The 576,716-nt window shown below is 39.8% G+C and overlaps 3 protein-coding genes, 1 long non-coding RNA gene and 1 pseudogene across 6 annotated transcripts; 2 read left to right on the top strand and 3 right to left on the bottom strand.

Moving 5' to 3' along the window:
* Nucleotides 1-10,405: 10,405 nt before the first annotated feature.
* Nucleotides 10,406-16,125, top strand: IL17F (interleukin 17F). The gene is made up of 3 exons (XM_081140658.1): nt 10,406-10,478; nt 14,131-14,336; nt 15,475-16,125. Exons 1-3 carry the CDS (start codon nt 10,452-10,454, stop codon nt 15,737-15,739), a joined length of 498 nt encoding a protein of 165 aa, XP_080996784.1. The 5' UTR covers nt 10,406-10,451; the 3' UTR covers nt 15,740-16,125.
* A 40,278-nt stretch (nt 16,126-56,403) lies between these two features.
* On the bottom strand, nt 56,404-59,202 carry IL17A (interleukin 17A; the record flags this gene model as incomplete). 2 transcript variants are annotated; one of them, XM_081140822.1, is made up of 3 exons in its annotated part: nt 56,404-56,641; nt 57,888-58,090; nt 59,176-59,202. In XM_081140822.1, the coding sequence occupies 3 exons, from the start codon at nt 59,200-59,202 to the stop codon at nt 56,404-56,406; spliced, it is 468 nt and encodes a 155-aa protein (XP_080996948.1). The 2 variants fall into 2 exon arrangements, with proteins under 2 accessions (XP_080996948.1, XP_080996949.1); XM_081140823.1 differs by having other exon boundaries at nt 57,888-58,084.
* Nucleotides 59,203-99,064: 39,862 nt separating this feature from the next.
* On the bottom strand, nt 99,065-112,707 carry LOC308558752. The gene is made up of 3 exons (XR_013999044.1): nt 112,465-112,707; nt 111,956-112,180; nt 99,065-100,873 (listed from the first exon to the last, which is right to left on the bottom strand). It is a non-coding gene; the product is annotated as an uncharacterized lncRNA (long non-coding RNA).
* A 17,752-nt stretch (nt 112,708-130,459) lies between these two features.
* On the bottom strand, nt 130,460-130,891 carry LOC308558506 (type III endosome membrane protein TEMP pseudogene; annotated as a pseudogene). The gene has a single exon. The product of its transcript is annotated as a type III endosome membrane protein TEMP pseudogene (transcript).
* A 5,025-nt stretch (nt 130,892-135,916) lies between these two features.
* Nucleotides 135,917-522,291, top strand: PKHD1 (PKHD1 ciliary IPT domain containing fibrocystin/polyductin). The gene is made up of 67 exons (XM_081141333.1): nt 135,917-135,991; nt 139,739-139,875; nt 141,429-141,506; nt 142,070-142,214; nt 144,641-144,749; nt 148,427-148,484; nt 151,758-151,836; nt 152,973-153,047; nt 154,041-154,105; nt 154,612-154,651; nt 155,507-155,577; nt 157,614-157,715; nt 158,553-158,648; nt 160,936-161,077; nt 164,069-164,183; nt 165,163-165,441; nt 166,460-166,549; nt 166,643-166,733; nt 168,155-168,297; nt 169,804-169,934; nt 170,684-170,859; nt 173,549-173,687; nt 175,637-175,764; nt 178,067-178,251; nt 179,157-179,279; nt 180,828-180,933; nt 181,432-181,707; nt 187,912-188,042; nt 189,983-190,118; nt 194,125-194,320; nt 195,018-195,085; nt 196,485-198,092; nt 199,849-199,992; nt 205,115-205,334; nt 210,700-210,850; nt 251,992-252,148; nt 269,915-270,127; nt 290,052-290,262; nt 290,670-290,827; nt 293,080-293,271; nt 295,311-295,436; nt 297,613-297,669; nt 297,935-298,065; nt 304,708-304,820; nt 306,109-306,214; nt 311,293-311,427; nt 317,050-317,185; nt 319,514-319,760; nt 330,710-330,887; nt 332,219-332,414; nt 343,881-343,946; nt 350,858-350,986; nt 376,391-376,528; nt 390,107-390,220; nt 392,927-393,014; nt 406,018-406,172; nt 407,555-407,707; nt 411,539-412,417; nt 413,120-413,288; nt 414,841-414,998; nt 479,865-480,879; nt 491,339-491,474; nt 492,711-492,798; nt 497,374-497,481; nt 504,700-504,858; nt 506,913-507,035; nt 518,378-522,291. The coding sequence occupies exons 2-67, from the start codon at nt 139,815-139,817 to the stop codon at nt 518,830-518,832; spliced, it is 12,246 nt and encodes a 4,081-aa protein (XP_080997459.1). The 5' UTR covers nt 135,917-135,991; nt 139,739-139,814; the 3' UTR covers nt 518,833-522,291.
* The last annotated feature ends 54,425 nt before the right edge of the window (nt 522,292-576,716 follow it).

The raw sequence follows: 576,716 nt of genomic DNA, 5'->3' as shown, positions 1-576,716 counted from the left end.
ACACAGATAAATGCGTACAAGATCATGTGAAAAGGCTAAAAAGGGTCCAAAATAATAGGACTGGTTTCATTTCTCACAACCTTCAGAGAACAGGCAGAGCAACTCAGGTATCCTGACTCCAGTCCAGACACCACTGAGAACATGCAGCTCACTCTGCAAGTCTGATCTCTGACAGCCCCGCACCTTTCCATCAGGCCCTGGGCGCCTCCGTTTCAAGTGTTGTCCAGCCTGCATCTGGGGAAAGTTGGTTTTCCTTCTCTGGGCTTGGAGTCAGAAGCCCTGGGTTGGAATGTCAGCTATGCTCTTTAATAGCTGTGTGGCTTTGGTCAGTTTCCATACACTCTTTAAATCTCAGTTTCCTCGTCTGTGAAATGGAGAGATTTATCACCTTTTTCTCATGGGATTGTTGTGAGAATCAAATACAATAATGTCTATGAAAATGCTTTGCAAACTGTGTGGCTTTATAGTGTAAGGCTATTAATATTATATCGTATTCCTCTCTTGGCAGCACTTTGTTAAAGAGAAATATGGCCCTGGAAGACTTGGGGAGAGGGACTCCCTTATCTGCAGATGGAGACTGGAGGGAGTCAAAGGTCTGGGTCCAGGCTGGGCTCCTCCCCTGGGGGGTACCTGTAGGAAAGTCATCCAATGTCCAACATCAGCCCAGGGTGCTGGACCAGATTATCTCTAAAGACCCTTGCAGCTCCTGAAATCTATGAGGGAGCAAAGGTGAGGAGAAGCCTACTCTGCCTTAATGGCTAACTTGGGGGCCAGGTGATGGGGTGCTCTGGAGTCGTAGGATGTGAGGTGTCCCCAGATAAAAAAGCAGTGGCATTCTCCTCTGGGCAATTTGCTCAGCACAAAGCCTGCCTAATGGACTTAAACGTGTGCAATCTACCCAAAGCTTTCTCTCCCACGTAAATAAGCCCTGGGGTCCATGGCCAAGAACCCTCTCACAGTCTTTATTTTTTCCTTGAAGTCCTTTCCCAGCCACCTTCACGTGATCTCCCCCTGGGTCAGATGCAGCAGAGAGAGCAGCGGGATGAACCCTGATAAATCGGCCACACCTCCCTCTGCTCCCCCAGGTTCCACTTTTCCTTCCCACATCCCTTTCCCTCTCCTTTCTCTTCATTTCCTTCTCCACCCTTCTCCATACGTCTTCCAGTTCCTCACCTCTGCAAAGAACTGTCCCTCGCAGGACCCCCATGCCATCCTGCTATTCTACAGTGTTTGTACGAAAATCAAGGGAAGCCGAGATTTAGCATTCTGAGTCAGCGCCCTGCAGGAGTGAAAGTGGCGCTTCTCAGAAGTGTGGTGTCTCCGTGCTCTCTCGCGGGTCCTCCCCCACCCCCACAAAGGCACCCACAGACACTCAGAAGTAACCAGACAAAAGGAAGGAGAAGGGTTTGAATTTCTAGTAGAAATATAGTGTAGGAAGGGAAATCTATGGGGGAAACTAATAGAAGCTAAGGGTTATTTAGTAGGGCTTGTTATGCAAACTCAAGTTGGTGCCCACTCAATTGATAGGAATCTCCCTCTCCTGTGATTAAGAGTCAGCATATTCTTTCTAATGTCACAGAGGGAGACACCTTTACAAATGGAAATTTATGTTAACTTTACAAACAGAGATGTTTGTAAATGTTTGTAAATGTTTCTGCTTCTAGACAGAAACGGGGAAGGCACCCTTTCTCAAATCTGCTGTTTCTCATTGCCTTCAGCTTAAAATTGTCCTTATTCCCAGGAGGCATATTTTCTGGTGGCATACTCTGATCCCCTTATTAGCAAGAAACCAGGGGGAAGAAGAAATTAACTGGTATCAATATCAAATTAAGTCAGATTAAATGAATAAATATTCCCTGAGCACCAGCTGTGGGTAGGATAATTTGCTGGGGGTGTAGGAGTGGTGAGAACATAAAAAGCCCAAAGTTATGGTTGTCTAAGAGTTTGAGGTCCAGCGAGCAGATTAGGAATAAACACTTGAACACCTAACAAGAAAGAGGACACTCAAATAGTCATTCAGGTGGACAGCAGAAAAGTAGTTGCTGAGTGAAATGCCGTGAGAGTCAGCACAGAGTTAAGAGGGAAAAGCACAAGTGTGTTGCAGGTCGGAGGAGACAGGTTTTCAGGAAGAGACCAGGCATTTGGGTAGAACCTAAATGAGTAGAGAACTGAGATGTCATCCCATGAAGAAGGAACTGGCTTGGAGAGGGCGAGGGCTCAGAAATACAAAACATTTTGTGGAGCAGAAGCTGAACGATGAGTTTATGCGAAGGGTTTGGGATGGTGACTTTCTTTAATGAACTAGGCTGGGGCCATGCATTAGATTTGGGCCAATGTCCAGGGAACTGGTCATTGGATCTAGAGGTAAGGATGGAGTGAGAGGTCATCTTTCTGGGGCTAGACTGGCCACCCCAGCTCACCACCCTAGAACTTTGCGGGTTGTCAGTGTGAAGACAGGCCAGGAGCAAATGTTGCTGATCACTAGTTTCTGTGTGACCCAGTAGAAACAAGCTCAAGAGAGATTTTGGTGGAAGGAAGCTAGGAAAATTCGACAGTATTTGACAGACACTCACACGGGCTTTCCCCAGGCATCAGCTCTTGGTAATAAGTTGACTAATTCCATCCACCTTGATGCAGGAAATCAGTGTGGCTGCTGAGTAAGGGAAGGTCTGCACGAAACCTTGGGTTGCCTGTCACCAGCCTGTGGGTAGCTCAGGCCAACCCAGAGTGGCTGCTGCTGAGTTTTGACAGGGAAACAACTCACTTTTCTGTATTTCTCTTCATCCCTGCCCTTGCCAGGGGGCCCTCCAGAGTAGAACAGGTATGGTTCTCATCTCTGAGGGAGTGCAGCTGTGAGGTTTCCAGCTCCTGTTTGCTTAGCCCAATCACTTTTAAGGATACCTGACCCTCAAGTCCTCAGCTTCATAAAATGTCATGCATCTAGGGAGCCCCACTGTAATTTTATGGGCAGTCTCGCCCTTTCTTTCACGTTGCCTACAGCAGTGCATCCCAGGCTGTCATGTGATACGAATCACTTGGGGGTCCTGTGAAAATGCAGTTCGATGCAATAGGTTTAGGGTGGGGGCCTGAGATTACATTTTTAACAAGCTCCCCGCTGCTGGCAAGCTAGATGCTGCTGGTCCCAGAATCCGCTGAGCACAAGGAACCCCTAGATGGCCAGGATGGGACAGTGCTCGCCTTCTCATTTCAAATTCTTGCTTGACCCATTCTTGCTGCCTGCCCTCCGGAGGCTGCTGCTCTCTCTCTCCATCACCTGGCTGCTGTGTAGACATCATAAGACTGTTCTGTGTAAAGAACGATCCCTTACACGTGGAAATCCTGGAAGATAATTAAAGCACAAGGTAGACACGGGAACAATTTGAACGCCAAGCTTGTGACTCTTAAAAGTTCCCTTGCCACCACAGCTACCTGCCGTCTCATATTGGCTTCGCTCTGCACTTGTTCTCTCCGGGCGTAACTCGAATGCCTATTATTTGCATGTGTAGCGATTCCCCCCCTGTTTCTACACTGGAATAGGCTCTATGCGCTTCCAAAACGAACCAAGATAGGTTCTCTCCGACTCAGAAGTGCCATTTGGTCTGACATCAAATTCACAGTGCTCCTGGATAGAGGACACTGTCGTGGTCATTTCCCTCCTCTTTTTTAGATAGTACTTTTATTTTTCTTCCTCTCATCCACATTAAGTACCCAGCACAGCGAGGGAGTCTGATAAATGGTGTCGTGTTTAACAAGGAGATAATCTGGTGCAAAACCCTCCACGGGGCCATAGAATAAATTTAGAATTTAGATGTTTCCCTATTTGATCTGAAGCTTTCTCCAGCGACCTCAACCGTCTCCCACCCGGGATTCTGACGCAGCACTCTGGGGAAATTCCTTTCTTACTGCCACCCACCCTTACTTTTGTTCCTTTTCGGCATTTGCTCCAGTCCCCTTCCTTCATCTTTCTCCCCTGTGACTCTTTTTGTAGGTTATTAATTTTTTCATCAGGAATTATACTCTTTGAGACAAACACATATGCACGTGCGCACGTTCACGCACACACACAGGCGCACACACATGTACACACACTGAGAATGAATGGGAGAGAGTTTCAGACGGAGAAAGGAAAGGACCGCTGTGTCTTTTACCCCTTGTTGACCTAAACTCCAAGCAATTCCTAATCCGTCAAACATCAGCATAGGGAGACTGGGATACAGTATTTTCATCTGACCAATAATCATTATAATAATCTCTCTCTAATTTTCAAATCAAAGTGAAGTTGTCTTGTTCTTGAAAATCTTTTCATCGCGAAAATATGCCGACCTTTAAAAAAGGGGTTAATTGCTATGAAGTGTGATTTTTATGGAGATTCCAGCAAGTACAAAACGGGTTTGAATACTTGATTTAAATAGGTAAAACTAAATGAACAGGTACAAAGGACCCTGAACCTGGAAATAATCTTTTGCATTAAAAGGGGGAAAGGATGGTGAGGAATCTGTGGGGTCTGTAGTTTTACAGTAACAGCTGCTGTCCTGTTACCACATTTTTTCTTCAACAGGGGACAGAGAGGTAGGGTTTTGAAAAGGAATGGGACACGGACTTCCTAAATGATCTAGGCACTACAAAGGCAGATAAATTATATATTTAATAGTTTGAATAGCCTAAGCAGAAGAAGAATATTTGTGCTTGAGGGAAAAAGAGCTGCAAGGGCTGAAGGCTGGGAATAAAAGGCTTTGAGGCCATTCTGACTTAATGTTCTCAACCCTGATTTGGACGGGTCCGACCTTAACATAAACAAGTGTTCAGGGAAACTAGAAATGTTTTCATATTGTTTGGATATAACACTGAGGTTAAAATAAATTATATACAAATAGCTTTTGTTTAGTGAATACGATAGTGAATGATAGTCTTCGTTTATTTTTTGCTTTTAATCCTTTATAAGTATCCTTCAAACCAAATACAGGATAACATTGTTTGACTGGCTATTGTAATGAGGAGCCAGAGCTCTGATTAAAAGTAAAAATAAAAAGAAAAGCCAGTAAAATAATTTAATGTCTCTAACACTGACTGTTGTAGACTAGGATATGCCACAGCAACAATCTCCAAATTGCAGGGGCCTCCAAGGACAAGGGCTTATTTCTTGACCGTGTTGCATGTCCAATTTTGGTCAGTAGGGAGGCTCAGCTCGCTGTACTCAGAGATCCAGATTCTCTACTACGCTATCATTTCCCCACATAGTATAATTCCCGAGGCAGGGAAGGAGAGGTCATGGAGAATGACAAATTAGATTTTGCTGCCCAGAAGTGAAACACTTCACTTCCACTCACATTTCTTTGGCCAAAGCAAGTCGCATAGCAAGTGTCCTCCTCCAGGTTCCTGGAATTAGAGAAGAGCACCATTTCTGTGATCACTGTTTCTACCATAGTCCACCCTTCTGTTCACCAAATACTTGCCTACATAATATCTTCATCATCTCCCTAAGGGAGAGCACCCAAAAGTCCCATCTTATCAGAGGTGTGGCTCAAAGTCTAGAATTTCTAAATGGTACATTATAGTTCATTACATAAGGTCTGAATGGGTAGAACAGAGCAAGAAAACAGAATAAATACTTCCATTTGGGAAAAAAAAGAATGGGAGCCTGGCTAGGCATGGCTCAGAGGTTGAGCGTCGGCCTAGGATCCAGGAGATCACTGTTCGATTCCCGGTCAGGGCACATGCCCGGGTTCCGGGCTCGATCCCCAGTCGGGGGCGTGCAGGAGGCAGCCAATCAATGACTCTCTCATCACTGATGTTTTTATCTCTCTCTCTCCCTTTTCCTTCCTCTCTCTGAAATCAATAAAGAGATATTAAAGAAAAAAAAGAAAAGAATGGGAGATGCTCAGTAGCTTTGGTCTGTGGTAACCTTGAAATCCTGCTTGGCTGACATTTTGGGATCCCATAGCCAGGGCATGTGGAATGTTCTCTGATCAGACCTGGATTCTGCTTTCCAAGGCAGGTCTAACTCCCAGGGACTTTTTGTGGTCCCTGAACCGAACCCCTGGCAGGTAATTTTCCCCCAACAATCTTTTTGTCACTTCTGAAATAATGTCAGCGAACAGACCTTCCTTGGTGCCTTACTTAGTTCCTGCTCCTAGATGGTTAGGGGACTGAGGGTTGGTTCGTGATTAATTTCAAGAGCTTGCTCAAAAAACTTAGTCAGCGTCTTATCTAAATTGGTTCTTCTTGTGACATAATTACCAGAATATCTCTAGTTTTTTCCTTTTCATTCCCATAACTCTTTCTCTCTCTTGACTTAATGTTCGTTTACTGGAACTACCCTTACACTCTGTTCTGACTCCTTTTATTCAATTGAAAGGATGTACCAGCTGCTTCATTGTGATTCTTGCCCATAGGAAATTTATTTGGTTGAGAGGTTTTACTGGGCATTTCTCCCTCAAGCTTATGTTTTGCTTTTGGGGGATAGAAATTGTTGTTGTTGTTTTAATCTTGAGAGGCTCTGAATTTCTGGACTCCCTTCATTCTCTTTTTTGTTTGTTTGCAAACCTGCCAACTCTTTCCTGAGCTCATCTCTTTCTTGCATTATTACCTTGCCAAATGCGGACAACAGCACCCAACACACACAGCTAACATTCTGTTTTCTAGTCGCTTCCTCTAGAGCTTTTGTACTTCTAGGTGTAATTATCTGCCTCTTAAGGTATAGTAGGCAATAGTTTTATCAAATGTTTTGCCATTGCATAGTGTGGGTCATCACTTATCTAGCCTATAATTTCATTGTCATCACAGCCTGTCACCTGACCTCTGCTGACAATGCCACTATTTTAGCCCTTTGCAATGGTAACACCTCAGTTCTAGGCATCAATTTCTTTTTCTTTTCTTTTTTAAAATATGTCTTCATTGATTTCAGAGAGAGGAAGGGAGAGGGAGAGAGAGAGAGATAGAAACATCAGTGATGAGAGTCACTGATCGGCTGCCTCCTGCACGCCCCCGACGGGATTGAGCCCGCAACCCGGGCCTGTGCCCTGACCGGGAATTGAACCGAGATCTCCTGGATCCTAGGTTGATGCTCGACTGCTGAGCCACGCTGGCCAGGCTAGGCATCGATTTCTGTATCTACATACATACTACTAGGTTACGGCAGCATATCTTGATTAGATTCACCTTTTTTTTTTTGAGTGAACAAAAATTCTTTAAAAAATTATTTTTCAATTAAAATTTACATTTATTATTATTTTGTATTAGCTTCAGGTGTACAGCATAGTGGTAGACAATCATATACTTTACAATGTGATCCCTCCCGATATTTTCAGTACCCACATGGCACCATCCATAGTTATTGCAATATTAACTATATTCCCTATGCTGAACTTTACAGCCTTTTAACTATTTTGTAACAGCCAATTAGTACTTATTAATGCCTTCACCTTTTTCACCCAGCCCCACCTCCCCCATAAAAACTTTTGAGGGTTGGATATTTAAAATGAAGTGTGTTTTACCACTAGGTTTTCTTTCTGCTATGTTGCTAGCATTCAGCCTATTGGGAACATTTTATTAACCTTTACTTATTTTCATTGCCTGGATCAGCACTGTCCAATATAAATATAAATATATAAATATAAATACACAAACTATACGTGATTTTGTAATAGCCATTGGTGATCGGTGAGATTTTACAATGGCTGTCTTAGATCTCCGGAGTCTTGCAGATTGTCTTTTGTCCAGTGAATCCTTCTTGGTTGCTAGTGACCAGATAGTTTGTGATCGTGTGATCATCTCTATTCCTGTTATATAGGACTGACTGACATGACAACTGGATTGAGCAAAAATTGCTTTTAAAAGGTATGTACACATTAGAAAAATATAATGATTTATAGATCATTTCAAAGAGAGCTTATGGGACCAAAACCAGGACCTCTTAATGCTGTAATCTAAGATTGAAGTTCTCCATAGGATGTAATAGACGCTCAATAGTTCTATGTTTCCTGAGGAGATCAAAGGTAAAATAAATAAATATATAAAACTAAATGTGTACATTTAACTATAAATATCTCCAACAATCTCATGTCATTATGTTCTTGGCTAATATATGTGTGTTTGCTTCCTTTTCATAATAGGAGTTTAAACTAATTAAGGTGGAGACTAGTCTATTACTTATAATAGCCCCAACAAACATGTAGTCGGGCGTAAAAACATCTTGCTAACTTCGATGTTTGATCAGCTATACTATCTCAGTTCATGGGTGGCTGTGCATAGCTCATTCTTGGAACTACAGAGTCTCAGCTGTCTCTTTCTATGGGCTCTTGAATTGTGTGTGGAGTGTCCTAGCTGTCATTGTGTTGCATGGTGGCTCCACCTGCTTTATGGAAACGCTTAGAGCTGGTAACAGCTTGGGTCAGGGGTGGCACGGGGCCAGTTAGTGAAGGGCTTTCCCCGTAGTCAGCTCTGTGTTCCTCATATATTCATTATTGTGTCCTCAGTATTAGCACATGAATTACGCTGTAAAGGAGCTCAATAAATGTTAGATGAAATAATGATCTGGATCTGTTGATTCAGTTCAAACTTGGTGAAAGTGGGTTACTAGTTTGGATCCTGATAAATTAGTTATTTTTACCTTGATGGTAAAAATGCTGTGACTGCTGGATGTAAAATGTCACTGTTGCTTCTTTCTTACATGGAAGGCCGTTTAATTCTCCCCAGCAATCCAGAAAATCCTCTTGTATGAACTCAGGCACTTTTAATTCAAGATGATTTCCCTGTTCCTTCTTTCAAGAGAGCTGGTGTGGTCTTCTGCGTGTTGAGGTCTGGCTCTGGGTGGATGAGAGCCCACTGAAGAAGGCCAGTGGCTCAACCACGTGATTTAATATGCTCTTGCAGGCCTATCGCATACATTGCTTTGGTGGCATGAGTGATACATGAAAGCATGGCTCTTGATTTTATGTTGTTAGCTTCACTGAATATCTGATAAAGTCTTGAAAATTATGATAGGCTTAAGGGTTTCAGTCTAGCTAGAGGTGGTTGGCATCTGTGTACGCATTAAAAATACGCTTTTTAAAATTGAGATTGTATATTTGGGGATGCATGTTTAGAAGAGACTGGTAGAGATTATTGGGGAAACTAAGTTACCCCAAGTCCATGAAGACCCCAAAGACTCATCCTAAAACATAGAAGCAAGTGCAAAATAAACTAATTTTGAACAGAGAGGTAACAAGGAAGGTATGATGCCTGAGAGAGAGATTCAAGGAAGCCTTCTTATAGGAGTTCAACGTTTGTTCCAGAGGAGAGAGGCCGAGAAGAATTCATGGGCCTGGGGAGTAGAAATGTGGGTGAAAGACCCATGATCACAGAAGAATTTAGATCAAATTTGGAGGCTCTTCCAATGAACCCAAGAGCAGCTTCTTCATTTCCTTCAGTTAAAGAAAATGGAGGAAAGTTTTTCAAAAATGTGATAGATGAAAATAACTTTGTCCTGCTAGAATGTGCCCTGCATTTTTAAAAAAAGCACATGTAATTATACCTAATTTTAAGGGGGATTAAAAAAAAAGGTAAGTTACTGTTATTTTAAAAATGTCTGTATTTCTAAGGTACAATGCCTGACACATAGCGTGTGCTTAATAAATGTTTGTTGAACTGAACTTAACTGAGACAAATTAACCTTCCATAGGTTATTTAAAATTACACATCAGAGCACTTAAAGGTTCTACTTGCTAATCCATTTTGGTTAAAAAAAACAAAACCATCCTCAATCAGAGATAGCCAAGACAGTGGTCATCTATATGTTGTAGGAATAATGATTATTTATTAAGCATCAGTAAGAATCTGACCATGGGGTTGAAATAGAATTAGTTCAGGTTACCATGAAGCTACCTGGGGATGTAATTTTGAAATCTCTCACTGACGTCACTCACTTCTTTGGTTTTATTTTCCCATTCACAAAATAGAGCTAGAGAGAGGCCTGCCATTTAATACCAAGGCTCCTCCGAGGCCGACTTATCTCCCGCTTAAATCACGGGTCATATTGCATGACTGGAAAGTAGAACATACAGTGCGTGTTAAGAGTCCTTAGCCTTCTGGGGAAGATTATAAAAAGATCATGACAGCACTTTATAACTTGGTTAGTCTCTGTAGCAAGTTAGTTAAGAATTTTGCTGTAATTTGAGGTAAAGGGGGGTGGAAGTGGGGTAGAAGAAGAGGAAGGTTTGGCCCTTTTTCCATTCCCCTTTTTGAGAGTCACCCTTTGATCCCCCTCAGGAAGTGGAATAGAAAAATCAAAACAAAAACTACATTCGTCAGTCACTCTGGGGCAACCACATTTGTAGACCGTAAGCAGGTCAATCGAAACAAGGACAGTGATTGCTATAAAATCGACAGGTACTCTCATTGACACAACACAGGCATACCCAGGGCGTGCCCAGAAAGAGCTACTGCACAAAGCAGGCATCCAGAGCGCGACGGCAATGACCACCCTGCAGCCCGCAGCCATGGTGAGTACAATAACTCCTGTTTGGCGATAGGCATTCCCTAGGATTTCAGAAAAGCAGGTTTCTCAGGAATTAGGCTCAATTGGGGTTATTTCTTTTAAAAACAGAGCTGACTTTAATTTTGACCCCTGTCTGGTGGAGAAAAAGGAAAAGTAACCAGAAGTTATAATGGGGTGTAAGATAGCTCTTTACCTGATGGCTATTGTATAGTTGGCATGAGCTTGTGCAGCTGTTGGTGCCACGCACGACATTCTCTCTCCTGTGGCCACCATTGTAGAGTTAGACTGGCTCAAAACTCTAACCTCATGGCAGAGTGTAGCCAGCCTTTCAGGATGCATATATATATCAAGAAAGTTGGGGTCCCAAACGGGTTTAATAACCTCCCCAAGACTACAGGTAGAGGAGTGCCCTGGATGGAGGGAGCGAAACCTCCCAGGGATGAGCCTGGACAGCTCCTAGAGGAGGGAAATTTGCCATGTCTTGATGGCCGATTATTTTTGCATCGTCTCATTCCTCCTCGAGGAGAGAGAGATGTTAGTGTGATGGAAATCTTCATCCCCTGGGTCGAGACTCTTGCCTGGCAGTAGTCAGGTAGGGCCCATGAAGAATTTTGATGTGGAGAAGCATGAAAACAGGGCTTGGGAAATCACTCACCATGCTACTGGCTTAAACCATCCCTCTTTTTTTCCTTGCTTATAAGTCATGCAAATTAAAAGAGCTTGGATTTCATCGAAACATCATGGCATATGGTGATGATAATACCGTATTATGTTTATATATTGGTTTAGAGATGACAAGAAATGCAGTGAAGTGCAGCATTTAGGGGCATAGGCTTTGGAGCCAGACCTGGCTCCACCACTTACTCAATGTGGGATTTGGGGTGAATTTTTATTTTTATTATTATTTTTTTAAAATATATCTTTATTGATTTCAGAGAGAGGAAAGGAGAGGGAGAGAGAGAGCTAGAAACATCAATGATGAGAGAGTCATTGATCGGCTGCAGCCCGTAACCCGGGCAGGTGCCCTGACCGGGAATCGAACCCCGATCGCCTGGATCCTAGGTTGACGCTCAACCGCTGAGCCACACCCGGCTGGGCTGGGGTGAATTTTTAACCACTCTGAGCATTATTATTCCCCTTATCAGTACAGGGCAATAATAATGGCATCTCCCTCATGGGATTTTTGGGGGGATTAATTGATATCATTGCAATTGACTAAATCTATATTCTGAAACTGCGTGTCTATGCATGCATAGTTTTTAGTTAACCTGGACATTTTAATTTAACAATCAATAAAGATAGAGAAAACATTCAATAGGTGTTAATATTAATAATATTGTTTTTACCTCTGAGACGCTCATCAACCCAGTGAAGTAGGTTGGGAACTAGTTTCCCTACTATACACATGAACAGCCTCTCTAGTTAAGTGATTTAACATCACTGGGTACTGTACACAAAGAACTGGGACACAAATCTAGGTTCAGTGGCTCCAAGCACAGTGTTCTCCTCGAAGGGCTCAAAGGCAAGATTTCTGAACCTCTCAGAGAAGAAGTGTTGTATAAATCCTTCTTAAGAACCAGCAAGAGCCTTAGTGAAGCCTCTCTTAATTGCATAACCACTAAGATCTAGTTTCAGAACCACAGCTCTGTGGAGCAAAGCAGAGGGATCTGCAGACAGCATCTGATTTCCTGATAAAGGGCCACGTGCATGACCTACAACACTCGCACATTCCTGACACAGCTGTCACAGCGCTTAGAATGCTTGGCTCCTCTAGTGTGACAAAGCTAAGATTAAACGCTGTGAGTAGCTATATGTTGGTGACAATAATAAGGATCTTCAATTGCACGGGGCTGGCCACTGACAGCTAGGTTTGAGTCCCCAGACTGGCATTGACAGGCTGGCGAACCCAACCAAGTTATTTGTTGCCTCTCAGACACAATTCCTTCACCTGTCTAATCGGGATAATTAATATTAGTTCCAACTACCCCACAAGAAAGTTGTGAGGATCCAATGTTTAAAGAGATGGGAGAGTGTTTTCTAAAATACTCAAAGGATATAAGAAAGTATAATAATGACATGTTAGGAGCATGGAAATTTTTGCTAAATCGTATAACCTCAAGGTACAGTTATTTTTAAGCTTTGATAATTAAATATAAAAATGATTTAGTGAATATAACATGGAAGAGAAAAGAGAAAACACAAAGGAGGAATTTACGTAAGAAATCTAAGGAAGTTATTGACAGGCTCGAGAAGCTATCTAAGCAGGCACCCATTTACTTTTTAAAATGTTACAGTGCTATATCTAGATAGAAGGTGCCTGAGGGCAAATTTCACATCTTTCCTGTCCACTGTGTTCATCAGCACATTGCCGACTTAACAACAGTCACTTGTACTGAATATTTACCCTGTGCTGGCCTTATACGGACCCTATCATTGAATCTTCACATTTTCTGGTGGAGAAAACTGAGTCACAGCTAGTAAGAGTCCTGGAACCGAGTTATGAACCCAGGACATCTGACTCCAGAGCCCATGTCCACCACACTATAGAGACAAGGGAGTTGCTGAATGAATGAATGGTTGTGGGAGATAATGAAAGTAGATGACTGCTGGTTATCTGAAGGGGAAGCAGACTCATTGGGGCTTATCTGCATCAATCTTGCTTTCACCTTCTTTTTAGTATCGGCTACCTTGGTACAGCACGCTGACACCATAACCTCTTTGTTTCTTTCCATAGTCTCTGTTGTTGGGCACCTTAGTGCCGGTGCTTCTCTCAATTAGCATGGATAACTGAAACTTTGATATAAGGTTTTTCTTAATTCGTTGATTGTGGGAGATCAATTGTATTGTTAATTTAACTGTATTGCTTTGTTTACCCATTCACTCACCCACTTTTTCATTTATCCGGAAAGTATTTATGGAACACCGTTTCTAGGAACTTACAATCTAACAGGTGTAGATCTGACACGAACACAAATAGTACATTTCCAGACAGTAAAGAATTGCTGCTTGAGTGGTAGATGGTAAAAGCTTCATGATTTAAGGATAATTAACACCCTTCTAACTGAACTACTTTAGGGACAGTTTCTGGAGTTGACCATGTCCAAGTGGGGCCTTGATGGAAGGGTAGGATTTGGAGAGATAGAGGTGGGCAGTGTCTTCTAGGTGAAGTAATAACTGGGAGGAAGGATGCTGTGGAGGATTCGTGGCATATGAGGTTGGAAATAAACACAAGAGCTATCGTTTAGTAAGCCTCTATTTTTGTTAGATTTACAGGTGCTTTACATAGAACATTTCTTTTGTTTTTGTGACTATTATCATAAAGCAGGTATTATAGCCCAGTTTGGAAAGAAGAGAAACCAGAGGCTCAGGAGGAGGCTGGGTCAAGATTTAAACCCAGCCCCAGATCCTGTTGTCTCTCTGTCTCACACTGCGGAGGCTCAGTCACCAGGCTGAATAATGGGTTTAGTTCTCAACTTGGTAGCCTGACATCTTCATGCATGAACCGTTCCCATTTCTAGGTGAGGATCTGAGGTTCAGAGAGAAGCTCTAATCTCATAAAAGACCAGGATTGCTGAATTCAGATAAAGCATAGGATGTCTCTTGCCAGCAAGGGACACCACAGTCCCTAACCAACTGCAACCTCCTGTATTTTCCAGGTCAAGTGTCTGCTGCTGTTCATGTTGGGGCTCACTCTCCTGAGGGAGGGGGCAGCTCAGAAAAACCCCAAAGCAGGGGATACCGCCCTTTGTCCAACTCTGGAGGACAACAGCGTGAGGGTTGACATTCGCATCCTGAGTCAAAGCCGGGCTGTTGCCATCGCACACGACTTCCAGAACCGCTCCAGCTCTCCCTGGGATTACAAGTAAGCGCAAAGGAGACTGGTCTTCACATTCTTTTAAAAATATGCTAATTTATTCTAATCAGAAAGTAGAAAATTTAGAAAAAATAGAAAGACTAAAAGCCCTCACATTTACTCTTAAAAACAGAAATCCCACTTTACCTGGGAGCTCGCATTTTTCTTGCTGTTTTGGGCTAGGTGGTCGAAAGTCTTACTATTTTGCTTTCAACTTCTCATTGATTCTGCCCTTTTCTGCTCCACCCTAGATTGGACTTTACAAACTTTCTGTGTTGGAAGAGAGGTTTCTTTAAAGCAGCCCACACAATTATCTCTGCATGGGAATAAGTGGGAGCCAGAAAAGTCAAGTGTGGAACGATCCATTGAGATTAGACATCGGGCTTCAAGGGGTGGGGAAGAGAGCCGAGGGGTGAAGGAAGGCCTGTTTGGGAAGCGGGATGCTAGGCGGGAATGTTCGGGGGACTTTGTCCATGTGTAGGCTCCTGAACTATCAGGCCCTCATCTATACCGTCCCAATATAAGCATGAGAACAGATTCCAGGCACAGGAAGTGCTCCTGGTTGCCTGCACTGCTTCCCCCATGAGGGGGTGTGTATGCTGACAAGCTCGCTGCACTGGCTTCGCTGCCTTAACTTCCTGGCGGAGGGGGCTGGTGAGGGAGAAACTGAGAGAAGGCCCTGGATTTATAAACCTCTGGGGCTTGGGTTTGTTTTTCCAAGCAGCAGGCTTTGTAGACTTTATATTGAGAGACCTACTGGTGATTTTAGTCTCTAAGCAAAGGATGAATAATAATTATAATAATAACATTGTAAAGAAAAATAAATGAAAGATCTAACATGTATCGGATGCCCACATTTTACAGTGTGGCCTTTCCTATGCGTTTGTATCACTGAGTGTCCTCAACAATTCCATGAGAGAGATACATGAGAATGAGAATCCCCATTTCATAGTTGAGGAAACTGAGGCTCAGGGAGCTGAGCACCTGCCAGAGGGCTGTATGAATCCAGGTCTGTCCCGGAGCCTGTGCTATAGACCAGAGGCGCTCAGAACCACCCCCTGCAGGCGAGGGCCCGCCGCAGGGCTCTCATCCCTTGTCCATCTTTCCCTCCCGTCTCACCACCTGCTTCTGCCTGCTCCCCCTGCAGCATCACCAGGGACCCCCACCGGTTCCCCTCCGAGATTGCGGAGGCCCAGTGCCGGCACTCGGGCTGCATCAATGCCGAGGGGAAAGAGGACAGCTCCATGAACTCCGTCCCCATCCAGCAAGAGTTCCTGGTCCTCCGGAGGGAGCCCCAGGGCTGCTCCCGCTCCTTCCGGCTGGAGAAGGTGAGGGTGACTGTTGGCTGCACCTGTGTCACCCCCATTGTCCGCCATGTGCGGGACCTGAGAGCTGCACCTCAACTTGGCTGAAGAAGCATAGAAGTGCCACCCCTCATCCAGCGCCCTGCAGCTAGTCCTGTGTGGTCCCCGTTTCTCTCCACTTCACAGGACTCTTGCTGAGGTCTGCATGGGATTCTCAAAGCTTTATATTAGACATAGTGTTACCTTTCTGGAGCCCTCCCAAATCCTGACATAATCCTGAGATGTTTCAATGTCCAACCCCCCCCCCCCCGAAAATGAATGGAGGGGAATGAAGGAGCCCTTGGTTCACCCTGTTCATGTGCTGTGATGACCACCGCAGTCACGTGTGGTGACCAGCCGTGCAGGCACTGTGATGCGGGGACATTCCCTGGGAGCTTTGTTGGTAAAATCGACCTCTGTTCCATGTGAATGAAAACATAGAAAATATACCCAAAATGTAGGAGTGTGGGAGCTGCTGTGCAGGCTGGGGTGGGTGGGAAGGAGGGGGGTAAGAATCTAATACTTATGTTTATAAAGCATTTGTTAAATATGAATGAGGTTGGCATGATATTTATACTTGCAAGGAAATTGTCACTGTATTTATGATGTACTGATTATATAAAATTTTAGGAGAAAAATTAATATATCAAGTACTAATATAATAAACTATTAATGATTAAAAATACTTTTGGTGTTCATCTCGAATTGTGCTCACAGACCTTGTAGTCCTAAAAAATTTGAAACTCGATATACCCGTCATTTGTTTTTCATATTTTCTCATCAGAGCACTAGTGTTAGAATTATTTTATTATTATTATTATTTTGTGTGTGAGCTTGGTGATATTAGTTTTTTCCAGCTTTATGGAGATATAATTGATAAATAACGTGATATAAGTTTGAGGTGTATAATATGATGATTTGATACATGAATATATTGCGAAATGATTACCACAATAATGTTGTTAACACCGCCATCCCCTCACATAGTTAACATTTAAATGAACTCTTAGCAAATTTCAAATATGCAATACAGCACTATGCTGTATCTTACATCCCTAGAATTCATTTTATAACTGATAGTTTGTACCCTTTGTCCAACATCTCCCCATTTCCTCCCTCCCCCGTCCATGGCAACCACAAATCTCCTCTCTTTTTCTATGAGTTGGAGAGTTATGTTATTATTAATGGTTCTTGGGGTTTACATGGAGCGTTAAGGAAAATGGTATAGTTACCATGTTCCCTGGTAACTCTTTACTGATGCATCTTCCTAGCTACATTATTTTACAAAGGGAACATTTATTGGCCACTGCACTAGCCACCAGAGATACAAAGAAAAGTAAGAAATGCCTATGAAATGCCGCAGTATTGGCAACGACCATCCACAGGGCCCCTGGTCAGTAGGGCCATGCTGGTCGCTTAGCATTTTCCTTGTTCGGGCTTCTTCTGGGTCACCGGTTGTCTTTCACGCATCTCTAACGCTTCTTGGGGACACAGGAGCTTCCATATCCTGGTCTGCATGGCCTTCAGAGGTGCTCCTACCCTGCTCTTGCCCAGATACGGTTCATCACACTTTCTCCTTTCCTGCTACAGCCCCGCGGGGTGAGGGGACCTCTGCGTTGCTGCTGCCTTCCAGGCCCCAGAGAGGCAGCGGGACATACGGTCTCACCTCCACCCGCAACTTGACTTGAGGATGGGCAGGTGGCAGGAGACTGGCACCCATTTTTAACTCTTTAGTGTGGGGAACTTTTATCTAGTCTATTGGTGAGCATGGGGATGGAATAATTGGCTGGGCTGGCTCTCCATCTCTTTGCTTCAGAATCTTTTGCTTATGGTATAAACATCGATGTGTGTACTTAAAATGTTCAGGCTCTTGAAATCTACAAAACGTTTTCTGTCATAGCTGTCACCTTCACGTTTGCTAAGAGTCTCCCAAGTCCATTTACGTGCTCAAGGTTGTGTAACGGGTCCTCCTTTCTCCGTTCATTTTGGCAATATAGCCCTACCCCGAGGGTAATACATATAAAAAGCCCCTGTCTGAGTGGTGGGAGAAGTATAGAGGTGAAGGTAATGTCAGAGGGAAAAAAATACACCTCTGAGTGTATCAGGTATTATCTTGTTACACATGTACATATGTAATTTCAAAACAATGTGCTAAGTACTGTAGTCAAGGTATGAAACGTTGAGATGATACAGAGGTTGGTAGCTCACCAGGAGACTTTAGAAAGCAGGTGACTTTTGCCCTGAGATGAGTATGAGTTTGCTCTAGAGGGAAATGGGGAAGAACATTTCTAGCAAAGGGAACAGTATAAGCAAAAGCAACAAAGGCACAAAAAAGCTTGGTGTGTTAGGGGAACAGCAAGGAGTTCACGTGCCTGGGATAGAGTGGGCATGGGGACACAGTGGGGGACACAGGAAAGGTATTTCTTGAAAGAATGATTGAATTAACACGGCAGGCGGCGAACGGCCCACTTGTAGATAGTATTATACACTCTACTGCAGGTGTGATAAGAGCGCAGCTGTATTTCAGAAGATAATTTTGGTGGTAGTGTGTGTGTGTGTGTGTCGGGGGGGGGGGGGGCTGGGAACCTGAAGGCCAGTTGGAAGGTCAGAGAGAAGGCAATTTCTCTCCTGTGGCAGCACATCATTAGAGCAGAATAGGCCCCTATAGGTCACCTGGTCACCTTTGTCATTTTCAGATGAGGCCCAGAGGAATTAGGTGACTTGCTCAAGGTCACTTGAGTAGTTAGTGGCAGAAACGTTGGCCTTGTTTCCAAATACATTGTACGTGGCTCCCCCTGGAGTCTGGGGCCCTGAGTTACAGCTTCCTTTCAGGTCTTGAGCTGAGGGCGGGCTGTCATTCAGAAAGTCACACGTCCTCTTGCCCTCACAAGGTGGCACACTGTGCCCGCTTGTTCCCATAACAAAGCAAATAGTTACCTTGTGGGGAATCGACCTTCTTCAGGGGCCACTTAGGACACGGCTGAGCTGAAGGAGCCGGCTGTCTCTCAGATGAGTTTTCTGGGACTCAGCAGTTCCTTGTTTTGTGTGTAGGGGAAATGGTCTCAGTTGAACAGTTCACATGTTCAAATACGGCACCACCATCATAACGTGTGAACGGAGGAACTATTCTTTCCACAAGGAAGCTCGAAAGCACATAGCCTTCTCTTTTGATATCCAGTTCTTATTTATGAAGGCTTGGCTGTGGGGAAAACAGGTTCTTACTCTCCTTCTCTCTCCCTCTCTTCCAAATCTGGATAAAAGTCACCTATATTTTTAATGTTTCATGGGAGAAATTTTACTTGTAATTTACAATGAGAAAAATGGGTATTAAATAAATTTGTCTCTTTTGTTTCTAATAGGAGAGGTAGAAAAATGCATTTCATATTTAGACGGCTCTTGGCTTTGAATTCTGGTTCTACCATTTTCTGGTTATATGAATTTAGGCAATTTAGTTCTTCTGAGTGAGACTCAGCTTCCTCACAGATTAAATGGAAGATGATATCTATTTAAAAGAGTAGTGTGTAATGTAATTGAAATAAAAATGTGAAAGACTTAATTTGGTACCCGGGAGATGGCAGGCACTTCATCCCAAGGGGCATAGAACTGAAGTTTCTGATTTTGCTTGATCCCAGGAAACGCACGACCAACTTTTGTGCTTAAATGCCGCCAGCTAGAGTTCTCATGGTTACGAAAGTTACACTCTCCATGTACTTTCTACACACAAAAGTATATACAGCAGCCCCCTCGCCCCCTTATATGTGGGTCCACTTTCCATGTTTTCAGTTACCTGGAGTCAAGTGCAGTCCAAAAATATTAAAGGGAAAATTCCATGAATAAACAACTCATAAGTTTTAAATCGCGTGCCGTTCTCAGGAGCGTGATGAAACCTGGTGCAGTCCCTCGCGAGGCCCCTCGTGAGGTGGGTCATCCCTGGGCGCCGTCTCCACCCTGTAGCCGCCCTGCACCCGGAGTCCCTTGGTAACCGCTGGCTCTCAGGTCAACGTCAAGGCACTGAAGTGCTTGTGCTCAAGTGGCTCTTCATCATGGCCCCAGAGGGCGAGAGGAGTGAGGCTGACGATTCGGGTAGGCCCAGGAGAAGCCAAAAAGTGCTTCTTTTAAGTGAAAAGGTGAATATAGCACAATAAGACATTTTGAGAGAGGAGAGATTGCAGTCATATAACTTTTATTACAGCATATTGTTATAATTATTCTATTTTTAAATTAGTTTGTTGTTAATCTTTTACTCTGCCTAATTTACATATTAAACTTTATCATAGGTTTGTACGTATAGGAAAAAAACATAGTATACCTAGGGTTTGGTACTATCCACAGTTTCAGGCATCCACTGGGGGTCTTGGACCATATCCCCCATGGATAAGGTGTGTGTGTGGGGGTACTGTAATTTAAGATAGTTTAAATAAAATATCTATATATTGACAATATGTTATTATTACATAGACATTTTGTTTAAATCGCCTTCAATTAACTTGAAAAGAGAAAAGCTTTAATACATTAAAAAAAATCCCTCTGGGGCCAAAAACATTGTAGCCTATTCCACTGCTATAAACTGGAAGAAAATAATTTTTGATTCAATAAATCACAGAGGGAGTACATGTTCAGTTGGATTCCCCTCAGGGCAAAAAGAAACACCCACATTTTCTCAAACACAGAGATATTTTTTGGGAACCTTGTTTGGTGCCAAGGAGAGAATCACTGAATAAAAGATAGCTGCTGAAACCAATGAGCTCTAAACCTTGCGTGTGCATTTTCAAGTGTCAAAAAGACTATAAAAAAATCATTCTTTCTTTTTTGAAGAGTACCCAGGAAAATAGCGAGTGAGTGAGGGAGATCAAGTGTGGGTTAGTGGGGAGAGAGTTTATGTCTGGAAGATTTTCCTTCATGTGTTTCTTATATTTGTGAATCTGACAATCAGGGAGGTTGTGACTTACCAAGTAAGTCATAATTCTGCATCTTCTTATATTTTCAATAGAATTAAATTGCATTTGTAAGAGAACCATGGAGTATTAATGTGACCCAGGGAGCTAAACTCAATAACGATTCCATTGAGGGTTGTTAAAAATAATAAAAATTATAATAATAGCAGCTCGTATATACCGAGTGTTGGCTATGTGTGTGAGGCGCTGCGCTATTTTATGTGCATCTTAGTTCTCACAACAGTGCCATGAGTTTGGAAAGATTATTATCCCCCTATCACAGATGAGGGAAATGAAGATTTATCACTTGCCCCAGGTCACAAGAGCTAGCAAATATTAGCCTCAAGGTTCAAATTCCCGTCTCTTGGACTGCAGACCCCCTGCTGCCTGATCATCTAATCAGTACATTTACATAGAGTTGGAGAAGGCACCTAATATTTCTTCTCCACACCATTTTCTTATCTAAAAATGAAGAATGATTAAAACGCTTCTTACCTAAGTCACTGGAGGTTCTCGGGATCAACTCTTGGTCTACGGAGAGCACTGGAAACCCACTACTCGCTGCCCTTCGGGAAACACACCTCTCTTTGCTAGTGCCAGCTGCCTGAACTTGGTCTTGTAATTTTACAATAGGGGCTACGCCAAGTGTGTGCTTTAAAAGCTGTGACCTACTGCTGGCTCACTATGTAGTGGACATGATTTTGAGAATGTTGCTCAGTAATGAAGAGAAAATATTTTGAAACCAAGATAAAATAGAATGACTTTGATTTGAGCACGAAGATGTTCTTGCCTGCAAAATGGTTATCTCTTCTTTTAAACTGTACACACATCATAGCAGCACCAGGGATCACAGCGTAATGACTAACCACGTAGATGACGGAGCCAGACGCCAGGTTAAAATGCCAGCTCTGGCACTTACTAACTGATCAGTTACTAATGGCCTTGAGCAAGTCACCTAACCTCCCTTTTCCTTATTGTTAAATGGGGAGGAAGATAATAGTTCCTACTTCCCAGAGTTTTTTTTCTCATTTTAAAAAAATTTACCTTTCTTGTTGGAAGTATTACAGATGCCCCCCTTTTCCCCCATTGACTCCTTCTGCCCTGCATCCATCCCCCTGACCCAGGCCTTCACAGAATCTTCAAGAGGCCAGAATAAGATAATATATCCAAGGTGCTGAGAATAGCACCTGACAAGGTACGTGTATTGTCCGGTGTATTAAAAAAGAGAAAAGTCATCCACTATCCCACCACACTAACATGTAACTTTAAATATTTTTCTTTCTCTTTCTTTGCTCATCTGTCTCATAGACACATGTTTTTTTAAGGCTGCAATCATAGCCTACATGCAATCTGTATTTGGTAATACTTTTACTTAATATTATATTTAATACATATTCTGTTTCCATATACTGCTCACAATGATTTTTAGTGCTTACATACTATTCTTTCAAATTGGTGAACCAGAATTTATTTAGCTATTCCTTTATTTTTGGACCTTTAATTATTCCTACTTATAAAAAGGTAGATAATGCTTATAGCTGTTTTCATTAATTTTTTATTGTGAACTACGTAATATAGTCAGAAGAGTGTGTGTCTTTTCATATATACAGTTGCCTTCCATATTAAACTTCTGTGTGTGTATGTATTTTCAGATCTATGGCCTACCTTGGAGAAGGTACTTAGTATCTCTGACCCTCATTTTCCTCAACTACCCTCATAGGGCTGTGATGTGGATTAAAATAGGTAATAAATGCCAAGTATTAGAGCAGTTCCAAATTCCAACCAGTTGTTACTGGTCTTACTCACTAGTTTCATTTGCCACCTCAAGCAGGGCCTATATAAATGCTCCCACCTTTTACTTCTTGTTTTCAAAGTCACATAAATCAATGCATTAGACAAAGTTGGATTAATGAGCTGTTCTGGGGTTGTGGCTGTTACAAAACTCGGAGACTTCCTACTCCCTTGGCTTACCTCTGTGGTTTCCCTACATGCTCTGTAGTGAGACATCGCAGCTTTCCCATGGCCTACAGGCAAGGGCCAGACCTTGTTTATAGTGGTAACAGCAGCAGAAGCCATGTAACCATTTCCCACAACCACAGTCTCATGACTGACAGCAAGCAGATCTGGGAGGCCCAGCTCTGGGTGGGCTGTGTGGGCTGAATGCTGGAGTGGGATCTGAGTGTGATTGGCCACTCCAGATGGGCCTCCATGCTCACGGAAAACTCTTAAAATACTGGTCCATCGGGCAAGAGTTTCCTGGGGTCCTAGGCATGTGCTGATTCCATACTCCTTGGGTTTTCAACAACATCTCAGAGAAAACCCCCCAGCTTTCCCACAGACCACTTGTCAAATGCCTGATTGCCTTCTGCGGTCACCTCAAACCCCAAATGAGATCCATTAAGAAAGCAAAGTTTGCTATTGACTGTGTCTGCATATGGGATGCCAGACTTCTGGTTAGTATATTTGAAAACACATCGAAAATAGAATGAAGTGTAATAGAAAACAAATCTTTAGGATTTAAGTTGCTTGGCTTTTGAAATCTGCAAAGTACTGTGATCTGGGTTTAAGAGTTTAGATGAATTGAAGTTCTTGCCTTATGAGAGTGTTTTTATGTGCTGAAGAAATGATTTAATTACTCCTATTGTACAGAAGGTGAATACCAGGGACTCCCCAATATTCTCATTAGTACTGGAGCCCTTGGAAATGAAAGCTAACACTTGTTTAATGGTTACAAAAGAACAGACAATCTTCCAACTTATACACATTCAATCATTCAATTGTCATATATCTCTTTGACTTAGGATGTATAAATATCATTGTACAGATGAGAACATTGAGGAATTGAGTATGAATTGAGTTTGTACTTTTCTTGAGGTTACAGTAATCATCTTCTGGTAGATGCTTGCATTTTGTCACTAAGTTACATTGTCTCTCTGTAGGAGATCCATCAGGAATCACTTGCTTGGACTGGAATTTCTGAACCATGGACTCTTCTCTGAAGATTAGTCTCTCTGTGAGTAGTCAGTGAGAGTACATTAATTTCTATATTTGCTTAGCCCTACAATTATAATTTTACTTTTAATGGAAAGCTCATTGGAAGTGTAACCAATAGGTTCTTGACTTTGCCAGCTTCCACAAAGACCTCAGATTGTAATAGCCTTCACCTTGCTTGTGTGTAGAAGTCCAATCCTTTATCAGGCTCTGTTCCCCACAGGTTTCCAGAAATCTCTCAGCAACATCTTCATTTTTCTCCAATTTTTCCTAAGGTTGTTCACTACCTTGGTCAATGGTCTGGTTTTGGACAACCAATCCCTGTCCCATTCCGCTAACTGAAGGTGGAGGCCTGTTAACTTCTGTCAGGCTCTATGATTTTCAAGGCTAGGTCACAAAAGGTAATGTAGCTTCCACCTGGTCCACTTAGGATGCTCTTAGGGGAAGCCAACTGCCATGCTGGGAAGGCCATGCGTAGATGCTGTGGTTGGAAGTTCTCAGAGAGTTCTCATTTGACAGCCAAGAGAGGGAGACATTCTGAACAGCCTAGTTGGGACTTCAGTTGAATGTAGCCTCAACCAATACTTGAATTGCAACCTCAAAAGCAAGACTGGCTACATAATTTGTAAGGCCTTGTGAGAAATTAAAGTGTGTAATTCCTTGCTAAAAAATTATTAAGAATGTCAAGCTGAGCATTAAACCAAGCATGGGACCCGTTTAAGCACAGGGCCCTATATGACTGCATAGATCGTGCACCCATGAAGCCAGACTTCTCAAGAGAGCCCACGAGAGAACTGCCCCGCTGAGCCCTTCCCCAATTTCCGTGATCAATATAAAATAGCTGCTTTATTTTTTCAGGTTCTATTGAGATAGAATTAACATATAAAATTGTATAGGTTTAAGGTATACAACATAATGATTTGATATATGTATATATTGCAAAGTGATTACCACAATGAATTTAGTTAACACCCATCACCTCACAGTTACAATTTTTTTTCTTGTGATAAGAACTTTGAAGATTTACCGCCTTAGCAACTTTCAAATATATAATACAGTGTTGTTAACTATCGTCACCATGCTGTACATTAGATCCCCAGAACTTATTTCTCTATATAGCCGGAAGTTGGTACCTTTTTAAAAAATTGAGGAATAATTGACATATGACACTAGGTTAGTTTCAGGTATACAACGTAATGATTTGGTTCTTACATGTGTTGCAAAGTGATCACCACGATGTTTTGTTATCATGTGTCACCTTGCATAGTTACAAAAAACTTTTTCTTATGATGAGGACTTTTAAGATTTCATCTCTTAGCAACTTTCAAATATGCAACAACAGAGTATTATAACAATAGTCACCACGATTTACATTACATCTTCATAATTTATTTATTTTGTAACTGGAAGTTTGTACTTTGTGACCCCTTTCACCCATTTTGCCCCACGCCCCACCCCCAATACCTCACTTCTGGCAATCCCACCAATCTGTCTGTCCTGTTTCTATGAGTTTGAGTTTTTTATTTAAAAAAAAAAAAAATCTTTTTAGACTCCACATGTGAGATCAGATGGTATTTTGTCTTTCCCTGACTTAGTTCATTTAGCATAATGTTCTCAAGGTTTATTCATGTTGTCACCAATGGCAGGATTTCCTTCATTTCTTATGGAATATTTCTTAATATTCCATTGTATGTTACTGTATTTTCTGCATCTGTTCATCTGCCAATGAATAATTAGATTGTTTCCATGTCTTGGTGACTATAAATAACGTGCAACAAACACAGAGGCACAGATATCTCGTCTAGATAGTAATTTCATTTCCTTCACATACACCCAGAAGTGGAATTTCTGGATCATATGATAGTTCCATGTTTAATTTTTTGAGAAGCCTCCATATCACTGATAGTTAGAAATGCATTTTTCTATAAAGACATAGTTTGCAGAGATGCAACTCTACTTACACTGTAAATGAACTTTAAAATCACTGTTTGCAAAGCAATTTAATCCCCAGGAACTGCAGCTTCCCAAGTTGCTCCACTTTATACAGGTGTGGGCAAAAGTAGATTGATAATAATAATAATAAATAATACAACAATTAGTAAATAATATAAGAATAAACTGTATCCGGTACTCACAACTGTAAACCTACTTTTGCCCACTCTTGTATTTATGTAATTAAAGGGCCAACTATGTGCATTTTCAGAAAAAAACTAGAGGGTTTCAAGAAGCATCTAGTGTAAGGCAAAAAAAAAAAAAAAAAAAAAAAAAAAGCTTGTTTCTTGGAAATGTACATTTTAGAATTCTACTATTTGCACTAAAATTTCAAAGATTACTGGGCACTCTTACTGTGTGAACATGATCTCATGCCTTGTAATTTATTCTGAAGTTGAATAGAGCTGAGTCTCTGGTTTCATTTATTTGCCAGAGCTCTGCATTAACAAGCACTTCAGTGCCACTAGAATATGGCAATGAACTGGTGTTCATAATGAGAACGAGCTCAGAAATTGTTTCCTCAATAATTGAGAGGCTACTCTGTTCTGTTGTGTTAGAGTGCTGTAGAGTGCGTCTGATTGTTTTCTTCTTTGAAAGCCTTTCTTGGGTGGGGTAGTAGGCTGATGTCTGTGTCCTAATTCCTGGAACCTGTGAGTGTTACCTTAAATAGTAAAGAGATGTACATATGACTAAATGAAGGATGTTGAGATGGGGAGATGATCCTGGACTGTTATGGTAGACCCCAAGTGTAGTCACACCTGACTTTCTGAGAGGGAGGCAGAGGGAGCTTTGACGACAGAAGGGGAATAATGTGAGGTGAGGACTGGAAGCGGAGGTTGCAGGGATCTGCTCAGAAGGGGCCGCTCGCCAAGGAACAGGGGGCTGGAAGCGCAGAGGGCAAAGGGCCCTCCTCCCTGCGAGCCCCTGGAGGGAGCGTGGCTCTGCCGGCACCTTGATCTTGGCCCAGTGAACTTGTAAGAGGACACGTGTGCTGTTTAAAGTCACTGATTTGTGGTAATTTATTACAGCAGTGATAGGAAACAAATAAAATGCTTGGTGTATCTGATCGTTTGCTTTGAAAATCTTTCTGGCATGTGTAACCCCTCACCAGCCTGGATACTTGATTAGCCTGAGCACGGTACTCCCAGGCTGGGCCAGAGTCTTCCCTGGGCATTATTAGGCATGATCTACTCATTTCTGACCTCTGGGCCATGGTCCCTTCTGCAGAACAGCAACTGTGGTTTATAGTTTTCAGGTCCCCTTTTGTCCTTCTGGACAATTTGCTTTGTTTAGTGACCAGCCCAGTTGAACAACATCTTGGGTGACAGCAGGAGGTGCAGGCTGGGACATGCTCTGACTCACCCCTGTGGTGGGTCCAAAAGAAGGCAGAAGGACGCTGTTTCAGTTTGACTGCAGCTGCCCTGTGTGGGAGACATATGAAGAGCATTGTGGGACCCAAAGCTGGCTTCTCACCAAAACAGGCAGCTTCTTACAGTAACCTCAGGGGAAGGAAGTCAGTGTTGGTGGAGTGCTCCTTCCACAAACTTAAACCCAGATGTCTGACCTACATTTTCGGCCTCCAAAATGACCTCTATTTACTCCTAGCGGTTCAAGGTTAAATGCACAAAAGTAAACACTGGATGACAGTGATATTTGATATAAACATTATTTGAAATCCGTTGGCTTCATCAAACTCTCTGAATTTGATCTATTAAAGGACAGTAGAACAAAAAGTTGAGCAGGTATTTGTTTCTTTGTGGGCGAGCTGTTTTTTAGGAAAGCTGCCTCCTTCACTTCTGGAGCCTCTCGCTCTTTGTTCCCACCCTCACTTGGGATTCTTCCAGGGAAGTCAGCTATGGCTGGGTCTCAAGCTTAGCCAACAGACCATTTGCTATGTAATAGGACTTGTAGGGCACGGGAAGGAACTCTGTCTCTAAGATATATCTTTGTCCTCTGCTGAAATCTATCTTTGAAACGTCACTTTTGAGAGCTTTTGGGAAAAATGCATCTCTCTAGGAGGATGACACATAGAGCTGGTGAGGGAGATTCAATTTTCCAGAGATTCTTGGAAAATACTCTTTTTAAGGATCCAGCACTGTGTCAGCCTGGGAATCAAAGGTCAGTAAGGGGTAGTTCTCTCTGCTGCGGTGCTCATGAACTAGAAGATGAGACAGAAAAAGTCAACAAATGTAGCCCTGGTCAGCTGGGGTCTTTTTCTACTGAAATTTAGTAGACGAAGCACCCTACAAATCCTATTGTACTGAAAATGATCTGCTTTGCTAAGCTTGGGACCCAGCCATAGCTGACTTCCCTGGAAGAATCCCAAGTGAGGGTGGGAACAAAAAGTGAGAGGCTTGGGGAGTGAAGGAGGCAGTTCCTAAAAAACAGCACGCCCAAGAAGATAAACGACTGGATCACACAGGGAGAGGGCCCTCCCTTCATCTCTGTGGGGATTCCTGGAGGCTATCTTAGGTTTATTCTGTTTTCCTGGTGCTGCTCTCCTTGAGGTGGCTCTGCTCTGAGCTGGGTTTTACTTTGGAACAAAGGGCGAGAGGCTCCAGAAATGAAGGAGGCAGCTTTCCTAAAAAACAGCTCGCCCACAAAGAAACAAATACCTGCTCAACTTTTTGTTCTACTGTCCTTTAATAGATCAGATTCAGAGAGTTTGATGAAGCCAACGGATTTCAAATAATCTTTATATCAAATATCACTGTCATGCAGTGTTTACTTTTGTGCATTTAATCTTGGAAGTTTTACTTTGTGGGAAAAGCCCACTGGGCATTCGTATGTGTGGCAGATGTCTCTGAAGATGAGGTACCCAGCAACACCGTGATGCAATAAACTCAACACCCAATAGCAGATATGCTTGTTCTTAAACATTCTTCAGCCATCACTGGCATTGAGGACTTCTCAGGGGCAAACACTTCTCCATGGGCTCCTTGTCTGCCTCCTAGTAGTTCTGCCCTGAGTCCACCTTTCCTCCCTCCCCAACTCTCCCCCTCCCCCATTGCGCTTTACCTCCTAGCATCTTCCTTTTGCAGTACAGCTCCTTCCTTCCTTCCTTCCTTCCTTCCTTCCTTCCTTCCTTCCTTCCTTCCTTCCTTCCTTCCTTCCCTCCCTCCCTCCCTCCCTCCCTCCCTCCCTCCCTCCCTCCTTCCTTCCTTCCTTCCTTCCTTCCTTCCTTCCTTCCTTCCTTCCTTCCTTCCACATCCTATTTGGATTTGATGATCTGTCAGGGTTTGAAAAAATTTAGAAAAATTACAGCCACAGTAACAACTCAGGAGCATTTCAGGTTGAGCCATGAATGACTGGAATATTTTACTTTTTCTAGAAGTGCAGAAAAGTTTCTTGTACTTAATTTTTCTTTAGTCTTGTTCTTGAAGCTGATGCTGAGGGCCCCAAAGGGCCTTAAAAGGAAGGGGAAGAATTTCCAAAGAAAATGGCTTTGGAGTAGCTCTCTTTCTACCTGTGCTAAATTCACTCATATTATTATTCAAGATGAGAGTTTCTCCTTCATTGCAATGAAAAGCTCATGAATTCTTTTCTTCCTTTTTTTCTCTCTGGACCTGAGAGACAAGGTTATTACATTTTTGTTGTAAGCATAACCATGGTGAGCCAACTAGTTGAGAGGCTGCAGACAGCCTGGTTAACCACATGGCTTGCTTAGAGTCTAGAGAGGTGGGGACTTGTAGCAGCTGAGTTGGATGTGACACAGAGATAACAGCTAGGCTATCTGGGACAGAGATGAGCTTCGTGAATACTTTACTCAACAACAACATCTATTCAAAGGCAAAAGTTAAAACTGGCTACGTATTATGTGCTCTTCTTTCATTTCAAAAACTTTGGCAAATAATCTGAAATCTTTCATTAAAGAGATATTAAACAAATACTTATGCCTAGTTGCAGATACTCTACCTCCTGGTAGAAATATATAAGTATAATTAAGTAAATTGTAGCCTGCAAATTCTTTTGTTCTTCTTTTCTGGAACTTGCCCTTGGGCAAAATTGTTTGCCCATAACATTGATATAGTGAAATGGTAAAATGAATGTATTGCTTTCAAATGTAACTATAATTTCTTAGAACAGAACTTTTGCTAACTTTGAGCAATAGGAATTCCACTTCTGGGTATTTATCCGAAGAAACCCAAAACATCAAATGAAAACGATATATACATCCATATGTTTATTGCAACACTACTTACAAGAGCCAAGATGTGAAAGCAACCTAAGTGTCCATCAGTAGATGAATGGATGAAGAAGAAGTGGTGCATACATACAATGGAATATGACTCCCCATAAAAAAGAATGAAATCTTATCATCGGCAACAACATGGATGAATCTAGAGGGCGTTGTGCTGAGTGACAGAGAAAGTCAGACAGAGAAAGACAAATGCCAGGTGCTTCATATGTGGAATCTTAAAACAAACGAACAAGCAGAACAGAAAGAGACTCATAGATACAGAGACCACTTTGACGGTTGCCAGATGGGAGGGTGGTTGTGGGGAAATGAGTGAAAGGTGAAGAGATTAAGAACTACAAATTGGTAGTTATCTAATAGTCATGGGGTTGTAAAACAAAGCATAGGGAATAGAGTAATTACTACAGATGGTAGCAGATGGGTACTAGATTTATCAGGGTAATCACTTCGTAAGTTATATAGATGTCTAGTCACTGGGTTGTACAACTGAAACTAATATAATATTGTAGGTAAACTGTAATTGAAAATGAAATTTTTTTTTTTTTTAAAAAAGGGGTAGATATTGACTGAAAAGCGGCATGAGGAAGGAGGAAATGTTGGAAATATTCTATAGCTTGATTTGTGTGTTAGTTAAGTAAAAATTGTTCAGTCTCTAAAAAACTTTTTTGAGCAGCAGGTAGTTTGAGGTTACAGTCTCTAGCAATTGGCTCCTTTCACATTAGCATAGTGCTTCTAAGATTCAGTCAGGCTGTTGGGTGTCAGTGGTTTGTTCCTTTTTATTGTTGAATAGTTGCACAGATGTGCTAACATTTATTTATTTCTACACCAGTTGGTGGGCATTTGAGTTGTTTGCAGTTTGGGGCTATTGTGACTAAAAATTTTCATATAGGTTGTGTGGACATATGGTTTTGTTTCTCTTGGGTAAACACCTAAGTGTAGGATGGCTGGGGCTTATGATAAGCGTACATTTAACTGACAAACTATTTTCCAAAGTGACCATGTCGTTTTGCATTCCCATCAGAAACTTGTGAGAATTCCAGTTGCTCTCACATCTTTACCAGCTCTCAGTATTGACTGCTTTTTAAATATTAGTCAGTATAGTGGGTAAGGAAAAGAATCTCAGTGTGCTTTTAATTTTTATGTCACACTACATTGATCTAAACATTTATGAACCCCCAAATCTCTGTCCCTTTGCTTAGGTGTTAGTATTTGAAGCCTGTATGCTCAGGTGGCCAGTCCCATGTGTCAGCAGTGCATTACCGAAAAGTTGATTTCTCACCTGTCTTTTTATGTCAGCTTATTCTGATCTTGTGGGGTTCCTTTGAGCCTCTCTTTACAGAATATATGGCATCTTGTTGTGTGTCCTTTAATGAGTAATCTGGTTCCAGTTATTGTTCATCAGTATGAGTTCACATCTTGCCTTTCTCTCATCTTCTGGTAGGCCGGCATTCACCTTTATTCTGAACCCATGTCTGGTGATACTGGGCTTTTCTGGCTTTCATGTTCGTGCCACAGTCACTGCACTATAGTCATATATTGAAAACTTTGGTCAGTTATCACTGATTCTCCTTACGTATTTGGTGCTATGCACAATGCCCAGTGATTCTGATTGACCTGTTCCATTTTAAATAACTATCTCGGGATAGAGACCTGAACAACAGAGTCCTGGACAATTGAAGTCTTATCATAGGGATTGAAAATATAACATTCAATGTCATCTTTATAAAGATGAGCGCTAAAGCCACAGATCTTGGGAGCATGTCCACATTAAGGGCAGAAGACAAAGAGGTGAAACCAATGTGGAGGGAGAAGAAATTAATAGGGAGATAAGGTAGAATGTCACAGTGTCATGGAAACCAAGGCAAGAGAGATTATTTCAGGAAGGGGAGGGTGTTCCATAGGGTTATTGCTGCACAGTGGCTTAGAAGAGAGAACTGAGAAGATGCCACTGAATTTGAAATTGGGAGGGTATTTGAAACTTTGGAAAGCACAGTTTCCGCAAACCAGTAGAGTCAGAACCAGAATGCATAGAATTAGGTAATGAGAAGGGGGAGGAAGCAAGAACAGATATATCTTTCCATAAGCACGGCAGACATAAATATAACTGCATTTGAGCTACCCATTGCTCCTTTCAATAGCAGGAGAGGAGAGTTTACCTGCCTTTGCCTGAAGAACATTATTCTCATGAACTCTCGCCTCTGGCCATTTTTTCCCCCTCTCAGTTTATTTAACATGCTCAAAAGTTTCCAGTCTTCAAAAAACAGAACCAAGTAAACCTACAAGTAAGTCACAGGCTCCCATGACAATTACTCTGTCACCTTCCTTTTCAGTGAAGCTACTTTGAAAAGAGGCTTTTCTTCTGTCTTCCACTTCCCTGCTTCCCTTTGCTCCTCAGTCTATTCTAATCTGATTTTGGCTCCCAGCACCCCAAAGAAGCATGTCCCTCTAGAGCTCAATGGCCTCATTTTCATACCTTACATACTTTTCAGGTCACACTTTGATATTATTTTGGCATTTGATTCTGTGGACCACTTCCTCAACTTTCAGTTCTCTATTCTGTTGGCTTTCCTTTCTGATTTTAATTTGTTTATCTAGGGTTGTTCTTTCTTAGTCTCCTTCATGGACTCTTCTTGCTCCTTAGACATCAGTGAGTGTTTCACAAGGTTCAACCTTCAGCTGCCAAATCCTTTCACTCTGCAACATCTCTTTAGGAGACACCAGTGAGCACGCGGCTTCTGTTAATCACACACGTGCCCATGCTGTGTTTTGGATCCCACCTGCTTTTGTTTGAAGGGCCTTACTCTCCAAGTTCCTCAAGCTCCTGTCTTTGCTGAGCTCACTTCTCCATTTTTCCCACCGAACATCTCCATGTGGATGTCCCACAGATACTCAAATGCAATATGCTCAAAGTTAATTCACCGCTCCCATTGGCCACTAACCTAATATTTTTCTTTCTACCATTTCTTATCACAATGAAGGACGTTGTCATCTACCCCATTAACCAAGTCAGAAATCTGGAAGCCATCCTTGCCTTTGTCTACTTCTGCTTACTCCCCCCCGCCAGCTTCCCCATCAAGTACTATTGATTTTATCCTTAATACTTCTCAAATTTACCCCCCTTTCACCTTGTCTGCTGCCATTACTTATCCTCTCCCTCAGGAAAATTATATCTTCCTTCGTGCTGAGAATGCCATTCATTTATCCACTCAACTTCATTCTTCAAACACTGAGTAACTATTTGTTATATGCAAAGTACTGTTAAAGGGGGTAGTATCAGATTCTAGTGTTTTATTTCATGTTGGGCAGCTCCTCTTGACTGCTTCCTCACTAAAGCACACATTAGGAGTCTAAATCTTAACTGATCTTTCCTCTACTCCCACCTCACCCCACTCCCCAAACTGTCTACTTTGAACATTATGAAATCCACTGCTCTCCAGGATGCACTGGGGTCAGATACACCAATTAGAAGGAGATTAAATTGCACCTCAGTGAAGTGCAAGTGGAATGGAAAGATTCATAGTCATTGGTGACTAGATGTGAGGGTTGAGTACCTCAACTCCAACAGTCTTTGACACCTGCTGCCTCATGCCTGCTAAACCCTAAAATCAATTTACTATTTTTTGCTCTTATGTCCTATTTCCCTTCTTACCCAGATTAAATCCCATGGTCAATTATTTCAATCACTCCTTTGGACATAACCTCAGTCCCTTACCTCTATTACTTGGTCATTTTCAACTGGTAAGACCTAAACCTCAGTTAAATTAAAGTCTTCATTTATTCTGTGCTTGAACCTGCACTGCTAAATGTGGGTGGAGAAAAATCTACAACCTTGCTGACTAGTCTCACTTTAAATGTATGACCACTATCCTCAACAGGGCCTGTAATGCTGCACAAACACCGATTTTCTCCCCAAGTTTCCTACATGACTATACCATGTTTTTGTGTTTTTTTTTTTTTTTAAATATCTTTATTGATTTCAGAGAGAGGAAAGGAGAGGAAGAGAGAGAGATAGAAACATCAATGAGGAGAGAGTCATTGATCAAGCCTGCAACCGGGGCATGTGCCCTGACCGGGAATCGAACCCCGATCGCCTGGATCCTAGGTTGATGCTTAACTGCTGAGCCATGCCCGGTCGGGCACCATGTTTTTCATATGTGCTGGTCCAGCTACTAATTTTATGCCTCTCATAGCCCAATCTACCTTGATTGATATATTTCTTAAATCTCCAACACCTCTTCTACCATCTTCACTCTTGGTAGATGACCTTGTGTCTTATTTTATTCAGAAACTAAAAGCAATGAGAAGAGAGATTCTATAAGTCTCATGCATATACTTGCCTACCAGGATCTGCCTAGTTTCCCACTTCTCTGGATAACCTTACTTTGAGGTAAAGATGAGTCCTCCATTTAGTCCCTGGCTTCCATCCCTTCATCCCTACTCAAGCTTTAGCTTCAGAATTCTTTCCTGCAAAGGGGTTTTTGTAGTTCTTGCTTCATTCTAATGACCATAGATCTTCCCAAAAGGGCAATGCCACATTGCAATATGCAATTTATTGAATACAATGTAACACAGAAAGGACATATCAGCATATGATGTCATTGTGACCAATGCTGCTTTATTCTTGAATCAATTTTTTTAAAATTAAAAAGTAAGGTTATTGTGGTTTCTTTGATACCCCACAGCATCTCCCCCATCAACATGGTAATAGCTGTAGTAAATTTTTGTACAATAGCACATGATCCAAATTCAAAACAGAAAGATTTCATTTGGATATAAGAAGGACTTCTTGCTGTTTTTGGATAATGAGTCACTGGACAGTGATATTTCTGTATTTAAAGTTCTGTAAAACTAGCCTTGATAATGTTTTTGCTCATGTATAATTTTACTTTGTATTATCTTTTGAAAGAGAAATGGACTGTAAGACTATTCAAACTTTCTTCTAGCATAAACTTTCATAATTATCCTTATAATCATCCAGTAAAACTCAGCTAAGACCCCATTTCTCCAAGAAGGCCTCAGATAGATAAAGGTGGATGAGATAGCCTTTGTACCTTTGCCTACCAATAATTACCATAGGATCAATGACACAGGGGACCTAAATCAATGTTCATTTAGGACCAAATCTTGCCATCATTGTCACCATCATCCACATTTGACACACATCTGGGTATGTGCAAACCACTGTTTATTGTTACTCTTTCCAGGAACTCATGAGAGTAACCTACCATAACTTAATTCCTGCATGAGCCATGTGAGATACAGGTCACCTTTGTTATAGGCCTTTTAAGGCTGCTTGCTTTTAACCACAGACATACATGGACTTCCCCTACATTACCATCAATGAGCTACATGCACTGAGGATCAGCCTTGTGAGCTCTGCCCTAAATTGTACACATGGTGAGAGCTGGTCCCTGAGGATGTGAGGAAGAGCAAGAACAAAGAACCGCGTTTGAAGCCTCCAGGTCTCTGTTAGTGTAGGCATCATCCTTCTTAACTGCTCTTTTTGGGACAGACTCTGAGCTTCTGAACCTGGATTCTAAACATACCTTTGTAGCCAAAGAAACAGGAAGAACCCATGCAATGTTCCTGCTCTCTCTCTCTCTTGGTTTCCTAAGACTTCACTTACTCTAACACTTCTCTCTAGCTACTGTGAAACTTTTCCCAGGCACAGCTCAAATTCCTTGGGTGGAGCTCTTCCCGATCACCCCATCCAAAAGTGAAGTGCCTTTCTTTTGAAGGCCTTTGGCACTTATAATCTGTCCCACTAAATTACCCTATATCCTGCCACTAGACCTCAATTCACTCTTCCTTCTTATCATTTATCTTCACTCTCCCTGACCCAGTAGACCGTAGGTTCCTTGAGGATAGGCACTTCTTTATTCATCCTCGAATATCCGCATAGCTCCTGCCATGATGTTTTGCCCCAAATAAGTGCTCATTATAATGAAAATGTTTGATTCATGTTGTGTTTGATCCATGCCTCTGTGGATCTGAGAAAAATCGTTACATCTAAGAAAAAAAGTCCACTGTATTTGGTTGGTTGGGTTTGCCTTCATGGAAAACAGCAAGAAAAGCTCTTCAACTGATGATGCCAACTGCTCTCTGCCTCTTTGCAAGCTCCCCTCCACCACCGATGTCTCAGAGGCCTGGCCCCCTATGTGCTTCTGTTATCCACCTGTCTCCTCACAGCACCTCCTACCAACACACGAGAGCATAAGAGGTCTGAGGTTTGGACTCTAAGGATAGGTGCTTCCCATGAACGTGAAGGAAGGGTTGTTGTCACAGAACGCAGAGCATGAAGCTTGAAGTGTGAGAGTAGGAATGAACCAAAACCAACACAAGACCGTTTCTCAGAGAATCCTGTGAACTTTTCCTTCAGCCTAGTCCACTTGAGGTCCTTAGTGACTAAACATTGAAACTTGAAGGAAGGGGATGCTATATTTATGTAGGACCTTTTCAATCTCAATCTATAGCACACTTTCAGTTTAGCTCAGAGTAACTTGGCAGGGGACTCTATGCACTGTTGGACTCTGAGTGAGAAAATGTGGAAAAGCAATTAGTTATCGAGCTGCTTCTTAATGATAGTATTGGCCGTGGAGCTTGCTAAGTATGTCTAATGGGTTCATTTGACTGATAGAGTGATTGAGGCTCAGAGAGCTTAAGTGATTTGCCCAGACTCACATAGCTAAATAACAAATGGAGCTGGGATTTAAACCTAATCCAGCCAGGGCCATTTGTCCTTTAATCCCAAGTGCACGGGCTTATACATTTTTCTAGAGCCTAAAAAATGTTTGAGAAGTAAAAAGGGAATTAATAGGGTCCAAAATGCCACAAAAAACTGACAAAAACAGAACCAAAGTAAATGTTGTGCTTTCATGGGGTCAAATATCATGTCAGTTTGTCAAATGCAATTTTTTTTTTTTAACTCAAATGATTATATATATAAATCATGCTTATTTGGCAATAGATACATTTTTATGGTTGGGCCTTATGTGGGGTGGGACATTAAAAGGAAGATTGCCTAAAGCTTAGGAAAGTTATAGAATGGGTGAATCTGTGCACTCTAATCTTTAGGGAAGCTGTACCTTTTGCCCTTCTTGGAGAACTTTTATTTCAGACAAACAAACAGATAAATCAGAAAGAGGAGGGGGAAGAGGAGAGGGGAGCAGCGTGAGCCGGAGATGATAATGATGGGGGGGAAGGAGTAAGAAGAGAAAGAAGAGGAAATGGTGGCCCCATCTTCTTTCAGGGGATGGCCTTATGTTTCCTTCTTACTGTTTTAAGGGCCTAGTTCAAAAACATGCATAGATTAAGCCTCCAATGAATATTCAATAGAATGAGACAACTCATCAAATGGATAAAGAACATTATATTGAATCTCCCAGTTCCTCCCACTGTAGCTTGATTAGGGCTGCCTAGAGGGCAGCAACCAGGGTGCATACTGTCCTCTGAAGGGGACCCAAATCCATGCAGAAGGGGTTGGGGAAAGGTGTTTGCAGCAGAAGGGGAAATCCACCCCAGCAACAAGACCAAACATAAGGTGGCCCATGATGACTCAGGTCTCTCTTAATTTGCTCATCCCCCTGCTATACTCCACCAAGATGGTAGTGGCAACTTAGCGGTGACTCAAGATTTCCTCTTGGCCGTGTTTATATGGAGTATAGCCAGTTGCTTAGCAGATAAACCAAACCAAAACAAAACACAATAACAAAAACAAGTTTATTGAACCTTTTCTACACCCAGGAACCATCACCATGCTGATGGCGTAATGAGAATTATCTCATGTAACACTCAAAACCAGCCTGCATGTTGTTTCTATCATTACCCTCATTTTCCAGATGTAAAATCAAGGTTTGGGGACATCCAAAAAATTGTCTAAAGTCACAGAATTACCAAAACTGATGCCAGGTACCAAGCAGAGCTGTCAAAAGCAAGTTGATGCTTATAATTGTATGCTCTGCTGCCTCTGTTTTTTAGTGCGTGAGAAAGGCTTCTTTGCTGCACTTGCTGGTGCCTGAGTCCCACCATTTGAGTAACCCTTTCGAGTTAATAGAGAAATGAAATAAAATGTGCATGGAGTGTTGACACATTATTGTGTGTCAATCGTATCTCAATAGGGATTAGAAACCCCTCTTAGAAGGCAGCTGAGAAAATGATAGAAAATAGATTTGTTGAAGAGAGGGAAACACAGGGATGATTTTGAACATAGAAAGGTCCTCCACTGGTCTTGCAATTTGAATTTTAAATATTCTTCCCATTGCTCACTAAATCATTAAGTCTATCCAGAAAATGTCAACACTTTGAAGTTTACACTTCTTCCCAAGTTCTTCCGCACAGAAGTTGCACACAGGCCCATTTTGAGACCTCATGTCTTGATGTATTTCCCCTTTGAAATACTGTCACAGTCGGCATGGGGAACTGAAGTTGGAGCCAATTGATAAAGCAGCTGGGGAAATGGATCATAAAACCGACCAAGAGGGAAGCCAGATTTCATCTCATTCACAGTTTTGTCCAGGGCAAGCCAGCTGTGGGTGTACAAATGGGGCATCTTGGTGGACACTTTGAGCACCTTTCAGAGCCCAAGATATTTGACAACAGATACTCCAGGAATGGAGGCGTTCCTTCCAAGAGGAAGCCCAGCCCAGGGCACTGGGTTAACGGGTGAGAATATGAGCCACATTCAAAGGTAAGGTGGACTGCAGGAAAGCTTCTAAGACCTAAGAATGTGGGAAACATGAATTTTCCTAGATTTCTGGGACTAGGTTCTCGCTTTCCTTCCAAAGGAGCCCAACAGTGCAGCCTAAAGTGGAAGTGTGGGTAGCCCCAAAATTCAAGCATCCATGGCAAAGATGAATTTCTTGACATTGAAGATGGAGAAGAGCAGTTGTGAAAATGAAATGTGACGACCGAAGGAGCACGCTTGGCACCTGCCTGGCATATAGAAGGGGCCTATGTATGTGGGACTATGTTACTCATCTTTCCACTTGTCCTTCATGTTGTAGTCATAGTGCTTTTTAAAATTTTTATAATTTATCTTTATTGTTGAAAGTATTACAGGTATCCCATTTTTTCTCACAATTGACCCCCACCACCTCGCTCCCACCCCCTCCCCAGGCCTTCACCCCATTATTGTCTGTGTCCATGGGTTATGCTATATTCATATAACTTCTTTGGTAATCTCTTCCCCCCAACCCCCCTCCCCTCTTCCCTCTGAAATATGACCATCTGTGGCATGCTTCAATGTCTCTGGATCTATTTAGTTTGTCAGATTCTTTTGTTCATTACTGTCTTCTTAAATAAGACCCTTCAACATTTCATATAGTACTGGTCTGGTGGTCATGAACTCCTTTAGCTTTTCCTTGTCTGAGAAGCTCTTTATCTGACCTTCAATTCTAAATGATAGCTTTGCTGGGTAGAGCAATCTTGGTTGTAGGTCCTTGCTTTTCATCACTTTGAATATTTCATGCCAATCCCTTCTGGCCTGCAAGGTTTCCGTTGAGAAATCAGCTGACAGTTGTATGAGGGCTCCCTTGTAGGTAACTAATTGCTTTTCTATTGTTGCTTTTAAGATTCTCTCTTTGTCTTTAACCTTTGGCATTTTAATTATGATGTGTCTTGCTGTGGACCTCTTTGGGTTCCTCTTGTTTGGGACTCTCTGTGCTTCCTAGACTTGTAAGTCTATTTCTTTCCCTAAATAGGGGAAGTTTTCTTTCTTTTTTTTTTTAAATTTTTTTAAATCTTTTTTTTTTAAAATTGATTTCAGAGAAAGGAAAGGAGAGGGAGAGAGAGAGATAGAAGCATCAATGATGAGAGAGTCATTGATAGAGCCCGCAACCCGGGCATGTGCCCTGACCAGGAATCGAATCCCGATCGCCTGGATCCCAGGTCGATGCTCAACTGCTGAGCCACGCCTGGCTGGACTGCAGGGGAAGTTTTCTGTCATTATTTTTCAAGTAGGTTTTCAGTTTCTTGCTCTCTTTCTTCTATTTCTGGCATCCCCATAATACGAATGTTGGGCTGTGTGAAGTTGTCCCAGAGACTGCTTACTATATCTTCATATTTCTGGATTCTTTTTTCTTTTTGCTCTTCTGGTTGGGTGTTTTCTGTTTCCTCATGTTCCAAATTGCTGATTTTATTCTCAGCGTCCTCTACTCTACTGTTGATTCCCTGTAAATTATTCTTCATTTCAGTCCGTGTAGCCTTCATTTCTGATTGGTACTTTATTATGTCATCGGTGGTCTCACTTGTTTTTGTAATAGTCTTGCTAATATCCTTGAGCATCCTTATAACCATAATTCTGAACTCTGTATCTGTTAGCTTGCTTGGTTTTATTTCATTTAGTTTCTTTTCTGGAGATTTCTTCTGTTCTTTTCTTTGTGACATGTTTCTTTGCCTCCACATTTTGGATGCTTCCAGGTGTTTGCTTCTATGCATTAGGTAGAGCTGCTATGTCTCCTGGAATTTGTAGAGTGGCTTTGTGTAGTAGGTCTCCTGTAGGGTCTAGTGGCTCAGCCTCCCCCGTCACCTGAACTGGGCCTTCTAGGTGCTCCCCTGTGTGGGCTGGGTGCACTGTCCTGCTGTAGTTGAGCCTTGGTTGCTGTTGGGGTCACTGGGAGGAATTGACTCCCAGGCGAATCAGTTATGAGGACCAGCTGTAACTACAGCCAAAGAGCTGCTATGCTGGAGACACCCCTATGGAGCAGGATTTACTTCAGTGGAGCTTTGGTGTTCACCAAGTGCACCCCTTGAGTGTGTCACTCATGGATGTGGTAGGATTATAATCCAGTGTGGTTGAGTCTGACCACCAGGTGCACTGTCTCTGGGGCCTCCCAGGAGGTGCAAAGTCAGCCTATGCCAGTGCCTTGCCCAGGGCCACCCAGCCTGAGCTACACAGCAAACCGTAGTTGGCTGCTCCTTGTGCTGGGCTTGAAGGTGTCCAGGAGAGGCCAAGCTATGAGCCAATGCAGGCTGCCGCTAGTGCCAGGCCTGGGGCCGCTTATCAAGCCGTATGGGGCCCGCTGCTGCTTGTTTGAGAGATTTTAGGAAAGTCCTGCGTATGAGGCTCCAGAGGCCACCTGCACAGAAAAGCCCCTGGAAATGGCCTGGATGAGCTGCAGGTGGGGAGGGGCGGGGCCTCCGGGAATCACAGGGTGGGGCCAAACGTGAGTCAGGTGCTGGCGATTCAAACATGGCGCCTGCCTGCCGGCTGTGTTCGGGGAGGACTCGCCAAAGGAGCAATGGCCTCTGCCAGCCCTTCTGCCTGGGAGGAAGCCGCCCCTCCACCTCTTGCCCAGATTTCAGCCAGGTTAGTTCCTCCCCAAGTGTCCCAGGTCCTTTCAGGCTGCTGCCTGGCGCTGGGCTCAGAGGGAGCGCGTCCGAGTGAGTCCATGCGCAGCCGTTTAAAAGGAAAGCCTGGGCCTCCCGCAGCCTCCCTGACCCTCAGCGACAGTCCCCGCTGGTTTCACAGTCTGAAGTTTTGGGGACGTCTCTTCCTGGCCCTGGAGCCCTGCGCTGGGGGCCTGCTGTGGGGCTGGGACTCCTCCCTCCTCCGGGAAACCTCCACCCCAAGATTCCCTCCCGGGTTTAAACTGCGTCACCCAGTGCAGGTCCCCGGCCGTGTCTCCGCAATTCAGCCCCGATCCGCCCGCGTCTCCGCCCCTCCTACCAGTCTCGGTGCTTCTTCAGCTCCCTGGTTGTGGGGCTTCTGTGCAGCCAGATCTCAGGAGGCTCTGAGTGACGGTGGTTCTGTATTTTAGTTGCCATTCTGATGTGGTTGCGGGAGGCGGCGGGTACCGCCGTTACCTACGCCGCCATCTTGTTCACGAATGCCATGTGCTTCTTTTGTCCCCGGAGAAAACTCACTTGCAGAAACTTCAGCTTGGAATGGAAGCTGGGGAAAAAAAGAGAGTAGGAGAAAATGTTCGTATGTGTCAAATATTGCTGCGAGGTGGACTAAGTTGAGGACTGGGAAATGCCCTTGGAATTTAGCACCAGTATTGGTGACAGGAACCATTCTGGGTTGGGGTGGTGGTGGTGGAGCTTGATTAGAGTGGGTTTTTTAATATTTTAAAATATTTCCCAATGTGAGAAGTGGAAAACTATTTACTGTCTTAGCATTTCAATTTGTGACATTTTGATATTTAAAACTTTCTGAAACCAGTTTCCTTCTGTTTCCCTACCTCTGCATAAACTGCCACCATCAGTTGATTTTAATCTGCTGAATTTATTTTTCATTGGAGATACCACAAGGCTGGGCAATTGATGGAGATGGGGCAGTGATGACTTAATTTGATGAAGATCAATAGTCCATTTGGGTAATTAATGCCTCAAAGTAGGCTTATTGAGCCCTTCATCACAAATGGCTCCTTCAGACTGGTATAGAACACAATCCATGGCTGCAGGTCTTAATCCCGGGGAACTGATACAGCATAAAATGATGAAAGCATGTTTATTTCAGTGTTTCTTTTGGTGGGTGTTATATTTCTTCTGATGTTTTGAATATGAAGCTTTGTTTTTAGAGTGAATTATTTGTTAGATTTTTTAATTTTTTTCCAGCGTGAGTGGATTTTTACCTGTTTCTCCGCTTGGGTATGCTGCCACAAGGGGGTGCAATAAGCCATAACCATGATGACCTGGATTTTCCTTTTGATCTGAGTTTCCGGGTTTCAGATACTGACTCTTAGAGCCATTTTCATTTAATCTCACATTATCCATTCATTATAGTATTTCATTAAAAATATAAATGACTTTTTCAAATTAGCAAACAACTGGCTTTTGTGTTTGCTTGTTCTTTAAAAAATAATTTTTTATTTAAAAATTACAGTTAACATACAATATTATATTAGTTTCAGGTGTGCAACCCAGTGATTAGACAAATATTTATATAACTTACAAAGTGATTACCCCGATAAATCTAGAAGCCACCTGACACCATATGTAGTTATTACAATATGATTGACTATATTCCCTATGCTGTACTTTATGTCCCCATGACTATTCTGTAACTACCAATTTGTAATTTTTAATCCATTCACATTTTCAAACAGCTCCCCAACGCCCCTCCCATCTGGCAGCTGCAAACAACCATTATTTTTAAAACTGCCAATTTTTCAAGTCATAAAGGCATTTGAAAAGAAATAGATATTCATTTAAAATCAGAAATTATAAAGAAACTATTAAAATTATCCACTTCCCTGACCCGGAATAATTCATGTTAGTATTTCTATGTATTTTCTTTCTATTTGTAAATGCCTCATTTCAAATAGTTAAACTATTTTCTCTTTCTCATCTGATTTTTACTCAAGTATTTCTACTACATTTTAAACATTTAAAAAGGTTTCATTATATTTTATGATAAGCTATAATAGGTTTGTACACAGATTTTGTTTATATATTTTTACATCAGTTGGCTCTGATAACTTTCTGGAAGTGTAGTTACTAGTCTAAAGAGCATGAATGTTTTTAAGGTTCTTGAATTAAATTATAAAGTTGCTTTTCAGAATTTTGTAGACATTTACACTTATTAACAGTGAATTATTGCTCAATTTATCACATTCTTGCCAACACTGTCTATTATAGTTAAAAAAACAAACTGCTAATTTGATAGGCAAAATGTAGGTGCCAGACATTTGTTCTAGGCACTGGGGATACAGCAGTGAACAAAACAGACTAAATTCCTGCCCACAGAGAGTTTTTATTCTAGTGAGGAGATATAGACAAAAGCAGAATAAATAAATGAAGTAGTATATGAGATGGAGGTGAATGCCATGGAGAAAAATAAATCAAGGAAGTCGAAGAGGAATCACCAGGGTGGTCAGAGAAGCCTTCACTGAGAAGGTGACATTTGCCCAAAGACTCAAATAAAGGAGCAAAGTTCCTGAGGCTGTGAAAGGGTGTGCTAGGTGGCAGGAACAACAAGGGCAAAGGCCTGGAGGTGGGAGGTGTCTAGTATTCAGGTTAATAGTCCAGGTATTAGCCTCTTACAGTATTTGTGACAAATACTTTCTCATCTGGTTGCTTGCCTTTCAGTTTAATGTTTTAACACATAAATAACTTAGAGTTTTGTGTAGGTGAATTTATCACTTTATTCCTTTGGTTTTTTTCCATATCTTTTTAAAACTTTTAATTGTGAAATGCATCATATATGCAAAAGAATGAATAAAATGTATGCATTCAATTTAGAGAATTAAATAAAAACAAACAAAGTCCGACACCCCTACTGGGCTACCAACGTTAAGAAGTGAAACACTGGCAGGACTTGAAGCCCTGGTGCTGCTCCCTCCCCTCTAGAAGGAACCACTATCCTGACTTTTGTGTTCACCATTTTCTTGCTTTTCTCCATAGTTGTATCAAACTTACATTTGCATTCTTAAATGGTATATTACTTAGTTTTGAAAAACCAAGTGGTAAACACAGACCTAGATGATGAGGAGAGGCAAACACTCCCATTGTCGGAGGCTCCCAGGAGCTCAGTTGAATCCTTTATCTCTGTTGTAGTCTGGCTTCAGCTTCCCTGAGAGTTTGCAAGCATACCCAGGGAGGGCAGGAGTGAGATTTGGGAAACACTGAGAAGTGTGGGGTAGGGCCAGTGCAGCAGAGCTGGCCAGCTGGCCCTAGAATCTGGTGCAGAGCTGCATTTGCAATGCATCTGCTCACCCAGAGATCTCATTTGCCAGCACTCCTTACATTTATGAATTGAAAAAAGAGACTGGGTTCCTGAATCTCCACATGGAAGAGACATGCCCAATTACTAAGAGAACACCTCACTTGAACTATTTTATGATGTTTTAGTATGTTTGAGCTGCTAGAATAGAATACCAGAGACTTGATGGCTTATAAAAAACAGAAGTTTATTTCTCACAGCTCTGGAGCCTAAGAAGACCAAGATCAAGGTCTGGCAGAGACAGTTAACTTCTTGTGTCCTCACATGGTACAAGGGCCAGTGAGCTCTCTGGGACCTCTTTTACAAGGGCATTAATCACACTCATGGGAGTTCCCCTTGTGACCTTAACACCTCCCAAAGGTCCCACCTCCAAATATCATCACACTGGGAATTAGATGTTTATTTTTTTCCTTTTCTTTATTTAATTTTTTTTCATTCAGTCTATAGCATGTGAGTGAAAATAAAGTTCTGTTCAGCCATTATGCATTTTGGATCTGTTCTTCAGCTATTTAGCCCACCTTAACTGATACTGCAGGTTCTTGATGTCCAGCAGAAATATAGTCAAGGTGAGCAAGCTGCTCCATATTTTTTGTTTCTAAGTTTGGTATGTGCAATTTCCAGTTTTCAAAGGTAGGTCAAAACAGACACTCTGGTGGCAGGGAAATGGGTTTCTTAAACTAATTTAGGAAGCAGGGCAAGGAGGAGACGAGAAAATTCATTAGCTCATGGCCAAGAGAGGCCAAGTACAAATAAGAATCTGGGAGAGGCTTAGCTGGCCATTCTGCCCTCAGTATCAAAAGAGAGCTCAATGGTAGTGGAGATGTTTCTGACAACCATCTTCAATATGTCTGTCTCTTGAGTCGTATGGTTTTAATCTAGATTGGGTACCCTCCACCCTCCAAGTGCACAGCCATCATCCTGGGATCTCCTTTGACATCCTGCCAGGTATGTGTCTTTCCTTTGCTGATTCCTTCTTTCCTGTATTCCATATGCTCCTATGTCTTGGTTAACTCTCCTGTTTTGATGGAGCACATCTTTAAATAGTTTCTTGAGAAAGGTTGCAGGGAGGCATATTATTTGAGGTCTTGCATATCTGACAATGTCTTTTTTTTCCTTCTTCATAACACATCTTCACTGTGAAGTTTTGTGTCAGAAATTATTTTCCTTCAAAATTTTCCATTATAATTTTAGACTCATGATGACCAATAAATTGGAAATCTGTTTTTAGAATATTTGTTTTGTAGCTAATTTCTGAGCATTCTTATTACACTTAATGGGTTTCCTACTGATTTGCTTCTTTTTTTCTAGGTGTGTAATTATGCCCTCTACAAATAAGGATGATTTTGTGTTTTCCTCTCCAACATTTGTTTCTTTGCTGGACAGAACCTCCAGACAATGTTAAATAACAATAATGTCTCTGCATTTTAAAAATTGTTTTGACTTATACATTTGGATGTTACCCTATGCATAAATTTTAGTAATTAATTTTTTTCATTATTAATCTAAATTCCATCCAAATGAAGTGACTTTTAAAAAAATATTTTTATCAATTTCATAGAGAGGAAGGAAGAGGAAAAGAGAGAGATAGAAACATTAATGATGAGAATCATTGATCAGCTGCCTCTTGCACGCCCCCCTTGCTGGGGATCGAGCTCACAGCCTGGGCATGTGTCCTGACAGGGAATCGAACCTCGATCTCCTGGGTCATAGATTGATGCTCAACCGCTGAGCCATGCCGGCTGGGCTGATGTGACTTTTTTTGCATTTAATGCTTCTGAATTATACTTTTTCTGATGTTGATATTATCCATTTCTTCTAGTATGCATTTGCCTGGTATATTTCTTGTCTATCCTTTTATTTTTAAACTTTCTATGTCATTTGGTTTTAGGGATATGCCTTATTTTTAGAGTGTTTAGATTTTTAAAAACCAAATTTGAGACTGTTCTTTAAAAGGTGAATTAAAAACATTTATTCATAATCTCTTTATTCTTTCTATGTGTTTTTTTTTTTCCTGATAAATTCCTATTTCTTTTGCTTTTAGTGTTTGCTTTTTGATCAGTATTTGGTTTGTCTTTTTATTTTAATTTTATTTTTTAATTACAATTGACAGTTAATATTATTTGATATTAGTTTCAGGTATATAGCATAGTGGTAGACATTTATATACTTTATGAAGTGGTCCCCTAGATATAATTTTAGTACCCACCTGGCAAGATACATAGTTATTATAGTATTATTGACTATTTCTCCTTGCTTTACTTTACATCACCGTGACTATTTTTTAGCTACCAATTTTCACTTCTTAATCCCTTCACCTTTTTCACCCAACACCCCGCTACCCCCTCCCATCTGGCAATCAGTCTGTTCTGGGTATCTATGAGTCTGTTTCTGTTTTGTTTGTTTACTTTGTTCTTTAGATTCCACATATAAGTGAAATCATATGCTACCTACCTTTCTCTGATTTATTTCACTGAGCATAACACCCTCTATGTCCATTCATGTTGTTGCAAATGGTAAGATTTCATTCTTTTTTATGGCCAAGTAACATTCCATTGTATATAGTTACCACATCTTTATCCAATAGTTCATTGATGGGCACATAGTTTGTTTCATATCTTGGCTATTATAAATAATGCTGGTTCCATGCATACTTGAAAAGAATGTATATCTTGCTGCTTTAGAGTGAAATGCTCCAAAAATATGAATTAAATTGATCTGGTCTAATGTATCACGTAAGGCTGCTGCTTCCTTGTTGACTTTCTGTCTGAAAGGTCTATCCATTGATGTCAATGGAGTGTTTAAGTCTCCTATTATGACTGTATTACTGTCAATATCTTCCTTTAGGTCCATCGGTATTTGCTTTACATATTTAGGTTTCCCTGTCAGGTCCATAAATGTTTACAAGGGTTATATCATTTTGTTGGATTGATCCCTTTATCATTATGAAATATCTCTTGTTTCTTATTATAGCCTTTGTTTTAAAGTGGTTTTTTTTTGGTCTGAGATAAGTAATGCTACCCTGCCATTTTTTTTCCATTTGCATAAAATATCATTTTCCACCTCTTTACTTTCAGCCTGCGTGTGTCTTTTTATCTGAAGTGGGTCTCCTGTGCACAGCATATGTGTGGCTCTTATTTTCTTATCCATTCAGCTAACCTGTCTTTGCTTGGAGCATTGAATCAACTTACATTTAAGGTGATTATTGATAGGTATGTAGTTATTGCCATTTTATTACTCATATTTAAGTTATTTTTCCCCCTTATTCTTCTTAAAGAAGTCCCTGTAAAATTTCTTGTGATACTAATTTGCTGGTGATGAACTCTTTTAGCATTTTCTTGTTTGGGGAGCTCTTCAGCTCTCTGTCAATCTTAAATGATAGCCTTGCTGGGTCGAGTAGTGTTGGCTGTAGGTCCTTACTTTTCATCACTGAATATTTTGTACCAACGCCTCCTGGCCTGCAAAGTTTCTGTTGAGAAATCAGCTGACAGTTTTATGGGAACTCCCTTGTAGGTAACTAATTGCCTTTTTCTTGCTGCTTTTAGGATTCTCTGTCTTTTTTTACTACCTTTATTGATTTTATTATTAATTTCATTTACATACACACGTATACATACACATAAGCACACACATATTACGGTCTGTCTCAGGTTACTCTGTTGGGTTTCATTTATTTTTCATTCTTGTGGAAGTGTCACACTGCTGAATTATGGCCATTTGTAAATAAATTTTAATATCAACTAAAGCAACTTCCCCTCAACTGCCTTCAAAATTACTTTACTCCTTCCTACACATTTGTTCTAGTTAAATTTTAAATTAACCTTGCCAGGTTTAAAAGAAAAAAAGCCTCTTGCTGAAATTATTACTGTAATTACACCAGTGCTATGAACTCCTTAGGAATATTTGATATTTTTATAATATTTTCACTTTTCCTTTTTATTGAATATTTTGTCATTTTCATATAGATTTTTACACGTTAATTTTGGAATTATTTAGTGGCTTATATTATTTTAAATTAATAGTTTGAATGTGGCCTTTTCATTAGATTTTTCAAGCTTGCTATTGCTGGATGTTCAGGAAAATTAAACTATTATCTTTTTTTTTTTTTTAAAACACGTATCTTTATTGATTTCAGAGAGAGGAAAGGAGGGGAGGGAGAGAGATAGAAACATCAATGATGAGAGAGTCATTATTGGCTGCCTAGTCCGCAACCCGGGCCTGTGCCCTGACCAGGAATCGAACCCCTATCTCCTGGATCCTTGGTTGATGCTCAACCGCTGAGCCACGCCCGACCAGGCTAAACTATTATCTTGAATTCAGCTACTCTCCTGTGCTCTTTATAGAAATTCTAATATTTTAGTTGATTCTCTTGGGTTTTCTAGTCATATGATGCTCATGTGTGAAAAATAAGGATAATATTGTCACCTCTGTTTAAATCATTACTTTTATTTTCATGAATCATGTATTTTTGCCTTGGCGTTTACTTTAAAGTTTCATTTTTTGAATAGCCTGATCTCTCCTTTGCCACTCTCTTTTTTATCGTTAACCTTTGCCATTTTAGTTGTGATGTGTCTTGGTGTGAGCCTCTTTGGGTCCATCTCATTTAGGACTCTCTGTGCTTCCCATGACCACCCTGCACTACCTGGTAAGAGCAACAAAATGATTGGCAATTGGTAGCTGCTGTGCTGGTTCTAGAAGAGTGTGGGGGGAGCCATGCTACAAACCGGAGGCCAGCTGCCACCAGTATCGGGGCAGGGACTATTCAGCAAGAGGGCACCCTGAGGCCTGCCACTGCCTTGGGCAGTATGCGAGCTGGGTTGGGGGAGGTCTCAGGGATTTGTCAGGGTGGAGCTACTGGTGTAGTGGTGGTCGCCAGGCTAATACTGATTCCGATTTGGCTGTGTGTAGGAAGGCCTCAACCCAGCAAAGATAGTGCCTGTCTGCCTGCTTTGCTGGAGCAGGGCTCAACACAGGGACAATGGCAGCTGTTTCTCTGGCCCTTGCCCTAAGCCACACAACTCAGTTTCTCCCAGTATGTCTCTGGTGCCCTTTGCTGGAGCCCAGGGTGAATGCCTGTGAGCTAGTGAATCTGTGTGTGGGCCCTGTAAGAGGATGCCTGGGTTTCCTGAAGCCTTTCATTTGACCCAGATACACTGAATCCCTGCTGGTTTTCCCAGCCACATGTTGTGGCGGCTCCTCTTCTTGGCCCAGGTGCTCTGTGGTGTATGGGATCATATCTTACTTTTAAAAGTAATTCACTCTCCACCCTTTCTACCAGTCTTGTGGTGATTTCTTCTTTATACCCTTATTTATAGGACTTCTGCTCACGTAATCTTCATATGGTTCTCCAGGTTGACTGTTTTTTAATTTAGTTGTAATTTTGAGGTGGTCATGGGAGGAGGGCAGCACTGTGTACCTACTCCTTTTATCTCAACCTGAACTGGTCTGTTTTTTATCCCTTGCAGAATCTTAAAAAGCTTACATTTTGTTTTACATCTATTGATATTTACCTTTAAATTTTAGCCTATATACCAAATTAGGTAACCTTTAAATTATCTACTTATCAAAACCAAGAATGGAGTGACAACTTTTTACTTCATTTTAATAAAGCTGAGTAATTTTGTGCCTTTTTACCTGGCTTATTGAACCTTGGATTGCATGTCTGCATAATGATGACGATCTAGATCATCTAGTTGTTGATGTTCAATCGTCTTAATGCTGACGATTATTGTATTATTAGCTTATTTTTTTGATATCTCACATTTAAAAATAATTTCTTTTGGCTCTTGCATATACTTACAAGGCATTTATAACCATTATTTAAACATAGTTCCATGTGCACCCAGTTTCAGTGCTCACAGAGGTGCCAGGTAATAAGGTATATAAGGAATATGGTGCCCGGTATTGAACTGTCAGCTTTGATTCATGTCTCAGTCAGCTAAAGTATACCTCTGAATATTGTTTTTACAAAGAAGGGTGCCCACGTAGCATTTTCCTCCTCTCTCACACGCTTGAGAAAGTCTTCCTGTTGACTTCACAGAATGTTGTAGGACAGGGAATTTTTGGTGAATCATTTATTGTTTTATTCAACAAATATTGAGAAGCTACATGTCTTAAACATTGTTCTTCTCTCTTAAGAAAAATTTGTATTGAGCCATTACATACGTACAGAGAAATGTGCAACCCCTAAGTGCACAACTCAATAAAATTTCACAAATGTATCATTTGGTGGTCAAAGAAGACTTGCCTGAGCAGGTGCTGTCCGATCTGGACTTTCTCTATTTGAGTGCTTTTTTTTTTTTAACTTTCTGGTGGAAAAGTCTTATATCAATATAATTTTGGCTCCTGATTTGATGTTCTATACTTTCTTCCTGGGGAGCCTTATGTCTTCTTTACTGTAAAAAAATGTTCAATATATTTATATTATGGTCTCTTTTAATTAGTTTGGTCTAAATTTAGTTTTTACATTCACTTAAAAAAATAATTTCTCCAAATAAGAAATCTTTTCTCCTATTACAACTTTCTTTATTATATCTATTTAACGTATTCAGGTTTCTTATTCGAATTTTCTGTTTTCCACATATTTTCTCTCTGTTCTCTATCTTTTATATCTATTATCAATTTTTACTCACCATCCACTTATTTCTTTGCCATTCTTCATCTTCATCCAAGAGAGCGTTTCAAGTTAGTCCTCTCCAACAGGTCTGTTGGTGGTTGCCAGACAGAATGCACCAAAGTCACCCAGTGAGCGCACTCCAAGGGTATTTACACTCATTTAATGGTGATGAGAAATGGGGAGACCGAGAGGAAATTCCAGGTAAACAAGAAGCATAGGCCAAATCCCTAATGTGGTTTGGAACTTTGTGAGCGGTGGGCTGGGCCTGATCATGGAGTAGTTTTATGTCATGCAAGAGAGTCTGCACTTTATAGAAGGCATCAAGGAGTTACTGAGAAGTGATTCAGGGGAGTTATGTGATCAAGTTTGCATTTTAGAGAGAATACCCTTGAAACATGGAGAGAGGTGGAACAGGGCAGCCATTATTGCATGATCACAAAACATAAGTATGCTTTTGATTGTAAAGTAAGTCACAAGTACATTGTTTTATGGTGTGTTAAAATTCCAAAAGTTTTAAAAAATATTTAAAAAATTAGAGTAGACTCTAGGCTATAATATTACTCTTAAGTACAACCTAGGCTTTTCCTTACACTAGAAAGTGACCATGTAACAGCTCAACCATTTGGAATTGTGTAACTGTGGGATTATGTATGCAAGAGTCTTCATTCATATGTCTTGTAGCAGAGGTAATGTTATATGCTCACCAAATCTCATTTTCTTTTCCTTTTTTTGGATGTACAGAAAGACTACATTTCCCTATCTTCACTGGCATAAATTTGGGCCTGTATGACTGTTTTGGCCAATGAGATTGGCCCTTAAAAGTGGCACATAGTTTTCAGTCTCTTCTTTTCTTTCATTGGCTGCATGTCCAACAGAAATGTAAGACTGGCCACATTTTAATTTGAAATGTCTAGTAGCCATATTAAAAAAGTAAAAAGAATCACTTGAATTTCTAATAATTTAAATTTTGGTAATATATTTAACTCAATACGTTAAACCTTGGTTCTCGAACATCTCTCATCTCTAAAAATTCAGTTCTTGACCAAGTTGTTCACAGGAAAAAATGTCTCCATTTTCGGAAAAAACAGTTTTTGACCTGACAACCCTTTCATGCTGACGCATCAACATGAAAAAAGCATCTCTCCGGCAACAGGCAAAGGAGAGAATGCGAGTCAGTTTACTGCTAAACACCTCAGGAAATTGTGCTGTGAATATTTTTCATAGTTTTTTTTTGTTTTGCTTTTGTTGCTGGTGAAATGGATGGTTAGTACAATTTTAAAACATAAAGAGGCCATCAAGAGTGCTGATGTTGCTAAGGCTGTGAAAATGAGGGGGCGTGCAGAAGGTAGCCATCCATGTTTCTGTCTCTCATCAATGTTTCTATCTCTCTATTCCTCTCCCTTCCTCTCTCTCTAAAAATCAATAAAAACATATTTTTAAAAAAAGTGCTCACAAAACAAAGATCACAGGCAACTGAAGAGGTGGAAAAACTGTTGTTGATTTGGATAAACAAAAAAGAGTTAATCGGTGACAGCATTTTACAGGAAATGATATGTGAAAAAGCTGAGATGCTATACCCCTGGAATGAGTGCTAAAAGTGATTCTTTTGAGGCTAGTAGGGGGTAATTTGATAAATATAAGAAAATAAGTGTTTGTTTATAGATTAAACAGTACCTTAGACATGTACTCTATATAAAAAAGGTTAGAACAAGGAATCATTTAGGGGTCTTTAACAGATTAATTCAACTTACATTATTTCTAATGGGAAAAAATGATTCAGTTTTTGAACAAATTGCTTCCTGAACAGCCATCCGGAATGAATGAAGTTTGAGAGCTGAGGTTCCACTGTACGTCCAAAATATTATAATTTCAACATTTATCAATATAAAAATTAGCAAGGTATTTTACATTTAAAAATTATTGATGTGGGTGAAGGTGTTCAGAAGGTACAGATTTTGCCCTATCCAGATTTGCTCAGTGGTTAGAGCGTCAGTCCACTGACTGAATGGTCCCTGGTTCAATTCCAGCCAAGAGCATGTACCTGGGTTGCAGGCTCGATCCCCGGCCCCGGTTGGGGCGCGTGCGGGAAGCAACCAATCGATGTGTCTCTCTCACATCGATGTTTCTCTCTCCTTCTCCCTCTCCCTCTCCCTCCCTCTCTTTCTCTCTCTCTCTTTCTCCCTTCCACTCTTTCTGAAAAGCAATGGAAAAAATATCCTCAGGTGAGGATTACAAAAACTCAACAACAACAAAAGGTACAGATTTCCAGTTATAAAGTAAATAAGTCCCCGGGATGTAATGTATAGCATAGCAACTATAATTAACAATACTGTATTGAATATTTGAAAGTTGCTAAGAGAAATCTTAAAAGTTCTCATCATAAGAAAAGAAAGTTATAACTATGTGTGATAATGGATATTAACTAAATTTATTGTGGTAATCATTTTACAATATGTACATATATGAAATCCTTAGGTTACACACCTAAAACTAATACAATGTTATATGTCAATTTTCTCTTTTTTTTTTAAAGGGGAAAATATCTGAATTCCCAGAACTAAGGAGCCAGGCAGAATGGGGTAGGGGGCTCTCTGGGTCTCTGTTATAAGGGCACTAATCCCATTCATGCCCTCATGACCTAATCACCCCAATGGGCCCCCACCTCCTAATCTCATAGCTTTGGAGGTTAGGTTTCAACATATGATTGTTGGGGGGGACAGACATATTCAGCCCATAACAACAGGGTAGGAATAGGGAAACAGGAGGGGAGAAGGTGGTAAAGGCATTCAAGGTATAGGGGTCCACAGGACACAGGCATTGAGGGCAAGAGCAGTATGGTGGCCACAACAAGGACTTCACTATGACTGTAGGGTAAACGTCAAAGAGGAAGTGGCGTGCGAGAGAGCTGGAGCAGGAGCAGGGCCAGGTTACAGAGGGCGCGTTTTGTCAGGTCTCATTTTGTGCCATAGATGCTGGAGTATGGACTGACGAGGACAGGAGCAACAGCAGCAAGGATAGGCAGGAAGCCGTCACAATAACTGAGGAAAGAAACGAGAAAAGATGAAGTCCTGAACCTGGGCAGGGAGGGGGTCAATTTGAGAACTTTCAGGAAGTGAAATCTAATGAGCTTGGTGATGTGTGGGTGTTAGGAGTGAGGAAGAGAAAGAGGGAAGAGCTCAGGGCTGCCTCAGAGATTTCTAGCATAGGTGACTGGGTGGACAGTGGTGCTGGCTGGGACAATGAACATAACGAAGATAAAGATAAATGACAACGTGAGCAATGCTTATCAGGGGAGGGGAGACATGGAAGCAACTGCCTCTTCCCACCACAAAATTCCCAGAAATACTATTTAGTGGGAAGTAATGGTTCAGAACTATGGATTATATGTGTCCATGTCTTGCCCTCCATCCCAAAACAAAACTCAATTTTTATTTTTACCACCACCACTCAGGGAAAATTGGGAATTGAGCAACAGGGTTTTAGGGAGGGGTTTTGAAACCTGGAGGCTGTGCGAAGCTGCCTGTGGAACTCTTATAGAAAGACCGTGACAGGAGATGGCCAGGAGAATCAAGATGTAAGTGGTGAAGGCCTGGTTGGGGCGTGGCGTGGAGTAGAAGGGGTCAATGAGGAAAAAAAGGCGACATCTGTAATACTTCCAACAATAAAGATATGTTTAAAAAAAAGATGTAAGCAGACAAATGACAATGAAAGCAGAGGGGCTGGGGAAGTCAACCCCAGGGTTTGGGATTGGAGAAACAGCAGAGAAAAGCCATGGGCCTCTGAGTGGGGTGGAGCACACAGGCAGGAGAAGGAAGTACGAAGATGGTCTTTCAAGAATCAGGGAGCCGGTGGGACCAGCCTGAGGACTCCAGGGGCCTCAGAAGTAGGGTAAGACAGCATGCTGGACCATAGCGTGGAAAAATGGTTGACTCGAAACTTGAAACTACTCTGGAATTGAATGTGATTCAGTTTTTGTTTTACTTGGGCTGAACTTTTCTCATACTTCAAGTTTGCTTTGCCTCAGTGGCTCTTTTCTGTGTCGTGGGATGCATTGGATCAGAGGCCCAGGGAAGGAGGGGTCATCCTAGGGATGTGGGCAGAGGAAGGGAAAAATGTTTCTTTCTAGATCTCGGGTGACATTAATCTTCAAAGGAAGCCTGAGTTTGAGGAGAGACTGAGTATTCTAGTCTGAAAACTCTGTCTTCTCCCAGAACTCCTCCCTTCGTGTCAAACCTCAGGTCACATTTTTGGGAGGACCTTTTCTGTTTCCTATATGATCTTTAATGAAAACATACCATTTTCCCAGGGCCATCATTTTATTTGCTTAATTCATTTTAGAATGCTGGTGTCCACACCATCGGTTAATCGTATGAGAGCCTTGGTTCTTTATTGTCTGGAAGGCACATGACATTGAGCACTTGGATTTGGGTGGGTCCAGGGTGTTGTTACTCAAAAGTATGCTTTGTTTTGCTCTATTGAAGAATTTGCATTCTTTTCCAAATAGAAAAGAGCTGAGCTGGCCAAAGTACTTTTTTTTTTTTCTTCCCCGAGAGGTAAACGAAAGCAAAAGTTTATTGAAGGAGAGACAAAGGGTCCCGCCACCTCAGCGAGAGGGTCCCAAACAGGTAGCCCTGGCTGGAGTACTTTTAATGAGGAGTATGAAAACAAATTTTCTTCCCAAATGTTTTTATTACAGATTGCTTTTATTATAAGGGTTTAACAGAGCAGAGAAATAGACTTGCTATCTCTTGTGAAACCTCAACAATTAAAAAAAATAAGTTAATAAATATGAAATTAGGTATAAGTCTTCCCCACCCCCAGCCATGTTATACACTCCTAAGAGACAGAGAAAATCTTGTATCCATATGTAGTACAAACTCAGAAATTTTCACCTGCCGTTTATTTCTATCTAGAATTTTCCTAGGCAGAACAATCACACCATTTCATCTTTCTCTGAAGACTTAAAAAACATAAATAGATCCATAAATAGCTCATATAAATATATTTACCTTTTAAATAATAAAATTCCTAAGTCTGGAATACCGTGTTCTTGAAAAATACAAAATAAGGCATGTAACTCATTAAAGTGGAATCTTATACCCCAGAGTTATCTCAGGGCCTGTTAAATACATAAATAACTTAAAGCCCTAGAAAAACAAGTCAGAAACAAACTGGCACTCAGTCTAAACCTTCTTCCTGGCAGAGAGGGAAAGATGATTCAGGTTCAATCTCTGAAACAAAGTGTTACTTCTGAAACTTCAGTTGAAAGTTTAAGAAATGGGGCTGGGTCTACTCTCCAGAAAGCCTAACTGATTCTGGGAGCTGGGATCAGACCCGAAACTCTTAAGCCACGTGGCGGACAATGGGGGTGACACAGGTGCAGCCCACATTCACCAGCATCTTCTCCAGCCGGAAGGATGGGGGGCAGTGCTGGGGCTCCCTGCGCAGGACCAGGATCTCCTGCTGGATGGGGACTGAGTTCAGGTGGTGGTCAATCTTCCCGTCAGGACCGACGCAGAACAAATGGCGGCACTTTGCCTCCCAGATCACATCGGGGTATCTCTCAGGGTCCTTATTGCAGCTACAGGGGGAGACAGAAGCCAGGAAGAAAGTGAATTCCTGGTAAAGCAGGAAGGAAGTCAAACAGGAATAACTGAAGGGAGACAAATTCAGAGGGCGACGAGGGATAGGCATGCAAGTTCTCTGAGACTGTTAGTCTGAAAGAGAGGGAGTTTCAGGAAAACTTGGATTTTTAAGCATGTGAAATGTTATAGAAAAGAGACAATGACCAGTTTTCCCAGTTTCTTTGAAGCATGAACAAGACAAGATAGGCAGAGGCTACATAAGGGATTTCAGTTTGACATACAGGGTACTTTTATTAGGCTGCATTTGATATATGGATAAAGGCCAAGAGAATCTGACTTAGTTGTTAATCTGACTTAATGAAGTTTGTCTTTGAAACGTGGAATGCTTCAAAATTGTATCTGACAGCACGCTTCTGGAACAGAGCCCGGAGCTGATTAGAAGGGCTGGAAACAAAAGCTTAGGCCCCCGATAACCCTTTCTCCCTTCTCTCCTGCAGCCGAGTGAATGATTCGCTTTGAGTTTTAATCTATGTACTTGAACTATTCTTAGTAATGGGGAGAATGGAAGAAACCTTACAGTTAGGTGCATCTGTAGGTACCACATAATTAAGGCTTGTTTGCATAAAGTCAAATGATCAGAATACATTTTTTTTCCCCCAATTCTTCCTGGGGGTCTAAATACTAGATGTACTAAGGATGCAGCAAATATAGATCTGTTGGGATGTAGACCAAGACTATCTAACCCAAATAGGGGTGGAAATACCCAATATGATATTTCTTCCTCCACTGAGATTCAAGCTATATTTTACCAGTGCTAATAAGATGAAAATGTGCATAAAAATCCCAGTCAATTACTAGTAATTTATAAGAAATCTCCATGGTAGCTCTTGTACAGAAAGGGAATTCAAGCATTAATCCCTATGATTAAATGTCTATTTTTAAAATAAAAAATAGACTTGGGGTATCATAAAGATTACAATGATGACCACCATTAATTTGGGTGGGTTTTTGGTATCATTGACAATGAGATCTAATAGGATAGGTATTGGGGGTGGGGATGTCCTGTGCTCTAGCAAATAAGTCAGTATTATGAAAATTTGAGAATCATCGTTTTGCACAATGGCCCTTCTAGGTTTGACTGTTGATTCTGAGTGAATAAAAGTTTCCCTCAAGGTGATTTAACTGGCAGTCTGATGCATGAAACATAGAAGTAAACAGATTTTATATGGGGCTCTTACGTACTGGAGAGTCCAAGGTGAGGTAGATCGTTTGTAGTAATCTAAGGGCCTTCTAGAAGTCACATTCCGGTTAAGGATGTTTAGGTTGATTCTCACGCTCTGAGGGGAGTTCTTGTCCTCAGTATTTGGGCATTCTGGATTTTGTGGGGTTATTGTTCCTGCCTTTACTATGGCCAACAGACTCAGCAGCAGCAACAGTGACTGGAACTGAATGGGAAAGGAGAGAGAGGTGGGAGACTGGATTAGTATGTGGTTTTCATTAACAAATTGTGATAACAATTGTATTGCTAATCACAGGGAACATACTATGTTCCAGGCCAATCTATTCTGAATTTTCATGTCGGTTAAATAAAAAAATGGGATAGGTGACTAAAATAATGTTAAGACCACAGAGTTTTTACCAGTACAAACATTCATCTTTTGATTTAAGACACATTATTCATTGGCTAGCAGTAATTTTAGTAAAAATGACAAGTCATCATCCTGTCAGTACATGCATCGCTGTCAGGTCACTGGCATAATATTGACCTTGATTTTCTAGGAGGAAATGTCTTCCTGCATCATTGTGCTCTGTCTCAGAATTCTGTGAAACCCTCTGTGAAGGCAAATGTGCCCTTAAGAAAGGGCCATAGAAAATCCGGGTGTATCAGTATTTGTGTTAGAAATGGTGTTGGTACCACTGGCAAACATCTAACCAAAAACTGGATCCCCCTTATGTTTTTTTAGGTATATTTTGCAGTTTTCTAAATTTACATATATTGATTGTGTAATCAAATTACATTTGAAAAGAGTTATTTTAAAAATATAAAAACAGTTTCCTTTAAACCACAGTTATACTCTACCTGATGAAAATAAATGGGTTTGACGTACCAAGACTATGGTATAATAATTGAATAATGGAAAGAAAATTCATTGCCACAACTTATTAAATCCTCAAGGATAGTAACCATTTTATTTTGGATTAAAAATAATGCTGCAGGAGAATTATATTAAATCACTTGTACTCAGAAAAGCAGATTTGCAATAAACATTCTTTCTTACTGCACGGCATTATGTGACACTTCTTTGTGTGGTTTAGCCCCAATATAGCTATCTTTCAGTTTTAATCTCATCTTTCAAACGGATGTGTATCAGTTCTTGAAAAATGCTATACAATGACAAGTATCTACCAAAAGTTTCATTTCCTATTCTACATGGTCTCCATAGTCAGAATCCAGAATTTCATGCCCACAGTCGAGAAATAGTATCTGGTCCAAATCAATAAAAGCATTGCACGTTAGTGCAGGACTCACCACAGGGGAAGTTCTCACAGGAGCCATTGTAGTTTCTCTCGATTCGCTGGAGACAGATGAGCTTGTGCCTGCTGTGCGACGGATAAAGTGCTATGCTATCTTCTCTCTTTTTATAGGACTTTGATCCTTCTGTGGTCACTTACGTTGGTGTGTCGGAGTGGGTTCAGGGGTGACACCGTTTTGGTTAAACGTTCCATCCCCAAATGAGGTCAGAAAAGAACCTCCCCCTCACAACGAGTAAAATACGCTTGATACCATGAAGGAAACTGGGAAGGACAGAAATTGATGTTTCTAAAAACTATCTCCTCTCTTCATTCTTCAAGGAACTATTACTTGGCGGAAGCTGAGCAAAGATGGTCCACTTATGAGCTGATGTCATTTTGTTTATGGGCATATATGAAGCTGCCATGAGAGCTATGCTTTATTTTAATGGCTCATGGGAAAATAAAATTTGTTTGACATAACATTCAAGTTTTCTGGTGCCATGCACCTTGATTTCCCATTTGATAATTCCTTTCCTCATCATTTTCCCTAACCTGATGTTACAAAGGCCATTTCAGAAACTACTCAAAATCTCACCATATAAACAAACAAAAAAGGAATAAATAATTTGATGATAGGATATATATATATTTTTTGACTTCACACCTGCTTTGTCGAATGCTTGTTCTGCTAAGGAACTAATAACTAGGTTCAAGAGACATGAGGATTACTATTAAATATATGTCTAACCAAGCAACTTGTTAGCTCATGCAATGCTCCAGGAGGAATGAGATGGAGGTGGAGGGAGGAGGTGTACACAGATGAAGGAAGGAAATGGAAATGTAGACAGAGACTGGAGAAGGGTGATAGGGGGAGAGAAACAGGGCAACGGAGAGTAGAGAATGAGAGGGTAAGAGAGAAGGATACGGTTTTCTCCTTCCTGTTCTGTACACTGGCTAATTGAGATAAACTTTGATTTCAGGTCCTTGGGAATAGTGTCTTCTTAGGAACTCTGAGGGCCAGCTTAAGGATGATAAAGAGGAGGGGTGAGTGGTTGGCTACTTATTACCCTCCCTTTGCCCCTTCTCTCCAGTGAGGTGAACACGGCTCCCAAGTTCTCTCCGCTGGTATCATACAATTCAGGGAGGCTGAACTGTGCTTTTTCTTGCCCCATTAGTTTGTGTACAGAACAAAAGGCAAACCCCTTAGCATATGAATTGATATTTGAGTTACTGTTTGAGATCTGCAACCTTTCTAGCTTCCCAGGACCTGGGATCATGGGTCCTGATTGTCCTCCTTCTAATAACCATATAATTTTGCTAAGGTACTATCTCTGAAATGCCCTTCTTCATCCTCAGCTTATCAAAACGCTACTTGTCCTTCCAGATCCTGATCAAGTGTGTCTTATATATCTGGAAGTCTCTCCTGAATATTTTAGTTGGAATGAGCAGCTCCCATAACGTGTAGCTTATACCTACCTCTCTAGTAACTTTTGCTTCATTTTGTATTGTGTTTTATTTGGCTGGAAAAAGTATGTTTAAGATATGTGTGTGTGTGTGTGTGTGTATATATATATATTTAAATATATCTTTATTGATTTCAGAGAGAGGAAAGGAGAGGGAGAGAGAGAGATAGAAACATCAATGATGAGAGAGTCATTGATCAAGCCCACAACCCGGGCATGTGCCCTGACTGGGAATCGAACACCCGATTGCCTGGATCCTAGGTCGACACTCAACCACTGAGCCATGCCCGGCCGGGCAAGATATGTATATATTTTGATTTTTAGATTTTACTGTAATCCTTCAAAGCCAGTGTATTGTTCATCTTTGTGACTCCCGTGGTGCTTAATGTCAAGCTTTATACAACAAAGGTCTTCACAGATTGCTTTCTTGTTGCTGATTTCTCTCTGATATATAGCTGTTTGTGCATATTTCTAGTGTATTACATGACATTTGTTTACATATCTGTATTTTTTTTCTAGACTCTGAGCTGCCTAGAGAGAGGTAGCCACCTTATTAGTTTTTGTATAACCTAACATAGTGTCTAGAAAATAGTAACCCCTCAATGTTTTTACTGATTGACAATATGAATAATGTTATTTGAGTAGTTCAGAATCTTGAGTGTTCTTTTAGGGACCCAGTTGCATTCCAGTGACTATATTGAGCTTTGTAATGTCCTTACTCTCCACCCTGACCCTTTTGGAAGCTGTGTGACAAGGTCGTAGTCTATTTTGGACCACCTGCAGTGGAGAAAGGGGTTCCTCACTTGCTGCTTTCTGATAAGGGTGAGGTGGAAGAGAATGTGTTTGCTACCAGTTCCGGTGGTTGATGGCTAAGGAGGAAAAGCTGACTAGCTGATCTGCCTATGCTTGCCTCCGGTGCCAATTAAATCCAGCCTGTGTGCCATTCTCTGAAATATCAACCTTTGCTTTAAAATAAGAATGAGGAAACAAGGCAGGTTTTCCACAAAAGTGTGTAAAAAGGATAATATTGAAGTGGTGGTCAAAGCTGGCTGTCCTCACCCTTGAGTAGGACCAATTTTCCAGTTGGACATTTGAGCTGGAAACCTGTGACTCTTGGACGAACAATCAGAAGCACAGAGAGTGTGGGAAGTGGGATGGGGCTGTTCCTCTGAATCTGTCTACAGAGATCAGCTGGCTCAGGTTTGGATCCCAGTCTGTTGAGAGAGGAGTAATGCTGGATTAAGAATTAAGGTGTCTCGAGCACTGGATGAGAGGACACTTTATTTTCACTGTAGATTTGTCATTAACTACCCATGATCTTGAGTACTTCGTGACCTTGAGGCTCAATTTCCCTCTTCATAAAATGAGTTTTTGAATTTTGAGACTTCCAGTCAAGATGGCAATGTTGGTGGCAGCTACATTTACCTTCTCCCATGACATCAAAATTACAACTAAATTATAGAACAACCAACCTGAAGAACTAGCTCAAAGGCATTAACCTTGGGCTCCATTGAAGGCACAGCAGCTGGGGTGGTGGTGGTGCCAGAGACATATAGGGAGAAATTGAGCTGTATAGCTTCAGGGCAAGGGCAGGAGAGACAGTCGCCATTGTCTCTATGTTGAGCCCTCCTCCAACAGAGTAGGCAGGAGGGCGCCATCCGTCCTGTGTTGAGCCCTCCCCACACACAGCGAAATCTGAATCTGCATTAGCCTGGTGAACACCACTTGCCCCACCCTAATGCCCCCCTGAGACCTAGTCCCACCTAATTCGTGTACTGCCCAAGGCTTTTTCAGAGGCTGAGCCTTGTGGGAAGCCAGCAGGTGGTGGCAGGCCTTAGTGATCCCTTTTGCTGAGCAGTCCCAGGACTGATACTGGTGGCAGCTGGCATTGGTTCACAGTGTTACCTTGCCCATTGCAGATCACTTTGTAGCTCCTACCAGATAGTGCCAGGCCAGTCACAGGCAGCAACTGACCTTGGCCTACACTGAAACCTCTCCCAAGAGGCCCCAGAACCAACAAACCCAGTGATCAGCTTCAGCCCACAACAGAGCACCAACTAATTAGCTCCATGAGTAGCCCACTCAAAGGGAGGTTTCAGTAGGCACCAGAACCTGCTTGGTAAATTTCATTCAGTGGGGTTAGCCCCTACTCAGCAGCTCATACGCTGTGGTCATAGAAAATTCTCACAGCTAGCCAGCCTGAGGGACAATCCCACCCACTGCTGATATGCCAACAGCAATCAAGGGTCAGCTACAACAGGAGGTCACACACAACCCACACAAAAGACATTGCTGGAGCACTTAAGTCAGGTAAACAGGGAGACTAAACCAGAAGGCCCCCTGGACACATACTACATAAGGTCACCCTGCTAAGACTATGAGACTTAGCAAATCTACCCAATGCATAGACACAAACACAGAGAAGCAGCCAAAATGGGGAGACAAAGAAACAATACCAAATGAAAGAACAGGACAAAAGTTCAGAAAAATAACTAAATGGAAGCTAGCAATCTATCAAATACAGTTTAAAATACTGGTTATGAGGATGTTCAAGGGACTTAGGAAAAGAATAGATGCACTCAGTGAGAACTTCAACGAGATAATAAGCATAAAAACAGGACATAGAAGCCATAAAAAACAACCGGTCAGATATGAAGAACACAATAACTGAAATGAGGATTGAAACAGCAATTTGGAAGACAAGGTAACAGAAAACATTCAATCAGAACAGCAAAAAAAAAAAAAAAAAAAAAAAAATTTAAAAAATGAGAATAGTTGGAGGGACTTCTGGGACTTTATCAAGTGTGACAACATTTGCATCACAGAGGTACCAGAAGGAGAAGAGGGAGCAAGGTATTGAGAACCTATTTGCAGAAATAATGACTGAAAACTTCTCTAACCTGGAGAAAGAAAAGGACATATAAGTCCAGGAAGCACAGAGAATACCAAACAAGATCAACTCAAAGAGGCCCACACCAGGGCACATCATAATTAAAGTGGCAAAGGTTAAAGACAAAGGAAGAATATAAAAGCAGCAAGAGAAAGACAGTTACCTATAAGAGGGCTCCCATAAGACTGTCAGCTGATTTCTCAACAGAAACTTTTCAGGCTAGAAGTGACTGGCACAAAATATTCAAAGTGATGCAAAGCATCGGCATACAACCAAGACTACTCTATCTAGCAAAGCTATCATGTAAAATTGAAGAGCTTCCCAGAGAAGAAAACACTAAAGGCATTTATCAGCACTAAACCAATATTACAAGAAATGTTAGCGGACTTCTTTAAAAAGGACAAAAGAAGAGAACATAAATATATGTAATAACATGGCGATAACTATGTACCTATAACTAATAACTTTATCTATAAATGGATTAAATGCTCCAATTAAAAGGCATAGGGTAGCTAAATTGATACTAAAACCCATATGTATGCTGTCTATAAGAGACCCACTTCAGAACAAAAGACACACAGAAAATGAAAGTAAAGGGCTGAAAAAAGATATTTCATGCAAATGGTAATGGGAAAAAAAACTGGGGTAGCAATACTTATATCAGACAAAATAGACTTTAAATCAAAGAAGGACATTACATTATAATAAAGGAGTCAATCCAGCAAGAGGATATAATTTTTGTAAGCATGTATGGACTCAACATAGGAGTCCATAATATATAAAGCAAATATTGATGGACAAAAAAGGAGAAATCAACAGAAGACAGTCACAATAGGGGATTTTAGCACACACACACCATTGCCGTCAATGAATAAATCTTCCAGACAGAAAATCAACAGAGAAACAGCAATGTTAAATGACATATCAGACCAGATAGATTTAATTGATATTTTTAGGGCATTCATCTCAAACTAACAGAATATACAGTCTTCTCCAGTGCACATGGAACATTTTCCAGGACTGACCACATGTTAGGCTCATCAAGAAAAAAGAGAGAGGGCCCAAATAAAACCAGAAATGAAAGAGAAGTGACACCTGACACCACAGAAATACAAAGGATTATAAGAAAATATTATGAACAATTATATGCCAACAAGTTGGAAAATCTGGAAGAAATGAATAAATTTCTAGAAATATACAGTCTTGTAAGACTGAATCAAGGAAAAACAAAATCTGAACAGACTGATTACTACCAATGAAATCAAATCAGTAAATCACAATCTCCCAACAAACTAGAGTCCTGGACCCAATGAATTCACAGGTGAATTTAACTAAACATTTAAAGAATAATTAACACCTATTCTTCTCAAACTATTCAAAAAAATACAAGAGGAGGGAAGTCTCTCAAGCTCATTTTACAGAGCCACTAGCATCCTGATTCGAAAACCAGACAAAGACATTAAAAAAAAAGAAAATATGTCTGATGAACATAGATACAAAGTTTCTCAACAAAATATAAGCAAACCAGATTCATCAATACATTTAAAAGATCATACACCATGATCAAGTGGGGTTTGTTCCTGGGATGCAAGTTTGGTTCAATATCTGCAAATTGATTAATGTGATACACTACATGAACAAAATGAAGAATAAAAATAATATGATCATTTTAATAGTGCAGGAAAAGAATTTAACAAAATCTAGCATTTATGTATGATAAAAAACTCTCAGCAAATTGGGAATAGAGGGAACATATCTCAACATAATAAAGGCCATACATGACAAACTCACAGGTAACATCACACTCAACAGGGAAAAGTAATCTAAAAACATTTTCCTTAAGATCATGAACAAGACATGGTTACCCACTTTCACTACTTTTATTCAACATAGTATTGGAGTTTCTAGTCACAGCAATCAGACATAAATAAATAAATAAAAGGCATCCATATTGGAAAGGAAGAAATAAAACTGTCATTATTTACAGAACCCTAGAGAGTCCACCAAAAAAACGAAATAACAAAGAGCTACTAGAACTGATATGTCAATTTAGTAAAGTAGCAGGATATAAAATTAATATTCAGAAATTGGTTACATTTTTATATACCAATAATGAACTACCAGAAAGTGAAGCTGAGAAAACAACCCCATTTAAAATTGCAAAACAAATAAAATACCCAGGAATAAATCTAACCAATGAGATAAAAGACCTGTACTAGAAAAATTATAAGATATTGAAGAAAGAAATGAAAGAACATAGAAACAAATAGATGTAAATACCAAAATTCATGAATAGGAATAATTACATCATTAAAATATGCATAGTACTCAAAGCCATCTATAGATTCAATCCAATCCCTATCAAAATACTAATGGCATTTTCCACAGAACGTGAATAAATAATCCTAAAACTTATATGGAACCACAAAAACCCCAAATAGCTGAAATAATGTTGAGAAAGAAGAACAAAGTTGGAGGTATCATGCTACTTAACACCAAACTATACTATAAGGCTATAGTAATAAAAAAAGCTTGGCACTGACATAAAAACAGACACACAGATCAGTGGAACAGAATAGAGAGCCCAGAAATAAATCCATGTGGTTAATTAATATACAACAAACGAGGTTAGAATATACAATGGGTTAAAGATTGTCTCTTCAATAAATAGTGTTGGGAAAATTGGAGAGATACATGCAATAAAATGAAACTAGACCACCTTCTTATACCACATATAAGAATAAACTCAAAATGGATTAAAGACTTAAATGTAAGGCTCGCAACCATAAAACTCCTATAAGAAAACATAGACAGTAAACTCTCTGACATTACTCCTGGTAATATTTTTTCTGATATATCTCCTTGAGCATGGGAAACAAAAGAAAATAAACAATGAGGCTACATCAGACAAAAAAGTTTTTGCACAGAAAAGAATCCATCAATAGAACAAAAAGACAACTTACTGAATGGGAGAAAATATTCACCAGTGAACCAAAGATACATCTGACAAGGTGCTAATACCCAAAATTTATAAAGAACTCATACAACTCAACACACAAAAAACCCCAACAATTAAAAAATGGGCAGAAGACTTATTTAGACATTTCTCCGAAGAAGATATACAGACTGCTAATAGACATATGAAAAGAAGACCAACATCACTAATCGTTAGAGAAATGTAAATTAAAAACCACAATGAGACATCACCTCACACATGTCAGAATGGCTATCATCAATAAATCAACAAAGAACAAGTGTTGTTGAGGATGTGGAGAAAAGGGAACCTTTGTGCCCTGTTGGTGGGATTGCAAATTGTTGCAACCACTGTACAAAACAGTATGGATGTTTCTCAAAAAATTAAAAATAGAATTACTTTATGACCCAGCAATGCCACTTCTGGGTACATATCCAAAGAAATACAAAACACTAATTTGAAAAGATTTATGCACCTCTATGTTTGCTGCAACATTATTTACAGTAGCTAAGATATGGAAGCAACCCAAGTGCCCATCAATATATAGTGGATAAAGATGTGGTACCTATGTACAGTACAATATTACTCAGCTATAGAAAAAGGAAATCTTACCATCTGTGACAGCATGGATGAACCTAGAGGATATTATGCGAAGTGAAATAAGTCAGACGGAGAAAGACAAATACAATATGATTTAAGTTTTATGTGGAATCTAAAGAACAGAACAAACACACACACAAAACAAACAGATTCATAGATACAGAGAACAAACTGAGGGTTGCCAGACAGAAGAGGGGTTGGGGAGCTGGGTGAAAAAGGTGAAGGGACTGAGAAATACAAATTGGCGGTTACAAAATAGTCACAGGGATGTAAAATACAGCATAGGGAATATAATCAGTAATATTGTAATAACTGTATTTTTCCAGGTGGGTACTAGACTTATTAGGGGGATCACTTTGTAAATTATATAAATTGCCCAACCACTATGGTCTACACCTGAAACTAATATAAAAAATATTAAATATAAACTAATTAAAAAAAATACAAAATTTTTAAAATGAGTTTTGACACCAGGTAATCTTTGCTATTTATGATTTTTTTTTAAAGGAAGAACATATAAGAACAGTAAATTAGGGTGATTATTTTGCTTAGTGATTTTCCTCAGGTTTATCAATTTGACATTATTAGTTCACCAACCAGTATTCCTTCCTATTTACAGTAGAGAATAATATGAGAGATAGAAGAAAATTTTCTTCATTTTGTATCTGAGAGAGAATATTGTGGTTTTTTTGTTTTGATGTGGTGGAAAGTTAAGATTGCTGTTAAAAAGTAAAATAAATAATCTAATTAAAAATTTTCTTGCTTGGGTGGTGGTGTTATGTTTGAGATACTATTGTATTTTTATTTCTATTCTACAGACTTTTTAAAAAATAAAAAATAATGCCAGCCTCAGTATAGGAGGAGGCACTGTGCCATCATCAGTGATTAATTTAAAGCCAATGGCTAATTCAAAGAAGTGGGTGCCATTTTATTTAATGCTGTGCACATCACCAGTAAGACTCCTTTACTCTTGATTTTGATCTATGATAGGGAGAGTTAAGAGTATTAGAGAATTCTCTTGGGGCTGAAATTTTGAAAAAAATAGGCTGGCATACAAGAAGCCATGTCAGACACTTAAAAGGAAGACATGATATTTATCGGGGAGAATGTTTGCAATAGAGAGTCAAATAGAGGGCCTTGGGGAACTGATAAGTCAGGATTTCACTGAGATCCAGATTTAGATCCAATTAATCAAGATCTAGAGCACCCACATCCAACTTCAAAGTATTAATGGTGTTATGTATCAGAGGCTCAGCTCTCAGGTTCAAGCTGTTGTCTTGCAAGAATGAGGGTTGGTAAAGATCCTCTATTAACAGGTTGTTTGAATAATGGATTTTCTTTCTTGTACTATAGGTTTTTATGTTGCCATGACCTAATCCAGACTAAATTATTTTTACCTGTTAGGATCAGCACACAAAACTGTTTGGACTTCTTTAAAAAACGTACCTAACCTATATGTTCAAAAGAACATTGAACAGCTGTTAGATTATGTGACTTATTGGATTGAAAGGCATTCTGTTCCTGGTGGCTTCCACATAGTACATAATGCCTTCATCATTTGGGTAAATGAGGCTTGCTCTTACACATCTTTCCCAGACCCAAAGCACTGAGATAATGTCTGGAAGCTGTGTAAGAGAGCAAACCATGCAAAAGGGAAAACACATCACGTTGAAACCACACAATGAATGGGTCCGGGCTGCCTGTCACTAGTTGAGCCAATTAAGCAGAGACAGTGTTGAATCATATATGAGCATTCATTCCAATAATGCTGGCAGTATGTGAGAGCAGCAGGCCATTCACAAAAATTTGCTTGACTCCTCCCCACCCTCCCATAAGCCAACTGCTTATATTGGGTAGAAGGACAAAGATTACATGGGAAAGTAGGGATTATAGGTGTGGGGAAGTAGACAAGGTTACAGGTTGTGGGCAATGTGGTCTGGGGGTCACAAAGGGTGGGCGCCTCCAGGATCAGATTTTTTTGGTAACAAGGTTGTTAATCTTTCCATGATGATAGGCAGTTCTCAGAAAAGGAGAATGGACTGCATTCCGAGTTTAACTCCCATGCTCCAGGATGTACAACTCTCGGACAGGTCAGAATGTGCTTTCTGACCTGTTAACAGTCATGGTTAACAGAGCACGGTTAATATTTCTTATAAATATAGCAAGTCCTCACTATTCTATTTCTGGCCTAACAACATAATGTCATCTTTCTTAAAAAAACCACAATCCATCAATGTTTCCCCAATCCCTGCATTAAAATCCATCACCGAACACATATGAGCATGTCAATTTCTCCTTTGAGTAATAACTACTAACCTCATGGAAACCAAGCCTTTTCCTTAGTTGCATTTCTCACTAGCTTTTTACTGAAACACTGATTTAAAGTGGGTCAAAAAACTTTCCATTTTTTTTTCTCTCAAACAAATGAGTTTAGAATTTTATACCTATACGTTAGCAGGCACATGCAAATTTGCTTTACTGGTGGCCTTCTCTTTGGTAATGCTGACTTCATCTGATACCCTGAGAATTAAGGTCAACAAATGACTGAAGTTTCAAGTCTAAACGGATGTCTCTGAAAAGTAAGGTCTAAAATTAAACAAGCAAACCAAACCACACACTAAGTTTGGGCTATCAAGATACCATCTTTACCTTCTTTTCAGCAATTTTGAAGTTAATATAATCTAGAGACAACCACAGAAAGTAATTAAAAGGAGCGATGATAGCATATGAACCTGGAACAAATTGCTAATTGGTTTCTCTTCTCTAGACAATATAGAGAATGCTGTGGTCAAGTGGCTCTTCTGTGAATTGGAAAAATAGTAAAATTAATACATAATTGTGCTATATTCCTTTATTTCAGAATAAAGATTTTATTCTAAAATTTGAGGTGATTTATAACAAAAAGTAGATGTGAAAATATGAATCAGGCCTACGGAACATAGAGGCAAAAGTTAAGACCAATATAATTGCTCTAGTTGAGGCCTACATTTGTCTCTGAACTTTCTGATAGCCAAAGGAAACAGGATAGATATGCTCAGTTACACAGTTCTCGTTATCAGAAAGGAAGAAACTAGCTAATTCCTTAGAAGAGATGGAGGTTTTCTTATCACTACAGTTTAAAGTAAGGGCTTATAAAGGGCTCCTGTTTAGTATATTGATTAAGGCCAAATTTTTTGGCATCAGACATTCCCATGATCAGATCTGAGCTCCACTTTAGCTGCTGTGTGCCCTTGGGTAAATTATATCACCGAGATGTCTCAGTTTCCATATCTACAAAATGGAGAGTAGAGAACATGATTCATTGATAATTGTGAGGAGTAAATTAAGTAATACACGTGGCTTGGCATGTATTGGATGCTTAATGAATGTTGATAAAGTATTAACTTTTATGAGAATGCCAGGGCATGAGAATCTGTCAGAATTTGTCCAACTTTTTTTGAGAAGAGACCTAGGATCTGAGGGATACTCGTTATTTGTTCATTTTGTTCCTACTCTGTGAAGAGGTGAGGAGATTACCTCACGCTTCCACGTGACCTGAATGAAATAGCCATTCATTCAACAAAAGTTTCTTAAGCACCTGTTATATGCCAAGCACTGTGCTAAGCTCTGGGGATGCGGCAGGGTACAAGCAGACAAGGCCCTACCTTCAAGGAGCTGACATTCAGTGTAATCCAGGCTCTTCATTCCTATTCTGTGTTTACCAAACTGCTGATAACAAACTAGGCTTCTTAGGTACTTAGATAACCTATAAACCAGTGACCTGGACAGTAGACAGACATTATGATTAGTGGAAAAGATAGCCCCAAATTATTGATTATTAAAAGGATAGCTAAAAATTATTAATTTGTCCTTCTGGTTTATATATTATTGCACTGACAATAAAGAGTTTCAAGGTTTACCATATAGTGTATTGAACTTAACTGAGAACTGCCACTCCATATGTGTATTATGCATTTCATATATCTTTTTCTATCTCTATCTACACACACGTACTGTGCATGCACATGCACACAAACACAGTTTTTCTTCTTACCATGAAAGTGATATATGCTGCTCATTTGTTACACAAAATAATGGGGTATGGGGTGGATGAGAAAAGCAAAAGAGCAAAATTAATCCATAATACTGGTTCTTAGAAGTAAGCTTTTGGATTATGCTGGTTTATTTTACAGAAATGAGATCATTTTAAGTATTATTCTAGGCCTTAAAAATACATTTAAAAAACTGTATCTTATTTTATAAAATTGGGCCATATTATAAAACTGTTTTGTAACCTGTTTTTTATTACCTTCCAATATATTCTAAACATTTTGTCCTTTCAAAGCTTTGTGTGTGTGTGTGTGTGTGTGTGTGCGCGCAGGGTGGGGCAAAAGTAGGTTTACAGTTGTGAGTATGCAAAACACAGATTTTTAAAAATTATTATTATTTATTAATTATTATATTATTTTCCATAGGAACAACTGTAAACTTACTTTTGCCCCACCCTGTATGTTTGAAACAGTTTGGCTACCTAACATCTTAAGAACTAGATGAACAGCAGACCATTTAACCAATTGCCTATTGTTAAATATTTTGATTGCTTCCAAGTTTTCAATATCTCTTTGACTTCTCTATGTCATGTCCCCATAGCAGCAACGATTCTAATACCTGGGTACTCAGTAGAATTATTGAAGAGTTCTACATTTGCAAAGTGACTGAATTTGGTTGAAGAGCAGTGATGTCAAGATATAAAAGCAAAGAAAGAGAAAGACTAGCAGTTATACGTGCTGGGTTGTATAAGTTCATAACGCTGGAAGTTATAACTGTTTTTAATGATGGTTTAACTCAGAAGGAAGCAGCTCCAACTCAAAAGTTAAAAAGAAAAAAGAAAAAAAAAGAAACAGAATAACTTAGTAACAAGGCCCAACAGAGTGGGTTAGGAGAAAAAAGCTTGTGCGTGGTTATAGTACTATGAAAAGTTTAATTGTAATGGGGCATATTCAATATTTTAATTTTAAAGGAGATAAATTATTAAACAAAACTACTTATTTGTTTGTTCAGGCATCTCTAAGTTGCAATTTTCTGGTTTTTACTTTCCCATGGTATGTAGGAGTAAATATTTTGGTTCAAAATACATCCCTACCAATTTTTGCTTGGTAAGAATAAATAGAAATTATGATGATGTCAACAGCTTTATTAAGAAAAATATGCTATCTCATTCACAAGATCATAAATATAATGTATTATAATCTATTCACAGATGCATGACAATCAAATATAATAATAAAAATAATGCTTAAGATAAATTGACAGAGATCAACGAAGCTTTCTAATAATTCTAGATAATACTATTAAAAGGGTAATAGACATTAAAGACATCAACAAAAATATTTATAACAGAAAGGTCTATGAAGGTATGAAAAACAGTGTTCTGCCATATGGTAGGTGTCAAATAAATGTGAATGATATAAATTTTGTAATGTCACAGAGCCAGACTTGTTTTGAATTTATCCATTCATTTATTTCATCTGAATCCTATAATAATCCTATTGGATACTCATCCAGATTTACAGAAAAGGAAACTAAGTTTTGGCAGGTTTCAGTAACTTGGTCCAAGGTCATCTGGTTGACTGGTGGTAGCCCTGCGATAGATTGCAGATATATCTGATTCTCAAGTCTATGGTCTTTTTATTGTGACAAACTGAAAACACTGATATTGAAAATGTTTTAAAAACTTATTTTGCAACCGACTTTCCAACTTTCTGAAGTTGACTCTGATATTTTTAAAGTTTCAAAAATTTGAAGTCTTAAAAATTATCAAATTATCTTTTATTCATCCATTTGAAGGTATTACCTCTTTCATTTACTCTGTTTTATTGTCCATTATCTCTGTTTTATTGACAATCCCTCTTTGTCTAGTGCTATGGCTGGGTGTAGACTAAGACATGCCCACTATATAGTTATTTTGTGATCCTCTTACAAGGAAGGGCAGAGAGAAGTGTCTATATATCTGTCTCACTGAGCATTGGGTTAAAGGATTAGTGCTCAGTTTCCTGACTAGATTAGAAGATCAGTAACCTTTTCTTTTTCTTTCTTTCTTTCTTTTTTCTAAAAGAAAGTGGGGGGAGGTTGAAAGAAGTAGACTTTAAGCATGAGAATCACGTAGGGGAATATTGTATGATGGCTGTGAATCAGACTGGTTTTCTGTTTGATCTGAAGAAGTAGGACATCACAGTCATAATGCATTTTAGTTATGGAGAAAAACTGCATAACTCAGGGTTTTAAACATTAGACCAGGATTGAGTTACACCTCATAAACCTAATGCTAAGTGTGAGATGATAGTGGTTGAAAAGCAATTAACTTTGAAAACTCTCTGATGTACATATTATTTTTAAATATTTGGTAAGAATTTAATTGTATGTAAAGACCATCATTTATTTATTTAGTCTCCTATTAATGCATTTAAATTTTTTTTCAAATTATTCCCAATTAATCAATAGAGTGATAAATATCTTATTAATTAGATATTTGGCCAAATGCATATTATTATGATAGGATATATAAGGGGTTTTGTATTATTGTCTCTGTTTTACTAAGAAATTTTGAAGATTATATAATTTCTTTGTAATAGAAACTCAGTTGAGCTAGCTTAAGCAAAAATGTGGAATTAATGATAAGGATATAAAGATGGTCCAAGGAAACCAAGGTAGAAATGATAGCAGGAGTTCAGGAACACAGGAGCAAGAGCTGAGCGACAAACAGGACTCGAGCGGTTGCTCCCTCAGTCTCTCCAACTCCCTCTTCCCTGAGCTGCGCCATTGCTCTCTCTGCGGATTCTTTTGCCCCGTGCTCCTGGCTCTCTCCTGCCCACATGGTCTCGTGTCCACTGATGGGCATTTCTTAGTTCCAAGCCATGGATTCAGGAGACCTGATTGACTTACCTTGAGTCACATGACTAATCATCTTTGGTTAAGGGGGATCGTGTGGTACAAACAGGACCGCAGGAGATCCAGCCTTGTGGTTAATTTAGCCCCATTCTCGAAGAGCAGGAATGTGGGTTGGGAAGACATTCTAAGTGGTGTGTGTACTCTAAGCAAATTTCCTGCTGCTACAGAGAAAAACACATATGTAGGTGGCAAAGTAATTTCTTCCCTCCATCCTGCCAAACCTTGACAGGGATGCCTCTAGCTCTTTTAGATTTATTATTCTTCCTCAGCCTGGGTGATATAATTGTTTATAATTTGTTGATGACATTATATTTTAAATATGTATATAATTTATATATGTATGTTGTATTTATTATATAATTTATATGTGTAATGTGGGTATATGTATCTATGTTTACATACAGATTTTTTTGTCTAACTTGACTAGAGTTAAATGTATTAAGTGGCAGTTGTGAGCATTGTACAAAGCATATATGACAGATGTTTAATATATGCCTGTGTATTATCTTTTCAAGATGGTTTTCCTGTCTAAAAAGGCTAAATGTGAACCCATTATCTGCCACTTTTAAAAATAGTTATATGTTTTATGTAAGTTTATATGGATCCTACTGGACCTATGTAGTTTTTAAGCTTTTCTTTGATAACATCTGCTGCATAAAGCATGAAAACAAAATGTGGTGAGCTTAACACCTGAAAGTGAGAGACAGGGAGCCAGCGTCCCATGTGGGCTAAACACAGTATCTGCTAGACATGATGAGTAAACAGCTATCACGGAAGTGGTTGACAGACCATTTGACCGAGGTGAGAAACTCATCTGTCTGCCTTTATGCTTGTTGCCAGAAGAGATAATTCAACAGGGTGTATGGTGTGTACAAAGGAAGGCTGTAAAAATGCTTTTATTTGGGGTGGGGAGCACCTGGATCTCCACAGAAATATATTGCCTACTGGTTGTCCTAATTCATCAGACTTTTCCATCCATCCATCCATCCATCCATCCATCCATCCATCCATCCATCCATCCATCCAGTAAACATTTATTGCACAATTACTATATAAAAAGCAGCAAGAATTACAGTTTTAGGAAGCTGAGGCACTGGTTATGACAAACTCAAAGAGTTCCCAAATTAATAAGAAAGCTTTGAGTTAGACATATCTGGATGCACTCTGTTGCCTCCTAGCTAGGTGACTCTAGTCAAGTTACTTAATGTTCTCTAAGACTCAAGTTCCTTATCTTTCAAATGGCAATCATAATAATAGTACCTACCTCATAAAGTTATTGTAAGGATGGGAATGTTTTTTTGCACAGACATAAATATTATGTATTATTATTTTTAATCAAAAACACTCATATCCATCATGAACCACAATGAGATCTTGTAGGAGCTCAAAATTTTATGTAGTCTGTAATATGTAGAAAGAGGAGATACAAAAAGAAGATATCAGTCTAAGGAGATTGCTTCGTGTGAGGTGTAACATAGCAAGAAATCTGAAGAAAAACAAACCCAGGGTGTTAGTGTTTTGTCTACTTATTGCCAAATATAACCGATTTCTTATTTATTTACTATTATATCCACATGGGCTAATTTTTTCACTTTTTATTTGTAGGTTTGGACAACATGTAGACATGGCTTTAGACTGATAGACCTACAGAATAAAAAAATGGAAATAATACAGAGAGCATATCCAATGAACAGGTGTTCTTAAAAACTTGGCTAAATGTCTATGCTTTAACCATATTCAGAGAAAGAGATGTTATACCTGTCTTGGCAATTTATACTTGTTTCTAATCAAACTTTCTCTATTTGTAAATTTAATTAACTTGTTTGTTTTATCTTCCAAATTAATGAGCTCCAAAACCTTTTCATTGTTTTCGACCTTTCATTGCCTTTTTCTCATCCTTGGCCACCTCCCTTCTGAATTCTGGCACCAATTGCAACTTGTTACCAAGTGAGTCCTATTGATTCTCTGGTGCTCTTCTGCTGTGGAGGGGGTTCTTTTCACTCTTGTTCAGGACCCCATTCCCTCAAGTTTTTCCAATAGTCATCATCTCCTACTGTGGCCTTCCCTATTTCTAGACGCTCCTCCTTGAAGCCCATCTTGTTCACTCAAACCATGTCTATCTCCATTAGCCATTGCTGTCCTCAAAGGTTTTCCTGTGTGAAATATTACATGATAGATCAAGTTTAAGCCTCTTCGTTGTATACAAGGTCCTCCGTATGCAGTACTGCCCTTCTTGTCCAGTCCTATCCTTCAGAGTTTCCAGCTCTGCTTCTGCCCAGCTAGCGTTTTGACTTGCAAGCATAATGCTCCCATTTCAGCAGGTCTTTGCTGTGTAAATGATTTCTGCAGAAACTAGGCAACCCCTCACATTTTGACTGTTGTATGGCTGAATGGTTTGAAACTGTACAATTATAAAGGTTTTGCTAGCAATTCATTGCAGGAGGGAAGAGGTGAGGGGGTAAATGTATGATGTAGGATTTCTGGGTGTTAGTCAGCTCTGTTTGTGCATGAGCTGGGGACTGTGTTTGCTCAGACCAGAACCTGGGAGGTTCTGAGACAAGGATTCTTAATTTATGGTCCATGGAATTTTAGAAAGTCTATGGATGGGATTCAAAGGACCTGTGAATTTATTAAAATTATGAGTAAAATTCATGTGTATGTGCATTTGTTTTCATGGGGGAGGATCCATTGATTTCATTAAGAGAAACAGGACATTTAACAAGAAGAAGCCTTAGTTGGGGGTCTGACTGGCCAAAAGAAGGCAGGATGAAGTTGGGACTGAGCCAGGCCAAGATGACACTTGTCACACTGTTATGATAAAGTTTTTGCTTAGATACTATGGGGAAATTCAAGGGGAAGAAACCAAGTGTCACTAAGGTCTGAGCCAAGCTCTGACACAGGCAAGGAGAAATATATGCAATCTCCACAGTGTTAGAGGGCTTAATTCTTAGGCCCAGATGGGAAAAGGGCTCTTCTCACAGAACGAAATCAGAGATCAGGCAACCATGGTTAGGATGATTCAGAGCATTGGTTTTGGGGCAGGACAGATATGTTTAGTTGGAAGAGGCAGGGGCCGTCTTGAAAGATTAAGAACTAGATTTTGAAAAGATTGAGGTACTTTTTAACAGGGCTATCCTAAATGGTTTCCTTGTAGATGAAAAGAAGAATAGGGACCTGTATGTATTTAGAACATTTTGTTGATAAGAAATTTATGACTAAAGTTTACCTAAGTTTCTTAACTGTTTTCTTGTATGTTCAACTTTTTTTTTCTTTCATATTTTATTAATTGTAATTTTTCCTTTCAGTTTTGGTAAAGATGTCTTGAGGATGTAAGTCTGTTTTGAGGGAACAAAAACAAAAAACAAAGTGATAGAGTTTAGTGGGGAGGGTGAGAGGTACTGTCTTAGCTAGACCATGGAAACATGATTGTGTGGCCGTTAGTGAGGAGAACCCCCTTTCTGCAGCTGTGGTTGATGTAGGCCATGGGAGTCCTTCGCTTACATCACTCCCACTCCCAAATATCCATAATCTCACTGTCCTTTGATCATATTCAAATATATGAGGCTATAACTCCTTACTGAACCTTTGACAAATCTCTCACTCTTTATCTTCCTAGAGCCATGGGGATTTTTGTTGTTGTTTTTAATCCTTACTGGAGGATATTTTTTCCATTGATGTTTAGAGATCTCGGAAGGGAGGGAGAGGGAGAGAGAAAGAGAGAGAAACATCAATGTGAGAGAGACACACTGATTGGTTGTCTCCTGAACGCCCTGACTGGGGATTGAACCTGCAACCCAGGTATTTGCCCTTGACCAGGAATCTAACCAGGACCCTTCAGTGAGCAGGCTGACGTTCTAACTACTGAACTACACCAGCCAGGGAGGAGACTAGGAACTTTAATAAAATAAACCCCCACCAGACAGTCCAATTGAGGACACTATTGTGTGCACCAGTTGTTAAAAAATGATTTGGCATTTATTTGTGTGTGGTTTACCTTCCCCAGGAACACAGTTCTTTTAGCATTGTCAGAGTCAGAACCACAGGTTCAAGCCCTGGCTCTTCTAAAATCTCTGCTCTTCAATGTGAAGCACACAACCTTGTGAAACTAGGGTTCTTCATCTTTAATTGATTAATTGCTAATAGATGGTAATGTGACAAACTCACCACAGGCATTTAAAAATAATACTGGCCAGGCAAGGCATGGCTCAGCGGTTGAGCGTCGATCTGGGATCCAGGACATCAGGGTTCGATTCCCGGTCAGGGCACATGCCTGGGTTGCGGGCTTGATCAATGACTCTCTCATCATTGATGTTTCTCTCTCTCTCTCCCTCTCCTTTCCTCTCTCTGAAATCAATAAAGATATATTTTAAAAATAAATAAAAATAAATAAAAATAATACTGAATACTAAGCAAAGTTGAGATTGATAATATTTAAGGGTAGAAAGAACATACTTAAGGCTGAAGTACCTGAAGCAATGTATCCTGAATTTCCTATCTACTAAATATTATTAAAAAGTGAGGATTTCTTAAAAAAGAGAAACCAGAAATAAATGAATCAAAATTTAAGTAGAATTCTTTGGTAAATTAGATCTGGTACTAGAACTATATGGCATAAGAGGGAGGAGCATGTATAATAGATTTCAGGCCATAAGTCTAAGCAAAAGAAGGACAAGAAAGTATATATAGTTTCTTTATTGAGCGGTATTATTAAAATTATTATAGGAAGAAGAATCCATAGTTTGTATATCCTTGCAAGAGGACCAACTGTTGCTGAGTTAACTAAATAAATTAATACTATAATTTAAATTGTTGGATTATAATATGTTAATCTTTGAATGTTGTAAAATATATGAATTCAGTTAAGATTATTTTATGACCTATTTTCTAATGAAATAAAGTTTCAAGTTTACTTAAAGAAACTACGTAAATGAAAGCTTGTAACTCAATGACAAACTCACAGAATGAGAGTAGTAAAAGAGTTGTAATTTCCCTACAAAAAAATTTTCTGACTGAAGTTAAACATCTAACCATTCAATCCCCACAAGAATAAAAAGATTTATGTTGATGAAAGTTGGCAGGTGGTTTAGAAGCTTTCAAGACTTGTGAATATAAGAAAAACAGCATGCACTGGGAAAGATATTGAATAATAAGAATTTGTCTCCAACAAAATAGCAATTAAATGGCAGCCTAGAAACACATCAAAGATAAATGTTGGAAATATAAAAACGAATGGATTCGTAACTGGAATTAAAACTTCACTGTTAGAATAATAAAGATATTATTATTTATTTTTGATAAAAATGAAAATATTTAATGTTAATACAAATGGAAAGAAAAAATGGTCAGAAAATACCATTTCAAAAAAATTTTAAGGACCGTTCATGAAAATAGATGTAATTGTGAGCTTTGTTCTTCAGATGCCTTTTATGTTGTAGGATTTTGTAGAGTAGCAGCATCTGAGCACAACCCACACCCTGGGATGCTCTTCAGGCATCTGAGCAAAGGACCACCAGGTCCCAGAGGCCATGGTTTGCCTGTGGCACTCAGAAGACATGCCTCCATAATTTAAAAAAAAAACCTTCTGAGATTATAGGAACCCTTTTGAAAAGCCACACTTCTCTTTGTTACTCTTAGGTAGCCGCAGATGAGTGACACAAGTGACACTTTGTTGTGGACATGCTTGATGTTAGGTCTGATGCCGTGAGAGGGAACCTGAAGTAGGTGGGCAGTGAGGAAAACCAATACAGCTAGTTTTTAATGAGATTCACGTCACATTTGGGTGAGTCTCAAAGATCAAGGTCAAGACTGACAGACCTTGAGGGGCAGTGAAACCTTGCTGCCCATAGGGAGAGGAGAGAATATTTGAAGGTCCAGATGGCTGAATGTCCGACCATCCTCAAAACAGGGTCTTGGCCACATTTCTCTGACCAGGCTGTCACTGTAGTGCTTGAGATGCCATTGTCAGAGGTAAACTTCTCTGCCTACAGACAAGCTTTGCCATTCCCCAGAATGCTTTATTAAAATAAGTGATGTTAGATTAAGTACATGGTGATACGGGTTATTTGCTAAGTCTTTCCTCATACTCCAAGGGCACCTAGGAAGCAGGAGAGGAAGCCTGGGGGTGAAGGTGGGATGAGGAAAGGGTGCATAGAGGAGTGTTGGAAGAGCAAACGAGACCAATTTTTCTATGTCCTCATGTGCTCAGAGACCTGTCTTTTGTATTCCTAAACCCTGGGATTGCAGGCTGGTTTGGGACTAGCGACCTGCAGCCGTTCTTTCAAATTCAGCTCCAAATGAGATTCTCGAGTCACATGCCCATAGTTATTGGCTTAGAGGAACATTAAAGCAAATAACATTTCTCTGCACATTTTGAAAAACTGGAACCTGTAGAAAAGTATTCATAGGATAAAAAATTCACCTATCACCCCATCACCCCATAAAAACATCACAATAAATACTTTTAGTATTCTGGTGTATTTCCCTCGTCTATTGTCGTATGTGGCTGAAATTAGCCTGGATATACATTTTTATATCTGATATTTAAAAAATTTAAAATTGCATGATACATATTTCCCCCATGATTAAAAGTCTTTAAATATTTTTAATGGATACCTAAAATTTCTTTGTGTGGCTATACCAGAATTTGGTTAACATTTCCATATTATTGAGTAATTAGGCTCTTTCTAGTATTTGGCTAGGTAATGCTGTGATGACCATCTGTACACATAAATCTTTTTGTCTACTTTGTATTATTAGGACCCTAAAATTTATAGGGTATGGACATATTTGGGAGTCTTGTTACATATTGTCAAGTTACTGTCTGAAAACCTGGGTTCCAACTTACACTCCTACTAGCAGAGAAGGAGCTTACAGTTTCTAGTATACACTTTATTTAGTTTATTGAATGAAATGAATGGTAACTATCTGTTTATTGAATCCTTACTGGCACTGTTACCAGTAAACAATTCAAACTAAGAAAACAACAATGGCATCAGTAACAACACATAACTTGCTAATCGATACCCAAAGCATTGCATTTAGTTGTTATAATTTGCATTTCCTTGAAGACTGGTATGTGTGGAAAATGTTTCTCACGTTTATTAACCCTTGGTTTTTCCTCTTCAGTGAATTACCAGCTACTTTTCTGGGTCTGGAAATCTATGAAAGGAATTGTTTCTTTGCTGATACCTGGGGCTGTGCAGGGGAAGACTAACATTTGTAACGTGTACTGGCTCAGGCCCTAAACCGAATCTTCCCTTATTAGCTGTGAATGAAAAAAACCTCTAAAATCCATTGGAATCTCCAATGATGATGGCAAACCCTCGGAAAAGAGTGTTTAGATTTCCCGGGTGTTCTGATTCACTCACTGGTGTTCTATATTGACCTACTAACCCCTGCCAACCACTCTCTGAGGCGCATACTATTATCGTCATCCCTGTTTTTCAGGTGAGAAAAATCAAGAATAGAGTGGCTGAACAACACGCTCAGCATCACACCGCTAGCAGGCTTCACAATTGCGCATTGAAACCAACAGTCTGCACACAGTCTGATTTCTTCACCGCTAAGCTTACCACGCATGTCAGAAATAACACCTACACAAGGTAGGTGGTCCTAGTCTAAGCCGTGTCCATATCCAGTGTTCCTTTTTCATACTTTGTACTAAATTAAGTAATTATCTGTGCAGTACTTTCTTAATTGCCTTTTCATCTAGAACTTAAGCTCCCCGAGGGAAGGCATTTTTTTAGTCTTACTAGCATCTTATCCCCAGTATCTAACATGCACCTGTGGACAGTATACACGCATTAAATACATTAGGATCATCTTTTTAGTGGGGGTTTGACTGGGGACCAGGTAGATATCTGTGCATGGTCATATAACTAGAAGCGAGGGAGGAGAGGGTATGTGAGCAACCAAGTGGTTGGGTTGCAGGCCTTGTCCTTCCTGTAGGTGAAGGTGCTGTGCTGGTCCTCCTATACTCCGTCTGCACTCTCCTCTTCTATCCCTGAGGGCTTATTCTTGATGTTACTTTGCTGAACCTGTGAGCATGGACTGTTTTTTCTCTGCCAGAGAGCAGAATGGATCCTGATAGCCTGATTTAATCATGACACTACCGTGTCAACTGATCTTTGGAGGCATCTAGCCCACCCAGAGTGAGGAAGCAGGTGTGAGGAGATTAAAGAAGTTGGTTAAGGCAAAGGCTAATTTATGAGCTTCCTGCTGTCTGAGTCCCCAATCAGCACTTTTGTCATTGCAACACAAGGGTTTAATCAGTGGTGTTAAGAAATTTTAGCCAATTTTGTGTCTTGTTCTAGTTCAAGCTCAAGGAACTCACACATTCAGAGCATAAGCGCATAGCATTAAGAAGTGTAAATGAGGGACCAAATCCTCTGTCTCAGACTCTTCCCTGATAACATGATGACTCTCTGAATGTAACCTCTAGGGTTCTTTTAGATCAGCACTGTGAAATAGAGAAATCATGTGAACCACACATGTAATTTTAAGTTGTTTTTAAAAAGAAAAACAGATGAAATGAATTTTAATAATATACTTCTTTAACCCAATATGTCTAAAACGTTATCATTTTAACATGCAACAATATAAACAACCATTGATAAGATATTAGAAAAGACAACACATGCCAGCATGTACACTACAGTACAATGTCATATGTGATGCAGTGGTCACAAGGAAATGTAGCTCTGCAATACAATTAATTTGTTAATAAGAGAAAAATATTTTATACTGTTTCAATTTTTAAATTTAAATCTTAATTAATGAAAATGAAATAAAATTTAAGATTCGTACCTCAGTCCCATTGGCCACATTTCAGTGCTCACATAGCTAGTGGCTACGATATTGGACAGCATATCTCCTGAGAGCTCCTGCGAGAGGCCTTTGTGATGCTGGATGGCTCTTGTCATTTCCCTTGGAGCTACTCTAATGTGGAGACATCCAGGGGTTCTGGGAAATCCCTGGTTCATTCTCAGACCTGAGGAATCCAGGGAGGTAACATTAATTCTTAAGTGGTGTCTGATGGAATTGGAGATTTGTTGTTTAGTTTGTGTGAGTCTTTTTGAGGTCTCTCCAAATTTACGTTAGAGAAAACTCCATTGTAGTTTGTTTTTTCCAGAAAATAGAGCTGAGTAATTCCTGGAAAGTGAAGTTTCAGGATCCAAGTCCTGGCTATGTCACTTACTGGATATATGACCTAATTCGGTCATATGAACATGTGACCTAATCTCTTTGTGCCTCAGTCTCCTCATCTGTAAAATGGGGATTGCAATAGTACTTTATATGGGTTATTATGAAGAGTAAATGCATTTATACATGTAACATAAATGTGCTTGGCACATATTAAGCTCTCAGAAAGTGTAAGCTATTATTATTAATCACAAGTAAATGCAATCTCTGAAATCCAGGGCTTAGTTGGTGCTGTTCCCTCTGCTGCAGACACTCCACCTGGATAAGGCTAGCGTCCTTTAGTTTCCAGTGTAGATTTCACTTCTCCAAGGGAAGCCTTCCCTTACTTCGCAGACTCAGACTCGGTTAGGTGCTGTAGGAACCCCTTCCATAACCCTGCTTACTCAATATGTATTTATTTGCTTGTTTCTATCTGACTTGTGAAGGTTTGTTCTCCATTGTATCCTCAGAGCCTGGAATATAATATTTGTGAAATGATAAAAATAATACCGGTAATAGCTAACATTTACCGAGCACTCACTAATTAAAGTTCACATAATCCTCAATTATAATTTTTTAAAAATCCTTACCCAACGATATGTTTTAATGGATTTGAGAGAGAGGGAAAGAGAGAGAGAAAAACATTGATCAGTTGCTTCCTATACGTGCCATGACTGGGGATGGAATCCACAACCTAGGTATGTGCCCTAACTGGAAATCAAACCTGCAAACTTTTGCTGCATGGGATGACACTCCAACCAACTGAGCCACCTGGCCAGGGCACTCAGCTGTAAGTTTTTGAGGAAGCTTCTATTATTTCCATTCCATAAATTGGGAGATTTAGGCTTAGGGAGGTGAAAAAGTTCTAAAAAGATGACTGGAGAGCAAATGGCGGAGCCAGAATTCGAGCTCAACTTGTCTGACTCTGAGCTCACACTCTTAGTGGATCACCTGGAGTGATTCCCCCATGAATGGTCCCTCCAGTAGAATCTTGAACCTGTTACAGTAGAATTCCTCATTTCTGGTCCAAGGACTCAGGAGGCTAATTTTTAGTTCTTTAGACTAATCCTTCTGACTCCTTCTGTCCCCTCTCCACTATAATTTGGGCTGGAAACACTAGGCAAGATTAGTTCTTCAGGTTTAATCAGACTCATACAACCGTCTGTTCTACATAGACTCTGTCACTGACTCTTCAATGCTTCAATCAAAAGTGAGATGGGTGCTGGCTGGTGCGGCTCAGTTGGTTGAGCATTGTTCCATGTGCCGCATGGTTGCCAGTTTGATTCCCCGTCAGGGTGCATGCCCAGGTTACTGGCTTGATCCCTACTAGGGGGCATGCAGAAGGCAGCAGATTGATGTGTCTCTCTCCCTCTCCTTTCCTTTTTCTCTAAAATCAATAAGAACTTTTTTTTTTTTAAAGTGAAACTGGAATCTGCACTTCCTTTTAGATGCTTGGGATCTTATTTTGTGAATAGCTGCTTCTGTTGGCTTGGATATAACTTATTGACTATGAAAGTCTGGTTTAATTTACATCCTATAATTTCTAAATATGTATTAGTATTATTCCTTGGAAATGCTTAGTAATTACACATATATTACTAGTGTTCTATGTCTGAAACTTTCTTGTCGGCATATATTTTAGAAGTTCTGGAGAGGAAGGGAAATTGCTCTACTCCTTAACAGAACTTTACAAAGGTATGTGATTAATGAAGGCTGTTAAAGAATGTTCTTACTGACCTTTCAAGAGGAGAAGCATTAATCAATTCGTTGTCTATTATCAATGTTTCCTATTATCAGCTGCTGCTACCTGGTGGCAGATTGGAGGAACAGCAGAAACCTTCGTTATATGCACAGTAATGACCTCTTTTGTTCAGCAAAGTGGATCAAATATTTTCACTGTTGTTTGCCTCTAGCATATGATCAAATTAAGTAATTCTTTACAAAGCTAGCATAGATTATAAACCAACACCTTAGGATATCTTTCTTCAGGTTGTAATAATAATACCCAATATTTATTGAAAATGCATTAAAAACCAGGACCTATTTTAAGTGCTTTTATAATGGAACAGTTTATTTAATATTTATGAGGGTTCTATGAGGTGGATATCATTATTATCTTCATTTTATCCCATTGAGGCCCCTATAGGTGCAATATTTCACCCAAACCACACTGTTGATAAGTGGTAGAGCCAGAATTGTAACCCAAGAGATGGAATTCCTGTGCCCACGCTCTTAACCACTGCTTTATGATGGACACTTAAGCTGAGATGCCCAGCGAGGAGAACACACTGGACGTGGGGGTTTTGGGTGTGAATTTTAGTTCTTCTGTGTCCTATTTAATAATAACTTCTCATTCCAAAAAGAATTCCATCAGCATGTGTAGGACTTTGGTCACATTCCCCTTCTCTGGGTTCTCCCTTTCTCTCCTATAAAATCATGAGCTTGAACAGGATCACTGGTTTTCAAGCTGGGATTTGTGATGTGCTAGTGGTCTCACACACCTGGGGCTGGTGGGAGAGGGGTGCTTGGCTGGCGGGGTTGGGGACCCTTCTTCTACATGGTAGTCTTCTCATTAAAGTTTTGGTTCTATGAATGATGTCATAGCTAAAAGAAAATTTAGAAACCACAGGGCCAGACTCTTCTGGGGAGTCCCAGGAATACCGGGTGGAGAGAACAGGCCTAGACAGTTGTAGGAGGGAGAGTCACTGGGAGAGTCCCACTGATCTTCCAAAGAAAAGCGATAGAAGCTCCATTCCTCTGTGAGTGCTTCTAGCCTAGCACTCTGAAATACAGGATGTCCCTGAAAATGTATACACATACTTTGAATAATTATAAAGACAGTGCTTATTAAAATACATTTTATTTTCTAAATTGAGCTATCAGCTGTTAAAGTGTGTATACATTTTTTGGGACACCCAGTATGCATAGCCACACTCACACCTTTCTAAGCCCTCATCTACCCCACATCTCAGCCCACCCCCTAACTTCCTCCAGTTCCAGACTTCTGACCCCCTGCGGAAAAGGGATGCAGTGAAGGTGGTGGGGAAGGTTACCTGGTAACTTGTTTCTATATATATATATAAAAAAGAGCCAAAAGTTCATGGCTCCTTTTTCACTTCTCATTGAAATATACCAGTAGCCACATCACAGTGGCTTTTTAAAATATTCCTTTAGTCACCATACCTGAAAACTTGGGTTGAGGCCTAGAGCACCCCCTGAAAAGGTTCCTGAACATGGAGGTCTCAATGAGCTTAATAGCCCCTAGAGAGCAAGTGAAATAAATAATGGGACCCTCTAGGGGAATTTGCAGTTTTCCTTTTTTAAGGCTTTACAGAGAAGAACTACTGGCCAGAGAAATTCTACCCAGTGGCCTAAGCTCATAGCAATGTCCTTGTTACTGCCGGACTCACCTGTTCAGCATATGTGACAATCCTTACAGCCTTCGTCTCCCCTCCCATCCCTCTGCCTTTCGTATCTTTTTTTTTAATTTTTAATTTTTTAAAATTTTATTTTTGTTTAAAATATTACAGATGTCCCTTTTTCTCCCCTATGACCCATTCCACCCTGTCCCATCCCCCTCCTCAATCCCTCTCCCCACCATTGTCCGTGTCCTTGGGTTGTGCATATATGCGTATAAATTCTTTGGTTACTCTCTCCCCCTCCACCCACCCGCCCTCCTCCATCCCTCTGACATTCGTCAGTCTCATCTATGCTTCCATGTCATTGAATCTATTCTGTTCATCAGTTTATTAAATTCTTTAGATTCCATGTATAAGCAAGATCATGCGATGTTTGTCTTTCGCTGCCTGGCTTATTTCACTTAGCATAATATTCGTATCTTCTTCCCCAGGCAACAACTGTGAGCACCTTAGGGAAGCGAAAAAATACCATCCCAGAAAAACAGCCACCCACCAACTGTTTTTCCCTTGGCTTCAGCCCCTCCCCCACCCAGGCACTCAGTAAAGGGCACTCAGTAAAGCTTGCTAGCCAGAGTGACCCACTGCTCTGCCTGACTTGTCCAAGCTGCATGTTCCACAGTGGCAAGGAGCCCATGCCAACGTAAAACACTTGCACTCTACAACAAAGGAAACCTCTCTCCCACCCGTGGCAGTGGGTACCACACGCTCCCTCGAGCGCGCACACACACACACACACACACACACTTGTAGGGAAATAGAGTCTCAGAAGGGAAGAGAAAGCAAATCCTTAGAAACATAAGCTCCTTGCATTACAGAACATTCCTTTGGCTCCCAGACTTTCCAACTGGCAAATGGCACCTTCAGTCCCTCTGTACTGAAGCACATCAATGTGCCTTGTTGTCACCACCCACAGGTGCGTGAGCAATGGGGTGCACCGAACATGAGGGTGTGAAAGGAGGTGCCAAAGAGTAAAGAAAAAAAGATGGAGAGAGTGTGGAGGGAAAACGAAGGACATTTTATTTTAAATACTGAGAGCAAATGCTGTGTTCCTGAATTGTGCAACTTCCAAATAAGTCGCGTCATGTTGGGTAGTCTCTAAATAGGAGACTCCTCAAACTCCAATTCTCAAACTCCACCAATGTGGTGACATTGTTATTTAATCCACAGAGGTGCCAATGAGGAAGAAGTCTTTCAAAAAGATCTCTTGGGGAATTGATTTGGAGAGTCATGAAGAGGCAGACATTTAGAAAAGAAAAATCCAAGGAAAAGAGTCAACACTAAAAAATTCATATATTTCTCTCCTTTATTTCCTTTTCTTGGTCCCTCCCTGCTTCCTGCCCATTGTGCTCTCTGGCTCCCTGGGAAACCCCTGCCTTAATTCTGCACATCCTAACAGGGTACAGTCTCATCTGGTGGGACTGAGTCTATGCCTGTCCCCAGAGGTGCCACTGAGCCTTCCCCTTCAATGATTTGCAGGAATGTCACGGAGTCCCCAAAGCCAGAGCTGCCAAGCTTCCAAGTGACTGCAGTGGTGGAATTAAGCCAGCAAGTCTCCCATCTAATTGGCTTGAAGGGGAAGGAGGACAAGTAAAGCTAAATCAGGAAAAGCCCAGAATGTCCTGGGGGCCAGAGCTGAGAGGAGCATTAGCTGGGTGTTTAGCAGAGGACTCACAGCTCTCAGTAGGGACATGTGTCTACTCATCATTTAGGCCCCTCCTGCTTCCCCCACAAGCACATACAGTAGACCCTTAGTATTTGCATTTTTGGCTCTTCATAAGTGACTCCAAAAGCCCATGACGAGGTAATTCGTAATTCTGCTGAGACAGGAATTTGTGCTCCAGTGGAGGCTGGTGTGAGGAAGTGAGTCACATAGCAAGTGAGCGAGCCCCAGTGGCCTGCCCTGCATCCACCCCTCAGCTTTGGAGGTTCTTGTTTCATCCCAAGTCTCATGTAATCCTCATAACAACATAGTGACATGGATGTCTTTATCTTCACTTTATGAGATAAAACTGCAAAATCAAATACTATAATCAGGCACTTGAGATCTAGGTAAACTTGAAGATTCTAGAGCACTTAAAGACAGTCAGAGAGTGTGATCTGAAATAGGTACATGGGAGAGGTAACCAGAAGTTGGGGAATGATGGTCACTGCTGCCAGGAGTTAAACTTTGCCAGGAGCATCCTGGTAGCCAAGACAAGGGAAGAATACAACCAAGTTCAACAAACTAAATAGCTGAACTTTTTAATCTTTATGCGTTGCTTTAGGTATTGTCTGTATTTGGTTGTTAGGTCGCGGTATGTATGATAAAAGAAATTTCTTCAGCCGAGCCAATATGGCTCAGTGGTTGAACATCAACCTATGATCCAGGAGATCGAGGTTTGATTCCATGTCAGGGCACATGCCTGGGTTGCGGGCTCGATTCCCATCAGGGAGGGTGCAGGAGGCAGCCCATCAATGACTCATCATTGATGTTTCTCTCTCTCCCGTTCCCTTCCTCTCTCTGAAATCAATAAAAATATATTAAAAAAAAAGAAAAGAAAAGAAATTTCTTCAGTGTCTGGACACCATAAGAGTTAAAGCTTCCCCAACTTTCCAAAATCCAGCAGGCAAGCCTCGCCTTTGCCTTATACTAATACATCAATACTACCAGAACCTATGTTCTCAATGGTACAATTATTTATTTCGAAGACATATTCAAAAGGACTACTTTTTAAGTATTGTTTTTATTAAAAATAGTAACAGAATAGTGTTAAATGTACAGAAAGAAGATATACCTCAACAGAAGGCCAAGAAAGGAAACAGGCTAACTCACCAATATTCAACATGTCAAATGATCACAAAAATCTCCAAGGAATATATTCTTCTTATGAATACATTTCTATTATAAACATATTTGTGGTAAATATAATCATGAAACAATAGAGTATTAAATAAATGGGGATGGTAGTCTAAGACCACAAAAACCCTAAAGCCTATACAGATGAACACTACCAAAACAAAGTCAATTCTTACTGTAAAGATGGCCAGAAAACAGAAAAAGAGCAAGTGTTGCTCAGTTCATTTTATGAGACTAGTGTAATCTTGATTCTAAAACCATATATGAACAATACAAATAGAATTCTACTATCATTTTCATTTATGAATATGGATATTACATCCTGGGTAAAACATTAGCTAAGCAAATCCAAAGAGCAATAAAACTATAATAACATATCATGATCAGGTAGACTGTTCCTCCAAAGGAGTATAGCTCAACATTTAAAAAACTTATCAACATAATTTACCATGTTAAGAGAACAAAAGAGAAAAATCATTTGATTATTTTAATAGGTACTAAAAAGGCATCTGGTAGATCTTACCAATTATTTATAACTTTAAAAACAACTCTTAATAAACTAAGTTATGTTTCAATTTGGTAAAAGTTATATACCAAAAAACAGCAGGAAACAGTACCTCATGGAGAAACTTTGGTGCATTTCTTTTAAGATCAGGAATGAGGTAAAGCAACCCCCATACCAATATCAGACATGACTTTAGAGGTCCCAGACAGCAGAGAGAGGTGAAGGAGAGGTTTAAGGATTGGGAGGGAAGAGATAAAGCTGTAATTATTTGTAGATAACATGATTAGTCCCCTCATAAATACCGACACAATCAGACCAACTATTAGCAAAGGAAAAAGGTGTTCAGCAGGGTGGCAGGATGTAAGATAAAGATTAAAAAGAAGAAAAGAAAAACAACATTTCTCAACATCAGCAATAACCAACTGCAAAACATGTCTTAAAATGAGATACCACTTGGAATTGTAGTAAAACTACCCACGGTCTTAACTGAGCAGTTCTCTTTGAAGAGAGCTTTTAAGCTCAATAAAGGACATAAAGAATGATTTCAGTGACTAGAGGTGCATCTTTGCTCTTGGACTAGATGGCTGTTACCATATAGAGGGCATTTCTCCCCATTAACGTGTACATTTAATGCAATTCCAAGTGAAATTGCACTTGAATTACTTTTTTTAGGAACCAATTGCATTTAGTAAAAAATTAATGAGAGAATAATTGTTAACAACTGGTTAAGTCAACCAAAAAATCAAGATAGGTGTCTTGCTCTACTAGATATTAGGACCTATCAGGCTGAACTCATAGAAACTGAGAGTAGACTGTGGTTGCTGGGGGTGTGGGTGTGGGGATGGGGTGATGTTGGTTAAATGGTACAATTTTTTGGTTATAAGATGAATAAGTTCTGAGGATCTAATGTACAGCATGATGACTATGGTTAACAATACTGTATCATATACTTGAAAGTTGCTAATAGAGTAGATCTTAAATGTTCTCACCACACACACATGTTAACTGTGTTAGGTGATGGATGTGATAACTAACCTTATTGTGATGATAATTTCACAGTGTATACATATCAAATCATCATGTTGTACCCCTTAAACTTACACAATGTTATATGTCAATTATATCAATAAAGCTGAAGGGTGAAAAAATGATCTATCAGAATGCTACAAACATAAATTAGTTTAATGTAGTATTGATGCAAAACAGAAAAATGAACTGGTGAAACAGAGTAGAGACAGACCCAACTACATAGGAAAAAAATAGTTTCATAGATCAAACAAAGATGATGGAGTATTTAGAAGGTGGTTAGAGACTTGCTCATTTTATAGAAAGAAATAAAATTGGATTCCTACCTGGAGGTAGACTTCCTATAGATTTAAGAGTTAAATGCTAAAAGGAAAGCTCTGAAGTAGGATAGGGAAGTACTTCCTTCTTTTTTTTTTTTTAATCTTCACCCGAGGATATTTTTTTCATTGCTTTTCAGAGAGAGTGAAAGGGGGGGGGAGAGAGAGAAAGAGAGAGAGACATCCATGTGAGAGAGACACATCGATTGGTTGCCTCCTGATATGTGCCTTTGGCCAGAATCGAACCCGAGACCCTTCAGTCCGAGGACCAATGCTCTAACCGCTGAGCCAAACCAGCTAGTACAGGAAGTACTTCTTAAACAAAATCTCAAAGCATAAAGCAAAAAGAGGTGGGTGGTGGTGCGTGAATTAGATTACATCAAAATTATGGAATTTCTGTTCAGTAAGGGAAACCATGGAAGCCTTAACAAATAAATAATAGATTCAGCGAAGTGCTTCACAAAGTATAAACAGGTATTTCAAGTCTAAATAACTAATATTTATAATATACAAGTATGTTTTAATATACATTCAGCAAGAAAATGAAGAAACTGAAGTCAGCAAGCCTAAAAAAGAGATGTTCAAAGTTAGTAGTAATCAGAGATGTGCTAATGAAAACAACAGTGAGGTATGACTCGACACATGTTAGATTTGCAAAACACTTGGAGTGGGATATAGGAACTCTCGTGTTCTTCTGGAAGAAGTGAAGGCTCAAGTGGGTTCTGGAGAGTCTCAGTAAAGCAGATATGACCTGGTGACTCACTATTTCCACTCCTGGGCATAGAGCCCCCCAAAATTCCCAGTAGGTCTGTAAAAGAGCTCATGCAGGGATATTTATTGATGCAGAGCGAAGGTGGCTGCAACCTGGCGTCCATCACTGGGAGGGGCTGAAATGTGGAGCGCGTCCACCTCGGGTTGGAAGCAATGGTTAAGGTGTGCTCGTAACAACTTGGATGGCCCTTATAACAGCGTTCTGAGAGAACTGAGGACGAAAGGGATTGAGGTCCGTAACCCAGTACATTAGGTTAAATTGAAAATACAAGTACACAAATATTGTCCATGCTGCAAGAATATATACAAGCAAAAAGATAGATATTAAGCTCATTTTAATGCTTGCCTGGATGGGGTGGGAGAAGATGAGAAGAGGAAGTGGGAATAAAATGAAAGAAGGAGAGGGAGAAAGGCTTTGGGTTAATCAATAATAAAATTTAAGAAATTGAGAGCCCTATGACCCAAAAAAGGAAAAAAAGCAGCAGGAGCTGGGGCAAGAGCAAATATTTAACATTCCTTAAAGCGCAGTTATGAAAGTAGGTCACACAAAACTGTAAGTGCAGTGCCTTGATCAATTAATAAATTCGTTTTCAGGAAATTGATTTTTGGAGAGCTGACAGAGCCACCAGGAAAATGTAAGGTCTAATTCTCTTTGACTGACTTACCATAACACATTGGAACAATGCCATTTTCCTGGCCTCAGTTTCTATATCTATCAAATGCGGGAAACCAGTAAATGAAAAATTTTTTATAAGCCAATGAATATTCAGAAGCCCAAAAGCCAAAGAATTAAACTGGGTAATTTCCAACATAGCTCATTCCTTCATGCAAGGACAGTATATCCCTTCAACCGTTAACTGGACACCTACCATGCACTAGGCTCTCTTGCAGGAATGGGAACAGATTTCAACATTTGAGATAAAATCTACTACCCAGGACAAAAACTTCCAAGGAATGTACATCCTGTAAGCAACCACAGTGTAGCGTAATTGAGGTAATGCAACATAAAATAAAATGAGATATAAATATGCCTATAATTATTAATGCATTTTTGGTAGGCAAAAAATGGCTGGGAACATTAAGACTAATAGTCATGGTTCGCTTTGTTTCTTTTCCACTTCTATTGAATTAAACCCAGGCCCCCTCCAAAGAAGAAGCTTTAAAAGGCCTTAGAGGAAAAGTTTTGCCTGTAAATCTTTATCTTATTCCAAATACAAAACAGCCTTCCCCTTAGATTCTCTCCATGGACAAAGATCTCTGTAATATTTTAAGCATATTATAAATATATATCCTAAATATTCCATAGAAGCAGCTGTGGAACATGTAACTTGGTTATAAGAAAAGGTTGAACATTTAATGGTTCGTTTTTAAAGAGTCACGAAATGGATGCAAATGTCCTAACATCACTGAGGTCAAAAGAGCTTTGCTGAAATGGCAACAAAAAATGTTAGGTGCTCAGGCAAAGGTGGGAGAAAGGGAGAGGGAAGGGCATTTTAAACAGTGTCATTCAAGATACAGAAAGTTACTTCTCTCACATTGCTCTTCTGCCCCTAGAATTATGAGAAAATAAATTACTTTGTGTATTTGCTAAGGGAAAGAAAAGTCCATGAAAGATTTAAATTTGGGGAGAAGAAACTACTTGAACGTGTGTTCCCCTGAGTCAAGCTGTGGCATATCAGGGAGTTTAGGGTGCACACACGTGCTTCTGTGTTTTGTAAATGTGATTCCATAAGTGCACTTTTTATTTATAACAATAACTTTTTAAAATCCTCACCTGAGGATATTTTTTTCCATTGCTTTGCAGAGAGAGTAGAAGGGAGGGAGGGAGGGAGAGAGGGAAAGGAAAAGAGAGAGCGAGAGAGCGAGCGAGAGGGAAACATTGATATATGGATGTGAGAGACACGGGGATAGGTTGCCTCCGCACTTTTCCTGACCAGGGCCGGGGATCAAGCCTGCAACTGAGGTACATGCTCTTGGCTAGAAGTGAACACTGGACCCTTCAGTCCAAGGGCCAACGCTCTAACCACGAGCCAAATTGGCTAGGGCCATTTTCCTTTTTTTAACTTTGACAATATTATTTTACAACGTTTTCCTTTTAAAAGAACAAGAATTCCTGATATTGAAGTTGAAAATTCCGTAAATATATAAGATCCACTTATTGGCCTCCTATGAAAATAAAACAGAAAAATGGGGTGGTGGTGGAGGAAAATGCAGCTATTATTGGTTTCTCCAGAGAAAATCTCAGGAGGAAATGTTTAGATAACAGTAGGGGGGATTTATGTGGGGCATACAGGAAGGCTCTGTCCAGGCTATATGAAGCTTCTCTCCTTGGGACACAGATGGCTAGAGCAGGGTCCACACTGAGCAATGAACAGAGTAGTCTCTGCAGTGACCCCACCCACCCTCTGCCTGTGGAGATTCAGGGGGCCCTCCATGGGGGTGGAGTCAGTATCAGAACAGCCCAGCCCTGCATTTCAGAGAGCCTGAATCAGGGTTTTACCCCAAGTAATGGCCATGTTTAGAGCAAGATGGCATGTCCTGACTCACAGTAGGTCCTCAAATTGCATTTCCTATTAAGGCCTATGTTCTCTCTTTAATATTTTAACTGTTTTAAATGTAGATACCACTGGGGAGTGGAAGTGGGGGTGGGGCAGAGGACTATTATTTTTCATTAAAAATTTAAGCTTTGTACATGTGCAGCTTTGAGAAAAATATTTTTAAAATCTCTGCTGCTGCCCAGCCGGGCGTGGCTCAGCGGTTGAGCATCGACCTAGGATCCAGGTGATCAGGGTTTGATTCCCGATCAGGGCACATGCCCGGGTTGTGGGCTTGATCCCCAGTCGGGGGCGTGCAGGAGGCAGCCGATCAATGACTCTCTCATCATTGATGTTTCTAGCTCTCTCTCTCCCTCTCCTTTCCTCTCTCTGAAATCAATAAAGATACACTTAAAAATAAATAAATAAAAATTTTATTTAATAATAAATAAAAGTACTGCTTACTTCTTGTTATACAAGTATAATGGTAGTCTCCTCTTATCCTAAGGGGATGCATTCTAAGACCCCCAGTGGGTGCCTGAAGCCCTGAATGGTACCAAACTCTATATATACTATGTTGTTGTTTTCCCCCCTAAACATATATACTTTTTCACTTAAAGGAATCATTTTATGACTTCTTTTTGGTATATCTGAATGACTAGCATCATTACTCTTGCACTTTGGGGCCATTGTTAAGTAAAATAAGGGTTACTTAAACACAATCACTGCAATACCAAGATCTGATAACTGAAACTAATGGGCAGGTAGCATCTGCAGCATGGATATGCTGGACAAAGGGATGATTCACGTTCTGGATGGGATGGACTGGGATGGTGAGAGATTTCATCATGTTACTCAGCACAATTTAAAACTTATGAATTGTGGGGTAGAAGGGGTCAATGGGGAGAAAAGGGGACATCTGTAATATTTTGAACAATAAAAAAAATAAAATTAAAAAGATAAAAATAAAAAAAACCCTTACAAATTGTTTATTTCTAGAATTTTCTATTTAATATTTTTGGGCCATGGTTGACTGCAGGTAACTGAAACTGTGGATAAAAAATCATAGATAAGTGGGACTGCTGTAATACATACTCATTAGGCAAAATCTAGAAAATTCAGAGAACTTTTCTCAAGATGCACCGTCCAGAAATATTTACTATTGACCTTTGTTCTAGATGCGTCCATATTTTTCTCATCATATACAGAGATATATTTTTTGAACAAAAATGGATCATGTAATAACATTTTGTTTTTGCCACTTAATATACGTTTAGGACAAACTCCTAAGTCAAAGGGTATGCATTTGGTACTATATGGCTTAGGACCCTTTGTTTCCAAGTGACAGAGTTTCAGTGTTAAGCACCTTTAGGTAAAAAGGGAAACAGGATGTAGAAACTGGGCCTTGGGAATAAATGGATTTCAGTACTTAATGCCTCTAGGACTTTGTACCTCTTCCCTCTTTGGTTTATTTTTATGTAGTTGGTTCATTCTTCTCTCGTGAACACTGGTGGGAAACTCTAGGGCTAGCTGTGGTGCTTCACAATGTTCCGTTTTGGCTCTCCAAGGAAATAAATCCCTGATTCCTAGAGACTACAGGTCCCAAGTTCCACCAAAGGTTCACTAGGGTTGCTTAGATCCTCTAGCGGTGTGTGGTCATGGAAGGTTATTCTAAAAACCTGGTGAATGGAGTAGAGGAAAAATTTTAATTGGAGAAAGGGTTTTAAAAAGAAAATTTGGCCAAGGAAGAGGGAGCTGTTAACAGAGGAAGGGAAGATTTGGGGTAGAGAAAATAAGAGTATCCTCAATGATATATGTTGATAAATTATACTCTAGAGGGTATAGAACAATATTCACTCCCTGAGAAGTGCATAAGTTGACTGTTTTCCAAGTCTTGCTAGCACTGGAATTATAATCAAAAATAAAATCTTTGGTTAAATTGTCTAATGGGATTTCCTTGTTTTTTCTGAATTCCTGCAAGATAGCCCAGCACTTAATTTTCCATTAACTCCTTCCGGGAAAACCCCTTCAACACTTTCGTGTTATCATTTTCTCCCTCTTAGAGATAATGTTCCCTGATGTGGGGGTGGGATCTATTTAGAAGGTGACCCACAGTTGTCGATTTTGACCGCTGTGACATCATGTGCTGCCTCTTCCTGGCACAGGAATGATGATGATACAGGAACACACACGAGGGGACACAGCAGCAATAGCAAAACCACGTGCTCCGCTGGGTGGCCTAACCTAGATTTCTGCCCCGAAAAGGGACTGTGGCAGGATGAGCAAGAGCAGTCTTTGATTGAACTTGACTCCTTACTAAAATGCAGACTTTAGTCTTGCGGGACTTTTGGATGAAGATATCATGACCACTCAGACTTACCAGAAAACATACGTTTTCGTAAGGGTTCTGCCTTTCTTTTTAGTGGCTGGTGGGAGCAGGGGTACATCTACTTCTCTTCTGGTTGTGGACAAAAAAGGGGCCACATACTGACCTGACAAGCTCTGGGGAGACCTGTATGATGGCATTACAAACTCAGCCACCACAAGTAACCACACAGGATGGTCTGAACTTAAAACTTCCTAGGTAAAAGCGAGTCATAGCGGGTAGTCATGCCCTAGTTTCTTGACCAAGGTTAATCTTTACCTTAACTGAGCCTGTCTATTGCCTTTTTGCATTTAGGATAACATACTTTTGGAATGTCAGGGTAATTTCCTTTTTTCCCCCCCTGGACCTCTTAATCAGAGCACAACCACCACACCAGAGCGGAGATCACAAATCCCCTCATTGTTATTGTTATCATGTTAATTGTTGACTGTTAACTATCCTATGTCCACCTATGTAAAAGAAGTATGTGTCCACTTGTTTTACTTTTTTTCCAATCCCAGGTATTTCCCTGCTTTGCTTTTTCCCTCCTCCCTCATTTATCACCAGTGGATTTCGAGTAACCCTCTTACACCTCCTGCTTTGATTGTAATGTATAAAATAAGGTGTGAAACTGCCATTCTTTGGAGCATTTTCTCAATCTGTTGAGATTTTGCTTCCCGACAATGGTCTTCGATTTGGCTCAAATCAACTCATAAAAATTTTCTACAGGTTTGGACATTTCTTACAATCACATGAGTTTATGAAAATCAGACAGAAACCTGAATGTGAGGGACCAGTACGGTATGTCAAACTTGAATGTAGGCTGTGGCTAGAACTGCTTCCATCCTGTGGTCCTCAAAGATCACTTATTAAATAAGGTCAAAGGCAAGAGTGTGGGGATTTGGAAGGTAATGTTTACTCAAGTCCTAGGATCTGCCGCAGATATGGAGTTGCTTCCAAAATCACTCAGGTAGGTGGGAGTGGCTGGTGTATTTTAAGTCGAGCTGTGTGTGGGCTGCCTTTTTTCTAACAGAGAGGAAGACACTATTTAATCTTAGACTTCCATGGCCTGACCTGTTTCATTGGGTACTTTAGCCATAAAATCCCAAATGTGAAAGTGACCTTTGCTCTTGTCTCCTACTGTGTGCACCTGCCACTGTTCATCTCATCTTTACCTGCATGACGTCTGCTCTCCTGGATGGAAAATGTCCCTCCTTGTAAAGTACGTCTTGTCTTTGACCACTGTCGATGTAAGAAATGTCCAAACCTGTAAGGATTTTTATGAGTTTATTTGAGCCAACCTGACGACAATTGCCAAAAAGCAAAACCTAAACAGACTGAGAAAATGCTCCGGAAAATGGCAGTTGTACCACTTATTTTATACATCAGAATCAAAGGGGAAGATGTAAGGGGGTTACATTGGTGGGTACAGGATAGTCACCAATTAACGTTTACAGCACCTAGAGATGGTATGGGGGAAACAAGGTAACAATGAGGGGTTCTGTGGACTCCTGCTCTGGTGTGGAGGTTGTGCCCTGAGGGGTCTGGAGAAGGAGATTGACATTCCAAAGGTGTGTTATCAAGTATGCTACCTTAGATGCAAAAAGACAACAGACAGGCTCAGTAAAGGTAAAGATTGACCTTTGCTAGGGAAAAATACTGGCCTAGGACAAGACTACCCATCATAAGCTGCTTTTAGTTAGAAAGCTTCAATTTCAGACCATCCTGTGTAGTTACTTTAGGTCTCTGAGTTGTAAGGTCACCATGTAGTCCTCCCTTGAGCTTGTCAGGTTTAGTATGTGGCCCCTTTTTTTGTCCACACCATCATAATTGCTTTCATGTCGCTTAACCTTCTGTTCTCCCAGGTGTCTGCCTGTGAGCTCTGTTCCTGTGCTTCAGGACCCCCTGCCTCTACCCCCAGAGGTGAATGCCTAGCTCTCAGGGAAGCTTCCTCACACTGTGGAGCTGGGGAGGCAGAGAGAAGCTGGCAGCACCCTGCCCCTGACCGCTGGTTTACACAGTGTGTTGCATTTAAAGAAATAAACCAAAGTACTCGATCCCATAGTTTGTGTTTAGAATAACAATATAGAGAAGGTGATCATTTATTAAATAAGGTTTTATCGAACACCAATTTAGTTTTTAAAACATCTCAGGTACATTTTCAAAGATAAAAAGTCTCACAAATGTATTATGCACCCAGCCCTCATTTTAGACCTTTATATATATTTTCATTTCATTCTCATGAAAATCCTATGAGGTAGATACTATTATTAACATCTTCATTCTACATATGAGGAAACTCAGACCCAAAGAGGTCAAGCAACTTGCCCAAATGGCACAGCTGGTGGGGACCTGCGGGGCTGGGATTTGATCCCAGGCAGTCCGGCTCCAGGGCCCATGTCTTAACTCCACACCTTTGGGTTACACTCTGTGGCCTTCACATACTCAGGAGGACACATGCTTACAGACTAGCATTTCAGCAGTGCTCACAAATGAAAGCTTTCTTGGCAGGATATTCCTTTAAGATAATACTAGCAGTCTCATGTATGAAGCATATTTTTAGTAAAACTTATTACATACCAGTAACACATACAAGGATGAATGCATGATGCATTATAGTAGGATTAATAGTTAGAGTATAAAAATACCCTGTAATGAGGTTTTGGGTACACAACCGTGTCATTGAGCTATTGGCATGTACAAAAGCAAAACAGCAACAGCTATCATTTCTTGAGGGCTTATATTTAGCTACTTATAAGCATTATCTTTTTATGTTCTTAAAACAATTTTAAGTATCATTGTTCTCATTTTACCGATGAGGAAACTGAAGTTTATACAATGTAAACTGAGTCTTGGAGCTAATAAATGAGAAGGGCATGCCAGGTCTCCCTGACTTGAAGGCATGTGCTAATGAGCACCACACCCTCTGTGTGGAGACTTGGTGGGCTCTAGGTATCATGAGAACACATTTATGTGAGATTCCAGCATGTAACACATTTGCCTCTGGAATTAAACAAGTGTTACTGAGCACTAGCTAAGTTTGGGGCATACTCCTAGATCCACTGTCAAAGATGCAAATTTTGAAAGAGAAATTGGAAGGCCAGGTCAGGATTCCCCCTTCATAGTAGGTAGCAATTAGTGAGAGCTTTTTAACTCCTTTACATGTATTCTCTTTTCATTCCACACAAAATCCTATGTGGTAGGTGCTATGATTATTATCACCATTGTATAGGTCAGGAAACTGAACCATGTATATTGCTTAGTGAATAGGTGTCTTGGGCTGAAAGGATCAATAAAGCTTGATGGTACACCATGTGCCAGGCATATTTGGTGTGCCGTGTAAGAAGTAGCTATGCTCTGACTTGCAGTTCCATTGAATTATGCGTTATTCAGACATCCAATTTCTTTACTTGGACTGTTAGCCCCTTGTGGGCAGAAGTCCTGTCTTTGAGGTCTCATGCTCTTACCCTGGCTGGCACAGAGCTGGCAGAAATTCCATCCTCAAAATCTTTACTGCCTGTGTGTGTCAGGAGCATGTGAGTGGGTCTAGTTGTGGGTATAAAGCCACGGAGCTCTGTGTGTTGAATGTGATACTCTTGCTCACTATTGAACCCAGGGCTCTTCTTTTCTCCCTTCCTGGGAGCATAAGAGTATACGATTATATCAGTCATTTTCTTAAGGGAAGTGTTAGTGTGTCATTTCAGCCACAGGCGGATCTCTTCTGTTTCTCCAAGGGTTGGGCATGGCCAGCCCTGCTGTAGCTGGTTGAAGGGGACCAAACCTCTCAGGAAGACGGACTTGGTTCCGTTTGACCAGCCAGAGCAGGAGGCAGCTCCACTGGGAGTGACTGCAGGCAGCCTCTGGTGTGAGAATCCCTTGGTATATCCCAAGCATTCCCGGTCCAAGCCTGCAACAGAGAGAACCAGCATTAACATGAATCAGATCCCAGTAGCTTGCCTTGCCCAGAGCATCCTCGCACAGGATTTGTGGAAACCATACATAATTTTTATTTTGAATTGCACGACTTTGCTTGATTTTCTTTCTTTTATTCTTACTCTTTTTTTTCTTTTTTTAAAATATAAACACTGTGAAGAACTAAAAAGATATAGAAAATTGTAGAATGTGGAAAATGAAAGTCTCTCATAATTCTCCTTCCAAAATAAATTTAACATTTTGGTTTATATTTGAATATCTTACATTCTAATTTTAAAAATAAATTAAAAATTATAATTTTTATTCAAATAAATGCATATATAGAAAAATATATGTAATACATATGTAAGTTGTGGCAATAATGCTAAAACCAACACCCACAAACAACCATCTACTTAGAGAGAGAACTTGACCAATACCAGGGGGCTTCCTGAATGCTTTTCCCAATTCAGTCCTTTACTTTTCCTCAGAGGTAACTATTATTCTGAGTTTCTTTTTAAAATATAATTTAAATCGTCTTTTTAGGTCGTTTTTACCATTTATGCATATACCCCTAAATGACATCTTGCTCATTAATATAATGGTATCACACCATAGGCAGTCTTCTGTGACTTTGTTTTTTCACTTTAAATGAAATTTGTAAGCTTCACCCACAATGATTGGCAGCTGTAGTTTATTAATTTTTATTGTTTTATAGTTTTCTTTGATGTGAATGAATTACAATTTATTTAGTCATTTCTTGGCGATAGATGTTGAGGTTGTTTGGTTTGACGAATGGGTGACGTGGGAAACTTTTTGATTCTTGTCGCTTTTAAAGGAGAAATCTGGATTCCAGTATGCAAGAACTTATAGAGTGACCTTGCAAAGGAAAAGCAATATTTACCTGTCCACAACATCTGGGGGTGGAGCCAGACATTTATGTTGTAACCTGGTCTTCAAGTGATTCTGCTGTAATTAAAGTTTGAGAACCACTGAACTAGAGAGCTACACACTGGTTTCTTCTTATTTCTAAGTGTGATCAAGGGGAGAGGGAGCTGATTAAGCAGCAGACTCTGTCTGCAAAGGCAGCTTGGCTATCTTCATGATGCATTTGAACAGGTGGGGAAAGGGGAAAGAGGTAGGAAGAAAGGATAGTTTGAATGATGCCAGAAAACTGCCCTCACGGGTAGATGTTGCCTGCCCTTTTATTTCTTCTCCCCGATAAAGAGAAGTGTAATAGAGTAGAAAGCATGTGGTCCTGGTGTCACATTTACCCGGGTTCAAATCCCACTGATGCTTCCTGGCTCTTTTGCTCTTAGGAAGTTATACAACATCTTTAAACCTCTTTAACATACCCAACGTGTACAGTGGGGAAGGGTAGCTAGCTTGCTTACCTGTTGCAAGGCTCAGAAAAAACAAAGGAAAGGCGGCCAACACTAAGTCCCTGGTGGGCATGGTGGACTTTCAAGGGTCGGGAAGCCCTAAAGACAATTCTGACTGCTTTTGAGGCCAAGAGTTTTACTCTCAATGCCAGCCTGTCCTTCACACATTTCCCTGCCATCAGCGGCAAGAATTTTCATTTTGTCTCTGAAATGTTGAAACCACTGAGCAGACAAAGCAGAACTGGTTTACCCAGCCAGGTGGGCTTCTGCCAGAGGGACCCCAACTTGGGAGCTCTGTCTGGAATAAACAAGCTATACCAGAAATCAAAGAACCCAACAAGGCACCATGAAAATGACAACTAGGTGGAAGCACACTGTGGTGGCGATGCTGAAAAAGCATGGGCCCCACCCACTGTGGCTTGGTTCTAGGATACCTGTGCAGGGTGAGGTGGAGGCTTCTTCCTTGTACAGAGTCCCCTCTTTCTGCCTGCTCAGCACCAGGCATCTTACCATCGCCGCCCTCCTCCCAATGACAGGGGTGCCTTAGGACTGCTGCAGTCCAGCTCTTCCTCTGGCTAACCTGGCCCTAGCCCAGCTTCCTTCTCCAGCTCCCCCTGGGGAGCAAGGGGGTAGGCAGCTGGGGGTGCAGGTCAGCCTCACAGCCTGAAATCAGGACGGAAAAAGCGTGTGGGTCCAGCTCATCAGTCAGCAGGTCAGGCCTCTCGCAGTGTAATTTCTTTAACTCAGGACATTCCCCTTCATCATCTCTCTCTTCTTTACTCACATCCTGCCCCACTCACGCCATACCCCATGCCCTGATTTCTGAGCTTACGACATGCAATCAGCCTCCAGGGTGAAAAAGGGAAAACTGTCCTTAGAGCAGGTATGATTTAGAAAAGGGGAGGGTTGTCATCGGAAAGAAGCGCGATCTTGAGGCAGCTGCCTAGTTTACAGGCGTCACTGTTCATAAAATAGGGACAAAGATTTTCTTTGGGAGGTAATGTGCCATAATTTTCCAGTGTCGGAAACCTTATTCATTCAAAGCATGACGCTTTGCAGGGTTTCTCAACCTTGGCGTATGGACATTTGGGTCAAGTGAGTCTTGGCTGTGGAGAGCTGTCCTGTGCATTGTAGGGCGTGTAAAAGCATCTCTGGTCTCTACCCATTAGATGCCAGTAGAACCTCCTAGTTGTGACAACTAGGAATGTCCCCAGACTTAGCCAAATGTGCCCTGGGGGCAAAATCACCTCCAATTAAGAACCAGTGATTGAAAGCTATGTGTTCAGTCTTACAGCTGCTCAGTGTCTAGTAATCCTCCCACATTCTTTCAAATTCTGCTCATTCCACGAGGAGCACAAGTTGCGTGTCCTCGAAGGCCACGAGGCAGCTGCTGGTATCTGGATGAAGCAGGTGGGTCTGCCACCTGGGAAGGAGTTTGCCCACTGTGCTCTGGGTGCTTTCACCCCTGAGAGGAAGGCACCCTTTGTCTCCAGCCACTGTGCACTTACCCACCATCTGTCATATACAGCAGTGCATCGTCCCTTTGTCTTTCCCTTCCTCCTCATTCTGCGTTCTCACTTTGCTGTTTCTTAGCCCTACTTTACAGCCGCCTCCCGTGCACCTTGGATCACACCCGTCCAACCCTGTGGTGTCCCCTTCCGTGGTTCCGCTTAAGAACCGCACGTGTACATTTGCTGTGGGCCCGACCCTCGTCTCTCGCACACTCACGCCGACAGCAGGGAAGCCGCGCTGTGGACTGCATGCGGCCAGCCTGGAGCTGGGGTTTAGGAGGCAAGGAGACCCCTTCAGACTCCTCCCTCCTTCCGAAATGCTGGGGAAGGGGGTGGCCTGAGCCCTGGGTGACTGCAGTTTCTCCTCCTGCTCAGGGCTTCTCTCCCTAAGTCCACCGACTTCCTTGGTGTGGATTCAGCCCTTTAAGGTCAGGGCTGGGAACACAGGGGATCCGGGAGGAGGGGAGAGGGACTTAGCCAATTAGGTGAGTGAATCACTATTTTAGCACCTCAACCTTTTCCCCTGACAGCTTCACTCCAAAGTGCTGCTTGGCCACAGGGCTGTGATGTGCAGTGAAGACAGCAAAGCAGGGTCAGGGGCCTGACTACGTAGCTGGAGGCTGAGGCCTCCTGGGCTCAGAGCATCTGCCTTTCTAACTGCAGTGAAAGCCCTGTGAAATGTCCAAACGGAAAGAGATGATTATAAAGGAAAGGGGTGGATCAAAAAGACTTACAATTTAGTTTGCTTATTATTAGAAACATCTCATTTCAGGAGCCAAATGACTGGAGGAAGGGGCTCAGAGGGCCAGGGCTGATTCTGTGCACAACCTTTAGGTGCTGTGGCCTCTCCGTGCCTAGCAAGCATGAGGTCTGGGAGGCTGGGACGACCGTCAGTGTGCCTGAACTCTTGGGCTGAGGGATGGAACCTCTAGAGAAAGAGAAGGGCCCTGGGGACAGCAGCCCAGACGGGACTCGGAGGCTCTCTCTTCCTTGGTGAGGAGACACCTGCTGGCACAAAGCCCTGACGCGGCCGAGGGTCAGGCCAGTTCCCTGGGTGGGACCATGGGACCAGTGAAGAGGCACTTGCCGAAACCACACACTTCCTTACATTCCATAGCAAAGTAATCGTATGGGGATATAAAGAAGCATGTGGCCTTGGGAAGCAGTTTTGGCCCCGGCTTCTTCCACCACCCAGATGCAGCCTGGCATCTCAGCTATGGGCCACTCTCACCGTCTCCTCCTCTAGGTGGGAAACCCGTAGACGGAAGGACCCAAGGACTTTACCTCGTCTATCCTGTCATGCCCCCAGACCACCCGGCAACACACCCGTTGTGAGGAGTGGCAGTGCTTTTGGGGACCCTATCTCTCCCCTGTTGTTTATCCAGAAATAAACAGCACCCAAGTCTCACTGGCTCATTTTGGTGCAGTTATAATCTTTGTTATTCATCAATTTAATAACCGCTGCTTTGTACATTTCAGTAGGATTCTTTTTTAATGTTTGAATTACCATGGACGGAAAATTTTTTAAAAAAAGAAATTCAACAGAGGAATATTCTGCACATGCCTGGAGAACAGACCCCGCTTAGAAACACAGCCAAACCCTCCTGGGTTTCCTACTGCATGTCTGCCGCGCGCGGTGAGCCCTGCAGCTGCCGGGGCAGCATTCCAAGCACGATTGTTCATTGTGGAAAGGATTTTGTTGTTCGGTTCCTCTCCCCCTAGCCCATCACCTGCCCCACAAGCTGTGAGGCCGGAGCCACGGAAGAGTGAGGGACGCTGGCAGCTGTCAGGCCACTCAGGGTCTGGACAGGCCACCCCGGCTAAAGGGCAGTGGGGTTTTCAGCTTCATGGCATCTGATTTGCTACCAGGAAACAGGGAGTATGACAATAGAACTGCACCCCAAAGAAGGTTTGAGGCTCACAGTACTGACAAGGGCTTAATGAAATCTAATGATAAAAGTAATAATAAGAAGAGTGATTTTTTTTCAAACTTACTCTCTATGACGGATCATTCTTGGTGCTTTGCATATATACAAGCTCCTTAAATCCACTCCTCTAGGAAGCGGCTATTATTTTATCTGGATTTACAGATGAGCGTCATGGAAATGAATAGATTTACATATATGTAGATAGTAGTCTTTTAAAAAATCTAATCAGGTTGGAGGGACAGTCTTGGGTCATGGCGACAGGCATAGAACATAAGCATTGAGAAGGCAGGAAAGGAAGGAAACACGGTAGGATCTATACTGACGTTTGTTCCTCTGCAGCTGTGCCTTAGGGTGCTGCTGGTGGTGATGGCTTAGAAACCATACTTTTTCTCGGAAAATGGGGAAATGTCCTCGGTATTCTGATTTTGGGAATCATCCAATAGCTCATTTAATCCAATGCAATTGCTATATAAGCTTCTGTGAAAACACAGTCCTCCCGATTGTCAAGAGGAAGCTTTGGGTCAGTGAGAATGTGGGGCTGCTTCTCCTCTACTACACCTGGGGGCTGTGGTCAGTCAAAGGCAGAGGCTGATGGGGCGGAGAGGCAGGGGGCCAAGGAGAAGTTGTGGCTGAGCCGCTGAGAGGTGAGAATGCCTTATCTCTCCCAGTGAACCAGGGAACTTAAGAGCTGAGGAAAGGTTCATTGTAACTGGTTAAATTGGTCAGATCAAGATCTCCAAAGTGTTTGGCATGTGAGTTGCAGAAGTGAGAGTTTGCATAGACGAGAGAGTCCACCAAGTTTGTGACCCAGAGAACTAGAAGGAGCCAGTTTTAAGACACTTGCCATTTATGAGCCAGCTGAGGTCCCAAAGGTGACCAATTCATGTAAGAATACAAATGAAATGGAAAAAATAGTGCTGTGAGATAACCAAGACGGTGCTAACCATCCCGGGAGACTGTCCGCAACATTTGGGTGTGAATGTTTTTGTCTACTTGTCAAGCCCAACCTCCTGTGGTCAAAAGGTTACTTAAAAGTTTGCTTCAAAATCTGCAGGGACAACAGAGCAAAACAAACAAAAAACTTTTAATAATCAATTACTTGATTGCTTTTGAGTCTTCTCTACTTTTTCTGGTCATCTAACTTAAGATGCAAAGAAGGAAATTCATGAAACAGATTAGAAAATGGAGTGAGAGGTAGGCTGACGAAACAATACAAAAGGAACTACTACAGCATCAAACATTTCAGACCAGGCGTAAATGAAGGGAAAACTCTAGGATGGGGACTATAGAGGCACGTTCCTCTGAGCTTTGCACAGAGCAAAGGGTATTCGTACAGCCATTGGATGTTGGCTTTTTCCAGATTATTTATTTAGTCTCTTACCTGCCCAAACCTTCTGAATTTGGCAGACAGTGGTAATAGGAAGAATGGAGAGGTATAATGTGTCCCCTGGCCACTTGTGTGCTGTGTGGTATTGGCAAGATCAGCACCTTTCTATCCCTCATTCCTGTAGTGGTTGTATAACTGCTCTGCCCACCACAGGGTGGATTGAAGATTAATGAGGTAACACCTGCGAGCGTCATGAGTTTCTTAGCAGAACAGGCCAATGGCAATACAAAATGTCACTCAACACGTTATTGAAAACAAGATTTATTTTTCCCTCTCTCTGCCCTGTAGTCAGACAATTTTTCAAAAGTCTTAATTAATAAACTGTCCTTTCCCTTATTCCTGAGAAGCAAGTAGCATTTTAAAGCATTCAGAAGTAAGGAACAGTAAAGGTACCATCACACCCATAAACAGTCAGCACTATTCTTTTCTTATTTCTTTCACTGGGTGGGGCAGGATTTGAACATAAATGACACAGACACAACATTACAGAGAAGTGAGGATGATGATTTCCCATTAATGGTCTTCAGAGAGACTCACCAATGAGGGAGAAATCAAGGATGGATTAAGACAGGGATGAGTCTGAATTATAGGCTAACGCAATATCATCTTCAAGGATATTGGCAGCAGAGGGGTGTAGGGAGGAAGAGCACAGCTTGGGCATCTGTGAATTCTGGCTCTGTTACTTTGATCTGGCTGCTTAACCTCTCTGAGCCTCAGTTTCCCCATCTATAAAGTGAGAATAATAATGCTTACTCAACAGGAGATTTCTATGAGATGGATTTATGTAAGGTGCTGTGAACACAGTATTAGAAGTCTAATAAATGATAGTCTCTGTTACTACTATAACTATTATTTAATGTATATTTAATACTAATTAACATGAACATAGCAACTGAAACTACTCACTGCATGGAAGTCTTTGTATTTGATCTACAGTTTCATTCACATTACAACAGTTATACAAGGGACGATTCTAAGATACATGGAAAGGCTTAGAGTGTACAAAAAATACTTTTCACCTTTTTAAAAAATAATGTTTACTATTTGAATATGCTCTAAAGGGATTTGTTCAGGAAAGGGATTTGTCAGTATCCTTTCTGACAAGAATTGTTAAAGGCTCTGAATATTGAGGGCTCAGTCTCACTTTCAGGGCCTTTATGAAAAGACATATATGGTGAGATACTCAGACTGTCTCTTTATCGGCCACTAGGCTTTGCTTCTCAAGACAGATCTGACCTTAGTCAGCCAGCCCTTTGCAGGATGAGGAGAGGAAACCAGGGATTTCTGCAGGAAAATCACCTGTACCTTGCTCTCTAAATTTCTTTCATAGGCACTGTAGGTCTCCCAGTCCCTTTCCTGCCCCACACTGTAGTGGGGAGTTTAAAACAATCGATAATAGTTTCTTTAAATGTAATCAGAATTGCATACTTTTATGGGAATTAGGGTCCTGCTAATGTCTGCAGGGGGAGTGGTCTGCATAGAGGTATCCACCCCAAATCTGAGTGCTGTGACCTTATGCACTGTTATATCTGCTGGTGTTCTTGGTGGTTGTCCATGAAACAGGCTATTCTGGGGTTCACCAGATACAAGCCAGATTATTTGGGGCTTCCCATCATCTGGCTGAGGAGGTAGGAAAGAAAGCAGAGGCCCCTCCTTTTAAGGCAAGCTTGGGGTAGTATGTCGGGATAGGACCTCATTTTTCCTAAGGCTCAGCCAGAACATTTCGCTATTTTTAGAGGACTGGCCAGTTCTGAATGTTGATTCATAGGCATGAGTCCCACTTTAACTTCCCTGGGGCAGCCAAGAGCAAGGCCAGCTCCAAGAGCCCATCTTCTCCTGCAGGGTCCTGCCGCCTTACTCAGATGAGGGGAGTATCGGTGTCATTTACCATCACTGGTGTCCCTGCCCTGCCACTCATTGGAGCTGGAGAGCAGGAGAGCTGGAGAGCTGGGGTTGGGACTTCAGGTGAGGAGAGGGCAGGGAGATGGAGCCAGCACTGTACTAAATGGTTTACTTATTTACACTTCCAACAATTCTGTGAAGTGCATTTTATTACACAGGATGAAACTGTCTCCAGCAGGTTAAGTAATTTGGAGACATAGAGTGGTTAAGAAATTCACCCAAAGCACACAGCTAGGATCTGGCTGACCTATGACATGAAGCATCTTTCTAACCCAATTCACTCTAATACACTCTATTTCCCAAACTTGCCTAATCCCTAGTGCCACAGAGGCACTTATTAAAACTTCCCTTCTCTACATCCCACTCCAGAGCCGTGGAATTGAAATCTCCATGGGATTGGCCGGGCATCCATATTTTTAACAAGTACTCCCAGGTGATTTCTATGCTCAGCAAATTTGGAGGGGTGGTAGAAACCAAGCTCCAGGAGAGTTGCTCTCAAATTTGAGTCAACATCAGAATCAGAAGGGAGCTTATTAAAATGCAGATTCTTCCGACTTGCTCTCAAAGATGCTAAAATAAGCCACCTGGGCCAAGGACCGGGAATCTGCATTTTTGCAGCCATTCCCAATGTATTCTGTTGCCAGTGAGCAGAGGACTTTGAAAAACATTGATCTAATAATAAATAAGAGAGATAAGGGTAATGAATACTGGAAAAAACTAATTTTACAACAGTCTAAGGGAAATAAATGATTTAGTTTGGATCCAAGGAAGAATTTCAGTGAACACAGTCACAAATGGTTAGGAAGAGAGTGATCCCTCTCCACACATGAACAGTCTACATATTAGTAACAGAAAGGGGAGTGGGCTCTCGTCTACACCTGCCCACTAATGTCTCATCTTTGCAAAGCTGCCTGTGCTCAGCTTCTGTCTGGAAGGCTTTTCCCTTTGTCCATCTTCACTAGTTAAAATCACTTTCTTTAAGGCTCAGTTCCAAAGACACTTTCTCCACAAAGTTTTCTCCCAGTTGCAGCCCTTCCTCATCTTAGTTCCTATTGTTTGTTCCTGTACGTGGGCACATCCACATCTTACCTGGCTGTTTGATCTCCTGTGTGCCTGTAATGCATGCATCTCCTCTCACGAGGGCTGGGATCCTGACAGCTTCATTTTGGACTTCCCACACCACCTATTGCTTTAGTGAAGACCTTTCGCATAGTAAGGGTGCAGCAGATTAAGCTGCCCCCCCATCACACTTACAGCACCTACTGTGTGCAAGCACTATTCTCAGTGTTGTAACAAGTAACTTATATTAGAAATATTCTTCATATGCGAGGAAGGACACAAGGCACTGAGAGGTTGTTGTTTGGGGAAGGGTCTCCTTTAGAAGCTATAGCCTTGTGGATGACCAGAGTCACACCTGTAAGGAGATCTCAGCTCTGTGGGTTCAGGAAAGAGCACTTTAAAAATATTAACTTTCTAATTCAGTGTATCAGAGTCACCCGGGAGACTTGCTAAAACACAGATTGCCAGGCCCCGCCCCCAGAGTTTCTGATTCAGTCTGTCTGGAGTGGGACCTGAGGATGTGCATTTCTAACAAGTTCCCAGGTGGTTCTCATGATGCTTATCTGGGGGACTACACTTCAAGAACCACTGCCCTAGTTCAATGTTACTGCCACTTAACAGTTCAAGGGCAAGGAACTGGCCTTCACACTCTGAGCTTCCTAATAATGGAGGTGTGAGGAATTGGAGTAAAGCCATACAGAAGCCAGGAAGCTGGCTCTTTGAGGATGTGGCCCTAGGAGCTTTCACCAAGGAGGGTGCAGACAGATGGTCTATACGCCAAAGGGAACGTTGTGTGTGAAGCATCTAAGAGTTTTCAGCTTGAGGGGTTGTATACTATTGGGAATCATCCCTTTGGCTTCCAATTACCAATAAATCTTTAGCGGGGTTTGGTGAAAAGTGGATATAAATTGAGGTGAATGTTTTTCTTGAGGAGGTAGCCTCACAAAGGGTCCACTGACTCACACAACCTCATGTTATATTGGCAGAGGGACCATACTGATAACAATGTAAGATAACATAACACAGAATAATGATAAAGCTCTTTAGCTCCAACATCTCTCTCTCTTTTTAAGTGAACCTATTAAATTGAGTGAGAATTAAGAACTACTTAAGGTCCAGAGAACAGGTCAGACAATCTGGTTCTTGTCTTACTTTTCCAAAGAAATACATTGCCAGGGAACATAGTTTCTTTTTAAAAAAGATGTAACACTTTGCCTTGTCTTAGTGGGGACCTCTGTGGGGTTACCTGAAGAAACCACTACCATTCAACGACTGCATATTTGAGATAAATTACATATTAGAAATAAATTCCTTTGAGTTGCTTTGAAGAACATTTCAACATGCATTCAAAATATTTTACCAAGGCACTGGGAGGGTAAATCCCAAGTTCAAGGTCATATGCTGTGAAATTCTCATCCATCACTCCTCAAACCCTAGCTCTTCTTCAAGTAACGAACTAGCTCCTACCTAGGTGACTCTGCAAGATTTCTGTCCTGGAGCTGCCTTTTACTGTCCCTCTGTCTTCCACACCCACCCTTCCCCTCCGCCTCTGCTTCAAGCCCCAGCACGCAGTAACAAGTGCATTTTGTCGGTACTAGCCCACAAGTCACCCCCACACACTGGTAAAGTGGGCAGGGGTGATTTCGCCCATTCATTCCCCCTCACCTAGCTCTGCCTGGTGGCTCTGGAGTCTAGCGGTCCCCCCCACCTGTGTGAGACGCAGACCCAGGACGGGGCTCTTCATCTGCTCCTACAGACACCACAGTGCTGGCTTCAGATGACAGAAGCAGATTACTTGCAGGGCTTCCCAAAAAATGCACAAAGAAAGGAAGACAGATGGGCCAGGCAGGAAACGGCCAGAGGACAGTTAGAGGAGAAAGCAGCAGGGGAGAGCAGCTCAGTACTTACCTGGGGGAAAGTCGCTGGCAGGTCCCTCCTCCTCCGTGTGCCTTCTTCCGTGGGAGGCGTCAGTCCCACTGAGGTGTTTAGAGCATGGGGTGTTAGTATTATTATTTTTTCCCAGAGCTGGCAGTGTTGGCTTGCGTTTCTATGCCTTCCTGTCAGAATTCTCTCAAGGAAACAGCAGCTGGTGAGCTCAGAAATGTCAGTCAGAATCTTGGCCTAGTTTGGGGCCTTGAAGATTTTTACAGAAAGTTAAAAAGGTTTCTGGGCCAGTGTCTCCTTAGGGTTTTCCCTCTCCTGCTTCTCACCCTTTCCATCTTCTTCTCTTCTCTCTCTCTCTCTCTCTCTCTCTCTCTCTCTCTCTCTCTCTCTTCTTTTCATTTTTACCTCAGTAGCTAGTTACTTAAATTGCCTGCCTCGTCTTTCTGACGATTCTCTAAGCATTTAACTAGTCCTCTGTACTCATTGCTTATTTTGTCTCTTTGCTTATTTCCTCCCTTTCCTGTCATTCTTACCTTTCTAATCGCTGTCCTTCTGGTCACACGGAGAAGTCACCTGTCTTTCCTTTACATGCACCCCCTGTCCCGATAGTCCATCACTTCTCCGTCTGTGCCCCATCCACTTATTTGTTTCTTATGCTTTTCCTTCTGGCATCTGCTCTCGCTTTACCGCTCACCGTGCCCCGTCTAGATGTGACCTAGCTTCAGATCTGCTCTCCTCCCCTCTTCCCTCCTCCATTCCCCGGGCAGTCGCTGCTCTCCGAAGGCGAGCCCCCTCCTTTTTGTACTCTGCAGCCCTGTGCCCACCCCCAGCACACTGTCCCACCTGTTTGTGTCTTTTAAGGGCCTTGGTCATGTCCATGCCTTCTGTCCACCTCAATCACCACAGTGACGGGCCTCTGCAAGCTGTTAAATTACACCTCTTCAGCTGTCTCGTTGCAAGGAGAAATGTCCTTTGCTAAATCCTTTCTCAGATAGGCAAATCTGCATTAATGCTTCTGTTTATGGAATATACTGAAATAATTCATGCATTATTTTAAAGAGTAAAAACATTAATTTTTTCAAGGACACTGGGTTTCTTTTAGGTTATGTCAATATATGTCACCTAAGATACAACCCTTTTAGCTCATCTCTAACATATTTTGGTCATTTTTCAAATAGGAGGGTGGTTGTGGTAGAGTTACGGAAAACATGGCTTGTTGGCTAGATAGATGCTCAATAATATATATTAAGTGAGAGCCTGCCAAATCGTCGGTGTACCATATCAAGCACTGGAAACACAAAGAAATGACTATGTTCCCTGCCTGGGAGACTTAAACAGGTTCTTTTGGGAACAGGACCTGTATCTGGAAAAAATATACAAATAAATTGCAAATTGATAGTTCAGAAATTAAGCATGTCTGGTATTCAGAGGCAGATTGATAAGTGGTGGACCAGGTAGCAAAAGCTTCATGGAGGACGTTGGGTTTCAGCTGGGTCCCAAAGATAGGGAGGGCTCGCCTACCTGCAGAGGTGAGGGAAGGGGCTCTCCCAGATGGCAGAATGGCTTGAGCAAAGGCACAGAAGCAGGAATGTGCAGAGTGTGTTCAGGAAGCACTAATTAACCTGTGGCTGGACTCAATGCTTTGTGAAGGGGTCACCTGGGGAAGGCTTTGGATACAAAGCAACCATTTCAAGAAAATATACTCATAGCAGGAGATCTCAGTTTTTGAAAAGAGTTCCTTTAGACTACACATTTACAAGTAAAAATGTAGTGTTACAACTTCTAAATCTCAAATAAATATGAATTTGGATTCTTTCATAATTATCACTGAAAAATCATGGTCTGAAATCTGTTTCTTTTGAGTATAGAGAAATCCCTCTCCAATCATCAATATTATAATTGTTTTTCTTATTTAACTGTGGCATTCGTTATTGATGGTCTGCTATTATAAAGGTAGAAACCTGCTAGTTGCAGTCATTCAGTCTGTCTTCAGTTCTGGCTCCTTCATACAGCCTGCCCCAAATTCAGGTCAGCACCAGACTACCCCTCTACTGAAGGCTCAGATCCCAACTTGTGTGGGTTAAGCATTCGTTATAGGTCTATATACACTTTAACATGACATTATACTGTTTTAAAATTTATTTTACAATTTCTTTGAATTCACAAGACTGTAAATTCCTGGAGGCCAAGTTTATCCAGAACAATATAAGTTACACTGTGGGCTCCTAATAAATGTTTGTTAAATCAAACCGGAAGGAAATTTGCTAAAACTGGACAACAAAATTTAAACCTACCAGCTATCCTACCGTTAGGAAGATAAGCATCTTTATAATGTTGTATCAATCTTACAGTTCTTCAGAGATTTATCTAGAGTCAAAAGAAGGAGGTGACCTTAATTTAAGGACTTATCTAGGGTTATACTTGGCATCTTCAAACCACATATTCTTGTGAGCCTCAAAGACTATTTAGGGTCCACAAGCCAAAGAGGTATTGATGTTCGAACTTGGAAGATGAGCCATCAGAGGTATAGAGGGAACTTGCTGAGGGCTACATGGCTAGTTATCAAAGAAGCTGGGATGAAATCCAAATCCCCTAATCAATTCCGCTTTTTTTTTTTTTTTTTAACCTTGACACACTATAGGTGAGGAATTCTGATTTCCCTGATAAAGAGCCCCCCCCCCGCCCCCGAGTCTTGTGTAAACCAGGTTAGTTTTGAGGGAAGAAACGTGGAAGAGAGAAGTAGGAGGACCTTTTCCTGAGATTTTTACAAGGTGCTCTCCCTGTGGATATCTCCAGAAGCCAGGGAAAGGGTAAAATCAGAGCTGGTCTAAGCAAGATTATCTCAAGATTAATCTTCAAAATAATCTCACTTGGTTACCTCATTTGCTATATGAGGAAACCAAGGTCCAGGTCGGCAAAGAGACTTGCCCTTGGTCAGAGACCATTCATCTCTTGCCCCCTGGCTCAGTGCTCTTTGTATCACATGCTAATTACCTTCTGTTTGGTAAAGAGCCCCTTGAGAGCCTACTGCCCCTCAAAGCGACACTGGGACAGGACAGTGGTGGTGGTGGGAACACTCAGGCTGACTTACCATGGCTGCAGGCCACCTCTTAGAGCCCTCCATCAGTGAGCAGAAACTGGGGGGTTGGGGGAATCCCTCAACTATGAAGGGGGTGTAGAAAAAGGACTGTTTCATGTCAAACTAAGGCTTAATGCTTTGTAGTGGGCTCAGCTACCACATTTCATAAGGATGATAATAGTAATAATGAAATCATGGGATGATAATAATAAATCCTTTGAGATGCTGCCAGAGCTACATATTGCAGGCTTTAGACGCCAATGGGCAGCTGCTTGGCTAAATGTGGCCCCCAGTTGTCAAGGAGAGACCCACCCAATACAGGAAAAACAAATCAACAAGGAAGTGCAGGGCACACACAGGGCACACACAGGGCAGAGCGACTTGGAGGCGAAGGTTTTTAATTTAGACACCATCTTCATCCACCCTTAAGGAATTAACAATTTGAAAATGTGCTCAAAACATCAAGTTTGATATAGAGGCACTTGTGGCCCCATGAGCTGGCTTGCATGGATCAGAAATCAGATGAGTGTCCTGTGTCCCAGTTGATTATACTCTTTTCAACCCAATGGTTGACAGTTGTCAGCATTGTGAAGCTGGATGCTCATGAATAGTGTTAACTTTTTCATTCCCAAGATGGTTTGGTTTCCTCAGAACTAGAAGGTAGAACTTTGCTACCTACTGTGTGGTTGCCAGAAATCACTGATTCTCACCTCAATTTTCTTCATCTAAAAACTAGAGGTACCAATACCTGAGCTTCCTCCTTTATTAGAGTTTGTTGGGGGGATTAAATGAAGCAGCTTATTTGCGATGACACATCCCAAGGTGGTTTGGGTTTGTTTTAGTGGTGTCTGAGTGGGTAAGCAGTAAGTCGTGTGATAAAGGTGACGGACAGGTCTGAATTTCATTCAGCAGTGGGTGGAATTGGCTGGGGGAAAGGTTGCCTGAGGCCTTTGTCCGTAAATGTTCACTTTAAGGGGAGATCATCTAGTCTAGTCTTCTCATTTCATAGTGAGGAAATGGAGTCCTGAGAGTTAAGGTGGTTTTGCCCAGCACCATCGTTCATGGAATTAAGCATCAGAGCATGGATCAAACCTAGGCCAGAGCTTTGGCTCTCGATTCAAAACGATAACAGAGTCGGCCAGGTTCATTCTGAAGACCAAGTGGGACCAAATGAGATAATGACTGGGAGAGTTATCAGTCAATGGAAAAATACCACGTAAATGTAAAGTGTTATTTCAGTGAAATGTGTCCCCAAAATACCATTATTGCAGAAAACTACTCTTGACCCTCAGCAATGGCAGAAATGTGGGGCCTTGGACACCAGCTGTTCCCCAGGAGGTTTTCCCAGCTGCTGCTAAGGCCAGCCCTGTGGTGGAGGAGCCCAGGACCGGGGTATTCCAAGAGCGCAGATTCCATGTAGGGCTGAGCCAAAGCAGGTCAAAGGCACAACAGTTGAGGCTATTTGTGAACAGGTGGGAACAATGGAAAATTCACTTGATTGTGTGCTTAAACCAACACAAACGTTATCCCAGTTGCTTGGTTTGTGAATACAGTGATGTAGTGTTTAAAAGCTTCCTTCCTTCTCTCCTTCCTTCCTTCCTTCCTTCCTTCCTTCCTTCCTTCCTTCCTTCCTTCCTTCCTTCCTTCCCTCCTTCCTTCCTTTACAATTTTTTCCATGAGTTCATAGATCCATGGATGGATATTACTAATTGTAAGGGGGGAGGTTTGGCATTGACTCTTCTTTTTTCCATTTATAGATATGACCACTGAGAGCACTTGTTCACATAAACAAGAATATGGGAATGGAAGGAATTTTATGGTGGCAATTTCTCAAAATTCTTTGGTCCACATCTGAATTTTATGCCAGAAATTATATAGTATTCTGTTATCAAAATTATTAGTAATGATGTATGACAACCAAATTTCATGGCCTCAGTGAAGAAAGTATTTATCATCCTCAATTAAACAACTTGATGAGGTTCTTCTTCAATTTTATTGAAGGCTAAGAAATGAGGACTACATGACTTGCAGAAGAACTTGTTACCCAGTTATGAGAGTATTTTGTTGGGAGAGGCAACCCACCCTCCTGGACCCTGAATGTCTGCACATTCTTGCTGAGCATTCCAATAATGCAAAGCTCTTACTGCTTTTTATCTGGGCCATTTCTCAAAGCAGTAAGCATTCTTGAGATGAGGTAAGCTCTCTCCGCAGACAAAGACTAGGCTTGCTTCTGCTTGCGATAAGAGTGTTGAATCGCCCAAGCTCAGTGTGATATAAACCCACAATGTACATGGTATCTGTATGTCCATGTATCTATTTGCATTGCCCCCATGGGACTTGGAGGACATAGGAAACCAATGCAAACCAGCTTCATGCTCGTGCTTCTTGCGGTATAAGAATAATAAAGGTCATAATCTCTGGCCCATGAATTTCATGTCTTTGGTCTGCATCCATTAAAAAGACTAGTTTATTAAATTTTAAGTAGGGTAAAATCCCAGATCCTTCACAGAACCTGACATATTTATATTTCTAATTTCTGGGAAGAATACCAAGAAGGCATTACCATGGCCCACTGGATGACTATTAATTGTAGCAGTTGGCCTGCAACCTGGGGCCACCCTGTTCACTATAATGCAATCAAAGTGTTGGGAAAATCTAAATATTGTCTCTCTCAAGACATCCACTCTTGTCAATGTGATATTTTTCAAATACACTTTGTAAATCTTACCGTGTACTTTAAATACATGTTCATCAAATATTTGGAGCTGTAGATTAAATTCATTCAAGTTTGGGGAGTATCTCCCATTATAACCTGATTGGCAAAGCCAGTCTTTATAGTCAAACCAATCAGCCAAAATAAACATATTCGATGCCACATATCTGTCTTTATTTTCTTCAGTCCAAACAAACATGTCACTATGCCTTTCTTAGACATCCCATTTTATTTCTGAATGCAGCAATAAATGGGTATTACCCCAAACATCTCAAAACAATGGAATTCAGTGCCCCCTAACTTCATAATATTTGCCATCTTAAAGGCAACATCCAATGTTCTGTGCCAATTCAGATTCAATCTTTTGGAAACTCAAGCTTGTTCTTGAATAAAACAGGATTTTTTTTAAGGCTAAAATCATAAATCTGAGCAAAGAAGCCCTTCCCATGCCCAGGCATTGCAGCCGCTCCATAGATAGACATCCTTCTTCACTTGCCCCAAACAAAGCCCACTCAACACACACATAGGAACATTTGAAAGTCACTTTCCCAGTTATAAAACTAGGAAAGTCTTTGCATGCTATAATTTTTTTTTTTTAACAGCAATAGTATTTCCAGTGCAGCAATGGTGGATATAAATTATTGATTGGGAATGGTTGGAAATACCCCTTCATTCATCAATCAGTAAGGCAAATATTTTGTCTACTAACCACAATCTGCTGAATGGGTTTTAGGGAAGTACCAGGATGTCTGAAAAGAGAATCAGTTTAATTGCAGGAATGCTGTTTCCTAAATTCCTGTACCACATGTTCACCTGCCTGCTGAATATCTGCACATTTCCAGCAGATGTCTCAAATCAACTGAGGAGTGCTTGCTTCTGGTTGGAGTGGGGCAGAGAAGGGGTTAGGAACCAAGGGCTCCTTTCATAGTATTCTGGGCTGACTTCTTTCATGTTAAAGACTCATACTACTATCTCATGTGGCTAAATGAAAAAAGTATTGATCTCAGAACCCATGAAGTTCAAGAGTCACAGATTCTATACCATTCCATGTAGTTGCATGGAAAATGGTGAAATAAGTGCACTCCAGTAGAAAACGTCTAAGGGTACACAAGCACATAGAGAACTCAACTGGAGACAGAGTCCAGGTGACTGCCTTTTACATTTTTCATTCACAACAAAAAAATTACTTTATTCAAACAGCAGGTTGGATTCCATTGTTTCAAATTATACTTTCTTTTAGTAATGGCCTGATAGTTTCACATATCACTAATTCCAACTGGGAGACTTATCACGCAAGGATAAACAATCCACATTTCTATGTATGTGTTAAAATATTTTATTAATATTTAATGTGTGTAAGAGATAAAAATTGAGTTTGGAGAATGGTTTAGTCAGAGGGTGTGTATAATTATGTGACATTGGAAGTAGTATGACATCAATCATGTGATCTGCAGCAACCAATTAAGTGTCAGTCATACCTACCAGAGGTCTTTGGTAGCTGGGGTACTTATTTGTGAGTAAATAAAAACCTCCCTAAAGAGTCTCAGAAATTCTGACATATGTGGAGGAGAATTGTAGGAAGCTAAACTCCTGCTGAGCACTTAGGTAAGGGCAAGTGCCATGACATTTGGGTTAATGACACCCCATTTGTCACCACATTCCAATGTCTGAGAGGGTCCAGTGGAAACTCAGGTTACATATAAAAACCTTGGTGCTTTTTGAGTAGTGACCAGTGATACTCTTCCTTGCCAGCTGCCTCTGAATTACAACCCCCTGCACCCCTCCCCCTTTTCACAAAAGGCTAGGCTATTTTTGCACGATTCTGGTTGAAGTAAGTCTTTCTTTTTTCCAAAGCAAAACCTGGAATCTCCTGTCCGAGCCCTCCGATGTACTAGCCGAGACAGATTCCCAGGCATCCGGGAACCATCTGAAGGGGAAATGAGAGGGTGGTCCTCACAGTGGTGACAAGGTAATGATAAGTACAAACTGTCAGGCTTCTCTCCACCCCCGAAACCCGCTCTCCCACCTGTTCCCTGGCTTAGCCCTGCCCTCCAAGCCCGAGGCTGGCAAGTTGCCTAGTTAATGTTTAAAACAAAAACCTGATGAACAGAAAGAAATCCCCACAGCACAAAAAACCTTCATGCCAAAACCCCCTCGGAAATCTCTCCTGGGCAGGGAATGCTAGATGTATGATCTCAAATGATATTTGGTGAGACAGCATTTCAGCTCCTCAGGGAAGAATATTATTAGAATTTAGGATGGGGGCCCAGCCAGGCATGGCTCAGCGGTTGAGAGTCGACCTGGGATCCAGGCGATCAGGGTTCGATTCCTGGTCAGGGCACATGCCCAGGTTGCGGGCTTGATCAATGGCTGTCTCATCATTGGCATTTCTCTCTCTCTCTCCCTCTCCTTTCGTCTCTCTGAGATCAATAAAAATATATTTAAAATAAATAAATAAAATAAATAAATAAATAAATGTTTTTTTTAAAAAAATTTAGGATGGGGGACAAAGGTGTTGATGAAGAGCCTTAAATTTTAGGGCAAGATGAGGGGACACTAAGATTAGTGAACTTTGAACACCAATGTGCTCAGAAGAGGGCCTTGAGTCCTTTGAACCAAACCCGCCACAGGTTGGCAGTGAGGTGGGTCTACAGGACAGCTGGGTGTTCAGTGGAGGAGTCATTCCGAGTGGTTTCTGAGAAGGACCATCCATCCTCTCAGCTTTTTTGTGATAAGGCAATCATTAACCAGCCCTAACTACACTGGAAGAATGTTTTGGAATTTCGGTTAATGTGGGCAACAAAGAAGAGAACCAAGTAAATGTTTGACATTCAGCCTGTGATCTGGAGGAGAGGAGGCGATGGAGGACTCTACTGAAGCAAACAGTACTGTATTTTGAATTGATAGAATAGTCTTTATGAGGAGGTGGGAGCCTGTGGGATTAAGAGCACAGGTAGAAGATAGCATGTCACTTTGGGGCTTTATGAAGGTGTTTTCAGGTCCCTGATATTCCTATATTTCTGTATTCTTGTGTGTTCTTGCCAAGTTTTGATCAGAAAGGTGGTGGACAGAATAGATGAGCATGTTTTGCTGGCTCTCTGGTTTTGGAGAATAGGTATACTAGTTCATTCATTCATTCATTTGAGAAATATGTGTCCATTTTGCTCTGTGCTGGTTGCTGAGTCTATAGACAGGTAAATGAGAGATTGTAATAGTCTGGAAAGGGCAGAGACAGTAGGAGTGGAGAACACTAAGGGTGAATGAAGAAGGGCTGTTAGGCCTCAGAAGGACAGAGAAGTGATAGCTAAGCAGAGAACTAAAAGATAAGTAGAAATTAGCCAGTGACAGAAAAGAGAATGGGAAGATAAGAGTTCCAGACAGAAAGTGCAGGGAAAGCCCAATGGGGAATGCAAACGTGCCATTTTGGAAAGAACTAGACTTCTGCCTGAGGGCTCTGGGGAGCTGTTGAAGGGTTGGAGCTGTGGGAGCCAAGATCTTATCTGTGTTTTAAAAAGACCCTGCTACCTGCAGGGTGAGAAGTATTGAAAGGAGACAAGGCTTGAGGAAGTGAGACCAGTTAGGAGACAGAGAAGGTAATTCAGGCAAAAGGTGATGGTGCCTGAGAAGGTAGGTGGATTTGAGAGACAATGAAGAGGACTTCACAGACTTGGGTACTATGGGGACATTGGGGGAGGGGATGGGTTTAGGAAGGTGTCCATTTGGTGAGGGGTGGGGGTTGTGATGATAGATTATAGGTTCAGTTTTAGCATGTTGTGATGATATCCAGTAGGGTACTTGATAAATGACCTGAATTATGACACACACACACAGGGAGTTTGATTGAAGATAAATATTTAGAAATCAGCAACATCTTTGCTTTCAAACAAGACAGAGAAGTTGGCTGGTCCTCTCCTTTTCCCATATATCTGTGTTACAGAATAAGCAAAAGTGTGAGGAGCACTATATATGCTGCTGAGTGTTGTAAGTCCGTTTCCTAGCTTATTTCTGACCATCCCTGCAGAAAGTTAGATTCTCCATGCTAGTTGGATGGCAAGGGGAGAGAGGGGGAGACTCATTAGTTTCAGCCCTCCTACAGGCAGAACATCTGTTGCCCTATGATGAAGGTGGCTGGTAGCACACCTCCTAAGCCCCCACAGATATAGGAGGGCAGCACCGGGCTGAGCTGTTGGCTGAAACCAAAGAAGCCCCAAACCAGTTGTCAAAGCAGCTGCGTGAGCCATAAATTGCTCAATGAAACAGACCCAGTGGCTTTCTAAAGGGAGGGGGTGAAACAGGAGCAGCTAAGTCGAGATAGATTCCCTTCAGCTTGTTCATTCAGCTCTGAGCTGCAGGATTCCAGGTTCTTTTTTGCAGACAAAAATCCATGGGCTGTATTTTCCTTTAGATTCCCTTAGTTAGGGAGGGGCAGGCAAGCTCCAGCACTAGGATGGGTGGCTCTATCACTGGGCAAACTCCCATCTCAAGTGATCCTTGAAGAATCTCCCCCTTGTGAGGTCAATAACCAAGCATCCTTCCCTAGGCTTCCCATCATGCTGGTCTTTATGGCATCGTACGTGTGTTTTTACACACGAGGGAAAGCGGTCCTGTGAGTTTGTCTCTACCTCCTTTTTTCCCCTTGGGGAATGCAAATATAAACCTTGACCAATCAAGTGGGAGTCCCCTGCCTGTCTACAGGAGAGGGCCATACACCATACATAAATCATGTGTTTTGTGTTAGTAGTGTGTGTGAGTGAGAAGTGATGGGTTATTAATAAATTTGAATTTTAACAGTGCTTTAACTTACTTCCTGCTACTGAAGAGTTTTAAAGAAAGAAGACATGCAGAAACTCACACTGGTCATTAGAACTATGATAAAGGCAGCAACCTTACATCTTACATAACACCTTATATAACTCCTTGTGTCTCCCCTTCCCTCCTTCCTTCCTTCCTCCCTCCCTCTCCTCCTTCCTTCCTTCCTTCCTTCCTTCCTTCCTTCCTTCCTTCCTTCCTTCCTTCCTTCCTTCCTCCCTCCCTCCCTCCCTCCTCCCTCCCTCCCCCCTCCCTCCCCCCTCCCTCCCCCTCCCTCCCCCCTCCCTCCCTCCCTCCCTCCCCTCCCTCCCTCCCTCCCCTCCCTCCCTCCCTCCCTCCCTCCTTCCCTCCTTCCTTCCTTCCTTCCTTCCTTCCTTCCTTCCTTCCTTCCTTCCTTCCTTCCTTCCTTCCTTCCCTCCTCCCTCCCTCCCTCCCTCCCTCCCCCCTCCCTCCCCCTCCCTCCCTCCCCCCTCCCTCCCTCCCTCCCTCCCTCCCTCCCTCCCTCCCCCCTCCCTCCCCCCGCTCCCTCCCTCCCTCCCTCCCTCCCTCCCTCCCTCCCTCCCTCCCTCCCTCCCTCCCTCCTTCCTTCCTTCCTTCCTTCCTTCCTTCCTTCCTTCCTTCCTTTCTTCCTTCCTGGTATATGTCATCTTTGATTGCTCGTTTACTTCACTCTGCACATTCGATCTTTCAGCAAATCCTCCCAAATATATTTTGTATTTGTCTCCTCCAGCCCATCACCACTTTATTCTAAGCCACCAATATTTCTTATCTGGGCCATGACCACTCTTGCTTCTGATCAATTTGTACCTAATTAGCCATAAGAGTTTCAAAAACAAAAATCATTTTATTTTATAGATATCCATTTTATTTAAAATAAAACCTAAAAGCCTTACCACGACCTCGTCCATAAGCTATGTGAACCCTGTCAGCTGCTTTCATGTCAACCCCTGTCACTTCCATGAATGCACTATTCTCCAGCCACAGTGACCTCCCTCCTGTTCATTACACACTCCTGTCCATGCCCACTTTAGGCTGTCTGCGCTTGCTGTTCCCTTGTGTGGAATCCTCTGCCCCCAGACATTCACACGGCTATCTCCTTCTAAACATTTGGTCTCAGCTGACACATCATTGCCTCAGAATGGCTTTCCTTGAACATCTAGAAATGCGAGGCAACCTTGTCACCCCATTACATCATCTTCTTTATATTTTATTGGTGTTTCTCACTATCTGAAATAATTTTTTCCATTTATTGTTTACTTGTACGTTGCTTGTCTTTCTCTACTAGAATATAAGATTCATGGGAACACAGGTTTTAACTGCCTATTTAATGCTTAATTCCCAGTGCTCATAGGAGGTCCTCACAAGTCACTCCTCCGCTAATGACACTTAACCTCTTCCCATTTTAGTCAAGGTCTTGTAATTTTGATGACCTACAAGATCCTGTCCAATCTGCTACAACTCCCTGGGCCAGACCACCCCCTCTCTGAGCTCACCCTCCTTCTACTCCACTCTGGTTACACTGGCCTGCTCAGTAAATGTTGACCATGCCAAGCAGATGCCCCACTCAGGGCTTCGCACTTTCTGTCCCTCTGCCTGGAACTCTCTCACCTGATCTGTCTGTGGGCTTGTACTTCATTCTTTCATGTTTTCATCTGAGGACCTTCCTCACTTCCTTATCACAAATTTTAGTTCCCACCCTGACATTTCCTTCCTTCCTTCATTTTTCCTTGGCACTTAGTGCAACCTAACTTGTTATATGTTTTACTTAATTTTCTTGTTTAATTTCCCTCTCTCTCACTAGACTATGAGGGTTCTATGAGGGTGGGTTTTAAAAAAAATCTGTTTTATTCACTAATATATTTCAGTGCTTGAATAATGCCTGGCACACAGTGGTTTTCAGTAAACATTTATTGAATAAATGAAAATTTGAGAGCCTGGTAGATCCCATTACATGTTCTGAACTTTATTAGGAAGCCATTGAATGAATTCAAGGAGAAAAGTGTCAGTCGGTTTTCCACTGAAAAAAAGATAGCTTTGGAGACTTGGGACAAATAGATTGGGAGAGTAAGTGTGGATATTGAGTAGCAATAGCCACAGGGGGATCTTCTGATAGTTTGGGAGAGAGAGTGGTATCCTTGATTAGGGATGTGGCAGTGGGGGTGGATTTGAGACAGTTAAGAGGCTGAATGTGTAAGATTTGTGATTGATTGGAAATGGGAAGCTAAGCTATGTGAGGAATGAATCTGGGGTTTCTAGTGTGCATACCTCTATTATGTTCTATTATGTTCTATTCCTGGGGATAGAAAACACTGGATGAAGAAGAGATCTCAGGCAGAAGATCAAGGGCTCCAAGTCTTTGAACTTGCTGAGTTTAGAGTGTCTGAGAGATAGCTGAGTGGAAACACTGTGTTGGCAGTTGGATATTCAGGTCAGGAGCTCAGAAGATTAGAATCATAGGCACATAGAGAGTGCATGAGGCCAAGGAAGTAGATGGTTAAAAAAAAAAAAAAAGGTATCAGGTTGCACCTGTGAGAGCAAAACCATCATTTTAATGGTTTCTAACATGGTTGTTTCTCTCTGGGAAGACTCATTTGCTAAATAACTCCTATGTTGGGTGTGAGAGTACTCACAGTCTCCAAGTGGAACCTTCAACGTTCTGTTGAGTCCAACATGCAACCCTCCCATCGAGGTTATTCTGGACATTATTGCAATTCTGTCTTTTGACTCTGTTCTGTTTTTGGGTTTCCTTTCTGCACCTCACCCCTGAGTCTTCCCCAGCTGACCTGGCTGTGAAGGAGGTGTGAGGGGATGGTGACAATCATTTAAGCCAGCTTCAAAGGAGAGCAATTTTTTCCTGAAGCTTTTGGACTTGTGCTCAGACCATGCTCATTCAGTGTAACATGGGATCAGGCGGAAAGGTAGCCCAAGAAATGAAGAGACCCTGGCCGGGTAGACGTCATCCCAATATGCCAAGGTTCCGGGTTTGATCTCCCCTGGTCAGGCCACATACAAAAATCAACAGTGAGTCCATGAATGAATGGAACAACAAATCTCTCTCTTTCTCTCTTAAATCAATAAATAAAAATTTTAGAAAAAGAAATTAAAAGTGTAGGACTAGAAGTGCCTTAAATCGAACAAAGACCTTGGCATAGTTCCATGAATATTTTGAATAACTTTGTATCTTCCTTTTATTTTGAATTAATAGTTGTAGGAAATCCTGCATTTATTTTTGGCTTGTTTGTTCCTCTTTATTTAATATCTATTTTAAAAAATTATATATTCATTGTACAGTTGAGTGTAGAGGGGTGTAAGTGAAAAACACAGGTTCTTTTCCTTCTCTCCATTTTTTCTTTTCTTTTTTTAAACTGGTTTAATTGACTATCCTGTTCAATTTTGTTTTACATTCAAATTTGGTTGGGTTCAGCCACTTAGCATGATTCATTCTTGTTCCGTCCACTCAGGTTTCCTCGTAGCAGCTGTTTGTCATGAATGAATATCTGGCTTGTGCTGGGGTCTTCTATTTGGTTTGTCCAGGCAGCTTTTGACTGCAAAGCACCTGGGAGTAGAGTCAGATCTTTTAACCCTTGGGCAGGAGATGTCGTGCTCTGAGGACACGCAGCTGCCTCCCTTTGGGAGAAGAGGGAGCAGGTGGGGCAAGAGGCCACATGCCACTAAATCCCTTGCAGATTTCCCCTTCCTCAGCAGAGGCTGCCAATCAGGCTGGATACCACCGGAGGATTTTTCCACTGTGAACAACTGTCCTCAGGACAGCCAGCCGGGATCGTGTTTCAGGAATCTCCTGTTGCCCTTGAGAATCCGTGTGGATGGCTGTCAAGTGTGCTGTAGGGGGTAGGAAGGCTCCATAGAGAGGCGATGAGTCATGAGGCAATGGAGCAAGAGCAACAAGGTGAAAAGGGGAGGGGTGGGGAGTGGGAGGTGGAGGGCAGTCATCTTTCACTTCATCTTTTCATAGAACTGAATTATCAAAATCAAAGTAACTCCCACTGTAACTCCCATTGTAACTTTTTCATTTCATTACAATTTAGTTTCCAATCCAATTAAACATATATGGGATCTATTTAAATTATAAAGTATAACATAAATAATACTTCCTAAGTTTAAAAATAAAATAATTGTGGAATTATTTCATAATTTCAGTTATAAAATCTATTTAAATTTAACAGTTTATTGAAATTTATCGAACACACAATAATATTACTGTAGCCTCATCTTCTCTTATTGCCATTTGACTTTGAAACATATCATTAATACCTCATTCCTAGCACCATCCACCTCTATTTTTTAAGTCACACATGTTATGCATGAATACATCTTAGTAAAATATTCAAATAACACCACTGTTTTGCATTTGAGGGTACTTTACAGTTTACAAGGCGTAGTCACAATTATTCTCTCATCTAATTTTCAAAAGAAACAGAAAAATTACCTCTTCACCTGGCAGAGGAGGAATCTGAGAGACAGAGATTGATGGACTTGCCTATGTTCATGCTGAAGCAGGAGTCAAAGGAGGGTCTTCTGTGATCTCTAATTAGCTTCCCCACTTCCATGTGTGGCGTGTACAGAGCAGAGGACCAGACCCCCGAGGGGGTCACAGAGACAGTGGGAGAGAGCAAAAGGAGGTCTTTTACTAGAAGGGTTTCAGCTAACGGCGCATACCTGCCTGTCTTTTGAAAGGCCCCGGGGAGAATAGCCTCTGCTAGTAGATTTTTCTAGAGCAAGTGTGGGCCAAGAGAGATGGAGGAAGAGAGAGGTGGGCTGCCTGCAGGTGGGAGGTCAGAAAGCAAATCTAGTCTAGCTCCCAGTTTAGTTCAGTGATCTTCAATCACTGCCCAGAAGGCTCTGTGGACTCCTCACTCTGTGACAGTCACTCCCCTCCAATGACTTTCTTAGATCCCTTAGCTGTGGGGGAGGGGAGGGTGCTTTGATTCGGTGACTAAGGGGATGTCCAGGGATTCATGGAGGCAGCGGGCTAGAGCTTAACAACAGAACACACCAGCAACAAACCCTGGGGAATGATATAAATATTCCACACCTACAACTCCTCTTCCCTTCCTCACTCTGTGAAGCCGTTGTCATCAGGGTAAAACACCAGGTGAGAGGGCTGCTTTCCGTTTCCACCCCTTCCCCCTGAGGGCTATTGTGTGCTTTGAGGTATTTAAGTTAGTGATTGGAACTCATCTTATTCATATTTCACCTGCATGAACAAGTTGTTAGTGAGACTTTGGGGGTAACGAGGGCAAAACTAAGAGACTGACTTGTCCTGGGCCTTGCCCTCTATTCAAGGCGGCCAGCCTCAGCTGGACTCCATCCCTCGGGGTATAGCTGGGTATGAGGTGAGGGGCTTTGGTTTCATCACACTCTGCTCTCTGTCCTGATATATGAACTACTAGAATTAACTCTCATTGTCCCTAGGGAAAGGGCTTATGCTTAAAACATGGGATAAACAGAGACTTAGGTTTGTACAAAGAGGAAAGGAAACTCACATATATTGTGCCTCAGAGTTTTCCATTGTCAAGTGCCTTGATAGGAAAGGAGGCCCATTGAAGGTAAAGTCAATGTGCAATGGGAAAGCCTTGGGGCTGGGGGCTGGGGGCTGGGGGCTGGGGGCTGGGGGCTGGGGGCTGGGGGCTGGGCCCCACTCTGCCCCAGTCAGCTCTGTGATCTGGTGCAAGTCCTTTTCTAACTCTAGGCCTAGTTTCCTCATTGTTAAAACGAGGGGATTGGACTAGGTGATTGATATTGATAATATTGGTATTGGTTATTGATAGGTGGATAATTCTAACCTCTGATGCACAATGTAAGGCCTCCCAACCCAGGAGATCAGCAAGGACATGGAGCAATCAGAGGTCACCTCTCTGCTTTTAAAGACTCTTGATTCCATTTTGCTTTGCAAACCCCGTTCCCCCTTCCCAGGCTTCCTTTCCCTCCTACCCCCCACCAGTGTAGATCTACCCAGCTACACACTGGTCCTCTTCCAGACCTAACTCCCTTCATTCTGATGCCCCATATCCTCAGGAAATGGATCCTGCTAATGGGCTCGCTGGTGGTCATGACTTTGCTAAGATGCCTCAGTTTCCCCCTTGTGACTGGGAAAGACCATCTGAAAACACCAGTTGGAGTGGACACACACACACCTTTATCTGATCTCCTCTTTGTACAGCCTGTTAAAACATGTGGGGTGCCCCTAGTTCAGAGTTCCCTGAGAAGAGACCTATTTGTAGGAAGCAACAGTGGCCTTGCTTACTTCTCAGAGTGTCTCTAAGCTCTTTCATTGGTCCTACATGCCTGAACTTTTAAAATCAAATCTCTCTGCTCCTAAGAACCCATCTCACAAATTCTTTGGTAAATAAAGGATAACATCAGCAGCCAAAAGGGTAAACTTTATGGCCCAGGTAGCTAGTTCCTCTGAAAATGATGGAAGTTGACCAAACTATTTCAAAAATCAATTTCTGAAATGCCAACTGGTTTTTATGGAATATGTTGCTCCTCAGGGCTTCCTTCCTTCCTTCCTTCCTTCCTTCCTTCCTTCCTTCCTTCCTTCCTTCCTTCCTTCCTTCCTTCCTCCCTCCCTCCCTCCCTCCCTCCCTCTCTCTCTCTCTCTCTCTCTCTCTCTCTCTCTCTCTCTCTCTCTCTCTCTTCTTTCTTTCTTTCTTTCTTTCTTTCTTTCTTTCTTTCTTTCTTTCTTTTTCTTTCTTTCTCTTTAAAGAATTTTAGGTGAGCATTAAGTGTTTATTTTCTGGAAGTCACGGTAATTAAAGGCCATGGATTAATCTGGTAAAAGTTAGAGTTTGTCAGATAGTGGCAGAAAGTCAAATAAAGCCCACTTGGATCATCTGTCTTGGCTGAAAGCTGCAAAGCTGCACTTCTGGGATTGACGTAGAGGGCTTTGACCACCTACTGCACTGGGGACAATTGGGCATTCTTGGCATGGTTCAGAGCTAGATCCTAGAAGAAGCTGTCATGTGCCCTTCCTTTCCATTCTGCATTTGAGAACATAGCCCTTCAAAGTGTTCCCTCCATGTCTCTGGCTTGGCTATGTGCCCTTTTGAAGTCCTGTAGCAGTTGTTGTCTATAAATAAAGCATGCCCAGTGCCATCGAAGTTCTCAGATGAAGGGCACTTACAAGAACACAGAAAGTTCAGGACAATGTTAGGGACACATCCTGGTTTCATTCTTTTTCCTCAGCTCTCCTCTATCCCCCCACCTCCAACTTCATGTGAAAAATACCTGAAGGCCCCAGAGAAAATAATTAAAGCTGTGTCACACTAAACAAACTCTTTCTTGCTTCCCTTTAACAAGAAGGAAGAAGAGAGAAATGAGCATTTGGATAAGAGCCCAGGAGCCCACATTATTTCAGACTTTCCCTGAGCAGCAGTATCTCCTGGACATCCCCCGGGTGGTAACACTAATGATAACTACATTTATTGGGATTTATTCTTTTTTTAAAAATTTGAAATAAAAATAGATTTATTAATACCTGTGAAAAATGGAATATATTATAACTATTTAGATGACTATTGATAGAAAAAATTTCAATTAGAAACTTGGCACATTGATTTTTATCTGCTAAAATGTTGTCATCTGGTATACAATAACAACTAATTAAGTAGGGAGAATAGTAGGGAAAGGCAAGAAAAGAAGCCAAGAGGCTGACAGAGGCCTTATTTCCATAGTTAGGTCCTTGGTAGGCTTTATCCTGAGACTAGCAGGGAGCCACTGAGAGTTATTGAGCAAGAGAGGGTCATTGTCACTTTGGTGGCCAGTGTCAGGAAAGCAAAAATTGCTCAACCCTTGGTCAGCCCTTAAACCCTAGCCACCTCCTTTCCTGAGGTTTATGGCTCCCATGTAGTAGTCAAGATCCTTAGATGTCAGGCATGAGGGGCAGGGGGTATCCAAAGATCGGGGCTCAGAGGGAGAAGTGCCTGCCACCTTCTGTCCCCAGCCTGCTAGCCCCAGGTTGAATGTAATTGTCCTCAATGAAGCCATCATCATTCTTATCTTCACCTACCTCAGGACAGATCTCCTTCCTTGTCCTGGGCAGCTGGCGGTGCTGGTAGCTGATGAGGGATTTGAGGCCGAGGTGGCATCTGGCAGCAAGTGCAATGAGGAGACAAAGGACCATAGCTCCCAGCACAACACTCACCAGTACAGGCCATGTCTAGGCCCCAGTGCCTGGCCCAGGGGACATGGCTGATGCCATGGGGAACTCCGAGTACCCCACAATGGTTTGGTTTGTGTCACCCATGGAGTGGCTGGAAGACACCCATGAGCCTCGGCCTTGGCCAAAAGAGCCCTGGCTCCAAGAAGCTCGCCAGGTGCCAGGGAGTCCTGGGGCACAGGTCCTTTACCCTTAGCCCTTCAGGCACATCTCTGTCTATTCACCTGTGCCCTCAGAGGGAGCCATTGGGGCTTATTCTTAACTCTACTGCATTAGGTCATCTCATCTCATCCTCATGACTGCTCCCTGGGGATGGAGCATAAGAATTCCCATTTCACAGAGGGGTAACAAGGGCAGTAGAGAAATTAAGCAGTACTTTCCCTAAATTTTCTCTTCTAGGCATACATAGAAAATAATATTTGAGCCCGGCCGGGCGTGGCTCAGCGGTTGAGCATCGACCTGGGATCCAGGCAATTGGGGATCGATTCCCGGTCAGGGCACATGCCCGGGTTGCGGGCTCAATCAATGACTCTCTCATCATTGATGTTTCTATCTCTCTCTCTCTCCCTCTCCTTCCCTTTCTCTGAAATCAATAAAGATATATTAAAAAAAAAGAAAAAAAAAAAGAAAATAATATTTGAACTTTATCCCGAAATAAACTGGTAGAGCTGCTCGAGGTAGAGGTGATGGGCTTTGGTCTCCTGTTTCCCCAGGTACCACTTACCTGTCTGCTGAAGAGGGTGAGACCTCAGCATACCCAAACTTGTCCAAGACTATAAGACTAGCAAGTTATAGATCTGAGTCCATGTCTCTCTGATTCTTGATCCCAGGTTCCTTTTTTTATTTTTATTTTTTTTAATACTAGCTTCTGAGGAACTGTCTGAACCCAAGATACTGAGGCTGAGAGCTCTGCTTTCAATTCTGGGTTTGAAACATGTTATCATAGATGGACTCTACTTTCTCTTAAGTCCCACTTGTTTTAACTTAAAATTAACCTAGTGAATATCTTACCTGGTTAAAGTTTATTTGCTTTTTAAGTATTAGAAGTTTGGAAGTTTGGAGGTTTTTCTATAGTGATCAGAATCTTGCCTATTTTGAATCTACTCAGGCTCTGTTTCCACCCCACAATGAACTCATTTTGTTCAAATTATTTGGGGGATCCAAATGGGTGTATCAATATCTAAACTGGAAAGATATGGAGAAATCCCTATTGGTAGTCAGGCAATAACAAAATACGGAACCAAGTAGAACTATTTCCCTGGTGCTTTGGTCAGGAGTGGGTGAGCCTGGCTGAGGGACACAGGGTGTGACTCTAAGAAGCAAGTGGGAAGATGCTGCCCAAAGTGTGGATCCAGCGAGCCATCCAAATGCAGGGTTACCCTGGAGTGGCCAGGGAGTAGAAACCAGGTCTGAGTTAAGTCTGCAACCAGAGGCAGCGGGACAAAGAGAATTAAGAAGACTAAGGAGGCAGAATCTGGAAAGCTTTAACTGAGGGGACCTGTAGCCTTTGCCTCAGGTTGAGGACTGAACTGGGTTAAATTGAACCTATTTTTAAAAATGATCTTTCTTCGTATATATCAACCTACTATTTAGAAATGTAGTATGTTAATTTTTCACATAAACAAATATGTTTTTTTGTCTTTTGGCTGCACATACAGCTGTGATGTTCATGGCAGTTTAGTTATTGGATTTGACCATAGGAATCTCTGGTGAAGCACAGGGCTCTGGTGTGGACCTCAGGACCACTTCAACAAGCTTCAACTTCCACACCCTTAAACCTCACATTATGGCCTTGGGTTTGTGATCCAGGGATTTGGTTTCTAGTCCTGACTCCACATTAATTAGCTGTCACTTTAGAAGAGTTGATTGATATTTATGGGTGTCACAATAAATGGGTACAATAACCCAGAAGACTGTAATAAAGATTACATGAGCTAATGTGTACAAAAAGAGAAAATCTTGAAAATTAAAAGTCAAATATCAGGTATTAATTTAAGATGTAAATATTTCCAGCATGTTGTCTCAGTGTCTCAAACATAGTCAACATATCAAATGGGTTGCTATAATTTTTTTCATGGTTTAGAATGTTATTAATTTATCCATCCATCCATCCATCCATCCATCCATCCATCCATCCATCCATCCATCCATCCATTCATTATTTCTTTTGTTGAATATCTATAATGTACCAGATATGTTGTACCAAAAGAAAACAGTTCACTTAGCATATGGTGACACTGGATGTCCTTTCCACCTAGGGAAGACTGGCTGGCATTCAGACAAATCCTCATGAGTGGCAGCACTCTCCCAGGCAAATTACCCAACTCCAGGTTCAAGTATGGCTCAGAAACCTGATTGGCCAGCATACCCATGGAGTTCTGGCTCTCTGGTGAGTTCTCCTTCACCAAATCCTAAGGGACTGCTATGTTGCCCTCCAATACTCATTGATTTGTCTGTGATCTGGGGAATCCTGGCTGGAGTAGCTCTCTCTACATCTGTACTAAAAGCCACACTGTAATAAGATGCTGGCTTTGTGGCATGGAATCACAACAGGGTGTTGGTTATAGGATTCAAATGTTTAAGGACACCCAGCTTACATGCCTGATGCAAACTTCTCCATAAAAAGGTGTCTTAGGGGAATGGAATCAGAGAGATCTTGTTTCTAAGCCCAGCTCAACTCCTCACTTGCTGGGTGACCTTGGACACCTTTCATAACTTCTCTGTGCTCCGTTTTCCCCATGTGGAGAATGGGGATCATGGTAAAGCCCATCTGGTAGAGTGGTTGTGAGGACCAAATGAAGTAGTCCAGAAAAAAGTTAAGAGAGCTCAGTAGAGGCCAGTTATTTTTAATCATTAGTGTTAAATATTGAACACAAGTGCACACTGGTTTATTCATTAACTAAATCATTCCACAGACATTTACGAAGTACCTACTATGTGCTAGTCCCTGTGAATAAGATGGGCACTGTCCCTGTTCTGATGGAGTCTGCAGTACAATGGGGGAGGCAGATTCTAAATAAATAAGGTGATATATAACAGGACAGCGAATGAAGTTCTTATTGCCCAGTGTTTGGCTACTGTGACTGAGAACTAAGGACAAAAAGAAGGGAAACAGTTAACATTTCCAAGGGACCCCTTCCCCAAGTGGGGTCTTGCAGCTCCTCAGGCTTAATTAAGGATGGCTGAATAGGCCTTGATAGCCCAACTCCTTGGCAGCCTCTATATGGGCAAATGACAAAAGGGGAGGAAGATTCTTTGAATTGGTGGCCTGAGCTGTCACTGGGCATTTTTCTCTTTTCTGTGTGGGGCAGGGGGAGCCCAGTAGGAAGAGCCGTGGAAGGAAGTGCCAGGAACAAAGGACTGGGATGAGCTAGAACAGCAGGTTGGGGGACAGATGCCCAGGCTGGGGGACTGCAGTGGGAGATCCCATCCAAGACTCTGGAAGAACTCATATCTTCCTTGTTCAAGTCTTTCAAAGGATAGCAAAGGCCACTCAGTGACAGTCCAAGAAGTAGCCAGAGCCAGTGAGGATTCTAAGAGGAAGTCCAGCCAAGTGAAAAAGACATATGTGAGCCCTTGTCCTCAACCTCCTCCTCACCCTGACACTGCAGAGGTCCCAGAAAGGGTCTCAGAGAAGGGCGAGAGGAGTAAAAGCAAAGACCACATCTCCTCTCTGTGAGGCCCCTGGGGCCCTGAGGCCCCTGTGCAGGCAGGGGCAGGTGGGAGCTGGAAATATTAAGCTGGAACACATTAAGATAAACTATATATTTTAAAAATGTGCGTTTATTTTAAAATGGTTTAAAATGTAAGAAATTACAAAAACCAGTGTTCCTGTGCACGCTTCATCCAGCTTCCCCTAAGGCCACAGCTTACACAGCCACAGTGACTTATAAAACCAGGAAATTGACAATGATGTAATGCTACTAACTCAACTGCATACGTTACTCACATTTCATTGGGACTGAATTTGTTTTAGCAAATAGAAGTAAGCTGCAAGTTATGAGATTTGCCTGAGGTATTATTTAAAAAAAGGAGAGAGGTTAAGCTACCAAAAATAATTATAAATATCCACTATTGGCTACTTACCCAAAGATAGATGAGGTTAATTTTTGGAAACTTTTCCCTCCAGTAGCAGGAAATAAAACACGAGTTAAGTCTTTATCAGGAGATTCAACTACAATATAGGTAACTAATCTGATCATGAGTCTGTCTCTTGCCAGACAGCAAGCACTTTGAAGGCAGAAACTGTGTTATATTCCTTAAATATATATTCAAAAAATAATTTTGAATCATTTAAGTAACTCATGAATATGATTTCCTTTACAAAAAAAAATTGCCAATAATTCTGAAATCTCAAACCTAGTCTGTCCCTCTTTTCCATTACTTGTGTGCTAGGCACACAAATGTGGCTCAACTGATGTTTGTTGACCTGCATTGGAGGCATCTAGAGTGAAGTTTGTTTCAGTAGGTAGGCAGTGTGGCAGGGTGATTGGCATCCTACCTGCCCAAGTTGGCCAGGCACCCTTTCTCTACACTACTGGCTACAGCTAGGAAAATCATTCTGCCTGTCACTGGTTGCCACACTGTGATATACAGCAGATTCTGTGTAAATTCCCATACTTTCTACAAGATAGTTCCACTACTCTCATTAGAGTTGTGCTGTATTTCCATAGATTAAATCTGGCTTGCTGGGGATGCTTTCCAGGTCTACTGATGGTCCTTTGAGGTGGAAACTCAGGGCAATCAAATTCGACTGGAAAGGCTCCTCTGTCAAAGGAAAGGAGATGAGAATTTCTTCTAGTTAGGACCCACTGGGCATGGACTGATATGATCAGGAAGCTGGTCCTTTTTCCTGGGTCCTGTGTTTGGTCACTGATTTACTGGCAAATTCTTTCAATCATTGAATACCTGTTTGCCTTACTGGCTGAACTTTTACTTAAAACTCTTGTCTGGGGCACATGCGGTAAGTGAAGAAAAATGTAAGACACTCTTTCTTGGGTCATTTGTAAAAGACCCTGAAGAAAAATCCTACATAGCTTGTGTTAATCATTAAACTTGCCCTAGGGTCAGCTCTGAACTTCTACTTTAGCACACACTTGACCAGGACAAACAAGTTAGGTGAGTTACCGTCCAGCATGAGTGAGTTACTTGCGCAGTAGCTGTGGGCTGGGCTCTAACCAAATAACACGGCCACTTTTGCTTGGCGGAGAGGAGCAAGATCATTTGGAAAGGAAAGATAATTTCGCCCTTGAGTCACAGCGAGAAAGAAACAGAAAAAAGGTACTGTTTGATCAAAAAGGTCTCTGCTCTCTGTTTTCTAGGTATTGCATCTCTTGCCAGTGTCGTGGCGAACAAAAGGAAATGGGCATCTCTAGTAGCAACCTTGCAGCTCTGTTTCCCAAAGTCCCAAAAGAGAGAGTAAAAGGGGAGGGAGGGAAAGAAGAGCAGGAGAAGAAGAGCGAAGAAGAGCAGAGAGAGAAGAGACGAGAGAGAGAGAGAGAGAGAGAGAGAGAGAGAGAGAGAGAGAGAGAGGAGAGATTGAGAATGCTAGGCCAAATGCTCTCAGCTCTCCTCTGATAGAAAGTGTTCTGGTTAAAAGAATTAAATGGAGGCTGAGTTTATCCTTCAGAAGAATTTGTGGATTAACCATATTAAGAAAAATGACATTCCCTATTGATTTGATTGCTCTATTCTGGAGGAAAAGATGCAAGTCTGAACATAAGGCTTTAAGAAAACCAGTGTGTGGATATCTACTTCCATTGTTCTAAGCTTGGGAGAAATTGCTCAAATGAAATGTTAAAATCATACAGCCAGATTGAAAATAGACTCTCCCATGCTGGGGATATTCCATTGGGTGTAACAAGCAAGTTAGATCCGGTGCTTTTGGACTAAGTAGCAAATACTCCTGGGCACCTTTCTCTATGCAATAGGTGTATTTCTGAAAATTCAATGTTTTAAAAATGAATTATATTCCAAATAGATGTAAAAATTTAAGGAATATTGCAACGTAAAGGAACAGCTCCTGAATCTCTTTGGAAGTTTTAGAACTCATTTCATAAATGCAGGTAGCCTCCATTCCTACCCCATAAGCTAGGGGACTGAGGGCAGGTACCCAGATTATTTGTCTCAGTTTTCCTAGCTCCTAGCACAGTGCCTAGCATATATTTGGCATATAATAAATGTTTGTGGATTTTAATTAAATGTAGATGACTTTATATAGTATTGGGCTATCTTAATCAGGACATTTTTATAAGATAAGTTAATTCTAAGGTGTGTTTTTTCCTCAAACATTTTTTCTGGGCATTTATTATGGCTTTTATATTTTCTGAATTGGAATAACTATTTTTGCTAGTCTCAGTGTTTCCTTAAAAATTAAAGTTGGGCTTTAGTGATATGTGTATGTATTTAATTCTGTAATTTTTTTAACTTTCAGAAAGTTTTAGAGCCATTATTTTTCATAGTATTATATTGGTGCCCTCTGGCTTGGGGTGCCAGGTAGTAGTTCAGTAGCCCTTCCAGAGCTGGCATCAGGGTGTTATCTAAGGTACACAGCTTTTCAGCCAGGCTTCCATGAATTCTTCCCATTCCACATGTGTGTAAATTATTTCTTCCAGATTAGGTGAACCCAGGCTTGGATTATTTAGATATGTATTCACCATGCCCTGGTTTTGGACTCGATCCCCGGCTGGAGGCAGCGGATCAATGACTGTCATCATTGTTATTTCTGTCTCTCTCCCTCCCTCTCCCTTCCTCTGTTTGAAACCAATAAGAACATATTTAAAAAAAACCACGAATTCACCAATCAGAATTTACCGAGTGCTATGTGGCACCTGTGCAGTAAGGGTTGTGGAATAGAAGTCCTGTCTGAGGAGTGGACAGGCTAGAAGAATAGGCATATATGTGTGGCACTGCACCATCTGGTGCAGGCTGCGTGGGACACAAGCTAGACGTCAGGGAGGAAAGGGCGATGAGAGCTGGGATGGCTGGGTGTTGCGGAAGGATGTGGCTGCTTATTGACCACAGAGCTGGGCCTGGCAATCTGAGGCTTTTCACCTCTCCCCTGTCCTTGGAATGTACTGTGGGGCAGTTCAGCAGGCCACCGATGCCCAACTAGAGGCTGAAACTGAAGTCAGAAAGGTGGAAGAAAAGCTGAGGTTAGAGAAGGACCTGTGGCTGTCCACCTTGGGGCTAGCAGACAAGGTGTGCGAGCAGGATAAGTTGGAGAGCTTAGCATGCCATTTTGCAAAGCTAGGAGGACGCATGCTGCCTTGAATTAGGATCTGAGCTCTGACAAAGCCTGATTGGGATGCTAAGATGCAGAATCCCTGAGAAACTGAGGAGAATGAGGGGAGGATGTTGTGGTGACTGCCAGTAAAACGGGAGAAATGGCCCATGCTGTCCGACCTCCAGTGCAAGGGAAAGCAAAGCACAGCAGCAACAACCCCAGTCATGTGGGCAGCCTCCAGTTCAGGAAACGTGCGTAATGAGAGAATATGTGCCTGCGGAGCTTATTGATATAGCTACCAAGTTCCAGCAAGAGCCCAAGGAAAGCATCCACATTTGGTTAGTGCAGGCCCTTCCCCTGTCGTTGAAATGTGCGTTCTGCCCCCTGTTCCCACAGTGGGGACCGTTTTCAAGGACAGCCTTCAGAGAGTAAGATGTTGTTGAAACCATCTTGACAGTCTATGTGAGTGAACCCAGTTAAAGTCTCTGTATTATATAAACTTTTAAGATTCTGGTGGGTGGGTGTGGAGATCTACTCTTGTTGCTGCCACAAAGACAAGCCTCGGATGTAAGCTCCCTTGCTTATTAAACCGGCCACCTACCAATCTGGAGTGGCCTGTCTGTTTCTTCCATCTCTCCTTGCCCTCTGTGTTTGGGGGCCACTTTCTGAACCAATACTGGGCATGGATTCCATGGACAAAGCGGCTCCTGAACTGGGCCATGAAGGAGCGCCGGGATGTCATGAGGCCACAAGAGAGTTTGGGGAATCTAGGAAGCAACTAGCAGCAGCCAAGGCAGAGGCTCGCATGTGGAAGGCTTGTCTGAGAGATGGTGGGGACAACATCCTGGCTGCAGTGCTCGGTTCACACTGGGGAGCAATATGAGGGAAAGTTGGAAAGGTAGTGGGGCCGGGGGTGGCAAGGCTGGAAAGGCCGAGAGAGGGTTTCCAGTGGAAATACGAGACCCGTGGAAGAAAAGCTAACTTGTTGGGCGGCTCGTTTGTGCCAGGCTCTGTGTCAGTTCCTTTATCTAGATCACTTCAGTTAATCTTGAAACAAATCCTAAGAAGCATTCTTCCAATCATTTTACAAATGATGGAGGCTTTGCGTTGAACTAAAAGCTTTATGCAGAACAGAGCGATGAAGGCAGTGCTTAAGGAAGGGAGGCCTGGCATACCGGGCACTGCGGAATGAAAACAGACGCTGGGCCATGAGGTCTGGTTCCGAAGGTCTGGCTTTTCCTCCCTCTGTTTCTTTTCTCCCTTATTTCTCTACTGTGAGGATCACACAATTTCCCCCCAATTCCCATTAATACCATTTTTTTCAGCCCATTATTTCACATTTACTTTGTTAATCTCTTCACTTTTTTGTGTTGATTGTTTCCCGAAGGACTGAGACTCCTCCAAAAAACAAAAGCAAAACAAACAAAAAATGCTTTCCCTCCAAGACATCATTAATTAGAATTTATTTATTTTATATCTAGATGTAATAGATATCTAGAATTAATTTATTTTAAAATTAAGCTTTTGTCCAATAATGAATTAAAAAGAGAGGTTGTTATTTACCCAAATTAAACATGCATAAAATAAGTTGGTGGGACAAGGGGATGGGGTGAAATAGCGATGATTTTATATAAAATTCATAGATTGTCTTTTTCACTAGAGCTTTGGAATATGGTGAGTCCCTTTGAATACTCTAGGGTCATTTTGGTATCACTTTCTTAATTTCCCAAGTTTTAACATAGCACAGTAATAGTATTTAAGCTGAAAAAAATTATAGTGATTTTTAATTTTATTTTTATAAGGCTCAAAAGCTATGCTGCTCCAATCAAAATTGAAAATGCTTTTCATGTCTGAGCAATTTTGAGAGGATTGACTCAAATGGATGAGATGATTGCTTGTCTGATCTCCCTGAGAAGTATTGAAATGCTACTTTTGGCAGGTAAGTAGGATAGGTTTTGAAGGAATTATAGATAGAACATGACAGGTTCCCTTCAGAACTAGTTATGGATACTTAAAATGTTATTGTGGGGGGAAGTATTGAAGTATTTGCCTTGGGTTTAAATTTTCTCTGCTTAATAATTATTTTTTTCTGCTTAGTAGTTGAGTTTATATATTAAATAGTTGTAAATATATACTTCAATTTTTAATGACCAGTGGAGGTTACTTTTATAGTCTAGAGCTTTTAATAATAACTTATAACTTTCTTTTTCTAATTCCTTTTTGGGCCATATGATGTAATTCTTTTAGGTTTTATTGTTTAATATTCCCAAAGGGAGAAACTTATCTTGTCTTAGTGATTAATGACTATTTGTATTAAAATTTCCTTTTTTCAAATTATGTTTCTGATTTTCTCTGTGAATCTGGTAATCTTCTATATCATTTTGTGGCATTTGTTTTTGGTTTTCTTTAGGTAGAACTATCTAATGCACCTTTGAGGTATAAGCATGGACTGGTCTTGCCAGGGTTGCCATGAATGATTGTTTTGATGTGAAAGGTTCCATCACCTTTGGTTGTGCAGTGTACCACCTGTATAGCTAGCTGTACATGGGAGCCCTAGGCTAGCCAGAGTTAGGGCGGCCTGGGATATCATTTAACATTTTTGACATAGAAACTGAAAAGTGTTCTGCAGATAACACTTTTCCTATCTATGATCTCATGGAGTAGCTGACTGATTTTTATTGGCTTTCTTGAATTGGCTTCATGTTGGCCAAAATATTTTCAGGAGCATCTTCAAAGATGAGAAATTAATAAGGTCATGATCAGCCAAAGGTCTCTATGGGAAAACTCACACTATCCCAGCATGTGAAGTCTACAGTGCTTTTTAAAAATTTAAAAATTTTTATTTTAAGGAAATTCCAGCACGGATCCATGCCCCTCTCTGTACAGGCAAAGCAAAAATCTACAGAATTTTGTGTCTATTTGGAGAATCATTCTGATCATGTATCCAAAACTAGGGGTAAAGCAAAGGATGGCATACTGAGCAGGAGGATTGAAATAAGGACAGCTTCTAGAAGCTTCTCCTCTTTTCTGGGAAGTGAAAACACGAGGAATAAGTGGTGACTTTGCAATTAAATATGACTACCTTATTAAAGAGTGAGAAAGAGAGAGAAGAGGTGTTATGGGTTGAATTAGGTACTAAAGGTGTCCTTGAGGCTCTTTTCAGAGTAAGTACAAATTCAGGATTGTTCTGGTGAACACTGGGTTTTTGGATGTCTAAGATGAGAGAATCAGTCAGAACTTTCCTTCAAGTAGGAGTTTCAAAGGTGTGGTCCATGTGGTCCCTAAACCAACAGCACTTGGTCAGAAATGTAAATCTTGGGCCCTATCTCAGACATACAGAATCAGAAACTCTGGTGGTGGGGCCTCGCTATCTGTGCTCTGTCAAGCCCTTCTGGAGATTCTGATGAATGCTAAATTTTGTTTCATAACACTCAGGAAGCTGGTGGATAGAGTCTGACCTTCAAAAGCAGTGTTTTTCTCACTTTTTTACAGTGCCTTGCCTGAGTTTCCACATTGAACCTGAAGAAGGTAGTCTTGCAGGAGGAACATGGATTACAGTTATTTTTGATGGTAGGTTTGTGTCATTAATCTAAAGACTCCTAAGAAATATGAATCTGTGTTTTTCTTCCTTGTCTAAGGACAGGTGTAAAGGAGGGCCTGAAGGGAAATGGGTCAACTGACCTACTTCTGTGTTTCCAGGTGCTCACTTGCTAATGTCACAGAAGCAGAGCACATTATAGTCCCACATTCTTAGCTGTGGGATGGGACTCTAGGAACCCTAAGTGAGCTATGGATGTGCTATGCATAGTACTTGGCAATGTGTTCCCCCAGAATCTTAGTTTTCTCCCTTTTGGATAATTCAATACATGGGAGCTTCTAAACCATGGCTCAGGGCACCCATCTCTACCACAGTAGAGAGTAATTTTGAGGGTTGAAATATTTTTTCCTGGATTTAAGTGGATGGACTTGAAGAGATAAAACTTTGTACATAAATGCCTTTGGAAATGAGAAATTAATTTAATCCTTAGGCAAACTCAATGTCTCACATTGCCCCCTGGTGGCCATGTTTTTATATTCTCTTGTTTGGGTTACAGCTCTGCTCAGTCTGAGATTCCCCTTTTTCTTTTGTTCAGATTTGGAGTCCAGCCTCCTATATCCTGCCAATGGCTCTCAGCTGGAAATACACCTGGTGAACGTGGCTGAGCCTTCACTGCCGAGCATCCCCTGTGACATCTCCCCTGTCTTCTCGGATTTGCCGGTGGTGGTGTGCAGGACCAGGTATACCTGTCCCAAAATGAGAAGATCAGACAGGACAAGTGCTTTGCTTGTCTCAGGAGTGTTTTGGTGGCAAATTAAGCCACTCCTGCTGTGGCTGCAATTATTCGCTATAGTCTTTTAAAATGTTCCATGTGAATGTGCTTCTTAAAGGGTTCCTACCAGGGCCCTAGAGCTCAAAGGAGGAAGAAGAAGTTTGAGGATTTTGATATATTTATAAAGAGGGGCTAGACTGGGTTTCCATTTTTTTGCAAGGAGCTCTATAGCTATTATGATTTCAATATATGGTGTCATTTTGCCATCTAAAGAACTCATCTTTTGAAGTAGGCATAATTGTAATGATTGTGCACAAACCCAAAACCAGCTAGAAAAACAATTTGCTTGAGTCCTCAGTGTGTTTGCTGAGTTTGATATGATTGATTAGCGTTCCAGGTAATCTATTGTTCTACTCAGGCTTGTGTTGATCTATGAAGTTTACACTAGTTCATTCTTTCAATACTCCTATCTTAGAGATGCTGCATGAAAGTGAGTCACTGGTTGAGAGAAAAAAACATTGTCATTTCCTTTCACCTTCTATTTGTTCCCCTTCTTCCATCTCTCCCTATTGAAATCTTAGTCAACCATACTCCAAATGGCACCTCTCCCCTGAAAATCCAATTGACTGTAATTTTTCCTTTCTTTGAAAGAGGGACAAGTACAGGCTGAAATCCAGGCTATGGTTGCAACAGCTTTGAGGAAGGAGCATCTTTTAGTAATTCATCCACAAGGGGTCGTGAGTGTGTGTGTGTGTGTGTGTGTGTGTGTGTGTGTGTGCGTGCAGTTCATTATGTGAAGGGAGATCTTTTTATAATTTACACAAAAGCATAGCATGTGTACCCTAGTGACCCTGTTTCCTCAGCCCTATGTTTCTCATTATATTTATGTCAGTCGCCCACTTGTCAGATTCATTCTTATAGAATCAAGTGCTTTGAGGACAGGGGATGTGCTCAACCCCACCCTTGGAGCCCTTCTGGTGCTTAGCACAATACCTTGCAAGTTGAAGATGCTCAATAGATGTTTATTGAACTGAACGTCCATATAACACTACTATTGGTTTTAACACTGGGCTTTACATTTTCCCTAGGTTTTATGCTATATTTGGGCACGTGTATCCTTGCAAGAGCTTGCTGTGAAATAAATCAAAGCTCTAAAGAGTCACTTGTTTTATCTTGGGGTCCCAACATACAAATAATTTTAGGATGCACCATTGATTTTCATTTTATATCATCTTTTTAGAGAAAAAGAAATACTAGTTTTTTCAATGTACTCATTCATTGGAAGATGGCTATGGAGTTCAATTAACATTCAAGTGTAAAAAATGTATAATGTATCATCAATGAAATACTGTAATATCTGCTTTTACAAAAACAGGCACTGCAGCATCTAAATCAGCACTGCCCAATCAATATGTAACATGAGACACAAATGTAATGTAAAACTTTCTGGTAGCCACATAAAAAAGTCAAAAGAAACAAGTGAAACTAATTTTAGTAACTCAACATATCCAAAATGTTATCATTTCATATGTAGTCAATATAAAAATTATTAATAAGATACTGTATAGCCTTTTTTCATTTTGCATATGAAATCTTTAAAATCCAGTGTGTAATTTATATGTAGAGCACATCTTAGTTGGGACTAGCCACAATTTAAGTGCTCAATAAACCCCTATGGCTAGTGGCCAACACATTGGACAGCGCAGATTTAAAGGTTTAAGGTTATACTAAAGACTTTGGTGAGAAGATTTTGAAGGGAGACACTTCTCAAATCTAGTCTCTTATTCATCATATTTCCCCTTATAAAAATCAACATAAATGGCAGTGTCAAAGAGGCAAAGAAATGCTGTGCTGTTCATGGAAAGAAGAGAGAAGGTCTGGGATTCTCTCAATGGATATGTGAAGTGTTTATGGACTGCTTAGATGATTAAGACATTTAGAGCTCTTTTGGCAACAAGTAAAATCAATGCCTTTTATCAGAAAGAGACTAGGACTCAAGCCCTACTTTGTCCTTAACTTGCCGTGTTCACACACATAAATCTGTTTATCTCATTGGAACTGTCATTTTTTTAAATAGAAACTAGGATTAGATTATCTATCAATGTCCCTTCCAACTTTTAAAGTCCTATGAACCTACGATTCCAAGAAACAGGACATTTAAAATTTTATTTTAGAGACTTTTAATTAAAAAAAAAAATTATAACTTCTTTTGCTAAAGGATCCAACCTTTAAAGTCTACTGGATGAGTGAATCTAAGAGGTAAAAAATGAAATATAGGGATCCTTGGTTAGTTCTGCTGCACAGGTGCAGGGAGGAAATTTGAAGGTCAGGTGGGGCTGCTAGCTTTGGCAATTCAGTTTTTGATTCTTAAGGATTTCCACTTTCTGCCTTCAGGCCTCTGCTGTCGGAAGCACATGAGGGAATGTACCACCTGGAAGTGCACTCTGGGGGAAAAACGGTAGGCAGCCCATCTCCAGGACTACCTGACAGCTGTACTTTCAAGGTGGGTTCTAAGGATGGAAGAACGTGTTTGCCTGGTCTGAGCATGTGCTTGTGCTAGCGACAAGCAAGTTATAAAGAAGGCAGGGGGTCTGCTTTGCCAGGGTAAGAGGGAAGGTGGATGACAGTTACGAGGTTTCTGAGACTGAGTTAATGGAAGGTAGGTATTGAGTGCTTGTGTTTTATGCATGTTAATTTAATAATCACAAATTTATAGGGTAGCTATTTATTATCCTGCTTTTATACATGAGTAATCTGAGATTCAGGGAGATTAAATAACTTGCCCACATCATAAAAAACTTGCCCAGGTATTAAGTGGCAGAACTAGGATTTGAACCTGCATCTAACTCTGATCCTAATCTGAAGCCCAGAGGAGCCACAAAAATCACCAGTGTGCACATGTATTTTGTTTTACAGCTGCCATCATACTGAGTCTCAGCCTGGTGAAGGGACTCAGGGATCCAACTTCCACCTTCCTCTCTACTTGATGGTTGATTTCTACACTCTTTCTAACCCTAGAGTGAAAGGGCACTTGCTGGTGGAATTCCCCTTCAAGGAGAGAGAGGGAGGGAGGGAGGGAGAGAGAGAGAGAAAGAGAGAGAGAGTTATGAGCTAATACCTGACTTATTTTAGGGACTCAATATGCATACTGAGGCTCCATGTTCTGTTTGGCTCAGTGTACTGTCTGTTTCAGATTAATTTTATTCCAAAATAATCTCTGAGAGTGTGGGTACCAGACTTCTCATACAAGGCAGAGGTTTGACAGTGTTCCTTTGACATGTGATACTTCTCATAGGATGCCCCTGTTTATGAAAGTACAATTCAGTCATTAATTAGTGTTTCTTTACAACAAGACCTCATCTTCTAAATTCATCTCTAATCTGATCCACATTTTATATAGGCAATTCATTTCTCAATTTTGGAATGTGCTGTCAATTCACATTTTCCAACTTGTTTCTCACTCCAAGATAATTTTCTTTTCTGGAATTTTTGCACATAGACTGTCTCAGTGAATGTAACAGAAGAGAGATGGCCTAGCATGCCCCTCAATCACCAGGCTGCTTTGGGTTTTGATGCCCTTCCACCCCAGATTGTAGTTTTCTTCCTTATTAAAGCTTGGAAAGGAGAGAGAGGGGAAAGAAGAGAAACAGTTCCTAAAATTGCACATTAAAGAAAACAAGTCTTTCAGTGGTTCAACCAGCTTGGATGCTGATGAAAAATCACCAGGGGATGCAGTTAATGAGAGGCATTCCAAGCTAAATAAAACACTGGTTGTCTCTTTGTTTTGGGACTGGGACTGGGGGAACCAATGAGTATTAAAAATTAATTCTGCCCAGCCCTGCGTGGCTCAGCAGTTGAGCATCAACCTATGGTCTAGGAGGTCGCGGTTCGATTCCCAGCCAGGGCACATGCCTGGATTGCAGGCTCGATCCCCAGTAGGGGGCCTGCAGGAGGCAGCCTATCAATGACTCTCTCATCATTGATGTTTCTATCTCTCTCTCCCTCTTCTTTCCTCTCTCTGAAATCAATAAAGATGTATTTTTAAAAAAATTTAATTCCATCTCGCAGATCCACTCCAAAGAGTCTGCTGCAGGCACTGACAAGTTCAACAACTCACAGAAGGTTTATCAAGCAGTTCATTCTAACCCCCTGCTTCCCCCTACCCCACCCCTGCATCTTACTGCTGCTGCTCCAACTTCGACTTAGTCTCAAGGATCAGCGGGCGGGAAGCTTGATTTGGAAGCTCATTAATTTTTCACTTTGTCATGTCTCTAGCTTGATGGGTGACCAGGGGCTTGTTTCTCTTAGAAATGTAACATTTTATGTTGTGTCAGCTCAGAGAGAATCACAAGTGAAGCCTTTTTTGAGGCTGAACTTGGAGCCTGCCCCACCAGGCTCTGAGAAATTGGGAGTGATAAAGGAATCGCTATATGCTGTCCCCCTTTTCTGGTGGAAGGCTTATAGACTGAGTGGTAGATTTTATATCTCCAGTTGGAAATCAAGAGGTATGTTTCCTTAGCTGATTTGGACTCAGTTGTTCCATCTGCCTCAGTTTCTAACATCCGTGAGAAGGAGCAATAACCATCAGTCTATTTCATGAGGCCCCTATGATATAATTCCAATGGGAGTGATCATGGTATGAAGGGAAAACCAGCGGGAGATGAAGGCCTGGGTGCAGGAAGAGCCTGGGAGGCCGCAGTGGGGATTGTGTGCTTGGCATGTGTGGAATTGCATGAATATTTATCTTTTGGTGAGATGGAGCCAGCTCCCAACCAGTGAGGTCCCAGCATTCTTATTTTGACCCCTGACTCTACATATTTTCTGTGAACTATGTTCTAACCCTTTCCTTTAGAAAGGGAGGAAATTTAGTCTTGGTGGCAGATGGCACAGCTATGTGGATCAATACTGGAAAACTGCTCTTGCCAAGCCCTCATCAGCTTTGTGGAAATGTCTGCTGGTTCTTGATGTTTGATTAGGGCTGTTGATTAACAGGGAGTTATTCTTTGGTAATATTTTCCCTGGGAAGATGGACTCCTGGGGTGCTGGCAGCACACCAGCCAAAACAATTCGCTGTCTTCATTTTGCAAATGGGAAGCACTGCAGGTTGTGGGGAATGGCGGTGGTGGTTTAGGCAGCTAGAGGAGTTTGGGAGAACTGTTCTCTTCCTGGGAGAGTCATTAGCTCATGGGCCATTCTTTGGCCTGGTCAGCCCATTTTTATGCTTTGTTTCCTCACACTGGCCCTGACTGTGAACTGCCCTGACCTGGGACTAACCCAGATGCCTATAGGCAGGATAGAATTCCTGGAATTTTCTCTTTCTCTCTGTTGAGACAGTACACCCATCATCTCAGGAGGGGCTGCTCCATTCACTCACAAAAATTGGAATGTCTTCTACCTACGAGGCTGTGCACAGGGATGCAACAATGACTGAGGCAGGCGTTGAACCTGGCTTCGAAGTTTATGGTGGGCAGATGAAGCTTTTTGGAGCGAGGGGCGCTGCTAGCTGACTTGGAGCGCCATGACCCGGCTTTATCAGGCTCCCGCCTCTCCATCACTGCTTTCCCCCTCCTTCTGGAAGAGTAATGCTGCTTCCCCGTCCTTGAATCATGTGAATTCTTTTCCTCCCCACAAGCACCTCCCATTATCCCCATAGCCACCTCACTCGTGTGCCTCTCCCACTTTCAGTTGCTCATAGTTTGCTAATCCCTACCATCACGCTGGCTGCTAATAGTTTAAGTTGCAATCCTTTCAATTTAAATAAACAAGTTATTGTGTCGAAAAACAAATTTCAAGACCCTAAGATACCAAGTTACAATAATGGAATTAAAAAGTTGGTATTTTAAAGCGTGGGCTGCCCAGCTTTCCTTCTGGTAAAACGTGTCCCTGAGTCTGACCGCTAGAAACAGGCTTGCCAAGGTTTGGGCCACGTGGTACAAAAGGGAGCTTTATATGACCTTTATCTAATTCCTTTACCTCAACTATGGAAGAGCTGTAATAATATCTGCCGTCTCTACTTCACAGAAATATTATGAAGTTAAACAGACATAGATTTAAGGTGGTTTGAGGAAACATATCATTTACTACCTTAGCTGAATGCTCTGTGAGGAATGACTTGTCCTTCCTGTGTTTGTGGTTGAGAGTCTAATGAAACGCTCACATGTGATTATATTTTCTAAACAGTTTTCCAGGTCACAGACACCCATTATTTACCAAGTGAATCCACCAAGTGGAGTTCCAGGTAAGAAATCTCCTATTAAAATAGGAATAGTTGTGAATCCCTTTGCAAAAGCCTGTTGCAAACTCTCCTACCCAGGTGAGTCATCTCCATAAGTGGGAAATTTCAGCTTCTTCTCTGATGCTGTTTTGAAAATAAGTGTCAGTCTCTGGTTTATTTTTAACCCGGTTTGGTTTCACCTCTGGGCGTTTTTGCTCCATTGGTTCACTGATAACAAAAGGAATCCAAACATGAAAAGAGCGGCAAAGTCAAACCAGGTGCTGCCGGAGAAGAGAGGCAATAGAAGCCATCATTGCTCGTGACTTTACAATCATTCACATAACAGCAAAGCTTTATGGAAACTTACTGTGAGCCAGGTTCTGTTCAAGCTTTTGGCATATGTTATATTCTCATATCCTCACAGAGCCTGATGATAGAGGAACTGTTATTATTCCCATTTTGCAAATGAGAAAATGAGATACCAAGAGGTTAAATAACTTGCCTAAAGTCATACCGCTAATAAATGTACAGCTGAGATTTGGACCTAGATAGAAACCAGGGCGGGCCCATATGCCCAGCATTTTGCCTGTGTTGAGCGGTGGTGGATGCCACATGAAGACCATTAACCCTGACCCTTATCCTGGGGGTTTGTTCATTACTTAGCTCACAGATATGCAAAGGCCAGGGGAACAGAAGAGGAGAGGAAAAAGCTGGGGGATTTACTTAAAGAAGGGATTGCAACTAAGGGATTCGGGAACCGCTAAACCAGCTTTAAAACAAAGTTGTAAACACAGCTAGGATTATATATAATTTACTGTCTGGTTCTTGGCAAATTCTTACATCTATTTTAGGTTTTTCATTTGTTCTGGGTTTCCAGATGGTACAAATATGGGACTACAAATTGCCAAATTTTTATATGTGGTCTTGTCTAAATGCATAAACTGACTAGTTGTTTTGAATGGCTTGACTCCTCGAAAATGTCAAAATGAGTATATGAGTTACTAAAAAGTGTTTGTACATTTGTGTGTGTGTGTTTATAGACACAGAGTATGTATGTGTGTATTTAAGTTATATCCTAAGGAATATAAATTGAGCTTTATCTTATTAATGTGGGTTATTCACAGATCTGCTTCTTTCCATTTGTCTAAATAATCAAGACACGACAATGTTTTATTAAAAAGAGATTTTCTATGAAAATCACATGCAGACATTTGGATCCCTGCTGCTCTGGTGTTAGAAAGCTCCTGCTTAGATGGCAGACGTCTTGTTAGGGTGAGGGATGAGGGAGGAGCCAGCCCTTAGAAGTGTGAAATGGTATGTCAGCTGGTACCCAGATCTGTCAAGCCCATTTCTCCTACTGAGTTTGACTTCCACACACTGTTTCTTCCACCTTCTGGGGGAACAATTGGTGCCTGGCCTGCTCGGAGTGGCCCCTCTAGGCAGGATCCACCCGGCTGCATCTTTGTAATCACTTTCCAGACGATTACTCTCATTTCATTTGGGAAGCCTGCCCAGAGTGGCAGCCAGGGAGATGGGGGAGGTGGTGGGGACAGGAGAGATGGAGTTTTATGAGCAGTTGAATTTCTATATGTGGTTAACAGTTGTCCACTGTGACGCAGAATCCTCCAGTCTCAAGGTCTGGCTTAGCCATTTGTCGGATTCTGTTGGTCTCTCTCTCTTTCTCTTTTTTTTTTTTTTTAAAGCAAAACAGAAACTCACAAGAATTCTTAATTTCTATAACCTGTTAATAGTTTCCAAAATTATGCTAGTCAAAGCTAGAAATCATGTCCACCAAAGTCAGGAAATCAATAATTTAGCCCTACTCAAATGAAGGAGAATTATTTTGTTAATTGTTGACAGTAGCAGAGACTTTCAAACAATAGGCTTTTGCCAATTCTATGACCTTTGTCTAAGTTATCAGGTTCCCTCTTTTTCTACTCATTCACCTGTGAAGTGGCAGTAATACTTCTGGAAGGTTCCCATTGTTTCAGTGCCAGTCATCTACTGTGAATTTCCTGGTAATGTTCTTTCATGGCCTTGCCTGTGGCCATGAAGAGACTCAAAGTCCTCTGAATTCAGTGACCTCATGAATCCCACAGGTGCCCTTTTCTTTTCTATTTTTGAAGTTTTACCTCTTAAACCAACATGCCTCTCATCTCTAAACATTGTACATGATGCTGAAAGGTTACAGTGTAGATGGTAAAATTCTGTAATTCTTTGGAAGGCACATCCTTCCAGGTTGGGGGGTTGTGTAGTGACCTTGAACCACATCACCTCGCTGTGATTTGCTTACAAACTAGCCTCATGCAGTTCCATAGAACTGAGTTTAGGTGTTTTTCAACTATGGAAGTGATCAGCTCTTGGAGGGCCCCCAAACTCTTTCTGAGAAGGGGCTACTTTAGGTTTCTTCCCCAACTCCTATAAACAGAGAGGCTAGGGTAGCATTGAGGTGCACCCTGCTCAAAGAGATCATTGATGCCTGTAACTCCTTTCATCTTATGAACTCAGCAGAGGGGAGCAATAAGGAAAAACTTAATACCCAGTGGAAAGCACTGCAAGTCACACAGAGGAAACCCAGCAGAAGTCATCCATGTTTCAGCCGGCAAGGCACACACAAGCTGTTTGTGGCTCTCCAAATGGCCCTGCCTTTGAACATGAGCACATTCATGAAATGAACAGGACATGCAATTGCCCACAATTCTGCGGCTATCTCATGCTCTCTCTCTCTTCGTTCCTGTCCATTTGGGTCAAACATGATATTTATCTTTTGTACTGTGAGATATGGAAAAAAAGTTTAGCATCCCTGAATACCCATGCAGATCATGGGATATGAGCCGCCTCATATCACAGGTGTTCATATTAGCAAGTGTCCAGAGGAGTCTCATGAAGCATGAGGCACCTCAAGGCATAATGTGCTTCAATCCCACACTGGGCGGATGGTCTACACAGGCAGGCGAATGGAAAGGGGCAATGCACAGAAACTGGCCTCTTCCTCCTGAAAGCCCCATTGCTTCATGGGCCTGTGAGGAAGACCCATTATTCCTTCTATGCCCCATACATAGACCATTAAGTCTATAGTTGCAATAACTGGCTATTTTAGCCTTTCTAATCTGTGATGTCAATCACTGGATCATATTTTGTGATCTTTCCTGCTGTATAGTTTATTAAAAAGTAAGTGTTCTGAGTCATGACCTACGTGGCCATATTAAATAGATGTACAAAAAGAAATACAGTTTATGTTATACATTTAGAGTTGGAGCTAAGTGTATTAAATTTTTAAAAATCTTCTCAAAATAGGACAACTAATACGTGTGTATGGCTGGATTATCACCAGAAGATTGGAAACCTTTGATTTTGGTGCCGAGTACATTGATAGGTAAGCGTATGTTTGTTTTGATGTAGGACTAGTTACAAATATGCTGTATTGCTTCCTGGGGCCAGCTTCCGCGATAGCAATAAATTGTAAGCAGTTGGCACAGAATTGCTGTTTTCCTCTTTGCAGTTTATGGTCCCTGGTGAGCTGGGCTTCAGCAAACTTTGTTAATGTAATTGCTACTGGTCGATTAAGTTTGTCCATTTATTTACTGACAACTAGTTACTGTGGGCTCAGTGTGAACTGTACTGTAATTGCATTTGTGGATTTCCCTTTTTGACTCTTCCCCTTCCCCTTTCTGTTTCTCAGGATGAAATAAATTCTTTATAAAATGATGTGTGAACCCCAAAAACCATTAACTTTCTTGGTTGGTTGTCACCCATTTGTGCATTTAGAAATTCTATTAGTGTGATCAGAGGAAACATGGAAGGAGGCCCTGAAAGCCATTGAGTCTTTAATGTTTTCTGGGAGTGATTAGAGTGTCACCATGACTTTTTTCTTTGGAGGTTTTAAAAAATGGAGTGTGATGCTCCTACATCATCCGTGCCAGGAAGAGAGGAGAACGAGGGGGGGTGGTGTTGAAGTTGGGATGTTTGTGGGAAGCTCTAAGCAACCGTGGTTATTTAACCTATGAAGCAATTACAGTGAGAACTTATAAAGTAGGAGAAACATAATCTTATTATATGCTTGGCTGGGTAAACTCTGTATACTATGTCTAATTTTCCCTTCACCCCTGGACAGGCTGGGGCATCTTCCTCTCTGCTGCTTCCTCTCTGATTCTTCCCTAGGTGAAGAGAACAGAATTTGACTGCTCTCAAGATCAGGCATAAAGTCTGTTATAGCTTTGTGTAGACCCACTATAGTCAATGTGCAGGCGATGAAGGTTTTTCGGGAGAGAGGAGACGCTCCCTCTGCAGTATGAAAGGATGAGCCATGGAATAGTGTTGTGCACCCCTACCCTCAGGCTGAGAATTTGATTCAACACCTCCTCAGGGCACAGACTTCACCCACCTGCAGTAATGCCCCATAAATCCAGAGGGGAGTGTTCATCACGTTTCCTCTGAGTTTTGCCCGGAATGTTTGCTGGAAGCATTGCATTATTATTGTCTCTTGTCTCCCCCCCCCATTTTTTATTCCAGCCCACTGATCTTGGAAGCTCAAGGAGACAAATGGGTCACCCCTTGCTCTCTTGTAAACAGGCAGACAGGAAGCAGGTGAGTGTTTTTCTTGCCAACATATATGCTTCTAGGTTCTAATGCCTGGGTAGAACACACACACAGACATTTTTAAAATATAAATTATCCATATTTTAATTGAATGTTGAATACTTTATCTTTAAACTTACTGGGAAAGACATAATAATGGATTCAAAATGCAAACTGAAGTGGATTCTGAAATGTTTCTTTAAAACAATAGCTACTGCTTAAGTGCTTACAGTAAGCCAAGCCCTGCTCAGTAACCTCATGAGTACATTTAGTTATTAGTCTCACTTTGCAGGTAAGGAAACTGAGGCATAATGTCTCACAAAGAGAAAGTGGCAGAGATAGGATTTGAACTCTAGCTGACTAACCAGTCTCCATAGTTCATGCTCTTAACTGCTATACTATAAAGACTAGCTAAAGAAAAAAAGCAACTAAATATTTATTTACTTATTTCAATGACAGTTTTTGAAATATGTGTCTATATGCTTACAGTTCAGATAAACAACATTTTTCCTGGATTTTCATTTTACTCTGGATGAAGTGGATTGACCTACCTTTGAGGTTATCACAAGAATTATACTCTATGGCTTAGCTTTTTATGACTAGCATTTAATAGAGTCAAATTCTATGATGTGGTTTCTTCCTGGTGTCTTAAGCTTGCTTAACCAGGATTGCCCTTTTTTTGGGTTCACACTTGCTAACAGATATTTTTTTTATAATGATTTTGCTATCCTTGTCATATCCTTTTTGGAAAGACAGAGCTGACTGGAGGCTAGAAGGAAATAAAATGCTGTCTCTCACACTGTGTTTTTGACTGGTGGCAACCTTAGTTCTGCCCTAGGCACCTGCCCCAGTAACCTCATTATACTTTCGGTATCTACCAATTTTCCCTGGCTAATTTGCATTTTATTATTGTTCTTATTATTATAATACTTCTTGGCTAAAGAGTTAGAACTTCTGTGTTGTTTGGTGATTGTCACCTCGGGCTTTTGCTTCTTTCTGTAGCTATCCCATTCATGAGGACCATGGTCTTGGCACTCTGCAGTGCCGTGTAGAAGGCAACTATATCGGTATGTTTGAGAGGTATCAATTTTAAAGTCTTATCCATTTCTTTCTTGTGTCTGGAAAAAAAAAACTATATCGAGAATTAATTCTCATGAGGATGATAATAGTAACTACCATTTGTTGAGATCTCCTTGAAAAACTCTATATAAAGCAGGTTCAATATAAACTAATGTAATCCTCACAATAAACCTGTGAGGTTGGTGGAGTTATCTTCACTTTACAGGTGATGAAACTGAAGCGAGTAACCAGGGGCACAGGATTCCTCAATTGGTCTAACTCTAAGCCTGAGCTGTTACCTACCATCCATTCCTACATTTCTTCTTTTATTGTTGGATGTCGACATTGCCATGGTGCAGGTCTAGGAGGTGTTTATTTTGGGCACCATTGAGGAACTTACAGGTTTGGGTCATAGCTTGATGATATCTGGAGTCCTTGGGTTAATGGTAACAATGGCCTGGCCCATGTGATTCACGCAGATTCCTGTATTAATGTCTGTTTCTTTTTGTTACAGGTTCCCAGAATATTAGTTTCTCAGTATTTAACAAAGGAAAGTAAGTAACTGGAAGTAGCCAAATTTATCTTCATCTTGTATTATCTCTCTCTTGCCTTACTTACTTTCTTTGACCCTGTATAATAAGAAATTTCAAACATTCACGAACAGAGTAGAATAATAAAACCCTGTGTACCCACTTGATCTTTTTTATTTGGGTGAATGTAATTGATTCCTATGCACTCATCTTGAGGCAATGTAACTATTTTAATGTGGTGATGGTACAGAATTATGGGAATTATCTCATGCTTAATCTCCTAACACAGCATACTTAAAACAGCCTACAGTTTCATGAAATACATTGTACCATTCCAGGACTTTCATCATGGAAAGGTGCAAATTTCATAGAGCTATGGAGAGATAAATAAGAATTTTAAATTTCTTTCTGTATGACTTACCTCATGCTCTGTCATTATATGTCAGGTATTCTCCTTGAAAGTGCATTGTCTAGGTAATATTGATTTCATTGTGTTGATGGTGACATGTTACTCACAGCTACACCATCCAAGTATGGGTAGTCTCTCTCTATCTGTCTCTCCCTCTCGCTAAGTTAGGAAGGAATAAAACTAATATCTATTGAGTATCTACTATAGGTCAGCTCCATATCAGGCCCTTTTAATTCATTATTCCATTTCATGCTTTTGATACTCTGTGAAATAGGTATTAGTATTCTCATACACTCATTTTCTAGATCAAAATACACTTTGGTCCATTGGTATCATTCTCTAGTCATCAAAAAGACTTGATATTTAAACTGTTCTAAAGATTATTGGAGGTTAGTTTAGGCAACCAATTTTTAAAAAATGCCATTTCAGATGCTGTGTTCATCCAAAACATAATTTTGTCTTTTTTGAAGGTCAGTGGTACACAAGAATGCATGGCTGATCAGTGCCAAACAGGATCTTTTCTTGTACCAGACATACTCAGGTACTGGTCCCTTCTCTCACACCTCACTGAAGGTGGACCCTTTTTCCAAAGTTCATAGTGCTAGAAAGTGCATATCTAATCCTAAATCTTATGCACATAATCAATATACTATGGGAAGTATACTCTCCTTGCCATCCACCCCAAGATTTTTTGTGAATCTGCCTTTCAATATTGAACCCCAGATCTCAGAAAGGCTGGCAAACATCTCTGATCACACAGCTATTTCATATTTCCAGCACCCATGTCTTCTTGGAATGTGGACTCTCAGGCCAGAACTTCTCCAGAGCAGAGGAGGCTGTGGGGAGAGGGGCGTGGACAGTGGCACAGAGCCCAACGCTGAGCTCCTCAGGCACTGGCATTTAATTACTAGTTGAGTTTGGTTAAGCCATTTAGCCTTTCTGAACCCCAGACAAACATCTATAAAGTGGACAAAATGGGGTTTGTACTTCTAACTCCAAGTACTTCTGTTGAAAGAAGCAGATGAGCAAGAATCTTGGAATTCTCTTCCCTCATCTCCATATCAATTCAATCACCAATTTCCACCAATTTTATTTTCCATACATTTCTCTACAACCATTGCCTTAATTCAGAACACCACCATTTCTTGCCTGACATGCTGCAATAGTTCCTAAGGGGCCCCGACCTGCCATTTGTCCCTGCTGATCCATGTTCTACGTAGCCACCACGATTCACACATCTGATACCTCTCCCCTGTTTATCATCCCCTCCCCGCCCCAGGCAGGGAATGGTTCAAGTTCTGATCTTCTCCTGTCTGCTTCTCCAGCTCCATCTCTCTCTTTTGTATTCCAGCAACTTTCCCATGCACTGTGCAATTCCTTCTCTCCGCACTCGGGCTATCACTCCCTATAAATGTCCTCTCCCTTCTTCCTCCCTTTCACTTAGCTAGTTCTAATTCATTCTTTAACATTCAGCTCAGATGTCGTTTTTAGAAATTTCTTTCTATTGCACCATACTCCCCCCAACCCCCCCCCCCACTTAAACCTCTCCTCAGCACTTTGGCATTCTCTCTCTAATTTCACTAGCCCAATATATGATAATTATACTTTCCTGTACCTGCCCTTTCTTAACGTTCTGATCTCCTTGAGGATGGGAACTATTTTGTATTCATCTTTATATCCCTTGTGCCACATAATAGGTGCTCTGTGAATGTTGGAAAGAATTATAAAATAGTAGATGAAAAGAAGGGGATTATTATTATTAGTGTTGAATTTTGATATTTGAGAGTGGGAATCCATCTTTGTTCCCATATATCTCCTTGGCTTTGTCTCATGGACAAAAGTGTTATCTAACAAAGGCCCTGAAAAAAATTCATATTTGGAAGTGGTACCTTCAATTTATGATTCCTTTATCCCCTTGAGGGAATAAAATTTAGAACTGTCCAAGTTTGACCATAGAAAAGGAAAGGATCAGAAAAAGTTAAACTCCTAGGGATATGTGACATATTCCTGTAGGGTTCTGAAGCAATTAAGAGGCAACATGAAAGAACTGGGTGTGAGGTGGTGAGTGTAGGGGTGGGGGTGGGGAGCATGCAGGGTGGGGAGGACTGCAAGGATACTGAACGAAGACAGTGTGATCCATTCTTCTGCTGAGAGCAAATTGCAGACCTATGTGGATAAACTGAGGCCTTGCCTGGTGCATCCAAAGGTGATTCCTCCATAAAATATAACCTCCTGTTCTGTGACTTGTAAACAGAGTCCTTGAGGTCAGGAGGCAGATTTCCTAAGAAAGCGTCATGGTATGTAGGTGTTTTTGCTGACATCCCTAGTGACTGCATTTCCTTTTTCTTTTAAATAAGGATCCTGTATAATATATGTTACTATACATATTGTTATATGTGAGTCCTTTTTTATTATATGCATTTTTAAATGACTATTATTAGAAGAAGTTTCAACTGTCGCTTAGTCTTAGAAAGTTAAGGCAAGAAATAAATTATTGATAGTTTCTATTATTATATTATTATCTGGGTCACATTCTGGTTTATATTCGGAAGCTTGTCTTTTTTTCTTCTCTTGCAGAAATACTGTCTGTGTTTCCAGAAACTGGGAGCCTTGGGGGAAGAACAGACATCACAATTACCGGAGACTTCTTCGACATCCCTGCCCAGGTTACCGTAGCAGGTAACTAAGTTGAAATGCCTGAAAATAGTTCACAGTTTTGAAAGTGGTAGGAGATAAGGTATCTCTTAGGGCGTGGAGGAGATTGGGGGAAGCAATCTTTGTCTCTTCTGACTCATCTTGCCACCCTGCTCTCAGGTATTTTTCCCTGTGTTTGGTTGAGACCAGGTGGAAGTGTCCTCCTCCAGCTCTGAGGACATGTAACAGGAATAGGATGTCCTTCAGACACACTCACAGTTCATGGGCAGTTTCCTCAGCTGTCCCCATCTTGGGAGTGAAGAGAAGGGAAAAGTACAGCCTCTTTACAAAAGTCTGCTCCTACTAACAGGCAGCCCCTCTTCCTTCTCTCCCCTTAGCCCTCGCTGTATGGACAGGCTGCCGTGGGCGGGCAATTGCTCTGCAGATTCTTCTGGGATGCCCCCATGGCAAACCCTTTCGTGGAACCTCTCTAGAACCTTCGGTTCTGTCAGCTGGATGCTCCTCTGATTGGTGACACCAGGAATGCAGGAAAATGTCCTCGCACTCTCACATCACACATACCCTCCCAAGCTCAGCTGAGGGGCTCAGTACACCCTCAGTGGATGGCATTGCATTGCTTTCAGATTTTATAAGCTGCCCTAAGCTCTTCTGCTCTGTCCCCTCCTTTTCCTGGTCTCCTTTAGTTGGGTGACAACTTTAACTATACTATTCACATTCAGCCCTTTGCCTTAGAATAGGAGCCTGTCTACTTCAGTGTGGTCCTGTTGTCTTGCCATCACATCTATAAACCTATATCTATACCTATATCTATATTGTCTATATCTATCTCTATACCTATCTAATTTTAAATATTCTCCCCAGGCATTCCATGCGACGTTACACACGTGTCTCCCAGGAAGATTGTGTGCACCACTAGGGCTCTGGGAGAAGGTGCCAGGCTCACTGCTCCTCAGGCAGGTAAGGAAGCCACGAGGCTGTTCAGTGACCTCCGGTTACATTTTAACCAAGACAGGCTTGGAAGTAGAAATGAAAGTATTTGCATTCTGTCCCAGCTTTTGACTGGTTAACTCATTGAGCTCTGGGTCCTTGCTACCACTGTCAGGGCTCTCTTTTCAGAGTGGCTCTTAGCTTTATTCAGATGCTTATCGACACTGCAGTTCTAGCCCCAGCCAGATGAATGGCCAATGGGTTTCAGTAGAGACCGTGATCCAGGAAGCATAACTGCAGTCAAGACGTTGCCATAGGGGAACATTAGAGAGTGCTCATGATGACAGCATCAGACAAGGCCAGAGAGGGGGAGCACAGTGGGATGCACTTAAACATTGCTACTTTTCTCTGCGGCACCTGCCTGCTACTTTGAAAAGTAGGGCTGTATTGTGCTGTTGCCAGCAGTTTATGGCTGAAGTGGGCAGAAATGGAGAAGGAAAGTTTCCACCTGTGCTTCTCTGTTTTAAAGCTTCCATCTCATGGCTGCACATGGAAAGTGCACCACTGGAGTGCTTTTCTTTTGAGCATGAGAACTGGAGGCTCAAGTGTAGTTAGGAATGAGGGCAGGTGGTGTGTTACGTAGCCTGGAACCACAGCTGCATGTCTATATTTCTCACCTGCCACACAAGGGCTGATTTCATGGTTAAACTACAGGGAGTAACTCAACTCTAGGAACTCAGCACTTAGAAGGACAGTAACCGAGAGGGTGGAGAAACCTGTCTAAATAAAGGCCACTTGGGTGTGAAAATGCAGGCAAAGCTTTGGCTTGGGCCTTCTCCAGGCTCCAGGTCTGCAGTTTTTACTCAGGGAAAGCTCCCATCCAAGGAAACTACCAAAGCAGGTGTTGGAGAGAATGTGTGTTTCCTGTGTCAGGAAATGGAGAATTGTTCCCTCTTTGGGGAGTTCCTGCATTAGCTACTTAGGTAGTGCTAGAATAACTTCCTGAATGCAGCTGTTCTTGAGGGTTAACAATGCCCTTTATGAAGATGCTTGGAAATTTCTTCTACAGAGGTAGAGCAGGCTATTATGTAGAGCAGCGGTTCTCAGTGGTCCCCAGGGGACATTCAGCAACCTTGGTGGTGCTATTGACCTCTAGTGGCTGGAGTCCAGAGGTGCCACTAAACATCCTTCAATGTACAGGACAGCCTTCACCACAGTTATTTAGCCCCAAATGTCAATAGTGCTGAGGTTGAGAAACCTCTAGTAATGTATTAAAATATGCTCTTATTTTTCTGCTTATTTTTATCTATTTCCCCTTTTAAGGATTAATGAGTAGTAATAGTAATAGTTTAAAATAATAATAATTACCCTCATTGTCCTTTATTGAATATTTAGTATATTTTAGGCTCTTTGTGTATATTGTTCAAGCTTCTTTAGTCTTTTGCCAGAATTGTCAAATTGACCCAATTTTCTCCCAGCTTTGTTGAGATATAATTGACATATAACTCAAGCTCCTTTGCTCTTTTCTGAATTATCTCTCTTTATTATTGGTCTCACACACGAGAAAATGAAGGCTTTAAGCAGTTCCCTCAAAGCTACACATTTAGTAAGTGGCAGAGCTGGAATCTGAACCCACAAATGTATGATTCCAGAGCTTTTACCCTCAATCCAAGTTTGTATCCAATACTGATTGCATATGTGCCTTTGGTCTCAGGGTTTGCTTAATAGAAAACACAGATTAATAGGTACAACATCATTGAAAATGCTATGTAATAGCTGCATGTCACAATTTATTCTATGTGCAGATCCACAAACTGAGGCCATGACATCGTAAAAAATGTAAGGATTCCCAATTTTCTGGGGAATGAAAGGGTCTTGGAAACAGAACTTCCTGGGTGAACTGGACCTTAAAAGATACTGAAATTCACTCCTCAACAATCAAGTCCTAAGCACATGATCACATCATTTCCTTTACTCAACCACAGCATTTGTTTGATCACTCGCATTTTCACCAGGCTTGGTTTTCTTCTCCAGACACTCACTACTCTTCTCTGGTCCTCGGAAAATATTTCCCCTTATCATTCCTCATCCAGCCTCTTTTTCCAAGAGGCAAATCCCACACCAAGCAGTATTTTCTGTTTGCAGAACATTTGTGTTACCTATAGAACTGCTTACATGACTTTTCCATCTGGGTCTCAGTTGACTTACCTTTCAAGCTAGTACCTGGATCATCTTTACTCTGTTATCTGAAGTAAAGTGGTTCCTCAGTTTGGAGAAGAATGTTCTCTGGTGTTTATGAAGGATGCATGTCTTATAGGCAACCGGGGGCTTCTTTTTGAAGTTGGAGATGCTGCTGAGGGCTTGGACCTGACTGAGGCCACCCCTGGGTACAGATGGCAGATTGTCCCCAATGCCAGTTCTCCATTTGGATTTTGGTCAAAGGAAGGAACACCTTTCAGGTATGTTGTTGGAAAAGTGAGAGTCCATATCAAAAGCATCTTTTGTGGCCTAGGTGAGGCTAGGAGACAGATAAGGAAGCAGTGAGATTTCCAGGATAAAATCTATAATGTCCACCAATTTCACAACAACAGAGTTTGATCACTGATCTCCACTGGTGTTGGTCATGCTAGTGTACCACAGGCCCTTTATAGGTGCATGTTAAATTTTGATCAATAGGTAAATTTCATATTTTATACATCTTAGTTCACAATCTGATTTGGAGATGATTATTAATTAGAATATTGAGCTGAGCAGGCTAAGAGACTTAAAAGAGAGCAGGGTAAAGCTTGCTGAAGGTACTGGTTAAGAGGTGAAACTCACACAGGATGATACCAATGAAAGGTTGTAAGCATTTGCCCATTGGTCACATGAGGGAACAAAGGCTGGGCAGCAAATAGTTCTGTTGGAATAACCACTCAGTATCTAAAGTCAACCCAATAGCTGGTGTATAACAGGGGGCTCTGTGAGACATTGTTTTCAGTAGTAGTGACTGCAATGTGATTATGTGGCTTTGAGTCTTTTTAATACCTGCAAGGATATTGCCAAAATTCCTAGTTCTCTAAAGTGGGCTTAAAAGTATAAAAACTTGAGAATTGCTTAGACCACTATTTCCTTAATGTAGTCCAGTGTATATAGAGAGGCATAGATCCTGACTGTGTGATCCTTTACTCCTTTGAGAGAGGTTGGTCATGATCCCTGAGTGTGAATTCTAGCCATTCTGTGAGCTCCTCCAAGGATTTGGTCATATTTGATTTTACTTCAGTTGTGGAATGAAAGACTTTGTTCCCTGTTCAGGGAATTTCAGACATTGAATAAGCCAAGTAGAGAAGGACATCTGTGAACAGAATAGAGTTTCTATTGTTCCGAAAATCCTAACGAGGTATTTAACCACCAATACATGTTTTTTTTTTTTTAAAAAATATGTTTTTATTTATTTCAGAGAGAGGAAGGAAGAGGGAGAGAAAGATATAGAAACATCAGTGATGAGAGAGAGTCATTGATCAGCTGCCTCCTGTTTTCCCCTTACTGGGGATCGAGCCCACAACCAGGGCATGTGTCGTGACTGGGAATCGAACTGTGACCGCCTGGTTCATAAGTTGATGCTCCACCACTGAGCCACACCTATGGTTTTAAAGTGACAATAATTTGTGGTTCCTTATATCACCTAATGTATCTTTATCATAGTTTTTGAGAACCATCAGTAATGTTCAAAGGAAAACCTTTTAGCAATATTCAGCATATGGGGGTGTTAAGGAAAGAGTCAGACCACCTCAAAAGACAAAAGAGCATTTTGACTGTATGGTATGACCTGTAGGGTATGTCTCTTTAACTGCTATTTTGAAAAGCCATAAACCAAAGAGTAACTCTTTCCATTCTCTGTCATTCATTTCTTGAAAATTAAAAATTAATTAAATTAAATATTGGAATATTTATTAGTTGATAAATTAATTATATTGATGGACCTTTAAAACAGTTATTTTAAAAAGTATTCCAGAAAATATTCTTGATATTTATTAGGGTATTTTAATAATTTTCTTAGCCATACCTGTCTCTAATACTAGGTCATTAGAACTTATATTAAACATTGTAATGTTACCTGCAATCAAATGTATTTTAATTTGAAATTGTTAACATGTTCAATTGACTTTTCTCTGTGGACCATAATCTTTTTAATTGGAAAAAAAAGAGCTAATATATTTTGTGTATGTGGGAAATATTATGTAATTAGTAAATCTTCAAACAATTAAAAATGATTTACTGACTACCTACATTAAATACAACATTGTGTTCAGTACCGTGAGGGTCAGACAGCCTAGAGTAGGTCATTATACTGGAGGAGTGACCACCCCTGTCATGCACATGTACAGCCACAGAGCAAGGCAAGACAGCATGTGCTGAAATTCCTCAGTGTATCCAAGCTTGTCTCCTGATCTTCATATTCAGTTGAGTTGATACATATTGAGTTATGACTATGTCCCAGGCCTTCTAAGATCAATTACTTCATGAGACACAATAACTGAGGAAATATTTATAGACCAAATTTACAGATGAGGAACCATAGTCTCCAATAGGTAAAGTGGTTTGTCTAATATTTACAATTATCAAGTGGCAGAACCAAGCTCTGAAGTTTTCTGCCTTCAAGGCTTGTGATTTCTCCCTAAGTCCGCCTTTCTATGCCACATTCTGGCATATGTCCTTCTTTCCCCATGGGGATATGGTATTTTAAAGAGAACATACCAGCATGTCAAACCTCGCACAAACAAACATCTGTTTCTATGGAGTTAATATCTGCATGAGGGAGAGGAAATGGAGAGAAGCCTCTCTTGATATCATTTGGGGCCACTTCAGGTCTATCATTTTACTTCCATAAAGCGCTGCACAGTTGTCTAGAAGTCAAGTAAGATTATTTGGCAGGAAACATACTGGCTGATGTATGATTGTCCACATACATGGGCAGCCACACCGGTTGACTGTAGAGTGGCTAATGTCTGACATCAGCCAGAGGGGCGATCTAATATAGCTTGTGATGTATAAATGTGTTAGAGAAGGAGACAGGAACAAGGGTTTGAGATCAAGCTAGAGCCATTTCTGATCAGTGATTGCCCCTTATTTAGAATAATAAGAATCATATTTACTGTTGATTGAGTTCCTACCATGGACCAGACCCTGCACTGGCTGTGCGAAGCAGGTTCTCAGCTAAGCCTCCTGACAGCCCCATGCTGGGGCTACAACATTCCCAAAGGGGAGGTGACTGCAGGGGGCGTTGTGGCTGGTGCAAAGAGATGGGTTGAGATACTGCGACTAGTTGGGCACCACAGCTGATTCCAGAGTACTCTGGCCAATCACGTGGCACAAAAGTGAAGTTTTTTTCTTCATTACCATAAAGAAAACAAAGTACGGTGATTCAGGCCTTGGCTGCTGTCGCTTGACTCTGTTCCTCTGCATTACAGGGCACGGCTCAGTGGGTTCTTCGTGGCCCCAGAGACAAATAATTACACTTTCTGGATCCAGGCAGACAGCCAAGCTTCCCTGTGTTTCAGTCGGTCAGAGGATCCCAGGACCAAGGTATTTACCTTCTCATTTTCCCTGTGCCCAGTCCTTCACTCATAAAAAAATCAAAGCTAAAACTCTCATGTTCTACTAACAATTTTTACGCACTATTAGGCAATTAAGAATTTTAATGTATATTCTTTTTGGTGGGGGAAGGAATTTGTTAAAAATTTTTTTTTAGTTGAGATAGAATTGGCATGCTTTCAATTGTTGAAAAAGAATTTGGTTGAAAGCGTTGACACCTACTGTTTATTGAGTACTTACTGTAGGCCGGCATTATGCTACATTTTTTTTTTTTTTTATACTTGTCTCTAATTTTCACAGCATTTTTGTGAACTATGTATATTTATCTCTATTTCCCAGACAAGGAGATTGGGGTTTAGAAAGGGCCAATCCAGGGCCACTTGGATAATAAGAGATGTATCTAGGATTCAAACCCAGGTTTGCCTGACTCCAAAGCTTGTGCCCTGTCCTCTAATTTTGGGTAGGGGTGTGGTCAGTCTTCTGTAGGAGCTTCCCAATAAGTTTTGAAGGATAAGAAAAGGTGGTTTTAACAAACAGCCAAATTCACTAGTGCTATTGAGAAAGAACCAAAATCTCTTTTTTGAAATTATTAATATGCTCCTATTAAATGGTTTTGGTAGTTGGCTAGAGAAACATTATAGATTTCGATGTGATCAGTCATTCTACATTTCCTGGAGGGCTTGATATTCCTTTATGCACAGCATCATGTAAACCTAGGGTTTCGGGCTGGCTGTTCTTGCTCTAAATGTGGCCCATGCAGCCTTATTTGACTGCTGTTCAGTTGAGAAAAAGGGAGAGAAGGTGGAGAAGCTTAAACAATTACAGGTCCTAGTATGACTGGACTAACTTGTTGGAAAAGGTAGACCGACCCTCAGATCCCTTGTTAGTAGCTGTCCAGACACTTGCTGTTTGAGAATGAAATGCTCAGAAGCTTCACAGTGTTGATTATGATATGTTTTGGGGGGCATAGGTGAAGGTGGCCTCCATCAGCGTGGGCACTGCTGACTGGTTTGACTCCTGGGAGCAGAATGGAAATGAAGGGACCTGGCAACAGAAGAGTCCCAAGCTGGAGCTGTTCGGGGGAGCTAGGTACTACCTGGAGGCAGAGCATCGTGGGAGAGCCCCCAGCGGGGGCCTGAGAATTGGTGTCCAGATCCACAACACTTGGCTGAACCCCGAAGTGGTCAACACTTACCTCCGGGAGAAGCACCAGATCCGAATCCGTGCTCAGAGACTTCCGGAGATCCAGGTCTGCGTCTCTTCCCAGCCCCATGGGCTTCGGTTCAGGGGCTGAATTCTGGAAGGGATATAATGTTGCCTAGTGGAAAGATCACTACCTGAGAGTCCAAAAATTTGAGTTGTAATTATCACTCGGCTGCCAAAGAAATAGGATATGTATCCAATAGTCGTATGAGGATGTTTTAAAAAATGCAAAGTCTTATTATTGGGATGACTTTATACATGGACTTAGTTTCAGGAATTTAAGGTCCAGGTAAATATTCTTTTGGAAACTTACTGCCTAGAGAAGAGATAAGGACCTCTGGACACCCACAGCCACGTGTGCATGCTAAAGCGCGTACGCAGGAGATTTCCTAGCCCTTGGACTGATTCAGGTCCTATCTTCCTATAGGCTGTGTTTTTAAAGTCAACTTTGTAAAGGTCAAGGCCTTTGGGTCTCTCAGTTGTGCCCCATACTTTTGTTGAACAGTTTTGGTGTATTTTTGCTGTTCACTTTTTGGCAAACAAGGATGAACCAATACGGACTCTGGCTTTTAAGCTTACAGTCCAACAGAAAGACATGTCTATAAATAGCCACAGGAAAAATAAAAATAACAAGTGATGTAAGATGATAGGTCTCACTCCATAACGAAAGTGTAAGGTGCCTGGCACGAAATGTATTGGAAGCAAAGCAGAGACTGAATAAGCCTCTGAGAGTATGACATGCCACGTGGCTGCTTCTGCCTACCAGGCCACCCCTGGGAGAAGAGAGGAAAGTGGGCCGTTCAGTGGCAACATTTAAGTCTCACACTCTGAAGAAAAGGGGGTGGGCTTAGCATAGATAAATAGGGAGACAGACATGTACATTATTCCAAGACAAGTTTTCATTAGAAGACAGCACTTGTGTTCTCTAGACATTTCTAGATAATAGTTTAACATTTTGAAATTATAATAAAAAGAAAACAGCAAGCCAAGAAGTATGTTTTTATATGATCTCTCTGGCTTATTTAACACACGTCATTTAGTTCCTGTTACTCTTGACTTTTTAGATGCTAACTGTGTCTGGAAGAGGGAACTTGTTCCTTACTTGGGACAATGTCTCTAGCCAGCCGATCCCTGCAAATGCCACAGCCCATCAGGTGGGAGCTTCCTTCAAATAATGAGAGGTGGGGGAACTAGGGGTGGTCTTTATGCCCATGGTATGAACTCCTGGTAGTTTTTCTTTTCAACAGATTCAAACCGCCATTGAAGAGTTACTTGCAGTCAAGTGCCAGCTGGACACCCTTTCGGCTAACATCCTACTCCGACTTGGATTTGAACAAGGTGCTGTCCCAGCTTGTCAAATTCTGCCCCTCTTCTCCATTATTGTCTCTGTCTCTGTCTCTCTGTCTCTGTCTCTGTCTCTGTCCCTGCCTCTGTCTCTCTCTTATGTAAAATGGGAACAATCTTCATTTCCTCTCCAAGGTGCTAAGAGAGTCAATGAAGATCCAGAAACTGGATTTGGACAGTGAGTGGCCAAAGGAGTGGCTACTTGCTTGGGAGGGAGCTGCTTGGTGTGGCATCTGTTCTGAGCTGTCAGGTTAGAACCCAGGGATGCTGAGCAGTTAGAGTTAAGGAACTGTATCTCAGGCCACACAGGGAAAGAGCAAAAGATAGAGGTGGGAAGTACAAATCTTGTTTAAGTTGCATCTCGAGAAAAGAAATTATTACATAAAACAATAGTCTTAACTTATAAAAACGAGAGGGTGTATTTTTAAAATACTAAGGTGAACTAAGCTATAGTTGACATTTTTCCTGTCATGGTACACATAGGAAGTGGAAATACAGTAGTCCCCCCTTACCCCAAACCCCCAGTGAATGCATGGAACCTTGGATGTATCATGTTTTCTCCTACACATACATACCTACAATAAAGTTTATTTAGAAATTAATCGAGGAAGAGATGAACAACCACTAATGGTAAAATAGAACAATTATAAGACACTATAATAAAAGCTGTGTGAAAGTGGTGTCTCTCTCTCAAAATACCTTATTACACTGTGCTCACACTTACTCTTTTTGTGATGACGCAAGATGATAAAACGTGATGAGATCAAGTGAGGTGAATAATGACCCCGTTATGGCATAATGTTGGCTACTATTGCCCGTATTGACACCTAACAAGCACCTTACCTCTTCTCTGTGGCATAACCGAACCACCAGCATCACTACTCTTGCACTTTGGGGCGATTATTAAGTAAAATAGAGGTGGCTTGAGTGCAAGCGCTGTGATACCATGACAGTGGACCTGAGAACCCAGAGGGCTACTAAGGGATTGCCAGGGTGCAGAACATCTACAGCGTGGAGGCGCTGGGCAAAGGGATGGGCAGCCTCTCCCAGGGGTGGCGCGAGGTTTCATCACGCTACTCAGAGCGGTGTGCAATTTAAAACCTATGAGTTATTTATTTCTGGAATTTTCCATTTAATATTTTCATACCACGGTTGACTGCCAGTAACTGAAACTGTGGAAAGTGAAACTACAGTAAGGGGGGACCCCTGTATATTTCCGATGATCTAGGGATATTTCATAGCTGGAGCCTTCAAACGGGGGTGCTGCCGGGCACCCTAAGCCCTGCCCAGCTTGCCCAAGGGCAGGAGGCCCAATATCATGGTGAACCTGTAACTCATCCCCTGCACACATGTTGGGAAACTCTGTGTTTTTTGACATTTATGCTGTCTTTTAATTTTATTTGAACTGCATTCAGGCCCGGAAGGTTCCAGCTTTGGTGGAGACCTTACCAGTGGGACAGAGCCCTTCTGTGGGAGGTTCAGCCTCTGTCGGCCTCGACACCTTGTCCTAACACCCCCAGCTGCCCAGCAGGGCTACCGGCTGGATCAGTACACACATGTAAGTAGCAACACTCACACTTCCAGGTGAGGTGGGGAGGGAGGGATCGGTGTTACTCTCAGGGTTGGGGGGTTGAAACGAAAAAATAGAAGCACAAATGAGGAATTGCTGGGATGTGCCCAAAGCATTTCGGGCTGAGGTTCTAGGTTTTTAAAATGCTCTTTCAGGTGTGAACAGACCCCTCCAGTCCTACATTAGCTACTTGTTACATAGAAATGCCTTTGTATTTGCTATGAGACCTATGGAAATTTTTATATACTCTATACAAGCATAGGAAAAAGTAGGTTTACAGGTGTGAGTACCCAAAACACAGAGTTTTTTCTTGTCTTATTTATTGATTACTGTATTAGTTTCTATACCAACAACTCTAAGCCTATTTTTGCCCTCTCCTCTCTTCCCATATTTTTTTTGCTCGGTAGGTATGGGTGCAGATTCTATAGTCAGAGTTTCTGGTTTTGAATTCTGACTCTACACCCTGTGTGCCTTCAGCTTCCTACTTTAGTTTACTTATCTGAACAATGGGTAATAATGTTGTCTATCTCTCAGGGCTTTAGGTGAAGATTAAATGAGATAACCCACTGAAGCACTTGTGCACTGGTTAGGACTCAGCTAGGGCTAGCTATTGTTATTACAGTTATTGTTATTAGTGATGGATTGACTGACACATTTCTTGAATCCCCCTTACACCCTTTGTGTTAATGGTTCTGCCATCATTAATGACAGAGTGTAGCTCCTTTGCCCTGAGGGAACCAGAGTGAGCCTTCCTGGGGCAGGTGAGCTCATGACAGTGGCTTCAAGTCCCAGCCTAGTTGAACAGCAGTGGGAGTGGGGACTGAATGGTTCAGGTCGAGGCGCCACCCATCTCTCAGTCTTCCCTGTACAGCAGAGGCTCCCAGTGATCATATTTTTACCTCCTCCGAGGGGAAAGTTGGCAATTTATGGAGACATTTTTGGTTGTCACAGCTGGGTAAGTGCTACTGGCATCCATGGAATAGGTTCCAGGGATGTTGCTAAACATCTACAATGCACAGAATAGCCCCTCACAGAAAAAAAAAAAAAATTATCCAATCCCAAATGTCAGTAGTGCTGAACTCAAAAAAGTTCTGCTCTAAAGACTCTTTGAACCAGACAATTTTCCTTAACTCAGAGTTAGGAACCAGAGTTGCTGGGGAGTTAGAGTTAAGGAACTGAAGCTCAGAGAGGTTAATTGACTTGCTCAAAGTTGCACAGGTATCTGGGTCAGAGCAGGGGTTTTCTAACTGAGATCCTCTAAAATTGTCATTGCCAAACACAGTGCTAGCCATTTAATAACTCCATTGGACAAGTAACAATTTAGTCTAAATGATTTGGCTTTCTAGCCAGCCTGGTAAGCTCCAGGAGGGCAGGAACTGGGCTCACTCACAGCATGAGGCAGGGCTCTAGGGAGGTGGGCTCTCCTCACTACACATTGTTCGAATGGCTGCTGCTTGCACTAATAGAGCTGAAACACTTATTTGGTGTCCACAGCTGTGCCTTGCATACAAAGTCCACATGAATAAGACCCTGAAGGTGACAGTGTCTTTCACAATTGATCTTCAAAACATCATTAAGAAGAACATCACCTGTGACTGGAGTCTCATGGGCACCAGTCCCGAAAGGTAGATAATCTGTGGGGAGGTGTGGTGGGAATTCTGCCAACTGGAATGATTAGCTCTCTCGGGGACAGCACCTGAGGTACCGTCTCTTATGTTTGAGCCTCAGGTACTAAGCCCAGAGAAGTTTGATTTAAGAACAGTTAGTTGTTAGGAATATAATACTTCCTACAGGGAGTCTGACATTTTTTGTAGAGTTATAGAGCATAGTATTTGGAAGAAATTTTAGAGACTATTCCTTGACATTACAGATGAGGAAAATGGGGGCCCAAAGAATTGGTGATTCACCAAAATTCATTCAACCAGTGAACAAGACTCTGGGATAAAATTCAAGCATCTCGATCCCTTTATTCAGTGTTCTTTCCAAGCACCTCTTAAGGATTTTATAAGTGGTTTTAAACTTAAATAGTCCTGTAATGTCCAGGAGTATTAATCTTCTTTGTCATTAGAGCCTAACATATGATCTGGTTGAGACACACAATTATATTGTAATTTGAAAAAGCTGCTGACATCGTGTCATGAATGAATGACTGCCTTGAAATGTGAATCACTGATGTGATATCACAAGCTGAGCTGAGCCTGTCTTGGATGTTTGTACCCATGGCACACAGGACTGTTTGGGTGCCGAGGTTCAAGGGGTCCCTCTCCTGGCTACACAGCCCTAAGGCCCCCAGGATCGAGTACTAGGGCTCTAACAGGAGAGGACCGTGGATGCACAGGGGCAGGCCCATTTCCGCTGTGCGCTTGTTTTTCAGCTGGCGGTTCGTGTGCACTGACCTCTGGAAGACTTGCGTGCATCCCTCCGCGCATCTCCAGGGGCCTCTGGCAAACTCCCCAGTGCTGGTTCATCGAATCGACCTCTTCCCTTTGGCTCAGGAGACAGGCGTGTTCTGTGTGGATGAAATTATTATTGCAGACACAAACCTAACAGGTGATCACCGAATCCACTCTTCTCCACGGACCTGTCCTTCAAATGCCTGCCTTAAACTTTTCTGCTAGGGGCTGCTGGTCTTTTAACGAAGAGGGAACAGGTGGTTCTCCATCTTGCCTGCCTTGGCTCTACAAAGAAGATGGGGTTGGTATGGGTCCCTATATTTCTCTAGCTAGTTCCTCTTTTTTCCTATTCATGGCAATGCTTGCTCTTGCTCCTGTACTTGTGCTGTTGCCCTGATTTTACTACTTCCTTGCTGAGAAGCCTTGGTTTCCTCATCTATAAAATGGGCACACTGAGGTCCTTGCCTCATTGGGTTACTGCAAGGTTAACTGAAATATAATATAAAGCACTGGTCACAGGTCCTGACCATAGCAAGTGCTCAATAAACATGAGCAATTATTATTACTATTAACATATTATTACTGTTGGCCAGCAGGATTTCTCCATCTCTCCATCAGTTAATATCTACCATACAAAGTGCTGGAAGAACACAGCAATATTTGGCCATATAAATGGACTAAAGGTCTGATTTACGACAGACTTAGTGAGAGTTAGAGGGTTACCACACCCTCAGGAGAATAGCTTTGTCCTTTCTGCCCATCCAGAGTCCTCTCACTTGTCATTTAAGGCTCGGGCCTGGCCTCTTTCTTCACCAAGCCCCTTGACCTCTCTTAGGCACAGTGACTTCACTGGGCTTTTCATGTCCACAGGTTTTAGGGACAAAGTGCTCATCAGGGGCCCTGAGATTGGCCACGGATGACACACTCCCAGGGGAAAGGAAGGCCACAGCCCAGGCAGATGGTGCTGTTTGCTCCGAGGGCCTCCAGTCTTCCAAGTTCTGTTTACTTTCCCTTTCCCATCAGATCCCTGTGAATTTGGGGCTCAGCTTTCCTGCGTTAAGCGGCCCCAGGAGAAGAAGAAGCAGTCATAGCTTTTTGCCTATAAAATTGCAGAGCTGAGGGCAGGGGTGCTTGGGGGTAGGTGGCAAGAGGACTCTTTTTTAGCCCTGAAATTATATCATACTCATAAAAATTCTGTCTCTTATCTGTTTCAGTGGTTTAAGTGTTTTGAGGGCGTCTGGGTCAGACTGAGTCACTGCTTATTTGAACTCTGCTTATGTTCTGGCACACAGAAAATAATATTCAGATGGTGTGCTGGGTACCCACCTGAGTTCTTGGTGCCCGAGACACCGGGCTGGGGCCTTTGGTGACCCTCATGTGCTGCCCAGATTCCTGGAGGACTGAGGTATCAATATTTCATATACTTAAACTCACCAACTGGGAAACTGAGGACTAGATAATAGTTGCTATTTCCCTCTCTTTTCTCTCTTAAATGCCATCTTACACCTACAAATCCTCAAAGTACAAGATCCAGGATGCTTTCTCACTGTCCCCACTTCTTTGCCAGCAAATCCTCTGGTATCTGGAACCATCTAGGAGTGAGGTTAGGAGGGAAGCAGAGAGGGGGAAGGCAGAGACAGGAAAAGAGACTGGAGTGGCTTCGGTAAAACCATGTTTCCTGCTTTGGCTTGTTACTCTGCTGCCAATGACTTTGCTTTGAGGAATATTTAATGGCAACAGAAGCTCTATACAAACCGGCTCAATATTCGTAGTGAACTGTCTGACATTTATCTGATCAACTTAATACTTGATTCTATTCTCCCATCTAAACGTCCTCTCTGAAAAGTTCTTTTCATCTAGTGGTAGCTACCATTTATTTCTCATTTACTTCTTAAAACCCCATGAGATGGGCCTAGTATCCCCACCTTATAGGTGAGGAAACCAAAGCTAAGAGGGGCTGAGTGTCTTGCCCCAAATCCCACAGCTGGAACCCAGAGATCACTGATACCAAAGTGAAAAAAATCAATGACCCCATACCCAGCTGAGTGAATAAACATTTATCGAGCACCTGCTCTGTGCCAGTGTTGTGCTAGGCATTGGGTATGCAAAGATGCTGCCTTTAAACTGTTTACTGTCTCAGTTGGACTGTCTTGGGGAAGAAGCTATCTTTTACATAGTGTCTAAGTGAAGGGGAAAAGTGTCAAATTGCATTGTGCTGGTCACTTAAATCTGCATCTCACAAAATTCACCTGCCATGCAAACTGGTATATGTCAGTGATTCCCATTTTACAAATGAGGAAATGTCTTAGAGAGGTTAGGTTGATTAGCCAAATGGTAATACAAAAGAAGTAGAAAATCAGGATCTCAACAGTGGTCCGTCCTAAAGCTTGCACTTTTTCTGCTCATGTGCTGACTCTACGCTGTTTAGTAAGTACTCCCTGTACATGCCTCGTGTGTTCAGTGTTCCTAAGGAGGGTCAGTTGGACATTCCTGGAGTTGCCAGGGGCCTTGGAAAAGAAAGCAGGAAAGGGTGGCCATCCGCACTGGAATAGGTAGTCTGTGTAAGGGGTCCTCCTGTGGCATAAGGAGTGGCGTTTGTCTGGTTTAGGGCTTACTGAACTTTGCTGTGAAATTAGACTTTGTCTCCTTACGCCATGACCTCACATTTTTTCGTTGGTACTAAACTCCTGCCTCCACTCACTGTTTTCTGCATCCAGCAGATGGTGGGGACTCAGCTTTTAGTGTGTGCTGAGATCTAAGTAACTCAGCATCTCCAGCCAGGACTTTCCTCACAGCTGGTCTTCCATCTTGAGTTATTTGATAATAACTGCATCATTGCTCTCCAGTTTCTCAGGCTGATTCTGGAACAGCTCGCCCAGGGGGCAATCTGGTGGAATCGCTCTCAGTGGTGGGATCCCCTCCAGTCTACAATGTAACCTCCTGGTTGGTGGGGTGTGGCTCGGAGCTCCCACTCATCACCGCAAGGTAGGGAGCTGTCTTTACTCACTTGTCCCTCCTTAGGATTGCTAGTTGACTCTGGAGGACACAAAGGTGGGACTTTTATTAAGAAAAGCCACCTGTCTAGTTCCTTACGAATGCAGTATCAGGCACCTGGAGGTCTTGTTAAAGCATAAATCTCTGGGCCCTAACCACACCATCTTTAATTCACTGGGTTTCGGGCAGTGAATTTTCATTCTTGATGGATTCCCTGTCAATGCTGATTTTACTGGGCTGGGGACTACACTTCAAGAACTAGTTCCTAGTGAATTTGTTTAAAAGTCAGTGTATATTTATGCTGTTCAGAGGCTCATGTTGCCACCATTTCTGCTCACGCCCCTCCATCCATTCCTCGTGTATTAATCTTATTAGAATATTTTGAGGCTAATTGAAAGTCTAAAGAACAAAACCAACTTTTTCTAAGAATCTACCACCAGATGGCACTAGAGCCCCATAAGCATTACTTGTCCTTTAAATAGACTTTCTAGCCAAATTTACAAAGCAGTAACTAAAGATCAGGGTCCTCCTCTAAGCTCCAGGAACATTAATTAATTAATTCTATTGAATTTATCGGGGTAACATTGGCTCATAAAACCACAGAGGTTTCAAAACTTCAGTAGGATGGGAAGAATTGAGATGCTCTGCTTTTATAATCCCCCCCCCCCCACTTCTTTCTAATACGTTCCAAAATTAGTTCTCACACTTACACCAAGCTTAAGACAGGTGCATAAAGCTTAACTTTGTGCCACACTTTCCTTGACATGACCCTCTGGGCAGAAAAGAAGTGAAATCCATCAATAGAATGAAAAGAGTGGGAGAGCTACAGTGGGTGGGGAGAGAGCTGCTTCCTCAGCCAACCCACAGTCCTGTGCTCCAAGTGTCAAAGCTATTAACTCCGAAATAATAGAGGTTAATTTAGGTTATTTTGAAGAGGTCCACACTTAGAGTACTCCTCACAACCTTCCTTTCTGATTTTCCTCAAGTCCCTTAGCTCCTTCTGGAAGCCTCCATCCTAAGTGAGACAGGGCTCTCTTGGAGTCCCCCCCCCCCACACACACCCATAGTATCACTCTGTTTGCTTCTGCCTGGTTATATGTACGCACATCAGTATGCCGTACTGAATAATGTTACTGACAGAAATTAGGTATGGTCATTCTTGAAAATTGGGAAAATATAGAAAAACACTTAGAAAATAAAAATCACTCCATTTGTCTGCTCAGATATAACTTCTGTTAACATATTGTATCCATGTTCTGACAGCCCTTTTCCCCCAAGCAGCTTTTGTATGCATATATACATGTATATATTTACTTTTAAACCTCTTGATGGGACCAAAAATAACGTACTATATTTGTAACATGTTCTTTTTCACTTAATGGTATAAACTGAAATTTTCCCCATTTCCTTAAACATTCCTCTAAAATATAGCTTTTAATGGGTGGATGGTATTCCATCTCATGATGTGTCATGATTTGTTTGACCCATTTATTGTATTAAGAGCAGAATCAGGCAGTCTGTGCATTTGTGCACAGGTATTAGAAGAACTTGGCCAGCTGGAGTGGCCTGTGTTTCAGCTGCAGATACTGAATGGGGAAGCTTCTGTCACTGACTCTTCATTGGACTATGCAAATGTGGTTGAGAATACCAAGTTCTCCTTCCACGCAGTGCTCAGGACCAGAGCTGTGGAGGCCAGCATCATCGGTCTTCACTCTGGTGCCCAAGGAAGGGGAAGGATGGAACACTCTTAAGGAATCCTAATATCCACAGCACACTTTTCTGTTGTGATGGGAGAGGAGCCCCCAATATTTGGGAGCTTGAGCTCAGTGTAGTCTGGAACCATGGGAGACTAGTGGGTCTTTGAGGAGGAGCTATGTCCTGCCTGGAGCGGCATTCTGGAAAGTCACTGTGCTTAACTCTCAGTGTTTGATATGCCACAGCTCTGTGCCCACTGAAGGAGCAGAAGAAGAATCTGCGATGGTCCAGGTGACGACACAGAGACTTCAGAGAACAAGTCCACCTTTAGGAGGACACTTTTGCATCCACCTTTCTAATACAGTGATTCCTGGTAAGGGGGTAAATGGTGGGAGGGTGCAACATTTCTCATTGACACTTTTGGGGCATTCCTAGGCAAGCAGCATCCTATGAGATTGTCATGCAGGGAGATAGTCTTATAGTTATTTTGTGTATTTTCCAGGGTCTGAAAATGATCTTATTAAAATTAAAGATCTAGACGATAACAGTAACATATCATTGTTAGTATAATCCCAACCTTTTAATTTTATAGACTTGGAAACTGAGTGTATTAGCTGCCTGGGGCTGTCATGACAAATGACCACAAACTTATTGGCTTAAAACAACATAAATTTATTCTCTCATAGTCTGGAGGCCAGAAGTACAAAGTCAAGTTGGGGCTGCACTTTATTTGAAGGCTCATGGGGAGAATCTATTCCCTGCCTCTTCTGACACCTAGTGACTGCCGGCACTCCTTGGCTATGGCCACATCACCCAGCCCTGCCTCCATGGTCACACTCTCTCCTCTTCTGTCTCAGAACTCCCTCTACCTCTCTCATAAGGATGCATATGATTGCATTCAGGGCCTACCCTGACAATCCCAGATGAACTTTTCTCAAAATACTTGACTTAACCACCCTTTCTACTATATATAAGATAATATTAGCTCTTTGACTTTATAAGGTAATATTCATAGGTTCTGGGGATTAGGGCATTGACATATCTTTTTGAGGGCCACCATTCAGCCTACTACACTGAGGTTTGCCCAAAGATCATGCAAATAGTTGATGGCAGGGTTCAGGTGTGAACTCAGGTCTTTTTGAGGGCCACCTTTCAGCCTACTACACTGGCCAGTCCTCTTCTCTCTAGAGTTTCCTGGGCCAAGATCCATGGTAGCCATGGTTCTTCCAAATTAAACTCTATGGTGACACCAGTTGCTGTTGTGGATTGTAGGGGTCATAACAAAGGTAGAAGGAACTTCCAAATGTGATGAGAGTGGAGTAGTTTCTAAATTTTCAATAACATACACATTTCACAAAGAATAAGGATTAGAAATGATTATAATACTAATATTATTTAGTTGGTATAAACATAGGGGAATCAGAAAGGAGGCTTGGGAGAGCTCAGGAATGGCTATATAAAAATTGGCATATGGTCCAAAAGTCTTTTGCTCTCCCAGGCAGAAAGATGCTGGTCTTGAGTGAGAGGAATGGAGTGGTGTTTTTACTTTGAAAGGGCAACTTAGGAAAAGTTGAAGGTCCCTAGGCTATTGGAGTCTATTGCTACTGGAGTCTGATAAGTGGGTGAGTCAGTGCCAACAGCGCCCTGCCTCTGTGAAGTCCATCACTGTGCTGTTTCCCTTATCACAAATGAGACAGCTGCAGCCTGTATGTAGAGAAACTTCCTGCCACCACCTTCTCTTGCTGATGTTCCGCACATCATTGCCTCCAGAACAACAGGGGAAGCCAGCCTTCAGGTCTTTTGAAATGGTGATGGCCCCAAGTTATGTAAATGTAGAACAATCTTTTTTAAAAGGATGAGAATTTCATTTGCACTTTAGAAATATAGTGGCATTTTATTAACACTCCAAGGCAGTGTGTGATTTCAGAGCAATGCTCTTGAGTAGGTAGAAGGCAACCTGGATTTTAATCAAAACCTGTCTCACTTGGTTGGCAAGCTTCTGAATCTCCTTGGGTTTCATTTTCTTCATCTCTTAAGGAGGCATTAGAGTACCCAAATGACCCACCTCCCAGGACTTCTGGGAGCAGCTAATGAAATGGAAACTTTTGGTAAAGCATGAAACAGTTCAGACCCAAGCAGGACTTTAAACACTGAGTGTTATTTCTCGATGGGGATGTGGAATGGGGAAGCAGGTGGTTGGGCTTAAAGAAAATTCTAATAGAGAAACCGAAGTTCAATGCCAGCATTCCTCAGCTGGGTTGGCTAAGTTTTTATGGGTGTCAGCTGCTGTGCACCTCCCCCACTCCCTGTGAAAGGTGGCCAACTTTTCTCTGTTCACAGAGCCAGCTACACTTTTTTCCAGGGAAAACCCAACATTTAATTAGACTTTCAGGCATTACCAGGGTGTCTGGAGTTTATATTTTGAGTTGACAGTTGAGATAGTTTTGTCTGATGTGACTGTGCTCTCAAAAAGTGGGCATCTACTCCTATTTGCCTTGGGGAAAAAATGGTTTAACTGGGCTGGGGCTTCTCTTGAAGCTATATTTTGGACATGAGGGTCTCCTGCATATTTAGTAGGTATCTTGACATTTATTTTCTGTTATCTTCATGATGAGACCCTCTGAGGTAGAGTAATTAGTGTCTTGTATTTTCTATATCAAAACCTTTCCCCACAGATGTTCCTGTACATATATCAGCTAGTCACCTTCGCAAGCTCTTACAGAACAATGCTGATGACTTCACATCCAGGTACCTCAATGTCAGTGACTTCACTGTGACGGAGGATCTGAAGTCTTGCTACGAACGTGTATGGACCCTCTCTTGGTCCACCCAGGTTGGGGATTTGCCCAATTTCATCAGGGTATGTATGGTATCCCTTTTGGTGGTGTGGATTTTATGTCCTGGAACAATTTTGTAAAGAAGAATATCAGAATGATATAAATGAAAACTGCCATGAATTATTAATTTTATTGGAATATTCAAGTAAAGGGGTTTAATGATCTTTCTTTCTGGAAGCTTTCAAGATGTATTTTGTGTCTCTTATCTCTGATAAAGCAATTTGAACCCAACATCTCTTTTCCTAACTCAGTGTAGGTAGAGATGCTGTTGGTCAGTGTCCACCATACAGTAATTCTGCATCTGTTATTGGATAATTTAAGCAGATGTGATTGACTTAGGTTATGAGGGAGGCAGATGGTGCAGCAGAAGGAAGTTTAGAAAAGGATTTGCTGTCTTTGGGTAATGACAAAACCAGATGCTCTTGCATATTTAGGGTTTTAAAAAATAATCTAATGCTCATCTAGCATTTGGTTATTATAAAATGAAATCCAAGATGAAATTTGATCTCTGTTATTTGGTATTGTGGGTCATCTGGTTTTCACACAAAATACTTGGGTGGAGATGGAGAAGGGAGAGGAGTCATCTCATAGCACTTGTTTTCTTACATTTTATTGTAAGATTTTGGATTGCAAACATACAAAATAGAAAAGCACATAGAAACAAAAGTATCTCAAGACTTAGCGAAATGATTAATTTTTGTGTCACTGTTTTTGCAACTCTACTTGCAAATAAATATTCCTCTAATCTACTGGGGCTTTCATTGGCCATTACTTATGTTAGGTTTCTCGTTTTCAACCCCCTGTCATTTCATTTCCACTTTCTAGTTATCTGATTATCTTAGAATGTGAAAGACCCTTTATTATTTGTTTAAATCAAGATTAGACTGCTATCCCATGACAGAATTCACCAGAAATGTAATTGTCTCAGGTCTCTGATGAAAATCTAACTGGAGTGAACCCTACTGCAACCACTCATGTGGTATTTGATGGTGGAGTTTTCCTTGCACCCATATTTGGAGACATGTTGGTTACTGCCAACCAGCGCACTCAGGTGAGAGTAGATGGACCACCCACGATGCAAGTACTAGTTTTATGTCTATCTCAGTCCCTCCTTGATTTGTAATGTGGACCAATCCCAAGGATCAGTTTTCCAACCCATAGCACAGAGACAGTTATGGCTGTCCTCTTTCTAATTCCATAGAGTATGGAAAGTACTCTGAAAATGTAACTGCTTTGTAAGCACAACATCCTGTTATTATAATTACTGATGTTATTATTATGGTATAAAAAATAGAGAACCTCTGTAACTACATATGGTTTATACCTCCACACAGTGGTATTGAGAAGAAAATGAGCTAAGTCAACTCCTTTTCTCTTTAAAATGTCTTTTTCTCTTTCCCATCTGCCCATACTCCTGTTATAAGTCATCTGCTTTTTATTTGAGAAAAATTAAAATAAAAAACTATAAAGAATAATATAACCAACACCCAGGTACCTAAACTGAGGAATAATAATTGTCAACATGTTGATATATTTAATCTTTTTTTGTCTTTATGAATAAAATAAAATGTAGATAAAATCAAAGTGTTCTTTATCAACTATGCCTTCATGCCATCCCAAAACCCCTTTCTCATATAAACAAACCCTATTATAAATATAGTGTGTGCACTTGTAATCCATATTTCATATGTAGAGGGTCCACTGAGCACATCCTTTCACCTTCCTCATCTCCAAGTATTGTAGAGTTCTATTAGATTAACATTAGTTCCAGTACGAGGGAAAGACATGTACAAATTGACTCTTGAACAATGCAGGGGTTAGAGGCACTGACTTCCCCTAGTAAAAAGTCTCTGTGTAAGTTTTGACCCCCCAAAACCTTAACTACTAGTAGCCTGCTGTTGACTGGAAGCCTCCCTGATGACATAAACAGTGAATTAATACATATTTTGTATGTCATATGCATTATATACTGTATAAAATAAAGTAAGTTAGAGAAAAGAAAATATTGTTAAGAAAGCCACAAGGAAGAGAAAATACATTTATGATATATATAAAAATTAATCTGTGTAAAAGTGGACCCATGCAGTTCAAACTCATATTGTTCAAGGGCCACCTGTAGTCTCTTCTTGGGGCCCTACCATTCTAGGACAAAAAGACCCCAAGCCAGTGTCCAAATACTCTAATCTTCAGTTATATACCCAGATTGTGTTGGTGGAAGGAAGGTGCCTACTTCATTGGCATTTACCAGCAAAGAAAGGGCTTTTCACAGGAAATAGCTACCTAGTTGAAAATACAAAGTCCATGTGCACTTTGAATTCTATTAAATTTAGTTTTATATGACAGAGAGGATATTTATTCAAGAGTTAGCACGTTTAATTGTAGAAATGTGAGGGTTTAGCACTCTTGCCATCACTTTAAGTGTCTGACATATATTGAGCCAGTCATTACAATTTAGGGTTTATTACTGGGAAACAGAAGAAAAGAAAGTAAGTGAATCATTAACACATTTTAATTTGGACAAATTTTATAAGTACCTTATGAATACTCTTGAGTACACGAAATGCATACATTTGGGTTTAATCATTTTGCCTTTTTCCAGGTGGTTGTGCGAGTGAATGACATACTAGCTCATTGCGCAGGTTCCTGTTCTTTCCAGTACCTTGAAGGGTCGACTCCCCGGGTGCACTCTGTGTGGTATTCCCTTGGTAAGATTTGGGACTTGGTATTGAGGTGTCATGAACTTTAGGCTCAGAGTGATTTGCTAGAGGCCATGTACTTGGTGATTGGTGGATAGAAGGTGTCTCAGTTTATGGAGTGGATGTTTACTGATGCAACCGAAAGTGTATTTTTTGGCCAGTGTAACTGATATGGTTGTTATTGGACGTGGAGACAAGTGGATTTTTGATGACTTAAATGCTTTATTCTTTTTGTCCCCTGTTTTAAAATATTCTTTACTTTGATCTCCCCCTCCCCATTTTTACTGACTAGTCTTTTCTCATTACTCCTTTGAGACCATTTAAGATGGGGGCTGTGTGCTGCAGTGGTAAATGCCAACGTCCAATATTTGAGTCAGCACTCAACTCCTTGCATTTTATGTGGGGACGATGAGAGGAAACAACATCTGAGGTTAGAGAGAGTTCTCTTAAATGGAGTGATATCACCAAGAGATGATTCTGTTCTTTTAATTTATTTCCTTTTTTAAGATGGTGACACGGATCTACTGCTTTATATTGCTGGAACCAGTTTCTCAGGTGACTCCCAGGCCTTGCACGTTACAGTGAACAAAACAAGTTGCAAAGTTATTTTCTCAAACCAGACGAATGTGATCTGCCAGACAGACCTGCCACCTGTTGGAGTGCACCGGATCTCAATGGTGGTGAGACCCTCTGGTCGTGCCATCAGTGCCAGTGGAGGCGGCCTCTTCCTGAACGTGGAACCCAGACTGGACGCTGTGGAGCCCTCAAGAGCTGCAGATATTGGTAATCTGGGGAGGACCCCGCACTGCATCTGATCCTCTGAGAGTAGCATTCTTGCTGATGTGCAGGAATCTAGTCTTGCCTTGAAATAAATTGTGTACTGTTATGATTCACAGCTTTTTGTTTTCTGCCATCAGCATTTCTTCTAATGAGCAACAGACATTTGAGCCCTTAAATAAACTCACTTGCTACATAGTTTGGCTGATGGTATTGGGCATAATTGGGTCAGTCACTGAGTCACTGGGACAATTTAGTTCAGTGGAAACAACACTAGATTGGGTGTTAGGACATATGTGCCTAAGTTTCCGTGATGCCAAAGTCAGATGCGTGACCTTAGAAATGTCAGTTACTTTTAGGGCACTTAGTGTAACTAATAATGATGATGATAGGCATCCTTTCCCTTACTCAGTATCTCTTCTAGATAGTCACATACCCTAAATGCTTACAGCTGCCTGGAAGATGGAGATACAGTGGTACCTTGGTTTTCCAACATCTCCCTTGACGAACACTTTGGTTTACGAACGCTGTAAACCCGGGAGGAAATGCTTCAGTTTTCGAATAGGCCTTGGATGTCAAACATGCCATGTGGCTTCTGCTGAGGGCAAGATCCTGAGGTCCAGCTGTTGGCTGTGGATCCCTCGGTTTTCGAACGTTTCAGAACTCGAATGGGCTTCTAGAACGGAGCACATTCGAAAACCGATACATCACTGTATTCTACACATTGCTCAGACGAGATAATGGTGGTTCTGAGAGAACAAGGACTTGCCCCAGGCTTTCCAATGGAAGGAGGTGTATTTAGAATGCAAACTGGGGTTGTCAGATGCCAAGGCTCCTGCTGCTCTGCTGCCTTGCTGTCTTAGTTATACAATGGGCCTAATGGTGCTTAACTTACAGGCCTCCTAGTTTTGTATGAGATTAAAATGAGTCAACAGGTGGGAAAGTCCCTTGCAAAGGAAAAGCATTTGCGTGTGTGACATACAGATCTTGCCCACTAGAAGCCTTGCACCAATGGGTGTTCACAAATGTTTGTAAACTGACATACACTTGGGTATGTGGCTAGCATGCAAAGCCTACAAAGCCAACTACCATTGGAGTAGTGGAGTGTACAGAGGGCAGTGGGTCTTGTCAATGTCTGCCCCATGGATTGGACCTTAGTGCCATGGAACAAGGATTTCTTGGTGCTTTCTGAGGGACATAATCAATTAAAAACAATCCAGCCAGACTGCAAGAATCTTAGCAATACACATGCTTATATATGTATGATTTTTGGAGTATAAAACTCCTTTATTGCCTTGGATTTTTGTCATTGTTTATTTTGCTGGACAAAGACCTGTGGCTTAGAACATTTTTTGAAGCAGTATTTCCTGGCCACAAATGCATTTTTCCAAGGAACAGCTTGTCTCTGACTTGACTTTGCCTAGAAGAGTGAATAAAATAGAGGAAGCTTTCTCTTATTTCTCAGTGATTTAAGGAAAGAGCCAGAGGATATGTGGTGCTCACAGTGAAATATCATACTCCATATTAACTCAATAATTATTAGTTTGAGTTTAAGGCATGTAATAGTCTTCCCAGTAGACTTATAAGGGACTTTGGTCTTATGAAGTTACCTTTGCAATTCAAAGCACACAAACCTTCTTTAGCTGCCCCCAGTAGATTGCAAACAGGCAGACAGGTGACTCAGTCACCTTTGTTTCCTCTAGACAGAGTGCCTTGCCCAGGCTGGGTGCTCAACTGTTCTAGTTTTCCTGGGACTGAGGGCTTTCCCAGGATGTAAGACTTTCAGTTTTAACACCGAGTCATGGGAACTCTTAATGTTAAAACTTAGAAAGTCCCAGGCACAGAAATAAGTTGGTCCCTCATTCTATCACCCAATCAAGTCATGCTGTACCAACAATATGTAGTGGAGTGATTTGTCCGGGAGGATTGTTCATCATCTCTCTATATTTTAGCAAAAGATGAAAAACTTAGAGAAGGAATAATGTTGGATGGATGCAAATTAACTTTTAGTAAAGACTAAAGGAAAAGGGAAGGAGAGAGGGAGAGGCTCTACTTGCTACTATCCTTATTACTGGATTTAAACTTTCCCTTCGCTCTGCTACCTACTTACTATCAACCAACCTCAGTCACTCTCTCACTCACTCAACGCTAATGGAGACACCCCGTGTAAAGCCCTGTGCTGGGTGACGAAGACATTGCCACTCACAGTGTGGCTCTGGACTAGTAGCATCTGCATCAGTTGGGAGTTTGTTAGAAATGCAGAGTTTCCGGCTCCATCGCAGACCCCCTGATTAATCTGCATTTTAACAGGATCCTCAGGCCATTTTGACGAGTAGTACAGTTTAAGCAATGTTGCATTAGAGGATTTAAAAGAACCAGGCTGAGTCCTGCCAGCAAGGAATTTACAGAATAATCCAGTATGTAAGGAATACATATAATAACGTGATAAATAATATTCTAAATCACCACTTCCCCATATGCAGATGCACCCTCCAAAGGGTTTTAAAGGAAACTCTTGGCTTTGGAGTACATATTTCCTTCTCACCATTTCTTGCTGAGATAGAGTTGCCTTCTCTTTAGTTATAGGACCTTGTGAGGCACTGGGACTTTCAAATGAAAATGGCACAATGTCACTACCTCTGCAACTTTTAATTATTAACATCAGAAGGCCATTGGCACTGGAGGGTTGACGTGGATGGCACTGGAGAAGGGAGACAGAGATGAGGTGAAGGAATGAGTCCTGGGGAAATCTTGGAGAAGAGAGTTCTAGGTGGAGGGAACATCAAATGGTAAAGTCTTGAGTCAGAATGAGCTTGGCTTGTTCCAAGAACACCAGAGAGGTCACAAATGGCCATTTGTATATCTTCTTTGGAAAAATGCCTATCCAAATCCTTTGCCCATTTAAAAAATTGGGTTACTTGTCCTTTTATTGTTGAGTTGTAAGAGGTCTTTAGATAGTCTGAATGAGTCAGATATATGATTTGCAAATATTTTCTCCCGCCTGTGGGTAGACTTTTTATTTTCTTGATAGTAGTCTTTGAAGCTCAAAAGTTTTAAATTTTAATCAAGTCCAGTTTCTGTATTATTGCTGTTGTTGCTTGTGCTTTGGCATCATAGCTAAGGAATAATTCCCTATTCCCAAGTCACTAAAATCTGTGCATCTTTTTTTCCAAAGAGTTTTGCAGTTTTAGCTGTTGCATTTAGATATCTGATTAATCTTGAGTCAACTTTTGCATATGGTGGAGGCAGGGGTCTGATTAGTTTTCTAGGGCTGCTTATCCAGATCCCACAAACTGGATGGCTTAAACAACAGAACTTCAGTGTCCTATTGTTCTGGAGGCTAGAAGTTATGGATCAAGCCATCAGCAGAGTTGATTCCTTCTGGACCAAGCAGTTTCATGCCTATCCCCTAGCTTCTGGTGGTTCACTGGCAATCTTTGACACTCCTTGGCTATAGACGCATCACCTGACCTCTGGCTTCATCTTTATATGGTGTTCTTGCTGTGTCTTTTCTGTGCTCCAAATTTCCCTTATAATAAGATACCAGTCATATTGAGTTAGGGGCCCACTCTACTCAAGTATGACTTTATTTTATATTAACTAATTACATCTGTTATGAACCTATTCCCAAACAAGGTCACATTCTGAGGTACCGGCAGGTAGGACTTCAACATATGATTTGTAGGGGACACAATTGAATCCAAAACAGGGTCCAACTTCATTCCTTTGTATATGGATGTACAGTTCTTCTATTTTTGCATATGTTTGAAAATAGTAGTGTAACTTCTTAGAAGTGGAATTTCTACTTCAAGAGCTAATATACATTTAATATTTTGAAAATACCAAAATATTCTCTTTAGAGGTTGTATAATTTATTCTCTATGCAGCAATGTATTTACATCTTATTAACACAGCATGTTACCAAACTTTTTGATATTTGCCAGTCTTATAGAAGAAAAATAGTATTTAATTGTACCTTTACTTTGCATTTATTCTGTAGAGAGAAATTGTATACCTTTTCATGTATTTAAGAGGCATTGTATTTACTTCTCAGTGAACTATTTACCCCCTTGACTCACTTTTCCCCCCAGTTTGGTTATTGTCCTTTTTTATTTTATTTTAAAGAGCTTTTTCTATATTAAGGAATTAGACCTTATATGTTTATCTTTGTCTCTTTGTTTACTATTTTTGTAATTCATAAATATTTTAACTTTTTATGCAGTAAATTTATCAACATTTTATGGCTTCAGGGTTTTAAAAATACTTAGAGGGAGCTTTCCTTCTCTAAAATTATGTAAAAATAAAAATCCTGCCATGTTTTATTCTAGTTTTTTAATGTTTTATTTTTATGGTTAAATATTTCATCATTTTGGGATTTATTTTGGTAAGGGTTGGAGGTAGGAATTCAGATTTAATTTTTTCAATGCTATTCACTTACTTCATTTACTAAATAAATAATCTATTTTCTCTTATGTAAAATGCCATATTTATAATTTTCTATAGTCTTATTACTTCTCTGGGTTTATCTTTAAGAATTTTTTTTTAATGTCTTTGTTGATTTCAGAGAGAGGAAGGGAGAGGGAGAGAGATAGAAACATCATTGATGTAAGAGTCATTATCAGCTGCCTCCTGCACGCTCCCTACTGAGGACTGAGTCTGAAACCTGGGCATGTGCCCTGACCAGGAATCGGACCTCAATACTCAACCACTGAGCCACCCCGGCCAGGCTTCTCTGGGTTTATTTTGAACTTCTTATTCTGTTCCATTGATTTTTCATGCTTTATTATTGCATTTTAATTATAGTTTTAAAATAAGGTATTTTGATGTCTGACAGAAGACTTCTTTACTCTTAATTTTAAAATTTTGTATTCTGGTTATTGTTGTTTATTTTTTATTGAATTTTAAAATCAGCTTGTCTAATTGAAATGGAAAATCCTGTTTGTAACTATTGGAATTGCATTGATGCTTCAATTTAATTTAGAAAGATCTGCATCCATTCTGATGATCACTCTTTCTATCCATTTATTTTAGTTTTATTATTTAAGTTTTAATCTATCTGTTATGCTCCTCAGGAGCATTTCAACACTTTCTTCAACTTTCTTCATTATCTTGAAATTTTCTTGTCAAGATTGTTTCCAAATATTCTATCTTTTATGTTATTTTAAATTATTTTTTTCTTCAATTTTATTCTCTAACTTTGAAGTCTATTGTAGTCTTGGGCAGACTCGTTAGGGCAAGTTTATATATTTAACGTCAGGGTGTTATTTCACAAAGTCACATTCTCCTAAAAGGTTTTCTTCAGGTTGTATGTTTCCCTTTCTCACACTGACATGCTTGGAGAAGATAACCTTACTTCTGCACCCACTTCCTACTCCCAAGGGGTGCATGTCCTTATCTGGTGGCCTCACTGCCACTCTTGTATCCCCTTCCGGGTTACAAGCATCTGGCAGACCAGCATCATTGCCCTCATCAATAATAAGTGGTATTTCTGTTTACCAGTTAGATCAAGGGCTGCTCTTCCAAATGGGAACGTATGCCATGATATAGGCGTGATTGGTGCCATGCGTCCTCTCACCCACCTCTGCAGTGGGGGGACAGGGGTTTCTGTGGTTGCCCTGAAGTCATAAGGAAAGAAATCTTGATGGCAGTGGGTTATGATGTCAGCGACATCTACACCATCATGGAGACTAGAACCTAGTATTTGTAGTATCAAATCACAAAAGCTGGAAGGGCTGTTTTTTAAAGATGAGGGAAGTGAGAACCAGTGAATGCAGGGGCAATGCTACAAGTGATCTGCTTTAGGTGGCAGAGCAACCTGTGGCCCTGATGCCCCCTTATGCTTGATATTTCCAGAAACAAATACGTTTTATAGGATTGGCAGAAACAATATTTAAAAATCTAGGGCAGAAAGGGTTTTTCAGAGACCATCTACTTTATTTCTCTGACTTATGGCAGTGTTGTATGTCTATGTTTTATTTGTAAATAACTCCAGAGAAGTAACATCAATACTTCTCTCTGCCCTCTAGTCACCATTGCTACTTCTCTCTATATAGGTTATGTATTTAACTTCACTCTTTTTCTGCAGTTAGAGCATGCCTTGTATTTTGAATAAGGAGCTTCATATTTTAATTTCATTTTATCTCTCTTGTGAATAATTTTGTCTGCCTGTATGGCTGTCTATCCCACCTGAAAATGCTGTTTTTGTTATAGGAGGGCTCTGGGCCACCATCCGAGGCTCTGGTTTGGAAGATGTTAGCTTGGTGTTATTTGGATCGCAGTCTTGTGCCATCAATGTCACCGCAAGCAATTCACGAAGAATTCAGTGCCAAGTTCCAGCCAGAGTAAGTGGAAACCTTTGGCATCTCCTTTTCTCTGTGTGGGTGACCTTTTCATCATGAGAGAATGCTTATGTTGTTTATATTGCCTGTTCTGCTATGAAGTGGGAAGCTGACTCCCCCAGTGGGGCTTGTAATTAACATCATCAAATTTTCTTTAAAAGAAGACAAAGAAGGAAGTCCCATGCTCAGTGAGTATTAGTGCCATGTGATAAATAAGTTTATCTGGTGAACATTCTAGGTGTTGGTTTGTAAACCTTACATATCTTGTAATCTCACCACTCTCTTAAGTAAACAACAAATAACTTAGTTTTCTCCAGCAAGTTTGTTTTCTGGAATGGATGTGAATGGTGAAACTTAGACTCTTCTAGCCTATTTTGTTCCTATAAGACATCTTCTTAGTTATTTCCTGCTGTTTCCTTTTCCCCTTAAAAGCAAATTCCTTAGCTGTCCTCTTTTATTTTTCTTCAGTTAATACTCTCTCATAACCTACCAAGACATCTGAGTCCAGGTCCTTCCCTGGTGCTGTTAGTGAGGGTCACGCTCACAGCTGAGACTGAGTTTTCTATTCAGAGTTGACATCAGTGTCATCAACATTCCTAGCACATCCATGACCCCAAAAGATGACTGTGTACTGAACAAATAAAGACCTCTGGAAGAGAGGGTTCAGAATAATCTTTGATCTGTGGTCCCACATTTTTATCTTATCCTATTACTCAAATATTATGAAATGTTAGCTTTTATATATAAACTGCTTGCAATTTCAATACATGGTTGTATTATAATTTGTTTAATAGTTCCTTATTAACGGACATTAAGATAATTTCCAAGATTTCCTATTTCAAACAACAGAGCTTTCATCATTCCATTAACTATAGTTTTGGTCATATTTACTTTTCTCAAGATATGTAGTATCCAGTTGTCTGAAATTCCTTTTTAATTTATACTCTTACTATCACTGTACAAGTGTCTGATTTCTGGTGTTTGGCCAACACTGGTATTATCACTTTAATATATATTTACATTTTAATGGCTAAATTTTGTACTGTTTGGATTTCTTTCACAAAAGAGAATAAACACTAAAAAAAACCTTTTTAATTTTGATCAAAGTAATACATGCAAAGTTTAAAAGGAGAATAGTAAAGCAATCATGCTCTCCTACCCCTCCCTGCTTCAAGTCCCCCCTTCCTGAAACAACCACTTTTAATTCTTTTGAATATAGTTATAATACCAGTATTTTTTAAATCAATAAACTATGCTTACATTATTATAACTATTTAAATGATGCTGTTAGAATCAGAAAAAAATATATATTTTAGTTGATTTTTTAGAGTTTTTTTAAAACATGCCTTCTTTATAATAAAAATTCTCTATTTTAAGAAAAAAATTCTGTCATATCAGTTGCTCTTTTTCCTTGAAGCTCTCTCTTTTCTGCTTTGATTGAACTTGATGTTGTTTAGATTTATTCTACAGATTTTATCCTAGCACTTTCCTGGATTGCTCTCTTGTGTAGTCATTTCTTGGAGTACGTATCTTTCTCTTTATTGGCTATTGTTTATTCTATGAAGCCATAGACATAAGAAACATCCCAAGAAAGAACATATCAGAGGGAAGTTTTCTGAGTACTTATATGTCTGAAAGTATTCTCACACTTGATGGATAGTTTAGCTAGGTATGGATGTTTACTTGAAATTGCCATTTTTCTTGCAGAACAAATTGGTGTGTTAATTGAAGATAATTCTTATTTACTTCTTAATTAGTTGGATGCTGCACTTGCCTATTATAAACATTTGCTACTGTATGCATGTGTGTGAGAGACCTGAAAGTAGCAAATATACTCTTTAAGAACAATTTTCATGAAATTAACCTTTTAAATTAATTCTACATGGACTTCTCTCAAGTCAATCTTATTTACAGAGGTTCAATTTTAAAAATTGATTTTTCAGGGGAAAGATGGACCCATTGTGAATGTGACTGTGATCAGAGGGGACCATTCTGCAGTTCTTTCTATGGCATTTACGTATGTCTCTTCTTTAAATCCAGTGATCATGTCTCTGAGCAGAAACAGAAGTAGCATAGCAGGTAAAATGCATGATATGGAAGAATCTTTTATTTTTAGATCTTTAATCCAACAAAAAGGAAAACAATGGCTTATACATTTTATTGAGCTTTATTTAGTGTTATATTTGGGATGAAAGTTATTTTTCAGAAACTCAGGAGACTGGTATTCTCATTTTAGTCATCACTGAATAAATCTCCTTATATCTATTTTCACTCTGTAAAATTGTGACTATTTCCATCATGATAATGACAAGGGAAGTTAAAGGTAACAATTCAACAAATATTTATTGAGCACCTACTATGTGTCAATAGCACAGACATATAGTAGACTTTAATTATTATCACTAATTTACACAATTATTAGTCCCCATTTATAGGTAAGGAAACTAAGGAACAAAAGAAGAAGTAACGTGTCTAAGATGTTACCTTCAGTAAGTAACAGAGCTAGGATTTGAACCAAGCTATCTGGTTGCAGAGTCTAAGCAGTTATCCACTTATATAGCTTACTATAAAATACTGTTTTGGGCCTCATATTCTATTATAGCAGTTATTTGATATGATTAGAGAATAGGGTGTTCTGATTAGCCAAGAATTCTTGTTCCTTGAGACATACTGGGTATAAAAAGAATGAATTCTTTAGCACACAACAATGATAAGCAATTTAATCTTTCTAGGATAATTCAGATGATAGGATGGAAATATAATAATTTATCATCATGTCAGACCATATAGATTTGGAAAAGTACCGGGTAACACACCTTTCTGATTAATTAAATGCCAGATAACAGAGGGTTTATGGCAGCCATATCTGTTTATTATAAAAGACCATCCAATATACCCCCCCCCCCGCAAAAAAAATAAAGTCTGAAATCAATTTTCTGGGACTATTTTCATTTACCATTGCTCAAGAGTACATAAATAAAGGGAAGTGTCCTTTAGCTCTCAATATTATTCAGCTCAGATAGTGCAGAAGAAGAATTTGCTGCCTCAGGCCACCAGAGTGCGTAAAATTCCTTAGTGGTATAGATTCTTCCCAAGGAGGTCGAAAAGGGAGGAGGGAGCTTTGTGTTCCATTCAGATTTCAGTGATTTGGGCTTTTAATAAAATTTTCTACCTATAATAAAAAGAATAAATACATTGCATCAGTGCCTCACAGGCATCTAGGATTAGCTTGACAATTGACCAGGAACCCAGGGAGTTCATGTTATTGATATATACAACATGATGCATTATTTGCAGAATTTACACTTGCATTTAAATCTTTCTACAGGCAGAATAAAGAACATGTTATAAAACCCACAAAGAGTGGTAACCTATGGGGAAAGTCTCTTTGAAGGTTGGAGTGTGGCATATCTCCATCCAGGAGATGATTATGTTGATGGTGACTTTGAAGCCAAGATGTAATCAAAGAAAGAGAAGAGGAAGGGTGGGAAGGAGGGGCAGATACTTTGATGTACAGGACCATTAGAGTGGTTTTTTAATCAGTCAACTCTAGATATGAATGAATCCCAGCTCAGCCACAGCTTGGGCAAGATATTTAACTTCCTTTACCTTTAGTTCCTTTAACTGTTAGGTGGGAATAGTTCTCTCAAGAGAGAGAAGAGTGGAGATGAAGAACGTAAAAGTACCTACTCAATAAGTGCTGTGTTGAAGTGAATGCCATCATCCCGCCAGATACTGTATTATATTAATGAGCCAAAGATGGCCTGTACCTATTGCCCTATGTTGTTTACCCTTTCACAGCAGGCTGGGAGCCATTAGCTCAAGCCTGCCAATGCCAAACTCAAATTTTCATACATCTAATTATTTTCAATATAGTCCCCCAAAGTATATTTTTAGCCTTTTAGAGCCTGCATGCTTTGCATACCCTGTAAAACTGCACACAACCTCTGCTAGACATAGATATGATAAACCTAGGGGCTTTAAAGAACTCCAAGCCACTGATGCCCTTAGCAGCCCTCTGACCAAAGACTACCTACTGCACTGCTGAGTGGCATCATGTAGATTCATAAGCTCCTCTCTAATGCCCGTCTCCACCAGGACTTTCCTTGCTTTCCTGCCCTTCTGGGTGGTGGTCACTTATTGTTGACTCTGAGATTTCTGCATCTATGTGAACCTGACAAAGCACCACCCACATAAAGCTCATTTTTAAAATTTTTTTGTGTGTGCTCTGCCACCATGTGGTCATGTCTGTTTTCTTTCCCAACCCTGAAATTCCTTGAACTCACTATGTGGAGGCTTCAGACTTCACAGTAAAAGCAAGGTTGGGAGGACCTGAAGAAGGAAAGAGAATATAGATGAAGCTAATCGAGGGCTTTTGAATGCTCGTCTGCACAAGAGGCTTTCCTGGGATGCTTAACTTAATCCTTACAACAAATCGCATGGACTGTGCTCTGTTACTGTCTCACTGAAGAAACATCCAAGGCTTCGAGAGCCCAGAGTGAGGCACACAGGCAGTTAAATGGCAGAACAAGGCTTTAAATGTCAATTCGGTCATCTCAACAACCCACAAGCCCTCCTCTTTGACATTTCTCTTTCAGGCAGCCTCTTCTCCTCATCTAGTTGGCTATGGTGTCCTACAGATGCCAGCCCTGTAGCAGTTCTCAAACATTAGCAACTAAAGGAGCTTTAGCTTAAGCTGTGTCTCTATGGACACACCGAGATGCAGGAAAGGCATATTTATTTATTTCCCCTCTTGCCATTGCATACTTGATTTCTAGCTCTTAAGACTCCAGTTGTCTGCAGAGTGGATTTCCCCTCCCCTGTCTCTTCAATTGATCTTATAAATTGGAATGATAGCTTTAATCATATTCTTTCTTTGTGTAGAAAACTTTGGAGGCCTCTACTGCCCGCTGAATTAAGTAGAGACCTCTCAGGATTGGGTTTCTTGGTCTTTAGCCATAGAACCACCATCAGCTCAGCCTACTCTAATAGAGTCCCTAACTGCATGTACGTGTATCTGGTCTTCCAGAAAGTCACCCACATCTCGTTCCTTCTCTCAAACCCACTGGATGATGAAATGAGAAAGTGCTACAAACACTTTGGGTAAAACTGTAAAGTTTTCAGAATTGAATTGTCAACCCCTTCTTGTTTATATTGGCCTCTTGGGGTTTAGCTTTCAGGTTGAATTTCAAGCACCATCTTGCCCATAAGGCCTTTCTTGATATTTTGAACATTGCTCTGACTTGAACGACCCACTGCATAATTGCCACCTCTCTTATGGTAGGTTTTATAACTGAAGCTATTTTGGCACCTATTTTCCCACTTTTGAGGTCTTTTTGAGGGCAGGGTCTATTTGCAACTTATTTTTATGCCCTTTATGACATATTACTCTTGGAGTTCAGTACTATTTGAGGTAAAAGGAATTGAATTAGAGTGTCTATAGTATACAGAGCATTTTAGTAGAGTTGCTAATTAAATTAAAAATGTATCTAAGTGTAAGAGAAGACTTGGCTCAGGCCTTGACATTTCCATTAATTAGCTATGAAACCTTGGCTGCCGAACCTTAGTTTCCTCAAAAGCTAAATGCCAGTCCTACTAATGGCTCCATAGATCTCATCAGGATAGTGTAAGGACCAAAGTGCTCTGTAAACTGTAAGTACTATACTCACATACAGCATTATTATGGGGTCCAGTGCACACTGAAGATACAGCTTTAGACTTCTATCAGTAGAAAAATGGAAGTTAAAAAAAAGGACATGGGGTGCTATTTGCTGGTTATGAAGGTCATCAGCCCTCCAAACTACTTCTCAATTTGCCTCTTCATGAAGATAGATTAGTTTGCTTCTTGAGTACAATTGTCCTCACAAATTTACTTTTTATGCTCATGAGGTTACAGGCTCTAGCTCTATTAAAAGAATTGTTAGAAGTTCCATGAAAAAAATTAGGTTGGCATTAAAACTCTTAATTGCAGTACTATGCACAGGGATGACCATGTATTTAATAATAAAAGACAGTTTTAGAATTGGAGAGGTGGTTGAGGACACAAACCCACAGCACAGAGGCTACGGAATGCTTTTCCACACAGGAGGTGAGAGCCTTTTCATTGGGATGGTGCTGCTGGTGGACTACACAGACTTGGACGTGGAAGTCCACATCCAGGATTCCCTGGCTCGGGTTCATGAGAAGACTGCCCAGGGCCTGGAGGTGGTGCTGCCCCCGCTGCCTGCTGGCCTCCACAGAATCTCCGTCTCCATCAACGGGGTCAGCATTCGCTCACAAGGGTGAGGTGGACATTTGCCATTAATTTTAGGTCTCTTTGATGGTCTAGTGATTCAGTTGAATTCTAGTTTTGAGTTAGGACTTTAATTTTTCTTCTTCGAAGTTAGGGAATAAACACATGGTAATCATAAAATGTGAACAAATCTTAGAAACCCTACAGGAGAGTTTGCTCTCAAGACTGATCCAGAGGAAATTTTTGGCTTATTAGTTGGGGAACAGAGAACTTTCTGGAATTAAGACATCATGGTGCTTGAGTGGGGTGGGCATCTATATGCGAAGAGGGAAGACTCTCAGCTTTAATAAGAGTATGTATTTAAATAAGACCTTTAATAAGATTGTGTCTTGGGCTTTGAATAAATGGCTTATAATTATTATACAAGCAATATTCATATCCTCTTTGCCCTGAAGTCCCTCTGCCCAGTATTTCTCTAGAAGTTCTGTCTCCTCATTCCAGAAAGTTAGCTAAACTACATGGGATTATTGCCACCACATGGTACTGGCCCAGGAAAATGTCCCACCCAAAATCGTTTCCCAACCATTTCTTTTCTTCACAGTTAGGCAATTATTCACACTTTGCTCTCCATAACTGCTCTCTTCTCTCCAAAATACATATATCTCTTCTGTCCTACTCCTTTTTTCCTAAGTCTTCTTCCAAGTCTCTCAGTTATTTCATAGGAATCTCCCCGTTTTCTTCTGTAGGGTCGATCTTCACATCCAGTACATCACAGAAGTTCTGAGCATTGAGCCTTGCTGTGGGTCCCTTCTGGGTGAGTGGCTGTGACGAGACTGATGTCATCTATCCCGCATGTATAACTCACTGCATACTCAGAGTTTGTTCCTGGATTCATTGACCAGTCAGATCAGAAATGGGCAACAGGGAGAGGAGTTTTCCCTGTGCTCCAGGAACCGAAGGCTGTGAAAACTCAGTAAGCTCAGGAAATGAAAGAATTTTTATGAAAAGGAGATGTGCCTGGTTTTCTTTTTCTGATAGAAAGTGGATGAAACATCTCAAGGGTAGCACACCTTGAGTGGATATTAGAAAAATAAGGGAAGTGCTTCCTGCGTTTTCCTTTTAGATCCTGCACATTGTAAGGAGAGAAATGAGGTTCTGTGTCTTCACTTTTCTCTATGGAAGCGGGTGAAAGACCCCGAAGTGGGCAGAAACACAAATGCCAATGTGTGAGATATGAGGACAAGGCAAATAGAGAAATCTAGAAAAGTATTCAGAAAACAATTGAAAGCTTTATGCGTGTATGTGAATAATCATTGTGATAGTGTATGAAATAACACAGTATCCTTTTTGAGTGTAGTAAAATCCTTTGAAAAGCTGCTTGGCTCCACCACGGAGTTGGTAATGATATGGGGTATGTCGCTCCAACCCCTGTCCTGAAGATGGTTTGATTGTCCCTCAGCTGGAGTGCAAGGCAAAGTCTATGGATGTAGCAGTAAATTCACAAGCATGTGTCAGTGGCTCTTGGTATGTCATATATACATATACACACATGACTACATATACACACATGGCTACATAATATGTGGAATATTGAAATATAATATAGAATAATGTAGAAGGTAAGTAGAAGACGAACAGGTTTTTCATTAGTGTGTTAGTTAAATACATAGAACAATATACATATACTTCACATAATAACATATAGAATAATATGAAAAATATGTCAGATAATATGTGAGATGATAAAGCTACGGAATTTGATCTTTCATTAATATATAAATTGTATGTATGTTTATGTAAAATATACATATACTCTCTCTACCTAATAATATATATAATAATATAGACTTACATGTCAGAGGAGATAGAAGATAACAAGAACACTTTAAGAAATTTGATTCTTTTAGTAGTGTATAAGTTGATGGAAGTGTTGGCTCCTAGAATCTGTCAGTATATTGTAAATTCTGTCTCAAATATTAGAACATTCTTCCTAGATAACAATTTATATTGTTTTACTGTGTGTGAATTTCAGCCCATCTGGCTCCTGTGGAAAGGATCACAAATTTAACATTGATGGGGTGTGGTGATATAATCCAGGTTTCACCAACATTTCCCCACCCTCCACTTAATTGCTCTGGGGCTTATCTGGGTGTTGTGGGCTCCTAGTTCTGACTATTGGCATTAATGCTTTGTTTTCGGTACTCATGCTTTAGGTGGGACCATTCTCAGCATCTCAGGAGCAGGATTCAGCAGGGACCCAGCTTTAATTTGGGTGCTTGTGGGCAATCAATCCTGTGACATTGTGAAGTTAACAGAGACAAACGTGTGGTGTGAGACCTCACCCGCCCCCCTGCTGCCTGAGGCAGACGTCCTCCTTGTCCCAGCCCCCGTGGAGGTCTGGGCTGGCAACATGTCCTTCACCCTGGGACCTTCACCAAGGCTGGTGGGGAAGGGTTTTACCTTCATTTATGAAGTGGCAGCAACACCAGTGGTCACTGCCTTGCGAGGAGAATTCACGAACAACAGCCTGAGACTTTATGTGGAAGGACATAACCTCTCCAACTCAGTGATTCTTCTGGGGGACCTGAACTGCGATCTTGAGACACAGTCTTTGGGGAGCAACATGAGCCTGTCTGGGTGCTCCTTTCCTCTCCACAGCTTGGAGGCGGGTGTCTATCCACTTCATGTACGCCACAAGCAGATGGGCTTTGCGAACATGTCTGCGGTACCCCAGGAATTTGTGGTGACACCTCGGATAATGTCCATCTTCCCGGCCAATGGGTCTGCCTGTGGTGGGATAATACTCACGGTGAAGGGGTTGGCTCTCAACTCCAGGAGGAAATTGGTTCAGGTTGATCTTTCCGGTCCTTTTACCTGTGCAATTTTGAGCCTGGGGGACCAGACAATCCTCTGCCAGGTTAACCTGGTGGGTGACTCAGTGCCTGGTGCTTCCTTCAGCCTGAACGTCACAGTCCTGGTCAATGGGCTACCCAGTGAGTGCCAGGGTAATTGCACTCTTTTCTTGAGGGAGGAGACAACTCCTGTCATGGACGCCTTGACCACTAGCATCAATGGGTCTCTAACTTCAGTGCTGATTAGAGGTCAGAGGTTAGGCACCACAGCGGATGAGCCAACGGTGTACTTGGATGGTCACCTTCCTTGCGTTGTAACTTTCTTCAATGCAAGCCACGTGGCATGCTGGATAAGTGACTTGACCCCCGGACTCCACTACCTATCAGTTTTTCACTCAAGAAATGGGTATGCCTGTTCCGTTAACATTTCCAGACACTTCTCCATTTTGCCTCAGGTGTTTCATTATTTCCCCCAAAATTTCAGCATGCATGGAGGAGGCCTCTTGACCATAGAGGGCATAGCCCTGAGAGGGCAGAACAGCTCATTGGTCTACATTGGCCAGCGGGCCTGCCTGACGGTGAACGTCAGTGCCAAGCTCGTCCAGTGCATTGTTCCTGCGGGGAATGGCTCTGCTGTCCTGGACATAGAGGTAGATGGACATTCATACCATATGGGAGTCATTGGTTATAGTGACACCTTCACCCCAGAATTGCTCTCTGTTTCTCACATTGGTGATGTCTTAGCCTTTGTGGTGGCCCAGATCTCAGGAGCTGAGAACGTTGACATTTTTATCGGGATGTCACCCTGTGTGGGTGTCTCTGGCAACCGCACGGTTCTCCAGTGTGTGGTCCCAGTCCTTCCTGCTGGGGAGTACCAAGTCAGAGGTTATGACCACACACGAGGGTGGGCCTCATCCATCCTGGTGTTCACGTCGAGCGTTACTATTACGGCAGTGACTGAGAACTTCGGTAAGCCAAGCAAATAAGACAGAGTGTTTTCTATATGTAAATGGTTAATCACTGCTCTCACTACTCTAAGAGGCAGCAGATAACATCAATCTGAACGACAGACAAGCAAGAAGCCTGATTGGCTTCTTACAGTCCCAGTCTCCTCCTAATGTTCCATGTATGAGGCTTTATTTTTCATCAAAGAAATTGTGCATATTCTCTAAGCATGTGACTGTATTTTAATTGGATACTTTTGCATGATTGAATTTGTGTTTTAAATTAAATAATACCATTTATAAGAGCTCATAATTTGATCATTTAAGTAGAACATAAATGCCTTCACCTATTTTTATACCCATGTGTCAATTTGAATTATTTTAAACTTACTAAATGTGATTAATTTTTATCATTTTATAATATTTTACAGATGAATTCATACTCCACTAATAATAGACCAACTTACTATGATTGCATTGGTTGAACTTTTTCTCCTTTTAGATAGAATGAAGTTTGCCTTGCCTTTTCTTCCAACGTGGTTTTAGTTTCTGTGTACCTAAAGCCTTACTGTTCTTGAGATAGCTCGATTTCAACTGGGATGCAGAAAGTATAGAGGAAATTGTGGGAGCTGAATCTTAGACTGATGAAGTACTAGCTAAGCCTTTTCTTAGAACAAATTTGTCCACTTTAGCTGGTTGGGACTCTATGGGGATTGGGATTCTGATCCCTAGTACGCCAGTGAGTTAGCTGGGTTACTTTGTAAACCTCAGCTTCCTTATTTGATAAAGGGGTTTGGGCTGGATGCTCCCTAGTTCCCCTTTCTACTCTCTAAGATTCCATGATTTTTATGGCGAAAAGGCAGAGGTATGAAATGCATGCTAAGCAAAGTGTTGTTCTTGAGTTCTTTAGGTGGCTGTGTAAATGCAACCTAGACTTGCTATGAAGGTGGTAGAAACTGGAACTCTATCTCAGTGTGGACTAGAGGTTGCATATGTCTGAGGGTCCTGGGGACATTTAGCTTTATTCAGATTGAAGCAAAACGTGTCTGTTAGGAACATACTTTTACCCATCAGAGATAGACACTCTCATGCAATGCTGATAGGACTGTAAACTCGTACAACATTATTTTGGAGAGAAATATGGAGTATCCATCAAAACTAAAAATTTACCTTTCCTTTGACCTAGAGATTGCATTTCTAAGACTTTGCAACAATTTTATTCAAATAAGTATACTGTTCATTGCAGCACCATAAATTATAGCAAGCGGGGATATATAATAGAAGTATCAATCAATAGGAAAATTGCTAAATAAATTATGGCATAACCATACAATGAAATTCTAAATAGCTATTAGTGTGATGAGTTAGGTCTATAGCTATAGACTTGGAAAAATGTCTATGCTATACCTTTAAGAAAACAAGTTGTGTAAGAATATATTTAGGAAGATCCTTTGTATAAAAAATATGTATGCTTAGAAAATTCTGGAAAGATTTGTAAGAAACTTCATACATGGTGACCTCTGGGGAGGGAGATAGGTGATTAGGAAAAATTTTACTTTCATTTTATACTTTTTTTGCATAAAAATTTAAGAACTACAAATAACCATTACTTTTCTATATAAAAATTATTGCACTTTTATAGGTTGTTGAATAGAGCTGTGTGCATTCTAGAGGGTGGCGTAGAAAGAATGGTGGGCAGCAAGAATGCATGAATTTGAATTTTGAGTTAAGTAAAGAGAGATTTGCCTCTCTGATGGTGCATTTGTGACTTTGTTTTGAAGGCTGCCTGGGTGGACGGCTTGTTCATGTGTTCGGAGCAGGATTTTCTCCAGGGAACATCTCAGCTGCTGTGTGTGGTGCCCCCTGCCAAGTCCTGGCTAATGCTACAGTGTCTGCCTTCAGCTGCTTGGTTCTCCCTCTGGATGGTCAGTAAAAATGGCATATGTTTTTAAAAGAGTATATATGAGAATGAGATTCTTTGGTTAGCTCCGTTTTTGTGACTAGTGCTATGCAGACCCTTCATTTTTCTGTGTTCCTGGGGAAAGAATTTCTCTACTCCCCATCTAAAGTGATAGTCAGAGTCAAGGACCTTGTATTAAAATGATTCGTAATAGCTTTTGTCATATTACTGGCAACAAAAGTTGATCACCTATGTTCTCGGTTGCAGTCATACGATGATGGGGAAAGTCATCCTGAGTTCTAAATAATGGTTTCAATGCAGCTTTAGGCATCATGGAGAAAACAATCTCTTGGTCTCTGTGTGGGGTGGGGCTGTTGAAAACATCTGCTTACTCCAGGTACCCGTGAAGGGATTAGATCACCAAGGCAACTATCTCTTGCATATTTGCCTAATGGCTCAGTGCTTGAATTCTTATAGGCAAAAGAGCCAACATTAACGTCTTGTTCTGCCAGGTCCAGGTAATTACTTGGGCCCTTACTCAGTAATACTCCGTGCTCTCTCACCACTTTAAGCTTCTTGGAAAGGAAAGTGCAAAGCTTTGATAGTCCCATGACAGAGCTTCACAACACAGGGTATTTATCCACTGAGTTTCAGAAAAAAAGCCAAAGGGAAGAAATTGCCATTGTCACTCCAGGAGCCTCTTAGCCAGGTGATTACCTTGTTTGCATAATCATAGATATTGTACCTGTGCACTTAAAGATCACTTGCACACACGCTCTCTGTATAGTGCTTTAAGTTGTCTTCCTAACCCGTCTGCAGCTTGAACGGGGGTGGAAGATTTACAAAGCATCACGTCATCTGAGCTTGGGCAAAAATTCCATGATGGATAATACTATTGTGATGGTGGTTTGCATTGGATTGTCTTAGACAACAAAGAGGAGGAAGAGTGAGAGCATGAAAAGAAGGGAAACAATTCTTGTTTAAAGTACTAGAAACTGAGTTTTCTATTATCACCATGTATAAGTCGAACGTTGTGATTGTGGAAGAGAGACCTATTCCACTTAAAATTCTACAATAGGAAACCCAATAAATTTAATTTAATTCCACAGTAGGAAACTTAAGATACAGGAAAAGATTTAAGTTGAGACGTTGCCTGTTTCATTTTTCATTCTGCTTCCTGTGCATAGGGCAGCACTGGTACAGTGTGCAAAATCAAGGCTTGCTAAAGGAAACCATGGAAACGGAAAAACAAGGCTTCACATTTCTAGGTTTTAATATTTAATACTGCTACAGTTTTGTTTAAAAAGCCTTTCAGATATACACTTCTTAAATTAATTAACTTTTTAAAGCTTATTGGTATTCTTTCAAGACATTTGATTTCAGCTAGAAGTCCAAGATAAAAACCACTGAGGTTACAGGGTCAGGTAAATTGAAGCATTAGACGTTTATAACTCCTAGGAGAGAAATAATATAAATGATTTTACTTTAAAAGATTTGATTAAGTTTTAGAAAAGGACTTCTCAAAATTCTGTGATTTTTAAGAGGAAAATGAATTGGAAGCTGTAACTCTTATCATTGTCACTAGGTGTCACCAAACACTCATTGATTGTGTAAGAGCGACTCATTTAGGAAAATGGATAAGTTGATTTTCCCCCTCTTTCATTTAAAAAAAAGAAAAGAAAAAAAAGTCCTTTTAAAAAGACTTAAAAAAATATATATGTATCCTTATTGATTCAGAGAGAGGAAGGGAGAGGGAGAGAGAGAGAGTTGAAGCATCAGTGATCAATGGAGCCCGCATCCGGGGCATGTGCCCTGGCTGGGTATGGGACCGAGATCTCCTGGATCCTAGGTCGATGCTCAACTGCTGAGCCATGTCCGCCGGGCTAAAAAGACTCTTAATTATAGTATCCAAAGGTGGAGAGGAATTGGTAAAAACTCCATTGGTTTCTTACTTATGATCCAGGATGGTATTTGGGGATTCTATCAACTCCCTGAAACTAAATAAAAAATTTTGAGTATATGATTGTGTGTGTTTTTTCCTACAAAATAGGTCTATAATGGACATCAAATGGTCAAAGGGAGTGTGTCTCACAAATTATTAGAAACTACTAATAATTTATCTACTTTCAGATAAGATTGCATGTTATTGATCAATTTATATTTGTCATATAGATTTGTTATATTTTAAGATATTTTTTTAAGAGGACAATTTCATAAGCAGTAACCCTTATAAGTATTTCCCAATTGCCATTCTCAGAGAAATTCATTCTCTTGCCTAACTAATACTTCTCCCAACTCTATTTTTTTTCAACCCTAATCAGCTGGCAGCCCGTCAGAAAGCTGAATAATCTCAGTCCTTCTAATGTAATGGTTCTCAATGATACTGTTGAGAATTACTGAGAATATAATATTATTGTTATTATTTTTGCTAGAGCAGTAACAGCAACATCACTTGGGAATTTGTTAGAAATGCAAATTCATGGGACCTACTAGATTGGAAACATTCCAACAAGTAAATATTTTGGTATTTCATAATATTTGGTATTCTGAGCCCCCTTTGAATTCTGAATTCTTTCCTAATACGAAGCCCCAAACTAGGTAGCTCCTCTGTGTAAGCAAGTTCTGACCATATTGGGCAGCATCATAAGATGCCTGCATATAATCTGGTCTCATATTTGTTTTTAAAATTACACTGCTGCTTTGCTGGTTTATAATCTCTCTGTTACTATTATTCCAAGGTGTTTTTTTTCTTTCTTTCTAACATAACTGTGCACAGCTGGAATTTCCTCATCTTATATTTATATAATTCCTTTTTTTCTTCTGTGGTTTACTGCCTTACTATTTTCCTTTAGTCTTTTTGTTTATTTCTCTTAACTTCTCTAATTTGCTAAGGTCACTTTGAATTCTGACCTTTGCTTTGAGTTTTATTTCTTAGTTTGACTTCGCATGATGAAGAAAGCGATGTTTCCCATTCCGGGATGCAGATGATGGCTTAGAACCCAACTTTCCTAATTATTGTTTTGCTTATGCCGATACCACAGTACAAATGTGTTTTCTTTTCATCAGGGGATCAGGGGGCGTTAAAGGTGCAGCTCTAAAAAGGTTCTTTTTCATTTTTTCCCCTGCTTTTGGTATTATCTCTATCTTTCTCCCAAACTGTGCTTCTAACATAAAGAGGATTTTATTTTTCTCAGGTGATGGGTTGCTAAAACATCTTGTCAGATAGAACTAGTATTTTGTATTTATAAAATCAGCAAGATCTTTGATCTTTGGATTTTTTTTCACTTACACCTTGAATTATACCACATGATTTTTTCATGGAAACAAACTTTTCCACGAGGCAGGAAAAGCTAAAGTGATTATGGTCACACAGGTATTTAGTGGCAGAACCTTGAGTGAAATCCATGGATTCTGATCCCAGCTCTGGGTACTTTTCATAATCTACCCTGTCAATTTGCATCCACCTAATCACCCATAATGAGTTCATTATTTTATAGGTGTTGAGCCTGTTTTATTTGCCCGAGGGCTTCCTAACTGGAAGTTCTCATGTTTCGTCTACCCATAGGAGTCTTGCTTGTCAACCATTTTAATGGCCATGATTCATTCAGGACACGTTCACAGAGAACCTGCTATGTGGCAGATGCTTTGAAATGTAACAGCAACAATAATAATATGTGTATGTGATTAAGTGCAAACCCTCTCACATGGACTTATCTCATTTATCCCTATTGCATGCAGCAGTGTGAGGGAGGCAGGGCTCAGGTTCAAGCCCACAGTTCTTAATAACATTTGTCATGTACCTGTGTGGACAGGCTAGCTGCAGAGATAGAAAGCTAGGGAAAATATTTTTTATTTCTTTTTTATTTTATTCAGACTTTCAGACAGAGCTGCTCCAAAACCATCTCACATAGAGATTTATCTTCCTGTTAAATGTTGTTGCCAGTCTGCCTTGTTTTTACCATGTGTCGCATAACCCAGGAACGGCCTGTGTCAAAGGGCTCCAAATAATTGCTTTTCTTCTTTACAAAAGGTAATAGTCATAATTATATGAAAATCAAGAACTTCTTTTAATCAAGAGATCCCTTAGAATGAAAATTTTAGCTATAAACCTGGAGAAGGTATCAGTAACCATATAACCTCCATAGGTTTAGTACCCAGGATATATAAAGAACATAAATCAATAAGAGAAGATAAACATTTCAATAGAAAAAAGGGCAAAGGGCAGAAATAGGAATTTCATAGAAGAGAAAACATGTTATTACTAAACACATAAAAAGTTATTTGATCAATTAATGATGAAAATGCAATTTAAGGCTGCAATGAGGTACACTCACTGGACTGGCCAAAATAAGAGTCTGATAATGCCAAGTGCTGACAATTATGTGGAGTAATGGGAACTCAAAAATATAGCTGGTAGAAACGTAACATGACACAACCACTTTGGAAACAATATGGCTCTGTCTTGTAAAGCTGAACTTGTACCTACCCTATAAACAAGCAGTTTTAAGGCATTTGCTCCAGAGAAAATTTTGTATGTGTTGGTAGTAGCAAAAACTAGGAAATACCCAAAAGTCTACTGGTAAGAGGAAAGAAAAATATATTGTTATATGTTCACACAGGACAGTATTGAACAGCAGTGAAGATGTGCGGACAACATTTGCATGTGAAAATATAAATAAATCTTGGAAGTATAATACTGAGTGAAAAAAATCAGGTCCCGGACTATTATGTCCTATAATCTATTTTATAAACTTCAAAAACAACTAAAACTCAACAATATTTTGTTTAGGAATAAAAAGCCATGTGAGAACTGTTTTTAAAATGCAAGGGGTTGTTTCTGAGAATGAGGGGAAGGGCTTGGACTTGGGGAGGAGCATCCAGATTCGAGCCTCACGACTCTTTCAGACTTTGTGTTGGCTGGGAGAGTTACATAAAGTTTTCTTGTTATGATGGTTCATACTTTACAAAAGACGTTACTGATATTCTTCTGTATTTACTATATACACATAATACATTTTTTAGGAAAACAAACTGATTGTTTTCCTGCTAGTTAAAGGACGACACATGAACTTCATTGATGTAACAATGTGAGGCCTTCAGGTCTTTCCCTGGCTGTTACCTAACCTAATGGTGACCATTTCTTGCAGGGTCCTTGGCTTCCCTGTGTGACCTGAAGCACGAGGAGGAGAGCTGTGCTGCGGCCAGCTGCACCTATGTGCGCTGTGATTTGACTGTCACTGTGGGGACAGAAAGACTGCCCGGATCATGGCCTTACCTTTACATTTGTGAAGAAAGTCCCCAATGCCTCTTTGCACCAGGTTGCTGGACAGAGTCAGTCTTTCCATCGTTCTCAGGCCTCTTCATCAGGTAACCCTGTGCCCTCCCTCCCTGACCTTCCCCACGGATGCAAGGCCGATGGGCTGATGGAGGCATCAGGAGGCTGGGTGGATGTGGCCCCTCCACTCTTGTTGGGGGAACTGTTCCATTGTGGATTCCAGCCAGGCTGCATATCAAAGCATCTTCTGTCTTTTCAAGTGTTCAAGGGAACATCTGAAAAATCTGCCCAGTAAACAGCCTGCTTTGTTCTTGCTTAGATTTTAATATTTATCTTCCGATCCAAAGCAACATCTGGTGAATGCCAATGGGGAAAAAGATTAGACATTATGAAAAACAGAAGGCTCTTTTCCCCTTTCCTTTTTCTTTTCTTTCCAAACAGATTCACAAATATGAAAAAATGTCATAGAGAAATCCAGCAGATTGTACAATATTTATTCAAAAGCAAGGGGGATACACAGGCTGAATTACTGTAGATCTAGGATTTGGAAGCCATAGTTTATTAGGATGTTTTGAACTTAACAAACAAACAAATAAACACATACCACAACTTACCAGGTAAACATTCTTTAAAGAAATGTAATAAAAAAGTGTGACCATGTTGGTAACTCTGGACGGCCTTAATTTCCACAGGTAGTTCCTTTCCTGTGCAGTGTGATGTTTCATTGCTGAGCGTGGCCCTGCATCTTTCTCGACTTCTTATCTGGATGGAGTGCTTACATCTAATTAGTTAATGAAGGCCTATTTTCCCATTAAAAAAAGTAAAAATAAACAAGACCAGTTACCCAGAATGAGAGAGATGACCGGTTCTTTTTATGGCAGTCCGACTTTTCCATGTCCTGAGACTGTCTGTGTTTTAGTATGAATTTGCCACCGGAGGTTTGTGGTTAGTCAAGGAGTTGGCTGGTTGCTTTTTAGAAGGGCTTGAAGAACTCTGGTCACATAGGAAATGGGGTCCTGGAGGCTATACTCAGGTGCGACTGGATTTTAGAGCTCACTGCTGCTTGGCACCAACATGGACATGTCACCGTCCCTGGCTCCACAGAATTGGTGGACTTGACTTAGATCCCTTTGGAGTTATTCTATGTCTTTCCTCCACCCTAGCAGGTGGATAATGCTACTGAACCTCAGACCCCATTAAAAGTTATGCCCTTATCTATGAATATCGTTTCGAAAGTGCTGCTCAAAGTTCTGGATATTGCAGCAAGCAACAGTGGGTGTGTTTTCTTGAGTAAGAATGAAAATAAGTGTGCCCTCTGAGTTAAACAAACAACGTGTATATTTAGTGTTGAGGGTGAGGGGGGCCAGCACTGCTCTTCGCTTCCATGAGAAGGAGAGTTAGATCTGCAGAGGTCTCTTGGACAATATGCACCAATAACCTTAAAATTCTTCATATCTGGAGACTCGGCAATTTCACTTCTTGGACTGTATTTTAAGAAAGCAGTTAGAAATATGTAACATTTATGAAAAACTATGCCCTGCCTTCCATCCATTCAGCCATCCCGCCACCCTTTTATCAAGTTTCTACTACATTTTAGGTACTGTGTCAGCAGCTGGTGACTCCATGGTGAGCAAGGCAGCAAAGTCCCTGCCCTTAGCGGTACAGGAGGAAGCCAGACAATAAACGAGATGATCCCGTCTTGTGATAAGGACAATGCAGTGATGGCAGACGATGGAGGCTACTTTATAAACTGCTCAGAGGACGCTTCTCTGAAGAAGTGCCTTGAATGTTGAGCTGAGGAGAAGTAGGTGTCATTATGGAGAGTCAGACAGTGGGGGTGGCAAAGGCAAAGGACCCATCAAGGTTTATGACCTGTCAGAGGCCAGAGGGCAGTGCCGTGAGGAGGAAGCAAAGTGGCTCTAGATAGGCTCCAGGAGGTGTGTAAGGCCTTGAAGGCCATGGTGAGGAGTTTAGAGTCTATCCTAAGAACAGATTAAGCATCTTTCCAAAGTCACAGAGACAAGCCTGGGCGGTGGCAGGACCGGAACCCAAGGCTTCTGACTCACGGAGTGCTTAGCACAAGGTCCTGCTGCCAGCGTCAGCGACGAGAGCCTTGGCTGCACTGTGTGGGCTCAGTGAGGGTTCGGAGCCACAGGAAGCAATTTCAGGCTAAGTGAGGAAGACAGGATGACATAAGTGTTTCTGTCGCCTATCCTGGAGAGCATGTACAAGAGGATAACTGGCTTACTTTTGGATCTGATTAGACTAACTGAAAGAGGAATAGATTAGTGATCAGGAAACTTAGGTTCTAGAACTCTCTTGGCTATTATTTGGACCAAAAATTTTCCCTCACAATAAATATATGTGTGCGTGTGTGTGTGTGCCTTTATGTCTATATAATCTATATCCATGGATCTCTCTATATACACATATTTATATTTATATTTAAACCTGTACAATTGTACTACTTAATTCACAGGATTATTGTGGAAGAAAATATGGAATAGTAGCTATGAAAAAACAGAAATTTTGTAGATGTTAAACTATTTTTGATATATAGGTTCTGCTAATTTTGATGATGGCATTTTAATGAAAAAAAATCTCTAGTGACATCATCAGGAACAAATACAAAAAGAAATATGAGCTAAAGCTTGTAAAAAAGTTTAAGCTAACAGAAAAGTGTTTTAACTCTTGGAGCAAGAACATGATCAGGGAAGACTGTGCGTAGCTACAGGCGAACGAAAGTAGGGAGAAGTGACTTACCCCATTTTACTCTAAGCTGTGCTGACGAAGAGCCGAGGAAGGGCAGAAGAAACCTCATTGGGAGGGTAGGAGCCCAAGTCCAAGAAAGGTTGTGAAAGAAGTTGGTCACTCCTTTCCTGGAGTTCATGTCAGTATCCCAGATCATTCCTATACTGAGTACAAAAACCTAGCTCATGTGATTGCTAATGAATGTGAGAGGAGGGCACCCAACACAGAGAGGCCATGGGCAAATATTCTTTAATTTGCCTATAAAAAGAAAAAGGGGAATTCTGGACATTTAGACAACTAAGCTGTGTTATCCCTGACCAGTTTCTAGAATGAATTAATCATCAGATGGTTTGTGACCTTCAGAAAGGGAAGTAGCTGTCTGGGAATCAATCACAAGGAACGTGATGGTGTGGTAGATCAACTTTATTTCTTCTCAAACTGTTCCAAATACCTTCCCTACCCCCAGTAGCAAAGGAGAGGTTCTAGCCATAAACCCAACGTGGCTGGACACAAGCATCCAGTTGGTTTGGAGTTAGGTGTTTTATTTGAATTGTCCATCTGAATTTTGCATTCTGTTCTATCCTATTTCCATATTCATCTAAATATCACTACATTTTAATTTAAAAGTTAAATCACCTTGCTTTTTCTCTCTGATTCTTTGAGTACAACCGATACTCCAGGAGCAAATGCTGTGTTTATCCTGTGGCTTTGTCTAACCCTGGGTGATGGCTCAGATAAATGGATTTGTACCTACATTATAGGCTCCAGATTCAAAACATATTTGAGCAATGGGTCCAAATAAAGGAGATGACATGTAACAATAATGAATGTAAATTCACACATTTACATTTTAACAAGACTGCCACCAACACCACTACCACCACCAACTATAGTAAGAGCAGACTTATCTGACATTAAACGTAAGCCAGATTCTGTGAAATCATTCTGTAGGTGTCATTTTGCTCCATTCTATCAACACTTTTATGAAATAGGCACTCAGTAATTAGTAACTCCATTTTATACACATGGAAACCAAAGCTTAGAGGATCTGGTCTTCACAGTGTCATATAGATGGTAAGTATTTGCTTGGGGATTCAAATGTGGCTGGACTGCTTCCAAGCTTAACCCCTGCATGCTAATGTTTCTCAGAAAATCAGGTGAACCAGTACAGCCTGGTGAAATCCTCAGGCAGTTGCAGCTCTGAGACTTTGAGTTTAGCACTGTCTTAATTTAGGCCCGGGTGCTACCAAACCAATATAGTGTTAGGTGCCAAGAGACGGAGGACTCAGATGAAGGGAGACCACAGTCCCAGTGGTCAGCACAAACCATGTGCATTCAGCTCTGGGCCCCACGATGTTAAAATACTGACAATCTGCAGTAGGCGAGCGGAGAGTGGGTGTGGAAGTCATGTCTTGTGGGGATACAAAGCTGGGAATGTTAGCAGAAAGAAAAGGAGGTTAAGTAGATTAATAGACGTGGTAGTTAGCAAATTGTGTGAGCAACCATTTTGACATCGATTTGAAAAAAGATGCTCTAGTTCGACATGATTTAGTTTCTCAAGCAGCGACCTTTTGCCCTTTCTACTGCTATTCCTGGTCTTTCCATACGATCTGTCATCTTTGTGGCTGACAGCATTTCAAAACCTGAGAACACTGCTCTAGGAGACAGGACACGTGGGCTCTAATCTCAGAGCTGCAAATTTCTGATTTTGACTTTTATGCAAAAATTTGACTGTATGCAAATCCCCTGATATTTTGGGTTACATATTTTTACACCTCTACATACTTTACTTGCTGAAATGAGATCATACATATGAAATTGTTGAAAAGTTTAAAATATCATGCATTAATAATCTTTGAGTTAGTTGTAACAATGCCTAAAGTCAGGATTATTGTTGAATAAATATCACACCTGTTGGGGACAATATTCTGCAATATCCATGCTCTCATCTCCCTTAGAGTGCATATTTTTAGACTTTCTGTAATGCTATTTTTCATTTTAAATGTAGTCTGGTTTCTCTCCTTAAAGCAAGAGGACTTTTAAAGCAAGTGGCTGGTAGTATAACTGGCACATATATCGAATCTCCTTAGTCTGGGCTGTTAAGTAAGTTTAATTAATTTACTAAGTTAATGTTCCACTGCTAGCAACAGAGCCTCATTGCCATCAGCTGGGGAGAGGGAATTGAAAGCCTAAATGAGCTCATTTTTTCACAGTTGGAATTAGGGACCAGTTAGCCAGTTGTGTGGGTTTTCCAATTTCTCCATCTGCCCCGGGGGGATTCAGGCAATTCACTCCCCCAACACTAAGTGTGAGTAAGAGCAGGAAGAGGGAAGGGGAAAAGAAAAAACAAGAAAAAACAACTCCCTAACATTTGCTTCCATTTTTGGAACTGGAAGCATTGTTTGCACATTGCTTGTTAAGTTGGGCTTGGAGAAGCTTTTACTAATGTTCCTGGTAGGTTTGGAAAAGAGAAAAGCCTCAGTGAAAGATACTTACCATGTGCATTTTCATTGCAGGGTGTGCAGATAAAGGGAAAACAAATAAACAATAAAATAATGGAAACAAAATTACAGAAATTTGCAAAATTTGACAAATGGCGGCCTGTAGTTGCCACAAGCTAATGGCTTGCAATGATTAATAAGAGTAAAAATAATTGCATTTCATTAAGATTGATGACACCCCATTTAACCTCCCCTCTCGTTTCAGCCCTAAAGTGGAAAGAGATGAAGTTCTCATCTATAATAGCTCCTGTAACATTACCATGGAAACTGAGGCAAAGATGGAGTGTGAGACGCCTAATCAGCCAATTACCGCCAAGATTACTGAGATACGGAAAAGCCGGGGCCAGAACACTCAGGTATAATCAAATCTCTTTTACAGACTGATTCAAACAGCTCAAATTAAATTTGTAATATTGTGTACATTAAAAAAACAATTTAGTCCAAATGGCAGCGATATATAATATTAAATGCTCTCAAACTTTGAGGAGCTGCTCTAATGCACAACATCTGAATTCATAGCTAACTATAGTTAATCATATATTTTCTCAAAAATAAATGAGTGCTGCCTGGGCTCTTTTAAAGCAAATTTTGAACAGATAATCTCAGCTTTTTGTCCTGCTTTCTGCGTGCTTGTTTAAAAGGGACTTTGTCGTTTATTTCTTCATGAAATAAATGGCCTACAATTTAACCAAGTGCTTCTGGAAGGTTTCCAAATTACTCGGCCATCCGCAGTTGGTCAGATGGCAGTGTTGACTGGTCCATCCAGTTCATCTCTGCTCTGTGGAGAGCAGCTTCTGAGGAAATTACATGAAAATTAAAAACTGAAAAGTTCTGCTGGGTGATTTGCTCTGTCCTCTCTGCCTCAGTTTACCCTTTTTGAAATCATCTAAACCACCCCCTTCAAGTGGCTCTCTAAGACGCTTTCTTAAAAGTCCCCAGTGAGGGATTCTCACAGCCTCCCCAGGGATTTTCATGAATTGAAATCAGAAACTAAGGGCTCTTTGGAAATACATCCGATAATCTTTCACAGCTCTCCAGGCTTCTCACAGCACACATATAAAAAATAATATTTCTTGGGCACCTACTCCCTTAGGTGCCTTTCTCTTTATGAAAGCAATTCCCATATTTTTCTCTTTTTGTCTCTTTTATTTGGAACAAACATTTATTGAGTGCCTATTATGTGCCACATATTATACCAGATTCTCTTATGAAAGTTGCTTCAGTTAGACCTTCCAAATTCCAACCTATACTTCTTGAGTTCGGAAGGCATGTTTTCCTATAGCTTTTGGACTGGTGCTGAAAAAGTATGCAATTACAAATAATTTTTCTGTCTGTTCTAAACGACTCCTGTCTACCTTCACATCTCTCTGGAGTCTCTCTGTCCATTTGGTCACCTTCCTGGGTTTCTCGTGCCCCTTTACCTTCCTTGCAGGGTGCACAGGGCTGTCACTACTTCCTGTGCCCCCACCCCCAGTACACCTCTTCCTTTCAATTCGTTGCTGATTTTAATTCTTCATCTCCAGCACGATAGTCCCCCAATCGCAGCCTCCACTTCACCCCTGTGCCCCTTTCTCGGCAGGCGGCTGTCAGGGATGGCTCAAAGGTTGATTGGAGTGAGAGGGGCTGCTGGGTCAGGGTTGTGTTCTGGAAAGAGGATGGGCTGTGGAACACTGAGCCAGCTCTCAGCCTCGTGGGGTCCCAGTTTCCTCCTGGTTCTAGCCTTGTATTGTTGGGGTGCTCACATCAGCAAATGCTGGCGAAAGGGGGGAAGAGGCAGTTGAACGGCAGTTAAGTGTGGGCTTTGGAATGAGACTGCTGGGGTTTGAATATATCACTTGTTATCTGAAGGACTTCGGGTAAGTTACTTACTTAACCCCTCTGTGCTTCAGTTTTCTCATCTGTAAAGTGGGGTAAGAATAGGACCCACCTTAATAGGGTTGGTGTGAGGATTCTAACACAGGGGCCACTGAGAATTGCACTGAACACAATTTAAATGTCTGACCATAGCCATTATTGGCAGTGCTAGTTTGCTAGAAGCAGTTCTAGGAAATGATACAGAATTGTTTCTCTGCCATGCTTGCTGTTTTACCCAGATCACTTCACTTCTTAGATTTTAGCTAATTTCTCATTTCCTCAAAGACTAACTTTGAATTTTTTGAGCCTTAATCACCTCAGTCATCTTTACGTATTTATGCAGTATGCATTTATTGAGTTCTAACCATGTTTAAGGTCCCATGCCTTGCTCTGAAGGAGATAAAAAATAATGTGGAAAGAGACCCCACCTTTACGGGATAGTAGGAAGAGAGGCCATGTATGCAAGCAGATACGCTTCAAAGAAGGACTTCATGGTTGGATGGAATGTTGGATGCCATCTGGACCAGGCCACTCATTGGAGAGATGAGTTAACTGAGGCCCATACGGAAACATGGCCTGAAAAAGGTCACAGCTAGTAATTTAGCATCATAACCCATGTGGTCATAAGCATTGTGGGGGAAATAAGCCATTTAATCTTTAGGAACCAGAGGGACATGTCTGTAAAAACCTTCTAGGCTAGAGACGCTAGTCCTGGGATGTCTTGTTACCCTATAGATCTAGGGTATCTGCTTTTTCTGCTTGGGCCTGTGGACATATCACCTGTGTTAGGGTACACAGTTGCCTAATCTGGGCCTGGGCCTGACCTGGGCCTGGGGAAAACCAGCACTGACAGGTGCTTAATGGAAACTAGAATTCAGGTATCCAGCTCCAAGTATTATGTGAGAACCTTGGAATAGTGGTTTCATGGGATGTAAGTATTTTGTGATAAAAGGGTTCCAAATCAAATACATCTGTGAGAGCTGCGTTAAACAAAGTTATATATTTTTTCACCAAAGGACTTTTGAGAACATTCAGTATGTGACCACATAATGTGAATTTCTAAGACAGGGCTGTGATGTGGAGCATTACCCAAATTTGTCCGTGGAACTCTTTATCCCAAGAATCTCTCCTGGGGCTTGTATCTGTTCTGCTGCCCCCACTTTGGGAAATGTTGCCCATGCCATGCTCTTCTCCCTACCTGAAAGTGGGGGGTCAGAGGTGGGAAAGGTCATCTTCAGGCAGGGCAGTCACTGAATTCTACTGAAGCAGATGGCTGTATCATGTTATGAAGGTGAGCGGCGCCCAGGCATTCCAGGGGTGTAGAGGAAAGGGGTTTCTGATAGAGGAACCAGTATGGACAAGACACTGGTGCAAGAGCCCATAGGAATAGTGCAAAGAACATGGTGTATGTGAAGGGATGTGTGAGTTGCAGGTTTGGGAACGTAGGCTGGGACAGGATTCTGATGGCAGGTTAAGTGTTTGGTCCTTTGATTCATTGGGTGACAAGTCATCCTTGAGGAGCCACTGCATGATCACAAGTGTGCTTGAATCACATGGATCTGGTGCCTGGATGGGGATGCCTTGGGAAACCCAAGGGAGGCAGCAACATCTCAATCAGGCAAGGGGTAATTGAACTAGGGAGGTGGCAGAGGGAATGGGGAAGAGGGGACACACAAAACAGTTAACACCTGGCAACTGTGTTAGACAAAGTGTTCAAAGATATGAAAAATTAGATGTGTAGGTAAGAAAACTATGTGCTGACTTTTCAAGTTTTGAAAATAATATCTTCATGCTCATAACTCCCAAATTATAATTCTCAGCCCAGAGCTCTCCTGACCCTTCAGATTCCTGAACCTCATGTCCTGCTGGTATCTTCACTTAGATGTTGAAATTACATCTCTGATCCAACAGATTCTAAATTGATCTCCTGATTTCCACTGCTTCTCCCTGCACCCCCACCAGTCTTGATCTGAGTCGATGGCAGCTGTATCTTTTCAGTTGCTCAGGCCATAAATGCAGGCATCCCTGATCTTCCAAATCCCACATCACATGCATCAGGAGATTCTGTAGGCTGTGACTTTAATCTAACCACTTTGTGGCAAGTCGGCTGCTGCCACCACCGCCACCACTTTTTATTGATTATTACAAGGCTCACACCATCAGAATCCCCGCTGCCACCCTTGCCTCCCTTCAGTATACTATAAGGAAGCCCAATGATCCACTCAAGATATGTCAGACAATTTCACTCTTCTCAAAAAATTTCCAGTGGCTCCCAAATTCTCTCACAATAAAAGCCAATCCTTATACTGATCAAAAGGGCCAGTCTCTGTATCAACTACCCTCCTCCAATTCCTCTCCAGCTCTACCCCTCACTCTGCCTCCTTTTCGTGTTCTGTTCCAGGCCTACTGCCTGCTTGCTGATTCTGGAACATGCCAGGCTTGCTCCCACAATGAAACCGTGGCATTTGTTGTTCCTTCTGCTTAGAATCCTCTTTCTCCTCCTTTTACAAATAATTCTCACCTTAAGTTTTTGCTGAAATGTTACTTCCTCAATAAAGTCTACACTTACTACCCTATTAAAAGTTGCAACCCAGTGCTTTTCATTCCATAGATCATACTTGCAATTTCCCCTGCTCTGCTCTATTTTCCCATAACCCTTAGTGCCTGCTAATACACTACATAAGGTCCTAATTTGTTATGTTTATTGTTTAGTGTCTGCCTTTGCTTGATTAAACATGATCTCCAGGAAGGCAGAAATGTTTGCCTGCTTTGTTCATTGGTGTATCCCAAGTGCCTAGAACAGAGCCTGAATTAACTGTGCTAATGATCAATAATACACAAATGAATAAAAGCAGTTAAAACAAGCTTTCTCATGTATTGATTCTCCAATTCCACACTCTGGAAATCGTATCTGAAAGGATACACACACACACACACGCACACACACACAGGTGTACACACATCCATTTGCACACAAAGATGTTATTGTGTTATTTATATTGCTTTTCATCTTGTGTTTTTTATAAAGCCTAATGGTGCTCCACCACATAAGCTCCTTGAAAAGAGAAACGCTTACTCTTTCTCAATGCTTAGAACAATGTCCAGTACACAGCAGATCTCAATTAAAAAGACTGAGTGAATGGATTTATAAATGAATGAATGCATCATGGCCATCTTTTTGTTTAAGACATGCCATTTTTCTTTTCTTCAGAAGACATTGATTATACCTACTAGGTATTAGACACCCAGTCCTCTAGCCCCCCTACTAGCTGGCAACCATCAATTGTTCTCTGTATGAGTTGGTTTCTGTCTTGTTTATTTTTTTTTAGATTCCACATATAAATGAACTCATATGATATTGGTCATTTTCTGTCTGACTTACTTCATTTAGTATAGTACCTTCTAGGTCCATCCATGTTGTCAAAAATAGTAAGATTTTATTCTTTTTTATGGCCAAGTAATATTTCATTGTATATATGTACCACAGCTTTTTTATCTAATTGTCTATTGATGGAAAAATTCAGAAAGTTTATCACTCTTGAGAACTCTCTGGAAAATGATGTCCTCTGGAGAACTGTAAAGTGAATCCAGGAATGAAGATGAAATGGGACACAAGAAGTGGTAATGAACAAAGAACCCCAAAAACAGCAATAACAAAGAAAGAATTGTTGAAAATATGGCCGTAATGCTTAGTATAGCTAAGGATGGATTCTTAACCAAATAGAGGTAGCAACCTTCTATTTCACATAGGTATTAATAAAAGAAGAACATGAAACGGTTATAGACCCATCTTTGGTAAAATGAGGGGACATTTGTAATACAAACACAAACATGTGAATGGAAAGTAAATGGGAGAGTGCCAAATGAATGAATGGGGTGGACGAAAATCAAAATTAAGCTCCTGCGAAGAAAAATTGAGATAAAATAGCAAGACATTTGCTCCTCAGAGTCCTAGAAAAGCTTTGGATTTAGAGAAGTTTAGGTACCAGGACATGCATATCAGGCAGGGTACTAAAAGGAGGGGGTCATTTGAATTCCTCTGTGAAGAGCAGCTAGATCTCCAGGACACTATTTTTGGTTTCCCCAATCAGTCATCTATTCCTACCCCTCCCTCCAAAGAAGCAGAGACACAATTTCTATACAAATTGAATTAGTGAGATATCGATTAGGTGCCTGGAAGCAAGCACAGAGGAGAAAGGAGTGACGAATACACTTGAAATCAGGAGGATGAATGTAAATATCTGTAAATATCTGCTTACTCTTTAAAGAGTGATCGGCTTTCCCCCAATTCCCATCCTCATTAAAACTTTTCCTCTGGCCCTGGCCAGTTTGGCTCACTGGTAAGAGTATCGGCTCATGGACCGAAGGGTCTCAGGTTCGATTCCTAGTCAAGGACATGTGCCTCGGTTTCAGGTTTGATTCCCGGCCCGGTCTGGATGGGAGCGGGAGGCAACCAATTGATGCATCTTTACCACATCGGTGTTTCTCTCTCCTCTCCCTTGCTTCCACTCTCGAGAAAAAAAAAAAAAAAAAAAAAAAAAAATCAGTGGAAAAAATATCCTTGGATGAAAAAAAAATAAAAAATTTTCCCTCTGCTCAACTCCAGAATCTTGGCAACTCAAGATCTATTCTTCAGAAGGAGACTGGAAGGTACTTTTATGGAGAAATTAAACCAGAATAGACTCACAAATTTTGACATTTGTAAGCCTCATGAAGTCCCACTTAGATGGTCCACTTAGATTTTTACTACATTGCTCTTAAATGTGAATGAACAGACTTTTGGTTTTGGCCATGAGAGGGTAATGAGTTTTAGGCTTACCCTCTTTCCGTACATAACTATAAAACTAGTCAAAACATATTTCAGACATTAGGTAACAGATAGCACAATGCTGTTATCCTTGAAAGAAGGGAAGCATACAGGAGAATGGCTCTCTGTCGGGGAGCACTGTTCCAAACAAGCACAGGGAAAGAGAGTCCAAGCCGAGAGCAGCAGCCCCACTGGGTGGAGTTCAGGGCTGCTCACGTAGGTAGGAGGTATGAAAGACGGGGTAGAGGTAGGAGAAATAGAAAAATATCTAACAGAAAATGGCCAAAATTATTCCAAATATGATGAAAACTACAAGTCCACAGATCTAAGAAGCTGAATGAATCCAAATCAGAGGAAACATCAAGAGATCCACTACTGGAGTTGTCAATAATGTTAAGGTGTCAGTTTTGCCAGTTAGGATGCCACGTCTACATTAATATTTAGAGTCAATGCATTTTTTTTTTTTTTTTAAAAACAACAGCTTTATTTGTTTGTCTTTGGTAAAATTTTCCAGGCTAATTAAAAAATATGGAAAATCAATGAAATATTGAAATGCAGCTAAAACTACCCTGAAAAAGAACAAATTTTGTGGACTGATGTCAAGTTTCACTATAAAGCTATGGTAATCAAGAGGAGTTCTAGGCAAGATCTTGTTTGAAGGAAGGATTCTACTGCTAAAAGTCTGAAAACTTGGTGCAGTATTCTGGAACCCAGGGGAGGAAAGAGATGGAAGGAAGGTGTGATGAGCCATCGCAAATGGGGCTGCTATCAGGAGGTTCTTGGTGATATTTAGGCTGCAGGACAGTATTAGGAGAAAAACCAGATGTTATGGGGTTAAGAATTGAGTGGCAAGTAAATGCAGGCAGCTGGTATAGATCACAGTCGGAAGAGAAAGAAAGGATGCAGTCAGAATTGTGGTTGGGCAGCCCCTCCTCGGACTCATGCTGACTATCTTCAGGGCAAGGGGTGGTTTCTTAAATTAAAGGTGCTTCGATTAAAGCTGTGGTCTACCAGTGTGTTACCTGATTCGGCAAGAGGGAGACTCCACAGGTCTCTCACCCCATTCCTTCTCCTATGACTACAAAATAACTTTCAGACAATGCTGCTTAAATCATCACCATTTATTTTAGAAATACTTATATTTTCAAATTCACTTTGGCTCTCCAGTGCCTGAATGACTTACCAAAAGCAAAACCACACTGCTTAGTTTAATCCCTGCTTTTTGTTTAAGGAGATTCTCCTAGAAAATTGGTGCAGTACAGCGATGTGAAGAATTTCACATTGTCTTTATAATGTGTATAGCTAGTTAGAGGCTAATTTGAAACTACTTTCCATTCTCTAATTGATTTTGTTCCTCTGATTACTGAAATCTAAAATCACTTTTTCACTTTCTTCTCCTTTCCTTCCTTTTTTTTTTTTTTTCTCCTTTCCCCCCTTTCTTCTCTTCTCTTCCCTTTTCCATTCCTTCCCTTCCCTTTAAACCACCTTTTTTGTTCAGTGTGAATCTCCAGGGTTGTGTGCCTGTGGAGGAGGTGCCGTTGAAAGCAGGGTTGAGCTGGTTGGCAGGCCAGGGACCTATGACATAGGAACTCAGCCATTACCCCTTGGCCTCCAGGAAACTTACTGAGTCCCTGTGCCTGCATTTTCTGTGTGAATTGAGGCTCCTAAAGTATATCAGTAACCTACTGTGAGGGCAAGGGGGAGCCGAGGAGTCAGGTGATTTCATATCTGAAAGGGACTTTACCTCCTTAGGGTAATTAGGCAGGTAGCAGACACACATAGGATACATGGCGAACAGGATTCCTGGGGCCTGGCTTCCAGTTCTAGCAATGACCCTGTGTGACGTCCAGTGTGCTGCAAGTCACTTAAACTTTCAGTTGATTACGGTTAGTGCTACTTGACTCCCCACTTTGGGCAAGAGGAAGACAATACAAATAAAAGTGAATGGTTGTAGGAACCCAAAAGTTCAACAAAGGCTTTATGACAGAGTAGCTAAGAGCTGGTGCTCTGGGATAAACCTGGATTTGAGGCTGATTCTCCTATTTATTCTCTAACTTAGGGATTATGCAATGAAGAAAGATAATAAATATGTAAGTGCTCTGCAAAGTTATGCAAAGTTCAGATGTAAAATTGATGGCATTGTTTTATTTTGTGTCATCATAACCAGAACCTGCTGTGTAAAGAGACTTTGCCATTTTTGAACCTAAGACGACCACTTCTCTCCCTTTAAAAGGGAAATTCGGGCAATACTTAGCCTGAATGCAGGCTTAAATTCAGCTGCACAAATTAATTATGCCTCTCTGTTTCTCAGGGACTCTGTATTAAATGAGTCCATGATATCAGCCTGATCCTCTTATACCAAGGTATGTGAACAGCAAATGAGGGTATGGATTCAGACTCTTTGTCATGTTTTGGCCAAAAAAATGTCCTTATTACTTCTCATTGTTATAAAATCAGAGTAATTATTATGCTGATTACTCTGAGTAATTATTACTCAAACTCATCGATGAGTTTGAGTCATCTCATGTAAACTGATTTTATTTTTTAACTTAAAATAACAGTTTCTGTTCTAGTAGAAAACAGTGAGCTGTATTAGCCCTGTGAGAACAACTCTATTAATGAGAGGCAGAGGGCAGCCCCATTGGGACATGACATGATTATTTCCTTCAAAAGTACAGCTTTGTAAATTGAAGCCATCCTGGTCTAAATAAATACTGTGTGGATTTTTTTTTTTTTTAAAATGCTCACCTGAGGACATGGATTGGTTGCCTTCCATACTTGCCCTGACCAGGGACCAAACCTGCAACCCAGGTATGTGCTCTGATCAGGCATCAATCTGGCAACTTTTCAGTACACAGGGCAACACTCAACCAATCTAGTTACTATGGCTAGGCTATTTGGAATTTCTTCAATGAAAGCTAATACTATGCAGAAATACGTGGGTGCATTTTCGGTCTGATTGTTGGGATGTAATGATCAGATTTGTTCTGATCCTTTCCAAATATGAGACTTTAGCTAGCCCCCAGATAAGCATGAGTGCTATGAGATTGCTTTGGGTGGTGGAACCATAGTAGGGTTCTTTGGATGCTTTAAGAACAGTGATTCTTGGTGAATGAAGAACCAGAAATGTTCAGGTTAGTTTGCTTTTTGACTCCTCGGTGACTTTGGACAACTAAATTGTGTAATCTCATGTCTCAGTTTATCAGTGACATGGAAGGATTTTGTGAAAATCTTTAGCAATGGAATGTGGAAACTGTGTATATGAGTATGTTCATTACCAATATATTTAATTCTTTATGTGAGAGAAAAACTTGCTTTTCAGAGGTCCATTAGCTCATTTCCCAGAGACATTATAGTAAATAACCTCCCCAATACCTGATGGAGAATTAAAAGCACCTTACTTTGAGTAGGCTCCCTTCCCAGGCATAAAGGGTCTCAGATAGTTGTTAAATGGGCTCAGAAATTAGATGTAGTTCTACTGTGTGTGTGTGTGTGTGTGTGTGTGTGTGTGTGGTGTGGTGGTGGTGGTGGTAATGGTGTGGTTGTATTTGTGCTGGGAGAAGGAGCAGTATGAGTTTCATAAGTGTTTGGATATATGGTTTCTTACTAGACATGTTAAACATTTTTTTGAGTCTAATACATATAGCATTTCTATTTGAAACAGCAAAGAACCATCTCCATCTTGAAATACAACAGGCAATTCAGTTAATTTGGGAAAACTTGGGTTTTCTCCCCAGTGGTGTCCTCTTTTAAATCTTGTTTGCTCAGCCAATCATCTTCCTGTCCAAGGTCCTTGCTGTTAGTTCCACTAGGCTGAAGTCTGTGCTCTCTTCAAAGAGCCACAGTATTGCCTGTAAAATGTACATCTTTGTGAGAGAAGCCTGGGAGCCTTGACTACATAGCTGCAGTAGAGGCTGGAGCCCTGAGGGTGAAGAAATTTGGGTAAAAGTGAGTAAAAAAGAACATCTCATTCGGGAGGAAGGAGGGTGTGGTTGTTCAAACATTGATAGAATTATGGAAACTGACTTCATCAAATTGAATTTTCAGCTCAGCGAGAAAGAACTCTCTTTCCTTGGGGGGGTTGTTTTAGAGGAGAAGAGAAGGAATGAAAAGGAGAGAAACAGAGGTGTTGGGTAGAATTAAGAGAGTGTTGACATAGAAATCCACACTGGAAAGGAAACCTTTATAATCCTATTAACCAATGTCACCCCAATCGAGTTAATAAAAACATAAAAAAAGAGAGTGTTGAATTGGTTTTTGATAAACGCTCTTAGAGATGGAGAGTCTCTTTATGGCATTATCATTTGTGTGGGTGGACTGATGTTAGCTTATTATTGAGTCTATAAAATGGTTGTCTCAGGCATAGGCTTTTCTGCACAATTTTTGGAATTCTTGCTTCTTTCCCTATTGGTTAATTATAGCTTTGAGGGGACTGAACTAGTAACATTGGGCAGATCAAGGGAGGCTACATATGCCTACCTACTCTGCTTGCTGGCTCATTCTGTTATTGTCTTTCTGTGGTCTTCCTAGATTACTTTGACTACCTACCGTTAGGATGGTTAGAAAAGATCTCTTCTGGCCCCTTGTTGTTCTTGGCTAAAGTTAACTGATGGTAGGCCACTGGCAAAGTGTTGATGGAAGAATTCTACCCCACCTGGAATCATGACCTCTTTATGTTTTTGGTGGCAGCTATGACAAGCTGGACTATGCGATGGGACTGTTAGGCAGAAGTTATGGACTAATGGAATTTAGGGGGAGTAAAATCAGCCTCATTTTAAACTCTGGGTTCCCATTTCTCTCCACTTTCACTGGTAGTGTGCTTCCATCCTCTCTCACAGTCCTTATGCCCTGTAGATCCTTTGGAATTTTCTAGTGTTGAGAAATTAAATCGCCTTCTTTTGCAGTGTTGTTGCATACTGTGGGAGTTTGTGGGGAGACATGACTATTTCTGGCATTTCTGCCCATGCTAACTCTGTTTATTTTCTTCTAAAAGTCACCTTGGAACATATGCATAAGGAAAATTTGTTCAGTTGGATCATATATTTATACTTATAGTCTGTATCTGTATCCATAGCTCTGTATAATCTATTTCTTGATATTTTTCATGCATTTAAAAAAATTTAAAATTTTTAAATTTTGTTATGGCCTGGCTGACGTGCTTCAGCGGATGAGCATTGACCTATGATCCAGGAGATTGTGGTTCGATTCCCAATCAGGGCACATGCCCAAGTTTCAAGCTGGATCCCCAGCAGGGGGCATGCAGGAGGCAACCAATCAACTCTCACTGATGTTTCTCTCTCTCTCTCTCCCTCTCCTTTCCTCTCTCTGAAATCAATAAAGATTTAAAAATAAATAAAATAAAATATTAAAAATTTTTGTTATGAAAATCCCTCAATCACAAGGGAAAGAACACAATTCAAAATAACTTAAATGATAGAGACTCACAGAGTGAGAAAGCTCAGGAGTCATAGCCATGGCTTGATTCAGCAGCTCAGTGCTCACTAATGAATGAGGGAGCTCTTTCCATGTCTCTGCCCTTCCTTCCATAGGGTCAGATGCAACCTAAGGCTGCTTTAGCCATGGCCAATACCCTCTAGGCTACTTGTTCCCCTATTTACACTGCATGAGAATGAAAGGTCTTTTATGGGTATGGTCTTGAAAGTAGGAAGTTTCTTTCCCAGAAGCCCCCAAGAAATGTCTCCTCATGACTCATTGGTCCAAACTGAGTTCCTTGACCACACTGCCCTACTATGCACAGGGTGATACATTTTGCTGGTTGTTTTGGGCCAATTAGTGTCCACTTTGAACCTTAGAATAGAGCTAGTCATACCCCCAATACCTGGCTAAGAATATGAGAGTTGTGATGCTTGAATGAAGTCTTCAGGCTGTTGATGAAGGAAAGCTGGAGAGTAGACATTGGGGGTCAGCCAGTACTTGACCACAATGGCATGGCCTCACTTTCCTCTTTATGGCTATAAACTAAGGCCTCTCCTCTGTTCCTTGTCACTAGTTCTTTTTGATAAATTAAGACAGGAGAGTCATTGCCAATGCATGAAATTTGACAGCAGTAAAAATAAAGCACATTTTCTGTATAAGGAAGTTGACTAAGTGAAAAGGAAACAAAGGATTTGGTAAACTTCCTTAGAATTCAGTAGAGCATTTGCTTTTAACAAACAAATATCAGGCGAGAAACCATAATGACTACATAAAACACACATACCTTCAGTAGCCTGCAGGACCTCAAAATCAGTTATGTGTTTTTTGTGTGATGTGCGTCTTCCTGATTCAAAATGACTATAGTTGTACGGGAATGGTTCATCATTCAGTTATATGCAAGACCACCGTCCTCTAATAATAAGGAAAAAGAGCAATCTAGGGAAATAAATGGTCTGTTATAGTGCTCGTTTCTCATAATAGATCTTCCCAAACACTTTACAAATATTAATTAAACCTCCCAGCATCCCTGTGTGATGAATATCTATTTTTATGGCGTGGGGTAGACAGAGCCAACTGACCAAGGCCCCTCTATGAATTAATGTCAAAAGCAAGGACCTCGACTGTTTGACTTATAGCTGTAGTACCAGTTACCCGAGAGCATTGCCATTTAACTTCTTTCCCTTCCCAGAGGGGAAAAGTATGCACAGCCAAGCAGAAGCAAATATATTTTGTTCTATTGCTGCCTGGAACAGATGAATTTGAGTTTGAAGGACACTATCTGATGACTTTATGAAGACATTGAAAGAAGGGAGCAATGTGACCAGCAGAAAGGGCATGATGCTCCTGCACCAAGAAAATGAAATTATTATCCTTCAATCCTTCTCAAATATTATTTACAGATCCCTCACAGGGCACTAGGCATTATATTAGTCCCTATATGGGATTTTCAGATGGTTACTTTGAGAGATGACAGAAGACTGTAAAGCTATGAAGGAACTGGATAAAATGATGTGTTCAACTTTGAAAGTGTTGCGTTAATTTTACAGATAAATAAGATACAACTCTTGTTTTGTGGAATGAGCTGTTCAATAAAGAACAGTGTAAAAACCCAATAACTGTACTCTAAGCAAAATGTAATAAAGGTATTTGTAGTTGACTGTGGAAAATCAGGGAAGGCCAAGAAATCTCCTAGATGGAAAAATCATCACCTGAGAATTTCCTGGAGATTGTGGCATTTTGTCTGGGTCTGAATTTATGAGGATTATAAAGATAAGGGAGGTAAGGAGCAAAGGTACACTAGTGAAGAGATGAGTATTAGAGTCCCAGAGGTGGGAAAACATGGTTTATAGGTAAGTAATTATATTTGGCTGGAGTGTACGAATGAAAGGAAATAATGGGGAATGGAGTAACTGGAAACTGGAAACAAAGGTTAGAGAACCTGAGTGGTCTTGAGCATCAAACTAAGAAGTGTGGATTTAACCCAGGATGAAATGTAGAGCTTTAGAGGCTTTATAAATTTCATAGCTACCACTTTGTCTTATGAAATATCCCTTAGAGCTCATATCAGAGTCAAAATACTAGTCTGGCTCAAGTGTGGCCTGACACCAGTTGGTCCTAACACGTGTAGCTGCTGTTTTCTTGGGGCTCAGATCCAAGTGGATGAAAGTCAGTGCTGATGCAAGAGCATAAGGAAATGACGTTTCTTCAACCTGCAGCTGAGAGGACTGAGGATAGGAGTGCATAATATGGAGAAGCACCAGATGACTTGGAGACAGAGAGCACAGGTGGTTCTCCCTGGTGTTTCGGATTCCTGGTGGGCTGCAGGGAGAGGGAGTGTGACATAGTGGTCCGAGAGTGGCTGATCTGGGTCCTGTCACCCAGGCTCGGAATTGATTAGGCAATCATGAGTGTGATGATAGGCAAGTCCTCAGAAAAATCAGTTTCCTGATCTGCAATGAGAAAGTGGACTAAATTAGCATTTTCCATTGTGAGTTCTGTAGACGATTAGCAGAATGTCCCAATGGAAAATAAAGGTCTGTCGTCAAATAAGTTTGGGAAATGCTGCAGCCTCGGTTCCACTCTGGGAGTCACGCCGTCCAGTAACACGTTCACGTCTCCAAGTTCTTTTCCTCTGCTGAACTCAGCCTTTCCCAAACTTCTCCGGTCATAAGAATCTTATTTATTCATTTTCCTTCCATGTAATACCCACGGGCTCCCTGTGGACCACTTTGGACAGTTTGGATTGGATTATTTTAAGGGAGAAGCCCCACTCTCACATTCTCCCTGGGTCACCCCTGAAGGTTTCTTCTCAGTCTAGGATTTTATAAATCCAGAGGAAATCTGCTCCTCCGGTCTGGTTGAGCGAGTTTTCCTACCTATAATACAGGCTTGACTATGATCAACTTTCTCTCAGAGTTGAGGCAAGAAGGTCTTTAAAAGTTTTTTTTAAAGGCGCTTTGAGATCTCTGAGGCAGGAATCCCTGGTGGATTCGTCATATGGCTTCATTAGAAACCGCCTATGCTAAGGAGCTCTCAACTTCAGCACCATCCTATTTCTAATGTGCTCTATTAACCAGGAAAGAGCTGAGGGATTATTTTTTTTCTTCTCCTTTTTTGCATCTGTATATAATGTAATTTAACTTAGCAAAAAAGACACTGATTGCCTGTCCCACAGGACTCAATTAACTCCCAGCTTCATGGTGCAACACAGAAATAATAAGGAAAGGAAAAGTTCGGGTGCTCCGTACCTGTCCACTTCCACCTCTGGTGCATAATGAGATGTCAGGAGTGGTGACACTGATGAGATGTGTAAAACATGCTGATTGCAGGAGGCAGCAGGCAGTCTGCTCGGCTCCTGGGAACTCTGGCCGGGCTGGAAGGACCATGGACCCGGCCAGTAGCCTTTTCCTTCAGATTCCAATTTCCAACATTGTCCCTGCTCACCTCCCTGCCACCCCAGTGGTAGTTTTGTTAACCTTTAGCTCTGCCTTCTACACCCTGGGCGGATGTTATGACAATTGTCATGGGGCAGATGCCATGTTTATTAAGCTGCCTGTAGCAAATCGGGGCTGGTAGTGCAGGATTCTACCAGCCGGCCCTCAGGGGAGCCCATTAAGAAATTGCAAGGCTAATAAAAATCGTGCTGGATGAAGCTGCAATCCTCCGGTGCCACTCCATGATGGGCTGAATCTGGTTTTAAATTTTAATGGGGGTAGGGACTGAAAGTTTCAACTGGGGCCCTTGTACCCGCGGCACTGAAAGTTGTGCCTTCTTAACCCGAGCTTGCTTCTCTGTGCAAGGCCTCTGCACATTGACGTAGGAATTTATTCATGTTTTTTCCTTGCTAACAATGCGCTGCTCCTGGAAGAAGCTGCACTCTGCCATGTGGTGTGCAACTGGGGCTACAGTTCGAGTCCTTTGGCATCACACTGATTGGAGCTCCTGGTGCCCATGCCTGAGGGGAGCCATGAAAACACATGGGGAACAGTTCCCAGCTCTTCATCTCAGTAAAATTGTCCTAAAACTTCTCTACTGCTAGCTTCTCAAAAAGGAGACTGTGAGATCTCTTGAGAGCCATTCCAGAACTCAAATTCATCTTCACGCTGTACCCCATCTAATCTAGGGACCGCTGCAAAGGAGGGCGATTCTTCATTCCTCTGCCAAATCCTTTCTGCTCACAGAATTTATCATGTCACCTGGATAAGTCAATAGTTTTTAAACATTAAAATGAAACAACCTAGTATATAATTGCTGTTTGGGGAAGATTGAGAAAAATGAAAGGAAAGACATAGTAGGGTATTTCAGTCTATGTATGACATCATCTAGAGAGGTAAATTTTGTATTTTAATAGGTGAAGAAACACTATGGGTACTACTCAGAGAAAGAGGTACTTCTTGTGAGGAACCGAATGAAGCCCTGTACTTGAACTACCCATTAACTCTCAGACTGAAGCTTCGAAGTGATTACCATTATCATCTCCAGTTTACAGATTAAATTGCTCAGAGAGGTTTAGTAGCTTGTTTCAGGACCAACAGCTGGGAAGTGGCAGAGCAGGAACTCAGAGACAGAAGAATCCTAGAGCCTGTGTTATTACTGCTCGTTTTCTTTTGTAAATTTTTTTTTCAAAAAAGAAAAAAGAAAATCTGTTCTCTTTTATAAACATTTCCCAAGATCAATACCTGAAATTACAATATAAATTTGTGAAGTAGATCCCCGGGTAATGGAGAAAGTGCACGTGTATTAAAATTTATCTCTTGAGCTTTCACCTCAGCTGTGAGCCTGGGTCTAGCTCCGGCCCCTCTCATCTGCCATGGGCCCCCGCCAGCTCCTGCCTTTCCTGGGCATTGTCCTAGCACCTGTGAGCTGCCAGGATCCTTCCAGTGAGAAGTTTTGCTTCCTCTACCCTTCTGCTCTGACAGTGATTTGAGTGGAAGTGTCTGTGTGTGAGTGTGTGTGAATGTGTGTGTATGTGTGGGCACGTTTGTCATGTGCAGCATGTGGCCTGGCATTTATATCTTCTCTGTAACTACTACAAGGGTAAAGGTTTGTGGTGTAAACACATGAATAAACATAATTAAAATTGAGGATCATTAGATCGAAATCAGTTCTGAAAACTTACATTATGATTCTTTTAGAAACTGTTGTTGAGACTGTATGCACTGGGAAATACAAAGGAATCCTACTCCTACCAGATAAATAAGTTGTAAAAAAGGTGGCTTATCCAGAAAGGCTTTAACATTTCAAAGGAAGGCCTTTGCCACCTGGGTTTTCCTGCAGGTTGCAGAGGTGGAGGTGTGCTTGACACAACTGATTTTCATGGTGTCTTCCTGAACTCTTTCACTAAGTCTGAACAATGTAGGTAATATTTAGTAGAAATTACTTAGTATGCAGTAAGCAAGAGCCTCATTATTTACTTTGCTGTATTATTTTAGTGAAGTAATAGGGGATCAGATTTGTCGTTCCAAAATGTTCAGTTTAATGATCCTTTTTAAATTTTCTGGAGAATGAGGCGACACATCTCATAAGGTAGGGAGAGATGAGGGTTGCTGGTGTGGGAGATTCAGAAGTTTCATAATATTTACGTGTTTGCCAATATTAAATTGCCCTGTAATTTCAGCTTCTCTCTGTCTACTTAGCCTCTTCACAAAGTCACTTAAATGCTTTAACATACAAAAGAAATCAAGACAAAACACCTTTTAAGTGACATGTGCTTAAAATAGAAAACTTAAAAAGAGGTAATGGAAACACACACACACACACAGACCCTCCACAAGTTCAGCATCCAGTTGCTTTGATCCTTGCCAGGAAAATGTTGGCCAGTGAGGTCCTGAACCACGCCAGGCTTCCTTGGCACCTTCACCCTGTAACCAAGCTGGAGAGTTTAGAGATGGCAACTCCTCATTTCAAAGTCTACAGGCATTGGGTGCAGAAATAGGGCAATTTGGTAAAGTAATTAAAGGACAGTCTCTGTATGTTGAGTGAATAAATTTGAAGTGTCATAAGTTTAATGCTGGCAATGTATGAGGTGATATATCTATGTCTATCACTGTATATCTATTCATAAAATTGGCCAGTAAGACAAATTTAAGACTTCTGTCTTAAGAAACCATCTTGTTCAGGATCATGGAAAATTGGCTCTGTTCTTTATTGGGATATCACACACTTCTGTGGTACAATTGGAGGAACAGTGCAGTTGGCCTATTTAAGGTAATATATTTATTGTTGTCTATTTTTTTAAAAATGTATTAAATAATTTCAAACATATGAAAATAGAATAGCATGATCAACCCTATGTACTCACCACCCACCTTCAACAGCTATCAACTTATTTACTTTTTTAAAAAAGTTTTAATTGAAGACTATTTCATATGTGTTACCTTCGAAAATTACCTCTGCAAATGAGAATTTTAAGGATAAAGGCAAGTTTTTGCATATGGGTTGGGCTGTGCTTGGTACTTCTTAAATTCTGTTGCCTGAGCAACTGACTATTCATTAAGTTTGAGGCAATAAATAGTATATTGACCATTTATATGTGACGGGCACATGGCATATAGCTCTCTTGTGCCATTGTTTTTTGCAGCACTGTGGAGTAGATATTATTAGCTCCATTTTGCAGGGAAGGAAATGGACACTTCTGGAGGTAGAAAGACTTGCCCACAGTCCCACGACTCATAGTGTTGGAGCCGGGATCTTGAAATGTACTCTGGCTAATGCTAAACTTTCCCTTAATCATGTTGCTGCCTGCTGAGGAAGTAACCAAAAAAATAATAGCAAATGGTATGTCGGGGGTGGGGAGGAGATGAGCTGGGAAAAGGAAAACATAGTACGGCAAATAAATTTCAGTTCATTAAGAGACATCTTTCAATAAAATCTCAAAACTAGTGACATTAGAGCCATTCTAAGTGAGTTTGGTATAACGTCAAGGACACAGCTGCATTTTACTAAGGAACAAAAGTGTTTCTGTTTTATTTTGAAAACCAAGATGCTTTTCATAGCCCATGACTGTATCTCAGGCCCTGGATGTGGAAGGGCCCTGAGAGAAGAGAGGGCTTCCTGGGTCCCTCGCCTGCTTTTGTAGGAAAAGATGTCCCCTGGAACAAGCAGGAATCGGCCAGACAGGGCCGGGCAGGGCTCGGGAGCAGATGCTGGCAGCGCCGGGAGAGGCGACCCCTGCGCCGGGCTGTTAAGATGTAGCCGTCAAGACGGCCTCTGCAGTAACCACAGGCTATGTGAAGAGATAAATGGTTGACCCCAGCCCGTGTCAGGCTACGATTGATGCCACTATCAGCCCCAGTGCCTTCCCAATGATTTTTTTAAAAAAAATCTTTGATAGAGTGTGTTATCTAGTTACTGGCACAAGGGCAATAGCCCGGAGGGGTGAAGGAAAAGGGAAGAATAAAAGGTCACTCCAGGAGGACAGTCTCTGTCGGACTAAATGAGAAAAAGGGATCTAGCTGAAAAGAGGGGGAAATGAATAAATAATAATAAAAGCAGCTGCTGGGGCACGGATGGGAGAAGTAAAATTGCTGTTTCCCTTTCCCTTTCGTCTGTCCTCAACGCCCCCCCCCCCCACACACACCCGCACTATGCTGGGGAATTTAGCTGAGGTAGCTATAGATTCTTTGTTACTTCCTTGGGCTTTTCTTTAATGGTTGGATTGGGATTGTTAAGACTTCAAAAAAAAAATCTGTAGAAGAGGTAATATTAGAGGCCTTAATTAGCACCCCAGTCTGTCTGCAAAATAATGATAATTCAAGAGTGAAAGATACAAAACAGAAGTCCTCTAGGTAATGGGGAAAATATGCCTTTATAATATGCTATTATTAATTTATTTGTGGTGGATATGTGAATTCAATTCTGTAATAAGTGTCCTGTCTTTCTTCCTGTGTGCATGTGAGCACACACACACACACACACACACACACACACACACACACACACAGAGACAGGTGTGCCCACATGCATAGTTATTTTCACAAGCACCTATACACATTTTTGGAAAGGCAGGGATAAAATTGCTTTTACTCAGTATTGCTGCACCAACAGAATTCTATTTCATGTTAATAGAAACTTAAATTGGCTCTTTTTAGCCTTGGAACGAGTTTTGCAGGGGGAAAAAATGAAGGGAAAGCTGATATAGTTCTTTTGTTTTGTATTTCATTTTGTTTGTTTAAAAGGGTATGGCTTTAATTAGTATGAATTTTTTCTTTTTAATTGACCTGGAAAAATTTAGCTGTTTTCCCCCCAGCATGGAGTTTTTGTTGAAGGTACAATTTTGGTTCCAGGGCAAGGGGCCTGAGGGCAGAAGTGGATCCATGGCACTAATGCTTTCCTTGAGAAGAATCGTGTTGGATATAAAAAATATTGGTCCCCAAAAGCAGCTCTGGAAAGAGTAGAGGCAGTTATTTTGGGTAGAGTTCACACTTTTCTAAGGCCAGAGTACTTTACGATGTGACTCCCGGGCCCTCTCACTGGTCAGTGCTGTGCAGGGTCACCTTTAGTTGGCACAAGTTAGAAGACTTGCTTTGCCATCGCTTCCTCTGTCACAGGCATCAGAGCAATGGAAAAAGCATGAGTCTTGAAGCTGGAAGATGCGGGTTTTAGTCCCTGCCAACACCATCTTACTAAGGGACCCTGGGTTCATGGCTTGATTTCTCAGAACCATAACTTCCCTCATGCATCTCATGGCAGCAGTGTGTCACAATACCTTCCTGCAATGTTTTTGAGATGTAAATGAGTCTGCAGATGTGAAAACTCTCTGAAGGCACTAAAGCACTATTTAACTCTCAGTTCTCATATCAACTTGGATTCCAGTGGCATGTGGTGGTGGTAGGTGGCAGTAATGTGGCCAAATGTCTGCATTGGAAACTGTGGTACTTGCAGAGTAAAGGAATGAAACAGTGGTTCTTGGAAATTTTCACAGAATTGTTGAAAGTGGGAGCAGGGTGGAGGAATGAAATTTTAGGGCTAGATGAAAAATATATAGTGTGTATTTTTTGTGCTTTTAATAATTTTTAGTATGGCAATATAAAATATATGCTGTGTAATTTTGTTTGCTCATAAAAATAATGTTTGAGATGCTCAATTTAAAATTAAAGTTTATTTTGTCAAGAATTTGTTTCTTTTATTGAGGTATAAATTACATATAACAAAAAAATATATAGATATTAAGTATATAGGGGTGTCCCCTAAAAATGTATACACATACTTTGAATAATTATACAGTTATTGTTTATTAAAATACATTTCATGTTCAAAATTGAGCTATCAGCTGTGTATAGAGCTTTTGGGGACACCCTATATGTAATTCATTGTCATGTGTAAGACTGTGAGCCCGCACTCAAAAATCAAGATATTGAACAATTTATCAACCAAGAAAGTTGATTTTGCTTTAATTTTTTATTTATTTATTGCCATAAATGGTGATGCAACAACTGAATCTAAGAAATGCTATCTTTTCCTTGTTTTTGTTTAAGGAAAACTATGAGAAAGGCAAGGAATGGGCAGTGACAGTAACTAAGCGTCTATTATTTGTCAGGCACTGAGTTAGTCTTCATGCATATTAGTTAACTCCTTATAAAGGCCCTTGAAAAATCTCCATTTTATGAATGAGGAAATGAACTTCAAGGAAATTTGGTGAGTATAGAGGTCACTTAGAGACTAAGTGGTGAAGTTGAGATTTTAAGGAGTGTAAAGCCCATTTTCTTCAACTGGTAAAATAAAACAATTGCTATGATTTGGGGACCTGAGATCTGAAAATTCACATTAAAAAAAAAAAAAAAAAAAGACCTGAAGAAAAAGAACTTCTCTCCCATGAGAGGAGGAAATTTTATGGGTACAACTTTTGGTTGGTGATTCAGTCTAACGTGAGATCTTTCTATTTCTGGGCTCTATTTGCCTCATTTCAGATTTCTGAAAACTTTACCACTGTTGAGACTTGTTTTTATATTGGTCTAGGTTGCTCTTTAGGGCATAGGCTCCTAGCATCTGAAAACAGAGCTCTGAAGTCCTGGCTCTACCACTTCCCAGCATTTTGTCCTTATGCGTTGCTCTGCCTCTGCAAGCCTCACTTTTCTCATCTGTAAGTAGGGCCAATAACATAGATCCTTCACCAGACTGTTGTGAGGTTTAAATAGAGTTACGGAAGGAAAGGCCTTAGCACAGTGTCTGGTGACTAACAAATGCTCAATCATTGTTTCCCATTATTGTTATCATTCCTCCCAGCTTCAAACCTTCAGCCTTGAGAATTTTAATTGTTTGGGTTTTTATTTTGGTGTTTTACAAATTCAGATAAATTTAATGTGCTACCAAAGTCGGGGGAATCGGAGTGAGAAAACAATTGGAATCTAAGACTGTGCCCTGCACCTGCATTGTCCCCAGTGAGTGCTCTGTCACGGCGGCCCCTGCCCCGTGTACCCACTGCTGTACCTGTTACCTGCTATTTCACTTGTTTCCCGCTAGACTGTGTGCCCCTGGGAGGTCATCCAAGAACCTAGCACTGTGCCTGGGGTTTAGTAGGTGCTGCAACACTATTTGTTGAATAAACGACGTTTCCAAATTTCATTCCCGGACCAACTTCTTGGGGAATGGGGGATAATGTAGGAGTTAATTTTTCTGGGCAACCAAGAAATTTTCCTTAAAATGCCAAGCCATGTTTATTTTGGATATTATTTTTGAAAACAGAGCAAATGCTTTTCTGCCTTTTTGACTGAGTATAGGCAATGGAATCAAATGTCTTTTTTTAAAAAAAATTGTTTTTATTGTTGAGAGTATTACAGATGTCCCTCATTTCACTCCCTTTGCCCCCTCCACCCAGCTCCCACCCCACCCCATGCCTTCACCTCACTATTGTCTGTGTCCGTGGGCTGTGCAAATATGCAGATAAGTTCTTTGCTTAATCTCTTTCTCTTCCCCCTTCCCTCTGAGAGTTCTCAGTCTGTTCCATACCTCCATGTCTCTAGAGCTATTTTGTTCTTTAGTTTATTTTTTCATTCGATTCCATGTATACGTGAGATCATGTGATACTTGTCTCTCCCTGGCTGGCTTATTTTGCTTAGCATAATAATCTACAAATGTCTTCTTGATGCTTCTGAATCTTTTGCACAAACTTCAGCAGTTTTACTTTTTAAAATACTAGGTAGTATTGAAATTGCAGAAAGGTGTGCTTCTTGCTAGATGGCCCGTGAATGTATTGATATGTTCCATCCCTTCCTTTGCTTTCAGACTGCAGGTCTCATGTCTGGTTGTTGTCAGCAGCCTCCACTAACTTCTAATAAATCCTTCTGTTCTCTTCTTCACCAACTGATAAGACAACAAAGTGTATACATATACATATATATATATATATATATATATATATATATACACACACACACACATATATATACACACACACAATGAGAGTGAAAAATTCTGAGGAACACCTTGATGCACACATCTTAAGAAGCGCATGTTTAGTGAGTGGACATTGTGACACATTCCCCTCCCCCATTTCATCTTTCATTAGTCATTGTCATGACTGAGACTGTGAGAGAGCAGCTATGTACCTCTCCACCAACAAGATCTAATATACAGGGTATCCCCCAAAATACATACACTCATTAACAACTGATAGCTCAGTTTTGATAATGAAATATATTTTAATAAACTGCCTTTATAATTATTCAAAATGTGTGTAGACAGTTTTTGAGACACCCTGTTGTGTTCCTATAAGACTAGAGCCAAATGCTATATATTCCTTACATTTGTTTTATTTTTCAAACTTAAGACACATGATAATTATAGCGACACAGATCCCCCAAGCAGAATTATGCCTGTTTATCATTAAATTTTTACTTCACTCTCTCACTTTTATAATTGGACATATGCTAAGATGAAAAATAAATTCTTAATGTGACCTGTGCCATTTGTTAAGTCATCACTATTAAAAGTACACTTCGATCCATTAATGGCTCCTATAATTAATTATTATTTTAAATATGTTTTTATTGATTTTTTTTTTTGTTTTAGAGAGAGGGGGAGGGAGAGCAGTAGAGAGACAGAAACATCCATGAGAGAGAAACATCATCGATTGACTGCCTCCTGCATGCCCCCTACTGGGAATTGAGCCTGAAACCCAGGCATGTGCATTGACTGGGAATTGAACCGGTGACCTCTTGGTTCCTGGGTTGACTCTCAACTGCTGAGCCACACCAGCAGGGGTATAAATTAGTTTTCAAAATAATACTGTCTATTGTATAACTTTTAGAAATAATTTAGTAGTCATGTAACACGTGAGAATAAGAGAACATATTTGAAATTATAATCCATAAATATTTGACTTTTCTATGGAAAAAATATCTAGTAATGACAGAAATATCTTTGGATAAAGAGCCCACCTCTTTGTCCTCACTTTCCTAGTTACAACCTGTGAATTATCTTCATAATTTCGTATCACCCTTGAGCACTTCTTCCTTTGTGTTTTAGCGGTAGCCCAACCTTGGTTTGGTAAATAAAAACCTTGGAATTATAGGTGATTTCTAGTTCACCGATTCCAAACTTCCCTTGCCCCGTGACTGAGCCTTCGCCTGCACTCCTCAGAGGCACTCCCTTTTAGGTTATACTTTCTGCTTTTACTTCTCCTCTGTCCAGGAGCGCCTCAGGCAAAGGATACCCCTAAATTCTCCAGCACAAAGCTGGCTTCAGGGAATGGACGGTGGTTCTGAACTTCATACTGATCCTGGCATCCAGGCATGTTTAAGATTCTGTACAGGATCACCGAGCACAGAGCATTGCCCGTAGAACTGCGGCATGAGGTTCAGAAGGACGCTCCCGTTTTGGTTGATTATATCGTCGAGGTGGAGACTGACAGCACGCAAGCTGTGCATGAACAGGGTGTGTGGGAGCATCCTTTCATTTCAAGCTCATTCCCTCTCTTTCACTGCATTTCTTTCTTCAGCAACTCAGCGTACCTAAAGCTTTCTTGGGCGAGGCGTAAAGTCAATAACTTGCTTCTAGGCCTTTCTCTTGGGGAACCTATTTAGTTAATGATGAATTCACTTCCATTCAATGAATGAGAATTTTAGCTAAGAAGGATCCATGCCATCTTCCTAGCCTCATTGATCTATCCACTGTGTTCTCATTTGGAAAAGATCATTTTAATGGCATTGCCCCCAACCCCCCATATGTATTTTCATCTTGCCTTTCTTATGCGCTGAATGGGCTTATTTCTTTTTCTTTCTGTCCTGCTCCTTTGTCATAACTCAAAGTTTTCAAATCTGTCCTCATAACTCAGTTTGCTGTAGAGCAAAGAACTCTATTAACATTTTCCTGCCAGACTTGAAAACAATTAGAGCAGTGACGAAAAGGAGTTAAAGAGGACCCCCCAAACCTTGAAACCAAGCAGACATCACAGGGCAGGGATAGCAGGTAAAGTGGTTGCTATAAACACTTTCTCTTGAAAGCTGTGTCTTTTCAATAAACACACTGTAAGGCCCTAGCAAAATATTTCCAGTTGCCTTCATGGGTGGTGCAGCGCTGGAAGCTGTTAGCTCATGCTCAGTTAAATTTCACATGTCAAAGCTCATTAATAGTGATTTTAGCCAAAGACAGCTTGTAAGGAGCTGTGCAAACTTAACTTCCTCAAATAAAATGAGAAGAAAGATGACCATTTAACATTGCTTTTCCTCCCCCTGCTTTCTTCACCTCCGCTTCAAGTTTGTTTTTCGTTTTATTGACAGTAGGTTTCAAGTTTATGCTCAGCATTTCCCTTAATTTGCCTTGTCCTTTTATCCCCCCCTTGGGAAACAAGCCTATTACAAAGGTGTTGCGATGTTTCTTTGAGTTTTAGGAGGAGCGCTGTGTCTGTTTGAAGCGGGCCTGGAGGAGTCTGTGAAAGTGTGAAGGCAGAACGTTCAGCTTTTGAGCAAGAGAAACGCACTGTGATATGATTATGGGTTCAGATGCTGCTTCCAGCCTTGTCTGAATACAAATGTAAAAGGAGAATCCGTCTCCACAATAAGGGTGTTTCAAATTAAAATATTAATACCAGTCAGCACCCCAATTATTTGTTGTCTGCTCAGTTCTTACCACTGAGGTTACCTGGAAAATTAAATGAAAACACACTTTTTTTTTTTAACCTGGTCTGAGTTTACTTGTGCAGTTATGACTGTGGGTTGGCCTCTGTGTGAAATTCTATGACAAACTAATTAATAATTGAGCTACCAATTACAAGTTCAACATCCACTTGGCCTCCCTCTTGATTTGGGGTTTTGCTAGCAGCACACTTCACTGCACTCCCTTCCTGAATCTTGCAAAGACTCCCTGGGCACCGAGTAAGTGATGCCCAGGATTCTGGCACATGTGCAAAAGGCTTAGAGGACCAGGTGAATGCCTCCAAGGTGGTCAGGGGGTAGGTATCTCAGAGCCTCTCTTCCTGGGCTCTGTGGCCACAATTTTCTTGAGGAATTCGGGCTTAGATTGCACTGAAATTTTTGTGTGACTCCAATCATTGTAGAGGTGGAGGGTAGTGGGAAAATTGTTTAGGGTGAGTGGGTGTCAGGGGACAGAGTTGTAGGGTGTCTTCTGAAGATTTGTGGCCATTCCCTCATGGGGTCAAGCATGGGTCCCAAGCAGAGGTTTACAAGCCCTGCGGCTTTCTTCCATTTTTTTCACTGAAATAAGGGAATTTTACTTTTCCCCCCTCTAATGGTTTGTTTGATTTGTAAAGAGGCTGACTGATTTGAGCCAATGCTGCTATGCTAGAGACAAAGATCGTTAATTGTGAACTTCCCACCATCTTGAAGTGAAAAGGAATCTCATTACAGTCTTGAAATGGATGCGTGTTCAGTTTTGGCTCACAGATAAAGGTTTTAACGATATGGGATTATGTTGAGTAGACTGTATTGGTCAGAGTGTTAAAAGTTTGAATGATTTTTTTTTTTTAAAGCCAAGTGATTATATGTTTCTGCGGGTAGAAACAAAATCTGGGATTAACTTTTATCTCCTCTACCTTCTCTTGCAAACAACCAGATTTTGCCTTCTCAGAAAAGAAACAAGCATGTGTGGCATTGTAAGAATTGGCTGGTACGTTGGTTTCTTCTGGTTACCGTGAGCTTCCTGAGGAAAGGAATTATGTTACTTATCACTTTATCCTCGGGGCCTAGCACAGTACCTGGCTCAGTGAATGTTTAATGGTTGAATATAGTAAAACTTCATTAATTGATACACAAACACAATTGCAGGTGGAATATTTAGCTTAGGAGAAAAATCAATTTTATAGATTCTAATACATTAATCGTTGGTATGCAAATGGAGCTGCAAATTATGAATAAGTGCTGTCAATTTGTCGAAGCAGCTGTGGAGGCACTCTGCTGGCAGATACAGCGCCAAGGGTTTGCGTCATGCCTTGATAAATATATTCTGCAATCTTTTCAGAAACACTAAATAATTTTAACAGAGATAAAAAAAATTGTTAAAATTTCAGGCAAGGGACACCTTTATGGTGGCACTGTAACCCACTGTTTGTTGGCTGCCTGTCCCTCATGGCTGGTCTAATTCATTAATTTGGCCTGATTAACTTGTAAGTGCCCACCACGTGCCAGGTGCTGTGCCAGTGACTTGTAATACACGGGTGATTACGGTCTAGTCCCTGCCCTTGTCGAACTCACAGGCTAGCGGGGGAAACATCAATATAAATATGGATCACAAAAGCAGCAAGAGCAGGGTGCAGGGCAGGCAGTGAGGAAGGAACAACTCCTCAGGGACCTGAGGAAGTTACCACAGGGAGATGTAAAATGGAGTTAGACCTTGAAAGATGGCTGCATTGCCCGGGAGAGAAGGGGGATGTGCATAAGCACGGGCATGGCATGTGTCAGAGGCAGTGTGGCTTTGGGTAGAGCTTGATGGTGGTGCCTGTCCTAGCGGAGGCGTGGGGAGGAGTGGGAGATGAGGCTGGGAGACCGATTCTGGGGTGGGGTATGTACTTATTCGAATTTGGACTTTATTTTCTAGGCATGGAGAATCAGTTCTCTTCTGATTTCCATACCTGTGTATTCTAAGTGTCTGTGTGTGTGGCAGGGGGCGCGGGGGGGGGGGGGGGGAAGCGGGGTGGAAAGAGAGAGAGGAGAGGAAAATGGAAGGATGTGTGCAAAGTGCAAGCAGAGAGGCCAGATAGACTGTTGCAATCGTCGGCCATTCATTTAACAGTCATTCATTCAATACGTAGTCATTAGAAACAAACTGTCCAAGTACAGTGTTGAAGTCTAGATGTGTGCGTAGACCTGCTCTCTGCCCTTACGAAGCCTCTAGTTAAGAAGACCCTAGTGAGAGGATACCTCCTGCAGCCTCACAGAAGGAGAAGAAAAAATGAACTAAGAGGCATTTAGGAGGTAAATGGACATGGTTTAGTGACCTGCTTGCTGTCGGGGGTGAAGGACAGGAGGAAGGTAGGTGATGGTGATTATATTTTTGGAGTTGGGTAACTCTATAAACTTGATAGATAGTGGTGGTACCTCTAGATGGAGGTACTCGAGATAACTTCCATGAATGAAGGCATGGAGATGTGAAGTGGCAGAGCGGGTCTGGGCGATGATGGGTGGCTTCTGTCTGATATCACTTGAGGAGTAGATGAGTAGAGTAGAGAGGTGAACAGAGACCAGAGCACAGTGAGCTGTGGACACACAAACACACACACACACACACACACACACACACACACACACACACACACACACACACACACACTCCAAGTGTACAAACCCACACTCCACAGAATAACAAGGTGAGCATATAAGAAGAAGATTGTCTTCTTTTTTGGTTTTCCTTTCTTTATCTGGTCATAGGACCTTGAAAAATCCACTTAACCTCTCTGGGCTCCAGTACTCTTACCTGAAAAATGAGGAGACTGGATGCTGTAAAATGCCTCAATTCCAAATGAGGCTCCAGAGAAGCACTGAACCAAATGGGTAAGTTTAATTTTTAATCTGCTGGTTTAATTTAGAGAATTAGGGATCCCAAGAAGGTTAGTGACTTAAGTAAAAACAAAGAAACATCTTCTGTTTTCCAGTTTTTAAATTGTGGGAAAATATGCATGACATAAAATTTGCCATTTTAACTATGGTTAATTGTACAGTTTAGTGGCATTAAATACATTTACATTGTGCAACCATGACCGCTGCCTAATCTTTAGAACATTTTCATATTCTCAAACTGAAACTTTATACCTATTAAATAACACCTCCCCATTCTTCTGCCCCCAGCCCCTGGCAATCACCATTCTTTCTGTTTCTATGAATTTGACTACATAGGTACTTCATCTAAGTGGAATTATATACTATTTGTCTTTTTGTTACTGACTAATATCTCTTAGCATAATGTCTTTGGGGTTCATCCATGTTGTAGCAAATGTCAGAATTTCCTTCCCTTTTAAGGCTGAACAATACTTCATTGCATGGATATACCACATTTTATCCACTCATCTGTGATGGATGCTTGAGCGACTTCTGCCTTTTGGCTATTGTCCATAATGCTGCTATGAACATGGGAGTACAAACATCTTTTCCAGTCTCTGCTTTCAATTTTTAAAAAGATTTTTTACTGATTTGTAGAGAAAGAGGAAGGGAGAGGGAGAGAGAGAGAGAAACATCAGCGTGAGAGTGGAACATCAATCAGCTGCCTCCTGACCAGGATAGAGCCCGCAACCTGGGCACGTGCACTGACCTGAATCGAATCACCAACCTTTCAGCACAGGGGACAACTCCCAACTAACTGAGCCACACCAGCCAGGGTGCTGCTTTCAATTTCTTGGGGCATATACCCAGAAGTGGAATGGTTGAATCATACGGTAATTGTATGTTTAAATTTTGAGGAGCTGCTATATCGCTTCTAAGGTGGCTGCACCATTTCGCATTCCTACCAGCAATGCACAAGTGTTCCAATTTCTCCACATTTTCACCAAAACTTGTTATTTTCTGTCTTTTTAAAAACGTAAACAAAAAAGTAATAGCCATCTTAATAGGTGTGAAGTTGTATCTCATTGTGGTTTTGATTTTAATTTTCCTAATAGTGACATTGAATATCTTTTCATAAGTCTGTTAGCCATTTGTATACTTTCTTTGGGGAAATGTCTATGTATTCTAGTCCTCTGCTCATTTTTTAATAGGGTTTGCTGTTGTTGTTGTTGAATTATAGAAGTTCTTTATATAGTCTGGATATTAACCCCTTATCAGATATATGATTTGCAAATATTTTCTTTCATTCTATGTGTTACCCTTTCCCTCTATTGATAGTGTCTTTTGATACACAAAAGTTTATAATTTGATGAAGTCCACTTTACCTATTTTTTCTTTTGTTGCTCTGTTTTAGTTTCACATCCAAGAAATCATTGCCAAATCCAATGTCATAAAGATTTTCTTTATATAAAAGCAAAGAAATATTTTTTACATAAATTATGTTTGCCTAAGTTCTACCTTTAAAATCCAAATCTCTTACTAATTCTGCAGGATGTAATTAAGTTTCATTTATTTCCTGTTTTGCCTCCTAACCTCTAACCCTTCTCTGAGTGCCTTCTTACCATCTAGGTTGCTTACAGAACCAGGAAAGGGGTTGATTGTGTATGCCCACTACATCGTCTTTAAATGTTCTCAGTATATTTAAAAGATTTTTAAAAAATGTTTTAAAGGAAATAAAGTTTAGGTTTGTTTTGGTCTTCCCACATGAGAAACTTAAAGACTTGCAGATTGAAAACTAGATTCCACTCCAATTAGTTGAGTATAATGGGAAGGAGGAGTGAGCAAGAAAAAAGTTGTTTTTGCTTCATGTGATTGATAGACAAAGTGCTTTTTTCTCTCAATTTTTTAAAACAAAACCAAAAACTTTCCAGACAAGGGAAACTTCATCTAGAGAAGGGGATGCCCGAAAGATGCCTAGTAAGAATTGGGGGTGATAGAAAGCTGTGCCATAAGCTGGAGAGTTTTTCATGAGATCTACTGATGTGGCTCACACCCACCAGAATGAATGTCGAATAATCTTGTAGTAGCTACTGAAATTCACACCTTTGAAGTGAGATATTGGAACAGGTATCTAAGCTTTCATTAGACCCTAGTGAATAAGGGGACTTGTTGGGAATTATACTTCTTCTCAGTGGGAAAATGAGAAAATAAGTTTCTATTTTTTTAAGGCAAAACAGAGCCACATGAAGAATTAATTCTTAGCAAGTTGAGGAACTGATTTCCAGAAAAGGAATAATTCCCCAACGTTGGGAGAATTCTGCAGGAAGGCATTTTGCTTGTGTTCTGAGAGGTGTTGTGTCCTCTGATAAATCTCCGATATTACCTATTGAATTAATCCAGTCTTGAGTTCCTGCATAGTTGATTACTGTTGCTTTAAGGCTTGTTACATAGGAGTCTTTCCGGCTTTTAAATTTCCAAACCTGGGCCTCCTGGGTGATAACTATGCCTGTGGATTGTTTAGCATTCACCAAGGGTTCGGAGTTTTCTGCCTTTAAAGACACATAATAAGGACAGTTTTTCAAGTGTTTGTATAAACTATGTGTATATGTTATATACATATGTTTATACATTATGTGTATTTTATACAATGGATTCCAGGTGACCACAAAGCAGATGATTAAAGTACGTTCTGGTATCTGGAAATTATATTGAGCTTTATGAATTTTTGGAAGGGCTTTGGAAAATTTTTGCTTTATGAGGTTTTCTCTGAAGAAGAGTTTACTAAAAAGGAAAATGCATATTTTCCATAAATCTTATTTATCAGCAGTCAAAACAATAAATTAGATATATACATATTTTAAAAACAGCTTAAAGCATACTGCTTTGATATACTAAATAAATGGCAGTTGATTTTTGGATTTTTTTAAATCATGGGGATATTTAAATTATATCAACACCTGCTTGTCACTCCTACCCATACTAACAGGCATATGTAAATTTGGAAAAATAGAACATATATTTTCCATCATGTGAAAATGGCATGTGGTTTTGATCCTGAGAGTGGAGGGTTTCCATCAGACTGCCCTATCTGAAATCTCTGGGCCTATTTCCTCCTTTGCCTGGACTGCTGTTACTGGTAGTTGGTGTTATTCAATTATCTCTACATTTTAACCTTGGTGTTTACCTCTAATGTCACTCAAGTCAGTAGATGATTCATTGCATCTGGAACCTATAAACGGGGTTTGGCAGAAAAAGGACAATGTGTGGCAGATGCATTCAGAGTAAAGGGAACAATGCCTTTGAAACTGGGCTCTAAGAGCTTAGAAACTCAATTATGCATTCATGGTGCAGGGCTGGGTACCACAATGCCTGGCCCATGGTGAGCACCCAGTGGATGTTCACAGAGATGATGGTGGTGACTTTAATCAGCACAGCCTGTGTATACGAGAAGGGCTCCTCACTGCAGTGGACAGGCGAGTCCCCCAAATTATGATTCTTGAGATTTCCTCTCAGCTCTGAAACACATCATTTAATCTCCCCGGGTTCTCTCATTCCTCACATAGGAATGCTAATTTTGTGATGTTAGCCTTAAAACAAATAACCTATGGCATCACCAAATACCTGTGTGAATGTTTCCTGATAAAACATGCTGCTGCTTTGATATCAGAAGATTTAAAAAGTATATCGATCTCTACTCTGAAACTTAAGAAGTGAGGGAAGAGTTATTTCGTTAAGGCCAGTGGAGGTGCTGGGCACAGGGTGAATTTTCTGGTATTTTTACACAGTAGCATTGCCCTTTGTTTGCGTGAGGGAATAAAAAGCTAGATCTCCTTTTCTCCTCCAGAAGCAATGCAAGCAAAAGAGCAGTGCTATTAAAACCAATTATATTTAAATAACCATTCTCAGAAGTGGAGTCAGAATGTGGGCTTTGAAAAGTTCTTAGTAGCTCCCAAAGGACACATGTCGTGGCTGTGCTAGGGACCAGGAAGGCTTTGCATTTCTTCAGCCTAAATAGAGAGAGGTTGTGAAGACATAGCAGTCCTATCACATTTGCTGTTTATCTTCAAGAGGCTTAGCTCTTCCTGAGCAAATTAAAGGTATATTTCAGGTCTTTATTTAAACTTCTTGGCATCACAAATTTAAAAATTCTATGCTGCATGACCTGTGGGTGGGGATTCCCTTCTGTAGTGAGAGAACCACCCAGGCTTTCTGTGCAGCATCGCCCCTTCCCAGCTTGTTGTTTTCTCTCCTTTTGAGCAGTAATTTCAATGAAGGGAGAGAAAAAAATATTCACTATAAAAATTACTCCCCAAAGAAGTCCATTATGGTGTCATATTTATTTTCTACTGCTGCATAACAAGTAATCCCAATCTTAGTGACTTAAAACAATGTTCATTATCTCACAGTTTCTATGGGTCAAAAGTCAGGGTATAAAGTAGCTGGGTTCCTTGGTCAAGATCTCACATGGTTGATACCTTGATGGCTACATTTAAAAATACATATATTTTTATTGATTTTTAGAGAGAGAGGAAGGGAGAGAGAAAGAGAAACATCAATGTGGAGCAGAGTATCGATTGGTTGCCTCCTGCACGCTCCCTACTGGGGATCAAGCCCAAAACCCAGGCATGTGCCCTGAGGGGAATCGAACCAGCAACCTTGTGATGCACCAGATGACGCCCAACCTACTGAGCCACACTGGCCAGGGCTTTGATAGCTATTTTGAGTTCAAGATCTTCTTTAAAGCTCATTTAGAAGCCAGTTCCTTTTAGCTCTAGAACTGAGATCCTCATTTTCTTGTTGACTGTTGATTGGGGACCATTTTTAGCTCCTAGAGGCTGCTCTTGGGTCCTAGACACCTGGTTGTCCACATGATATGGCAGTTTGCTCCTTTGAAGGTCAGTGGTAGTATCTCTCCTTTAAAGGCTCATCTGAATAGGCGAAGTCCATCTTCCTGTTGGTTAACCCAAAGTCAACTGATTTCTGACCTTAATTACACCTGCAAAATTCCTTCACCATTGCCATACTATAATGTAACCTAGTAATGGAGTGGTTTCCCATGCTGTTCACTGGCTCTGCTCCCACTAAAGGGAAGGGGATTGTGCAGGGCGTGAACACCAGGTGGCAGGGGTCCTGGGGGTATCTCAGAATTATGCTTAATACCAGTAGTATGCTTACATTTGGGGATTTGTGAAGGTCTCTAGACACAGCCTTTGTGAAAGTCAGGGTTCTGTTGGCATTGCCATGATCTGTCCATGCCTTCCTGGATTCTACATATTTTACTTAGTCCTGGGCTTTCGTGGAGAACCAAGGAATGGACACACTCTGAGTCAGTTCTGTTCCTAGAGGCTTTAATTAGGCTGTTAGTTTTAGGGGTTCAGGTTTGGGGTGGCCCCTGGGGAGCTCACCCATGAGGGGATCTATACTCTTGGTAGAATACCCATCTCTATATTTAGTATTTCTCAAAACTGAAGCATGGCTGATGCCAACGCAAAGACTGGGAGAAAAGTTGGTTTTGTTTGGTTTGGATGCAAATGTGAGGAATTGGTGTGGATTCACCTCCAACCCAGAAAAGTGTCTGGTCAGCTTCCTGCCTCTGTGAGCTGTGGGCACAATTCCTTCAAACAGGCAGGGAAAGGAGAAAGGGCGAGGGAACCACTAAGGGGAACCTGATTTGTTGGGGTTAATCAGAGACCTACCCCCTTTCCTAATTGATAGTTCACTACAAAGTAGCTTGATGCTTCTTTAGCCTGGGAGCTAAATGTAATAAACCTTTGTTTGTTTTTGTAAAAAAAAACAAATCTTTTTTTTTGCCCTCGAGGAGATCATTATTTCTATTGTATGAAGGTGGTGGCCCAAATATTAAAAGTCACTAGAGCAGATGGCAGTGAATACTTCTATTGTAAAATACACTGATGCTTGTAAACTGGTTTTCATTCCCTGGGCTGCCGCCTTCTCTGTGCAACCGCATATTCTCTGTGCCTCTCTTTGGGTATAAAGAGGAGGGGAAAAGAGAAAGAGGGAAAAGGTTCCCCTAGTGTATGGAACTGAGGCGCTGTCAAAGGTTCATGGCAGGGGGAGTGCGCTCCCGTGTAGTCAATCACTAAAATTAAGTGTCCTCAAAGGCGGCGCAGTCGCGGGGCCACTGCATGGGGAAATAACACGCTGTATCCATCACTTAAAATGTTAACCTTGTCTCTTACTAGGGACTGGGAGCAGAAACACATGCTCTGTGCTCGCTGGTTAAATGGCAGTCTGTCAGCTCTGTGGAAAAGGCTAGCATGTATCTGTCAATCTTCTGGTTTGGCTCTGTGCGTACGTGTGCTCGCCCCCCTGTGTGGCGCGCGCACACACACACACACACACACACACACACACACACACACCCCTCCACTTGTCTTTATGTAGCCTTCAGAGACCTGCTTTATTGTTCACTGGAAAATGAGGAGAATTGAACCAGTTTCCAGTATTTCAATGTGTATCCTTTGCTAAGATGTTTTTGCTTGCCAGTCCTCAATCTAGCTGCATTAGAATGATCTATTTTCAGAAAGTTTCATTTTGAACATATTTCAGTGTTGACGGAGTGTAGATGTAGTGTGCTCAGCAAATTATAGGTAATTGGACAATATCAATTCTTACTGATAGTATGAACTGGAATATATCAGGAGCCAGCAGACTTTTCCTATAAAGATCCAGATAGTAAATATTTTAGGTTTTGCAGGCAATAGAGTCTATGTCACAAACTGAAAGCAGCTATAAAGAATATGTAAATGAATGGACAAAGCCATGTTCCAATAAAACTTTATTTATCAAAACATTGGATGGGCCAGGTTTAGGCTGTAGTTTGCTGACCCTGATATATACTATTGAACATTTTACATGATTCTTTTCTCTATGACATATGAAGAACTTGAGGCCTTTATGCAGTGGGATAAAACAAATGTCCCACTGCATCAGCAGGGAGGCTACAGGGTTGGGCAGTGTTCCTTTCTTCATGCCTGCCACCATGTCTGTCTCTTCGCTGACCCAGCACACACAGCAAGCGGGCTTCATCCTCAGGCTCTTCCCAGGACAGCCTCTGGCTCACACTCTAGTCTCCGCTCCAGTCCTTTACTGGAAGTGCAGTCCCTGATCACTCGATACAAATAGCTCCTCTCACCCTGGCACTTGTGATCCACTCTGCTATGTTTTTTTCAAGAGCACATTGCTTGTTTTAGGTATTGAACTGTTACCTCTCTAAAATATAAGCTCCATGGGGTCAAGGATTTGTTTTGTTTTGTGCCTAGACCAATGCCTAGTGGGTAGTGGTTCCTCAATAAATACTTGTTGAATTCAGAGACCCATTTACTCCCTAGTTCCAGGCAAGAAAAGAGTTTGTGATTGTTAAGTGAGATAATACCTCACTTTGAGTTCGGTGCACTCAAAAATGTTCGCCATTATTATTCATATTTAAAAAAACACATTTAAATTTGAAAGTGGAGAGGGTAATAGGTATGATTTTCAGTTCTGAGTACTAGTGATGCCATAAGTAAAATGTCTAACTGCCATAATCATTATTATTTTCTCCAATAGATGAAATAATAGACAGGCTTATAATTCAGAAGAGACAATTGTTAGAAGAGATTTGAAGACTCAAATGGGAGAGAAGATAAAGAAAGGCTCTGTAAATTTGTTCTGTTTGCAGACTGTAGTAGTCTCCTAAAGCTCAAGAGTGCTAAAATAGCTTCCATGTAGGAGACACTGAGCTCATGTAAATATTCTTTGAGAAATCACAGAGTATAAGATGTATATAGAATTGAGAGATAAGCTAGTGAATCGCCCAGTTTTCTGATGGGGACAAAGGGTAAATTTGAATTGGGCACAAGTCTCTTGCAAAAGGCATTGTTGACATTTCTTTGAGTAGTCATCATGCTGGGCGATATGGAAGGACCTTCTCACATTATCTCATGATCGTGAAGGGTTTATAAGCACCGAAAAAAGAAAGTGATCACTTAGAGCCAGCATGAGCTCAGTAGGAACAAATTATTCCAAACTAATTGAATTTCCTTTTTGTTCCCTAAGGAGTTATTAGATTATAGGTCAGGGGCTCTATTTGTAATCTTGGATTTGTAGATGTTTGACTTTTCTACAATAAGCATTTTTTTTTTTTTTTTGGTTTTATAATCAGTTAAAATAATCTCAGCCTGTGTTAATTTATCTGTAGTGTCCAGATTTAAAAAGACAAGGTGATTAATGCATTGTATTTCACCTGTAAGGCAGTCTCTACCAGGGTCCGCCATCCAAACTTCCGAACTCCCATAGCACTTTGGTTATGCCTTTAATTATTAAATTCATCACACTTTACATTAATTATCTGGATATTTGTCTTTTTCTCAATGATAATATGAGCACCTTAAGAACAAGGTTAAGGTCACATGTATCTGAGAGAGAGATGCCTTTATATTAGTTCAGAAGTAAAAGGTTTGAGATTTTAATTGGCCAACAACTTTAACATCACTCAACATTGTAATACTATTATTAAAATAGCCAAGACTATTAGTTGGGAGAGCAAAGGTTATCTAATAAATGGTGTGAAGACAGTTAACTATTTGTAGAAGAAAAGCAAAAGCTAAAAACAAAAATGGAAAACTTTCCACCAACATAAATTCTTAATTAGGTGAGGATTAACATACAAATATAAAACCTACAAATCAAGAAGAATATAAAAGTGAGGTTTATATAAGAATGAAAAAGGGGTGCCCTATGCATAGAACAATAGAGGATGTCACAAAAAAGATAAATATGTTTGATTTCATAAAACTTAAAAACATTTTTATGTAAAAGAGCACTGAGGAAACTGAAAAGAACAATTTTCAGGTTCATATCAAATTATTTTAGTTATTAAAATGGTATTTTAAATTATGGCATAGTGATTATGAGCCCAAGTAAGAGCTTACCATTCATTCACTTGAACATATTTTTGGGGTACTTACTGCATACTGGGCATTGTTGTATGTGCTGAGGATACAACATAAAACAGAGCAGGGTAAGGAGAGCAGAGAATTTTGGTTATAGGGACCTGTTTTTTTCCTATTTCCAAGACCAAAGAAGAAGGCTTTCTGGTGAGGTGTCAAACCAGTTCTTCCTTGTCTTTGTCATCCAGAAGACACTGTGACTAGAGAGATTCCCATATTCTACCCCCTCCACCACACCAGCTTGACACATGTGCTCACAAAAAGGTCTTTGCTTTGCCTGGTTGTTGCAACTTGCTGATCAATGACTTCTTTCAAGATAACTCTGGTTGTGTTGCTAATGCATTTAAGGTGACATGTGAGATCTGCAGACACTGCACATTCCCTAAAGTTCAGAGAAGTGCTGACATGCTGTAAGAAGGAAACAAATTGCATAAGCTCCTAGCTGAGGCAGGAAAGTGTTTGCTTGTGTTCTTTTCTTTTTTCTTTTTTGGTTTATTTGGGGCTGCATATACTGAGGTAAAGACGAGGGCATGGTCTGGATAATTCTCAAATCTCTATTTCCAAACCCACCTCCATATGCCCGTGGGGAAATAATTTTCTTCATCTGCAGAATGGTAGTGAGTGATTCATTTATCTCAAATAAGAAAACTAAAGCTAAAGGCTGAGCGCCTTGAGAATTAGAGTGGAAAGAGCTTAAAGAATATTTGGTGGAAGTGAAACCTACATTGGCCTGTGAGCTGGGTTGACGACACAGAGTGTGGCTTTCACCAAAAACATCATATTGGTATCAACTGAGAGGCTTTCAAATATATTGATGTCTTTTGCCAGTGCTGTCGGCATTCATTTTTGCTTGATTGGGTCAAAGTGGTAGGGGTTAGAGGGTAAAGATGTTGGAAGTGAGCCATCCCCACTGTCTCATGGGGCATTGCTCTATGTAGGCAATGATACTATCAGTGTGTCAACTAAAAATGTAGCAGAGCTAAAATTCTTATGGCACATACATGTATTATGGATTCACTGACAACTTGCAATCTTGGAGAAAAGTTGCTCTTCTACTTTCCCACGGAGCTGTTAAATAGTTGAGGATGCATAAATTTTCTAGGACTTTTATTATTTAGTCAATCATGTCCTAAAGCATGAATCATCAATAAAAATGTATACATTTCAAGAAACCTTTATTATACTAAGAAGTCTGGGCACAGGAAAGCTTAAGTCTCTTGGAATTTAATGCTTAACATTTATATTTTTTTGGAATCTACCACACTGAATAGAGAAAGTCAAGGTGAAAAAATAATTGGTAGGAGATTTCATAGGGAAACTGAATCTGAGTCTTGGGTTTTAATTTAGACACACTCATCATAATTTGGTGTTAATTTAAGTAGAATTTAAAAACACAGAAAGAAATGTGAAAAGATGTGGGCTAAGTCCAATAGATAAGGAGACCTAGGGGATATAGCATTTTTAAGTATTATAGGCCTTATCACTTATTTGTCTATCTATTGTATCATGAAGGTGCTTAGACATATGTCATTTTGTGTGATATCTATAAATGTGTGCATGGGATTAGCAGGTAAATGACTCATTTAAGAAATTACATTGTTGATTTTTATTATGCACCTATTATGTGCCCAACACTTTTTAGGGGGTTAGGAACATAGCATTGACCATCACAGTGGCAGGGAGGAAGCCTGCCCCTTAAACCGCTCTGGCCTGAGAGACACTGTCAACATCATCTTTGAAATGAAAGGATGCGATTTCTCCAGGATCCTTTCTGTCTCTGACTATATAGATATCCAAGCTTTTTCAAATGTCCTTTTATGGTGAACTCGGGGCTGACGTTACACATGCTGTGGTCCACCCTTCTCTGCAGGCAACTTTACCATCTCGATCTGGGTCATTCTTTTGCACTTACCACTCTGCTCCACTCCAGTTTCCACCTATTTGCCTCCCTTACCCTCTATGGGGTCCATGGGAGTGAATTAAGATGATAAGAATGTCTAATATAGAGCCTTTTAAGGAACACTTGCTGTAATTTTACCTCCCTGTACCTGGCATCAGTGTAAAATCAGCAGAGAGCTAAAACTCTCCTTTTTGAGTCTATGGGTGGCATCGTGGGGACATGGTCCACACAGCTCCTCATGACGCTCACAGTGAGCACCGCACGTTTCTCCTTCGTGGTGCTGGGCTGGTCATCACTCCATCTCATGTTTCTCTCTCTTACGTTAGGACCACTCACTGACATTTTCCTCCCTCGTAGGTGTAAAACATGAAAAGATCCAGCTTTTCCTTATTCCAAAGCCTTGTTGGGGACTGGGTTGAGTATACAACCTGTGACTATTGAGCTGGGTGTTAGTACACACTCCTGGAAAAGCTACTGGCTCTCCTGGCAACACATTTTTCCATTTTTCTCTTTCAGAAATACTCCAGGGCACTATTTGCTGTGTAGGTGTAGTTATTGGTATTATAAACATGCCTTCCCTTCTTAATGATCTTCTCCCATCTGCCTCTAACACCTCATGAGAGGACCTTCTAGGCAGCTATTTTATAGGAACTCGGGCTTCACATTTGGTTGGAATCTGTGTGGGGAGAAAGACTGCACATGCTGTGTGTATTACCTTGAGGGAATCACCTCTCTCCTCTAATTTCATTATATTTATCATCATTATGGGTCCAAACTGCACAAGACAGTTAGACATATCCTTGGCCTCTCGCATGAGCCAAACACTGCTGTCTGTGACTTTAACGTTCTTCTTTGGAAAAATACATGACTTCAGTGTAACCATAAATAGGAAAGCCCAAAGTTCTGAGAGGAGCCTGAAGGCCGGGTGGGTGGGGAGGGGGCGCCCCTCCTCTGGGCTCCTCTCTGTCCGCTCCCTGCCCTTCACTCAAAGGCTCCAGGTATTATCTGAGGTCAGTTGGCCTTTCACCTGTGCCTGGGCCTTTTCAGCACCGATGCACCAGGCACAGAGGGAAAGCAGCAATATAGTGATATCAAAACAGGTAGAGTATGGGAGGACAGAGCTGGGCACTTAGAAAAAAGAATTTCCTATAAGAAAGAGACACTTGGCAGCACGGCCGGTGAAAAATGATACCAATTCCATAAAGCAAAATGCCACCCATCATGCAGAACATTTTAATTCTCTCTATTTCAGGCTATTTGTGACTTTTTGTCCAAGACTCAGTACATGTCTGTAAAAATAAAAAATGGAATCTACCCCATCAGTTAGGTAGAAGGGGGCTTGTGCTGGGAAAAAAAGGAAAGGAAATATTACAATATTACAAGCCTGTCACTGGAGAATTCCAGAGGCAGGGTACAGAGGCACTTTCAAGTATAACAGTCCCTTCCCTATTTTTCCCCTTTTGAATTAGTTGTATGAGGAAGAGAGGGTGGCTAATTTTATTGAGACATTTAAAATTATATTTAAATTCATTTTAGTTTAAGGAGTTTCTATTTTGATTGATCGATCACCCATACTATCCTGCTGTAAAATAAAACAAAACAACAAAACTCTCTTTTTCAGGGCAACGTTTCCTTTCGTTTCTGCCGGAGGTGGTCAAGGGCTTACAGCTGGTTTCCTGAGAGAGTGCCACGAGATGGCGACAACGTCACAGTGGAGGACGGCCACCTGCTCCTGCTAGACACCAATACAAGCATCCTCAACCTACTGCACGTTAAAGGTGTGTGGAGTCTGGCGATCGGTGATGACATGAGTGTATATAATCCCATCACTTTTAGGGGAAAGGAGGGAGGGTAATTTTTTGGATAAATTCTAGAACTCACTGACAATTTATTCTTAGACCAAATTGAGATTTTACTACGAAAGGGAGAAGTGATCATAGGATTCAAAATGCACGCCCTTTCTTTTGACTCTTAAAAGCACAGAGCTTGATTATTTTAATTTTTTAAATGCAAGGAAGTTACCAGTGTTCTCAAAAAATATGCTTTTTTTATCCAAGCACTTTGTAGTCATGCTTGTTCGGGGCAGCCCCCACAAGATAGCCAAACGCTCTGAAATCGGTTAACGCGGCTGCCTTTGAAATCCCCTGCCAAGAAAGCGATGTTTTCCTGCTTTTACCCTGTTGTGGTTTTGACTTCCTGGTCCCATGGAAATTCATATAAATAGGCTTCCTTATTGCAAAACCAGCCACATAGCTCTAGGGTCTGGGAAGTTGGAACAGTCTAAGAATTCAAATTTCAATTCCTTTGCCACATCACCAAGTGACTAAGCCAGTGATTTCACCTCTTTGTTTACTTATCTGTTGAATGAGAATAAAAAGTATTGCCTGTTTCATTGGCTGCTAATAACAAATGGTTCTCAAAGTGACTGTTCCTTGGTGAATAAAAATTACTTGGGAGATGTGATTAGTTATAGATATCTATAAACTCTTCCCTAAAACACTATTTTCCACTAGAAATATATTTAACAGACACAGGAGGATTTGTTCTTGTTAAAGCAAGAGCACGGCTACATGAGAAAAAATATATTATTTTGAAGGGATATAATATTATATTCTGATCCAATCTGGAAGCTGTTTCCTTTTATTTTAGTAGCAAAGAGAAGTTTTCAGGCCAGTCACTTAATTAGTACCCTTTAGGAAAAATGGTGTGTCAGCTTAGACCCTTGGCTTATCTTTGTGGGGGGTGTGTGTGTGTGTGCGTGTATGTGTGTGCGTGTGTGTGTAACCAGTGGTCATGGGGAGTGTTGGCTTATTGACAGCCATCAGTGGTCTACACACTAGCAATGACAAAGGAAAATTACAGACTTAAAGCCTCAGCTCAGAGAGAAGATGCTGTTTGGAGTCAAATCTGCTGGAGATGAGATGCCCGTCAGGTACTCAAGGGTTCTTGCTTTGTATTGATACCGTTTGGGAGAAGTTTTCCTACCAAAACTCCCCAGACTCAGCCTAACTGAGTCTCTGGGTGTCCCATCAGTCCCAGGTAAATGTTCAATCAAGAAATGGTGCTGATAGGCCCAAGAACTGAAGGTGGAGAAGAGATGTCAGAGGAACAGTAAAGGGTAAGAGAAAGGCAGGGATATGCGGAGGATAACTTGGCTTCTCACTCTCAGAGATTTCAAGATCTGAGCAACCCAAATACTTGCCCCAACCTGTCACCTTCCAAGAATGATTTTCCTTAATATTCCTGGTTCAGGCAGCATTTCACTCCCATGTTATTTGGAATAAGTGAATCAGGTTTGGAACGGCAGAACCTCATCCTTTGGAGAAGGGACTTCTGTTATCTGAGGGATCCTCTCTCTCTCTTAGGAAGTAGAACCATTGGTAGGAACATGAGGGTAAACATGTTGATTCCCATGTTTCTGTACAAATAAGATACAGGAGGTGTTGGCAAGGACCAGGGCTGCCTAGAATACAACTCTGAGATTTTTATTATAGAGATATGGGTTATAGCTTCTAGAGAGAATGAGAACAGGGAAAGGACACACAGATCAAATTTAATTTAACAGATGACTTGTGAATGCTTGTTAAATGGCCTACAAAATCTGTGTAAGATACAGAAAAAAATGAAAAATAATACTTAATGTCAGTAGTGTGTATTATCACTAAAGAAAAAATAATTAAGGGGCAAATATAAAAGCATAAAATTTCTAGTTCCAAAATATGTGATGCAGGCAGTAACACAATGCAATCCCGAGTAATGAGGGTGTCAAGGATGTAAGATTAGAGTTGGGTGGTGGAGAGAGGGTAAAGAGCATATCATTTGGGTCTGAGACAAGTTTTGATCATGTAAATATCAATATATACACAGAGTATAAGTTTGAGGAACTTGCCCATCTTACTTATTGGAACTGCACAGGTCTAGTGGCTAAGGCCAAAAACCTTGGAGGCATCCTAGGCTTCTTCTCATATCCCATGACCAATTCATCAGAGAATCTTGTTGGCCAGATCTTCACTATGTGTTGCATATATCAACACTTCAGTTGGTGCCATTAGTTCTAATCAACACATTTTTTGGCCAGGATCATTTCAAATGGCCTCTTAATTGATTCCCATGTTTCTAATTCTTTGTCTTTCTTAGTAGCAGAGCCCCAGTTTTTATTTGGGGCAGCGATGTACCCAGCTCAAATGCTATATATTCCTGGCCTCCTTTGTGGTTGAGAGCTGGCCAATGAGATGCAAGGGGAAGTGTGGTCCAGGACATCCTGGAAATTTCCTAAAGTAGAACTGATCTAATAGGAGGCATGTTCTATTTGTCCTTCATTCTGCCTCTTCTTTGCTTCCTGGAATGTAACTGTGCTAGCTACATTTTTAGTTGCCATCTCTGACCATAAAGTGACTTGTTAAGAATGGGGAAGTAGAAGAATGGAAGAAATCAAGGTCCTGATGACTTTGGAGTTGTCATAGTGTCATGGCAAGTGGGACTGCTTGCCTCTGAAGTTACCTTTTTCAATAGAAAAACAAGCCTTCATGTGTTTAAGTCATTAGTATTTGACTTTTATTCTATATGCTAAAATATCTTCCAATAGTTTATTTTCCATGTCCTTTAAAAATAGGTCAGATCCTGTCACTTCTTTCCTCAACACCATCCCTACCCCATAGCTTCTCATCTCACTAGAAAGAAAATCTGAAGCCCTCACCATTATCAAATCTCTGATCCCTTGGTTGGCTGTATCTTCCTCATTCACTCTGCTCCAGCTCTTCTATGAATATACCAGGAACACAACTGCTTCAGGGCCTTTGCACACAGTATCTTATGCCTGGAATATTCTTCCTACAAATACTCATGTGGCTGGCTCACCTATTTCATTCGCTCTTTGAGAAAATGTCAGCTTATCAGAGAGATCTTGCTTGGCCATCTTTTCTAAAATTAAAACCACTTCCATTCTCTATTTTTTATTTTTCTTTACTTTTCTTTCTTTCTTTCTTTCTTTCTTTCTTTCTTTCTTTCTTTCTTTCTTTCTTTCTTTCTTTCTTTCTTTCTTTTTCTTTTTTTTTAAATATATCTTTATTGATTTCAGAGAGAGGAAGGGAGAGGGAGAGAGAGAGACAGAAACATCAATGATGAGAGAGTCATTGATCTGCTGCAGCCCCAACCGGGGCATGTGCCCTGACTGGGAATCAAACTCTGATCGCCTGGATCCTAGGCCGATGCTCAACCGCTGAGCCATGCCCAGCTGGGCTCTTTACTTTTCTTAATAGTACTCATCACCACATGACATAGTCTAAATTATCTTGTTTACAATCTGTTTCCTTGGCTAGAACCAGCTAAAAAAGGCAAAGGACTTGACCAATTTATTCACTACTGGCTCTTCAGTGTCTAGGACAGTGCCTGACATATAATGAGGACTCCAAGAATATGTGTTAATAATTGAATAAATGGACAAATAAAATGGTGCAGGTCTTGGATGAAATTTAAGATGTATAATTTTTAAACTCTTGCTCTCTTAAATATCACTTTTCCTAACTAATTTATTTTCACTGTCCTTAGTTGTTCTTACTGATATATATATATATATATATATATATATATATATATATATATATATATATATATAATATATACACACACATATTTACATATATATTTATATATATGTTTACATATATATTTACATATATATTTACATAATACACATACATATACCTATGTATAAATGTATGTCACTATGAGTTGTTAGGAATATAAAATCCATTGACAAGTTGTTTTTCTGTTTCTAAAAGGCATTTGAAACGGGTGAGAGACACCGACTCTCTAATATTTTGTTGATACAGCATAGCCCTAAACCTCTAATGTCTTCTCTTGGTCTATAATATGTGTGAAAATACGTGAAGGACAATCAAAAGCTATTCAAAGATAAGATTAAATCATTATCCCCGTCATCAACAGCACGTCGCTCTCTCAGTGTCTGCCTCTCCTATTCACGCCCATTCCTGGTATCAGAAAAATAGCTGAGTGGAATTTTCTTTATGTTTCTGACACCCTATGTAGGCTGAGTGAAGGCATGAAAAAATTTCAAGCCAAAAAACAGTTTCTTCAAAAAATTTTAACAAACATAATATCAAAAGTGCTATAGTGGAAGTACTTCCAGTCATTGTCACAATATTACACAGAATGCTTTTTAAATGAAGTATGTACACACTTTGAAAATATTAGTGCTAAGTAGAAGTGACACTAGATCACCTAAGAACTGCATTTCTACATTTACTTCAGGAAAATAGGCATCCTCTATATCATTTCTCCATTCATGGAGCCCACATCCTACACCGGGAAGGTCAACACTTGTGTCACTTGCACATATGTCCCTCAAGAGTCTTGAACACTCTGTGCAGTACTTATATTCCCATCTGTAAAATAGAATTGACTTTTTTTCTTACAAGTACAGCTTATGTAGTAGAAAGGAAAATTATAAATTTCTTTGAGGCTGTTGGGAGATGGCACCAGAGACAACGTTTTCTCCATTATTTATGATGCTACATATACGGTTGCCTGAATTGTATTGGAAAATGGCAGATTATTTTGTAATCATAATAAAAGCTTCAACTATATTTATTAGTTTGCCCTAATTAGCAAAATATCATGAACTTTTATTTACTTACCACTTCTACCTCTTCCCGCCATCCTCCTCCCTCCTTTTTTTTTTTTAAAGTTGTTTTTTAGGGGGTGCTGTTAAACACAAAAGAGAATTAACCCAATCAATTAATACTAATGAGCTGGGATGGAAATAGGCATATTGCCTTGATTTAGTTAATTATATTTTTTGTTCTTTTATGTTAAGATGCCCAACGGCCATAGGCATTGCTGAATTAAAATTTATTATTTTATTCCAAGTAATTATGATGAGCCATAATAACAAAGAAAGAATCCTACCCTCATGTCAGAGACATTACGCATCCCGGGCTTGTGGCTGCAGTTGGGGAAACATTCATATTTTCTAAATGAAGCAGTGAATCTCTCTATCCTGGTGGTCAAGCAGCCTGACATGAAGTGATCTAGAGATGATTAAGAAAGGGCAATGAGGGGAGCGCAAACCTAGAAACCACCCTCCACTTGGTGCTGGGCTTTTAAAAGGAAGACATTTTATAGTTTCTTACAACTTACAATGTCACCACTTTAAAATGCTTCACAGAAACTTGTTTCCAGTCTCTATTGCTGTACTGGTTTCCTTCAGTGCGATTTTCTATGTCTTGGTCTACTGGTGTAAACCAAAGCAGTTAAAAGCTTGGCAGACTTTTGCCGGGCTGGGTGTGGCTCAGCAGTTGAGCGTCAACCTATGATGCAGGAGATCGAGGTTCAATTCCCGGTCAGGTTGTGGGTTCCATCCCTGGTGGGGGGCATGCAGGAGGTGACCCATCAATGACAACTCTCTCATCATTGATGTTTCTATCTCTCTCTCTCTCTCCCTTCCTCTCTCTGAAATCAATAAAGATAAGTTAAAAAACAAAAAAGCTTGACAGACTTCTGAGTCAGAAAGAACTGAGTCTGAATCTGGGCTCTCTTTCTTACCATCCCTGTGACCTTGGGCAAGGGGCATGACCCCCATAAGCCTCGGATTCTTCCTCATGAGGGCCATGCCTCTTATAATGATAGCAACACTAACCCAGATGGCTAACATTTATTGTTTGCTATTGGGTGGCAAGATTACAATGTATTGTTCAACTCATATGAATGTTTTGAGTATTAAATGAGGAAATATTTGTAAAGCTCTTAGCATAGGACCTGGTCCAGAATAAGCACTTAATTTATGTTAGTTTTTTTTTTTTTTTGACTGATGGGGACAACAGAAGAGATGGCTGAATATCAGACCTAAGTTGCAATTTTATTTACAGATAGTGGCTACTTCTATATACAAAGCTAACTGGGTTACTGAAAGAATTAGCTGGCTAATGAAGTTTTTGGATTGCTTTTGCCTCTGTTATCTCCAAAATGCATATTGAAGTTTTTTCTTTCTGTGGCAAGAGAGAGGGAAGGAGGCAGAGGTCTATCCATTTGCTTGCCTTCAAACACATTTCTCCATGGAAATGTGTTTCCCTGGTCCTGTTTGGAATATAGTCTCATTTTCTCCAATTTTTCCCCCCCAGTTTACGGGACACTCAGGTCTTGTTAGTCTATTCTATTTGGAATTTCAGTGACATACAAATGCATATTCTTGGCTTGTTGAGATGAGGTATCTTCTCTTGACCCACTTCCAAGTTCCATGTAGAATTTCTTCATCCTTGGAAAGGGTTAGAAGATTTCAGAATGAGGTATTAAGTGCTGTACCCAACAGGGTAGTTTTTACTTTTTGTGTGTTTGTGTATTTTATGCTTTTATTGGTTTTTTTGGAGGGGAGAGAGAAAGGGAGAAGGAGAGAGAGAGAAACATTGATGCAAGATTGCAACATGGGTCTGCTGCCACCCGCCCCGCCCAGGGATTGAGCCCCTCTCCCCAGGCATGTGCCCTGACTGGGAATCGAACTGGCAACTTTTCGGTACATGAGACGAGTTCAACCAACTGAGCCACTCCAGTCAGGGCAGCACGGCCTTTTTTATTCCATGGATTATACACATGGTCCCTTCTAGTCGGCACTGAGTCGGCCACAGTTTCAGTAGGTGGGTGCTTCACCTTGCAATAAACTGGGTGCGCTGTGAGACAGGACTTTCCTGGGACATTACGTGTGGTTGCTCTGTGCTTTACGTCTGTGTGAGTCTCTGGGCAGATTACTCTATGCCTCCAGTTGTAAGACTTCACAGATGCCAGTGTGGATTTAAAGAAAACCCATCTAAAGACAGGCTGGAGTTTTGATAAAAATGAAATATTCTACATTAATATTTCTCTCATAACTATATAATGTCTTTCTTGATCAACATGTTTTGGAAGCTGGTAAAATTTGTCACAAATAGGTAAGTTAAAATAATTTATCTGCAAGTGGGCTATAAAAGGAAATTGAATTACCTCCTCTCTCAGTTGAACCACAGCTACCCTTCAAGGCAGGAGATGGGATGATTATATATAGACAATGCAACGTTGATTCATTTCAGTTTGGTCAGTGAACTTGGGACCTGAGTTCAAATTTGAGGCAGCCACAGACTTTGCTGTGACTTTGGGTGGTGCTCTGGTCCTCAAATCAATGTACCCAGTGGAAATGATGGTAACTCCTTTGTAGGAGGAAGGTGGCTTGCATGAACCTCTATGGATGTTAATGTTGCTTGTGCAACCCTGGAGGAAGGGCAGTAAAGGAGGTAGTACACTTCCTTCTCGTGTTCTCAAGCCTGGTGCTGAGAAGGGGCTGGGCAGTAATCTAAAGAAGCCTGTCAAGAAGTTAGCATCAGAAAGAGCTTTTTGAAATCCACCCTTAACTCCTTTTACCTTGTGTCTCTGTGTGTCAGCCTTTTCTTCTTACTGACAAGTTGCTGTTAATTATTTTATGAGAGGTGATTTTTGCCTATATCCAAAGCTAAGTGTATCACTGATAGAATTTTTAATCAGCTAAGAACTTGAATTGTTTTTATGTCATTCTTTACAAATTTAATATTAGGGTATATGCTTTTTTCTTCACTCTACCTTTTTTGGCAAGGTGCAATCTAGGCTACGAGCTTGAGAAGGCAGGAACCAGGCCTGTTTTTGCTTACCTTTCCATTGCCAGGACCATTATATCTGGAGGCACATGGCAGGTATTCAAATGATTGTTGAATGAATAAACTAATGAATGAATTTCTGACCTGAAGAGGCAGGTTAATGTTAGCTGTAAATTTCTCTATGATCAGAGTCCTTCCTGGTTTCCTCAAATGTTAGTGGATTGGTTCAGACAGTGACCAATTTCATTTACTATTTGTGTATCAGGAGATCAGAGACAAAGGCTTTATAATGTTGAGGACACTTGGCTCTGAAACCCCTTATTTTTCCCAATTGGGCAATGACTTCCATTAGTTACCTCCAGAGAACAGTCCCAGACACACTTGATTAGCCTTAAATGAAAGATAAGCCATTGCTGTGAGAAGGAACATGCTTTCAATAGATGGGCAGACAGACATTAAACAATTTAGATATTAGACAATTTACAGTTTTATGTCTTGACAACTTCGATATTGTAACATGAAAAATGCTAACAAGAGGGATCTTCCTAGCACAGAAGCTATAATATTTTCAGTAATGAAAGATAAATGTTTCAAACTTCCTTACTTAAAAACCTTCACTGGCTTTCCATTAGCCTTTCAGATCAAGTCTAAGCTCCTTAATATGGCTTACAGGTCCTTCAGAACTTGGCCTCTCCTTACCTCTCTACCTCATTTGTTGATTAATGATTCCCACATCCTGTTTATCCAGACTGGGAGGGCGCTAGAAATCTGGAATGCTTATGTATCTGGGGTTCTTGTGCAGATTAAAGTATATCAGAGACTGAGCATTTTGTTACTATTATTTCTCATGTACTATAATATTTGGGGGGGTAGGAGGCATTCTCATTTTCTAAATAAATAAATACTATGAGGACACAACTGTTATCTTGCATTTCTAAAACATTATGCTATTAGCAAAATCACGTTTACAATATTCTGAGAATAATTATATTTGGAACCTTTCGAATAAACGGATTCCTCAGAGAAGTATATTAAATTGTAGGGCTGGTCAAAATGTGATTGGATCAATGCTAATTGAACTTGGATAAAGGAAATGAAGGAGATTATTTGAATGGATGAGAAACTTGGGAGCTAGGGAGATTTCTACCTGTCAGATACAGACACTGGGGAAAAGATGGAATTCTGTTGTTTTTTAGTTTTTGTTTTGTCTTTTCTTCTTCTCCTTACAAATACTAGCTGTCTTTCTGAGGTCTTAAGTGACTTTCTAGGAATCCATGGAACAACTGAGGGCCTTGAGCAGTTAAATGCAAGAAGCTTTGTCTGTAAAAGGAAGTAACGGTTTTCTGGAGGTGGAGAGGAAATGAAGGTTTAGTTAAGCAGGGACTGATAACAGTAGTTATAATGACAAAGGCATTTGTTTATATCTCAGCATTTGAGTTCCTTTAAACATTTCTATATAGTTTCTCTTCCACAGATACGTTTATACTTTGTAATTGATAATAGAGTTAATTCCTTTATAAGTTTAACTTATTGAGTCTTATGCTTTATAGAAAAAATGAAAGGCTGAGTCATAACCTTCATCTTCTTTCTCAGTTATTGTAAAGCTGGCTAATTCACTAAAACCAGGGAATTTCTATTAACCGGGAACGATTAAACTTCACGGTGACCTTCTGGAAGTGGAGACTGCATTTTTTATGTTTTTATGTTGGCACCTAGCAGAAGAGCTGGAAAATAACAGTAAACATTGCTTGAATGATGGAGTGAATTAATCTGTCATTCCAGCCTTGTGTTTCTCAACCTGTTAGATGGCAGCAAACTTCCCATGATGGACGCCTAGAGCAGTCATTTAATTTACACAGAGCCGTGGTTCTCAAAGTGTGGTCCCTGATAGCAGCAGCAGCACCTGAGAACTTGCAAGAAAGGCCCATTTTGGGCCCCACAGTAAACCTCTCTGGGGGTGAAGCCCACCAATCTGTGTTTTAAGACCTTGAGGTGATGTAGATGCATGCTCAAGTCTGAGACACCACTAGCCTAAAACAATAAAAGGAACTGGAAGCCAATTAACCCGGCTCAGCTACACTTTCTCCCAAGGCTATTCGACCCTTTGCAAAGAACAGTGGAAACCTGGCTGGAGACACTGGATGGGCCCATCCTGAGCATGGCATTTTCAGTTAGCAGCAGTTCTCTCTCCTGCCAGGGAAATCTGAGCTGACGAAAATGGTTCTCCCAGCCGCTATTGTTTGTGGCTCTGAGTCAGTGCTTTTATTTCAGATATGTTTTTCCTCTACATTGCCCATCTGACTGCAGTGCCAGGCTAATTAAGGAATTAGCATGTGGCATCCATTCTGGGAGGTGTGCAATTCCTTTCCTGCACTCTGAGAACATTTTTGCAAACACTTTCTAGTTCATATTTTCTTTTTTTAATCAGGCAGAGACATTACAATTAAAATACCGTTAAAGTGATTCTGGCAAGTATTGCAATAAGCATGTTTTTTAATTAAAGGAAGAACAGGGGGATGCACAAGCAGCGTCAGCTAAAGGGGGAAATTTCATTTGATATCTATTTTAATTGAAATGAAGAAAATAATCAGGAAAAGCAGCAGTAGCAGCAGCAGCCGGTGCCTGTGTGTGTGGCTCCCAGGTTGGTAGGTTTAGGTGTTCTGTGCTTGATTAATTAGTAGCCAGCCACAGAATCCATTCCCTTTGCCCCCAATCCTTAAAGCCTGATTTATGCCTCACATCCCCCATGAATATGTGAGGGCTCAGGCATCTATTTCCTGAGCTGCTAGTGGATAGGATTATGGAGCGTGCACTGAGCTCTTGGGGGCTCTCGTTTGCCAGCCAAATTGATTTTCCGGCTCTCTGGCCGGGGACAAGCCCACCTCGAAGGCTTCCAGGCTCTGCTCCAGTGGATCAGGCACAAGTCTAATCCGGATCTTGCCAACAAAGGAAGCTGTGTGCATCCCCATCACGATGCAGGCTTCAGGCTGTGGCTGCCTCCCCTAAATGCCAGTCTCCTCCCCTCTCCCTCACCTCCCCCTGATGCTCACCTCTGCAGCAGCACCATGCACTAGGGTACGGCAGTGTACCCCAACTGTGCCCAGATCACTCAGCCAATCCTTCTTGTCCAGGCAGATGAGGGTCCAGCCACCCTGAATGAACAGTGATCTATAATCCTTCAGAAAACGGGAATTCCACATGCTCCCCTTTCTATTAGGCTATTAATTACCAGCAAGGTAACCAGATATGGGCAGTTAAACTCTTTAAGGAATTATTTAGGATTAAAACAAAAAGCTGAATGGAGATTAATCAGATAATTTACATCTAAAATGTAGGTACATTCGGCTTTGAGCAAATGAAATATCTAGTTTGGAATAAAGATTGATCTAATTAATTGGGGTCCTCAAAGCCCTCCCTGGCTCTTGCCTTCATCAACCTACGGCTTTCCCTTTGTTTGCAGTTGAAGCCCCTCTCCCTGGTTCATTTTATCACCTGGCCTTTCTGTCCTCATAAGGCACACTCTTGCTGTGCACCCTTGCTCTCCTGAGCCTCCTAAAAATGACATTAAGTGTTTGCCATCTTTGTCCGTTATCTCCTCGGTTCTTAAATTTCTTCCCACTGTCTGTCTGTACTACCTTTCGATTCGATTCTTCTAATTCACCCAACTCTTTGACTCACAGTCAAGAATCCTGCCACTTCCTTCCTTTATTCTAGTCTTTAAATATTAATATTTGATGACTTGTTCCCCTTACTTCTGTTCTGTTCTCACTCTACATGTTCTCCTGGGGAGACCTCACTCATGTCTATAACTTCAACTCCTATCATTGCACAAGGATTTAGTGAGCACTTACCAAGTTCCCCATATGCCAGGCACTTTTCCAGGTACAGGGGCTATGGCTGTGAACAAAAAAGGCCAAAATCTTGCTCTTATAGTGTTTATTTCCATAAGGAAAACAGTCAAGTAAGCAAGTGATTTTTTTTGTTTGTTTGATTTGCTGGACAGTATGGGAAACATGCAGCAGGAAATGTGGAGAGGTAGTTTGGTGGTGGTTGGGGGACTTGCACACAGTGAGGGATGGGGGGCTAGAAGGTCAGTGGGGCAAGAGGATGTGAGCCAGGGAGAGCAGAGACAAAGTGGGCCAGAGAGAACCGGGAGGCTTTGATTCTGAGTGTGCTGGGAGCATTGGAGACTTTGAGCAAAGTGGTGACGTGGTAAGATTTCCACAAAATAAAAATCATACTGGGTGCTGACTTAAGAGCAGACCCTGGGGTGGGGGGAAGGGCAGAAGCAGGGAGCTGAGTGAGGAGGCTGTTATAATACTCCAGGGCTGAGATAAGAGTGACTCAGATCCCAGACACAGACATGGAAGTGCTGAGAAGTGGTTGGATCAGGGAGATATGTTGAAGAAAGAATGTATACTACTTTGTGAAAGATTGGTTGTGGAGGGAGAGGGAAGGGAAGTTGAATCTAGAGTTTTCAGACTGAGCAGCTGGACGGGATGGAGTTGCCATTTATGCAGATGGTAAGGACTGTGAGCAGACCTGTGTGGCAAGATGAGGAGTTCATGTTTGGATATGCTAAGCTGAGAAGCCTGTACGACATCTAAGTAGAGACCTTGAGTAGGCAGCTGGGTATGTGCGTCTGGATCTGAGGGCATAGGTGGGCTTTGGGAATATAGATTTGGGAGTCGGCAGCAATGAGCATGTGATGATATTTAAAACCTTAAGACAAGATCAGACAACCAAGGCAGTGTTCATTGAATAAGAAAGATAGTCGAGGAACTGAGTCATGGGGAACTTCAAGTGTCAGTAACTGGGGTAACCAAGAAGAATCAGGTAGAGGAGGCCGGCAGGGGAGGCTTGGGAGGCAGGAAGAAAACCTGGAGGCCCAGTGCGAGGCAAGTGAGGGGAAGGACTATCAAGAAAGAAGGCGTGACCCAGCGTGGCCATGCTGGCCACTCAGGAGCCGTGAGGCCTGAGCGTCGAGCTTTGGACTCAGCAACAGGCTGCGGTGCTGGAGGAGTGGCCAGGCAAGGCCCAAACTGGGGAGCTCTCAAGAGCCTGGAAGAGAGAAAGCACAGCCATCTCTTTTGAAGAGTATTATTGTATGGAAAAAATATTTTTACTCTACATTTTTCTGTAAGGGAGAAAATAGCTAAAACGGTGTTATTTATTTTTCTTAAAAAAACAAACAACACATTTTGTGGTTATTATGGAGGATGGCTAATTGCGGGGTTAGCCAAAAGCAGGTTTTGATGTAAGTTGCAAACATTTAGCTAGCTGCTAAAAGTCTCCTTCACTTCCCTTTAAAAGAAATAAAAAAGATGTTTAATGGACAGAAGTGATTACATGTAAAAAGTTGTGAGCACTTATTTATTTTAGAGGGGAAGTAACAATAATGATGGTTGATTGATTTTTATAAAATTACCCGAGGTCACTCGTGGGACGTACTTAGCTTTCATGAACAATCATCACAAGCAATTTGAGGGGTACAGCCAAAGGCTGGCTCAGCCCCACTCTTCAGTTCGGCTTTCAGAAAGGGAGCCAGGCCCTAGGAAGTGGAGACCCAAGTCCTCCCGCTGCCCTCCTGCCCGCCAGGAGCTCTCCTCTAAAGCAGCCCCTGCGTATTTGGTTTAAGCTAATGAAATATGATGATGACACACCTGGGGCCTTGGCACAGCGCTAGATGAAGTGTAAACTTTGCATTCTTTCACACCAAGGAGATGGCACCTTGGTTATCGCTTGTAATTATTTTAATCAAAAATAGCTGAATTCCTTGTCAAACTCTCTTCTTAATTTACCTCGATTTCTTTATACTCGCCGCTGATAAAGTGAGGAGGGAATGCTTTTCAGCGCAGAATAACAATTATCACATTAATTAATTAGTCCTGTTTATAGTACTGTTGCCAACACCAATCATTCACTTTCTTTGGGCTGAGCTTTTCTCCCTTCATTAACATTACTCTTAATTCCTGTGACATTTTAAAATTTCTATCAGTTTGTTTCGGCATATTTAATATTTCGCTTGATGGTACAAGGGATAAAACCCAGGTTTTATATTTACCCATTAATCCTTGTAATCTGTCTCAAATCCCTTTTGGAATGAGGCAAGGTATATCTACATTAACAAAATTAAAATAAATCATATATAAACAAGCCATAGGCAAATTTACTTAGGTTAACACATGTTTTTCCTTAAGTGTAACCATGATAACAAACCTAATTAATGAAAGAGCTACCTGGGAGTGTTTGTGGAATTAGATAGGATAGGAGTTTCTCTGTCAGGTGGTCCTATCCTGGATGCTAAAGCTTCCTCTGCCTGTTCTGGGCTGAAGAAGGAATTCTAGCCTCTTCTTGCAGCGCACTCTCTGTTTTATGAAATGCAGAGGGTGGTATTGACCTCATAGTCTTGTTTTAGAGGTCATTTCAGACAACATACCTAAAGATTTTGGCGCATGATGGATGCTTGATAAATGTTAGCTCCGTTTTCCCCTCGTGGTCTTATCTGAATCCCTGACTGTGCATGTATTATCTCTTTCAATCAAAATTCAAAGTTCACTACAGCAGAGTGGTATCAGGAAAACATGAGTTTTATGTTTCTATCAATGTCAAACACACACCTGGCTGCATCTTCAAAGATGTAGATGTCAGATGTTCCAGAGATAGCAGGAGCCTCAGTGAATGCATGAATCTACTCTCACTTTACCGATGAGAAAAGGGACCATCCTTAGGCACTGAGTAGGACAGATTTGGGAACCGAGTAATCTGAGGCCCAGCAATTTTATGGGGCTCACTGAGGGTCATTCAGAGGCCAACAGCAGAGTCAGGAGAGGAACCTCGATTCCATACCCTGCCTCCAACACTTGCTCATCAAGTTCAGTTCAGATTTCCTGACTATTTATAACGAAAGAGGCCTGCAGTGCAAATCCTTGGTCTACTAGTTAAAGATAATTAGTTGGAACATTAATCAAATGTGTCTGTGAGCGAACGAGATTTTAGTAAACATAAGAACATGACCTGTAGCACAGGTCACATTTTTACCCTCTTGTTCCCAGCAGGATTCATCATTATTACTGCATTTCTGATGATTATTCTTGTCACTGTAATGACAATGAGAGGGAAAATTAAAGTCAAAATTCCACGTTGGCCCTTCAAAAGTCTGGGAAGCAGGGTGGTACCACTCTAGTATCAAGCCTGCAGATCGCCAAAGGATAGTTTCTTGCCTCTTGGATAGTTTACCTTAGGGTATGTATGCTCTATGTTCCGTATTTAAAAGGGAAAGTCAGGGTTGCTAGCAGTGAGATGTTGGAAGGATGTGGTCTAGTAGCACTAGCGTGATGGAGCAACTGTGGAAATAGAGCAGTAACAGCAATAGTTGGGGAAGTTAAGATGCTTGTGATGATAGCAGTAGACACCAATGCATTATCTAATAGGATCAGAGTCAAGGCTAGGGACCCGCAAGCATCATTTCAAGAAATCTCACCATAATTCTCTGAGGGAAGAACTCTAACCACATACATTTTACAGAGAGAGAAACTGGACACCTACGTGGGGTGGATTCTAAATCATGGCTGAAAGGAAGGAGCACTTTAAGAGGCTGAGTCCAAACAAACATCCCGAGACTGTTACTGATGGAGTATGGCATGAGCTTTAGGGCTGGTGAAGAGGCCCGAGGGAAGCTGAAGACGAATGGTAGACAGAATTTGGAGAAGAAAGGGCCCTACATTTGACTATTGGGTCAAATGTCTATTGACCACTATCTCTGCACTAATGGGAGTAAACATTAGGGGGTAAATGACTGCAGGCATCTTAGTCTTACTCATCTCTTCCTCTCATTCCTCCAGTACATGTCTGGGGAACAACAGCAACCTAACTCAATAATTCGGCACTTTGGAGATAGGACTAAATTTAGTAGATGGAGAGTGTGTACCCTTCACTGGGCCTCACTCGTTATAGTAGAATCCGCTTTTTGAGCCATTTCTGACACCCGGCCCTCCCCACATCCTTTGCCTATTAGCTTATTAAGACAATATGTGGACTTATAAATTAAACATAATAACATTCTTTCTGAGAAAATGGGAGCGAGTGTATGTGTCTCTGTGTGTGTTTGTCCACAAAAGAATAAATTCAGGTACTTAAACTAGATGATCTAAAAAAGATATAACCATTTATTAATTTACTCAACAATTATACATTAAGTGCTAATTACCTATGGGTCATTGTTCTAGATTCTAAGAGCATAGATATGAACAAAGCAGACAAGTGTTCTCATGAAGCATGTATTGTAGTGGGGAGAGGGCAGATGATGAACATGTAAATATATATGCCTGATATTAAGTGTTATGAAGAAAAATCTATTTGGGTCAGAGACGAGGGCATGCTATTTTATATAGACTGTAGAGGAATGCCTTAGTGAGAAGTTAACATTTGAATAGAGACAAGGGGGAGTGAGGCACATGGGTGTCTGCAGAAGCACATTCCAGGTGCAGGAAGAACATATGCACAGGCTCTGACCTGTCTGAGAACCAACAAGCAGGCCAGTGTTTTTGGAGCAGGTGAGTGAAAAAGTGAGTTTTAGAAGATGATGTTGCAGGGGTATTGGAGATGGGGTGGCAAATCATAAGGGGCCTGACTTATTCTGAGTGAGATGGGAAGTTACTGTGGCATTCAGAAAAGAGGACTCTGCTGTTTCTAATATAATGTCTCAACCCTGACCACTTTGTTAGATGATATAAGAGTATAGTCCAGTGCTTTTACAAACCACTTAGAGGAGGGAGATAGGGTTAATAGCTCATTCATGTTAAAGTGTTTATTATATGGGATGCTTTAATTATTTTGTCAATATTGAGAAAATTCTCCTTAAAACACAAATATTCTAAATCCTTTTAAAGAAAAATATTAAAATAATGAAAGCATATTTTAATATCCTAAGTACTTGTTCTCACAATATAATGTGATTTTATTATAAAATAAATATTTCTACTTTACAGAAAATTTGGATATTAGAGCAAAACAGTATCTGTATCAGTTAAAGTTATTTGATTTCAAATAAGAGAAACCAACTTTCTTTTAAAAAAGGATAACTGTCATATAATTTTACTTATATGTGGAATCTAAAAAGCAACACAATCAAACAAAATAAAACAGAAATGAACTTGTAGATACAGAGAACAAACTGATTTTTACAAAACTGACGGAAAGTGTGGAAACTCAGGTGTAGAAGTGATAACACTCAGGGCCTTTTGGAGAGGGGTTTGGCAGGTGGGGGCTCAGAAATAGGAACTCTCTTCAGGCTCATTAAGATGCCACCACTAGAATTACTGAGATCTAAACATTTCCAGTCTTCTCTTCCCTTTGGCTCCAGATTTCCTTTTGAAGTCTAGGTACATTAGTCCAGTTATGGTAGGATAAGGCACTGTGACTGACAGTCTCACTCAACTCTTTTCAGAGGAGCACAGCAATTCCTTCAGGAAATTAGAGTCTCTGAAAAGTGCAATGGATGTCGGTCAGCTAAAATGCTACACATGTCATGATGGTAGTCCTAATTACACTTCCTTTTACCACAGTTCTTATAATTTTGGCACATTTTCTTCTATTCCTATTTCCTGCTCACTTGTTGCCTTTTTTTTTTTTTTAACTTAATATTTACTGATGCTTTTATCTGTTGCTAAATGGTAAAAATGACTTTTTCATGATGTATTTAACCAGTTCTAAATTGCTAGACATTTAGGCTATTGCCATTAAAAATAATACAAAAAAAGACAACCATGAATAGTGATAACTAACCTAAGCTGGCTTGGTAATGCAGTGCTTGTGCTCCTGGGTGCTTTATCCACTCTATTTTGTTTCTACAGGAGAATATAAACAAAGATGATTTCATCAGACATTAGAACTGTCAAAAGGACTGACAACCTTCTTTTTGGCCACTAGGAGGCAAGCTGATTTTCATGGATGCAGGAACCATTGAGCTCAGGGCGCACTCCATCCTCGTTTCTGATGGTGGAGAGCTCCGGATTGGATCAGAGGACAAGCCCTTCCAAGGCAAAGCGGAGATCACTCTTTACGGGAGCTCCCACTCTACCCCCTTTTTCCCATATGGAATTAAGTTCCTGGCTGTGAGGAATGGAACTCTTTCCCTGCATGGTGAGTGGGGCAACTGGCCAGAGGACATGAGGTAGGGCTATGACCAGCCAGTGTGGGGGCAGCGGGGAAAATGACCAGACTACTTATAATGTTTGCCTGTTAGCTGCCGAGGCAACAAAGTTAGAGTGCGGGCACCATTTCCTTAAATGAGAAATATTAACTGTGATGATTCCTATGGCAGAGGACACTATAGCTCTCCATTATTTGCTCTCCTTTCTGTAAGAAGATATACACCTCTTCCCACGGCCAGATGGCTTTCAGTGCCTTCCTGTGTGTGGAGCACACTTCCCTGTCCCAATGAGAGTGGCCTTAGCCCTGGACCTGATTTGGTCAATAGAATGTGAGCAGAAATGATGTATTGCGATGACCAAGTAGAAGGTTTTTGTTTTTTTAAATCAAAATCTGTATTTATTGATTTCAGAGAAAGGAAAGGAGAGGGAGAGAGAGAGATGGAAACATCAATGATGAGAGAGTCATTGATCGGGTGCCTTCTGCACACCCTCTGACTGGGGATCGAGCCCACAACCTGGGCATGTGCCCTGACCGGGAATCGAATCACGATCTCCTGATCATAGTGTGATACTCAACTTGGCCAGCTGGGCCAAGTAGAAGTTTTAAGAGCCGTTGCAATACTTTTCCCTTTTCTCTCTGCTTGAGAATAGCCTATCCCGGATAGGGGCAGCTCCCTCAGCTAGGATCCTGAATACTGAAGAGTTATAACCAGGGCACAGCTGCAGCCGACCTACTGCTCTCACATACATGAGTGAGGAACAAACCTTTGTTATCATGAGCCACTGAGATTTGTGTTTGTAACTGCAGCATAATGTAGTGAAAATCAACTGACACGATCACGTCGCATACGCTGATGGCTGTGTACACTGATGGCCTCACAACCCAAATGGGAACCACTTCATTTTGGCATTGTGGCTGTACTCCGCTCCTATGTGCAGGGTTCAGCTAGAGTTCCTCTTAGTTTCTGGTTCAAATGGGTTGGGTATTTATGGGTTTTGGGGGAGAAAATAGGGATTAGGCTACAATGTGTTACTGCTCTTATTTTATTTGCCTTCTGATTACACAACTGTACTTTAAAAAACAAACATTTCTATTTTCCTTGAGAGTCAGGAAATTACTAACTGTGCCAGGAAAATTCTTAATATCAACTGGAAAATATAAATGTAAAATGATGAGCTTTAAGTACCTTGCAGTGGATACTTATATACTTTGGGTTACACAGCATGAGACAAAGGCAGATAAAAAATATGGTCTCCACATAGTGGCCAATCTCCAGGAAACATGATCTTGTCTACACTGGCATTTCTGTACTAGCGTAACCAAATAAATCCCCACCACCTATCATAGAATAATTCTAGACATGGGCATTCAGCTATGCTAAGGAGTCTGTCTTTTTGTTCTGTCAAGCCTGTCTATTACAAACTGTGAGCCTCAACCACTGTCTACTAAATGCACTCTGCTTCTTTTGACTTCCTTTGAGAGGAAGCAAAATCTTTCTAATAAGTATGTAGTAAGTGTTGACTACGGACCAGCCAGAGTGCTAGGCACTGGGGATAAATTTTACCAGGTTTGAAAAACCCATAGCTATCTGGATAGACATTCAAAATAAGGAGGACTTCCTTCTGTCTTTATCAGCAAGCGCGTACATTAATCTTGTGGCCCGGGGTCCATGATAGTCTTCTGTCTAGTCACACATCAGCCATGGTCTTCAAATGTTTGCTTTAGTCCAACAGATATTTAGGCCACCCACCCAATGTTTTGCTGTTTGCCACTGAGAAAAAATAGCTGGAGAAGAATAGGGCACAGATCAATGTTTCCACCAGCCCGTAACCATCCGGAGGACCCTGAATCTTAATCGGGACAGCCCTGGTTTGAGAGTCACTGTCCTTTATGACACAGATGACAGAATTCTTGCTAGAAATGGAAATTCAAATGAAGAAGAGTGAAAACTCTCCTAGTTCTTTTACTCTACTCTTTTCACTCCAACCATTCTCATTTTCACATGATATTAGGAAGGACCAGTGAAAGGATTCATAAATCTTTTTGTGCCTGTATTTTAAATGTATCCTGTGTTTAAATGGGTGTCAGGTTAAGAGAATCCAGTGTCATTGCTTACAATCAATAGGGGGCAATGAAAGCAAAGTACATGCTTTTAATATGTTTTGAGAATTCTGAAAGTTAGAAAAAAATGTTGCTACTTGAGCCTTGTGATGATACTGGCCCTTGAGAGTGTAGACACTTCTTCTTCCTCTGCTCCCCCATTTTTATCTTCTCCCCTGCTCTTCCACCTCTCCCATCTCTCTCCCCTTCCCTGTATTCCTAGGGTTAGGTTGTCATCACAACTGTCTTCCCCAAAGCCCCACTAATATAGGAGGTACGGGGATCTCTCCCGAACGACAGCTTGCACATGAACACAGGTGAAGTCAAGCTGTTTTGCGCTCTGACGTGACGCTGCTGCATCTCACTCACTCCAAAGAAATGTGATGTGGCTCAGGAGCCCAGGCACAGCCAGCGGCTCATCAATCCTCTCCCTTCCCCCCCTCACCACCTGAGGTCTCAAACGGGTTTCCCCCAGGCACGGGCATGGGGGTACATCATAGTTAAAATCGTTACATAATTTTGCTGGCCTTTTCCCAGGGCCAGAGGTGGGTCTGTTGACACTGGGGCTATAGGGAAAAACTAATTTTCTTTGGCTGTCAAGTATGCAAAACAGTGATTCACTGCCTTGCATCCAGAAGGCCCCTAATGACCCAGCGTTCACTCAGCTTCCAGGGTGGCGCAGTGAGGAGACTGACCAACTTTCGTGCCTAGAAGACTTTTACAATGCAGATTTCTGGGTCTCCCCCCCAGAGTCTGACTCCATGGCTGGAGGTGGACCCAGGAATGTGCGGTTCAATGGAGCCCTCAGGGGATTTGATTGGAGAAGCCCACTGACTGCTCTTGGAGAGGAGCTGTTTTTAGTGGCTAATTGTTCTGGAATCACAAATCAGTGCAGGTCTGCCATTATCAGCTATGACCTTGGGCAAAGTAATTTCTATAAAACCAGGAAAACACAATCTTCACCTCATAGACTTACTACTTGTGAGCTGCTCCGAAGCATCTGGTACAGGGTAACACTCAAGCAGTGTTAGTCATGCCTATTTTGATTATATTCTTTTTTTCTCTCGAAGCACTGAGTACCCAATGGGGATGATCTCAGGGGACTTGCTTTCAAAATTTCGTGTGGGGCCAGTTCTGCCTAGCGATTTCTCTCCATGTTAATTTCCATCTACTTCTTTGAAAAGCAAGAGAGGGATTGTGGTTTTGGAGATCATGAGGCAGCCACGTTCCCAGGCAGCTTCTGCTCTGTTCCCAGCAGCTAGTGAACAACACCTTTTGATTTTAATCTCTCGTGGTGCAGCTGCTTCCCAGCAGTGAATAACCACCATTCCTGGGTGTGGCTACAATAAAGCCTTCTTGGAAATCATTTTCATGCTCCCCAGTTTCACCAGAAGCAGATCACTGCTGAGCAAGTGAGGCTTTTTGAAGGCATTTTACTCCTAATGCGCAACAGTAAGAGGACTGACTGATGGAAAGCAATTTAACTCCAGTTCAGGTCCTAGAGATCACACAAATGGGTCTGCGGATCTCCCCACACAAATAGCTTCCCTCACCCTCTCCCTCCCGTCTCATTCTTCATTGCCACCCCTGCACCCCTCTGCTCAGGCTGATTTTTATCATAGATTAAAATCGCTAAGCAAACAGGCTTCGCTGTTCAGCTGTCACGAGAGAAGATGGAGTTGAAAGCACGTTTCATGTTCTGCTTTTAATGTAGAAAAATGCATGCACGCCCGCACACACACATACGCACACACGCACACACCTGCATGAACACATACCCACATGCAGAGCTGTCTCTATCTCTGGGTTTGGGAGTGGACTGGGGCAGGGTGTGTCCTGAATCTCTTGTGGAGTTCAGATGGCTCAGGAAGTTCTGTCCTGTCCCTTACCCACTTGGATACTTAATATGACTAAGGGGTCGCAGGGTCCCTCCAGAGGGGCAGTCTGGGGTTCGGGTAGTTGTAGTCAAGAAGGAAATTTCACTCTTGCCTTTTGCTTTCCCCACTCTGTCTGCCAATCCAGGTTCACCACCCCAACCCGAGTGCCAATCACATGTCACTTTTCAAGGGGGTTGCTGTCAGCCTGGGCAAGTTGAATTTTTGACAATGTAATTACGGCTCTTGCTTCCACAGTGGGAGTCTGAACAGGGTGGTGGGGCTTTTATTGATTGTTCAGCAGGGAAATTTATCAATGTCTCTCACTTCATTTCTAGTTCCTCCCTGAGAAATTTGGCTGACAGTTTCTTAGGAGCGAAAGCAGTCTTACGGCCTTGAATGGACTTCTGTCTTTGTCCTTTTAAAGAAATTTACAAGATATGGGCATTAAATATAAATGGAAGTTTCTGAGAAAAGCTAGTATGTGGGGGCATGATTGAGGAAAACACTAGTGCAATTATTACAAACAAGAGAATTTGGTAGGAGTGAATAAGAAAAAAGAGTCTAAAGAAATAAGTTGGAATATGATTTATTTTTCTTTTAAAAGTACCAAGTATCTGTATTCAAATTCCATGCTTTTTAAAATTACTGTGTACCTGGGCACTGTTATTATAGTTGCCAACGGGTCGTAGGCTGTCTTGAAGCACAGTGTCGTGTGCACGGCTTAGACACATGTGTAGAAGGGTGTGACTGGTCAGTGATTTCCATACAGTGCTCCCCAAAATCCAAAGGTTTCCGAGGGAAGCTTCAGAGGTTTCACAAACAATAAACTACATTGGGGTCAAGCAATCAAGGTTTAAATGGCTCAAGTAATCAATTTATTGCTGTTATTTCTAGTCTATATTTGTGTTCAACATACTATTTCATTAGAAGAAAATAGTTCCACCGATAAAATAGTGATTAAAAGCAACTCTACTAACTCATCCTGTTCAACTGCAGTATGTAGGCACTTTAAGGAGATCAGGGTCTCTTTTTGTGTGATTCCTTATTTCCTGAAGGGTCGTGGACTTTGAGGACATTTCCTATCTTCTGTTCTTGGTGTGGGATGAAAATTTCCAGAGCCCGTTTTCATCTTGGAACCGTTCCTCTATATTTGACAATATATCTTCAGATCTCTGCTCTTTGCCACCTGTCAGTCATTTCTAGTCCTGTCTCTTTTATTTCAGAACATCTCCTCTTGCTGCTCCTCTTGACCCATTTCTTCTACACCACGAATCGTCCTTTCTTTCTGTCTCTCATTCATTTGGACTAAAATATAAACCACATCTGTGGTATGGCATTTTTATAGGTGGCTTTACTACTCTTAAATTATTTGATTTTAAGGGATGGAAACCCAATGCAAACAAACTTAGACAAAACCCAAAATTTATGAGCTCTTGATCAAACTGCAGGATGGGTGAGAAGGCCACTGGCCTCTGGCATGGCTCTTTCCAGGGGACCAAATGGCATTAGGACTCTGTCTCTCACTTCTGGATCTCACTGCATATATTGGCTTCACTGGCTCCTATTCCTTAACAACTTGTTCCATATGGTCATTTCCTTGGTGCATTTCCTGGTTTCATGTAGACTTTGGTTTTCCACCACCAGTGAACAGAGCTCTGTGCTCTCTCATTAGTGCCAAAGGTAACCAGGGAAGGCCTCACAAGTCTAGCTTGATTTACCTACAAGGCTTAGGACTACACTTGGTGTCCATGGACATGGGGCACTGTGATTGTTTCAGCTCAAGTCACGTTACCAATCTGCAAGGCCAGGGAGACCAGGCCATGTGAGGAGATACAACTCTGCTCTGACCAGGGAGGCCAGGGTGGAGGTGTAGTGTGCTTATGTATTTGTGTGCTTGCATGAATATTTGTTTTGGGAAGCTGTTTACCAAAAGAGAGGATGGTAGCCATCTCATAAAGGAGTATTGATGGGTTGATAAAACCATAGGTGTCCTCTAAGCTAATTAAACCAAATTCATAGACTTTTGACTTCTAGTTTAGTCTCTGAGATCCCAAGGGGACTGAAACCGATGGACAGAAATATTCAAATATACTAGTACAATATTTAGTGTCTTATAGACTCGATATATAAAGTTGAAATCATTTTTCCTTTAGGTTGCATTTAGGCTGAATACAACAAGTGGGTGAAATCAGGCAAACAAAAAGCTTGTTAAGTTCCTAGCATAGAGCTCATAACCTAGAAGGGTCTCATCAAATAGTGGAAGAAGCAAATATATATATGTGGTTGAAAGCTTTTGCTCTGTTTGGACATCCCTTCTCAATGCAACCCCAAATTTAAAAACTATCCCAGGATCTTATGGAATCTAATTTTCTAGTATATGCTATGATTTTCCTTTTCAGGAATCTTATATCTCCTCAATATTGAAGAGCTTCTTTGCCTTCCCCCAGCACTTTTCGCCACATAAATTTCATGGGAAATGGTGTGCGAGTTGGCCACAAGGCTATGCAAATGAAAGGGGTATATTTCTAGGGGTGTTTGAGAGACTCAAACCTTCTAGACAGAATCTGACTCAAAACAGACTTTATTTTTCTGTCATCACTCTCTTAATCCATATTCTGATGGATCTTTTTGCCCTGTCCTTTAACTACACCTTGGGCACCATAGGTTCCCAGTTGATGTTAGATATTAAAAAGGCCAGTCCTAATTCATCTAGTTGAAAACTCTCCTACTCATTTAAAGTTTCTTTCCTTCCTCCCAATCGAGGCTCCAGCCTGAGGCACTGGGAACATCAGGGGCATGGCCTCTCCTTCACTCCTACTCTCATCTTTTTATTTTACATTCTCTCCGTGTTGGGGCAGGTAGAAAAGGTGAGGGGAAGAAGGTTAACAAGATTTTTACTGAACTGTGCAGCTATAACCTCTGCTGGCATTGTTGCCTCTCTGAAGATTCTTGCCTGAGATCACTGGAGCCCTGTAGGAGACCTTCCAACTGTCCCAGTGTGGAAGCGTCACCTCGGTCCCAAATCCCCTTAGCTTTCACCTTGGGGCCTGTTTTGGGTGGAGTATCAGAAAGTCACTCAGGCCAAGCTGCCTTCCCCAGAATCCACTTGATCCAGAGGGAACTTATAAATCTTTTCACACCAAAGACGTTCCGCTCAGTATCCCTTTCACTGCTCTGCTTTCTCTGTAATTCTCCTTCCCCCTGCTCAGACCTGCATGGGCGGCCTAGCAGATAGGCTGCATACACAGACATTCAACCTGGGAGAAAGAAGCCAGCCTCCCCTTCTTGCAGGAAACTTTATGATGGGTACTTTTGAAGCCGTTTTTCTTTGCTTAAGTGGAGAGAAGTACTCTCAGATATTCCTCTGTGAGAAAGGCCAGGTCCCCTAGGCTGATGATTCACCCCCATCTCTGAGAATCCCTGCGAATCCCCTCTCTGTCACTCATATAGCCTGAGGTGGGGGTCTGTCTATCCAGGGATGATGGTTCGATGGCAGCGTTAGATTCACCTTCTTTCAATAAACCCCAAGGAAATGTCTCCTCTCTAGCTATTCATGGCTCATTTATGAGGAAGGGCGCTTATTATCTCTTTGCTCCCTCCTTGGGTCCTCTTGGTTGGTTTGGGGGAAGAAGTTCTGCTAGACAGTTTGCTGCATATGTGAATGTTGTGTTGAAAGGGAGAGCAGCTGTTTTGTTTGTTTTGTTTTGTTTTATTTCATGTTGACTTAGGGGTAGGGAGGAAGATCAAATCAAAGGGAAGAATAGAGGAAGAAGGGTAGGGAAAATTCAAAATCCATTCATTGTTTTCTGTAATCTTGAATTCAAACAGTCTTCAGTTCAGCACCGGATTTCTGTTCAGCGGGTATGTTGTGGCAGATCCTAAATAAGCAGCCAAGTTAGCATTAGTGTGTATGGTTCTAGTGTGCTTGGAACCCTCAGCATGGCATGATGGCCAGTGACTGCATTTATGGTTCTCAATTCAGAGAAGATGAGGATCAGTCCTTAACTACACGTGCCCCAAACATAACCAGCAATACCAACAAAAACTAAGGTGGAAATGTTCTCTGTTCTGTCTAATAATGCTTCAAAGAAATCCAAAATAAAACTATACTATGCACAATGGCAGAAATGTATCTGGTAAAATCTCATTGATTTTTAAGCCAGATAACTTAGAATTTGTTATTGCTTAATCTGGACAAGAGTGACCTTGGAATGATCTATAAGAGAGGGTCCTTAAATTAAAAGTCTAAACCAGGCTAACGTTTAAACATGTTAAAGTGAACATACTGTTTTTAAGGTCTTTAGGATATTAGGTGTTTACATGTAAATGTATTCTGCTAATTAGAAATGAGTTCTAGCTATTCAATACCCAAGTACAGCAGGAACTCCACTTAGAAACACATTGTTAGATACTTTAAGTTACTATATATACCTGAAAGTGTGGGCATTCGTCGGGTCTTTTTTGGTTGCAAGTGACAGAAAACCCAATTCAAACAAAAAGTAAGGGCATTTATTGCCTCATATATCTAAAAAAACTTGAGGCACAACTGAGTGCAGGTGCTCTGATGAAGTCATTAGGACTTCATTTCCCTGCAACTCTTGGTTCTGTTTTCCCCTGACTTGGCTTCATTTTCAATCAAGCTCTCTCCTCATATAGGCAGAAATGGGTCCTTAACAGCTCCAGGTGAAAGATGACTCTTTTCCAATGGCTATTCGATCTGAGCAAATTTCAACATTCCTTCCGTTAACATTTCATATCCCTCCTTTGTTGTAGTCTCTTAACTAACTTTTAACAATAACATATTATATAAGCTTATTTATCATAGTTATTATACATATTCTAGTATGTCCTCCAGTAGAATGCATACATCATGAGGTCAGAGATATTCCTATTTTTCACTTACAACATCCTACAACAATGCTTAGACTCATAGTAGGCTTTTAAGAAATACACGGTGTCCCAAAAAATGTATACACACTTCGATAGCAGGTAGCTAAGTTGATGTTTCTATCTTTTCAGATTTAACCCATTGGAATTAATAATTATCCAAAGTATGCATACATTTTTTGGGATACCCTGTATTTGTTGTGTGAATAACTATATGAAAAACTTGAGTAAAAGCCTCAGGGTTAACTTCGGCCCTGTTTGGGTAATAAAGCTCATCACTGAAACCACTACTGTGGTCAAGGAAGTTTCTCAGGCAGGAGTTCCCTCACACTCAGCTCTTTGTACTTTTCGGGTCTTCAATGGATTTCACGAGGTCCACCCACTAAGGAAGGACAATCTACTTAACCTAGTCTATGGATTCAAATGTTAATCTCATCCAGAAACGCCTTCACAGGCACACCCAGAATAATGTTTGCCCAACATCTGGGCACCCTGTAGCCTAGTGAAGTTGACACATAAAATAAACCATCACAGTCACTAACGTAGATCCTGTTTTCTATAACTGACTCTGTATCACGTCTTGGACACATAATCTAGGAAGAGATCAAGTATCTTGTCTTGACACCAAGTTTCCCAAGGAGAAATAATTAGCTCCAAGATTCATCTCTTCCTCTCAAGATTTCTGTAGTTTACTTTCCTGCTAAGGCATGAGGATCTTGGCTCACATTCTGCATCTTCTCCAGATGAGCTTGACCCTGCTCAGTCACAGAGCCTTCACTCACTCACCCTCCTCTGGTGTAGGCTGCTGGGTGCAAATACCATTTCTACTGCTAACTAGCTAGTGGACCTTGAAAAGGTCTACTCCTCAGTGCTTCAGTTTCCATATCCATAACATGGAGCTGATTCAAAAAACATTTCTTATGGAGTTGTTATGTGGTTTAAATAAAATAAAACATGTAAAGCACTCAGCACATGACAGGCATGAAACAACTACTCAATAAATGTTAGGTATTGTCATGTTGTTACTCTATGCTTACAATTTTGATTTGATGAAGCTGCCTCAATATTATTCTAGAGATGGATGGTATGTATTATTTTACAGTATATCTGTCAGCCAGAAACCTAGCTGTCAGTTTTCATATCCTTCATTGTTTCCTGTATTGTGTCCATCACCAAGTCTTGATTTTATTCTTGGATGAGTCATGAGCCCATTTACTGCTCTCCACCTCCATTACCATCATCTTAGTTCATGATGCCATCAACTTCTGACTGTTGTTTAAACTTTCTATTTATCTTTTATAGTTGACTTTTTTTTAAATTCTCACCTGAGGATATTTTTCCATTGCTTTTCAGAGAGAAGGAAATGGGAGAGAGAGAGAGAGAGAGAGAGATCAATGTGAGAGAGACACATCGATTGGTTGCCTCCCTCACGGTCAGGGGACAAGATCGGGTCTGCAACCAAAGTATGTGCTCTTGACCAGAATTGAACCTGAGACCCTTCAGTCCATGGGCCCACACTCTAACCACTGAGCCAAACCGGCTAGGACTATAGTTGCCTTTTTTGTTCCTCTCCAATTCATTCTCTACCCTGTAGACAAAGTGATCTTTGAAAAACACAGATCTATTCATATCATGCCACTGCTCAAAACTTTTCAGTAGCTTCTGACTGTCCCTAGGATAAAGTTTAAAGTTTCTAACATAATTATAATCTCCTATCTGAAGTAGGTCTCTGCCTATACCTCCTGCCTTATTATATACCTCCCTCTATTGAGATGCTCCAGGTCTCAGTAACCTTCTTTTAGTTTATTAAATGGTTAATACAGTCTAGATTTTACATTTTTTTACACTTTTGAGTACCAAAAGAAATTCAACTTTGTAAAGTGAATGGACTGCCACATAGGCAGGAGCTTGTGATTTTTCCTTCAAAGAGAATTCTTCCATATGTATCATCAAAGCAATACTATTAATAGTATTGCTTTCAGCCTGGTCATGGAGAAAGGGTATCATTGAATTAGGTATTATAGTCTGTATTTGTTAAAATTGAATTTTACCCAGATCCTGGCACTTTATAATTTTCAAAGCTGCTTCCCATTCTTTTTTCTCATTTCACCCACAACAACTCTGTGAAGTAGGAAAGACTGGGATGATTTCTTTCATCTTATAGATGTAGAGACTGGGGCCCAGAAGGAGGGGTAACTAATATTCATCCCATCCTCATCATAGGTTTTAAATGCATGCAGGCTTGTTTCTACTTTGTGTACACATAGTATTTACTTGTGACAGAAAGGCATGCAGAAGATACTTTTTTCATGTTTCTGGAAATCTTCTCAACTTTAACTTTTTCAGGTTATTTTGGGATCCCAGGTGGGGCTTCATTCTGTATGGCTCCCTTTGCAACATTTTTGACGGGGCATAAGGAGCCTGTTTCTTTCCCAGTTAGCTATTTACCTTCCGTATTTTTATGGCGTTTTCCCATCTCTATGATGGCAAATCTACAAATATTTTCCTTATGTTTCTGCCTTTGATTTCACAATTAGAAAACTCTTTCATATAACAACTATATAAAAATTTACCTGTTTGTTTTCTGATACTTTTATTGTTTCTCTCTCTTTTCAATTTCACATTAATGCCTTTAAACCAGTCAGCAAATGATTGCCCATGGGACAAATCTGACCTATTACCAATTTTTGTAAACCAAGTTTTATTGAAGTCGAGCCATAATCATTTGTTAGGTATTATCTATGGTGTTATTTATGGTAGCTTCATTCAGTCATGGCAGAGCTGAGTACTTGTAACAGAGACCACCTGGCCTGCTAACTCAAAAACTATTCACTATCCAGCTCTTACAGAAAAAGTTTGCCAAGCCCTACTTTAATCTATCTAGGATTTGTTTTGATATAGTGGGTAAGTTAGTTATCTATTTTTCCCCCCAGATGACTAGTCAATTTTCTCAGCACTAATTATTCAACAATGCAATTGTGATAGCCTTAAAAATGGCCCCCAAATACGTTCATCTCTCAATTCCTGGAGCCCAAGAAGTTTACCTTAGTTAGCAAAAGGGACTTTGCAGTTGTGATTAAATGAAAGATCTTGAAGTGGGGAGATTATCCTAGATTATCCAGGTGGACCCAATGTAATCACCTGGGTCCTTATCAGAAGGATTTTTAGGACAAATTGAAAATCTGGCAAAGGATGTAAATAGACTTATCAGTATAATTAATGCAAATGGCCAGTCAATGTGAATGCACGAGGACAGGGTTTGGGAATATTCTGTGTTCCCAGTGAGGGATTGTTTTTTGTTTTCATGAGTTTTCTGCTAGGTTCTCCTCATTAAGAATTAAAGAAATGCAAATTAAAACAAAAGTGATTTTTTTTCTTAACAATCTGATTAACCAAAACTTAAAAAAGCAGTAGAAAGTCTAAGAGGCTGGCACTAAAATATGCTGCTAGTGAGTGTAGGAGTACATTCAGTCTTCCTGTGAGAACATTTGCTAATTATATCAAAAGGCTTAAAACTTAGGTGTATGCCCAGATATAGCAATGCCACTCCCAGGAATTTATTCTAAGGAGATGGTCATGAGTATGCGTACAAATTATGCTCAAGTATGTTCCCATTTCCACTGTTCATAAGAGCAAAATAATAGGAAAAAAACAGAATATGAATAAATATGGGATTAGTATATAAAATATACATTTTAAATATGATACCACCATGATGTTAAATAATATATAATACAGCTGAAGGATGTTTTTACTATATTAAGTAAAGAGAATTTATAAAAATGGTATGTACAGAATTATAACGTTGTTTATATATGAAATTTTACCAACATATAAACATAAGAAAAGGAGAGCAACTACTTATATTAATGTGTTATATTAAGATTGTGGATGCTTTTTATTGTCTTCTTTTTGATTGTTTACATTTTTATTTTAAACATTATACATTTATTGCTTTTCTAAAAAGAAGTATGCTAATAAATATTAGCCTGTTTTCTCCTCACTGTCACCTCCACTCCAAAACATAGATCATGATTATCAAAATGATTATCTTATCAGGCATATATACGAATTTTTATATATTTTTTGTACAGTGAATAAAGGTGGATATTAAGGGCATTCTATAGAAGACTGGAGCCCTGACCAAGTGGATCTTGCACCTCTAAGTAAAGGATTTTCTACCACAGTTCTGTAGGGCTGACAAATGGCATTTGTTGACTTGTCCTGAAATCCTCACAGGAGCCAGGATCCCTGTTTCAGATGTTTTATTTAACTTACAATGTATTGTTTCCTTGTTATTTTGAGCTTTATCTTTTGATTCTTCTCAGTCACTTACCTTCTATCACAGTAGCAACAGTAAAGCTCAGATTGGGTAGAAACAAAAGTTAGCCTTCCTTTCATTCCTCTAGAAAAGGCCTTCAGCGAAAGTATGGCTCATTGCACCACCCAAATAGCCTCCGTGCACTTTGTCCAAACCTTTATGCTCGAAGAATGGTAAACTTCTCAGCACTGGAAACAGACTTTGTGCCCAGTTCCTTTTCATCTCAGTGTAGAAATGTTTGCTTCTCAACTGTGGCTGCAGCCAGCTCATCTGCACATTTAGAGGATTGCTCTGGTCCCTGCCTTCTCCCTCCTGCAGGCACATGCTCCCCGCTCAGATGGTACCACCAGAGATTACCCAGCAATGATGCAAAAGGTTTTCTTTTCATCCAAGGGAGCTTTCACAGCAAGTGGTTCTCAAGGGCAGAGGGAAATGGTATGTGAAAAATGCCCCTGTTCCATCTCTTTGGTCTGACAGATAGTCTTCTATTGATGTTAATGTCAGTCTTCTCTTCTGAAGTATGGATTTCCAATTCACAAATGGCTTGAGTTCAGAGAATTTCCTTGTAAGTTGGTTGTTTGGAACAAATTTTTTTTCTCAAAGAAATGCTGATAAACCTTGTGGTTAAGGAAGTAAATGAGCCCTCAAAAGTCTATTTCACCTACATCTCCTTGCTGTATGATGCGAATAGGGGTAGAGCAGCTGACCAATGAATATTAGACAAATTGTTTGGGGAGGTAGGTCTGTTTCCAACATGAGATTCCAGGGACACATCATTCTCCATTTGGTCTCTACTATCTCAATTTATTTTTTATTGGGCAATAGTAGTAGAGGGTGTTCTCAGTACCTCTGCCTTGCAGGTGGCTTTTGTGGCCTATCATAGGCTCTGGAACAGTGTGGGCTCTGGGAGCAGAGAGAGTCAGCTTAGATGCCAGTGGAGTAATCAGCAGTAGACAACCTTTGTCTATGTTCACTGGCTACTTATCACCTCCCACTATTGTTAGAGATAGTATATGACCCCAGAATCTGGGCCAAGTGTTGGAGGAAGAGGGCAATGAAAACTAGTAGAAGGGCAGGATTTTCTCTCCATCTCTTTACCCTCAAAGCTCATATTCTGCTACTGTGCATCTTACCTTCTTTGGCAGAGGGTTGAAATGAACAGTGAGGAATAGGTCGCATGTACAAGAGATGCTGGACAGGGTGCCCAGAGCCTAACAATAACAAAAAGTAATAAAGAGATGGGGAAGAATGAGCCCCCAAGCAGTTGCATTCTTTTGTTTAATTATGGGTAAGTGTATTACTTCATCTTTTGTTTTTTTTCCCTTTTACTACTCTTCTTCGGATTTTTTTTTCTCATCTACCCAATCTTCGAATGGCCACGTTCCCATGGACTTGGTCTCAGGCACTCTTCATTTATGACTGTATACTTCTCCCAAGTAATCCCATCCATTCCCATGGAGTAATCTCTATTTATAATTTGATCTCACCAGTCTTAAAATATCACTAGTCTCACAACAGTATACTTTCTTATTTATCATCTCACATATTTCTTTGGTGGTTTCCAAATCACATTTGGAATAAACTCTAAGTTCTTTGGGAGAACCTGTGAGGCCCTTTCCGGATGGGTCCTGCTCACCTTTCCAGGTGTACCTTTGCTGACTCTCATCAGGTCCCCATCCTTTCCCTGTACTTGCAGTCGGGCCATGCCACATATATAGCAGCTATTCAAATGTGTCGTGTTGTCCCAAACCATTGAATACACCACTGCCTTTGCCTAGAGTACTCTGCCAATTTTGTCACCTGGTCCACTATGGATTATTCTTCAAGACCCAGCTCAGTTACCATCTCTTCTGGATATCATTCCCAGAAACAACCCTTCTTTTGCATGAGTGAGGTGCTCTATGTCTGTGTAGCAGCAGAACCTGGGTAATCTTCTGTCTTAACACTTAACATGGTACATTTGTGACATCTGTCTATTTCCTGTACTGGTCATGGACCTGAAGGACAGGGACTCTGTTCTCTCTATGTCTGTCTTTCCAGTTCTTGATAGATATTTATCTATACAGAAGAAAATGTAACTTTCATTGTTTTATTATGGATAATAGCGAAGATGCATGCAGAAATAAGGGGGAAATAATTGGCATATATTTGAGAAAAATATCTCTAGTTTTTTTGTGTGAATTCCTTTATATTTCTATTCTGATACAAACATTATGTTAATGAAATGATTCTTTCTCTTTCCTAAATGATTTGGCAGTTATTCATTTGGAATAAAGACTGAGGGCCTACAAAATAAACAGAGGACAATTAGTTATTTTAAAGTGTGTTAACCCACAAAGATTATGTTCTTTCTCTTCATGCCCATTTGGTAAGATGATTCTCTGGGACTGTGTAATTATGGATGAATGGCACTGAAATGCTTGAACAATAATTTGTAGGAAATACAATTATGAGTAGAAGTTATTAGTGGGAGTAAATGAATACTTTGTTGGTTAACAGGTCAATGTTGAAAGCCCAAAGTGGTTAAACTTTGTATTAAATTACAAGTTAGGAGCATAACTCTTTTTCATTTAAGCATATTCATAAATTATTGAGTTTTTTAGACTGTATTTTTATGTTTTTTGATTTGTGGTAGGGAAAGGAAGGCAGCCCCCCAACTTGTGTCTCTTAAGAATTCTGTGAAGCGAAATGACTCATTTAAAATGTGTGCAATGCCTTTTTCACCAGAGAGCACCCAGTCCACCTTGTGTGGTATTTAAATAACATTTATGAAGTAGAAATATGATGTTTTGAGTACCAAAGATGATGAGATACAGTTAATTTATAGATATTTCCAGGGGCCAGGAATTCCATTATGTGTCCAGTTCTTTCGTTCTGGACTCAGAAGTCCCAGTTTCAGAACTTGGTGCTGACATCTCATTGCTGTATAATCTTGTCCTTGAAGCATCTTATCTTTCTAATCTGTATGATCTGTTAAAAGAAAAACAACAGAAACAATTCTTACTTTAGAGTAAAACTATTTAGACTATTTAGCATCGGTTGGTTGTTCTAAGTCCTTAATAAATGTTTGTGTTTTTCTTGTGGTAATTTTTACATATTAGATATTATATACTTATTTAGGTATATATCTGATGGAGATTTGCAAATAAATGCCCAGAAGGCAATATTCAAAATATTTCATTTAAATCCCTTTGAGTTGAATGCTAACTATGAGTCTAGGACCATGTTAGGAATTATGACATATGTAAAAGAAACAGAAGGCAGTGGCCATATATCAAAGTACTAGCTGTCTATGTGGGAAGATAAGACACATGCATTGTGATAATTACAGAAAAATTTAGTGTTGAAATATATGTCACTGACTATGGGTTATATAATTTGAATCTCCCCAGATCTCTCTGAGCCTGCTTAGATTGGGATATTTCAGTAATGATCACAAAATTGTTACTACCTGCCTCCCTCAACTCTCACAGAACCCCCAGCCTTTTGTGACATTCCTGCGTGCTTGTTATAGTTATTTTCAAGACAAATTTCGCGTGAGTTCATCAACTAGTCTGCTGTAGTTACCATGAGGCATCTTTCGTGCACTTTTCCTTCTGTTTTGGGTTTCTTGGTCATTGCCCTCCATTTAGGAAGGTGCTGGAGGCTGCCTCATCCCTGCCCCTGTTGCTAATACCTGCCATTAGAGTACTGAACACATGAGTGCTAAGGGCACAGGCTTTCATTGCTGCCCAGGTGATCAAAACCCAAGGTGTAGCAGTGTGCTATATGACCTCCTCTCTCTGCCACTCAGGGTCCTACCTAATCACCTGGACACCAAAACTTTGGCTGGTTTCTCCATGACTGGGTCATGATTTCCCTCACTCAATACATATTTATTACACACCTATTATATGCTAGACACTGTGATAGGCATTGGGGCTATCATGGTGAGCAAATATAGGTATAACACCTGGAGGTTATACCTGTTTAATAAGGGAGGCAATCAGAGAATTACACTAATAGAGGTCACACTGCAGTGTGTTAAGTGCTGGAAAGGAGAGGAACATGGTGATGGGAGAGTCTGACCTAGTGAGGAGGTCTCAGAGGCTTTTCTAGGAATCAAGTTTAACACCATTCTGAAAAATGAGGCAAAGTGAGTTGGTGAGAGAATTGCAACAGAGGGATTCCCAACTCAGGTGTAAAATCCATCTGGAGAGTTCCTTCAGGTTCAGTCGTCCATGTGGTCAAGAGAGAGAACCCATATCTGAGACAGATCCCACGCTGTCTCTGCAGTCTTTTTTTCTCAGTTGCTCCTCACTTAAGCTTCTTCTCCCATGTTAAAGCAACTCGCACGAATGACTTCTAAACTAGTCAGACATGCTTGGACATGCCTAAATCTCATGTATGCAAACCTTTTTCGTAAGTAAAATCCCACAGTCACTGAAATGTCCGTAGGAGGGGGTGGACATCAGCCTGGGCTGAAGTGCTGCCTGAAATCCAGTGGGAGAGGTGGGGCTTGAGCTGTGTTTTGGAAGACTAGGTGACATGTAGAAGGCTGGGCACACAGGTGGAAGGGACAGAATGGGCAAAGGGATAGAGGTAGACTGATTCTGTTAAATGAGAAGAGGTAACAAGATTGGGCTTCCTGGAATGGCGAGTTTATTAAGGAGTCAGAGACCATATAGTAGAGTCAAATTATGGAGAGTCTTAAAAATCAGAAGGGAATTTGGTACTTTGTTCCTGAGTACCGTAGGCAAATACTGCAGGTTAAGCAACAAAGAAGGGATGTAATTAAAATACCTTGGCAAAGTGTAAAAAATAACAATGGAGAATAGACAGAAGAATAAAAACTAGATGCAGAGAATCTAGCTCAGTTGAATATTATAATTATTTTGACATTCTTGAATTTGAGATGATGATAACTCGTCCAAATGTCACTATCTACTACATAGCTAGAAATACAAAGCTGACACCCATGAAACATGCAGGTTCAATGTTTTAGTCATATTTTTGCAATGAGAGTGAATTATGAGATAATTTTACTGCTTTATAGAGGCTCTGGCAACATTTGAAAGTACATAAGTTTATGTTATTAATTAAAATGCACTTCAAAGATTCTCCAATTTTTTCAGTTCATTTGATTATGAGTGATTAGTTGAAATATAACTTTGTTGTTCTTATTCTTGGTTCTTTTGTGAGTAGCATGCATGTTGGTAGGTGCATAGTAGGTGGTTTGTTGCATATTGAATATTGTGAATAATTGATCACAGGTTTTAATAGTATTTTGTCTTTGATAAATGTTTTGTATGCTCTTTACAGATTTTCCTGTGCAGCCGTTGAATAACCAATCATAGAAATTCACATATATATGCATATACATATAAATAAACTTTATTTCATTTTATTTTTCCCAAAGGTTAGAACAAACAAGGAATAAAATTAAAATTATTTTCTTTTGGGATGATTTATGTCTTAATTTTTACCTGCCCTATAATTAGAAATTTTGAACTTTGTAAATGTTTTTTAAGATAAAATTATCGCCCAAGTAAACTTCAGAAATTACATCATTAACCCAGAGACCTTTCTAAGCCTAGAACAACATTATTGGTGCAAGTGCCCATACACACACAGACAAATAAATAAAGAGGAAAGTTTAAAATAATTTGAAAATGATTTATTGTCGGCCATCCCTGTAGTTAGAGATTCAAGTATTATTATATTACTTTAGTGCAACAAGGGAGGACAGTAAGTTGCTGTGGGCTAAAGGTAAATGATGATCTATTGCAAAAGAGGAAGGAAATGTACTGAGAAAAGAGGAAGGAGTTGGGAGTAAGCCATGTGTTTTCTGAAGTATTGCTTCAGTTAATGTCTTGAAAAAATCTTTGTTTTGCCCCTTGCTGGAGAAGGCCAGAGTAAACTGGGAGACAGACTACCTTCTTGAATCTTTGACAGGGAAGGAGAGTATACTGGCATGGGAGGGTCAGATGGATGCTGTGGATTCTAACAGAAACCAAGGTGTACAGAGACACACGGTACCCATCAGTTTTGCAGAGCAATCCTATGTTGAATCCACCTGGTTTTAGAGTTTGAAAGGGTCAATTAATACACCATGGTTCAGGACAACCATTCTGAGGCAATTTTCATTTTGTTTTCTACTGAGACTATTTGTAAAGTGAGTTGAAGTCTTCAGATTTGAAATTCATTATGGACTTCTAGTAGCTCTTTGTTTTTATTTGAATTAAAAAAAGAGGTGGCAAATGACATACTCAAAACACAGAGTGGTGTAGGGAAGGAAGAACAAAGACAGATATTGAGGGTCTATGATGTGACAAGGTCCAAACGACATGTTTCATAGATGTTATTTTATTTAATCTCCCTAAAACCCTATGAGGGAAGGCCTTGCTACTTCTGCTTTTTAACCGAGGAAACTGAAGCCCACTCTTGAGTTCATTACCCGAAGGTACATGGTTAGAATTTGATGATACTGTGATTCAGTTGTAAGTTTAGTCTGACTCCAATTCCTGTGCTTTTTTGTACCATGCCACTCTGAATCCTGGATTACTTTTATTGCTACCATGTAACAGATTAAAATAAAAATACCCCTCAAAGTGAAGGCATTGGTGCTTATCGAGCCTGAAACTAGCTTTCCCAGGTTCTTTGTTCACAGGATTCTTTGGCTGGGTAACACCACGTTTGTATTAACTATTCAAATGTCTGAAGGCAAATTTTTCTCCTACTGCTTTAGGTTCACTACCACAAGTGATTGTCACCCATCTTCGAGCAGCTGCCTCTGTCCGTGACACAGTGTTGGCTCTAGAAGATGTTGTGGACTGGCACTCTGGGGATGAAGTTGTCATCATCAGTGGAATGGGAGTTGAAGGTGCCAACTCCATAGAAGAGATTGTCATTGTGGAAACTGTGCACAATGCAGACCTCCATCTGAGATCACCCTTGAGGTACTGAGTGGCAGCTTGGGTCTGTTTAGATGGAAGAAGGTGAGGCTTAACCATGCTGGTGTCTGGACTTTTTTTTTGTCTTTCAATAATGTATTTTTAATTAAATAATGGTAGATGTTTTGACAAGAAAATTTTAAAGCATGCAATGTTTTGAATATTTATACTTCTTAAATAAGTTTCTCTTGTAAGACTCTAGAACTTCCATATTATAGTAGGTGGTCAGTGCAGTAGTCAGTATAGTTACTAAATTTTCACATACTTGTGCCCATAGTTTGCTCTTTTTCATTTGAGCTTCCCAAGAAATCGATCCCCAGATAGATTATTATGCAAATATAATGGCTTACTAGGCCTAGTAAGATTCAGAGTGGTGTCTACAGATGTGTCTTTTTCTTTTCTTTTTTATTTAGATACTCTCACAACTTCACAGAAAATTGGGTGGCTGGTGAACACCGTATTTTAAAGGCCACAGTGGCCCTGCTCAGCAGGAGGGTTACCATCCGAGGAAATCTCACCAATGAGAGAACAAAGTTCCTTGCTTCTTGCCAGGAGGCTAACTCTTCAGAAGGTAGAGAGCATTTTGTTGAGAAGTCCAATAAGTGGAAAAGAATGTTCTTACTGTTGAATGACACGTGGCGCTGTTGACTTCTTTCAAAATAGAATAAGCCCTTAACCTTTGCATGTGTATAATATTCTGTAGTTTTCGGAATGCTCTTGATAAATTGTCATTTCATCTCCTGCCCTCGACAATCTTGTGAATGAGGTAGACAGCTGTGTCCACTTGAGAAATTCATTATTTCTTTTGGAAAATAAAATTTTGTTAAAGAATTAAATCTGGAGAGTTGAATCAAATTTCCAGGCTTGAGGTTATAATGTCTTCTTAACTCTGATTCCAAGTCCTTCCTAAACTTCTCAGGAAACCTCTTCAGTGCCAGAGTCATGAATGCAGGCAGCACGTTCTCACTGATTAGACTTGTCTTTCCCTTCCCTCCCCTCCACCCCCACTTTTGGAGTTTGTTTCCTGAGTGAACTCCCACATACTTTAACTAAGTGGCTGAAAAAGTCAATTTATCTTCCAGAAGAATAGCAGGCACTGGATCACACTGATGTGCCTATTAAACATCTATTTCAGGGATGGTTAGTTTAGTAGGTTATGTTTTGGTTTCTCAGGCTGTAGATTATGAGGCTTTCACGTGTTGTGAAGACATCATTTGTCAACTTTGGTTCAGGACGGTGTGGGTGTCAAGGATGACTCCCAGGCATGAGCTCTGGATGGATGATGAGGCTATTTGTTGAGATGGGAAGAAGAACAGTTATTTGGGTGGGAGGGTGGAAACCATGAGTTTAATTTTGTACATGTCGAGAATGAGATGCCAGGCCAGCATCTGAGTTGAGATGTCTGGTAGTGTTTGGAGTCTGGAAGAAATGTTGGATGAAGTTAAAGGTTTGAGTCACATCTACATATAAACACATGTGGATACAATATTAGGATGTGGTTGGGAGAGAGGGACGTCGAACCCACCTCCCTACCACCTCAGTCTTCTAACTCACAATGTGTGATTCTGAACAATGTTTGGATGCAGTGGATTAGAATCCAGTGACTGCCAACTTTAACAATCCTGCTGAACTGAGATCTGAATCTCAAACACTTTGGGATTTCTCATACAGGTATTCTCAGGTCAAATTGTGCAAACCATTGCACTTGATCACGTTGCAAGTGAGACTGTGCATCTGGGTTCAGGCCATGATAAATCTGTTAGCTTCGAACGGAAAAAAAAATCCCTGATTTTGACACAACTCTTTAACATTACTACAAAATTCTCAAAGTAAAACAGAATTCATACCTGCACTAAAAACATATGTCACTCACCTCTTCTTTGTGTGGAGCTGATCTGTGGGAACGAGATAGCTAAACACAATAATGCAAGGCCGACCACTTAAACTTTTATGGACCACTGACATAAATAATAAAAAATGTGCTAAATCATAAGCATATAAAACATCTCTTCATTCACTTCTTATATATTCATTCTCTGGGTGGCAACAAACAACTGGATTTTGTAATTTACTACAGATTATTTACCGTAGAATGGTACATCATTTTGTAGTAGTGGCACTTACTTGGTTTGTTAACACAGATAACAAAGAATCAATCTAGGAGATGATTTCTTAGTTCACACCACCACATGCCATGTGTCAACAGAAGGAGCCCTGGATTCTGAGGTGGCAACACTTTGCAGCAAGGGTATCTGTGTGTACTGCATTTATGCAATTTGCTGTCACTGTGAACGAGGAGTCTGTGTGGGGGCTAGAGCTCTCTGCCACTTCTGCAGTGGCATTATTGTGGTCTCCAAACTAGAAAGCAGCAAAGTAAAGGGGAAGCCCATTGGACAGTTTAAGACTAAAAAGAGCCACGATTACATTCAGCACTCACATCTCATTCCCTACAATTATCAACCACGAGAAGGTCATTTTACCGCACACTCTCTCCAGGGGATCTTTTGGTTTGCAATAAACATCTCTTTAGGTTGAGTTTGTGGGTTACGGTCAGCCTCTTTGTGACAGTGATGAAGATTATTAATTGGGGGGGGGGGGTGGCTTCTGAAAACAATAGAGTGAAAGCAACATCATGTCCTAGCTATTGGATGTTTTAATTAATAATCAAAAAAGGAGAATCAAAGTAAAAGAAAAATAAGACTATTAAATGAAATAAACGGTAATGCTTTGTCTTTATTGCTGTCAGTGCCTTTCAAACTGGAGGAAAGTCCTAGAGGGGTGTCATATATGAGTCAGGTCCCCTGACTGCATTCTGCATTTCAGGTAATTTGCAGCACTGCTTGTATTCCAAGAGTGAGAAGATGCTGGGATCCAGGGATCTGGGAGCCAGAGTCCTCATTCAGTCCTTCCCAGAGGAGCCGAGCCAGGTGCACTGGCAGGGAGTGCAGTTCCGGGACTTGGGGCAAGCCTTCCATAAGCATCTGAGCTCCCTGGCTCTGGTGGGAGCTATGAGAGGTAAGGGGTCCAGGCCTATGACTTCTCATTTTCCTATCTTCTCCCATGTTCAAGGCACTACATTCCAAGGGTCATGACAGGTGATATGTGGATGTGAGGGGGTCAGAGGTGGATAATTATACTTTAGATCTGTGGTTCTTAAACTTTAGTATGACTTCAAAAAATGAGGAACTTATTAAAGTTCAGAGTTATGGACCCTGCCAAGACAAATTCTGGTCTAAGGTGGGCCTAGGGATCTGAATTTTTAATAAGTAAGCCTTATGATTCTAGAACAAGTGGCCCAAGGAATATACTTTGAGAAACATCACTATGGGTACAACAGATGGTGGAATGAACCCCATGATCCACATTGTAATCCTGCAACTACAGGCAAGTTGACATTGACTAGTGTGAATCATCGATGCTATGGCAGCCCAGCACAGCAGAGAGCAATTCCCTGTGAAGTTGTCCTAACTCAGAGGGATCTCTCGACTAGAAAAATGGGGGAAGGATGGGCTGAGAACCAGGCACTTTGCCTCGAATGTCAAGCAGGCAAAGTGTGCAGATCTTGGCCAGAGCTGAAGAGATAGAAAGGGAGCAGGAAACATCAGATGAAGGTGAAATCACTAGGAGGAAAACAAGATTAGAATCAGAGAAGAAGCATATGACCACATGGACTGATAAAAGTTCTGAAACCAAAGTTGGAGGGTCATAGGAACATCCAGTCAAAATCCCAATGCCAGAAGCTGACTTGCAGAGAGGCATGAATTGGGGTACAGATGCCAAGTAATGAGAATGGAAGCGTCATTTCTGAGTTTTCCCTCTCCGACCCTCAGGACCAACAAGACCCACACATTCAAGCTTTGCCTTCCTTGGAAAGGGAGATACTCCTGGGTGGTGCCTGACAAAGGACATCAGGACACACTTAGTGGTTCAGGTGCCTTGAGAAATGCTAAAATTTCAACAGACAATGACAGAGGAATCTTTGAGGTCATCAAAGGCAGAATCTTGGCGGTCAAATGCAGCATTTTTTTTTCTTCTCATTTCAAATCAATTGTATGCCAAGAACATCTCCTTATTCTAATGTTCCATTGTCCCTTCCACCTTATTTATTTATTTTTGACATTCATTTAGGGCTATGGTTCCTAACATGGCTGTTTTCCTAGTACAGTTAATTCGAACAATCAATATCTTAGTGCCCTTCTCTGTTTTTGTTGTTGTTGTTTGTTTGTTTTGTCTCCTGGTGCTTATAATGATACAGAACATATGATGTGGGGCCAGCTCCAGTAAAAACGAGGATAGCAGTCACATATGAGTTATCAATTGGACATAATTAAAACCCTCCCTTGCTAAAATATTTACTTAATCTGCCTTCTCTAACCTCTGCTTCAGAGTAGCTGCTCAGGAACATATTATTATATATGTACTAGGTTTTATTCGAAAATGGGTTCAGTGATTAAAAAAAAGTTTGAAAACCACTAGCTTGATGTATTATTCCCTGTAAGTCTCTGTTAAAATGCAAATGTGTTTCCTAGGAGGCGACAACATATTAACCCAGAAGTTATAAACTTCTGGCATGTTTGCCAACCATCTTTTATTGTTTCATGTCCTGAAGGCCCTCATGACCCATTGACCAATTGCCCCCAGTCACTAGAGTTAGAAGCTGCTGGAATCTTGGCATGCTGGCTACTTTTAAAGGTTTACCAATCCCTAAATTTAACCCATAATACCTCTATAACACATCAGTACTTACTGGTTGTACACATGTAGTGATACTATGGTGATTTGGAGACAGAGAAAGCCTGCAGGAGGCAGAGTTTTTCTGCATAAGTGGGTAAGATTGTATTAACTAGGGGAGCTGAGCTCAAAGGGAAGGTGGAGACCAAATTTCTTAAATTTTCTTTGGGATTCCAACTCCTCATTTCCTGAGTTTCATCATAGAATAGGAGGACATTCTTAGTTATATTATAGCTCGCTTTGGAGATGATCTCTAAAGAGATTAGAATCTGAGGAGCCTTCAAAATTGCCTTCTAATTTTCACCTTACTGTTTCCTGTTCAGATTCCTACATACAGGGCTGCACAGTGCGGGGCTCCTTTGGCAGAGGCCTCAGCATGTCCGGGACCCTGGGCCTGATGGTGGACAGTAATGTGTTCTATGATATTTTAGGCCATGCACTGCTGGTGGGTAAGTGAACTGAGCTTGTTTAATTTGGATATTCTTGAGTGAGACACACAATTTTTCAAAAAGAATTATCCCCAAATTTGAATTTCCAACTTATTAAAATTTTAGCCTTTGCTTATTAGAAATAAGCCATAATTAAACATTCTAAATCTAAATTTAGTTATCAGTGATTGGCTAACTAAGCTTTACCAATAGAAAACTGATCATTTAAAGGTGACATTTTAGTTCAGATTAATAAATACACAATGGGGCGGTTTTAAAATTTACTGTCAGCAATTTTCATAATAAATTCAAAGTCACATAAACATATTTTTGTACCATTTCATGAAATGTCAAGACTGGATGTTGGACAAGGAGTTAAAAATCTTGAATTCTGTTCTTAGCTGCTCCTGTGGCTTGCTGAAGAAACCCATGTTTCAGAACCTTCTAACTGGTCACCGGTATCCACATTTTTTTCTCCTTAAGTTCATTCCCCTTGCACAACCCATAATTATGCTTAAAAATCTCAAATTGCATTGTATCACTTCTTTCCTTAAAACCCTTCAGGAGTTTCTTATTGCCCTTAGAGTACAACCCAAAATCCTTCACCTAGCTTAAAGGACTCCCTCCCTGATTTTGCTTCTATTAACCTCTGTAAATTTGTCTTCCTCTCTCTCTCTTCTCTAGCTACACTGAGCTATTTTATTTTAATTCTTTCAAAAGGCCACACTTTCTGCTGCCTCAGGGCCTTTGCACAAGTTTTTCTCCTCTGTTCATACCATTTGTTCTTTTGCAAGATTCTCTGTTTAAAATCTTTTATTTATGGATTAAAAATTATATATCGTGTTTCAGATCATCAGATTGCCACTAGATTTTTGCCACTAGATTTCATGTGAGCATTGTTTCCTTAGCATTTAGCACAGTAGCTAGTGCACTGTAGCTATATTTGTTGAAAGAAATGAGTGAATTAATGAACAAAGGATCTTGGTTATATCAGAATAAAAAAGCAAATCAGAGGTTTTCACTGAAAGTAAGACTATAACTGTATTTGTTAAATAATGTTTTGTATTTAAATTAAATCTATGATATCATTAGTGGGAATATGTAAATTTCATTTAACAATCTGTTAAAGATAAAAGCTATAAAAGATCTAATCCTGAGAAGGAAACTGTTTAGTGAGAAAATATGGATCACATAAACTTGCTTTAAAATACAGTCCAGCTCTAAAAGGCAAAGAACTTTGGACCAAGATAGTGATCAGGTACAAGAAAATGTATTGATTGAAAAATGACAGCTATGGGACAAACCAACAGATGGAGGGTTAATTTTGTTTATTCTTACTTTTATCCAAGTAAGGAAAAAGTTTGTGGAAACCTGGAGCAGTAATTCAGGAAGGAACCCTAGCAGGATTACCTCTGGAGAAAACACTTATATGGAGTAGACATTAACTAGGCAAGGAAGAAAACCTGCAGGAGGGGTTTAGCTTCAAGCACTTGGATATTGTGAATTGGCTGCCCTTGACATCTATTGTAGTGCAGGTGATGGAATTAGAATATTTGTTGATTAGTGCCTTATAGGTAAAGTACTCAATTCATGCAAAAAGGATTTGCAAACCTAGACTCATGAAATGACATGGGAAGCCCAGATACTTAAAGACCCAGAAAAGAGAGGGTCTCTGAGGCTGGGTGGCTGTGGGGCTGCTTTTTATTGATGCCATATAAGTGGCTAATCTCTTTCTCTCCGTAGCATGGCCCATGTTTTATTTTCTTCTATTCCAAATCTTTGCATTTGGAAATGAGTCCCAGGTGGTCGCCAGCCTTTTCCTCCAGGACATTTCAGATCTTCCAGGGGAAGGGAGGGGCATGTGGATAGCCAGTGGCCCATTTGAACAGCTAGAGATGGGCCTGGGGCTGACACTAGGGTGTGTGGCTTTTAACTGTGGAGACAGTCACTTAGATTCTTGCTAAGAAGTAAAATAGTAGATCTATTTCTTTGTTTTTTAAAATTTAAAATGAACTTCTAATACATGATACTTTAGAACTAAAAAGTACATATAATCTGTATCTCTTTGGTTCATAGATAAAAACACAAAAACAAAATCAAAACAAGCCACACCCCAAGGAAGAAATAGCATTGCGTTGTCCCTTGTTTTCCTTGGTGGCCTGAAATGTGCTGAAGTAACATGATCTTTTGTTCTCAGGTACACACATGGAGACAAGATATATCCCTTGGGAGGCTATTCCTGGAAGACAAAATGGTAAATATGTAAATTGGTTTTAAATCTATTGCAATCCATTTAAGTTGTCATATATTTTATAGACAGGCCTGATGGAAGAGTGTTAGATATCTTAAATTTGTTGAATATAATGAATGTTTTGTATACATATATATATGAGTATATATACATATGTATGCATTATGTGAATTATAATGTGTATTAGTAGAAATATGAGTGTTGAGTTGCATAAATTTTAATTATGTTTGTGAATCTCTTGGCTTTAATTTATCTTTTCTTAAATTAGACAGGTCAGGACAAGGAAATATAGTAAGAAACAATGTGATCATCCGTGTTTCTGGTGCCGAGGGACTCTCCAGCCCTGAAATGCTGACACCCTCTGGTGTCTATATCCGCAACCCCACCAATGTTGTAGAAGTAAGTTACTTGGAGTGGCAGCATCAGTGATGTGGTGCAAAATGTTTACTTGCTGCACATTTGTATTGAGAAACTATGATTTTGTTTAAACAAGTGCTTTGGGATAAATATAATCATTTCTCAGCGTTCCTGTGAATGCTCTTCGAAGCAGTATCTCTATGGTGCAAACAAAGTAGATGCTGATTCTTTTCCTGTTACTTAAATTAACGCAAACTAAAATGTCTTCCTGAGCTATCCACTGTGGTGCCAATTTTTGTCTCAATTTCAAGATTAATTGCCTATAAAATCTTTACCATCTTACTATATGAATGTGTCCTACTGTTGTCTTTTTAAGAATGTTCAAAACTGAGGGCCAGTGAAGTCAGGAGGTGCAGGAGGCATATCGGATTCCAGGATGAATGAAGTGTACTCGGATGGACTTGATTTTTTTATCCCATTATTTAGTACAACTTAACATTATTTTTCCTGGTAAATTTCTCTCTAAGCATTTTGAGAAATTAACTCTTTGGTGCAGTTCAGCCATAGGTCTGTGAATGAGGAATTGTATCAGCATAGTGGGGAGGCCATTTAGTTTCTCTTTTTACAATTATTTTATCCCATGAGTATCCCACTCTTCTGAGACACTTCTCTGAGCATCTACTGTGTCGTCACAATTATGCCAGATTTCTGAGGAACTGAGAGAATGAACATCTCTCTCTCTCTCTGATCATCTGTTTTCAATTACTTTTAGCTGAGTAACCCTTAATAAAAGTCATAGTAACCTCCAAAACCCTCTTCTAGACTCTTAATTACATTTTTTCCAAGCGCAGCACCTACACAGCATTTTAGGTGCCTATTGGGGGCAGCTAATATGCCAGTGGGAAAGGAGGCAGAACTGCATGGGTTGAAGGAAGACCCAGAACAGTTAGAGCGGCATTTAACTTGGTGGCTACAGGGCTGGTTGAGCAGCTATGCCAGCAAGCTTTGGGGCCTAAACAACTATGTCTCTGCATACTTTTTTGGCTAACAGTATCTTGACTACATTGAAATATCCAAAGGTAAATAGACCCTTAGGGTTGCGCAAATCATCTTCCTGTCTGAGGCTGAAATGTATCCAAATCCCACATTGAATGCCAGGGGTGCTGTCCATTTGACTTTGCTTCACTGAATAGCCTGTGGTTTCCTGGGCATGTGTCTTGGCCTCTAGTCAGTCACAAGAAGAACTGGGCTGGCTGTTGGTCTGTAGGTGTAGAGAGCCAGAGGGCCATCTAGAAAGCTGATAGGTCACCTGAGCATTTGTGGTCTGCCCTGTGAAACAATGCTCAGTCCTCAATAGAAAAATTGAGTCAACACAAGCTGTTTGTTCCCCACGAAATGACTTCCGTTTTCATTCTTTTAATTTCTTCCTTTTATGTTAACTTTACATAATTTTTATTTTTATTATTTTATTTTATTTTTAAATATATCTTTATTGATTTCAGAGAGAGGAAAGGAGAGGGGGAGAGAGAGACAGAAACATCAATGATGAGAGAGTCATTGATCGGCTGCCTCCTGCATGCCCCAGACTGGGTATCGAGCCTGCAACCTGGGCATGTGCCCTGACCAGGAATCGAACCCCGATCGCCTGGATCCCAGGTCGACTCTCAACCACTGAGCCACACCTGGCTGTGTTACAAAATTTTTAAAAAAGTACAATGCACGTATTTGAGAATGAGGTTTCAGTTTAAGCCAGTAGTGTAGATTTATTAAGTATAGTCATTGGGTGTATTCCTGACATGTTCTTTAATGACCTTAAAATTCTGTAGTTCTCTTTTCAGTAGCTTATTAGCTTTTAGACCCCAATACAAAGTCTGAAACACAGTAGTTTCTCAATACAAATTAATTGAATGAATGAATGAATGTAGGTATAATAACATAATCAAAGAATAAGGAGGGAAGAAAGAATAGATTCCAAGATTCCACAATCATTTTGATGTCTGAAAAAACGGACTTTTTAATCTGTGGCAGCATTTAAGCCCTGTGGGACTCATCTCTCAGTGTGAAATCCTGCGCAGTCCACTCTAATTCCTCAGCTGTGCCACTGGCTCACTGCTGTGCTGTCTTCTTTGGATTCTGTTGTCTGGAATGTGCTATTTCCAAGGACACAGTTGGTAACTGGGCATGCGTGGCAACACCTAAAAATTACGAACTTCTGTTGACCTTTAAGACCACTGAAGGTCATATCAGTTATTGAGCAAATAGTAAGTTATTGTTTATTAAGTGTGTCCTATGTGGACAATACAGAGAGATCTTTGAAAACATATTTTAGAAATACACCTTTATTCCAAAGAGGTAATAAGAAGGCTACAATAACAGTGATGTGTGGGGTATGTGTGTGTGTGTGTGTGTGTGTGAGAGAGAGAGTGAGATATGTGGAACAGAAAGAGATGTGGTAGAAAAATACTACCTTCGTCCAAGGCTGTTCTGATATTCAGGAGTGAGGGAGGCATTCCTTGTTCTGAGGAGTTGTTTTAGGGGTGGTGACTTTTATGTTCTTTTATGTGAGGGGTTTAGAGTCAAACGACCCTTAAGGGAATATAGTCAAGCTTTGCATGTGCTCAGTTTTATTTCACCCTTTCTCCTGCCTTGCTTTTCAGTTTTCTTAGAGTCTGGCAAAATGTTTCTTAAAAACCACTGTATTACTGTCATTAATTAGGATTTTTCTTTTTTAAACTTCCAATTTTGAAATAATTTTAGACACAGAAAAAGGTGTAAAAATATAACACAGCATTCCTGTGTGAACTATACCCCCAATGATAATGTAAAAAGAAACATCACATTTGAAATCTCCTATTACCATGCCACAGAGCAATAGCAAAATCAAGAAACTGACATCGGGACAATACTATTAACTAAACTAAAGCCCTTAGTTACTCTTGAAGAAGACGACTTAATCCTAATGCCTGGGCAACCAATCATGAAAGCCTAAATTCTTTTTCCCACATACATGAGTCTGACCTTGAAATCTCTGGCTTGGCGGGCAGGCAGTGACCAAACAGAGTTGATCCTTAAGTCTCTGCAGTGGTTTGTGGCCAGATATCATTCCCTAAGCCTAGGACTAAACTCGTAGCCACAACGCATGGAATTTTCCTTGACTGCCAGTCAGTCATCTTTACAGTGACTCACCTTTAGCCCTGTGTGGTACAAGGGGATTTCAAGTATGATGTTCCTTTTTAGTTTTCATAGCCACAAGTGGTCTGCCTGCTTCCCTACCCAGGCTGCAGCTGAGCCAAGTCCAGGGAGAAGCAAAACCTAAGCTTTGTGCTTTCTTGCTAGTGAAGACTCAAGTGTGATATTCCTGAGTTTCCAGGGGACTTGATATTCCTCTGTACCCTCCCTAGCCATGCCTTTGTTGTGCTTTCCAAAAAAGATTTGGTGGTGGTTCCACATGCATCACCTGTAGCTCCTGGAGCACTGTTTCCAGCTGCCTTCCCTTGGCAGCTCCAGCGTCTGCATCTCTGATTCCTTCTAGGGATTCCTAGTTATCTGCCCAGAGGCTGCACCTCTGCAGTCCACATAAGCTATGTCAACCTCAGGCTGGAGAGTCTTTGCTCTCAGACAGCAAGGGCCTGCTCACCTCCAGAGCTCCAGGGTACCTCATATTTATGGCAGTGTTGGAAATTTCCTATGACCAGAGTCTTGTTTAGGATAGCCCATGGGAAAATCCTGAAGACAAACCCTTTGGAAACACCCATTTAATCTGAGGGGAATTTGTTCTGGTTTGTGAATCAATTTTGTAAGGAATTCTGTGTTTAAAGGCCCAGTTTCAGTTCTCTTGCTCTCCCCACTCAATAGCTAATGTATATTTAAGAGCTGCCTGAAGGGTTAACTCATATTTTTGTCCCTGGTAACTATAGATCACACCTCAAGGAGCTGGCTTACTTGAGCAGTTAATTTCTCTCTGGAATTTCTCTTGCTTGAATGTCCATAATACAGTGACTTCCGCAAAAAATTGATTTCCACACAAAATTCCCTGCTTGCCTTAAACCCTTCCCCACACGCCGCCGGCTGCCTGCATAAATATGTGGATTTTCCTCATGAATCATTTGTAGCATACCCAATTGCAACGGAGGGTGAAAAGGGCTGGGAAGCAACGTGACCCGACTGTTCAAGTCTTCTTTTATAAGAAAACCGCTCTTTATCGGCCAACAGAAGACCAAAGTTGGAATATCCTGCCCATCTATAGGCACACTTGGAAAACACTTATATATGATCACCCAGATGCTTCGTAAATACTAACGACATGGGGGCAGATGATGCAACAGATCTATTCCTTACGTGCCTTTGAGCACCTGTCTGGAGAAGGTGCTGACTGAGGGTGTGGCCCTTGCACTCTAGTCTAAATGTTTGAACCTTGCACTACCTGGTTGGAGTGGACAGTGAGCTAACATTTCACTGGTAATGAAATAGAGGGAGGTATATGCCCAAGCGAGACAATCACTTCCAGCCTCTAGTGCGCCTGTCTCATTGCTGGTTTACTTGTAGAGAAGGTAGTGTTTAAGAAGCCCCCATTTCCTAACCTTCAGTTCTTATATACTCATGGCCTTTCCCAGGGCGCATAGGTGAGGCAGAGACACAGCCACTCAACACTGGTTATGTGGAAGGTGGAGTTTCATATGTAATTCCATGAGGGAGCTGCCAGTTGTGTAATCGTAACTGAAAATCAACAGCTATGTTACTTCCTGCGCACCTATGAGGGCTGAAGAGATATATTGGGCGCTCGGATTTGCCAACCCAGCGACAGCAAGACTTCCTAAAGCCAAGAATCTGGATTGTATGTCTGATTTTCTAGCATGAGAGAAGAATTGAGATAGCTGATTCAATGCTAATTAGTGTTCTTTTTGGGAATGCCTTATGCTGGATTTGATTGTTTGAAAAGATCTATTGGCCTTTCATTCCTCCTGCTAAAAACACAAAGCAGCCAATGTGTCATTTACTTTACTGCCTGGAGTTAAGAGGTTGCAAATTCAAATGCCTGCAGGGACTAGGAGGGTTTCATAAATAAATGAAGCAGGAAGGGTGGGGACTATGGCAAAATAATACATAATCTAAGAGGCAGACCCTTTTCAGCTTCAGCTATCCCATAGGGAATTTGGGCTCAGTATTTCTATAAAAACAGAAAGTCTGAATTTTTGTATCAGCTCTCTTGATTTTAAAACGATGAAAACAGAATAAAACATTTTTTAAACAGTGGGTAGGCCAAGCAAAACACCTCTGTCTACACTATTAGACTCTTTAGGAAGCTAGTTTTCAATACTATCTTAAAATATATTTCATAGTGATGAATATGTTGTAGGTATTTCATTGAATTTATAAAGAATATCTCATTGTGTTCAGTTCGATCAGAATTAAGGCCCTAAATTCACATGGTCTAATGGAGAATTTAGGTTTATAAGAAGATATAAAAGATATTAAACTATTGTCAATGTAAGAAACATTCTAACCTGTGAAGAATTTTTGTGAGTTTATTTGAGCCAAACTGATGACAATTGCTGGGAAGCAGAATCTCAATGGATTGAGATAATGCTCCTGAGAATGGCAGTTTTGCACCTTATATACATTACAATCAAAAGAGGAGACGTAAGTGGGTTACATGAAATCCACTGGTGATAGATGAGGGAGGTGGGAGAAAGAAAGCAAAGCAGGGAAAACTCTGGGATTGGACTAAAAGTAAAATGATAGACACACACTTCTTTTACTTAGGTGGGTGCAGGACAATTAACAGTCAACAATTAACTCACTAACAATGAGGGGATTTGTGGTCTTCGCAGAGTGGTGCCTGTGTTTTGAGGGGGTCGAGGAAAAGGAAAATTACTTAGACATTTCAACGACTTGTTATTGTAGATGCAAAAAGATAGCAGAAAAGCTCAGTTAAGGTAAACAGGGAAAATATCAGCCTAGGACATGACTACCCACTATAAACTACTTTTTAGTTTAAAAAGTTTTCATTTCAGACCATTCTTTGTGATTGCTTTAGGTCTATGAGTTTGCAAGGCCTCCATGTGGGCCTTTCCTGAGCTGGTCAGGTTAGCACGCGGCCCCTTTTCGTCCACACTATTTAGATAGTAAATCCTATAAAGAAATATTAAGATGACTTAAGTGATCTAATCAGGATAAACATGCATTGAGGAGATCTAAGTTGTATTTGAAGTCAGCCACTGTGTCTCAGAATGCAGGCGTGGCCAATGTAATCACTGGCTTTCAGCCCATTGTCAAACCATTGATTTGTTCAAGGGGGCAGAGAGAACACTTCGAGCAGCCTAGGCTTTAAGGTGTGCCCTTGCCACTGTGTATGCTTGCATATACCGAAGAGCTTGGGTTAGGTGATGCAAATAAACTCACTGTGGACCTTTACAAGGACACTTTAACGTAAGAGGCCAGTTCTTGAGGTGGGTAAATTACAGTCTAGTTGAAATGCCTGGAGGAAGAGGAATGAGAGCATTTTTGGTTCCTGGGTCAGTGTGGGGGATGGGTGGGTAAAAGAGTAAATGAGTCCATAAAGTGTCAATATATCATGACAGGAAGTGAATGAAAAACTAGGATGAACATGTATATGAGTCTTTCCAGTAATTTTATTATTTATACATGTAGTAACTATTATTCAAATATCCTTAATTTCTCTAGGGAAACAGGGTGTGTGCTGCTGGTTTTGGCTACTTTTTTCATCTTGTGACCAACCAGACATCACAAGCTCCACTTCTCTCCTTCACTGGGAACATTGCACAGTCTTGTACAAGGTAACTTTGGGGAAATTAATCTATATTTGGGTATAAGGCTTGTGGTTTGACATTTTTTTTGGTACAACACCAACAAAGACAGTATAACTTGACATCCATGTGAGATTCGATGATGCACCAGTGGAACCATTTTGGATCATAAAAAGTTTGATGGTGAAGGGAAGGGAGAGGGAGAGGAAATTCACTTAAGAGGGCAGCAAGGCAAAATGCACCTTTTGTGGCCAGAGGAGAATTCAATAGCGAGAGCAATTAAACTTCCAGGAGGTCTGGAGAAACTGGTAATACAGAGCCCCTAGGAGGCTTGAGTGTCTGGGCTCAGGAACTGAGTGGGGAGATGAGCCTTGGAGAAGAAGGTCTTCCCTTGTTACTTTCACACGGTGAGATTAGAAGGGACTGTCCAAAGTCTTTGTTATGTAGAGGGTAATGTCATCTGCTAAGGTCAAGGACCTGGGAAAGCAGGGCAGTATAGGGAATTCGAGAAGCATGGGAAAAATACGGGCTTCAATCAGTCAGGCCCTGGTTCAAATCCTGACTTTACTCTTAGTGAATTACTTACTTATTTTTTTAGTTAGACCCCTTATGTGTAAAATGGGAACGTCTACCTTGAAAGTTGGACGTCAAAATTAAAGCTTTTGCAATGCACCTGAGAGAACACCTGGAATACAGTAGAAACTCAATAATTGATAGCTCTGAATGCCTATGATAATGATAGTATAGGAATACTGCTACAATGGAAAATGATAAGAACTAAGAACAATTGTTATGCCCTGTTGAAGTGCCAGCTGAGGCTAGGATTAGTACAGGAGTCATGGAATTATCATTACAATTAGGAAGTTTTTATCGAGCAGCTCTCCACATCCTGGGGTGTGAAGGAAGGAGGTATTCAGAACCCTGAAATGACAAGGCACTTCAGGGAGAGGAACAAAAGTTGGAGAGTACTCACTTTCCTGGCAAGGGGGTGAGTCTCGAAGGGGACTGATAGGGTATTAGGGATCATATTCTGAAGGGCTAAGAAAAGGTATCTAAATTCTTAGTAAGGGTGTGAACCTAGAGAAGGTCTGATAGGATAGAATGGGATCATGGCCATCTGCATCTTGTTCCCATCCAGGAGCAGTTCATGGAGGGTAATGGAGAAGAAAGGCTGAGGGATGGGCAATGACAGTCAGAGACAAGAGTCAAGGGTTTCATCTCCATTCATTACTTTTACCTTACTATTTTCCAGTGAGAAAAACGTAGGATGTTTGAACATAGAAACTGACTAAATTTCACTCTTTGTTTCACTTTCTAGATGTGGGCTCTTCGTATACCCTGAGTTTCAGCCACCTTGGGACAATGACACTGGCCCCACCCTGTTCCAAAACTTCTCGGTTTGGGGAAGTGCAGGCGGTGCACAGGTACGTTTCTTTAGTTTTTTATTAAAACTTTTTTTCTCATTGTGATTTATTATACATTACAATTTAAAGGAAGATGAGTTGCTGCTGAGGGGAGCATTGTAATATCATCATAGTTTTAAGGAACCAACAGCATCACAGGTGTGTGTGGAATAGTTGTTGAATGGACAAATTCCTAGTTACTAAGCCAGGGCTAGTTGACTTCCTTTATGGTGACATAAGCAGCTCTACTAGAGAACAGCAGAATTACTATAGAGATTTACAACCAAAAAAATCATAGAGGTCTTCCATTTCTCCCATACCATGTCTATTTAGAGATTAAAAATTAAAGCTGAGAAAGCAAAGGGATTTGCTCGAAGTCACATGGTAGCACAACCAGGTACAGAATCCAAACTCCAAATGTTGTGCATTTGATACCCTTATATCTTGACTAATACATGCTTCATTGATAAGAAAAAGTGCCATTCATCATTGGAACACAAAAATTCCAGCTCAAGGTGCTATTCTTACCTTTATCAATGAGCCAAATTTTCTTCTATTTTGTTGGAAAGGGAGAAAAGTTCACGTTCAATCATTTACTTTTCATTATCACAGTGATTTCTTCCAGGGAACCTTTGTATGCTCACTGTTAACAGCAATATATACAAATTATTCAGGGTCACTCTTTCGTGTTATACAGATAAAATTATGTACACTTGGTCTCTGCCACTTAGAAACCCGGAGCCTGGGATACATATATCGATGAAGAAATATGTTTACAGGGCATTCAGTAAAAAGAATAAAAACATAAAATTAAGTCACAATAAGAAAGTTAGACATTTATTTTATATATCCAACAAGAGGAAGACAATTGTGGATGAAAAAAGCCCCAAAACACATAATTAGGATAGCTAACCAGAGGATAGCCAATTGTATTTAGTATTTTGTTCTCATTTAATTTTATAACATACTTTGTTTCCCATAAGCACTAAAAATATAGGGGTGAGAATCTAGTAGAAACATTTGTTGAGTGCCCTCTTATGCAGAGAAGCAATCATGTCTTGCAGAGCCTTAAATTCTGTCTCCATGCTCTCGAATAACCTTGTTCTAGAGGAAATAACCTAATAAAACAAAACAAAACAAAAATAATAAAAGATGATCATTAAAGTCAGCCCTCTCAAGTTCTGCAACTAGAAGTGCTGAATTCATGAAAAAAAATTATTTTTAAAGATTGAACTCTTGTAAGTCCAAATAATGAGAATGTTTTGGGAACTTCACTTTTATGAGAAAAGTAAAGGAGAGTAATTAACATGATAGCAGGGAATTTAAAAAGTAACTTCCTCCAAAACAATCTGAAAAAAATAATAAAATTAGAGGATTTACACTTCCTTATTTCAAAACATACTACAAGGCAATAGTACATTTACACAGTGTGGTATGGGAGCAAAGATAGAAATATAGATCAATAGAATTGAATTGAGTCCAGAAATAAACCCATATTATGGTCAACTGACTTTTTTTAAAAGTATATCTTTATTGATTTCAGAGAGAGGAAAAGAGAGGGAGAGAGAGAGATAGAAACATCAATGATGAGAGAGTCATTGATCGGCTGCCTCCTGTACGCCCCCTGCTAGGGATCGAGCCCACAACCCGGGCATGTGCCCTGATGGGGAATCGAACCCCGATCTCCTGGATCCTAGGTCGACGCTCAACCGCTGAGCCACGCCCCGCCGGGCTGGCCAACTGACTTTTGACAAGGATGCCAAGACCATTCATTGGAGGAAATAATAGTCTTTCTAACAAATGGTGCTGGAGCAACTAGAAAGCCACATGCAAAGGGATGAAATTGGATCTTTTCCTCATACTATTTACAAAAATTAACTCGAAATCCTTTCAAAACCTAAATGTTAGGACAAAAATTATAAAACTCTTAAAAGAAAACAAAAGAGAAAGTCTTTATTATCTTGGATTAAGCCAATAACCCTTGGATATGACATGAAAAAAAAAACAAGCAACAAAAAAAAGATGGGTAAGTTTAACTTTATCAAAATTAAAAATTTTAATGTTTCAAAGGATCTCATAAAGAAGTGAAAACACAACCTACAGAACGGGAGACAATATCTGCAAATCATATATGAAAATGGCTTATATCTAGAATACACAGAGAACTCCTATAACTCAGCAATGAAAAGATCAATAATCCAATAAAAAACAAGCAAAGGATCTGATTAGATATTTTTCCAAAGAAGATTCACAAATGAACAATAAATATATGAAAATATGTTCGATGTGATGAGTTATTAGAGAGATGCAAATCAAAATCATGGGGAGATATGACTACTTTATACCCTGTAGGATGGCTAGACTCAATCTGATACTAAATACTGGCGAAGATGTAGAGAAACTGGAACCCTCATACACTGCTGGTGGGAATTTAAAATGGTCCAGCTGCTTCAGAACAGTCTGGCAGTTCCTGAAATGATTGAACATAAAGATACCATTTGAGCCCGGCTGGGAGTGGCTCAGAGGTTGAGCGTCGACCTAGGATCTAGGCGATCAGGGTTTGATTCCCGGTCAGGGCACATGCCTGGTTGTGGGCTTGATCAATGACTCTTTCATCATTGATGTTTCTCTCTCTCTCTCTCCCTCTCCTTTCCTCTCTCTGAAATCAATAAAGATATATTAAAAAAACAAACAAAACCTTTTGATCCGTCAATTTTATTCCTTGGTCTGTATCAGAGAAATAAAAAACACATATTCCCACAGAGATGTATACACAAATGTTTATAGCAGCACTATTTATAATAACCAAAAGGTAGAAGCAACCTCAATATCCATCAGCGGACAAATGGGTCAGTACAGTGTGGCACATCAAGACGATGGAATGCTCTTCAGCCATAAAATGAGTGAAGTGCCATGCTGCAACATGGGCCAACCTTGCAAACATTGTGCAAGTGAAAGAAGCCAGCACAAACACCACATACGATACAATTCCACACATATGAAAAAACCCAAACAGGAAAATCTATAGAGACAGAAAGGGGAGTAATGGCTGCTTAGGGCTAAAGGATATGGTGTTTCTTCTAGAAGTAAAAACGTTCTAAAATTGACTGTGGTGATGGTTACACATGTCTGTGAATATACTAAAACCTTTCAATGGTACACTTTAAGTAGGTGAATTGTATGGTGTGTAAATCTAAATAAAGCTCTTAGAAAAACCAAACCAAACCAAACCCGAAAACAAACAAAAAAACCCCTAACCTCTTTGGTATATACCCAAGCAAACTTTCAAATGTTCCCTCTTCCTATCTGTGGCAAATTCCCTGTTTCTTTCTATCTATCTCATTTGTAAAATGGAAATAGTAATAGTACCTAAATTATAAGTTTGTTTTGTGAGTTAGATGAGTGCCTGCATGTAAACTGTATAATAACAGCTGTAGTTATTACCTTTGTTAGTAAACAGAGTTGGATGGTGATAGAGTGAGTTGATAATAACATTCCTGGGAATGGGAACACTGAGAAGTTCCTTCATGACGTAAGAAGAACGTTGCATTTAAATTCATAAACTTTCATTATTAGATGTCTGACTGTGTCCTGGTCATTAGACATAAGTGTCATGTATGTAGATATTTAAACATAATATTCAGCGGGTAAAAATTCTACTGCGTATAAATATAAATTTATACCTATTTGATGATATTGATAGCTAATATTTTTGTATATTTTCTCATTTACTCATCTTAACTTTTGGGAGAGCATCATTATTTCCTCCTTATGTAGATAAGAAAACTCTCTGCGTTAGGGGTGAAACTCTTGCTCATGTCACAGGCTAAGGATTGCTGGATTCCAACTCAGGCAATCTGACCCTCTTGTATGTGTTAGTAAAAGTTGAGAAAATCCCCACTCCTCACCATGTCTCATAAATGCAGTGATTCTTTTAGAAGAGGGAAAGTGAGATGAGAACACATTAGTAAAGCTGTATTTATACCACAAACGGACTTTTTGCTATTGTGTGTGTGTTTCCTTTAGAAATTACCAGGTTCTCTAGTTAATGCTGAATGTTAGCTGTTTTTGAATGAGTTATTTGCCAGAACTTGACATGCCTGTAACTGGGTAACAACTGTGTCAAGATCATACCTATTTTGTTTAAATAAACCTTTGTATCTTCAAAGATCTATCATTTTAGAAAAGCTATTGGTGCATACAAAACGGGAAATGCGAGCTATTTAATTCTTGAAAACTCAAGCCCAAAGACTGATTGACAGGGAGAAGAAGCAGGATACTATGGTAAATCAAGGCTACCTTGGCTTAATTATTAGGAAACTTCCACTTTAAGATATGAAGGCAACCATGACCCTATTTAATGAATAAGAAGTGACTGTGTTAAGTCAATTGCTAGTGCTGACCTCCACCCTGGTTGTAAAGATGGTTGAATGTGGCCGAAGGAGAAGTTAGGTGTCTTTTTAAGATCACCTAGTTAGTTAGTATCAGTAATAGGTGAAAATGAAGGGTTCTGTCCCCCAAGCCAGTGGTATTCTTTCAACTCTATTAAGCTAATTTCGTTAATAATTGATCCCTGTTTGGACCTGCTAACAGGAGTAGCCATAAATATATGTTCGCATAATGTAGTTGGAGTCTGCAGTCATGCTCAGTTACTTATTTCACATTTGCAATTTTCTGACAGTATTAGTTAATATATACTACACTGAGGAAAATGTTAAGCACTGCAGAGCTTGTGTGATATGTTTTTCTCTACTAATTTTGTGTGATTTGGAAATGGCAAGTTTAATTTAGGTACGTGGAGGATTCACATTGATCCTTTTAATATATCAGTTATTTGGAGAAATGAAAAGAACAGAGGGGATGTTACTAAAGGAGACTAGTTCATGCTGACCTCATGGCAACTTTGGGATGTGTGTACAGATATTGATGGACAAAAGCTGCTTAAATATGGTATAACTTGCTATTTATACTTAATCAATAATTAAAGAAGTTACAGGAAGTCTGCAAGAAAAGCCAAGCTCAGACCTTTGACATAAACGTATGCTGTTTTTTTGTTTGTTTGTTTGTTTGTTTTGTGTGTGTGTTTTTTTTATATATAGATTTTTAGAAGTAGCAATCTTTACTTGAAAAACTTCCAAGTTTATTCATGCAGAGATTTTGGAATTGACATCTTGGAAAGTGATGCAAATACTGTAGTTACTGACAGCTTATTACTTGGTCATTTTGCCCACAAGGTAAGTACCTTATGTGGTTGTTTTAGGCTGTCCATCAAAACAGAATCATGTGTGCTGGGCTCCCTGGTGACCCAGGATATGTAATTTTAATAGCATTCTTCAGTGAATCTTGTATTTAATTGGTAAAAGTTAGAGGAACTTTTTATTTGTAACAGTGGTGATATTTATAATAAAATTCAAATATACCCAAGGATTCGATGTTATAAGTCAATAAATTTTTATTTTGTTGCAATTTAGCATTATTACCCATACCAATTAAATAATATATCTAATAATTTTAGGCTAGTTTACTCTAACCTCACAATAATTATAGAATAGCATGATTCCATGTTGTCTCTCTGCATTGTGGTTTGCCAAGTTTCTGCAGCGACATTTTGTTCATAGGGTCCTTACTCTACTTAGGGTGCCCCCCCAAAAAATAGGTAATATAAATTTACATTGTTTACTACAGTATGCTATGACTTATGTGATTCCCTAATACTTCCTTAAGTGTGGTGTTAAAGTACAAAATTCATCCGAGTAAGTTTGAAGAGCTAATTGGCTTTACTAAGTGATTCATGAATAGGGAAGCATCCCATCTAAAGCTCTGAGGGGTTGTACAAAACAGAAGGCTTTTAGAAGCTAAAGAGTGTGGCAGGGGAGTTCTTTTTTTTGTTCCTTTATTTAATTTATTTATTTTTCCTCATCACCATTTATTACACTCCCTTCCACCTCCATCCCTCTCCTCCTTTCCTACAATCCCCACACTGTTGCCCTCGTCCACTAGGTCTTTGTCTTTTGTTTCCTCTCAACCTTTTCACCTCTCTAGCTGTTTGCCTGCTCAGGGACACTCTTAGCAAATGAAAAGAAAGGATTATTTTTAGACCAGGTCATTTTGGGGGAGGGAAGGGCAGGGGTTTCATCAAGCAGATTTTACCTTACCAGTGTTGGTCAGGAAATTTCGGACTGATTGGTTTAATATTCCATTCCTGGGAGAGGCAGAAACTGCAGTTAGGTTAGTTATGAAGTTTTGGTTTGGTGACTTGCTTAAGCAAAAATGACTCCATTTTGGCCTGTTGCCTCTTTTTTTAACTGTGGGTTTCTACATGATAAACATCAGACTACAGATGACTTCTGTGCCACTGCAAGGCCAGGTTCCCAGACTCTAGATGAGGCAAAGAGGACCTCCCAGAAGAGAAGTACCTCTTCTCCTCCAGGGAAGCCCATGGTTGCCATTGATCTCAGTAGGCTTCAGACATATAACGGGTCCCCTCAGTTCTTGTTTTGAAAGAGGGACATGCATATTATTAACACACTGTCATAATACTCATAGATGGAAGAAAACGACAGTATTTCTGAGAACCAAGGAAAGAGCATTCTGTTTAGTTTGTTGCTGAATGCTTTGGCAAATTGAAATTTAAATGATAATTATTTACTGTTGTATTTCTCTTGGAGATTATTTCATAGCTCTAGATATAAACACTAAGATTAAAAAATTCCTTTGGTTACTAAGCTACATTTTCCTATGTTTAATTCTCAGACTTACTTAGTTAAATCTCTTTTGAACCATCCTTTCCAGGAGGGACATATGTACCAGTTTTTCATTTTCTCTGAAGGGATTACTACCTTGAGAGATGATTCTTCTAAGACTACACAGTTTCCAAGAGAGGATGAGACCCAGATTTAGATTCTGTGATACTGTAGACTAAAGGCCCTTAAATTTCTCTGGAATAACCTTCGAGGAGATGCTAAAAACAAAATGCCCATCAAACTGAGTAACTGTCTTGGTAAATTAATGTCACACCATCTTAATTGATGCCAAATAGACATCGTAATTAATAGGAGAGTGACATAAATTAAGATATAAATTTTGACAAAAGGGTGGTTATTGTGAGATAATAAAAAAATAATCACAGCCCTGGGATGGGATTCACCAGGAATGCAATGCAGCTAAGGGCCTCCTTAGCCTCTTAACAAGCAAGTGCAGGAGAAAAGGCCCTGGATGGAAAATGTCAAACAGTTTGTTCTAGGGGAGATCTAGATCCTGGTTAGGCATCCAAATAAAAAAAACATGTGATTTCACAGCTAAATATTACCTAAGAGTTAGTCTAGTTAGAAGTCCTGAATTTACAGGTGAAGAAATGGAGGCTTTAGGAAGTCAAATGGTGGCCCACGATCCATGCCTAGTAGTGTGGAGGTGGGACCACCTGGATATCCTCCCACTCCTGGCCAAATATTTTCTCATTTACACATGGAGAATAGCTTTGGCAATGAGCTTTTATGAGTACCTATTCCAGTATTTCCTGATGTGTTTTCAATGGAAGGCTAGCCTCAAGAGAGGGTTTAGGAAAAGGAAAATCTTAGGTTAATTCCATTTAGGATATGCTGTTTATCACAGCTCCCATCCCCCGAAATTCACATCCCATTTTAACACATTAAAGGCTCTGCAGAGTCCTAGGGTGAAAAACAAACAAGCAAAATATCTCTGAATCTTTACTTAACACAGGGTTGCTTAGGGGTATTTGGGAAACTTTTTATTCACATAAGAAACTGTGTGAGTTGTTAAAAAACACACAAACACACACCTGAACTCTGTGGTTGTGGAACTGATTTTAGCTTCCATGTTTTGTGTCTGCTATTTCTTTAGGTATTAAGATTCTCAGAGAATTTGGCTTCTTATCATTCTTAGACTTTCCACCCACATATAATTGGTGGCACACAATGATCAGTGAGTCATATTCTAAAACAAACACTGGTTTCTGGAAGACCATGTTATTGGAAAGGATTTTTTTTTTTTTTTAATGTCTTTATTGATTTCAGAGAGAGGAAGGGAGAGGGAGAGAGAAAGAGAGAAACATCAATGATGAGAGAGTCATTGATCGGCTGCCTCCTGCATGCCCCTGACTAGGGGATCGAGCTTGCAACCCGGGCATGTGCCCTGACCGGGAATCGAACCCCGAGCGCCTGGATCCTGGGTCAATACTCAACAGCTGAGCCACACCCGGCCGGGCTGGAAAGGATTTTTTACCTCTAACTAGCATATTTGTATATATGTTGGTACACTGACATCCAATGTTACCTTTATATTGAGATGGGTAGAATGATTTCCAGTGAGGATGTCTTTAATATACAAGACAAAGAGGTGCACTTTACTGTGACTATCCTGTCCATCCTAGTTTGGTCGTGCAGTTTGCTTAGCCTGGTTGTCCAAAGCATTTATCCAACTAGCATTCTCTTTCAGACTCTCCATGTTCTGCTCTGGATGTAAATTATGCTCACCCTCCTTAGGAAGTGTCTGTAGGATGTTTGCCTTTTGGTCGTTATTGTAATTAATTTGAGCAGATGATACTACTTTAAAAAATATATTATTCAGACAGATGCTGATGGGTTTAGTTCATTTTTCCTCCTATTTCTCTAGGGGTTCCTTCCCATTTTCACTGATGGATTTGTCTTCCTCAATTTAGACCTTTCATATTTTTTTTTGTTTCTCTAAATTCTGTTCTAGGGCCCCTTCTCTTCTCAATATACTTGCTCTCCCTGGGAGAAATCTCATTTTCTCTAGTGGTTTCAATTACCATCCACGCGCTGATGTCTCCATATATTTGCATTTATTTCTACCATCTCATTTTGTGCTTTCAGTTTGCAATGTTTTCTTTTTTTTCTCCTACTTTCTGAACTTGATTTGTCTTGCATTGAGTAGTATCTTTAAAATATTTACTCATTTTAAAGTTATTCATTCTGTGGGACTATTTACATGATCGGGTTTAAATTTTTAACATACCTGCTTGTCTTAAAGTCTAAATTACATCAGCACTGTTAAATTTTACCTGAGCAATGCAAGGACCTTAAACTCTTTTAACTTCTTTCTTCACCTTCCCATCATGTATATTACTTTTCTCCAGTATTTCTTCCCCTTTTAAAAGTAAACATTTTATGAAAATATAACATTACTGGAGAAAAGTGCACAAATCACAAGCAAAGAGTTCAACAGATTTTTTAAAAAGCAAAAAACCCCACACATGTACATAGCACCCAGTCAAGAAATAGAACATTGCTTCATACTCTGAAGCCCCCTGGGTCTCTTCTCATTTAACCCAACCCCCAGACCTCAACCAGAGGGAAACATTATTCAGACTCTATAGACATAGACTGGTTTCAAATCTGTCTTTGAACTTTATATAAATGAAATCATAGAGCACGTAGCTCTTTGGTGCCTGGCTTCTTCAGCATGTTATTATGTCTGTGAGATTCATTTGTGTGTTTTTATGTTACAATAATTCATTCTTCCAATTGTTATGCAGTATTCTACTTTATGACTGTACCACCATTTTTTTCCTTTTATTTTTATTTTTGAAAATTATTATTATTTGGAAATTGTTTTTCTAATCTTCTTAATTGTATCTCTGGTTTCCCAACTGTATTTTTATTCTATTTTCTAGACTATCTTGTCATTTTTTTTTTCCTATTTAATTTGTTATTTCTGCTCTCCTGTTTTTGTTCTCTTTCTATTTCTGAAAAATTCTTTTTTTCAGGCTTCTTCTTCTTATTCCATGGATATAACATACTTATTTCTCTGAGGCTATTAATGATAATGTTTAAGTTTTCTTCTGGTTTCTATACTGGCTATGTCTTCACTGGGTTTCTCCTTTTTGTTTCTCTCTATCACTCTTTCCTGTTGGAGGTACCTGAAAATTTCTGGTGACCCTCAGATGTACAATTATTTTTAAATGTGGGACTGTGGAGCATTAACAACTTGATTAGGTGAAGTTTGTTGAAGATATTTTGTGGTAAACCCTGGAAGCAATATTTTTTTAGATTTCTTTAATGTTTATTTTTATATTGACATACAATAAAACTGACTTTTTTGATGTACAGTGTCTGATTTTTAACATAGGTATAGACTTGTGTAACCAAATCAAAATACAGAACAGTTGCATCAAATTTATAAGCTCCCTTGAGCTCCATCTTTGTAGCCACAACCTCCTCTCACATCAACCCCTGGGAATCACTCATCTCCTCTGTCTTTTCAACAATCATATAAATGGAATCACATAGTGTGTAACCTTTTGGCACTGGCTTCTCTCGTTCCCAGATGCATTAGGGAATTTATCTAACTTGTTGCAAGAAATAGTATTTTATTCCATATGATTGTTGGGTAGTATTTTTCTATAAGGATATACCACAGTTTGTTTGTCCATGCATTTGTGAAGGACATTTGAGTAGTTTCCAGATTTTGTGATTACAAATGAAACTGTTGTGATCATATGTCATTTCTCTAAGGTAAATACCTAGGAGTTGAATTACTAGGTCATATGATAAAGGTATATTTAACTTTATCAGAAACTGCCCAACTGTTTCCCACAGTGGCTGTGCTATTTTGCATTCCCACTAGCAGTATATGAGAGTTTTAGTTGTTCCCGATCCTCACCAACATTTGGTATCATCACAGTTTTTTACTTATTGGTCTCATAAAAGTATAGTATATTTTATCATGATCCTTTGTCATGTATGTGATTTGTAAATATTTTCTCCCAGCTGGTCTTTTTATTCTCTTAATTGTTTTCATTTGTGCATTACAAATTGTACTTCATGTAGCCAGTTCTCTTATTTTTCTTACCTTCTTTTTCCCCTTGTGAATCCCAGGGAAACCTGTGTATGTCAGCTGGGATCAAAACTCCCAAAAGGTGGGAACTGATGGTATCTAACACAACTTTTGTTAATTTTGATCGCACTGACTGCGTGTCCATCAGAACCTGTTCGGGCTGTTCCCGAGGACAGGGTGAGTTGATTGAATAGATAAAACAGACTGTAAATAAGGCCAACACTCAAGTAAATATGATAAATATTGACAAAGACTTTTGTGATTCATTATTTCTTTCAGTTATAAAATTGGTCAGTAGAAACTGCTGCTCAGATCGCCTAAAAGAAATCCTAGTGGAGGCCAGGTGTCCTCCCTGTGGCTCCTGCGGCTCCCATTCTTTTCCTGTGATGGCATCTATCGCACCATCGTTACGATGCCATGTCTCTGCTGGACTCTGAGCTGCACAAAGGCAGGGATTTTGTCTCTTCTGCTTACACTTTTATCATTAGGACCTAGTAGCCTGGTGCTTAATAAGTTCATTGATTAAATTAATGCAGTTGAATGGATAGACATATGAATATAAATTAGCACACAGGCAATCCTTACAAAAGAGCCAGAAGTTAGTTCTTTATGTTTTTAGCAGCCCAGGGTTTGCTGCATGCACAAAGAGAACCATAGGAATTTTTATTCACTTGTTAACCACATCTCAGAGGTGGTGAGAAATACCTTGGAGGACTCATGGGTTAAGGTGAAAAGAAGTAGAGAGCAATCTAGTTGATTTGATCATTGTAAACAGCCAAACCAAGTAATTCAACTAAATATGCTCTTGTGGTTTGAATCACCAATTTAGATAATTGTTTGTTTTTTTAATTAAATGAATAATCAGCAAGTCTCTACTTTACTTTTTTTTCTTTTTTTTTTTTCTGTATGGGCAGAGCCAAAGACTGTTTTTTATTTGGGTTGCACCTGAGTTTAAAATTGTAGAAACAATAATAGGAATACAAAATAACTTATGGCATTCACTTCAAATCATAACTCCTCAGTTCTGTAAATCTTCCCTCTTTTATATCACTCATAAGACACTGAAAAAGGCACTCTGCTCCTTATTAGCTCTAATTCCTTCTCACTGGATAATATTGGCCAAATAAACTTTGTTTATTTGTTTAATAACTGTCTAGCCCAAGTTCTGTTTAAGGAACTGAGGTGTACAAAGATGAAAGACACACAGTTATTGTGTTCCAGGAGCTCTTGATCTAGGCACAAATGTAAATGTTTAATCCAGTCTCCGCTAGAGTGCGATGGGTCCAATCTTAGAAAACTGAACAAGGTCAGGGAAAGGAGCAAGAAAGGAGGTCAGGTGAGATTTCATAGAGGTGACTCTTAAGCAGGGTTTTGAAAGGTGCATGGACATTTGCAAGGGAGAACGTGCAGAGAAAAGTTTCTAAGAATTAGGGATAGCATATGCAAAAAATTAAAATCTCAACAGGACTGAATTGTAGAGTTTCAGGTGGTTGCGGTATTGGATGAACTATAGAAGTTGGAAGAGGTTAATCATGGAGCCTTGAATGTCTGACTTAATTCACTGCATGGACTCTACTGGGATGCAGAATGAAAACATCAGGGCTTCTATTTATTTGTATCTTATTATTTTTTATTTTCCTTTTTGTGTATTTTATAATGTATATAATATGCATGGAGAGATATGTACTCAAATGAAAAATTTTAATGACAAGGGTGTGTGAGTTAAAAGACCACAGCCATAGTTCCTTCCTGGGCAGCTGACTAGCAGCAGCTCTGACGAGCCACACGGAGGTGGTTTGAGGGACAGGCTGCTAAGAAGCATAACTCTAGAGCTAACACTTAAAAAGTGTGTTACTATTACTATTCGTCCACATGATTGAATGTTGCTTTTGATGATAAATCTTTCAAGTATTAATTTCATAAGAGGTGGGGTTAGACGCGCCACAGAAGAACTGGAGCAGACCGATTAAAAGACTAAACCAAGACACCTTTAGTACTTAGTAATTAGCAAGTTAGTGTTCTGTGTCTCTATTTTCCACTAGAGCAGTTTCTCACCCTTGACACTATTAGTAGTTTGGGCAGGATAGTTTTTTGTTGTGGAGACTGTCTTGTTAATCAACACGTTAATCAACATTCTTACCTCCACCCACCAAATGTCAAAAGCACTGCCATCCATCCAGTTGTGATAGCCCCAAATGACTCCAAATAGAGCCAAATGTCCCCTGGAGGGCAAAACAAACCCTGGCTGAGAATCTCTGCCCAAGAATACAGGCCGAATGCAGGTAGTGCCAATACTACTCCTTTTTCCCCACTGTGTCTCCAGTACGTACCAGGGAGCCTGGCATAGAGTAAGCACTTGTGATTATTTTCTTTGAATAAGTGAGTGAGGTACAAGACTGTATAAATATGCAATTTAAAGTATTAAAAGCATCCCACTGAATTCAGCTGCCATTTGTTATAGTAGTCTTTTGTGCCATGTTTAACAGTCCATCTTCCATTTTATAGGTGGATTTACGGTGAAGACCAACCAGTTGAAGTTTACAAACTCTCCCAACAGAGTAGCATTTCCATTTCCTCACGCAGCAATTTTGGAAGACTTGGATGGGTCCCTGTCTGGGAAAAATGGAAGTCACATTCTTCCTTCTATGGAAACGCTATCAGCTTCTTGCTTGGTCAATGCCAAATTCAGTCAGATCGTCCCTGGCAGTGTCTGTGGGGATGACATTCCCTTTCATCGTATGTCTATTGGATTGTAAGTTGAATTAACTTTACTTTTCAGTTTGCCAGTGAGCATGAATATATCATTCAGGCTGTTGAAGTTTATAGACTTGATCTTAGCCGAAAGGGGGAGAAGCGATGTTGAGGTTTATAAAAGGGAAACTGTTTTCTAGATTCTATTTGAAGTATTTAGTTCTACACAAGTGATGTGGAATAATTTTGACAGCTGTCAAATTGTAAGTTTATAGTGCTTTTAGGCTGATTCAAATGGCAGCTAACTTTCAATATCACTGGACCAGAACTCATAGTCCATGACCTCTTATTGACATTATGAGCTAATAACTTCCTTTTTAAGACTTGCAACCAACAGATAATTTGAAATGTATTTAAATTAAAAGTATTATTAAAAATTCCAATAATGTCCATTCTCATTTATATACATTTACTCTCCCCAAGCTCTTTTTAAGTGTTCAATATGCTCCAGGGAAGCAATTGCCGATGCCTTCCTATTACTTGTAAAGTTGCTTCACTCCAGTTCATTTTCCTTGTTAATTTCATGAACTATTGGATTCGTACAATACATTTCCTATTAATATTGGAGCAAAGACTCCTTGGTTATGCTAGTCAAACTACCATTAATTCAGCAGCTGGGCTGTTTATAATGCATAATAAGATTGCTTCTGCCCTCTTTAATTTCCAGGTAATGATTGCTGAGTATCTGGGGTTCTATCTTTTACCTGTTTCAAATGCATTGTATATATTTAGCCACACTTCTTTCCTGCCTTTGTTTTAAGTGTCTTAGCTGCAGGAATACTAAGTCAAGTGATTCAGCTCGAGCATGTTGGCATCTTTTTTAAGCCAGTAAACTCCAGAGAGTGAGGCAATGGGGTCAGGGTTGCAGGAAGTCTGCATTTTGCATGCACGTGGAATCAGTATTTTGACATTCTGTATAAAAGCCTTAGTAACACACCGTTAGCATCAAATAGTCTGAAATTTTTTCACTTTTGTTGTCCAGACTGTTTATTATTCTATCTAATGTTAACGAGCCCAATTCCAGTGAGTAAAATAGCAATGTGGAGAGATATATTTTCATTTTTAATCATTTTGATTGTCCAGAGCATGACTTTTAAAAAATTCTCACAGATGCATCCTGATTATTATTGTTATTTTTGTGATTTTTACCAAAGGTGTTTTAATGAGTATTTTCAGATTTCTAAGTTAGTGATTTATCTCTTATATGCATTTTTTCAAATAAGGAAAGTTAAAATAGATTTCTGTAGTTAAAAAGAACATTATGTGCTTCTTTGATATTTATTTCTCTGTGTTCTTTATACTTCTTTTTTTATACTTTGTTTTGAGACCTATTAGGAGACTGTCTCTTCGAAAGGCACTTAATGGTGATGGTAGAAGGCTCTATAGAAATAATCTTGTCTGAGCATCTGTCCTTGTGGATCTTTAGGACAGGATACTTAGGTGCTTACTTGAACAGTAGGTCATAGTCCCAGAACTTAGGGACTGATAAGGTCAAAAAAAAAAAAAAAATCTTAAAATGATATTCTAAGTAGATTCAAAAGGCTCCTACAAGGGTCAAAAACTTGTCTTGGTTTGTCTGGAATTTTCCTGGTTTTAAAATAGAAAATCTCATGTCCCAGAAACCCCTTTAGTGGAGAAAACCAGGATGGCCTGTCACTCTACTCTCTATGCTTCTACTTAAAAATGTTCAGGTTGACTCACAGGCCTATGGAAAAATGCCCAACTATCCCAAATTAGCCCCAGGGAAGTCTCAGCATGCTCCCGGTGATAAGTCTCTTGGTCCTAGAGCCCTCACCTCTAGTATAAGGTCTCTAGGGACTTGCTAGTCAAAGTGCACCAGCATCACGTGAGGTATTGTTAGAAAGGGGGAATCGAGGACTCCACTCCAGACGTCCTGAATCCAGATCCCCAGGTGGTTTATATTCAAGTTGAGAAGCATTGTTCTAAGGTCCTTCTAACTTTATGGCTCTATGATTCTATCCATAGCTATTTGTGCTGAGTGACTCGATCTTTGTCCCAGAGCATTATAACCTCATTAGGAACATGTCAGAGCTAATGAGCAATTTGAATTCAGCATAGATACAAACTTTGCTGCATTTCAGGGAGGAAGGATTAATTTGTTGTGCTATTTCCCCTGGAGCAAGCACCCTAAGAGTTGATTTACAAAGCTCTCACAGTCATGATCTTTTGGGGTTGTATGTTGATGGAGATCTGAAATGGCACAAACACCCTGCTGTCTTCACTTTCAAGTCTTAGCCCCCTCCCTCACCAAGAGGTGCCACAGGGCTGGGCCTGTGGCCTTGCATAGCTGCTTAAACAAGGCACCACATTTAACTTTTGCTAACAAGCAAATGGTTGGGTGGAATTTCTTCCTTGGAAGTCCCCCTCTATGGTCCAGTTTCACTATGAGTTCGTTGTTTGACATTGGCAACCTTCTGTCCCTGACCCTCACTACCTTTTTTAAGTTTGATGGGCACCCACATTTGTGGCGCTTCCTGTCCTATAGCTTCCTCTGCCTCCACCCTAACAGTTGGGTTGACAGGTATGCAAATATTTGAAGTTGTTAATGATATTTAATATTTAGGTGAAGAAAAAACTTCCAGCCTCTACAAGGCAGAGTCTAGTTTTATGTTTAATCACAATGACAACATGCTTGACCTGCATGAGAGCTGGTTACGTTGTTTTCTCCCTCCCTCCCCAGTCCTAAAACAGGCTTTCTGTAGGAGTCACAGTCATTCTGGGTAGTGCTCTCTTCCCGGCTTCTCTTTTTACCAGTCTCATCTACCAAGTCCACCCCTCTGGATAAGTAGGGGTAGTGTTAGCGCTACCAATGGAGGCAGGACTTCATTTCAGAAAAATAAATCAGTGACTCGTTTTCTCCAGAGGTCCCATAATGATGGGATACCTGACATAGTGCTTGGGTTTATCCTCAAACTTAGATAAATGTTTTCTTCTGTGTAGGGATAATTACCTGCAACAAGCCTGATACTCCCAATACATTTTTGTGTGTTCCTTCCAGACCTCCTTTGTAAGCTCCTCTCCTTGTCCCTTAAGTGTTAGTGTTGCTTAGGGTTCTGTGAGGAGCTTTCCTTTCTCTCAAGTTATACTCTTCCCAGGGGACCTGGGTTATTTCACTACTTTAGTTAACATTCTCTGATGCTTCCAGATTTTCTTCCTTCAGTAAACACAGCTATATTGAGCTCTGAATCCATTTATCCAACTGCCCCTAGGATCTGCACTGTCCAGTATTATAGCTACTAGCCACATATGGCTACTAAACACTTGAAGTACAGCTCATCCACAATTGAGATGTGGTGCAATTATAAATTATGCTTTATTTCTAAGACTTTGTATGAAAAACAAATGTAAAAGATCTCAATAATTTGTTTACATTGATTATGTTGAAATGATAATATTTGGATACATTGTGTTAAATATGTTATTACTTGCACTAAATATACTTGCACTAACCAATACTCATAGCTCCCACATAGCTTTAAAAATTGTTCATCTCTTCTTGTAGATGGTACATAGGGCAAGAATAGGGGTGGGTTTGTGTGTGTGCGTGTTTGTATTATAGTGCCTAATACCACGCTGAAACATAATGACACAATAAAATTAGTATTGAATAAATGAATAAAAGAAAAAAAGTATAGACTCCCCAAAATCTTCCTCTAGGGCCCTTACTGCTCATTTCTCTCTTAGGACATGTTTATGATGAGTGATGGTTCTCAACTTTTCTTCAAAAGACCCAGTATTAAAATGCTATCCCCAGCCTTTATTTCTAAAATTCCTAGGAACATCTAGTACTTAAGAATGTCCTTTCATAACATCTCTGAGCTTTTGCTTTCCTGGGATTATTAGTTGACAACATGATTTATTTCAACAGCTGATTCTCCACTCTGCGCTTACCCAACCCCTGTTGGATCAGCAGTTTGCTTACATTTGCAATTGTTCTCTTACCTTAGAAGTAGTGATACATAGGATGTTCATAAAATAAAGTTAGGGCATTTGCATATATTTAAAATTATTTTTTAATCTGAAAAATAGAGAGGAAATTAAGAATCATTTGTAGACATAACTCCCCCTTCTAACTTACTAAGTGTATTACTTTGGACAAGTTACAGCACCTCATTTTTTTAACCCTCACCCAAGGATATTTTTCCCCCCACTGATTTTCAGAAAGAGTGGAAGGGAGAGAGAGAGAAAAAAAAACATCGAAATGAGAAAGACACATCAATTGGTTGCCTCTTGCATGTGCCCCGACCAGGGCTGAAACCAAAGGTATGTGCCCTTGACCAGAATTGAACCTGAGACCCTTCAGCCTGCAGGCCGATGCCCTAACCACTGAGCAAACTGGCTAGGGCAAACCGTACCTCTCTTTGCTTCAGTTCTTATATCAGTAAAAGGGGCATAATGGTATTTATCTCACAGAGTAATTGCCTGGCATGTAGTAAGTGCTCAATACATGCTGTCTTTAAGACACCTCTATTTTACTTTGGTGATTTACAGAACAACATATAAACATGCTACTAACTGGAAAAAAAAATACTATAGATTATTATGTTTCTGAGAAACAAATGCCTGTCAAGGGAATTAAGTTTGCTCAACTGTAACTTCATCCAATTCTTAAAAGATAAGGAATCCTTTCCAATAGTTACATGATGTTGTACTAATCCAGCAAAACCTCCCAGGTGGTCATAGAATCTGGAATCATTCAGGACACAGTCTTTGATTCATTATTGCCCAATATTTTTTGTTTCTTCCTTCACACTTCTCCTGGAAAAGGGAAGAAAAGGTTAGTGTTCCTGTTGATCACCTTGATTCTTGGATCTTGCTTAATATCCTCTCCTGTAGTGCTTGCGTTCAGTTTTTATCTACGCAACTGCTCTTAATGAATCAGTGTTCAAAGTATGTGGCACCCCCTGCCTCTGTGATGCAAAAGTAAAGAAGAGTTCAGATGGAAACTCTGGCCTACCTTTTCATTTAATAGTCGCCTAACTCTCCTTCCTAGGGATAAACAGGTATAGCATCACTAATGGTATCCTTTCAGTCCTCAGACCCAAAACCAAACAAACAAATACCCATGTGAGGCAGAAAAATTCCAAGATGCATTATCCTCTCTTGGCAGCAGGAGTTAAAAAGCAAAATAGAAAAAAATATCTAAAAATCATAATGGACCCTCAAACTGAGGAACATCCTCAAATTATATCACTGAACATGGCACTGGAAAGAGGTGCTGACAATGAGCTTGTGAGCTGGTGCCTGCCAGCTCCACCGTAGCCCAAGGCATGTGTATGCAGTGTGAGTGTGTGTGTGTGTTTGTGTGTGTATGGGAGGACAAGCTTCTTAGTCTAACTCCCTACCTGATGTATAAAATCGCTTTTCAGTATCCCTGACAAGCAGCTGTCTGCCTTCTGGTTGTGTAGCTTCAGTAGTGGTCTTCTCATGTTCTGAGGCTGCCATTTGAGCGAGAGTCAACAGGTCAAGAGAGGAGATGCGATCGTATATGGAGGATCATGTTAGGTAGGAGGATAGACATCTGTTGCTTCTCTTCATGGATTAAGAGAGAAAAAGCAAGAAGTGTTTTCCTAAGTGTGTTGCCAAACCTGTAGACACTACCTCTGAGGAGGTGATAGGTGGATTCTCAGGCTTCTCTATAATAAATTACTATTTCTTTTGCCAACTCTGAAAAATAATAGACAGAAATATACACCTACAAGTCGTGGAGGGGTGATCTTAGGGTGTGCCTGCCAGAAACACAAGGATTATGAAATCATATGGCTTTTACCTCTCTGCCTACTAGTCCTGTATTTTCATGTCAATTTAAGGAGTGTTAAAAGTTTAAGGGAAAGACTGAATGTTGTGGCCTCTTTCCTCTTTCTAGGCTTCTTATTTAGAAGGAGAAATATTTAAATGTGCCTCAATCAATAAGGATATATAAAACAAGCTAATTGATACATATAAAGTGGTTCTGGATGGTGGCAGGTCTGCAGGTTGGATCATAGTTTTCTGACAAGGACTTGTTATGAGTCTAGTGTATTTTTAAAGGGTACTCAAGCCAGACTGTGCCACAAAAATTTGTTGGCTGTGCTCCAAATTTCAATTTTGTGTTCTTTGTGAAGTAAAAGATGAAAGCATCAGCGGCAAGCACTAATATGCAGGAGATGCTAGCAGCACCATTTGAGGCTGGTTATTATGATGTGTCTGGCTTAGGAGATGTGTAATTAGAAAGTGTTTATTTCACAATTGTTCCGAGTTGAGAGCGTTTAGAGCTCAGCACAATGTTTGTCTTAATACGCAGGGATATGGACCCTCAGGAAAAGTAAGCTAATGGTAAACACGAACCAGGGTGTTAATATTTGTTCTCATTGGTATTGTTGATTGCCTGACAAATCCTTTGTGGGCAGTATACATTCAACAGTTCCACACAGTATATGGGCACCAAATTGCATGACTGTTTATGCAACTAGTATTGTAGGCTGGAAGTTTTGTCAAGTGATAGTGCTGTATTTTTAAAGAAAAATATTGCTTAATTAAAAACAAGTTTGGTTATTTAAAAAAAAGAACAAAAATTAAGGAACCCCATCGAACAGGAAAAGAAAAGGAAAGGCTTGTAGTCCTTCTGTCATTTTGGTTGTATACAGGAGCTTTTGCTGACGCAGAGGTAAGGGTTAACATTTAAAATGGACTAGTTGCCTCCTGATTTCTTGCACATAAAGCCACGAGAAGTTCAGGGAGAGACTTTTTCCCCTAGTAATGAAGCTCTCTGCTGCTAATGGCCCATGCAGACTCCCTTGGCTCCTCCAAATTAGAAATTCTTCTGTGCTCTTTTGCTTCATTAACAGTAAAGAGAGGGAGATTGGTGGCTATTTAGGGCACGGAGAGATTGGTGGCTATTTAGGGCAAGCGAAAATCGTAGTAATTATGGTTGGTAAATTCTCTTTGTGGTGTTCTTCAACTCTTGATGCTCCTTTGGTGCTTTTCAGAAGAGCCCACCACTGTCACTGCTGGCATTTGTCCTAGAAGGATAGGAGCTATTTGAATTTTTGGCCCCCGGTGATGGTCAACACAAAGCACCTTGCCTATTGAGCAATAATGGGTCTTTTACATTTTGGGCTGCTTTTTAGAATGTATCATATGATTCTGTCCACTTCTGGCTGTGATAAAGGTATATTTGATAACTTTTACCTCCTCTACCTGGATTGCATTACAGAAAGCTGGTGATGTATGTGCGTACTTGTGAAATTGCTTCCCAAGTAAACCTTGGAGGAGATGGATGGGGCGTCTCCATAGGATCAGGGCAATGCATAAAGAAGCAAGACGGAAAGGTGCTTTGGGACTGCAATGTGCTAGGTGGGTCTCTGGTTGATCAAGGGCTTAGCCTCAGATTACTAGATGCTGGATGGAAGTGGCACCAGAAGGAAGGTGCAAGAGTTTTAAAGACAAGTAGAACTGAGTTAATGTTAGAATTTAGTTGCTTTGCAGTATTTGAAGAGGGGGTCAGTTGTACAAGGGCCTTCTGAAACTGGGGAGTACGGTCTGGAAAATGGCTCCTTCAATAATTGAAGTTACAACTTATAGAAACTGAATCAGGAGAAATGACATCCTGAGAATTGATTTATAAATGTGAGGCTGATGGAAACTGAGAAATAATTAAGTCTAGTCAAAGTGACCAGGAGGATTCTTGAGGCAACATTGCTGGGATTGAGAAGCATTTCTGGAAATATCTACCCAATAGATTATATTATAACATATCAAGGTAATATTTTCATAATTTTCAAGATGTTATGCATGATATCTTAAGAAAAGAGTGACAAAATGTAGATTAAAGAAATTACGTGTAAACAGATAGCTAGATAAAGAAATAGAATTCTTCTTTCGGCCTATAGTTTATAAAACTACTCGTAAAAGTGGTTTAATTGAATGCACTAGACTGGAAAAATAAGAAATTTATGTTCATAAGAAACCTTAGCATTTTCCTAAACTGGGGCTCACTGTTAGTGTGGATTGCTTATAGGTGCCCAGGAGAGGTTTTCTGACCACCAAACATAAGCGTTTAAGTCCTCTTGGCAAATATCCTATTGATATGGAAGTTGAGCATATCAAGCTCTAGTAACTTAGGATCAAAGTGCGGATCTCCTTTGATTAATAAGTTTACAAGGAATCTCCTGACACTCATGTGGTTTTCTTGGTAAACTTCCCTGTTGGGGAGAAACATCACTAAGTGACCAGCTGGAGTGCTCTCGTGGATTTAACACTTCTTTGTTCATTCAACACATATTTATTGAGTACCCACTATGTGAAAGACAGTTTTATTTCTTACTGTGAATTATTCAATGAAAATTCTGATTTATCAACTAGTCTCTCCTGGATTTAGGTCTTGTGATTCATTTTCCAGAGCCCATATGTCCCTGTGAAAGCTGAAGGGATACCGTTTCAGAACCTGAAACACTCAGAATCATTCCTGCACTGTGGGGAGTCCCACTTCATATTCTGACCATGGCACCTACAACTCATCTACCCCTTTGGTATTTTCTGGCCCAAACTCAACTCTTCTTATCACATTTTTTTGCATGTATTTCTCAGTAGCCTATTTTCATTCATTAAATGTATTAGTTGGGCCAAATTGTGCTGGATGATCTCCCGGGACTCTGGGGCTCATGGTTTCAAACAGGGGAAGTGAGAGCCATGATGATTGAGGACAAACAGGTAGAAGATACAAGAAAGAAGTTTAAGCTTTCCAATGCTTGCTTAAAGATTAAAACATAGTAATAAATGTCATAAGTGGAGGAGGAATTTTAGGATGTGAATACCCCATGACTGGGAGAAGAGACAGGATAAAATATGGAGGAAGTTCCTGTAATGGATTAGAAGTCTGAGCAGACCTTTATGTCCTTTCTGATCCTAAGAATATGGGTTGAAGATTGCTCTTTAGTTCCAACTTAAATTCTGATATACATGTGAAAAAAGCTAAGGATCCCAAGCCCAAAGAGAGGAAAAATCCTCCTACCCCCAAATTTCTAAATATTTACTTAATGCTGCATAGGGAACCCTGGGGAAGAATAGTTCTTTTATTACCAATGCTCCAATCATTTTTCATCCCTTTAGTTAACTAACAGATGAAACAAACACATTTAACCTTCCAAGACACACATATCAAGGCTCTGTACCACCAAAGGTGTTTAGTGTGTTTTTTTGGTTTTGTTTTAAAATTTTTTCTTTAATTGATTTCATAGAGAGGAAGGGAGAGGGAGAGAGAGATAGGAACATCAGTGTTGAGAGTTCTTGATCGGCTGCCTCCTGCACGCCCCCTACTGGGGATCAAGCCCACAACCTGGGCCTGTGCCCTGACCCGGAATCGAACCTCGATCTCCTGGATCCTAGGTCAATGCTCAACTGCCGAGCCATGCCAGCTGGGCTAGTGTGTTTTTTTTAATGACCAAATAAACCTCTAGACATTAAAATAAGTAGCACAGGATGGCAAACCTGGCTCATCTGAGGTTCTTAAATGAGCCGAAGGTAGATGTTGGGCTTGGCAATGGTTCATGAATACTTTGCGTAGATTATCTCTGTTAAGTTTCACAGTAGCTGTATGAGATACATACTACTGTTGCCTCCACTGAAAAAATAAAAAGAAATTAATGCTTGAAGAGGGTCAGTAATTTGCCCAAGTTCATATACCTACCTAGTGCATACAAGATGTAGATTTCCAGTTTACACCATTTGACCATAGTCCCCGAGCATTTAACACTAAAAACAGTTTCCTTTTATAATATGCTGCTGGATTGTAAATTGGCTTTGGATATGCTCAAGCCACACCTCACTTTGAAAACCCAACATCCTTCATCTCATTTCCCTCCTCTTTGAGAATTTAATTATCTGCCTGCAGCAAAATGCCACAGTTAAATGTTCTCATGAAAACTAAACCAAAGGGGGAAGGACAGTCATAATGTGAATTGATTGTTTTTGGGTTTTTTTTCCTTTGTTTTCTCTGTCCACTTTGACTTTCTTTCAGGGTCTTAACATGTGGTTAAATCTATTTATGTTCCAGTGAAGTCTTAAAAAATCACTGTCTGGGATGGGCTGTGTAGAATAACCTGCAATGCTACCTGTGACATTTACATAACATTTTAGCCATACTCTGCTTCAGTTTCTTTATTTGGTAAAATACAGTTCTTCTAGACACCCTTTAGGAAATTGGCACCAGATTTTGGGAGAGCTCTTCCATGCATTCTTTCTTCGTATATCAAACAGGATTTGAGTGCCTGTTGTGTGAAGGGTCCTGTACCAGGGTGCCAATAAGAGGAAAACATCTCTAACTTAAGGATGTCACAACCTATGCTAACAAGCACAAAGGCAAACCCAACAACACTGAGGTGCTGTAGTGGTGTGAGCACTGGGCATTGTGCAAGCCCACAAGCCAAGAGCCAGGCTTCCTCTTCGTTCTAGGGGAAGCTACTGGAACCATTCCTGCTGAGCAGTGGGAGGTGGCCTCCTGAGAGTCTAGGCACATCGGGTCCTGGGTCTCAGTCATTACTCCCAATAGGAAGAGCTAATAACTAGATAATAAATATATTTTCTATTGTGGATAAACCTGGTCTACAGCAAAATTCTGGCCATGGCCATTTCTTTGTTAAAATAATAGTATATAGTCCTGAATATGTGAATTCATTAAGACAGCATTTTAGAGGCATCCGTTCTGAACATTACTACCTCCGGCCCACCAGACCAGTGATATGCACAGTTGAGCCAATGACAGCTTCCCTCTGGGCTGTTTTGACCTGAGCAGTGAATACTGAAACCTCCACAGACACACAGACAAGAAGGGGCCTACAACACACCTGGAGAGAATAGAGGATGAGTTGTAACTGATGGAAGAGGAGTACATTAGATTTAGAATGAACAAATAACTTAAAATCCATTCTTTCCTTTTTAAATTCACACTAGAACTAACGCTCCAGATGTTCCCTATGATTTAACCATGACTGACAGCAGAAATAAGACAACCACCGTCAATTACGTGCGTGACACGTTGTCTAACCCCTATGGCTGGATGGCTCTGCTCTTGGATCAAGAGACCTACTCGTTGCAATTTGAGACTCCTTGGACCAACAGATCTCTGCAGGTAATTTATTTGATGCTGTGTTCCATTTCCAAGGGCTTATTATGTTTCCTTTTGTGAAATAATAGTTTCCAGGTATTAGCATCTTCTGGTGTTGATAAAGAAAACTGCAGCAGCATTTTGGCCAGATGAATGTAATCTGAATATGAGATTTTCTTTTAAACTTGAAAATGTTATATAATCTGTTTAAATCTCACCTTGAATGCAGAATGGTTCTACCTGAATTTTTAACTCCATTAATATAATGAAAAACAGCTTTTAAGCATTCTGTAGAATTGTATTCTTATGTTATGGGTTAAGAACCAACTTAACCCAGAAATAAGTCTTTGTAGACAGAGAAAAATGCCTTAACAAAGCATTTTTATGTTGCATACTGCCACCTTGTGGTCAAAGGTTAACTTGCACACGAAGGTCTAGACTTTCATTTGGGTTGGGTTGGAGTCCAAATGGTTAGTGGGGGAGTAAGGACAGGAATAGTGATGTAGGAAGTGGGTGCATTTTCTGGGAAAAAAGCAGGAATGAGGTGGATTCCCTCAAGCTTCTTTTCTTCCTTTGAACACATTTCTTTCTTCCTGTCTCATCCTACATAGTTTTCCTAAAAACCATGGGAGCAGCTTTAGGGAACTAGAAGCTGCATTAGGTGTGCCATAGTTCTGAGGAATTCAAAGCAGAATCTCTCTCTATCCCTCATCAGCTCTCTGAGAACAGAGCTCTTTCATTCCCTGGAGACTCCCATGAGAACATTTCGTGGAATTTTCATAGGTGAAGGCAGCAGATTGGTGACTCTGGTTTCTCTCCTGGCTCAGCACTTTCCCATTTTGTGATATGGGGCAAGTTTTCTGAACCTCTGCCTGCCTCACTCTCCTCATCTGTAAAATTGGCAGTAATAGGAACAATCACAGGGGATTTTCCAAGGATTGAATGACTTTCTGTGAGTCGTACTTGAGCATGTAGCATATGCTCCGATGGTGTTAGCAATTACCGTTATAAATGGATGATATTCCTATCATTGGCTGCCTCCGTAAGTTAAAGGAATGCCAGACCTGCCTCTGTCTCACCTACCTGTTTGACCTGGGACAAGTCAATTCACTTGTCTGGGCCCTGGTTCGTTAAACAAAAAGGAACTTATTAAGTCTTTCAGTCCTCACATTATATGATTTTGTAGCTCTAGTTATGAGTTTATTATGGAGTGGATTTAAATAAGCCCATTCCCCATAAGAAAAGTAGGGTGTGAACTATCCTGTTTCTAAACTACTCAGTGTTCTTTGTAGCTCTTTTTGGAGGGGAGCCTTCCTTACTAAATGAGCTCTATTGCACTTTTCTCTCACTTCAAGTACTCAGCAACATTTGGCAACTTTGCTCCTGGGAATTACCTCCGGCTGGTACACACAGTCCCATGGTCTTACCCTGACATCCTCATAAGATGCGGGAGTCACTTGGGGCGGTCCCTGCCATCTCTTCCATCACCTGGCAAAGACCAAAGCTGTGACTGGTTCTTCAACAGCCAGTTTCGGCAACTCACCTATCTGGGTAAGTATAATTGGATAAGCATTTTGAGGGCACGTAGTCAGAAACCACCATTCACTTCTGAATTTCAGACATTTGTGCTATGAAACGATGAGGAACTGAGGGGCACAGCTGTGTGCTATGGTTAAGTGGGTGGGCTTTGAGACCAGACTGCCTGAGTTTAAACCCCAGCTCCAAAACTTACCAGCTATTGGACACTGAGCCACTGCTCTTTCTCTCTGAAGCTCAGCCTCCTCCCCTGTAAAATGAGATAATAATAGGACCTAGCTCAAAGGACAGGAAGTTGAATAAAAGATAACATGGGAAACTTTTTATCAGAGTCCCTAATCCATAGCAAGTGCTTAATAAACATTGTTATAATATTTTCAATTCACTTTAAGACACTGCTGTATTTGTGGAAAGATCAAGTGCACAGGAAAGACAAGGTGGCTGGTTATGGCCACAGATGCTAGGAGCAGCAGAGGGGACAAGGTGACAGATATAGAGAGAGGAAGAGTGAAGAGTGAAGGTAATTTGAAAGGTGAGAAGGAAATCCAAGGTCAGGAAGGGAATCCAAGGTCCAGAAGATGAGACTGTGTAGAGGGCTGATCTGAGGACTGGGGGTGGCTGTTTCTGTCTTGTCTCAGGATGTAGCATCAAGATGAAGGAGCCAGGCCCTGGCTAGGTGGCTCAGTTGGTTGGAGTGTCATCTTGTGCACTTAAAAGGTTACGGGTTCAATCTCCAGTTAAGGCACACACAGGAGGCAACGGATTGATGTTTCTCTCTCTCTCTCTCTCTCCCCCCCCCCGCCCCCCTTCTTGACCTCTAAAATCAATAAACATATCCTCAGGCGAGGATTATAAAAAACAGAAGGACCCAGGAGCCTCATCTTGTAGGACCAGAAACCCTTCTGTGATTGTAGAGCAACAGATGGCTGAAGGATTTCCTTGTCTCCTTATTGTGTGTGTTTCCCAGGAGATTTCTTTAGACTTCATATTCTTTTCTATACCGTGTCAGTGTTGGTCACTGAGCACCGTGATGCCCACTTATACCAACCTCAGCTCAGTGTGGTCTGTAAGGAGAATCTGTCCAAATGGGTCTCTCGAGTGACAGTTTTGTTATAAATTGGTCACATCCAGGAGAACTCATAGCACCTCGAGTCCCAGCTCCTGCCACAAGCTAGACTTGTCCCTAAGGATGTAGAGGGCTGGGCAATTGTCCCGAGTCATTGTCCCTCTCACTTGTGCTTAGCTATATATCCACTGAATCTGAGCTGCACTTGAGCCCTGGAACGATTACATTTTAATAGCACCAGAGAGGAGAGTATGGTACTTCCCTGGTATTTTTTATCTTTGCCAAATGGATTGTTGTATATTTTACGTGCACCAAATTGCACCATTCAAATGTTATTTCTGATCTAAAACATCCATAAATGTAACCTAAAACTATAGAAACTCAGGAGGGACAGAGAGCCTGTGACTGGTTTACCACTAGAGTTGAATACCATTAACAAGAGCAAATCGTTGCCATCAACTGTAACTATGACTATTCACTTGATATATATTCTGGAGCAAAATTTAGTTTCAAATTGTTCTCATTCTATTACTTACTGTGCTCTTCGGAAGCACGTCCATTGGCCAGATTCTGTTCATGAACTGCAAAATAATTTGAATGCTCACATAAGCCAAAGTGATGAAGAAACATTTGGGGCTTAAATAAAAAAATAAAATAAAATCATGCAGTTACATATTTTCTTCCCCTTTGATAGTATTACTTATTGAATTAATAGCAAGTTAGGCTATTACCCTACATATACACTTATATGGTATAAATACGCATCTCTGTAAGTATATATATTTATATGTAGTTGCACCTCTGCATGCACATATTGCATATATATGATGTGGATGAATATTTTAGTATAAAACATTTTCATTAGTTATAATTAAATTTCCACCTTGATTAATATGAGTTGGAAGAGGAGCGGGGAGTCACAGAGGGCTGGTTGAATGTTTAACGGACTTGGAGACCCTTGTTGCTTGAAGAAGATTCCCAGTGTTCCAAGCAGTGGCTTTCAGGGTCATTTGTGCCTCTTTTATTTTCTGAGCATATGAGGTAGGTAGGAGGTTAGAGACACTTCTGTTCCCATTTCTGGGCTGGCACAGTGAGGACATGAGGACTCGGGGGAACGGAGGCTGTTGCTGCCTCTCCTTGCTGGTGTCCCATGTGGCTGCGTTGGGTTGTGTGGATTTGGTTATGAGTTTGGATCTCCTTTGTATAAAATTTACAGCATCTTTGGGAGGGCTAATGATGCTATCATGCCTAAATGGCAGTGAGGTAGTCATAGCTGGTACCTGTTCCAATTTAGTTTGGTTTCACTAAATTGTTTTTTGTGTGCGTGTGTTGTTTTTTTTTGGATCATGTGAGTTTATAGGTCTGTGACTGGGCTATTTTACATAAAATATACATAATCTAAGAAGAAAGTCTAAGTCAAGATCTCACAGTTGATGTGGATATATTTCTGGAATGAAAAAACATGGGGAAAGTTGTGTGTACGAGTTTCATTTCATTGTAGGGAAACTGCTTGACCTGCTTCAGGCCCCCTGAGTTTCCGGTCGGACTTTCAGGGCGGTGGAGCGGGTCCAGCTCCTTCCCTTGGCTGACTTTCACTCAGAGTGCTGCCTCCCTGACAACTGGCTGTGTTCCACTCATTTCTTGACCACTTCTAAGTGGATCATTTTTTGTATTGTTTGCTTTTGACCTTACCACATCCCCCAGGAGAGAAACTTTAAAAAAAAAATCACAATTATTTTCATTTCCTTCATTTGGCTACTTCATGTGTGTGATTTAAGATACCTGACTAATATTAGACCCGGCTGAGAATGGGGAAAATCAGAACCCAGGCATTCTAGCTCCTGGCTATGGATCCCTCCACTAGAGTGTGCTGCCTGCCAGATAATCATTGATCATTGACCAGAAAGTGTGGGGGCGGTGGTGCTAGGAAGGGTCATGGGAGAAGGCTTTTTGCTGATCCTCAGTGACAAGGAAGAAAAATCCTGCACTTATAATATCTTTGACCCTTGCATTTCTGTCTCTACTGAGGCAAGTTTTGTCTTTGTTCAGCAAACATCTTTATGGAATGCAGGTTCTTTGGGAAGCTCATGGCCAGAGCTCAGGGCTTAAGGTTTTAATCAGTGGCTGGCTGGCTATTTTACCTGGGGCATGGAATTATAAATGCTCCATGCCTCAGTAGCTTCATCTATACAGTGAGGTTAAGAACACTGACTTGTCTCTTGGAATTGTGGTACAAAACACCCAAACATCTTCAAGTGTGATCAGTGTGCTATGTTACTTTACTACGAATTTTCCCAGTAGATTATTTCTCTAGAATTTTCTTATTTCCCCTGAAGATTAACAATGTCACAAGCCTCGAACTCACCATCCCCTGTTTGAAAGGGTCTCATTTTATTTTCCTTGACTAGATTTTGTTAGATAACTGAGATTCATGATAACATGACAGGTGATATATTGCTCCCATGATTGAAAGTTAATACCACTTAAGCAATTGCTACCCACAGAATGAAATAACCTCGCTCATTTAAAAAGATCTTTTAAGGAGATTGGTTCTGGTTGTCTTTCTGAAATCTCTGAGAATTCTGCCCAAGGAGCCACGAACAAAACAGACCACGAGTGAAGTACTTGTGTGCCGTGGTTGTGCTAGGACCCAGGAGGGGTGACATTTGATGGGATAAACTATTATGAACTGCGGTTCTTGTCTGTAACGTCTGTAACATGCTTGGGAGCGGGTATGACTGTAGAACAAGCGTTGTTTCTTATTTTCAAAGTCAGACCCAAATCCAGCAAACCCATTTTCCCGTTTATATGATTTGATTCACTGGCAGCTCGTGGCTCTGCCTCCCCCAGCCAGCTTCCCACTGCCTCTTTCCCCGCTGTTGTTTTCCAGGGATGTTTCAGTTCATGGTGAACTGTTTTTATTTTTTAGTTACATTAACGCTATGAAATAATTAGTCAGCTAATTAATCTGGTTTACAAGCTTTGTAGGATTCTTCAGCTGTCAGTCAGGCCCAGGCCCGAGGCCTACATCTAGTCTCAGCTCTCTTGCCCATGTGACTCCCGTTGCCATGGCTACTGGCTACATCTGCTGACACCCCACTCTCTATTTATTGCTTAATTAAGAATTTCACGCTCAGCCCTTATCTGCCTCTAAGAACAAGTGCACACTGTTAAGAAATTCCAAATTTAGGCCCGGGCACAAGGAGGGCCTTTCTTGCGGGCTTGGCTGGACGGAGCCTCTCTGAGATCTTCTCGGGATCCCAGCCGCCACCCTTCAATCAAAAATCATTAAATGGGACGGAGATAATGGGCATGTAGCATATCAAAAGAAGGATGTTTGCTTGATCCAAAGGAGGAAAAGCTGCTAGACTCCATGCTCAGCTCCACTTCAAAGGAGATGAGACCCCTCATCGCTGGGGCCTGATAAAGCCTCATTTGTTCTGGGCTTGACTTATGCAAAAGGTCTGGTATGTCAGGGTCCCATCGCGCAGACGTGGCAGCCCCCACCTCTTGCCTCCACCTCCACCAGCCCCTTCCTGGCCTTCCGCACGCTCGTGTGTCAGCACTTAGGCAGCTGGGTCCCCCAGAGCATCAGGCGGAGCGTGTAATCACTGACTCTCCACCGACAATGGCCACTTGTAAGGGGGTGGCCAGGAGGAGGTCTTCCTCAAATAGGAACACAATTATTGCAGCTGCTGGGGAGGGCCATGCTTCTTCCTGGAGAAAGAGAATAGGCCTTGCTCAGAACAGGGGACAAGGCTGGGGGGCGGGGGCGGGGGGAGAGGGGGGAGAAAACACTCTTGAGTTGATTACTCCTGCTCGGACTCCTGGAAGCCCCATGCGGAGCCAGTGGGGTTCCAGCAGCTGCTCGCGCGCAGCCTTCCCCTAATAATTGTACATTCTGTCAGGGGTCAACTTACTTTTGACCCTGTCTTTTCATATTGGTAAAAGGCTCTTTAGGGCAAACTGTCGGGTTGCGGCGGGGTGCATTAAACACTCACAGGCCCTTCAGCTTGCTTTATCCCCCCCCAACCAGCAGCCGCTGATAAATTCATATCAGATGCTGAGCCTTTCTCCCCGGCCCTCCCGAGTTCACACAGCCCCCTCTCCCGCACGGCGATGCCACCGGGCTGGGACAATGCGTGGGGCGGCAGCTGAGACAGTCCGCCCGCTAGGCTCAGGAGCTCCTGCCTACCACCTTTCTGCGATCCGGCTGAAAAGAGGCATGTGTAGCCGGGCTGGCCAATGCTTGTCTCCAAGTCTCCCCCTCGCCAAGATAAAGGCAGGCTGTTTGGCATGAAGCCGGGGCTGTTGTCCATGAGGGCAAGAGAGCTGGAGATAGAGAGACAGATGGACTTTATTATCTGCACCAGGTGCCCTGAAGAGCTCGAGTCACAGAAGGCTCAGAAAAGATGCTTCTAACTTGGGAGCTCCTGAAAATATGGAATGTTTTCCTAAGTTTGTGCCTGGGAGATCATGGGTACCGCTTAGGTTTCTCTTTTCTCAAAGCGCTGAGGGCCCTGGGCTAGACCCTTCTGTTCTTCGGCTGGTCTAGAAGACCCTCTGCAGCTCCTCGAGATGGACTTCTGCTAGCATCTAAGGTGGAGAGCAGACTCAACTGGCTCCCCAGATCTCTTTAGGAGGATTTTTATAAGCAGAGCAGAATCATAATTCTTCGAAACTCTGCAGACATGCCATGCTGTGTCCCTCTAAGGCAATCTATAGCCTTCTAGTTAATAAATTAATTTACATTCTTATAGAAAACTCATTCCCCAAAGATCCCCAAGGATTTTTACCAGTAATATAGAGGGTTGACTTCGGGGAAATACACTGCACTTCATGGCAAAAACGCAGAGAATGGAACAGGAGCTGGAAATGTGAGCAGGGATTTTGCCTCTTGATTACAAGCAACTTCTTCAAAAAGAAAAGGAAGGAAGAACGGGAGAAATGGACAGAAATAAGGAAGGAAGAAAAACTAAGAAGTTAGAATCAAAGACTCTTTTGGGGATTACTCAGATTAAGGGGCTAATGCTCTGTGATCCTGGCAGCTGCCCCTAATTCATACAGGGCGGGGCACAGGTGGCAGCAACCCGTAGTCAAACTCAGTCCTTCTGACTCAGTTTCCTTAATTATTCTAGTATACTAGTGGGTTTTGTTTCCATCACCTGTACTTACCGATTGACTCTATTCTGCTTAAACTTGAGATATTTGAGTACCACCTTCACAATTTATCACATCCTTATGGCACTTGTACTATTATTTACTTAAGGTTTTTTTCTTAAAGCAATGCCCACACTGAATTATTTTAAAAACCTAACCTGTTTAAAACCATGGGTTTGATGACCTAGTACTTTTTAAAAACTACTTTAGTGTTCATAGCTATTAAGATAAAACTTTTATGCCACTAAAATGACCACCTCACATTTTATATTTTGGGAATAAAATGTGGTTTGCAAGCTTTTGGTATAATTGATTAAAAGGAAGAAGTGTGAACACAAGGGTTCCTTTTTTTTTTTTTTTTTTTTTTTTTTTTTTTTACCTGGATCTCTTCACTTATTAAGAATACCTGCTTCTGAGAACAAACCACATATTTGAGAGTAGGGTATGAGAGGAGTTGTAAAACCCCTCAGTTTGGTGCTTTCTAAACATGCCTCACAGGCAGACAGCTGAAATGCTTGCTACCAGGCCCCTCCCTACGTTCTGGTTCTGCAGGTCTATCTGCACAGGGCCCAGGAAACCACGAATGCCCCATGCGTGCAAACATCGCTTTAAGTCGAAATGACAATCGTTATTGTTCTTTGAGTTAATTAAGGAGATTTAATTGAGCTAACTCTCAGGACTGTGGTTAATGCAGATGTATCTATTTGTTGGTGTCTCCATCAAGTTCTTTTACTCTGATACTTAAAAAAATTAACTCTTTCAAGAATGCATGTCAGTGGGGATAATAGAAGACTCAAAGGGGATCACGGGATTTTCATATAATGTTTCTGTGAAGGTTTTTAAAATATCCAGTGTTATGAGGGCGAAGGTGACCCTGTGACTGCCTCTCTGAGGCTGGAATCAGACAGGAATGTGGTCTTGAGAACCAAACATTAGCTTCCCAGGGACCAATTGACAAGTAAGCCTTCTTTGTGGCTAAAGGAAAGAGGCCGGATGTCTGGGGAGCAAGGTCAAGTTCACTGAACAGGTAGGGGGAAGCAGAGCAGGAGTGTGGGTGTGTGAGGCAGATCCAGGAAAAGAGGTGGAGGTAGAGGACAGGGCAAGCTAAGCTGAAAATGCAGGCAGAGGACCACAGCCACCAGCTGGCTCATGAAGACAGAGCTGGAGTCTGGGTCCAGGGCAGACAGAGACAGAGAGAGGAGGCATGGGCCAGGCTGAGAATGGGTGAAGTCTGCAGCCACAGACCACACTTGCTGTTTTGTGTTCTCCCCATGTGTAGTCAGTGGCTGACACGCTGTATAAATGTGGGCTGAACGAGAGGCCCTCACATGTGCCTAAACCTCAGTGGCCCAGTGAGGATGGGGTTATACATGAAGAATAAAATACGAAGGGAATCTACAACCTGCGGAGATGCCATGTGTTTTTTCTTTCTATATAGGCACCTATTTATCTCTCCAAAATTCCAAGAGAGAATTATTCATTTTCCTCTTCCCTAGTGCCCTAGTGAGGTCAAAACTTGGCAGGCACAGCACACAGCCCTGGTAGGCACCAGTATCAATCCCAGCCGAGCAGTTCTCTTTCCTCTTACCGGGAGCTATTTCCCTAGCACATTTCTCTCTTCCTCCTGGATGTCTGTGTTTATAGCAGGCTCAGATCATATAACACCTGTCAGAATAATTTGGCAATAACTGACCCATAGACTTCTTTTCTTTTCGAGGACCAACCAGATATTCTTACAATCTGGGAAGGCTCAACTGCAATAAGGCTCGTTTATAAACAAAGCGGATTAATCATTCTCATGTTACAAGCACGGAATCAGAAATCATAAGCACTGAGAAAACATATGTACAGTATCACAGCTTGTAGGAGGCTTTTAAACTCTCCCCAAGACACTACCTTTATTCTCAAATGATTTTCATTTCTCTTCGTATTCATCCACATTGGAAACGACAACTTAACATTCGCCCTGTCTTTTATAGAGTCAAAGCACTTAACAAATTTTAGCAGAGCCGGTTAAGTTGCTTACAGCTCTGAATACCACAGCTCATCATGATTAGGCGCAGCTATAAAAAGAGCCAAAAGGATAAAAGCATATTTCTAAGCATCAGCATGTCATAATAAGATAGTCTGGCCAGGCCTGGCTCAGCGGTTGAGCATCGACCTAGGATCCAGGCGATCAGGGTTCGATTCCCGCTCAGGGCACATGCCCGGGTTGCGGGCTGCAGCCGATCAATGACTCTCTCATCATTGATGTTTCTGTCTCTCTCTCTCCCTCTCCCTTCCTCTCTCTGAAATCAATAAAGATATGTTTAAAAAAAAAAAAAGAGTGGTGATAACAGCTAACTTTTTTCTCCATTATGTGCCAGGCAGTGCACTGAACATACTACATAGATGATTTCATCTTTCCTTCCCAATAACCCCATGCAGTAGATAATAGGATCATTCCCACTTTTCAGATGAAGTGACTGAGGTTCAGAATGGTGAATAACTCGTCAGCTGCCCACATTTAGGAACCAAAAGACCCAGGATTCAAATTTAGGCTGTTGGACTCCAGCACCCACATTCTCCCTCATCCCCTCTATGACACCACTCTCGGGACGCAGAGAAGGTGCCTGGGAAGCAGTGGCCCTCTCAGCCACGCTCACAGGCTCTGAACGCCCGCAGAAGGGCGTGTACCGTTAGTGCTGGGGTAGGAAATCAGACTTTTCTAACCTTTTCTACTTTGAGTAACTTTTTCTCCATTTCCTCTGGTACTGACACTACTTTTCTCAGATTGAATGATCTTCACACGCTCGCTGGAATAAAGTGAGCAATAACTTCTCAGTGTACCTTTCCGTGTCCATGTCCGTTTGGGGGCAGAGGGTCCTCAGGAGGTGGGAACCGTCTGTGCTCCTGCAGAAGCCGTTGGGGCAGAGCGACAGACGTGAGAGCTCTCCAAGCCAGGAAGCCTTGGTTGACCAAGGACAGGACCTGGGCAAGTGACTTAGTGAATGAAAGGACAAGTGGAACAGCCTCTAGTGGGAGCCAGATACACTGAGGGTTAGCCTTCTCAAGGTTAGGGTTACTCGGCACAATGATAGCTATAATGTGTGGTATGGACAGTCTCTTTTCCACCCAGGGGATTCTGGACATATTGATTATTTCCTTTTACTTCAGATTTCATCATGTACCTAGTGGGGAAAATGATGTTTCTATTCTGCCCCTTCCTCCAACCCATTCCTCTTTTAAGTATAAATTATCTTTATTTGGGGTTGAATTAAACCATAAAATTACTAGAGTGTCTTTGAAAAAGACCTTTACATGTAACTGCATTTTTGCTTTCCTTCCCTAAGTGGCTGTGTCTTAAGAAAGACGGCACGGATGGACTGATATCTACAACTTCTTAGAAACTGTTAACAAGGATGATTTTTTATAATATCTTTAAATGAACTGGTTTCCCTTTCCAAATGATCCCTGGAATTTTTTCTCATCTGCCTTTCTCAGAGCTCGATTCTGTTATAATATTTCAATTCCTTTCTTTTGCAGAAAGGTATTCTATTGTTACAGCCTTTGCATGGTTTTAGATATCAACTCGTTCATACTCTTTCACTTTTCTATCTGATTGAGCCTAACTTTTTTACTATTTTATCTTTTGGTTCCTTTAAAAGGATTATTTCCTGCCTTTGTTTGTTTAATTTGTTGAAAATTTCAGTTAAGTCCTGGGCATTCAGAGTAGAGCACTGTAAACTTAGGATTTAGAGGTTGGTCCATGAAAATTAAGTGTCCAGCAATGTTTAATGTCTTAAGGTACATGAGAAAAATCTCTCCCTCAAAGATTTAAAGGCAAAGCTAACTAACAATGGATGCAAATTCTAAATTAACCACAGTTGATGCTGGGTAAATATTTGCTAAATTGAGAGCTAACTTAGGAGGAATGCCACAGTATGATTTTCAAGCACTTTTCAGCTTTAGAATATGTACAGATCAGTATGAGCAGAAATGGATAAATTAGACACTAAAATAAAAAAGAGAAAGGATGCTGGGCTAGTGGCTTTATTATTATTATTATTATTATTATTAAAGACAGAAAAGTGGGTGAACTGTGCAATAGGATAAAGATATAAGTGAGGTCTTGGAAGTAGCTATGAAGTAGAGCATGTAAAAGAAAATGTTGGCCATTGTACCTGGTCTCAGAATGTGTACAGTGTTAGGAGAAGGCCACAGATTTATGCTTTTTACAACAGGAAGACATTTAAGTGAGAACAATGACCAAAATGTGAATAGAAGAAAGGAGAGATCTCCTTGTGGATTCCTTCGGGGATGATTTTCTTTGTGATGTTCTGAAGCTTATGCTTTGTAATTGGAAAGCATGATCCTTGGTCTGTTTCACTCTGTGGTGGAGGAAGGGGCTCAGGATTCCAGGGAAAGGCCCATGGAGAGCATGGGTTTGGCCAAGGCTGCAGCCTTCAGCAGCACCGGGCCTTCCAGGGGTGGGAGGCGCTGGCTCCCATGACATCCGATAATGCAGGAAGGTAATTAACCAATAAGAGACAAGGTGTTACTGAAAAGTGGAGTTCGTGCACCTGATTACTAATTAATCAGGCGTGAGAGCACCTTGTAGATGCATTCACTATTTAATTATAGCAGCCTCTCTTGGCAAAGGAGCATATGTTCCCAGCTTAATCTACTGGTTTATACTGACATCAAATTGTCATTATCAGAAAGAATCAGGCCTTTTGATTATTTCCACTAATTTATTGAACACTTAAAATTAATGAACCCCAGGCCTTTTAAATGTGCTCAGTTGGTTTGGAAGATGGAAGGGGAAAGGGGGGTAGGGTGGAGAAGAGCCTTCATTAAAAGGACAATTTGTTTGGATAAAGGTAAAGCAAATACATTTCATGGCTGATCTGAACTCTGTTGGTGAAAAACATGAATTGTACAAGCTGAGCTTTCAAAATGATGGAGAGGAAATAGGGTATGAGCTGTGCCCTGCTGACCAGCACTGGCCTCCAAAGAACATATGGCTAAAGGTTTTTATCCCCTCATTATCTATGTGCCAATTCTCTGGGAGACCTCACTGCAATTAAGTTTAATCAAATAAGAGCAATGAAAACCAAATGCTGGAAATCATTAACAACAAGGACTTTATTTTTTTTTATTTTGAAAATTTAGTTATGGGGAGAAGATAACATAAAGCCACCTTTCTCACATATGAATGTCTTTCGTATTAAGATAATCTTTGCATCACATCCAAACTGGCTTTTTGTGTTCAGTTTCAGGTGAAGGCCAAGTCCAAGTGATTCTCCAGGTGAAGGAAGGTGTGCCCCCAACTATTTCAGGTGCGTATTAACTCACAAAACAGAAGTGCCAGGTACAACAGAATGTCCTCCAATAATAGTTCTACAAATTTCTTCCCATCACATTGTTGATAAACAAGCAGGTCTCAGTCCTAATGGTTTTATGCCTAACAGCTCTCTATTGTGCCAGCCTTATAGCTAAAATGTGTCTGTGTGTCGAAGAAAGATATAAGAACACGTTTCAAAACATTGGAAAGTAAGAATGAAAACATGTAAATAAGCACATTTTATAAATTATGGACCATATGTGCACACAGGAGTCCAGATCCGCACATGGGCCATTAGGCCCTCACCAAACGGAAAGAAAAATTCAGGGTATCTCAAAACTTTAATTGTTCCCAGTAATTTCAGAAAATCACGGTAAACAAAGCATCCCCCAAAGTCAGATGGTCCTCTGAAATCCTTCTAACTCATAAAAGCCAAATTTTCAAAGACAAAATGACTCATAAGCACCTTCTAATGTATTTCATTGTTTGTTTTTGTTTATTATGAGTCAATTTAACTGTACATTTGCAGCAGGGATAAATCTTTTCAAAGGCTGAGTTTTCCTTTGATTTCCAGTGGCATTTTTGTCGTATGTCAGAGTAGAACCCTTGTTAATCAGAAAATGGTAATTCCTCCATTGAAATGAATAACTCACTGAAGCAAAGGTACTGAACTAAAACTATAAAGTAGCAGTACTGTTGGTTACTACTCCATGCTTATCGGACTGGAAAGAATGTGATTCTTTGTTTTCACAACTGTTTCTGAGCTACCATAGCATTTTGCTTTTATGACCCCTGACCTTTCTTTTCTTTCTTTCTTTTTTAAATAACTAAGAGACTTTATTCATTCTCAACGTGAAATGACTTTTTTATTTTTAAATTTTTAAAAATTTATTTTTCAGTTATAGTTGATGGACAATATTACATTACTTTCAGGTGTACAACATAGTGATTAGACATTTACCTGTCTTCTGCAGTGACTCCCCAATGAATCTAGTATCCATCCGATACCATACATAGGTATCACAATATCATTGATTATATTCTCTGTTTCGTACTTTACATCCCCATGATTATTTTTATAACAGACAATTTGTACTTCTTAATAACCTTTTTCTACCATCTTTCCAACACCTCTTCCACCTGGCGACCCTGAGTTTATTCTCTGTCTCTGTGGGTTTGTTTCTGTTTTGTTTTAGGTGGCTCTGAAAGCCCTAATAATTGAGTGCCTCTCAGGGGAGGCATAAGAGGATACGGCGATGGACAGTAGTCTGGCTTTATGGGCTCTTAAGGTCACCTGGGATGTCAATCAAATGACTAACTAGATTTCCTTTAAAATAACTGTTACCAAGGAAAAATATCTTACAGTTCTCTCCTCTCTGAAAGTTCTGTGTTCAAAGCCCCCAAGAAGAGATTAGATCAGTTAGGTCAGTCCCCATGTTGTAGAGAATCTAGCTACTGGAGAAGCTCTCATGCCAGGACCCTTCAGAGTATATTGGACCATTTATGGTGGCCATTCCTGGTTCAACTAGCTGTAGTCAGATTGGCCTTAATATAAAGATTTCTGGGTTAAGGACTCTTTGGAAGGACACTGTGGGTGGCCAGCATCCAAGAACTTTTCAGCAAGGGTCAGTCTAACCAAGAGATGCCTCATTTGGTCTGTCAGTTACAACATGCTGAATAAGTAGAAAGCCAATGCTTTATGGAACTGTAGATTTTTAAGAAGGGAAGAAACATCACAGGCTATCCTACCAGTTGCCTCATTTTATAAATGAGAGCATGGGAGCCTAGGGATTCAAGTTTACTTGCTCACATCAGTAGTCAGTGGTTAGCCTGGATGAGAGCTCAGTTTCCCAGCTCATTCCAGTGTTCTTTCTGCTATACCATATCCTTCCTAAAGTGCTTAAATTCCCTTTTATGGCATGTGTGAATTTATGAGTTAGATTAAAATCAATTACATATAGCCAGTTTTCCTAGCCTATATAGTTTGGGTCAGAAAACGATTCTAAAATGCTGACAGTTAGCCTGGCCAGCATGGCTCAGTAGTTGAGCATCGACCTGTGAACCGGGAGGTCACAGTTTGATTCCCAGTCAAGGCACAGGCTCAGGTTGCAGGCTCCATCCCCCGGCGGGGGGGGGGGGGGCATGCAGGAGGCAGCCAATCAATGACTCTGTCATCATGGATGTTTCTATTTCTCTCCCTCTCCCTTCCTCTCTCTGGAATCAATAAAAACATATAAAAATTAAAAATAAATAAATAAAATGCAGGGAGTTTCAGAGTATATTATCATTCTTTAGAAAGAAATTCAAATATTAATATGGTTTTTAGACGTTGCCTCATTCCCATAGTGTAGGGTATATGTGTGAATGTAAAAATTTAAATAAATAAGGGTGTGTATTTTGCTTAATGAATAGCTCTTTGAAAAATAGTAAAATTATTTCAGTATCAAAAATCCTTTGACAAAACAGAAAGGGAATAATTTATGGAGTTCTATCTATATGCTAACCTATTAGGAGATTCAATATGAGTGTGTAATGCAGATGAAACATTTTGGGTTAAGGCTTCCTGCTGCAGGGAGCCTCGTGGCTCACTCAGTTAATTGAGGACTTATTCTGTGTACAGGACTGTGCTGGTCACTGTGGAAAACCATGGACAAGAAAACTCCTGAGACAGCAGAAGTTGGGGGACATATGGGCCAATTAAGGGGAGAGGCAGAGGAGGTGGTGTGATGTAAATTGTTGTATGGGCACTTAGTGGGTTGGGGTATGGATTTATGTGAATTTGGGTCAAGATGGTGCCTAGCTTTCTGAATACCCCAATGCAGGTCTTTCATGCTCCCCCAACATTGTGGCTTTGTTAGCTTCCTCTCAATGCCCACTATGATTTGTGAAAGATGGGAAGGAGGGGATGGTGGAAGCAACCACTTTGATGGAAGATAAAAATATTTCTGAAGAGACTTTCTCTCAACCATGTTGTCTTTTCAGTGGGAGCTAATTTCAAATGCTGTCCACAGTGATAGGAGAGCATTGAGATGATCATATATTCTCTTCCTAAATTTGCCAGTCCTTTCCCCGGAGATCTAAGTTTATTTCCATTCTTCTGGTTTCTGAGAATCTGTCACCCCTTCTCCTGTGTAGGGTCAGCCCATTCCTTCCAGCATCTTCTGAGCTTTGTCCCACCAGCAAATAACTCTTTGTCTTGTGTAGTTAACCTGTCCTTCTTTACTGGCTCCTTTCATTTATTGCTTCACGATGAAAACAAAACAAAATTTATGAATGCCTACCTAATCCGTCTCCAGTTGGTATCTCTTCTGCAAACTTCTCTAAATACTAGCTTCCTCTTCACACTGAGCCATAAAAAGCTGGGGTTGGTGAAGGGTTAAGGTAGATAGGGCAATATTTAGCTCAGAGAAGAAGGTTGAACCATCTCAAATCTCAGTTGTCATTGAGTGACACATCCGTAGAGAAAAGCAGGGTGAGGCTTCATTACAGATGTTGGTTCTGACCAAAATTTATGGACTCCAGTTTCAAGATAAGTCTAACGTATCTAAAGCTCGGGAAGGCAGGTCAAAGGCTGAGAGTCTCAACATTTAAAAGTCCCTCAGTGAGCTTTGTGGATATTTTGACCCGATGTTTTCCCTTTCTTCTCTCCACTGCATTCCTCAATCCACTGTGACCCACAGTGTTTCCCCCTTGAGCGCTCCACCGGGGCTGCTCCCATCCTGACCACTCTTACACTAGTTGCCAATTCAATAGCCACCTCTTGGTCCTTCTCTTACCAAAAATTAGCTATTAACAAGATCTCTTTTTCCCTTTGGACATGTATTTCTTAAGCTTCTAAGACATTCCTCTCTTACGGTTCTCTTTGAATATCTCTGACTGAGTCTTTCACTGTCGTAGGTTCTTTTTCTTACCTCACCTTTCTATATTGATAGCAGTCATATAGAAACCAGAGAGTAACTATATAGAAATCTAGCAACTGTGCAGGAGGTGGAAACGTGTTAATTTATCCATTGTATACAGGACTGTATTCAGGATTGTACAGAAGGATAAAATTCATTCATGATAACGTCCCTTAGGGCAGCTGCTTTAAGATCTATTTTGTTCAATTGAAGGCATTTTTAGCCCTTGTATAAATGACAGTGAAGATGACTAATGTGAAGCATGTTCGTTTCCCACACCTGCAGTGTAAAACTGAAGTCATTCTGGGCTTTTGAGGCTTGGCACAAGGTTTTGAAGAACCTAGTCATTGCCCTTTTAAAATATCACTGGAGCCCAGCCCGGCATGGCTCAGCGGTTGAGTGTCGACCTAGGATCCAGGCGATTGGGGTTCGATTCCCAGTCAGGGCACATGCCTGGGTTGCGGGTTCGATCAATGACTCTCTCATCATTGATGTTTCTCTCTCTCTCTCTCCCTCTCCTATCCTTTCACTGAAATCAATAAAGATATATTTAAAAAAAATAAAAATAAAAATAAAATATCACTGGAAATAAGGCTTCAGGATAACTTCTTCTGTCACTCATGGTGCTAGTTAGTGGCCATTTCAACAAATGTGCCCATCCCATCCCCACCTGAATACTTAGGGCATAGTTTTGGAAAGGGGTCAAAGTTGGGAGGAAACTTAGAAAGGTATTATAGTATTGGGTTTTATAAAATATATACAAAGCTTCTTTCTGAGTGAGGCTTGTTTCTAGACATTTTTCTGATTCCCATATTCCCAGGATGTGGGGCATATTTTTTGCTAATTAAATTATCTAGGATTTCTACTTGACCACTACATAGATATAAAATGACATATATGCATTTTAATTATCCTGGGCCCCTAATTAAACCATGACTTACTGGGAAGTTGGGTTCAGGTAAATGAAATAACTGGGTGTTCCTATGGTTCTGACCGCAGGCTTTTCTCTTTTCACACCTCAGTCCTCTGGAACTATCACAAACACCCTCAGTTTCAAATACAACCTCTTGGGCTGATGATGCCAAAATCCATCTCTCTGACTCAGAGCCTTTTCCATCTGTCAGATTCATATCCATTCCCTGCTTGCTGTATATTTTTACCTGGAGGCCTCGTGGACACCCCAAACTCTATATGGCCCAAATTGAATTCATCAATATATGTCCTAACGGGCATCCCTCTCTCTGCGCATCACCATCCATAATGGGAGCCCAGAGGTCATTCTCGATTCTTGCGTCTTTATTACCCTTCTCATGTTGACCTCTGATTGTTTCTGCAGCCCCATCCTTCGCCTCCTTCCAGCTCTGTGGCTCAGCATCCAAAACTGCCCATCGTTCCTCCACTTGATCTCTTATTTCTTGCCATTGCTCATGCTCATCCCTCTGGCTAGAGTGCAAGCTCTTACCACATACCCTCGCCATATCCCGCTTCCCCTTTACCTTTGCAGATCCCAAGCCTTTCAAATGCAGCCCAGCTGCTCCCTCCCCAGGAAGCCTGCCCTGGCAAGATCTCACTTCCTCCCCTGCTCGGGTGCCACTAAAGAGAACCCCCTTCAGAGTTCTTTTCTCCCAGTATTTACTTACACAGCTTACACAGTGCTGTTAGCTCCTTGGAGAAAAAGGTAGCATTTTATTTCTTTTTGTATCCCTCCATGTTTAGGACAATTCTGATAGTGAAGGCACTGATTATTTATGCCTGTGGATTTAGCAAGTAATGGATGAGATCTGTTCTTCCCATCAATCATGTGAGATCCCCTATCATATGAGTTCTTGAAACTCCTAGGAAATTTTTCTAGCGTGAGAAGAAAATATTTTTCATAGAACAAATATATTCCCCCTACAAAACGTAATTTCATTTGTGGTTTAATTTGAACTACTTAAAGTATTACTGAATAAAAGAAGATCTGTACTGGAAGGAGAATGTTTAGTCATCTGTGAATCTTTCCTTTCTCTTTTGAGACAATCTCTCTGCCCCGTGACTCTGTAGCAGGGATCACATTCCAGAAGGAAACATGTGGGTGCAGATCATCATGGTGTACATGACGTGATGCTGGGCATTCCTATTGGGAATTAGTAGATTTATGTTTCAACTCCCTGATGAAGAGGGTAGGAGGATGGTTGAAAAGAAAATGCCATTTGATCACCAATGGCAGAATCAATAAAAACCATTTGGAACATATAATATATGTAAATTATTGCAACGAGAGCTGTCCAGATTATTATTCTGCCTTTAATATTCATTAAGAGCTGTGAGAAGATCATACCTTTTGACTCAGTGGTTCCATTGCTAAGATTCTATCTTAAGAAGAAATCAGGATTATTGGCAAATTTGTATAGAGTTATTTATAATTTTAGAAAAGAAAGTGGAAAGATCCTAAATACCAAACATTAGGGATTAAGTAAATTATGGACTTTTCATATAGAATATTATGTAGCCATTAAAATTATGTTTATAAGAAGATTTAGTGATATTAGAAAATGCATATAAGAAACTACTAAACTAAGTAAAGCAAGAACTTGATGTAAAATTGCATATATAATATAATCTCAATTATATAAAAATGCTGAGAAGTTCTGGAAGGAAATACAAACAGAAGGTTAATGGCTGTTATCTCTAGGTAGTGAGGTTATAAGCAATTATTATTTTTTCTTTTTCTTTCTGTATTTCAAATGTTTCATGAAAAGCACCTATAATAATTAGAAGAAGGCAAAACACAACTGTTTAATAACAAAAGTAGAATATATTTTCCCTAGAAGCAAAGGCTATCAAAGGAATGGATAATTACTTGTTTTGTACCTGATACATTTTTGGAAGGTTATAAAATATTAAAAAGCAACTACTTTTGGAGGTAAAAATATCACCAACATTCTAAAATAATAATAGAATTTGCTAGTTATCACAGTGAATCATATTTTTAGTTACTCTTTTCTACTTCCCTGTTGTTTTCTAGCTTCCACCTCTGCACCTGAATCACCTTTAAAATGGTCCCGCCCTGAAGCATGGATAGGTGTTGAAGAGGGCTGGGGAGGAAACAACGGGACCATTCCAGGCCCTGGGGATGACGTCCTGATTTTACCAAGTGAGTAAAACAATCCACGAATTACAAAACCACAGACAGACTGAACCAGGCCAGTCCAGCTGGGCAGTCTTATCTGTCATTTAAATTTATTGTACAACACAGTAAAGAATGTGGAAATAAGTAGGCACTTATAAGTGAAATCCAGATAAAATAGCTCAACCTACCTTCATTAAAGGTGGAATAAGTAGTCACAATGCCAAGAGGACTTACAATTATCAACTAACTAGATAATTTTTTTATGTGTTAGAGAACAGATTTACAGCTTATGTTTGAAAGACAGAGTATATGGAAAGAAACAATTTAAAAACTGGCTGTTAATCTTTTGCTGTGTGAAGCTTTTACAGATAGGACAGGAAAAAATGACAAATAAGCTCTTCTGTTACCATAATTTCCCAAAGGTGCTAGAAAAGGAGCAGATAAATAAAATAGAAAATCTATCTACTTATCATCTATCTATCACATATCTATCTATCTATCTATCTATCTATCTATCTATCTATCTATCTATCATCTATCTATCATCTATCTATCTATCTATCTATCTATCTATCTATCTATCTATCTATCTATCTATCATCTATCATCTATCTATCTATCTATCAATCTATCTATCATCTATCATCTATCAATCTATCTATCTATCTATCTATCTATCTATCTATCTATCTATCATCTATCTACCTATCATCTATCTATCTATCTATCTATCTATCTATCTATCTATCTATCTATCTATCTATCTATCTATCTATCTATCATCTATCTATCTATCTATCTATCATCTATCATCTATCTATCTATCTATCAATCTATCTATCATCTATCATCTATCAATCTATCTATCTATCTATCTATCTATCTATCTATCTATCTATCTATCTATCATCTATCTATCTATCTATCATCATCTATCTATCTATCTATCTATCTATCTATCTATCTATCTATCTATCTATCTATCTATCTATCATCTATCTATCTATCTATCTATCTATCTATCTATCATCTATCTATCTATCATCTATCTATCTATCTATCATCTATCTATCTATCTATCATCTATCTATCTATCTATCTATCTATCTATCTATCTATCTATCTATCTATCTATTATCTATCTATCTATCTATCTATCTATCATCTATCTATCTATCATCTATCTATCTATCATCTATCTATCATCATCATCTATCTATGTATCTACCTATCTATCTAATCATCTATCTATCATCTATCTATCTATCATCTATCTATCATCTCTCTATCTATCTATCTATCTATCTATCTATCTATCTATCTATCTATCTATCATCTATCTATCTATCATCTATCTATCTATCTATCATCTATCTATCTATCTATCTATCTATCTATCTATCTATCTATCTATCTATCTATCTATCATCTATCTATCTATCATCTATCTATCTATCATCTATCTATCTATCATCTATCTATCTATCATCTATCTATCATCATCATCTATCTATGTATCTACCTATCTATCTAATCATCTATCTATCATCTATCTATCTATCATCTATCATCTATCATCAACTTTCTCCCTGTTTGCAAACATATAAGAGAAAGCTAACTCCTCAGATATACTGAAACACCCCCCCATACTTACAAAGTTCTTTTTTTTTTGAGAAAGAGTTTTTGAAACTCCCAGAAAAATCTCTCCAGCCTAAGAAGAAACTATTTTTCATAGAACAAATATATTTCCCCTAAAAGACCAAATTACATGTATGGTTTGATTTGAACTAGAGTTAATATTGAATAGAGGAAGATCAGTACTGGGAGAGGGGCATCTGGTCATCTGTGAAGTAATAATAATGATAATATTAAACATTTGTTGACAGCTAACCACATGGTGGGAATTATTCCCCACATATTAACTAATTTAATCCTCACAATAACTCTGTGATATAAGTAACATCATTATCCCCACTCTTAGTGACAGAAACAGAGGCCTGGGGCAGTTAAAAAATTGCTCAGCGTCACACAGTTTGCAGATCAGCAGAGTCAGAATTTTAACTCAGACTGTCTTACTCCAAGTCCGTATCCTTTTTTTTTTTTTCAAATACATCTTTATTGATTTCAGAGAGAGGAAGGGAGAGGGAGAGAGAGATTAGAAACATCAATGATGAGAAAGTCATTGATCGATCCCGCACCCGGGCATGTGCCCTGACTGGGAATCGAACCCCGATCGCCTGGATCCTAGGCCGACGCTCAGCCGCTGAGCCCCGCCCGGCCGGGCCAAGTCTGTATTCTTAACCCATCAGGTGTGTTCTTCCTCTAGAAGGGCTGAGAGCAAACAAAAGAGAGTCGCTGTGTTTGCTTTATTAATGATGAAAAATGAAGGCAGCAAAATAAAATAAAATGAAATAATAAAATAAAACAGAGAGGAAACAACAACAAAAACATACTGACTACCTTCTGGCGATGGTGGTGTGCCTGGAACTGCACAGAGAGATGAGGGGCCGGAGGGAGTGGGCTGGTCAATAGGAACTGGAACTATTATTATTATTATCATCATCATCACCATCATCATCCAGCTCCCCTGTCTTCCCCCTCTCCCCGTGCAGGGAGGAAGTAACTTTTTGAACAAACAAGCTCATGGGCATTCCTATAGAGAAGGAAAGGTCTGTTCTGTCCCAGCCATCTCTTTGATGAGTCTGGTCAGCGGATTGGCCCTGGGCTATGGTTTTTCGCACTGAGCAAGCTGTTTCTCCCACCCAGAGCAGGAAGCAAGAGAAGCTTTTGAAGGTTGCCAAGCTTTTAATTTCCACTGGGACCTTTACGCTGAGTGAGGAGCGATCTCAGCGATCTTGCTTGGCATCGCAGTTGCCTGTATCCGCGTGCCCTGGCGGCCTGGGCCCCGGGCATTCCGCATCTTCACCCTCTCCCTCATGGTCAGCTTGTAAGATGGACCTGAATTCCACGTGAAATTGCTCTTAAGTAGCACAGATCAGTGCTTTGGGAAAAGGGGGGGGGAGGGCATAGGCATTGGATGTATAAAGTATCTTTAATTGGTCTTTTAGTGTTATTGTGAGAACCAGAGAAATGATTTTCAAAACAATTATTGTTGTTTATTTGTAGCTTTCAGATGTAAAGTTAAGTGAATGAAAGCAGACATGTAATATATAATAAATGAAGTCCTTACTCTTTTCCTGTTGCTGCTCTCCTCTAATAAGCCGTCTTTGAACTCATCTTATAGTGGCCAGCGTTTTAATTCACTGTTCTGTTCAGTTTGGGGCCTAACATAGGAGCTGTTCTGGCTGTTTCCTCTTCTGATTTTTCGCAAACCTTGATATTTTGACCTCTGATGGACCTTTGGGTTTAATTTGCCCCCTCTTTCTACTTGTGGTGTGCATTCTTAACCTTTCCCTGGCTCTCCTGGTTTCTTCCATTCCTAGCCTTCTTTGAATTAAGTACATTTGTTCACACAAGTCTGGCACGAAACAGACATTCAGTAAGTATGGCTTGAAGGAAGTGCACACATCAACGCCGTCATCCATAATTTAATACCAGAAATAAATCTTTGAGTTTGACACAGTACAACTATAAGATTTTACAGGTCTGGGGAAAATAACGTCTCCTCCTTTGAACAGATTCCTAATAGCTAAGATTTTTGTGATGGTGATAGCAGCCAGTATAACTTGAGCGCTTGGTGTGTGCCATGCACTGTGTCATGTGTTCTACATGGATTTTCTCAGTTAATTCTCACAACTACTTTATGTGAGGGATGCTGTTATCATCTTCATCTTATAGATGAGAAATCTGGACACAGAGAGATTATGTAGCTTGCCCAAGTTTCATCCAGCTAGTCAGTAAAGAGGCTGGGGCAGGAAGTCAGACAGTTTAAGTCCAATGCCCTAATTCTTTATCATATTATTTTAAAAACTCACCATCCTGCCTGTTCTTTTTCATTCAAATCAGACTACACTTTATACTGAATTCATACTTCTCTGCTGGCTGTTTGCACTGTTCCCTTCATGCTGAGTTAAAATGAAGATAACTTTATTATTTACTCTCCTCGAGAAATCTGATCTTACCACATCCCCATTAGGTGCACACACGTGGAAAAACTGGAGAAACTTCCCAGAGAAATATCTATTGTAATGAGCCATTGGTAAAAAGCACTTGCTGTGCATCTGGTAGCAAATGTAGCTGTAATTTAAGTTAACACTGCTTTCCAATTCAGTTTAACCAACATTTACTGAACACTCGCTGTATTCAAGGCACTGAACCAGGTGCTCCTGACCTGAGGCTCCAAAGGCAAGTCAGATACAGCTGTGACCTCAGAACAGCTACTGATCCAAGCTGGGTTTATAAAACACACAATACATAATATAACAAATATCTATTCTCAAAATAGAAGTGTTTAGAATCACAGTGTCTTACTCAAGTAGAAGAGAGGCATGTGACGTGGACCCTGAAAGATGGGCTGAGAGCCTGAGGGACAGAATGAGGCACCAGGGCATATTGGGGAGGTAGTGATGCTTCAGGAGATAAGGGAGGGCTGTCCACTAGGATGGCCCTGGGTTCCCATTTGGATTCTGACATTTACCAACTGGGTGACATTGAAAAAATTTTAAACCTTTCTGACCATCTATAACAGGAGGGCTAAAATTAATATATTATAATGTTGAGAAGATTGAGTGAGATAATGTCAGCACACATGACCACCGCACAGAGTGTTGGTAGTAATGGAATTATGGATGAAAGCTGCGATTTTTAATGTATCAGGTGCTCTGTTCCTTCATTTTTCCATCTGGCTGCCCCTCTTGGCCTCTGTTATTAGCAACACCTTGTATTTGCTTTCCAATGGCTTATTATTTAATTTTCACAACATCTTTGGGAGCTAAATAGGTAATAACTATTATTACAGTAAAAATCCATTTTTACATAATACGATTTTAATGGAACTGCTGATTTTATAAAATGAAAGTGACTGGTAAAGAAGATTTAAGTGATACTTTTGAACCTCTAATATAATTTTATGGTGTTTTGTGTATTTTAATTCATTAATAAAGGAAATGTGTAGAACATCCCCATCATTATTCAAATAGAATAGCATAATTTTTCAATAAAATTCTTAGTGTAAATTGCCTATTTCCATTTTCTGGGAAATCAATTTTATGGAATGACCTCAGACCCATCCTATTCCATAAAAATAGGACTTAACTGTACTAATAAAAGACATCACTATCTTAAGTATGGCACCATTTTCCTTTGAGGCGTTCTGTCTTTATAGACATAGGATTTCGAAAGAGCTGTAAATTCTTCTCGGTGGAATTATATGGAGTAAGCTGAGGTAATCAGGAAGAATTTGCTCTTGTAGTTCAGTTTATGATAACTGAGCTTCGCACAAACAAGGATGTCTGATTGTCTTTCCCTCCTAAATATTGGGAGAAATGATCTAAACACATTCGGGTCATCTTATAAAGTGGGAACAAGTTTCTCAAGTTTGAAACCCTCAAACCTTTTCCAAAATAGCTGGTCAATGGGCAAAATGACCCTGCTAGCTTGTACTTTCTGTGTTGCCCTGACTGGTCTAAGAGGGTTTGTGTGAGCTGTTTCCAGGGCTCTCTCTGAAAGAGTATCAGCCATAACAGAATGACACCCTTTTCACACAGGCCGGACTAATGAAAGGAAAATGTGTTATGATTCCAAATGATAGCATTCTGTTTCGAAGGGTGCAGATATGATATCATATAGCCTCCAGCATGTTTGTGCATGTGTGTGTGTGTGTGTGTGTGTGTGTGTTAGAATTCTCTGTGTTCCATTTTCTGTATTACTTTGAACTATCCTCATTTGAAGATGAATGGGAGAACCCTGTTTTTCTTTCATAATAGTTCTTCTGTTTGTTCTGATTTTCAATACTCGGGTACTTTAAATAGCAGAGAGGTTCTCAAAGTCATGTGATGTTCGAAGATGGCAATATTTAACACTTTCCTTATGAAGTTTCAAAGCCTTAAAGTTGGTGATATAAGGAAAGATGATCATAAATCAGGAAGTAATATTTTGGGGAAGAAATTTCCACAACTGTAGCATTATTAGCTTTATTAAAGCCTGAGATTATAACTAATTTAGGATAAAATACACATAAGGCAGAAATTTAAGTCTGCAACATCAATTAGAAACCAAGTGTTGCAAACATTAGTGTTCTCTCTGTAGCTTAAGTAGTTTTCAAAATTTTTGTGTTATCCCATTTAAATGGGACCGAAAAAGCCATATAAACCATTACCCTATTTATTCTGGATCACTAGCAATTGGGATGGGGAGAAGTTTAAGCTTGAGTTACCGGGGTTCTTTGTATGATGCATAACATCAGAATGGTGACTGTTGGTGTGTGTGTTCTAGAAATCTATCACTACGTAACAACCCCCTAGACACTTAGCAGCTTAAAACATACATGCATTTTATTTTGTTCACAATTATGTGAGGTAAGGCTAGGCTGGGGCATTCTTATTGAGGCCTTCCATGCATTGCAGTCAGGCGGTGGCTGGGTGGCAGTCATCTAAGGGCTCGACTTGGCTGCAGGGTCTAAGACAGTTCAGTCCCGGGACTGTAGTTGACGCTGGTTTTTGCTGGGAGCTCCGTCAGGAAGTCAGCTAAGAGGCCTCCGTTGCTCTCCACGTGGGCTTCTTGGTGGGTCTTCTTGGGCGTTCTCACAGTGTGGTAGCTGGGTTCCAAGAAGAAAGAGCCTAAGGGATCCCAAGAGTGAGCCGTCCAAGAGACTTGGGCCAACGCTGCGTGCCTTCTGGGCCAGCATTAGCTGCATCAGAATATCGTGACCATCACACTGTCTTGGTCAAGCAGGGCACTAACGCCAGCTCAGAGACAAGGGAGGAGAGTTAGGCTCCACTCTCAATGGGAAGGACAGCAAAGAGCTTGCAGCTGTCTCTAATCTACCGCTATGTACATGTTTATGTGTGTGAGTGTGTGTGCACACGTGTAATTAAGAGCAGATGTGCTTGACAATTCAAAAGTTTTGAGTGTTTCAGGGCCTGGTGAATTTGTTCTGTCTCCCCTCTCTGGGCAGGCGTTAGATTCCGTTGGCTTACATGAGTCAGAAATTGAAGAGCACCAGGAGACAGGCTGGTCAAAGGATTTCAGTTTCTATATTCTTTAGTACCGATAATGCTTGGTGGTACTGTATTGCCTCTTAACTGCCTGGAAATGGGATTCTTAAACCCTCCAAACATAACTGAGGCCCCAGTCTGGTATTGCTCACTCTGAAATGGGATGGATGACAGTGTTTGGCTGCCCAAATCTCTCCATCCGTGACCAGAAGCCCCTTCTTGGGAGAAAAGAGTGTGGTGGGTTGAGGGGAGGAATGGAGCACAAATATTTTGAGCAGTTTTGTTTCTTTCAGGAAACAACAGTCAAAGTTTTCTTTAATCTTATTTAGAATATACATGGGAAAGCTTTTTAAAAATAATTTATTGGAAAGAACAGACAAATATGATTTTTAAGAGGTACTTTTGACACAAACTTTAATCAGCATTATTATCAAATAAAAATAAACAAATAAAAAGAAAATCTAAAACCAAAGATCAAAGGATCTTTAGATACTATATAAATCTCCTCCCTTTTAGGCAGTTTCTTAGAGGAGAACATAGATGTCTGTGAACTTAGCTTAATGGTAAAGGGTGTTAGGGCCATGTCCTTCCCACAAGAAGGAAAAATCAGAATCTCAGGCTCCATGGAACAGGCATTTCTACAGGCTGCAAAGATGCTGCTATACAAGCTCACTATTTAAAGCAATTTAAGTGCAAAATCCTTTGCAATGTGGAGTCCTTTGATGAGTTGAATGATCACCTAGTAATTTGGTTGTTTTATTTTGGAATGTTTTTATACACATATATTTATTTGTATTAAGTAAATATTAATATAGTTGTAAAAAGATAGATACACAGCAGGTAGAGAACTTCATGGCTATCTAGCCCCACTAAAACGAGCTAAGGCAATGCAAGTGTTTTAGAATTTGTAAAATGCTATGAAATGCATTAATATTATTCCCCAGAATTTGATTATGTTTCATACCATGAATAAGAACAGAATTTATCTCCTTGTTCTCAGCTCAGCGTTGCAAATTGCCTCCTAAACTATATAAGAAGGAATACTATTGATTTATTGCTTTAGAATTATGTCCCTGAAATAGGATTACGTTTGCAAGACACGCTTGGAGGTTAGAAAGTTCCTTCTAGTTGCAATGACCATGATTCAGATGGCTTCTTATAAATTAATAGCAGTATACCCTAACCACTGATCAAGGCCTGCAGCAAAGTAGCCTTGCCAGAGTGGGTAACCAAGAGTTGAAACTGTTTTTAAAAGAGTATTTTTATAATTATATATATTTTATCCATAAAAATTGTTTCAATTAAAGTAAGAGCAGAGATTTTTATCTTCTATAAATGACAAAAGGAACATAATTTTTAAAATATGTTAAAATAAGTCGATACCCTTTCTCGAATCTCAATTTGTCAGTCTCTGCTTGACTCAATCATGGTGTTTGTTTCTGGGCTAATTAGAACTCACTTAGGCTCTTCTCTTGAGACCAAGAGTCATGTTGGCCCTGACACTTTTTATGGCTTGCTAACTTGCTGGAACTAATTAGAGTTTACTCTAATTCAGTGGTTTTCCAAATCCTTTTCTGTCATCACTCACCTGAGAAACACTCATTGTCATGGTCCATTAGTATCATAGTCATTTTCTAGGAGGGGACATATTTCCCCAGGATTCGCAGATCATAATTTGGGTTGGGGGCGGATATTGGCAAGTGTGAAATATGTAAGAGACCCAGGGTTTATTTTGGTACTTAGGCCCACCTAGAGGATCATCACCTTTCTAACTTTACAGATTTCTGACTCCAGAAGTGTGACCCTTCTGGGCACCTGTGTGATAACCCCTAGAGGAGCCTAACAAGTGTGCACATAAAACACCTATGGTGCTGTTCTTCAGGCGCAATAGGTGTGGCTTCTTTGCTGCTATAACAACTTCTTTCTCCCACATAACCCTTGCAAACTTTCATGCACAGTTTAAAACTACTTTTTAAAGGAACTATGCATTATTTTCCTCAGGACTTTTAATTGTACTTTGTCTTTAACAGTATAAACTGCCAGCTTCATAGTAGCAGTAGATGCATTGGTGGTTACTGTGGAAAAATGTAAATATGTATCATAAACTTGACAGGAAACCAGAATAGGCAGGATGTGGCATTTTATTAATTGTTTCTTTTTTCTTTTTTTTTCTTTTTTTTTTATCATCACCCAAGGATATTTTTTTTCCATTGCTTTTCAGAGAGAGTGGAAGGGAGAGAGATAAAGAGGGAGAGAGAGAGCAAAACATCAATGTGAGAGAGACACAGCGACTGGTTGCCTTCCGCTTGCGCCCTGACTGGGGCTGGGGACCAAGCCTGCAACCGAAGTACGTGCCCTCTGTCAGAATCGAACCTGGGACCCTTCAGTCCACAGGCCGACGCTCTAACCACAGCCAAACTGGCCAGGGCTGGCATGTTATTAATTGTAGAGAGTAAAAAGAATGAGGTTGAAAAGATGACTCAGAACGTTTCATGCCTCAGTGAATGGCAGGAGTGCCACCTGTGGAAACAGAGGCTGCAGGGGAGGCAATAGGTTGAACGAGGGGCTGATAAATTCCACGATAGACATCCCTGTGCTGATGCTTAGATGGTAACAAGAGGTGTGGAGCAGGGTTTTGGAGGGGGGCCAGCTAGGAGCCTGCATTTGGATTTGGTAATCCTCAGCACAGTGGACTAAGGAGGCCTCCGGGATTGACCCAGTTTACAGCCAACATGAGAACCATCACAGAGATACAGGGAGAGGAGACGGTAGGAGAGAGCACCTTGGGGGACAAGTGGCAGGAAGAGAAACCAGAGGAGGAGCTACCACGAAACCAGGAGAATTAGGAAAGGAGCCAAACCAAGACGGTGGCTGTGGCTGACAGTAAATGTTCCAAGAAGGCCTAGGGAGACGGTAATTTAGAAATTGTCTGAGAATAAGCTGTGTACTCTCTGGAGGCTCCTACAAATCAAATGCAAAATGCAATGCTTGCCTTGTCTTCCAGTTCCACACTTCTGCATTGGATCTCTAGGAAAACCCGTGTGGGGTTCCCGAATTGTTGTTCAAATTAAAAGCAATTACTCCCTGATGAGACAGCAGCGCTTCTAGAGTGGCAGCCAGGTTGTCCCCGGTCACTGTCTGGTTAGAATGCTGCCCAGTGTTCTAAATACAGAGGCTCGTATGATAGGTTAATCCCAACGGAACTGGTCACTTTGTACAGCTCAATCAGTTTGGGAAAATAGAAGAGGCTATATTATCCAAGATATCCCTGTCATTTCCTAAAGAAATACAACATTACAAAAATATAAAGCAGCATAATATATATTAAAAAAAAAGATTTAGAGGATTGCATGTAATTCTTACAATGAGTTCCGTTTTGGAGGTAAGAATTGAAGGTCCTATTTAAAATAAGCAGCAATAGTCTATCAGAGTACATTGGTTAATTCCTTTCAACTTTGAAATACTGAAACCAGCATCCATTGATATTTATTTTTGGGATGATGATATTAGGAACTAATCTCTTTATTAAAATCATTGGTAAATAGAGGGACCAGCTACTCTTGTTTATCCAGGACTGAAGGGTTTCCTGGAACACAGGGCTTTTAGTAATAAAAGCCTAGAAAGTCTATGGCACACCAGGATGAGTTAGTCATCCTACTAAGAAATCACTTTTAAGTTCTTACCAATCCCAGATTCTATGATGTGAACTGTTACAAATTTTCTGAGAATTAATGAAAAATTTCCTTGCTTTAAATGCATAAACTTATATTTTACCTAGTTTCCTTCCCTCAAGAAATTTGTCTGATAGAATTAATATTTTTTGAGGAGACACAGGCATTTCTTACAAAAGAAGGGAAACTGAGTGATTGCATATGTATTTTGCCCTCCTGGTTGGGGCCGGGGAAGTATGAGCTAAGTAAGGAACAGGTGCTCTTGGGGCCCTTAACATAGAGCTGGGCATTTGCACTTGCTATAATTGAATTACGTATTTAATTTTTTCTATACTTTATGGTCTGTTTTCTATGTAGGTATTTTTGGAATGTAGAATTAAATAATATATGATTTCCCAATTATTGTTTTAGATATAGTTGCCATTTCTTGAGTTGGTTATGCTTTCTGGAGGGAGCTGAATCTCTTTGTAGACAGAGCTTTAAAGATGGGAAGTTTGCTCAGTAAGCAGGTGATCAGAGGTGCAGCCTGACTAGCAGGGGCAGAATAGAATAGGTGGCTCATTGTCACCCCTTTAGTCACCACACTTTTACATAAATCCAGGGGCTCTTAACTTCTCATTTGCCTTGGTTCCCTGTGGCAGTCTGGTGAAGCCTAGATCCACTCTCACAGTTTTTAAGTACATAAATAAAATAGGACTATAAGAGGAACCCGTACTTTGATGCAACTATCAAAATATTAAAAATCACTTTGTGATATAATAATATATATCTGCTTTATTAGAGCATTAAACAACACTGTGTAGTGCTGGTTCTAATTACTATCATAGTTTAAATGATGCTGTAGATATTTTTCAGACAGTGCTGCTATAAATTTTTTTCTTCCCTGTAAATGTAGGCTGTTTCTCCCCCTGGAAAAGTGTGGGGATTGCTCTCCTTTCTTTGAATCTGGGCTGGTGTCTTAGTGACTTGCTTGACCATAGAATGTAGTAGAAGTAATGTGCTGGGATTTCCAGGACTAGGTCATAAAAACCTTTGCATAGGAAAATCTTTGTTTGTTTGTTTGTTTGTTTGTTTGTTTTTGTTGAAAGTATTGACTTGGATGTCTTACTTGCTATTGGAATATTCTCTTTGGAACAGAGCCCTCAGGCTACAGGAATCTCAAATCACATGGAGAAACCACATTTTCACACCATCCACAGATAAGCTTTAGCTAGTAGCCAACATCAACTTCCAGGCCAGTTGAGCTTGTTTTATTGTGCTATGTTTTATTGCACTTCACTGATATTGCTTTACCCACCACCAGCAAAAAGATTGGGACTCACTTTGTTGAACTGCTAGCTTCTTTATTGCAATGGTCTGGAACCAAATCCGAAATATCTCCAAAGTATGCCTGTAATGGGGCCTTGCTGACATCTCTGAGATTTTTTTGGTTATTTGTAAACACATGAGAAATCTCCTATTTTATCTTTAGGTCAACATTACTCAGGAGTTTTTGTGTGTATTAAATGATGCTCTCTTAGAAGGGGCATTCCAACATTCAGTTTATGAGGAATCTACATGGGATTAAGACTCCTCCTCAAAGTGAGCTTTGTCTCTTCTCTTCAAAAATTGATTGACCTTTGTTTCATCACTGCCATTTGCACAATGCACCTGCTATTAAAGCAGAAATCATGCATAAATTGAACAACTACTGGGCACATGATTTATTATATGCCAGACACTTTGCCCCATGTTGGGGTAAAACAGTGAGCAAAACAATTCCAGTGCCTACCTGGAATTTACTGCCTAGTAAGGGAGACATACATGTAATCACAAATATAATTATAAACTAGTAAAATTAACAAATGTGCTGTAGAAAAAATTTAGAGAGTTATGAAAGCATATACTATGAGGGTCCAGACTGGAATGGAAATGGATTCAGTTAGATAAACCATGTTGTAAGGCAGAAACCACCATTTAGATATTAACTAATAATAAATTTACCCAGAATTTCTCAGACTGTTTCCAATGAAACCAGCTCTTTATAAGTATCACTTGGAAGTAAGATAACAAAGTCAAATGAGTTTGGGACATTTTGGACTAAACACAGATAAATAAGTTTCTTTGCATCTGGTCTTTGCAAAGCCTTTCCTGTGATAATATGCATGGCGTACTTTCCAGAGGGGGATTCAGTATGGATTGTTCCTCAGGGACATTTGACCATGGAAATTCTTTTATTCACAGAGAAGCTCATGATGTCAGGGTTTTGGGAAACACTCTGAGCACAAAGTATTCTCACACTTAGTCTTATTCTTTTTTTTTTTTTTTTATGCCTAACAATTTATTGCACAGTATACTTTCCAGAGCATTCAGCAAAAGCTGTCTTTCTTCATTCTTACTTCCCAAACTAGGCTTTCAAATTAATCTGTGTTCCTTCCTTCCTTTCTTTTTTAAAATATTGAATTTATTGGGGGGACATTGGTTAATAAAATTATATAAGTTGAAGGTATACAGTTCTATACCACAGAACCTGTATATTGTATTGTGTTCACCATCCCAAGTTATGTCTCTTTCCATTACCATTTATCCCCCCTTTACCCTCTCCTGCCTCCCCCCATAGTCTCATTCTTACAACCATACCATGAGGTTAGGCATCCTGTTGTATTAGGTAAGATTAGATCTTCTGTGAATAACAAAGACCTAAAAAACAGAAGTTTATATTCTCTCTTATATAAAAGAAGTCCGTTCTATGGTGTCAGGGACTTGGAGTCCATTCATCTCTTTGTACCACCATGTGCTGTTTCCATTCCCAAAGTCACTCTGGTCCAAAGTCACCCTGGTCCACTATGTGTGCTGGAGCTCAAGCCACTGCAACCACATTCTAGGCAGCAGGGAACAGAAAGGATTCTTCCTGTAAGTCCCACATCACAGGTCTCCTTGCCTTTTATTGGGCAAAACTTAGCTGAATGTCCATATCTAACTGGAAAGGAGGCTGGGAAATGTAGTCTTTTGGCTGGGTGCCAATATATTCAGCTAAAAATTGAATTTCTTGTTACTAAGGAAAAGAGAGAACAAACACTGAGAGGCAACTAATGGTCCCTGCCACAGCTATCTTTTATTTTCCAGCTGAGGAAATTGGGGCCAAAAAAGGAGGGCCAGGTAAGAGCCCAGAGATCACAGAGACAGCAAAGATTCAAATCCAAACCTACACATTCCTGAGCTTCTCTAGTTCATTACAGGATCCCTACGTAAACATGTGATATAAAGGGGCCTGGTGATATGCACAGATAACACCATCGTAAAATATGTTTCAAGAGAAAGGTAGGAATATGTTTCTTAGAGGTGTATCACCATATTTGGAAATTAATAGCACTTGATTAACAAAACACTGTCAGTCATGTGTGACTGCTTTTTGGGAGGTGCACATTATTTCGACCAGGACTCTGCTGTCAGGCTGCTGTGCTCTCCAGGGCCTGCTCTGTGTCTAACAGCATCTCCTCGCTTTTCCTCACTGTAACATCAGTGATGCTTTGCACGCCCTGAATCCCTTCTGAAGCCATCTGTTTGCCTCACTTTATTTACATGATAGCATCACCTGATGGCAATTGAGTGTCTAGATAAAAAAGATTGCTCTTACCTAGATTGAGCTGGGGTTTTGTCTGGTTTAACAGCAACGGGCTAACCACACCGACTGCACTTCGCAGTGGGGAGATGGTGTCTGTAAAGCCCAAGCAGAGTGTTGGCACAAAGGTGGTGAGCTTACTGCACGGTGCCAGGCCTGGCCGGGATGCGCTCAGCAGTGCACATGGCAGGCATCACACTGCTGGCTTCTAGCACGTTACTGGTACCAAAGGGATCCTCTCATCTCTATGCTCCCAGTGTTCAGTGTAGCCTCAGAACAGAGTAGATGCTCTTTGCATATTTGTTAAATAAGTGAGTGGGTGAGTGGGTGAATGAATGAATATATGAATGGTGCATTGAATGGAAAGCTAATTAAATCCCAGCTCCTCTCTTCCATTCCTATTGATGGTGTAATTGCTGGACCTGTGATAGATCAGCAGGAATGGTTATTGTTGGCATAGTGAGGCCAGATGCCTTGGGGTGGTTGCTCTGGGGACCTGGCTCTAGTTCTGAGTCAGAGCATTCTTGCTGACAGACCAGGCCTCCTCCCTGTCCCCTTAGCCCACTGTAGGGCAGGAGCTAAAGTATAGAAGCACTTTCTTTCTGAGAGATCTAGGGGAATGAGTGTCTAGAGCAGAGTTTCCTCCCACAGGTTCAGGTGTTTGTAACTCCAATCCTCACCACAGGGGCAGTTTTTACGAAAATCCTGTGGAAAGGGAAATGGGCAGGGTCCCACGATGGCACAAATCTTAGAAATAGGATTTAAGCTTAACAAGTCTTAAATGCAGACACGTACCTCGGATATACAGCAGTTCCCCGATTGCTGACTCCTAAACCCTCCCGGGGGACCACTGGACAATTGGCTCCTAGAAATGCAATTCAGTTTCTGATCCCCCGAGTTCTGGTAATGCAGAGGCTATCCTGGAAGTCCCACGGCTCCCCGCCACTCCTCAGCTGAAATATCCTGCCTGCACTACTCCAGCTTCCCCAGCTGCTTCTCTCATGTCCTAAAGGGGATCAAGACCTTGTTATCCTTAACTCTCATAGGGACCCCCGGAGCTGAGGGATGGGTGTCGGTAGTCAAGTCATGATCTATTGGCTTCTTCTCGCATCAGCTACACAGCAAGTACTGGGCTTGAGCATGTTATGTCATCACAATCCTTGATTGCTCTCTAGCCTCTGGTTTTCTTTTTTAAATTTGGTTGATTTGGCATATTGATCTTTCTCTGCATGCATGTATTTAAGAATGTAGGAGAGGTGGGTCTAGGTGTTTGTAAGATGTCTAATCCAATGGCTTCCAAAATGAAAGATAACCCATTGGGGTATGAAAGATAACCCACTGAGGAGCAGATAAAGAATACTAGAACCTTTATTTTTATTTATTTCTAGCCAATCCTTTGAAAGTGTTTTTTGCCTGTGTTTTATTATGTATTTATTACATTAGTATTGTGGTGTGTATATGTAATTTATCAGTAAATTTATAAGTAAATAACATTGAGAATATATGATTAAAATTATACTCATCCAGAGCAGAACTGTTTGTCATTCATTTGAATTTTAATACCATATCAGTATTTATTAACTATAATAAGTCTCCTACAAAAGCATTTGCTAATAAAATACATGCTATATATGGTACATATCATTCTATATGTATATGGCTTATACAAGTTGTTTAAATTAAGTGACAAAATATAAAATTAGAAAACTGACTTCAGTAACATATTTTAATTTGAAAATAGGTTAACCTTTATGTAAACCTGAAAATCCTTACATGCAACAGCAGCAAGTTTTAATTTTCCTAAGGCCTTGGTCTTATGTATCAATATTGTAAAATATTTCAGGGGCTTCCCAACGCTTTCAGGATAAATCTCAGACTCCTTAGTTTGGACCACAGAGTCCTTTGTGATCTGGCCTCACTGTCCACCACCTTCCTGTGCATCTCGTCTCATTCCCCAGTCTCACTTACTGTTCTACTTACTGCTCTTGGATGGAATCAACTATTGCTCCTTCCCAGTCATTCAGAGTTTCTATTCTCTCTGCCTAATGATAACTTGCCCCAACTCTCCCTGTTCCTCTCCCCTCTCCCATCCTAACACTCTCTTCTAGTTACTCCTTTCCATCCTTCAACACTCAGTTTAGTGTCACCTCTCCTAGAAAGTGTCCCTGAATTCCATTTGATGTCATTTCCCTTCCCCTGTGTTCCTGCAACACCTTGGGTATTTTTCTATTCTCTACCTTTATTCTGTAATTATTATTTACTTTGATATCACCTTGAGGGCAGAGGCCATACTTTATCTGGCTTTTTATATCCCCAGTGGAAAGCACAGGATTTGGCAGGTTGCAGATACCCAGTGAGTGCCCGGTGGGTGAATGAAAGCGTGATGCAGGTACTGCCCCACGTCCCTGCTGCAGTGAGCCTGGGGATTTCGGAAACCAAAGGGAGAGGTGTCAGGTATGCTGAGAATCTCTGCAAACAAGGGAGGGGTGGAGGATGCTGAGTCCCTAAGAATCTTAGCAACTGACCAGCAGGTGCTGATTTTGTTGGGGAGCTCTGGTGGCCTGGGAATCATTCAACACCAGCACTTCTTTAGAATCCTTGGGCCAGAAACTTACTCTGTGAGTTGGGACTCCCACAGGTAAGAAGATACTCTATGCAAGAGAGAGCGGGCTCATTCTTTCCCTTAATGGAGTTCTCTGAACTCTAGCACTCCCAGGCGGTGCCTCTCATTTCCCTTCTCCCCTGGTGAGCTGGTGGCCTTGCATTCAAGCTACTCTTCCACACAGCTTGCCTCCTCCCTCCTCCCTGCACCTTCCACCTGAGCAGTTGATGGGCCTCCTGTGGCTCAGCACCTGAGGAATGGCTGGGCCTGGTGCGGCTTACCAATCAGGAGTTTAGAGCTCTCCGGGGATTTACTGCCTTCCCAGCCCCAGGCCTCCCATGGCTCAGCATCCAGGGTTGGTACACCTCCTGCGGTTTTAGCTAGCGAGCAGCTTGAGGATCTTCTGTTTGCTGTGAAATTGTTTCACAGGTTACCCTTTCTCATTTGCATAGTGTGGATGCACCTGTTTTTGTTTGTTTTCTTTTTTTGGGAAACAATAAAAGGAAGAGCGTAAATGAGAAAATATTGGTGTCTGCTTAGAGCTGTGACATTGGCTACTGCGAGGGGGCCAGGTTTTGCTATTTGTAAGAGTTAAGGCCTAAATCATGGCACTGGCGAGGACATTATTTGTAACTGAAGGAGCAGGAAAGGTGCAGTAAGCCTTTTAGGCTCCTAGAGTGTCACTTGGTGTGTATTTAATATCTTATGAGTCTGAATGAATTAAAAAGGCTTCCAACACTCTTTAAATTATTGTATTCATCTGGAAGTATCACTCCAGACAAGGCTTTGGGCAGAGCAAGCTGACCCTGTAGTTCAAGTGGAAAGGGAAGGAAAGAGTTAAAGGATTTTAAACTGCTAAAGAGGACTTTTGCATCTTTCTGGGAAAGCAGCAGTTTGCATGAAAATCACAACTTTTATACATTAACTATGGTTGAGACTCTTCCCAAAAGCAGTGTAAGAAATGTGCACCAGACCCTATACCACCCACACTCCCCCCCACCCCACTCCCTCCTCCCAGGGAAAAGGAGCACTAGGACCAAAGGGACATGTAGCTTCATCCCAAGGATTTTCAGATAACGAAGAGAAGGGAGAGACTGGTGGGTAGTCAGAAAATAGAAGATATTGAGAACACAGTTTTTGCCACACCATGCTCAGTTTAAATCCTTACTCAGAGGAAAACTTAACCACGATTTTTATAAACTCCACTATTTTAGTATCTTCACTTTTCCCATCCTAATTCCATGATGACCCATCACAGGCAAGCACAAATCACATCGCATTAATAAGGACCATGCCAGACTTTTAGTACCAAGTGCTGAACTTGCCTTTTCAAGATCCCAGATTATTTGAATACTGTTGATCAGAGAGGCTGGGTTAAAATCTGAAGGCCATGAAATAGTAGTAGCAGCAAGAAGTGATGTAGAAAATAGCACAGTTATTCAAATTTCATTTTTTGACGTGGCACATTGAGCACAGTTAGATTCTTCATTTAATAATAGGAACAGTGATTACACTATGGCCTTAACAGTAGCGTTACTACTACTAATATGCCTATCAGTATAATAAGATAATATGAATCCTGTTCTTTTTTATGTGTCAGGCATTGTGTTAATTTTTATTTTACCTCACTGAAGTTTCATAAAAATGCTATGACACTGGCACCATGTTTCTGAACTGAAACATGAAAACTGAAATTGAGAGAAGTTCTTAAACTTTAGCAGGTGCATAAGAATAAATTGAGATGACTTTAAAACACTAGTGGTCTGCATTTTGAAACCATTCTGCAGTTTGTACTGAAATAGAGCGTCCATGGGCCATGACGTTGAAAAACGTTGGCGTAGAGTAACACTCTCCAGGTCACACAGCCAGTAAAGACTGAGCCAGGATTTGAATCCGGACCTGTCTCATTCCTGCTGCCCACACTTTCTTTCATGATGCTTTGTCCCTGGATGAAGGAAGGTTATTGCTTTCCTCACTTGCCTTATACATCCAATTTCATCCACTATGGGGCATCCTTACAATTAACACCAGGTTTTTGGAACTTTATTCTGTTTTAAAATGTTTGAAGAATACCTGAGATCTTTCTTGTCTAAAATAATATAAAGATATACAAAGCAAAATAGCAAAGAATCTTTTAACCCTTTCTTCTTGCCCTTCTTTGAATAACTGCTATTCTCAGTTAGGATTACATTGTTTTGGGTTTGTTTTTTTTATGTGTGTATTTGCTTCTTGATGTGTAGCTTTTCAAAATGTCAATTAATTGAACACTTTATATCAGGCTCCATCATAAACATGTTAGGGGAATTTATTTTGTTATCCTTATAACCACCTTGTGAGGCAGCACTACCCTTCCTGATCAGCTGAAGAAACTGGGACTTGGGGATCATAAAGCTCATTGGTAGAAAGACAAGATTTAGACCCAATAGTCTGACTCCAGAGCTCTTCTACGCTTCTTAGGTGCCAGGCACTGCAGTACTTTTTATGTGGTATTGCACCAAATTTTTAGTATCACCTTCATGAAGTATTATTTCTCTTATTTTGCACTTAGGGAACAGAAAACCAGAGAAGCTAACTAATTTTCTCAAAGAGTGTCTTATTTGGGATTCAAACTTAGATTTGTCGGAATTCTAATTGGTGAGCATTCTATTGCACTGAACTGCTTCTTGGGCAAATAGTAATAAGAGTATTAGCTAGTGGGTTTGCCCTACACGAATTCTTTATTTGTCAGGTATCAGTGAATGCAGCCTGGGGAGAATGGGGACACAGTTGAGAAGCAACTGGAACTGTAGAACTACGTAGACCCTGGCCCTATGTGGAGCGTAGGTAGGTGAGGCATCAGTGGGATTCTGGGCACTAGGGAGTTAGGAGCAAATGAGGGCACTGGGTTCTCCTAGATGGATGGGCACTAGAAGGAAGGAGGGAACAGATACTGTCTTCCTTACTTTAAAATATCGCCTTTGCTTTTGGTTATTTGGGTGAGTGTCAGAGGCAAATACTAAAAAAGACACAGGTCTACTTCTTCCTTCCAGCAGCATAATGTAATACCATCTCAAGATTAGAAAACAGAACAAAGAGAGGCTGGAATGAAAGGAGGCACAGGTTCTTTTCTATTTTTATGAAAACAGCAGCACCTTCTGGTCTCTTCCTTTCAGAATTTGGGATTCAGAGGATTGATCGGATATAGTTGGGAATTTTACTTAAAGACCTTCCTATTAAATAGATTCAAATATTTTTGAAGAACAGATGGTATAGACTAGAGGAAGAGATAAACACTGTATGTTAAATGTTTTATTGATCAATTAAAATATCATAATTTAAAATGTTTCTGTTATGGAAATTATGCATGTCTCTATGTGATTGGAAAACACACAGAGAGAGTGTATGTGGGGAGTGGGATGACAATTTATTATCTAGAATTTAAACTGTACTCTTCCCATAAGGTGAGGATGAAGAGTGCTTTTTTCCTTCACCCCCTTCCTCCCTCACCCTCTTCTACACGTGCACACATGCACACACATGCACACACATGCACACACACACACCAGGCAGGCAGCTGGTTTTTCTTCAAGGTTTTCTTCATTCAGTCTTGAATCATGTGCCTCTGGGCACTTTGAAAACTGCCTCTTCTGCCTATTTTTAAGATCAGGTTGAAAAAAGAACAAAAACAGAGGCCGATTAGAATAAAGCGCCGCCTTGCATGCATCTGCTGAGAAGGCGGCTGTGAAGGGAGCGCTCCTGACGGGCTGTGGTTCTGGAAAGAATGCATGCTTATCTTCCAGCACTTCTTTGTTGTGCCTTTTCTACTAGAGAATGAATCCTTGATAAACAAATACCATCAACTCTGCCAGTTAGTCTACTTAGCACTAATTTGCAGTCATGCAAACCTTTCATACCTGTGAATGATTTGTGTATGGGAACCTCCATTGTTTTTCAGGAGTTCTCTTTTTGGATATGCCAGTCCTTCTCGTAAATTGTGATAGACTATTTGGATAAATTGTTCAACTCGCCAAAAGTTAAACGAGACTGATAACGGAAACAAACAAACAAACACCACCTACTATTATTGTAAATATCTAGTTAGAGTAGTTACTTTAGAGCTAAGCTTATTCTTTTTTTAAAAAAAGCAAGATTGGGTCTTGCTTTCTGTGTGTGTTTTCCAATCACATAAAGACATGCATAATTTCCACAATAGAAACATTTTAAATTGCTAATGCCATTAAAACTTACTTTTGGTTCACGTATTAGTGGAAAAGTATTAGGGCCAAGACTAAATGTAGAAACAAACCAGTTTATCATGAAAGGCACATAATGGAATATAACAAGTCTACAAATAGTCCTTGCATGTCCTGCTCTGCCCTTGCCACCACTGTCCCTCAGAAGTCTGAGCTAAGTCAAGAGTTGGTGCGGGCTGTGTTCCTGACAATAGCAGGGTTGTAGTGGCAACTGTCTTCACCTCCTAAGTTATGGGGCCTGATACAGTGAACACCATACAAGCAGTGGATCTGCCTGCCCTAAGTTATGCCTGTTCATGTGACCCCATCATTACTCCCAAGATCTGTGCCCTTTGCCCTTGATCTCATTTCTACAGGATTTAGACAAGTGTCAGACCCTTGGAATGCCGCACAATAGTGACCTTGATTCCCTGATTTTGCTGGGGAAAAATTTGAGTTTAAATCTAGTGCTGAAGTTATGTGGAATGCTTTGTAACTATGGGAGTCAGACTATTCCTGATACAAAGGAAGCCCTAGCCCTCTGTCAGAGATATCTACTTTTAGGTTTGGCTCAGGCTTTCTGGTCTTAAGGATAGATAATGCAATTATAAAGACTAAAGCCTCTCTGTTGTTGTTTTTGTTGTTGCATTTGATACATGAGGACAGTCAGGTGATTCCTCCTTACTGTTAACTTTTGAGATTTTATTTCTAAAGTTTTATCTTTCTAATTGTCAAAATACCACCCTTTCTGTAAACAAAACAAAACAGTTTTCCAAAAACAATACTAAAATCATTTTGTGGGATGTTTAGTGCTTGATGGATGAACAAGTGGAAAGATAGTGTAATTCGGAACCAAGAGGCATCAGTCCATGGCTGGTCCTGAGGTCCTTTGGGGGGGGGGGGGGAGCAGTCTTTAATTACATCTGGTACTCATTAATTCTTTTTGGAGTCTCTTTCCAGATCTGTTCCCCCATCAGCCTCCCATCGAGCACAGAAATTCCAGATGGTTCGCTCCATATGCCAGTGCTCGTTCTCTTAAGTAGGATGGATTGGTCACTGACAGAGTAGGATGGAGTAGCCTTGGCCAAGTCAAGACAAGGTGAAAAGCAGTGGGCCACAGTTAAATTAGAGCTGGTCTACAATTCATATTTTTAAGTGGGTTGTATAAGTAACTTTCTGAGTGATTTTTCTGAAATGTCTGGAGTAATTTCATGGAAAGAATGCTACTTCTAGAGAATGTGGCATATAGATTCTAACTTTCTACACCTGGCACAGAGAGAAATTCTCTAACACCTGTCATTATAGCTGAGGGTTAGTCAATTTGAACCTGCAGCCCATCTCTCTGGGAGTACATTATGATGCATTCTTTTGCTCCTTGCAATGATAGGTATAATCTTTGTTATACTGATAAAAGGAGACTTCCTTCATAAAAATCTTTTAAGGGCACTATGTTTGTTTTATTTTATTATTTTAGCAGAATTTTGCTATAAGAGGAACAGACTTGGCATTTTGAAGTAGATAGGAATGAAGGGAAGGTCAACCTCCACATAATGAAAAAGTATATTATCATTTCAGATGTTTCACATTGCATTGTATTTATTTGCTTGTCTTCATTTGATTATGGGAAACATGTCTTACTTGTCTTTGAATGCCTACCACCCAACAAGATATGACACATGGCAGGGAAAGAAAAGGGGAAAAAGAAAAGTGAATAGGCAGAGCCAGGAAATTTTAAAGGGGAAGGTGGCACTGAAGGAAAGAGCAATATGTCTACTCTTTTCTTCACTGTATTCTTTTCCTCTGATGGCTCTTGGGTTTGACATATGGCGGGTGTGTATACACATGCGTGTGCACTTACTCTACGATAGGTATTGTTCAAGGTGGTGAGCAAGTAAAAGTGAGAATGACAGCCATAGTCTCCATTCTAATAGAGCTTATAATAGTTAGGCTATCTGTGATTTGTGAGAAATGTGTTGGGGTATATTTGGAGTGAGTGAGGTAATTAAAAGAAAAATTTATTCTAAGAGGGTATGTGATAAAGACCAAAGGGAAATTTTAAATCCCATGTAATTTTCAGAATTTAACTGAAAAGTTTATTCAAAAGAGGGCTAATATCATGCTTTTATGTGTCTATGAGTACTATGTGGATGAGTGAAAGCATTTATTGAAGCAATTTAATTGTTTTGTACAATCAGACTCAACAGCCAAACATTAGTAGAATAGGCCATAGGCTGGAAGACATGAAAGGCATTTGTATAGAACTCAAAGGTGCTTGCTTGAAATAATTTCTATCTTGCTTTTAAACTCATAATAAAGTCATGAACCCATAAAGTGTATGTTAAACTTAGAACATTCTCTAGATATTTCACTCTTTTTTGAATGTTTATAAAGTACTAGAGATGAAATTGAAATATATACATTTATTTTCATCTGTTTAGCCTGATCATTCATTTTGTATCAGTCACTAATAAAATCCTGAATTTAAGGTGTGTAGGAAACTAAACTCAACAGATCTGGGCAACATTTATTTAACATCTTTGTCTTTAATGTCACAATAAATACTAGTGATTAAAAAAAAATAAAAAATGGCCTCTTCACTTAAGGAAGTGATAATAGTAGAGAAAAACATAATTACACTGAAACCAGCCCAGTGATAGTTGCCTCCTTACATGCAATAATATGTATGCAATTATAATAATGTGTTTTAGTGCTCTGTTATAAGAATGTACAGGGTTATCATTGGGGAGTGAAAGAGACAGAGATTTCCACAGGGGGAGTGGTGGATCCAATGGTAGGACTGAGAATGGCTTGTTAGCAGAGCTAAAGCTGAGGTTGATTCTGACAGATGAGTGGATGGTGCTGGTGCTGCTGGATCACGACCATACCTTGAGAAGCACTGCTCTGTCCAACTAAAAGACGAAGGAAAAGAGAAAATATATACAGGAGAATCTATGGGACAGGCCTAGAGGTGTCACACTTCAATTCTGCCCGCATTTCATTGACTAAGACTCAGTCACATGGCTTCATCTAACTGGAAAGGAAGCTGGAAAAGGTGGCCTGACTCTGAACCCAGGAGTAGAAGGGAAATGATTGGCTTACAACCTTTCAGTCTCTGCCACAGGATGGTGTGGCTGCCTTGTAGCTAGGGAAGTAAGCAGGAACTAGAAAAGACAACTCTTGAGAGGCTAATCTGGGGGATCGCATCCTTAAGAACATTGTTTCCTGAAATAAAACACGAGATTGTGTTAACAAAATTCCTTAAAAATTACACGTGTCACTGATTATGGTACTTGAAATTGAAGCAGAAATATTTATTTGATATATTTAATTTGTGTCGAATTACTACTAAGCCTCAGAAAGTAACACAATACTTTGGCATATGTAAAATATTTACTGTTTTAAATGAGAATTTTTATTCACTTTTTACTCTATTGTTATTTTAGTAAAAATGAGTGATTCTTTCCTCTGAAGTTGTCAGGAAACTTTTTATGAAAGGGAAAATTAAGAATAATGGTTTTCAGTTGTCTGATGAGATCTACAGGCATGCCAAGCTAATGGACAACAGTACCAATAATAAAAATATTCAGCATTTATTGAGCACATACCAGACACTGTGCTTCACATGGTGGGAATTAGGGCATTGAGAATGGCTGACTAGTACTGATTAAGCAGTTCAGATCTATTTATTCATTTAACCGCCCACAAAACCAGGTAGTTTTATTATTATCCCAATTTCACCGATTAGACAACTGAGGCTAAAAGAGGTAAAGTTGTTGGTCTATAGAGCCAGTAAGTAGCAGAGCTGGGATTCATATCCAAAGTCTGACTTCAGAGGCCAACATCCTGTCTGTGATTATCTTGACCTCTCTGAAACTACAACCAAAGTTAAGGGGCAGGGACAAAGTGTAGGGACCTCATCTGTACATTTGCACGAAAGTAGGCTTGGGGCGCTGTTTGGGACATAAGCAATGCCTTTTGGCCATAACACCTGGTTTGTTAAGCAGTGGCAGAACTTAGTGACTCCTTCCTCTTTTCTTCCCCTTCTTCCTTATGAAGGCCTAGTCCTTGGCAAACTATTTGTTCCCCCTGATGCTGTACCTGTCCTGGCGTAGGTAACAATTTAAGCAGCTCCTGACTTTCCTGGAGAACTGCAGAGGGAATCACGGGGGAAGAGAAGGCAATTGCTTGTTTTGGTTCCATGTCTGAGCAATTTCTTGTCCTTCTGCAGATAGGACTGTCCTTGTGGATACAGATCTTCCATTCCTCAAAGGCCTCTATGTGATGGGGACTTTAGAGTTCCCTGTGGACAGAAGCAACGTTCTGAGTGTGGCCTGCATGGTCATTGCAGGCGGGGAGCTGAAAGCCGGTGAGTAAAAGGCACGAGGGTTGGGGCACAGTGGGAATTAGCTCAGTGAGAAAGGCCTTGGAAAATGATGGTGTCATACCGCAGGTTGCTTAATGGAGTTTGGGGACAGCTAAGTCAAGGAGTGATTTTACCAGTAAAGCTTTTCTGTGACTTTTGTTGGTCATATTCTCATGTCCACCCTCTGACATCAAACCATGTTTCTGGCCCCAGAGTCCTCATGCTGCTGCTCATTCCAGGGCTCTTTTTACCTCCTCCAAGCCACAGATCGATTCCCCCTTTAGTTCTTTGTAGGAGAATTTACCTCTAGCTCACTTTTTCAGAAGACCTCATAGGATGGATTTGTTATCCTCTGCTCAAATCGCAATAAAATATCAATTGCTCCCCTAGTGCAGATCCTTGGGAAAACAGACCTGAAAACAAGCTTATGTGCTAAAGCTTTATTGGGGCAAAGAGCCGTGGCATGGGGGTGAAGGGAAAGAGTGAAGGAGAAAAGAGGGAAAACAAGCACAAGGTGGCCGCAGCTTCTCAAGGAAACATGATTATTTGCTTGGCTGTGTGAGATGCCTTGAGAGAAGCCTCCATTGAACCACCACATCTTGGGACAATAGGGAAGAAAGCTGAGGAAAAGGCAAATAATGCATCTGGTCCACCCCCAAAACAGTGAACTCCTCTGTTTTTTTTTTTGCTATGTTTTGTGGCTCCCTATGCAGCTAATGGAGAGCCAGAGACTCAGTGGGTGCTGGGAGGCTCCTTTAGCTGAGAAGTGAGGCATGTTGTTGAGACCATGGAGTGGGCCTGGGGTAGTGTATTAACCAGGACTGGTAAATTGGCTTTTTTCAAACAAACAAACAAAAAACATGAGTTACTATAGGTAGACTGTGCACTTGGAATTGTTGTAGGCATTAAGGGTACAGTGATGAAAAGACATGTGCTCTGCCCCCAAAGGAACTATTTTTGAACTTGGTGAGGGATTCTACTTTGCTCTCCAAAAGGAGATTAAAAGAGAATTCCCAGAAACAATAATACCTTGCCCCAGAGAAATAAGTCTTTGATGGTGAGGAAGTATTTAGATATGTTGTTTGGTAACATCCAAATTTTAAAATTTCTGGTGGGAGAAATTTCTAGACTTAACTAACTGTCCAAAGCTTAATCCCGGTAAGAAGATTCCTGAAAATTTGTTGTCAAACCTCTTTCTGAATAGTTCCAGTGGCAAAAAAGAAATAGAATAGAAACCTTCTGAGAAAACCTGTTCCGACTTTTAAAAATCCCATTAGAATTGTTTTCCTTCTATTAAGCCAAATTCTGTCTTCCTCTAATTTCTGTTGGTTCAAGTAATCCTTCGATCCATGCAAGATGAGTGTCACCCTTCCCTCTGACAGTTCTTCATTCACATCTCCTTGAGTCTTCTCTTTTTCAGGTTATGCAGTTTCTATTATTTTAATCATGGTTAAATAATAGTTACTTTAATTTATTATTATTATTATTATATAGTTACAGTGTTTTAAAATAATTTTTATTTTTTCAGTCTATTGTACAAAACTGAAAAATACAGAAAAGCAACATAAAATTATATAGAAGAAATCAAGTAATCACTCACAGTCCCAAATGATAATCACAGTGAACATTTTGCAGTCTTGTCTTAATCTTTTTTTTACTACACATGCACAAATAGAAGCACACACACATTTTAACATGTAGGTTATAGAGTTTGTTAATATTTTGAAACCTATGTTAACAATGCAAAAATTTCCCCAACTTATTCTATTTCTAAGACATATTTTTTATTAAATGTATTGGGGTAATGTTGGTCAATAATATTATATGAATTTCAGGTGTACACCTTTATAGTACAACTTTATAATGCAACTGTATCCTCTATTATGTGCCCACCTCCTGAAGCCAAATCTCCTTGTTACCGTGTATATGACCCCCTTATCCTTCCATACACCTCCCAGCCCCCTTTCTCTCTGGTAACCACCATTCCGTTGTTTGTATCTGTGAGGTTGGCCTTTGGTTTGGTTTGTTTGTTCAGTTATTGCTTTTTGTTTACTACACCACATGTGAGTGAAATCATATGGTTCCTTTTCCTTTTCCACCTGACTTATTTCATTGAGCGTGATGGTCTCAGGGTCCGTCCATGTTGTCGCAGATGACAGTGTTCCATCCTTGATTATGGCTGAGTAGTATTCTGCTGTGTTCATGTCCCACATCTTCTTTGTCCAGTCATCCAGTGAAGAACACTCGTGTTCTTCTTATGTCTTGACTATTGTAAATAATGCTCCAATGAACAAAGGGGTATATATATCTTTACAAATAAGTGTTTTCAAAATTTTCAGGTAGGTACCCAGAAGAGGGATTGCTGGGTCATAAGGTAGCATTTTTCTTAGTTTCCTGAGGAATCCTCATACTGTTTCCCATAGTGGCTGTATCAAGTTACATTCCCACCAGAAGTATACAAATGTTCCCTCCAAGACATATTGTAATAGCTTTAGCATTCCATGTCTATGTGAATACATGCAAATACATACATGTATAATAATTTAGTTAAGCATTTTCTTATTATTGAACATCAAGGTTGTTTCAGGGTTTTGTTTTGTTTTTGGTCCTTGTAACTTACTCTGTAATGAACATCTTAGCACTAAGTCATTATTCAAATCTCTGATTATTTCCTTGGGACAGACTTTTATAAGTGGAACTAATGGCTCTAAGGATAAGTGCATGTTTTAAGGTCCTTGATACATATGTTAAATTGCTTTTAGGAAAGATTTTATATATTTGCATTCCCTCCACATTTCTCAGAGTTACGAGATCTCCTTACAGTTCCTAACATTGTCACTAAACTACTTGTTTTGTTTAATTACTCTGAGAGCATGAAGCTGGTGGGGAGACTATGCTGCCCCGAATAGGAATATGAGAACCAGACCTGACTTATTCTGAACAGGATGAAACAAGTAAAGCTGTTAAAAGCATGGACTCTAAGTCAGACAGCTTGGGATCACATCCACCTTGGTCATCTATTTGCTATTTCACCTAAAGCCAGCCAACCCCTGAACACCTCCATTCCTTCATCTGTTAAAGTATATATCAACAACACAACCTACCTCGAAGAGGTGCTGAAACCACTAAACATAACAGCTCCTACTAAGTGGTTGGCATATAATAGGTGTTTAATAAAGGTTAGCTTGTCAGGGTACCTGCAGGAAATAGATGTCTTATTGCATTGGACAATTTGAATAGATTTTGATAAACCATTTACAAAAATCCAAGTGGCCTGGGGCATACCCTAGGGCTAGTAACTTCAGAGCATCCTTACCACCCTTTGTCCTAAAAGACTGAGAAAAGGAAGTCAATGCTGGGATCCCGGATGAAGGGGGAAGAGTGGAGATGGTTGATAAACACCAGCACAATCTTTCGTGTGGCTGAGACTCATTACTGGGAAGGCCCTATGGGAGTAAATCCCCTGGTCTCACTCTCTTTCCTCCTTTGTTCCTGTTCCTGCTACCATTTTGGCCAAACCTAACTGGAACTCCAAGTAAAGGACTCACTGCTGTAGTGCTTACAGGTCAGCAGCGGCCTGGGGCGCTGCGCAGAGTGAAGGAAGGGCAGGGTTTGGAAATGAATGCTTTCAGCACAATCAGCTTCCAGCTACCATGACAGATACAATTCTTCTATTAATTCAGTCGAAGATGAAACTAACTTCTTTGTCCAGACGTGTCATGCAGCTTGTCCTTCCAACTATATTGTCAACTCTAATTTCTACATTTTTTCTATGTACCACCTCAAATACATATCTCTACATTGTACGCTCATGTAGGAATTATTTGGTTTTCCCTTGGGCTTTAGGGAATCTAATTACAATATTTTTTACATATCCCTTTATTTTATTATTTCATCCATCTTTCCACATTGGGGAAATCTTTTTGCATTCTGATCTCTTCCTCCCAGATTAATACCATTTACTCATTTAATATTCTATAAAATCCTAATCCAGTTAACTGATAGAAGTATTAAATAAAACTGAGCTTTTTTTTGTTACTAGAAAACTTATTTTAAGTTCACATTTTCCATTGTTACGATTGTTCCTTTTTCATTTTTGACGTTACTTATTACTATAACAAAACCTTGTTGCCTGAAAATATGTACCTTTGAAGGGAAGTGCCACTGTGTCACTGCCCAGTTTTGATTTATACATTTCAAATCTTATTTTTAAATTTGTTCATTCAGGACTACATTTTTATCTATTATTAGACAATGCTGTATTCTTTTTCTCCCTGCTTTGTGAGGCCTATAGTTTGATTATTGGAACCCATCTGCTCAATTCTATGTGTATTATGCCTGAAGGAAGACTTTCAACCCATCTGTCCAATTCTACCACACCCCAAAGAAATCCCAACATGAGATAGATGATAACACTAGTTAGTAAATAAACTTAATAGATGTGGACATTGCCAGAGCATGTCTACTATCTGATGCATTTTGATCCAAGTCCCAACATCGTGGAATTTTATTTCTTGGTGGTCCTGCTTTTAAGGCAGCTGGTGCTGGCAAAAGGTATCAATTGTCTTTTAGTTGACTATAATGATAATGCTGGCATGAGAAGGGAAGTTTAAGATCAAAGCTTTGCTTAGAGGGCTACAGCTGCATCACAAACGCCAAACTCAATATCATTCTTTGTTCAGTGGTTATCTCTTTAGTCTAATAAAACACAAGATAAGCTTAAAGTATTTCACTTGTGTGCCCATTTTTTCATTCATCATCTGTTTGCTCCTTGCCTACCACGAGCCAGGTGCTGTGGGAGAAGTTGAATGTATAGAAACAGAAGTCATGAACCTAGCTTTGAAGAGATGTCTCGATAAAGAAGTGGAGACAAACAAGTTTAAACATAATTGGAAGCATCATCACTTCCGACCTGGAGTGGGCTTAAAGATAAAGGAATAAATCTGAAAAGGCACATATTTGTGGATGAGCGTTATACCTTCATGAAATGGTAGGGAATGGGTATGTCTGGATTGTAGGATTTATAGAATATTGGTAGCCCAGGAAGCTTCTTGATCTTATATATTGTGTTAAGGAGTTTGAATTTTATCATGATCACAGTGGGTAGCCACTGAGTAGTTTTAAACAGGGAAGTTACATGATTATATTTGGTGTTTGAAAATGAATATAAAATGATATCATAAAACCTTTATATGTTTTCATAAGTAACAAACTTTCTTTTGGCTGATAAAATGGAGCAAATACGTGGATGTTAAGGAGAAAATAATTCCTCTGATATGATGATTTTCCAAAATTTTATGGACAGATTTGTCCCTATCTCTGCCCCTTTCTCTCACTTTCTCTTTCATTGAATACTAACTCAGTGTCAAGCATTCTTCCTGAGACTTGAGCACTCAGAAACGAGCAAGACAGATGAGAGTCTTGCTTGCATTCTCTTGTTGGGGGAAACTAACAATGAAATAGTAAAATAAATCTGCAAGATAAATTTAGCAGGCAAGGCATGCTCTGAAGGAAACTAAAAAGGAGTGTGGATGTTGGCACCATAGATTAGTTAGTAGAAATCTTTCTGAAGAGTCAATGTGACCTCAGGCCATAGAGACAAAAAAGAGCTAGACTTGCAAAAATTTGGGCAGGAGGGTTTCAGCCAGAAGGAAAAGGAAATGCCAAAGTCCCGAGGTGGCAGAAGGAATGTGTTTTGCATAGTTGTGAAGCAGAAAGGCAGCAACAGTAGCTTGAGAATAGCAAATAGTAGACGATGTAGGCTGGGCTTTAAGCTATGCACTGTTGCTCTCTAAAGCATTGAGGAACACAAATGAGTACAAATAATGCTGAAAATGGCTACTTTTTGATAATCTCACAAGTATGAGTTTAACAAGACAGGAATTAGTTCAGGACCTTTGTAAATACAGAATTTCTAACCTGGATTGTAATTTCAGTTTAGCAACTCATCATACAACTTCTGGAAAATTCCCAGTAGTCAGTTTATAACTGTGTTATCACAGACCTCAGAGATTGTGTGAATCATCTGTCTATTTGTATGGATAAGGAAACTGAAATTCAAAGAGATTATTGATTTGTTTCAAGGTCTCATAGTTGGTAAAGAACACAACCAGAATTGGAGACTATTTTAGTTACCTTAGATACTCACCCTTTAAGCCTTTGCCCAAGGACTGGCTTTACTATGAGCCTTTTCTGTCTCCATTCAGCAGGCTTCAGTGTATTTTTTCTTCTGGTTCATTCTATTCATTCATATCATCATTTTTGCATTTATTTTATTGTTATAAAATTTATTTTATTGTTATGTTCTCATGAATATTCTCTCTATATTAGATAATAGGCTTCGTTAGAACATTTTATAACCCTAGTAACTAATTAGCGCATAGTAGGCTTTTGATAATATGCTCCGTGACTTATTAGTGTATACATAAATGAGTGGTCATATATGCATGTCTTTCAGCTCAACTCCTTTTTTCAACACATTCAGTTTCCCTATACTTAAATGTCAACATCTGTGAGGAAAGAATTATATAGCGTTAATATATAAATGACTACAGTGTTTTTGCCCCTATAGGAAATGAACAAAACGAGGGTCCCGGTGGAATTGTAACCTTTAAAAAAAAAACATATTGGAAAAGTTGGTGATTTTGTACAAATCCAAAGTATTTTCAATTTTTAATCTCTCTAGGAGAGAAAAACAGATAAAAATGCCTGACTCAAAGCCTGTAGAATAGACGTTGGTTTGTTATTAGATGTTTGTATTTCTTTGTTCATGAATAGCTGTCTGACCTCATCTTTTTCATCACTGTCTCTTCTCAGATATGACATCATTTATATGCTTTAATATGTGTTCCTTGTTATCTTCGATATCAATAATGTTAACATGTTACTAATCTAAATGTTTAGTTTGGAGAGTATTGTAATCTCAAACTTTTAAAATTGCAAATAGAAGATTCTCTTGTGATAGTTTGTAGGAGGGTTTCAGAAAAAGATAACCACTAATAATTAATTTGTGTCTTTAGAACTTAATAGAACCCTCCTCAATCCCCAAATAAGCAAGGACATGCCCCACAATTCAATGTCCCTGAGAACTCAGCAGCTCCCTGTTCCTGTAGCCTGTTCCAACCAGGTCACTTGACGTGCTACCCAGTCTCTCAGTAATTAGGCTAGGGACTGGGTTTTTATCCTAAAACTTGTCACATATTGTTTTGCAGAGCCAATGATGGGTATTTGTCAGTCTGTCTCACATCTGTAGCTAGGAGCCTAAGGTCATCATTAGCACATGACTTTGATTGTCAGGAAATGAAGTACTACCTATATGGAAGTTTCTTTCATTGCTTCCATGACTGGGACTTTCTCAATCCTAAAGAAGAGGAAAAATCCATACACAGTTTATTGCCTTCCAAACTGACAGTTCTGTAAAACTCATTGGATGATTAAGTAATAAGGAGACAAACCACAGAAAAGTGTAGATTAAAATATAACCTCCAGCCTAAAGCCACAATCCCCAGTAGTCAGACTTATTGAGTAGCCAGAGAGCATCTTGTATATTGTAGTGATGTTTGTTTGAAAATAATGTATTAAGTTAAAAAAATAAAAAAAGATATCTTTCAAGTTTAACAACAATTAGAAAATACCCACACATTTAATGTGTAAATACAAGTGTACATAGATATTTGCAAAATAAATGGTTTATAAATAGCCGATATAGATCATCAGTCAACAAATTAGTTTCCATATGTACTGACAGTTCTCTAATCAAATTACTAGTTAGCCAAGAAAATAAAAAGTTGACATCAAAGGCATATGACTTTTAAATATCATACTTATCTAATGATAAATGAAAAAATGTAAAAGCTTTGTTTTTACAAGTTCAGGAAACACTAAGTTCCATTTCTGTGAGTCCCCAAGAAGACCGGCATCCAACAATCACATACTACGTATTTCAAAAATAAGATTAAGCATAGAAATGTCTGTTTATTTTCCTACAGATATTAGTTCTCTGATAGACAAACATATTATCCATCTCTCTCTCTCTATATATAAAGCCAAACACTGATACAAGTAATAATTCTTCTGTCTTGTTAGACTATCAGTTAGTCTAACTAAGCACATTTACACTAGTCATCTTTACTTTAATGTTTTAATATTTTCTAAATTAGTGTTTCCAAACTGTATTTTGGGCTTGTGTCACAGTAACATAAAACTTTCTTAGAAATTTATTTATTTTAAATTACTAAATGCTTAAATATATAATAAATAATTGTTAACTTTAGTTATTTTTGCATGAAGAAACTAAATAATTTTAAGCAAACAGGTGGATAGATGAATGAATGATTTGTTTTGTTGGTTATTAAACTCTTGTATGAGTGTTTGAGTTTGAGAAGAATTTGTCTTTTCTGCTGTTCCTTGGACTGGACATTCAAATAAGCAATCACCTAATATTTTTCCTTTGAAATGTCTAGTTTCTAGCATTTTAAGAACAGGACATCACTTGCTCAAAAGAGCTTGCTTTTTTTATTTCCAAATTAAAATTTAATTTTAATTTTTATTTTTCCAGTGTTACCTGTACTAACTTCTTTAGTGTTATTACAACTAAGAGTCAACATTTTGAAAAGCAAGTTATTATATGCAGACACTGTGCCATGTATCATTAACAGGCACAAAATTATTTAACTCTCACACAAAAAGGATGCTACTATTGTGCCTGTTTTATAGTGGCAGAAACCAAGGTTTTACAGAAACGTATTCTCTCAACCTTACTTAAGAAGTTTTAAGGATTTTTATACATTTTGAAAGTATGTGAATTAATAAATTATGTTAACTTTTACTTCATAGTCTATCAATTGTTGAAAAATTGAGAGGCCTCATTGATGATGAACATTTGTCAGCCTGAATTGGACATTAGTGTAACAGAGTCTTAGTTCATTGGGGTAGAAGCCCTTCCATTCTTCTTTTTCTTTTGTATTTTTTTCACATGTGATAGATTCTTTTGAGGAGGGTTGTTTTAGGAATAAGTGAGTCAGAAACAAGCTGGGAATAAAGCTAATTCAGAATAAAATATGTTTCAAAATTTCATTGGTTCAGCACTGTTTTCCAGTTTAGTTCTGATAAGAAAGAATGTTCTGGATTCTTGGCTCTGAAGAAAATTGCTAGAGCAACACATGGGAAAAATAATTATGTTCCAGTTAGAAGCTCAACCTACCAAAATCATTACCGTATAACCTACTCCTGAGGACAGGAGAAATGTGTAAAAATAATTTTGAGGGGGGAGGGTAATTTCTTAATCTAACATTCATGTGCAATCATGATACAGTATTTATTAAATTTCAAGGTTAACTTGGACAGAAATACAAATTATTGAGAAATACGATTTGTTGCTTTGGATTTAGTGAACAGGACCTGCAAAAAAGTTTATTAGGGAGATGTGTCTAAAATTGTGGTCAGTTTACATTAAATATAGGCACTTTCCTTTTATCTTTATTGATTTCAGAGAGAAGAAAGGAGGGGGAGAGAGACAGAAACATCAATGATGAGAGAGTCATTGATCGGCTGCCTCCTGCACGCCCCCGACTGGAGATTGAGCCCGCAACCCGGGCATGTGCCCTGACCGGGAATCGAACCCCGATCGCCTGGATTCTAGGTCGATGCTCAACAGCTGAGCCATGCGCGGCCAGGCTAGGCACTTTTTCTTATGTCAATTGATAAAGCTGTAAACAAATTTAATGGCATGGAGAAGCAGAAAAACAAATATAATTTTGGTCAGTTTCCATTCTTTTGATCTTTTGTGTCCTTGGAACATAATAATCAGTTAACAAATTTTTATTTATTGTGAAATAGGATACACATGTACAGAAAAGTTTTATAAAAATGTTTTAAGCAGTTGTGTTTAATTTGCCACGGTTATTACAGATATATCCATTTCTTCATTGCTGTCAATTTTTGCTTTATTTATTTGGAAGCTGTGACGCTCAGCATGTCCATTAATTATTATAAGATTGGTGAAATGAGTCTTTTTTTACTGTTCAGTTTTCCTCTTCATTTCCTGATTGTTTTCTGGGAGAGGATTGGTTAAAATTACCTAGTTCACCATTTCTGGGACAAAAATGAATGAACCCTGCTGCCAATACACAGTCTGTGTCCCGTTAGCTCACTGTAAAGAGAAGGAGGCAGTTGGTAAAAGGCACTCAGGGTGCAGTGTGGAAATATTGGGGTAAAGCATAATATGCTGTGATGGCCCGTAGAGGACCACTGAACCCACACTTAGCTGACAAGGAAGGGTCCCAGAGGGAGTGGCGTCTGAAGTGGGTTTGGGCTTGTTTAGGGACTTAGGTGGCTCAGCTATTGAGCATGTCAGGGAAACTAGGAGAAAAGAAGACGATTTTAAGTAGACAAACTTGTTTCCAGTTGTGTGCTATTTCAAAGCGTTTTCAAACGTGTGTCATCATAAATAGATGATACCGCAGTGAGGAACTTCGGGCCTTCGTCTGCCCACATTCCACACTGTTTCTTTAGGACAAGCTGCTTGAAGGAAAATGACTGCAGCAAGGGACACGGGCATGTTTATGCACAGAAGGGGGCATGCGGTTCAATATCCTAGAAGGCTTTTGGAAATAAATTACAGCAGGGGTAAGTTTTGAGGTGTGATGAAGATTTAGACATGACAAAGGTGAGGGGACCTCAAAGCCTGGGGCATGTCACGGGCACAGAGGAGAGAGTGGAGGGCACAGTGAGTGCTTCAGTGTGAATGGCTTAGTTACAAGGTGGAGGGGGTCATGTTGACGGAGTGGGCTTAAGTGTAAACTAGGTTTATACTTGATTTCATCAGAGAAATGTAGTTAATAGAATAATATAAGGCCCCTCTCCCTTTCCTTACCCTTGAAGTTCATGGAATCCATCTGTACCGTATTTCTCAGATCATTGTAATGGTTATCTGCCCTATCTATACCAGAGCTTATTTTCTTGCCCCTCCCCAGGTGACTTTGGCATCTGGAATATATTCTGTTTCCCTCCATTGCCCACCGTCGCACTAAGTAAGGCCAACTCCCCTTTACTTCTTTCCTGTTCGTGTGTGCGCACGTGTCCGAACACGGTACTGACTAAGCCTAAGCCAGCTTCACCACTTATTAGCTACGTCATTTCTGATAAGTCACTTAACCTCCCTTTGCCTCAGTTTCCACATGAGAACCTCAGCAATACCCACACAGGGGCTGCGAGAGGTAAACGACATCCTGCATGCGTCAACACCTGGCACGTCCTAGCAGCACAGTGACAACGATTTCCCTTCCATTGTGCGCATCTCAGTTCGTCCAGGTTGAAAATGCCTTTGCTACAGTCTCCAGCAGTTCGAAGCAGCTTCGAAAAGGAAAAGCAGAGACGAGCAGTAGTCTCCAGAGAGCCTCCTGTGAGCGGGGGCTACTCTCATTTAGGAGCAAAGCCCACCTGGTGAGAGAGCCCCCCTTGCTCTGATCCCTGGAGTTGAGAATGAAACGAGGAGCCCAGCCCCAGGGCTTCCCACTCCCAGCTTTTACAAAGCTAAGATGCGCTTCATTTTAATGCTACAGCGGCGTATATATCATTCCCTTCTCTTAGGTGACTCTTGCCTTCTTTCTGCTCAGTCCCATCCTGCATCTTTCCCGTCCCCCACATCACAGAACAAATCCAAACTCTGGTGATTTGAGGTACACAAGATCACGGTGGGGGGAGGGAGTGGAGGGGGAATAGGTGTGTGGGGGGGCTGACTAATTTCACCCAGACTTTCTGTGCAAGCTGCACATGTGCTGCAGTTTTGGGCTGCATAATTGATTCAATCTCTGATTTTAGAGGAATGCTGAACTCCTTTTGTGGGATGCTACATACATATCTCTAGGGCAAAAACTGTCCTATTTCTTTCTCTCTGGTATCTGTTTAGTGCTAGGCCATTTTCCCCCTAAGAATCTAAACTACCCTCCGTGAAAGAAATGAAGTCACAGTTGGAAACCGGCTTACTGGACAGACTTACAGCCACAAGATAAGAGCTACAGCACACACATTTTCTTAATGTCCTTCCCTCTTCCCCTGCTTTCTTTCTCTCTGCTCTGGCACAGATTGGCTGTGACTCAGAGGATATGTTGGGCACTGGGCTGAGGGTTGGTGTTACCTGCCTGAAACAGCAGCTGCCTTGGCATCTCGTTGGGAGCACAGGCTGTGGAGTCGAACTCTTGCTTGCCCCTGGACATACTGTATATCTCTAAGCAGATTTACTTACTTCTCTGGGCCCTAGCTTCAGGAGTCCCTTGCAGATTAATGGCTACATAGCAAACTGCAAACTCACATTGAGCCTTTGGTTAAACACACATATGTGAAGTGCCAACTGGGGAGGATGATTTTATGCCCCCCTGAAAGGCCACTCAACCACAGTGACAGCTGGGCAACCTCATTTTTGGTTATGTTTTTAAGAATTTCTAACTGGAAAGTCTTGTTTGATAGCAGATGTCTTTTGTGAACCTGTTTGATCCAGTGTGTAGTTTGGAGACTATCTTTTCACCAGTTGCCTCTTGAAAAAAACTGACTTTTTGTATATTTTCTGTACTGTAAGATATGTTTTTTGAAGAAAATAACCTTTCTTGGGTCTATACTCAGTACCATGATTTCAGCAAATCCCCCAAAGAATTCTCATACTATAAAAGTGATCAAACTCTGCTGGTTACATCAAGGGAAAAATGTCAGAAGTAGTTCCCAACTCATGTCTATTGTAGCCTTTTGCTGCGAAAAGATTTTGGCTTAGAAAATAGCTTATTAGTTGCTTAATGAACCGCTTAGCATAAACAGACTATGGTTCAAATTTAGACTCTGTTACTTACTAGTTGGATAAATTTGGACAAGTCTCTTAGCCTCTAAGCTGCATTATATATGAATATTTAAAATTGAGATAAGAATCATACTTACTTTTTAGGTTTGTTGTGAAGATTACATGCTAAAAGGCATATAAAGCTCTTTGGGGATATAGCTATAGACATGCATCAGCCAGGTTTTGCTGTAGTAATAGTGTGTAACAAATAATCTGCAAACCTTGGAGGCATACCACAGCAAATATTTATGTTAGACTTAGTTGGAATTGCTTCCAGACTTAGTTGGAATTGCTTCCAGCGGATCTCTTCAGATCTGCTTGGTTTGTTTCTTCAGCCAGGCACTAGAGGTAAGGAACACTCCCTTCATGGCAGAATACATCATTGCAAGTGATATGATGAAAACTTGCCAGGCAACTTAAAGCATCAACTCAGAACTAGCATTGCTATCACTTCTACCCAAATTTGATTGGCTAAAATAAGTCACATGATCAGGCTAAATACTAATAGGTCAGGAAGGTATACTCTGCCCTAATGGGGAAAAAAAGAGTATTTGCTGAACGGTTATCCAAATCCCTTCAGAGTTTATTGCATCTCATTTTCCCCTCTCTTTTTATTTCATCTATGTGACCATTGGCTCTTCTCCACATAGTCTACTCTCTAGCATCTAATTTGTGTTTCTGAAATTAAATCACAACTTTACTCTCTCTCTTTTAATTTCAAATTCATTTAAAAGATATGTTTTCTCTGTAAATAGGTACTTTGGAAAATCCCTTACAAAAAGAACAAAAGCTTCTGATTCTCCTTAGAGCCTCAGAGGGAGTCTTTTGCAACCGTTTAAATGGAATTCATATTGACCCAGGAGCAATTGGTAAGAGTAAAATTAGTCTTTATTAAAACTGAAATGTGTGTTTGTATGTGTGTGATAAAGTACCATTCATAGAACATCTACTAAATTTCAGGCACTCTTTTAGAATATTTGTATTTATTATTTTATTTATCAGCTCTCCTGTAAGCAGTGCCTATTTTACAGATGTCAAAACTAAGACTCAGAGAAGATGAACAATATGAAAAGGCCACACAGCTGTACAATGTCAGAAGTTAAGATTCATGTGCAGGTTGGCCAGGCACCAAAATCTAGACTAAGAGTCTACATTATTAACTGTAGATACTATGTAATTATGGATGTATTTTTATTACATTTTTAAATTTGAAAATTGTTTTTATTAGATTTGTTGGGGAGACATTGGTTAAAAAGATTATATAGGTTTCAAGTGTGCATTTCTATGACACATGATCTGTATGTTGCAGGCTAAGAACCATATGATTTCACTTATATGTAAAATATAAAACTGAAAACAACAAATGAACAAACAAAAAAAACAAACAAAAACCCCAGACACAGTCAACAGTATGGTGGTTACCAGAAGGAATGGGAGTGGGGGGTAATAAAGGGTAAAGGGGATCAAATATAGGGTGATAGAAGATGAAAGATTTACTATTGACAGTTTCTTCATCTGATACTACCATAATACCAAATCTTACTTTAAAATTAGTCTATAGGAGATCACAGAAACTGTGGCTGACTGGCCTCGTATAATCACGATGTAAGAGCCACACAATAACTCAGTTTTAAGGGATAGATATAAGAGGCTGTTTATCATATTTCTAGTATTTTCTCACTTGCTAATTGCATAAGATATCAGTGGCTCAGTAAAATGGTACCAAACATGTTAGGATAATATGAAATTTGGTAGCTTAGTTCCATAATATGTAGCCTTTGCCACGTAATACTTTGATAGTGCTTTATTATTTCCAAAGGATTTTTCATGCATGTTTTTTATTTATCTTTTAAAGAATGTGAGATTCAAGGATATTTTAGTTTTTTTAAGTTGATAAACTAGATGGATCATAACAGGAACATTCAATCTCTTTTTGTCTGTGGTGTCCACTCTGTTCTGTGTAGCGCCACATTGGATAAAACATTGTGTTAGGAGGTATACAAGGGTGCCAGTCTTGATCCCCAATTCTGGCCACAGGGCCAAACTAGTGTGTTTGAAATTTTTTCTAATACTAAATTGAATAAGGAATGAAATGACTTTTCACTACATGCTTAAAATTATGTGATCTCATAAGTAAATGATAGATTTTAACCTTTTTAAGTATAATAATTTCCTTGAAACAAATAAGAAATGGTGTCATTGTACAGTAAACCTTTGATGATTGGGAATGATCAAGAAATCTGCTTTTCTGGTCAAATGAATCTTCTAGATAACTCAAGTTTAAGGAAATAAACTTTTTTGTTGTTAAAATCTTTTGTTGTTGGAAATTTATCTCAGTTACTTCATGTTCCTTGTTCTGACTACCTTACTTAACCAATAGTGAAAAAGATGGAATTTTAAAATGGTGATAATGGTGATGATGATATTTTCTAAAACATATATATATATATATGAATACTATTATGAAATACTGATTCCAGGACATGTCCTGAATGTCAGAGTATTTTTTACATTTCCATTAATTCTAATTTTAGTTTTATTATTTTCTGACTTTTCTTTGAATTGGAGTATGGAAAAAATTATGGACAGAGACATAAACTGTTGGTTAGGTTTCAGTTAATTGAGATATCTTTGGTTCACATAAGATGAAAAGTCAAAGCATGTTATTTGAAACTACTGGTGTTTGTTTCTTTTATTCAAAGTTTTCTGCTAAAAATTATAAAATCTTTAGAGTTCAAGATTCATGATTTGCAACAAAATAGAGTACACCAATCCAAGGGTATGCAGATAATCATTTGAATTCAGGAAGAAAATATTAATATTTCTATTTAAATATATACGATGATACTCATATGAGTGTATTAGGAGCCCACAACCACAATTTTGTTACTGCTTGGCTTCATGCCTAAAACAGTTTTAGACCACTAGGATACGAGGAATTGAGCTTCATGTGATTTTAAAACGTAGCAAAACATGTAAGAGGAAAGACCTGAAGGTATAAAACTGGACTGCATCAAGTATGTCCTTGGCAAGACTTTAATTTATGAGTCTGAAATAAATTATATTTTGAAACAAAGGAGCTAGAGATCTATCCTTTGATATCTGTAATAATATAAAAAAGAGGTCTAACCACTGAAAACAAAGCTAATAACACCAAATCTCTTTCCTCAGGAAATAAAATTACACTTGCTTTTTGGAAAATCTAATGTATAACATAAAATATCAAAACCTGTTAACTTCCAACAGAATTGCAAATGGTGTGGAGTCACTTAATGGTGGAAATCTAACTACTTAGCCATCAAAGTGGTCTATTTTCCAACTGTTGGATTACTAGATGTGGTATAGCATGCACTTTTCTACAGCTTTTGAGAGAGTAAGTTTTATGTCCATGTGAGATATATTTGACCTGCTGAAAATAGAGCACTTAATATTCTTTTTCTGATGAAGTGGACATCCTTATACGTAGTGTCTATATCACATATCTTGCACAATAGCCTCTCTAACGAGTTTTACTCATGTCTCCTTAATTCCTCTGAAGGATTTTTCTATCCGAATGTTGCTTGTTTTATTTTCAGGGGTTTATGGGAAAGTTCAGCTTCACAGTGCTTATCCTAACAAATCCTGGACACGGCTTGGGGCTGACATTGCCTCAGGCAATGAGAGGTAAGGAATGAGAGTCAGTTACGGATACATTTCTTGGTTTAGTATGCTTCTGTTTGGTGTTTCCTAATGACATAAAATTAAATTTTAGATTAATAATTATAATTCAAGGATAAATAAATGAATAAATAAGGGACCCACAGGGGTTTTAGAAATCTCTGAAACATAATAGGTAAAGAATAAAACAAGTAAAAGGCAGGGGAGAAACATAGTTTATTTAAGGAGTAAATTTTAGATAATGCATGTTTATGGCTATCAATAAATCTTTAAATATATGAATTCCATGAGTTAAAAGATGAAGTATAAGGTGAGACCATAATAGTCTCAGTTGAAATGATAGCTGGTTAAGAGATAGATGAGTGAGATGAAGTATATGAAGAACTCTATGGAATTTAGACGGTAATAGAAGAATTTAATAAAATATTGGAGGAATAAAGAATGAAATTATCACTGTCTCAAACTGAATAGGTAATATGAAGAACAAACTGGTGGAATCTACTTGAATGCAGAATAAAAGATCAGGTGATAAAAATAATAAAAAGAGAAGGTATTAGATATAGAAAACAGAAATTAGAAAGCATATGCAAATAATTGCTCTCTTTAATAAGAGCCCAGAATAACTACAGGGGGAAGAATAGGGAAAATTATAACTGAAATACACATAGCAGACTTGGGAATAGTTACATTTAATTGGAACAGATCAACATCAAGAACAATGATTTCTATATATCCTCATAGTATAAGAAAAAATTAAAAGAAAAACAGAAGAGGGCATAAAGCTTGTTGATCTTAGAACTTTTTACATCATTAAAGGTGAGAAGATAGTGGTAGAAAACTAATACATGTTTAAGGTAAAAAAGATTATGACCAAAAAATTGGACACTCTGTAAGATGCTATTCACATGTGAAAGCAAAGAGGAAAAAAAAAAGATATCCTTTGCTTTGCAAGAAGTCAAAAGAAATGGGCAAAAGAAATTAATAAAGTGATTAAACTGAACCTAAAATTCAAGAATAAGAATAAAATTTAAAAACTATATAAAAGTATATAAAGTTTATACATTTAAGGTAAGCATTGAAATAAATTAAATTTAATACTGTAAATATGGTTGTTAAAATAAGGCAAATTCTAATTGTTCTTGTAAATTTGAAATTTGTTAATGTGTTAGTCAGGGTTCTGTATATGTAAATGAATAAATGTATACATATATAAATATATATATACATATATAGTATGGTGTGTGTGTATGATACTGGTTATATATAATAATATATATATGTATATGTAATGTATATTAAGAAATGCATTTCAAGGAATTGGCATTTCAAGGGCTGGTAAGTTGAAATTTGCAGGGCAGGTCAGCAGGCTGCAAAGCCTTGAGCAGGATCCTGAGCCAAAATTTCTTCTTCAGTAAAACTTCAATTTTGCTTTTAAGGCCTCCAGCTGATTCATCAGGCCCACCAACATTTTCGAGGGTAATCTCCTTCACTTAAATCAACTGATTGTGGACGTTAACCACATTTACGAAATACCTTTGCAGCAACAGTTACATTATAGTGTTTGAAGAGCTGGATATGATAGTCTACCCAAATGGACACATAAAATAACCGTCATAATTCTCAGATAAAAATCTGTGTTTAAAATCTGCGACTACAGCCATAGGAGACTGGATATGGGACACAATCATGCTTAGGAAGTAAATATAATGGAATTTGTTCCAGGAGAATTTAAGTAGGACATAGACCTTCCAAATGACCAGAGAGGAAAAAAAGAATGAAAGTAATCATAAAATACATTACAAAATACAAAAAGAGAAGAAAATAAAATAGTAAGGGAACAAAAGCAACAAAAAATCATTAAAAGACAACAAAAGTAAAAAAGTAATAAATATGCCAGTTATAAAAAGAAAATATACTTGTTAAAAATGACACTATATAGAAAAAACTGGATAATAAATAAAAATACAATCATAACATTTTTTATCAGATAAACTCTTAAAATGAATTCAGGAAAAAAATTAAATTAAATATTGAATAAAATGGATCATTAAAATAAAAAATGAAAGCAAGAGCCTAAAAATTATTCACAGGAAAAATCAAAATCAAATTAAATATATACAATTTGTCAAATAAATACATTTTATATTAATAAAGACTTCAATCTACAGTAAGACCCCAATATCAAGAAAGTTTTACACCAGATAACAATATAGAAATAAGGAGAATATATTTCTAAGCATAACAGAAACAAAAATAGTAATGAAAGACATTTACATACCTCTTTCAGTTTTTAATCTTTAATATAGGGTAAAAATAAACAAAATATGAAGAAATATGAATAAAATAATAGAGGAAATTTGATTTGTATGTATATATACATATATATCCTTACTCCAGAATATATGTATAATAAAAACCTTAATAAATTTTAATAAACAGATACGATATAGAAAATGGTTACAATAAAATATACATAAAGATAAAAACACTATCTTAACCAAAAATCTTAATCTCTTGTAAGATGGAAAAATAGGGAAAAATTTGTTTTCTAAATAACTTTTGTATCAAAGAGGAGACCACAGCTTTATCAATAGGATATTTGGGAAGAAGCAATATTGAAAGTGTTGCATGAGACATAGGCAAACATGCTATCACATTAAATGCTATTATTGTTGAATAAGAAAATACAGAAATAAACAAATTAAGCTGTCAATATGAGAAACTTGAAAAAAGATGACTAATAAATCTAATGAAATCATTTGGTGCAAGATAAAGACACAAATTGGTGAATTAGAGAGCAGAAAATTAGTAAACTTAGATTTTTTATTTTTAGATATACTGGTTTAATCTCTAATAACTTTAATCATACAAAATTATGTAAAATCAGAAATGAGAATTCAAAGATAGCATACCAAAGAGATTAAAATTGTAATGTAAAATCTGCTGTCTATCTAGTGTCATTTTGAAATTTAAAAGTTAAATATAGATATATAATTTTTTATAATTGGTTAAAGAAGAATAAAATGGGAAAAACCAATAATAGTTAAAGACAGGAAGTTATCCAAGATTTATTTCCAAGAATACATTTGGTTCGAATAAATGTATGACGTTTTTCCAGTCATTCAACTATCTTTTTTTTTTTTTTTAATATATCTTTATCGATTTCAGAGAGAGGAAGAGGGAGAGAGAACATAGAAACATCAATAATGAGAGAGTCATTGATCAGTTGCCTCCTGCACACTGCCTACTGGGGATTGCACCCGAGACCCAAGCATGTGCCTTGACTGGGAATCAAACCTCAATTTTCTGGATCATATAGATTGATGCTCAACTGCTAAGCCACACTGGCTGGGCTCAACTATCACTTTTTATGTTATATAATCTATTCCATAGCACAGGAAAATATGTGAAGCTTTCCAATCAATTTCAGGAGGCAAGCATAAAATAATTTTTAAAACAGCTGCTAAAGATAATTCAAAAAAACACACAAAACAACTAAGGCAAAATCTGAGGCAATAACCAAGTGTAAGTAAAATACAAAAATCCTAAGTAACAACAAATGAAACCCAGTAATTTATTAGAAGAAAATAAAATCATGACTGAGTATAAGTCATTCAAGTAAAGAGAGATGGTTCAAATTGAAATAATTAATATAATTTATCTAAACAATAGGTATAAAGATTAAGAATATCATAATTTTGGTACAAAATAAAAATAACTTAATAAAATTCAGCTTGCATTTTTTAAATAAACAGTAAATTAGGACTATAAATAACTTTCTTTAAATGAATGGTTTTTATTGGAACATTTAGCTGTTAGTTGAGAATCACTGCTTTACATAATTACACAAAATATATTATTAAAAATCCCTCTGAAACAGAAATTTTCTATTTTATGGGAAAACTAACATTAAAAGTTAGTATATTACAATAGTCATTAAATATTATTATTAAAGTTTTAGCCAATGTATTGCATTAAAAAAGTGCATTAGTTGTAACTATTGAAGGAAATCCGTTATCATTTTTGTATGTGGATTATATACATTTTGTCCTAGAAAAGTAGAGAACCACTTAAAAAACTGTCAGTTGAATTCAATAAGTGTACAAATCAATAGCTTTTTAAGATATGAGCAGTAAAATTTTAAATTATAATGTAAAATCCCATTTAAAATTTCAATTTAAAGTGCTAGAAATAAGCTTAAGAAAAATTATAGGAGCCATAAAAGCAAAATTATAAAACACTAGTAAGAAGCATGAAAGGAGATTAGAATAAATGGTGATGCATAATGTAAATGGAAAAGCTCAATATTTTAAAGATGTCAAATCTAAGGAAACTTTAATCACAAACCAAATATATGCTTTTGGAATCTCATTAATTCTAAGTCTTTTAAAACAATAGACACTTGAAGATAACCAAACAGTATCAGTTATTTTATATAAATATATACCTTTAATATAACAATTACTTTATTGTTACTAACATCAGAATAGAAGACAGTGTCTAACAATAGACCAGGTAAGTATTATTACCTAGAATTTGAATATTAGAATTTCAATTTAGTTGAAAACTTGAACTAGAATAATTGGTCAATGCTTTGGAAAAATATAAAATTAAGTTTTCATGTTATGCTTAAATAAATTATAGATAGGTTAAAAAACTACATATAAAAAGAGTGAAACCATAAAATTATTTAAAGACCATTTAAGTAAATATTAGGTAATAAATGAGGAAAGATCTGTCAGATGTACAGTAAAGTTGTTAGAAAATAATGTTCTTTACAGGGTAGTCCCTTTTAGATTGAATGGACAGAATAGATCTCTCTGGAGAAAAGAAATTTGAGTTGAGATTTGAATGGTAAGAGAGATTCAATGAAATGAGCAAGAGTGCTTAATGAAGGAGAGATATTCAACATTGTCCCTGAGGTGGCCTTTGGGACAGGGGGCCAGACAGGAGGTCACAATAGCTGGAGCAGAGTGAGCAGAGGTGAGAGCTGTAGGACATGGCAGATGCCAAGTCACACGGTAACTTGTTTAACTGTGAGAAGTTAAAGGGAAAATCACTGAAGTGTTTTATGCAGCAAAATTAATGGAATCTGATTTGTTTCAAAGTGACTTTGGCTGCTAGATTGGTGATGGATTATGGGGACAGGAGTAGAAGTTGGGGTATTGATTAGGAGGCCAGTTGAAGCTAAATCATAGTGGCTAGGACTGTGGAGAAGCAGTAGAGATTGAGAGAAGAGATGGTGATGTCCGAGCATGCCAATGAGTTGAATGCTGAGGTGATGGGAGTGCTTCAGGCTTTTAGATTGAGCAACCAGGTGGACAGTAGAAACACACATTGAGTTGGGACAACTGGGAGAAGAACAGATTTGTCAGAGTGACAGCTGGCAGGGATATGCTAAGCGTGAGACACCAAGTGGAGTTGTCAAGAAGACAATTACATATGTAATGTAGGGCTGGGGGAGAAAAAGACAGGGAGTCATCCTGGAAGAGGCTGATGCTTCTGATCAGGAAGACATAGGTAGAGGAGAACATCGGAGCCTGGCAATGACATTGGGGCTAGCCTGATTTTTAAGAAGTTGATAGCAGAGGTGTCCAATGGCAGGAGACTGAGAAGCAGAGGCCCGAGAGGAGAATTTGTGATGGGAGGAAGGATGAACAGGAGGGACTCGGAGGAATGCCAGGTGGCTCATATGGAGAACAAAGACCTAGCACAATAGGGTTCCAGGGAGTGGTTAGGGACCAGGGCCAGGTTCACTGGTAATAGCAACAGTTTTAGTGTTTACCCTCCTAAGAGCACCTGCAGCTGTTGGAGGTTTCTAACAGGATAGTATGGGCGGGAGGTAGCACTTATAATCATGTTTCTATATCTTTAAAAAATCATTCTAGATACAATTCCGACAACAGGAGGGGTCAACAATAGATCTAGGGCCACCACTTAGGGGTCCAATCAATAGAAAGCGCAGCTTGTCAGGAGCTGACGTGGCAAAGGAAAGAAATGAGTGAATTTAGAGGCAGGAGACAAAATCTACAGATGTGCTGGGTATGAGGCGCTAGCTTGGTTTCTGGCTTGTGTAGGATGGTGGTGCCATTAACTAGGAGAGGGCTAACTCTGGGGGGAGAGGTTATGAGTTCAGATTTGGTCTTGTTTAGTTTGAAGTGCCTTTATCATGCCCAAGAGGCTCTGTGAGGTAGGAAAATAGGGATCAATAAGAAACTTCAGTTATTACAAGGTTAGCAAGTTGGAGTTTGGCAGGAATGATATGAATGGATTTTTCTTATAAGAATGTGTTAAAAACCTCCTTCAGAGTCTGAGCTACAGGCTGTTTTGAAAGAAACTCAATTTTATTAATTAAAACTATCCATGGTAATTAACTAGCTACCGTTTATTGAGTTCTTATCATGAGGGCTGACTATATGTCAGGCCTCTACCAAGTATTTTACATACATTATCTCATTTAAATCTTTCGATGCTGTAAATTAAGTATTATTATCTGCATTTTACAGGCATGAAAACTGAGGCTAGAGAAGTTAAGTAAATTTTCCAAGTTCATAAAGCTCTGAGTTCCTGAGGGTGGATTTTTACCCTGGTTTGTCTGATTCTATTGCTTGTGTTCTACATATTATATCAAAATATCAAAAATGGCATTTCTTAGCATCAGTCCCGCAGAGGAGCACTTTAATGAGTTTATGTGAATAATGTGTAATTATCATAGTACATTCATTTTATCGATAGCATTTTTTTAACCTTTAAACATTGTGAAATAATTTAAGACTCACAAAAAGTTGTAAAAATAGTAGAGTTCACACATATCCTTTACTCTGTGTTCCCTGATAGTATCTTATATAACCATAAAATACTATCATACCCAGCAAGTTGATACTAGTACAGTCTTAACTGAACTACAGAATAGTCAAGTAATTTCTCTAAACATTAATCTACAATCTTCTTTATGTTAAAAGTCAGTTTAGTAAGTCTTTCAATCTATTGTTATGGGAACAGATTTGACTTGGATACCTTTATGAACTTTTACCAACAGAATTAGTGATCTAAATTTACTTGAATACAATTGATTTATCTTATGAAGAACATTGAAATGAAATGTTCAGAGAAAAAATTTCATGTCAACTTTATAAACCCAAACTCATTTCTTACACTATCAACTGAAGCAAGCGTAATCAGATATTTGAAAAAAAAATTTTTTTTGCTGTTATTAGATACATTTATCTCTGAATTAAATTACTCCTCTGTTGCTTGCGTCAGTTGACTTTCGGGGAGATTAATGAACAAAAATCTTAATGTTTTTGAATTTTAAATAAGAGAGGTTATACTTAGATTAAAAAAATGTTTTTACCCATTGCAAGTATTAAGTATACATTTTACAGTGAGTCTTTTAAGGTGACGGTGTGTTCTTTGAAATTAAATAGTTACTTTATCAGTTAATCCTACAATTAAGGTTTTAGATTTTTATCCTGGTTGTTGGAAGATTTAAATCAGGGCAAAGGGTCTGATTTATGTTTTAATCTGACTTAGGCTGTGTGGAGAATTAACTGTTGGGGGCAACAAGGGTGGAAGCAGGGAGACTAACGTTAAAACATTGCAGTAATTTTGTGATCCTTCAGGTGACACATGCTGATGGCTTAGCTTAGATGCAGGAGGAAAGGGGTGGTTAAGCCCGTGCTGAAGACAAAGGCAGCATGATTTGCCAGTGGATTAGGTAAAAGAGAAAGAGGGGGAGTCAAAGGTTACCGTGAACCTTTTGACCTGCGCGGGCGAGGAGTGGTGTAACTTCCTGAGAACTGGAAAACTGGAAGGAGTCCCATTTTTTCCCCCTATTATCATTTTTTAAAAGAAAACATGTAAAGCATTATCTAATCTCTTTGTCCTGTTATTTTTGTTTCTTAAGTAATTTATTAACTTACTCTGTTATTTATAAGGAAGCAATTCTGAACTGAAGAACGAACCATGTGTTAGCTCAACCTTTCTTAGTATCCAGGCCTTTAATTCTAACATCATCATCGATTGTTATCTGTTCTGTTATCTCCTACGTCAAATTAGTGCTGCTATTCTTTGAACATGCTTTGTTTGGAATATTTCTTTTTTCTGCCCTTTCTGCTTAGTCTCACATCAGCTCTTTATACATGGCTCTCTGTAAGAGCTTTTGTCCTGGCTCCCTAATGGCCTAAGAGGTCAGAAGTACCCGTGTCTCCTCTTTACCTTTACACTTCCTACTTCTCCTTAAAGATTCCATCGTATCGGCCCCAAGGCTTTCGGTCTCTCCTCCAGCATGCACTGATTTCTCCCCCATCTGAGCCTCTATAGCATGTGATTTTCTAATTTATAATTTTTTTTTAAAAGGGGATATCTGTAATACTTTCAACAATAAAGATAAATTTAAAAAATAATTTATAATTTTAATAACAATCTGCTTCCTAGTGATTGCTACTAAGCTGCTTAAGGTATATAGGTCCTAATCTTCCAGGTGGCTAATATAGGAGAGGGAAAATGCTGTTTTTATTGACTTGGTATATTACTTAGCATCTAGTACTGCAGAGTACAGAGAAGACTTCCAATGAATGTCTCCTACATTGAATTGATATGTCTTCTGGAAATCAGAACTTTGAGCCTTTTAGCTCAATGGCATATTGCCTAATAAATGAGAATATTGAATTTAATTTCAAAAACAACTATGAGCTCAGTGGTTAAGCATCCACCCATGAACCAGGAAATCCCGGTTCAGTTCCCAGTCAGGACACATGCTCAGGTTTCGGGCTTGATCCCCAGTAGGGGGCATGCAGGAGGCAGCCGATCAATGACTCTCATCATTGATGTTTCTATCTCTCTCTCCCTCTCCCTTCCTCTCTCTGAAATCAATAAAAAACATATTTAAAAAAAACCACAGAACTATAATTTATTTTGCGTATTATCTGAAACCCATTATTATACTATAACAGTTTAGTTCAAGTATTAGATTATAGTGTCAGGCAGACAAATAATTGACATACACTATAGCTATCCTTGTTGTCATCATCACTATCATCACTATAGGATTCGAGTTCATCAATATCTCACGCAGTCCAATGCAGTCGGAGAATCCTCTTTACATTTCAATGACACTGACCAAAACAAAAAAGAAAAAAAAAAAAAAAGAAATTAAATTGGAGCTTAAAAAACAAAAAATAGAGTTCAGAAGTCTATGATCATTTCTCTTCCTCTGGTAAAAATATTCTGGCATCTGGACACTCTGAGCATGCAGTCAAATGCAGCTATTATCATTAAGACCTCCTCAAAGTTTAGTTAACAAATTCATTTAAGTTGTAGATGTTTGTATATGAATGCCTTATACATGGTTTTGAGAACCCTAAAATCAAATTCAGAAGCATGTTTTTTCATTTTTTGTAATTATGTTTTTGACCAGAAGTATTATATTTTTTCTAAACTAGGCAAAATGTTAAGGCCAAAATAAAGAAAACCATGCTGATATTTTATTTATATTTTTTAAAAGTTATCTTTCAGAAAACTTCTGCAGTGATTATTCTGTTTCCCCTCTCTTCTCATATAGTTTTTATTTAGTTCCAATGCGTTCCAAAAAGCTCTTTTAATTTTTTTGTTTATTTATTGTCTTAGGTGTGTTTTGCTCAGAACAGCAAGCAGGTCTCTCCTCTCCCCTGTAGCTATGGGACTCATTAGTATTAATAACACAGATGGAATACAGCTGGGATTCAAGCAATCCTTAAGCTAGTGTTTCTTCAAATGGTGGAAAGGTAACCATAAGGGTAGAAGACCACATGTAAGAAAAGTGGATATTGGAATTTGAGGAAACTGATACTTGACAAGTAGAGCCATCTATGTTAGTGATTCTGGGACCATAATTTTCTCTAAAGTTACCACTGTTGCTATGTGGACATAAAAGTGGAAAGGCCCATGCTCCCTTGCCATTTGGGTATGGCAAGGGAGCATGCCCTTAAGAATTACATAATTCCAAGGCTTCAGGAATTTAGAGAAGAGATAAATTATCATGAGTTTATAAGGTTTTAGAAGACTTAATGGAAAAGATCAGCTTAAGTTCAATTATATTTTTAATATAAAGTTTGGACTAATAATTTCAATAATTCTTGTTTTTCTATGCCAAGAAAATTGCTAGGTGCTCTGGGGTTTACATAGCTAGATAGTCATATTTCATTAAATATTAATATCAAAGTCAAAGAAGACAAGAGTACAAAATCAGTTACAAGGCAGTAGTATCTATTATGTCAAATCAATGTTGAAACAGAAACCAGGGTTTGGCATTCAGTGGAGAAGAGACTCCCATGGGATGACTTCTTGAAGGCAAAGGAATTTCAATCAGTTTTTAAGAATGAATAGACTGGAGGGCAGAGTAAAGACAATGATATTTTATGTGAAAGCTGAGAATCACATAGCTCTTTCTTGGTAGAGTGAACACTTTTCTTTGGCTGGAGCAGAGGACTTGTACAAGAGAGTTAGAGGATGAGGTGTTATTATTTTTTAGATTATAGTAAAGATTTTGGTGGTTGTATATTCTATGTAAATGTATATGACATATATTCATATTTATAGAATCTTACAGAATAGTTTCAACAGCCCTAAAAGTCCCCTGTGCTTCACAAGGAATTAAATTTGTTTAATTTTTTTGATTTTTAGAGAGAGAAATTAAGGGAGGGAGGGAGGGAGAGAGAGAGAGAGAGACAAACAAGAGAAACATTACTTTGCTGTTCCACTTACTTATTCATTCATTTGTTGATTCTTGTTTGTGCCCTGACCAGGGATTGAACCCACAACCTTGGTACTGGGACAACGCTCCAATCAACGGAGCAGGCCGACCAGAGCTGAATGAATTTTAATCTAATATTTACGAGGACCTTTTCATAACATTATGGTGACCTAGCGTATGAAAAACTTTCTTCAGCAATATAAAGAATAATAAAAAGATTATCCTGATATTACTGAAGGAAAGGATTGATTTTAATTATACTGCTAATTTGACTTTGGTGTTACTTTAAACCCATAGCCTATTTTCTTTTTAAAAAATATGTAATTTACTACAATATACTACCTGGTAAGTTGGAAAATTTAGATTTAAGTGAAAATTAGTAATAAACTCACTGTCTATAGGTGAACTGACATTTCAATGAGCATCTTTCTGTCTTCTGTTTTTTTGTGCATATATTATTTTAATTAAAAATAAATGGTGGCCCAGCCGGACGTGGCTCAGCGGTTGAGCATCGACCTAGGATCTAGGCGATCAGGGTTCAATTCCTGGTCAGGGCACATGCCCGGGTTGTGGGCTTGATCAATGACTCTCTCATCATTGATGCTTCTATCTCTCTCTCCCTCTCCTTTCTTCTCTCTGAAATCAATAAAGATATTTAAAAAAATGGTGTAAATCCTGCTTTTTACAATCAGTACATAATGAGGAGAATTCCTTGTAATTCAGTGTCCTGCTACAATGTACTTTTTATACTCTATGTTTATAGACTTTTCATAATTTCATGGACTATCATGATATCATGGAATGTGGTAGAATTGCTTTTTATCAGCAGGGGAAGAACTAAGAGTCAGACAGGTGGAGTGATGTCATTTAATGAAAAGCATTTGCACTTGATCAGGAGTCTTTTTTTTGTCTTAACTCAACCTCTACCTCTATTCTTTGGTCTGTTCTTGAGTTTTGTCATTTAGTCTCTCTGGATCTTAGTTTCCTTGCCTTTAAAAGTAGTAGTTGCTCTAGTATTCTGCAACTGTGAGTTTCCTAGGCTGTCATAGCAAAGCAGGAACAAAGGTAAAACTAAATTTTTTTCATTAAAATTATTACATCAATTGACAAGTCTTTTTCTCTCTCTGACCTTCTTTTTCTCAACTCAAGTGCACATATTTGAATTAATTACAATCTTTGGTTCATAACAGATTCAAACCATTGGCCCACAGGGGACCCTTTTTAATTTCTTTCTGTTTTTAGTGTCAATACTATATACTCGACATCTGTGAAGTCCCCACTCACACAGTAGACTCTTTAAGGATGCCTACTAGTCAAAATCGAAGTTGTAATTTTTTTAATGCAAATGACATATGTTTTATTTACCATTATGGTTCTAGCACCTACTATAGTATCTGGAGCACACGAGTTGCTCAATCAATATATGTTGCACAATTGAATGGCGGCCGCATGGACCTGTTGCCTGAATAAACATTTACTGGTAGAGGAGAATCCACTGTGGAAACTTGCTAAATTGTAGACATTAACAAAAGAGGCAGGTAATTAAACATGTGCCACTGAAGTTAGTAATGAATGTGAATTGAGAATAAAACAGACATATTCACTAGGAAAAGCTAGGCGGCAGTGAAAGACTGAACAAAATTTTTATTAAATGTGTTATAAAAACAAAAATGAACAAGACCCTCATTGTTTCATAGTGTGTGAAAACACAATGTTTGGAACATAGCACACTGGAGGAGTGGATACCTTTTCCCTACAATAACATTGAAATGTTGGAGGGAACCTTTAAATATTGTCACTTTTCCAATGAAGACAGGACGCTCAGAAAAGTTTAAGTGACTTCTCAAGGTCACACAGCTCGTAAGTGGCACCTCTAGGATTCATCCTGTATCTGTCTGACCATAAAGTATGAGACTTAATGGATGGTGATAAATTGTCTTACAGTTGTGTTACAGGTCTTCAGAAAATTTAAGAAACAATTCTTTCTGAAATACCTTTATTATTTAACTGTTTGCCAATCAAGGAGAGAGATTTCCATTTTAGGAAGTGATGTGTAGATGGCATATATTAAACATGTATATATGTAAGCCAGAAGATTGACTCCATTAGCATTAAACTTTTTGTAAATGCCATTTGTCTCTGTCTTGATTTGGAATTTCTCGTTTCATCTCCCTGTGGGAATTGTTGGTTGTAGTGCTTTTCCTTTTCGATCTGGAGTGAAGTGGGTGATCCGTGTTGCATTGTCAGTATACCTGATATATCTTTATGCTGTTACAGAATTATAATAGAGGACGCAGTGGATTGGCGACCCCATGACAAAATTGTCCTTAGCGCCTCTTCTTATGAGCCTCGCGAAGCAGAGGTCCTCACTGTGAGAGAAGTCAAGGGCCAGCATGTTAGGACCCAGGAGCGGCTCAGACACCGGCACGTGGGTAAGGTTTGCCTTGTTGGTTACGGGGAGTGAACGAGCGGGGAAGAGCACGTCCGGCCTGGGGCCTTGGGTCCTGTCACCATTGAGAGATGGACAGTGCCTGCTGCTGTCCTAGACTCATCCTAGAAGGCTTTATCTCGATCCCTTCATTAAGTTTATTGCCTAATTAAAAAGTGTTTTGATGTGTGGAAATTTTTAAACTTTTATTTATAATGGCAAGTCTATAAGCAAGCAGAAGGGTTATGACTCTTGTTCAAGGTCACTGGCCATTTTCATGTCTAGGCCAGAATAAATCTCATGGGAGCTGAGTTTCCAGTTCATTCAGTGGCACTCTGAATTACACAGTTACTTAGAATGTGGTAGTTATCGTAAATAATGACTTCTTTTTCCATGCTTAGGAATGTGCCCCCCTGACATAAAGTTCATTTTATGTATTCACTACTACTGCTACCAAAAAATCCCAAATGCCTTTTCTCAAAAAAAAAAAAAAAAGTGCTGAATATTTTTATATACTATACACAGTTAAAATGTATTGCTCAGACCTAATAAATAACCACAATCATAAGTTTCCTGCTTCAGTGTAATAAATGCATCTAACACAAGAGATACAGTAAATAAGTAATGAAATATGGAAGTACAGGGGTTAGGGAATATACTTCTGTCTTTGATTTGTGAGAGGAAAATACATGTTTTCGACAGGACTATATCTGAAGCTACATTTAAATCATAGTTCCAAGGATGATTTCTTTTTTAAAAATGTGGCCAAGAAGAGAGAAATCCTCCGTGATATTTGTCAGTAAGTTGCTCTAAGTGGAGGGTAGTGACAGAAACCAGCACTTGGCTCTCAGGCTCCCACCTCTGAGGAGGCCCCTTCCGGCAGTAGCGAGCTTGAGACCCGCCGTGGAAGGACGGGGCTGCTGCCTCTTGTCCCTTTACTCTCATACTTTGCCGCTTCAGTTCTGTCACTGCCTCGGTTGCTCTGGGATTCCTCACTCTGATGAAAGAAGTCCACAGACAATGTCCAACCAGACGCTGAGTCTCACACTGATGAATCTGAGGAAGGAGGTTGGGGACCCCCACTAATTGCACAGGTTCGCCCTGCCATCCCTGCACGAGTAACCGGTCCCAGTACCCACAGTTATTGAGGAGAAATGAATTCTTGCTCAAACATTGTCACTCTGATCCCATAGAGACCCAAGCAAAAGTGGGTTTTCATTTCTCAGCTAACATTTGTGGAGAATGCCCGAGGAAAAGTGGACCTTAATGCTGGTGGGACTTCTGAGGGGAAAGGAGTGTTTTCATTTGGCAGGTTCCCAGGGTCCTGAGCTGGCGATGCCTGAAATAGGTTTTTAAAGGTTTTCTTCCCCAACTCCTTTCCCCCAGGAAGCATACATGTCATGGAGGATGGCCGATACATTCGTTTGGCTGCTGAGGTTGGACTTTTGACCCGAAATATACAAATCCAACCCGATACATCCTGTAGGGGGAGACTTCTTGTGGGGTCCTTCAGGAAGTCCAGCAGAGAAGAGTTTTCAGGTAAACGAAATTTTAAGTGACTAAGCATTACCAATGGGAACCTATTCATCTGGGGCACTCAGAAATTCCAACTGTGAGAGTTTTCCTTTATAAAACAAAATGTTCAAGTTAGATGGCTCCTCTATGCTCTGAGAAGCTATGAATTTTCAGTCTTAATCTGTGCTTAATTATCAGTGTGATGTTAAAATAATATACTAGCAATCGGCACACATGCACATTTTTACCTCAAAGAAAACATCTTCAGCAGATGTGAAATTTCCTCTGCTTTGAAATTATAGATGATTTAATGACCACTTGAATTTTATCTCTTTCCTGAATTTCTATTGCTCTTTCCCAGTAGCATGCATATCTGATGGCAGGCCTCAGCTCATGCTATAAAATAATAGCATACATTTAAATAAAAATGATTTCCATATTCTAGACTGCTTTAAGAATCAGTTCATTCTCTCTCATTTATTTCAAGCTTTAGCTCTTGGAATGCTGCAAAATTATTTGAGTAGCATCTCATTTCTTCAATTTGTATTCCTTAAATATTATTCCAAAGTTGTTCGGCAGTCAAATAAATTTGAGAGATTAAATTAAATCACTGCAGCTCTGTCTTAGAAAGTCATCGTGTGAACTGTACAGGAATACAGTATAGACTCTGAGAAAGCCTGGAATAAAGGGTCTAACCATTTCCCAAATATTGAGCATGGGACACTTTTTGTTGGCACATCTGTTTCACCAGTATGATAAAGGGCGGTGTTTGGACCTTAACTCAAAAGTTTGGGATTTCTGGTCCACAGAACAAGCTTTCTCTCCACAAGCTCTCACTCCATCAGTTCTCAACATAAGTGAATTTGCTCCTCTCCACAACTCCAAAAGACATTTGGTGATATTTGGAGGCATTTTTGCTTGTCAGAACTTTGGTTGGGAGGGGGTGATCCAGGCATCCAGTGGGCAAATGCTGAATATCCTACACTGTGTATAGGACAGCCCCCCTCAAGAAAGGATGGCCCCAAATGTCAATAGTGTTGAGGTGGAAAATTCCACTCAAGAAGGGTGAGACAAAAGCTGAGTCCTGGTCTTCAGAAATGAGACTATCCTGAAGTTTATGAATATGGAGACTGAAGGAAGGAGAGCAAGGCAGGGTCTCTTTTAACTTAAACTGCTGGCCAAGCTGGAGCATGGTCACAGGAGCAGCACAGAGACCTGGTCTTATAGTTGAACAAAGATAAGGAGGTGAACCAACAGCAAGACTGAGTTGGCCCTGGACTTCTGACATTAATGACTGATCCAGGGTTTTTAAAATCATCCCCAGGGGAAAAGAGAGAGAACCTATACTGAATGCTTCTTATGGAGCAAGAACTATGCTGGTTTTCATGCCTATTTTATCTCAGTTAATCCTAACATCCCTGTGAGATAGACATTTTTATGGAAGAGGAAACAGAATCTGTAATAAAATTGCCTGCTTATTTGTAAAATTCTGTCATGAGCTTGTAAACTCCTTACCTCGAGGATAGGTTGGGTTTTCCCAATATGGTTACTGTTGTGTATTAGGTGTTCAATAAATGTGAATTTATAAAATAAATGAAGAGTAAGGAAAGTCATCCAGCTAGAAAGTGGCAGAAGTAATATTCAAATTCAATCTTGATTCTGAAGCCCTTGTTAAATAACTTTTAATTTTGTAAGCATTTTGGATTTATAGAAAAGTTGCAAAGATAGTATGGAGAGTTCCTGTATATTTTTCATCCAGTTTCTCCTACTGTTAACATCTGACATAATTCTGGTGCATTTGTCAAAACCAAAAAATTATCATTGGTGCATTACCATTAACTGATTCCACCAGCTTTCAGATTCCACCAGCTTTTCCACTAATGCACTTTTCCTGTCTCAGAAGCCAATCCAGGTTCCCACATTGTATTAAGAGCCTTTGCGTTTCAGGAACTACAAAAAGTCTCAGGAGGTTTTTGCCTAAGAACGTATTAATCTATCAGATATAGAATTCCCTATGCAAATTTAATGTGAGATTTGCTTTGACATCTTTTAAAAGATTAATTATATAGGGCTTCAAGATTCAGTTTATTTACAAGTTTTTTGGCAACCACCTAAGACGATAATCACTAATACTCAATTATTAAGCCCTTACTCTGTGCCAGATACTGGGCTATGTTTTAATCCCCATGAAAACACTATTCTTAACTCTGTTTTAGAATTGGGAAGGAGAGGCTTGAAGAGGTTTAGTAACTTGCAGAAAGTAAAAGAGGCAAAACTCACGTTCAAACCTAAACCCCCTACTCTTCTGTTATGCTATAAAGAAGCAAAAGCAGAAGAAATCAGCAGTCATAGGAGTGAGCCTGTTTATAAATCATCAATTGCTTCCCTCTTGCCCTTGACTCTGAGCGGTGGGGAGCTTCTAAAGCCTTGTGTTTGGCCTCCTCAGGGTTGAACTCACAGCTGGACTGGTGGTAAGAGGCTGTGAATTCCAGTTGATTGGGATCAAATTTTGGCTCTACCACTTGCTAGCTGTGTGGCTGTGAACAAGTTTCTTAATCCCTCTGAACCTCAGTTTTATTATCAGTAAAACAAGGATATCACAGGGTTGTATGGTTTTGTGGAGTGGCTAAATGCATAGATTGTGAGCCAAACTGTTCAGGTTTGAATTCTGATTTGTGATTAACTATGTGACTTAAGATAAATCACTGAATCCTTCTGGCTGTCACTCTCATCAACTGTGAAATGAGAATAATGATGGAACTTCCTTCACAGGGCTGTTATCAGAATTAAATGTGTTAAATACATGTTTAAAAAAAGAAGAGAAAAGAGGAACCTTCATATTTTTCTGTAACACACTCCAAAGTCTGGATTGGGTGGGATCTGCAGGTGTAGGTCAAGACTGCCAGCCTGGGTTTTCAATGATTATGGGGCAGAAAAGCAGCTGGAACTTAGAATTCCTACTTTTAAATTGGAGACCTCTGTCGGTCTCCTCCTTCAGACCAGCCGAATCCAGCAACTTATACTCAGAATTGTGATTTTCAAAAGGACAAACAGGAAAATGGTTGTGAACAAAATCATTGCTTAATTCTCTGTTGAAATGAGTAAGACGTTTTAAGTATGTACTATTAATTAGTTTCTAGTCTTATACAATTTAAAACTATTAATTATAACTATGCAAATATGCTATTAAAAACACTAATTATGAAAATTAAAAAAGAGAATATAATATAGCTAAGGTAAAAATAGAGAATTTTATAGAATTTTAAAATGATTTGAAAAATATGTTATTTCCTTCATCGTGTCTTAATCAAGAAGCATGTATTGAATGTCCTAGTTGGGGATATATACTGAACACAGGTAAAATTTTCACTTATGTCATACTCTTAAGAAATGTTAAAAATGTTTATATTCTTCATACAGTATCTTTGCGGGGATGGCTGTGGCCTTTTCACATGGGGTCACTGAGACACAGAGAGGGAGACAGGACTGTGAGGTGGGTCCCAGGAACCTGCCTTCCCCTCCTCCTTACCCCATTGCTGCTGCATCCCACAGGCAGATGCCTGGAGTCTTTAAGCTGAGTCTGTCCATCTCCTTTCTCTCTTTCCTTTCCTTGTTCCCCATCTTATCACCAGACTCTTCAGGCTGCACATGAAATCTTTTTAGGTATTAATATCATCTTCTAAAGATTCATATTATGTTAGTGAGACTCACTGGCATGAAGTATTGTGCTGGTGCTGAGAATAAACTATTACGTTTTAAAGAAAAATCTATATATTCTTGTGCCAATAAATGGACTATCCTTCTGCCTTCTGTGGGGAAGAAAAAAGTACCTGATGATATGCATTGTGTTTGCAGGTGTCCTTCAACTTTTAAATGTAGAAATTCAGAACTTTGGGTCACCAGTGTTTTCATCCATTGAATTTACTAACGTGTCAGCAGGATCCTGGATAATATCTTCAACTCTGCACCAAAGCTGCGGTGGGGGAATTCATGCAATTGCCAGTCATGGGATTATGTTAAATGACAATATAGTGTTTAACACAGTTGGCCATGGTATTGATTTGGAGGGTCAAGCTTATTCTCTCTCTAATAACCTTGTGGTTTTGATGACACAGTCAGCACAATCCACCATTTGGGTGGCAGGAATCAAAGTGAACCAGGCAAAGGATATCAACCTCCATGGTAATGTTGTGGCAGGATCGGAGAGACTTGGCTTTCACATCCAAGGCCAGAGCTGTTCCCCTCTTGAAGCTCTTTGGTCTGACAATGTGGCCCACTCAAGCCTTCACGGTCTTCATCTCTATAAGGAAAGCGGACTTGACAACTGTACTAGAATCTCTGGCTTTTTGGCTTTCAAGAACTTTGACTACGGTGTCATGTTGCATGTGGAGAACAGCGTGGAGATAGAGAACCTCACTCTGGTGGACAACACTATTGGTCTTTTGGCAACAGTGTATGTGTCTTCCATTTCGCAAGGTTCCATCGGAAATGTGCAGATTGTGCTTAGGAATTCAGTCCTTGTAGGCACTAGCTCCTCTTTTGACTGCATCCAGGACAGGGTTAAGCCTTGCTCTGCCAACTTGACATTAAAAGACCGAGCTCCTTCCAACCCAAGAGGAGGTCGAGTTGGAATTCTGTGGCCTGTGTTCACCTCAGAACCAAATCGGTGGCCTCAGGAACCATGGCACAAAGTGAGAAATGGTCATGCAATTTCAGGAATCATGAAACTTCAAGGTAGGATGTTTGGGCTTATCTGAACAGCATAGTTTCATATATCTGTGCATAGAATTTCTAATAGCATTCAGAAATTCTGTCAACAAAAGGGTACAGTGTAGTCCAGTGCTTGTTATACAACTGACCACCTGCTGGGTATTGATAACTACAGTGATGGTTTATAATATAATGGCAGCGAGTGATTGCTTTAGAAAATTACTGCTTTAAACCTGTTGAACTTCCACAGCAATTATTTAATTTAATTATAGGTAAATCCTCTTAAGTTGGTGTTATTTTTCCTATTATACAAAGGAGAAAACATAGATGCAGAATTGTGTCTAACTGAGCTTGTTTACTAGTTGGTGGGGTAGCCAGGAATAAAACCAAAGCTGTACCATACCTATGCTGTTAATCTGCTATTAGATCTCTTTTGTAATATTGTACCCACTCCCCATTGGATTTTGATCTAACCTGTGATAAAAGGTATTGCTCTTAAGGCATTAATGTGTTGGAATATCTTTCTTCTATTTTGCAAACAATACTCATGTCTTGAGGAATTAAAGATATTTAAGTCAAGATTTATGTAAACTCCTGGAACTAGCCTGGACAGCTCAAAGTAACTCCTAGACATATAGTAGCAAAGATTGTTTAGTTGTGTAATCTGTATTTGTGGTTGGTAGTTTACATGATCTAGTGTTATGATATGTTTAAAATTTTTTTCAGATGTCACCTTTTCTAGTTTTGTGAAGAGTTGCTATAGCAATGACCTAGATGTCTGCATTCTGCCCAATGCAGAGAACACTGGAATCATTCATCCCATAACAGCAGAGAGGACCAAAATGCTAAAGATCAAAGATAAAAACAAGTTCTACTTTTCTCCTTTACAGACCAGGTACCAGTTTTAGTATTTATAATAAGCCATACCTATGAATTTTTTGGTAATTTTTCAAATCCTTAATGTGTTTTAAAAAAGAAAAATCATCAATGGAAATAAAAATAAGTCCTTCTGGGAAAGTATGTTAGATTAATTGAATGGCCCTTCTTTACTCCTCTTACGTTCATGTGCTTTGATATATGATTTTTGCCATCTCTCTCACTAAAGAGGCAGAGGCGATTTCTCTCTCTTGAATCTGGGCTCAGCCATGATGCAGTGCAATTTTTATTGGTATCGTTTTATTGTTTTGTCTTTATTAGAGAGATTTCTTTGGGGTGTTTTCAATCACTGGAAAAATTTACCCTAATTTTTGAATATTCTATAGAGTATGGTGTCACTAGTCTTCAGAAGGAAGCTTGGGAGCCCTTGTGCAGGGATTGGTGGGGAGGAGGTTGTGTCTATTGTCCAGGAATTCCTGAACCGAATAATGTGGCTGAGACAGATACTGGTGCTCAAACCCACAGACCAGGTATAACCACTATTCTTGACCATGTGATCTACGAGTTTTATTCAAGAATCTGAAAACTAGATAAGGCATTATTTTTGCCATTAAAGGGAGTGGAACTATCAGGAGCAAGGAAAATTGGCTACTTTTTCTTCCCCACAATATTGGGGAAAATTCCTATAGTTGGAAGAAAAAAATCAAGAAAAATCACCCTAATTGGAAAGTTTATGTTTTTGGCCCAACACCTATCTCTTTAAGATGCCCATTTCTGAGCTACTTTTAGTACCTAAGCATTATTAAGCATGCAGTTTGGGTTATTCTGTCATTTTTATTCTACTGTTCAATTTACCTTGTGTTCATGTATTACCTATGGGATGAAATATTTATAAAGCTAAGTGATACTAGTGTCTGATTTTTTGTACTATTGATACTTAACACACGGTTGGCAGGCACTAAATATTTAACATTGCTACTGACGGTATCTAAAAGTATTAGACCAGAAGAAATCAAATAAGTTCTCTATAATTCAGTGTTATAATTGCCTGTTATTTGTTTACATACCCCTCCTGACTCTAAATTCTGAAAGTATAGGAATCATGCCTATCTTTACCACAACCGTATGCCCCAACCTGTAAGTAATAGGTTTTCAGTAGATAGTTGTCAAATGAGAATATCTATTTTACCTTATTTGCATATAGCACAAATATAATTGATATTTATAATTATAATCTTATAATACTGCAAGTTACCAAAGTTCCATAAAGAAATCATTGCATTATTTTCATTAGATATTAGAGTTAGGAGCATTTTATTGTATCTTACTGCTTAGAAAGTTAGCAATCTATGTAAAGGTTATATATCCAGAGTATTTGGATAATAATGTCTTTCTTCTTGACTATCTGACTAGGAAATAACATTCTATATAGAGTTTTATTTAATATCTATGTAACACATTATTAATAATAAATCCTGTTGAATTTATTTTTCATCAGATCAATAATAGCAATATATTTTCTTTCTGTTGCTTATCATGAAATGAGAGTTGCTTTCTGTCTTTCTTTACAGGGAAGATTTAGGAACACTGGTTTGCCCTGAATCAGATTGTGAAAGTCCAAGAAAGTATCTCTTTAAGGATCTGGATGGGAGAGCTCTGGGTCTACCTCCCCCAGTTTCTGTGTTTCCTAAAACCGAGGCAGAATGGACTGGATCCTTCTTCAACACAGGTTGGTTATAATGGAACTCGATGCCTCCAGTAAGGCGGGCATGCATGTGAAGGGGCTGGCTCAGCCGTGTTGTCTAGCGGGAACAAAATATCCAGGAGTGGAACTGAGTTCTAGAGATGGAGCCTGTGCTAGCGCGCTGCTCAGCTCACCTGCATCCCAGGAATGTAGGGTGATTAAGAGATGTTGTGGTCACTGTGTGGCCTCCATGAGATTGCCTGTGTCTGTGTCCCAACACCAGCTCTGGGCACAGGTGAGGAGACCGATACACTCACTGGCTTGGCCACCTGGGCCTGAAGCATCGTTCGTAGTGCTCAGCGCTTTACAATGTCAGCCGCAGAGCCAGCTCCTCTGGCTTCTGACTCTCCCTTTCTCTTTCATCATAACTTAAGGGCTCTCAATCTGGAGAGGGTGGTGGAGTAGATGGCATGCAGTTTGTCTTCCTTTTCTCCATTTTCTAATCGTCTCTGGGAGGTGTGTGTGTGTGTGTGTGTGTGTGTGTGTGTGTGTGGTGTCTATGATCAAATTCTGTCTTCTTCTTGCTTATACAACCAAAGCCCATTTTTAGTTTCTATAACTGGACCCCTAGAAGCATCATTGTCGTTCTACTTCCACAGACAATGAAACTCTGTGTTTTCATTTGAGTTTCAGGTGGAACCTGCTGCAGGTAAATTTAAAGAATTTTTCCCTGCTTTTTCCTACTTTAGTGGCTGATGCTTCAGACTTCTCTTCTAGCTTTTCTTTCCTTTTTTTAAGTTCTTAATGTGTGAATGTCCCAGGACTGTATCCTCAGATCTGTTTTTTCTCTCTTCCTAATTGTGCTCCCAAGTCCAAGGTTGAAATAGTATTTAATATTGATGACTTCCAATGTACCTCTCCAGCCCCGACTTGACCCTGAACTTTAGTCTGGTATATCCACCTCACTCTACTGGGAAATATTACTGGCATCTCAGACTTAACATGCCCCAAATGGGATTCTTCATCTCTGCCCCTACTCACAACCTGCTTCTTACCTAGCTGACTCTTCCTCAGTAATTGGTACCATCATTTATGAGGTTATTTAAGTAAAATATCTAGAAGCAATCATTTATTCTTTTTTTTCCCTAACCCAAGGTTTTCCATTTCTAACCATCAACATCTCCCACTTGCAAGGGAATAGCTTTCTAACTGGTCTTCTTTCTTATGCTCCTCTATCTTATAGTCTATTTTTCAATGATAGAGAGATCATTCAACTTTCCAATAATTTTCTATCCCCCTCAGAATGAAATCCAAACTACAAGCCTTGTAGTATCTGGTTCTTGCCCATCTCTCTCACTTCATTTTCTGTGACACCCATTTCACTCACTCACCGTCTTATTGTTTTTCAACATTATAAATGTATTCCTACCTCAGGGCCTTTGCATTGGCTATTTATTCTGCCAGAAAAATCCTGTTCTCACTTCTTTGCAGAGCTAGCTCCTTCTGTTCAAATAATAACTCCACAGAGAAACCATCCCTGACCACTCTATCTAAAGTAAACCTTCCTCTGCTATTCTCTAGCCCTCTATGCCTGCCTATTTTTTGTCAGAGTTCCATTACTTGAAATTATATTAAAAATATACCTGCTTACTTGTTGCTTTACTGTTTGCTATTTTAAAGTACAAACTTGATGAGGGCAAGAATTTTGTCCTGTTCACTGTTATACATTGGAGGATGCTCCACAAATATTAATTGATGAACTGATCAAGTGAATGAATTATTGATAACTGAGGAAACTATTAATGCTGTTTTCCCCAAACCATTCAAGAACATACAGAAGAAATTGAGGCCTTTGGGTCATTTGTTTAAGGATTTATAATATGGAACCAAGAAGTTTCCGGGTATCTTTTTATTTGTTTTCATTTCTTTCATTTGAACTTCTACTACTTTATAGCATTTGTCTTTTAGAGAAGCTTTACATAAGTCTTTAATTACTATACAATTTCATACTTCAACACTTTAAATATTTCTCTCAAATCTTTTCACTGGTTGAAGGCTTATCTTTGCAATAGAGTGACAAGCAGTGGGGATTATGGCATAGGTTTGAAAAAGTCATTGCTGAGTGCATGAAACATGCTGAGTAAATATTCATTTTGACATGTTGGTTATATCTGTTGAATATAACCAGCAAATATATTTTTGCACAGATGAAGGAAACCCAGGAAAACATCCATATTGAGAAAATATGTGCAGAGTAGTAAATGGGGGGGAAAAAAGAAAGATAAGCTGCTAGTCTTCCACTTATCACTAGTTCTATTCAAATAGCGTTCTTTAAAAAATAATTTATTGATTTTAGAGGGAGAGGGGAAGGAAGAGAGAAAGAAACATGGATTTGTTGTTCCATTTATTTATTTATTTATTTATAAATATATCATTATTGATTTCAGGGAGGAAAGGAGAGGGAGGGAGAGAAACATCAATGATGAGAGAGTCACCGATCGGCTGCCTCCTGCACGCTCCCAACTGGGGATCGAGCCCGCAACCGGGCATGTGCCCTGACCGCGAATTGAACCCCGATCCCCTGGATCCTAGGTCGACGCTCAACCTCTGAGCCATGCCCAGCCGGGCATGTTATTCCACTTATTTATACATTCACTGGTTGCTTCTTGTATGTGCCCTGACCAGGGCTCACACCCGCAGCCTTGGCATATTAGCACAGTGCCCTAACCAGATGAGCACCCGGCCAGGGCTTCAAATAGCTTCTGTAGTAAGTGGTTTCATTGGTTTTAAGAATCATTCCACTGTTATAGGTATTATACAATGGAGAAAATATCCTTATACTTTAAAATAAATGCATGAATAATTATGAGTTTTTTCTAAACTTGTGGGTTTTGGTGAGAATCTCATTTCTGTGAAATCAGTATCAAGGCATACACATTCCAGAGTATTTAATGAAAATCACAGTTCACAGAAAAATAAGGACTGAAGAGAGCACCTAACTTGGGTTTCCCCAGAAGCAGACCCGGGCACAAGGCTTAGAATCCAAGTACAGTGGTACCTCGGTTTTTGAACATCTCTGTGGACGAATATTTTGGGTTACAAACACCATAAACCCGGGAAGGAAATGCTTTGGTTTTCGAACACGCCTCTCAAGTCGAACATGCCCTGCGGCTTCCACTGAGGGCAAGACCCTGAGGCCTCACTGTCGGCTGTGGATCCCTCCGGTTTTGAGGGTTTCCGAGCTCAATCGGGCTTCTGGAATGGAGCACATTCGAAAACCGAGGCATCACTGTAGTTTATGTGCGGGGGGCAGGGGACAAGGGCTTAGAGAAGGAGGGAAATGAGCCGGGGAAAGGAATGAGGCCGTCGAGGAGTATGTTGTCAAACTGGTGACCACTGTGGACAGCTGCAGCTCAGGCCTGGCGGGGCACTCCAGGAGACTGGGAGTATGACCCAGAATTGTCCCAGCCAAGTCACGAGGAAGCTAAGGCATTTATACTTCAAATCCCTATTCGTCCCAGCTGAGGGATGCTACTGGGGACATTAACTCTCTAGCTCTTTGGCTTTCCCTGAACACAGGCCAACTGTGCTCTTTCCCAGGGCCAGAAAAAACCTTTCCCATCAGGGAACCATTCATCTGTGTAGTAGCAGTCTTGTGTTGGTGAAGGTGAGTGGGAAAGCCATGTGGGTGTGGCTCTGAAAATGTCTGTTACAAACGGGAGCTCTAAGATGCCCGTCAAATCCTCCACGTGTGGATAATAACGTTCTTTCCATGAACTCTTAGGTGGTTGCTAACCATGTGGTGAAAATACACTATTTAGGCGCCAACATGCTCTTGCTCCCAGTTGCAATGCTGTATGTTTTATTTCGCCACTCTCTGTCTTGGATGTGAAACATGATTCATTGATGATAAAACTCCAGCAGGTATTATACTGTTATGTGTCATTTACTATCAGTGTGTGGACAAGCATGAGCGTGTGGGGGGCTGAATGTATACAGGGAGGTATATATGACTGACTGCTTTAAAGTCCTGATATTTTAAAGCTTTATAACATTTCAAATGAGGTTGCTATAGGTTTCAGTTGCGTGGATTCCCACAGTAGAATCTATTTACTGCACTAAAAATACAGTCTGTGTCCTCTTGCAATGAAGGAGATAGCACATGGTAAACGGTGCCTTCCGGCTGCTAACAGAACTGTTGTGTTTTCCTTCAACTTCCAAATATGAATAGACCCTTCCTTCCCTAATTCAAGTCCATTTTTATTTTTTAAACCATTTTCTTCTATGCCACTTTCCAGTTCCTATTCACAGTCTTGTGGATGAGAAAAGTACAAATTTAATCTCGAGAGAATGAATGTCAACTTTGTATTTCCCTTCTTTAAGACAAGAACCTATGATCTTCTATAAAACTGCAAGAGTGGTGCAGCAAAGGTGAAAATGAAGACCACTGCAACCAACTCTCACATGTATCCCACATGGCATTAAGTTTAACACACCCTTATGTCCTTTCTTGTTTTAATTGAAACAAGGTTTAGAATCCGTTGTCTTTGAGGTTTAGTTTTAACTTGAAAAAAAGCAAGTTTTATTTGCGCATATAAGTTCACATGCAAAACCACCCGCTCAGGCAGATATCCACATGTCCCCACATATTGTCTTATACTCCAGCATTAGGAACAAAAATTATCCATGTGGATCACCTCTGAGGAATACCATGCCAGTGGGTTTTTTATCTATGCAATGCAGGGTGTGTAGCCAGGGGAAAAGTGAGCTGCTAATTTTGGTTTGTACTTATCTGTAAGTCTGCATTTGCAGCCAGCTTTGAAACATGCATGACAAAGAATGCAAGAACCATTTGCACTTTATTCTAGAAAGGATTTATTTTGATTATGGAGGCATCTGACCATCTGAAAAACCAAACTCACTTAGAAAAACAAAATCTCGAAATTCATATCCCGTTTAGGTAAGACTAACTAGATGTCAGGGCTTTCCACTTTGCTGCTTACTCACTTCCTGTCTGTCCCAGAAGACAAGTGGATGGCATCACCTCTCAGACCAGTTCACATGCGAGGAACACTGCTGTTGTTAGCAGATGACTGAAAAAAAAACAGCTTTTGTTTCAATGGCATTTTACAATTTCTCAGACATGATGAGGACAGTAGAGGGAGATGAGGTGGAAGCTGACGTGCACTGAGCACATTTAGTGTGCTAAGCGCTGAAGGTGGCATTTTCATTTGTCAGCAAATGCCACCCACACTCTCCCAGCACCTTTGTAAGGATGAAACTATAGTTGTGAACAAGATAACGTTCCTACTTTCATCAAACTTATGTTCAAATAAATAAGCTCATGAACAAATAAATAAAAATCTTCCAATAACTATGAGAATCGTAAAAAAATGAAATAGGTTTTGGGTTAGAGAGGTAGTTTGAGGGGTGTGTGTGTGTGTGTGTGTAAGGAAGTTGCTGGAGTCACACTGCTCTGAACAGAGGGAGGAGCCTTCTAGGGAGAAGGTCCAGCCAGGCAGAGCAAGAGCCCTAAGAAGCGAATGGCCTCAACGTGTCTGAGGGGTGGGTAGAAAGACCAGTGCCGTTGGTATGTAGTGACTGAGAGGAGGAATAGTAGGAGCTAGCCAGGAGCCAGCTCCTTTATAGGCCAGGGTAATTTAATCAGGTGATGTTGGAGGGTTTTAAGAAAGGTGCTGATAGGATTTTATTCACTCTCTGAAAAGATCACACAAGCTGCTATGGAGTGAACGGATCATGGGTGGGAGCAGGGCTGGGAGCAGGCAGCCCAGCCAGGAAACTGAACTTAAGGGGCCGGGGGGTGCGCTACTCCATGAGAGGCCCTGCGCTGGCCCACAAGCTCTTGCGCCGGCCCACAGTGAGATAATTACAGAAATCTATCATTTAGAAACATAATCTGACAGAGCAATTTCATGTCTATTGAATCTAATAAATAAAACTTGGGCTTTTATTTTGTATGTCTAATTTGTCTGATGAGTCATACTGTATTTCTAAAAGTATTGGTCCTCAAAGGACTGGAAATTTTATAACGAACAAACAAAAAACCCCTGTTCTGCCAAACTTTCTCCAGTTCAGGAGATGCATTTCACGCACTTAGGAAAGTGGCTCCAAAGCTGGCTTATCATCGGAAGCATCTAGGACATTAAACATTCATTTGCATATTGCGCGGATTTTGAGTCACTAGGTGATTGTGTTTAAAACCACACACACACACACACACACACACACACACACACAACCTCCCCAAGTGATTCCATTGTGCTAAGGTTTGAGAATCACTACTAGAGTTATATGTTCCCTTTGAATTAAATAGACAGGAATTTAGGAAGACAAATAATACTTTTAATTTAAAAAGTGGGCAGTTCCAGTTTCTCATGAAAAATGAAGAATAGCTTTCTGTGCCAAATACCAACAGACATAAATATACTCACTTATGTACACACGGATATCTTTACGAAAGGGAAAAGAGTATTAACTAAAAAATAAAAATAAAAAATACAAGAGTATTTGCAATCTGAATTAAGTCTTTGAAACATAAGAACATATCGAAACTTTTTTAAATATAAATTATTTTTCCTACTATTGAAGTGAGTTGAGTGACCTCGAAATGTCACTTTCATGCATAAAAATGGGTACAATGCTAAGTTTATTTTTTAAATTCTACATTGAATCATTATGTTTAAAACCAAAATTTGTGATAAGCTTTTCCCACACTCCGCTTGACATACTTCCCAGCCAAGTGCTGTGGTCTGTCCAGGGTTTCCGACCCACCAAACTTACCCCCCGGGCAGGTGAGAGTTTCTATTCTCTACCATGAGACGGGGAGAAACATTTTTCAAATAGTGTTACTTCTTGGGCGCCTCTTGAGAAAGAAAGTTATACACCATTGTGGAGACCTTGAAAGTGACTGGCCTCAAATCAAAAATAAAAGATTAGGTGGATAAAAAAGAAAATAAAGCTGGCATTTGACTGTCAGCTCGCGGAGTGATGAAGAGGCTCCCAGCTGAACAGTGGGGACGCTCGGTGACGTGGAGACGCGGCCGGGCGGCCTCACAGGCACGGTGGCTGGCATTTTCTCAACTCTTTGTTGACAGAACTTGAAATGTGTCTTTTCGTTCAGCTTTCTAGGCTTCCCGTTCTTGCCATTTGTCCTGGGAATGACAGCAAGATGGTATTATAAAATGGGAGAAGGGAGAGGGAGGGAGAAATGAGAAGACAGAATGGAGAGAGGAAACGGTTGTTAGAAAATTCGTCTGCAAATATCTGTGCTCGCAGAGGTCTTTTTCTTCTAGCTAGAGGGGGAAATACCATTCTCTTTTCCCAAGCAATTATAGGCCCCAAAGATTGAAACTTGGTATATAGCTCTTTAATCTCAGCAGATATTTATGGTTAAACATTAGACTTTTAGGATTCCAGATGTCAGGGTATTAAAATATAAAGGCACAGTGGAGTCTCAGAAAATATGAGAATCTTTGGGATACGTGGCTGCAGGGATTCTTACCCCAAGCAGAGGAGGGTAGAGCTTCCAGTGATCCTTTGCGAGACCCAAAGAGCACCTTTCCTTCCCCTTATTCTCTCGCTCCCCAGGACTTGCCTAGTCTCCAGGCAGTGAATGGCATAGCAATTTCTAATTGCATTTTGAAAACGTTCATGCTGTGCGCTGGAATGATTTTTCATGTGTGATTTTTAAAAGATGATGTGAGAAGGCATATGATCCATGGGAATCGTTTCCTTTTCTCTTTATTCAATCTAGAAGCATTATCCTTGAAATCGTCTTGATCCTCAAATCTATTAACCACTAATACTTGTGAAGTATCGCCATGCTTCTGATGCTGTGAAAAGACCTTCGGATGAATTATCTCATTTAATTTAATGCCATCAAGAGGATCTACCTTATGAAATACGTATTTCCTCCATTTGTCGATGTGGAAATTGATGTAGAGACGTTAGGTAACTTGTCCAAGTCATACAACTAATTAATAGAAGATTCAGGACAAAAGCTGTGTTTTTAACTCTGTGCTGTACTGTACACAGTACCCTTCTTCTAGGTTTTCTTCCTTCTTCCTGTGCATTCTCTAGCATCAGCTCTCTTAAATCTATTGGTTTTCTCACACAGAAAGTTCTGTCTACACAGAACAAAGCCAATTGAGACTGTGCAATTATTCCAGCAATTATCCCTCCCGACTAGCAATAATAGCAAGTTGCCATTTATCTGGCAGATTCCATGTGCCAGACATTATGGTAAGTGGTTTATAAGCATTCCCATTCATCCTTTCAACAACCTTAACATGTAGGGATTGCTATGTCCTTTCAGCATTTAAAGAAATAAGGATTTAGAAAAGTTAACTGATTTTTCATGGTCCCACAGTAGAATGTGCAGAACTAAGATTTATATCTATATTTGTCCGACTCCAAAGTCTGGGCTCGAAACCACTTCTAGATAATTATCATCATGTGGCCTGAATCACATAGTGGGGCGCTATCCTGAGATATATTTAATTGGATGACTCACATATATTCCATTTTACATGGTAGCAAGTTGATTTTATAGTTAAAAAAAATAATTGTCAATTATTGTAACATTTTTGAAAGGCAGTGTAATAGCAACCACAGAAAAGCCATATATATATAACCATGTTTCATGTAGAGACTAATCTCTTTCACATCCAAGAAAATCATTTTGCCAGTGTTAACCTGGTAGTGCGATGACAGTAGGGTAGTGTGAGCTTTGGTCGTGAGATCAAAAATTTATTATGGTAATTTTTCTGTAGCTTTCCTTTTCCCCCAGTGAGTTCATAGCTTCTTTTGTGTTTTTGTTTTCCTACTTAGACAAATGTTTATCGAGTGCCTAGTGAGAGCAAAACACTATGTACGTTTGGGGTATCCTAGAAGGGTCATCAAGGTAGGTACAAAACCCTTCCTGCCCTCATGCATGGGGAAAGGGGGCCAGGCTATGTGATGGAGAAAAGTAGTTGCTATAAAATTGGCACGAAGTACATTGGAGAGAGCACATGTAGTTGCGGATATAGACAAAGGCTCTAGGAAGGAAATCGAATTTTCTATGAGCCTAGACCATTGGTTAAAGCTTAAAAAGGCACATATGGAAGTGGAAAGTAGAAGAGTTGTGTTAGGAAGTGGCAGACACAGGGCTGTCCTCTGCATTGCAGCCTAGAAGCTCCCCCTGGAGTGCTCCCTGGCTTCCGCAGGAGGCTGGGTCTCTGCCTCCTTATGGCCTTACTTCACCTGTCACTCAGTTCCATTACAACGCGTCTCAAGCTCTACTGACATCACTTTACAAGCCCCGCCTTCTCATTGGACTGTGCATTCATTGAAGACAAAAATCTTTTAAATTTTAGTATAATCCCTGGAACATAATATGTTTAGTGAATATTTGTCGAATGAGGGAATAAATGGATAAATGCCTGAATAAATGAGAAAATGTCAAAAATTCAAATTTAATTTGCCAGTGAACTGTTTCACAAAGTAAATTTTATAGATTTACTTAATGTATAATTTTTTTGTAGCATTTTAAAAGAATGTTCCCTATTCATTAATCTGAGGAGATTGTGAGAAATGTGGTCCATGGCCAAATAAATTTTGAAAATTCTGTTGCCATTTTGAAGATTCATCACATGCATTAAAATAGTGAAGGTTCTGATAAGTGCTGCAATTAAAATTTAAAAATAATGTTTAAATTAGTGTTCAGTATTTCTCAAACATTTTAACTAGAGAATACTTGTTCATACTGCACATTAGTGGCCCTTGGAATTAGTGTATTTTTTCAGAATAAATTTTGGGAAATATTACCTTATATTAGTTGGCAGGAATACATGCCAGTTGGAAAAAAAATTTATAGCATCTTCAATTTGGATGGTTCCTTGAAGATCAATCTATCCCACTTCTCATTCAATGTATAGATGGCTTCTACTTTTACTTTTCCCAAGAAGTGGGCATTTACTGCTATACAAGGCTTCCTAATATATTTTGAATAATTTTACGTGTTAAGATCTTCTTTCTATGATTTCCACCCAGTGAGCTAGTTTTCCTTGTGAGGTGACGCATTATAAGTCTAATTGTTTCCATATGGCTGCCTTTTACATATTTAAAGATAGTAAAACAGTGATCTTATAAATAACTCAATATGTCTCTTTCAGGAATAAAAATTCTAAATTTCATCTGCTAGTTCATATAGGACAAATTGTTTTTAGATCTTCACTTTCTAGACTGGCTTATTTTTTATGTTCTTTAATTTGTCAGTGATTTTTCCAAAATGTAGAAACCAGAACATTTACCTATCCAGTATAGTATTCTCCAATGGAAATAACAATGCAAGACAAAAGTGTAATTTCAACTTTCTAGTGGACAGGTTACAAATGATAAAAAGAAACAGATAAAATTAAATTAATAACATACTTTAATTCAATATTCAAAATATTATTTTAAGATTAACCTAATAAAGTTATTAACATATTTTCTATTTATATTATGGCTTTGAAATTTTGTTTGTGTTTTACAGTTACAGCATATTTCAATTTGGAACCTACATTTTGGGCAAAAATATTTGATTTGTATCTAGATTTCACAAACTTTACAATCGAAAAAGTAGATTTACATGAACAAATTGTTTCCAATATACTTAAACATTTTCAATAACAAATCAGTTTTGCACTTTACATTATAATTAATTAAAATTATACACAATTTATAATTTAGTTCCTCAGTTGCCCTAGTCATATTTCAAGGGCTAAATAGCTACATGTAGCTATGGTTACCATATGAGTATCTCCCCTTGTTCTGGAGTGACAAATATTAAAGAGAATTGCTTTCTTTTAAAACCTATGTGGGAGACTCTTCATCCCTGTTAAATTCCATTTTTATAAGTCATCAGATGCATCTTGGATTTCTAGGATTAGAAACTCACCTCAGAATTAGAAACCATTCTAAACATCACCTAATTAGTTCTGGGCATATAATTCATTAAAAGAAAGAAGCTTACCTAGTCCTGGATTTTCTACCATTAGGAGGAACTACTGTGTAAATACCCAGTCCTCCAAACAAAGCATCAAGGTGTTTTGAGACTTTGAATTTATTACTCAAGTTAATGACCCTTTATTGAGATCTATTTGAATTTCTATACTTTGTTGTATGAGAAACAGTATTATGAGTATTGCACAAGTGGGGCTATTTTTGAACACCTGTAACTAAATGGAATTACTTTATTTTTGCCATGTTAATATACTGATATGTACTAGTTCTCTCTTTTCTTTTTTTTCAATTTTTTTTTCTTTTTCTTTCTTTTTTAAAAATTTTCCACCTTATTATTTTTGGGACTTAATGTGTTTCCATTCTTCAAATTTTAGTAATAGGGGAAGCCTGCTTTTGTTCTTTTGGTACAATAGTAATGAAAGATTTAGAAGGCAGAAGCTCAAACTTCAGCCCATTTTATACCTAAGACAGATGGATATTGTTTGTCTGTTTGAATATTTTATATGTGTATGTGTGTGTGTGTGTACTCTGTGTGTGTGCATTTTAATGGAAGGGAATACTTAAGCAGCCTCACCAATAAATAAACTATGCCTGACTGATAGGTGTTAAACGAGTTCATGAAACCTCCTCATTTCATTTTTATGGATTTGAAAGATTGTTTGATCTAGTTTTCGGTTTATCATCATATATTTGCATACTCACTAGATAAAAAAACTAATGCAATCATTAAGACATATTCTATAAATAGATGATATATCGATGGAACAAAATATTTTTAAGGGTCAGAAATAAATCTAAATGTATTTGAGAACTTAATTTATAACAAAGATGATATTTTAAATAATGGGAAAATAGAAATTATTCGATTAATGAAGTTGAAGCATTTGACTAATCACTTAGGGAAAGAAAATTAGAAATTTATATCTTTCTCTTTTCAAAAATAAATTCCAAATGGCTTAAAGATGGGAGAAAAAAAAAGAATACTTAGAATTACCAGAAAATATTAATGAAGTTATGTACTCTTAGAGTTGTGGAGATCTTTCTTAACATACATCAAAATCTAGAAAACATTTGTAAAGATTTGAAAATTTGACTATAAGAATTTAAAATGTTTGAAAAGAATATTAAAATCTAAACTAAAAAACTAGGATTCTTAGGATATATTCTGAGAAATGGAACCCCTGAGTCAAATGGCAATTCTACTTTTAATTTTTTGAGGAAACTCCATACTGTTTTCCACAGTGGCTGCACAAGTCTGCATTCTCACCAGCAATGTAATATATCTAAAGAATCCCAAAACACCAATCAGAAATAATATATGCACCCTTATGTTCATAAGAGCATTATTCACAATAGCTAAGATCTGGAAAGAGCCCAAGTGCCCATCAGTAGATGAGTGGCTAAAAAAGCTGTGGGACATTCACACCATGGAGTACTATGCAGCTGTGAGAGAGGGATCTCTCACCCTTTGCGACAGTATGGATGGACCTAGAGAGTATTATGCTGAGTGAAATAAGCCAGGCAGAGAAAAACAAGTACCACATGATCTCATTCATTTGTGGAATCTAATGAACAAAATAAACCAATGAACAAAATAGATCCAAAGACATAGAAGCATGGGGCAGATGATGAAGCTCAGAGGGAAGCAGGGAGGGTGCATGAAAAGATTAACCACAGAATTTATATGCATCGATGCATAACCCATAGACACAGGCAATAGTGCAGTGAAGGCCTGGGGAGTAGGAAAGGGGGCAGGGGGGTCAATGGGGAAAAAAGGGAACATCTGTATACTTTCAACAATAAAGATAAATTTTTAAAAAAGCAGTAAGCTAAAAAACTAAGAAAAATCTTGCAACTCATATCAAAAAGGACTAATTTCCTTAATATACAAAAAATATTCTTACTAATATTTAAGAATAAAAAGAAGTAAACTGATTGAAAAATATTCAAAGGAGTTTAAAATGCATTTCACAAAAGACAAATACAATTTTAATAAATATATACATAACCCAGTTTCTCTCATAGTCAAAGAACAGGTTAGAGCTCTTACGTTGAGTCGTGCTGCCTAGATTGTGTCTTCTTCTTCGATGTGCAATTCTAAGCAAGTTTTTTTATCCTGTCTGAGCCTCAGTTTCCTCATTTAGAAAGTGAAGATATTAATATTATATACTCAAGTAGTTATTGTAAAGATTAAAAGAGATAAGCTCAACAAAAGTGTCCACTGCTACTACAAAGACAGTGATTACCACTACTAGCATAATTATTATTAATAGCATTGTTTTACCAATTATATTGACAATGATTAGAAAGTGTGATAATCTCAGGGTGGGCGGGAAGTATGGAGAAACCGTTCTCAAACCCGGTTCTAAAAGGTCATTTGATGTAGCCTCTTGGCATCTGGCAGCCATCTAAAGGCCTATACCTGTGACTCATGAACTTTATTTTTAAGAAATTATCCTCAAGATTTTTGTTGAATGAATAAATGAAAAGGTGGAACACACACAATGAAAAAGAAAAGACTCTGCCTTGTACCCATGTACCATCCTGATCTTCAGTACCACTGCTCAGAGGGATCAACTGGGAAGTTACCATTTTAAAAAATCATGTATATCTTTTGCTTACTATTTTAATAAGAATGATGATAGTAAAACTCATTTATGTAACCAATGGGAATCCTGAAAAAAATGAGTTGGTTATTATGTAAAGCATGTCAATAAAAGAGAGACAGAAGAAAAGAAATTTCCCTAGACCTAGAAGCCAATATTTCTACTACAGAATTAGGGACTCCCAGTAGGACCCAATTCCAATTTGCTTAGCTCCCTCAGAGGAGAAATATTAATAAAAATTGAATATAAGTTCCTGAAAGTAATTGCCATGGAGAAAGGGAGTCAAAGCTGATTTTTTTAAATGTGGCTGAGGGTGATAACCTCTTCCTTTTGGGTGATATTGACACAACTTTCCGTGAGCATCGCCCATGTGGAAACCAGCGTCTCTCTACATCTAGGCCATATTCTCTCTGCCCACACACTTTAGAGGCAAAGGAGCAGATCCTAGAACTATGAAAGACATAATGCCTGTGAAGTACTTAGCTCCACGCCTGGCTCAGGGTAAGCTCTGAATAAAGTACTAGTGACCATTAGTTTACTGCCACCACTTATCATGGCTCTGTCTGGGGTGATGATTGAACATTTGAGCATCGTATCTTAGCTGGTTCTTGTACTAGTTTTCTGTTGCTTCTATAACGAATGTAGTAGCTTAAAACAACATCCATGTGTTATCTCACAGTTCTGAAGTCTAGTATATGTGGTTGGTTTCAATGCTTTGAGTCTCCCAAGGCCAACATTAGGGTGTTGGCAGGCTATATTCCTTTCTGGAGTCTTCATGGATGAATCCACTCCCAATCTCACTTGTTTTTTACCCCCTGCATTCAGTTCCATGTGATTGTAGGACTAAGGTTCTCATTTCCTTGCTTGTTGTAGTCTGGGGATCATGCTCAGCTTCTAAGGCTGCCTATATTCCCCGACTTCTGGCCCCCTTCATCTTCAAACGAAGCAACCTAGATTGTGTCCCTTTCATCCTTTGAACCTCTCCTGCCTTCTTTTCTACCACGTCTGTGATTCCAGGCTAAGAAAGTTCTTTGCTTTTTAAAGGTCTATGGTATTAGAGAAGGCCCACCCAGATGATCTCCCCACTTTAAGACCTATAGCCTTGATCACATCTGCATAGCCCTTTGCCTTGTTCACATGGTCAGGATTAGGGCATGAACGTCTTTCGGAGGTTATCCATCCTACCACAGCCCTTTGTAAAGCTTTAGTTTTAGTTGCAGAAGGTAAAAGAATGTGAAATAAGAACTACTAAATCAGAATACTGATGCTATCACTGAAAGATTTCTCCTTTCAGGAAACAAGCTAGACTTTGTTTATCTTGTTTCAGAGTTATCGTAGAAGTGTGGAGGATTCTGTATGAGCTCTGCAGGCCGGACATCAGGTCATCAGGTTTCGATGGAAAAATTATCAGTATAACCTGGTTGATTTGGTGTGATTATATAACACTATGATTCTTAACCTGATTTTTGTCTCATTTTTTGTTAAAGTTGAAGCAAAAAAATATTTTATTTTTATATGCAATGAAATATATATTTTACTACACATATGGGATGGGACAAAAGTAGGTTTACAGTTGTTTGGAAAATAATACAGTAATCAATAAATAATAATACAAGAAGCAACTCTGTGTTCACAACAGTAAACCTACTTCAGCCCTACCCTGTATTTTATTATTATTATTTTTTAAAATATATCTTTATTGACTTCAGAGAGAGGACAGGAGAGGGAGGGATAGAAACATCAATGATGAGAGAGTCATTGATCGAACCCGCAACCCGGGCATGTGCCCTGACCGGGAATTGAACCCCGATCGCCTGGATCCTAGGTCGACGCTCAACCACTGAGCCACGCCCGGCCGGGCCCTACCCTGTATTTTAAAGATGATTGTGTAATGTGTACAACCTTTAATCTATTTATTTACTATACTAGTGCTTCTAAATACAGCCAGCATTTGCCTCCCCCACCAATCGCCCTTGAGTTCAGTGAAATAGCATTTAGGCGTTAGAAACTCCTGGATGTCCAGTGCCTGGTGACGCTCAGCGACACCCATGTGAACTTCTGTAATAAAGGAAAGCTTCTCCTTTTCCCTGGCCGCTCAGACACCTCTATAGCCTGCCCAAATAGCTCAGTATGAGCTTGCAGAGGCTTCGATGAGGGAACAGCATTCTGCAGCAATTAGTTTTGCAGAGGAAGCAGTCTGTTTAAAGACGCCTGCAGTCTAAACTGGGGGTTTGGGCTGTTCAAGGCCACCAGAGCTGCAGTGGGCTCGGGCTGGCTCACAGCAAAACAGCAATGCTAAAATATGGCCTCTTGGGTTTTGCAAAAGAAGGGACTAGAGGGGCAATGAATTATGCTCACCTGCTAGAGCTGGGCGAAGACTGTAATTGTTTAGCCCCTAGCACTCCCCTGCAAGGGTTAAAGTGACAGAGATATTAGTGGGTGGTGGCTAAAATTGTTGGTTTGAAGCTCTCGGCGATACGCAGACTGTTATTTACCGGACTTGGTCGATTTACTTCTTAATGCAATAATGACCTGTGAAATGAAACGTGAGCTAGACAATTGTTCCTCATTGTTTCCAGTAAAACATCCTTTCATACCCCATTAAACCACCATTAATTCCATATGAAAGAGAGTCACGCACAAGCCCCGATGGTGTCTCTCTTTCTTTCTGGGACTTTCTTGCCCTCACTCTCCTGTTTTATTTTTCTTCTTTTTCTTTGTATCTTCCCTTCTCTTCCTCCCTCCCTTCTTTTCTCCAAATGATATATGGTCATAATGGACTACACGGTGAGAAATTCCTTTGAGGGACATGCTGATTTACATTGCTTCTGTAACAGGGGCAAGGTTCCAATTGCTGAGCCTTCACCTGGCTGTCCGTTCGCCTTGGACATGAAAATAGCTACAGAAACAGGAAAGCTTTAAAAAACAAGGAGCAGTTGTTTAGCCTCGTTTTAGAAAGATCCAGGTGCGCATTCCAGATGCGGAGGCGCTCACCATCCACACTGGCTCCCTAATATCCCCTGTTGGGAAGCCACCCTGTGAGTGCGTGGAGTCCCTTCACAGGCCTGGGAAGGGCTCCTTCTTGCAGCAGGAACTCCCCGGTCACAGGAAGGCCCTCTATTGTCCAGGAGCTGACTAGTTTTTTGTTTGTTTGTTTTTTAAATATAGTAGATATTAGTACAACTATATCAGTATCACTTTATTTTATTTTTATTTTTTATTTTTCTGTTTAAAATATTACAAATGTCCCTTTATCTCCCCAATGACCCATTCCACCCCACCCCATCTCACCCCCCATCTCACCCCCCTCCTCAGCCCCTCTCCTCACCATTGTCCGTGTCCTTGGGTTGTGCATATATGCATATAAATTCTTTGGCTACTCTCTCCCCCTCCACCCACCCGCCCTGCTCCAGGAGCTGACTAGTTTTGAACCGCTTCCCCTTCACCGTGGACCTGCTCTAACTTCTCTGTAAGAAAGTCCACAACCAAGAAGTGCTGAGTCACAGGGCATGAGAGGTGCTCTGAGCATTTCTTCTGTCTGGTCCTTTTCTCCCCACAACCTCACAGCTGGGGGTTGTCTTAATTTCCTTGGATGAGTGATTGGCATGTTTCACTACCCATGTTGCCTTGTGCTGTTTGCACGGCCACTGCATCACTTTAATTTCTGCCTCCACGGTCACACTGCTTTCTCTTCTATAGTTGAACCTTCCTCTGCCTCCTTCTGATGAGGACACTTGTGATGATATTTAGACCCCACCTGGAGAATCCCAGCTACTTTCCCCATCTCTGTGTCTTTAATCACATGTGCAAAGTCCCTTTGGTCATATGAGAGAACCTTCACAGATTCTGATTATGACATGGACTTCTTGAGGTCATTATTCAGACTAAGATACTTGGTGATTCCAAGATTCTGAAATTAATCCATATTTGGCAATTTAGGGTGTTTTCTTTTCTCTTTCCCTTCTTGAGAAGAAAGAGAAAGGGGAAAGAAAATATCCTGAATCACTTAAATCATTCTTGATCACACACATATCGCAACAGATCCAAAATAATACCTCACCATTGACTTTTTAAAATATTCTTTCTTGTTTTTACATTCAGCTTGGAGGTAGGTTTAACACCATTTGAAATGATTAAGAACTGGTTTTCCCATCTCTCTCAAAATTGTTCCACTCGGACTTGAACTGTTCCGGAGTCAGTAGTTTTATAGCTATAAGCTCTGCACTGGCCTTTCTGATAGTTTCTGGTAATTAGAAAGACTAGTAAATTCCCCGTATCTCCCTCTCCAATCAGGGCCACGCATGCTGGGGAATGGATGGTGTAGGAGGTTGAGCATTAAAAAAGATTTTATCTGTTTATGATACAGAGAAAGTCCATTTAGACTTACCATATGAGTCTGCTTTTGAATCTGTTGTAAAATGGGGTTTATCACCTCACTCTTTCCTGGAAGGTTTCTGTTGAAAACATATCCAGAATTTACTCTTTGCAGCTGGTGTCACAGAGGTCCTGGAGTAAGAATGACTCCTTTATAAACATTATAATATAAGCACTTGCAAGGACATAAATAGCCCTCTGAGTGGACTGGATGGTGGGATTTTGACAGGAGGAGGAAAGAGCTTTCATATAGCCTACCAGACCAGACTTTTATTCCCTTTCAAGCCAGTATCCCTCCCCCCATATTAGAATGCCTTTTAATCAAAACTTAATTTAAAAAATCAGTAGTTAGTGATGTAAATAAATGATGAATAGCATGTTTAAAATAAGCTTAACCTTTTTAAAAGAGAAAAACAAATGAGAACAACCCTTTACTCTTCAGAGCAAGCTTATTCCTGTTCCGTGTTGCAAAAGTTTCCAGAGGGCCTGTGTGTCTTGCAAGGGGATGCTCCCTTCACTGGAAAGAAGTGAAGTCTTACTCTTCAGACAACCTTGGAACTTACTGGGACATTATCAGTCATGTTACTTTTTGCTTAGAATGGTTAATTATGTTAGCATGTGGTGGTGACATCTTTTCCCAATTTGATTATAACTTCCTGGAGGGCAAGAAAGATTTATTATGCTAATTTTAGTTTAGTTTAACCAACATGAATTGATTCTTTCTTTCAATGTAATAATAGCTACTACCATTACGGTGGCTTCCATTTATTGAGTACCTCTTATATGCCAGACATTCTGTTAGGTGCTTTATATATCATCTTTATAATAACTTAGGAAGTAAGCCTAATTTTCATCATTCTAAATATGACAAAACTGAGCCGAACTGAGTTTAGGGATTTTGTTTAAGATGATCTATCAAGTGGTAAAGCGAGGATTTGTGTCCAAGTCTGTCTGAATTCAGTGCCCATGCTTTTTCTTAATGTCCATGACCTTTCCTATAGGCTTTCCTGGGGATTATATGAGATTCATCTCTGACCCTCAAGGAGCTAATGATTTATTAAATAATCCAAGTACCCAACTATAATATGAAGCAATATAAGATAAACAGTTGCAAATATATCAATAATACTCTAAGTGGATAGCATGGGAGGAATTTTGACAGAAGGAGATGACTTTCCATATTGAGGCCTGAATAAAAAATGCAGATGTCACAGGTGCAGTGCATTTTCATTTGGCTGCAGTGTGGGAAATAGACTGCAGTGTGGAAAAGAGAGAGTGGAACCATATTTTTTGGAGAGCCTTGAATGCCAGACTAAAGCACTTCTATTTACTTAAGTAGCTACTGGGGGGCCTTTGAAGCTTTTAGAATAGAGGAGAAGCCTGTAGGAAGCTGAATTTTAGAAAGATTATTGAGACAGCAGGAAGCAGGGTGAAGAATGGGTTGGAGCATACACCAAATGGGAAGACTTGTTAGGACACTGTGCCATTTGTTTAGATTTAGAGGAAATGCATTGAGGATCTGGAGGAGATTGATGGCAATCAGAATGAAGAGGATGGTATAGATCAAAGAAATACAAAAGAGAGAAAATAGAAAGGGTTTGCCTAGGCCTGATGAGAAGGCAACAGTGACTCCTTTGTCCATAGTGAGGATATCTTGAGGGATAGAGGTTCCAATAGCAGACAGGGAGATGTAAGAAAATAGAGGATGACTGCCTAAGCTTTGCCTTTAGTAAGTAAGTTTGAGATGACCAGTATATGGGAGAGGAGCTAATCATAGATTCAGCTGGTGGTTGGAATCTCTGCGATTTGAGATTGGGAGATAAATTAGTTAGAAATAAAATAAAAAATTATCTGCAATAAAGGTAACAGGTAAAACAATAAGGTCAACGAGATTGCTAAAGAAGGGAGAAAGAAAATGAACTGAAGTTAGAACTTTGGGGGGTGCAAGGCACTGAGGAGAGCCTTTGTTTGAAAGTGTGCAAGCAAACAAGTAGCCAGTGATGAGGTTGGACAAGTGATCTGGAGCCAGATACTGAAGAGCCCTGTGAGACATTTTAAGAATATGAAATTTTATTCCACTTGCAATGGGGACTGATATAATTTGCTTTGCATTTTTAAAATTCTGGAAGAATAAATGGAGGTTTGCAAGAATGGATAAGAGAGAGATGAATTAGCAATTCCATTGCCATGACCCAGGTGAGAAAAGGCGGAGACATGGATTACTCTTGTAGCAGCAGAAATCTGCTTCTTTTCTGACAATTTGGAAAACATTTAATAGAAGATACAGAAATATGGTAAATAATAGTATTGATTAAGAATGTTCTGTTCTTTTGGCTATGCCCTCCTTACCCCAAAAACTTTCCTAATGTTGGGAATGCCAAATACATGTAATTCATTGAGATTCACTAAAATTAAAACATTCTTAAAAATACAGTAAGATCCCTTTTAAGACTCTTCACTTACAGAAGATTTATGGAGAGATGACATGTGTCAGGCAATGTGGATGACGCTGTGAATAAAGAGTGATCCTGCTCTTGAAGAGCTGCCAGACCTTGCTTTGTTTCTGAGTTTTCCCACTAGAGAGCAATGCCATTTATTATATAGTATAATTAGTCCAATTAAAAGATTGGAAAATTAGTTCTACTATTATATAAAGAGATACAATATTCATAAGGTAATTTCCACTTTATAAAGATAGTAACAATTATTATCTCTTTTGATTCTCACAACAATCCTCCAAATCTGGGGTTTGCAATGAGGTGATTAATTTTGCCCCCAGGAGACATTTGGCCATGTCTGAAGACATTTTTCGTTGTCTCAACTGGAAGAGTGCTAATGGCATCTAGTGGAGACCAGAGAGGTCATTATTCATCCTACAATGCACAGTACAGCCCCCCACAACAAATAATGTTGAGGGTGAATAACTCTGCTCTGACTTAGTTTTTTTTTTCACCTGTAAGAAAAAATGCCTAGAATGTATTCTAACTCCTAATTGGACACATTCTCTGTTACACTGCATTACCTGTCTCAGAAGCTTTTAGTATCTGACTGATATTTAAGTTAAATCTGTGTTCATATACATAGTTAAACTGGCTGTTTCTTGCCCATGTCTATGAAGCAACTATACCAGTATATTAAGACCTGGTCATTCAAGCCACATAGAGTATTCACAAGCCTATGCCGTCTATTGACTGAATTAAATAAAGCTATGAAATATCTGAATAGCTTAGGCACCAAAATAAAGTATAACCCCCATGGCATATTATGAGTACTTAACTGATAATTTCCCAAAACATAAATAAGAAATGAAGTCCACACACTTGAGCATTGCATTTGTATTTCCCTTTGTCTTATACAGTATTTGTGCTTGCATTATCACATTGAACTGCATTATCAACTTTAAATGCTGTTTCCGTGCTTTTTTATTTGATTACATCTCCATTTATACTTGTTCTCATTTTATGTGAAAGAAGCTGGAAATATCATACATCACTTTCACTGAGACCATCTCTATTTATTTATAGATCACATGGCAGATAATAAATGTTATTTAATGATCCTGACACAGCATCATCTTCTTTTCACGCTCAATTTCAAATTCTACCAGTAATCACTTTATGGCTTAAACTCCAAGTCGATAATCTGAAAGGGAGTTTTTAATATTTCTATGTATCCGTTAGAAATTTTACCTCCTAAGTAATAGTGACTAGACCCATATTTATACACTAAGAACATCAGTGACAATATTTCATGATTCAATTGTGTAAAGACAACTTTTTCACCATTTTCCATTTCCAGAGGAAGTGTGCGAGGTGTGTGTGCACAGTGGAAAAGCACAGTTAGAGAGAGTATGATTGACATGTAGCCCAGTAGACAGTGGTCCACATGGCACAATTTGTGGGAAGTAGTTCGTCCTCCTACAACTTCTCTTCAACCTGCCTGCCCTCGGGCCTTAAGTTCCCATTGAAAAGATTGACCACTGACTGAGTATAATGAAGACTTTTTTTGTCTGGGGTAGGTCACTATTAAAATGTTAGTGCTCTGGCATAAGGCAGAAATTTTCAACCAGTAACAAAAACCTACTCAGCAAGGTTTCATTTAACCCAAGGTTTCACTACTGGAATACCTTGCTGATGTATTTTGACCTTTGGCAATAAGATGCACATGGTAGGTACTTGTAGTGAGCATATGCAGGTCTTCCTGGTCTGACCTTTGCCTACAGCATTGGCTTTATTTCCTAACAGGTGCAGTAACCTTGAACCCAGGCTACTTTCTTCTCTAATGTTGCTCACGATTTCATGTCCATGTCCCTTCCACTCTCTTCTCAGAATCCACTTCTCAGCCCTGTCTATTGGGTGATTGTTTACTCAAAATACTAATCAGGGAAAGCAAGTGAATCACTGCTCCAAGAACCTTAAGCAGCATATAAATATTTGGCTTTTGCCTCCAGGGAGGATATTGCAATCCTAAGAGAACTGAAGAAAGACTTAGAAGAACCCAGGACTTGAGACTACCAGGAATTAAGGATCAGAATCCAATGCTGTCAGCCATTCTTTGTTCTTTCCGCTTGTCTCTGCTCATGACTCTTAGTTTCATTCCCTCCTGCTGCCAGACCTTTTCTATCTAGAGGGAAATATTGCCTCACTAATCCCTATTTAGTAATCCCAGATGAGAAAGAAAATGCTTTCCTCCCAATGCCTGTATATCAGGCCTAGGAAAATACTGATAATTCCTGTTTGACCTTTATTCCTCTTTCTGGACTATATTGGATCCAAAGGGATGGGGGAATATGATTGGCCAGAGCTCAATTATGGATCCACTGTTGTGGCTGGAGGTAAAAATCCATAATCTGGATAAGAGCAAAGACATGATGGGCAGCCAGGCAGGTGCTGTGTAATGTATTGTGCTCAGCTCTTGAGGCCCGTCTAAAGAGGCACTTTGTGAAGTTTTCCTGGCCCTGTGTGTTGGGAATGGGCATGCATCCCTTGTGCCTCTGCCCATCGATAAACCTGAACCACTTACTGTGTTATATTTGTGTATTTACATCTATTTATAACGCAAGGATGCTGGAGTTGATGATGCTTTTGGAATATTTTCCAGTAACTGATTCATCTCCCTTTAGCTCCTCCACCTCGATTCAGGAGTATGTTAGTGACCGGTAATGAAGAACATGTTCGAGCTAAATGAAAAGAAAGTCATCTCAATTCCATACCCCGTTTTGTCAGCCCATTTGGACAAAACCAACCTTATTCAAAGAACATTTTAGTTTTCTGCCTTCTGTTGCCCTTGTTATATAAAAATAAAACAATGTGAGCATAATTCAAAAACTTAAAAACAAGGGGCCTATAAAAATAATTTGTGTTCCAGCAAATGGGCCTTTAATAACTTTTCTATTATATTAAAAATTGATTTTGAAGAATTTTTTTGTATAATGATATAAAAAATAGCATAATGAATACTCATGTACCCGCCATTCATCTTTAGAAGTAAAACACTGAATTTACAAAACAGTTGAAGCCCCTTTAGGTGCCTCCCCAGTTCCAACTGAATTCTGTTCTCTGCCCTCTTTCAGAGAAAACTATCTTGGATTTGGGGACCCTTATTACTATGCATTTTTTCATATTTTTTTTCTTTGTTAGGTCTGGTTACAAAAAACATGAATAAACGAGCTTCTACTCATCTAGCAGTATGCCACTGTCAGGGATGTTTATCACCTTCGCCTGCATTCGCTTGTCTCTCCACGTTAGATTATGCATTTCTCCTCATGTCCTACCCAGGGATTAGCATCAACTCTATTAGTATTGTTGAGTAAATGACAAGAAGCTGGGAAGAGGCAAGGTGGGAATGTACTCAAGAAAAACAGCTCAGTTCCCAGTCATGTGGAGGGAATGGAATACCTCCAGTGTGTCCTCACATTCCTCCTCACACCAGGCGTTTCTCAACATCCTGCTAATGGAATTACCTTTAATTCTAGGCATTGTAGGTGCTGGGAGAACACACATGGTTGATAAATCAAAATTGTGGAGATCTTTTAAGTAGTTCAGTTCTATATTTCTGCCTTCTCTATATGTTAGTAAGCATTGGTTCTTAGAATTTTTCCTGCCTTTCTGGATAAAGCATATTGAAGTATTCTTGGCTCTCCAGGTTACTGTCTCTGTGGTCTTGGACAAGTCATTTATGCTCCCTTAGCCTATTTCTGCATCTGTAAAATATGTACAATAGTACCTATTCTGCCTATTTTTCAGACTTGTTTTTAGAAAAAAAAAAAATGACGTAGTTCATGTGGCTCATAAACCATAAATATAAATATAAACCATAAATACAAAGGGTAATAGCTTTGATGGACACTGTCCTGTGTCCCATCACGAGGGCAGAAATGATGGAGTTGCTTATTCTGCCTGAATGGGTATTTTTTAGGCTTGAGGCTCAATCATAAGAACTCTAATTATTTTCATTTTATCTAAGATTTTAGCATTGTGAAAAGTGCTCATTTGCTTTGACACATCCTTAGTCCCTAACCCAGATGTCAAAATCTGTTTACTTACTGATTATGTAAAAAACTGTAAACTGTGAGTTTTCTTCTGTACAGTAGCTTCAGAAGAGGCTCCAAGGCCTGAAACCAAAATACTAGATGACAAAACTTCACCTTCGAAAGTGAGGTTCCAGAGTTCCAGCTTGGTCCATGGAACTTCCTGCAGTGATGGAAATTTTTCTATGTCTCTGTTGTCCAATACGGTAACCACTACCACATGTGGGTATGGAGCACTTGGAATGTGACTAGCAAGATTTAGAGACTGAATTTTACTTTATTGTGATTAATTATAATTTAAACTTACATAGGCACATGTGGTGAGTGGTTATGGTGCTGAATAGTGAAGACTGAGACAACCTGTGATCTTACAACGGGAGGAGCTAAGACCTAGTGCAGCCTCTGCCTATCTAGCCATTTGCCAACACCCAGGGTATGTAAGAGATGAGAATTCATTGGAAGGTGGAATAAGGCTGTTCTAAGAATCTTATTGTAGAACATTTTTAATGTGCTATGAATTCTCCATCTCTTCTCACAGTGGGGGCAGAGCATAGTGCTAGCCCTTGTATCTCTCTCCAAGTACATTGATATTTTTTTTAAGAATAGTTTATTGATTTTTAGAGAGAGAGGAAAGGAGAAGAGATAAACATCAATGTGAGAATGTAACATCATCCACTGGCTGCCTCCGGCAAGCCCCCCATGGGGGATTGAGCCTGCAACCCTGGAATGTGCCCTGACTGGGAATCAAACCAGCAACCCTTCAGTGCATGGGATGATGCCTAACCAACTGAGCCACACTGGCCATGGCCAAATGCATTGGTTTTGAAGGCAGCACTTTTGAAGGAGGCGTTTACAGGCAGGTTAAAGAAAAGTCCACAGGGAAGACACTGGCTGAAGTAACTTGTACTGAAGAGGGCGCCACTTCCCAGCTTGCTGAGCAAAAATGCCCGGCCTGTTAGGGGAGCATATCATGCAGCCTTTTAACAGGGACCCACCCAGGAAGTGCGAGGTGACCTCAAGTGAGAGGGAGAAACTGGACAGCAGGGCTACCAGATATGTCTTGAGCAGCCAGCAGAACAGGCATCAATCATGTCAAGCAGGTGCCTGCAGATTCATAGTGTAAGTCTCTGTGGAACCCATAGGAGGACCTAACTAAAAAAGAGTCAGGTTTAGCCATGCACAGTACTCAGAGAACATCAGTGTTGGATTACAAACCTTCTTCCTTAAGACAGTGCTTGCTGCCCTATATGCTCTCCCTTCTCTGAACATCAGGCCCCATATTCAACCCTAGAGAATCAGAGGCTTCCAAATGAAGGGAGGGAGAGGAATCTAGGTGGGGAAATGGTGCAAAGACAACCATACTTTTCCCCATCCCGGATTTCACAGCCGGTGGCAGACCGGAGCTGAGGGAAGAAAGTGGTTTTCAAAGGGGTTTGGGATTGCATTGGGTTGGACTGGAATTTTCCATGTGTGAAAGTACTCAGAAAAGCTGTGTCATCTACCTGGGCTTTCATCCAGGATCAGGATTTGAGAAAAATCATTTGACAGCATGAGTTGAAATGAGACTTGGTTAGAAAGCCTAAATTTCCTCTCTTGCACCTGCTGAGTCCAGCTCATTCAGTAAACTGATTACAATAATAAAGATAATAATACATTATTAATGATACATTAATAATGATGGTGATGAATAGCTAACATTTATCAAGTGTTTATAGCCTTCTAGACACTCTTGTAAGCATTTTGTCTGCTTTAACCCCTCAGCTGCAGATACCTATGTAGTGGATTCCTCCCTATCTGAAGGAGTTTAGTTAGTGGATTCTAAGGTTTCTGAGTTGCCCTGAAAGATAAAAATCACACCTACTGAAAATCATTATCATGTAATATTTATTAAACACACGTAAGCATTTCATATGCATTATTTCATTTACTACTTTAATAGTCTGTGAAATAATTACTCATTTCATCCGTGTTAGAGATGGTAAACTAAGATTCAGAGGAGTGAAGTCAGTTCCCCTAATGGCAGGTGTAGGCTGGGGGTGCAGGGCTGTCAGGCTCAGCGTAACTCTCCATCCGAAGAAAGGACTGATGCCCACCTGTGTTCTCTTCTTGAAAACAACTACATCAATGATAAGAAACAAGAAAGTGCCTTGCTCAAGCAAAATACTAAGTTAGTAAATGTGAACATGGCAAAACTCTGGATACTAATTAATAATAAAATTAGTTTTTTCTCTTGACCCAAAGTCTTAACTTTAGCATGGAGAAAAGAGAATACAGAAAATGGCTCAAAGTGACAGTCGACGTGTATTACTGCAAATATAGGAAAAACAAAAGCAAGGGGCAACTCTTCTTTTCTGGACCCCTGGAGCATTGCTGATCCTCTCAAAGCTCCTTCCTCTCTACTTTATGTCATTGTTGTTCTTAGAATGAATTCCAAAACCCAAGAAGGAGGTAAGGCTCTAAGAAAAGGAAGAAGCTAGGCTGTTACGGTTCAGTGTAGCCTGAACCCTTGAAATTTGGAGCCTATTTATACTTTAAGACAAACAGAGATCATGTTAACAATAGCAGATGTTGCAAGGGAAAGATAGAGTTTATTATAGGCAGCTCTATGTGGGGTCAGAAGCAATAAGCTCTTCCTGCGGAGGAAGCCGGATGGGCAGCTGCAACTTGGCTAGAAATGACTCGTTACTGTTACAGTCCAGCCTGAGAGCGCAGGGTGCTGCCCATCGCTGTTGGTTGGATCCACGTGCATGCAACTCTGCTTTTCCTCGCACAATTTTCTGGTTGGTCCCAGGTGTTACTTCCAAAACTGAGTAGGTGGCTCAAATGCAAGGAAAACATCTAACCATTTTGAAGGGGCTATGAGATGCCTCATATTTGCAAATATGATCGGAAGCATTTATCTTTTCTCCCCCTCCAACATCTTCTAAATATTAGCATTTAATAAAATACACATTTCTTTCATTTATTTTGAACTCCCTCCAAAGCCAGCAAATACCAGAACTTCAAATGTTTTGATAGGATAGGTTCTTTATTGGTTTGTTTTCTTTTCATTCTTTCTGTTTTTACTGTGTGATTCTTTTTCATTATAAATCCTTATGTTTCCAACTCAAGGAGCCTGACTAATCAGAAGGGTTTCTAGCAGAGGTAGACAAATATTCTCAGTGCTGTCCTGAGACCTTGCAGATGCAGATAGCTCTGCAATTCACAGGAAATGAAGAAGTCAAGTCCATCAGAGACAGGGATTTCCTCTTCAGATAAAGTATGTTAGCTGTTGCATATTAGTGATATAAAGCTCAGGAGTAGAGACAAGATGGTTTCAGATGGTGGGTGAAATGGCCTCTTCTTCTCCTGGACGCCACTGAAAGCAGAGCCTGAGACACAGGCTTGCACTTGCACATAGGTTATTTATTTGGGAGGGGATCCCACAGAGCAGGAGTGGGAGGTAGCAGTAGTGAAACAAAGGAGGGAAAACAACTAAAAACACCTACAGGAGATGCTTGCTTATCCTCTGAGGCCTTCTGAGGACACTTATGAAGTGTATCTCAACACTGCCCATAGGCACAAGGAGACACGGGTTCATGGTCAAGTTAGCCCTAAGTCCAACACTTCCTGCTTGCACAAGTAGAAATGCAAGGTGGTTGCATTGTAGAGGCCGAGGGCAAGACTCTGTCAGATTCCTCCAGCATGGAACTGGGAGCCACAGCAGTGGCTGGAGTAAGAGATGAGACTGTCAGGATTTGAAGTGGCACACTGAAGTGCCCAACACAACCTCCTTAAGAAGTGGCTATAGGGTGGGGGTTCACAGTCAACTCAGAAAGGTATGCATAGAGGTCTCATCTGTATTGTTTACTGGCTGCATATACCAAGTGAGTCATTTGCTCCAACTCCAGATTTCTCATTTTTTAAAAATATGTTTTTATTGATTTTAGAGAGGGAGGAAGGGAGAGGGAGAGAGAGAGGAGAAGCATTGATTTGAGGGAAACATCAAATCAGCTGCCCTGCGCACCCCTACTGGGGATCGAGCCCCGGACATGTGCCCTGACCAGGAATCGAACCTGCAACCTTTTGGAGAATGGGACAATGCTCAACCAACTGAGCCACGTTGGCCAGGGCAGTTTTCTCACTTTTCAATTAATGGTATTTCTCATCTGGTTGTTGTGATGAGTAAATGAATCAATCACATAAGCTTAGTGCCTAGTACATTGTACATATTCTATAAATATTATCATTGTTATTAATAGTATTAGTATTAGGCATATATTTGAAATTTTAAATTTTCAACTGACTTGTAGCTCAGACCAGTGGTGGCAAAACACTATTTAGAGAAGAGGTTAAAAGGACATTTGAAAAAGATGTAGGCTTTATACCTTTCATTGGATAGTAAGATTCATGTGCACATAAAGTGCAATATAGACTCTGAATTTAAGATGAATTTCAGGCATGGAGATTCCAACGTGATTTCAAAATCATTTAAAAGGAATACAATACAAATATATTATTTTTTTATTAAGTATATTTAATTTATTTAAATTTATGGAAAAAATTTAAACAGGCTAATCACTGATTCCAAAGGAGCCTTTACAAACTGCAGGAACATTTGTCACCCTTGCCCTCTACCCATATCCATAAAATAAGGGTGTTGGACTAGATGATTCCTGAATTTTAGATCTTAAGTTTTGTATCCCAAAATAACTTATTTTATCATCCCTGAATACAAGTTAGATAGAATGTCTTATTTCCCAGTCATGCCAAAAGAAAAAAGAGTAGTTACCTGTATATGTCATGCACACACACAAAAAGAGCTTATTATAAATGTATTTATTAAATATAATTTATACTTCCCAATTCAAGATGGGTTGATTTCCAAAATTTGGTTATTTACAATATGGGATGTGTTTTCATATAATGACTGTGTTAAAAATAGTAGGAACATTTTTCCAGGTCAGTGAACAAAAGGCTATTTTAATCATGATGTGGTGACATTGACTAATAAAATCATATAGGTTTCAAGTGTATGTTTCTATGATACATGATCTGTATGTTGCATTGTGTACCCACCACCCACAGTGAAATCGTCTTCCATCACCATATGTTTGGCCCCCTTCACCCTTTACACACCCCACCCCAACCACTGCATTTACTAGTATTTTTCTGGATTCTGAACACTGTGTTAAATGGTTCTTTTCCCCATTGGAAGAGTTCTGCCTTTTAGTACAAAGGCCACTGAGGTTTCTGCTCCAGTGGTCTTAAGAAGTCTCTCTCCTCCCAGGGAGTAGGGCCTATGAACTTTTTCTAAGTATCCTAACTTCCTCCAGAGTAGAACACTTTTCAGAGGGAAAGATAGTGTTGCTGGGATGACAAGCATAAGTCATCATTGTCCTGAGAGCAATAAAGTTGTCCTAGCCATATGCTCCTGAAGGTGATTTCATGGCCCATCAGTGAATGCAGCAATATGGAAGCTGTCATTTGTTTTTATTTTCACTGTGGTTAATTCAACAAATGCTTATGAGAATCTGTCATGTACTGAATACTGGGAATAGAGTATGGTAAAGATGTATATGGTACCTAAATCTGCAGAGCTTGGAGTCTAGTGTGAAATGGAGACATTAAATAACTAATTGTAATGACACATGAGTGTGATAACTGAGGAATTTCAGGGCTGATGCGCACAGTAGGGGACTCTAAGCTGATGATCTCAAGCAGGGGTTAGTGAACTTTTCTGTAAAGGGCCAAGGAGTAAGTATTCTAGGTTTTCACTATTTTATCTTTTAGGACCATATATGGTCTCTGTTTCACCTTTTCTTTCTTGTCTTCTTCATTCTCTTTTTCTTCTTTTAAACTTCTTTAAAAGTTTTTAAACCATTCTTAGCTTGAGGGCTGTACCCAAACAGGCAATTTTGGTAATTTTGTCCCATGGGCCATAGCTTGTCAACCCTTGACCTAGGAGGTCAGGGAAAGCTTCTTGGAATGACCCTGAGATTTGAAAAATGAGTGACTAAGCCAGGTAAAGAGTTGTAAGAAAAAGAATATGAGATGGAAAGATAATATGTACACAAACACAAAGAGCAGAGACTGAATTGTATCTTTAAAGAATCAAAAGAAATTCAGTCTGGCCAAGAATGCCCCAAGGTTCCTTTGAGATATGAGAGATCTGTTCTCAGAATGTCTTATAATCTGTGTTGAGTTGGATTTTATCCTGTGTCAAGATACATTCATAAAAGATTGTAAAAAGGTGGAGTATTATCATCACATCTAAATGTTTAAAAAATTATTCTGACTTTCCTGTGGGGAGTAGATTAAATAAGGACAAGAGTGGTAGCAGGGAGTCCAATAGATTTTCTCCTTTGGCAAAAATCCAAAGGCGATAATGAGGCAACATAGACCAGGATGATGACATGAGAAACATATGGATTCAATGAGGTTTGTGAGGTGAAATTGGCTCAACTTGTTGATTGATTAGATGTAGAGAATGAGGCAACTAAAGGAGGCAAGGATTCCAGGTTCTTCCTTAAATAACCACGTAGTTGATGGCGCCATTGACTGGGGAAGAACCCTGGAGAAGGAGGAGGTTTGGAGAAGATTTCAGCATTAGACATGATAAATATGAGGTACATGCTGGATATCCTAGTGGTGATGCTCAATAAGGAGTTAGATGTTCAGGTCTGTAGTTCATATGAGAGGTCAAAGGTTGGATCACCATAGAATGAGGAGCCTGTCAGCGTTGAAGGAATGGCTAGACAAGCAGGATCTTACAAAGCATGTGAGAAGGAATAGATAGACCTAGAAGAAGAAGAACTTTGGGAAACTGCAGAGTCACTAAATGCAAGGAATGAAAGCGTTTCAAGATGTGTAGGATGATACCAGTATTAAATACTGCAACTAAGGATAGCAAAATAAAGCTTGAGAAGAAATGATGGATCTAGGAACACAGACTTAATTGATGACCTTGATACAAGCAGTTTCAGTGAGATGGTAGGACTGGGAGTCAGACAGCAATGGGTTGAGGAGTGAGAGTATATAGAGATGGTAAAGTAAAATCTTTTATCGAAAAGTCTAGCAAGTATGAAATGTTGAAGGAAAAAGAGGAAAACGGGATGATAGCCAGAGCTGGCTGTGGGAATGGGGAAGGGATTTGCTAAGAGAGGAAGGTCTTGAACATCTTTGAATGCTCATGAGAAGAAGTCAACAGACATAAAGTAAAGATATATGAGCAAGGTTACTTGAGAAACCAAGGGGATGTAGGATTCAGAATACAGGTGAAATAATACAAGTTTGCCAGTGAGGCTAACCAGGGCTGCTACCCGGCACCCAGCCCGTGCTCTGCTCTCTAAGACATGCTTGCTGGCTTGGGACCGCATCATACTGCAGTTCCTTGTTCTCACGTGTAGAAAGAGGCTCCTTTTCTCATCTGCAGAAAGGTACCTTTTGGGCTAGAGGTGGCCTTATATAGGATTAAGAGCATCTCAAGTGAGACAAAAGGAAGAACAAATGAGTAAAAATGCTGGTCGATTTCTTTTCAGACACCGTTTTCAGTTCAGCATTCTTCCTTAGAGTGATTCCCAATCTTTTTAATTGGAAGACACTCTACCCTTGTAATGTCAAAAAACGTATCAGACTGTCACAGTAGTAATAATTTCTTAATTATCTATCAATATTGGGAAAATACATGGCCACATAAGGCTACCATATATTCAGCAAGACTTTTAAATGAACATGTTTTAGTAATCACCAGGCAGCTATGGAAATAAAAAAAAGGTAGGACTCTATGTGCCAAATACTATTTTTCCAATCTACACAGTGCTTGGTTAGCATGTGAATCCTCAGATCCTTTACAATAATTTTGAGAGTTGAACTTACAGCAACTCATCCACATCTCAGAACCACAAGCCAGGGTCCTGGGCTCAACTATTGCTTTCAGGAAGAGCAACATAACATATAAAATCTTAAAGTACTTCCTGCTCAGCCAGGCATGGCTCAACGGTTGAGCATTGACCTAGGATCCAGGAGATCTGGGTTCAATTCCCGGTCAGGGCACATGCCCGGGTTGCGGGCTCCAATCCCAGTCTGGGACGGGCAGGAGGCAGCTGATCAATGACTCTCTCATCATTGACGTTTCTATCTCTCTCTCCCTTCCTCTCTCTGAAATCAATAAAGATATATTTTTTTTTAAAAGTACTTCCTTGACTTTCAATGAATTGAAGTAAATTTTATTTTTATTTCAGTGGAGAATGAAATTCACATTTTTTAGGCATTTCGTTATAGGAGTTTGACATGGCATGGGACTATAGGGAAAGGGCATGAATGAATAAGTGATGAAATGGGACAGAGTTCGGGGGCTGGAGAGGAGTGTCAGTGACTGAATAGAAAATGTTTTCTGGTGTTTAGTGACCCACCTTCCACCTATTCCACTTGTTCCTCCTCTGCCTGCTTCTCCTCTTCTGCTTTCTTCTCCCTCTTTTAGTCAGTATGCTATGCATTTTCTACCAAGATAGACCAGTCCTGGGGTGAAGTGAGAATTACAGATGGTGTGTGACCTTGTCCTTGATAAGGATGGGAAAGGACATTCAGTTGCAAATAGAAAGGAAGCTCCTTCTTGGATTGCAGTACCTCTTATATAGGTTAAAAGTACTTTTTTCAAGTTTCTCATGTGAACATAAGGATATGTATAGGTTGGACATATGTAAGTTGTGAATGACCTGCTTTCAATAGGTAAGAGAACAGTATGATCCTGTGAATCTATGATCCAAAGAAAAACTTGGGATGGGAATAGAGGCAGACACACAAATACAAACAGCAGTGAGTTGTTCCAATTGGTGAAGAAATATCACATCATATCTGTGTGTAGAGGAGGAAAACATTCTACTCTTCATAGGTTCTTGTCTGGAGTTCTACAAATTAGACCAACAAAAGACCGATTAACAAGAGAAAAACAACAGAAGTTTATTAATGTGTACAACATGCACACACATGGGGGTAATCAGTGACAAGTACGTAACTCGAAGGGGTGGTTAAAACTTGAGCTTGTATAGCATCTTAGCAAAGAATAATAATTATACAGAAAAATAACAAGGCACAAGGAAGGAACTTTAAGCTTCCAAGGATGGCAAATTGTGGGAAGGTAAATATAGTAGAAACTAATATATAGTAGAAACTAATAGTAGATAGGGTTACATAGCAAAGTTTGTTATATAGGTCCCTCTGGCACCATCTCCGGGCTGATAGGGGTCTAGAGTCTCAGATGATTAACTTGACTCTTTCATGGTAGAGAGTGAAGGGAAGACATATTTACAAATTTATGTACTGTTTTTTGACAAGTAGGGGTGGTTGAAAGCTTTCCTTGTATCTGCCACTTCTCAATTGTCTTCAGCTCAGAATAATCCATATGCCAAAGTGGAGTTTTCTGGAGAGGCATATTCTGCTCCCTTTCAGAAGTCACCTGGTAACCACTGTCAGACTTAGGTTTCCCCACATCCTTACTCCACAACTGATTGTAACTAGGAAAAATTACAATTGATCCTTTTAAGTTTAACCCTAGGCATTTAACATTTTTTAGTGCCATCTGTATTGCCTAATAGAATTAATTTTGATCCAAATTAGTATTACATTTATTAAGTTGAATTTTATTCCTAGAGATTGATAACCTATGTGCGATGATAATTCTCTATGTAGGGCGTTTCTTCAGCAAAATAGTACCAGTGATGAATTTGTTTCTCTGCACAATACAGAACAGAGATAACTTTCTGTTTTTACTAATGTTTAAATTGAGGGCCAACTTGGCAAAACTGTGAGGCAGGCAAAGATTTTCTTTGGCATTTGCCATCTCACTTTTTCCTTCAAGCATCTATCCTGGCTTCATTTCCACTTGTTACTCGGGTATTTGCATTTTAATAGAAGGCTGCTGCTAGTGAAAGCCTTTAAGGCCCAACTAAATGAATCTTTCACAGTGGACTTTTAGATGGAAATGGAGCCCTATGGGAGAGACGTTTCCTGGAGAAGGGCAGCCATCAGTTTGCACTGCGGGCATTGCTGGTCTATCACACGAGGTTCTGAGGAGTAACTGAGACGGGGTCTCTACCTGTGTCTTCAAACTATTCTTGAGGCCCTTGGGCCCTGCATCCCCCTGTGGCTACTGCCATACCCTTCATCTCTTCATAGCCAAACTCCTTTAAAGGAAACTCTGCCCTCCTGGGCCCTTGTCATTCCACCTCTCTGCGCGGCACTGCGTTTTCTTCCCGCGTAACTTCACTGAAACTGCCCTGGAAAACGTCAGCAATTCTAAACCGGCCGAAGGTTCTCTCCTTATCTGTGTGATCTCTGCCGAATTGGACCCTGCATCTGCCCCCTGATCCTTAACATCCCGACCTCCTTTCGTTTCCAAGGCCATGTGCTGCCCTGGTTCTCCCTCCTCTCAGTGCCAGACTAACTGAAAGGTGGGTCTGCGAGGAGAATGGGATGTCCAGCAGCACCCCATTCTTTGAAATAGGTTAATTTCCTCAATTCTTATGTCAAGTGACATGCAAACAAATGTGCAAGCCCTGTTCTGACCTAGTTGCTGGTCGGAGTTCTTTCAAATCAGAAATTTTAGAGCTGCCGCCCCCCCAGCCCTAACCCCCTCTTCATAGTCCCCTTCTGAATCTTCTACCCATGCCTCCAGCATTAGTGACCTCTAAATTTTTGTCATTAACCACCTCTTCTTTCCCCTCCTGATCTTACCAATGCCCCGGCCTTTGACTCCCAGGTCCCAAAATCTACCTCTCTTCCAGACTCGCCCCCCTCCCTCCCTTTCCAGATCTTAATATCTAGCTACCCTGCAGATATTTCCATTCTACCTACTTTGGAATGCCTGGTCTTCAGCCCTCCACCCTCCTTCCAGTCTCCCAAATTAATAGTCACCCTTGGCTGTGTTGCCTTCTCAGCCCCTTCTTTCATAAAGTCACAAAGATTGAACAAATCCATCTTCTTCATTTTTTTTTTTTTAAATCTTCACCCGAGGATTATTTTTTTCTGTTGCTTTTTCAGAGAGAGTGGAAGGGGAGGGAGAGAGAGAGAAACATCACTGTGAGAGAGACGCATCGGTTAGTTGCCTCCCCCTCGCACCCCGACCAAGGCCTAGCCTGCAACCGAGGCATATGCCTGTGGCCGGAATCCAACCCAGGACCCTTCGGTCTGAGGGTCAACTCTCTTACCACTGAGCCACACTGGCTTGGGCTCCATCTTCTTTTTATTTATTTATTTATTTATTTTTTAATATGTCTTTATTGATTTCAGAGAGAGGAAAGGAGAGGGACAGAGAGAAACATCAATGAGAGTCATCATTGATCGACTGCCTCCTGCACACCCCCTGCTGGGGATAGAGCCTGCAACCCGGGCATGTGCCCTGACCGGGAATTGAACCCCGATCACCTGGATCCTAGGTCGATGCTCAACCGCTGAGCCACGCCCGGCCGGGCTCCATCTTCTTAACAGCTGTTACATTGGTCTTCTTTTCTATTTTCTTGCTTTCGCCTTGATGTGAGCCTTTATCTGAGCTACTGTTCCTTTTACTACCCAAAACCTCTAAATTTCTACAGTCTACACAAGGAAGAAGTGCTTTGACTAAAGCGTCAGTCTGATCACATAAGTGTCAGCATAAAACTGTTAACTGGCTTTCTGATATTTTATAGAATACAATCTCAGTTCATTAATGTAACAGCTGATGTGCTTTGTGATCTAACCTCCATCACAAGACTCTGGCCTCGCCTTCAGGCACCATGGCCCTTCCCAGTACAGTTAAACACTTCATGTTGCTCAAAGTCTCTGTACCTTTGGACAGTATGTTCTTCTGGATCATTCTTGTAGTTTCGTGAGTGTCTGTGTCTTACCTACCCATCTAGAAAATAGACTGGTTGCTAGAAGGGATTGTGGAGTAAACTCTGTTTCTACAAGTGTTGAGTGACTGAAGTGAATGCCAAAGGAGGGTAAAGAAAGGTGGAGGACATGTATTTCTCATCTGGTTACTACAGCCCCCTACCAGTGTTGGCACGACTGGCATGACTCTAGGTCGAAATAACTTTTTGGGAATGTACCAAGCACACTATAAACTAGGACCATCAGAGCAGAGGTGGGAATAGCCTGCGTTCCTCAGAAACAGTAGAGCGTCTGGACTTCTAGGCCCTTGTATTTATGTTTATTGCCAGATAAGCTTTCCAGGAATTCAAACCAAAGGTGGATCTTTTGGTGCACTCAAGGGAGATGCTGAAGTCATCATTCATTTGAGATCTGAAGAGGAAAAGGCCATCATCAATACTTCATCCATCAGGCATGTTGCCGCATTTTAGGTCATAGTTCAATACAAACCTCCTTGAGAGAGAAGACACAGGAGACTTTTGTTTCTTTCTGAATTTATAAAATAAGCATGTGACTTTGGTGGTTTATTGTCTATTGTATGGTATACTAGTTTGAAAGATTAAAAAAATATAAAGTTTTCTCCCCTCTTTCTTTTGGCTTGGATTTGTATTGAATAATCTATATTCTTGGTTGGTTGTTCTTATAAATCCTTATTTTTATTCTTAAGACTTATAGGGGGAAATTCACCATTAATTAGAGCCCTCAAATAATCAGAATCTTGGTTGTCAGGTTAAAAGAAAATTTATTGCAATAGATATAGTAAAAACATACAAATAGCACACTTCTTGACTATGTACATTCTCATTGTCTCTTTCAATTCTGACAAATGCCCACCTCTGTAAAGCTATACAACGAAAATGGATCAGTATAGTTATTCAGAAGCAACAGAGATTCTTTTTGTAAATTTATCTTTATTGTTGAAAGTATTACAGATGTCACCTCGCCCCTTCATAGATCCCCTCTCCCTTGTACCCCTCCCCCCAGGACTTCACCACACTATTGTCTGTGTCATGGGCCTATATGCATATAAATTCTTAGGTTAATCCCTCCCCACCCACCCACTCCTGCCTTCCCTCTGAGATTAATAGAGATTCTTAATCAATTAAATATTCTGAAGGTCAAATGTTCTTATTACTAGAACTGTAAGGGGAGAAATTCACATTTTTAGAAAAACTTTGAACAGTATTTTCACAGTCCTCCATCTGTGTTTATGTAGCACTTTATACATATGTTTGGGAAGCACTGTATGCCTACTTTTATTGCTGTACACAGTAACATGCCATTACTGTACTTTGTCTCCTCTTGAATTTTCGAGCATTGAAGGCAAAGGCCCATTTCTCTTTGTGTTCTTATCACCCAGCACAGATGCCAGGAGGATTACAGCAAATAATCGATACCTATTAATTAAAAGCAACTCCAAGCCATAAATGAATTTCTGATAATTCTGAGTCCCAGAGAAAATTCGGTACATTTGAATTTTCTATTTTTTATTAAGGCCTTAGAAGATAAAAATATATAGCAATTACTTCTGCTAATTACATTGTCTGAGATATATAGTCAATCTGATACAGTTTTGAATTTCATCAACTGAAAATGATGGAAATTTGTTTTCTCTCTTATTATATAAGTATGTGCATGATATCCTCTATTTTGCTTCTTCACCTACAAACTTTAAATCACTTATTATCTGGTCTCTTACAGCAAAGTTTGCCAACCTCTGCTCTGTAAAATGCTTCATATAAGAAACAATTAGTTTGTAAAAATTTCCTAACATGACATTTTAACACTGGCCTGGACATTGAAATTATAAATTCCACTTCTCACCTGTGTCTATGTCCACTCTCCTTTTACCTGATTTGACTTGTCACAGGGCTGAACACACAAGGGTGCTTAGGAGAAAGGGGGCATTGATTTAATTATCTTGCTGCTCAGTTTTAGGAAAAGACTCTGCCTTATTGCATTAGAATTTTAACTAATGGAAACCTAAACATGCAATGTAAATACAACATTTATAATGAAAATTATTTTAAACGACTGAGCTAGAATCTTTAGACTTGACTCTCTGCCAAACCCTAGAAGCTGGTGAAATCTGTGTAGGACTAGAAGTGGGAACTCTGACAACCTAAGGGATTTCTCTGAATTAATGCATCAGGACAAATAGACTGATATTTTGCTTAATTTAATAATTTGTAAGGCAGCATTACAGTGACACCAACCATAACAGTATTTTAAAAGATCTCAAAATTAAGTAACTGCATAGAAAAAGAACTGCATCAGGTAAACTAAAACCCAGAGTAGATGCCTTCGTTAGTTAAGATTAGCATTCTAGTAAAATGTCTCTTTTTTCCTTTTGGTTTACAGGGAAGTCCTTACTAATTTCATGTGTTAAAAGAACAAAAAAAAACAAAAGTGCATTTTCAGCTGCCTGGATAAAGTGCGGGTTGTATTGTAAATCCTGCCTAAATTTAGTTTGAATAAACCAGTCAAGAATTTGAACTGTTTGGCAAACTAATTGGCTGGGGGTGGGGGTTAAAACTATTGGTTATGTAATAAAACTGTATGCAGTCAATTAGGGTGAACTGATTATGTTCAGTCAGCTTCATTTCTGAAGAATCTTGTTAGCAGTTGAAATCTCTAGTTATTTGCCTAACTCTTAAAAAAAACAACCCAGCCTTTTGTATAAGCGTGTGGTTTTCAGTTCTCTGCAGATTTCACAGGGCTTTCAGATAACAGACAGCATTTTACCAAAGGAAACAATGTTAAGTGCATGCAAAGGAACAAACTTTGATACATATTGATATTGATTCATGCAAAATGAATGATTCACTTTCCTTAGTGAATCACAAATGAGCTATTAATATCTGATTCCCTCTCTGGATGACCCAGCACAGGGGCTGAGGTGCAGTGAATTAGGAGTCTGAGATGGGGACAAATTCAGTTCCTCACGGACTCTGTCTTCCACTGGATAGCTGCAGATATGATTCACAGATAGCAATCCAGAGGACTTAGAGAATAAGAACCCTGGTACGATCCTTAATAATGAGATGGAAAGCTGGGAATCTGGACAATAGAGAGCATTCAAAGAAAGAAAGGGGTGAGGAGATGGGGCCTGGTGACATTCCTCAGCCAGAGAGGAGGAGTGAGTTTTAGCTAGGATGGCATTCAAATGCTCTTTCCATTTATTCAAGGAGGTTGGATGTTATAAGGTACCATTCATAGTTTTCTTTCTATTTGCATTCTAGATCTGCTTTTTTCCAAAATCTTGGAATTTGAGAATTTTATTCACAATTTTTATTATATTTTAGTTTCTAATTTGTACAAATTATTCAGATACACTTAGTAATTTTGTGACTTGCTATGAAATCAGAATTAAAGTGCAGTTAGTGTTCTCTATTTATGCTGTCTATGAATGAATACTTGTCGATTAATCTAAGGCCAACTTCTACTAAAACATCTCAGCTGTATATCCTATGCACATCTTTAGGTTGAATAATTACTCATGCAATTGATTATCATTGTCTATATCTGTGTGTATACAATCAATTATTGTATATATACCTCATAAGGACAGAAGTAATATGTGTCCTATTTATGATAATTCCTAGTGTAATAGCTCTCATCAAATATTTTTTAAACTAATGAATGTGATTCTGGTCCTTGTAGCAGCCCAAAAAGCATGGAGCACATTTTTACAGTTATCATAGGTACAAAAAGAATTAAACAAGTAGTTCAAGGTCATTACAGCTTCCCTGACAAAATATATAATGCATTTTAGAGGATCTTATATTATCAAATAAAATATATTATTATGATTTCAAATATTTGCTACCAAAGTACTTTCTACAAAGGACCTTATTGGAAAATAATGCTATTTCCCAATTGGAGTGCTAGCTGCTTTATACTAAGCATGAACCATAACAGTTGATAAAGATATTTTTTAATAAAGTCATTCTAGCATCTTAGTTTAAAACTGTCAGCCCATAGTACTAAGTGCTGGTGAGGATGGATATACAACAACTGGAACTCTCATCCATTGATGGAAGGAGTGTACAGGTACTTTGGAAAGCAATTTCTTATAAAGTTATATGTATACTTACATGCCTCGGCAACCCTGCGCCTGCTTATTTACCCTAGAGAAATGAAGTTATGCTCATACTAAAACCTTTAGAAAAATGCTCTGAGTGTTTTCAGTTCTGAGCATTTCTGTGTTATAGTCAAAAGCTGAAAACCCAATACCTTTCAACAGGGGTGTAGATAAACAAGCTATGGTATATCTGTGCAGTGGAAGACTACTCAGAAGTAAAAGGAACATACTGATACATATTGATACTGATTTATGCAAAATGAATGATTCTCAAAAACATGTGGGGGTGAGAGAAGCCATTTGAAAGGCTACAGCATATATGACTTAGATGGCTGTTTAATCAATTAAGACTTACACTCAGGTGGTATTGTCTCAGGCACATCACAGCTGGAGACCAGGGTTTTGACAGCCATGCTATAGTTGTCAGAGTGGTGGAAAGGTTAGAAAAGTCAGCTATAGTATTATTTTTTAAAAAGAAATAAAAGTTTTATCAAAAAAGAAACTCTCCTATAATTACTCAAAAAGTAGAGTTGTGGGATCTTGTTTGAAGTCATCACTTTATTGTCCAGTGATGTAGATTTCCTCCTCTGGGTGCTTATTTGGGCATTAATTCATGTAAACAGAATTTGAAAGAAAGATTAGAAATGTGTCATGTTAGAAATAGCCTTGCTTTAAGGGACATGCATATTGATATGCCAGGGAAACTTGGGCAATTTTCTCACTGCTGGGATTTTTTCACCCAGTCTGGAGTCTGATGGAAAATGCATATTTATTGAATGATTGATGTTAGTGCCCCTTAGAAACCATGGGGATTGCCAGACTAGATCAGATCATTAGTTTGCCTAGTCTAACATCATGCTCCTGGTTTAGGGCTTTTGAGGGAAGTTTAAATCTTCCTTACAAAGCATTTGACCATTGTTTCATAGTGTTGACTTTGTTTTTGAGATGTAGATGAGAAACCGGGGCTGAAGATGGACAATGTAGCATAACTAAGTTCTTTGGTATTTTTAAAATCTTATTTTATTCTGATGATACCTGTTAGATCCCAAATGATAAGGAATGTTGTGATATGCTTGACCTAATTCTCAAGAATTTGATACTCTACTATGAGGCTGCAAAGAATCACTAGATAAAAATCCCATCTAATCTAAAGACTTTATACTCCTAGAAGTACTATATTTTATTGGAAGAAAAGCAGTAAGCCTCACCATACTTGAAATAAGACTGTTCAATGCCTTATGTGCTGGGATGGCAGAGATAATTATTCCCAAATAATTGATAACTGGTAACTCTGTAACAGTTACTTTTTACCATTTTATTTCTAATATGTTGCTTTGAATCTTTGAGAATGGTACAGTTTAATTGGCTAATATAATGTGATCTTTTCCCCCCTTCTTATCTCTTAGGTTGATGTTAAATGTCTAGGCATTGTTTGGGGGCCAACAGCAACTTTTTTTAACACTTACTACTTCTTAATAAAGGTGTTTGTTGTTGTTGTTTGTTTGTTTGTGTTTTTTTATGAGTGCCAAGTGAGAGACAAACTCTTTTGCAGGAGTTGGAATTCAAGCATCCTTACTCAATGAGATATTTGCTGTTGTTTAAAAGCAGAGTCTAACTGAGGCTTCTAATTGGTAGGAAAGCAACTGTGCCATGTGAGCTGTAAGTAACCTAAGGACAGTGTATGTAGAGAATCCTTCTAAGGCACTGGATTCTCGACTGGGATGGTTTTGTCCCTCGGGACATTTGACAGTATCTGGGGACATTTTGGGTTGTTATAACTGGGAGCTAGGGGGTGTACTCGCTGGCATTGAGTGGGTAGAAGCCAGTGTTGCTGCTAAACATCCTACAATGTACAGGACATCCCCTACAACAAAGAATTATCCAATTCAACTTGTCAATGATGACAAGGATGAGAAATTCCCCACTCTAGAAAGTGAAGGAAATAAGTTGAGCACAGTGCCTTGAACATGGTAGGTGTAGAATATATATTAACAGAATTTTCACAAGAGAATTCTCAAATCAGACTCAAGGTGTAGAGGGAGAGTATTTATTATTATAATCAAGTAAATTACAAAGCAGTATTAGTCTAACACAAATTTCATGATATGCATTATGCTTATTTCACAGCATGGTTGGTTAGGCACACATGCAAAACAGCTCATTAGAGGACTATTACTAGTATCGGTTTTTAACCTATGAGACTGAGCGCTGCTTTCCTCTCTTTTCTGTTAGTTTTCAAGGATCAGTTTTTCCTGGCCTTTACACTGTCCATGGCACACTGTTTCTGGAGCTCATGTCCCACCAGCTGGGGTTTTCTTGCTCTGATCTTCAAGTTTGCTTACCTTCTCTTTGGATATTTGATCTTTAAACTTGGAAGATTTTGGAGCAAATAGGTCCTGTTAATTTGTCTCACTCTTTCTGAATTCTGGATCTTGAAAATAAACTCTTTACAATTAAATAGTAAATAGTAGGGTATTTGGACCAGCAGATGATTATATGCATAGTGAGTTGTCCAGGGAAGAGCTCCCAGGGGGACAGGGTCAGGTATCTCAGCCCTTGGTTTTGGACTGAAGAAAGACCCTTCCTGGACATTTGGGCAGGTCTTTGCTTAGCTGTGTGGTACTCATTAGGGCTTTCATGAATCTTGCTGTGCTGCTCCTGAGAATTAGACTTCTAGTCTTCAGCCCCATTTTCCCCTTTTCTGGGGATGAGTAATGCATTTGTCAGCCACCATTCTTGTCTAACTTAGCGGCTGGCCATCACTGCCTAATCCTGAAAGCAGAACTGCCTGTAGACCAGCCTTCAGAGAGCTAAGGGTTTGTAGACCAGGGGAGACCTCTTTCTAACAATCACAGTACTGCTTGAAACCTGGTGCTTACAATTCCTTTCTATGAAGGCAGGCTTTAAATCCACTAGAGAATTTAAAAGTTCAAACTTGTAAATGCAAACCAGCAGTGCTAGCCTATTAGAACAAGCTTCCACTGAAATTCAAATAAGAATAGCACATTCTTTCTTCTGTAGGAACAGAGAGAAGAGTTTTGAGAGCTCCAAAGTGGGAGAGGTGGTTTTTCCAAGAACCCAAAAGGCCATTATGGCAAAACTTTTCCTACTTTAAAATTTTACTTTGGTCTTGTGCTATTATTTTTTTTCTGCTCCTCACATCTAGTTGTATGATAGATATAAGAAAGTAGGGCAAGGAAGAGAAGGGGTTAAGATTTCCATTCTAGAATTTACTATTATGTAATAGTACTTTATACATGTTATAGCCTTTACAAAACCTAGAAATGTATAACTAATATACTTTCCAGAGATATTCACATATACCCATATTGTTATTATTTTAAACCAATGATAGATATTAAGTAGTCATTAGTTACTAGTTTCACAACCTTTGGGGAAAAAAATGTTCTCAAGTATCAGTTTCTGAGACTCAGGTAAATGCAATATTATTTCAATTAAAGAACTATAGAAATTAACCTTAAAAATAAGTTGCAGAGGAAAGTTATTTCTTGATCACTACCAATTTCATGTTATGAGCTTCAGAATTTCATTTTATAGTCTTCGTTTTTTGGCAGGTTGGTCTTTCTTTATGTTTCAGAAATAACAGTATTAAATGCTATGGAGAAAGGTTAGAGGGTTGATACTGAGGTTGCATTATAAAGACAAGTTAAAAGCTTTAATTTATACTTGAGAATAACAAGATATGAAAGGATTTTGTAAAAATCCTTTGTTCATTAGATAATGTTTATTTAACAAGAAATGAGTGTTTTCAATGAGATTAAACTGAGGATTTTATTGGAGAGACTTTAAGAAGTAAGGTCTCTGTTCTTTAAACCCTGCTGATTTAAAGAAATATTACCAAATACTTTTAAGTCCATTTTTATTCAGTTCTGTCTACTTGCCATTGGTTATAATGGACTTAGAAGCTAAAATCTTATCCTTTTACTCATTTTCTGTTTTAAAGTTTTGGCCAGGTCATTTTCTTTGTGCCTGTTGTTATTGGAAGGTCGCAGCAGAATTCCAGCTCTGCTGTAGTCAGTGCTGTTGGGAGAAGCCGTGATGTCACTGTCGGGGAGAAACTCTTAGCTGGGAAATCTCTCCATCAGCAGTGTGGCTGTGCAGCTGCGTGGTCTTCCATGGGTCACAAGTGATGTGACTACACTTCCTGGTTTGCCTAGGACAACGCAAGTTCGTGCTTGCTATCCCAGCATTCTTATAATACACCCCTCTCAGAAGTGTCTTGGTTTAAGCAATGAATTCTATGGTCACCCTAAACTTAGAAGGCTATGTGGAGAGAATGGTAGTGCTACCAAGTGGTTGTTTCTTGTGATCATAGTGGGAATGTGTGGCTTTTGAAAAATATCAGTAAATGAGGTTATCCAGATGAAACAGCATGTGGTAGGATTTGGGGGGAACTGAGAAAGAAAATATTTGAATCCCTTGTTGTAAACTAACAAGGAAAAACAGGGAGGAGTAGCAAAGGAAAAGAATCAGCATCGTAACAGCAGGAGTGTCAGTTATTGGGACAAAGCCAGGTGGTGCGGTGGTGGTGCTCGCGGGAAGGGATGTAGGAACCAGCACCTGCTGCTACTTTAAGAAGCAGAACAAAGTGCTTAAATAAGAGAGTATAGTAGCGAGGTCAAGGACATGGACTTTGGAACGGACTACTTAGAGTTCATTTTCCTGGAGCCATTTGAAAATGAAAAAGATGCTTAAGCCCTGTGTCTCATTTTCCTCATCTGTAAAATGGGGATAACAGTAGTACCTATGTCATAGGGTTATTAAATGAGTTAATGTTTAAACAGCATTTAAAATAATATTTGTCACATTGTAAGTATACTCAATGCACATACTGTAGTCTGGCATTATTTCTATTGCTGTTATTGCTTCCAATGAGCAAAGGAGGTTAGGGCTACACTGTCATCCAGTGTCTTAGATAAAGCTGCCTATGTGTGTCCTGGAGGCAACATCACACACTGAATAACCCTGCAACTAGCTGGGCTGGCCGGGCGCGGGGGAGGGTTCCAGTCTCCGTCACTTATTTGTTTGGTAAATCTCTGAACTTCTCTTTAGTCTTTAGATGGAGATTAAAAATAGCAGAGGCATTTTAGGCTTGTTGTGATGATTAGACTTGCTGCAATCCTTGTCTCAGGCATACTGTTGGCTCTTAAATGTTAGAAGTTGTTCTGTAGAACTTCTCCCCGTAAACTTGCATATATGATAAGAGATAAGTAAACTATTGACTTTCTGGGTCTCAAATCTACTGATTATTAAGTAGTAGGTAATAGCATGTAGTTCCTATTGAGTTGTGGAGGGGCTGCAGGAAAGTGGGCATGTTTGAGAAGTGTGAGAAATGCCTTGAAAGGAGGAGAGGGTAGCTGATACTTCAGTTCTGTCATTCAGGAGAGATGATGAGTTTGGGGCCAGTTAGCACATCTCTCATGTGCATGCTTTTCCAGGGGGCACATGTGTTATGAGAAGAAGTCAAAGAACTGAACCCTGATCAACACCTTTCCTTAAAGGGCTGGGTGAAGGGGGTCCCCCAAATAACAATAACAACAAAACAACTGATGATAATGATGCCCTAGGAATCAAGGCAAAAGAGCATTCCAAGAACATCAACAACCAATGCTACAAAGAAGTTAAATGCAATCAAATCAGAAAAGTCAAAAGAACTAGGTCTTAGAACTGGAACTGAAGCTTAGGCTTCTAAAAACACCACTGAGAATAGTATTTATAGAGTGATTAGGGCAAACTGTAGATTTCCGTGGATAAGATCTGTCTAAATGGTGAGAAATAATAAAAAAACAGAAAATGAAAGAAAGAGAAAACATCTTGTCATGAATTTGAGAGTAGATGGAAAGAAAGAAGGAAGGAAGGAAAGCAGGGAAGGAAGGAAGGAAGGAAGGAAGGAAGGAAGGAAGGAAGGAAGGAAGGAAGGAAGGAAGGAAGGAAGGAAGGAAGAGAGGGAGGAAGGAAGGGGGGGAGGAAGAGAGGGAGGGAAGAAAAAGAAAGAGAAAGAAAGAAAAGAAAGAAAGAAAGAAAGGAAGGAAGGAAGGAAGGAAGGAAGGAAGGAAGGAAGGAAGGAAGGAAGGAAGGAAGGAAGGAAGGGCAGTATTTATTTATCATATGGGAAACTTACACATACTTCCAACTGATGGAAAGAAGTTTGAAGATCTAAGAAAAGGGCAATAATTGATTAAGTTAATTTGTGACATTCAAAGAAAGGAGACAAGGGTGAAGTCACCAGAGTAGACGTTAGCTTGGGAAAGAGGAAAGACATCCATTTCTTTGAATCTGGTGAGGGGGATATAAGGAAGAGCAAATATTTGAAAATGTTAGGGGTAAAAGTGGGAGAGTTAATGCCTTTTGTCCCCAATTCTATGTGTAATGTCAGTGACTTGGGCATGGAGATAGAAGCGCAGGAAGAGCGAAAGCCTTGAACAGAGGAGAACTTCAGCTAGAGGTGAGTGGAGGATGGGTTGATTGTTGTTTAAGGCTCAATCAAGGTTGGAGAAAGACGTATTTGTACTAGCACCAAATGACACAGTTCTTTTATGTGTGATTTATTCTTTTTAATGACGTTATTTTCTATATAATCTTTTAATTTCTCAGGAGTAAAAGTGATGGAAGGTGATAGCTTTGTCAAGGACAGGGATTTTATAAGCGGACAGAGGAGGAAATGAGGGAATGAGAAACTGAGCAGACTGAGGATGCTGACGAGCGGGTCAAGGAAAGACAAAGCAGGAAGTGGCCATGGGGTATGGAAGGGAAGTCAGGCGAGTGCTGAAGAACCAGGGCTAGCGTTTCAGTGAGGTGAAGAAATAGGTACAGCAGGAATATAAATACAAAGAGATTATTAAAAAAAAAAAAAAAACACAAAAAAACCCAGGAAGTTTGGTTGGAAAGATGAGTTTTCATTTTAAGATTACAGAGATGGAGGGGTTCTGGGGATTAAAAAAGGCCAGAGAACGGCCAATGGAGTGGATACTAGCATGGTGAACTCTAAAGTGATAAAATCTTTTGTGCAGTGAATGTTGAAAGGGATCTCAATGACAAATTATTTAGCCTAATCTCAGTTTTAAGAAAGTGAGTTTAAAGTTCTGAGAGCTAAGCCAACTTATTTAAGAACATCAAGTTTTAGCAAAAGTGATAGTAGAACACAGGTCTTCTTTTTCCCCGTGTGAAGACTGTGTTTAATGAACCACACTTATAATTGAAACACTGGTGTATTGATTTGCTCAGTGAAGGTAGAAACACTATCATAAAATGATATAAGATTGTACTTAGAAATTAACAATTCAATCTTTTTGTGCACACTTCATCAAATAAATCGATGGTGTCAAACCCTGGCAGTCCAATGACTTGTATATCACAGAGAAAATGTAATCTGGGTGACATGTGACATAAAAAGGTCACATTGCCTAGCACCAGCCCTTGCTTAAGTCTAGCTAATGAGTGATACTTTTTTGGGTAATTCAAGTGGATGGACCTCAAGGCAATGCCATTTGTAGAATTCAGCTTGATAGTTTAGTTACCCTCCATGTTATAATTAGAAATGTTTTGAGTGTTAATCCACATGATTTAAAAAGATGAAAATAATTTCAGGGTCATTTTGGAGATTAATGAGTTAAGCTTTGACTGATGTATTCATTCATAAGCCCATTTACTATTTGAGAAACAATAGTTTTATAGCCAACACAAAGAACATCATGTTATCGCACGAGCGCTGGACTAAGATATCAGGAGAATACTATTTTTGATCAATTCACTCTGTCTTTGAGCAAGTACTGAACCATCTGAAGCTCAATTTTCTCAGACAAATGTAAATACAACCTCTCATACCTGCCTTTCTAGTTACTGTGAAAGGCAAATAATGGCAGGTGAGATCGTGGCAAAGGACATGGAATGGTGGGTAAAATACGGCTGCAGATGTGAGTCTGCCACTGAACGGATGGGCATCTATGGTTATTTAACCTCCCTGAGCATCAGTTTCATCATCTTTAAAATATAAAGCAGTATCCTTCATGTTGTGGTTGACATCTATGTATGATGAATACAATATATCTGTCACATAAAAGGATCTATTATTAACATACAATAGCAGGATTTAAAATGATTTGGATATTAAAAGATGTGATATAAATATAAAGTTCTCTTTTTCCCCTCTTTTCTTCCAGTTCTTGTTGAAATCTTTTGCATTTCAGGCAATCTGATGAAATTCGTACACCTACATTAGTGACCTTCTTGCCTTGTGTTTAATTCATTCCTCTCTGTGGAGGGAGAAGTACTAGAAATACTACCATCTATTTTTTATCTTTCCCCTGCTCCTGTTACCCCACCTTCCTTTGTCTCATTCGCTTTTTGCAATGAGATATTTTACATTCTCACTTGTGGTATTAGGACTTCAGGAGGCCAAGAACATCAGCTTTTCTGAAAAACAAGGGAGAATGGAGTATTCGAGAAAATATAAGTTTATACCTGACCTCTGAGAGACATATTAGGTAACCTTGGTACCCAGTCCTTCTTGGAAAAAAATTTCAGAAAAATTTTCTTGTAGATTTCAAATTTATACATTCCATGCGTAAAAGAAATTTAGTTACAAATGAGTAGAACATGAACATTCAGTCTGAATAAAAAAAAACACATTAGAGTTATTCATTGAAATAAATGGATGTGTTTTTATTTGATTTAATACATATTTACTGAGTGTCTACTGTGTTTCTGGTACTTTTCTAACTGCTGATGTAAGTGTAAAAATCAGACAAAGATCCTTGGCCTCTTGGAGCTTACTTTCTAGAGGAGAGGGACATTAAAATAGGTTGATTATCTACTAGGTTAGAAAGAGATAAGTGCTATGGACAAAATTTTTAAATCTAGAGCACATGTGTGGATAGGCTGATCAAGTTGAGCCTCAATGAGGAGGAAACATGAGAGTGGAAAAAGTATGTAAATGAGCCACTTGAATATCTTGGAGTTGAGTAGTGAGTTCTGCCTTGGGTAAGGCCCCAAATGGGGTGAGTGACCCAAGCACAGTGACCCAGAGGAGAAGTAGCAGAAGATGAAGTCAGAGGTAAAGCTTCCTGGTTCTTTGCAAAAACCCCAGCTTTTGGTGTGGTTCTAAAGGTCACCAAGTCCAACTCTCTTAACATATAAAGTTGAAGAGAAATCATCCATCTTTACAAGAGGAGCCTAATCAATGGTTCTAAAGGCTTTTCACCTGGACTCTCTAGTGCCTTTCTCCATTCATGCTAGCTAAGATTCAGGTGTTGTCAGCCAATGCTGCCATCCATCTGGGACAACTTTAGAGTAAATTATATAATGATTCTTGTCAGCCAGTGATTATAATTTTCAACTTTAGAGTAAATTATGGAATGCATTTGCCAGCCAATGATCAACACAGAAAGAGTGTTCTAAAAATCTTCTTAGAACCTTGAAGAGTATTAGGTGTGGATTGGTGGAATAGAATTTGAATAGAATTCTGGAAAATGGAATATGGATGGCATTCTGGTTATGAGGAGATGGAAAGCTCACATAAGCGCTATTGAGCAAGGTATTTGCATAGCAGATGTAGTGGTGTTTGTCCTGACAGCAAGTTTTGTTGAAGCTCTACTGTATAGACCATGTCTCACCTTAGTAGATTGCTGATCTATCACCATACTTTTCCAGCTGAGTCTGTAGATGGCCTTGTAATCCTTCCTAAGACAATACTTGGGCACCACTGCCACAGATGAGCACCAGCCCTTGACGTGAAACCTTTTTTTTCCCTATTTTGAGTCAGTTAGAACAAAGAAGTTGCTTTGGGAAAGAGTGATGTGAAGTTTACACAGAATATGTGGGAGCAATTTACAAAGGATCTTGGGTTATTGGGTGAACCATGCACCTACAGGTTGAGAAAATGCAGAGGAAGATCTATGCATTAGATGGTGAAACAGTAAAAGTGAACAGTCTTAGAAGCATTGGAAGACAAGAGTAAAAAATTTCCCATTTCATAGGAGTAGCAAAATTTTTTCTTCTATTTTCTTCTTTATCCCATTTCATAATATGAGAACAAGTATGTTCTCAATGAAATTAACAGTGGGAAAATTCAAAATAAATAAAAGGAAATACTTCTATACTTAGGGTAATCAGTCCATAGACTTTTCTGTTGAGGAAGGTCAAGGAGTCAAATGCTGAAGAGAAAAAGAAAAAGAGAGGAAAATCTGGTTAATTCTATGACCAATAATAACATTGTACTTATGCCCTAAGATAAGAATAATGAGGTTGAAGCTTTAGGGCATAAAATGAGTGTCTCAGAGGACAGGAAGGAATTCTCCCACTCGTACCCCCGAACAATTTGAATGGCACACAAAAATTGGTAAAATACATTATGGGGTATAATATTTTCCCAGAAGACAGTTCCTAGTAACCTGGAAAACCATTCTTGAAAGAGCAGTGGGTAGTTTTATTTGGAAAATCTTGTATTTCAGGGGAAATCAGCCTTGAATCCAAACAAAAACAATTTTGTAGTTGGTGAAATGATAAACTTCTCAATAATGGACATGGTCTAATTTTGCTTTTGACCCAGTGAGTGAATTTCTCTAAACTTAATATTCATCTAACTAACTTAGTGTATCATGATGGATGGAAATGGCCTTTGACACAGGGCAGGCCCAATGGAAAGCAAATGAGCTGTCCCTTAAGAATTAGAAATATGTTCTTTCCCTTTTGCCAAACTTTTTTTCAAATTTTCAACCAACTGTTTGTAGCTTTTGACTTCCTTTCTTAGTATGCAGCATTCTGCTTGAGCTCTTATATTCCAGACTTAGTGAAACTCTGAATCCTTAGCTGTCTTTAGGGCTCTCAAATTAGTTTTGAGCTGGCCACAAAGTGAAGATCACTAGGTGGGCAGAACTCATCTGTAGCCAGTTCTCAAGAGCATAATAAGAGCAACAATAACTTCATTAAGTAGAGCCTCCTAAAGTGGTGGATGAAGTCTAGGTCATAAAGTCTGGGCATTTGGCTTTTCCTCTCAATCTTGCTTCTAAACCAACTGGCTCTTTAGTCTTGTTTGTTCTTTGCATCTCTTTACTTATTCATTTTTTAAATTTATTTCATTTACTTATGTAAAATATGAATATTGTGTGAGGCATAGTAATTTACACCAGTTAACAGATAACCCCCCAAGTGTCAATTGCTTAAGAAAATGAAATTTTTTCTTTCACCTTCATCAGAGCCTAAAGAAGACTAAGTTGCTCCTTTGGCAGCTGTGCTCCTGGTGGTGACTCAGGGATCTAGGCTGCTTCTGAAGTCTGGTTTTCCATTTTGGAGTCCTTTAAGTCGAGGTGCAATACCAGTTTCCGTATTTGGGAAAAGGAAACAATAAAAACTTACCTCTCAGTTTGTCATGATGATTAAATAAAATAAGACATGTCTAATGACTCTCACAGTACCTGGCACATAGTACACATTCAGGAAATGTTGATGTTTCTTCCCTCTGACAGAGTGTATCAGACCTTGGTGCTAGTGTATGGGAGAGGAGAGAGACAGGCCAAGATGGGTAAGGCCAGTATCTGTACTCAAATAGTTCATGAGCTCACTGTCTCTAAAAGGGAAGGCAAATTTGTTACTAGAGACATAACACTAATTTCCTGAAGGCAAACACTGTGCCTCTCCTTTATTTTTCACTATCATCTTCCCAGAGTCTAGGTCATTGTCAGGATAATGATAAATGCTCAATAAATAGTGTTAAATCAAAGCTTAAAATGTCAGAACTATACAATGAAGGAATTAGAAAGGAGGTTCTTTTTCTGTTTTCTCTCCCCATCACCCACCCTGCTTGAGGACTGACAAAATCTGAGATGATCAGCTACTGCCTAAGATGACTATTGATTTCCTGATTCTACACCAGATTTCATCCAACTAGAAGAGATCAGCTTTATATGCAAACCATAGTACACAAATGCTTATAATTTTTAAATTGTATATATGGTTGAGTAGCTAAAATTTTGCTTTATCAATTATTCTTTTTCATATTGAGCCTTTATATAGTATTTGTTGGCATCTGTAGATATAAGAACAGTACTTGTTCTTACAGCTTCAGCCACTACTTTGTCTCCCAATTTGTATAAAGTCTGTGCTATAAATAAGCCATTCTGTCTGAATGTCTGGTGCCAGTCGTGCATCTCAGTAACTTAGCTATGTTTTCTTGCTCAAAATTGAATTCCAAAATTCCCTTCACCTTACTGAATTGTGTTGCACCTGTTTTCAAGTGGAGCCATTGAACTTAAAAATGCCTTGGATATAGCTTACCTGGGAGCCCCTGGCCCAGGATCTTATTTTTAAGAATCCTAACAAATTATTTGTTCAAATAACTGAATAGTATCTGGTTAACCTGATCATGATTCCCATCAACTCACCCTCCTGACTCATATTTATTACCTTCGGTGAGCAAATTGTTTGGGTGGCTGTCTCGTCTTTCAACCCATTTTCTTCTGCCTTGTTTCCTAGACATTAGTGCAATGAACTTTTATGCAATATCCCTGTAGATAAATATGCATGTATATTGCTTTGTATGTGTGATAAAGAAACTGAGGTGCATGATAGTCTTCTGTTATCAAAGGTCACCAGAAATAGGAAGAAAATAAATTAGAATTGACATCATCAAACTAATGTCTCTATCCATCAGATCACAGCACTTGTCTTGGCAAGATTCCCATTGGCTCTTCCTTCCATAGCTGACACCAGGAACCCGGTGCTCTCATTACGATCTCCATCACTTTCTATTTCCAGAGAGCAGCAGGGACAGGCTGTCCACTCACTGTGCCCTTCTGTAAGGGTGACCATGTTATTTTCAGCCAGAAAGTGGACCTGTTTATTTTTCCTCCAAAGGAGAAGATGTGGGCATAGCAAAATAAGCAAGTAGAGCCAGCTGTATGCATTTTTTACCCATATTAAAACTGCCAAAACCCAAATGCAAAAACTCACTCAGAAAGACTTCAGAATGCCAATTCCGGGCAGATGGAAATGTTTTCTCCTAATCACTTCAACAACCTTCTGTGCTCGGTATACTGAGGAAATTTCATCTTTACATCACAGTAGCAAGAAAGGCAGATTTGCAGAGGTTCATGGGATTTGTTTTTCAAAAGCTTTAACAGAGAAGATTGGTTCTCAGGTGTTAGATGAAGCAAATATTGGGATAAATTATGTAAGAAATATTTATGTTAGGGAGTGAAAGTTCCAGTCTAAATGTTGACCGAGAACTCAATTATTTCCTGTTCTCATTCTGTCTCCTGAGACCAAAAAAGAGTCCTGGAAGGTCTTTGTTCCTTTCCCTGAAACAGGATATATTATATATGTTCAGAGAAAAGGCTACATCTGAGATTGGCAAAGATGCTGTATCCTTCAGGGTGGGCTAGGTTAGAATGCCGTAACACACAACCTGTGGATCTCAACAGCAAAAAACTGCTGAGGTTTATTTCTTATGGGTAGGGATCAGCCTCTACCTTGCATATTGCTGGTCACTGTCTCAGAGACAAACTTAACACTTTTAGATTTGACATTTTACATACAAGGCCAGATAGTAAATATTTTCAACCCGGCAGGCAATAGCGTTTCTTCCACAATTAGTCTACTCTGCTATTGCAGTGCCAAACCAGAATTTACAATAGTTCACAATATGTAAACAAATGAATACGGGCTATGTTTCAATAAAACTTTATTTACAACAATAGCTGGTTTTGGCCTATGGCTCATAGTTTCCCAGCTCTTTCCATTGAGTTGTATGGCCCTAAAAGGACAGTTGCTACCTCTGCTCAATGATTAGTTACTAACTAATAATTCTACTCAACCATGAGAAGATGGGGAAGTACAAGCCTGTCACTTCCTCAGGTAAGCCTAGCCTTCTATAGCCTTATATGTGTTCACACACATTCCCTAAAAATAATAAAGAGATCCCTGAGCAGTTATTTTTACAGCTGCAATGCTTGATTAAGCTTACTGATCTTTTAGGGCTTTTCCACCCCCTCAGTTTTCTCTTTAACTCAGGAAAACAGACTTTACAAGGTGGCAGTCAGTATTCATTTGCTATTTAAGAGGCAGTAGAAGTGGCTGGTCCATCAAAGAAGACATTGCTCAGCTCTGTGTATTGGTCTTGGTTACCATGTCTGGTGTGAATAGCTGGAGTTATTTATCTCTTTGCAATCTCTACCTTTGGGAATCCTGAGTCGGGATATGAATCTTAAACAGATCTTGGGAAAGAATTTGGAAGTAGCAAGGAGAGCATATTGTCAGATGACATTTCTCAACAGTGAAATTGCCTGCGGGACAAAATCATTTTTTCACAAACCAATCTGAGAAGTTTCCTAGATGTAGCTGTGCAGTTGGGAGCAATGACAAGATGGGGTTTTCAGTTCATTTTATTCTAAATGGAGTCTCACTTACACCTGTTCTACCATAGGATGATGTCATTTCATATTTTTGGTTTTCTAGCAAATTCCACCCCTCCCTCTAATTACAACCAACCCCATTTTGCCCCTTCCTGGTCGATCATTGTTTTATAAAGTCAAATGGTTCCTTACCTTCAGTTGACACACCTTTTTCAAGTTTTATTGGTATCACTCTAAGAGCAAAACTTAAATAGTCCACTTATTTTTACATAGAGCAACTCATTAATATTTCTGATTTTCTCCATAGGAATAGTTTGACTAAATGTAGAGAAACGTATGTTTAAGTGAACTTATCAATTAGTTAAAAGAGAGACACTAGGAATCTATTATGTAGGTAATAGGTTTATCAATTGTAACATCTGTTCATATTAATTATAATTCATACCTTCAAAAGTTTTAAGGTACTTTCTTACATATTATCACAGAAACAAAGCACTTTAGTCAACCATTTTAATACAGGCATACCTCAGAGATATTGCAGGTTCATTCCAGACCATCGCAATAAAACAAGTCGTAATCTTTTGGCTGGTGGAGGGTCTTGCCTTCAATTTGTAAAAAAAATGCAACATTTATGAAGTGTGATAGAGTGGAGCTCAATAAAACGAGGTGTGCCTGTAATTAAATTGAAAAAGATAAAAACGGAGAACAGAACATATACCTGGACTAAGAGCCATTAGTTGGTGATAGCTCTCAACTTTCATTCTTCTGAATCAGTGATATTTCTGTTGAACATGAGAAGATTCTAGAGGCAGTGAGTACTCAGCCATGACAAAGAAGGCCACTTTAAAAATATTACATCTAAAAAAGTATTTTCAAGGTATAGATGATATTTTTATTTAAGGTAGTGCCTTGAAATCAATTGTAATTGGCTTAAATGAAGGTGCTATTATAGTTTTCCCTCAAAAGTTTTTAACATCATTTCCCAGATTAGCTGCCAATATCAAGCTATCATAGAGAAGAGCTCCGTTGTTTCTAAAGGGACTATTATTATCCAAGTTTCTTTGTTTGGTATAATAATAATAACACTGATTATATCCCAGGCACTGTTCCGAGCCTTTCAAAATACATTTCATTGTCACAACCACCTTATGAGCTTGATACAATACCATTTTCTTTCCACTTTGCAAAGGAGGAAACTGAGGCACAGTACAGTTAAGTTACTTGCCTAAGGTCACAGAGTAACTAGCAGAGCCAGGATGTGAACCTGGGCTCTTTGCACCAGAGTCTATGTAAATAACCAGTCCATAAGAACAGCCACTGTGCATAACATCGTTCACGTCTAGGACAATGGGATTGGCAGTGAGATGACAGTAGAGGAACAGAAAAATGTAAGAACTTAAAAAACAACTGAACTATATAATTAAGGACAACTTGTGCTCTTTTTGGGCTTATGTGAAATTCACCACAAATTCACTGAATATAGGCAATTTAATTTAATTTTACCTGGGCCTGTGGAAATATAGGGAAAATGTTAACTCCCTATCTTTCAGTAACTGGTGTAGAGATTTTTCTTTCTTGAATTAAAGAAAATGTGAAAGAAAAGGAAGCACTCATAAGCTTTCAACAGGTAATCAGTGAGTTGGGTAGTTCCCACCTGAACTACCCTTCTTGGCTTGTCTGCCACGAGCTCCCTTGGAAATGCTTTGCTGGATCTGAGTTCCTATACGGGACAGTGTTGCCTTGAAAAGAAGAATATTAAAAAATCAGTCAAAGGTTTTATATTCCCAGCCTAGATCTTTATCACAGAATTAAAAGGGGAAATTTATCTTTTGTGAGTTATGGGCATTGAGGAGCTGGGAACATTTCACTGGCAGGGAGACTTGGCAAAAATAGTCCTAGTGGATTTCAAGTTTATTTGACTAATTCTTTCACCACTTGTCAAATGAAACTACTTTTGTTTAGGTAACAAAACAAGCTGTTTCCTCTGCCATTTCTCCAGTGAGTCGTATAGGCACTTGTGGCAAACACACATTACTGCTAACTGTTATGATGTTTGCTGTCAAATTCATTTATTTATACAACTGCTGTAAAAAGCCCGAGGCCCATAAGCAGCCATGAAAGATTTCAGAGTCATGGTGTGGGGTCATGAGAGGGAAAAAAAAAGTCTCCACTGGTTATGAGAAAGGAACTGACACAGGAAATGGTCACATATGGCGCAGATTTATTGTGTCCGGGGCTTCCCATTCAGATCTCATTACAGCCACAGCTCAGAGCTGGGCAGGGCACAGTCACATTCATTTTAGTTTTGGCAACCTGCAGAATTACTGCTGCAGCGTCAAACCGAGGGCTGGAGAGAGGATCAGTTTATCATCCTGGGGAAAGAGTGCACCGAATTGTATTTGTAAGGAATGCTGCTGGCTCCCCTGCCTTTAATCGAAGCCATGAACATCACTTTCTTTAAATCTGGCAGGCAAGGTTTGCCAGCGGAAAGGAAAGAGGAGAGTGGAGAGAAAGAGTAGGGTAGGGGTGGAGAGTATTACAAAAGCAATAAAGGTAAAAATGAAAATTAGATGATAAGGGAAACCATCTTGAATTTTGCAGTTATCTATTTATTTGGTTTTTTGATTAGTGGAAAAAATTAAATATACTGCTTATAGATACATGGGAATACATGTGCATGTACCTATGTATGTATGTATGTATGTATGTATGTATGTATGTATTTCTTGCCCGTATTTCCAAAAAAACAGAGGTCTTATGTGCACATGTTAGAATTCCTTCCCCTGTAGCCTGTTTCTTTCAACATTGTTCGTATGTCTGCTTGCAATACTTACAGGTGCCGTTTCTGACTCCATGGCAAGTATTGTTAGTTTGAGATGGGGCTGGTGCCAAAAACGGCAAAATGAGAGTGTGAATATTCTTAAAAATACTCTTTCTTAAATTACGGCGAATGTTACAGCTTATATTTATTAGCGTGTGTTTGTTCCCAGCTCTGCATATACATCATCTCATTTAATGCTGTTCTTTGGCCTATGAACTGGGCATTGTTCTCAATCTTTTTTATAAATGGGTGAACTGAGTCAAAAACAGGATAAATAATTTGCCTATGGTTTTACAGCTAGAAAGTGGCAGAGCCAGGAAGAAATGCAAGTTTTTCTGACTGGAAAACTTGATCTCTCACCCCCTAAGCTATACTTCCTGGGCTTGCATTTGCTTTGGCTGTTTTCAAGGCAGTGTTCAGAGAATAGAAATCATAATTGAGACCATGCCCACTGATGTTTGCAGGTCACATAATACAACAAAATAACAAAAATATCAAAACACTTTATAAGCCACTTATTTCAAGAAAAATATAGATGATGAAATATCGACGTAGTAAAAAAAATATAAAGTAGTCTCTGGAACTTTCATAGATAAACAAACTTTTATTGATGAATGAACTTTCATCAATAAAAATAAGTTTTTTAAATTAAAAAAAGGAAAAAGAAAAAAAATGATTGATTCAGAAGAAGGGTTTATTTGATACATATCTGGTCCTACCCTCCCCCACACACCAATCTTCACTGTATTTTATCACTTCTTTTCATCTCCTGATAAAGGGAAAATGTATTTTAAAACACCCAGAGAACTTAAGGCCTTACAGACATCCTTGTTTCATGGAGTGGGTGGTTTTACGTGATTTTTCGTCTTTCTCAGATTATTTTGGAAATGTATTCCAAATTAATTTCATTATTACCTTTCCAAGATATTATGTATCTTGGAAAATAGGCCCAAGTACAAGAACATTGGTGAGGTTGTTCAGAAGGTTGGGACACATTCCCTAATCTGTTGCTCCCGAAGTCCATTGCCCTTTACGCCTGCAGATGTGTGTGTGTCTGGTCCCGTGCACTATCCTCGGTCCTTGAGAGCTGTCTTCACACTTGATGACCTCTTTTCTACCTTTTCTTGACTCCCAAGAGTTGGGAGTTACTTCACCACCCCAGTCGCCAGCTTTCTGAGTGCTGTATTCCTGAGTAAGAATGATGCCAGAGGAGACCCTTCTCCCCAGGCCACTGTCTAGCAAATTATGAAACCCCACCTGGAAATGCCCTCACTCTGCAGCTCCAGGACCTACTCTTTGAACCTATGTTGTTGTTTTTCAGCTGAGTGAACTTTAAGTTTGTTAAATTATATTTTCTTACAATACTGCTATATGTGTATACAGGTATATGTTCAAATATATGTACCTCATTTCTCTTAAAATGAATAGAACTACCATACTATGGCCATTAAATAGACTTTAAAGACCCATAATTCTAGACTCCAACTCAACATGGTGGTATTTTCTGTCATATATATTGAACCTATCATGCTTCAGAACATCACTTTCAATTTACCTTCACCTTACATAACACATGGCTCTTATTTTTGAAGTTTAAAAAATTAATTTTAGCTAGAATTCCTCATTCTAAAAAAGTAGACCACCCTAGCTTATTTTGCTCAGTGGTTAGAATGACAGCCCTTGGACTAAAGGGTCTGGGTTAGATTCTGGTCAAGGGCACATACTCGGTTGCAGGTTTAATCCCTGGAGGCAACTAATCGATGTGTCTCTGGTACATCGATGTCTCCCTCCCTCCCTCCCTCCCTCCCTCCCTCCCTCCCTCCCTCCCTCCCTCCCTCCCTCCCTCCCTCCACTCTCTCTTCTCTTAAAAGCAATGCAAAAAATATCCTTGTGTGAGAATTTAAAAAAAAAGAATATGACCAAAATATATTTTCTTTAATATTTATCCCAAGACTTCAGTTACTCCCTTTGTGTATTGTGTATTTAGGAACATAGCTTCAAGCTTTTGGAGTTTCACTCCTCATACCCTGAGGGTCTATGACAACATATATGAATGGGGATAAATTCAACCTTCCTTCACTTTATTTGACCTGTGGCCATTTATATTTGATAATTAGAAATAATGAGAGATAAATGTTGTTTGATAGAAAATAATTGTAAAAGATTTCTTTTCATTTCTTGAAAATAAGAGAATGATTATATATTTTGTTTTTGTCAAAATCTCCTATACTTTACTGTACCATGAATTGTGAAATCATCACAAACTGGCTAACAAAATTATTGTGGGAAATGATGGTGTTAACCTCAAGGAAAAAAATCATTAATGTTGATGTGTTTCATTCAATTTTAAACATATAAATTTTTCCCTCCTGTTGAACAGGGGAAGATGGAAGGATTCTATGTGCCTTTGAGTCAAAACATTAATTTTAAAAATACTTTTTTTCTTTCCTTGTGATCCATTTTTCTAAATAAAGGATAGAAGTTGTTTCTATTTTTCTTTTCTTTTAATTTTTTTTTCCTAGCAAAGACAGCCCCTTTGGCATATTTTCTTTTCAAACGTGAAATGAGGTGGAAAATCCTCATTTCACGACAGGAAGGACAAATATTGACACAAAGTTAATATGTGTTAGAACCCTGCAAGCAACCTGAGAACACAGGCGTCCACACTCACATGCATGGGCCCCGTCTCCTCTCTCCTCCCCCATCAGACGCACCTAGCTCGCCTTCTTTCTTGGTGTTCGGGTCTGTGGCTTCCAATCTAGGAAAAGGCGGGCGTGGTATATTGTATGTCTAGGCTGTTTTAGGATGTTAAAGTACACACAAAGCAAGTGTTCATGTGCACACATGGACTCACAAATACAACCTGCTTAATCTAATTTCCCCCACTTAGGAAGAGCTTCTGGACTTTATCACTGTTCTTGCCCATCTTGAATGCGGTAGCATAGGCCGAGCCAATACTCACCGGTCACTCAGCATTTATTAAGTCCTGTCCACTCTTGCCTTTTTGGGAGGAATGCCCTGGGGTGACTGGGCGGCTGCCCCCGACAGGCTGTGTCACTTATCTATTCACATCGATTATGAAAGTCAGCTGCGGCCAGACTTTGCTTTCTTTCCCCCCTTCTTCTCTCAGCCCCTCTTACAAGCACCCCTGCCTGGATTTTCATGAGGAAATAATCAGATTAGGCTTTTCACGGTGAGTTCATATGGAGTTCTCTTTCTCCAGTGTGCTACTAACTGAATAAACGTGTTTAGTGGTAAATTGTAAATGACATTATGATTACCAAAGTCAGCATGGGTTTCATTTAAAAGTGATCAGAATTGCAGACCACAAAAATTGTGACTGGCAGATAAGGCCATTTGGAGAAATGGGAAAAGGAAAAGCAGAAACAAGTGAGAAAGATAATCATTACTCAAAACAAAACCTTCCCCAACTGAGAGAAGCAAGGAGGAAAGAAATCCACAGGAAGAGAAGACAGAGCTCCATTTAGAAGGGAAAGCAGACTGTCCCTGTGGCCTCCGCCCCCTGTGGCTGGGACAGTGACCCGCGACACCTGTCTGGCTGCATGCACAGCCCTCTCTTAAGTAGTTGACATGTATTCTCTCCCACAATTAATAATACAGCCAATTAGCAACTCTGGAACCCCAAAGCATTGCTTACATGGTGGGTTTTATTTTTGCTTCACATCAAAATTAACATACTAGGTTTGATTAGACTCTGAAGATGAAATAGGAAAGTGGATGGTAAGATGCTGATAAACAACCTCGTCTCAGTCATTGGTAAATTCTGTGGAAACAAAAGTAAAATCTCTTATATGTGAACACCAGGACTCTGAATTTGTCTATAAAACTAAATAATTAATGTTGCTTGCTGATAATCCATAGGCTATTGGCTTTGTTAACTTTGTGGCTGTATGTTCATTCTTCTGGGATAGTATGCTAAAATATTAAAAAGGCCAAATGGTCATATAAAAAAAAGCCAACGGAATCTCGCCAAAAATGGGATTAGCCTAATAACTAAAATTGGTCTGTGAGTTCCTTTCAATGAGTTGTGGAGCGAGAACTGATTATCACAGTACCCCTCTCACAATATTAATCACTACAGCTGACCCCACATCTAAATATAACCCCAAATAAAGTCATTCAGATTACATTTCATTTTGCCAGAGGAATAAATAGAAGTTTAGAAGTATGCTTTTCTTTTCCATCTCTTCCTCGTACGATTACTAAGTGAGTCAAAATTTCTGTGAGTCAATTTTTCTCTATCTATGAACTAAGGATAATTGAGCTTGCCATTAAGAACTTTTAGGTAAAAGATAATAGGGAAGGAAGGAAGGGAAGGAGGGAGGGAGGGAGGGAGGGAGGGAGGGGGGGGAGGGAGGGAGGGAAAAATTAGTGAAGCTGGCAGTTATTAATTAAGTACTGGCTATTTTATGCTGATTATTTCTGGGGTTATTGTTTGGTGATCCTGGTCGGGTTGCTACTGATGATGGGCTGGCTTCTTGGACTGTCCACTGCAGACTGTGGGTCAGAGTTTTATTTTTATGTACGGTCCTAGCCATTGTCTATTTGCATGTTCAGACTCTTACTCTTTAACTCCTCTTCAAAGCCACTCTAGGAAAATACCTGACACAGAGAAAGAATGTTAGTTGGTGTTATATTTTTTAATTATTTTTTTTTTCTTTCTACCTTACCACTCCTTGACACAGTCATAGGTAGCATTGACATTGTCATCACCATTAACTTTCAAAATCACAAGCTCAAGTGTCCTACTCTTTGATTCATATCTTTCTAGCTCACTTGCTCAAGAGCCCTTTTCTTGTGATAGTAAATCCACTGCCACGTGCCTTTATTCGACATACATCAGCCCCCCCTTTTTTATTCCCTTCTTTATGCAGCTGAAGTGTGCTGTGCTTCATTATAATTACTTATTTGCAAATATCACCTGGCAAGAATAGATAAAAAATTATCCGAAGAATAGGAGTTTGGAAAAGGACGTTACATATCAATTAATACATATTAAGGAGCATCTATTGTGTTTGTGGTAGTGTGTTAAGCCCTATAGTAATTTAAATATGAGATGTATTCCCTGACTCTGAGAAATAACCCCGTAAGGACACTGATGCCCACTAAGTTTATGTAATTTATTAAAGTACATAGAGTTAGTATCAGAGAAAAACTGAGAATCATATTAACTAAGAAAATAATTATTTTATTTAGGGATGGTTCCAAGAATTTAGCAATCTGTAAAGGTCCCTTTAAAAGGCACATCTTTTGGATGAAAGCAGGAAGAACCAGTCAGAAGTTTATAAAACCAGGCGGAATGTATATGATTGATCAATGGTGTCAACATGGCTGGGGAAAAAAAAAAGTGTGCAAGGGAGCGCGATCTGTAGAGTTTAGAAAAGGGGAACTATCTCAGTTGAAAAGGGTGTGCTACGGGTGGTAGAGGCTGGCCCGTTAGGGTCTCAAAGCACAACAGCTATTGTGCTATGAAGGTCATGCTGTTAATTCCCTTCGTACTGATTCCATGCTTTAGAAGACAGGGCTGGGTGTAACATCAGCATTTCCATGTTATAGGACCTTAGGGACAAAACACACTGTGTAAAAGTGACCATTTTTAAATATTTGATCATTAAATCCCTGTTTAAATTAATAATTTAGCATTCAATTTAGTGAATTCGATTTCTTTAAGAAACATAGAACGATTCAATTTTATGTTTTATCTTCTGTCAGTTTTCAAGAAATTTGTCTATTTCGTCCAAGTTGCTGAATTTGTTGGCATAACATTTGTAATAATCTCTTAGCTTTTGTCCATAAACTCTGTACTATTAATCTTTTCATTCTGGAAATGGCAATTTGTGCTTTTTCTTTTTATCTTGAGCAGTCCTAGTGAGGGGTTATTCAACTTGGGGAGATTTTCCAAGAAGCGAATTTTAGCTTGCTCACATTCTCCTTTGTTGGTTTTTTGTTTTGTTTGTTTGTTTGTTTTCTATTTCATTGATTTCCACTGTTAAAGTTATTACTTACTTTACTATTACTCACTGTGGGTTTGCTTTGCTCTTTAAAAAAATTTTAGGGTAGTGATATAAGACACTGTTTTTAGACAATTTTTTTATATAACAAGCATTTAACATTATAAATTTTCTTCAAAGTACTGTTCTCATTGCATCCCACAAATTTTGATATGCTAAACCTTTATTATCATTTAGTTTAAAATATCTTATAATTTTCCTTGTAATTTTGACTATTTTTGCTATTATTGTGAGGCACGAGCACACCATGTGCCCTGCTCTTAAAGCCATGTTTTGGTAATTAAATTTATTGATCTAGAGTCAACTTTGGCACAGATTTCTAATCATATGTGGAACAAAGGATGTAGGAGGAGAGATCATGTTCAAATTTAGTAAATCCTATAGTAGTAATAATTTGAGGGTTTTTTGTGTGCTTCCAGTCCTTAGGCAATTTTGATGAACTTGTGATAACATAAGTTTAAATATCTAGAAAAAAGTACAAGACAATTTTGTGAATATCAATTTTATATCAAAGAAATTCTTATTGGAAGAAAATATCTCTGTGGAATCAGAACAAGAACTACTGTAGGTTCATAGACAGGAGGATTAGGAATGGTGGCATTAATGGATAATGATGTTTTTTAAAATGATTTCATTAGCCCTGATTATCCCCAACTCTCCCCAAATTATTACTTATTTACTTCTTCTTGTATTTTTTTACTCTTCATTTAGAGAAAAATAAAGTATGAGAAAATTATTTAGCCAGACATCCAAACTCTTTCACAATCTGGTCAGGATATACTTCTTCATTTTTAATATACTTCTATACGTTTTCTGTTCCAGCTTCCTTAATTTACTTCTTTACCCATTGACTCAGATATTCCCCCATTCTATCCTATTTTTTTCCATTATGGAGACCTTAGTGATTATTCCTTTTTTTCTTATTTTATTTATTCTCTGTTTTTACACTTAAGTGATTGCAACCATTATTAACTTTAAATTACGTATATTATACAACATATACTTTTAAATTATATTAAATAGTTGTTATTTAATGTATGTATCTTTCATATTTTACCCAAGATTTCTTTGCATTCTCAGCATCTAGCCCACCTAAGTGTTCAATAAATATTTCATGAGGTCACAGATGATGATGAAAGTGATGGATTGCAAGTTATCTTTGGCAGATTGTGGTTCATATGTCACCTGTTTATTCTTATTTTATAGGTACATTTAGACAAGAACAGAAATGCACTTACCGATCCCTGATACAAGGCTACATCTGCAAACAGACTGACCAAGTGATCTTAATTCTGGGCCATGCTAATGCCACTTGGGCAATGAGGAAGTTATATCCTGTTGTATCTGTGACTAGTGGTTTTGTTGACACCTTCAGTAGTGCAAATGCCAATACTCCCTGCTCTACTTCAGAGTCTGTATCTACTTTCTATTCCATTTTACCCACCAGGGAAACCACCAAGATCTGTTTTGCTGATCAGACACCTCAAGTTTTGCGTTTTTTTCTATTGGGGAATAAAATTACCTCCAAGCTTCTGTTGGCAGTATTCTACCATGAACTCCAGAGTCCACATGTTTTCTTAGGGGAAAGTTTCATTCCACCTACTCTGGTTCAGTCAAGTTCTTCATTGCTGGATGAGCCTATTGGTTCCAACTATTTCAGCATCATGGATAACCTCTTGTATGTTGTTCTACAAGGAGAGGAGGCCATTGAAATACACTCAGGTGTTTCAATTCATTTGGCCTTCACTGTGATGTTTTCAGTTCTAGATAAAGGCTGGGAAATCATGATCCTTGAAAGACTAACTGGCTTCTTTCAGGTTAGCCAACACCAAATTAGAATTATTTACAACATGCCTGGCAATGAAGCAACTTTAAAGGCCATTGCTGACCGTAGAGCAAAAAGAAAGCGCAATTGCCCAACTGTGCCTTGTGCCAGTCATTATAGAGTTGGTCAACGTAGACCTCTTACGATGGAAATGAGCTCATATAGGGTCCCACCAACAACCACCATGGAAGCTATCTCAAAAGTGATGGTCATTGAAATTGGTGATCTACCAACAGTAAGGAGCACTGGACTGATTCCACCCCTATCAAGCAACAGATTACAGGATCTGGCTCACCAGGTTATCACTGCTCAACAGACTGGAGTACTAGAGAATGTTCTGAATATGACTATTGGGGCCTTACTGGTGACTCACTCAGAGGGAGTCATTGGCCATGGGTAAGTACCAATTCTAATAACATTTAAATTAGGGCTGATTTCTTGGGTGCATATTGCAAATGTCAATCTACTTATACTGAATCATATAATCTTTCTGCTTCTTAAGGTAAGAATAAAAGTTTAAGTAACCATATATAGACTTAAATTCTCAATTTTAAAATTCTTTATTAAATCTATATATCTTTTGTGATTGTTGTATTCCCTAGGTGGTCAAAGAAATTATATTTTGGTAACTTAAAGTGAAAAGCATGTAAGACGAGATTTTTTTAAAACAACTTATTTTCAATTAGTTTGAGCATTCATTTATTCATGTAATTCTATTTAAGCAGTGGACTAGATTCTGGGGTTGATATGGTGAAACATATGAACAAAAACATGACCTATCACAATTCCATGGAGCTATGAGCTAAAACTTCAGTACCGAGGAGGATGTTAATATTTCTGCCTATAGGGACTGGGGAAGGACTTATAGTTTGGAAAATGTTGGAGGGAAAACCAGGAGTTTACTAGGCTGAAGCAGTGGCCCTGATTGGGCTTTATTTAATCTAGGATTATAAAGCTCTGAAAGAATACCTTTTTCAAATTGTGTGAGGCAGGACCATCTCTGATGTCAAACATGTTTCTGGCACAGACCTGTGTAAGGTCTGTGATATCCTTTGTGCTATGTTATTCTGACTCTACAAGCTTGTATTTTGAAGTTCTCTACTAGATTTCTGTTCAATACACATTTCAGAAATAAATTTACCTGAATGTTTCCCTGAGTTTAGTAAATGAAGTCTGTGAGGCACACATTGAGGAAAGGCAAGGGTAGGTTACTCTCAATATTGTAGACTATGTTAGCCAAGGAACGAAGCCCAACTTTATTCTGCCATGAGGTCAAGACTGTTAGAGTCCCAAGATCCAATTTTTAGCAGATACAAAAGAACCAAAAATGATACCTCAGAGAGACAATATGAATTTGTCATAATGCTTAGAAAACATATATAAAACTAACCATCTCATAAATGCATGCTGCTTGGTTATAGAAGGCTCACCATGAACAACACGTATAGTCCCTATAAACTTGCTACTGGAAATATAAGCTCAAACCCATGTGCATTTTCACATGATGTTAGGTCCCTAAAATTGGTAAACTTATTTGGATTCTAAGCTATATTACTCAATGAGATTTTAGAGCATTCATATTCTTTTAGATTATTCTGTTATTACTACTTTTTCATCTTATATGTGGTAATGTTAATAAATAAGCAATTAATATTTAATAGGTTTTAGTAACTTCTATACAACCACTCCTGGTTGCATGATCGTATAAAAGTTATTAAATCTTGGATATTTTTACCTACCACCAAACCTTCACCATGTTATTGATGTTGTTATGATATTATGCATCATAATATATGAATCAGGAACCTGAAAAAATATGCTAATGCATGTTAGCTTAAGTTTAAGTATGGTTTCTTTTCTTTAGTCCAATTTCATTTAGATTCCACTCAGTTCATATATTATATGTATGGGTGACTAGGGAGAAAAAGAGCTGGCCCATTGCTAAATTTTATTTAGATTTTACAGTACTGAGCTTTCCTACTAGGTTGTTGCTTTAAAATGACTGATTTTTATATTATATATAAAAAAGTCTCAGTGAATATTTAGCTTTTAACTAGGAGGGAAAAGTCAAAGAGTAGAAGCAATGGAGATATGACAGATGAAACCCAGCAAAGAGAGGAGACTGAGCACAAGTTTAGGTACATGCACACGTGTGTGTGGATATCATTGTCATAAGGCTGTGAGATGGCTTCACAAAAAAGATTACCTTTATTGCCCACCATCTGTCCTAGTCACCCTGTTTTCACTTTTGACTTAGGTATTTCTGATTTAATAAGAAACCATGTATATTATTGCATTGATTTCCTGTTAGGGTGTATTACATCTCCCATTTCTCTCTATTTCTCTAGTATTTTAAGGAAAATTTTCTAGATATAATGCAGAAAAGCAAATAATCTGAAGATAAGAAAAACTGCTTCGTAAGTACATCTGAATAAGTCTCTGCAGAATGAGAAATGCCACGTCCTAAGGGACTGAATGAGAATTAGCAAGGTTTCCCATGGTCCTAAGAATTGCACAGAATGGTAAACAACCCTGAAGCCCTGTGCGGGCCCCAAAGCCAGTCCTGTTCTTTGAACTTTGATCAGACATTAACAATCTAATGAATTGACCTCCAGACAGCAGAAATTAGTCTAGGGACACAGGGCTTTCAGTGAAAAGCACCAAGGATGTTCTTGAGAGGTTCACTCTTGTTAATTTAAGGGATTGTATGCATTTCAACACATTGAGGTCCTATTGAATATCTACTTTTCAGGGGGAGGATCTCCTGTTTTCAAAAAGCTACCAACATTTACTTGTGGAGAGAAGTGGAGGGCTCTCTACTTTTTAATTATGTAAGGCACAGCGAATTGGGCTCCCCTGATCCTTACCCTCCTCTAGAGCCCTCTGGATTGAAGTGCCCTCCCTTGGCTAAGTCAGTCCCCTGAACCTGTTTCCATCTTTCAAAACTTTGTTGACCTCTGTTGTCCTTTGCTCAGTTTTCTCCTGGATACTTTATCCTTGTTGATTTACACTATTTTTATTCATGTTTATTCTTTTAAATAATTTCAGTGGAGTAGAGAGAACAGAGATAAACCTATGTTTGATCTGTCCTATTTAAACTAGGGTTTTCCCATGGGGGTCTTAGTTCTATATTCTGTCTTTTATCCGGAATCCTGGCAGGACACATTTTATATTGCTTCCCTTTCTTCCAGTAGAACCTAGAATTTTGCTGTCAAATTTCTTTTCCTCCTTTCTCTTCTCCTGCCCCCCAACTTCTCCTGCTCCATTAAAATAATAATAGTATTATTTGTCATACAGTAAAATTAAATATATCTATTTTTTAAAATATATTTATTGATTTCAGAGAGAGGAAGGGGAAGAGAGAGAGATAGAAACATCAATGATGAGAGAGAATCATTGATTGGCTGCCTCCTGCACGCCTCCGACTGGGGGACTGAGCCCACAACCCAGGCATGCGGCCTAACTGGGAATCGAACCACGATCTCCTGGATCCTAGGTTGATGTTCAACTGCTGAACCACACCGGCCAGGCTAAATATATCTATTTTTAATGGAAATTTAACTACTGAAATGCCATAGCTATCAGTGGTAGGCAGAATTTCTAAAGCAGCCTCCCAGTGCTGTGCTGCCCTGCCCAGGAACCTATGAATACGATCAGATGGCAGTTCTATGAACACTGTGTTACATGGCACATGACCGTAAGATAGAGATAATATCCAGGATTCTGTAGGTGGATCCAGTTAAACACATGAACCCTTAAAAGCAGAGCACTTTCTTCCACTGTGGAGAAATAAGAAGACAGAAGAGGAAGGGCAGAGAGAGTTGCTGTGTTAGAGGACTTGAACGGTCACTACTTTTAAGATGGGAGAGACCACATGAGAAAAAAGCGAGTGGAGTCAGAGAATACAGAGTTGACATCTGCTAACAACCAGCATGGGAATAGGGACCTCAATTCCACAGCCACCAGGAAATAAACTCTACAACAACCCGAATGCATTCAGAAGTAGGTTCTTCCCCAAAGCCTCTACCTAAGCAATGAACTTGGCCAAGCCTGTCTGGACTCTTAACCCACAACCTGGAGATAACACATCTGTGTTATTTCAGGCCACTGAGTTTGTGGTCATTTGTTACACAGCAATGGAAATCTAAAATGCTGTCTCACATAGTGCTCCTTCTCTATGGCATTGCCACGACCTTGGGCCCTGAAAGCAGATCTGCTGAGGGTGAGCATGACACTTCGGGAGTGTATCTGTATGTTTTTGTACCCATCATATGAATAGCCTTTTGGGCTCCGTTGTTCTGTGTAAGGAGCATCCTATGAAGCTGGCTTGGAACAGAGAAGAAAATTAGGAGAGACAATCGGTGAGACGAGTCTATTGGCCCTCACTCTTGTTTAGCATCTTCTCTCAAGTAACCTCTCCTTGCCCCCTGGGCACCTGCTTTCTAGGAAACAGCTTTTTGGAGTTTGCAAAATCAAACCCTTTCTCTTAACAAGGGAGGATATTCTTCCCAAGGCTGGCAGAATCCTCATCGGGGAAGAGATTCCTACACTGGCCAGCTTGCCTCTTTCCTCCCTCGTGGCAAAACCAGGGCTTTGCTGTTGAAGAATGTTTCTGCACCATTTCTCCTTTTCAGTACAATACAAATTGTCATAACAATATTCCACATAGGTGACTTTGTGGTCAAATGAGATGCTCTAATAAGCAAAATTTCCATTTAATTAAGAAATGCTTCTTTTATCACTACATTTTTATAAAGTTTCATCTCTTAAACTTAAAAAAAAACAACAACACATATTATCCAGCCTCATTAAATGGGAAATAATGTACATCATTCACATTTTTATTGATGATTCATGGCCATTTTCAAAGCTATCATTTATTCTTCAGCCCTGTTTCTGCAGTGATGCCCTTAGGGACCATTGTTTATATACTAAATGACCCCAGACCAGTAAATCTTTGATTCTACTGCATATTTTTTCTGCTATTTTCCTTATAAATGGAATGTTAATTGTAATCCATTGCTGCTGTTAACATATCTGTGTCCAGCAGTTTAGTTTCCCACCCACGTGCATGTGTAGTTCTAATTCCAAAATTGAACCACATTACTTAAAATCAAGTAATTTATATTTATTTGTACAGATGGTGAAGTTGTAGGTAAGTATAATAGAGACTTATGAAACCTTACATTTCAATGTTTTATATTTCCCAAATATTAATTGAATAGCTATTATGTCCAAAATTTATTTGGCTCATATGAAAATCTAGAGATTTTCAAATTAATGGATAGGCAAAAAAACATTTATGCAACTATTTTATAAGAATGTTGTACTAAATCTCATTATTCTATATCTGTTACAAAGATATCACTGATTCAATATTAACTTGCTTAACCATTAATTTAGTATTTTGTAAAATTGACTTGTGTATATTTTTTTCTTTATAATATTTATTAAGTGGTCAAGGCTTCAAGTTACTATTATTATAATAATATTAATATATTCCCAAGAGCAGTGAAGCACAGTGCCATGCACAATAAAGGATAATTAGGCACAAGTTGCAAATATTGAAATGTAATCTACTTGGCTTCTCTGCCATTCTAATACTCCTGGGTAACCAATATAGTGTATTAAATCTCATTCATTGGAAAAATCTTGGGTGATTTCTGTTTTCCTGGTCAGACATTGCTACAGCATCCCAATACAAAAGAAACATTTTGAATATTTTGTGTATGATCTTAAAAATGTGTTCAAAGTTTTCATTATTCCAGGTAAGATATTTATGCTAGATTTACTGTAAAATATTATTTTAAGTGATGTAGCAACTAAAATGCTTAGGTTTTGACCTCTGAATTTACTTTGTGGGAAGATGTGCTGTGTTTACTCTGTGAACGTACATACTAGCACACCACAGCCTACACCCAGGGTTACTCAAATCTCACTTTGAATTGAATAATTCCAAAGAACCTCGAGAGCTTAACAATAAGGGTTAGAGCATAGCAGTAAGCACACCAACTGAGGGGTGTCCCAACACTTGGAGTTGGCCGGGCCGAGATAGGTGGTGGCCTTCTGAAGGCGTTGAATGACCTAAGAGCAGAGCAGTGCATGGTGGGTACCGTGCTATTTCAGTGTTACTCTGGTAATATGCGTTGGATGCTTGCCGTGTGCCAGGCCTGGAACCACTATGTCATAGTGCAGGGAGGAAACAGTGGGGCCCTGAGACATTTCTTCTCTCTTAGAGCTCACAGCAGCTAAGGGCATCTGGCTAGGCTTCATAGGGAGCACAAACACTATGAAATACAGTTGCCCCCTCTCATTCACAGTTTTGTTTTCTGAGGTTTCATTTACCTGCAGCCAATCATGGTCCAAACGTATTTAATAGAAAATTCCAGAAATAAACAATTCAAAAATTTTAAATTGTGTGGGAGTTTTGGTAGTATAATGGAATCTCGCACAGCCCCACCTTATCCCACCCAGGGCGTGAATCACCCCTTTGTCTAGTGTAACCATGCTGTGCACACTACCAGCCCGTTAGTAACTTAGCAGCCTTCTAGGTTATCAGATTGACAGTTTTGGTATCACAATGTTTGTTTGTTTTCAAGTAACCCTTATTTTACTTAATAATGCCAAAAAGTGCAAGGCAATAATGATGTCAACTCAGATATGCTGAAGAGAAGCTGTAAAGTGCTTCCTTTAAGTGAAAAGGTATACATATCATATATAGATATATACAACATAGTGTGTGTTCAGTTTGGTACTATCCACTGGGGGTCTTGGGACGTATCCCCTGTGGATAAGGGGGGACTGCTGTATAAGAAAAACAGTATATGTCAATTCTAAAAGTTTGCCAGTGGAGTCATTCATGCCTTACAAACTCTGAAAGTTAGCCAGTAAATTCATTCATATAAAAGAACATTCCTGAAGGACAGAGCTCATGGTGTTTATTTATCTTTGCATATCTCACAGCGCCTAGAACAATGTCTGTACATAGTAGAAGAGTGAACATATGTTTGTTAAACTGAATTGACTAGAGAACTTACTAGGGCACCTTGCGAACTCCTTTGGAATTCAAGTCCCCTCCTGGCAAATACAGGTTCTGCCCTATCTAGCCTATTTACATTAAAAAATGGTTGAAAATGCTCAGGACACACTGAAACACTTAATTAAAACATGGAGCTTTTTATAGGAACCTGACTTAGTAACTTTGAGGAGGCAAAGGGAGTGAGGAAGTACCTCTAACCCCCCATCCACACCCCCCAACCATAGGTCTTGCCCAGAGTCACCTTCCACCAATAATAGGATTTACTTGTTTATTTGTTTACAGGGTTTGCTATGAACGTAGAAATAATTCCCCCCTTTATGGGGCAAGCGGTTTGGATCTGGCCAATTGAAAAGCAAGGATTGACGTGAATAGTGGCGATTTCTGAACTGGGACATTTCTGTAATCTCTTTCACTTTTCTTTTATTTGCACTTAGCATTGAAGGGGGGGAAAAAATTCTTCCACATGCCCTACTGGGTATTGGAAGCTGTTAAGTAGTGGTTAGAACTGGGAGCATTGGAGGGAACTCTCCTCCCCCATTTTTTAAAGTTTGGCTGTAGGTCTCTCTGCCCGCAGGCCACAGTCACATTAGTGGCTGGAAATTGGATAAGGGCAGCACAGTGACAAATCCAGGTTGCTTGCAATAAGTTGCTAATCCCTTTGCTTTAATATCGGAGCAGCGTATAATGATGTTTGGACATCACTCCAGTTTACTGACGACCCCACTGGGGCCAGCAATAGAACCTTACAACTGTCTAACAAGGCGTCAGGTGACTCCCGTCGTCACAGCAACGGACACTGGAATCTAATCTTCCCTCCATCCCTCCCAGCACCCAATAACGCCTAGATTATATAAGTGGCCCATCATTGCTTGGTAACTTGAATCAATTAACGTTAATTCGCACAATGCTATGATGTATTGTGATCACTTTCATTTCAGGGAAGGGGGAGAAATTGCTATAAGTCACCTAAAATGAGGTTGTCTGTGGTGCGGAGGTATTAATTGCGTGTCCATATTAAATGCAAAAGGAGCCCCATCGTGAAAGGAAAGTGGATGAGTGACTCTCTTGGCTGCTATTGACCTATCAGAAGAAGACAGTGCCCTTTTCCTTTGCTTTTATCTATTACAGTTTTCCCTATTGCGTGTCAAGTTGATGTATTATAAAAAATTCATTTGGTGACCTTTCACCCCCTTAGCGGATTAAACAATTTCACTTCGATGGCATCATTAACAGGACCCTGCATTTAATGATGATTTCTCTAAAAGGCCACGGAGATTCGATTTTAAGCTAACAGATTTATTGCACTATTATAACATATCGTAAAAAACTGTACCACCTACGGTCAGGTTTTAGGATAGAAACTGCTTAAGAGTTTATGTGGAGCTTAAAGTGGTATTACCTTGGGATATGCTGTAGCAGCAAGTCTCTGACCTCCAGTGAGATGCTGTTTACATTTAATAAGAGATGTTTGCTCACAATAAACTTTAAAGTGTGTCAGGGGCAGGCCTTTCAGCGGGTGTTCAGGCAGTTGGTTCCCATCCCTTCATCTCTAGACATCAAGGTACTTATGTCAGGATCTTTGAGGGAGCCTCTCAGTTTCTTTCGCCCACACTGCTGGCCTGAGTCCTGTCCTGAATTGGACAGCATTTAAGACCTAGGTTAGGGGAGAAATAGGATCTGGTAACAATGTTAGAATTTTCCAATAAACTCAGACCCATAAAAGAATAGAATTAATAGCATAGATTTAAAACAATCTGTTTTAAATTATTCCCTTTAAAAAAATTAAAAGGGGGTCTTGCCCACTCAGGTTAAGCAAACTAATAAATGATGATTGGACTATTGTATGTTGAATTCTCAGTGAGCAATTATTGCTGAGGTCAGAGCCTTAACTGGTAGATGACGGAAAAGGGCTCTTAGAACTACTCTGCTCCATTTCCCAGGACTCTCGGGGGAGAGGGAAATTGCTTCCTACAGAAACTTCATAGTTCCTGATCCATTGTATTTCCTCTTTTTAGGACTAATTGTCACCTTTAGCTGACATACTCCTTCCATGTTAAATAAATATTTTCTCCTCACATAAAAAAAATAAATAAATAAAAGGTTGGGAATAAAGTATTTGACTCAAGCATTTAATTGATGGCAGGATACACTACTTTAAAAAAAAAAATCAAATCATTTTTTGTTAGGCCTGACCTAAGTTGTATTAAGGATAAGTCACCACAGGATGCTCTGTATTAGGGTAATATATGTGATATATGATGTCTAGCTGTATATTTCCATTTAATTACTAAAAATCTGTTACATGTTTATGATGCATAATACATAATAGGTTTAATGGATCAATAGATACATAATCTATAATGTTCTTTTAATAAAGCTATCTCGGTCATCAAAAATACCAAAGCTCTGGCCTGGCCAGGCATGGCTCAGAGGTTGAGCATTGACCTGAGATCCAGGAGATTGAGCTTCAATTCCCGGTCAGGGCACATGCCCAGGTTGCAGGCTTGATGCCCAGTAGGGGGCGTGCAGGAGGCAGTCGATCAATGACTCTCATCATTGATGTTTCTATATCTCTCTCCCTCTCCCTTCCTCTCTCTGAAATCAATATAAGAGACATTAAAAAAAATATCGGCGTTCTGGGAAAACATGTTTTAAGGTATCATGAATTATATAACTATTTTTATTTTAATTTTATTATTTTATTATTTATTCCATTTTATTGCTAAGTCACATCAGCAATTAAGGTACTTGAAAGGGGTGAAAACAGTATAGCTCACTGGCTAACTGCTCTAGACCTTGGTCATGCACTCACTATTTGTAAGACCTTTGGCAGGTGACTTTAGCCTTTTGGGACCTCCATTTCTTCATGTAAAAATAAGAATATCTACCTCATAATGTCATTTTAAAGATGCAATGAATTTATACAAGGAAAGCTCAGAATAGTACCAGGTTCACAGTTAGTACTCTGCATGTATTAATTATGAGTATTATTCTCACTAAGGGCTTCATTCAACTAAAAATTCCAATCAATCAATCAAAATTCCACAATTACCAAATCTATTAAGTGCACGCACACTGTGGAGAGTATAAATATAGAAGGGTTGTTCTGAGGATTAAGTGAGCTATTCCATGTCACACACACTGTGCTGGGGCTTTGCTCTCAGGTGCCTCCTCCCAGCTCTCAGTCATGTCATGGAAATTGCTTCCTACAGAAACGTCATAGTTCCTGATCCATTGTATTTCCTCTTTTTAGGACTAATTGTCACCTTTAATTGACATACTCCTTCCATGTTAAATAAATATTTTCTCCTCACATAAAAAAAAAATAATAAAGTATTTGACTCAAGCATTTAATTGATGGCAGGATACACTACTTTAAAAAGGTACCAGAATCAGCCATGGAGAAAGTATTCATACAATGGAAGCTGGAAAACACTACAAACCAGGGTCTTTGGAGGGAGAGCTGGCTTACTAGCATAGGACAGAACACATCCCCACAGTCTAAGTATTATAGTCTGATAAGTGCCCTCACTGAGGCTTTTTGGGGTCTGATATTAATATACTGTGATAAAAATCTAAGTTCATAATTTGTACTTCTGCCCCATCTCCTCACACTTTTTACTATGGCTCAGCAAACATAAAATAAAGATATAATTATTTTTCAGTTCTAAGGTGATGTTCACTACAAAGTGTATTATTAAGTTTCTAGATGCAAAAGCAAATATTTTCACAGGTGATAAGGTATTATGGCAAATGGCTACTGCAGTGATGCTTGTAATCTCATGGATGTGTTCTATTTTGTTTTACATGTGCCAGAAATGCAAGCAATTTTAAAACTGGGAACTCCATATATATTCGGCCCTATGCCCTTTCAGTCTTAGTCCAGCCTTCAGATGGAGAAGTGGGAAAAGAACTTCCAGTACAACCACAACTCGTTTTCCTGGATAAGCAGGTAACTGGGTCACAGGTAACAATCTTTAAAGCTGGGGAGCATGTGCTCAGTGAAGATTCCAACAGAGTGCCCCCTGGACATTTGCTGCACTGAGAACTTCTCACGACTTCTGTCACTGTCCTTCCATCTCACAGCCTGCTTTCCTTCCTTTTTGTGGATGTCCAGAATTTGATTAAGGCTAAAAATATAATCTGGATATTTTTCCTCCCCAAGCCAATTCTTGAAGTAGGACTCTTGTACCTTCTTGGAAATCTAGCCTTCTCAATGAAGTCTATCTATATCTAAAGAAGTAATTTCACATGCTAATGAAGGAATTTGGGCCATCACATCTGATTATCATTTTATGTTATTTTAAATGATTTCTCTTATATGTGGTTAAGTAAATCATCAACAAGAGGGTCAGTGGTTAATTCTAATTTCAGTGGCCATGCCCTCCGATTCCATTTTATCTTTTCTGTATTTACTAAAGTCATGGAAGGTAACAAAGTGGAATCGGATAAAGAAATCTGCTTTCCACTCTTTATTTTTAAAATGCACCCCCTGACATGTTTGCCGAGGGACAGAGCCATGAGACTGAAATCCACATTGGGAAACCTGCCACTTTTGATCTAGCCTGGCACTCACCTAATTCTCTCCTGCTTTCTTCTCTTGGTCTTACCTTCCTTATTAACCGTCAGCACACAAAGCCAATCTCTTCCTCTATAAACTTGGCTTTCCTGTCTCCTCTTCACTGCCCTGCCCCAGCTTTTCCCGAAATAATGTCCCTTATCTTCAATCAATATACTAATCATGATATATTCTTTCTTTTAAAATCCTCACCTGAGAATAGTTTTTCCATTGCTTTTCAGAGAGAGTGGAAGTGAGGGAGGGAGGCAGGGAGACAGAGAGAGAGAGAGGGAGAGAAACATCGTGAGTAACACATCGATTGGTTGCCTCCCGCACGCACCCTAACGAGATCAAGCCTGCAACCGAGGTACATGCCCTTAGCTGGAATCAAACCTGGGACCCTTCAGTCCCCAGGCCGACCCTGTGACCACTGAGCCAAACTGGCTAGGGCCATGATATATTCTCAACATGAGAAAGAAAATGCTTTTTTATTATTTTCCTATCTTTGCTTATTTGTGCTGAATTCGTGCTTTATGAAAGATTCTATTCTGAATTCTCTTCTATTTTAGATAAACTCACAAAATTCTCTTCTAAATCTAACTTTTCCTTTTTTTTCTTTTCTATTTTCAGAATCGGAGGGTAGAGTCCTTGGGGCTGCCATCAGAGCCTTGGGCCATTTCTGTTTCCCTGGAAGGGACATCAGACTCAGTGCTGAAAGGTAGGTATCTGTGACATTCAGAGACATGTTACTACTGCATCTGCACAGATAAAGTTTGTAACCATTAGGGATTCGTTTCAAGGTCAGTAATACTCAGTATCTTCGGTAATTTGAAGGAAACATCCTTCATCCCCAGTCTACAATGCAGTGTCTGTGAAAGTAAGTCTTGGTTGGCAGTAAATCCTTGAGGAACCACCTCTTCGTCTCCCTTCCTTTGCATGATGGAGGAGCATTTTTGTCACACCCATATCCCCAATGTGGTGTAAAGAGAAGAGCATGTCCCCTAAGACAAATGATTCTTTGGTACAGTATCATGTACTGGACCAAGGAGCAAGTCACCCATACAGGTAGTTTCTATGGAGAAACACTGGCTCTTGGTAGGAAGAATAAATGCCATTGCAAATGCAAAGCACCCGCCCGAGCAGACCCTCAAGTTCATTCTTCCCTCTCCACCTTTCTTTGTCTTCTGTTACCTTCCTGTGCACTCCCAGTGCCATTGCTTACTTCATTTACTTTCCCTGTACCATGTGCATGTGAAGATTAAATTAAAAACATATCAATTGATATTTTGCTTCTATGAGTTGGAATATTTTAGATACTTCATATAGATGAAATCATACAGTATTTATCCCTCTGTACCTGGCTTATTTCCTTGGCATAATGTCCTCAAGGTTCATCCACGTTGCCACATAGTTTAGAATTTCCTTTTTTTTAAAAGGCTGAATAATATTCCATTGTATGTGTATCCCATATTTTCTTCATCTATTCATCTACCAATTGATATTTAGATTGATTCCGTATCTTGGCAAGGGCTAACACTGCAATGAACATGGATGCAGCTATCTCTTTGAGATCTCAATTTCAATTCTTTTGCATAAGTACTCAGAAGTGGGCCTGCTGGATGATATTTTTATTTTTAATTTTGTGAGAAGCCTCCACAGTGTTTTCCATAGCAGCTGCATCATTTTGCATTCCCAAAAACAATGCACAAGAGTTCCAGTTTCTCTACACCCTCACCAACACTTACTGCCTTTTGGTACTTTCATAATAGCCACCTTAATAGGTGTAAAATAAAATCTCATTGTGATTTTGATTTGCATTTCCCTCATGATTAGTGATGTTGAGCATCTTTTCATATACTTATTAGACATTCATAGGTCTTATTTGGAGAAATGTTTATTCAAATCTTTAGCCTGTTTTTAATCAGGTTATCATTTGTTTGGTTGTTTTTGTTATTAATTTTAGGAGTTCTTTATATATTTTGGAAATTAACCCTTATCAGAAATATAGCTTGTGAATATTTTCTCCCATTCGGTAGTTTGCCTTTTCAATCTGTTTATTGTTCGCTTTGCTACATAGAAGATATTTAGTTTGATCCTATCCCACTTGTCTAATTTTATTTAAGATGGCCATACTGCCCCAAAACGATCTACAGATTCAATGTGATCACTATCAAAAAATCCCAATAACATAAGGGTACTAATTGCATTAATAAAGTCTCTGCCCTGGCGACCTAATCACTTCCCAAAGGCCCCACCCCCAAATACTATCACATGGGAGATTTGGTTCCAACATTTGAATTTTGGAGGGATGCAAACATTCAGTCCACAGCAATACCTTTACCTATACTTGATAACTACCCATATCCAGTGCCTCATTGATACTCCCTGCCTACTCCTACTCCATTGCCTTAGTCATACTCTAGACTGGCCCCGTGCTCTGTACTCTACCCACAGCCCATAGCCTTACCCCTACTCTATCACTTACCCGTACCCAGGGCCTTATTCATACTCCATGCCTTACCCATATTCTTTTAAAAAGTATATTGTGGTAAAATACACCGAACACAAAACGATTTGAACCATTTCACATGTACAGGTCAGTTGCCCATATTTTTCCCTAGCCTTCATGCCTTACTCACACTTTGTACCTTCTCACACTCTAGACCTTGGCCATGTCCCACACCTCACAGCCTTTTCTGCGTTGCCCCTTCCCGGCAGCTTGCTCACGCTCCACGCCTCACTCAGAGTCCATACCTGACGCTTGCACCGCACCTTCCGCAGACTACATGCTGTGCTCCTGACACTTACCCCACCCAAACACTTCATTATCTTTCTCTTAGTTATCCCCAGGATCTGATCACCGACCAGCTCAGAAATATATGTGATCATGCAAAACGAGTGAAGCATGAAACTGTCCACTATTTTATTCTATTAAAACCAACTCAAGCTAAGGGAGGGGTGACTCACCTGGATTAGTATCGTCACCATTGTCCTCCTTGGGAGATTCAGTGGGAAACCATGAGGAACAGGCTGAGGTTTTCTTCTTTGCACATATTTGTGTGTGTGTGTGTTTGTGTGAGCTTGTGTGGGCGCACACGCAATGTAGGGGAAAAAATCGTGTGCAGTTTTCTGTTTTTAGAGTGCCCGCCTCACCAAAACAGCCTATTTCGTAGGATTGAAAGCATCTTTTAAAATCATCATGAAATACTTCTCCTTAACTTCAGAGAGAATGGAACCAAATCCATTTGAGATGGATTATATAACTTATTCTAAGTATTTCCTGGAGAAAAGCAAGATAACAGCAACAAAACCGTACCTATATATCTTTCATTCTTCAGTTTAACTTCATGTTCTTTTGTCTCAGTAGATCTTCCTGAATAATAATAAAAAAAAAGATTATTAATCAAAAAGCAGATTTATATAGAGAAAGACTATTATTTAAGGACCCTTCAGATCCTTTGATAATTATAAATCCTAGTTATAGGAAAAATAAATTCTTAATAATTTAAAAAAATAGTCTCAACATTAATGGTGTAATAGTTTGTGTATAACTAGGGGTGAGAGAGAGAGCATGGTGGAGAATTTGGACTGGAAAAGTATTTTAGACACCACATGTCCTGCGGAAATATACTCAGGTAGCATTCCCTGGGAAGTCATGCAATCAGTTTCAGTTTTGCACAAGCCCAACACCCCATCTCATCCAAGTTCCCTCAGCCAGTACCTGGTTTATACCAGCTTGATCAGGAAACCTGTCAATGGCATTTGTATATTTTACAATTACCATTCCAGAGATATGATGAACCCTGGAGTAATACACTGTACTTGGCAGCAAATGCCTCAGCTTTTGTGCATATGCTTCAAATCTGAGAATATCATAGATATATATGGGAATCTGTGTAGAGATCTCTGAGGCAAGCTGGTATTTAACACAAAAGCAAACCCATTTGGAGCTAAAGCACTTTCCATTAGGCAGTTTGGCGGCTGTTCTACGAGGCAGACTCACTGTGCTCCACGGACACATTTCGATTAAATGCTGCTTTGTATTCCTCCAAAGATGGGAACAATAAGGACATTTGTCAAAGGAAAAACTGCAGCAAACAATTTCATGCGGAACATCTGTACTCTGCAGTTCATTGTTTGCAAGAGTTTATTGACCATAATTTTGATGCATATAGGTTTTAAAGAGTATAAACTGCATTCATCTTGGGTTCCTATCATTTATTTTAGTCCTGGCTTATTTATTTCCATTTTTCTGGGCATTTTATTTATTTTGGGACTCTGACAAGATGAAGGAAAAGATGTTTCCAAAAAAGGAAGTTTAGTGAGCTCTGCAAAATTGATGAGGAAAGACAATGTTTTCACAAAAAAAGATTGAGCAATTGAATTGAAAAATGTAACACTAAGCATATTACATCTTTACGATACCTTTCAGCCTTAAAGATCTCCAACCGATTTATAAACTTTAAGAGCACTCTCTGAACTGGTTGTCCATCATATCAATCAGAGTGACTTTCCCAGAGTGAAATGTAGCAGCTGTTAATTAGTAAAGTAATTTGAAGATAGTGGAGTCAGAAGACTAATTAATGGCATTGTAAGTGTGAGCCTGCCTGGAGTTGTCTTCTTTCACTTTATAAATGAACGGCCTATTTTTAGAAGATGTAAGCTTTCTTTTTTGTATTTTATCAAGGAAACCGTAGCCCAGGCAACTCAAGTTGCTGAATTGTTATCAATCATGATTTGATTGCTGAAGTCTCGATCAGTTGACCTAACTCTGCCCCCACAGAAACTACATAACTTTTTATGGAAGAGAGACAGAGACTAAAAGCTGACCACCTAGAAAGACCACCTCTCCTTCTTGAGAGACGCTTAATAATAAAATAGTGGAAATACAGTAGTGGTTAAGAATGCTAACTTTGAAATTAGGCGAATTTGGGCTATAACCCCAGCACCAAGTAATTTAACATTTTATGAGTTTATTTCCTAATCTCTAAATAATATAGATAATAACATATTTTATATAATTTTATGCAGTTTATTTATAATGTATTTATAATGTATATAAAGCACAGTGTCTGGTTAAACTTTCAATATATGTTAGCTGTTGTTATTATTCTGTCTTGGATTATTTGGTTCCAGGACTTGTCTGAGAAAACCCTGATGGATTTAGTAACATCTTTAATTTAAAAAATATGTTCCTTTTGTTGTGCAATTGCCTCTCTATAAAGAAAACTTGAAGAAATTGTTCTTGTGTAGGTAACTAACATTTACCTTTTGTTTTTGTGCTCGTGTTTAGGGTGTACTCAGGCAGAAACTCAAGATGGTTATGTGAGCTTCTCCAACTTGGCAGTTTTGATCTCTGGGTCAAATTGGCACTTTATTTTTACTGTCACTTCCCCTCCAGGTAATTTCAGCACAATGTGTTTTATTATGTTTCTTCTATTAAAAAAATAGCCCCTTCTCCTTCATAATGGGAATCACTCTTATCATGAATTAGGAGTCATCTAAGTTTAGAGAAAAAAACATCTCTTGATTGCATTATTAAGTCTTGAGAAGCAAGAGCATATGTAGAAATTAAGGCTCAGGAGAATCCTGGTAAGCAAGAACCCAAATGTACATTTTCCTCTAGCAAGAACCCAAATGTACATTTTCCTCTAGTTGTTAAAATTTACTTTGAATTTTCTACTTTATAAAAAATTTTTCTATGACATTTCATAGCATTTGGTTGGATATTAATTTGACAAATTTAATTTACAGAAAAGAGAGTCCTGGGATATAGAGTATTATGAATTCTTACCTTCCATTCCTGCCCTCATCCACTGCCCCTCACCCCATAAATGGCAACTGTACCCATTTAAAATCCTGGTACTTTAAAAATATAGGTCTAAAGTGTGTGTAAATTGCTTATACGATCCAGTTCTTCTTGAAAAAACATTAAAAAGAAATTTCCCTTCTAAAGTATTCTTGACAATTTTGAATTTGTTAGAGGGTAATGCTATTCAACAAGTTTATAGTAGGTAACATGTTAATTAAACCTCAAAGCCAGATGAGCCTATGTAAAATACCCCCTCTCATTTCCATGAAGGGTAGAGCTGAGAGTCCAATTTCTGCCATCGTCTTTTTAAAGGATTGAACTCTGATAGAAACACAAAGCTATCCACTTGAAAAAAAGAATTTAAATATTGCATGCATTATTTTGATTTACCAGAAAAAACTCCACCTAAAAGAATTTTTAAAATACTAACCTTGCATTTGAAATGAAAAGTAGAAACTTACAATCAATTATTAATGTCGGTCAGGAAAGGTAGTCTGACACTTAAGACATACAACTGTGGAAAGCAGTTCATCTACAGGTGTGATAATGCAAAGTTTTATAAAATGCATTAGAACAATCATTATGCATAAAAACCCCTCAGATGTTGGAAATGACAAAGGAAATCAAATGTTTTGATATGAACCATCTGAAACCCAACAACAAATGTTTAATTAAAGCCAGATATTAGTCTTCCCTCATGAAACTTAAATTCAAACTGTCATAGCACACTTTTAAAAAGGTTAAAAAATGTGGCTTTCATAAAAATACATAAAGAGCACTTGTCAACAAGTTATTGAACTCATAATGAGAGAACCAGGAGGCAGGCAAAGCTGTTAAAGAACATGGGAGGGATGTAGATCAGCCAGGAAGGAGCTGCTGACAGAAGTCTGTTAAATTGGATACAGGGCAATAAAACTGTAACCTTTGAAGTTAGATGTCTACAGATATCCTTTGCATCTTTGCTGGGCAAAAATCATTTGCGGCTTATCAATCTTGTATTAATTAAGCCTGATCCTCAATTAATTAAATATTAAGTTTGAAAAAAAGTATGTTCCAGAGAATTTTATAAACCTTGGATGGGCTTATTTGAAAATGCTCCAGGATGACATTGATAGGATATGAAATCATGTTTTCCCCTTAATTCTAAGTTTTAGACCATTTTCTTCACAAAAGGAATATCTCCTGTGGTCAGATAATATTATTATTAATTTCATTGGGCAGATATTCTTTCATTATCTATAAAGGTTTCCTAATTTAAGTACAGGTTCATGGAGAAACATGTTCAGTGTCCTTGACCATGTTGATTCCCAAGGATATATTGTGAAGGATATTTTTGTCCTAGAGACTTTTGTCCTTTACTTTCCTCAGTGATTAGCTAAGACTGGATACTTGATCAAGGTTATTTTAAGACATAATTTACAAAGCCAAATGTAAAATGTGGTGTAGACAGAACTTCTCAGTAACACTTGTGGTTTGGAGTTTTGCTCGGAGTTCACACTGACTAGACCACTGCTTTATCTCAGGTTCCGCCTATGACCTGTAAAGTAGACAACGACTGCTGAGCAATTGTAGGTTTTCTTTAGGCATTTTCCTTAAATTGCTCTTCATAGTTTTCCAGACCAAATCTGTGAGGTGGGGCTCTGTCAGAATTTGGTTACAAAAGTTCAAATTAGAAGAGAATAGATGGATGATAAAAAGAAAGCATTAAAAGGCCCACGTTTCTGTGACTTCTTGCTGTCATCATGTTTTGCTTTGTTTAAATTTTATCCCCAAGCCCCTGTCCTTTGGCAACCATCAGTTGTTCTCTGTATCTATAGATATGTCTCTGTTGGTTTTTTTGCTTACTCATTTGTTTTGTGTTTTTAGATTCCACACATAAGGGAAATCATATGGTATTTGTCTTTCCCTGTCTGACTTAGTTCAGTTAGCGTAACACCCTCTAGGTCTATCCATGGTGTTGCCAATGGCAAGATTTCATTCATTTTTTAAAAAAATTTATCTTTTTATTGAAAGTGTTACAGGTGTCCCATTTTCCCCCTCCCTTGACCCCTTCCACCCTGCTTCTGCCCCATCCCCAGGCCTTCACCCCATTATTATCTGTGCCCATGGGTTATGCATATATGCATATTAGTCCTTTGGTTAATCTCTTCCTACCACCCACCCTCCCTTCTCTCTTCCCTCTGAAATATGACCTTCTGTGGCATGCTTCAGTGTCTCTGGGTCTATTTTGGTTGTCAGTTTCTTTTGTTCATTAGCTTCTTCTTGAAGAAGACTCTTCAACATTTTATGTAATATGGGTTTGTTAGTGATGAACTCCTTTAGATTTTGCTTACTTGTGAAGCTCTTTATCTGACCTTCAGTTCTAAATGACAACTTTGCTGGGTAGAGTAATTCTTTTTTATTGCTGAATAATATTCCATTATATACACACACACACACACACACACATATTCATCACACACACACACATTCATTTAGGTTACTGCTATATCTTGGCTATTGTCAATAATGCGGCAATGAACATAGAGGTGAATCTATCTTTTCAAATTAGTGTTTTTGTTTTCTTCAGATAAATACCCAGGAGTGGAATTGCTGGATTATATGGCAGCTCATCTGTTAATTTTTTGAGGAAATTTTATACTGTTTTCTGTAGTGGCTGCACTAATTTATAATCCCACCAACAGTGTACTAGGGTTCCCCATCCTTTATCCACATCCTTGTCGGCACTTGTTTGTTGATTTATTGATGATAGCCATTCTGACAGGTGGAAGGTGATATCTCATTGTGGTTTAATCTGACATCATTTTGGTTAACAATACAGATACTTAGAGTAACTCCTTGTTTCCAAGTATATCAATTTCTAGTGCTAGAATAGTTTGGGAAAGCAACTGTCATTCCCACATTGATAGGCCAATCAATGAAACTTTTTCATTTCTAACAAGCTCCAAAGTCATAGATGTAACAAGCATTGATTTACGTTGTTGTTATTGTTTCACTCATCTATGAATCAAGCACAAAACTGGCAATAATTTTTATTACTTTTCCTCTTCTCTCTAAGAGAAACAAATAAAGAGAGGAGGAAATCATTATTCCTGTTTTAGAAATACAGATATTAAGGAAATGAGAAGTTAAATGGTTCTGATCCAGTGTGTGTAGAATCTTCATAAGTCTTTCTAATATGTTGACTAAGCCAGCTCACTTAATCATTTCTGAACTTCCTAAGATACCATTAAGAGAGAAGGCTTCTGTGAGTTTATCCTACTGACTTTCCACCCAGCCTTTTCACATTCACTATCATTGCCAGGGTCTAAGCTGTATTTTTTCTAACCATTTCTTGGAGCTATAGAATTCTTGGGGGGTTCTCAGGAGCTTCTGGGCTGAGAAGAGAGTGAGGAAACTAAGGATGCTCCCCGCCATCGAATCCAGAAAAACTCCACTGCAGTTGCCATGTCCGTGTCTGAAATACTCTTCTTCCAGAAATTCACATGACCCACTCATCATTTCACTCAGGTTTCTTCCAGTGCCACCTCCTCAGAGAGGCCTATTCTGCCTCATGTATTCTACCACACCGTCTCCAACCCTGCTCCCACCTCCAGTCATTCTGTCCTCCAAACTCACTTTAGTCCCCATGACACTTACCACTTACCATCAGAGTATCCCTGGGTTTGCTTGTTTGTCTACTACTTGTGTGCACTGTGCCCATTAGAACCTGTTCCAAAGGACACAGAAATCCTGATGAGTTCAGCATTATATTCTCAGGGTGTACTAAAATGTCACACATCAGAGGCATGAATATTTGTTTATGAATATGTGTATTGAGATTATGTCTAAGATTGCATTTTAAAAATATGTTCTGCTACTAAAAATATTTGACAACTTATGGTCTTCATTCTTAGACCCAGGTTACTGCTCTAGACTTATATACTGGTCTCCCTGACTTCAGGCCCTCAGAATTTTTCCCCATCTCTCTGAGATTCGTAAGTCTGATCCATGCTTCCATGTCATTGAATCTATTCTGTTCATCAGTTTATTAAGTTCTTTAGATTCCACATATAAGTGAAATCATGTGATGTTTATCTTTCTCTGCCTGGCTTATTTTGCTTAGCATAATATTCTCCAGGTCCATCCATACTGTCCCAAATGGTACGAGATCCTTCTTCTTTAGAGCTGTGTAGTATTCCATGGTGTAAATGTACCACAGCTTTTTTATCCACTCATCTACTGATGGGCACTTGGGCTGTTTCCAGATCTTAGCTATTGTAAATTGTGCTGCTATGAACATAGAGGTGCATATATTCTTTCTGATTAGTGTTTCAGGATTCTTAGGATATATTCCTACAAGTGGGATCCCTGGGTCAAAAGGCAGCTCCATTTTTAATGTTTTGAGGAACCTCCATACTGTTTTCCACAGTGGCTCCACCAGTCTGCATTCCCACCAGCAGTGCACCAGGGTTCCCCTTCCTCCACATCCTCACGAGCGCATGTCATTTGTTGATTTATTGATGGCAGCCATTCTGACAGGTGTGAAGTGATACCTCATTGTGGTTTTAATTCGCATCTCTCTGATGATTAGCGACATTGAGCATTTTATCATATGTCTCTTGGCCATCTATGTCCTCTTTGGAGAAGTGTCTATTCATGTCCTTTGCCCATTTGAGTGACACTTAATGCCCAGCAAAATTTGCCTAAAATGGTTTCCAGCAATGATTCCCAGTATTTCCCAGCATTAATTTCCTAAACATCAATTGATCTTTTCCTGTTTCTGTCTTTACTTGCTCAGCCTTCAAAGTCCCACTTAGATACATCCCCTCTTCCGTGTGCTTTTTCTGATCATATCAATGGAAAATATCCTTCCAGAGTAATTGATTTACATTATTCTGTTGGTATGTGTCACATTCTGTTTTGTATTACAAACATTTGAATGTGTAACTCATTTCATTTACTAGCTCTTAGACATTTTAAGAATGAGAAGAATAACTTATACACTGAGTAAAGCAAATAATCACTGAGCAATTGTTGGAAAATGGATAAAAGAATAAGGAATTTTGTTTTTACTTGTGCAAATCCCTAGTAAAATCCATTCCTCTATATTCAGGCTAGATTTATTTTATTCAGATGCCCATAAAAAGAAACTAATTGATAAGAAGCAAGCCAAGTTTGTCTCAAATAGAACCATGTCTAGCTAATTTGGTTGTGTTAGCTTTGGGACTGAGTCAGCCAGGAGTCAAGAGACTAAAGATCTGACTGTGGCTATCAATCAAATTGTCAGGTTCAACCCAAGAAAAGCACAGCAAAGAAAACATGGCATTTCCTTGACTAGAGAAAATAAAAATTACTATTGCCTGAGTGACTCAGATGAAGGCAGAGATTTGGGATTGATTTGTTTGTTTTGAACATACTACTTTTAAAATGTTGGCTGCGGCTAACTCATGTTCATAGACAAGCTTTTTCTTTTAACATTTTATTTTTGTGAGGTATAAATGATGTGATAAACTCATACTTAAAGAATGCCATTTGATAAGTTTTGATGAATATATACTCCCAGGAAACCCTCCCCACAATTAAGATAGTGAACATATTTACCACCTTCCAAATTATAGGCAAATTTAAAATTTTTGTACTTAAAAAAAGATATACAGTAAAATTTATATTTTTGGTGTATCTTTTTTATGAATTCAAATACGTGTATAGATTCATGTAACCACCACCACATCAGGATACAGAAAATTTCCTCCAAAAATCTTCCTTATGCTTTCCTCTAACCTTACATTCTCCCCTCCCACTACCGTTAATCCCTGGCAACCACTGATCTGGTCTCCATCACTATAGTTTTGTCTTTTCTAGAATGTTATATAAATGGAATCATATAGTATGTACCATTCAGATGTGGGCTTCTCTCGCTCAGTACAATGTCTTTGATGCCCTTGCCAGTTGTTTCACATTGTTAATAGTTCCTTCCCCCTCCTCCTTTTTATCTCTCTCTTCCTTCACTTCTCTTTTCTTTTTCTTGGCCAAGTAGTATTTCATCATCTGGATAAACCACAGTTGAGTTTTTCATTCCCCTGTTGAAGAACATTTGGTTGTTTCTGGGTTTGGGTGATTATGAATAGAGATGTTATAAATATTTGTGTACAGGTTTTTGTGTGTATAGACAAGGTTTTCTTTAGATTCTTTTATGCCTTGTTTCAAAAATAATAATGGAGCAAGCAGCCAAAATGTTTAGTCTACTAAAAGTGGAGGAGTTTGAGGTGCATTCTTAGAAAGATGCTCTCTGTGAAGAAAGTCACCCATTTTGTTCCATCTTTCATAGCCAAGTGGCTCTATCTATCTACCATGCTCGACCCACCCAGTTTTCCAGCTAGCAAAAATTGGGTGGACATTAGAAGTTCACTTGGCTCTGTAATAGGAGTCTCTGTGCCCTGTTTTGTTGGTACATACCATGTTTTAAATAGGATACATATGTCACAGCAAGTAGTTTCACACATTCTGGAACTGAGGGCATTTTTGTTCTAATAAGTAGAATATAAGAATGAAACAGAAATTTTGCATTGGTGGAGAAGGTAAGTCTGAAAATAAAAGGGGAGAATTGGAAGAACTCATCAGTATTGAACAAATTGGAAAGAACCCTGTGTTACTGTTGGAATTGGATTTCTATGGTTCTCCAGCAATACAAATCTTGAATTCATTTTTGCTTCATTTATTTAATCATTTAATTCAATAAATCCTTATTAAACCTACAAAGTGTTATAAGCATATTTTCCACAATGTAATGTTTGCATAGTTATCATTGAGACTTTTTTTAAACAGGCACCAATTTTACGGCTCGATCCAGGCCATTCTCCATCTTCCCTGTGGCGAGGTCGGAGAGGTCCACCATCCTCCTGTCCGCCTCCCTGTGCTCAGTAGTCTCGTGGCTGACTCTGTGCTGCCTGGTGTGCTGTTGGTTTAAGAAAAGCAAGAGCAGAAGTATGTATATATTTTTTGAATGAAAATATTGGAGAAGTGCTATCACGTATAATAGATTAACGTTTCTTTTACTTCCCCCAAAGAGAAATTTTTATGAACTCGTGGAACATATTAAACCACATGGAGCTAAACTGTTTAATTCATACAGCAGAGACAAGAATTGCCTAATCTTAAATAATAATAGCAATAATAATAAAAGCTCAGATTTATTGAACACGCACTGTAGACCAGGTTCTAAGTACTTTAGATACACGAATTTACCTGATCTTCACAACAGCCCTGTGAAGCAGGTGTTAAATGCTGACGCCTATATTATGGAGGCACAGAGAAGCTAAGTGACTTGCGCCAAGGTTACACAGGCAGGGAGGCCAGGCAGTTTGGCTCCAGATCTCACTCTCTGAAACTCCTCTGTGCTCCACTGCTCAGGAACCCTCCAAACGGTGAGCTCAAAATTGGGGGGAAATGTTCTCCTCTCTTTCCAGAACTGCAGAAGAAGGAAGAGAGTGCTTGGTGTTTGTTTTTTCTCCAGGAGCATAGAAATTATGTCCTTAGACATTTTTTCAGAAGAAGATCTTGTTTTATAACCTGGTGACATGGAAAATCACAGAGGGAAGAGGTTCTGTAAAACAGGTTTCTTCCCTTCCTTTTACTAAATTCTTAGAATGTGAGAGAGAGAGAAGCACATTCCTTTGTCTACCCCCCCTACGTGCCCCATCAAATGAGTGGAGGGAACCCGTGTGATGCTGGAGATAGTGGGAAACCCAAGGGATAAAAGTGAGTATATATAGAGGCAAAATGAGGCGAGGCGAAGAGAGATGTCCAAATAAAGAAAGGAGAAAGAAGCATAGAGCTGCCAGGGGGGATCCACAGTCACCCCCGTCTGGACAAACTGCAAGGAGGCCTCAGATTCCTTGTGTTTCTCAGGAACAACGAGGTCCCCTCACCCTGGCCTGCTGCCTGTGATTTTTTGAACTACAGGCTTTGGTCTTTGTTCTTCAAATCTGAAGTTCACTGTGTGTGTGTGTGTGTGTTGCCTTCCTGTTTGAAAGCAAAGACCTTTCATGATTTTTGATCTCACACAATTCTGTGCAGTAATTTAATTCTCATAGCCCCCCAAACTAAGCCCCCAGCCTTGGAGGCGCCGCCCACTGAGCCCTGTTCACTCCATTTCTTCCCTTTTGTTCCCCCAGATCTAGAGGGAGCTTCTCCCCGCAGTTGCTAACATATCAGCTACCCCAGTGTCCTCTTGTTGTTCTTTGAAATTTTCCATATCTGTGGACACATTTCTCTGTGTCACATTCTCATATTTTCCTGTCTGAACACAGACTGCTAACTTTCTATAAAATAAAAATGTAAAGAGATAAGGAGGCACTTTATGGGGGAAAATGTGTAAATAATCAGCTCTGTATGGGTAATTTGTATTTTTCTGTATTTTTCATTTTTCTGTGCTTTATATTTTTCTGTACTTTTCAAATTGCTACTCTGAGATCAATATTCTTTACTTTAGAATAAAAATATTGTTCTCCCTGCACGTTTATTTGCAACTCCCTGTGAATCTATAATTATTTCAGAGTAAAAGGTTAAAAATATTAGCCACTTTCTACACCAGCTCTGTCCAATAAACATATAACATGAGCCACAAATATGAAGAACATAATGTAATTTTATAGAATCCTCTTAACCTAATATATCAAAAATTATTGCAACGTGTAATGAATATGAAAATATTACATATTTTACATTTTTCTTCCAAATTCGGTGTATATTATACACTTATAGCACATCTCCACTCGAAGTAGTCACATTTCCCGTGTTCAGTAGCCACATATGGTATTTTTATACCTTAAAGTTGGTGGTCAGTATGTGGGATTCTGTCTCATCTTTCCTTAAACTCTGGGTTTATTATATGAATTCTGTTGCATTTATCTCACAATCATTTGGTGGGGGCATACAAGGAAAACACCTTAACACTTAGGGCTTATTTACAAATAAAAAATGTTATTTTATTCCAAAAAAGAACAAGAAACACACTCTTATTTTTCTCATTAATTTAGAAATAAAAAGTGAAGATATTTCCGCATCCCAGACTAATGATCGAAAGAATCATGTCCATGTCTCATCCAAACACCAAGGATCACAGGTAGAGACTGGAAAAGAAGATCCCATAGTGGGAGAAGGTAAGCTCGGGCAACTGGGACGATCCCCACCGGAGAGACAAAGCGGGGAAGAACTACAGCCTCTCCCGGCTGTCAGCCTCTGAATCAAGTTAGTTTATAGTTCTTTCCTTTACTCTTAGTTACTTCTCAAGGAAATTATACCCCCAGCATAAGAACACACAAGTCCAGCTGATCACTCATCTATTAACCAATTATTCAAGTTAATATTTATATTTTCTTACCTAGTAGAAGATTATTGGCTTAATATTTGAATTTGTTACACCGAGGAAGGGAAAACCAGAGTATAGGCATATAATCTTTCCCTCAGCTACTCAAAGCTGCCAGTTTGGCAACATTATTGAATTTGGGGAAGGAGAGTGTAGCTGCCAAATACCAACTGTGCAAATTAGATTGACTATAGAACCCTCAAGAAATGAGTCAGCTTTGTCAAGCTCTGCTTTGTTGCTTAGTTGTTCTTTTAGGAAAATGTGTTATTTGTTTACGTTGTGCATTATGCCATCGATTTTGTTTGTTACATTGTTAAGTTGCCATTAGAATTGGTGGCAAGCAGAGAAAAGGTGGGTATTTGCCTAAAACCAATGCTTTGTCCTTACCTTTCTAAGGACACAGAAAAGAGAAAGAGAGTGGGCAGAACTCAGATGGATTTGCCAAGCATGGGTGTGGCGTGTGAGAAATATTCATATAATTTCCATGGATCTGAAACACTGAAACATATGCTCTGAAGGGAAGATTTCTATTTTTTCTAAGTAACAGCGAATTAGCATGATATTTTCTGTTTGAAAAGGAGTATGAATCTTAATGGTTTTGAGTGCATACTTAACCAAAAAATAGCAGTCCAATGTCCTGCCTCTATCTAACTGGTTCAGTGAACTCTGGTGAGTGTGTGTGTGTGTGTGTGTGTGTGTGTGTGTGTGTGTGTGTATCAGTTTGTTTGCCTGTTTGTATTTTTTCCCATGGAGAAAATGAGGTTATTTTTCCCCCCCAACAAATTAGGCAGTTATACTCCAGCTCCTGGACCTGCTCCAAAAGGTGGTAGAGGTTTTGCAGTGAGTGGAGGTGAGAGGTAAGGAGACAGAGAGAAGGGGGCAGGAATTCTTTCTAGAATCCATCAAATACCGCTTTAACTTTGGTTTCTAGAAGTCCATAGTATTGCAGGCCGGTTCAGGGCCGGTGTTTGAAAGCGGTCATCGGAACTCAGCGCTGCAAATGAGGAACTGCGCACTTAGCTGCATTCTTCAGGGAGCCGCGGGAGTGATGCTAATCTCTCCACTAATCTAATATGGCCATCTCGACACGAATCTCAGTTGCCCTGCTCAAATTAACTACATTAGACAGTCCACAGTGCCCGGGTATTTTATTAGGGAACATTTTTTATGTGGTGGCTTATTAATAAATTATCAGGAATGAGACAAGGGACAGGGCTTCTGTGGAAGAGTTTAGATGGAAGAGATGGGAGTAACAGAGAGGCCGTTTTATTAGGGCATCCAAGTTAAAAGTAGAAAGATGTGTTATATGAGTCCTCCCTTGGGGGAATCAAAGCAGATTTGTTTCCTCATCTTTGAAGGTTTGTCCAAAGCTAAAGGGCATTGTTTCCAAGGCAAGTAATGAGGCATCTCCTGTTTTCCTTTGGAAATTATTACCAGCTACATAGCACCTAATTATTGTTAGCTTTAAATAAATGTGATGTTATTTCATTATTACCATAGCACTTTAGTCTCCCTTTTCCTTCTGTGTTTTTAAACTTTCGACATTTGCTGATAAAGCGATTGGCTCTTTCATAAGCCCTTTGCATTCACTAAGCACTACCACAGCTCTAAAATTATTTAGCTGGTGGAATTACTTCTGCTGTCCAGTAGGTTTAGACTGTCAACTCACCATGTTATGGCTTTTGCCAAAAATTCTGTAGATGCAGTGGTGAAGGGCGGGAGGTAAAGGGTTACAGAGTGGGAAGAAGGAAGTAAAAGTATATCCCTCATATTTTACTCTTACCAGCCAGGGGTTTTGACATTATAGAGCCATCTGAGCTGGCTTTTAAAATTCATATCTGTTGTTGTCACTCGGCTACTCAGAAGATTTAATGAATTCCTCTGATTGATTGGAGAGGCAGGAGAATGTGACATTCAGGACAGGAAACTCAGCAGTCAGACAGACTGGGCTTCACCCTGACTCTCCTGTTGACTTACTTTGTGGGCTCAAGTAAATCAACTATCCTCTCTGTGCCCTTTGGTTTTCTCATTGGTAAAGTTGACACAATACTGCCCACATTTAGGGTTGTTGTTACGATTATATGAGTCAGTATCAGTAAAGAATGCAGAAAATTTTCTGGTGTCTTATATGTGTTATTTATTGTTGTTTTTTCTTGTTATTTAAGACTCAAAGCCCTTCAAGACCTGACTTCATCCTATCTTTCTAATCTCATTTTGGATTTCACCTTCTTGCACCCTGCTTACACTCACCACACTAGCTCACTCATCCCATGATTTGTCTAACACCTTCCCACCCATTAGACGCACAGTTGGTTCCAATTGGATTGTTTGTCTTCTCTTAAAACCTCAAGTTTCTATGCACCACTTGAAATGCCTTTTTTCCCCCATAAAGTCTTCCCCAATCCCTTCCACCTCAATGAAATTGAGTATTTTCTCTTTGAATTACAAGAATTATAAAGGTGTGACTCCACAATAGTATTTATAATTTTTGGAATTCATTGTACATAGATGGTTCTCTGTTCCCCCAGGCCAATGGTTCTCAATGAGGGACAATTTTGTTCCCCAAGTAGGATGGCCAGTACATCCTGGTTTTCCCAGAACTTTCTCAGTTTTAAACTTCAAAGCCTTGTGTCCTAAGAACTCCCTCAGTCCCAGGCAAATTGGGACAGTTGGTCATGCTACCTTCAGAGGACACTTGCAATGTCTGAAGACATTTTTGTGTCACAGCCTGGGGGAAGGGGATACTACCAGCATTTGGTGAGATCAGGAATACTGCAAACATCTTACAATGCACAGGACCACCCACACAAGAAAGATTACTTGACTTAAAATTGTCAATAATACCAACATTGGGAAACCCTGGCAAAAGCTATTACTCCTCTTTGTAACATTTAGATGAGAGACTACTGGGAAGACAGCGGATGCAATGAGATTTTCTCTACCAATAAATATTACATAAGTACTTATTTACCTCCTGATATTTATTTAGTACCTGATAAGGTCCTCTCCGTACAGTTACAAAGAGGTGATATCAGACCATCTGTCCTTTATAAGTTTCAAATATGTTTGAGGTGCAAGTATAATGTCAGGGAAAATGAAAGAATAATTCCAAGCAATAAACAACTAAGTGCAATGCAATCATAACCATAAGTATATTTGAGGAATTTAAAGATGAGAGAAAATACTAAGTGAAAGAAAATATATCATTATCCTAAGTTACATGTTTAGTTCCTCTAGCTCCTAAATCACATCGCACTGTTTCAAATCTCATTTGCCAAGGGCTTTGGCTCAGTCTGTGTTAATACACTCCTTACAGACGTCCGCTTCTCCGTGCCCTATCTCTTTTTTCTCCAGGAGAGTACACCCCAAACACAACACAGGCCTCTCACTTTCAAAATTCACATCTTCATCATTCGCTCAACAATAGCTGTTTACAGTCTATTATCGTGACACCCCATATATTCACATATCTAAAACCACCCCATTCATTCCAATCACAGGTCAAATTTTTTTTTCTCTTTTTAAAATTATCTTATGTCAAAGGAATAGTCTCCTGTCTCCTTTTATAACACTTGCCTCTTGTTCACTTCGTACCTTTTATATATAATATAATTATTTGTGTTCATGTTGTCCAGATCCTTTCATATAAATTCTGTATCTATCCTAATCCCCACATCACTTGACCATAAAGCGTTACAATATCAGACCACTGATGACTACTGTTGAGTGAATGATGAAGGGAGACATGAAATGGGCCCCCTTCTTTCTCTTCCCCTTTCCAGAGAACTCTGGATTCCAGCAGTTCTTTCAACTGCTGGAAAAAAATAAAACCTATCTTTTCTAAAGAGATGTAAAACATTTATTCAGGTTCACAAAATTAATAACAAGATAATGACTGCACATCTTTTGGGTCCTAACAATGGGCCACCAGTCACTTCCTGCTTCCAGGCAGTGCTTTCTGCTGGCCGCCTGTTGGGAGCCTTAGTTGCATCTCCCAGCTTGCTTGTCACCACTTCTGCCTTTGTCTCTGCAGGACAGAGACTGCTGCAGACCTCAGTGCTGCCTTCTCCAAATCACACGCTGACCTTTGGCCACTGGTCCTTTTTTCATGTGTATGAAATCCATGGGAATGGAAAACTGACATACAAGAATGGCAAGAAATTATGCATGTGCGACTATGGCCATCAACTTCAGGGATTTAGCTCTACCACTTTAGAGTCCTATTGACTATATACAGTGTGTTTTATGAATATAAAATGAAAAGGACTGTCAGTGCACTTTTGTAAGTACAAATCTATGAGAATGACAAGGACAGGGGAGGAGAGGGATGACCTCAAGATGTCTGGAATCAGGAAAGAGCAAAACATCTCAGGACTAGAAATTGTCATAAGTTTCCAGGAAAATAAAATTATATTTGGAAATTATTAATAAATAGCATGTTCATATTATATAATAAAATATAAATCTCTTAATTTAAGAACATGAATAAAATCTAGCACTTAATTCCTTAAGAAAACTTTTTTGAAATAACCAAGAATAAGAGCTTGCCGGCTAAATAACATGGAGAATTCCAATGCTATTTACAACCAAGATCCAATATCACATCCAACAATGGAATTAGAAGAATTCCTCCTCAAATGAGGACAAAACACATGATTCATTCTTACCATAATATTGTAACATGCATTTTGGAATGTTAAAACACACAGTCAGATATAAGGCAAATGAAGAGACAGTATTGGATAAAATACATGATGATTTGCAGATGATATAATTATTTAATAATAACTTAAAAGACTATTAACTGCTATAATTTATAAATAACTTGAGTAGCTTATTCAAATATAATGTCAATCTATGCAAAAATAATATATAAGTCATTTATATACAGTTAGGGAACATAATAAAATACATAATAGTTAACAAAGAATATGCTGCCTTGGGGGAAAAAAACAATTAAAAAAGATATATTAGACATATATAAAATATACTATATTTTATTGAATAACTTAAAGAGAAGACTTGAATGCATAGGAAATTATAGCATGTTTCTAATTAGATTGACTAATATTGCAAAAACCTCAGTTATTTCTAAATTAACTTTGGTTTATCTCAGTTTTAATTATTTTATACAGTGTAGAACAACATAAGATGACTTAATATTCTTCAGAAAATATAGATCCATGATACCAAGTTATTTTTTATAAGAAATAGATTTTATAGCAGTGGAAAAGGGTAGCTCAAACAGAGAGCATATTTATGTTACTGTTCTTAAGACAATGTGATACTGACACAAGAAAATATTGGCACATTAGTGAAAATAACCTCAATTAGATATAGATATAAATATTTGATCAAGAAATGTAATAAATGATCAAGGAGATAAAAATAAAGAGAAACAGAAGCATTAATCTATATATAGAGCAAGGATATTTGACTATTTAGGACATTTATCAATCTAAATTTACACTTCAAAAAAGACACCAAAAAGTAAACTCAAATGGATTAATGAGTTAAATTAGGTTTACTAAAACATTTTCATTGCTAGAGTATTACAAAAACAATAAAATAGAGATCATTTATGATATGAGACCAAAAGCATTTCTTCATTCTTTGTCTTTTTAAAATTTTCATACCTTCCTGATTTGTCATGTAGTGCTTATTAAAAATAAATGATAATTTAATGATAGTTTTTCACTTGATAAAATAACCTGGAAAAGACATAGGTCTGCTATTTATTAACTAATATTTATCAAATAATTAATTATAATTAATAGTTTAATATTATTTGTTAACCATTGCATATACCTTCTTCAATATGTGGGTGTAAGTGTTGCCCTTATTGACAAATGAGAAACCAAGTTGGAGTAAAATGTTATTATTATTATTATTATCATTATTTTTAATCCTCACTCTAGGATATGCTTTCATTGATTGAGAGAAACATTGATTGGTTGCCTCCCATACCTGCCTGGACTGGGATTGAGCCCAAAACTCAGATATGTGCCTTGACTGGGAATTGAACCGGGAACAAACTGAGCCACCTGGCCAGGGCTAGAATACATTCTTTATGTTAGATGATCAGTGGTTCATCCCTCTGCTTTAGATTGCTTTTAGGTTCCAAGATGCAGGTGATCATATTGGGCTCGTGCACTGAATCCAGGCCATCCAACACTGAGTGCAGCACTCACAGATTGGGCTAGGAAAATATGAATATGGGATTGGGATGGGAGCTGAAGGGAGAGCCATTGTTAATGTCTCCATTGCAAAAGAAGCCAGTAACTAGTATCCACACAAATTAAACAAAACAGGCACAGGATTTATGTGTTGCCCAAGAAAATTTTGCAAGACAAAAGAGGGTAAGGATAGCTGAAAAAGTTACAGCTGACTATGGGTGAACATGGGTAGACCCCCAAATCACTGAGTCCTTCTTTTCATAAAGACAAGATATGTGTTCTCACAATTTATGCCATTCTTACTAAAACTTGAGCAAAACCATGGGACTCTAAAAGGGACGGAGGGGCAATTTGAAATCCCGTCTTTCCATTTTCCTGGGAACTCACCAAGGCGGAGGTGGAAAAGAGGCATACCAATTCATATGTTTTGATACTCAATACTCTTCCTTCCCTAAAACCCAAACATTCAGCTGAATGCCTTAGGAAACATATCTGCTATAAATTCATTTTTTATCTAATTTGTCTGAGATCTAAGCTTCCTGTGGAGGTCCGAGATCAAAGGATCTGATTCCTTCTGATGTCGGCGCTGACATATAATGTGTGCTGACTTAGTTCTGTCTATAACCTCACAGTGGGAGGCAGCCAGCCTCCCTGGGCACCTTTACTCAGTGCACTTTCATTTCGGCTGGGGAGTCTGGCAGGTATGTTGCTGATTGGGGCTGCCATGTAAATAATTCATGGGATATTTTTAAATGTTTGGGGGCCTGCAAAGGGAAGCTGTGCTCTTGTTAGTCTTTTATGAACAGATGCAGACTTGAAGAACAGGGGGTACCAGATTCCAATGACAAGCTCTCAAAAGAAGGATCACAATATCTTCAATGGGTTGAAAATAGGTGACATGCGGTGTTTGAGTCCCCTTATATAAAGTGGTATTGGTTTTACCAAGGAATATAAATTCAAAGCCTTTTTCCTTCTTTAAGTTTGCTTCTATGTGACAACTTATTATTCTTGTTCTTTGGTTATTTGCTGATCTCAATAAACTATGCCTTTTCCTCCTGGTGGGAGCAGTAGGGATGGAAATGACACCAAGCTCAGTACCTGACATAGAGCTGGGCATAATCAGGAGACAAGGTTGATGGCACAAAAGGTTCCTTCCCTGAAGGAACTCAACATGCAAAGAGGAAGATGAGACTGTCATATAAGGAAAGTTGACCAATAATAGAAGCAGTGACAAAAGTCAAATGAAAACCTCTAGTTAACAAGTATTGAGGTGTAAATCAGTGTCATGTGAGTTGTCAAGAAACAGTTCTGGAAGGAGCTGAGATCCCATAGGGAAACTAGTATAACCTGAAGGTTGCCATCGATCTAAGCAAGAGAATAATCCCATAGTTAGGTGGCCGTAGCAGATACATGCTAAGCAAGGGACTGTGGAAAAGAAGAGGGAAGATATGAGTAGCTTGGGTTTAGCAGAATATTAATTGATGCATCCTGGAAACAATATAAACAAGATACTCTGTCTCATCTTATTGCTTTATATCAAAGGGCATCACATATATTTATATTCTTACTATTATCTTCTCTTTCTCACCTCGGTTCCTATTCATTGGTAGATTAAGTTGAATACAGTATTAGTACACTTTGCCCCAATAATGTGCTGTATAGTATGATATAGACATGATTACTGTCTTCTAACACAAACCAAGGCCGGTCTCAGTAAATTGAATGAGGAACATAATACACAGGTTAAAAAACCATCATTCCCTTAGTATATAAAACACTGGTTGATGAATTTGGTGATGAGATGTGAAAAAAGCAAGGATGAGAAATGTCAATGTTGGTATTGCCACCTACCCTTTCAGGGGTTTAGGATAGTTCTCAATCTTTTTTTAGCTGTAAAGTGCATAAAAGTTAACATTCACATGTATGAGATCCTCCCATGCATGTACTCAACCAAACAGTCTTCTTAACTCCCCATTGCTGTCTTTAACTTTACATAATATTGACTGGTCCTTAGAATATAGACTCTGGAGCCAAAAATCTTCAATTCTGAAAAAGTAAGTGAGATCTGTCACTACTTTTTACATGGTCTGGGGAAGTTACTTAATCTCTCTGCACCTCAGTGACTTCCTTCTAAAACAGAGATAATAATAGCATTTACTTCAGGGGGTTGTTGTAAGGATTAAATTATATACCCAACATGCGTTAATTGCTACAATTGCTGTGTATTACTTTAAATTATTATTAGCCTTTCTCTCTTCAAAAAGCACTTTGGAATACAACTGTTAACATAGCCATTAACATAGACTACTCTTGAATCTCCTTTATTTTGTTTAAAAAAATCCTAATTGAATAAAACTGTTTTTAAAATTAAACTATAATATCATATTGTTTATAACAAATAAATTGATACGTCCTTCAACATTCAATGTAACATGAAAATAAAAAACGAATGAGTTAGGAAATTCTCTCTGAAGGAAGTATTTAGGGAGATGAATGAAAGAAAGCAGAGAGTTGTAGGAGACAGGATAAAAAAAATTCAGAACTAGGGTATATTTTTATTTTATTTTTTAAAATTTTTATTCTCACCCAAGGATATGCTTACTGAATAGAGATGGAAGAGGGAGAGTAAAAGAGAGATAGAGATGATAGAGATAGAGATAGAGATAGAGATAGAGATAGAGATAGAGATAGAGATAGAGATAGAGATGATAGAGATAGAGATAGATAGATGATAGATAGATGATAGATAGATAGATGATAGATAGATGATAGATAGATAGATGATAGATAGAGATTATATATATATATATATATATATATATATATATACACACAGAGAGAGAGAGAGAGAGAGAGAGAGAGAGGGATAGAGACAGAGACAGATACAGAGACAGAGATGATAGAGATAGAGATAGAGATGATAGAGATAGAGATAGAGATAGAGATAGAGATAGAGATAGAGATAGAGATAGAGATAGAGATAGAGATAAAAACATAGATGTGAGAGAGAAACATCTACTGGCTGCCTCCCATACACTCCCAGACCAGGGATCAAACCCGCAACCTGGGCATGCGCCTTGACAGGGAATAGAGCTTGCAACTGTTTGGTGTACCGGAGGATGCTCCAACCAACTGAGCGAACCATGCAGGGCAGAACTAGGGTGTGTTTAAGATAATTTTTACAAATAGGAAATGAGGTAATTATGGGAAATAAAACATTTGGGTTTAGAGCAGGATGCAACTGGAGACTAAAGCACTATGTAGATATAAAATACTTTAAAGGAAATGAATTTGGGTACTCTGCTGAAAGGCCATTCAAACCTTTAGTCATGTAATTGATTCTCCTGGCAACCAGCCCCCATCCCAGGTGGGGTCCAAAAGTCACCTTGTTAACATAACAAAAGGCATTTTAATACTTTTATCACTTAGGGAATTCCAAGGAGTTTAAAAGCTAGAAAGGGATTTTTTTTTTTATTATAAATCATAATATCACAGGTAGCTATGAGAATTAAATGAATGGATGGATGGAAAGCATTGAGAACAGTGCCTGGCAGGGTTAAGTGCTATCTGAGCATCAGGGATTTGAATTATGATGTTTATTATTTATCCAGTTCTTACCATATCATCCCAGGCTCTGGGCAGTACTTCGTACGATTCATCTTTTTAACGCGCAAACAATCCTATAAGGTAGCTGCTGCCATTGTTAGTGTTTTACAGGTGAGGAAACTGAAGCAGTTTCAGAGGGTGGGTAAATTTTATGCATTTATTCAGTCAGTAAGGAATCAAGCAGCACACCTAACCACGCTGGTTTGATTTTAAGCCTGTATCCTTAGCTGCTGTGCCATCTCACTTCGAGGGACCATCTTTCACATATTTAATACCATAAACTACTGTTTTAGTAGGTTTGACTCAGTTGTACCAGTAAAATTCTATATACTTCTAGTTTGTCACCATTTATTGTTCAAGTAACAGGATAGGTTAGTGAGTCATTAACATCTGGCATGACCCAGGTTTTTTCAGCCCTAGTAGTATTATTGCTTCTATTTACATCACTCAAGGAATTGGGACAGATAAGGTCAAAAACACCCAGATCACCTGTCTATCAAAGTCAATACCAATGTTGTACTCTTCTGAATTGAATATTAATTCTGTTGATTAGGAAAATAAGATACAAATAAAATATCAAAGGAAAATAAATACTTAAAACATGACTGTTAAAATGAAATACAGGCCCTAGCAGGGTAGCTCAGTTGGTTAGAGTGTCGTCCCGGATATGCCAAGGTCTCGGGTTCAACATTCAGTCAGGGCACATACAAGAAGCAACCAATGAATGCATGAATGAGTGGAACAACGAATTGATGTCTGTCTCTCAAAACTCAATAAAAATTTTAGAAAATGAAATACATGTTAGTAACTTGTTAAGTAGCACCTGAGAGTAATATAAAATTATACAACTGAAGCCCAGAGAGGCTCAGTGACTAGATGAATATCACAGAGCCAGGTAGCAGGGGAAAGGGAGCCTGAACCCTAATTTTTACTCCAGTCCAGTTCTCCTTTACACTGTCACACAGTCACATGTGTACACACTCATATGGATACATGTTTATAAATTTGTGTTATCTCAACGTATGTCTAAATTCACATTTTTATCAAATCAAAGATATTTAAATGATCGATTTGGCATGAAAGCCAAAGTGTTAGAAAAGGCATAAAAGTGTTTCTCTGGGAAGAATTTATTACCAAACTTTGATTAGGTAATTAATATTCATTATAAATCAGGCATGGGATACAGTGGCTCTTTTTAGGAAAAATATATTTCCAAAATTACTTGGAAATTGATAAGCTGATAAAACTCAGTCTTTATTTGGCAATATTATTTCAGGGACACTAAGTATGCAACATGTGTAATCAACTGATTGGAAACTTAGTTTATTTCTTCCCCTACTTCTTTTCTCCACAGATATGAGGATGAAGGTCATGCTGGGCAAGCTGAACCAGCTCCCCCCCCAGTCGGTAAACGGGGTGTCCAGAAGGAAGGTTAGCCGCCATGCTGTCGCAGAGGAGGGGGGCGGCCGAGAAGAGGCTGCTGTATCCGCTCCCAGTATTACAGGTGTCACATCCCAGGGGCACACCTGTGCTGCGGGCCCTCCAGCTCAGCAGATGTACATGCAGGACACTGGAAACTGGAAGGAGGCCCAAGAGCAGTTGCTGAGATACCAGCTGGCAGGTCAAGATCAGCTGCTGCTGCTCTGTCCAGGCCTCAGACAAGCGAGGCAGCAACTGAAGGAACAGAGGCGGTTGGGCAAGGACAGTGGCAGCTCAGGGTGCTCCCAAGAGAAGAAGGCGTCCTGTGGTGCCAGCGAGGCCTTCTGCCTTCATTCCGTACATCCAGAAGCTATTCCCGAACAGCTCTGACCAAAGCGTGGTGTGGGCGTTTGGGCTGAAAGTCAGAATGCTCGACATATTTCTGGAAAATGAGCCGGGGAGAGGAGGCCTGACCTGTTTGGACACTAAGAAGGGGAATATGGACTCTAAAATCTCTTTTCTTCAACTTTAAAATGGAAGACAGCCATATAAAGGCTTGTAATGGAAACAATGTCAGATATATCTTTCGTATTTATCATGGAGCATAGCCCAATGCCAGTCAAATAATAGGTTCCTGAACATTTAATTTTTTACTTGTTAACTTAAGCCTGACTTCACCATCTTAATAATGGTATAACTAAGGCTTATTTATACCAGTACAGGTTGTTATTAAGCTTCCTCTAGGGTGACCACCCCCAGTGCTTTGGGCTTTTCTTATTAAGGGATCATGAAAAGGTCTAACCGCTACAATTTTATCTGTAGTGTCAGAGCAAACATTTTTTTTTTTTTATCCTATAGGAACATTTGAATGATAAGAGAGGATCTATTAGAACTTCTCTTTCAATTACAAGACAACTTCCTAGTTTTTTACAAGCTGATTTCATTTCATGGCTCAAATGCAATCATTATCGGGAGCCTACAGTAGAGCAAACGTATCAATTTTGCACCTAATGAGTATTAATACATGAAAACTGATATTCTCATGGGATTTGCTGATATTTTTAGTTAAGGACAAAGATGTAAAAACAGCCAGTTTGGGGAAAGAAATTGTTCATACATCAAATTTATTTCTTAATAATTCTTTGTGTTAGTATTTGTGTTAAATCTGTAACCAGAATTAAAAACAAAAAACCTGTACTGGGAGACCAGAGATAACCAAGTGGGCAAGTGGGCTATCAGCTAACTCGTTTATCAGAGACCTGCTTTTGGGAGAAGATAATTCATGGAGCTGCCAAATGAAGTGGGAAAGAGATTATATCATTTGCAGCATTTCTAGGCTGTGCTGGAGGCTCTCATGGAGGCCAGGGTAGAGGGTCAACAGGTGTTAAGCTGGGAAAGGATGCTGATGCCAATCTCACCTAATTCATACATTTGCACAGGGCCTATCAGTGTTCAAACTACAGGATACTTTAAGGAGCCTGTGTCCTCTGCTCTGGGTCCAGAAGGCCTTATGGCCCAAAAGAGTAAAGCAAAGACAGCAGAGATGAGGAGAATTTCCAGAAAGAACTTCCTCTCACCTTTTGCCTAAATATAAACCAGGATTTCCCAGTCTCTGAATTAGAACAGAGGAAGGAGACACAGTCTCCTACTGCAAAATTTTAAGCAACGATGCACTAGAATTAACCCCATAGAAGATACTGGCAAAAAGTCATCATCTCAGGTAAATGATGTCCCAGCTTGCCATGAATTGGTGGGAACTTTCCCAGCCTCTTTGCCCATTATTTTTGTATCCTGTGACATCTCAAACTTTCAAGCTGCCCCCAAAAGAGACAGGCTGCCTTCTCTGTGACACAGTGTTGAATACTGAGGGAGGTACAATTAGATGTACTTCAAGAGAGTTGAATCCAGACTGTCTGTGATAAGGAGGGCAAGGACAGGCAATCTGTCCTACAGACATTTACCCTGGAGGTAGGAAATGGCTTCCTGGAGGGTAAATCCCTTTGCAGATAGACTTTGTTTGGCATTAACAGTATTTAAAAGCATAACAACAGAAAAAATAACTTGAGTGGCCTAGGCAGACTCTGCCTTCTCTAGTTTAATTAGTGCCCGCTGTGATCTGCTCTTGATCTCATTCTTGTAGCTTCCCAGTCTATGAAGTAATTTTGTTTGCAATCTTTAGCGCATATATTAGGTCCTAGAAGGGCTGTGATCTTTTTGTACAAAAACATTTCAGAAGTTAAGGCCTTTGCTCTGGCCAAGTAGCTCAGTTGGTTAGAGTGTTGTCCTGTTTTAGGTTTGATCCCTGGTCAGGGCACACACAAGAATCAACCAATGAATGCATAACAAGTGGAACAACAGATCTCTCTCCTTTCCTCCCTCCCTCTCCCTTCCTCCCTCTTTGAAATCATTTACAAATTTTTAAAAAAAAGAAGTTAATGCTTTTGAGAGTTATACAATGGTAGCCATTTCAGCGCTACCTACTGAGGCTTTGTCTACACATTCTCGCTTTCACTCTGGAGACTTCTTTCACCACCTTAAATTCCAGCCTAGATTTCTTTCCTGAGCTCTGTACCATATATTTAGCTGCCCTCTGAGAACTTACCACTGGGGTATCCCACAGCCACTGTGACTTATCACAGCCTTAAAGCCTGCTCCTCCTCATGTTTTCCCTAGTACAACACACCACATCCCTGCACTCAGACCACAAATCTAGAAACGGATCATGACTCCATGTCCTATCTTACCCCCTAAAGGGTCAGCTGCCAGTTCTGTATTTTCCACTCCTTCTTTACCTTTCTCCCAATTTTTGCTATTTTCTTATCCACCTTCCAAGTGCCAAAAGACTCACCTTCCTGGAAGGCAAGTGTGATTCTATCCCTCTGCTTAGGAACAAGTATAATTCACCTATTAATTCTATCTCCAGTCAATCCTGGGACCCCTGTGGTCAGAATAGACTCTTTGGGCCTGAACAGCAGCTGGAAACATCCAGAGTAACTTGCAGGGCTCTCGCACGTGGCATGGAATTTCAGAGTCTGGCCAGAATCTCCCAAACCATAGCTAAGACCATTCTCTTTTTCCTTCTCAAAAAAGGAGAGAATTGGTGAATGCTGGAAGCAAATAGAGCAGCTCTTGGTTCGTTCATGTCTGGAGATAAGCTGATTAGATAAAGCACCACTGTAGGCCAACCCTAAACTTATTAAAACCATTAATATGGGTAACCTGGCAAGTATTTCACAGCGGTAACAACCCTTTATTCAAATACATAATTGAAAAATATCTTGTCCTGTGTTATCCCAAAGAATCTCTTTCTGTCTCCCATTTCTCATTTTCCCTGTATGATGAACTGCTTTACCGCAAGATTCTGAACAAACTAAAATTCTAGATTTAAAAAGAATTGTAAATGTTTATGGATGTTAAAATTGAGAGAAGAATAATGAAGGGAACTAGGATAGTTTCCGCCATCTCTTGGGTTTGGGGATCGTGTTCAGGGAAGGTACCAGACTTTGAACTTCATGTCTCTCTCAGATTGAAAGACTGAGCCAATCTGACTGGGTTGTGTCCTGCAGTAGGCTTGCCTATATTATTGCCCAATGGGGCTCCTGAGTACCAAGAGGCCTCTAGCTCCCTCAGGGCCCAGTCCTTTCAATGATTATTTAGTTGAATGACTGACTCCCTTCTGTCTTTCAATCTGACTCCAAATATACAAAATTACTATACATTGAAATGTATGCAAACTCTATGCAAAAATGACTATGGGGAAATTGAATGTAAATCACATGTAAATATTATTCAATCAAGCTTCCATAAAATTGTATATGTCAATAACAATAAAGGATTTTAATTAATTCTGTCTTTAACACTCATGCATTTATCCTGTATTTTGTTTCCAGAATTTATAATGCATCAATGTCAACTTTGAAAGAGCTATAAGTAGAAGGAATTATTCTACTGAGTGTAGAACAGTGGATTTCAACTTACACTGTAGCACTGTGACTAATTACAGATATATTTGAGAGACAAGTCACATTTCCAGAATGTAATTTGTTAAAAAAAATAAAACGTTTTTATAAAGTTAAATGACGTTTAAGTGGTAAAATACACAGATTAGCATTTGTTACTTAGAGACTTCAAAAAAGACTGGGATTTCTTTGCTTGGAGCAATTCAAGGAAAAAGTAGATTCTGCCCATCAATCTGGTGTGTATTGAGAAAGAAGATTCATTTAATGCATTTGTAGGACTTTCTAGAATTCACTTGGATTTGAAAGCTTGATTCTTTAATTCTATATAGGCCCCTTCAGATCTCTTCCCATTTTTCTACTCACCTTCCAACAAAATTGTTTGAAAGACTTATCCAAGCATTCCATAACTTCTTCGGTTTTCACTCACTCTACAACACACTTCAGTATGCCTCTAACCCTTCCACGGAACAGAAACTGTGCTTATGGCGATCACCAGTGACTTCCATTTTCCATTGCTAAAGAAAAATTCTCTGTTCTCATATTACATGACATCTTTGGGGTGTCTAGTCCAGACTTTCTCTTCCTCTTTTTGGACCACTTTTTTCTCTAGGCTTTTGTGAGGACTTATCTCCTTAATCTCCTCTTACGTCACTGGATACACCTTCTCAATAGGCAGTAAAGGAGTAGGTTTTAGCCTCTTACCCAAAATCTTGTGAGACCCTAAGAAGAAAATCCAGTTGAGCTTTCCCAGACTTTTGACCTAGAGAACTGAAAGCTCACAAATAGGTGGTGTATTGTTGTTGTTTTTCCCTAATTTGTTGCGGTGAAACTGACATGTGAAAAGCTGTATATATTTAATGGATACGTATACACCCATGAAACTATTACTACCATGGAGACAGAAGACATATCCATCACTTCCAAAAGTCTCCTCCCGCCTCCTGCTCCTCATTAGTAGTAGCAGTAGTGGTGGTGGTGGTAAGAACACCTAACCAACATAAGATTGACCCTCTTAGAAAATTTTAAGTATACAATGCAGTATTGTTAGCTATAAGCACTATACTATACAGTAGACTTTCCCAACTTTTTATCTTGCATAACTGAAACTTTGTACCCTTTCACTGTCATCTCCTCACCTTCTCCTCCCCTCAGCCTCTGGCAATCACCATTCTACTCTCTGTTTCTATGATTATGACTATTTCAGATCCACATATAAGTGAGAGCATACATCATTTGTCTATGTTTGGCTTATTTCACTTAGATAATATTCTCCAGGTCCATCATTATTGTTGAACATGGCAGGATTTCCTGCTTTTTTAAGATTAAATAATATTCCATTATGGATACTGTTTTAAGTCACTGAGTTTCTGGTAATTTGTTAATCAGCAATAGAAAACCAATATAGACACTCTGGTTTCACTGGGGGGAAAAGGGGGGAGCTTTGAGGGAGCTCAGTCCTTTTCTCGTGTCTTTGCTCCTGTCTTTGAACCTGAATCACTCCCAGTCTCCTAGAAGCTTAAACTCCTCATTCAATCCAGATTCCCCTTGGGCAGCACGACAGCTCCCTGTGGGCAGCTGGGTCACATCAGTTCCCAGGTGCCTTCCCCAGGTCTCCCCCCTACCTGCACGCTCGCTCCTTCCAGGGTACAGGCTGCCAGCTCTCAGGTCCCCCAGCCACAGTGGACCTGTTTCCAAAACAGGAACCACAAGATGAAAACAAGCCTGACTGTTCTTTTTTCCCCCTCTCTCTTCTGTCTTCTCATTTCCCAGTCTGTTTCCCCAACTAGATTCTGACAAAAGTTATTTGCAGCGTTCCCATCAGTCCCATGAGTGACAGGAGACTAGTGTCAAGTGAGAAAATGAAATGTAAATTTTATTAAACACCCCCTCTCATCTCCGCGTATCAATCCAGATTCCAGCCTAACACAGCAAATCAAATCCTTTCTATGCCAGGCCTCGGGGCACACAGAAGATCATTTCTCCTTAATACCATTCCCTTCTAGTAAAATATTCTTCTGTTTGGTAAATGAAAATTTCAAGTGCAAACTCTGTTTTAATCCCAGTGAAAAGTATATCTTCAAAATGAACATTTGAAGGAGGGAGCAAAAAAGAGAAGAGGGAAGATCCGGGGGCCAGTGGGAAGGAGAAGGGGGATGGGAAACAGAATCATCTTTAGCTGTGTCCTGTGCAGTCCCGACTGGTGGCTGTGCAGGGACGTGTATCTGCAGAATAAATGGAGACATTCTTTGAAAGCTTGGACCATCAGGACATTTATCTACATGCTGTCCTGTCTCAGAGATAACAAAGATCTTAAATCTGATACACTGCCTTGAAATAGCATTAGCACTATAGACGCTTCATTCTGGGTGTGAATATGTGTACCATTCCCTGGGCTATATGGGGCTCTGACTGGTGGTGTCTATGGGTGCAGGACATCTCAATTGGGGGCCTGAAAAACACGATTAACTTAAATATGAAAAAAAGCACATATTGCTTGCACATTAAGGTAAAAATAGAACCAATTAAAATTTGAACCAATAATGAGGATTGAAAATAACACTACTACTTAAAATATATACTACATTTATCCATATTCCACTTAACATGTTTAAACGAAAACTAAATACGGTTTCATGTTAAAAAAGAATGCAGTTCATTTAATCTACATTTTTAATTTGCTCATTGTAAGTGGGTAAAGCCGTTTTGGAAATGGCAGTTTGTCAGGAATGTGTTTGTTTAGGCCACCTGTTCTGATTTGCCTGAGGCTGGGGGTTTCCCGGGACTTGGGACTGTCAGGGTCCAACCCAGCAAGTCCCAGAAAGTTCTAGTCAAACCAGGAGCGTTAGTCACCCTAACATACTACCACTATAGATAATATAAAACAGCAATGCCTCATACGCCAATAAATTATTTGTATTGTAGACTTCATTTTTGGACAATGGTCTTGAGCTTAATAGCTGTATCTGGATGTGATCTCCTTGGTTTGGTGAAACTTGGCCAGCAGAGTTCACGCTTCCAAAATATGTGAGGATGCAACCCAAGCCTTACTATTGCTGTCTGAGAAAATGGCATTCTTACTCTCTCCTTTCCATGACTTGTGGTTAAGCTTAAAAAACTTTGAGCTAGCCCTGACCGGGTGCTCAGCTGGTTGGAGCATTTTCCCGTATACCAAAAAGGCTGTGGATTTGATTCCCTGTCAGGGCACATACCCAGGTTTCGGGTTTTGATCCCTGGTTGGGGCACGTATGGGAGGCAACTGAACAGTGTTTCTCTCATATCGATGTTTCTCTCTATCCCTTTCCTGCTCTCTAAAATCAATAAGCATATCCTTGGGGGGGGGAGGGATTTTGAAAACATATTAAGAACAACAAAGTCCCTAAACTATTGACAAAGGAGAAATATTTAAATCAAGACTGGGACACCCATATAATTAAAGATTCATTAAAAATTATGATGTCAAATGATAATACTTAAGAAGTCCTTATTTTTAAGTATTAAGTTAAAGTATAGGATGCAAATAGAGCATTATCTCACATAAATTTGTGTGTGTATATTTGTGCCCGGATTTATATGTGTGTGTACTTCTTAACAGGGCAATCTCTGAAAGATGGTTTTATTTTTATTTTTCATTGTCTTCTTTGTTTTTGTTTTATTCAGATTTTCAACAGTTAACAAGTTACCTTTAATCAAATAAAAATATAGTAAGTTCTACTTAAAAGTGGGCAGCCCTGGCCCATGTGTTCAGTGGTTTGAGTGTCAGCCGGCACATGGAAGGGTCACAGGTTCGATTCCCAGGCAAGGGCCCATACCTGGGTTGCAGGTTTGATCCCCAGCCCTGGTAGGGGTGCGTGTGGGGGCAACCAATCAGTGGGTGTGTCTCTCTCACGTCAATGTTTCTCTCTCTCAGCATGAAGATGTCCTGGAGAGCATGCCAACCGGGAGGAGGTCATGGAGCCCAAGGCCCCTTGCAAGCCTCTTATTTCCTGCTTATAGCCCCACCTCCCCTTTTTCTTTTTAATAGTTTTTTATTGATTTTCCGAGAGAGAGGAGGGAGAGGGAGAGAGAAGCATCAATATGAGAGCGACACCTGGACCACAGGCTCCACACTGGGATCCAGCCTGCAACCCGGGCATGTGCCCTGACCAGGCATCAAACTGGCAACCTTTTGTGCACCGGATGACATGCAACCCACTGAGCCACACCGGCCAGGGCATTCCTGCTTTTATTCTTCCTCACCATCGTCACCCTTGTCCAAAACTTCACTGAATGTAGTCTGCTCACGGCGGTCCAGCAGAGGGTTTTCCCCGCCAGATGCAGCTGAGGAACAGTCCTTCTTGTCACTCCTGTCCTTACGGCAGCTGCTGACAAGGGCTGGAGGACGGTGTTCACGTGCAGCTGGGGGGGAAGCCGAAGCAAACAGGAGCTTGGCTAGGCTCAGTATTAGTGGGGTGCTGGGGGGTGGGCCTGGCCCTGCCTGAAGGCAGTGGCCATCCCCTGCCTGTCCTTCTGTCAGCCTATTTGATCTCCGAATGAATTGCTCTTCATAGCAGCTATATCAATGCAGAACTGAGCCGCTGAGCCTCCTTAAATGAGACTCCTCGCTTTCATCTCCCGGTCATTTCAGAAAGCAGATAGACTTGTTAGAGGTTTTAGTGCAATAATTTATGTTTTATCTCGCCGGGTCTGAGGCAGCATTTGTTTAGCACTAAATTCCTCCCAAGCACTAACTTCTTCTCCATGTGAGGGGAGAAATGTTTGCACACTCAACAAATAGAGTGTCTTATTTAAAAAATATAAGTAAATTCTGTAATACATGTTTTTCTGCTTTATATGCTTAGGAAAGGCAAAGTTTATTTTAAGGAAGGGGGGAGAGGACAAAAAATGTCGCCATACAAAACACTTGCATTATCACGCTCTTGACGAAGTTCTAGGGAACCAGAAAGGAACAATATCATGTCTCAAAATCTGTAAAACAAATCATTAAGGTCCTCCCACCCAAAGAAAAAGAAATCACAATTTCAATTAAGACAAAGGAAGACAAGTTTTCTTATGATTTTTCTTATGTTTGCATTATCTAGAAGATCATGACCTGGGGAAGCCTAATTATTTTTGTCTCTCCTGCCTTTCTCTCCTTACACCTCACTTTCTAATCTCTTTTCACTCTCACCCCTTTCCCATTGTATGAATGAAGGAAACTCTTACTAAAGCAAGTGGAGTGTCATGCATAACCCACAGAACCTTTTGTAAGAAGCTGTGCTCATTTAGCGCTTGTGTGCAGTAAGTCAGCTTGTAGAAGGGGATGTATTTGGGGGGAAAGACACAACCTGTTGCAACCCGGGAAGGAAACAGAACTTGATTTCCCTTGCATGAAAGGATCTCTCACTTCATGCAATAATCGTTATAAGAAGCACAATGTGTATAGAAATCAAGCCATCGAAATGTATTATGACAATTTGCCATTTGAAATTATGGTTTTCAAATAAAAAAATTATGAATTTTAATTTTAAACATATAATCAGCCCAAATCTGAATTTTTCATTGATCACGTTGGGTTAAATGAGATCATTCTCTCATGAAACATCATAGCAGTTTATTCCAATCCTTGTACGGTAAGGCAGCCTGCAATGATACATTCTTAAAACTGATATATAATAGAGCAGAGAAAAGAAAACCACATGGTATGAAATGCTTGACATCTCTAGGAGATGAAATTCAGTTTTTGATTGGTGAGCGACCCCATAATTCGAAAGTGTTAAAACTAACTGGAAATGGGTTAAGAAGATCTTTTCTATGTGGTAGGAAAACACATTCATATCCTATATAGTGCTCTTACTCTGTAATTTCCTTTTGAATCACAAGAAAAGATAAAAGAAGCTCTTTAAATGCTTGAACATGTGGTTAAAGCAGCCTCCATTGTAGTGCCAGCATTGGGTGCAACAGGTTACAGCTGCTGGCGATAATTAGATGGCCCTGTGAATTTATTTTCTTGTTACTCTTTCTAAATGTTTCTACAAATACTGAAAAACTTATCAAGTTTCTTGAAACAGAATATGCAAGTTAAAGGGAAATTAACGAGATCATAGTTTTCTTGAAAAAAATGCTTTGAATTAATAATTGTAAAAATAATAACTATAGCTTGTAGTGATAAAAATATTTTCTGATGAGAAAAATATAGTAATGAAATAGTTTGATTCCACTTGTTCGTATGAACAGGTAGTAGAATTAACTCAGTGTCGTTCACCTTACAAACAAAATTATGATGATAATGTTGCCTGATACTCACTTTGCTGCTTTTTCAATAGGATACCAGATAGTTTCTACTTTCTTTTAAGTACAGGCATTTTGATTGAATATAGAGTGCCATACAAATAGCCGCAGGAAAGTAGGTTCTTATGTAGTACAGTACAATTTTATATTCTATAATGAGGAATAATTATAATAATGACTTTTAAAAGTTTTGTAAATCACTATATCAAAGCTAATCCTCTGTGAATACCATACCCATTTAACAGAGTGCCTATTATTAATTAATCCTATGTTATACAATGTGAGGTCTTTATTGCAAACACTAGATGATAGATAGACAGATGAAATATGATGATAGATGATAGATGATAGATAGATAGATAGATAGATAGATAGATAGATAGATAGATAGATAGATAATAGAGATAGATGATAGAATAGATGATAGATAGATAGATAGATAGATAGATAGATAGATAGATAGATAGATAGATAGATGATAGATAGATAGATAGATAGATAGATAGATAGATGATAGATAGATGATAGATAGGTAGATGATAGATAGATAGATAGATAGATAGATAGATAGATAGATAGATAGATGATAGATAGATAGATAGATAGATAGATAGATAGATAGATAGATAGATAGATAGATAGATGATATGGGCTGGAGAAAAACTTTCCCTCCTACGAGATGAAAAATTGGCAGACTACATGATTTTTCTGTCTTTCCAGAGTATTAAATAGTTCTGTGCTCTCTTTATGATATAGGAACATAGTCTTTTTTTTTAAATCCTCACCCAAGAACATGCTTATTGATTTTAGAGAGAAGGGAAGGGAGAGAGAAACATTGATGTGAGAGAGAAACATTGATCGGTTGCCTCTCTCATGAGCCTGGACTGGGGATCGAACACACAATCTAGGTATGTACCCTGGGCAGGAATCCAACCTGTAACCTTTCATTGTATGGGATGACACTCCAACCAGCTGAGTCACACTGGCCAGGGCCAGAAACATAGTCTTTATTCAAAAAATAAAGGGGTCCCATTCAAGGTACCAGTCAGCAGCTCAACTTTGTTGAAAAGCAAGTCTTCCACCTCTAGCTAGCTTGCATTGGTGGGCAGTACACCTTATGTAGTTGGCTCCTGATTTCCTACCTTGCTCACCCCTTACTCCACCAAGGAGGGTCTGGGGCCAAAGTGACACTTTAAAGGAAGACAGGAAAGTATCCATTGGTCAAATGACAGCTTTCAATTCTATTGGAAGTTGACTTTTATTCTCCCTGGGCCAGTCTCCTTGGGCAGATTTTTAAAACTAATTTTTGTGGTGTTGGAAGACAATTCTTCACAGGTCTCCTGTTTCTGAGCTTCTCATGAGCAGAGGCACTGACTGCCTTTGCTCTAGACTATCTTTTCAAAGTTGCTTATATAATGAACAGCCTCAGAAGATAGGAATGATGTCTCCCTCTAGATAAAACAATAGGCATATTTACTGTTCAATAAAAAAGATTTAGACTTCCCTAAACTCAGAGTTCCTCTTTTGTGATGCAACCCATTGCTTATATAGCTGTCATCTGACCCCTTTTGCAATTCCCTGTGGAAACTGGGGCTTGAAACTAGTGCAAGAAAATGCTGATTTTCTGGGTATTGTTATTAATGTGAGTAATAAAATCCTTGGTTTCTGGTCCAGGAATCTTGTGTCTTTTGCCAGCATCCATGAAACTGTGGGAAACAAACTCACTAGCTTGTAAAAGGGTAAAATCTCACATCATTTAGAATTCTTAACAAGGGGATGTTTTTTGTAACCTCAGAGCCCTCTCTTTTGGGAAACCTCTATACTACATTTCTGGTCTCATGGGTAATGTAGTCCCTGTGATTCTCTAATCCCCATTCAATACCTAATTTTTCATAAATTCATGCTACACATACTCTCCCTGTTAAAACGTATTCTTGGAAGAGTAAAACTAAAAATCTCCAAGTTGGCTCTCTCTCCCATGTGGCCAACATCTGGTGCACACGAAATACTAATGCTTAGATTGTCAAACTTTGAAAATACAAGCCAGTTCTAATGTTGACATATTCTGCTTTAACTATCCTAGGCATGAATCAGGCTACAATCCTCCATAGTACCCTAAAGGGCATATATTTCAAGCTCTCCAAGTGGTCCCATAAAAGCCACTTTCACAGTTAGCAAACACATCCCTCACTAAATTTGGCCTCATGAATGGCAATAGTTTCCTCTAAAGCAAAATATGCACACATCTCTCCCTATCCTTTCATTTTCTTGTGAGCAATGGGTTTCTGGTAGAGGAGTCCAAAAGTCATGAAACTAGTTATGATACATTTTATTTGTAAATTCTACATGTGGGTAAATGCCTCACATTCAATCTAGGATCTTATGTCGATCATATTAATGCCTTGGGTGAAAATAAAACAAGAGGTCTTTATGTAATAGGCCCTGTAACAGTATTGTTATTTCTACAAATATTAACTCATTCAATAAATGATAGTCATTTTATGTGGGTTTTTTTCTGTGTGTTCTCCTACAGATTGACACCAGACATGGTGCAATCAGGGAAATCAGTAGTTTCTTGCCAGAGGACCAAAAATAAAAGGGAGGCCCAGGGAACTGGGAAGTACTGGTACATAGAAATAGGGAAGAGCTTAGAAAAGGAACCCCATAAAGCAGTTCATGAACTCAAGACCTCATCCACAACCTGCACCACACGCTGGATCTGATCCTAATTAACATAATGAAGACTTTGAGAACTGAGTTTATGAGGAAACCTTTGCCTAAGTCCAATATTCATACATGCACAGGAGTAAGTAATCTGAAAATGTTGCAAAAGCGTTGATAATGGACCAGACATTGGAACCACAGCCCATGGTTAGCAGGTGGTCTAAACCCAACCAAGTCAAGTGCTACAAAAATTAAAACATCAACATTCTCCATCAGGTTTACAAAACACTCAGAATCTCATAATGTAATATTCACAACGTCCAGTTTACACACAAAAATAATTACACAGCCAACCTACAAAGAACCAATCACAATGAGCTTGGGAAAACATAATCAGCAGGCAATGAGATAATACAGATGTTGAAATGTTTCTGACAGACTTTAAAGCGACTCTTAAAAATATTCAAATGAGCAATTTCAAACACTTGAATTAAATATTACAATTTTAAGTATCAGCAAACAAATAGAGATAAAAAGGAACAACTCTACTGAAATTTTCAAACTGAAAAATAAAATAACCAAGATAAACTCACTCAGAGGGCTCCAGATCACAATGGAGATTGCAGAGGAGTCAGGGAACTTGAAGACAGATAAATAAAAATTGTCTACTAAACAAGAGAGAGAAAAATATTGGAAAAAAATAAACAGAGCCTGACAAAACTACATGCTGTCTAAAGCAAACTTACTTTGAATAGAAGTATAGTATAGAAAAAGGGTGTGAAAAAAAAAAATGCAAACACTAAACAAAAGAGAGCAGAAATGGCTATCTTAAAATAAGACAAACTAGATTTTGGAGCAAAAATATTACCCAGTGGAAAAAGAGACAGCCTTGGCCAGTGTGGTTCAGTTGATTGAGTCTTTTCCTATGCACAGAAGGTCACTGGTTTGATTCCCAGTCAGGGCACATATCCAGGCTTCAGGTTGGATCCCCGGTCGGGGTGCTTACAGAAGGTGGCCAATTGTAGATGTTTCTCTCACATCGATGGATGTTCTCTCTCTCTCCCTCCCCTCCTCTCTCTCTCTCTCTAAAAAAAAAGAGACAGAGAGACATTACTTATTGATAAAGTATTAATTCATCAAGAAGACATAGCAATCCTAAATGTTTATGTACCTAACAACAGAACTTTAAAATGGACAAAGCAAAAATTGACATACTAAAAAAGGAAATATATAAATTCACCATTGTATTAGAAAAAATCAACATTCCTCTCTCGATAACAGAACTTATAGATGGAAAATTGGACAGGATATAGAATTGAACAATGTCATCAACTAGTGGGATCTAACTGATATTTATGAAACACTGAATTCAGCAACAGCAGAACATACATTCTTTTTAAAGTACACGTGGAATAGTCACCAAGATGGGTAATAAAACAAATTTTAAACTTAGAAGTATTGAAATCAAACAAAGTATGATTCTCTAATAACAATAAAATTAACTTGGAAGTAGAAATACAAATATAACAGGAACATCTCCAAACACTTGGATATTAAATGACACAAATAATCCATGGGCCAAAGAAGAAAGTCTCAAAGGAAATTATAAAATATTTTAAACTGGAAAAAAAAGAATATAAAATTTATTAAAATTTCTGAGGTATAGCTAAAGCAATGGTTAGAGGGAAATTTATAGTGTTAGATGCTTACATTAGAATGGGGAAAAGGCTCAAGTCAGTAATCTAAACTTCCATCTCAAAACATTAGAAAAAGAAAAAGAGGCTCAACCCAAATCAAATAGTAGAAAGAAAATAATAAAAAAAAGACAGCAGATGGCAAAAAAGTTGGAAAACAGAAAAATCAATGAAAGCAAAAACTAGTTTATTGAAAAGATCAATAAAATTGATAATATCAATCAAAATTTTCAGAAGAACTTTTTATATAGATATAGACAAGATGATTCTAAAACTTATATGGAAGGGCAAAAGAAATGGAATAGTTAAAACAGTTTGTAAAAGAAGAATAACATTACAGAAATCACAGTACTGAATTAATCAATTTAATTCTCTCAGTTGTTCAAGTTAGATTATCTAGAATCTAATCCAGGAGTAGATCCACAGAAATATAATCATTTGCTTTTGTCAAACATAAAAAAAGACAAGTCAATCAAGAAATAATAGTTTTCAACAAATTATGTTGGCATAATTAGGCATCCATAGTTTTAAAAAAGTAAACTTTGACCTAAAGCTTGTACCTTATATAAGTAATTCAAAATTGATTATAGACCTCAAAGTGAAATTTAAAACTATGATAATTTTAGAATAAAACTTAAAAGAAATCTTCGCAACCTAAATTAGAGGAAAATTTCTTAGACATGCCATTTAAAGCACAATCCATTTACAAAGGTAATGAATATAATACACTTGGCTTAGCACTGAGCATTATTGAACACTCAGCACATATGCATGATAGTTTTTATTTCACCTTGCTTGGGTGTGGGAACCAGAGATGAGCCTTTAGCACCATATGTCTTCAAGCTTAGCCTGCATCTACTTCTAAGACTCTCTTGGTTTTAAAGGACTAATGTCCCCAAGACTGAAGGAGTCATATGCCGCTTAACAGGGATACTTTCTGAGAAACATGTCATTAGATCATTTCATTGTTGTGCAAACTTCACAGAGTGCACTTATAGAAACCTAGATGGTGTAACGTGTTACTGTAATTATCTGTGCTTTACTTTTATATGACCGGCAGCAAAGCAGCTTTGTTTACAGCAATATCACCACAAACATGTGAGTAATTGTAGTCCAAGCCCTGACTTAAGCTTGGATTACCAAGGCATCCATGTCAAAGAGGCATCCCCTTCAAGGAAGTCTATCTCAAATAAACACACTGCCAGCCACAGGACTGGCCGAAGAGCCAGGCCTCCCCCCACTGAAGATCCTTTGTTTTAGAGATATTAGTTGATTTCAATAACTGACCATTTGGACTACTTGTTGTTTTCTCTTGACCCAGCTTTAAATTTGAGCTCTTAGATTTTAAATTCACCAATAAAAGAGGGAATTCTCAAAACTCTACCTCTACTCTAGGCCCCAACAAAATCAGAACCCTAGGCCTGTGCTCTCTCCCTCTCTCTCTACCCACAGCCTCTGCTGTGTGCCCCCTGATTTGCATTATACTTTCCAGGGCTTGGAAGTAATAAGCTCTCTTTTTTCTTCAAAGTTTCCTAATGGTTATTGATAAAGAGTGTCTTGCAATCATAGCAGTAAGAACCACAAGGGCCAGTGCAGTTGTAACATTGGTTTGGAAAGGGGAGTTGTCTATGGGAAGCTAAGAGCCCAGGTGAATGCTCCCAAGCATTTCCAGTTAACATTACTATAGACAGGCTAGAAGGACTGAGACCAGCACAAAACAGTAATGCATTGTGCAAAGACCTTATGATGATGTCACTAGGTGACAGTAATTTTTCAGCTCCATTATAATCTTACAGGACCACCCTTGTATATGCAATTTATTGTAGAGCAAAATGTCATTATGTGATGCATGACTGACTGTATTTGTGTTTAAAAAAAGATACATGGAATCTACCAATCTGGCAGAATAAATGTGAGTGTAGAGGTAAATATGATTTTGCTGAGTTAACATAGGACTTAAGTTGGCTTAGTTAATTTAGGACTAAGTAAATGGAGTCATTATTTTATGAAAATGTTTATCTTATAAATCACAAAATATGTTATAATTGCAATAGTGCACTAATCCTTATACTAATGAATGGACTAATTGTAACTTGGCATAATTTTTCTAATAAAATTATTATGTACTTTAATTCAATTTATTTTTTTATTAACCTTTGCACTCAAATCTTTGTCTCAGGATTTGCTTTTGAGGAAACCCAAACTTAGACAATATCCAAATAGATGGGTGAGAAGGATAATTAGAAACGAAGGGGGCTTAGAATAATAAAGATAACCAATCTTTACATATCATTAGATTGTGAACTCCTCCAGAGCAAGGATTGGATCTTAATTTTCTATTCCCAATGTCTAGCAAATACAAGGCATTCAGTAGTATTATAGCTTAGTGTTTTACACATAATGCTTTTTTGATATTCCAACAATCCTTTTTGGTATATATTGCTGTCTTTTTTTAAGCTGAATAAATTAAAGATCAAATAATTTAAATTAATTTGCCCCAAATCACACAGTAAGTGACAGCACTCAGCGGGAATCCTGGCCCCAGACTCTAAGCCCTCTGCTGTCTTCAGCCGGGGCTGCTCAGGTGTTGGTCAGCCACTGACTTGCCCGCTGGCCTCTTAGCTACATCACTGTGCCCACTGCGGGTGAGCGCTGCAGTGCCATGCTCTGTGCACCATCTCCTGCCTGTCTGAACAGGGTGAAGGATGTCACTTATTTCTGTTCCTACTAAGTGTGCTAAGTGTGTGTTGTTAACCTCAGACAGTGGTTTCTGTTTTCAGAGACCGGGACCATGGCTCTTTATCTCTATAGGTTTCATACCAGAACAAAATCTGAAGAAGACAACAGAAAATTCCTTGGCTTTCCTACCTCTTGTCTCTGCAAGCCACCATCACTTCAACACTCACCCTTGGGGTCTCAAGGACCTACATTATTGTATCCTGATCAGGATTCCCCACCCAGACTGTGCCAAGACTCTGCAGCTATCAAGAAGAGGAACTTCTGTAGCTCAGGGGATCACTCCAAGTTCTTCCCCTGGTCTCACCTTTGAACCTTCTGCTCTCTGAATCTTTTGCTTGGATTGGACCCAAGGACTATGGCTGTGCAGGTCTATAGAATAATTCAGATTCCAAAAGGGAACAAAGATTCACAAAGTATGGTTTCAAATAACGTGGAAATGGAAGACACCTGACTAGCCAAAGTAAAGGTACTTTACGGTTTTACTAGAAAGTTTAGGGCTGGGTTGGTGATATGAATATAGGAAACTAAGCAAACAATTAATTTTTTCTTTTTTTCTACTTTCTGAGAGCATTCCTCTATGATACCATTCAGCCCCTCTATTATTAACTTTTTATAAATTCTGCTCTCATATTTTTAATTTCTAAAACCTCTTTCTTATTCTTAGAGTATTCCTACTTATAGCATCCTGTTCTTATTTCATGAAGTCCTAAGAGTAATTAATGTCTTCTTCTCTGTAACTCCTAGGATACACACACGTACACACAGGTTTCTTTAGTTCCCTTTGCCTCCACTTCTATTTTTTATTTTTAGTTTATTTTGGTATGCTAGGGGTCTACCTTAAAATGCTGGTAATCTTTGCCTGTACGTTTACATGTAAAGTGAGGCCCCAAAAAGGTGACTGGAAACCCTGTGTACACCGGTGAGCTTAGTGGGGCTCACTACAGGTTAATGAGTCTATCCTGTGACTTAACTATTGTATTGTAGACCTTAACCTGGTAGTCTCTGCAGGTTTTTTAAATTTGTTTTTCCCTTTTGAATGGGGCCAGTTTCTCTAAAAAGTTAAAAAAAAAATCCTACTAATCTTCATAGATGCTATTGTTCTAGGAGCTGAACAGGAAAAGAAGGCATAGAAATTCTCAGCCTCTGGGATGCAGCCGTTTTTTAAAATCCTCACCCAAGGATGTGTTTTATTGATGAGAGAGAGAGAGAGAGAGAGAGAGAGAGAGAGAGAGAGAGAGAGAAATGAGAATCATGGATTGGTTGTCTCCTGTAGATGCCCTCAGGGATCAAATCGGCAACCCAGGTATGTGCCTTGACTGGGAATTGAACCCACAACCTTTCATTTTTTGGGACGATGCTCCAAACAACTGAGCCACCCAGCCAAGGCTAGGATGCAGCTTTTTACTTTGTCCACTTGTATGCCTGAATCCAAACTTTCTCTTATTCAACCTCTCTAGAGAGTAAACTCCTGTTTTCTGTTGGTATCGGGAAAATAATCTAAGGGCATGACTGTTTTTTTATACACTATCAAGAAACCCTCCTCATTTTTAACTACATGTCACAGTTCATCTTTTAGAGATGCTGGTGCCCCTTTGGGGTTTTGGCACAGGTGGCAAATCCGCTGACTGCCCCATAGACGTCAGTTTTTAGCTTTCTTTGCTCCCCCGAATCACTTATACACGTACATCAGCTTTCCACTTCAACATCTTCTCAACACTTTGAATCTGTTATCATACCTTTTTCTGCTATCTTTGTTTAGGTGGGAGATTAAATGTTTTCTTCTTTTACTGCCATTTTAATGTTTGTTTGTTTATCTGGAAGAAATAGAGATAAAATCGTGTGCTCAATATGCCATGTGAAGAAGACTCCACCATAACTGTCTCATCCCTTTGCCTCTTTCCTCTGAATCCATTGTTTCATTCTCCGCCTTTTGTTTTCCACCAGCCTCTCTGTTTCCAGCTGAAGCCTCTCCTTTCTGTCTTCCATGCTGCTTGGAAAAGGGATCTTTATAAAACCAAATTCTGAAATGACCCTACCCTGATTAAAGCTCTTAAGTGTAACCCAGCTGGGCGTAGCTCAGCGGTTGAGCATCAACCTAGGATCCAGAGGAATGTGGTTCGATTCCCAGTCAGGGCACATGCCCGGGTTGCGGACTCGATCCCCAGTCGGGGCCATGCAGGAGGCAGCCGATCAATGTTTGTCTCTCATCACTGATGTTTCTCTCTGTCTCCCCCTCTCCCTTCCTCTCTCTGAAATCAGTAAAGATATATTTTTAAAAGACCACACAAAAATCTCTTAAGTGCACTAGCAGTAGAAATTTTATAACTGACATACTGAGTCTTTCATGAATCTAGTGTCCAAGACTTTTGTCTTGTCATTTACTTGAGGCCCACTCCAGTCACGCTGATCCCAATGGTATTCTCCAAATGAACTCATTCTGTTCTCTACCTAGAAAATACTTTTCTTTTTCTTCCATCACCTGTATATTTCTATTCTTTTAATTAAAACTAGAATTTTTTTCTGTTCCTCTAAGATTCAACTCGGAAGTCACCTTCTCAGAGAGCCTGTCTTCGACCACCAGGGCTTCTGTGTGTCCTCACAGTGTGTTCTACATGCCTCACTCATACCAGTTACGTAAATAAGCAGAGTTACAACACTGCATAATTCCTTCCCCTCTGGAATCTGAGTCTATGGTCCTTGTTTCTACCCCAGTTCCTTTCACAGAAACTTAGGCAGGACTGGGACAAGTGGCTGTAGATTAAAGAAAAACAATGCAGGTCTAACTCTCTCAATGTAACACTGACTCCAAATTCATCAAAGATCTATACCATTGGTTTCTAGGAGAGTTCAATCACCCTGCTCAGTCAGCTTCAGACACTCCTCCTTTTATTGTTTATTGTTGCTCAGCCCTTGGAATTGCTTACAACAATGAGTGATAACAATGGAAGGGTGGGTGGGGGAGTAGCTTAGAAAGAAGGGAGCTGAGAAACACAATGGAGAACAAGGAGTTGCCATAAATGACTCATCTCCTGAGTCCACGATTCTTTGATCCGGCAAAAAGAACTTGGCCACAGCTCTTGCTGCATCAAAGCCCCCGAGTCACCTTGTGTAACTGGAGAACAAATGTCCCTTCACAGGAAATTGCACTGGTTCACTCTGTTTCCATGTTGCTGATTTTTTAGAGGCTGTCAGCGTTTACGAGTGAGGAGACTGGACAAGTCCATTTGTCTTTGTGAGTCTTTTGTTTATGCCTCCCTGGCCACTCTTCAACAGCAAATAACACAATTTTCAGCACTGTTGCTGGATTTTAGATAAGAGCGAGTCAGCATCAACTTTGCTGCTAGTGCTACCCGACTTTCCTCCCTTTTCTTGCTGTTGGCTTAAAACCACCTTCTTTTTTGGGTGTGTTAGTGGGGTTTGAAATAAGGAGGGCCGAGGCCCCGGCCCTGGTGCTTTTGTCTTTCCCCTATGTATCACTTATTAAACTCCTGTTGCCCTGACCATTGTTGCTTCCCACTGAAGTCTGGTTTATTTACTTGAAAATCTGATTTGTTTCATTTTATTACTGTGTTTGCGAAGTAACTGATATCAGATTCGGAGGGAAGGAACTGCCATTTCCCAGCAGGCTGCGATGGCTTTGCCTCGGTCTGCAGGCCTGATTTGGAGGCCTCGTCTGCCCTGGGGCTCCCACAGAATAAGATTACTGGCAATAACTGCTTCAACTGCTTTGGATAACAGACACAACTCAGAGAGCATAAAATTAGCATAAACACAGCACCCGTGTGTTCCCTCAGCCGATGTGAGGCAGGCAGGCTATGGAAAATTGCCTGAAATGGGGTCAGACGACGTAGAGATCTGCAACATAAGAAACGCCGCCTAAGAGATATGAGGTATTACCACCTCTCTCGTCTTCTTTTATCTCTCTCTGTAGATATTCATGCAGTTTTAATGATAAAACGTTAGAACGGATGAAAATTAAAGATGCAAAATCACTACCACCCTAAAATGCCTGTATTATCTTTCTAGACAAATTATTATTAATCACTCCTCAGCTTTTTAATCCTGAGGGTAGAAAAATAAACACATTTGCACAGTCACTTTAAATTGATTTTTCTTTGGGGGAGATATTAGTTTGAGGATAGAGAGTTTGCTTCAGAAAAGAGGTGAACAGATGAAGCGGTACAGGGTTGTAGCTTGAAACAATTCCTCCCATATCTATGTATCAAATATTAAAATGGAATATGCCGCCGACAAACACAATAAAGTCTAACATTACAGGGAAAAGAGTGACGCTGTGCATCTCAACAGGCAGATGGGAGCTAGGATTTTGTTGTTTTAATAATATGTTGTCACATATGGAATACAATTTTCAATACAGCTGCATATAGATGGGTCCCGTTGCTTATTTATTTATTTTGAGTGTGATGTTGGCAAAGGCCCTAGTTACCGTTCCAAAAAATAGAAATGCTCCGGGAACTTAGCATTTTCTGATCTCATTCTAGCCAGGGGTAGTTTCAAAGGTTGATAACCTCGCACTTCAAATTTGAATTATGGGGAAAGGGTGTAAATATTTAGTACTAGTCCCCTCCCATAAGACCAGCTTTAGGTCAAGCTATCCTAGTCTGTATATATTGTCTTTAATAGCATTTTCCACATTTGTAATTACTGATCAATCTTCCCCATTGATCTCATAAAGTGAGAAACCTTTGTTTACCTTATTTACTATCTTATTCCTGGTGCCTAGGACTGTGCTTGATATTTATTAAGCACTCAATAAATATTACTGAATGTGTGAATAAAATATGACTGAATGACTGGAGATTTTACTGAGAAAGATCATACAAAATTTAGATGATGATTCTTACAGGATCTCTATCAAAATTGTGATTAAAGAAAAATGACAATAGTAGGCTCATTGTCTTTGGATTCTACAAAAAGGTGTCTTTAAAATATATGCAAAAGAAGTGTCTAGTGGCCACCACTGTAATGTTTCTGCAAACACCAATGATAGAAAATGCATCTTACAGAATAATCCCATAGACTTTGATGTTGTGAAGTGCATCTGACATGTGACATTATTTCACTTAAACGCTTGTAGTCGGTTAGCAAGTTTAAGTTGTCAGATCTGTGCTCATGCACTCTAGTGATATTAAATAGTTACAGAGCGCAGGTGCCTTTCACTCTGTGTTACTAACAATTTTGGTGAGTTACTCCTTCTTGCATCTGTGTTTAAATGTGCCCTGTCAGGACACTCACTCTGCAGCTGAGTGGATAAATTTCACATTTAGTTTTCTTTTGCCTACTATAAATATATGCTTAACCTTGGGAACAAAGTTGACTTGTCATTTTTCTAACTAATTTTAATGAAGAGACTATCTTCCCCCCCTCTGATCTCTTATAAGAACAATGATCTAAATCACATATTTGGGGCAGAGAAACTGGAACTTTACATTATTAATTACTTTTACATCTATGGCCAGCCTCCTAGGTAAATTGTAAGTGCCAAAGGGCAGGCACCATGTCCCGTGTTGCTAGTATCTTCTAATCCTGGCATACAGTGGTGTACATCTGAAGGGTAGATAATCTAAGCAGTATCCTGTCTGAATTTAGTTTTCACATATATAAATACGTGATATTAAAACACCTATTTGCATATTTTATCTCAACTCAGTTTCTAAAAAAAGCTCTTTCCACTCACAAATGTTCCCTGCTCCGGAGAACTTAAATCACCAGGCACCATTGTATCTGTGCCTGTATTTTAGAAGCGATTGGGAGAGTCAGGTGCCTCAGTTGAATTCTCTGTGCCTAAGTAACGTGATCACAATTCACATTCTCGGGCTGTCTTCCCTGTTCACGATGAACCCTTGTTTTCTGAGATCCCGTGAGCTAGTTCCCTGGCAGCCATATCTGTATGTTATCCTGTCCATGAACATAGTTGCTTGAACCAGCCAGGCTAATCAGATTCTTTCTCTAGTGAAGTTCACCTTAAGCCTGAGAGATTCTAGTTCACTGTGGACCATCAGCATCCACTGAGATAATCTAAACTGCAAATATGTGGGCAGCCTTCTTTCTCTAGTGACCATGTCCATATACCCAGAAAGAAAGACCCAGTAGATGTTGTATTAATTAATTAAGGGTTGTGTTGGCTGTATGGCAGAGAAACCCAACTATTTTGGCTTACTTTTGAAATTCTTCCACATAATAAAGAGTGCAGAGATAGGCAGTCCTGGGTTGGTAAAGTACCAGTAATTCTCTAGTTTTCTGCTCCAATATGTGGCTCTCATCCTCTTGGCCGACAGATAGTTAATCCATCTTCAAGCATGGTGCCTGTATTCTAGCAGAAAGGAAAAAAGTTCACACCATCAGAGTCTGTTTCATTAATAGCTTCCTGAGGTCATGATCCCATGACTTCTACTTCTGCTTACATCTCATTATCTTGGACAATGTTACGAAGCTGTCTAGTAGCAAAGGCACCTGGGAAAGCAGGACATACTAACCCTCTGAACAAAACTGAAGCTCTGTTCACAATGAGGAAGGGAAGCATATACAGAGAGTAGACGCCGAGGCAGCAACCACCAGTGCTGGCTGCAGCTATTAGTGAAATAAATGAACAAACAACAGCACCTGCACGATTGCTGGATCACAGCCTTATTTCTACATATGGAATGTTAAACAAAAGTTATACATGAGGCATTTTACATTATCCATATTACAGTCTATGGGAAGGGTATAAACAATTGCAGAGCTTTGCCACAAATAAACTAATCTAATTTTATTCCACCAGTCCCTAGACTGTTACCTGATTGAAGTTACATGTTGTATTGTCTTTTTTGCACATCCTAAACTTTTTTGCAAGTTTAGGTTGTCAGGTCTGTGCTCATGTACTGCAGTGGTATCAATAGTTTCAGAGCACCATGTGTTCAATCCATTTTGTCTAAAAGCTGTAAATGCTTATGTTATTTAAGATGTATACTGAAATAATGACTGGGGAAAGTAATATTCCTTCCAAAAGAAATGTGAGGGCAATGTATGCATCTTTCTCAAAATAAATTAAATGTTTTTAATGTTTTGAATTATGTAAACATGAGCGGAAAATAGTGTCAGGTGATAGCCACTTGTTTCCTCCTGTTTCTCTCTCTGGATACATTAACTGTACTTCCTCCCCAATCTTGTCTATTCGTGCATAGACCCGCTTGAGGTTAAAAAACACACAATATTTATCCATTGCAGCCTTGGCTGGTGTGGCTAGTTGGTTAGAGTGTCTTCCCATGCACTGAAGGGTTGCAGGTTTGAGTGCAGGTCAGAGCACACACCCAGGTTGTGGGTTCGATTCCCAATTGGGGCACATGAGTGAGGCAACCGATCGATGTTTCTCTCTCACATCAATGTTACTCTCTCTCCCTCTCCCCTCCTCTTTCTCTAGAGTCAATGAGAAGCATATCCTGGGATGAGGATTTTAAAAAATTAAAATAAAAAATAAAATAAAATAAAATAAAATAAAATAAAATAAAATAAAATATAAAAAGGTCAGTGTCAAAAAAAAGATTTACCCATCGCACTTTTTAAAAAACTGATTTTGCATAACATTTCCAAGTTTCTGCCTTGGCACACCACTGTGCCAGGCACAACATTAATGAGAGTCTTAATAAGCCACCAAATATTTATTATGTTCCTGGGACAGAGCATGTGCTCAATAAGTATTAGTGAATTGACTCATTCATTCAACAAATATTTGAGTAGCTCTTTCTCTGTGAGCAGCCTTCTAGAAACTCAGAATACAGAGCTGAAGGAGGCAAACAAGGTCTCTGCTCCCATAGAATTCCACAAAAAGTTGATGGCCAGTGGACTATCCAATAGGTGTCTATTGGGCTATAGTGTAGGGCAGCCCATTTTCAGTTTGCATCTGCACACCAGGCCAATTCACCCATGAACCAAGCTTGGCTTTTTCTTTCCTCCTTCAGCTGGTCATACCCATGTGGCCACAGGTGAGCTAGGGGAGCAATGTGATGTAATAGTAATAGATAGCAAGAGAGTCTGGACTGCCCGCTTGTGCAGCTCACTTGTACCCTTTTGTTCTGCTTATGTTTGATCCTGGATGTACCACTCACATTATTCTAGATAGCTGCTGGGCCTAGACAACCATTTGACTTTGTGTTTCTGACTCAATCCCATGATGGGCAATTTTGTCTGTGTGGTCACTTGGTATTCCATGGGTCGTGTGCTCCTTCTTAACCAGGCTCCAGCAGCACACCAGGAGCTGAGTTTTGAAAAGTGTATAATTCTCCAATGCAGATGGCATTGCCTTGTTTCAGAACCCTGGATATTGATGCCATTAAGCTTGCTTCAAATTTTACATTGCCTCTTTGCCACCTTGTGACCCAAGCAGCAGGGCCACTTGCAGAGACATTTCTGTTCAGTGTCCTTTCACACCATGTCCTCAGTATACAAGCAAGAATGGAACATGCTGCCCCTAAATCCCAGTGAGGTCTGCCAGGCATTCTGTTTTGTTTTTCGTGGTGGGAGCTGTGAAATGCAGTAATTTGTGCTTCACTTTAGATGAGATGTTCCTACATGTTCCAAATCAGTGCATCCCTAAACATTGCATGGAGGCAGCGGGCCCTGCATGCTCAGGCTTTATCTCTCCCTTCCTGGAGTACCCGTGTGCCATTTCCTGCTCATACAATGAAATTAGCAGGATGCCATCCATGGAGTGAACCATGTGATGTTCTGTGGAATATCCAGGTGATCCCAGTTTCGTTGTGATAACTGTGTCACCACCTGGTCTTTATTAATGCTGGAGCCAATCATCTCCATTGCTATCACTGAGCCCAGGTCTAGAGCAGCATCCCCCATCTACTACTCTACGGACCCTGATGATGCTATGTCCATCTCATCACCACATTTTTTATTATTTTGGCAAATTAACTATCCCTTGACCCCTCCTGTGGGATCTTAATCACCTAGTACATTTTGTGACCTTACATGGTATATCCACTCTAGCATGCTTACTTCTCTCAGCTTTTTTATTTCTTCTTCCACCATCAGCTATGAAAATATAGCACTTATACCTGACCTATGATGCTACTATATGCTGTTCTCGCGGCACATTGGCACAATTTTCTGGGGTCCTTGCCAGGATATTAATACCTATGTGGTGAGAGAGTGTTCTCATACCAATTAACTCCCCCTTATCAACGTCAGGTTCTGCCAGCTTTAATCCGGCAGTCTCAGGGCCCAGTTTCACATGAGCTCTCCAGGGTCTTGCTGGTGCAGGATGACTAGGTCCTGTAGCTTTGCAGGATAGCCCTTTACTTCCCTTAGGAAGATCAACATTTCCCAGATGGGTTAGAATGTGACTTACACTTAATAATTGGTTTGGAGGCCATGAGGGGAAGTGTCAGTACATCCCACTCAGGAGCACTTCTTGATTTGAAAAGTAGAGATCTCTGCACTGTCTTCAAGCAAAGGGGACATGCTAATCTCTAATAGGGAGGATTGGGCCACTTTGGTCAGTACACAGGGTTTATAGCACCGGTTTCCAACCTGGGGAGGTTTGGCCTCCAGGGGACATTTGGCAATGTCTGCCAACATTTTTTATTGTCACAAATGGAGGAAAGGGGCTACAGATTGCTGGCATCTAGTGGGTAGAGGGCAGAGATGCTACTAAACACCTTACAATGCACAGGACAACCCTCTGCCTCCCAACAAAGAGATATCTGGCCCAACTGCCAATAGTGCAGAGGCTGAGAAATCCTGGTTTAGGGGAGTTGAGGGACTCATGATTTTCAACACATAATATTTGATATCTCTATCACTTATCTCAGGGTCTCATTTCCTTCTTAATGAGACCCCTGAACTTGGCAGAGCAGACCAACTCAGGCTCTCTTGGGTTCTGCTATTCTTACAATTAAATCCTGGGCTGGTCCTCAATGTGCTCTGCCTTTAAACTGTAAGAAATAGATGTATCTTTATATGTTGCCAAGGAAGGGTCTTCTGGTTTTCACACCTAGCCTTTAATTTCAGATTAATCACCCTCAACCTTTCATTATTTGTTTTCCAAAGAATCAAATATTCCTAACAAAGCCTACTCAAATTCCTTCATTCTTCTAATTAGTTTTCTCTTAATTTCTCTATCACCTACTACATCATGCCCACTAGTGTATTTTCTTCCACCAGTATACCATCCCAATTCACCCCAAGTGAACATTTTAGCAATGGCACTGCCTCTTTGTGCCAGGTTGTCCTTCCATCAGCGATGGGGAGCTCATGCCCATTGACTTATGGATGAGCGAATTCCAGAATCCCATGTTAGCACCTGCTTCCTCAGACTCCTGGTACCAACCAGTCAGGTTTCCCAGGAAGGGACAGCAGACTGTGAAGGAAATTTGTCTATAGGACATTTATTAGGTGCTCACAGGATGAACACCTGAGGGAGAAGGGAAGGCAGATAAGGAGACTGGTTTTTAATTCTCTTTCATTAACCTGTCATTGGATCCAAGAATTCACAAATCGAAAAAAGCCAGGAAGGCGACAGAGAAGGGCCATTGAAAATTCCTTGCTAATGGGATCACCAAAGGACATTATAAGGACAACGATGCCTAATATTCCATTTGTGGTTATTTATAGTTATGATAGCACCCCTACCCTATTCCCTCTCCACACCTGTGCTTCTTGCTTATAAAAGCTTATTATATACATGTGTATGTTGTATGGATGTTTTGTAAAACCTAGAGAATTTGCTGTAGCACGGAATAGCAAGATTGCAAGTGTGCATGGACACATGAGCTCATGCACGCACACACACACATGCAGCTAAATCTGGGAAAAATAATTAAATTCAATAAGAAGTTACAGAACCCTCTCTGAGGTTTTGAACTTCCACAGTGCAAAAGTATGATGTTGGAACCAAGTTTAGCTAGTTCTCAGAGGGCAAGAAGACTCTGGCTGACATCTAGGTTACAAATAGTAGGTACCTGGGGGCTTATGAGCTCTTTTTGCATTTTCTATGAGCTAAACAATATGTCTCATGTATAGTTACTGTTATTCAAATATATGTAGATGTTAGGATAAATGAAATATAAATTTATTTAAATCATTACTTCATTCATAGAACTATAGCTTTAAAAATTATGTTTGCCTAACTCATAGATACACTTCAAGTACAATTATTATCAATGAAGAGCCATGATCATTTCTGACATTAAAATCATGTCTATAATCTTTAGAAGACTGGGAAAGTGAGGAAGCTATCTCGCTTTCTGAGTCTGAGACTTTAAGGGGGAAGAAAGAGTATTCATGTTGCTAATAATAAGATTGTTATTAAACTATGGGTCTGTGAAGCAGATAACGCCTCTCTCTTCACAAACATTCATCCACAGTGTTGCATTTATGAATGAGGTGCATACATTGATCTGTGTTTGTGATGAAATAAAGGTAATTATTGTTATTTTAAAAGCCTCTGATAAAAAGGTTATCTCCCTGACTCCTGGGGAAAACTCTGACGTGTGTGTATACTAATAAAGTAGAAATGTAGATAAAACATTGGAGACACGTCAGATGAAGAGACATCACTGCATAAAAGTACTGCCAGTAAGCCTGAGATCTTTCTCAGTTTTCTTCTCCTTTTGATGAGATGAAACTGGTCCTGTGTGAAGACTAGAAAAGAGAGTAATCTTCCTCTGTTTTTAATGGCAACACAAGTCTTAATTAAGCAAAGTGTATAAGGAGATCACAGACAGATTTAAACGTCTCTTTTCCTCTAGGCTCCCGAACACAAGTGTGCTATTGTAATTCCCCGAGAAGGCAGCTTTTTGTTACATAGCAAAACTAGCCAGATCCATCTATTTTCCTTGCGTGGAGATTGAACTGTTGCCTGAATAGCACTGAATTAATCCTGAAATATCTTCATCACATTTTTACCTATATCTAGTGTAGTTCCTGGTATTAAATAGGTGCTATTTTTTTAAATAAGTAAAAAACTATGTTATCAATTCCAGATAAATTCCCCTTCCATGGATCATCATGGAGGTACATTTTCCAATTTGCAGTTTAACAAATTATAAGACACCTTGAATCAATTAACGGGGTGCCATAGATACAGACATGAAAGAAAACACCTCCAGATTGGTATGAAAATGATCACTGCCATATAAATCAATAATCAAGAAGTGACAGAGCTATCAATTTATCTAATGTATGCATCGGCCATCACTTTTTATGCTTCAGTTTTGCCTTCATATTGTCTAAAGTCATTTGAATTGATTTAGATTTATTTGGTCTAATTTTTTCGAGATGGAAATTTAAAAAGTAAAAGGGCTTTCCTTCAACATCTAAAAAGGATGAAATTTTGTATTTCTTCTCATAGCTACAGTCATAAGTATATCTCTACAGATGTGTCTCTGTGCACATTTACTTAGACTTTCAATATTAATAAGCACCTGCTACATGGAAATTTGGTGTGAACTCCAGAGGCACAGAGCTTAGTAAGACAAACTGCTTTGAGAAACTCACAGTTATAAGAATGTATAAGGATGCCAGCATATAAATTTAAAATCATGGTCTCATTTGAAGTATGGAGTGGGCCAGTGATTCCCCACATGGAGGTGGGGGTAAGGAACTTTTGTCACTATGTTAGTTCTGTCTGCTCTTCATCAGGAGTGCTTGGCTTTTTAAAAATGCTTTGCTCTTCTACTAAATTTTGGAAACATCTAGTGAATGCTCATTTAAAAAAACCTCTGCCACGTCAGACTGCACTGTGACTGCAATGTCACTGAATTTGTACATCAAATCGGAGAAAATTTGACTTCATCATATTGAGCCGCTTTATTCATGAACATAGTCTGTCTCCATTTATTTAGGTTTAAAAATTTTTTTTCAATAAAGTTTATAACATTCCCCATAAACGTCTAACATATATTTTTATAGATTTATTCCTAGACGTGTTATTTTTGGAATACCATTATAAATGATATCATTTTTAATTAAATTTTCCAACTGTTGCTGATCTAGAGAAATGTCATTACGGTCAGGCACCACTTAGAGACGGGGACACTTTCTGAGAAATGCGTCATTAGGTGGTTTCGTCCTTAATAGAGCGCGATTACACAAAGCTAAATGGCACAACGAGCTGCACATCTGGGCTATATGGTCTAGCCTGTTGCTCCTAGGATACGAGCTGTGCAGCATGTTACTATACAAAACAACATGAGATTAAATTAAGCAATCGAGAGACTCTGTAAACACATGTATGAGGCTGCGGCCAGCATAACACAGCATATGTTTTTATAGCAAACTTTTATTTTAAGTAGAAAGAGTACTTTCTAAAAAAATGATTAAAGGTATAGTATAGTAAATACATAAACCAGTAACATAGCCATTTATTATCATTATCAGGTATTATGTACTATACAGAAGTCTATATGCTATACTTTCATACAACTGGCAGCACAGTAGGTTTGTTTACATCAGCGTTGCACTGTGGTGTTACAATGGCTACGACGTCACTAGGCAACAGGAATTTTTCACCTCCATTATAATTTTATGGGACCACTACCATATATGTGGTCTGTCATTGACTGAAATATCATTACGTGGTCCAGGACTGTATCTAGCATGAGACCGATTCTATTTTGCGTGTGAAAAATCAATATATCGCTTACGATCTCTTGATTATACAGAAAGCAATCAGGTTTTACTTTGTTATAGTTTTATATATTTATTGCCTACCTTAAAAATAATGTTCAGTATAGTATTAGGTTCTCTCCCATTCCATGGGCAATATTCCTTAGGTTTATCATCTTACTAATACTAGGTATCAGAGTTTTGTTTTTATCCCGAGTGTGTTTCACCAATGTAATCATTCACAACATAGTCTGTTTTCATTGTGTGGGGACAACATCCCTACTTAGAACCAAATTTGATGTGGATGTCCCATATAGTGACATATAGGACCTATTACTGATATATTTAAACAACTAGAGTGAATTAATTCATTGGGGTCATGTTTATATTTTTATTGCAGCCTACATAACAATTTGTTTAAGTCCATGTCTCATTTAATTACATTTATTGTATCCTCTCCTTAAGAGGGAATGCACTTGAATTTCACAAGAGAGTGTGATTTTTCTGGTTTGACATTTTAATTGTAGGGAATGAATCCAGACTTGATGAAAATGATCATTTCTTTAAAATGTTAAGCTCTTCCTTAACCTAAAATTTTACTGTTCCTCACATTTTTTAAAAGAGGATTTTAAAAAAGATCCAACTGGTAAATTTTCTAGAGAATGTCAACTGTCCTGTTTTAATTTACTGCTTCTGCTTTTTTTTCTTTCTATTCTTTCAGCCATACCCTAGCAAAGGAAAATAGATAGCCTAGAATTTTTGTGTTGTCTCAATAAGTACAATTTCAGAAATAACATTTGGGGGAAATCTTGATGATTTAAACTCAAAGAATGGGCCCAAACTGTCTTCTATGACTTATGGGCAGGCAACAAAAAATTAAAGAACCAATGACCCCTTCTCTTCTCTTCCCAGATATACAGGCATTTGAATTGCACTTGGGTCCAGAAGCCTTTCTTTAGCTAATTCTCTTTTTTTGGCCAGTTCTTTCATTATTTTTATATAAACTAATCAAAATAAGCCCTAGTCTAGACAGAAAATCAGCCAGAGTCCCATCTATGCACCTCTGTCTGACATCCATGGGGCTGCCCCCTGTATCTCCAAGGATGCATATTGAAACTTCCTATCACATGTGTTAGAAATAGAAATGAAGATTAATGAAATATTATCATCTCTGCTTTTTCATGTACAATTTTTTTGCATTTAATATTACTCCTTTTTAAAATATTTTTTATTGATTTTTTTTTTTAGAGAGAGAAAGGGACAGGGAGAGAGAAAGATTGATGTGAGAGGAACATTGATCGGCTGCCTCCTGCACACGCCCTACCAGGGATAGAGCCCGCAACCCAGGCATGTTGCGGGAATTCCTGACCGGGAATCACGCCTGCAACCTTTCAGTGCACAGGACGACACCCAACCAACTGAGCCATGCCAGACGGGGCTCTAGTATTATTCTTAGTTACTATTTTTATTTCTTGTTTTGAGCCTTCTTCATGTAGTCTTTATAGTCCAGTTATAAGTTTGGGGGTTAATGATAGTTACATATGACATATAAGCCATTTCTCTAGCCCATCAGAGCGGAAAAATGAATCTGATATCTTCTTTTCTCCCTCCTAATTAAAAGCCTTTGTTAATACTGTGCTTGATCTCTGAAGACCTAACGCAGCAAAGGTAGAGGAACTCCAATGTGTTTCCCTCTTTGCCACCCTTCTGTGTTTTATATCCCATTTCATCAGGCAGAGCAGGACAGAGGGGAAGTGTTCTGTTATTTCTCCCAAGCCAGATGAAATAAACCTGGCAGGAACAGATGTTAAATTGAAACCTATGAAAAGTTAACACTATCTTCTGTAAATGAAACCTTAGGGAGAAAGACTTGAGATGATTGCCCATGGGCGTAGAATACGAATGCCAGAGTTTATCCTTGCACCTCCACCCAAGGCAGGGGGTGTGGGCAGGAAGTGATCTGCCCTAATGAATAGAAGGCTCCAGAAGACACTTCAGCCTCACTTCTGGCTCCAGGGACCCCAGCAACCAGCCTTTCTCAATGGGCCTTTCTTAGGCATTTCAGCCAGGAGAGACTTGCCAGCTTGTATCCGCTTTATGAAGTGGACTCCGGAATTCTAATTTTCCAATTCAAGGAATTTGCTTACATGATGAACCACCAGAGCACCCAGCCAGACAAGAGCTGCTGAAAAGAATGTGGTCTTTCACCCTTTCTGTTGGTTCATTTTAGTCCCATTGTCACTCCTTTAGCACTCAGGACCTCTGAGTCTTTATTGTTAAGTCCCTCATGACTGTGAATGTTGGTTTGCTTTTTAAAAACCTTTCATTTGGACATACAAACATTGCTCATTTTGCACAAATCCAAGTTCTAAACATGTGTTGCTTGTGAGTTAGGGATATATGGGCACATATATTCCACTTATAATTTTTAAAATAATAAAAGAACATTTAAAGTTATTAGAATTTAAGGACTGTGAGCATAGGGTTTAAAATTATTGCTTTACCCCTTTCCAGTTGTATAATCATTTAACTTCTTTTTTTCTCTTTTTAGAGAGAGAGAGGGGAATGGAGAGGGAGAGAGAGAGAAATATCATCAATGTGAGAGAGAAATATCAATCAGTTGCCTCCTATATGTAGCACAACTGCAGATTGAATCAGCAACTGGGTATGTTCCCTGATCAGGAATTGAACCTGCTACCTTTCGGTGCAGAGGATGAAGCTCCAACCAACTGAGCTGCACTAGCCGGGGAAAACCACTTAACTTCATATCTGTAAAATGAGGATAATTATTAGAGCCACCTCCCAGCTTTATTTTGCCAATTAAATGTGTTAACGCATGAAAAACACCTACAACAGGGCCTGGCTCATAATAACATCCAACCTGGGTATGTGCTCTGTTCGGGAATCACACTGGGGACCTTTCAGTGCACAGGAGGACACTCAGCCAGCTGAGCCACACCAGCTGGGGCTAGATCATATTTTGAGAAGTTTCAACATAACATTTTTTGTATTTGTTACTTTTATAAATGTGTATGTTTGGTTTCCCTTGTTCAATTTTATGCTATTAAAGAGCAGGACTTATATTTTATACTGCTCTTTATTTCACTCAATTTCTTAAATTTAAATAATTTTAGTAGCACTAATTTATGTAGTTCTTAGACATGTCAAAATCTATATTTTATACTCAGTATAACATCAGAAAGAAGGTTGATCTGTAAAGTTATTCAAAATGTAAAAATTAAAATAACAGAAATATTTGGGTTTTTATAATAGAAACAGGGCAAGAAGGTCCAAACCAATGGTTATAATTAAATATTGATTTTCTTGGGGTCAGATACTCTCCTAATATTTTGGTACACTTCCTTTTAGGGGACACCTAGGATTCTTTATTTTCTAAATGTCATTCCTTGTGGTAAAAAGTGAGTACTGAAAGCTGAAACCTAAAAATTATAAAGATGCCGTAGGACATCTTGTTGAACGGAAACCAATTTTCCTGGTGAGAAACTTGGTTTCATTTTTTATTTTATAAATGTTGGCTTAATACTGATTATGTGTCATGGAAAAGCCCCACAACATTCGCTACATCAAATGCTGTGAAAATTATCCAGCTCATATTATACCTCTAAGCACTTCACCAAAATGTAATAATTTCCTGAAACATAAAAGAAACTTTTCCCCATTTTTATTTTTTGTCAAGTGAAAGTACTGTGTTTGTACTTTGGTTCTCACATTCAAAACCAGAGTCAGCAAATTGACTTGATTTCCACTCACTGGCAGTGAAACGGGGAGGCTGGGGATGTGCAGAGAGAGCCCTGAAATCTCTGCCCAGGGGTCACTGGTCCCCACATCCTGTGTGTCAATGGAGACAAACTATCTGTCATTGAAACCAGTGCCTTAAAAGAACCAGAGCATCCAATTTCTGGGAGGCTCGATGAATTAATTTTTCTGATCTGGAAAGAACTGTGTAGATGTTTTATAAAAATCGTTGTAACCTCTCTTCCAGGAAAGATGACTCCACAGACTCCCTGAAGCCAAGAAACAAGCTTTTATGTCTACTCCTAGACCTAGACTCTTCTCCCAGTGATTATCAAACATGTAGTGCTTTCTTATTTAAACTCATCGCAGCACAGTTAGGAGGTGTGGGCTAGCGGAAAGATTGGAAAATGCATTAGTCATTCCATCGTCTGCAAATAAATTGCCAAGAGGCACTTTATAGACAACACGTCTGCCCAGGTCTCTTCCGTCCCAGCCCTGGAGGTTAGCTGCTTTGACCTGATGTTTCTTTTTTGTTTTTCTTTTTAAGTTATACTCTGCAGAGCGAAGATGCTCTTTGTTGAGAAGTCTTGCTGACTGCTCTACCTTTCCAGGCTCCTGGCTCTTACCATGGCGAATTTCACACACTGCATCTTAAAAGAGTAGAGGTCTACCTACCATCGTTTGGGTCAGATTAGACCTTGTACTGCTATCCTCAGAGAGGGTCTCACTTTGGTTTTGTCGTGCTTTTTAGGCCTCACAAGAAAGTTCTAAGCTTTTCAGCCACCTTCTAGCAAGTTGCCTGAGGCCTTGTAGTCGTGGTACCATCAGCAGGTTAAAAGTAAGATAAAAAGTCTTTGCTTAACATAGAAAGGCTTAGATACTAGAGTTTCTTTCCAGGGATTGGTGCTCTGTGGAAGTGGTTTTCTCTCTTTATTCTTTTATTTTGGTTCACCTCATTTTCTTTTATCTTTCTCTCTTTATGAAATTTGGGACAAATATTATTTTTTGTATTTCAGTTAAGAAACCAGAGTTATTCCCCTAATTCTTCAATTTTTTAAATACACAATTTTTATTTGCCTTGTCCCTTGTGATGTACCATGTCCTTCTTCCCCTGTCCCTAAGAATATCATTTGGTGGCCTTCATTTTTGTGTTCTCTTTAGTGTTACCCAGTATCCAGTTACCAAATATTGTTCTAAATCAATCATGGTTATTTCATTTTTCTTGCCAATGATTGGTTTAGAGAAGGACCCATGACGAATGCTGGCCTATGAAATTTGAGAAGTATAATGAGAGCTTTTGGGAAAGCACAGTTTTGCAGATTTTTTTTTTCACTTAGCTCTCTGTTAAAGAATTTCACATTGCTAAAGTCTTCATAATTTTTATTTACAAAAATGTATTTATACAGGAAGAGTGGCTAATTTGCTTGATTATTTAAATGTTGAGCAGTAAGCTGTACCACTTAATTATTTCTAATTTTTTATGGACATACATATTTTTAGAGATTTAGTCACTTCCTTCTTTGAAAATATTATTCAAATTGTATTTATTCCCAGAGTGGAATTATTAGGTAAAAACTAGACAACTTTTATGTGTCTTGGTTTCCAAAAAGTTGCCATTGGCAGTTTAGAAATTTTCAGTCTGTTCACACCTTTGAAAGTACCAGGCATTATCCATTTTTGCTAATTTGTCTGAATTTGCTTTTCTTTGACTCTTGGCAAGTTTGAACAGTTTTTCCTCACACATTTACTAATTGAGTTTCTCTTTGGATGTTTCTCATCATTTCCTTTCTGTAAACTGTTTATGGGGCCTTATTTTACTTAAATAAATATGTGGGAGCTTTTCATATAATGTAGTTATTGGCCCTTGACTTACTTGCTGAAAATATTATTTGCTTTCCCATTTGGGCTACCTTATTTTGACTGAAGACGTTTATAACTTTAATGTCACCAAATCTGTTTATTCTTCCTTTATGATTTCTTTTACTATTTTTTAGTATAGAGAGTCCTCTCTCAAATCCCCCAAATCCATTGAATATTAAATTCCTCGTCTGGCTTCCCTAACATTTTATTTTCATATTTAATTATTTGATCCATCTGGGATTGCTTTGGACCACTATTCAGAGTTACAAGGAAGGCTTGATTTATTATTTTTTCCAAAATGCTAACCAGCCATTCAACTACCATTTACTGAATAATCCTTTGCTTCCCTGCTGCTTTGATAAAATAAATCTTATATATAATAAAGTCTGCATAGGGAGGACTCTCTTCTGCTCCATTTAGCTTTGCTTTGTAGTTCGCAAGACACTTTAACATACATTATGTGACTTCATCCTTTCTACCCCACACTGATTGCCTGGTTCACCCCCTGCTGCTCCTCCTGCAATGCAAATATCAAGCAATCTGACTTGTCCCATGTCCCTCTTATAGATGGAAAACAAAACCCTGGAAGGTGAAGCCGCTTATTAACCAGCCCTCCCAGCCATTTAGTACTGGTGAGAAATGGAAAATTTCAGTCTTCACTAGCCCTGTGCCCTGGGACACCTTATCCCCACATTGGGGAAAACACTGATTATCATTTGTCTTGGCCTCAGGGTCATCCGTGAGCCTCCTTCCAGGTTCCCCCAAACTAGAGCCATTTGTACCCACACATCCACCTTTCAGGGCCCTTGGGTAGCGTCTGTGGCTGTAGCAGAGGGGGGACAAGCTGCGGGTGCAGAACAGCCGCCAGCCCCTCTGCTTCCCAGCCTGTGTGCATTTGGCACTGACTGAGAACTCTGCTTTCTGTCAGTGCATTTGCACAGTGACACATATTCTCCGGTGATTAGATTAACGCTGGCAAAGCCAATATGAAAAACCCACACAGATTACCACTGTCACCCGCAGTAATTACATTTATTCATTTCCATTTAGCCAAGTTTGTACAAGCCGAGCAAGGGGCCAAATAAGCAATAAACACAGAGGCAAGAAATTAAAATGCTGATCTGTTTGCTGTGAAAACAATCAAACTATCATCTTTCTTTAGGCACCTAATTCATCATCGGATAGGGCCACACTGGTGAAATGGAGGTGGGGAGCCTAATGTTATTACATGTAAATTCACTAACATGAAATTACTGCCCCTGATGTGATTTTACTAATAAATTAGTTCATTTCTACCTTTTCGCTAGAGACTTTAGGGACCGTGGAGAATTGTGCATGTGTCTCGTAATCTCTCTTGCTTTATTTCAGGCCAGCTAGCTGTTAAATTTCGATTTCTTTTCACTCCCTCCCATCTGATTCTTTAGTTTCCTTGCTATGCCTTATTGGATAAGCATGCCATACAATTTGTTGTCTTCACATGTAGTTTGGAAATAAGCAGTTTAAGGACAAATTCCCTTTCGCAGGCGATGAGAACAGAATGGGGGAGCATTGTGAATAGAATGGCTCTTGTAGCTAGTTGGCAGCTATTATTAATTCATTGTTGGGTGTGGTGGTTTTTCTCATTTCTGTATAAATTTTCAATCTGAAAGCAGAATGGAGCCAAACTTTGCCATGTCGAGTAGCTACTGAAGCAAGGAAATCAATCTGCAGGCAGCTCCCTCCACTTGCTCGCCTCTGCTGGGCCTTCAAAGCAGCAGACAGAGCGCAGTGGAAGGGCAGCCAATGGCTCCCAGAAGACGGATGTGGGCCTGGGATCCGCTCCCTCCCTCGGACTCGCACCCATGGCATCTTTCCTTTGTTTATTGTGAACGACCAATGTCTGCACGTAGAATATTTCATTTATTTTTTAAAATTTCATTGCCTCTGCTGTTTATCCCCACCCCAATATCACAATCCATCTTTGCAAGATTACAAATAGTTTCTATGAAAATGACTTTGATGCTACCGGTGAAGCCATAGAGAGGCTAAGAGAACCACAGAGGGAGGGGGAGACGCATCTTTGGTGGGAAACCCCTCTGCCTCCCAATACTCCTCCTTCTGCCCCCAAATGGAGATTCTGTGAGATGTGGCTCAATGTAAAGCTTTAGGGAAATATCAAATATGCACAATAGTATAGTCATGCTTTGAGCAACAAAATGGTGTTAAAAAGAATTTCTTTGATACAGTGAAACCTAAGGTTTAGAAATGGTAGACATTATACATTATACACACTTTACATATGATCATTGGACAGTCCCCTCATCCTGTCCCAGAAATAACATTGGTTAAATTGGTGTATTAAAGAATAAGTCAACATGATCAGGAAATAACTGACTTCTATACTCTTTGAAATGAATTTAACTTTACCCCAAGCAAAGTTATATAATGAAGAAAATAGTGTATCTGATCTATCTTCCCCCCCCCAAAAAAAGGTAAATGAGAGTAAGTACCTGTTTATCTAGAATTATTAGTGATATGGTAATTGGCTATTTTTATCAGTGAGTGAAATATTTCGACTACCAATTTGAAAATAACTCCATCAATACGTACCTATTGATCAGTCACTCTGTACAACATCCTAAGCTAAAAGTTGTGCCAAAACACAAAATAAATGTTTTGCTTTTAAAATTTTAAGATAATTAAGATTCTTTTAGTTCCTTAGTGACCTGCCCCTTACTGCACCTCCACAGAACCTTGCACTCTCCTTCCATAGATTTTACAACATAGTTTGCCATTATATTTTATTTGTTTGATTACTTCCTTAGTATCTCTTTCCCTACTTAGACTATGGTCTCCATTAGAGCACAGATTGTTTCAGGCTTTCTTACCATTGTATCCTCATTGAGCACATACTATGCATTAAGTAGATAAGTATTGAATAAATGAATGAAAAATTAAATTATAAAGCCCTGTATAAATAGAGAGTGCAGAAGAGTGCTTTGAATCAGTATTGCTGCCAAAGAAATCACTTAACGCATATGGCCAAGAATTATCAACAATTATCTATGAGCATCTATTATGTGCTAGGTAGTCTTCCAAGTGCTGAGGATACAACAGACAGACAAAAACTCTTACCTTTGCAAAGTTTGTATTTTTAGTGAGTGGATAGAATAAGATGTTTCAAATCATGGGTAGTATTTTGTTATATTTTTATATAAACCCCTATGTTTAATGTCTAACTTCTCTCTTGGAGCCAATAATATATTTCCATTTCAACTTCTTTAGTGCAGCACTAGGTTTAAGAAATTATATATATGCATATATGTGAAATAATACTTTTAGATGAACATATAAGAATATCATATTATATATATGTATGTGTATGTGTGTATAGGTGTATACACACACACACATATTCACACACATATATATATACTCTCATAGTTAACAAAGGGCCCTCAAATGTCAGTGCTGCCTGCATGCTTCCTTTACCCCACCCCATCCACGTTCTGTCTGACTCTTCCACACTGAATGGTGTTGAGAGCCCCTTCCCATTCTAATGCCATCTGCTTTCATGCACTTACCATCTGAGATGTGGACAGTTGCTGCGGTCTGACTGGGTGTCTCCTTGAGTCCATCCTGGCTAGAGGAGTGACCCCACGGCCTGCTGGATGGTCTGTGTCCATTGCTACTTCTTTCCCTTTGCTCAAGCTCTCTCCCTTCTCTGTTCCTCCCCTCTTCACTCACACCTCAGCTCTCACTCAGTGCACTGCCTTCTGTACAAAGGCGTCTCTGACCCGAGCACCAGATAACTTCTCATTGCTCTAGATTTGTAGCTCATCCAACAGATAATCAAGTTCTGCTTGGGACAATCCCACACTTTCATTGATATCATTAACTCAATTTTTTTCACACGTGTTTTACACCTTGTGTTTTCTCTCCCCAACCACCAGAATTTGATATCATAAGAAATATTTTTGTGTTATCCATAGTGCCTGCTCTATTACTGTGCCTATGATAACCACTCAATAAGTTCTTATTAAACGAATGAACAGATGGATGAATGAAGTCCTAAAGTTTGGGTCCTTTTTGAAAATTTCTTGTGGAAGCTGTCCATTAAATGACATCATTCTATCTACACCAACGATGTCTTAGTCCTGCTTTTTACCTTCTCATTTCTACTTTAGAACCAAAAGTGAAAGGAAGAGCCATGTTATTTATTAAATTCTCTGGAGTATCCAATATGGATGGGATAGATGAACAGACACAGAATCACCTGCATTTTAAAGTCTTCTCCAAACAATAGGGATTTTTTTTATGTTTTCTGTCCACATTAAATTTCTGATAATTGAATGTTAATATATCAAAACTATTGTTTTAGAAAGTATTACTTTTGTATGGTGGCAAAATACACATAAAATAAAGTTTTCCATTTTAGCAATTTTTAAGTGTACAGTTCAATGGCATTAGGTACATGCACACTTTTGTGCGATCACCACCACTATCGTCATAATTTTTTCTTCATACCAATCTGAAACTCTGTACCCATTCAACAGTAATGCCCCATCTCTCCCCTCCAGAAAATATGACTTTTAATCATTGAAACATTGGTAACATTTACAATGAGTGTTTATGATTTACCGAGATCTAAACAGCATATCAATGAAGATTAATTTTTATTTAGTTGAAAATTGTATACTTCCTTACAAAGGAATTATTACTGCATGTTGTAAAAATAAGAATGATTATATAGAGATAAAAACAACTCGCACAAGAGAAGTAGAAGGCATTTTCTATATTTAGTACATTCTTTTTCCACTTACTTCAATGAGTTATAAGAGAGGTTCCAAAGGCAGAAATTTACAGCTTCAGGTTTTATAGATTCTTGGTAAATAAAGATGTACAAAGTACGACGTACCCCCAAGTTGCACTAATTTATCCTGCTCTAATTCTTCTGGTAAGGAATCCCTTATTAGGAGAAAGGTTTTATCCTTTATCTTATCTGATTATTGAGAATCACTTTTCAGAATGTGTATTTTAATTTTTTTTCCAACTTGACTATTCCATTTTGAACTGAGTCTTATCCACCTATAATGCCTTCCTGGTTTTTCCAGCTTCATGCTCTACATCTAAGGCTTAAAAAAAACACTGGAAAAGTAAAGCAAGTAAAGCATTTGTCCCTCAAAGTAGTTTCTGCTGATGACTCAATCCTTATCTTGGGCTCACTATGCCCACTGCATTCTTAGTTGAGAACAAGAGAAATGATGAGAAATATATATTTTTGTCTCAAAGGAGAATTAATGGGAAATCCGTTGTCTATCCACAGAAAGTGTACTGCATAATTGAAAGAACCAGCATCTATTCCTCTATTACTCAGGTGAGTGGTCAAGAGCTATAAGTGACTTTCAGAAGCACATAAGACTCAGAAAATAAAATGGAAAGACTCTGTCAATGATTAGGTTCTATGTCAATTAAAATTTTAAAAAGACCAGTCTCAACCATTAAGAACTCCATAAGGAAGACCTGGCCACCACGCCAGGGAGGATGGACATACAGGTGATATCCTGAATTAATTCTGGCTCCATGCTAGTTTGCAACCTTGAGCAGCAAAAGTTCTAGAAGATTGATTGATGGTGCTATTTATGGAAGAAATTAAATGTATGTATAGGGTGTGCTCTGTGTGTGTGTGTGTGTGTGTGTGTTGTGTGCACATTCCCACATATATAGTAAAGTATTTTGGCACAGCTGCATGAAACACTACAGTGAAGTTTTCTAAAAAGTAGAAAATTGCTGCTTGCCAACAGGACACTTTGAATAAATTAGATGATAATATCTGGAAATTCCAGGGATTAAGCTGTGTTTTGATAAATCCAAAAGTGTAATTTTGCTGTTACGAATGGTGAGAAAGTGTGATAGGATCAGATTGAAGACTGACAAGGTAGAGAGCTGGGAACATGCTTGTGTTTGTGTGCTGTTCTCTTGGATGCCTTCCATTAACATAGCATAATTCCTCTATTCTTCTGAAATATGCTTTAAGTATGAGTAATTCCCACAATTTCCCCCTGGATCCATGGCTTTCTGGGCTAATCATGAAAATCATTAAATAGATTCACAAACCCTTCACACATATAGTAAGCAAAGGTATGGTTGAGTGTTGGTTTAATAATATGGTATTATCTTGCTCAACAACTGTAATTTCCATGTTCTTATTGATTGTAATTTATAACATCATTAGCTTTCTAAACTGCCATTAACGAATGATGGACTCTGTGGGCTAAACAGCTCTTTGAAATCAGTTACTGACAAGTGGGCCCCAGAAGCATTTATCAAAAGGATAATGGATCCCTATTGGAGTGACAATAAATTAGGTTATGCTCTTATCGAATTAAACAATGGATGAAGGAAAATTAGCTATCAATAAGCATCTATAAAGCCTTCCCGATTATTCCCAGTCAATTATATCAATTAGAGATCAAACAGGGAACCCCTGCAGTACGTTAAATAGGACTAACCAGAGCCCAAAGAGGCCAAATCGTGTTACAAAATGCAACACCAGGGGCAGCTGCAAAAGAGGTAATCATTACCGCCATTGACAAAAGGGCTGCTTTATTAGAACACAGGGATGGCCTGGAGGCTTGCTGCAGGCTAGTGGACAAAGCCTGCCTAATAAAGGCAAAAGGGGAGAGGCTTGGGAGAGGGAGAAATACAAGGGAGAGCTCTGTGAGGCCGAGCACGCAGAGGGCGAGAAAGGGGACTCCAGAATTATTTGTGTATGTGCAGCCTTTACTTTTTCTGATACAATTAAATTTTTAAAAATAATTGTTTTAATTTTTTCATTACAATTGATCACAATATTATATCTGTTTCGGGTGTACAACATTGTGATTAGATATTTATATAATTTATGAAGTGATTACACCATAAGTCTAGGACCCGTCTGATACCACACACAGTTACTACAATATCATTGACTATATTCCCTATGACAGCCCCGTGACTATTTTTGATACAATTAAATTAAACCTTTGGCTTGTAAGGATGTTTTCCTAGCTCTCTGCAAAACAGTGACTTTTGTGGAAGCCGTTATTAATTATACATATATATGTATATGTGTGTATATAGGTAGATACATAGGGACATAAACATGCATTGACAGATACATAGGTAGATAGATATCCACACTCCACTTCACTTCATGGGGCAAGGGTCTTGACAAGCCTGTGTTCATTTGCATGATATTTCTTCATTAAATTAGAAAGCCTCATAAAAATGGAGCAAAATATGCTTCAAAGTAATTTGAGATCATTGATGAGATTCAAGGGGAGCTGAAAACCATAATTTTTTCTTAAGGATCATACCTTAATTTTCATATACCTTATACATAGTAGATTCTCAATAAACACCTGTTGTTCGGATGTGAGCAGAGGCCTGAATTTTACATGAGGATCAGAGGAAATCACAAAGCACAGAATAGTACAGGGGTCATCTGAGGCTGCCAGTCCAAAGCTCTTCTGACATATGTGCATTCTTGGTCTTGCTGACAGTTTTTATAAGGTTGTATATCTCTTTGCACCGTGCCTTTGAATTCTATGAACTTTTATCATGTGTTGCAGACAGATTCTACTTTATTTTCTCCATGAGAAATTGCTCACGGGGAGCTGCGCCGATTCTTTCCCTCTGCACATTTTTCACCCTTCTCGGAACCCAACTTGATATCTATCTAAGGACCTTAAATTACCTATTCCTGCTTATGATCCTTACAAAGCTCTGTTGGGATTGGCTTACGGTGCACAGAAGCAGAACAGACCATAAAGAAGGAAAGGAAAGGCCTGGAGAAGGCAGAAGGTCATGGTCATCACGCAATGGCCTTGGAGCCGGGTGGTGCAGAGCTCAGACTCCAATTCTGTCATTCACCAGCTCCATTGTCAGTTGGTTTCCTTAGCTTCTCTGTCCTTATTGATAAAATGGGGGTTATAAATCTGACCTTGCAAAAGGTGGAGGTGGGGCTTGCAGAGTGCCTGCTTGGGGCACCAACCTTCCCATGGATTCCCTTAACTCTGAGCTTTCAGTCTCCTCATCTGTGAACTACGACAATGATCCCTAATATCTCCCTGGGCTTTTGTGAGGCTCAAAGTGATAATTAATTGAAAAAACACTATGCCAACAATACAGCACCAAACAACTGTTAGCTGCTATCAAAATCATAGTAACCACCCTGGCCTGTGTGGCTCAGTGGTCAGAGCGTCGGCCTGCTCACGAAAGGGTCGGGAGTTCCATTCCCAGTCAAGGGCACTTCAATGTTTCTCCCTCTCTCTCCCTCCCTCTCTCTCTCTCTCTTCCACTCTCTCTAAAAATCAATGGGAAAAATATCTTTCAGTGTGAATTAACAAAGAAAAAATCATAATGGCCATTATAACTCTCCCTTTTGTTCTAATGAGAAGCATGTTGATTCTAATGTGATGCTTTTTAGGAAAAAATGCTATTTTACATCAAATTGAATTGGAATTTGCCCCTCTACTATCCCCAAGCTAAACCTCGCCCCCTCCCTCCCCCCCAGTCACTCACAGCCCCATTTAGTCCCATGTCTTCATTTTCCTACTGGTAAACATGCATACTGTGACCTTGACACTGTGGTGACCTGTGAGGCATTTTGGGGCTGCTTCCTTCCTCAAGGAGATATAAGGCTTCTAACTCCTAAATCCCCATGATATCCTAGTGTCATTCTCAATGCCCCAGTCCTGACCAAGAAGCCCTCCAAAGGCACCGCTCATTTATTCCAGTCTCTTTGCCACATGATGACTTGGAGGTACAAGGATATCAGAACTGCTATAATCAGAAGCGGATATTTGGACAGGGGCACCGGACGTTGTTCATAGAGGGCACAGGGGTCACCTAGGTGGTCTTAGCCAAACATAAAAAATAGGTTCACCACCTAAATGGTTCACTTCCACAAGGCCAAGTTACCTTAGTCTTCTACTATTCAAGGAGAGACAAGATTTAGGGAAAATGTCGTTGGCTGCAGCAAACGAACCTGCACATCTAGGGAACCACCTATGATCACATTCTCCAAAACAAAGTGCACCTGGCTGAGTTTCGATTGCTCAGGAAAATGTGGGATTTATTTCAAAATATCTGAGAAGATGACTCAATGTGTCATTACCCTTTGTAGTGTAAGGAGAGCTTAAGGGTTTGGGTTTGTACTGGGATAAAAAAATCAGGAAGACTCTCAGTGTTGGCACCGCAACAAAGTCATTGACAGATGCTGGGCTGCTGCGGTCTTTCCCAGGGAGACGCATGGTGCTCAGAGGTGCGTTAGCCTCCCGTGACTTAGTTTCCCCAACTGAAGAAAGGTGCATCAAGTGGTTGTGATGATTAGATGAGACAACACAGATAACACTCCACACAGTGCTGAGAACATGGCAAAAGCTTCATAAATGCAGGTAACATTTTTATTACTATTTTTAGAGAGTTAACATTTGTCAAGTTTCTACTGTGTGTTAAGCACTTTACTTACATGGCTTTTGTGTAAACCCTCTGAGCCTTTCTTTCCTTCTCTATAAAAGGAGTCTGGTAGTACTCATGTGAAAGTTAGAGTATTCATTTACTAATGATGCCACATAGTTCATAATTGGTGGACCTAGGGTTCAAACCCATACTTTTATTACCAAATGTCATGCTGTTTCCATTACCCCTTGCTGCTTCTAGCCAAGGCTACGGTGAATCATATCTTTTATTTATTTTTTCTTCTATATACATTACTTTTATGAAAACTTGGACCAATCTCTCAAAAGTAGTTTATGGACATTAACTCAAAGAAAATGCCAATTATGATTAAGTGAAGAGGGAAAGAGAATATTATGCTTTATCCTACTTGTGCTTAAAAAATGAGGAACGACCCTAACTAGTGTTGCTCAGGGAGTAGAGCTTCAGCCTGCACACCAAAGTGTTGCGGGTTCAACTCCCAGTCAAGGGCTCAAACCTGGGTTGCTGTTCCTGTGCACAAGGCAACCAATCCATGCATCTCTCTCTCGCACTGATGTTTCTCTCTCTCTTTCTCTCTCCTCCCCTCCCTCCCTTTCACTTTCTCAAAAAATCAATGGAGGAAGTATCCTCAAGTGAAGATTAACAAAATAAAAATAAAAATGAGGAGCTACATTTCCCTGCAAATAGCAGAGCCACTTTTTTCCAGTGCTTATTCTAAGAGTCTTCTCTGTCTGTGGATCATATAACCTGAGTCCTTAGAACTAACAGGCATTAAGTGCATACGTACAGTCCCACAACTAGGGGGAATAAGTTGTGAAAAGGTATGGCCCTTGTCTGAAGAAGTAGGTAGTTGAATATTTGTAGAAGCAGCCTGAAAAACAACAGTTAAGATCCTCTCTGGGGATGTGGCAACCTTTTAGTGACATGAGTATAACTATTTCTCCATATAGGGTCCAGGAAGTGCATACACACATATACATAAATCTAAGATTCCTTTGTTTTTGTAAACAATGATTTATTGAGATGAGATTATTTTTACACACATAGCATTGTTTTATGCACCAGCAGGTTTCAAGATGAGGAGGGAAGATATGTCTGGGGGGTAGTGGAAGGAGGCAAGAATCATAGACAAAGTTGCAACCTGTATTTGAGAAGCACCCAAGGAAGACAAAAATGTACATACATTGGACACAGGTGGAAATTTTAAAACATTTGATCAATATAGATAAGATCGAGGACAGTCATCCAATTTAAATGAGAGTAGGAAAAAATATTATAATACATATTTACTATTCAAAATGCTTACAAACCAGCTAAGTTACATTGATTTGATTGACTTGAGACCATTTGTCAATTTGACCCTTTTTTCCCCCCAACACACCCTGTTTTATGAGCTCATCTCATTAGCCAGAGGGGGTCACATGTAGATACCAGTTGCTAATATTTTCCGTATACTTCTCCAAAACTCACTGTCTTGCTATTCTAGTAAGAGAGAAAAGAAATTCATTTACTGAATTAGCCCATGAGGTCTAGTGTCTTTCCTGACCTGCTCCATGCAGGCCTTAAGCATGAGAAACTGCCTGGCAGATGTATGATTTTAAGAGACAGACTCTAAAAGGTACAAAAGGAAAAAAATCTTAACACAAGTGCTTCTCAAAGCATATGTGTTTAAAACATTTGTAGTCACACATTACAAAATGTGTATTAATGTTAGCTGTAGACAAAATGATACCCGATAAAATGCAGATTTTAATTCAGCCCAATGTCTAAAATTAGCAAGTTAAATTAGCTACAGTAGTTAAGGTTTATAAATTAGCTTCAGTGAAGCTACACAAGATTTCTGAAAGAAGCATTAGCAGTGAGCATGCATTTATCACTTGGAAATAGACACACAGCCACATTGCTCTTGAAATCGTCTGGGCGGCCTTGAATGAACTGGTGGCAGTTTCATTAAAGGCTTGTTGGCATAATTTGGTCTGTGATTTCAATTTGTTCAACTGGCCGCTTTAAAGAAAGTTAATTTCTCTGCATGCTTAAACTTACTGCCTGGTGCTCCCACATTTACATATCAGATTTCAATGAACAATTTCTGCCTTTGATCCCCAGGACTTTCCCCAAGATCCATTTTAACACATGATCTATAGAGTACCTACTAAGTGCAAAATAGTGTTCTAGGTCCTGAGGGCACAGCAGTAAGCACGGCAATAATTCCTGACCTTACGCTTTTGTTATACTTGAGAGATACCAATGAAAAACAAGATAAAGATGTATAATATAAACAATATTATGTTTATATAAATGCCAAAGAAAAATGCATGCTGGGTTTGGGAAGGGAAAAGAGTGTTAAAAATTAGATGAAGGCCAGGGAAGACCTCCCTGAGAAGGTGACACATAAGTCAAGACCCGAAGGAAGTGAGAGAGGGAGCCATGCAGATATCTTCTAAATGGCAAATGCAAAGGCCCTGAGGCAGGAGTGTTTCTAAAGTGCCTCGGGAACAGCGAGGAAGCCTGAGTGGAGTAAATGAATGGGGAAGCTTAGGAGCTGAGGTCAAAAGGGTAAGGGGGACAGGCCGGCTAGGAACATGTCAGCTGTGGTTAGACTTTGGCTTTTACTCTTTGTGAGGTGAGAAGTTATTAGAGGGTTTTGGACAAAGAAGAGACTCTTATATTAAGAGTGCCTTTTAATTTTTTGAACCAGCAACTAGTGCGTGATCAGATGAGAGAAGCAACTGGTTGCTGCTAGGGTCATGAAAAGACAGTGAGTGTCCTAAGTATGATGAGAGGCAGCATTTATGAGGGAGAAACACTGATCTGTGTTCAGCGCTGATGTACACGTAAACCAGCAGCACATCCCCTCTCCATATCTCCCAACTCTGTCCTTAAGTCACCCTAGAAAAGCAGGGGAAACCAAGCAGCAAGAGCCCCTTTAGTCTCCATTCACTGATTCCACTAATTCCAAACATTTTATTGAAATACTGATCCTCCAAATCTGCAAGTCCCCCAAATAAGTTTTTATTAGCAAATCCCTTGAATTTTAGGACCTACACATTTTTTATACCCCTAGTTGCTTTGCAAATGGGCATATATTACTAGTACATGATAAAGTTTTAACTGTCCAGCCTGCTCTTCACTTGGGGGCATAGGACCATAAAAAAGAAGTGAAATGCATATTCGTTAATATTCACCTGGTATAAACTGCTATCTTTGGCAAGTGGCTGCATATCTATTTGTAGGAAAAGACAGTACACAGAAAGTTTGATAGTCAATTATTTCCTTAAGTCACAGCAGCTATAAACTGCAATACCCATGAACTGAACCAGGTCCTGAAACGGAAAGAAACCAGTGCTGCGCAGGAGGACACGGCACACTTGTTTGACGATGAAGCAGTTTCCAATTTTTGAACTGGATGTTTTTCAAAATCATCTTATTATTCTATAATTTGGAGCTTTAAAGTCATTTTCCCTGAGAAGCAAGATTATTGACGATGTTTGGGTTCCCAGGTAAACTCCTGAAGCCTCCTTAACCCAGAGTATAGCTGGATTGCAGTGAAGATGTGATGTCTGGGAACAGCAGGTCACACAAAGGGCAGGTGGCAGGGTCATTGAGGCAGACCCAGGCAACATTTAGAGACTGATGGAGTATCAGGTATTTGTCATCTTTCTTTCAGTAGACACCTCCGCCCCTCTAACCAAGAGCCTTCTTCCCAAGTCTCCAGGGGTCTTAAGCCCAGCATCATGGACTCTCTGGGCTGCCCCTGCCCAGAGGGAGGCACAATTCCAAATGACTCATCTCACCTTCACCTCAAACAAAATTCCACTGTCTTCAGGACATCTGATTGGAGCTACAAGTTGGGAAGAAAACTCATCAAATGACTTTATTCCAGTGAGTGAATGACTGATTAACCCATCATATATCAAGTATAAAAAAGGGAATATAGATGTTTACTAATAAATTTAGAATGGTAGGATTTCTTTCCCTATGACAATATGAAGTGAAAATAAACACACATACACATTAGTAGAGAGTGGAAGAAGGAAGCCCAGCAGGAAGAGTGCCTGGTGACCAGGCAGCTCTCATATAACAAAATTAGCCCAGCTTTGCTCAGCATTTTCTTTCACTGATTTTGAGCCTTGGTCTAAGGTTTAATTTTCCAAAAGATGCAATGGAGGTGGCAGTGTTTATGGTGACAAACCTGAGTTCTGATGTGCCTGGGCATATGGAGAAAAAAGTAATAGTGGCTGAGGAAGTGGAGCACAAAGTGGCACTTTTTAATTTTGATGTCAACTCCAAAAAAAAGCACCCAAGTCCCCAAGGGCCATTTATACTCACTCATGCTCACTTTACTTTGTTGTTAATTTTTTTTCAAACACAATGAGTGTGAGTTTTGAGCAAAATAAGTTGTTTTAAAAGCAACTTCTTGTTATCCTCATAAAAACAAAGCATGACAATAACTTACATGAAGACTATAAAGCATTTCTCAAGTCTTCTATCATGTGTTGGTGTCTGCAAGCTACTGATTTTATGACACTTTTCTTTTTAAGTAGAATATTCCCTTTCAGCTTAGAAATGAATAGTAAGCCCCAGAAGTTTTAGCTCCATGGAAATAAATAAGAATCATGCCTAAAAGAAAAACCTAGAATAGTTAGCACTTAAAAATTTCTTTTAAAAAAGCAGCTGAGCCACTACCATAAAACTAGACTATAAGAATTCCAAAAGATAGTCAATTTATATAGCTGCACTCGGTGGCATAAATTCCACAACCTCCAAGCATATTTTTTTCAAATAAACGTACCTATAGTTTCTTTCTTCTTCCCTCCTTTTCTGCACATCCCATCCTAGGTCCCCACCCCACCATAAACAAAATGCCTCCATCATAAATCCAAGGGCTGTCCCACTGTCCCAGCCCCTTACAACTACCGGGAATACCCAGGTGATGGAACACCCACAGCAGGGAGCATTGCAGATAGGGTTGAAAAGAAGACTTGGAATTTTTATTGATGGCTCCCTCCTTCTAATTTCCCAGGTGCCTTTGCATAAGCTGCTAACAATCAAATTAGTTAAAGTTCAGGCCCTTGGAACTTATGAAGTAATCACTCCTTTCTAAAGAGCACAGTGGGGGTAATTCTTAGTTTTATTTGTTTTCTTTTACATTCACTGTATCCCCTTTCTTGCTTAATTCATGCTCCTATGGTTTTCCCCTCTGTGCCTCAGCTATATATTGCTTTGAAAAATCAATAAATCCTTTGCACATAATAATGCTTACCTACACTACCTCACAGGGGTGCTTGATGGGTAATTAATTAATGTGTGTAAAGAGCTGGGGTATCATGCAATGCAAGACACCCTATCCATGCGAAGCAGCATTATTAATAAGTGTTATTACCCAAATGCCTCTAGATGTCAGCAAAACATCTTTTTAAAAATATAATTGGCCAGCCAGTTTTGAAAAGCCCAAGTTAATTCCTTTGCTCGTGTCCTGTGCCCTGTCGGCAGACACAGGGAGGGTGCCCGGGCAGCAAGGCTGGTGGAGCCTGCTCTGTGGGCTGAGGGAGGCTCATTCAATCTCAGAGGATGAGCTTTGAATAGAAGTGAGCATCGAAACAAAGCAGCACTTGAATGCCTTGAGGTCTGAATGGGTGGCAGGCTGGGTCATTTTCTGAACAATCCGTATGAAAGATCAGCCTTTTCTCCAAAAATAGCATTTCATTTCCTCATCTCTGAAGTAATTGGTGTTGGCAGTGACTGCATGGGGAGTGAATATACATATATATATATATATGATCTCTATCTGTCTGAATATCTCCTATATGTGCATATTTAAGGTATGCCCATTTTCGCCCTCCACATGAATGTATGTATGAGAATTTCATAGAAGGAAACAGGCATGAGCAATTCTAAACATGCTCAGTCCAGTGATGGCTGCTATATGGCTTTATACCTTGCTACAAAGGCATGAATAAAAATGATGGCAATTTCCACAAAGTGCAAGTAATGACACCCAGACTGAGTTTCGATGGGGGGCCCAGAGTAACCTAACGAGCTAATTGTTGATGTTTATCTCAGTAACCAGTTGCTCACTCTCAGGATTTCTTCCTGTCCGTCCCTTGGCCCAGGGGGATCCACAGGAGCTGCCCAAGGAGAGGGAAGCCTATGCCGGGCAAACGGGCCTCAGGGAGAGAGGCAGTAAACACACCTTTACATTTACTTTCGTTCAACCCAACACACCTTGATTTGGTGGTTGGGTGCTAAGTTAAGATAATTTAGCTTAGCAAACACTTCTCAGGGAGGTAAAAGCTTTATTTCAAAAGTCCCCACGATTAAAAAGAAACAGTTTCTACGTTATAGTTAAGTCAAGTACAGCAAGTTTCACATTATTTTTTCCATGATCCAGTATCACACAGAGTTTATTTCTTTTAATTATTTATTTTCCATCATCATTTGTCCCCCATATACCCTCTTCCACCCCCTCCCCACCCTGCCCTCTGCAGTCACCACCCTGCTGCCAGTCTCCATGAGTTCTTTCTCTTTTTTCCTTTATTGCTCAATCCCTCCACCCTCCATGTCCCCCCCATACCTCCCCCCCACACACACCAGGCAACAAACCCCTAAAGAGCTGTCTGCCTGCTCTTTATCTATGAGTCTGTCTCTATTTTGCTTTAAGAGAGCTTCACAAGGAAGAATTAAACTGTTTATCCTGTTTTTGTCTTAGGTGATTAGAGGCCCTTTAGAGAGCCTGACTTCCCAGGACAGAGCAAACACCAGGCCGTGCACCAGGCAGGACATCCATACACAGGCATGTACCTCTTGGGCAAGAGCAGAGCTGCTCTAGGTGACTCCAGAATAGCTTTTTATTGGCCTGACCTTGAGGCTCAGACCACTGGAGAATGAAGAAATAGGGCCTGGGCTTGGCACTGACAATGAACATGGTCATTTGCTTTACTTGACTGTGCCTCAGGCTGTCCGTGGCTGGCAGATCTGAGCCCGATAGGTGGCCAAGGAGAGAGGTGGATGGGCAGTAAGAGAGGGGAAATGCAGACATGGTTTCATCAGAATATTGATCAGAATATTCAATATTAGAATACTGAATCACATACAACATTGTTATAATTTTGGAGTGACAAACATAAAACTCCACAGGAGCATTTCAGAAGGATTCAGAGAAGAGCATTTCCTCCAGGTGCATGGCTGGTGGCTGGTTCAGTGCACAGGTGTCATCGATGTCCTTTCTCTATATCACTTCCCCACCGGTCCGCTCCTGCACTATTGCCCTTCTCCTCCTTGCAAGGCCCCCTTACCTACACAGAGATTAAGCCAATCTTTCGGTTTCCCGGTTCCCCTCACGGGATTGTCATAAGGCTTAATTAAATAATGTTCATAAAGCATTCGGCTGTTCAGGTGTCCCTGGATGAAATGCAAAGCACAATATTATTGTGATTATTATTAATTAGGATGATCCTGTCAGTAGCAAGGGATGTATCCTGCTAGCTTTGGAGAGTTCTCCACAGGCCTTTATCTGCAGAAGATTTTCAATGAAGATACCTGAGCTATCATTCTTGATCTTAGAGAAATCTCAGAGAGCAAGAGGGAGGCCAGGAGAACTGATGACTTGGAGGTGCAAGGGTGCTTTTAAGAGGAATCAAGGGAAATTTTACAAACAACCCACTTGGGCAGCTCATTCTAGCACTTTTCCCCCCCAAAATAATCAGGACTTTTTATTAAAGGACTGGCTTTATAATCCCTGGAGAGTGTACTAGTGACAGTTAAGAACCAAGATGAAGTCACCCAAAACAAGTAATTTCTTCAGGCTCTCATTCTTCCCTTGATAGGATCCTTAGACCAAGAATTAGGGATATGTAATAGACATAGAAGTGAAACTTTGGGAAAACATTTGAAAAGCCTCTCATGAGAGCCTCAGGGACAAGTTTTAGGACCACCGATTATATAAGCCTGAATGGTCAGTGTGCAAATAGCAGAAGGCACAAGGCCCTGGGTGCCAGACAGGAATAGCTCTGGGTGGCCGGGCTCCATCCTGGAGCCTGCCTTATTCAACATCTTTTTTTTTTTTTTAATTTACTTATTTTTATTTAAGTCTAGTTGACATACAATATTACACTAGATTCAGGTGTATGATATAGTGATTGAACATTGATATACCTTATGATCTGATCACCACACTAAGTTTAGTAACCATCTGTTGCCTTACAAAGTTATCACAATATTATTGACTATATCCCCCTTCACATTTTTAACCCACCCCATCCCTGTCCTCTCTGGCAACCATAATTTGACCTCTGTTTCTATGAGTCTGTTTTTCTTTTACTTTTTAAAAAATATCTTTATTGATTTCAGAGAGAGGAAGGGAGAGGGAGAGAGAGAGAGAGATGGAAACATCAATGATGAGAGAGAGTCATTGATCGGCGCCTCCTGCACACCCCTGACTGGGGATCGAGCCTGCAATCTGGGAATGTGTCCTGACTGGGAATCCAACTGCCATCTCCTGGATCCTAGGTCAATGCTCAACCGCTGAGCCGGGCCCGGCCAAGTGAGTCTATTTTTTTGTTTTGTTTTGGTTTGTTTGTTTTTATCATTTGGAATAACAGTGAATATATTGAATATTTTTTAAATATGGATACCTGATAGACTAAATCTTAAGAGATCAAATTCAGCAGGAACACATGTAAGCTTTACAAACCAAACCACCAAAGCCTGAGCAGACTGAGAAGTGGCTAAACACGGATTGTGCGAGTTTAGGCACTCACAACTTGGCACTGGGCTGTGGCAATCAAGAAGGCTAGATACAATTCAGACTTCATCAGCTAAGCATGTTGCTGAGTCCCAGGCAGAATATAAGGGAAAGCCAACCAGGGGGCACAGAACATACGGTCTTTGAAGGCAGAGGTCATGCCTTATTCAGTTGTCACCGCAGCCTAGCATACCATCTGATGTGAAGGCGAAACTCAATAAATGCTGAATGAACAAATTTTGGATTTGAAGCATGCCACATGAGGCAGACTGATGAAAATTAAGATGTTTTACTTGGAAAAGAGAAGACTAGGAATACATGATCACCATCTCTTAAGTATTTGAAAAGACTGGCATGTGGCAGAGGGATGAGATGTGCCCTAATGTCCCATGGGATTACCCAGGGGATGGTGTGTTCAGGGCCTGCCCAGTGTATGATCCTGGTGGCAGCATTCACACAGCAAATAGCTCTAGAGCCCTGGAGATGTGCCCAGCTATACAAAGCAACCCCGAGAGTGTGTAAGATTGAGAGAAAAGGAAAGGTTTTTCCCTGTATCAAGTCAAAATCAAATCAAACTAGAGTGTATGAGATCACTCTTTCAGATCTAGAGATACCTTCAGATCTAAAGATATTGTTAGCCTGCTTTTCCAAATCATGGAGTTCATAGGGATATGTTTCAAAAGGCAGTAATAATATCAGTTCCAATTTCAATTAAAAAATAATTACCTAAATGTTTTCCTTTAAAGAAGGAGGAGCTTGAATATATGCAAATAAGGATGGAATTTGCATGCTGGCTGATAGATTTTCTGAGCATGAATGTGATTTGGCAGGTGGGGTTTGGCCATCCGGCAGGAAACACCAATTGTAATTTTAACCATTACACATTTAAAAATCATTTTTATTCTTAGACATAAGTATACAATTTATACAAGTAATGGATGTAAAGAATGTTGGTGTTTTAACTTTAGTACAGATTAGTGAGAACAATACATATGATTATTTAATATCTGTATAGTATGCACTTAACTTTTGCTAAGCACTATTCTAATTGCTTTAAAAATACTAATTTATTCAACCCTAACAATCTCATGGGGTGGGCACTATTAGCTCAATTTTGCAGATGAGGAATTTAAGGCACAGAGAGATTAAGTCACTTGCTCAAGGTCATACAGCTATAAAGTGGGGAAGGTGGATTTAAATTCAGGTGCCTGGTTTCAGGGTTCCCCTGCCTACTAACATCACACCTGTGCCAGCTCTCTGCAGAGGCTTCCTAGACCCACACGGTGCATTCATCTGACCAGAGTTTTCACATCACCTTGTCTCCAGTCCTTTAAAACAAGCCCTACTGGAAACATAGCACAACTTATTGTGGCCAGTTTGGCTGCTTATTTGTTGGTAATAAATATCCATATCTAAGATGTGTTATTTACAAAGACACAATGCAAATAGCAGCTCAAAGGCTTCTCTATTATCGTGTCCTTTAGAAGCACAACAGTAAAAAAATGTTTTTAAAAAAAGTCATTACCTTAGTGGAAAGTGCAAAAATTCCAAACAAGAAGTTATAATAGTATTTTTAAAAATATTTTGATGTTGTAAAATATGGTTAATTTTTAATTCACATTTTAGTACATATGCCCCCAAACCAAATTTAACATATTTTAAAAATTATATATATGCAAATATGCTTTTTCTTACATAATTAAATAGTAATTTAAACAGCACATACTTGTTAAATAGGAGAAAATGAAAAATTATTTTTATATGTCACAAAATATTTTAAAATTTATATTGGGATGTCCTTTCGTAGACATATTTAAATTCCATAGTGTCTGAAAATAAAGTATATTTTATTTTTAAAATTTCCTTACCCTGTCCATGCAACATGGATGAAATGATTTATAAATAGTGCAAGGGGTTCTCAACGCCCTACTACAGACTGAGGAGTAAAGATGAGGCTGAAGTCAGTGCTGAGGCCTTCCTCACGCTGCTTCTCCGTTGGTGAGACATCGCTCCGTTCTCACTGTTTGCTCAAGGGAGAGCTCAGAGTATTTATTGTTGCCCATCAGGTTTACAGAAAAAGAAAACAGCCAGGGAGAACTTCGGGCGTTTTCTAAAAGGTGGAGCCAAGTTTAGACGGCAGTTTGCGGTTTCAGGAGGAGGCAGACGTTTTAAAATGCCTTCTTCTCTCTGTAATGCTTATCCAGATCGTACCCATTTTTCAGTTTCCCAATATCTCCACACCCAGGCCCCTCCTAAGGGCTCTGCCCTTGGATCTTCAGGAATTAGTGTGGGCGGATAGTCCCTCGGTGACTTGCATTGTTATTACAAAAGTCTCTCCTGCCTCTCTCTTGTAATCTCCTTAAAGACCTTTGTCGCCCTCCACGGTATGATTTTAAATTCAGGTACCTGGCTCCAGGCCTCCCCTTTAAACAATTTCATAAATGTTCCTTTGGGGTATGGGAGCGCAGGCCACGGCGCTGTGCACGGAGGTGCCCAAGATCGCCTTGGTCTTCATTGCTCCGAAGGCTAGGTGAGATTGCTTAACCTCACCTCTCCTCACCTTGCTTTTGGTGCCCTTAACAAACAAACAAAATCAACATACTTAACTGAATATTCAACTCTTCCCTGGCTTGCTGCTCTATGTACTTAAAGGAAATAAAAGGCAGCCGAGAAGCCTGAAGGAAACGAGATTGAAGGCAGAACCCCTCTCCTAATGACCAGTACTCTTTGGGGGTCCCTTCTCCATGTGCTGTGCTAATTTGTCGCCTGAAGTATTACCAGAGCCATCTAATCTGTTTAATTTCACAAAGTTTCACTTCCTTTCCCTCCATAAATCTCCCCGTTCCCAGTTTTATGCCAAGGATGACGCTCTGCGGCTGCATTAACTAAAAGAGTAATGGAAAGTTCGAAAGTAACTAATGACCCAAAGTTTCCCGGGAGAACTTTACAAATCTGCCCTGGGGATTGAATTTCTGATCCTCGTACTCTCGCTCTGTTGCAAAAATCCTGCCCCCTACAGATGTCTTCTCCTTAACACATTTCTATTGCAATTTGATGAAAACATTATTTCTGATTATTAAAAAAATAGCAAAAATCGGAACGGCCTTAAAGGAGAGGATGGGAGCTGGTGGTGGGAAGTTACAAACAAGTGCGATCTCGCATCTGCAAAAGTAGCACATACAAAATCGAGAGGGAGAAACACGCATCTCTCTCTCTCATCCCCTTTTCCAGCCACCCAGCCCAGCCCCTCTCTCTCCCCGTCTCTCAACAAAGGCCTGAGCAGTTAAAAATGGAGACACCCTCCTCCACTTAATAGCATCTCTGCTGATCTTTCTCCAGTAGGTGTTAAGTATTGAGAGCAACAGCACCTCTTGTCACCAGCTGCGGATGGGGAGTGGCTGCCTCAGGGGGAGCTGAGTCTAAAAAATCCACCACTGAGAAAAGGCAATAACAGAAGTCTGTTGCTGTCTAACCTGCCATATAAATGAAACAATCAAACAAGACAACAAA

Source organism: Miniopterus schreibersii (assembly GCF_964146895.1).
Source record: "Miniopterus schreibersii genome assembly, chromosome: 6".
Lineage (NCBI taxonomy): Eukaryota > Metazoa > Chordata > Mammalia > Chiroptera > Miniopteridae > Miniopterus > Miniopterus schreibersii.
The sequence above is the reverse complement of the archived record's forward strand: the minus strand, read 5'-3'. Positions and strand labels throughout refer to the sequence as shown.

Coding starts and splice junctions, on each gene's coding strand:
- PKHD1 (XM_081141333.1), top strand. CDS start 139,815: ATGGATGAGATGATTGCTTGTCTGATCTCCCTGAGAAGTATTGAAATG. Junction 170,860..173,548: donor TGCAGACACAAACCTAACAG/GTGATCACCGAA, acceptor ATTGCTCTCCAG/TTTCTCAGGCTGATTCTGGA. Junction 304,821..306,108: donor ATTGCACAGTCTTGTACAAG/GTAACTTTGGGG, acceptor TTCACTTTCTAG/ATGTGGGCTCTTCGTATACC.
- IL17F (XM_081140658.1), top strand. CDS start 10,452: ATGACCACCCTGCAGCCCGCAGCCATG. Junction 10,479..14,130: donor CCCTGCAGCCCGCAGCCATG/GTGAGTACAATA, acceptor TGTATTTTCCAG/GTCAAGTGTCTGCTGCTGTT. Junction 14,337..15,474: donor AGCTCTCCCTGGGATTACAA/GTAAGCGCAAAG, acceptor CTCCCCCTGCAG/CATCACCAGGGACCCCCACC.